Source organism: Python bivittatus, unplaced genomic scaffold (genome assembly GCF_059951505.1).
Source record: "Python bivittatus isolate LINGU-HERP-01145 unplaced genomic scaffold, Pbiv_v1 ctg000670_np1212, whole genome shotgun sequence".
In the NCBI taxonomy this organism is placed as follows: domain Eukaryota; kingdom Metazoa; phylum Chordata; class Lepidosauria; order Squamata; family Pythonidae; genus Python; species Python bivittatus.
Genome location: NW_028277094.1, coordinates 1,256,902 through 1,813,427, shown reverse-complemented (window position 1 = coordinate 1,813,427; position 556,526 = coordinate 1,256,902). Strand labels below are relative to the sequence as shown.

General features: G+C 40.8%; 5 protein-coding genes across 12 annotated transcripts; 3 read left to right on the top strand and 2 right to left on the bottom strand.

The window, feature by feature from the left end:
* Positions 1 to 17,916: 17,916 nt before the first annotated feature.
* Positions 17,917 to 27,902, bottom strand: NSDHL (NAD(P) dependent 3-beta-hydroxysteroid dehydrogenase NSDHL). Of its 2 annotated transcripts, XM_007435059.4 has the most exons (7): positions 27,577 to 27,898; positions 26,387 to 26,548; positions 25,671 to 25,817; positions 23,239 to 23,367; positions 23,015 to 23,157; positions 21,836 to 21,938; positions 17,917 to 20,659 (listed from the first exon to the last, which is right to left on the bottom strand). In XM_007435059.4, the coding sequence occupies exons 1-7, from the start codon at positions 27,595 to 27,597 to the stop codon at positions 20,327 to 20,329; spliced, it is 1,038 nt and encodes a 345-aa protein (XP_007435121.1). In that variant the 5' UTR covers positions 27,598 to 27,898; the 3' UTR covers positions 17,917 to 20,326. The 2 variants fall into 2 exon arrangements, with proteins under 2 accessions (XP_007435121.1, XP_025026872.1); XM_025171104.2 differs by lacking the exon at positions 25,671 to 25,817 and having other exon boundaries at positions 27,577 to 27,902.
* A 282-nt stretch (positions 27,903 to 28,184) lies between these two features.
* On the top strand, positions 28,185 to 31,597 carry CETN2 (centrin 2). Its single transcript, XM_088151571.1, has 5 exons — positions 28,185 to 28,387; positions 29,644 to 29,802; positions 29,885 to 30,013; positions 30,464 to 30,601; positions 30,876 to 31,597. The coding sequence occupies exons 1-5, from the start codon at positions 28,286 to 28,288 to the stop codon at positions 30,963 to 30,965; spliced, it is 618 nt and encodes a 205-aa protein (XP_088007697.1). The 5' UTR covers positions 28,185 to 28,285; the 3' UTR covers positions 30,966 to 31,597.
* Positions 31,598 to 103,237: 71,640 nt separating this feature from the next.
* On the bottom strand, positions 103,238 to 388,063 carry DACH2 (dachshund family transcription factor 2). 6 transcript variants are annotated; one of them, XM_088151649.1, is made up of 14 exons: positions 387,307 to 388,063; positions 235,918 to 236,033; positions 220,809 to 220,880; positions 198,713 to 198,838; positions 182,965 to 183,006; positions 170,362 to 170,517; positions 166,951 to 167,123; positions 154,090 to 154,225; positions 150,257 to 150,337; positions 116,562 to 116,707; positions 115,170 to 115,317; positions 114,446 to 114,589; positions 112,266 to 112,331; positions 103,238 to 104,450 (listed from the first exon to the last, which is right to left on the bottom strand). In XM_088151649.1, exons 1-14 carry the CDS (start codon positions 387,900 to 387,902, stop codon positions 104,413 to 104,415), a joined length of 2,040 nt encoding a protein of 679 aa, XP_088007775.1. In that variant the 5' UTR covers positions 387,903 to 388,063; the 3' UTR covers positions 103,238 to 104,412. The 6 variants fall into 6 exon arrangements, with proteins under 6 accessions (XP_088007775.1, XP_088007777.1, XP_088007776.1 ...); XM_088151651.1 differs by lacking the exon at positions 220,809 to 220,880 and having other exon boundaries at positions 387,307 to 388,062; XM_088151650.1 differs by lacking the exon at positions 182,965 to 183,006 and having other exon boundaries at positions 387,307 to 388,061.
* A 24,887-nt stretch (positions 388,064 to 412,950) lies between these two features.
* On the top strand, positions 412,951 to 474,301 carry CHM (CHM Rab escort protein). 2 transcript variants are annotated; one of them, XM_007426297.3, is made up of 15 exons: positions 412,951 to 413,047; positions 423,653 to 423,719; positions 430,737 to 430,809; positions 431,628 to 431,752; positions 436,721 to 437,114; positions 438,691 to 438,807; positions 440,039 to 440,159; positions 441,000 to 441,225; positions 451,261 to 451,338; positions 458,782 to 458,886; positions 463,057 to 463,120; positions 464,093 to 464,189; positions 467,888 to 467,977; positions 471,914 to 472,083; positions 473,582 to 474,301. In XM_007426297.3, exons 1-15 carry the CDS (start codon positions 412,999 to 413,001, stop codon positions 473,765 to 473,767), a joined length of 1,962 nt encoding a protein of 653 aa, XP_007426359.2. In that variant the 5' UTR covers positions 412,951 to 412,998; the 3' UTR covers positions 473,768 to 474,301. The 2 variants fall into 2 exon arrangements, with proteins under 2 accessions (XP_007426359.2, XP_015743241.2); XM_015887755.3 differs by having other exon boundaries at positions 467,888 to 467,995.
* Positions 474,302 to 524,326: 50,025 nt separating this feature from the next.
* Positions 524,327 to 554,959, top strand: POF1B (POF1B actin binding protein). The gene is made up of 15 exons (XM_088151642.1): positions 524,327 to 524,845; positions 537,692 to 537,772; positions 539,040 to 539,126; positions 541,459 to 541,647; positions 544,086 to 544,216; positions 545,282 to 545,309; positions 546,470 to 546,544; positions 547,314 to 547,406; positions 548,361 to 548,474; positions 549,125 to 549,277; positions 550,458 to 550,568; positions 550,939 to 551,067; positions 551,571 to 551,647; positions 553,650 to 553,764; positions 554,477 to 554,959. The coding sequence occupies exons 1-15, from the start codon at positions 524,393 to 524,395 to the stop codon at positions 554,495 to 554,497; spliced, it is 1,857 nt and encodes a 618-aa protein (XP_088007768.1). The 5' UTR covers positions 524,327 to 524,392; the 3' UTR covers positions 554,498 to 554,959.
* The last annotated feature ends 1,567 nt before the right edge of the window (positions 554,960 to 556,526 follow it).

Below are 556,526 nucleotides of genomic sequence, written 5' to 3'. Positions count from 1 at the left end.
TGAAACTCTGGTTGGATTCACATGGCGTGCTAAGCCACAGCATGATATGCTTAGGTTTGAGCTGTTGTGACTGATGACTCGCAGTTTATGGCTTACAAATCCAGCGAATTGTGGTTTGTTCTACAAAGAAACCACAACTTAACGCAGTGTGAACCCATCACTGTATTCTACTGCTCATGATTCCAGATGCCTTTTCCGTGTTTCCTTTACTTAACCAACAATCTGTCACTGACTATTATTACTTGCCCTCTTAGGTTTTTTTCCCCTCTAAGTATTCCTGCATGCCTCCAAGTTCCTTCACATCTGTCGATATCTCCCATCTTGTGCATAGACACTGTCATATTCCATAAAAATCAACTCTTGGAGGACTCAGAACTCAGGATTTTTGAAGAGTGGCATGTGCATTTTCAGAATAAAATAATAAATATGGACATGCTCTCACTACTGTTGCCAAGGCCATTTAAAAATTGCTTCCCAGCATGGCCTCTTCCATTTCTTTTTCCTGTTGTCCATCCTTCCTAAATGACAACCGACATGTTTCAGCTATATGTTGAACCTGGGGAGTCCTCCTCCTTTTCTTTGTGCATTGATGTTAGCCTCTTGGCACTCTCCCTAAAGAAATGATACTTAATTCTGAACCTGAAGCTGCTCATCCCTTTTGCTGGTGGAGAAACTGGGAAGGGAGTGAAGATTTCATAGCAGATTCTTCACCTCTTCCTCCCACTCCCACCCTAATTCTCCAAGACCCTGGGTGGAATCCTGCAGACACAGCTTCTCAGGAGACTATTTCCAGAGCAATTATAGTTCAGCCCTTTATGCAGATGGACACAGCAATGCTTAGTATGAAAATTTAGGGCAGATCAGCACTTTCTACTTGGCCCATCATCAGGATAGGGTTCTCTTGACTTCCTGAGTGCAGAAATGGATGATGTCCTCTTCCTCCCACTTCTAGCCCACTGTGAATATGTTCACTCCTTGTGTTTTCCAGCTTTTATTCCAACTGTTTTCCAACCTGAAGCACCTTAAGCCCTTCAGGATGGAGGATCTCCAGTTCTAGTAGCAGTCCTGTCTTTGATTGCCCTTTTTTACAATCTTGCAGTTGATTCAATGATGGCCTGTTAAATCAATGAACCCTAGTATCCTAAAAGGTCAAGCTCCATTCAACCCTTACATCTCCCAGTGGGCCCCCTTTTGGTTTCTGCCCCAGCTGGGTGAAGCATGTTCTCTGTAAAGAGAATAGAGAATGGCCTTGAAGGACAGGAGGAAGAACCACTACCAAGACAACAGTCAGATAAGAGGGGCTTGGGTCTGGGCCAAGAAAATTACTTGAGAAAACGTCTCAGACAAGTCCCTAGTTCACACGAAGATAAAGTGAGGGAGGGGAAGCACATTCAGACTTGCAAGATTCTGCTACTATAGCTGTTACAATAAAAGTAGTCCTGGCCTATAAGGCATTGCCTTCTTAGTCTGGTCTACCTTGTTGAGCTGATGCTCTTCTTGCTCTCCCACCTCCTGCGCACAAGCTTCCCTTTCCTTTATTTCTAAAACTTAAATGGCAATGTAGGTACATGGCTACTTAGTTTCTATTACACTGAATTATCCATTCCTTTTTGCTACAAAGCTTCCATGGACCTACAGAGGGACGTAGGAATGAAAGAACAACCTGTTCCCATCTTGCTCTGATTATTTCAGCATTGGAGTGATGATCAGGGAAGTAAAGAAATGATCTGGGTCAAATTCAAACAAGATAATGTGGGAAGGGGGAGGGGGGTGAAGGCATCCATGTATGCAAACATCTGGGAGAGAAGGCATGGGGTAGTGAGCAGGGAACCATCCCTAAGAGGAAAAGGCAGGCACTGGTAGACTGGTCCCCACAGCAGGATGGATGGGAAGGGCAAGGAGCAGAGGAACGATCAGTCAAGTCTCACAGTGGCTGTAATCCAGAGGGAGCATCAACCAGACCCGTTGCCATCCCACTGCAATCCAGACTGGACTTTCTGAAGTTGGCTTAGGAAACAGCTGGAAGCACCACCGAAGACAGACAGCCTTGGCTGTAGTGCTGAGTGATTCTTAGGGGCATTCCAGTCACACCACTCTTCATGGAGAACCCTTTGGAGGGTGTGCCCAGACAGACTCCATTTCTGGCATTTCATACTTCACTGTTATGGGAACACACATATTTCAGAGAACTGGGTGGGGACAGAAACCACACAGAATTGTAAAAGAAACAGTTCAGAATCGAGGTGTGTGTTTGGGAGCCAAAATGGAACTTCTTTTTCCTGCTGGCATGTTTGTCAACACCACTTCCTGGTAACTAGGCTGACACATAAACTGAAGAGGATGCCATTGTGACAAGAAAGCAGGCTTACACAAATGTGTAGTAGAGGGTGAACTACGGGGCCATTTTCAAAACTGGAAAGCTCTCAGTCACTCCTCAATCAGATAGGATAAACATAGGGAGCAAAGGAGAAAAAATTCTTAGGCATAGATAGCAATTCCTTTTGCATGGCATAGTCACGACAAGTGCCCAGGAATACCGGCTCCAACTGAACAGGGACCATGAAAGAGACGTGGGCTTGACTAAACCCTGATCATCCCTGTCCTAAATGATATTCTATATTTAGGGAAACCAAATCCAACTGCTGTGTTCACATAACATGCTATGGCCAAACCAACCAACCATATTGGCTTAATTCAGTGGCCTGGTTTCTCCAGCATGCTAAGATAATCACTAGATTCACACAACCTATTCAATTAGTCCACCTCATTTTAGCCTAATTCACGGCATTATACGAACCAGTCAAGGTGTACACGGTGTTTTACTTTAGTGCTGAGGCAGTAACATTTCTGTTATTCTTCCTGTCCCCAAGAAGCCTAGTTGTACTTGTCTCTTTGGAATTCTGACATACACACTAAGCCAGAGTTTCTTTAGTTATGATTTCTGGAGGGGGGGGGGGGACAATAGAATTGGCTGATTTTACCTGTAACGGCAGTTTTTCCCCTGCTGGTGCCCTCCAGACTGGTTGGATGGCAACTTCAAAAATGTCTACCCAGCCATTCTGGTCAATGAGAATTCTAGTTCTTGTTGGAGCCACCATTTGGAAACACCAGGCTGGGAAATTTCTGCAGACTATGGTGATCAAACCATGACAGCTGGGCTCACAGAACATACTAAGACAAAATGTAATGAACCATATCATGGCTTTGCACAATGAAAGAATTCTGCCTGTGACTCTGAGGGGACACAGTGATGAAGCTTGCCCTCACTAAAAATAAAGTATACTAGCAATGTGAAGTTTTAATAATGACCGTGAATTTGGGGAGGGGGATATAAATATTAAAGATAAAAATTTCAACTTCTTTTAATTGTAGGATGTTGCTATCAATGACTCCAGAAATTGAACAGGGCAGGAGTACAGGTAGTTCTCACTTAATGACCACAATAGGGACCAGAAAATTCATCATTAAGTGGGCCGGCCATTAAGCGAGGCATCACATGACCACACCCAATTTTATTTTACATTTTTTGCAGTGGTCATTAAGCAAATCACCACAATCATTAAGTGAATCACATGGTCATTAAGCGAATCAAGCAGTTCCGCATTGATTTTGCTTGCCAGAAGCCGGCTGGGAAGGTCACAAATGGTGATCACGTGACCCCAGGAAGCTGCAACCATCATAAGTGTGAGCTGGTTGCCAAGTGCCCAGATCATGATCACGTGACTTCAGGCACACTGCAACGGTCGTAAATGCAAGGATTGGTCATAAGTAGCTTTTTAGTGCCATCATAACTTTGAATGGTCGCTAAATGAATGGTCATTAACAAGGACTACCTGTAATATTAACCTGTAGTTTAATATTCATTAGGACGCCTAAACCCTCCACGTTCAAGCTCAGGCTGGCCTTAACCAAGTTGGTATGAAAACATCTAGCTCCAACTCACAGCCCATATCTCTTATACTGGAGTACTTCAAACCCTGCAGAAGATCTAATTAAATCTGGATCGGCCCACTCATTTCTTCTCTTGGCTTCTACTCCTTTTTTTGAGCTGGGAAATGTCAACAAAGTACATTTTTTCCTCTCTCTTAAGCTGCTGAATCAGGAGCAGAAAGTTCTACCCCCTCTGATCAGCACTTGCGGACTTTGTTGACTGCAGGCAATTCACCTGCTAATCTTAAACTCCCACTCAGAGCTGAAAGTAGGTAGATCTAACAACTACTAATATCCACAGACCAGCATAGCAAGAAGATTGTTATTTTTTCCAGGGAGGGGGTTAGATTTTATCTACGCTATGGTAGCATCTGGCTGAATGTTTTATTGATGCTAAGGTAGCATTTGGTGAAATGAAGTCTAAATTGGGAGGTCAAAGAACAGCTGCCTGTATCAAGGCAACCTGTATTAGGGATAAAAAAAACCCTACATGGATGTGTCCTTGTGGTTACCAGGAGTTGAGGTCAAGAGGATCTATGGATAGGTTTGGATGGAGGTGCCCATGAGAGCTTTTTAACCATGTGAGGAATGAAGTATAGTATAGCTTTTCAACTCACACAATTTTTGTTCAGCATTATCAGAACAGAGAGCACTCACTTCTGTAAAAACTAGACTTCAGCTCTCTGTTTTGTTGACACCACTCTTATTAATATTATACGTATAGCTGGGCTTTCCATCCTGAGAACAATCAAGGCACTTCAGAACATGAAAACGCAGAGTAAGCGAAGCAAATAAGAACAAGAATGTCTGAAGTGCAAATGTCAGTATCATCCTTAAAAACTAAAGATCTGGCTGGGGGAAGAATGCATGAGTCCCAAAAGCCCCAAAAGAGGATTTTGTTGGGGGGACACTGATCAGCCAGTGACAGCTGTGTATTTTGTTTTTAAAAATGTGAATGCTTTTAACTTCATGAGCTGTACACTGGAGGACCTGCACTCTACCCTTCACCAAAGGCCAAGGGGAGGTTGTCTACCTTTTCTTCTACAAGCAACTTTCTTGAACCTATAATCCAAAGGCCTTGGATTACAACTCCCCTCATCTCCAGCCAGCCTAGCCATTGTTGATGGGAAGTGAGGCTCCAGATGGTCGAGAGCCACCTAAAAAGGCTGTGCTTGGGTCAACAAGCAGCAAAATACTGCATTTCTTGAACATTATAAGAGATACCACGCAAGACGTGTTCCGACTTCAACTCCCAGAATTTCTAGACGCATGGATAATGTCCCACCCACCTCTGTCTCTGGACATCCTATTATTCAATGCTAATTACAAATATCCATAGGTAAAAAGCATCAGCAGGTCGCAGGTCCACTCCCAGTGTGAAAAGCTATATTGCAAAATGTACAGAAACCTGAGAATATCCAAAAATATCTCAACTGCAGAATGAAACAGCTAATCAGCAACTTTTCATAAAAAATAAACCCTACCCAAAATATTCAAAAACAGCAGTAAACCAACTGGAGAATCAGCCCTAATTTTCTGTCTGGTCTTTGTAAGCAGTGTTTGAAAATCTGGAAATTACAGGGTGTTGAGTGTACTTTCCTCCTGGAGGGATATATCTTTCTTCTTTGAACAAAAGCACTGGCTTCTTCAAGCTAAATTTCAGCAGTAGTGATTTGAGAACAGATGACTCACTTTTATCTCTAGCTGCAAACCTGTGCCCTTGAACTCCAGCATTAAATCTCCTTATCTATTTTGCAGCTGAAATTAAATATAGACCCAGTTGCTTGTTAATATCAAGAGTGAGATGGATTTTTCTTACTTCCGAAGTCAAGGGTGCCATATCAGAGTCACTCTATCATAGGCACCTATTCACACCTGGACATTTTGCTATCCAGTTCCTTCTTTAAAGCTCTCCCCACCTCTCAATCTTTCAAGTAGAACTACAACCCTAAGTAGATCCTCAAGTTCTTGTACAGGAGAATCCGCTGGTTTTCTTGGCTATCCCTGAATGCTTATGCTGCTATTCCCCAACACAGTACTGGAAATACTGGGGATAAACCCAAGACTGAAATACCAGTTGCAGTGTGCTACTTGGAAAAAGTAGGCATCTGAATGAGGACATGTGTAGATTGCATACCCATACATACACACACATACATTCCCACACACATATACATACATGCATACATGCATACATGCATACATACATACAGGGTGTTCCTTTTTTGTGGGTGTAGGAAAATCCTCCAAGCCCAACTGATAAAGATTCCATCTCTATCTCTAATTAAGATTCTCATCTCCAGGTGCAGCATTCCAGTTTTAGGAACCCAGGTAGGTTATTTCCCCACTAATGACTTACAGTATCTTCTCACCCGATCCAGCCAACCATCACTGTGCCAAAATAAAAGTGATGTGGACAATGGCGGTGAGACCACACTATGAAGATACTGTAAATCATTAGTAGAAGATGGCCTTTGAAGGATGCAGTTCTTCCAACTTATGAAAAGGTGGTTGCATTAGTGTATTGACAATCTGATCCCTGTATCAGAAATAATTCCAAGTAGTCTTCAAAGGAAGGAATGGGTGGTACGTCTACATGTGCATCAATGAGGAGCAGGATGGAAACAGTAGTCCAACATCTTTGAGGTGAAGAGACAGAAGTTTCAGTATTAAGCCTATTGTAGCTGATTTACAACTGGTAAACTTCCTGCCCATACTAACACCTTCTGATGTGCCTCACCCCACTACAGCTAAGAGCAATTATTGTTGTTACTTACAATTAATTCTAAATTGTTATTCAACAGATTCTTCTACTGAACAAGGAAGGAGGCCCTGTGGCTGCCTCAACCTGCACAGCAAGTTAAGGAAGTTTCTCTACCGTTGGATCATCAGAATGTCTGTAAATTTATTCATAAACCTACAAAAAGAAGATGGACATTTACTTTTTTACTCATATCAGTGAGGTGATTTTCAGATTACATCACACTTATATTTCCAGTATCCGGTTTACTAGGAAGAAGCTCCTATACTCTTAAGGGCTGATTTACTTTAGGAACTGATTGACAACAAAACACTAAACCCAAGTTAAAAAGACACAGCATTTGTGTTACATAACATACTTTGGGCCAAGAAATAAACTATGCTAGAGACCAATGTGAGGTCTGGTTTCTACAACCACTGAACTACAAATTCCCCATTTTAGCTTGGTCTAGCATGTTGTACTAGCTTGACCAAAATTGACTTGAAACCTAGGATTCATGAGAAATAATTGCACATGATAACAAGGATGGGAAGAGGGGAGGGTGCAATTCCAGGGTAGACAATAATTTGGCTATATCTCTTCAATGCTTCATATTTCATTCCAAAAAGGTCCTTTGAAGATGTGGAGACATGAACAAAATACAGTGCTGGGAAAAGATGCAGCTGCTTTAAAGAGCTGCACACAGGGGAAACGCTCACACCCTCATGCACTCTATAGCACACTTTTGAAATAGATTCCAAAAGATTGCACCACCCAACTAACTCGTAGTTATTACGTTAGGCTCAGTATTTAATATATAATTTTGTCAGATTAGAAGGAAATAGTCAAAAGGTTTAGAAAGATATCCCATCTTTTAAAATGGATATATTTTCCTAGCCTGAATTATAGGAGGGGGGAAAGCCCTAATATTACAAATGCTTAATTCATGGTTGATAATGAGGCATTCTATGTTTTGTGACTTGATATACGATCTGTAAGAGTCATGGGCTTCAGAATTTGGCCCTGTACATATTCCCAGGTTTTCCTTCATCCTCCTGGTTAGCCTTCATAATGAACTAACTCATACTGTCTATATTGTCTATGGCAGCTTTCTTCAGTCAGGGATTACTTATTTATTTACTGGACTTGAATCGAAACAAATACACTGTTCTAGTTGCTTTTGAAAGCTATCAAAGCTGGTGGCCACAACTAAACGATTACAATATTGCAACCTTGTATATATCTAGGAACAGTGTAAGTGAATGACAGAGATATGATGTATGCTAATTTGGCCAATCAAATCAATTAGGCATAAACAGCACGCTTGGGTTGGCCTGAACAGAAGTAGCACTTAAGAGCACAGCAATCCACGCTGGAATTGGTGATCCATCCTGTTTACAGAAATAGAGGGAGGGAAGGAAATACTACAGTGAAGAGAGATGGGGATTACAAGAAGGAGCATTAAGCCCATTAGATGCTCATTGGGAAGAAATCCCTCCACCCTCCCTTACATTTACACAAACAGAAGGTCCATAAGTCAATAGCAAAGCTTATACTTTTCATGCATAAAGATCACGATTCAGTTATACTGAAGGGAATTGGATAGCACAGTCAAGAGAGTGCCTTATTCAAGACTTGCAACTCCGCCATTAATTGTATTTGGCAGTGCTAAACCAAAGGAACCATGGGTCTCAATCATACACATCTTGAGTCCATGTATCATGATGAGCCATAACTTGTTTGACATAGGGAATTGTCTGACTCCAGCCACTCTGGGTGGGAAAATATGGCTTAAGGGTTAGCATGTTGCATGAAGTCAAACCCAATCATGGTTTACTGCAATATAAACACCTAGGGAATGTACAAGGGAGCTGTATGCAAGAGGGTAGGTTGTAGGTTCTCAGAAGGTTCATAGCTCACATGTGGAGCACCTGGCATGGTTTGCGTACAGAAAGTACTAGAGTCAGACCCCTACAATACAGCCTGGGAATGTATGGGCCTCCAGACATTGCTAACCTGCAGCCATTAATCCTCTTGACTCAGACTACTTAGACCTGCAGTTGAGCAACATCTAAGGCCACTTATTCCTTATCACAATAGCAGGATTGTGATAAGGAATAAGTTTTTTATCTCCACCTGGCCCTTAAAGCTTACTCCTTACATATTTCCTTGGACTTCACTGACCAATATACCATAGCATCAAATACATTTTGGCTCATAATTCAAATCCCTGTTCAGTTTGACTGCTCAAATCAGTTTGCAAAATCAATTGGAGGAATCATTTCAAGCTGGATATTAGGGAAAATTGGTATTGGATTAAGTCACCCATCTGAAACTTTGCACCGCTGTCACACCAACTTCCTCGCTGTTTTTCTGGCTCTAGGGATTACTCCACACAGAAGAGAAATAGGACTAATGCATTACACATAACACATTAATTATCATGTCTGAACTGACTCAGATTACACAGCCTGTTAAGCCAAAACTCATGGTTTACAAATGATAATGCAGTTTGTGCAAAACACTAAACTAAGTTTCAATTGCTGCTTCTATAATAAACCACAGCTGGCCTGCTAAGATATAAACGATGATTTATAACCACAACTGCTCGATTCAGATGTTGTGCTAGGTGAAGATCAAAGAATATTATGACATTGTTCAATGACTTCTTTATGACTTGTCAGAACTTGAGTCCCTCTGTCTCAAATACTATGTTCACCAACTTTCCCCGCCTTGGTGTTCCCACCAGCCCTTGCTGCTGAAGGTCACAACAGACAAGTCTTTAACCTCTCTAACCATTGTGCCCAGTAGCTGGGGAGGAGGTAGATAGTTGCTTTGGTCTGATATATACTGAGGGCACATGACTGGGAATAGTTGAACTGCATTTGCCTTAAGATTTTGAGACAATGGCCTTTCCCAGATCAATGTGGACCAGAAATTCTACCTGGAACCTTTTGGGTATAAGGGCCCTGTTACTGAGCAATCACATTTCTCCACTTTCTTTGAAAAGAAATTTTAAGCCTCCTGGGCAACAATACAGAGTAGTTCATCATTCCCTTCTTCCAATGTTTTTTTTTCAACCACCTGGTTTAGTCTACTACAGCCCTGGTATTTCCTGATAGTCTCCCATCCAAATATTAACTCGATCCAACGCTACTTAGTTTTTTGACAACAGTTATGGTTGGCCATCTAGCTGGGCACACAATTTTGACGAAGCCTAAATTGCAGCCTACTGATGGGCTTTGTTAATGAATGGGGAGAAGGAGAATATGGATTCTCTTATGCTAGAGGAATACTGAAGGCACCATAGAGTAGACCAACTTCTTAGCTCCCTAATGCAATATGGTATGATACTGCCAGACCTTCACAGGTTCCCAAGATGACAATCAAGGCAACATCATATTGGATTTGTGGTCAGCTGAAAACGGGTCAGTGAAAAGACTGCTCAGAACCATCACAGAAGGAGACTCTCCTTTCTGTGAACATTCACTCCATCCCAAACAGGACAGGAACTGAGCAAAATAAATTTCATGGGCAAAGAGCCATTGGGTGGGGCAGATGCTGTAAAAGTCCACCACTCCTCCCTGAACACAACTTGTAGGGACGTGGAACTTGTTCTACTGATGTCCCCAACACTAAACTGTCATGCAACTAAGTCATGGCTGAATGGCAGAAACGCAACCCGCTTGACAGACATCACTATTCATTCATCTACTGAAAAATGATGTAAGAGAGATGATATCATGAACCATCTCCACACTGACTGCCAATTACAGAAGCTTGTAGGCCAACACATCTATTGGACACCAAACTGGAGAAGAGTAGAAAATCACAGAACTCCATCATCACGACCCCAGTCAGCTGGGAGGTTCACTGGAAGATCTTGCAACTGTCCCACATACTTACTGGCTCCCTCTTAACCTACCTCACAGGGCTGCTGAAAAAATAAAATTAGGAGACAAGCAGGAAGAAGAGAGAACCACATAGGCCAGGATCATATAATAACTAAGCATTGCTGGAGTTTTGTTTGGCTTAATTTCTGCTTGTGGTGCAGTTATTAAAGGTCCAGGAGTCACATCCAGAAATAATTAGTCAATGCCTTATAAGGAGGAGTTTCTTAAAAGTAGAAAAGATCTGGCACAGATCTCTGTTACACCGGTTACTTTAAAAACTAGCATTCTCTTCATGTGGTTATTGAGAACGGCTTGCACTCCTCAGCTCTCTGACAGATGTTCTCAAAGCATGGGCAGAGTATGAAATTGCCAAGCTGAGAAGGGAGGACGCCCAGCTGAGAAAACAGTGCCAGGTTCTGCCTACCCACAGGGCTACATTTTTTTTAGTACAGAACCCCTTTTTACCAAGAGCTGCCCCAGTGATGGAAACCCAAAAGGGCAAAGCCGAACCTGGGAAAGGGCAATCTGGACGTTAATTCTGGAGAATTGATGAGTTTTTAGCAGAGCCATGAGAGAGACAGATTCCACCCCACCCCACCCCATGGGTGGAGAGAATCGCTGAGTTAGAGAGAAAAGTAAAACATCTGAACCTCTTGAGCAAACAGGGTAGCTTGCACCAACACACGTAAATACAGATCAGAGTTGCTAGCACAAAACGTAGAAGTGTACAAAGACAATGGGGAGTTTCAGTAAAGCCAACCAGCCTTGGTGTTTAAGGGTTCTGAACTCTGTGCAATTTCCTTGCTCTCCTGAAACAGCAAGAAGGAGGCAAAGACGGCTGATCTACTCCAAATCCTTCATTGACCTTGATCAAAACTCTGCCCGCTTTAGGCTCCAATGAGCGTATGAGCCGAGGGGCCTCTGCTTGAAAAGCCATCCCTTTTCCAGAACTTGCGGGCCTACCTCAAAAGACCATTGTAAACACTTTACCGGACACGCTGAGCACCCAGAAAAGAAGGACTGGAGTACTGTACAGCCCTGGTCAGGAATAGAGCATTTTATATCTATTCTTCTAACAAATATACGTCAGATCAGATCACCCACACTTCTCATTCCTTCATCGATATGTGCTGAGAAAATGGAAAAACAGTGAAGAGGGTAGTAAGGGGGGGGGGGAGCTGCAAGGCAAGGTTTCTTGCTCCCCCTCATCCCAAGCCAGGCTCCCCTCTTCTGGAATGAAACCCTGAAAGGTTCAGGACAGAGGGGAGCTTTTAACTCAGAATGAGATGGACGAAGAAGCGGGCTCCCTTCTCCTGTCCCCAAAAGGATTGCAGTGGCCAAACAGAACCAAAGGAAACTTACTTCGGACGGTTGCCCAGTTGCAGCCTGGGGATTTCCTTCTCCAGAGTGATCTTAAAGCATGCCACAGCCTCCGTCCGCACGAGCGATCTGCAGGGAGTGCGCTGCGTGGGCAAAGCAGCCAGGCTCCCAGGTCGGGGCCCAGCCTTGTTATGGGAGGCAGAACTGACGAAGTGGGAGGGTGCTCCTACCCTGCAGGGCATCAAACAGGTTCCTACATCCCAGGCACAGGAGAGGGAGGAAGGGAGGGAGAAAGAGAGCCCCCCCCCCTCCTGCTTCAGCCAGGAATTGCCTCTCCCTTCCACATTCTTTGCATTCTCTGCCCTGTGTCACTGGAGACGTCCTGGGCCAGAGGAGGAAAGGAAAGCAAGTCGTAGTTGAAGTTTTGGCCAGGTTTGGCTGGGGGGGAAGGGCTGGCAGGTGAGCTTCTGAGGGATGCAAGAAGAAACCATCCCCCCCCCCCCCCGCAACCGAGCATCCCACCTGCCCAGAAAAGTCACTTCTCACCTCTGGCCCAGTGCAGCACAATCACCCAGCCATTGCAACGATTACCATGCCCCAAATTCCTCTGTATTTTCAGCCTGCCCAGTCCTCCTTCGGTTGGATGAAAACAGGCTGGTTTTTGAAAAGAAGGAGGGGTGGAAGACTGCCCCTGGACATCGTGGTGACCTTGCACTTACTAGGTTACAAGTGTCCAAGGGCTGTGTGTGAATATCTTCTGAGTGTGTCCCCCTGCAGGCATCCCTTCAGTGTTCTGCCCCCTTTGAATGCCAGGGAAAGAGGAATGCAAGCTTTTCCCCCAGCGGATTCCAGTTCAGCAAGTGCAACAAAAAGATTGCTAACTGAAGTGGGTAGCAGAGGTACCCTTCACCCCCTCCAAAAGTCAAGAAACCCCCAAAACAGCAGCAACAGAAATATGAAAGAAATTTTCAACCTTCCTGAGAACAAAGAAAAACAGTATCTTTTTTTCCCCCCCATAGAAGAAAAGATCTGAAAATCAGAAGGCAGGTTTTTGGCCCACCGTTAATTTTAACCTAAGCTGGCAAATGTATAAGGGCCATTAGGAAACATGGTCACTAAACCGTGTTGTAAGTATACCCAGTGTGAAAGGAGGTCCCATCAAGTTCAGGGGGATTTACAGCGAGATTATTATAAGCACAAAGACAGAAGGACTCTGAGATACCCGCAAGGGAGGAATGGTTGGCGAAGGTGACAGAATTTGCAGAGATGACAAAATTGACCTGTTTAATTAGGGAAAAGATAATAACTACATTTGTTAGTGACTGGAAACCCCTTATGGGCTTTTTGCATAAAAAAGAAGAAAAAAATGAACTTATGATTGATGGTTTTGATGATTCGACAGGATAGATTATAGAAAGAAGAGAGTCATGATGTAATAGAGAGGCTAAAATAGAATTGATTTGACAAGAATATTAAGAGGTAGCGTCTTTCTTAATTTGCAGTCACAAACATGCATTCTGAACGGAAGGTATACATTTTCTCTTTCGTAAAGCCTTTTGTTTTTGCCATTTAAAGGTCTGTGGACAATTAGTAAAAAATGGATTATGTAAAAATGGGGTAGGGTGGATGGGATTCCCCTGTTTGTGACGTTTCGTTTGCTTTGTTGTTTGGATTGCCATCTCATAGTTGTTTTGTGGTTATTTTGGATCTGCTCTGCTTATTGTTTTTATGTTCTGCTATTGCTGCAAGCCAGCCAGAGTTGGTTGGAGTCAGGCGGAATCCAAACTGAATGCATGCATGCATGAATATAAATCTCCAGTTATCTAAACACTTTAAACTTTACCGTAGGAATATCCACCACACTTTTCTTCCTCCCAACAGGGGAATGACACTGAAAGCCTGGCACGATGCCGTGCCCTCCCCTCAGCTGTCTTTGAAGGCCAATACAGGAAGATCCCTTATCCGGAGGGACGAGGTCCCTGTGACGCTGGACCCGTGGAAACCACGGAGCACGTGCTTCTCCAGGGCCTGTATTACAGAGACATCTGCACTAGCCTCATCTCACCATTATTGCATAAATACCCAGGGTGCACAGGACACTTCTACAGGTCCCTGGTGCTTTCAGATACCAACCCTGCTACAACATATCATGTGCCCAGGTTCTGCACAGCAGCACTCAGAATCCATCAGATGATGACCTGTGCCATAAACTAGAGTTAATGAGCATCTAGTGCGTCATGCTAGAGTGCTCTGTAATTTGATATAGTCTGCCATCTACTAACCTTTGTGTCCCCCCACACCCATCTAATGCTTCTACCCCCCCTCCGCTTTTTAGATCCTTTTAGACTCTTGTTTTTTATATATACTTTCTGTTTTATATCTTTCAGCTTTTCAAAACATTTTTTTACAAACCCCAATTTTTCTTTTATGCTTTTTCATTGACTGCACCCCACCCTCCTTATGCTGGTCTATGGCCATAATAAAGGTTTGATTTGACTGACATTGAAAGGCAAGGCAAGCCCCCTATTCCATGAAATCAAATGGGTTTTTATATGTCTCTCCAATGGTTTCCTCATCCCTCTAATTGTGAGTGGGAGAGTCAATATAACCCTCTTCCCAAGGTTAATATTAAACCCAAGACAAATCTGGAAGGTTGGGCAAATTCCATCATTTCATCAAAAGCTTGAGCAACCTTTGTTTTTTAACACTGAATTCGAACAGCAAATCCAGTGCCAAGTTATCTAATTTGGAAATATCCTTAATGCTTCATCACAAAAGGAGACAGAGTGACAGAGTTTTGCTTAGGGCTTTTCTTGGCTGGGGTGGGGGGGAACAAAGCCACTCATTTTGAGATATAGTTCTTCTTGGAAGAAAGTAACATCTTTGCTCCCAAACTATTGCTGGCAAATTTCAGTGCTTTTAACATGACATCAGTCTATTTTGCTATTCTGAATCTTTCGACATCCGTGAAGATTTCACCAAAAGAACCGTGCAACATCTTTCACCAGCTTTAATATACCTCTTATGTCTGCTCAGCAGTTTGACACCTCAGCAGGATTACTGTTAAACTAGGGTTAGTCACTTGGAAGTCTGCAGGCGTTTTTAAATTCTGCAAATAGTTGGGTTCTTTCTAAGGTTGTTCAGGCCAATGGGCAAAGCAAATCAAGGCACATTAAGTTTTATATTTTAATTTAAAACATTGTGCTAAGGGAATATTTGCAAGCCACCGGTTTGCAGGGCTTGTAAAAGTGTCCTTTTGCACAAACCCGGGCAAGAAAGTTGCAAATACATTCTAATAGATGCTGAAACTTAATGAGTAAGGGAATGAGATACGATGAAACAAAAATATTCCATTGGGCTCCACTATGAATTCAAAGAAGCATTAATAGGTTGGCTTGCCTAAAGTCATCCTTTGCCAGTCATTCAAAGGTAACCCTGACCTACCTTGTAAGATTGCTTTAAGGATCATAAGAGTATGCACATGGAATGCATTAAACATGCAAATAATAATATGCATAGACTTCAAACATGCAAATAATAATACGCATGGACTTCAACTCCCAGAATTCCCCAGCCAGCATGGCTGGCTGAGGAATTCTGGGAATTGAAGTCCACACATCTTAAAGTTGCCAAGGTGGAGAAACACTAGTATAAGGAATGCATTGGCCACAGCAATGCTGTGACGCTCCCAATTCTCCATCCAGTTTCTGGGTGGAAAAAAATAGGAGAATGACTATTTCTTCATGATGGCTACAGCTTGACTATTGAAAAAGTTTCCTTAGAGGAAGTGCCCTTACTGTCTTGAATTTTATGGGAAGTACAAGCAGCCAGGGAAGCTGCAGATGGCTACACAATGAAAGGTGGGAGGTTTTCACACATCCCTTGATTGCCTTGCCCCTAATACACTCTTATCAGTGGCAACCAGCACCAGCAGTTCAGGCTGCTGGTTATCCCCTATATAGCCCTTCATGGCTATGCAACCAGGTTATTCTCTGATTGTTCCTGCTCATCCCACTAGATCCAGCAGGGTAGATGTGCTCCTGATCCCATCAATGAAAGAGTGCCACTTGGCCTAACCCCATGCCTTCTCTGTCCCAGCACTTGCCCTTTGGAACACCATACCCCCAAGTTTCACTTGGCCTTCACCCTACTGGCATTTTATAATTCCTTGAAGTTTTGGGTGTTCCTCAGACATGGGGACCAGAGGTTGGGTGACCTCATCAATGAGATTCTCTTAATACAACCTGTGTTTACCCGGATTGCCTCAGATTGTCCTCAGGTGCCATTGTTATTATTACTATTATTTGTTGCTCCTATTGGTTTAATCCTATCTTTGCTATCCTGAACCACAGTTGGGAGATGGGCGACTATATAAATTGATTAAATAAATAAGCAAGCAAGCACCACGCTCCAGAATTTATTTTTTGAATGAATTTTCAAAAGCAAATTCTCTTTTGTCAAATTGAATGAGAAGTCATCCAAAAATGCAGGAAAATTCTCCAGCGTGGCACTAAAGTACAGCTTCTCAAACCTTTGAAATATCCACAGAGCTCCTATGGTAAATTCAGAGTTGAGCTTGACTCCTAGTGAATAAATGGAAACACCCTTTGGTCAATCATGTCCAGAGTTTTCTACTCAACAATATGGAAGTGGTTTTCCATTGTTCTTTTTCTAGGATGTTGCTCAAATTCCAAGTCATGCTTACCATCCTGGAATACCTTCATGGTCTCCCACCCAGTTTTAACCTGGTCTAACTGCTTAGCTTCTGAGCTTGGGCAAATCAACCTGATGCTATTTGCTGAGACGCACTTATAGATAGCAACGTATGGAGAGCAGGGTACCGCCTACTTATATAAAGTTGCCTTCTGAGAGGTGCAATCCTGGTGGATGGAGGGACCAATTCAGCTCTGCATTACTTGTTCCTTCTAAATATATCCTCCTGAACCCTTTTACTGCCTCCTGCCCACCCACATCATTGCATCCCACTTGGGATAGTTGGATATGCTTACCATTGACCCCTAACTAGGTGCGTGATGATGGAAGTTTCATCCTTTGACCTTGTTCCTTGCCTTTTTCAAGGATTGAGTTCGGCAATACTGAGGGACAATTCCCACTGATGCAAGGCTATCATGCATTCTTCAGAACAAAAGCTGAGCCTCATCTGAACCTTTTCTGTCAAAGGGTGTGCCAACAATCGAGCATTGCAAGGGCTCTGAGTCACTGGAGAGGGCGGAAAGGAATTCCATACAACACAAAGCTCGTCAACCCACTTGCCCCATTGTTGTTCTCCCTTGACCAATGATTATTAATTTGTTAATTTATTTAAATTTATTGGCCACCCAATTCCAGTGGATTTGTGTTATCAGTTTAAGTCTGTAATCTCAAGGTTTAGAGAGATCTCAAGGTTGGGAGATATTTCTCCAGGCTTGGGAACTTCCAGCAATTCCTTGAAAATTGAAAGGTTTCTTCCCAAAGTCAGCTGTACCTCCAGTTTGGGCCAGATGTGCTTCCCATGCAAAGGAACAAAACTGCTGCCCTGAAATTGTTTTAGAGCTCTGCCCTATCTACTTTGGATAAATGACTGCTTCTGCATCAGGAATGGTTCTCAAGTATCCTGATACAACAGAGTTCATTGGGGCAGCAAACCACCTAGAAGTGAAATTGGCATAGATTTCATCAATATCATCCCTTCAAAAGAAAATTAACTGTACCAGGAGTGTGAAGGTTCATTAATACTGTTATTATTGTTATATTCTATGAAGCACCAGCAGCCTCAAGCTCTAATGCAACGGTACCTGAATTTTAAATACAGACATTTTTAAATGCGCTATTTAAGCCTTTCACTCCCGTGTTTCTGCCAGGCAATTGCACTCAAGACGGCTACAGCTCCAAGGAAATCAAATCAAATTCCCCAGATCCTTATCAACTCTACCACGGTTTGCCTCTTTCCTCTCAAAAAGCAACACAGGAGCCCTTCAAAGGGAAGGAGCAGACAGGATAAGTTTGGAAAACATGATTCACTGACTAAATAGGTTTAATCATGGTTGGTTTAATAAGTCTTAATTGGCTGGGTCCATACACCCAAACTGTTATTTACAAACTTTGGGATTAAGTTATATAGCGCACTAAGTCAAAACCAGAAATAAAACCACGTTATGGCTTACCTTCATCCTCTAATTGACTGGAACTGAGATGTTTCCTGCGCATTTTTAATTATCCAAGCCTGTTTTCAGTAACTGGGATAGCGCTAGTAAGCAAGACGCTCAACATTATTTTGTTCCTTGTATATCCTGCCTCCCCCACCCCTCAGTAATAACTCTTATGAATTAAGTTGGGCCAACCGGCCCCAAGTCCCTCACTAACCTCCTGTGGCTGAAGACGGACCTGACCTGGGTGTCTCTGGTCCTACTCCAACACCTGAACCCAGTGTTTCTCGACCTTGACAACTTTTAAGACGGGTGGACTTCAACTCCCCGAGTTCCCCAGCCAGCATTCTGGGAGTTGAAGTCCACCCAGCTTAAAGTTGCCAAGGTTGAGAAACACTGCTCCCTTCCTGGGGAAAGGAAGAAGCCATTAGAAGGCTAGAGGAGGTCCTGTGGATGGTAGAAGTCACGTAGGTTTGAGAGGGAAAGGACTCGGGGAAATTAAATGGGCAAGTGACAGAATGTTCCTACTCCCTTAAAAAACAAAACATGGAAGTAAAGAAGCAGCACACAGGTTTGCCCTCTGAAGGTAGCATAAGCTAACACTGTTTCACACTTCCATTGTTATGAAAAAGTACAGGAGCAGTCCAGGATAACCTGCAACTGTACCCCTTCCTGTACCAGGAAAACAATGGTCGAAGAGAGACACGATTACGCTCCTCCTTGATTTTTACTGTTGTAAAAACCATAATAAATCAAGTGTTACTCTGATCCCTGGATACCGTCTACAGGGGAAATAGGGTGTTATCCTCCAGACTTAGCCATTACTAAAGGAATTATTTCCATAAGTCTATAATGGGGATATTGCTCATTCAGAATAATAGCCTCAAGGGCCCTGAACTCTCTCCAGAGGAAAGTTCGTATGTGTTGTCCATGAAACTCAGTCACCAGATGTGCAGACAGCTGTTACTATAATGGCAACACACTGCAACATTTTCTAAAATGACCAAGGTGTTGCTATGTCAAAGGACAACTGTCCTTTGGCTGCGCAGGTTAACAAGGAGCAGAAATAATCTTTAATATTCACATCTCAATCCATATTTGTGTGTTTTGGGATAATATAAAAAAGGAATACACAGACACTTTCAGAAATTAATTTTTTTAAGTTCAGACATAATTAAAAGGTTCCCCCACCCGCATGATCTTATTATAGGGGATAAATTCTTCTCCCCAAATTAGCAAGTAATTGGATTTCATCAGAAAGCGGGTACTGTATGCTTCATAGTGAATATATGGGGTTCAGGATTGAACCGTTGGGTTCGGGGTGTTCTCTGAGCTTCTCTTCCTGCAGATGTTTCATTACAGCATCATCAGTGCAGGGAGGGGGTGGGGTTTGCTGGCTGTTTATATGCAGTAGATTGTCCTACCAGTTTTGATTGGGTTATTTTCTTCTTCCTTGACTGCTTTTTGGGTGGGGTCTTTTAAGTTCTTTGAGGGCTCCTACTTATCTGGGTGTTGGTTAATAGTCACGTGATGAGGAAGGGTGTTGGTTGCTCACAGCCAACCAGCACCAGATAAACAAGAATAAAACATCTGTAGGAGAAGCAAGCTCAAAGACCAAGAACTCAACAAGCTTCAGGAATGACTGACTCCAGACACAGTATCTGTGATGGACTGGAATGGAGGAAGGGGGGTGAAAACGGTGCTCTCGTCTCCAGAGCAACGCTCTGGAGATAAGCGGAGGAAGCTGGCGCATCCCTAAACATTCCAGAAGATAGTAGAGACTTGTGCCTGGGAACTGCTGGTCAGTCTGAGAAGATTTCTGTAATCAGGTGTTGGCAAATAAACCTTGCTGATTGAACCTGCATCGTCTCCAGGAGTTCTTTGGGCTAGGCCTGACAGTATCAGTCTAAATTCTCCAGTTTCTCTTCAGTCCACACACCTGGCTCCTCCCTTTGTAATGACAAAACTCAAAACACAATTGCTGTATTTAAGGGTGAGAGGTGGGAGCAATCTATTTATGCCCAAAATGTGACATGTTGAAAAGGAAGACCCCCCCATCCCCCCTGAAATTCCACAAAGTCAATGTACCTTACATGTCTTTAAAAAAGGTACACCTATACAAAATCTGGCTCATCCTGGGTCAGCAGCTACTCTGGAGACATTGCTTGAAGTAGTTCAGCCTCAGAAGGCTGAGTTGTTCCAAACTGAGGCTTCCTGGTGGCAAGGGGACCGAAGGGAAAGACCAGTCAGGAAGGCAACAGCAGAGGCTCAGGAGATGTTGCTTGAAATTCAGGCCATCATGTGGCCCTGCGGAGATGGGGATAACTCTTGACGGTCCTTGAGATGGCTTCATCCAGGCGAACCACTGGCTTGTACCCCAGGTCCCGCTTGGCTCGCTCACAGCTGTAATAATGGAAAGTCCCAGCGAGGGCAACCCGCATGGGAGTGAAGGTGGGATGAACGGTGACAAGGGGACTCAACAGCAGCAAAACCAGGGAGAAGAGAAGGGATAAATAATAAGCTAGCCAATAAGGGATGCGGTATTTGGGAGGGTCATAGTGCAGGCCAGTGAGGACGCGAGACAAGAATTCCCAAAAGGGAATGGGCTCATCATTCGTGATATGAAAAGCCTGCAAGACAAACAAGGAGAAGTAATGAGGAGTGGAAGTTAGTAAACTAAGCATACGAGAAACAGCCCAGGAATATCAGGGAAGAGATCAGACAATTCATACAAAATAATTAGGTCTTTGATTTACATCCCATCTTTTCTTTAGGAGCTGAAGAAGGTGTCTATAGCAGTCTCTCCTCCAATTTTCCCACCTACCACCCCTCTGAGCTGACCATGGACCTCTTCTAAGCTCCACACTTCAGCACTATGTCACTCTGGGCCCTCTCCCCCTAAGCCAGGGCAGCAAACTTTCTGCAGCCAAGGGCAGAACATCCAGGCAATCGAAAGTCAACTTATCCTCTTGGTTGAGCCTCATTAAAACCTAACTGCGGAAACATGAAGATGCCCTTGGGAGAGACATTTGTTCAAGATGACTTTGATCTTAATAACTACGAAGGCTTGCAGCTGTTGGTCCTTGTTAAGCTAAGAACGTTAAGGGCACCTTCATCCTTTTCGATTACAAACATTCAGCCTAATTACTTTAGCTTTTTCAATTTGGCAAGGACAAAGCTGCATTTGATAAGAACAGATCTTCTCTCGGCAGGGTACGTTTGGCTAGACTACTTCTATCCATAAAAGTCTTCAGCCTTTGTCTCAGATGGAAGCCAGAAATGTCTCAGGAGAAGTGAGCGGGAACACGATGCTACAGCCTTTCATGATGCTTCAGGCGGTCTTAACTATATTGTTTATGGCTAGGTCAACTTTCTTGCAAGACAAGCTCAACTCCTGATAACTCCAGGGCTGTATCCACTTTGTTTTTACACTGCTTTCTTTCAAGACGTATTTCTGGCTTCTCAGCATAGCTTATTTCTCTGAGAGTCTCTGGTGGTTTGCAAGAAAGGGGCCGGAGCGAATGAAATGATCAGCAAGTTGCTGGGTTTAATCCAGAGGTGAGAAAGTGCAATTTGAGAACCACAAACAGCCCAACAGCATCTCTTCTGAAGTCCCCAGAATGGGTGTGGCCAAAGCTCCCCCCCACCTTTTTTTTGCATTTTTAGGGAGTTTTAAAGCCTTGTAGGAGGTTCCTTCCAGGATAGATCAGGCCCCTTCCACTTTTGGAAAAGGGGCCTTTGAGTTAATAAAAGCTGTACGCTCCACATCTAAGCTCTGGGCAACCATGGGGGGGGGGTGGGCTTACCTTTCCACACAGGGGAGAATCCCTTTGAAGCTGCTCTGCAGCCAGGATGTGCCCATGGACCACATTTTCCACAAAGGTAAAATCCACCAAGTTCTTTCCATCACTGTGCAGAAGAGAAAGTATTCCAAGCAATGTTAAAATGCACGGGCCAAATTGTAAAACACAGGGGTCTGCTGGATGTGACATTACTTGGGTAAATGCCATTAACACCGAACATGTTGATGCCTCAAGCAGTATTAAACCATCTACAAATGCTACAGTTAGTGGTGAAGATTCTCTTAGCTCTTGGAGAATTTCCCTTCTTCATTCACACTTGATTTCTGTGCTTTACTTTTTCCTTCGCCCCTTTGCCTTTTCCCAATTTTTTAAGCTGACACCCCAATTTCTATCATTTTATTTTAAAAAAATAAAAGGATACACTTTTTGGAGAGAACAATTTTTGAGAACAGGAGAAAGAACACAATTAGGTTAATAACAGTAACGGCATCATGATGATGAAGTCATACCAAATCACAAAGCTTTACAGTACACCATAAAACAATAAAACCTATTGATAGTAACATTACCCACGAACAGACCTGCAGAAAATTAAGGATAATTAAAACCTTTTTAAAAGCCACAGTGAAATAGAAAGTAAATAAGAATAAATGAGTCATTGGCCATGTATTATTTCAATTGGGAAATACTTCATGGATGCAAAGTTATAGCCAAGACATCCCTACTCCTTGTGCCCAACCTCAAAGTAAAGGCAATTATCTCTGGATGCAGGCGCTCATTCCAGAAGAGAAAAAGGTGCATGGATTACAAATAGATTGGACTTGCAATAGTAGAGAAGATATGTAACTCAGAGTTGAATTGTTGGGTTCTTGATGTCCTCTAAGCTTGCTTCTCTCTCAGCAGATGTTTCATTAGTGAGCCAGGTAGCATCATCAATGCATGGGGTAGTGCAATTTGCTGGGTGTGTATACGTGGTAGCTTGTCCCTACCAGCCTTGATTGTTCCTGTTTATCAGATATAGGTTCCTACTTATCTCAGTGTTAGTTAATAGATGTGTGATGAGGAAGGATGTGTTTAAGGCTGTTCTCTTCCTTATGCTACTTAGCCCAGTAATGAAATGTCTGCAAGAAGAAATGCACGCTCAAAGGATACTAGGAGCCCTGTAGATGGAACTTGGCTTACCCAATCATGAATTTCATCTTGCCACTCTTGGCTGCCTGGATGAGGACTGGAACAAGCTGAGGGTCCCGAGGTCCAAATATGCCATGGGGGCGGATAGCAGTGGTGAAGAAATTCCTCTCTGGCTCACTGGCATTCAGCACCTCCTAAAAATAAGAAAAAGGAAAACGCCTATGTAGATCCATTGGGAGCAAAATGAAGTACCATTAACCACAAATGGTCCAGACCTTCTCCTGCAGGATCTTTGTTTCTGTATAGTAATCAATGGGCTTCTTGGCATAAGGGAGATCTTCAGTTCCACCCTTGATGTCTGTACCTTCAAAGACAACACTGGCACTGCTGGTCAACACCAGTTTCTGCAAAAGGGTAGGAACAAAAATGTCAAGGAAGTTACTGAAACACACTGACTGTCAGGTACAAGGATACAAGCTAGAGCAATACACGATCCCTGCTGGATCCAAGGCTATGAGTGGTGCTTTTCTGTCTATGAAAGCAGTTCAGTTTTCAGAGTATAGACAGATACTCCCAAAAAATCCTCCAGGAGGGCTTTGATGAAGATAGAAGTTGTCTTCTACTACTATACTTCACCCTCTAGTACTTGAAGACAGGTTGCCTCTAAACACAACTGCTCCATATATAAAATACAGCTGGTAGATTTCTCCTCTTCTGATTTTGCCTAAAGACATTTATGGTTGCGGCCATCACCACAATCAGTGAAGGTCTCTGAAAGTTTATTTATTTATTTGGCTTGTATGCCGCCCATCTCCCCCACGGGTGACTCTGGGCGGCTCACAATAAAAACGAAGAAATACAATTCTGTCCAAGATGGCTAAAAACTATAAATAATTTAAAAACATATTAAAATACCATAAAAAACCTCTAATTTTGGCCCTGTAAAAATCTGTAAGATGCTGGGGGGGGGGGCAACCCATCATCCCACCAGCCATCTCCACAGGTGCGAGCCCCCCTCTGGCCCCCAGGCCTTCTGGCAAAGCCAGGATTTAATACCTTTCCTGAAAAGTTCCCACTTTTTGCTGTAGGCCAAGGGTTGGCAAAGGGGCACCCCACCCCCAATCTGTGGAATACCTTCAACCTATCTCTTTACAATGTAAAAAACAGCTAAAATCTTGCACCACCACCACGCCATCACATTTCACAAGATGCCAGCCATTTTTAAAATGATAGAGTTTGGTCACTTGTAACCAGAATCATGGGCTGGCACTTAGCTCTTAAAAAGTTGCTGACTCCAGCCAGCCTCTGCATGATACTCCAATTCCTTCAGCCAGCCCTGCATTTAACCACCATCCAGGTAGCCAAAGGCTTTGGGTAGTTCAAGCAACAAACAGCAGAAGAAAAAATGGTTCTTGGAAAAAGAATGGACAATGTGAAATGATTGCAAAGAGACTGGCAATCTTCCTATAGTTGGAGACACAACAGCCTAGGGCAGTGTTTCTCAACCTCAGCAACTTTAAGAGGGGTGGACTTCAACTTCCAGAATCCCCCCAGCCAGCAAGCTAGCTGGGGGGATTCTGGGAGTTGAAGTCCACCCCTCTTAAAGTTGCTGAGGTTGAGAAACACTGCCCTAGGGTTTTCAAAGATTTCCAGGCTATGGAATCTGTTTGCTCAAAACTAAATAAAAATCGTAGTCTCCCTGATCAAGAGAGGTGGGTTTTCTGCATATCAGACGACAAACTTACTTATTCAATTTGTAGAGTTGCCCATCTCACATACATGACCCCGGACAGCTCGCAACAATTATAAACAACATCAAGAGCAAGAAACAAAGACCAAGGAAAGCAAACATACACCCCATCCTAAAAACATTCTTAAAAACCAGATTAAACACAGAAACATAACCATAATCACTGGCAGAGGACAATCCGTAGATCACACGCAGGGCAACCACTGAATAGGCTCCACGCTACAGCCAGATCCCCAAGCACGGTGGAACAGCAACATCTTCAGAGCCATGGAGGCGAATGTGTCTTCAGAGCCCCCTGAAAGGCCAGTAGGATCGGGGCTAATCTAACCTCAGAGGGGATGAAGTTCCTAACGATGGGCACCCCAAAAGAAAAGACTCTTCCTGGGTCCCATCAGACGACACTCACCCTTTTCACTGCACCTTAGTGACACTAAGGGACAAAAATCTCTACATGGGATTAAAAGAAAACTCCCCATAAAGAGTAAGGGGAAACAAGAGAGCCAGTTTGGTGTGATGGCTCAGGTGCTGGCCTAGGAACGGGGAGACTGTGAGTTCTAGGCCTTCCTTAGGCATGAACGCCAGTCGGGTGATTTTGGGCCGGACGCCCTTTCTCAGCCCAACCCACCTCACAGGGCTATTGTGGCAGGGAAAATAGAAGCAGGGCTATTAGGTATCTTCACCACCTTGAATTATATATAAAAAAGGCAGGATAAAAAACTTAATAACGGCAACTCTCTGCAAGGGACTATGCTTTTCCTTCCCCCTTACTTTCTTTGTAGGGAATTTCTTTTCCCCCATTAGGCCTGTGGGGCCCATTCAAGTCCTCAAGGAACCCCAGGGATCCACAGAACCCACTCTGAAAAGCCCCACTCTAGACAGCTAAAGCTTTCAAGATAGAGCCATCAGGCAATTGCTTGTCGCTTCTCTTTGTGCTTTACATCCTTGTTCCAGCCTTACTTGGACACCAGCTTCTTTACAAGCCTCGATGACTGCCTTGGTCCCCAAATAATTGACCCTGTAGAAAAGTTCTCGATTGTTGCTAGAAGGTGCAGGCGAGGCACAATGAAACACCAGGCTCACGCCTTGCAAAGCTGGAAGAAGATCCTAGGAGGGAGAAGACATATAGTCATAGAACTGCATCAGTCCTCTGAGTGAGGCCATCTCCACTTGATGGCTATGCAATTTCTGCTTGAAGACCTCCAGATAGTCAAGAAGCAAGAACGGTGGTGAATCTGGAATTGAGTCTAACATGGCAGTTGTATCCAAGAAGCGAGCTAAAGGAGAAATGTCTGTTATGCAGAGACTCTTAGATCTTAAGACAGTGTTTCTCAACCTTGACAACTTCAAGATGTGTGGACTTCAACTCCCAGAATTCCCCAGCCAGCATGTGTTGAACATGTCTTGACCCGGGTGCCTCTCCTGTGGTGACCACATGAAACCACAGAGTTCTCAGCAATGGCCATACCAGCTAGGGAATTCTGGGAAAGAAACTCCATGCATTTGGACAGGACCCACCCAGATCAGGGAAGGATGATACAAACCAACCCACGAGCCCAGAGAACCATTTATACTCCCAAACAGCCTTCACCAGCTCCAGTCAGAGAGCTTAAGGCCCACAAACTTCACATTGACCATACCTAAGCCATCTCAGTCTAACTTAGTTTGTCCCTTACCTCTTTCTCACAGAGATTGCCCAGAAAAAACTGCACCTTGCTGTTATCAAAGCCTTTGCGAATGTCAAACACGTTGACCGAGTAGTCTTTTTCCACCAGCCGCTCCACGAGGTGTTGACCAAGGAATCCAGAGCCGCCGATCACGGTGCACTTCTTACCAGCCTGCGGGAAGCAGATGCAAACAGATCCCAGTCAGTGCTTTTCCAAACATGTCGTGATTGGCTCTTGGGAGCAGAGAAAGGCACAAGAAAGAACTCGTGCCAGTAACAGTCACAGCAGAAAAGAAAACCTCAGTGCAGTGGTATATCCTTGTCTCAACCGCCTTTGGAGCTGTTCGTGAATAAAATGCCTCTGTCAAAACAAGCGTGTTACGTTCAGGAGAAATGCAACTTCCTTCTCGCAGAACAAGGTGGGAGTTATTGCAGGGCTAGCTCAGAATACAGGTTTCCCAGTGAAATCCTACAAGTCCCAGCCAAGTAAAGCACAGATTTAGATCAAGGAGGGACTAGTTCAGGGTTCCTCAACCTTAGCAACTTTAAGATGTGTGGGCTTCAGCTCCCAGAATTCCCCAGCCAGCAAGCTCAATTGAGATGCGTGGGCTTCAGCTCCCAGAGTTCCCCAGCCAGCAAGCTCGACTGAGGCGCGTGGGCTTCAGCTCCCAGAGTTCCCCAGCCAGCAAGCTCGACTGAGATGCGTGGACTTCAGCTCCCAGAGTTCCCCAGCTGGCAAGCTGGCTGGGGAATTCTGGGAGCTGAAGTCCACACATCTTAAAGTTGCTACGGTTGAGGAAGTCTGGACTAGTTGATCACTTAGGGTTCTGCAACAGCTTTCCACAGTTAACTAGTGGAACACAAAAACCATCTGCTCGAGAGATCAAGCTACCTGGGCTGCAAAAATAGCCAACTGGCAGATTCACAGCTGCAGGCTATCCAGGCAGGAGACAGAGTCGGCCACTGCCTCGGAAGCAGCCTTTTGAACCAGGCCCCCCTCTCCGGCCCCCTTATTTTAAGCCAAGGGGGTGGGACGCCAGCCGATTCCTCTGGAAGCCGCGGGAGGGACAGGAGGGCGCTTCACCCACCGAGGAAGCCACGGGTGCCTCCGCTGCAACCCCCACCGTTGTACTGCCCGCACAGAAGCAAACGCAGCTCCCCGCTTAGAAAAAGGAATTTTGCAGAAATGCACCAGCTTACCGGCCTCCAGTGCGTGGCCATCCCGTCCAAAGGCTTCTCCGGCAATTCTACAGCCCTTTTCGCGCTGTACTGCGAGGACGGAGAGAGTTAATCCGAATCCTGCGATTTCCACCAGTTGTTTACGGTGAGGCCGGCAAAGCCGAGGTCCGGGGCAAGGGAAGAGGGTCTGGCGCCGCCCGCGGGACTCCCCGCCACGAGACTCCGAAACCGCACCGACCCACACAAAGACAGGAAACCTGCCCCGCCGGCTGCCAGCCGCTACCACTCCTCCAGACAGCCACGCCCCTTCACTTTTATAGCAGCGGGAAGCCAGGCCACGCCCACCCTCGAGCCTCTCCAATCGTATCCTGCGGTAGCGTTCGACTCCTCCCTCTGCTTCGGCCCCGCCCCAGTGGCGAGAATCTGCCGAGAGTGGGGTGGCTCGCCCATTGGCTGTTCCGCCTTGGTCGCCAATCGGCTTCCCCCTCCCGGCGTCGGCTCCGCCTCCTCCGATTTCCCTCCGCCGCAGCCACCGCCCCCCACCGCCTTCCAGCGCGGCTCTCGCGCGTCTCGCCCGCGGGCCAATAGCGAAGGCGGTTGCAAGCGGCGTCGGCGCGTGGCGAGAGGAGCCAATCGGAAGACGCGACCCTGAGCGGCGCGGCTGCTGGGGCGACGGTTGCGCTCGCCGTTTTCCCAACGGGTGGCCTCAGGATCGGCGCCGCTTCCTGGGATGGTCAGTGTGTTCGCGGCCGGGGAAGGCGGGCGGGAGAAGGCGGCGGCGACGAAGCCAGGCCCGGCCCGGCCCGAGGGCGCCGAAACCACACAGGCTGCGGTTAGCGCCTCGAATTTGCATCCGTTCCCTATGCTAATATAATTAGCAAATTAGCCTCCTCGAGCCGGCTTGGATCTTGCGGCGCCTTGGCAGGATCGGGAGGCAGCGCCTTCCTCGCCGTTTGCCCCCCTCAGCGGCCCCAATCCAGCCACGCCGTGCCTGCCGTTGGGGCCCGGGAGGGGAACAACCTATAGGCCCAAGACGCGGAAATGGTTAGGGCTTGGAAAGGAGACCACCAGGCGATGCCCCTGACGCCAGGGCACAGGCTAGACTGGAAAGTCCAAGAAACATTGGTCAGTCATTCAGGGCAAGGAGACGCCCACGAAGTCACCAACTCCGGGGTGGCTTTATTTCACCAGGAAAGGAACTTGTTGCATATAGAAAACTAGCACTTCTGCAGGAAAAGGCAGGGCTGAGTCGCTTCTCCTGATTTATTACTTTTCTGATTGGAGGCAGATTTTTTTCAGCTGTTGATTGATGTGAATATGCTGTCACCAGGGGTGTCTGCAGGGCATGGTAAAAAAAAGTTAAGATGGTGGCCACAGTGGTGCAACTGAGGCTCCCTCTCTTTTTTATGTGCCATCCCACCATCGTGGGCATCATCTTGACTTGTTTGACCACAAACTGAGGACACCCCTGAATGCAGCCCAAATACATCAGTGCTGATATTCCTTGAGAGTTAAAAAATATTCCGTACAATAGGATCGGTGCATCAGCATTCTCTATTTTAAGTTGCAGTCATGTGCTTTTTTCCTGAGAGAAAACACCAATAAATTCGGTGATAATTTAAAAAATTGGGATAATGCATATGATGGTTATAGTGTCATTTCAGTCAGAAGGTAAAGTTCTACTATTTTTTTAAGGATTGTCTTTAGGAAGAATGTATTCTACACGACTATAATCGGCTATTTATTAATTGGGTGAATGAAAACCAGAATATTCACAGACCAATCGCGTAAATTAGAACTTATTTGATTTAGGATGTGTTCAAAAAGTAGTAATTCAAGACTTTCTGGAAATCACACAGTATCTGCAGTATGGTACATAACTTAGCATGCTGAAAATGGGAACTTTTCTCTGTTTTTTTTAAGACAGCAGTAATTTAGCTACCAGGACCTCAGAGGAAGAAGTCTTTGAAACTCTTCTTCAAAGTCAGTCCAAGATCTCTGGAGTATTCAGAAATGAAACACTCTAGAGAGCTAAAACTAGGTTATGTTCTTTTAATATTCTCCTCTGCCTTTCATCCATGCTCTAAGGCCTCCAGCTATAAGAAGGCGTCCCTGGGAGCAGCAACTCAGAGGAAGAAAGCAGCCCCCAAAACTGAACTCACTGAAGAGCAGAAGCAAGAGATCCGGGAGGCCTTTGATCTGTTTGATACTGATGGGACTGGCAACATTGACGTAAAAGAGTTGAAGGCAAGCTGCACAACAAGATTGAAAAGTTGGGGAGTGGGCCTCTGTTCTCCCAGAGATATCAGCCTCTTTTCATTGTTTTCAGGTCGCCATGAGAGCACTTGGGTTTGAGCCCAAGAAAGATGAGATCAAGAAAATGATCCTTGATATTGATAAGGAAGGGACAGGGAAGATTACCTACAGTGACTTCTTAGGAGTGATGACCCAGAAGATGGTATGTTGCTCTACATATTGACACAAAATCTGTCTTTTTGCTACAACTCTTGAAGAGGTTTAAAGATATCAGGATTTCTCATGGCAGCGTTCCATTTGTCAAACAGTGAAACCAGGCTCTTTCTTATCATAACTCCAGGTATCAGACTTCAGCTCAGGGACTGGTAGAGCGATGTCACTTTTGTTCTTTAGTTACTTGTGAGGCACTAGAAATGAATTGAAATTAAAGTCTCTTCTGTCAACTGAACTCTTAACAATCTTTTCTGGTTGGAAGGAAAGTATAGGTTGGATATGTAAGCAGTAAAAGCCATCTCTCATGGAATCCTGTTTGCTCTCTTCAACTAATTCAAGGCAGAACCTGCTTTAAAATATAACAGCTCTCTATAACATTACCCTGATTGTTTTCATTCCACTTTGTTTGACCTGTCTGAAGACTTGTCTCTTATTTTAGGCTGAAAAAGATTCAAAAGAAGAAATTCTGAAAGCTTTTAAGCTGTTTGATGATGATGAAACTGGCAAAATCTCTTTCAAAAACCTTAAACGTGTGGCCAAAGAACTTGGGGAGAATCTTACCGATGAAGAGCTTCAGGTTGGAAATTATTTTCACTTGCTTTTGTAGCAATTCTATAAATGGTGATGTTCAACTCATTTCAAATGAGCTGAACTCTGGTATATGAACAAGTGCAGTGCAAGAGTGGCAAAAGATAAGTGAAATTCAGCCAATGTACAAGCCTGACCACATTGGGGGAAAATAGGAAAGAGTAGAAGCCCTTTGAACCAAGTTTTTGAAATTGTGATCTTTGCTTTCATAGCCCCTCTCTCACCTCACTGGATTTTGCCTCTGATTCTTTGTCCTGCTGCAGGAAATGATTGATGAAGCTGATCGGGACGGAGATGGGGAAGTCAACGAGCAGGAGTTTTTGCGGATCATGAAGAAAACCAGTTTGTACTGAGATGCTTGGCACACACTGTGTCTTGATTTGTTGCCTCCCGTTGGCTGAGTTTGATTTCCACGGGTTCCTCTTTGGAAGAGATGAACAACAGCCCGGATTTTACAAACTTTGTGAGCTCTTTTACGGTTCTCTTTTCTCTTTGTAAATCCCAACGATATCTGCTCACTCCCAGCTCATCTGCCAGTGTTGTATACAGCAGGAAGCATGAGGCCTACTGGCTGAAACCACAGTTTGAAGAAAGCTGTGTATTTCTACATAGGGTGCATGTGAGAATGGAATTCCTAATTTACATACTGAGAAACAACATTTCTCTTTTAAAATATTGTTGTAAGGAAGCTGTAAATGGTTCCACTTCAGCTCCTGCATTTGATCCATCGCTCTCTGTTCTTGTCATCTATGAAAGTGTCCTGCTTCTGGTTACAAGTATTCAGATGTAGTGCCTGCATTATCTAAACGTTGATGTAAAGATACTGTGCACTTACTAGCTTTTACTCCCCACACCTAAAAAAAGCACTGAATGTAAAATGGATGTATCTTTAATACCAGAACTGATTGGAAGGATCTTGTAATAGTTTTTCTAAACATGGCTTGTGTTGTTAGCTGCGAAAAAGTAAAGCTGATATCAAACTTGATGGCAAAATGGTTGTCTGGGTTTCTTTATTATGCTGATGGCTATTGGGACAAGAATAGATGGGATTTCTTATTATCAATACTATACTTGCATTGATAGCAAAATAAAACAGTATTGTAATTCCACAGTAATATTGCAAACAGATTTTATTGGGATATTTTATTGCAGGCAATTACTGCTGTAAAAATGGAGATATGAGTTCCATTTTCTTTAGGTAAACATGAACTACAAAATTTGAGGAAAATGTGGTCTCTAAAGCGTATTTCTTAGTTTCCTGATCGATAACCTCGTATCAAAAGGGCCATGGAGAATATCATGATAAAACTCATAAAGGTGAATCAGTTCAGGGGACAGCAGATATCCTGGTCCTTGTTAGCCATTTATCCAAGAAAATTAGCTATTGAGCTAGATGGTCCATTATTATAATAATAAGAGAGGTTATATCACATTTAGTACGTGGAACTGATTCTTAGAACCAAATCAGACTTGGTCACTTCCTAACAATACTTACAGATTGTAAGTGTCTGTTACACCAGAATCTGGCCATGTCTCCTGCTTTTATAATGTATTGTCTGGAAAAGCTTAGAGCTATCTACTTTACTTCTACTATATACCCATTCAAGTCACAGTTTATATTCTGCACTGTTTTGAAAAGTGTATAGGATATTGTTTTGATCAAGAGACCTCAAAAGGTACATCACTTCAGGAAAACAGGTGACAACTCTTTGAGAATGTCTAAAATTACACAGTCTCTAAACTGATAATGTACACATCTTTCACTGTCAAGCAAGCCCACTCTTTAAATTAGATCCTAGTTTTCCTGCATAAAAATGCTAAAGAGATTTCTTGCCATGTAGAAACAAAAATGGGATGGGGGAAGTCAAGTTTGTAAACAATTATCCACCTAATCAGCTGATATTCAAATCAGGAAACATCAAAGAAAGAAAGCACAATACGTTATGATGGAATTTCATCATCATGTAGAAGTCTTCTTAAGGATTCCCACTAAGTTGCACTGCAATTATTGGGACTTGCTATGTGAAAATTGCTTTATCACAATATTACAGTTCAACCTCATATGTGTCTATGCAAAAGGAAGTCATTTTTATCTCAGTATAATTTTTCCTCCTCACCCTAAGATTGTAATCTTAAATACATCACAAATTATGTTGAAGGACTCCTTTCCCTTCTGTGTTTTTATATCACATTTAGTACGTGCAACTGATTCTTAGAACCAAATCAGACTTGTGGATGTTTCATTTTGTGAAAATTAAGTGTCTTCCACCGAAATAATGTAATGCAACTAAAGGCTTATAGTTCTTGCAATTCAAAAGGAAAGAGATACTGGAAGGCAACCCATTTCCAAGGACAGACATTCCAATTACACATTTCTCCATGTCTTGTCTTTCAAATCAATCACATTTTTAAATTTAATAGGGACAGGCTTCCCTGTAAATCATTGTTCCACATTTTCGATGAAACTTCATGGCTTAATTCTTTTTTATTTTCTGCTTTTTCATCTCAAGCCTTGCCACTAGAGGGCATTGTTGGAAATGCTTTTCATGGAAAGAAGAACCATGTTTAGGTTATGATTTTATATACCTATTAGAAAGTTCTACGGAGCTCCACGGAGCTTACTTTTGAACAGATAAGCACAGGACCACATCATTACTTTCCCTTCCTCTTGTCTATTGCAAAACCACTAGTAATGATGTAGCTCCTAAACCATTGTGCATGTGTGTGTGTGTGTGTGTGCATGCGTTAAGATACCTGAAGATCATGAACAGATAACATTAATCTTGGGTTGGAATCTTATGTCCCACTGTTCCCAATAGCTTCTCTTTTCCTGCTGTTTTTAAAGCTTTGGTGTTAGGTTTAATCATAATGTTCGCTGCCCAACTAAAATGAAGCATTTAAATCTTTCTCCAAAGAAAATCTAAGAACATGCAAAAACTCCCATTGAAACCGGAGGATTTTAAATCAGTGGCTCCACTATACACTTTACAGCAAACTTGAAAATTGGTAACACTGTCTTTCAGCTGTGACATGGACCAAAACTGAAGGCAAACTTTGGAGAATGGGAATTTGTTGAAACTGGCAGCTCCTTACTGCAGTTTTCAATAGCTAAATACTATCTTATTATAAAACAGCCATACTCCGAAAAAGAATTTTTGGCTGAAGAGCTTTGAGTTTTTTAATACAAAGATATGATAATATTTTAAATAAACATTTTTTGCACTAATGGAGAATCTGTGTCCCGGTAGAGTTTGCTCAGCCACAGCCAGTACGGCCAACATAGAGGGATTTAGTTCAGCCATATATGGAGAGCCACAGAATTTCTTCCCCTTGTATATATGACTATAACCTGACAATGGACCTTAGCTTAACCACAGAGTAAAGGGCCTAAACAAGCAGATTTTCACCATGGGGAGAATTTCTGAAGGTTGGGGCTCCCTGAAAAAAATTCTGTGTTCCTTCCAGAAAGGAACCCTAACCATTAACTCAAGGGAAAGGTAATTATATGAATAGCCTTGCTCCAACAACCAGCATCTCTCGCCACTGGCGCATTAGCTGAGACTGAGGGAATTTGGGGTCCAACAACATCTGGGGGGCCACATGTTCCTTCCACCAAAGCTGCAGCTTCAACAGTGGATGCTAAGGAAAAGAACATGAGGTCTGTGTCACAGAATGGCTGTATTCAGGCAAAGCTAGCCCATTTTAATCTACTGATGTCCAAACCCAGTCCTCTGCTTAATTTGTGATTCAGGGTGTCACATACTGTAAATGCAGACAACTGGTTTGAGTAAAGTGGGGTAAGAATAAATGCAACCAATGGGCTTTACATCTTGTGCCTTAATCTGCTGTCCTTATGTGCAACAGGGGTTGCTAAGTTTGATCCATCCTATTCCTGGTTAGAGATGACATATCCGATGTTGGGTTTGTCTTTTAACTGAACTATTCTAACTCGTCTAACAATGGCAGGGTAAACCCGTTTCGGTTAAACCACTTCAAATTAAAAAATCACTTGCATGATAAAGAAGTAGGCAATATCTAGGTCAGTGGTTCTCAATCTCAGCAACTTTAAGATGTGTGGACTTCAACTCAATCTTCAACTCTATCTCAACTCAGTCTCAGCACCTTTAGGATGTGTGGACTTCAACTCCCAGAATTCCCCAGCTGGCATGTTAGCAAGGCTGAGAAACACTGATCTATAGAGAAGGTGTCGGATACAGCAAGGCTGGCTGGGGAATTCTGGGAGTTGAAGTCCACCCATCTTAAACTTGCCACGGTTGAGAAACACTGATTTATAGATCAATGGGACCTGCAAGTCATTCAGGGTTCCAGCCAGATAGTTGTGCCCTTTGGAAAAAGGGTCCATCCTATTCTCCACCCCCACCCCATTTTTTGAGTCCATATTCTTCACTGTCCTGATTGGGTCAAGTATATCCTCTCATTTATTCTGATTTTAGGCCACTATTGTAAGCATATCCGTGAATATGTATATTTACAGTTTTTCAATAAATGTGCCATAGTGCCATTAGATGTGTGTAGACGTGTGTATGTATGTGCTTGATATACAATATATATCAAATTGTAAAATGTTCATAGCTAATCAATCTTATGGTAAGAGGTTATTGTAATTCAGAAGTTAACCTAGTAGACAGGGTATTTTGTAGACAGAGTCATGATAATAAATGCATCCTTTTCTTGACAGATTTTTCTATCATTTGTCAGTAGGCTGAAATCAAAGATAAAGCTGCACTCGTATTCCAACTTTCATGGGAGCCCCATCAAGCTCCGCCGGGTTTACTCCTGAGTAGGCATTAGGCTGACTCAAGAGTCATTCTGCAACTATCTTGTGAATCTTGTTAGCCATTTAACCTTCACATTTCACTTCACATAGCCAGGTTGTATATTGCTGTTTGACTGAACCGTGCATATGTGTGTTCTAATCTTTGAAGTATTTAGGTCTTTTGAATGATTTGGGGAAGACTTCTTGACTGCTTTATCTCCCATTTCATTTTCTTTAATACCCACACAAGCTGAGATCTATACAAAAATGTCATTGTTGCCATGACATATTACCATATTAGGGACATCAATAATTTCCAAAGCCAGGCCCTCTCTGGTGATTGAAATTTCCAGGATGATATCAGTGGCACTTAAAAGATCTGGAGAAGTGACAGATTGTAAAGATTACACTTTAGCAATTTAATTCAGCACCATCAGAACGTCAAATAACTCAGCTCTTGTGGCTTGATATAAGTAATCTAGCGGTCCAGCCTGCCTTAACGGAAATTTACACATATGGGTAACAAACTTTCCAAATCCAGGGAAAACTTGTATACATGCAACAGACTGGTTCCAAAATACAGATAGAATAGTAATAGTAAGTTCAGTTTTGGAGTCATGCTCAGAAATCATCTCATCAAAGCTGTACCATCAGTGGTTGCCACTGGAACAGCAAGTTAACCAGGTTTACTAATCTTCAGATTACAGAAACTATATTCCAACATCATGCTAAGCACAAAATTATTTATCCACAGTTTATGGAACAAGCCACATTTGGTTGGGATCATATAACTTACTCTTTCAAAATCCAACCACTGAGTTGGTTAACTCAGTCACTGTGTGAATGTTTTAATTGACTTAGTTCCCCGATTAGCTATGTTTACACAACACGTTTAACCTGATTGCTAATTAATCCATTGGGGAGTTACATTCAATCATAAACCTACCCAATGGGCTGGATCACTCAACATAATAAGGATGCCAGAAATCCAATTTAAAGCCCTAAGACTAGAGTTCTTCCATTTATACAACCATACCCTGTTCATGTAGCAAAGGTTTATTTCACATACAGATCTTCCTCCTGCTTTGCTATTATCAGATCGCACACCAAGAAAACTACTTTTTGGTTTCCAAATATACTGAGGGTGGATTCATACCACCCATTAAGCTATACTGTTTTGTTTTTGGTTTGGATTTAAAGCTTGGTGTTGTAAACCCAACCTGACTTTCTGAGTCACTCTTAATCCCTCTAAGGCCTCCAAGGTTGTGTGTGAATTCTTATTTCAAAAAAAAAGTGTTCTACACCTGACATTGTAAAATTCCACAGCATAATGACTTCAAGCTTTATTTTCACCCACTATCAGTTAAAACTGAAGTATATTAGAGTTTTTCACTGTCTATAAATACAACTCATAAAAAGTTCTTATTACAGAATGCTTTATTAACATCACCAGACAGTCTTATGGCGTGATCTATGGTTGATCGATTTGCCTGAAAGTCACTTTAATATGGAAGAAGAAGATTGTTCTTCTCCAGAAAGAATGACAGCCAATAATAAATCATCTCTCCCATCATCTTACATAGCAATGAAGTTGGGGGCCAACAGATCATAAGAACCTAAATCAGAATATGATCCTATTTTCTTTTTGAAATTGAAAAATGAAAAATTTCTTTCAAGCATTCTCGCACCTACCAGAAAATACAAACATCATTATGAGGGCTGAGCTGAAACTTCACACACTTTGTCATAAGAGCGTCATGCATTGTTAAAAAAAAGTGGCCCTTTTTAAAAATTATTATTTTGAGCATCTGGCGTTTGTTTGTGAAAACGATGGCATGCTTGTTTTTGCTAGCCTTGCTTGCTTTCACTCAATTACTTCCTATTGTTTTCAGTTGTGAGAATGGTCACCAACTGATTTACAGTATATTGGCCTAGTTTACTTTCACTAAATTGCCTTCCCCACCTTCGGTGACAAGTTAGAACTGATTCCATGGGCTTCGTAGCACTTTGATATTCTCTCATTCATTGTGTGTGTTCTGTGTGAGATCATTCGTATGAGTAATCCATAAAGGAGGAAGTTGCAATACCGGTTGAGTAGAAGGTGAAAAATGTATGACCAAAAATTAATATACAGAACAACATAGTCATCATATAAATATATTTTAAAAACCATGGTCACTAGGTAGCATTTTAAAAGATGCATATGGACATAATACTCTTTGGGAGGTATAGAAAATTTTCTGCAGATTAATAACTTCCACACAAGAATCAAAACATTTGCCATAGTAATAATTATTACCAAATAAATTTAGCCAGAGAGACTTCATTGACCTTTAACCATATTCTTAAAGAACTCCTGAATTCACAGTGTTCCATGGTGGCATTTTTAAAAAAATTTATTATTAAATTTGTATTCCGCCCATCTCCCCCAATGGGTGACTCTGGGTAGCTCACAATTAATAACAAAAACCCATAAACAATTAAAAATACCCCATAAATAATTAAAATGAATCCATTAAAAATCAACTGTAAAAACAAGCCCTATACGTAAATACTAAAAACATTCAAGACACAATAAGCCTTGTGTTGGAAGGTTCCAGCTTCAGTTCTTGTCATCCTCCAGTTAAAACAACAAAAATAAAAGTCTCAATTAGTCAATGGCAGGAAATATCTTCCCAAGATTCTGGTGTATCACTGCCTATCAAGACAGAGAACCCAGAACTGGGTGGACCAATAATTTGATCTAAATCAAAGGGATGATCTGTAGTTTGCTCCTTCCTTCAACTTTATATCCACAATAGCCCTGTGACATTCTATTGACAGAGTTATCCAACTAAGGTTGAATGTGACCCTGGGTTTGCTCAAGTCTCAACCATGACATCCCCTTAAGTATCCGTCTCATCTAAACCTCAGGTCGTGTCTTTCTAACTTTTGATAGCGAGATAGTGCTTAAGAAACAGAGACAAACCTTCCTCCAATTTATCTCACTAAAAAGCTTCGTTAAGGTTTTGATTTTCCCTTATCTTAACGCAATAAAGCCACTTAGCGCTGCCTTATCAAGTGCAACTAATGAACAACACAAACAGATATTGTTTGCTATAATCATTCTATATTCAGCTTCTTGAATGCTGAATTAGCAGTTCCAAGTTTCACTTGATACACTCACTTTAAGCCCCATATAGAATTTTGGTCTTCGACAGCCTCACACGTTCGTACAAGTTAATAACGCATACGCGTTTGGCTGGAAAATTACCTCTTCCTAGAGAACCATCAAACCTGTCTATTGGCATTTTATAGAAATTAAAAGTAACAGAGACTTCCCCAGCGAGATGACAAGTGTGTTCAATAATCTGTTTAAATCAAAATGGTTTAGGCACATTTTTATTTCTGCAGACACGAATAGCCTGTCTTTCTGCAATAAGCTCTTTTTAAGGTGGCTTTATGAAAAAGAAATTAACAAGGGAAAGTAAGCAATCAGGCCCCAGCCCCTTGAAAGGAGACAGAGACCATGAGGTTTAGAAGCTGCTCTAGTTTTATTTTTATTTTATTTTTTTAAAAAGAAAGACTGAAATCCTTAAAATTTAGCTTTTCAATCATTCAACCTTCTTTCCTGCTCAGTGCCATGACCGTTTTTCTCCTACGGACCCTTGTCCCTTTGAAAATTATTGTCACACTAGCACAACAGAGCCACACTGAAAAGGCATTCTTGGCACTGGTTCTAGAGATTTTATTTTATTTATTTACTTATTTATATTTCAAATTTGGTCACCGCCCATCTCACGAGGAAGTGACTCTGGGCGGAATCTGAGATGATGATGGATTAGCACCATCTTGGCTTAAAAATGAAGTATAAAATCAACCTTAACAGAGCTTTTTGGTGACATAAACTGAAGGACGGTTTGTCTCTGTTTCTTAAGCACTATCTCACTACCAAAATACATGGCTGGGTTTTTAGACACGTTTTTCCTTTAAAAGTACAGTATCTACCATATGTCAGTTTGGAACATGCAGTAAAACAGGGCTGTGGTTCAAAAGTCCTCTGTCCCTTAGCAAAGACCGTCTTGAGGTTCAAGCATCCAATCCATGTTCTGAAGGGCATCGAAACAATTTCTCCACTGCTACACGTTCACCACCCACGTGTGGCATCCTTGCTTTCCAGTGTTCTGAGTTGTAATGTCTCCAATGGGCTCAATCTTCTAATGCCCCTCTCGTAATATCATAATATTTCTAAAAATGCCTCTGGGATAAAGGCAGGGCCCTGAAGAATTCTTGGAAATTGAGATGATGGCCGAGACGGATGCTTTGCTTGGAAGCCAGGGGATTTTAAACAACAGCACACCAGCAAAAATGCCACACACAAGCGCACCCCTTGGATATGGAATCTGATGCTCACTTCGGGAAGTAGCTGCAAGCCCAGTAAAGTTTCCAGGTGCCACACTGGAGACACCAGTGCTGCTACGACGACCTTTTGGCATCCTGCCGCACATAAATGACTGTCGTTGAAGTCCGTGGAACTTGAATGTTTCATAAGGTGGCTCAGATTAAGAGTCTGAAATATGTTTCTTCTTCCGTCAATGAAAAAGCTTGGGTTCTGCAGTTTTTCAAGACTGAGGGCTCTCTTCTGTGCCTACATACCTCCCCTAGTTGTCAAACCACTGAACCTAATAGATCTACAGGTCTTTTATTTATATTCTGTATAGCCAGCCCATGGGCTGCACTTTATCACCATGAAGGCAAGATCTATCACCTCTACCTGGGGCTATAGTAGGAGCGTGCTTGGACCAACAAGTTGTTTCTCCAGCATAACTGAACTGTAAATTGTCCTCGGCCAGACAATAAACACAAACAACCTTCCTTGTTAATCTGCCCAAGATCAACAGCTGACCAAGGGAAGGATGTGGGTGGCAAAGGGGTTTAATACATCTCATCCTTCACCAAGTTTGCTCAAGTTCCCAAGCTTACCCAGGGCATTCAGACATGGCCCTTTGGGGGGACATTGTAGGTCTATGTTGTGATACCAGCTTTCTTTTGTGGACGTGGGGTTTATCCTCTGCCAAATACTGAAATGGGTTGTTGAGGGAGTCTCTGCACAGATTCAAAATGTCGCGTTCATCTGTTTGCCAATGATTTCATTTGTTTACTTTTTAAGGAACAAAATATAAGGCAGATGTGGAAGAATTCTGGGGTCCAATTTTTAAAAGTATATGGTTCTTTGTCAGCCCTTTGAGGTAGGTCAGGTCAGGGAACAGACTTCACAAGTTTGATGGAAACTGTACTTTCTTGATATAGGCTATGGGAAGAGAATCTTGAAAGCGTACTGTGTTTTCCCTTCTGTTCCTCTTATACCCCAGGGAATTAGGGTAGAGCTGGGCTGAGCTTTCTTCTAATGTTTCTCTATTAGAAGAGAAACTTCTCTATTCTCTATTTCCTGGGCTTAAAGCATGCTTTTGTTCTTGTAACCATTTCTGCGTAGTTTCTCCAAGGTCATCTCCTTGGCTGTCTACAATCTTAGATCTGCCAGACCCTCTGAAAAACTTGCCATGTGATTTTTTTTTTTTAATGAAGAGGGACAATGCAAAAGATGTGTGGAATTATCATGCTACCTGTACTTTAATTTCAACTCGATTGAGTTCTTGTTTTGGTTGCAACAATTTATGAGAGTGACATCTCCTACTTTTGGAGTACTGGCCTTGGCATACCCTTTGAAGGTTAGGGTTAAAAGGCTGTTCCATACTGCAAGATGGGAGTGTTTACCTTTCTAATGAATCCAAATATTCTAGGCATAGTTTTAGCCTTCCTGTGAAGTTGATTTCCTGGTCTGGTCTACCTAGTGGGGCCGAGAGGCATCTTACCGAAAAGCAAATCCCACTCCAGCAAAAATGCAGACCTCTTCCTAGGCAATATTGAATCATTTCCCTGAGTTCTCCCAGTCTCATTTCATTACTTTTTCATTACCCAGCCTCTGATGAAACCTGAATTGACAAGCACAGGTGTAAGTCAGTTACAAAACTTTGGTTTAAAGTTTGCTTTTTCTTAAGAAACCATTTTTAGTTTTCCTTCCTTCCTTCCTTCCTTCCTTCCTTCCTTCCTTCCTTCCTTCCTTCCTTCCTTCCTTCCTTCCTTCCTTCCTTCCTTCCTTCCTTCCTTCAATAACAAGTGAGAAACATGTATCACAATGTGAGCTCTGTTCCTTTTGTACTTCACTGCAATGTCATGAGTCAAGTACAAAAGGGCAGAGCTGGCATCATGACATCATAATACAAGTTTTGTCATTTTTGCATGATCATGGCTAGGAGCAAACATTTCTAAAAGCCACAAGATCTCGTCTTCCACCTTTCTGGTGTGCAGTAGTCTAGCCACCAGCTTTCCAAACCTAGGGGACAGGGGAAAATATTTTTTGAACCTGTACCTTCACTTTCTTAAGGTTTATCCTCTCCAACTCTCCGTAAGGTTCTATTTCACATGATTTTTTGCATCATATAGAATTAGCTTCAGTTTTGCAGACTTTCATTTTTCTCTTTATTTCTGCTCTGCGAAGAATAGCTTTCTATGTCTTCACCTGTAACCACTGCAAAATACCTTATGAATTATTAAAATAAATGTAAATACTTAAATCAGTGTTTCTCAACTTTGGCAACTTGAAGATGTGTGGACTTCAACTCCCAGAATTCTCCAGCCGGCTGGCTGGGGAATTCTGGGAATTGAAGTCCACACATCTTCAAGTTGCCAAGGTTGAGAAACACTGACTTAAAGTATGAAATACAACAACCATGATTAGGATAAACACTCTTAATTTTGTTGCTTCATTTTTTTCACATGTGCATATACACTTCATCATCTATTGCAGATTGTAGATGTCTCAGTCGATGGCTTGCATAGAGTGACATGTACATGGACTTCAGAAACTTGAACTGTCAAGCAGATTAATTATACTGTATTATTCACTGGCATCTGGTAGTTTAATACGATCAGCTGGGCTCTAGTTCATTTTTAAGGGTTGTTATGGCTTCGGTATAAAGGCATCAAGTTCCACTGTTTTATTTTCCGAAAAAAGATATTGGAACAACTCAACTTCTTTCATCCACATGGGGGTGGTTCCTATCCTGAATTTAGAAATGAATAATTAAAAGAGTCTCATTTTTTGTAGTAAAAGAAATCTAAAAGTCTAAGGCAGATGTCTTCAATGTGGGACCATCCAATACTTTGGGACTACAGCTTCCATAATGCTTTGCCAGCTGGGCCAAAGGAAATTCTAGGCAATGTAGTTCAACTCCGGAGAACATGACATTACAGAAAGCTGGTTCAACAAATCAGTGCTAGGCACAGCTGTTCTCCAAAGCTTTATGTAGGCACCTGTGGCTTAAAGTTATTTTTTCTGGCTTTGTAGAATGGTTGAACCTTCAACACTTTTAAAAGTGCCTTAGATGAACTTAAAAATGAGATGTTAAAAAAGAAATTACACAATGTCATTTCATGAGGGCAACCAAAGTATTCTGGCTAAAGTACACCCTGTATGACAATCTCTGCCTTGCAAAACTTGAAAAAGTTTTGGCCACGCTATACTGCTGTCTCATGTGGGGGGAAGGAGGGCATCAAAATTGGCAAGATGGTGGGTGCATTGTCACAAATGAATCCTTGCCCCTTTTAAATGCGTCCGTACAAAATGGGGAGGGCTTTGACCATGACACCCCATTTGCCAACTTGCAGATTTGTAGGTGCCTGAAGAAATTTTGTTTGGAAAGACGGCGACCAATTTTAAAGGTATTTTCATCACTCCTATATCATGTCCTGGGATTTTAACGGTTGTGTTCTTTTGTTCTGTTTGTATTTCTGTATTTTTAAACCTTAGCTGCTTTTGAATGTTTGACAGATGGAAAGCCAGGATAGGAACAACTAAAAAACTACATTTTCCCACCTTCCCATACGTGAATCCTCAGCATGGTATAATGAGTATAACGTCTTTTTCTTGCTGTAAAGAATGGAAGTGATTATTCTGACTCTTTGGGGACGCATGCATTTTATTTTATCAGTTTTCCAGCAAAAACAGGTGGAGTTTAAATTGCACCACTGTGGTCACCATCTGGACTCTCTTGACCATACCCTGCAGACACGCCTGGCAGATATCCTAGCTATTATCTGAATAATTCCCCCCCCCCACACACACATATTCTTGCAGTCTAATTTGCATGTACGCATGGTCTCTTTTTTATCCGTGCTCCCCCCCTTTGACCTTTCTTTTTCCTATTGGAAAAGGTATCTTCTTTCCATCCTGAGCCTTGCGCATTTTGTTGAGATGCAAATGTTCTCCCCTTAAAAGTCATATTAGACGAGAATGGAGGCGGAACATAAAAACTCAATAAAAGTTTATGGTTTTCTCCAGAAGCTTGAAACGGAGAACTCTAATCAGTCTCACAAAGACAATCCAGAGGAAGGGTCAAACCCCTAAAAGACAGTGCCCTCTTTCACCTTATTTCCCATTGTTACTGAACCAAATCACGTCTCACTGTAGCACTCACTGCTTTTAAATATTTCTCTCCCGGGTTAGTTTTGGAAGTCAGCCTTTGAAACAGAAACCTGGCAGGTGTTCTTTATAAAAACACCTTGCGCATATGTATGGACACTTCCATGACTTTTTTATTGAGCAACTTTTCTACTAGGTTCATAGACACGTTGGCGTTTTCTTTAGGGTTCTACGGACCCAGAACGCCTCCTTACGCAGTTCTGAGTTCTCTCCCTGACATCTGTGGTTTTTAAAAATTTCATCCTAAAGATTTTTTAAAAAAGAAACAAACTTCTGCTATGGAGAAACTTTGTTTCTCCCTAAGTCTTGGCACTGACATCCTGTAGAGGTGTCCACAAGGTATGGTTCAAAAAAGTGAAGATGGTGATCTGCCTGCTTTTTTATGCGCATTGCTTAAAAGGCTCCATTCTGTAAGAAGAAAATCCTAATGTAGCTTAGATCAAAAAGACATGGTGGTCACCAACACTAAGGTGTGTTTAGACAGAGGTACTAAGGATCCTGTCTGAAGTTTTGTTTATGTGCCGTATGAATCTGAGAAAGAAAACAAGAGCAGAACAGTCCATATTTGTACAAAACCATTCAGTGAATCAATTTTAATCAAAGGTGAACAAACAAAGAGAAAATCCAGAGAGGCAGTTATTCCTAGTTATAGAGACGAAGAAGAGGAAGTTATTTTAATGGGAAAGTACATTTACTAGAATTCCATTTTTAAGTAATTGTATTGGATCCAAATCTATCTTAGAGACGACCCAACAGAATCAGTAGAATGTTAGTCATTCGTTAATTCCCATGATTTGAAATAAATCTAAGTATGAATAAGTCATGATCCAATCCATTGTCTGAACCGCACCCTGTGATAATGACAAGTATTTAATTTCCCCCAAACTGTGATGCCCTTCCTCTGAGGAGCGTAAGGATATCTTTCTCTCTCCATCTTGCAACAATTTGGGGTTAGGTGGGGTCCACTTAGGAAACAGTGACTGGATTTATACAACAATTGTGCCCTGTCTGATTTTGGCTTAGTGCATCATATACACCAAATAACTGTCTTTGAAATTTGATTATGATTGAACAAATTGTGATGAAGCATGATGTGACTGGCCTGAGGTCAACTGGAGAACTAGTTTAGGGCTAAACGGGCATTGGAACTGGTGTTTTTTTCAATCTTAGTCTGATCCTCAGCTTCCAACTTCCCCAACTTTGTACTATTAAATTATTTGATTAAATTAAATTATTGCAATATACGTTCCTACACTTCTGGAGGATACCCAGTTTGAGAAGAGCACTCTCAACCCTACATCATGCATACTTCAAGGGACTTGGCTCAGAATTCTGAAAGTTGTACTTCCCCAACACATCTGGAGAACATCAGTTGATAAAGGCTAGTCATTTTCTGGCTGGAAGCATTGTTTCTCCCCAATGTCCCCAAGACCAAAAGGGTTACTTGTGGGCATCTTCAAAGCAGATTGATAACCCTGAATTCATACTTTTTGGTTTTGTTCTGTTTTTTTGGTAAATGCTTCTAAACATTCAGAAAGAGAAGGGGAAAAATCCATCTTGCCCACCAATGTCCAGTAGGGGACAGCAAAGGACATTAAAAGAAACTTCTCCTCTGCTCCCCCCCCCCCCAATTCAAAAAAATCTTTGCTTCTCCAACATACCAGAAATTAGCAACACAGGTTGGATGCAGAAAACAAAGTGGAATGAAGGTTACTTTAATTAAAGAAATTGGCAAAGCTAGCACAAGTCTCCTTTGCTAGCAATCTCCATTTCATAATCCTTTTAAAAATGTAGTCACCTGTCTTTAGCAAAAGAGCCTCCCTTAACCCTACCCCCACCCCATATGCAGTGCTTATCTAGGCTTTAGATGATGATGATGATGATGATGACGATGATGATGATAACGATGATCTGACATCTTCTTGTTCAAGGAGATGCTTCATACATTAATGGAAAGGAAATGGTTAGGTAATATGATCTTCAAGTTCAAGAAACCGGTAAAAATTCCATAAACATATTGAAATATAGTCATAGCCAGTTAGGAGGTGGGAAGGGAAATCTACATTCTGCAGAAGACCCCACGTAGGATATACCTAGAATCCCAAGTCAATGGCTGCAAAGAAATTGTACACACATTTGCACTTAATGGACCAAGAGGCCAGTTCAGCATAAATCAGCTTTTTATCTTCCCAAACAATTTCTTCTATAGATGCCTCTGGGCCCCCTTCTGGCTATCGCTGGTTAAAATACAAGTTGAATTTGCTATCTTAAAAACTGTACTGCCACCTGTTGGCTAGATCTGGTAAAGCAGGAGCCCCAGTGTACCCTAGAACAGGGTTCCTCAACCTTGGCAACTTTAAGAGGGGTGGACTTGAACTCCCAGAATTCCCCAGCCAGCTGGCTGGAGAATTCTGGGAGTTGAAGTCCACCCCTCTTAAAGTTGCCAAGGTTGAGGAACCCTGACCTAGAAGCATTACCAATAGAACAGAATATCAGTAGCTCAGGGTTGAACTGTGGAGTCCTTGGTGCTCTCTGACCTTGGTTGTTTGCTTGCAGACATTTCATTACCCGACTAAGTAACATCAGCAATGCCATCACTGATGCAATGATGATTTAGTACACTGATCAGTGCACTGATGGTGTTACTTAGTTGGGTGTTGAAACTTCTGCAAGCAAATAACCAAGCTCAGAGAGCACCAAGGACTCCCTAGAAATATTAGTCTAGGATAGGACGACACTGGGATATTGGCAGGGTGTGGTTAAAAAAGTCAAGGTGGGGATCGAAGCTCCATCTGTCACATAAAAAAAAAGAAAAAAACCCCCATCAAATGGACCATCATGGGCACCATCTTGATTTTTCTGACTAAACTCTGTAGAACCCTTGGAGGGACACAATATGAGGCTCAGGACTATAGGTAGCTCCCAAATTCTTAGCAGAAGCTGATCGAGACTACTGAGAATTACGATTAAATTGTAATTTCTAAGTGATAAAAGGGGGAAATGGTTATGTACCCCACTGGAGAGCAATCATATTGTTACATTTAACCTTCATTGGACTGAGTGATAAACAATACGAAATCAAGTCAAATTTAGCATTTGTCTTGGCCCTAGCTATTATTTTTGGAGCGTGACCCTTTCCATTTATTCTCCAATTGACCAGCCCTCATCCCAATAAAATTCTGCACCCAGGTTTAGGGCAATGATCAGAGAGAATAAATCGTGCCCCAGCACCGAACAGTATTTCTTTCCATGTGTGCACACTCGTGTTATTTGAGTTGCTTTGAATAGAGGAGGCACAGCCTTTGGTGACGGGGGGTGGGTGGGGGGAGAAACTGCTGATGCCTACAGCTGGCCTTGAGAGTTTGGAAGGATTTATGTTCATCATTCTTAAGTAGTAATCAGTTTTCTTACAACTGTTCCCTCCGATTTCCAAGATTATTTATTGTCAGCAGCCTTCCATTCCCATGATTTGCTTTCCTTAGTAAAACTTTGGCAAGAAATAAATTACTCAATAACCAATACAGCTTGAATATTTTAGCAGAACTGCCCTGGCTGTTTGTTTGCTTTGATGTGTAATTTTTCCTCATTAGCGGCCCACCTAGCATGGCCAGCCAACAATCTGTTTATGGAGAAGGCTACCCACCTATCTTTTGAACACACCATGGACAAGGGTGCTCTTTTTTTAAAGGAAGGTCAGCCGACATCACTCCTTATGAAATGGCCATATTGAAATCATCAAATCCCATTTGGGATGCCAAAAGGCTGATGTTTAAGAGGACTGTTGGCAGCCATGGAGCTATGCTGGGGAAGAGAGAAAGGTTAGTAAGGTTCTAGGAAGCTGGGGCTCAAGATAAAGCCTTCCCCAACCTGGGCATGCTCCAGATGTGTGAATCTCAACTCCTAGGATTCTCAGCGATGCTTCCCCAGATTGAGGGAAAGTGGCATGCAGTAGGACAGGCCAACATACTCCCCAAATCATTTTCTAACTTCTGACTTTGCTCACCCAGACTGGTAACTGGATCCATCTGGACGTGAAGGACAGTGAGAAGCATCTGGTTCAGTTTGAGCTTGGCACAAGGTCTATTTACGTTCTACCGCATTGCTGTATCCCTGCATCACCCAAACTGGACTTCTTGAGATATATTGGCATAATACATTCCCAGAACACGTTGACCTTGATCATTTTCAGAGGCTTCTTCTGAATGCCCCCAATTATGGAAAACACACCAGGTCACGGTTGTTAATTTTCCAGTTCCAGGTTAAAATGCTTTTCCCTGGTATTTAAAAAAGAAAAAGGTATCTGGAGGGTTTTGAAATGTTAGACGCCCTTGATATTAAAATGGTGGCTTTTGCATTCAGTCTTTCTCTTGTACTAGGAAGAGACTTTGAAACAGGTTTTTTGTTAGTTCTGTAATCTGCCCATAAGAATTGTGCTATTAAGCAGATCTGATCTAGTAATTAAATAAACCCACGCTGGCCTAGGGCTGCAAAGTTAAGTCACAGCATATCTGGGGCACAAGAGATTCCATAAGGCCTAGATGCAATTGCCCTCACAGTCTTCTGTAATCCCGACTTCCTTCCATCTTCTGTTTTCCTCCACGGGAAACTTTATAGTTAGCTATTATAGCCATAGTCATAGGAGTTTGCCCTCAGTGAAGCCCAACCATGCTGTGAACAAAATAATTGTACAAATGCCACATTCCCCCCCCCCCAATAATGAACATCTGGTGACAAAATGCTTTTTAGTACCAATTGCAGAAAGAAAACAAAAATAAACGTAATTATAGGGGAGGCTGAAAGAGGTAATAAAGTATCTTGGCTGTTTTCTATTTTACAGGTTCAAAAATAGCTTCCTTCCCAATCAATAGGTCCAGGGGAAATTTTCAAATGGTAACTATTTTTTTTTTCCCCATAGAAAATGGAAAAACATACACAGTCAAAGCTGCTCCTAAGGACTTGACATATTAATTGTGAAGCTTAATGGAACATTTTATGTGTCTGAACAACCGGTTTACATAATTAAAAATCTCCTTTGATCTGTGAGTGAATGATTTAATCATAATGCTTGTTAAGCTAAATGGGTCTTCCATTTGATTATATCAAGATGGCCTGGAAAAATCACAGACCTTTTTAGAGATTATTTGGGCTGTTATTAAGTAAGCAAAGAAGCCTATTGGCTAGCAGACAGCTTCCCTTTTAGTCTTTTAAAGGATTCTGAAAGGACTCAGATTAAAACACTGATTTTTTCCTTATCTGATTTTCTTCCTTTCCCCTTCTGCAGAAAGCTTTGTGGGAGAGTCAGTCATTTCTTAGTCAATTTATGTTTCTTAAACACTTTGCTGTAGAAATGACACATTGATAAAGCTGTGATTGCTCTCCTGTAGAGAGTAAACAGCACTATTTGCCTGTTAAGAAAATATGATTGTTTAGTTTTCAAGTAGAAAAAAAGGACTTGCTTGGTTGACCCCAATTGTTAAATATCCATACGTTAGGAGTGGTGTGTCTATAGGTTCTGATTTTTCCATAATAGACTTACAACTATATATTGATAATGAGTTCCCTAGACTATCAGCAGCTAGAAGCAGGGATATTTTTTAAAGTTGATGACTGCTTTTCTGCCAGAACTTCATAATGGTGGTGAGTAAGGCCACCTGACCGCTTATGTTCTATCCTTGCCTTTTCTCTTTCAAAATACATCCAGTTCTACTTCTGTTTCTCTCTTTCTTCCCATCTAGCAGGCTACAGAATAGGACAGACCACACTTGCTACAGGGGTCTGATTTTAAAGCAATGCAGGAAATTCATTCAGGATTTGGGGGGAGGGTAATCTCATTCATTCTGGATCCTTTCCTCCCCCCCCCCCCCCCAAATCTCCCACCAGATTTGCAGGCAAAGAAATCAAGTGAAGAATTTCTTCAAGGGAAGGAGAAATGCTTCAATAATTTCTCAGAGACATCACTGCCAATCGGGGCAAAGGAGTGTTACTGAAAAAGCCCCCAGAATGGTCTTCTCTGAGCCTGGGAAATAAAGAGAAATAAATCTCTTTAGAAATTATTTAGAAGATTATTTATCTCTTTAGAAATAAAGAGTTTGAAAACATTGCAAGTTCAGAAGATCCAGAGATTCCACACTTCTCTGCTAAATGTAGCTACATCTCATCAAAGGATGGGTACCGAGATAATGAAAAAAAGATCCATGCTCAATTGAGTCCAAAGCAGTGGTAGCATTTGGTGTTTGAGATTTATGCCATCTTTTTCTTGTTAATAATGTGGTTACAGAAGCTTCTGGGGGAATCTTGCCGCTGGGTGTCATGGGCTGTCACAGTTCCCTCTTGTTGCCTTGAAGGGAAGTATGGGAAGCCAAGAGAGGCTGCAGACCACAAACAGGGCTTTGTGAAGACAACCTGGATATTCCCATGGACCTTCTTTGGCTAGCTTGTCACTAAATAAATGTAAAGACATCATAGTCTACTGTGAGAATTGCTTTTTAGTTCTGTTCCCCTCCGAAAGAAATTTCAGGAGCAAACAGCCTCCCTGGCTTCCCATTCTTCAAGCTCAAAGAGAAGACATCAGAAAGGAAATAATCTACTAACTAGGCTTTTTTTCAAGAAACTGGGCCAGCCAGAGAACTACAAAACAATGGAAAGGAGAAAGAACAAACAACATTATTTTCATCTATCTCACAATAATAAGGCAAACTGGGGAAAAAATCCAGTCTAAAGGACCCTCAAAATGAACTAGAAAAATAGAAGCTAGTATCTAAAGGTCTTAGATATTACCTAGGAGCTGCTGGCAGGAGAAACTTTCTGGAAATGTAAAGACAGATTTCAGCACTGTACTAAACTGAGTTAATAAATTATGGAAGATACTCAAAGAAAGGCAAGGGGGGAGAACTGATTCTGGTTAATTTGTAACACCAAACTCTAATTTAACATTACCAGTGCAGGTTTTTGATACATCTCCTTCCACCCCTGATGTAGCCATGAAAAGGAGATAGGAATTTCCCAGTTTGAAGTCCTCCTCACATCCAAACTTGGGGTATAGTAAGAAGTGTACTACTACAACTATATCCATCTTGTATCTTAAGAGTTCACGGAGAAAATCTATCTATATGGTCACTAAGAGTCTACACCAACTTGATGGTACATAATCAATCAGTCTTTAGAGTTTGTTAGGTGTCACAGAAAGTATAGCTTTTAACTTTTAAGAACATAAGATGCTCAGTACCCAGCATATTTCTTAGTGTGTTCTTTTCAGACTTTTCTTCTCTTTAGATACCATCTGAGATAGCCTGGAGAACAATTTTTAACACAGAAAATAAACTTCAGAGGGATTTTAATGTATTAGTTTGCCATTATGATTTTTTTTTCTCACTCCATCCCATCCTTTTTTACTGTAGCTTTGATAAGCATTCTTTCCAGCTCATTTCACCTGCTAATGAGGAAGGAGCAGCGACGCACAGAAAGGCGAAAACAACCACAGACATTGAAAAGAGCCTCTCCTGTCACTTGGGAGTGGTGGCAGTTATATTGTCATTCCATCATTGCCAAAAGCTAGGAAGACTGCTTATGACTGTTTCGATTAATCTTTGCAACTGGCCTTCCAGACCTCTACCGCAGTCAACAACTTTTTGAAACCCACGCTGACTTTTAAAAACTCTTCTGGCCAGGAATGTCAGAAAGCAGCCGACAGCGTTCATTGCTAATGCCCACCCACAGACTAACTTGGCCTGTGAAGATAAAAGGAAGCCATCTTGTCTTTCTTGTGTAACCCAAGTTGTGAAGGAAGATGGACAGGGGAGGGATCAAAAGGGAAAGAAGGGAGGGAAGACTCTGCCTTGGGCTTTGTCTCTACTAAAAGAAACCCAAGAAGTAAAATAATGGCTAATGGTTTTTCCCACACTCTTTCTCTTTAATGCCCTTTTAGAAGTCTTAAAAATATGCCTGCACTATTTTGCCCATTTCCCCATTTAACTCAAATTGATTTGTTATCTTATTCTTAATGGAGCTTGAAATTAACACTACTCTATTTACTCCCTCGTTCATGTATCTAACTTCATAAGGTTTGTATGTATTTCCCATCACAATGTATATAAAGAGCATTACCTTTACCAGGCGTGGGCAATAGCTTGCTATGTCTTGGAAGCAATGGAAATTAGCTGATCAGAGTTTAATAACTCCTCCCCTCCACCCCCAAAACCCATTCATAGTGTGTGGGATTTTCCATCATTTTGGGGGGATTTAAAGGGGTAAGTAAGCAATAATCAAACCTAGATTCAAAAGCAGAGCCCTTAAGAGGACTTAAAAGAACACAGCATTACAAACTGAAGAGCTGGTTTCAAACAACATCTAAGAAATCAGCTAGCCTAAACTTATTTTATAGCTTGAACTCTCACAGCCTCACCTAAGGCTCAGCTGAAGTTCATCCAGTTTTCTTAAGAATTCTACTCACAAGGAGAACTATTAGTTTTGAGTAATACCTCTTAGCTCCAGAAAAGTTCTCTGCCTTAGTGCCTTTGATAGATTCACTTGTCCTTGACTGTGTAGGTTCACCTTTTCTCTCTGCACCAGATGGAGGACCTTCACACATTAAGGCCTTTCTGCAGCATCATGTGATAGCCGGTTTAGGAGAACCCCATTCCCTCAAAAATCTGGAATCTTTATGATCAGCCACAATCTGTCTCTTGCAATTTTATAACACTAAGAGCTCAAAATCTTCCTCAAATGAGAAATCAGAGATGGACGTGAAAGATGACACGGGGGATAATTTTCTACGTTGATTTCAGAATGCTGTAAAAAAGCAAACACCGTTCATCATTCAAAGGCTGCAGCTTATCTCTACAACTGCAGACATACCTATGTTTATTCAGAGGTCGTAATGACTCCAGATCTCGGAATGTGTTAAGATAGATCCCTTCTGGACTAACACATTGGTGGAGTGGAGAGCAAGGAAGATGTTGCTTCATCTCAACATTGTCACTTAAGAAGGAAAGGAAGATGAGGAGGAGAAAGCAGCAATTGGTTGAGCACGTCCACTGTAATATCAAGGTTGGTCCTCTTACTGGGCTCAGTAAAATGCCCTTTTTGGGTGATGGAACAAAAGCATGAAAAATTAAGCCCAAATTCTCTCTGGATGTTCTTCTGATCTGTGGGTTAAGCACAGTCAGAATCGCAAGATTCTGTTACTACTGTATAGCCAATCTTAATTAAAACAATTTTTGCCTTCCTGGGGAGTTGATTTATTCAGCCTGGTTTACATAGTGGGGAGGACAATATGTTATGTCCTTTGCATGGATTGGTTAGTTTTCCATTAGAAAAGCATACAAATACTTATTTCAGTTTGTGTTGGACTTCAGGCAAAACATTTCAAGCATATCCAATTTTTCTTACTTTGTATTGCCTTTTTTCCATCTTCATTTCAATTGTCTCCCCTTCTGAAATTGTAAGTCCTTTCAGACAACTGTCCTCTTGTCATTCTGTGGAACTAGATGGGATCTTGGCTTGGTCCACGTAGACCAGTGCTTCTCAACCTTGGCAACTTTAAAATGTGTGGGCTTCAACTCCCAGAATTCCCCAGCCAGCTTGCTGACTGGGGAATTCTGGGAGTTGAAGTCCAGACATCTTAAAGCTGCCAAGGTTGAGAAACACTGACACAGACCCTTCTTATAGTCTTATTCAAACATCATTTAAGAGCAGAGCATGATGGAAGGAAGTCTCTCATTTCTTAAAAAAACCAGATGAATGAGGATCTATGACCTTAAGTTAAACCACATGCACTTTCTCCAATTTGGAAAACAACAACAGTTAAGCTTTATTTAAATAGAGCTGACATTTCATAACGTTCTGTTGCAGTAGTAACACTTCTTATTATTTGTACTTTTATGTATGCAATCATCATTTTTCCTCCTCCCTGTAAATGGAACAATAAGCCTAAATTAATTTTGCAGCAAGCGGTGAAAGTTTACTCTCTTTCACCACCAGTCATCGTTTCCCCCCTCAGTGCAAACATTACATTTGAAAATCACATTCTTTCGGAATAGGGCTATCTGAAACACAGTGTGGAATTCCAGATCATTGTTACAAGTTTAGAAAAGTACAGAAAAAGTGCCAGGGAAATTCTTTTTACATCATTGACCTGCTGAGTTGTTAAAAAGAATAAGAAAAAATAATTACGATGCAGATCTCAGCCATTTGATGGTTTGTACATATTGGTTGGGCTCATATATCATATTAAGCAGATGTTTGGTTTCGGTTTAGTATGCTGCTTGAACTCAGCTATCATAATTTTCAATTCATGGTTTATAGCTTAGTGGTTTGTAAAGGAGAGGAAGGGAAGGTTGTAAATACCCCCAACATCCTTTCTATGACCTCAGAAGCCCTCTTTAATCACACTACCAAAATGACATGTATTGCTAAAACTCATTGATTTGCTCACCCATCATTTTGTTGCTGGAAATACATGACAACTGTCATAAAAGCCCTAACATTGGCTAAATATGGAAGAGGAACCAGGGAAACCCAACCAGCAAAATAGGAGCTTACAACCAGCATCAGCTTATTGCAACCCACCCAGCTCTTGGGCACCAAACAGTGGTCCAATTTGGAACCACCCTGTCAGGTTCAGCCCAAGAATCATGAGACAGTCCAAAAATCATCCCAGCTTCTTTATTAGCTTGCACCTAATAGACAGAATCTCGCCAGATTAACTCTAATCCCCCAGCGACTGCAGCTATAACCATCATGCCCTTAGGGAGGGGCCAGTCTCTTTCTCTTGACTTTCACACAGTCCATCTGGGGGCTGAGGAGACACTTTCCTTGAAATGTCTCTCCCCACTCCCTGTAACCTTGACGCTCCATTCCAGAATCCTCCCCGCTCATGCCTTCCATCACACGCCCCATCCAGGTCTATATTGAATGGCTGCGGTTTCCAGACTTTCAGCCTGGAGCCCTTTCCAGCCTGGAGTGAGGGACCCAGGGATGTTTTACCACCAAACTATATCCCTTCACTTAGTGAGTAAATCACTTAAGCGACATCAACAAGCAAGGTTGAAAAGTACACAAAGGAGCAGAGTTCTTGGTGCCTAGTAGAAAATAACCAAGCTGTGGTGCAGCTAAGTCATTGTAATTCTGGTCTTCATGATCCAGTAAACTGTTGACCATGTGTATGGCATGCAACTATCTATCTTTTCTCTCTTTTCCCCAACCCTTTCCATTTTGCTTCTGGATTTCTAATACTTTAGACTCAAAAAAACGCCATGCCATGCAAAGCACAGCATCTCATTAAGCAACAACATAAATAACAAGCAACATCACAGTTGAAACCAGCTTTAATCACGGCATCACCATGAAGAATATAGAGATCAGGCTTCATTTGCTTAGTCACAACGTTGGAAATAAGCATTATTTTGCCAGTGAAAAATAGAGACAATGAAAGAGGACCTCTTTTCACGTGTGCGCTTGGTCAATTCTCCTTGGCTACAGAAAAACGTGTTGCTTAATCGATTCCCTTTAGGTCCTCCAACACTAGCTACTTCAGTTCTCATCAGGATGGGCTACCAAAAGAGATCTGATTCATGTCTGTGTTTAGGTTAGAGCTGATTCATTTTTCTTTTCTATCATATGATGGGATTTGCAACAGACATGTTTCTTTATGGAACAGATTCGAGCCAACATTCCACCTTCCTGTTATTAATCTTCTCCAGGAAAGAGAGGAGCTCCTGTGATCACTGAGATGACTTTTTTGTGTGAGAACGGCGCTTGTCTAGCTATATGGGAATCTCTATTCACTCCTGCACTTTGAACAAGAGGAGATAGTTTGCTATTTGTTAAAGCGGTTCCAATTAAGTGCCTTGAGTCTTTCTTCCTGGTTACAGTCCATTACTTCCTCTCTTTTTAAAAAGTTACTTTGAAATCCAAATCGGAACTGGATGGTATCATAACATCTTGAATAACTCAGGAAAAGTTTAGTAAATTGTGGGTCTGGTGTGGCTCATGTGTGAGCGCAGCGAACGTTAAAAACTACAAAACAAAACACCTAAGGTGGTTTGGCTTTTAAAGTCCTGCCCCAGTGAGATGAAGAGACGCCCACATAAATAGCAAGATGATTTAAGATTGGCAGCATAACCACCCACCCACCAAATGTTCACTTTTTTACCTTATCATTTGCCAATTGGGCATATCATGCTATAACTCCCCACATACAGGTTTGTTCCTGGAATAACTAAAAGTGACTCTGTGTTCTGACTAGCCCCCAAAAAGAGCCCCAGCACCAACACTCCTGGGATTGTTGGCTGGCTTGTGTAATTTTGTGTCTCTGGGTTTGGACATGCAGTTTATACCCCTCCCACTGTGCATAGAAAACTCATGAGCAGCTCACATTGAAATAAACATTTGCTTATAGCTGCAGGGCAGATCCACACGGTATCCTTAGGACAGTGTTGTCCAAACTTGGCCACTTTAAGATGTTGTTGTTCAGTCGTTAAGTCGTGTCCGACTCTTCGTGACCCCATGAACCATATTGCGCCAGGCCTTCCTGTCCTTCACTGCCTCCCTGAGTTTGCTCAGTTTCATGCTCATTGCTTCAGGGATGCTATCTAACCATCTCATCCTCTGCCGTCCTCTTCTCCTTTTGCCTTCCATCTTTCCCAGCATCAGGGTCTTTTCCAAAGAGTCCTCTCTTCGCATTAGGTGGCCAAAGTATCTGAGCTTGAGCTTCATTATCAATCCTTCCAATGAGCAATCAGGGTTGAACTTAAGATGAGTAGACTTCAACTTCCAGAATTCCCCAGCCAGCCATGCTGGCTGGGGAATTCTGGGAGTTGAAGTCCACTCATCTTAAAGTGGCCAAGTTTGGACAACACTACCTTAGGAAATCCTATCTAGACTTGGGCAACAATGTACAAAGTATTCAGTCCAGACTGCAGGCTATCTCATCCTCCCACTGAATAACTTCCCTCTCTTTTTTTGCATTCCAGAAAAGCAGTTGTCAATCACTTTCCTTTCTCTGGATGAGCCTTACTGGACAAGTGCCCTCACCCATCACCTATCCTGTTACATAAATGTACATATAAACACTAATCGAGTGATACAAAGTGGGACACAGAAAGAGAGAACCCTAAAACACATATATATGCAACAGTAACTACCAACTTTAAAATAAAAACCCTTCTCTTGCATTCTCTCTGCTTTTCCTAGATAAAGTCCGCGGCAGGGCTTTCGGACTAGCACAGCAGTCATAACCCTTGTTTGACGTGCAAAGCCACCACGGTTTTTGAACCCTGAGAGAAATGCCCATGTGGGAATTAAGGGCACTCCCACATGGGGGAAGTTGTGCCATTTTGTCCCTGCTCCATCAGCAGCATTGGGGAACAGGGCTGATTTATTCCCAGCTCAGCTCCAGTGCAGCCGGTGGTGTGCATGTATTATATTTGTACTATTCATTTCAGCTGTTGTGGCTCCATTTCTGCGTTTGCTTCACCTCTCCTCCCATTTCTGGAGCCTTGGGTCTTGTCAGGGGAATGCTGCCTTTAAGGGTCCTCAGTGAGCAGAACGAAATTAGAAGAGAATCTCTGTAGCTCAGGGTTGAACTGTGGAGTCCTTGGTGGCCATTGAGCTTGGTTGTTTGTTTGGAGACGTTTCATTACCCAGTTAGATAACATCATCAGTGTGAGTGTGGGGTTTGCTAGCTGTCTATGGGGGTGGTTGTGTTTGGTAGGGATGTAGTTTTCTCCTTGGTGGTTCCTTGATTAGAATATTGTTTTCTGCCTCATTGTTTGTCTGGTGTTGATCCCTGCTTATCTGCATATGGGCTGCTGGAGGGGATGTGTTGTCGTCTTTTTGTTTCCACCAACCACCAAGGAGGAAATTACATCCTCACCAAGACTGGCAGGGCAAGCTTCTGTATATAAACAGGCACCAAACCCCACCCTCCCTAGCACTGATGATGTTACCTAGTTGGGTAATGAAACGTCTGCAAGCAAACAACCGAGCTCAGAGACCATCAGGACCTCCACAGAATGAAATTAACACGGGTTTTGTCAATTTCCATCTTTCTTAGCACAGGGGACCAGCTGGGCACTAAAAAGCTAGTCAACTGGATTTTCTTTTTGGGGTATAGAGTGAGGGTGTTCTTCTTGATTCTCCTTTTTGCTGCAGCACCTACAGAGGTTTGAGGGGGACTGTGATTTTTGCTCCTTGTCTTTAGCATTTTGAGTCAGCAGAAGAGACAAGGATCACAGAGCATCTTCAAACTGCTTCTGAGTCTTTGGAGGGTGGAAACAAGGGCTGTGTGACTGGGTGGTCAAACTGCATGATCCTCACTAGCTTCGTGAGTTAATCCTAATCATTTCCTGGAAGGTAATAAGAGAGAGAGAGAGAGAGAGAGAGAAAGAGAGAGAGAAGGGTCAGCAGACCAAAGAGGAAATGCCTGAATCAAACAGGCTTCTAGACAGGAACCCGCACAGCAGCCAACTCAAAATAAGACACCAAATTATAGGGGCAGTCCACCCTTCTTATACACCAGGGTGGTCACACTGGATGATTGCCAATTATTATTCAGATTTCACACACACACACACACACACACGCACACACACTCCTCCCCCCCTTTCCCTTCAAGTTCTTAGTTAAGAAATCACTCTCAGAATGTGTTGTCAGAAAATCACCCTTTATATAATCATACTGTTAAAAACAGAGCAAAAAGAAGAAAAGAAAAAACCCTTTGAGATATGTGTCCAGCACTGCTCAAGATGTGTTGATCTGGGTTGGCTGGTTTGATGCAATCTGTTTACCCAAAGAAATAGCAGGAACGGAGCCGAATCAATGGCTGTTTTGAAATCGAATGCAAAAGGCTTCTGGAGAAGAATGATAGGAAGAGGCATTGTGTGGCATTTTGATTCAAAGGCACACACGGAGAATGAAAGGCCAATCTGCTACATCCACATGGAGTTCTCTCTCTCTAAATTGTGGCTAACGGTGATCGTTTTCTCGATGGGTTCTTCTTTCTTTCGATGGGCCAGGTCACAGCAGGGATGATTTCAGTTCCATAGTAGAGGAAAAAACAGTCTGTCAAGAAGACCAATGACTTAGAAAAGCAGAGGGGTGTTCCTTGAGAAAGATTTCCCAATAGATTGGGGGCGCTGGGGATCAGAGTTCTGGTGGCATTGAACCACAGTTAATACTTGGTTGGGGGGGAAGGGCTGCAGTGGATGGGATAATGGGGCAAACTCAGCTGGGACACACAGAGAGGTGAGTGGGGCCAAGAATCCTATTTTTAGCAAGATTTGGGGTGACAGTTTTTAGGCATTTTTTTTAATGCTTTAATAGGCCATTGCAATTTTGGAATGTTCCCCATCCCACAATAGTAATAAATCATTCCATCAATTTTTGGTGGAAAAGGGTTCATCAGATTACCTAAGGCTACCAGATTTGGGCTGCAAAAAATGACCATTAGGTGACAGAAAACTATCTATTTGCTGGTCTCTAGTGGTGATCCAGATTCTTGCAGCCCAGATCAGGAAACCTAGTACTGCCCCCTCCCCTACAAACAAGTTTGGAGACAACATGTTGTTGTCAGCCCTCAAGTTGCTTTCCCAAAACAGAAGCTAAATCACTTTCTCTTAGAGACACTTTATGAGGATCCTGAACTAACAAATGCTCTGTCCTGCACTGTTTTCTTTTTGATTCACCTTGCAAAGCACCCAACCTGGTCCCACAGTGGGGCCCTTTGATAGTCAATGTAGCAGGCCATGGGAGCTGAGAGATCACGGTGGTCAGCTGAGTGCATCGTAAGTCCATCCAACATGGAATGGATTGTGTACATAGACACTGAACTTGCACTACACTATAATCCATTTGTGGTATTAGAGTCTCTTTTCCCCAGAGACATGACCAAAGTCTGAATTCCTTGAGTAGGTCATCCGGAGATCAGAAGCAGAAACAAATATACATCTCAAATCTCTATCTTGACTGGCTGCCACAGAAGTCATGGGAACCAAAATATTCAGGATAAGTATATTGTATTGAGCAGGAACCAAAATATACTCTTCCACACACATATTGATGCTTTCACGATACATTAATGGAGAACTAGCTGAAAACAATGCTTCTGCTCCACAGAACCTTAGTGTGAAGGGCAATAAAGACTCTTCGGGATATGCGTGCATACAACTGTAGAATCACAACTTAAGATGACAGCTTGTAGGCCATCTAGTTGGGGAGGCAATCTTTTTAGCTTTAGTGGTTGTTTGAGGGGCACCTCAAAATGGCTGCAGAAGAGGGGATTTTACATTCCCTTCAGGGCTTCCATGAAAGGCATGGTCAGCCACAATGCATCTACTTCCAAGAAGGTGAACTGGTGAAGTTACTCCTTGCCTCTCCCTCTAGTGTTCCAGGATGATGTCCAGTATCTACTACACCTTTCTTGTCTTCTTTCTAAGCAAGTGGCAACACGTTCCAACCAAACACTGAATTATAGCCACCTGCTAGTCCTTGGTTTCCAAGAAAGCCTTGGAAATAAAAGATGAAGCTGGACTTAGCTGGCTCTTTGCCTTCTGACATGACAGCTTCCAATGTACTAACTTTAAAATTTCAAATAATCTCAACAAAAAAAGTTGGGGGAAGTTTTAGAACTTCATTATAACACCTTTTGACCTTAGCCTAGCACTCTGAGCCTCAGCTGATGGCAGTGCCATCTCAGAAGCTAAAGAGGGTCAGGTTTCCCTAGTCCATGGATGGGAGGGAGACCACCTGAGCATTCAGGGTTGATGGGTACACTGAACATTTTTTAAAACCTCTTAGAAGAAAGCAACGGCAACCCACTTCTGTAACATCCTTAAGCAAGATGCATGGATGCAATCACCAATAGTCAAGCTCAACATGTGGGCTTTGTCTTTACCTGGCACAGTGAGGGGCCCAAAAGCACTAGTTTTATTGCAAGGGATGATCTTTCTCATCCTGTTTGGCATCTCTCCATCGTATGCAATCTTACTGTTACTTCCTGTTTCTTGATTCCCTTGGGAGAAATTCCTTCCTGCTGCTTTCTGTTGGGATTTACTTGAACTGGAGGACCCAAGGAGGCTGTGGATCATGAGAGAATAGATTCAGTGCACCTCTCCTGTCTATCCTGTGATACAGGTAAGTCAATGCCAAAACCCTCTACCGTCATAATGAGAAAGCACTTTTTCTTTTCTTCGAAAAAGGTTCTGAAAGCAATTGATTTACCATCAAAGGGAATGAGATCAATGGCACCGATGCAGAAACATATCCTAATCCTTGCCGGATTGTCACATCTCACAAACATGATCCAGCCATGGAGGTAGTATCCTACTTCTTTCCATAAGCCATAGGTCCTTATTCTCCCAAAGTTGCAAACCTCATTACAAAGAGGTTATACTTTATTCTGAAGACCACATGAATAACCATGCCACTTTCAGAATGCACTTACTGATATCCATGGGTCAGGGGGATGAGTTTATTGTACTTACTGTTCTCAGGCAATACAATTACAGAAAATGCAACATTCTAAGCACCAGAGTCTGAATGGAGAATGAAAACAGGTGTGAATCAGAATGTCATTTGTGCAAGGAAAACATGATTAAGAAAAAACTCAGAAAAAGACCATTTCTTCTAAATAGATTTATTTCTGGGGGGGGGACCCCTTACTTTGGAAAAGTGACAGGCTTAACTTGCAGCTCAGTCAGTTGTTAATAATTGTTCCTATGGTACGGAAGTACCATGATGGGATTAATTAAAAAAAAATGAAACTCCTTATTCGGTGTCTAAAAGTAAAGAGGCTTTCCCCCTTCCCTTTCTTTCTTTTTTTTAATTAGGTTTTTTTGAACTTAGAATTGGATTTCAAAGTTCTAATATACATATATAATGTGCCCATATTATATCTATTTTGTGGCTTGCATTCTATTGTGAAATGATGAGGTATTAGCATTTTTATGTTTAAAAACATAATTGGGAAAAAAAGCCATCTTTACTGCATAATTGAATAATTTGATATTATATATAATTATTCCTGAATTGCTTCAGGCAGCACTGATAAAAAAGCCATTTTTATTTCTTTTTTGTCCTTGAGTATCCTGGCCAGATTCCATTCTGAAAATTATATTTATATCTGGAGAAACTGCTGATTCAGGAAGAATGGCTTGCTGCATCATGGTAACTTCATTTTCAATGTGCACATTAGAATTTTTTAAATATACTTATCAGGTTAATCTTTCAGAGAAAGGCATCAAACCATCAATTCACCTGAGCTTTAAGACTTGATATTACTTATGAGACACTTTCCATAAATAGTGTTATAATGGTCAAGCTGGCCTTAGATATTCAATAAGCTTGCCCCTTGTAGTGTTAGCTGAATGCTGTGATGTCACAGAAGAACTTTGAGCTCCTGTTCAGAACTGGATGGCTGAAAAGAAAAAGGAGAAGGCTTAGCTTCTATAAAGGGGGCAGGGGAACATCCATTTGCTTGAGGAATCACTTTGCATGCATCAGGAGAACCAGGAAGGCTAGAACACTTGAGAGAGGAAAAGCAAGCATGTAAGTGGAGTAAATTCATACAGAATTGAAGGCAATGCATTGGATTTGAAAATCAGGGGGTTTAGAAGACTGGAGAAGCGGGTGTCATGGTCCCCTTCGATGAATAAGAGGAGCAGAAAGTGGATCTAGAATAGGGTTACCAAATATCTGAACAGGTAAAGGAGGACATGGACAATTGGAAAGGAGGACAAATGGGGAGAAGGAGAACACATTAACTGTTTAACTTTCTTGGCATTCATGACAAAAATTACAGCAAAAAAGTACTTAGGCCTACATGTATACAAAATTACTTTTTCCAGCATCAGAAAGACTGGTTTTTCAATCACAATATTTTTCCAACAAATTTTTATTTTCAAGAACATTTGCTAGCAATAATCTAGAATTGATGACGACATGCTTTCCAACAAAAGGTATGACAAGTCATGTGATCTACAGACTCCAGTGATCATAGATTTGAAGAGTCTGGATTGAAGCCAGTTGCTGGAATCATGAAATAAATTAAATAAGGTAAATCTAGACTGTTGCGTCTGTTGGTGGACAAGGGAAAGAAAGCAGTAGTTTACAAGGTCACGACACACAAATGTTTGAATGACTACTGTTGTGAAAACAGCCCCCCACCCAAAAGAAACAAGACACTCAAAAAGCCAGACAATATTCGATATTAAGGCTACACCTGCCAGATGTAGGTGGACATGAAGACACAAAGCAGGACATGTCCCCTTTTTGCTGGACATCTGGTAACCCTACTGTAGAAGCCATTGCACTTCAGACCCAGATCCTAGGACAGGGATTAATACAAACCCTCCACTGAATCAGGCCAGGACTGAAAATGGTTCTGTGGCAGATGTATCAGGCAGGGTAAGTCCCAAATACAGCTCACTCATCTGAACTTTTGAACCTTGGTCTATATCTTGACTAGGCTGCAGGCCTAATCTCTGGATTTAATACCACTGTCTCGGCTATTTCAAAGCCCAGCTGCTCTTTGACTCTCCTTGTGGATTCCCACTGCTACGAATGTCACAAATTTCTCTGATACAGACTTGTTTCACTAGGCTCTTGCTTGGATTAAGGGTAGCCTATTTCAAAGCAATCCTGGGTGATCTGGATCAAGAGTCAGCTTCTAGGACATTTTGCAAATTTTCTAGTGAAAAGGCAACGCAGCACGGAACTAGTCAATGCATTCAGGAAGAAAGAAGACAATCCAACATTTCTCATACCAAATCCTTGAACTTTCCCATAGCCTTCTGAAATGATATTTCTAAAGACAAATAAATGCATTGCAGGGGTTTATTTTAGAAAAGTTCAGCATAAATCTCTAGGTATTTTTACTCCAGATTTGTGTTTCCCCAAAATATTTCCTTTGCTTTGCTTTCATTTTTTTTTTAACCCTTCTTGTCTTCAGGGATATTTTTTATATTTTATATTAACAAGAATAAATTAGGCATTTAGGTTTTGTTGTTGTGAAACACTAACAGGAAGGAAAAATGTTGGCATCAAATTAAAAAGGAGACAGCAACATTTCTTTGGCTACTAAATTAATTATTTTCCAAGGTTTCATTAACAGCAGATATCTTATCACCAAAGTCAAGTTTTAGATTGGAAGCTGGACAAATTTCTCCTTTTCATGGGTACTGAATAAATTTCTACTTTATTCCCCTTCTTTTATTTCCTCCTTTGTATTTCTGGAAGCTGAAACCCATTGTGTGACATTCATACTAAGTTTCCTTTTTCTTTCTTTCTGATAGAACTGGATCTTGTTTCAAAATACCTCCTGATTTATTGAGCCAAAATATGCTCTTGTTAAATTACTTACTCAAATATTAACACTCATGTGGAACAATGCTTTTTCTTTCACAACTGCACACACATTCTATAAAATTACTAGTTTCTTCCACCATCTGCGAAATTACTAGATGGATTAGAATTTATCCATCAATTTTATTCAAGATGCTCAGGACTTAATGGAGACCAAGATTTTGTTCCTACTAAAGATGTTAAACATATTAAGGTGAAAGATTTATATGATCTGAAGTGAAACTAGAATACCCTACTCTGTCTCTTCTTGACCAGCTCCTGGGAAGACAAAAGGGTCTTCTTGTGGTGGCTTCACACTAGTTGGGTGCTTTTGTGGATCTCCACTGACATGCTTCTCTTGGCATCCAGACAATACCTGTATAAGACCATCTCTGAAGATACATATGCAGTTAAAATCCTCAGTCATGCAGGGATCTCCATCATGCTTAGAAAGCACAATTCTGGCAGGCCCCAGGTAATTTCCTGGTGACTAAGAAATCAGGTATTACATGATGGGAAAGATCTCAACCTGACACTATGGAAAGCGGCTGCCAGCCCAGGTAGTTCACATGAAATCAAATAAATAGAATCTGATCTGCAATAAGGTACCTTCCTATATTATTGGTATAAGCAAGCAGGTATCCCATTGCAAAACTCTCCCTTGAATGCTTGTGTGAGACAAGGACAAATCCAATCTTGGGGACTTGTCCCTCCCCTGTGCCTTTGGTGGATGCTTGCAGGTGGTCTGAGACAGTCTACAGTGAAACCATTTTGGGAAGAGCAAATGATGGGGGCATGGAACCGAAGTTTAGGTCACATCCCTCCCTTGCATTTAGTTGTGGGTTTCAACAGATCATTGATTTTGGACATATATTCTGCTTGCAACAGTGACTGGCCAAATGCCTTTGGAAAAGGTGCAGGTAGAAGAAGAGGGCAGAGCACTTTGCTGGGACTTGTCCCAAGCATCAGATAATCAGAAAAATATGACTCTGGAATAATAAGGGTTCCATTTAGATATGCATGGGTAGGGGTGAGATTAACAAATACATAAAAATAGAGTTCTTTGCATGGTAGAGCCATAGGAGGAAACTGTGGACTGACAGTGTCAGTGGGAATTGAACCCTGCCCCCCATTCTGAAGGTACTCTCCCCACTAATATGCTTCTTTTCCAATGTTGGGTCTGATGGATATATGTGTGTGTGCGCGCGCATGCACGCACATCTTCAAGTCAGTGTTGACTCCTGGTAACTGCCTGGACTGGTTCCTGCAGTGTTCGTGGCAATATTTTGGAAGTGGTTTGCCATTGCCTCCTTCCTAGGGCTGAGAGAGCACGACTGGCCCAAGGTCACCCAGTTGGCTTTGTACCTAAGGCAGGACTAGAACTCATGGTCTCCTGGTTTCTAGCCTGCTGCCTTAATCACTACACCAAAGTGGTTCTCCCTGGGTATGTACCTCCATTATATTCTGCTTTTGGTATCTGCTCATTGCTGGTCATGAATGCATCAAATGAGTGAGAAACAATAAGGATTTATATTCTTGATATACAAACTCTGCATTCACTTCTCACACTTCTTTGCTGTGATAATGTGTTCAAGCCTGCTCTTTATTAGAAAGGATTTGGAAATAGATATTTTCCAAATAAAACATTCTAATACCTGATTTGTTGCATTAGAAATGGAAGGAGGTTTTGTTTAGCATAACCTGACATTTATGCCATGAGTCTGAACCATTTAACTATTGGGCTATATTTGATGTGGCAGCTTAAAGGTCTGGTAACCATGTAAACCAGGTTTCTGGGTTAATATTTATATTATACACACACACACACACACATACAGAGTGAATCCTTTAATTAAAAAAGGAAGGCAATTCTTCACTTTTACTTTGAATCTCACATTGTGTCCAGACGGTCATCTCTGAATGGCATCTTTCATCGCTTGTGGACTCCTGGGAATTATTATGGGTAAGCAGAATGATGATTTTGCTTAACAAATGGCCTTGGTCTAAAGTAAGTAATAGAGATGAAATGAAGCTGTTTCCCTACTGGAACCATTGCTTTATGGAGTAACTTGAAAAGTCAACTGATAGATAGTTTAAGGTTGCTATTCTGGGTTTAAATGGCCAATGGGGAGACCATTAGCATCTTTCTGTGATCAAAACTGACTCTAACCTTTTTGGTGGTGCTAATGAGAAATAGGCTTGCTCCTGAATGAGAAGGAAGGAAAGAAATTCTGTCTCTTCCACTGCAGGAGAAAGTGTATAGTGTATAGTGTGGTTGCAGGTGTGATTTGGGCTGGAACAAGCCATTACTGGAAGTATGAGCAATTGCTACAAATTTACAAGGGATAAGGCAATCTGGGACTGCTCGCAATCATGGCTAAGTGTTTCCTCTTGAATCAGAGGCAGTATGCTGAGCAGGGAAAAGAGGTCTTCAACTCTTGTTCTCTTATAGGTAGGTTGAGAGCCACTGTATACAACATGACCTGGATTAGATTAATGCTGGACCTGATCTGGTTTAACGTTCTTGAGAAAATTCCCCCATTATGAATCAACATTTCACCTGGTTGGGATGGGTTCTTCCTCTGTTCATCTCATTGCTCTTCCTCCCTTTTCTCTGCTGGGTGGTAGTTATGGTACGACTGTTGTCCAAATTGTCCTCTTCTCATTCTTTATGCCTATATCTCGCTCTGTCAGAATTCCAATTGCCTAGAGCTCTGGGGAATACAATTTTTTTTCAAGCTCTCAGTTTCCTTAAAATGTACATCTCTCAGGCTCTCAGTGGTTTCAGATACAGGTCTTCCCCCTCATCTTCTACCTGATCCTTTAACTGGAGATGGCAAGGAATTGAACCAACACATTTGTACTGCACTCTGTATTTGAACTGCACTCTTAGCCATATGTTACTCAGCCGTTTCACTTCAAAAGGTGCTGGGTCAGATGAAAACTCTTCCATATACCTTATTCATCCAAAGAAAGTGCACTGGCTTTACTTGAATTCTGCCTTACATGAAATTTTGATGGCCAATCAAATGCCATTTTAAGCTCCAAGTCTCCCAGGCTATATTCATCTTACTCCCAGAGCTCAAAAGAGTTTGAGGAGATCGTTGGAATCTTCCTCCTCCTTGGTCTGATTATGTTGGCTGCAAGTGACTGAAAGACCAAACTTTCTATCCTTGGCTTCATAATTCTTACTGGAATAGTTTATTAGCCTCTGCAGCTTCACCTTCATGGCAATCCCAGATGGGACTGGTCTTCCCTGCCAAAAGTGAATTTGTCTTTTCACTTCTGCAAACCATTTTCTCAGGTGAGTTCTGACTGAAAGGGATTCACAAAATATAAAGTGTAAATTACAAGATTTCTTCTTTGAAATCAGAAAGGGTGTAATATTCTGTTTTCTTGTACAGCAAGCCATAGGCTTACTTTTTTTTTTTTCTGTAAGAAAACAAACCAACAAAGGTTGAATATTGGGCATGACCCACAGGAGGAAGTGATTCATTCGGATGGAATAGATTGGAAGTATTGGTGCTGGTTAATTACTTTAGCAGAAATTCTCTACTCCTTCTGCTTCCTCTGGAAGGTTCCAGCGTGTAGAACATATTGCTTGAATCCTTTATTTAGCACCCTTCTATTTACAACTGTTTCAAAATGTATTTGGAGCCGTTGCACCTGAAATTATTTAATATCTCTCCTGAGAGGAAACCTGCACAATGTTTCATCCAAATGCTATGACTTTCAATGAATGCCTTTGTCATCTCTGATGAGAATCTAGCAAGTATGTTCTGAATGTTCCACCCGAATGCTATTCTGGGAGAGAAAACAAGTGACAGAAGCCATTGGTGGAGGTGATATTATGAACGATGCTGGGCCAAATGTTTGGGGAGATGGACCTTTGTCCCTTGCCATGAAACCCGCACTTGATAGAGAGGTCTAAATGGGGGGAAAGCTTCATTTTTTCTTCTTTTCAGCGAAGGCATCTTTTTCACCATAAGGAACTCACATATTTTCCTGGGTTGACTTACAAGGTGATTGTATTCAAAATATCTAAAACATTGACCTGCCTCCTATCACACCAAGCTATTAAATAATTTCCTTTGGCTCAGCTTAGTGGGCTACATGAACCCAAACTAATAATGGTTTAGTAAACCATGGTTGGAGAGCCAATTTGTTGTAGTGGTGTAAGGCAGCAAGCTACAAAATCAGGAATCTATGAGTTCTAGTCCTGCCTTACACACGAAGCCAGCTGGGTGACTTTGGGCCAGTCATTCTCCAGAAGACAGTGGCAAAACACTTCCAAAAATGTTGCCAACAAAACTGCAGGAACTTTCCAGGTAGTCACCAGGAATCAAGAATGACTTGAAGGCATAAAAAAATTAAAATGAAAAACCATGGTTAGCCAAAGTATTATTAACATGGCAGGTGAACCTAATCCATATATGCAAAATGAACATGGACAAAGTGTTGATGTTTTTGAGATGTCTTCATTTTCTCTTGCAGGCACCACTCCCCACTGGTCTGGATTGTCCCACAGAATCTCTACCTTACTGCTCCTTGAACCAATCAAGGGACACACGCCATGCTCGCTGGGGAATTCTGGGAGTTGAAGTCCATGCATCTTAAAGTTGCCACGGTTGAGAAACACTGTTCTAGAAGGAAAAGCTTCATTCTGTACCTTTTAGGATGGGAAAAGCAGAGAGATAAAATTGCATAACAAATTTCAGGGGAACAGTGAGAAATCTGGGGGACACTCTGCCCTTGAGAGGGAAAATTAAGTTGCACCCAATATTTTACGAAAATGAGGAAGGAAGTGAATGATGGAGGAATTTACTGAAGGAGATGTGGTTCTGGAAGCCCATCTGGATCCTGGTATTCACTACTGCCTTCTACTCAGGCATTAGATGTGCATATATAAACTTCTAGACCCTTTTTTTGCATCTTAGCCATCTACTCAGTTTCCATACTTAGAATAGCCAGGCAGAACTGCCGCCTGTGAGCTCTGACTAAGCTAATATTTGTGTGATGTTAAGAACAGATAAAGTAGAAGAGAATAGGCGAGGAAAGGAAACTCAGCATGGGGGGGGGGGGGAAATGTGGTTGAAGCCGATATAAACATGTCCACTTCTTCCTTTGATCATGTCCACTTTCCATTTCTATGCCCACCTGTGGCCCTTGAACCAACAGAGCTTGCACACCTGTGCATTGGGCTAGCCACTCATCACTCAACCTCACCAGTTTGCATTTGGCAAAAAGCAGGGAATAATTGGATGATTTGGGCTCAGACCCTACTTCAGTGTTGTGCTCCATCTATGGTTTGGAGAAAAATCATGCGACATGATCACTTCCGAGATTTGTTTCTAGCATCACCTAACCAAGTGCCTACAAAAAGGGCTGCTTGTTATTACATATTGGATGTGCATGTTTGGAGAAATACACACAAAAACACATTTAAAAGTTGTCAAGTTTAGCTGGGGGTCGGGTGCCAGATACATTTAATTTATTACTATTATTTTCTCAGCAATAGCAATGGCTTCCATAGTTGGTACCTCCCTTTTAATATTGTTTTGGGTTTGATTTTCTTGTACTTTTAAGCACTGAATTTATGTTTTATTGGCTAGGTGCCCAAGTTTGGGGTCCCAAAAGTGTTAAGGGCCCCCTTACCTGGTTGCACTATTGATTTTTATGTAGTCGTTATGATAATTCTCGGCTGCCTACATGTATAATTTGTAATGGTTTTAATGGTTTTAATGATTGAAATTGTTTGCTGCCCAGAGTGATTTGGATTGAGGCTGGCAGCTATAAGAATTGCATAAATAAATACATTTTAAACATACACATATCGATATCTAGCTTTATGATTGCTATGTACCTCCTCTTGAGGATGAGAGGTAAAATATGAGTATCTTTTTTTTTAAAAAAAATGAACATCAAACTCTTTGAAATACTGAGGGAAAATGTGATTCCATAAAGAAAGGATATGTTTCTTGTTTTCAGATTCATCTATCAAGGAGATATTTTTAAAAGTTTAAAAATACCATTTTTAACCATTACAGTGTACGCAAAGCCATTTTCTCAACACTTGCAAGACCCGTGTTCCCCTTCAGCAAAACATTTTGGTGTTCTGACTAGCAGATTGTCAACTGCCATGTTTGGCATTTCTGTTTTCAGTGTCTAAAAAGTAGAGATGCTGATCCCTTAAACATTTCTGTTGAACTTTGCAGCCAAAGGAAGGTCAAGGCTGAAGATGCAGAAATGAAAGATATATAAAGTTTGGTGTCTTGCCAGTCATTGTGTCTGTTTTTATTGGACAACAATAATTGGTTTGCAGAAGGAATTCCTTTATAGACTGAGATTTGATTTAATGTCAAAAACAGGCTGGACATTTTTTTTTTCTAGCACAGAACTGGGGGAAGGAACATTTCACTGGGTTTCCAGTTTGGACTTGAAGGCAATTGGTTTGAGTGGGTTTTTTAAAAAGGTACTGCTGTTATAGCATCCATGTTTATCCTTGAAAAATAAAGAGATGTAACTAGACAAAGTGAATTAAAAGTTTCCAGTGAAATCACTGGGACTTGGTTAACCATAGCTAAACAATCCCCATTGATTTTCATAGGGCTGAAACACATGAAGACACGCATGTTTGAAGTTTTGCTTAATCAAATGCTTTTTTTTCGAGTGATCATATGCAATTTTCGCAGACTTCTCTTTAATACCTTTTTAAACTGGTGAGCACCACTGTAAAATGCTATGAAACGCATATTCAAAAGATAGCTGGGTTTCAGCTAGATAAATTGACGTTCGGATGGGAGCTAAACAAACTATGGTGAACATAGGCATGTTATTTGAGAGAGGAGAGGAAGAACATATCAATGTGTTATTGTTTTCAAAGCATACTGTGAGAAAGCAAACAATGTAAACCTTATGCTGGCCCCCATCTGGTTTATTTTTAATACTTCAGAAAAGATTTAAATTGTTTTAGATTCCAGATGATTTAAAAAAGGAAGAAGAATAGTCCACAGAATCCACTTTCCTTTTTTCAGCTTCCCTCCTTCTTTCTCTCTGCCACATATTCCTGGTTCCTACCAGGTCCCAATACAGATGGCTGCCGTATTGCGACAGAAGCAAAAATACTACATTAATGTTTAAAGGGATTAAAATATCCTCCTGGAAACAGTGACATATGCTACCAGTTAATTGTAGCACTGGAAGATTCCCTGCTGTTTTAAAACATGGGCTCGTTTTACATTCTTTTCTTCAGAGTGGTAAGAAATGTCAAATGTATTGGTATAAGTCTGGATTTGAGTCTGGCAAAAAAGTGAAAGTTGTAACAACAATGTGGGTATTTTGTTTTGGTTTTTGGGTGTTTTTTTGGGGTGTTTTTTTTTTTTTTTTGCTACTTAACAAGTTTTGTCTCCAAATATTGTTTTGCAGCCGTGCCAATATTGGCGGTGTGCTGATCAAACAGCACAGATCGCATTTGTATTCATAGCTTGGCGTTTTGGAAGAGACTTTGAGCTGTTTAGTGGCATTTTTTCATGTTCTTGTGATTAGGTGTGACGCTTAAAATGTTTGCACATTGGATCATCCAGGCCAGGTTAGCCTTTTAGCATGGTTTGGAGAAGATGTCTATGACTGATAGCTGCAAGCTTTCCATCTTCAATTAACATTCGCTCTAGATGATTCTTGAATTAACCACTACCCACCTACCTGAAGCCCATCAAGAGTTTCCTGGAATATATTCTAGAGCAATTTCTCATCCTTGGCAATTTCCAGGTGTGTGAACTTCAAATCCCAGAATTCCACAGCCAGCTTGGCCACTGATGAGAATTCTGGGAGCTGAACTCCACATATCTTGAAGTGGCCAAAGTTAGGAAACACTGTTCTGGAGCTTAGCTGCAACCTCCAGCTTTCATCTGTGATCTCCAGCTTTTTTCTTGGTTAGCATCAATTTTTGGTAAGTTAAAATGACATTGGATATAAGGGAGAATAAAATGAGAGAAGGATGATAGGACATAGGAAATCAACTCATGGGGAAAGAAAACCAAGTTTGGTGAGGTTTTTTATAAATGTCTTCACACCCTGGAAATGTCTACTTTTTGTTTATTTGTTTTGGCTACACCTTTTGCTTCTTGTCCACCACTTCACATTGCTGGCATGGACAAACGGTTCCATTATTTGAAATGAACAAGTCTGTAATAACCAAGACTGGAAGATTAAAAATCTATACCTTGTGTTGGTAGACAATGTCCATATCTTCCAATTCAGCAACCACTGTAGAGAAGAATGCCTCATACTCTTCGAGAGAAGCTGCTTCACTTGCATTATCAAACAGTAACCTTAACCCTATAGGACAACGTTATTGTTCTTTATTTGGTACGTAGGAGGAACCGAGGCTGAAAGAGAACAGTCTGCCTACAGCTACCTGCTGAGAAGCAAAATTTGAGCCAGTAAGTTCTCAGATCATTTTCTTAGCTGTTATGCTGTACCAGCTGGCTTGGTAGTGTGAGACTCAAGAAAATTAACATAAGATGCTTATGAGATTCTTGGAGGCTTCTGAGTAGTCTCTGTTGGGGATTTCAAAGATCGCAAATTTGAGCTTTGGTCGAGGGCCAGCTCTACCACGAGCCAGCTTCTGCACCAGGTTCTACCCCCCTCCCCACAACCAAGCTCCTCTGGTCCCATCATCAGTCCTATCTTAACCCTACTTTGGAGAACATAAGACTGTAACCATTTTCATTTCCTCATATTCAGTGTTCAACCTGACATCACTGTGTTGCACATTAGGGATTTTAAATTATGTAGCTATTATGCAGTTATTGTCTAGATCTTTCCTATTGACCCCTACCCCTATTTCCTGCTTTTATACTTCCACCAAAGAAGAAACAATCACTAAAATGTAGCATTTGTTTTTTCCAAGGTACTTCAGACTAGCTGTCCCTAAACTGGCAGTCTCCAATGAGCTGGTCCACAACAAATTTGAAGAGTGACAGGTTGGAGAAGGATGCAATATAAGCTCTAATGAAAACCCAGAGATTTCTTTCCTTTCCCAATTGTGCATTATCCAAAATAAAATGGAATTTTGCCTTCAAACGTCAGCCGGCAATGTCAAAAAGGATTTTACAAAGCCAGAAGGAAGAGCGTTACTAAGCAGATGTCAGTTCAGAATAAAATACCAACTATGTCTGCTTCATTTACATTGATGGATATGAACAAAATTAAAATGTTCAGTATTTATCATTTCAAATGTATGGTATATTCATAACCAATGGTTTTCATAACAGTCAATCAAAACAAGAGCTATGCCACTTCTTTCCATTCAAGTTTCCATTGAATTACATCATTTTCATTCAAGAACTGGAAAAGAAATTGCTTTCAATTATTTCTCCAAAGACTATGACACTTTCAGTGACATTCTCAAGAGTGGAATAAAGTATATATATATATTTTTTTACTTATCTTGATTACAAGGCGGACATGCATGGTTATGTAAGTGTGCTTCATTGTACAATCATATCTCCAATGGTCCATCATGTTGATAGTTTCTCATGTTTCAGTTCAATTCCATGGGAAGATATCATAACAGAAGTCCTCTCAGGGGGCTTTTTCAAATCAAAGACAATCAGGGAGAACATAGAGCTTTGGAAAGGTGTGTAATCAACCCCACCCCAAAAGCATTCTGCAACAATAAAGTGAGTTCAGAAACAACTACCAAGAGATGTTCAACAGAAATTTGCAAACACCATGAGAATAAGACTTTTAAGCAATAGGAGCTCTTTTCTCAAGAAAACAGAACTTTCTGAAAGCAGTATGCTAGATTTTGGAAGTATAAATCAAAACACTCTATTACTAGCCCATTAACCCTGAATTGAACAAGTAAAAGCATAAGATGTAATACTTAACAATCTTCTTTTGACCAACATCTATCACTCATGAACACCTCTAAGTTTAAAGGGATTCTTGCAAAGTGCCACTTCATAGAACCCACTCTGATGCTAACCATATTTCTCCCAGAGGTTGGCTCTGCAAGTTAGAGGAGACAGTGATGACAAGAGATGCAAACAGTGCCATTTGGCTACTATTTTCATTTCCTATGACATTAGAGTGGCAACTCTGAGCCCCATGTACTAGGGCATGAGGACGGTCCCTGAGGGTACCAGCTCCAGGTATTCCCCTAGGGAATGATATATCTGTAATACATTTTCAGTCATTCTTTAATATAATAAATATTTAATGGTGCTCCGAAGTAGGCCCATGGGATTCTGAGATTCAGATATTTGATTCAAAGCTGATTCAGTGAGTCAAACTGAATCAGGCACACCCAGATGAATTCAGTATGGATTGATTCATACAAGGGATAGAAGATAGATAGATAGATAGATAGATAGATAGATAGATAGATAGATAGATAGATAGACATTATATAGCCCAATGTGGTTGATTAAACTACAGTCAACTCAGATATCCAAATTAATTTTTCAGAGCAGATTGAGGATTCAAACTGGTCCTGATTCACATAGGTCTACTTTTCATAAGCATGGCTTGAATGATTACATGCAAGTGTACAGACTTTCCTCCACTTTATGTGTATATTCACTTTAATACTAGTCTTGATATTGGCTCACTTGGGATTAGCATACACTGTTCTGTAGAAGGAATAGGGAATGGCCTTGAAGGACAGGAGGAAGAGCCATTACCAAGACAATAAGCAGATAAGAGGGGCTTGGTCCCAGGCCAAGAAACTAACTTGAGAAATTAACTCTCAGACAAGCTCCTCCCTAGTTCACATGAAGATGAGGGAGTGGGAAGCACATTCAGAATTGCAAGATTCTGCTACTATAGCTGTTACAATAAAAGTAGTCCTGACCTATATAGCATTGGTTTCTTAGTCTGGTGTACCTTGTTGGGCTGACACCCTCAGACTAGAAGAGAAGAAATGTTTCCTTTATGGTTTAGAGATGAAGGACTAAGGTAACCTGGGGGTACAACTTGTGTTCCATATAAATTCACTCAGTTAAGGGGCCCTATGCATGGATCAACCCACAGCCTTTGGGACCTCCTCCCATCTGCCTTTCTTGCAGATTGTGAGAGATTTGGGGAAGCTGAGAAAGGAATGGATGAAAACACGGATATAGACAACCAAGCGATACAGAATGAGCCTCCTGGCAGCTTATTTCTTCAATGAGAACATAGTCCAAGTGGGGAGAAACCTGGAAAATAATGTTTCAGTGTATTCAAAGAAACTCCACTTTAATTAACTCATTATACATGAGGCTGAGAAATCCTCTTATACTTTTCAGGGTATTTTCCCTAGACCAGCATTCAAGATACCTTCCTGGAGTCTGTGTTTCCTTGGTCTTGCCCAGCTGCATGGGGCATGACACTGATCAATGACCTTCTTCAAGAAGAACAATTAAATATCACAGCAGGCCATTCTGCTGAGTAAAGTGACAATGAAGCTGTCCTTTAAGTCTACAACTCCTCATTGCAAGACCAGTAATTTAAATACATCTTTTGATCTCATTCAATGCAGTTTAGTGGGTTCCAGTTGGTTTACTCTTTTTCTCCTCTTTTAAAGAAATTATCATTGTAATGGGTACTGTGGCGTTATTGCTTCTGCTTCTCCCTGAACTCTAAGATATAGGTGGGTAAGAAATATTTTAATATTAAAAATGACTGGAAAACTCATCTATCGTACATAATGTGGTGTTCTGAATGTCACAGTGTGTCCTGATGCCGTTTCTGCTCAAACAAATGTTGCAGGCTTTGAAAAACTTGAATAAACCATGCAAAATTCTCAGAAAAGAGATGGGCATGAGGGTGTCAATGACCATTCTTACTGCAGTGTCTTTAGGTTTCTGGGAGAAAGATGCTGCAGTCAAATCATTATTAATGTGATTTGTACCTTCCATCCGCCCGTCACACTGCTCTGTCCTATAGATGGCAGCATGATTCTTGTCTATAGCAGCTCCCGAAGATGACAGAACTTACTTTGGAGAAAGGCAGTCAAGTGTCTGGTAATATAAACATCATGCCTCTCTTTTAGGGAAGGTCATACACATTTAACTAAGGATCTATCTATCTATCTATCTATCTATCTATCTATCTATCTATCTATCTATCTATCTATCTATCTATCTCTATCTGTGATTTTCCATTGCATGATGCACACCCTCAAGAAGCAGCAATCTTTTGAAGTGCTGAGCACCAGGTATGATCTTCTGCTAAGTCTGTGGGCAGAGGAGATATATCTATATACACAGTATCTCTCTCCGTTCCACATTTCATGAGTTCTCATGACAACACATGGCAATCCTGTTACCTGCTGAAACTGAGAGCGTTAATTCTATTCCCTTTATTTACGATCTAAGATCAGCAAGAATTTTAATTCTGAAAGGCGTTAAGTGCCCAGAGTCCATTACAGGTGGGTGGCTTATAAATTCAAATAAATAAAAAGAACTAAAAATCTAAGGAGATCACTGCCTCACTAAGCCCCCTGTCTATTTGTGACTGAGTCATCGTGAGTTTGGTGTGAATATGCTTGTTTCTGATAAAGGAGTCAAACAGGGCAACAATCTTGCATGGAGAAGTCATCAGACTACTTCTTTGTGTATTATTTTTTCCTGGGATGCTAAAGAGCTAAGTTACTGAGCAACATGACTTCCAACTATCAGTGGCCAACTGCATGTCAAATGTTCAGTATAAAGAAAACTCTTAAGATGCCAAAAACTAGCATGTCCCAAAAAAAGTTAGGGTTAACCTCATCAGCCAGATACGTATACTTTTTGCTCTCTTAGTTCAGGTACAGGTTACTACTGTGAAATGCAAATATATTTATTTTATTTTCCACTTTCCTTCTGGGAAGGTCAAAGCAGTGCCTGTGTGGGTCTGTATTTATTTAATCCTCACAGCTATAATCCTGCAAGGTAAGTTGAGCTGATACTGGCCCAAAGTCTCTCCACAAACTCTGTGATTTTGTGAGGGAGTCAAGCATGCACCTTTTGGGTTATACCTGATCACTTTAGCCATTACAGGATTATGTCTGATTATGTGCCATCAAGTCGGTGTCAACTCTTAGCAACCACATAGATTTTCTCCAGGAAGATCTGGCTCTAACTTGGTCCTTCAGATCTTCCAGTGGTGCACCCATCACCACTGGAGTCAATTCATCTTGCTGCTGCTTGTCCTCTTCTTTTCTTTCCTTCCACCTTTCTCAGAACTAGAGCCTCTCCAGAGAGCTAGGTCTTCACATAATGTGTCTGAAGTAGGATCATCTGAGCCTGGTCATTTGTGCCTCAGGTGAGAACTCTGGGTTGATTTGTCGTATTGTCCATTTGCTTTCTTGGCTATCCATGGTATTCCCAGGAGTCTTCTTCAACATCAATGTTCAAAAGTATGCATATTCTTTCTATCCTATTCTCTCTAGTTCAACTTTTGCCTCCATAGAGTGTCCCAGGGGAAACCATTGTGTGCATTGTAGGTACAGATGTATCATAGCATCTGAATATCTTTTCCAAGGACTTCATTGCTATCCTACCAAGTGTTAACCTGTGGTGTATTTCAAAATCTCACCATGGGTGTTATGAAGACCTGCTATCCAACAATATTCACATTTTGCCATTTTCTTAATCTTTTAGGCTTGGTTGTGGTTTGTATTGTAAAATGAATAGGGTTTTTAGAACAGGGATATATAACTTGAGAAGGGGGGAAGATATTGAGGCCATACAGGACCGGGTTACCTGAGGAACCGTCTCACCCCCATTATATTGACCCATCCCACCTGGTCAGGCAGAGAGCGTATGCTATGGACCCTGTTGGTGAAAGAACATTGACTGGCGGGGCCCAGAAGGAGAGCCTTCACTGGGTGGTCTCCACCCTATGGAATATCCTCCCTCAAGAGGTGAGGCAGGTGCCCACCCTCTTGACCTTCCAAAAAGGGGTTAAGACCTGGCTCTGCCAATTTGTGTGGGGTGAGAAAAGGGGCAACCAACCCTGGGGGTGGTTAGCACCTTGAAGATGCTCCTGTATGTTAATATCCTTTTTACCAGCAGCACCTGGTTTTTATTGTATTTTTATTGTATTTAAATTAATATTTATTTTGCTTTTACTGCAAACCATTCAGAGTTACTTTCTAGAGAGATGGGCAATGACCAAATTTGAAATGTGAATAAAAAATAAATACTTGATTTTTCGATAACCTGCTGAAGGCCATACTCAACCCAGGACAAATAAATGGGCAGGGTAGGATGAAGATGTAATGCAAGTATTACACAGCCCTTCCCAGTCTATTTTATCATTATTTTAGTAAATAGTAAAATAATGTAAGTTATTTAGTAAACTAAAATGGAAAATTGAGTCTGGAATTTTAGAAGGCCTGGTGGATGGACTGATTTCTGGAGTCAATGAATGGAGCATTCAGCCGCATGGCAACTAGACTTGGTGTGGGAACATAAAAGCATGCAACTCATTTGTTGACTTACCACCTCCACTATCAAAACCACAATCTCATTTTTGGAGGCCCAGTTCTCTTCCTCACACACAAACACCACCATTTAAATAACACTATGCAATCGTATAACTTGACTTCCATAGCTTTTTTAGACTGTTTAAAATTTAATGGCTTCATTATCAGCTGTAAATGGAAAAAGAAAATCAAAAAAGATTGGCTCACAGAACTCATTCATTTCTTCTCCCCCAAGGAAACTCTTCATTGCTACTTGAGGCAATGGTGTTAATATACCACTTGTGGTTTTTGAACTCTGCTCTGAGAGCTCACTTAAAAACCAAGACTGTGGAAACCACCCTTGTTGGCCAAGGCAGATGTGTTTTGCTAGGGCCATTGCAAGTCTTTAGCAGAAGGACCTGCTGCGTAATTTAGCTTCTTTGATCAAGAAAGCATCTGTTGGAAGATTACAGAAATCCTTTTCCTTTGAGCTAAACATCTGCTATGTTATAGCTGACAGTTCTTCACAATTGCCTCTGAACCTTGCCTAATGTATGGAGAGAGGAAGAAACAAAGGATAGGCAAAATCTAATGGGACTTGATTAGACTGAAAATCCTTCACATTTCTACTTGCTATTGAGATTTCTCACTTATGTGGCCCATCACTGCCTCTCCAGATTTTCTCTACTTGCTTAGTTTTAGCAGAGGAAGCACAAAAAACAATGAGGTGCCAGGAAGAAGAGGCTGTCTAGAGTTGGTCTTGGCCAGGATGTATAACATGTAGCTCTCCAGACATTGCTAAACTCCAGCTCCCATCAACTCTAACCAGCCGGACCATCCAAAGACCTATCTGTAACCCAATCCCTGGTTTATAGAAAAGGAAATAATTCAAGGCACCTGGTGGGAGATAGGCAAAGTGGGAAGAATACAAGTTATGTAATACCAGTTTCAGTAACACACTCACCAAAATTAGTTTATAGTAGCTTACATGTGAAATTGAGGGTTCATATCTAGGTCATCCAAGTTTTTGATAGTCAGAAGTAATGTTCAACTATTTTGTGGAGAACAGGTCTGCAGTGGGTACAACAAGGACACGAATGGGACAAGGCCATGTCACGTACATACAAAATTTTAGGACTTGACTCTGGCCAAGGCTTGTTAAATGCAAATTCATCCAGAAAACCTCTTTATTTTTAACTGCTTTTTGCTACTGCTGTTGGCATGGAACTTTCAGATGAGTAAAACTAGAAGACTTTGATACTAGCATTCACCAAATGCATTCACCAAGTTGTTGAGGCAGCAACATTTAAGATGGAATTACTTTACAGTACAAGTAAGCATAGGATTACAATGTAAGTTAGTTTCAGATAAAACTTATTGATATCAATTGGACCTAATTAATGGCCAGCTTGTTCTATCATTTTCAACTGGCCCAAAATTCAATTAACTCCCAGTGCAATCCTATTCAAACTCTAATCAAAAAGCCAGTGTGATCTCAGGGTTCAAGTGTTGGATTGAGGTCAGAAAGGACCCAGATTCAAATCTCCATTCAGTCATGGAGGTCATCACAATCCTTGACTGCATCTTTATATATGGATTTATGCCACATCCCAAATTTGGATTTCTCAAAGCACTGAATCCACATTTCAAGTTTAGAAGATATCTAAATTAGAGCAGACTTTTAGTAACATGGACTGAGTTTACTTGATTAAAATTTTTAAAAAGAAAGGTAAAAGCTAGCAAGAACTAATATTTAGAAGCAAAGAGAGAAGAAAGAAGAAAAAGATAAAGTCAAAAGTGCATAAAAATATATAAAGAAGTAGCTTCCAATTTTCTTTACAGCAGTTATAGGTATAGATGTAAATTAACTTCTTACTCTATAGAAAAAATGTAAGTCATGCTGTAACTGTAATCTTCTTTTTCTAATAATCAAAACCATATATCATAATTTCATTTTTTTCCCTGTTTCATGCAAAAAGTCTATAAGGGGTTTCCAGTCAGCATTAAACTTAGATAATGTCTTTTCTCTGATCAAAGCTGTCAACTTGGCCATCTCAGCAAGATCCATCATCTTCACCAACCATTCCTCCATTGTGGGTAATGCCAAATCTTTCCCTCTTTGTGCATACAATAATCTCGCTGCAGTTGTCATGTATAAAAACAAAGTTCCATGACTTTTTTCCAACAGTTTATCCATCAGTCCCAAAAGAAAACCTCTGGTTTCAATTGTATATTAATCTTTAAAATCTTCTGAATTAATATATATATAATCGAGTCCAAAATTTTCTAGCTTTTTTGTATGTCCATCAAGCATGCTAAAATGTCCCTTCTTGTTGTTCACATTTCCAGCATAAATTGGAAGTGCCTTTATACATTCTAGACAATTTCTCTGGTGACATATACCAAGGATATAACAATTCTCTTTGAGATTATAACATAATATAAATTTCAATCCTTTCAACCACTTATTCTCCCACTGTTCCATTTGTATATTGTAACCAAAAATTTTAGCCCATTTTATCATACATTCTTTCACTTGTTCTCCTGTTTCAAATTTCAATAGAAGTTTATACATTTTAGCACTAACACGTTCACCATTTGTACACAGTTCTATTTCAAATTCAGTCTTACAGTTCTCAAAACCAAAAATTCTTTTATCTACTTTCAATTTTTCCAGTAAGCATACATAAGAAAACCATTGAAAACTATATCCCCCTGCCACCAGATCTTCTCTTGATTTCATTTTGCATTCTCATTAACAAAATACTAATATGTCACAATTTGTTTTTACTTATCGTTTCTCTTCTATAAAATGCTTCTTGTGCTGAGAGCCACAAAGATATTTTTGGGCACAACCTGAATTTGTATCTATTCCATATTCTCACTACGGCACATCTAACATAATGATTTTTAAATTCTACTTTAACCTTGACTTTATTGTACCACAAATATCCATGACACCCAAATCTCAAGTCATGTTCTTCTAGCTCCAAAAGCCTTCTGTTTCTCGACAACATGCACTCTTTCATCTAAACTAAACAGCTAGCTGCAAAATACATTTTCAGATCAGGTAACCCCAATTCTCCTCTTCCTTTTCCATCTTGTAACACTTTATATTTAACTTGTGGTTTTTCCCTTGCCACACAAATTCAGATATAGCTTTCTGCCATTGTTTAATTGGTACATCAGTTGTCAGAATGGGCCTTGTTTGAAAAAAAAAATAACATTCTGGGGAAAACATTCATCTTAATCACATAACTTCTCCCCAGCAATGACAATTGTGTTTTCTCCCGTCTTAACATATCTTTAACTTCATTCCATGTCTTAACATAATTATTCTGAAACATACAATTCATATTTGTCATATTAATACCTAAGTATTTTGCCTTCTTCTCAATCTTAAAACCCATTTTATTCATCAATTCTGTTTGATCTTGTATCTTCATATTTTTTGTTAACAACTTTGCTTCTGTTTATTAACCTTAAAAACTGCCAATGCACCAAATTCTTTTAGTTTTCCCATTAATATTTCAATTCCTTTTAAAGGAACTTTCAAAACCAGCACCCAATCACCTGCAAAGGCTCTTCTTGTAAGTCTCTTTAATTTTTACTCCCACAATCCTCTTATCCTGTCTTATGTCTCTATTCAAAATTAATTTTTCTAGATGCAGAGAAAACTTTTGACAATTTGAACTGGACTTTTCTTATTTAAAATGGGGAATAAACCCATCATTAGAGGCAGGGTGTGATGCAAATGGAAGAAAACCAAATTTATAGAATAATACTTCTCATTTAATTCCATAGAAGTTATCTGCTAAGTGAGTATACAAGTACAATCTCTTTCAAGCCACCTTGACTCCTGCTGTCTTCAGGGACACATCCAATCTGGCTTTCCGGATATGGTTTGCACTGACTTCTTCTAGATGTTAGAATGGGTTTCTACCACTACTCTGTGTCCAACCTAGTCTCAGTGAAGCAAGCGCCTAACCCCCTGGGATTTCAACTCCCAGAATTCCCTAGACCACCTAGACATTGCTGAGAATTCCGGGAGTTTTACTCCATTCATTAGGAGAGCAGCCAAATTGGGGAAGCAAATGTAATGAGTATCTGAAGCTCTAGAAAATAATGTGATCTTCTGCAAAGCAGAATGGCTTGAGGCATTAACACAAAGATGGCAAAGGCACGGGCAGGTTAACGCTGCCTCCGTTACACCTAGCAACCTTCTCCCTTATTTTGCCTCCCAAAATAGTAATCACTTAAGCATTTCTCAATGTCTTTTTGTTCAACATCTACTTCTCCCCATCTGCCTATTGATTGGTAGGAAACACCAAGGGGGAATTTCACCTCATTAATCATGTCTCATAACAGGGAATGTGACACACGCAAACACACACAGTGAGAAGAAAAAAAAAAACTATGCTCTACAGCAGTCAGCTAACGTCTGGTAAGACAACTGAATGAGCATGGCTAAAATATATTCATGCTCATTAAACACTATCTGATTTTTAAACAGCATATCAGAAATATCAGCTATTTTCACACAATGCATATAATTAGAAATTGATTTTAAAAAAAATTATCCTGAGATATGACATTGCAAAAATGGATCTCCACAGCCAGCTGGTTGCCCACTCTCTATATAGGACATAAGGCCTTAAACCAGTGTTGTCCAAACTTGGCCACTTTAAGATGAGTGGACTTCAACTCCCAGAATTCCCCAGCCAGCATGGCTGGCTGGGGAATTCTGGGAGTTGAAGTCCACTCATCTTAAAGTGGCCAAGTTTGGACAACACTGCCTTAAACCGTCACCTTGAGAATTGGGTAAAGATCATTGGAAGCTGCCCTTTGAAGAAATGGGAGAATAGAAATAGGAAGAAACTATCCAAAATTTTGTATTTCCACGCATGCTGCATCTGGCTAAATCATGAATTACTTCATCATAGTTTGTTGAATAAATCACAGTATACTGGGTTTCGTGAAACACTCTAAGCCAAAAGCAGATAAGGTATCTGAATCTAGGCTCTGTGTGCATTATTTGTTCCTCATACCCAAATCATCTTTATGGCAAGAGGGCAGTGTTTTCTTTTTCTTTCATTCCATATTCGTTTAGTGCAAAGAAAAGCAATTAAAATGCTGGGAAGAAAGAGAACAGGTGAGGTTCTGTACCTTCTGGACAATGTGGCTGATGAGCACAAAGTGTGCTCAAAAGCTTTGGAAGGCAGCCAGCTTATTAATGGGATTTGACTGTGCAAAACTTGTCAAAATCCCTTTAGAACTTCGAAGGCTACGTTGCAATACTGTTACCTAATTCTCTGGAAAGAGATTGTATATTTTTGGTGCCTGATGCTTTCCTGCAGCCGAACTGGGGAAGATGTATTATATGCTCTGCCGGGCACATCTTCTTCTCACCGTTTAGGGGTGCGGGGAGAGGAGAAAAGGGAAATATTGTCAAGAACATTTTAATGTCTGAATCATTCATTTTTCTTAAATCATTGATTTTTTTTCTACTACTGTATATCAAAATTGCTGGGAGCCAATTGATTTGTTGAGGGAGGGAGGGAAAGGGGAAAAGAAAGAGAGAGGGAGAGAAAGAGAGAAAGCCTTTTACACTGGACAAAGTAGAGTCCAGTCCAAAAACAATAAAGCTTCATGAATTGGTAACCTCTTAAAAATAATTATTATTTAAATCTGGAACCAAGCAGAACTTTTTAAAAAGTGGATAGTTACAGCAAGCTGGAAAGGAAATTGTTAGAGAACAGAGACAAAAGTTGGTCCTATGATGTATGATGAACAGGGAACATCTTAAGCTGAATGTGCCAACCAAACTTAACAGACTTCTCATATGCCAAGTGAAACTTTTTATTTGATTTATTTCTGAGTATCACAGAGTATAGCTTTCCCAGGGTCACATCCAGTCCCAGGAGACTTACCATTTGCCACAAAATTATAAATTTTAGTGAGACAACAGGGGAAAGTTTCTAAATGCATAACTGAAGCATAACTCATTTAATGACTGTTCAGTTACGACAGTGATGAAAAAGTAGCTTTACAACCAATCCTCGCATTTATGACCTTCAGTGGTCTATAAAGCAAAGGAAAGCTGAAGTACGGTCATAAGCACAGTTGCAGTTTCACTTAGTGATGCTTTGCTTAATGACCGAGTTGCTTGTCCCAATTGTGTTTTGGAATGTAGCACCTGGCATGCATCCCTAAGTCCTGATACAGTTGCATAATCATGGTTTTTCAAGCAATATTCTTCTAATGGGTGCCAAGCAATCACCGTTGTCATGTTCCCCAAATAAGGATGGAGGCATGTTCTTGGGCCTTATGGGAAATTATATAGCATGCATTGGTGTCATGAAATGGGCTAAAAATACAATTTTAAAAAAGACACATAGAAGTTGAATAAGTGCATCGGGCAGAGAGAAGGGACATCTTAGTACAGTTCCTCAGTGTTGACTTTTCCCTCATATGAGAAGCTCCTTTAAAAGCTTGCCCACTGTTGAGTCTTTCTCCTGCATTAGGAGATGCTTTGCAGGACATGAAATGTTGACCTTTTTTTCTGGGCAGACCACCTTAATATGCTTCATGGTGGATAAATAGATTCTTTGGAGTCCTACTACAGTCACCATGTGTCAAAGTCCACAGAACCTGCACCTTCTTCTACAAGCCCAGATCCAGTCCAACTAGTTTCACCCAAAAGTATCTGAACAGGGAAGATGTGGGTCCTAGCTTGCACTAACCCTTGGTTCATAGATGAACCTCATCACTGGAGCCAGGTTGGGCTACAAAGCTTTCCCGCCCAAATAAAATAAGGTAAGAACACCTGGATGTTATGCATTCTCCCAAACAAAAGAGTGAATACATTCCAAAAGCAGCTTTTCATAGCTCTTTTCATGTTTCTTGTACATTACAACCCACAATCCTGAAATTAAGGTATCTGTTGTTGCTATGGCATAGCTGCCAAATTTCTTACTTGTATCTTATGCACTCAAGCTATATAAAAAGATCTAGGTGACATCTGATACACAAGTATAAGTGTGAAAATCAGTTTCAGGCCATATTTTGGTTTATTTAAGTTAATAAATTTTCTAGGAGAAACTGGACAGAAGCAAAATATGGCTTATCGCTCTAGTACATAAAGCCTTCTCATCCTATATAGTGATCTAGCTTTTATTTTGGTTTTGTGGTGGACAAAAGTTTGTCAACCCTAATTTTTATGAAGATGGCAATTGAATGGGCCATCTGGTAAGAATTAATTCATGCCTTTCTACATTTTAAACAACCTGGCTATTTTTACTCCTTTCATCCTCTCCAAGGGAGTGAAATGTAATGAAGCGTGAGCTGGAAGAGGGCTACACCTCAGCTGGAAAATGTCAAATCCTATCACGCAGCCTTCCAAAACATAAATCATCACTGGATCTGTTTTTTCTTCCAAAGGTTCAGAAGGATCAGAGAAACAGGTATGGCTACTATGAGGTAGGGCTTCATGCCATAACAACCAAAGGCAGCAGAATAGGAATCAAAGAAATAATTCTGAAGGAATGTAACCAACAATACAAATTGTCTCAAATTGTGCAGATTTTTATTTATAGCGTGCCATGTTTGAACTGGTTTGATGGGGAACTGGGCATTTAAAGCCTAGGACATCATTCCTGAAAAACCTTGGGTGCAGGTGAAATGAGATGTTTCAAGAGTAATGTTGATAGGGGTAGCTCCGGATTTGAGGAAGTTATGGGAAAAATGTCCCCCAGTTGGGACTCTCCATTGTTAGTTGGCTCTAATAGACTTATTCAGCTATGGTGGCAAGTTTCCAAAGATCTCCACACTGCTAACTCTAGTCATTCCTTTAATTTCCTTAAATGCTACAGAGCAATGCCAGCAGGCAAAGGAGACCATTCGAGAACTGAAAAAAAGGCTTAAGATCCAGACAGGCTCCTAGCATTGTTTAGACTTTCACTCCAGCAGGGAGGGGAAAAAAGTGAGGGGCTTAGGCATCATCAGTGGTTCCTCCTTGGGATTTAATGTCCTGGCAATGGCCCAGGTTTACCAGGTGGCAATGCTGGCCTTGACAGCTGGACACACACTGATTCAAATGAACTGTTTTTCATGTTCAATTTTCCTTTTTTAAAAAAAAAATACCATGCCTTTTCACCAAGAGGTTCTTCATGGTTTTTGCACTGACTGAAGTCCTTTGAACTCATAACATTATAGCTGTTTTTGTCTATTTAAGAGACATTTAGGCTGAACTTTAGTGAGGTTGAAGTGGTATACTAAAGGGAGGAATATAAGTCCTCAAGATACTTGCCATCAATAATTAATCTGTGGCTGTGAGCGGGGTCACACATATGCTCCATTAAATCAGAGAGATCTCACTTCCCACACATTGCAGTGGGACTAACTGTCCAAATGGGAGACAACCGAATCAGCCAAAATCACTACAAAACATGATAGCAGAATTCAGATCATTGAATTGCTACAGCCAATGATGGTTAGAAAAGCTAGTGGAAGCAAAACAAAAAAGCAAAACTAAAGAAGTCCTACAGATTAATGTCCTGTAGTGTCTACTCAGAAGCCTCAGAATTAAGATCAGCAGGGTTTAATTCACCAAGGAAAGGAGACATAGAGCTGTAGCAATGAGGCTATGCATGTCTGTTCAAAAAGGTTTCAGCTTGATTACGTAAAACTGGATAGTTCGCTGGAAGTTCTAGTAATGTAGGCTCTTTCTTCATCTCTGGAGATTCCTAAGAAGAGGGTGGACAAGAGTGTGGTTTAACTAGGTTAGATTAGATTATTCTTGTAGTCCCTTCCAACTTCACACTTCTACAGTTCTGTGAAGCTAAAGTTGTCAATGTTTTGGACACCATGTAAAGGCAAGAGTCTTTCAGGAAGAACCTAAAATTTGAAAGAATTGCAAGTTATAAAAAACAGCAGGTCAGGAGAAAACAAGGTGGCTAGATACTATTACTGATGCTACAAGCAGGAGCCTACAGGTACTCAAAGAAACAGTTGGTGGCAGTGAAATGATGTCCAGATGTCATCAGAATAAGAAGAGACATCATGAATACCGTTCTTGTCTGCCTCATTTATACATTTAAGTGCAAGACAAAAGATCCCTTGCTGATTGCTTCATGAAAAGCATTTCATGCTTTAGGAGTCACCACAAAGGTGAACATCTCTCTCATGGCTATCTACTGAATCTCTGACAATGACAAGATCCAACAAAGAGCCTCATTGCATTTTGACTGAAAGTCATCTGTTCAAATCTTTCATTGAATGCTGTGTTGGAACCTATCTTGCATATTTCTCACAGAGTTGCTTCTACTGTACTATGAAAGAGGCTTTGGTTTTTCTTCTTTATTCTCAGGATGCTTGAGAATTTCTTACACATTTCTCTCAGTGGAATTTTTGAGCTTATTATTTTTTAAAAGGTGCTACTGTTGATATTGGTAGCTTCTGTGACACATCTTTCCATCACTCTGAAGACTCCTTAGGTTCAAAACCCAAGGGGATGAATTCTTTCTTGTTATCTTCCTTGGGAACTGAGGGGATGTGTGGGAAGCCAGAAAGTCTGCAGGCTGTTGGAAAGATGACTACCGAATTAAGGATAGCACATTAACACATGACACAGCCTTTGGCTATCTCATTATTAAGTAGACGCAAGAGCACTACATTCCATCTACAAGATTATCCTACTCCTCCAAAAGAAATTTCAAAAGCAAATTCACTTTCATCAAATTGAAGGAGAGCTGGTAGGAAAAAAAAGGCAAATAATGTCTCCACTTAGTTTTGTTACATTCAACTGACTCAGTTCTCTCTGTGGCTATCGACAACTGTCCATTCATTTTCTCAAAACTTTTTAATATAAATTAAATCAAATGTTTATAACATAAAACTGTATTAAATCTGCAGCCACTGTTGCATCTTGAGATATTGGTGGTCATGCATTAATTATGTTTATGGGATTCAATTAGCAGCCAAGATGCTTAGGACGGCAACTTCAGTTTGCTTAAGATAACGGGCAAACCGCCTTATGAACTGAGGAGATTCTCTTCCTCTATAAGCATACAATATTGAATTCAGCAGAGCTGACATCGAATCTAAGTTGATCACACAGTCAAGGAGAATTACTCTGAGCTCTGAGCACACCAGGGGATCGTTGCACATTGAATTTCTCAGTGTAATATGGTATAAATCTTCATGAGAGGCTCAACTTTTATTGGATGCGCAAAAGGTGCTTTTTCCCCCCTTATTAAATGCAAGAGATGGTCCCTAGAGATGCCAACCCTTCTAAAACATCTCTATCAATTTTTCCCTCCCTGCCTAGGAACTCCAGAAGGCTGATGGGTACAGTCTGGTAAATCACTCCCTCTTGTTTTTCAAATGTAAAATAAATTACTGGTCTCTTGGTCTGAACTTCACACAGCTCTCCCTCTCTAGAAATTAATACATTTTCATTTGCTCCATTCCAATGCATTAGCCTCCAAAAATATTCCAAGGGAAAGTTAACTTTTCTGCAGATAGTAAGGATGGTAACATGGCACCTACAGGGTTTTTCTTAGGATTAGGGAAAGATAGCAAGGGTTGCGTGTAGACAACTTTCTGAAAGCATTGGTGTTACAAAAAATCTTTTACAAGAAGGAAATGTGGGATGACCTACAAGTTCAGGGATTGCTCAACACCGTTTTTCAACACTCAAAATCTTTTTTGAGCTTTGTTTGTGAAGTAGTTAAAAGGTTGCACGCTTTGATGACTTTACATAATTTTGTCCTGCTTCGCTATTGTCTGGTATGTGTTCACCACATTTCAAAGGACAGAAGAAAGTGGCTTAGTTCATATCTTCCTTTTTCATATATTTGGTTCATTTCATATTATCAACCAAAACCAATTTTCACCCAAATAGCATGGATTACACTGCATACAAGAGCTTGCTTTCCCACCAGCCAATAAATGTTATCCATCTTTGAACAAAAATATTCAGTCTCTCTCTCTTTCTGATATCTTTGGTTAATTGGATATTATAGCATGGAGATGTTTTTGACAATGTAAAATGAACCCTAAAAGAGCATTTGGGCTTCATCCGTTGTTTCAGAAGAAATAAAATATTGAGCAGAATGGGATTCAGTTTTCACTTTTAACAAAACCAGTGCCCAGAGTAATGAATAGAGAAATAGGGCTTGTTTGACCTTATCCCTCCCATTTCTAGGGAAGAACATCCTTCATCCTTTCTAATTTAGATCATGTTCTTCTAAGCAACTGCCAAATCTCAATGCTGCAGAAGAACCTCACTTTCCCAACACATTCTGGAAGAACAACATGGCAGCTCCTTAGGCACTGAATATGAGTTTCTGCAGTGATGGAAAATGAGGTAAAAGAAAGGAAACCAGCAAGTAAAAAAAGAAGTCAATCAACATTTAGCAACTGAATAAGGAAACATGCATGACTTTAATGGATAAATAAGAAGAACGTAATATCTTGATGGGATTCAGGAGAAAGCCTTGGGCCACGCCGGGATTGTGTTAAAGTCGCGAGCTTCTGTTTCTGCCCTGTTCCCCAAGTGTACGTTTCACCCGGTGAAAAGTGAAGTTTGGGAATACATTTATGGTGTGATTGCTGCTCAAATGTCCCCTCCCCACCTGGGTTTTGTAGGACTGCAGCGTGGAGGCAGGTGACAGGTAAAATCTATAACCACTCTAGCTTCCCCAATAAATTATCCTACATATGCCACTGTGGGTAAACAAAGTGGGATGAAGCTAAAGGTTCCACCTGGTTTGAAGTCACCTATCTTTTATAACCTTGACACTGCTGGAATAACAAAACTGGGAAATGTATAATGAATGCACACAAATCTGTCTGCTTCTAAGAACACAGGGTCTCTCCTATTTCTTGTCCCTCTTTGCTTTTTTTTTTTTTTTCAGCTGTGGCCTGGCTTTTAGATATGGAAAAGCTGGAGCATTCTGTTGCAAATAATATTGTGGCAAACTTTATCTTGACATTCTTCTTCCCATTTTTCTACCTTCTTCTTATTCTCAACTTCCTTTGGAGTTCCACTTAGTGATATTTGGCTTTTCTGGTTGGTGGGTGTTCCTGTTCTTGCAAATGCTTTTTCTTACGTAGCTTTTCATCACCTTTTGAGCCCCCTGCATTTCTCAATTTTAAAAAGCCCAGTGTGAGGAATTACTTCATTACAGCATAGGGAGAGAGAAGAGTAATTAGGAAGCCAGAAGCCCACTCCCCATTGGAGAGAGGGATGTATTATGAAAGACAGGACATTCTTCATTGACTGTTGATTGAAATCCAAGTTCATCTTTTTTGGTATGGCACTAATCAGTGATGTCAACTGGCATCTTGAGCATTATTCCTAAAAGCACACCATTGACATCTGGGTGTCTGCTATCCAGTAACTCTATATCCTTCCAGATGTTGGACTTCATCCTCTGCTGAAAATATTGATACCATAACTTTCTATTAAAATGTTTGCTGTAATGTAGTTAGTGTGCAACCTCTAAATATAGCTATTTAGTGTGCACCACTCTTAAGTCGAGCACACTTAGTACGTCCCTTCAGCTTAAGATTTTTTAAATTCATGCCAGTTAATGCAAAGTAATAATCATGTTGATTAAAACTCACTCAAGGAATTGACTAATATGCATTTTGTTAAACCCAGTATTAAACTAAGGGAAGAAGGTTATTCCATGAGTCCCTAACAAAGAGTTTCTTCATTTTCAAGCCACTGTTGGAAAAGTTCAAACCCAACTGCATTTCTCAGTGCTAAATGTATACAGAAGTAGACCAATAATCCAACTCTTCTAGGACATTATTGGTTATTGTGCAGACAATGTCCCCAAATTCTAGCCACTTATCATTTATAATTTTCTTTCCATCAATACCTGAGAGATAACACGCCAGAAATCAATTCTCTTTCTCCAAGGGCTGGTTCTCTCATTCTTCCCCCCTCCCCCCAAATACTGAAGAGGAAAATGTTCTAGTAGTTTTTCTTCTTATTCAATTTGATTTTAAAATGCACTTTTGATTTTTTTTTTTCAAATGAAAGGGAATAATGTTTTGGATTTATTTATGACCAGATAGCCCTGGAATGGGCATGAATCTCCTGTCTTTCTTTCTACAATAATCCAGGGATAATTAAAACTGGGGAGAGATCAGTAACACAACCCTCCCCTCCAAACACCCTAATATTCAATGCTATCTCCAACCATAAATCTTAAAAACAACATCAAGAGAAATCTGAAAGAGATTCTCAAGCATTTTGAGAAAAGAAGTAGAAAACCATAATCCTTGCTCATGGAGCTTTGTGTGGAAGATTTGGGGACAGGATTTCTAATTCTGATATTAAATATCTAACTATCTAAGGGGACAGTAATTGCACACAGCACATGAGGGGAGAAGTGGTATATGGCTATTGTCTCCAACTGTGCTTGCTATAAAAGTCCCCTGTTGGGTTGATCTTTAATTTAAAAAAAGAAAACAAAAAGAAAACAAAAACAGAGCAGCTTCATGTTTGCTAATCACACTGATAGCATCAATAGTCTGACAGAAATACAATGGAATTTGTCTTAGGGTTATACAACATCCAAAATAGTTATGTACCAATGATCAATTAAATATAAACTTTTTTGCTGAATTTACACCTAATCTTTCCAGCAAATGTTTACCTTTATTTACTAGTCTTTCATATCATCCACGACCAAAATCTCTTGGCAGTTGATTTTTTTAAATGTCGCTTAAACCAAAATGTAGCATGTGTGTACATACACACAGACATAGTTACACTGAATTCATATAAATTACAATACGGCTTTTGGAAGTGTAATTACAAATCGATGGGTCAAATTCATTAGAAAATATCAATATAGAAATGCATGTCTCCACACCAAATGGGAATATCCAGAAGCTGAACTTTCATGCCCTTGCAGCAGCTACTAACGGGAGCCTCTGCTTACTCCAAAGCTCGACATCTGAAGTCTTAAGAATATTATCCGTACATATTAATGGCCTGGGGTCTTGATGGCTCTAAATTTAGTGAAATTATGTTCAACTGAACGAGGGCAGCCTGCAAAGTGCAATAGATTTGTTGGACCCATTGCCCTGCAAACATTTTAGGCGAGAGGATGAGGTGTCTAGATGACAGTCCCAAGATGCTACTCAACCCTCCAGTGAAATTTTCTAATAATTTATAGAACTGCGCTTCTCAGCCTGTGTCCCTTCCTTTCCTTCTCTGAACCCAAGGGCCCTACCCTTTCAAATATAGCAAATAGAGTGAAACAGTAAACCTTTCCCGCTTCTTAAAACATGTCTCCCTGACATATACAGTAAATATGCCCCCAGCTCTTGTGATGTTATTTATAAGCTGTCGTTAGGACTGTAGGATGGCAAAACAAATATAAAAGGAATGAACACCATCACTAGTAAGGGCTGAGAACTCATATCACACCCTGTTCAAGGGGCCCCAGAGATGCCAAGAGGATAAAAACAGTCATGAATGACTAAGCCATCCATTATTTGGTGTCATGATGTGGCACCAGGATCTGCCATATTTGAACAATGGTAAAACCTTTAGTGCGGTCCATGGCTTAATCCTGGTTTAGGTCTTTCCATGTTTAGCTTGCACAATACTGACCAACTGAATTTAACTTCCTGTTTATTTTCCCATAATGGTTAAATTAGTGCCATTCTGGATCGTTGTGGGAAATAAAAATGGGGGGTAGGCCAAGCAGTTCAGCAGTGGCTGGAGTTCTCTGTTACAACTATCTTAGTCTTCCAGGGATCACTAATAGAAAAGCTAGCTTATCTGGGAACACATTGCCCAGGGCACTCTCAGACTTGAAGCTGGCTCAATCTCTGCAAAAGAGAGGCACATCTAGGTTTACCTCTCTACTTTTGGGGGCCAAGAAATGTTCCCCTTTGGCCCTCTTGTTTAGAATGCCAGTATGAGCTTCCCATTTTTCTGAATTCCTACTGAAGGACCAACCATCAAAAACACTGGTATAAAAGGAAATAGAAAATAGTTACTGAAAGGCTGGCCAACATGATTGAGCACCCCAATAGGCCTTAAATTGATGCTTATCCCAAGATTTAATAATGATTTAAAAATGATTTAAATCCCAAGATTTAAAAATGCTCCCCGATTCTCAGCTACATGTCACATGAAACTCAGATTCTCTTTAGTATTGCTTTATTGACTTTGAGGCATTATATGTGTATAATGTATAATGTAACAGACACAGGGGTGTTTTTGTTTTTTTTGTTTTTTTAATGTTTACAAACACAAAACAGCTATTCAGGTTTCTGGTTTCCTTTTTTTCAAAGATTTTCTCCGCTGCTGTTTAGCTCAGCATTCCCCAATGTATTTATTGCTGCGTTCAATTGTAAGCTGCCTCCGTTGTCCAAGCAACTCTACCCCATGTTAAAATAATAAAACAAGTAGGAAAATTCAAGCAGACATCTTTGGAAGGTAAGTAATAGTGGAGTGTTTGGAAAAATGTTCTTGAACAGTGCGAGCGATTTGACAGGACTAATGACCTAACAGAGTCGGGGGCTCTCCTTTGCTAGATGGTGCAGAACTTGGATAGCCATCTGTCAAGGTATTTTAATCTGCATTGCTACACCCAGCATGGTTTAGGCTCCAAGGTCTAAACAGAATATATGATTCCCAACTCAAATATTCATATCACATAACTGCGAAGGAGACAGCAAAAGGCAACTTGGAGAAACTTCTTGCTACTAGCATCCTTTTAAACCTGGTGTCCATGAATCTAGTTTATTTCCTCCATTTTATATCACTTCTTTGGGCCCAGACCTCCTAAGGTGTATACCGTGAATAAAAACATTTTGCACCGAAAAGCCTGGGTGCGAGAGATCTTTAGCCTTGCTAATAAGAAGACTTCTCCTCCAGGTTCATCTGCGCCCGATAATAGGAAGGACAAATGAAGAACAATGCCCATGTTTCCCAAATGGGATGTTACAGAAAGGACATACATAATAAAAACAGCAAATGAGAAGAAGATAGTGTGTTTTAGTACACAACTCATTTTTTTCTGCACCTTCCACTTTTTAAAGGACATGATTGAAATTGTCATCAATATTTCTGCCCATCGTTCAAGAAAATGTAAAGGGGATTTAGACCCCAGGAACGTCATCAACAAAATGGTAGTTCCCCTTCATATATTGTCTGTCTTATAGATTTTTAATTTATGTTTGGGGAAGCTTATTGATAATTAGCTAAGAACTGATGGATGTGAATACTTTCAGGGCACCACTGCCATGATTCAAGTTGGATCTCTGGATCCTCACCAATATATGGAGGGGAGGAGTCATAAAACCTTTTTCTAAATGCCCATGGCTTTAATTACCCCTCTTATCTTCAAATCACTATTCCATTAATGGGCCTCGGACTTAAATTAATAACCTCTATCCCAAATTGTAGAACTGTGCTAAACCAAGCCTTTGACAAGCAATCAATTAATATCTTCCTCTCTGCAGACTGTATGCAGAGACAGAGGGAGAAATGGAATAAGAACAGGAGTAGAAGGGGGAAAAAAGTTAGAAACCTTTGGATCCGGCCTCCAAGCATTTGGAAGAGTAAAACCTTCCTTTAGGTGCCAGGCAGAAAAAGCCTACAGATTTGTGTATCAATTTTCTGATCATCTTGATAGAAAAGATTTTGAAAAATTAAAACTGAAAATTTCAAAGAATGTTCAAGAATATTGGGATTTAAGTTACAAAGGGGGGAAAGGTAGTATGGATGACCTTTGTGCTATACAGCCCCTTCTGCTGGCTGCAGTCTTCCTTGCTCCCTAAAAACATCAAGGTGGAAATCTTTCCCTGATGTGATGGAATAGTTTGGTGAAGGCCGCGCTTGGGGAGATAAGCATTTCCTTAGCCCCCAGAAAGAGCGTGGGAAGGTGAAGAGGATGAGACTGGCAGCACCCTAAGGAATTTGCGGTGTTTGCTTGCTGGCTTGGGGAGTTTAGATTCAGTCTGGTGAGATTCTGTCTTGTAGGTGGAAGCTAATAAATGCTATAGAACTATATCTGTACTGTCTCGTGGAGTTCTTTGGGCTGAACCTGACACCTGAGCCATTTCTAATGGGGACATGAGAGTAGCCAGAGCATCTTCAGAAAATAGTAGCCCCCTCTGCTGCCTCCAGCAATAAAATCACCTGGAAGATAGAACTGAGAGAAATTCAAAAGCAGCGGCCAAGCACCCTGAGAATAAGGTGGAAAAGGGGAAGCATGAGAAGAAAATTTGAAAGGAAGTCTTCAGCCCAGGATGAACAGAGATACTGTCTTGGCTACTGATGTGAACTTGGAGTCTGCAGCACACTGAAGAACGTAAGGAGAACATATCCCCACTTCCATTTTTTAAAAAATGTGTAACGAAAGAAAACTGAACAGGTTCATCTACTGCTTTAAAAAAAAAATAACCTAGTTCCTGTTTTCTTTTGCTAGCACTGTAAGAGAAGAGAGGTCCATCTTTTCTCATAGACATCATACACCACATATACACATACATGATCAGCCTAAATCCATTCACCACAGGATGCAGACCTCCTCATTCAAGGTTATGGACTATAATCAACAATGCTGGTCCAGGGCAGGTTGGAAGATAGGTCTTTTTTTCCCTTCCCAGCCTACACAGTCAGAAAGAGAGAGAGAGAGCTAGAAATGGTAGAACCTCCAACCACAATTAAAAAAAAAAACATCCTAAGCTTGTTCTAACGATTGTTCATTTTAATGCAGTTGAACCAACAGCAGGAAGTTATTTCAGAGAGCCCTCCGCCAAACTGCGTGGCTCTTTTCTTATGTAATTATCCTCAAAGTACATTAGATAATGCGGCTGTTCCCACAGCTGCATACGCATCTATAAATCATTAATGAGGCAGTTAACTGAAGCAAAACTATAAAAGATTTGCATTACCCAGCAGAACCCCATCTTAATTGACTTCCAGTTATTTACAATTAATTTTTCCATTTGAAATAATAACCGATAGCTTCTGTATATGTGTGTGTGGTTTTTAATGGTTTAATGGTTCAGGAATAAGATGCCAATCACATGTTTATTCAGCGAGGTCCTGTAAATAGACAGCAATTGCTTTTATGTTTGTGTATAAACGTGCATATGGACACTGCAGTTTGCACATAACATGCCACAAGCATGTGTTCTGGTTCCTATGGCACCACTGACGTTCACATGGCGAAGGAGTGGACCACCCCTTTTCCTTTGCTACACAGATTATGGGATGTCTGAGCCCCAGCATCTTCCCACACAAACCTAAATAAACAGCTTTAAAACTGTTTATGGTTTCAACTGTGTTCTTCTTTCCTGAATTATTGTTTTAATCGTCGTCAACCTCCTGCGACGTCTACTTTTTTAAGTTGCCCCCAGTTTTGCTATTTGCTTGATCTAATTAAAAGGGGCATCAACATTTTAGAAAGCGGACATCTCCTTTGCGTGTTTTTTTTTTTTTAAATAAGGGAAGGGATTTGCAGCTCCATAAAGAAGCAAGGGCATATAGCTTTCAGAAGCTGCAGGGAAAAGGAGATTTGGACTGCAGATGGTAGTAGCTAGTGACCTTGGCTGTTCCTGAAAAAGCTAGAAGACTCCAACCTGGTTAGTATTTTGATAGGAGACTAAAATGTCTCAGCTGCAGGCTAGACTTAAAAAACCAAAACCAGAAAGCCACAACCATTTCTACTTCATTGTCAAGAAAACAATGGGTAACTACTAGAAGTAAAGTATGGCTTAGGGGAGTCTTTTACGTAGAACGTGTGGCTTGCTGCTTCTTTGTTATCCCTTTTTAACATATAGGACAGCCCTGCATACAATTCAGATAAGAACAAATAGTGGCCCAAGTAGGAAACTGTCTTACTCCTAGTTTTTGATCCTCAAAGCTTGTTTATTGTCACTGATTAGCAGCAAGTCTTCAAGATTTCAGCCTGAAGTCTTTCTCAGGACCATGATGCTGGGGGTTGAACCCAGAGACTTTGTCCTGCAAACCACAAGCTGTCTTACTTATCCTTTTCCCGCTTCAAACTCACATCCTCATTCTAAACCAAGGGCTATTATATTGTTCACTACACCTTAGACTGCCCTGCAGGTAGGTAAAAAAAAGTATAAAGAAAACTCAGTCAGCTGGAAGCACAGCTGGAAAACAAGCCAAGATCCATCACCAAGGAGCAAACCAACTTAGAGTCTAAGCAGCTTCCAGAGGTTCAGGAGATGCATTAGAAAGACCAAGAACATGATGCTTAGGAACTTAATTCAAAGACCATTTCAGCATTAACTAGTAGAAATCATAGGTTTTACAGCCACACCCTGAAGAATCTCACCCAGATTGCAGCTGCAGGCACTTTAGCCATCTAGACAAAATTCCCTAGTAGGACCTTACTCCCAGGTAACCTTTGGTTTCAGGAAAGCCTATTACCAACTCAGCAATTCTCCATTGGGTTTGAAAAATCATCTATCTGTATTCTCTGGGGCTGGGTGATGCTTTAACTTCATTCTCCAAATCAAATATGGAGGTCTTGATCTCAAAAATCCAACTTCCAAGTAGCTCAAAGCTGACAATTTCCCCCAAACCCAATGATCTACGTTAGCTCCACTGTCCCATTAGGCAGGGGTCCCATATCTAGGCTACAAAACTCTGGATGACTACTAGATGATGACAAATAGTTTACACTGTTTTGTATCTATTTGCAGCCATCTGATGGCCAGTGGGATTTATGCGCTTCAGAATTAGTATTCCTGGAACTGTTACTCTTGAAATTAGAAGGGATGGTGCAAAGGATTGCAACAGGCAGATGGGATTGTTTAAAACAGTCACTCCTTCAGTTTGTTCAAAGGAAAAGTGAAATGTACATTTGTGCATAAGCAAATAAAGGAAATAACTACAAGTCAGTATGATTGATCTGCCAAGGAAGTGGAGAAAGGTCAACAGACTCAACTCCAACTTGATTCTTGTTCTTTTGTAATCTGCTGCTCAGTCAGCCTCCTACTTTCCAGATTATATCAGGTGATGTTCCACTGCATCGTGTTACCATTTGTAATAACAGTAACAAGAGACCAGTTATGGGTCATTTGGTTTGCTGGTAATTTGAATACTAGCAAATTGATCTTTCTTCTGTGCCAGTCCCTGAACTTTATAGCTCCTTATGTCTTTCATGTGTACTTAGCCTAACCCTCAACACATTAATGGAGAAGAAATGAACTTTGTTTAAAGTGTTTGGGATCGAGGTAACTAGACAGCTAGAAGTAGTGTTGTTCTTGATGAAATGTTATCATGATTTGTAGTTTTGTTATTAAGTAGTGCAAGCAGAAGCTAATAAGAATGCAGAAGCATACAGCTTAGTTTCTTCTCTAAGAAGGCATCTTCCTCAATATTTTTAGGGCCATTCCAGCACAAATGACCAGGCTCAAATTATCCTACTTCAGACACATGTGAAGACCCAGCTCTCTGGAGAAGCATCAGGCCCAGCCCATGAATAATGGTGAAACAGTCCAGTTGAGTACAGTTCCTTTATTTGCTTACACCTTATAGACAGAATCTTGCCAAAGTAAAATCTATACTACAGCAACTAGTGGACATAGCCTGGGAGAGTCTAGGGAGTGGCTGTCCTGAACCTTTTGTGCTTCCCACACTCCCCTTGAGGACTGCATTGTCTCTTATCTCCTTTCCCTTTCTGGAATGCACCCCCTCCCTCCTGATAGCCTTGATCTCCCACATCGCTCTCCTCCTGGTAGATACATTCCATCACATCAAGGCTCTAATACTGTGAAAGGTGGAAGGAAAGAGAAGAAGACAATGACCAGCAACAAAGTGGATGGACTCAGTACAGTGGCAATGGGTGGACCATTGGAAGAGCTGAAGGACCAGGTTAGGGGCAGAGCATCATGGAAAAAAATCTGTGTGGTTGCTAAGCATTGACAGCGACTTGATGGCATATAATCGTCACTGTCATCATCCATCTAGCAAAAAAGACAAATACAAATTACAGTTGAAGTACACTTTGCTGAATCAGGTTTGTGTTGATATTGTTGCTTTTGTCATATTTTAATGCCTTTAATGCCTTCTCCATTGAACCTGTCATTAAAGTACCAATCAAGTGCAATTCCTTTAGCGGTAATTCCAGGGTCAAACCTGGTTTACGGAAATTAAGAGATCACAAAAGGCATCATTGGATGAGCAAGGAACTCACCCATGCTATGCATAAGTAATCTACTGTGACTGAAAGCTGAAGGAGCAAATGAACATGGATGGTAATATTTGGGGGAGTGCTCATCTAGTATCCTGAGAAGCGTGATCGTGTTAAAGCTATGCCCTAGGAACCCATAATGCTCATTCAGATTGCCAATAGGTGCACATTTAACTTTTCCTGAGCTTCTGGAGACACAAGTTGGGGTTTTAACTCAAATGAACACGGTTCTATGGGTTGAACATCTTTTTTTTTAAATTCAACTTAGGTTGATAGGCCAAAATATTCAGAAAGAAAAATAAAAGAAAAGCCATGTTTTTGTTGTTGTTGTTGTTTAAAGGCTGACTAAAAGAAAAAGAAAAGACAGAAAGCAATTAGGATTTTTTTTTTTATCCAGGGGCAGAGTATTTCTCTTGTTGGATCAGAATTTGGCTCCTAATCTTAAAGGCAGCAGAGCAGATTTGTCCACTGCAAGAGTGTTGTACTCATCAGCCAACAGTAGTTGAATATTAAAAAAAAGGTCCATCCTTGCTTGGAAGGCCACTAAAACAGGTGCAGTGTACCTGTTCCAAAGATCTCTGTAGAAGCAGTGTAATAAAACATGACTTAGGGATTCTACTGTGTTTGATCTAGAAGGACATAATTGTTATAATGAACTTTTCTGAATTTCCCTTCCAGTAGGCACAGCATAAACCCCAACCAGGGTGAGGAACCTTCTAAATTTAGGTATTGTTTTATAGTTCAGGTAACTCACTGGTTTCCCCATAGGGCCAGAGCTGCTGAAGAGATGTTTAGGTAAGGAGGTGGAGCTATTTTGCTATTCTATATCTAATATGTTCATCATTCTGTCTGCCTGCCCAAGATAATCCTAATGAATGGAGTTTGTTTTCCATCATTACTGTCCAGTGTATGATGGAGTTATTCCCTAGTGCATGTTGAACCAGGCCAACTTGATAAAACACACACACATAAATAAAATAAAAAAGCAGAAAGGCTGGGCTCACAATTGTCTTTATTTTCAGCAGCCCAGCTTCCCTTCTCAGATATTTGGGAACCTTCTAGGGACTTGGAATATTTTCCATAAGAATTTAGACAGAATTGTCTCTAAAGGGACAGAGTTACAGTACAGTCCTACTTGGGCACCATACAATAAATGGGGAATTACTTTGGCTGAGTAGAGCTTTATGGCTTCTGGGATGAAGAAAGCACCACTAATTTGATGGAAGGTGGTTATGGAATTGGCCATGGAAAAGTTTACACAATATGGTCTCTGTAAGTGGCGCAACTGCCAGATGCCTGGAGAATGACTCCTAGATATTTGATCATTGTAACCTGGTTGGACATCTTATTTAGACCTACAGCAGCTAGCTAGGATTCTTAAATTAGACATTTCTTCAATGAATTAACTTTCTCCATATCCTTCAAATGTGACATTACTTACCAGTATGCACATCACACCAGCTTGAGATATGAAAGTCTGATGTTTTGGTTAGTCAATATTTATCAGGCACTAGCTAATAACAACTCTACAATAGATTCCTTCTCTGGAGTTTCTTGGTTCCTTAAATCTCATTTGCCAGTGCTTTGACATTTAAAACTATTCTTGCAAGGGCAAATGAGGAAATCAATGAAGTGTTCACCAAGCTAATACAAATGTAGTAGCTTGGTCTTTGAGGAGGAGAAGAATGCTAAGATGACTTATCTTTTAAAACAATCACATTTGCTCTGCAGTATGGGTAGGGTTCTGAAATGAGTTGTTTAATTCTAACAATATTGAGTTTTTTATTAACCCTTCTCTGAGCTTTTGAGAAGTTAAGACTATGATGTACGTTGGACTTCACAATGTTCAGAGAGACAAGAGTCACATTCTATCTTTAACTGGTGTGTTGGGTCCACCATTAAGGAAGGTGATGGGATCAGGGCAGATGAAAGTAGTAGGCAACTCCAGAGCAAAACCTAACTTATTTATTTTACATTTCAAAGTAATTAATTAAAAATTAAATAGTTACTACGATCAATGCAACGGCAGAAGAAAATTATTACAGGGGAAGCAAAAAAATCAATTTGGTGACAACTTTTGCAGTGACGTGGGGGCCAAATCCAAAACTTTGGGGAGTCATGTATGTGATTAAGTCTCGAAGGGTATACCCCACACAAGGTAACAGCAGGGGAAGCAGCAAACTTTGTATTTAATACAGATCAAGTAAATTAAATTGTCTTTACAGAAACTCAAGCCAAAATATAGTGAATTTTTCTCTCAGTGCTTCAAGTTTTCCCATGCAGTCCTGATTTAACAAAAAATGTAAAAAGGGGCATTCTGTAATGTATAAAAAATTGTGTACAGATATGGATACATTAATAAAATGTATTAATGTACAGAATGTACAGGAAATTATGTCTAATTATGTATCTTCAGATACAAAGGACTAACTTTTCATTTGGACTTCACCCCCATGAAATTGAAGTTCTACTTATTTATCCATGTTTGTAGGCTGCCTGCTCCTTGCTATTTTTAGCCAATGTGGTATTGCAATTAAGATACTGGACTGGCATTGGGGAAACCCAGGTTCTTTCTCCCACAAGTCCAAGGGTGACATATGAGGGAACACCTAGCAGAACCTGGGAACATAGAGGAAAACTGACACCAAAAAGATTCCATAGCTCAGGGGAGCTGGGGAAACCTGAAGAGAGACTCAGAATAACTGTGCCATAATTACGATAGGTATAAATTGATCTGGAGAATTGCTGTCAAGATTCTGTTACCCTCCTGGCAGTACAGATCATTGCAGAAATCCCCTGGTTCTTGTTTCCTGAGTTCACCAGCTTTGAAGGACTTGATATGACTTTTCGCCCGTCATTCTCAGCCTAACCTGAAGAAAAACGGGAGGATGAAGCACGATCTATAAGTGCTTTGAGATCCAATATGTGGGATATAAATCTAATACTGTAACTAAATGTGTATGACGTAATTATGCAAACAGGCTGAATTGATGTAAATGATGCAAATTTGGATAGAACAGATTTTCAGATTTCATGGACGCCCTTTCCCTTCCTCCGAATGATCTATTAAATCAAGGTTTTAATGCATAATTTTTCAGAGTATTTTTAAAGGATACTTTTTTCCTATGCATTGAATCCTAAAATAAAATTAAAAAAAAATTCTGTAATTTTTGTGAGTAGTCTTTGCAAAATTTGAACAAGTGCGAACACCAAAAGATTACTATGTTTCAATGGGTATATTAGTCCTCGAAAAGTAGATTCAGTTGATTTGCTTGAAAATGTGAAATGAATGACATCTGGTAACCATAATCCAGCCTTAAAAATATGATTAAAAAATCAAGCCATTTCCAAAGTCAAACAAAAATGTTTTAATACTGTAGTTTTTAGCAAGAACATTTTAACAAAGAATGTGTACTTTTAACTTAATATGATACAACAGAGAAACTATATTTTAAAGTTTCCATTATCTAACATCCTACCATATGTTCATCCTTCCCTCGTCCCTTGTGTGAAAAGACCAAAAACCAAGCAGAACTGATTTATTATTTTTTTAAAAAAGCATCAATTTTATAATCCCCTCATTATGTTGAGTATTGGGGTTTAGTTCACACTTTTTAGTTGGTCATCCAAGGAAGGACAATTTTTACATTATCATCATATTAAAAAATGTACATACTTTTCTCTTCAAAACGTAATATATATTGAGTTTTCAGCTTCAGTAAACAAAGCTTAAATTTATAAACACAATTGAAACAGCTCTGTGGTGAACTGTTTTAGTGATAAAACTGGACATGTAGGATTTACAGCCAGAAAGAACCACTGCAGCTTATTAAATTAATTGTGCCATTGTTAAACAGTTATACAGCCATCCTCAACCTGGTTCATTTCATATATACTCCATTGGCTAAGCTGGATAGGAATTTTGGGATTTGTAGTCCCAACACATCTGGAAGGTGCCAAGTTGGGGAAGGCTGTGGTAATAGTAAATGCTTGGAGGGGCTGCAGCACCATAACAAGCCATGATGACATCAAAATGAGAACACACGTGTCATAGCATCATTGCAAAACCAGTGTGAATATGTAATGACGTGATGACATACGTAATTTGCATTATGACATCATAACAGATGTGTCATCATTTGCCCCCTCTTGCTCCTCCTGCAGAGGCCCACGGAGACTATCTTCCAGGGAATCATAGCTATATGTGCTTAAAAATGCTAAAATTGATTCCTCCCCATTCTGTTTTCTGGGACTTAAAATGTTCTGCTGCAAAAGGTTTGGTATGGCAAAGCTTGTAAGTCTCAATATTTCTCAGTGACCATTCAGCAATTTTTCAACACAGGAGTTGTAGATTCCTTGATAGTGTCCATATTGCAATGTTACCAGTCTGGGTCTTCACACAGCACTGAAGGCATCAAGGGTTAGAAGAGACTTCTTGCAGGAGTTATATAATCTTCAGAGTGACTGTTATATGTCCCCCACCCCCACCCCCCACACAAACATGTCATATTAGGCATCTTCAGTACATAATGGTTGGTTTGATGTATGCTCTGTTTTCTGGAAAAGAAAAGAAAAGAATATTGCAATTCTACTGGCTTTATTTGAAGTTCTTGAAAGCTTGAATCTAAGTCAATTTTTAGGAATACCACATACATGACATGACAGATAGTGTCAAGGGTCATACATTCTGATGTGCCTCTAAAAAAGTCCAACTTAGAGCACAATCTGTTAGATATACAGTCACAATTCCATGTGAGTGAACATGCACATAGTTGTTTATCTGTTGCAATGAACTCAACATGATTTTACATTCATCCCTTATGGCCAGACATACGACGTGTCTCCTGACTGGAGGGGCAACCACTTTTTCCCCATTCCGGCAGAACATTGCACATTAGTTGGCCCATATAATAAAGCCGCTCCTTGTGCCTGGATTCATGTTTCAACTAAATGAAAGAAAACCAGCGACTGCATCCAAATCTACCATCAGGAGGCCCAACACTACCTCAACATGCCTTGAATGCTTCCTGATTGTTTGCAAATTAGAAAATCGCTCAAGTACCAAAGCCATTCTTCTTTAGTAACTTATTTTCCGTGGAACAAAAAGGGAACAAGAATCTGGAATACGAAAAATGTACTACTGAAATGGTAATGAGTGAATGGGGTAAATAAGGATAATATGAAACAAATTTAGTTATAATGATCACCTGCCCAGGCCATCTGCAAGAGTTATTATTATTGTTATTGTTGATGCACAGTTATGAGAGCAAAAATTCCTCTCCTTGGTTTTTGTCTGTTCCCCTCGTACTGACAATCCAAACCAAATCAAGAGACATTTACTTTTTTCGCTAAAAATAAAGAAGATGATCTTTTAAGGTCAAAGGAAAAAATAAAAGCATTACGAAGAGCCGAAAGAATCTGCATCTATTTTTGTATGAGAATAGATTTAAAGCCCTAGCAATTCTATCACTAACTACTAATTTTAGAAACTATAGTAAAATGATCAACCTAAGCGTGTGTCAAGAATTGACTGATCTCTCCTTTTTGATTTGCATGTGCCAATACCAACTCTACACTAGGACACAACCTATATTGACCAGCTAAATGACACATATCCTTGGAGCAATTGCCAAGTTTTGTTCCATTTCAATTTTGAAATGCATTTCAGCTATAATATGAGTGATTTATCATTTAACGGGAGCTGTCAAAGTAAACTCCTAGATAAAACAAAAACATCTGGAACTATAAACAGATGAGTGGAGGAGCTGAATTTTAATCCACATCCAGCATGTTCGCTCCATTACAAACAGGAAACAGCTAATTAGTAATTGAATGTTTCATGTTTTAAAGAAGGCCTGCACTCTTGGAACAGTGATGATCTAATATGGGGCCTGAACATAAACACAAATAGATATCACGGACAAATTAATGCCTGAGGAATGTCCAGGAGCCTGGGAACTAAGGGTGGTGGGGAGGAGCAGAACTGGACTTTGGAGGCACTTAGAAATTAAAAAAAAGTTTAGATGTTCTCTTTCTATCCACTCCAATGTGATTTGCCATTCACTTCCCATGTTTTGGGAAGATCTGTTTCTGCAGTGTTGGCATTCTCCACGGATAGAAAACTTGGCAGTTTAGGATTCCATGAGTAGAACTGAATCCCCAACACAGCACTCCAATCTCCAGTTGTGGAGAAGAGCAACACTGGTGTCTTAGGAAGAGTGCAAAGCCAACCTCCTTCTCTGTCTCTTTCTCATGTGATAGCATTCAGCATTGAACTCGATTTTTTCAACTACTATCATTCAATGTGATGGGGAAAAAACTCCTTTCAATATTTCTTTCAAAGGAGAAGGACATTTTGATGGGCTTCTCAGCCTTACGTTAAATATGAGGTGGCTGAGAAGGATGTGTGAGCATCCTGTTTTTCACTGGATAATCACTTTTCTTAGTAGTTTGCAGCTTTGCAGGGTTTGTTTTGATATCAAGGGGTTATCATGATGGAACTGTTCCCACTCCCTCCTCCTCAATCAGAAATCGGGGGCAACCAGGGAGGCAGCAAAATGATACCACGGTGGTTAAGAGATAGGGTCAAGTAACTTGATGACCTCCAGGTTTTCCATCACCCACCACCAGCAATATGGTGGTGTGATCCCAACCCAGATGGTCTACATCTGTATTTGACCATGAAATGCCCATGTGACAAATCCTATAATGCAATGGTGTTTTCTTTGGGAATCAGGCAGCATACAAGTTTAAATACTAATAACCATCTTATTTGTACTTCTTCCCAAATCTGCCTAACTCTTTTTCCCTAACTGAAAGTACTGTGCTAGCTGGTTATAGGAAAAATAAAAGATGGATCAAAAATTCATCCTACAGGGAACATTCTGTACTTATTGATATTTCCTTTTTTGAGCATTTTTCAACATATTACATAGTCAAGAAGATTAAATAAATCTTTGGGCCATAAATGTACTCTTTTTATTAGGTTTATCCCATAATCAAACCTTCAATTATCTCTGCTTTATTCCGTTAAAAATGGAATTAGACAAAGGTGAGCAAAATGGTGGGTTTACAGTAGTTTGAAGCAAAATTTAATTCTCTAGAGATAATATTGACAATATAAAAAGGTGTAAATGATATTCCCCACTAAAATATGCTTATGAGGCCCCAGTGCATGAGAGACTCTTTTATAACCTGCCATGAAATTCATGAAGGCCTTAATAAACAAGACATTTAGAAAAGGATAACTCTGTTGAATAACATGAAGAAAGATCTCAGTTTTGCCTGTGAGCCAAATCCTATGTTAATGATATTAATTCCCCTTTTGGATTATATTTTTCCCCCCTATGTGTGGTAGTTAATACAGAATAGAGATGTTTCTCCTTTGTTCCATATTCGGTGTCACAGAGGGTCAAAAGAACCAGTAATTTTAGAGGTGGGAATCTTAATCTTCAGGAATGTGTCTCTCGTAGCATCCCAAGGATGCTAATGCACAAGGAAACTCTCCCTTATTCTGGATTTGCAGGAGTGTGTGCTATATCTATATTTATCAATATCATATCCATATACATACACACCCGGTTCTGAATGCTTACATCTTGTACCAAGTACAGTTTTTATGCACTATCCTATAGCTGCCATTTAAGAAAGCTGGTGGGAGTAAATCACACATTTTCAGGCGTTGTTCTGCAAAATATCTCCCTACAGGTAGGGTAGTAAAATGTCAGAGAGAGGACTAGCAAGATGTCCTCAACCTCATCAAAATAACAGTACTGTACTGTACAGGATACAGGGTACAAATTCTAGTGTATCTGGGAAGATGGGAGTATTTCTCTTGATAAATGCATTTCCTTGCATGAAGCAGTCAGGAAAAGTGATTTTAAGAATTTTTTCTTCCTAAAATATACCCTGCACAGGTTGATTTTTTCATCGTGGAGGCAACTTTTAATTGTGACACCTCCTACATATTTCTGGAAGACATTCAGTATTTTGAAATACACACCCTGTTTGTGCTTGTAGGAAGATCTTGGTACAAGCTTTGATAATGTGATTTTGTTTTATACAATAAAAAGCAGACGTTGCAGCTTCACTCACATCATTTTCACTCCTCTAAAGGTTGCAAAGAAGAGGGAGTTCTTTCTGTGGTTTTTCAGGGAGCAAATTGCTAAGTTGCTGATGTCACAGGCAAATGTGAGGGATGTATCTGATGAGGCTTGGTGTTACTGTCTTTCTCATCTCTTTAATGCAACAGAAGAATGAGGGCAAAAGCATCACCTCACTTTGATTTGGCTTTATGATACAGTTCAGCCAATCAAACTCAATTCCTTGGGGTTGTCATAAAGCCAATTAAGAAGGAGTACAAGAAGAATTGCCCTCCTTATGATTTGGCTTTAGGTATCATATAGCGATGTCAAATATGAATGAGGAATGAATTTTCCTGAAAAGGGAACATTTATCTTAAAAGAAAATAATGCAATGGGTACATGAAATTGTGGAAAAGATATCATTTTGCTTGGTTTTTCCTCGGCACAAACCTGATCTAGCCATTCTGGAAGCAATCTGTCCATTTTTTGGATTCGGAAACCTCTCAAACCATTCTAGAAGAATTACTGACTAGATCCCTGATTACTGAATAGATTACTGAACAGATCCCTGAAATGGCCAGATTGGTACGGCCTAGAGGAAAAATGGAACGCCCCACCCGTTTTACACATCCCTATCAGCAGGATGTCAGAACCTCAAACATCTGGCAAAGGAGGACTGAATGAAGTAGATTTCCTCTCAAAACCACCCTTTGAACTGAAAATGTTCCAACTCAGAAGGTTTTACTTCGTAAGCCACCCTGGGTCACTGTGTGTGACTTGGGCAGCCATAGACATTTGTCAAATAAATAAATAAATTTAACTTGGCCTCGTGTTTACACCTGGAAAGAGTTAAACACCTGGGGAGTTTCCTTCATCCTTTCCTTCCCAAAAAGATATTCCGTTCTACTTGCCGGTTACCCTGGACCAGGGCTTTTCAAACTTGGCAACTTTAAGATGTGTGGACTTCAACTCCCAGAATTCCCCAGCCAGCATCAACATCAGAGCCACCTGGAGCACTGCACTGGCCAGAGAATAAGCAACTGCAAGAAACCTGCTTTCCAGCTCCTAACAAGAAATAACACTTGTAATCATAGCTTTGTTCAACTTGGTTGAACTTTATTGGGGCAAAAAACCAAAACAAAACTAGGGCAAGCTTAACTTTGACCAGATCCTGCTCCAAATCTTGTTTCCTTCAAGGTTAAGGATTCTCACATTCCTCATGCCTTTGTATTATAAAAGAGCATCAACTTAAACAAAAAAAAAGATGGAAAATGTGCACAAATGATCTTTTCCTTTCTTTGCACCTATAGCTGTTTCCCCAATATATAATACACAAACGTTAACTAAGGTATCAACACGCGAAAGAAGAAATCTCCCTGCGATCATAAAATGATGTTATTTTCTGTTCAGCAGTTCATGTTACTGCACTTCATGCTAATTAATTAAAGGAGCTGTTGCCTTAATGTGCAAACAGGGAATCTGAGAAACTGAGAGGGCTTTTAGGTCTCTGACGGAAGTTAAGTCAATCTGGGCACAAGCAATCAAATGTAATGAAATCACATGTCAGTGCTAAGCTTGCAAAAACTGTGAAGTTTGACTGGGGAGTAAAAGGATTATAATTAGATTTCCAATAGGATAATAACTAAATGGCAGAAAGCAGTAAAGAGAAAATATTACTTTGTTAGCTAATGGTGCTGCTGTTTGGCCTCAGTTTTTACCAGCGCGGCTCATAGTTGCACTAATTTAATTTGCTTTTATCAGCAAAAAATGGAGCACTCGAACGGTCCTTGAATGTCATTTGCAAAAATCATTGATCTGAAGGTGCACTTAATGACACCCCGTATGTTTATTTTATGGGAAACGGAGATTGGTTGATGAAAACAAACTGAAGCTGCTGTCCCCATGTTTGGCTACAAGTGAATTATGGACATCAAACACCCTGAGCGTTCAAGTAGAAATCTTTCCTTAGCAGAGTGACTGGCGGTTGGGTATCCAAATGATGACTAAGGCTTTAAAGCAAGGAACCACCACGGCTCCCAAGGGCGGTGGAGGGACAAGAGGGCACCCCCTTCTTTTGTTCCACTCTTTTTAAGCTTCTTAGCATTCTGCCTTGGATTCTACTCCTACATTCCCTACTGAAGAAGGAGACGTTAAAAAATGGCAAAATAGGATAACGTGCATCGATCTTCATTCCCCCTGCCTCATTTGTTACTCATGTGAACTGATAAAACAGAACAGCAACAACGGTAACATTTTGATGCAGTTTATGCTGGATGAACGATGTGAATTAAGTCTGATAGAGCAGGTCAAAGTCCTTGTTCATTCAGCAACCTGCTTCCCATTGGGACAAGCAGATGTGTTTCGGAAACTCATAAGCAGGACATAAAGTTCACAAGCAAGACATACTTGCGGGTCTGTCTGTCCCTGATGGTTTCCATCCATCCTACACCATTGGACAGTGTCATGCCATGGATCCCACTGGTGAAGCAGTGCCACCTGGTGGGCCCCAGGAAGTGTGCCTTCTCTGTCCTGGTGCTGTCTCGTGGAACCCCTGAGATACAGACAGCCCCAATCCTCTTGGCCTTCTGGAAGGTTGTGAAGACCTGGATCTCCCCCCAGGGAAGATGTTAATGGGCCTCTGGCATAGGTATGTTTGTGTTTGATGTGTTGACAAGGAGAATGTTAGGGTCCTAGTTTATTTTTAATGGATTTGTACATGATGTTTTTCCTTTTGTTGACTGTCCTGGGTTCCCTGGCTAGATGAGGAGGTATATAAATTTGTGGAAGGAGGGAAGGCAGGCAGGCTTTTCAGCGATAGCCCCATGTTTTGCAAGTCACTGTTTGCCCCATCCCTTCCTGCATTTCAAAAGACTGTCAAACCACGTTATTCCAAAGTGCCTTTTGGTCCATACTGATTATGGATGACCACAATAGCTTTATATCATCATTATCATCATCTTCTTCATCATCATCCTCGCCATCATCATCATTTTTATTATTCAATTGCATTTATTTATATTGTTGCTTTTATTCCCACCTTGTTGTTCAGTCCACAAATACTGTAAAACAACTAAATACAGACCACATTCCCTTTCTCCTGCTGTGGTCCAGCATTTGCTAAGCAAACCATGCCATTTGCATATAGTTATCAGAGTTAGCATCAGTAACAATTTACCATCCACAAGTTTATCTTAAATCATTGCCACGGTAGCTATAAACACAAGTGGTATCTACAACATTCAACAGGAATGGTTGTAAATTGTTATTGTTTTAATGTTATTTTATGCTGGTCAATGACTGAAGTAAAGATCTGACTTGACTCCACACAAAAGTTCAAATTCAGAACAGCCAATTTTGAGCTCCATTTTGAATTCTAAAAAGCTGTTTTGATCAAACTAGAAGTGTTCCAACTCTGTTCTGATCATTCTGGAAATATATGAGCCCCATTTAGAATTGAGTTTGTTTTGAGCTCCAAATACTCCTGACATATGTAGAACAACATGTTTCAAATTCGGAACAATGGTTCTGAGTCCATTTTGCACAGTCTTAATAAATCCATTTTGTGACAGTAAACTCCCAGGAATTCATTACGCATTGTGTAAATAAGTTCCTCCTACTTTCTTTCTTGAATCTCCCACTAATTTTACTGGAGGTCCCCAAGGTCTATACCATGCACAATTGTGTCTCAAATCCTGCCTCCCCATAACTTGTTTTTTTTTTTTGCTTTTCTAAAAGCCCAAAAACTAAACTCTTTCCCTCATTTGGTCTTGCTCCTGCATTAGACTGCTCTTTCTCCACCTTTTATGATATTAAGCTTGTTTATACTGCAGATTTATCAAAAGGTATTATGGTATCTCAAGTTTTATAGATGAGTCTTTTCTTAAGGATCCCCAGCATGCAAACTGTCATCCCGTCATTTTACTAGGATCTGGACTTTGTCTTGCATGGACACTGGTTCCATCATGTGAGACCTCCACATGCACCAGCGATAATCTCAAGGCTTTATGGAGAGAAAAAATGGCTGCAATATTCTCCTATATGCCAACTTTACTATCTGTATCCGTTGTTGTTGCTGTCCTGTGATCCACAAAGCCACAAGGATGCTTTCCAAACCTGTGGACTTTACACCATCTCTGTGGGCAAGGCTCCTTGTGAGGAACACTAATTCAAGGGCAAAAATGGCACGTTTAGCCCAATACTAGAAATATTGCAAGATTTGGAGTTCTGGCACAACGTGGCATGGACATACCTCTAATATAGTATATGGTATATTCTGCAAGACCCATACCTTGCATTGCTGCATTCTCATGTTGGGTTCCATTGTGGTCAACTTCCATCTCCGGAATCCCAGCATCTGCAAAGCACAACATTCATATCACTGTCTCCTCTAATGGTCATATTTGAAACATGATATGCACAGAATGGAGTAATATTGGATAATTTGTTCACCTTATATCCCAATTTTTTTTCTCAGAAGCTCAATGCTTCATAGATGTTTTTACAAGAGGTTGTCTCAGGGCATCACAGAATGATTCACTAATTTATTAATCCCCTTTAAGCATTTTTGGGGCCTCTAAAATGCACTTCCATAGTGATCTTTGCAATATTCATTTAAAACTTTTTATATAGTTGTCCAGCCCTGCTGCTTCCAAAGCATTTTACAAAACCTGACATGACACTTTCAAAAGCTCTAGGGTTGGAAAGAACAAAATAAAATATTTTAAGTGAATAAATAAAGCTAGAAGGAGGAACAGTTGGGTAGAAATTATATGGCCTTGGAGGCTTAAAAAAGTTTATGTTATTTTGTAGTAAAGTTTCCCTCAGTATGTCATATATTTTTCTTTTCTGAGGAATTGAGGGTGGAGGGAATGGGAGCAAAAATAATTATATTGAGAAATTGGAAAAGTGATATTATTCCAGACATTAAGGATTGGCTTTTGGAATTGTGAAATGTATCCATTTTGGAAAAAGCATTTGCAACTAATCCAAGAATGAAGAAACAAGTTCTTTGGTATAGGTATCATTATATTTTACAATAATATAATGGCATTTTAAGTAATTTCTTTTTATCTGTTTCTCTTTGATAAATAATATTGTATTATAAGGTATCTTTTGTACACCAGTGACATCTATATGTTGAATACATCTGTTAGATGTTTAGTACTGCAATTTATTAAGGTGTGTTAAAGTTTTTAAAAGATTTGGGTGGTATTTTTTCTTTTCTTTAGTTTTAATTTTGTGGTTCTTGTTTATTAATTGTTTTTATTATTACATGGTTCTTTTTTATTGGTAATCTTTCATATTCTGCTATTCTGCTTATTTTTTATATGTTGTAATCTTCTAAAAAAGGAATAAAGATTAAATATAATGTTTCCCTTTTTGTTGACCTATCATATAAATATATTTATCTAGAAGCATTGGATTTCCTTTATTCTTTTCCAATTTTTTCCAATTTGGGTTTGGATAACAAAGAATTTAGTGGAAATAAAGACTAACAAATTTATTACGGCATGATAATTTTGCTAGAATTTATTGCCATAGCATTCTTTGGGTGGTTTTTTGGGGGTTTTTTGCCCTTGGGAAATGGTATAGTTTGAAAGTTTTATTATACAGGTAGTCCTTGACTTACAACCTCAGTTGGGACTGGAACTTCCGTTGTTAAGCGATGCAGGTGTTAAGAGAGTTGTGCCCAATTTTACAACTTTAGCCACAGTCGTTAGCCAAATCCGGCTTCCCCCACTGACTTTGCTTGTTGGAAGCCCCTTGGGAAGGTTGCAAATGGCAATCATATGAACCTGAGATGCTGCAACCGTCGTAAATACATGCTGGTTGCCAAGTGCCTGAATTTTGTTCATGTGACCGTGGAGATGCTGTGATGGTCAAAAGTGTGAGGACTGGTCGTAAGTCACTTTTTTCAGCGTCATCGTAACTTAGAACGGACATTAAACAAATGGTTGTAAGTTGAGGACTACCTGGATTTAGCAATTTTTTTAAATGTTGTGACTGAGCGTGAAGAGAATTATATTTGGTTATGTGGAGATGGGACTTGCTCTTCATTTCTTTGTGTCCTTGATCATCTTGGGCTACTGGGCTATTGTATTATATGGAGGTTTTGATTCCTGCGTTGCTGAAACATGTGGGCTGTCTCCATTTTTATAAGGAGAGGGAGGAAATTTTCAAAAGTTCCTAAGGAGATCAAAGAGACATGTTATGGTGCAGCTACCACCATTTCCTGCTGAGCCAGGATAGAAGATAAAAAAGATTTTTACTTTTTTCTCTCCCACTGACTGTAATGGGTTTATAATCTTGCACAGCCCTGTTTCATCCCTCATCATTGGTAGAACATCACTGATGGGTCACTGAAGACATTTCTGACTTGCTGGTGGATTCCCTTCACACCAGCCAGTGGATTCCCCCCAGCTGCCTCTTCCCCTCAGCTGAACAAATGAGGTCCAGAAAAGCCTTTACCATTTAGCATCCTGAGACCATCCCCTGATGTAGCCTGCTTCAGTGCCTGCTCCACTTGTTCTCTCCTCTTTGATTCAAACTCCAGAGCTTCCTGCAATTTCCTCTTCGCTTTCTTCTCCTTTTTCAAGCGCTTTTGAATTGTGGCTGAAAGAGCAAGCGAGCCATTATGAAAAGCAATTCCCCAAGATCTGAAGGCAGAAGGACACCTCCGCTGGCATCAGGCATGCAGGAGGACTCTTGCAAACGTCAATGGCTGTGCTGCTATATAAAGGGGCTTGAGCCATTCTGCTGCCAAGGGTGAGGAACAGGACAATGTCCCCCACCCACCCTTTCCATATATGGAACCACGTAGAATAGTATTTGAATATTATTTCAGCACTTCTAACGGGAGAACTTATTTGGTTGCAGTGGAAGCCAACAGGCCATTCTCAGCTTTAGCACTGGCTGTGTCAGATGCATTTCCCCCCTCCTAACACACCACCTTGGTAACAAAACTATACACACAGTTTTGAAATCTCTATGTTTCAGTTTACTGAAACTGAATTTAAGTAGGTTCTGTTTCCACTTCAATTTTACTGTTTACTGAATCCGCTTCAGTTCCCTAAATTCTCAGCCAGCATGGGAGTTACTGCCCTACGTTCCTCAAGAGAATCGGTACTGGGGTAGGACAAGGAAGATGCTTTAAGACATTTCTGCCTCTCGATGTTTTTCTCTCTCAAGTTACCTCTGCTTTGTAGCTCAGCTGTAAGCTGTCTTTCCAGGTTCTCTCTCAATTCTCTTTCCCTGCACAGCTCCATCTTTAGTTCCTTCTTCTCCTGCTGAATTTGCTTTTCCTGCACTCGCGCATTATCTACAGCGACTTTCAGCAACCCCTGTAAAAACAGGCAAAGGTGAAATCTCCCTCAACCATCACATCTAATTAACGGAAGAGGAGGAGAAGGATGAGGATGATGGTGATAATGATGGAAAAATATGTATCCTAGCAAAGGAAAAGCGGTTCGACGTTATTTTTTGCCCTGTTCATCATTCTGGTCCATCCCCTGCCTTATTTTATGGCTGAGAAAGCAAAGTATCACCTGCTAGGATGACAGGTAATCAGATAAAGCAGACTTTTCCTATCTAGTGCCCCCATCAAACACAGCCCAGCACAGCCATTAGCTTTATATCTTTCCAGAGAATACACACAGTGTATAAGATATGTCTTTTTCTCCTGTGGGGTGTCAAGAGTAGCTGGTTTTGTAATCCATACCAAGTTTGGGTTCTGTCAGCCCTTTGAGGTAGGCCTGGCCAGGAAACAGAGACCACAAGGATTCTGAGAATGCTATTTTATTGTTATAAGGTATAATAACAGAAATCTGAAAGCCTACCTGTGATGGAATGGAATTATGAAGGCCAAGCTCAGGGAGACAAACATTTTCTTAGCTCGCCAGAACCGCGTGGGAGGAACAAGAGGAGTTTGGGAAGATTGATGTCAGGCCTAACCCAAGGAACTCCAAGAGGCACTGCCAATTCAGTCCAGCTCTGTTTATTAGCTACAACCTCTAGCAAGAATCTTCCCAGACTAAAACCACAGTTCCCAAAGTCCTCCAGCCACAACAGTGTGAATTCCTCAGGGAGGTGCCAGTCTCATCCTCTTGTTCCTCCCACGCGGTTCTGGCGAGCTAAGAAAATGTTTGTCTCCCTGAGCTTGGCCTTCATAATTCCATTCCATCACACTACCAGAGCTTCTTCCTGTCCCTTCTTACACACCAAATCAAGCTGAGGTGATCTGGAGCTTCTTTCTCATACTTTCCACTTTTCCAGGACTAAGTTACCGTTTCACCTCTTTTAATGGCTCGTCGATTGCAAGCTCATCTCTATATTTCCTTAAAGGTTGTAAGTCCATCTGTCACAATCCTTGCCAGCCATGAACCCCTACGTTGGAAACTGAGCTTCCAAATATACTGTGTCAGAGCAGAGGTATTTGTGGGAATTCCACCGCTGTTTCTGGGAGTTACAGTCCCGTGCATCTGGAGGATTCCAAGTCAAGGAAGGCTAGTCTAGCCCAGTTCATTCTCTGTCTCCTTCATACATTTACAGAGGGTAGTGTTAGAGAATAATCACTGGAGTTCTTCACCTGTATATTGGTTAATAGAGTTTCCACTGAAGACAGCCCGTCTGCAAATAAGAATGGTGCAGGGAATCCAGGGGGCAAAGTCTGTCCAGCCAGTTGGACCTTTTCTAGGGTTGGTTTGATTATTGGGATGGCGATCTGGACTTCTTCTGTAAGACAAGAGGTAAAAGAGGGGTCATAAGCAATCAGCACCTGACCGCTTGAGGAATGTCGACCGATGATGGAGAGACACTCTGGTGGTTAAGATCAGGGTTCCTCAACCTTGGGAACTTGAAGATGGGTGGACTTCAACTCCCAGAATTCCCCAGCCAGCATGGCTGGCTGGGGAATTCTGGGAGTTGAAGTCCACCCATCTTCAAGTTTCCAAGGTTGAGGAACCCTGGTTAAGGTGGTGTGTGACTGGCATCAGAAAGACACAGGGCCTTGTCCTGTTTCAGCCACCGTCACACTCTCAGACCAACTTACCTGGCAGGGTGTTCATTTGGGGGAAAAGTAGGAGGGGAGAGGGCTGCATACACCACCTTGAGCTCCTGAGTTAAAGCTGGGATGGAAATCGAATGAATGATGAATTCAAGTCAAGACTGGAAAAACTAAGAAACGTTTTGACCAATACTCATCTACTCCAGGATCCTGTCTTCCCAGTAGCTACTCAGATGCTTAAGTGATGACTACCTACACACCAACGTGTCACAACTTCTTCCTGGTTGTGTTTCCCAGGAATGGTTATACAGAAATTCAAAGACTCTATTTATCACAGGTAGTATGTCAAATTTCTCCTGCACTTTTTCCGACCAGTTCTCATTCAGTTAGGCAGAAGAGAATTTGACTGCCAAATTACTTTCCAAGGAGGTGAGAATTTCGGGTGGAATGTGGAATCCTTGCACTTATCCTGTGATGAAATAGCCAACAATCTCTGGGGGAGATTGGCGGCACATAAAATCAATCAATCAATCAATCAATCAATCAATCAATCAATCAATCAATCAATCAATCAATCAATGTAAATGGCCAATCTTCACTATGCAATCATCGGTGATCTGTAGCCCCTCCAGCTTCAGTTCTTTAATTAAATTCCAAGATATGAGGAAGGAACTCCTCCACAGAGGCTTTTTCTAGCTAGAAGTGTAGATTGCAGACAGGTTCAGAGTAATGGAAAAACGTGCCAAAGAAGATAACACTGACCATAACATTCTTTGCCACTCCTACAGTAAACTGAGCTAAAAACAAACAAACGAACCATTAAGAGGAATTAGAAATTCTCAAATGTCCTGGGAATAAACAGAAGACTTTATTACAAGCTAAGAGCATGTTTTAGAAACTATATCGCAGATTTTGGCAGATCACCATTATACACCTATCATGACTGATAGACCATATGCTCCATTAATTTATCTATTTCTCTTTAAGGCTGCCCATTCATTATGCTAACTTCCATAATTTTCCAAAATCCATAAGTGACATGATCTGAATCTGGCCCCTGAGCCCATTTTTAAGGTTGTGTTGCTGAAAATTGGTAGTGTTTGATTTCCCTGAATGTGTTTCCAAACAAATTATAATTAAATCAGATGAATTACGTTGGTTGCCCATTCGCAAAATGGCTGCCACAGTGGGAGAGCCAAATCAGAAAAATCCCATTTATCAAAAAGCAAACTCATACCTCCTTTGTGCCCCCAAACACTCAGGATAGAGCCACAGTTTATCTTTGTCTTTTTGTCAGGGCAAATTTCCAAATGAAACATTGGCTACAACTGCTAGTTATCTTTTATGACTACCTATGGGCCTCATGTGGAATCCAAGAGCATTCTCAACAATTCTGGAGGCTGATCTTCAGCACAGTAGTTTCCTTTTCCATTTTGTCCAGCATGATGGAGATACAGGTAGTCCTTGAGTTATGGCAGTTGGAACCGGAATTTCCATTGCTAAACGATGCAGTCGTAAAGCGCGATATCATAGGACCACATCACTCAGTGATAGCAATCTCTGCAGTTCCCGTTGCTGTTGTTAAGCGAGGATCATGGGTCGTCAAGGGAGCACCTCCTCACAGCTTCCTGCCGGCTTCTGATAGTCAAGTCAATGGGGAAGCTGGGAGGACGTTGCAAGTCCCAGGTAGCTTGCAAGCAGGTTGGCAGGCAAGTAAGTGGCTGCTGCTGGGTGAGGGAGGGTGCCCAAGTGGCAGAGGCGGCATGGCGCGAGCTCAGCGAGGCTTGAGGAGGGGTGTGTGGGTGGGGGAGACTTTCTGGAGCAACTTGTGACCTTCCCTGCCACCTTCCCCATTACTTTGCTTGTGGGAAGCTGGCAGGGAAGGTTGCAAATTGTGATCATGTGACTGCGGGATGCTGCAACTGTCTTAAGTGCAAGCCGGTTGCTAAGTGCCCTGATTGTGATCACGTGACCACAGGAGTGCTGGGACAATCGGAACTTCGAGGACCGGTTGTAACCACCATTCATTAAATGCCATTGTAACTTCGAACAGTTGCTGAACAAGTGGCCGTTAAACAAAGACTACCCATACTCATAGGTACATTATCTCCAATGAAGCCACATATTTTTATTTATTTACTCATTTAATTGATATAACCACCCATCTCACTCCCCAAATTCACTAGAATTCCAGTGTTTCATGCCTTTTGAGTAACACAACTAAGCAGTGTATTCACCATTCCATCAAGAAACAATTTTTAAATTATTAATAATTATGAATTATTTGTGAAAAGTTTTTTTAAAGTGATGTGAGAAATGAAAAAGACACTAGACACCATATAAATGGCCTCCAAGGTACTATTTGACATTGTGGGAAATAAAAATGGTGGCTATAGTAACCCTGCAGCTTTTCCTGGAGTCCTGGACAGCAAGTAAAATTAAATTAAATAAGGACTCAAGATAGATGTTTGCAAAGACCTCTCCTAGATCACTGGGACCTGAGCAATCGCTCCAGCAGATCAGGCTCTAACACCCATTTTGGAAACCTTCCAAGAACATTTAATTCAACACTTGAAACTTCACTCTATACATCCTTCAGTTGGTCTATCCCGACCTGATTCAAGAGGAAAACATGAAACTCAGTGATGTGTTTTTTTGTCTTTAAATGACTAGGCTATAAAATATACACCAAGTGATAATGCATCTTGTGAATGTAGAAGCTCTAAAGCAGTCCAAAACCGTGTTTGCAGCCACAGCTTAGAAAAGAAATGGAGAATCCACAGCTCTCCAGATGTTGTTGAATCCAACTCTCAGCATTCCTCACCACTGGCCATGCTGGGACTTGTAGTTCCACATTACTTTTTAAGATTTGTTAAGAATGCAAGCTAGCCCATGTTCTGAGCATCACTGTTTAGGGTATGCACTGCATTCAGCCTAGGGTACAATGGGTGATTTAGAATTGTGAAGATTCTGCACCTTGTAATATCAATACAGTTAATATTTCAGATAAAAGTTTAACCAATCTGTTTCACCTGACCTCCCAATTATTTTTTTAAAAAATCAACGTTCACATCACACACTCTCCCTTATTAGGCTGTCATCTGTGTGTGTGTGTTGTTATTTGGATATTTCATGCAAATGATCAAAACACTGATACTATCTTAACTGCTTTGCCCTAAAACAGCAAAGCAAGGTAAATTGAAGAAAAGAGAGGAAGGGAAGGGAAGAGTGAGGGAGATTGTAACAAATGGATTTGGGGCGGCGTGCTGCCTTAAAAGAACGTAGAAATCCTGAGCAAGAAGCAAGGAGAAAGTAATACCACTAAAATGGGCCAAACAAAAATTCATATCGACTGGCAGCAGGCACACAGTCTATGGTTGGTCCTGCTGTAGTAGGCTAGATTGGAGTTCCAAAGTAGCATTAGTCTTCTTTAAAGAGATAGACACAACTAAATTAGGTGCCACTGGCTGCAGTGAGGATCAAATGCAAAAAGAAACCATATTTCACCCGAGCTAGTCAACAGCAGGAAAATAAATAGAAATATAACAGCTATCCAGGCAATGATTCATTTTGATAATCTGGCCCAAGAGAGACACAGGGAGACAGCCTCCAGATCTGAGCTCCTGACAAATAGGACACCAAGGGTGGGAATGTGATGACAGCCTAGCAGAGGTCACATCGATTTCCAACAGCCGTTTTCACAGAGATGAGATAACCCTGCACTCCATTTGGCCTACTGTTCATATCCTACCTGTCCCACCAACCATAAATTTCCAAGTCCCCGAAAAAAGGGGCAGTAAAGAAGAAGGATCCTACTTATGACTTCTTATGATTAAGATTTTGTGCTAACCAAACACGCTTTACTGGCCAAGGTCACATTGCATGTGAAAGTCTGTAATAGCCAGGAAAGACCGGGGGGAAGCGTATTACAGTTTAGCATCTGTGGGTGGGAAGGGAGGGGGAAAAAAAAAGAAGTCCTGTCAAACAATTCATCATTTTCCCCTCTGATTGAAATCACACACTGAGAAGATGAACGATCTGAGCATTAGAAATCTATTTCAATCTTGTAATAGGTCTTCACATCTGAATGGTGACTCCCTTTGGGGCCGTTGCCATCTACAGAAGTGCACAGAGAGGAAGACGTGGGCATCGGTTAATCTGTTCAAGGCCCTCCAAATCCTACCTAAGTCCCACAAGTCCCATCCAGTTCAGTGATGCTTACTCCCAGGAAAGGGGATTTAAGATTGCAATGCAAGTATTTCTGTCTTTCTAGCTAGAGAGCAAAGCTGTTGGTGGGTGTATTTAGGTATTAGCATCCAAGATTCTGGCCAGGGCCATGAGAGAGAAAGAGAGAGCGAGAGAGACTTTATTCACACATACATAGAACATGCCAGTGTACACAAGAAATAAAGCTAGACCAGGATTATCTAACTTATGGAATGGGCAATATTATTTCCATCTAGAGGAGCAAAGAGAGAAATTGCATTTCTAGACCTCATTTGTTAATGTTGCCTGATCTTAGATACTCCTAATTTCTAGCTTGGAACTGAGATGAGCAGACATGCAAGTAATTTTTATCAGTATGTGTGCTGAAAATAGGAATATAAAGCATTAAAAGGCGTAGTATATGATCACCACCACATTCCAAAGCAGCTGCAAATATATTTGAAGAACTCAATACAATAGTTTCATCCAAAACCATAGACATTTCCTGCCACACATTATGGTCCTGTTTACTTCACTGCAGAGGTCCCCAACTTTTCTGGGCTGAAATGGGCATATTTAGGATTTTGAGAACATGATGTGGGCACTGTCATAAGATGTCAGTCATGGGGAGATATAACTTTAGAACTTTAGAAAATAGCAGGGCAATTCCACAAAATTATGCCAAAGGAGAATTATACATGTAGAATGTAAAATGACAATTTACACTTGGAATGTGATCCAACCCCTTGTTAACGATGACTAGATAATTTATACAGTCATGACATTTACCTCCGTGTGGATTAAAATCACTGAAAATGATACCTATTTGTAACTGGGCACAATAAACATTGACGCCATAGCACACTGTCAACAGTTTTTTTTTTTTAAGTATACTTTGGTGTGGGCGAAGACCAATCTTCTAAGAGGTGGGAATTGTTGTGCAGAAGTGATTTGGGCTGGTGAGCACCTAACTCAGAGGAGCATGAACAGAGAATCAAATTAATCAAAATTGTGGTCTCATAACTTCTTAACCCTTCTCAGATAAGAAAGCAAGTTTTTCTAATTATCACCATTGTTGTCATTATTTTCATTTGATGAATTCTTCTGTTGGCTTCTCTTTCTCACTTCTTCGGTAATTTAGTCAAGTATGTTTTGGAAAAATAGGAAGCAGCTTGTCTGCTGAGTTACAAGAATGTCAGGAATGTCAACAAGGACAAAGTAATTCTCTAAGTTCAGCTGAATTATTTTCAACCCTATCTGGAGATGATGAAGATAGAACATGGAAGCTTCTGGCTACAAAGCAGGTGCTCTACCACTGAGAAATTCTACTCTTCATCTTCTGGGAGAACAATAAAGAAACTTGAGGGTGACCTTTAATTCTGGAAGAGATTAGTTAAAAACTCAATCTGGCCCAAATATTTGGAATATTTTATTGTACTGTAAAAAAGCAGATGCCCTCAAGCCAGCTTGACTCCTGATTGTTTCATGGACACAGCCATGTCATTTTCTTGACAACAGTATAGAAGTCATTTGCCACTATTTTCTTCAGAGGTATTTTTCAAATTCCCAGTCTAGTCTATAATATTCCCTGATGATCTTGCATCCAAATGGTAACCAGATCCAATCAACCCTGCTTAGTTTCTGAGCTCGAATGACGATGACCAAGTATTTATTGTCTGCTGATTAAACCATTACATTTCAAATAATAACAGCAAAAACCTAGTAACAACACCACCACCACCACAAGTAGAACAGTAGCAGTTCACTTTTAGAGGTTAAGGACTTTTTAATTTTTTTATTTTGTACAAAATGTTCCAAAGTATGCAAATCAAAATTTGGTTCAAATATCAAATCCTTCGATATCACCTGGGTGAATGTGCTTTTGAGTCAACCTCAAACTAGTCTAATCTACTAGACATTCTTAATCTACTGGAAATGCAATTACCAAAGGGCTGGGGGCTGTTGTCACTCCACCAGCTGCAAAGAAAGATCATCAGCGTGTTGTGAATCCTCACCATGTGATTCACCTCTTTCTGGTCAAATTACGTAAGTGAAACTTCAATAAATAATAGATGCAGTAGCATCTGTGAACTTGTAGAAACCAATTTCCAGATTACTCAAGGAAGCAATTCTAGAAAGTCTCTTTCTCAGGAAATCCTTCCTGGGAAGAACGAGCTAGCTTCATGCATTGTCGTAACCCATGGTTCGCTTAAGTGGTTTGTTCAATAAGTCACAATTACTTGGGTTCATATAACATGCTAAGTCTCAGCCTACATTGCACTAAGTTAAAATCAAAGAAGCCACACATTTTAGCTTGGGGTGATGCATGAATTTGGCCACTCTGGACCCTGGAAGCTGCTGCTAATGAGTGGAGTCAACACTGAACAAGAAAAATGACAGATATGGCTCCAAATGGTAGAGATTCCTTCATGCCTTTTATATTCCAACCTTCTTAAAATACTTCTGTGTTTTAGTCAAACCCCAATCATTGTACCTTCTAATGTGGATGCTTGGGTGGACGGAGCTCACTTCTGTAACATGCTATGTCTTTACATCTACCTGGAACTAGTAGTGTGAATGGATTGGAATAAGATAGGTCTGCCAGGTCTGAGCTGCAAAAATCCAGATTACCATTAGATGGGAGTCACAGGTTGGGGGTTTCTCTGCCTCTGTGTTAACATCCAATAGCTATCTGGATTTTTGCAACTCATCTGATACTCATGGAATAAGTTACGATAAGAACCTGTATTTGCAATAATTACTGATACGTGTTTTAATGAAAACATAATATTGAACATTCAACATCAAATCCCAGGTACTTACAATAATAACAAACATGTTGAAACATAAAGAAACTCAGTGGCAGGTCACCTGCTTTGCACCTCAGAGGGCAGGCAATGGAAAAAAGTCTTTCTATTTTAGACCTTGGAAAATTACTGATGGCCAGCATTAGTGGAAAATGGTTGACTGGTCTGATTGCTTGGTTGATTGGCCACAGTATATTTACCCATAGCTTGTTGAATAAACCACCATTAAATAAACCATAAGTCTTGTGTGAACTGAACCTCCAGGGCTGGGTTTATACAACTTGCTAAGCCAAAGCCAAACATTAAGGCTTAGTGGAAAATATGAATCTCAATCACAGCTGATAGTTTCTCATGTACCTATACCAGTCTTTTTGTCGTCATCTGGGCCAACATGGGCAATGATATTGGTTTAGGAATGATGGGGAATGTAGTCCAACAAGGGTAGAGGGCACCAGATTACAGAAAGCTCTTTGCAGTCCAATTCAAACAATCTTTTTCCACGTCCCAAGACCCAAACTTTCCTATCAACTCAATTTTTTGTTCTCAGACCAAATAAGATACTTCTTGTTTTCCACTAAGGTTTTGGTTTGGTTCCTGCTGTTTTTTCACAAAAAGCTTCATAAGGGTAGGTGAAACTTGCCTAGAGGGGAAAAAATATTTTAAAGATCTTGAGTTTCCTTGGCAGATTCAGCCTTTCCATATTAATGCCGAGATGATTTCTTTGTGTTTTTTTTAAAGCTATTTTGCAGCAAATATTTATGACTCCATATGGAACAACAGATGTTCAAGGAAATGCATGGCAGAGAAGACTTCATTTTCAGTAATTATCCTACTACTTGTTGTCACACTGTAGGTGGTTTTTAGTGCATCTCTTTAAAAACCAACCAGCCCTTCTCACATATTGTAAGGATTGCCGAGATCCTAACACCCCTTTCCTCCCCCCTTCTTAACTACCCTTCCTTAGAAAGAAATGCCATCCATTGCATTCAGCTTTAATTACACCAAGGGTTAAAACAATGAGCAAGATTAATCCAGTTTCAGGACTGGAGAGGCCCACATCCAACCCAATTCCCTGATGTTGTTCAATAACCTATCTCAAAATCTATGGACCCAATAGAGGAGTGGGCAACCTTCAGGCCACATCCTGCCTTAGCATCTGTATTTGCAATGCCCAGAGTTCCTCCCCTCACCCCAATCCCAACAGTGAAATTAAGTCACATTTTTTTTAAAGAAATAAGAAGCAGAAAAGAGGCATTAGACATGTTGGGAAGTTCAAGAGTCCCTAATTTCATTTTTTTTTTTTTTTGCAGCACCACAAAGATCACACAACCCAAATAGGTTTAGCACCTCTATTTCACTTCAAATGCAAAGAAAACAAGTGAAAATATAAGGTTGAAAATTCTATCTATAGCCCCCTCAGTGACATCTCTACAACTCATGCACGCTTCTTACAATCCTCCGAGGCCGAAATAAAATGGAAAGAAAAACAGGACGCAGCCAGCTTCCCCAAAAAAACCATTGCGTAGCTATGTCATAATCTCTCAGGCAACCACCGGAGATGGAGACGAAACCCCAGATAGCCAGCCAACAAAAACACATTATTAAATGTTACAAAATGTTAAAAGATTGGGTCGCCAGAGTCGGCAATGCAGCCCAGCTCACATTCTCTCTCACTAAGCCTCTAGTCTGTTCCTAAATTGGCACCGAGGCTACAGTATTATAGCAGTGAAAAAACAGATGCTTATTAGATGGCAGAAGAGAGTTTTCAGCCTAGTTTTTTGCACATCCGTTACAGCAGTTGTAACCCAAACCCTCAGATAGAATAGTTCAGTATTTCTCAACCTTGGCAACTTGAAGATGGGTGGACTTCAACTCCCAGAATTCCCCAGCCAGCATTAAAATGATATGCTCTCTTATTCTAGTTACCCATGAAATCAAGAGACTTTTTTTAAAAAAAATATTGCCTTGGGAATCTGAGAAAAAAGTATGTATTCATTTGGGAATTAAGACTGATGTATCTGGTCACTACTGTTTCTAAATTTCACTTTTCAGAACAAAATTTATGAAGCTGAAGTTCTGGAAGATTGTAACCCAAATGTTTATTTTTTATTCCTGGGAAAATTGCAGTAAACAATCTGACCTTGTTGCCTATTTCCAAGACCTTTTCCGCATTTCAGCCACATCTTTGCTTCAGTATGGATTCCAGAATATAAAATTATCCTAATTCAAGTTTACATCTTAGACCATTATTAATGATTCCATAACATATGCACTGCTTCTATAAGCAGTCCATATTTTATTTACAATGATATGTTTCATCTGGAAAAGAGCAAATCTGTTAGAACTCAAAGAAGCTGGGAAAAAGGACAAGAAGGAAGATTTCAACTAGAGAGGAGAAGAATTTCTGGACCGTATGAGCTGTTTGACCATGAAACGAAATAATTTAAGAAGATGGTAGCGTCACTAGAAGGTTTTAAGAAAGGGCTGGCAATAGCATTTGTGGTTAGAGGCCATGCTTTCTTCTCCCTCCCCCATTTTTTTTAAGCAGTTAAATGCTGTAAGGGCATGGCGGTGATGTGATAATGTCACTGGAGACGGAGGGCTGGGAATTGGAGCTCTTATAAAATAGCTGTGCTGTGCTTATTGGAGGCTTAATGACCCTAGTTCACTTATTATTATCCCCCCCCCAAAGAAAATAGCTCCAGTATTATTTGTTGGCATGACCCTGGGAGGTTGGATTGCAAAAAAGGGTCACTGATGCTCCCTGCTGGTTACTTTTGCTTTAAGCAGTGACTGGATGGTTTGGATTTCTTGGGTTGATCAAAGGCTCTGCCAGAGGACTTTATGATCTGATCGAGTACTCAGTGATTGTATATGTACTTGAGGCATAGAATTTTTAGGTTTCCATAAGTCAACCCAACCCAACCCCACGCGTATCCAAAGCCACCACTATTTGCTGTTCCGCACGCAGAGAAGTACCATTTCAAGCTCCCTCAACATTCTGATAGGCCCCAATAATATTGGGACGTCTTCTCCAATGGAAGGTACAGTGGTACCTCTAGTTACGAATGCCCCTCCTTACAGATTTTTCAAGATACGACCAGCTCCGGCCCCAAAAATTTAGCTCTACTTGCGAACTCCGCCTCTACTTACAAACCAGATCCGCGGCCATTTTCCCTGCTGCTACGTGGTCGCGGCTTCCTGTGGACGAGATCGCGGTAGCAAGGAGACGTTCGATGAGGCTTGTGGTGTGTTTTGTGGCGTTTGGAAGGTTTTTGTGGCATTTGGAAGGTTTTTGAGGTTTAAAAATAAAATGCATATGTTTCAGAACTGTTTAGCCGTATTTACATTGAACCTTATGGAGGAAATTTACTTCGGGGTGCGACCAAGTTTGGAGGGCAGATTAGCCGTATTTACATTGAACCTTATGGGGAAATTTGCCTCGTGGTGCGACCAAATTCAGAGGGCAGAACGGATTAACCGTATTTTTTTTTTTGTCTGCGCTCAGTCATTGCTGACCCTGCAGTGACTGCTTGGACGAGTCCTTGCAGTTTTCAAGGCAACTGTTTTTCGGAAGTGGTTTGCCAGAGCCTCCTTCCTAGGGCAGAGCCCAGCTGGCGAGTGCAGGAGGCGGGGTTTCCATTGCTTCGCACCCTTTTCGGGCGCGCACGGTTTTTCGCGCTTACCGGCAACTGCTCCCAACTCATTTTTTGCAAGGCGCCGCCAGCATTTTTCCTCCCACCTGAGTGAGAGTCCCCATTTATCTACTCACGTAAGTTTTCGAACTGTTGGGTTGACAGGAACTGGAGAGGAAACAGGAGCTCACCCTGTTTAACGCGAAGGCTGGACTCGAACCGCTGAAGCGTTGACCATTTCTGGCCGGCAACTTTCAGCATCATTAAGCCGCTGCGCCACCTTATGGGAAACTTTACCTCGACTTGAGACCAACTCGAGTTGCAACCAGAGTCACGGAACGGATTAAGTTCGTAACTAGAGGTACCACTGTACCTGTTAGAGGCTGATAAGGGGCTACAAACTGCAAGGGAAAAAATCAGCAGCACAAGGAATGTAATGTTTTTTTTTTCTCATATTCTCAAAAAATATTGAGAGTCACCTAAAATACATTTGAACAAAAACTGTCTTAGCATGTGTCTCTGGGCAAGAAAACACTACTAGTGTGGATCGTAGCTTAGTCCTCTTAAAAGCAGAAGAAATCTAACCGCTTGAACAAAATTCCATTCAAACTGTTCCTGTTCCAAGATACATACATTTGTTCTGTGCAAAATAGGGAAGGGAAGAAAGCTACAAGTTCTCTAGATTTGCAAAGTGAAATGCTTGGAATCCAACAACACAGTTCAGAGAAGAGCATTCTGCAGGGGACACATGCATTTTAACATGATGCCATCTAAATCTTTTGGGAACATTGGCAAACGGGGTGTTTGCAGGGTATGGTCAACAAAGCCAAATGCTGGTCAAGACCAAGTTCTTCCTGCTTTTTATGTGTGTATGGTCACAGCTGCCCTCATGACTCTTCCGACCACACCCTATGAATCCCTGGGGGTAAAGATCCAATTCAAACATGTCCCCCTCTCTTGAAAATACCAGTATCACTGTAACAATAACTTCTGAACATATTTACAAAATAGGTAAGTTAAACCTTGGAACCCTGAAGCCCAAAATGAAATCAATCAGTCAATCAAATTAAAGATATATGAAGGGCAGAAAGGAAATGGTGTTTCCCACTTTTTTCTAAAGTTTATTTTATAATGGTCTTATATTACAAGATGACTCTCCCTATTAGAGCCTTTTTTCCTTAGTCTTAATAAACGATATCTCACATCCTCTATTAAAGCTGAGCTGTGAAAAAAATAAGTAAATAGTAATCTCTTCCACAGATGTAAAATACCCTTAATAAACTTGGGGTGTATAACAGTCAAGAACAAATTACTCACGTCTGCCTTAATAAAATAGTACTCTTAAAATGGTATTACTCTTAAGGTACTGACACTCCCCCTGGTACGACAGACATAGCCTTTCCAAGCAGCACAGCTTGTTAAAAACAGCAAGATATCTTTCTGCAGTAGAGAGTTTGTGTGCAAGCAGATACAAGGTTTGTCGAGAAACCATCCAGGGAGCAATAAAGCTGATAGGAAGCATATTTCTCGGTGGTATTTTAGCACTGTGAAAAATTCAATCACAGGGAAAAAATGTTTAGTTGTAAACATTTGAAGAGTCATATAAAAGCAATAGCTTTCTCACAGCACCTGCTTAAATAATTTTAAGAGGTGAAATTGAAGCCTCACCCTCCCCATTCCTCGAAAGGCCACTGAGGACATGATCTATTAATTTCCCTAGTGCCATCATGACTGGACCTTTATAATAATATGGTATACAATACCTACTGGGAGAAATAAAGGGCATTTGACCAATACAATTGATTTCTAGAAATTCTGTCTCCCCTTTCTGTTCTGTATGGAGATCGTCTAATGGTCACCATTCCACAGATCTTTTTGCCTAGCTCCAGATGAAAATTGGGAACCAGCTCGACATTGTAACAATGGCCTAAGAACGGGAAGATTTGATTCAGATCTTCCCGCAGTCTTGAATCTCATTGTTGAACTTCAGCCACCCAATTGCAAGGTTGTGTTGTGATAAAATAGAAGGTTGGATCATGCATGCCCTTAAATAATGTTCCTACCCACCTTCAAGAGGAAACACAACGCATTTACCAAATCCAGAATTCTATTCACCTCTAGCTACTGGAGAATGGCTGTAGTCCAATGGCAGAACGTTGGCTTCATATATAGAAGTTCTAGGTTGACTCCCAGCTTCTCTGGGCAGAGCCAGGGTAAAGTCTTTTATTAAACCGTAAGAAGCAACTGCCAGTCAGTGTGATAATAATGAGCCAGTTGGATAGCTATCGGAGAAAGTTGCTATAAAGCATTATCAGCTGAGTACTAAATAGATTTGCAGTGATGAGACAAAGCCAATATCTCATTGAATATTCAGAGAAGCAAGCTCTCATAATGACCTGAAAAATATGTCCATCTTGGCCATCATTTGAACAGGATTGCAAACCAAGGGCCTCTCCAGCTGCCATTTCCATGGTTCTGAAGACCATAGAAAAAATGGGGTCATTCTGCCTTTCATATTAATTAAGTAGTGCATAACCACTACAACTCAATTGTTCTCAGATAATAAAATACATTCCCATTTTTATGGCAGATTTTGTTTGGATTTATACCCCACACCAATAGGTTTTGGCTGGGAAAAAAAAAGCTACTGGTTCAATTCCTGAAACTTTGTGTGGGGGAAGGGAACAGCCACAATCCCTCTACACTAGTGTTTTTCAACCTTGGCAACTTTAAGATGTGTGGATCAACTCCCAGAACCCCCCAGTCAGCAACACTGCTCTACACAATCCCTCTACACAAGGGGTAGAGGGAAACAGCCACAAGACCAACTAAATTGGACAGTGATTCTGGAAATAAAATAAATATAATGAACTATATAAAACCTTCAATTACTTATTCTGAGTGTTAACAATGTGCTGAAATGCATGGACGAAGTTCCGTTGACAACTGTTAGCAAACCATCATAATGAGCACCATTTGTGATGCGAAAGAACTGCCCACCAGCTAATATTTCTCAGGGTTTTTTCAAAGAACTGCAGCATCAAGAAATAGCATTCTTGGCCAACTACTGGCCCCTTCAAATCTGGAACTGGTTGTGGAGGAGACAGGCTCTGACAACCAACAACCATAAAGTTCTATCAGGATCTCATGTTTCAGTGTCCTTTATATTTAATCTGAATCAAGAACTAGACTTATGGAATGGTGCTTCAGACTGATGTGATCACAGGCAGAATTGGTCTCGTAAGTCATGTTATATCAACTGATTCAGGGGCAATTCTATATCACATATACCTCTGGCAAGATAGCACAGATCCACACAAAAACATCTGCATTATATACCAAGTCAGGCCATGGGCCTCCTGGGTTCATGTTGCTTACTTTGAATGGTTGCCGCTCTCTGGAAGACACTTTCTCATCAGCTGCTACCTGATGAGATCAAAACAATGGCATTTTCTATCTGAAATGGTTGGGCTTTGCCATTAAATCCTTTTCTGATCTAGTGGTTCCCCAGATCTGTTGGGGCTGCAAGTTGCAAAATTCCTAGAAAGCCTGGCCAAAGGAATTCTGGGAGTTGTGCTCCAACAGATCTTGAGGAGATCAAGTTGCTTGGAAGAGTTAATGGCCTTTAAAATCTTGGGTATAAACCTGCTGTTCCAAGATGGATTAAGGTCACTGATGTTAGATAATGTTTTTTAAACACTGATGAAATCATTTGAAAAAATCTATCCTGGGCTTTTCAACTCATAGTTTAGCTCTGTTACAGTGCAAGGCTAGGTGGTATCTTGAAAGAACCTGCTGCTGTCTCTTTGGTATATTTGCAATATTCTCTACATTAAACAGTAAAGTGCTCCCAAAATGTGAGAGTTAAAGAGTAGGAAAGAATAAACAAACAAAAGATACATGAGATAAGATATAAACATCAAACAAATCTCAAATACTGTACAGGGAATATAGGACTTTCATTTCCTTCTGAGCCAGCACTCTCTTAGCTTCTTCTAGTTGATCACTGGCAAGGATGGCTACTTCATACGGCTTACTCTTGGCTCCAGCTTCATGACTTTCTTTCTTTCCTCAACTCTGAAGTCACCAAAGCACCATGGTCCCCTCTCCCAGGTGGTACCATTTTTCCACCCAGACTGGTTGTTTTTTGCACCCAGAGCACGGATGGGGCACTGACCAAGAGCCTATTTGCATGGACCCTCATTGTTTGGGTGGGAGTGTTGCTCCAGTTGCTTCAATCAAAATGATTTGGGGCATTGTAGGAATGATTTGAAGTGGCAATGCTGGCCATGAGAAAATGCCCTATGACTTCGTCTTTCTTCACTCTTTTCTTTCTTCCCTAATTGTTGCATCTCCTCTACCCTAATCTGTTTTTTCCCTGTTCCAAAGTCTTCCATTTCTGTCTTGACCTGCACCTATCGACTATGCTCTGGTGATACCATTAATAGATGGTGGGAGATGTAGGTGACTGGTCTTTCCAGCCAATGTCAGGTTAAGCCCACTCTGGCTAGGTACCATTCAGACATAGCTTTAGTTCTCTTGGATCAAATTACCAAAAAAAAAAAAAAAACAGTTCTCAAAAGCTGGGATTTTTAAGAGACATCAGGAGTGAGAGATAAATCAGCAATCCCCAGGACTGAGATTTCAACAATTAACTACCACTTGGCGTCAAGTCCAAAAAGAATCCATTGAAATGAAGGAAATGTGGGAAGAAACAATGGATTTAAACTGCTATGGGTATAAGAGGGTATTGACAGAGGACTGTTTAATAAGCTTCAATCCTGTTTGCAATATCTAGCTGTGCCACGCCATGCATCACAGAAACTTCAGCCAAATCTGAGTCTAGGAACCAAGTTAAGTTCTGTGAAGTTGTTCTAACAGCCTGATACTCCACTGTCCCCTGGCTCAGCTTCTCTCCCTTGCCTAAAGACCACATATTTTTGAAAGCCAGAAGTGGCGACTCTCCTAGGCCTAATATCCTTATATGACTGATCCAGCCATTTCAGGCATATCTAGGGCATTCTGGAATCTTGCACTTCACAGATCAAGGCAAGAAAGCTATCAGCAAGCTATCGATCAAACTAAATGTTACATGTAGAGGAAAGAGGAGAGCTGCTCTGATGGACTTTTATTTATTCTGAAGTGGACCTATCATCCCTCAAAACCAGTTTTCCCAGGGTGCCTTGCAAAGTAACTTAACGTGACAATCAACATGTTTAAATTAACGCCAGCCCCCTTCTGAAATGTCAACACTTAAGGGTTCCAACAGTCACCTTTCTGAGCCCAAGAAATTCCAAATCACATTTTTCTCTGCAGGTTTCTAAGAGAGACACAGCATGCTGTGGGGCTTGAAACAGAAAATACGGTAGCAGGTGAGTAAAGAGTTAACATTCTTCCCTCCCCCCCCACTTCTTTATTTAAAATTGCCAACCTATCAAAGCTTCTTTTCATTTTATAAAATAAATGGCCATCAGGGCTTCTTCACCATAATTAAAACTTTGCTTTTGTACAAGGTGTCACAATGATTGTCAGAGTTCATTAGTGACAAGCTGGTTGTTCCTTTTCAAAGTTCAGGACAACACTCCACCCCCCTTCCAAATAGCATCATTTGGAATCGGGCAAATTTATTTCTCGAGCCTCACTGTTTGAGCACGCTTTTTTGGCAGACTCAACTTTTTAATTCTCTTCAAAGCCTTAATATTTTAAAGCAATGGCAGCTTTTTCGATTGCTTTCTTTGTGGCAAATGGAGCCTGCCTCGTACAGTGAATCAATTATTTACTATCACCACAATTCGGTCAGTACATTTATCAGGTGCTTTGCTCCGAAAACTCGGAAAAGGCGTGCAGAAACCTTCTCGCTTGTGCCATAACACATAAAAACCAAAGAAAAGAAAACACTCATCACAGTAAAAGCAACATACGGGTCTGGGGGTCAGGAGCTGGGGAGGAGGTCACAAGCAGCTCAGGGAGGATAGAGAAGTACAGCAATTGCCTTGAAGAAGGAATTTAGGGGCAGTTATGTCAACACCAGCTTAACCCTGAAAATGAAGAAGATGAAAGCCCCACGAGGTAGACCAGACCCTAAAATCAACTCCACAGCAAGACTAGAGCTATACTTTATTGGAGGCTATAATAACAGAATCTTGCAAGAATGATTAACCTCTTCCTCCCCTCCCTATTATACCCCAGTGAGTTAGGGAGGGACCAACCTGAGTCTCTTAACACTACCCCTGTTCTCAGGACTTAAAGAACATTCTTCTTCTTTTTGCTCGCAAAGCAGCTTCTGAATATTTGCTTCAAGGCTACCTCCCTGGCTCTCAACAGAAGGAGTGAGAAAGAAACTCAAGATTTCTCTGCCTTGAGTCTCTTGTGCATAAAAGGGGAAGAGAGAATCTTTGTTAAGCTTTCAAGACTCTGTTATTATACCCAATAACAATAAAGTAGAGTTCCAGAGATCCCCATGGAGTCTGTTTCCTGACCTGGCCTACCTCAAGGGACTGATGACTGTGTGAGTGTGTCACAGTTTTTTTAAAAACAGGCAAAAAAAGCACCATCAAAACTTGCCTTGGTCTTTGCTTCCTGCCTTTGTCTGAACAAACCAGCTGTAAGTAAGTTTTAGATAGCTTTGCTTGATCAAGTCCTCAGTGGACAGTTGTCGTATCTTTAAGTTTGAGACCTTCTGTGATACACAAGTGGTATATTTATTTCTTCTCCCACCCTATCCCAGTAAAATTGCTGGTTTTAGGCAGGGGACGGGGATTAAAAAAAAAATCCATTTATTATTGGAGGGGACTGTGGTATCTCAAAGTCTGGGAACCACTGCTCCAATCTTAGATTTCCAGAGGACACATGAAACTTAAGATATAAAGGAAGACTAAGAATTACAGGAAGGCGGGCATCTTTGTGCCTCCGAACACTACCCTGTACTATTTTAAGTTACTCTCTTAAATAAAAGATACGTGTATGCTTCAGCATTATATTTATTTCAATAAAGCTTCTGTGCTCCTGCCCCCAAGGCAACACTGGCATTCTTAGGAAAGTAGAAAGTTGATGCAGCCCAAGATTTTGCTTGGAAATCTGCTCACCTCCCCCTGCAAAAAGAAAAAGAAAAAAAATGCGGCGGGGGGAGAGCATTTGGGAGACTTAGAGGGAGTAAGCTCACCAGTTTATCATTTGGGAAAAGTGGTAGGCTGAACCCGTCATGGGAGTCACTGAATAAAAATAATCCAACCCACACCAACCATTCTGGGAGAAGAGCCATATGTTCTCAAACACCAAATGTAATAATTGGCACAAAGGGGATGCTAATTCTGGGCTATATTCTCCTAAGAAGGATTATCACAATCTAGAGCAGTGTTTCTCAACCTTGGCAACTTTCAGATGGGTGGACTTCAACTCCCAGAAATCCCCAGCCAGCCATGGCTGGCTGGGGAATTCTGGGAGTTGAAGTCCACCCATCTGAAAGTTGCCAAGGTTGAGAAACATTGTTCTAGAGAAACCATCCTGACCCCTTCCTCAACTAGGGAAGGAACTGTTGCAGATTGCTTGGATTAAATAGCAGGTCTGAAGGGCTGCTTCACATGAACCTTTGTCAGAGTAACTCCTTTGAAGCTTTGCACAGCTGGTGGCAGCTCGGAGCCAACCCTGTTGATCTCGAAGACGTTGAGCAGATGGGAGCTGGTTTCGTTCTCAGATGGGGAATCCCAGGGCTATCTGTCTGGAAGCCCCACATATTCCAGAAAATGGCAACGACAAACCCCTTCTGAACTGGGGCCACGAAAACTACATGGACACGTCCATCACTCAAGCTCAATTCAGAGATTTCACTTCCTTTTTACGCAAAACATATTCAGAATAAATAGCCCACTTTAAAACAAACTAATCTGATGGTAAACACTAAAGAGAAGATACAAGACTCATGGATGAAAAAGTGTTGGTGTCCTCTGCCTCCCAGTAGCTATAACGCAGTGTTGTCCAAACCTGGCCACTTTAAGACGAGTGGACTTCAACTCCCAGAATTCAATTCTGGGAGTTGAAGTCCACTCGTCTTAAAGTGGCCAAGTTTGGACAACACTGCTATAAAGTCTTGCATTGGTTGTTAGCGTCACCCAGAGCTTTTCTGCCCACATTTTTTAAAACCCTGCCTCTGTTGCTCAGTTACAGCCACAGACCTCAAATGCCACCCTTGGTGGCACCGTTAACCTGGGCAGGGAATGGCTTTGAATCATTCCATATGTTGAGGTTCCTATCAGCTTCAGAAGGTTGGCTGGAAATAGCCAGATGTGCACCACAATCTGGCTTAATATAAAAACACCTTCTCCAACTTAATTTTACTGAAATGTTAACAATCAGGACAAACTATGGGTGGTTCAGGAATAGGGGAATAATTATTCTAAGAGATGAAAGGGATGGACTTTAAAGGGGAACTGAAATCTATCTGTTTTAAGGAAATGTTGATTGCTAAGGAGACAGTGAAAATGTTAATCTTTCTGAGATTTCTCTGTCTCTCTGTCTCTCTCTCACACACACACACACACACAGAGGTTGTACCAAACATCAGGCCCCATAGACCAGTCACAATATGTTTTATTAAATTTTTTTCCCCCCGGAGAAAATGTTTCTGTACTTAGGAATGTTCAAAGGTCATGCGTTAAACATGCAAGAAAGGGTTTAGAAGAAGATGGCAACCCATTCAAACATTTAATTTAATTTTTCTAATACATTATCTGTGGGGCCTGACTTTTGGTACACCCTCTGTGTGTATGTATGTATGTGTATATATGTATGCATGTGTGTGTATATATATGTCTGTGTGTGCACATGTCTTAGTATTTGTCCTGTTTGTCAGTGCTTGTTTTGCAGAGTGCTCACTGCAGTTCTTACAGCAAAGCTATCCATGCATGCTGCAATAAGTTTTTTCTTTTTAATAAATATATATTTATTTTTTTAGTTTTATTTTTCAGCTGGCTCGTTGCAGAGCCTGACACTGATTAGGGCTGAGAAGGAGTGATTGGTCCAAGGTCACCCAGATGGCCTTCCTGACTAAGTTAGGCCTAGAACTAAGTCTTCCCACTTCCCACAGCACCTTCACCAAGGCATCAAACCGGTTCTGATACACCCACACATGTGTACATACATACAGATATAGAACCATCAACAACTGATCGATCCCTGAAAAGCTTTGCTGGCATAATGGTCCTCTAATGGCTTTCAAATAATCTGTTTTCTACTGCTTTTTTTCCAGGAGAAATAAGAACAAACATGGTTAGGCCACCAGACAGCAAAAGACAGAATTGTACCAAGTGCCTCATCTTGCTCCGAACGATTTAGAAAAAGAAAATAACAAAAGCCACAGAGAATGGCAGTTACAAGTAAATAGACTGCCTTTTCCCAGCAATGAAATAGTTGCATGTCCTCTGAGCATGAAATATTTATATAAAAGCCATGAGAAAGAACAAAGCTGACTCAGGGAACATAGCAGAGGATCAGCCTGCTATGACAACTGTGGATTCCAGCGCATCTCTCTTGAAGGTGTAGAAGAGACAATTGGGTCAGCATTTCCAGGAGAAAAGCCTGAGGCCAGCATAGGAGAGGACAAGCTGAGGGGGTAGGCGACCCTTTTGGGTTCAGTCTATATCTGGAACAGGGTTTCTCTACCTTAGGAACTCTAAGATGTGTAGACTTCAACTCCCAGGCTGGCTGGGGAATTCTGGGAGTTGAAGTCCACACATCTTAGAGTTGTCAAGGTTGAGAAACACTGATCTGGAACGTTGATAGTAGATGGTGGAGGCACCCACAAAACAGAAGGCTAGCCTAGTAACAAAAGGGCTGCTGACCGAAGACATAGCAACACCTATTTATTGTTGGTAAGCCAGCTTCACCTACTCAGATGTTATCCATCAATCCTTGTAGGCACTGATACAAGTGAATATGAAATTGAGATTGGCCCTTAGCTCTAACAGCTTCTCATCATTTTCTTCAACTGGATGAAAAACCAAGTTGGCTTTCTGACTGGCAAGAACTCTCCAAGATTTTGAGACCCTGGTCTCTTTCCCATACACTTTATCACCGACCAGTGGCTCTTTCCTCCAACAGTGGCATTCTAGAACCAATGCCATCTACTGTGCCCTTGGGTGCACCATCTTGGAAGCATCCTCACTATATTCCCAACAATAAAAAGACACAATCTTCATCTGTCACAATTAATCCAATCACTATTAAAATCTTACAGATGTCTCGACTCCACACTGTGAAGTAAGTAGCATATTAAGAAAGCGCGTCCAAAGCATTTACACTGGACAGCTTCGTGATTATTTTGCTTAGATCCTGCAAACCTTTCTCCACCGCTGCAGATACAATTTGTTTATCTTTGGATATGCTAGTTACTCTCTATAAGTACAAATGGTCTACCACTGGATTACGTTACTAGACATCTTAGTCAACGGTCACGTGGTCCCTCCATCCTGTCTGTTGCTATCTCCTTCTGAGTTCTGGAGATTCAGTAGGTTAGGGGGAAAAAAACCCCAGAAATAAAACAATAACAAACCATAAAAACAGTCTCACAATGGGGAAAAACACAATCACCTGAGTAGCAGAATTCATAATTTGGTTTGACTCCTGAAAACTGCCAGAGCAGTGTCTGTTCCAAGCGATAAATCCCAGCGTTGCCAACTTGAGATTGTTTGGTTGCATTGCTAGCACGAACACATCAAAAACAACTTTGTCAAGGGAGACAGCAGCTTTTGGCAGCCAGGAGACTAAAAAATCATAAGTTTTCATTGCGGCTAGCAAGAAACACATTTTTCTTTTTAAAAAAAACCCAGAAAAATGTGAAATTCAGTCTTCCACAAAAGAAGCCGTGTCATGAGAAAACTTGGGACGCCGAAAAGTTCTGTAAATGCTGCATTTTCAATATTGGATTGTCACTCTTCATTCATTCTCTGACAAGGCTGTCAGTCAAATGACAATCTAGTTTTGTTAAGAGGGTAACCAAAGATCAAAGCAATGATATTGCTGAGTTAACATTATCTTCCCAGAGATAACGACCCCAAGACTTTCATACAGTGCACTGATATTAACTTTGCTTGAGTTCATTCTTCTTGGGCAAATAACCCAACCCCACGTTGTTTAGACGTCTTTCTAGGTACTCTCGTCTAACATCAAGGCATCTGTTCCTCTGCTCCTCCCAGATGCTGTCTTTGCACGGTGGCCAACCAGCCAGCCTAGCAGTCAAAGAAACCAATGTCAATTAAAACGGGGAGGGGGGAAGAGACAATGAGACATTTCCCCTTTCTGCTCGCCCTCTCCCCCTCGCTCTGTGCCTCTTTTGTGAAATATATTGAATGTCTTTTACTCAATAACAATAGTTAGGCAATAAAAAGATGAGTGAGCAAAAATGCGGTATATCATCATTTTGTTCGTGACTTTAGCCCAATGGCAAATGAAAGTCATCCAGAATCAATTCCAAGAAGCTAATAAATTCTACCAATGAAAGCAGGGAAAATATAACTTTTGCAACCTCATCACCCACCTGATTTGTAAGCAAAGCCTGCTCTCTGCTCTATGTCACCTACACTTTTACTTCCAAGTGAGTAATATAACATTTCTACACAGCTTATATTCAGAGGCTAAACATATTTATATCTTCTTTCTGGAAATGTATGTCCAACTAATATCGTAGTAAAAATAAAAATGTTTCACCAGCAGGGAACAATCATGCTGATTGCTATCAGTTGTTTCTCTAAGGAAGGATGACAGAGAAGCAGGTCTTCATTCAAGGACACACAAGCAATTTCTAGATCTTTACAAGTGCTGCAAAGATCTTTGGGATTGCTCTTACAAGAGGCAGCTATACGATGTTATTTCTGCAGAATGGGCTCACAAAATTATGCCTTTGCAAATAGGAATGGTCTCGTATACCCAATGGTCTGGTTCAGGCTGCACAATTGCAAAGTTTGATTCAAATGATTTCTTCTGATGCATGCTGTGGGAAGTTTCTCCTTTATTTCTTGATCTGTAGTAAGTAGATTTGTTAAGCTACCCAGCCCTTGGCTGATCTTGAAAAAAAGTAATAGGGTTTATATTGGGATAGGAAATTACCAGAGAATCTCAGGTCTGTAGGCTAGACTGGGAAATCAGAAAAATACTCCTTAAGAAGACAATTGACAAGTACTTCTATACTGTTACCCAGAATATCATATGGAGGAAGAAGACTTCATACATCACTAAAGGCATCAGGAGTCTCATTTGATACAAAGGAGGGCTCAGTTGCTGTAATTATTGCAAGACGGGTCAAAACTGGACACCTTGTTTAAACTGTGGTTTCTGGTTTTGACTTAAAAATAAACAAATGGTTTGCACAAACTGCAATTTACCCACATTTGTGGTCAATGGGATAAATGTGGGTAAAGTCTCACGTTTGTGATGTTGCACAGAGACACATTTTTCTTGCCTCCAACTTCTTCCATATTACATACGCTGTTGGTAGTGGTGTGCGGGGGGGGGGGAATCTGGTTCTCTTTTCTACTAGTGCTTATTTTGTTTGATGAAAGGAAATGCGCCTTCCAATTTCTTTCAAAGGAGAAAAATTAGTGTCGCATTTTAAAACTGATTTAGTTAGCAGGGGGCCAACTTATGTGTCTCTCTGTGCATTAATGTCCTACTTTTCATTATACAATCACCTCACCAGCAATCTACAACGTTCCTGATTTCCCACATTTCAAATAAATTCCAAGGGAAGATATAAAAGAACTCCTCCTATTTTTCCCCAAATGGTGAAATGTGGATAGCCATAGACTCCTCAAAAGACCTGGAAAATGTGCAACAGAAAAAAAAAAACTTGAAGCATTCTCCACCAGTTCCAATAATAACCTTTAAACCACCACAAATTTTCAAATTTCAAAAACAAATTTTCAAGCATTTTGAAAATAAGATAGAAAACCTGAAGCCATTTTTTTTAAAAAAAGGGGGGCGAGAGAGAAACCTTTGAAAATTTGCAACACAGAACCACTGAAGCTTGAATTTAATTTTTACTTTCGTGTACTGTATTTTGTAAGGAACTCAAGGTACTTCACAATGGAGACGCACTGGACAATTACTGTGGACCAGAAAGCCATAGGATAAATGAAGTCATCATCATTATTAACAAAAGTGTGCCAAAGTCATTTATTAGATATAACCCCAAAAGTGACAGGATGATTTCAATTTGTGTTTAATACTCCCCATAGGTAATTGGAATGCTACAATCCGAAGTAAAGAATATCTGGAATAATGGGAAAATTTGTCCTTGGTGTATGAAACTAAGCAGGAGACAGACTATTATAGTTTTGCCAAGAAAAATCAACTTTTATAAGAAATGCTTTCCTCCAGCGACCTAAAGACAACCTTATACATGGGCTTCACCAGATGGACAACATCAAAATCAGATGGACTGTATGCCAACAAAGATGGAGAAGTTCTACTCAGTCAGCAAAACCAAGATCTGACTACAAGCCTGCACAATTACAACTTAAAACAAATAAAAGCATCAGACAAGATATGATTTCAGCAGTAAACTGTATCATTATGTGGTGAAAGTAAAGAGTAGATTTAATAGTTAGATTTGATAAACAGAGTGCCTGAAGACCTCTGGACTGAAATCAGTGGCGTAATCTTCTCAAATGCTGAAAGTGAAAGGCAAAGCAGTTGTCTGGAGACACATTGAAAACAGCTGAAGAACAGGAAACAGACTGCATTTGCCCATCTCATTGCTGAATTCCAGAGAAAAACAAGAAATTATATCTAAATAAGCAACACAAAGAATCTGTGGACAAAAATTGAATGAGAAGGACAAGAGCTTTATTTTAAAAAATTACAGAAATCAAGGGAACCAGTGCAATAAAAGAATGCAAATATCTATGGGGGAAAGAAGCTAGAAAGAAAATATTTTAGGGCAAATCTCGACAACTGTCTGGGAGAAACCCTGGGAGAAATCTTGACAACTATCTGAAGGACACAGATCTCTCACTTTCTCAACATATTGTCAAGCCCATGGTTTTTCTCAGTTTTAACATATGGCTGTGAAAGCTGGATCATCAGAAAGGCCAAACAAAGAAAACACGTTGTATTTGAATTGCGGGGGGTGCTGGAGAAAGTTGTTGAGACTAACCTGAACCAGAAAAACAAACAGTTCAGTATTAGATGAAGTAAAACTAGTGAATCAGTAATAATGAATACAAAGCTTAGATATTTTGGACATATAATGCAAAAACAACAGTGCCTGGAGAAGACCCTCATGCTTAGAAAAATTGGAGCCAAACAAAAAAGAGATGGAGAAAAAACAAAATGGCCGGAAACTGATGCCATGAGCACGAACTTACAAAAACTCCAAGAAGCAGTTAAAAGCAGAGACTCCTGACAAAGTAAAGTCCATCAGGTTTGAAGTCAATTAACAACTGAAATACCACAAAGATGCTCAACTTACTTTATTTAGTACTTTTTATCTTCCGAGTTAATCCTCACAAGAACTGTGTGTGGTAGGTTGAGGGCAAAGGACTGGCTTAGAGTTGCTCCAGTGATCTTCAAAACTATATGGGAATTTCAAGTAAGACCTTCTTTGTCTTTGTCTGGCAACCCATACTTTCGTCTACGTGTTGACATTATTCCTTTGATTTAACACAGCACAACCATTTCTGCAAATCAGTCTAAAATCTGTGAAGGTGAAAACCCTCAACCCCAGAGATCTGATCGCTCCTCCTAATAGTATTGAAAAACATTCTAGTTTATGTTTTGTATTGATTGAAGCAGGGCAAAATCTTGCAATGCCTCCCAATAACTCAACTTACTTTAGGACATCAAAGATGCACCTCAGGTTTTGCATGTGAATTATGGGATTTGCTGACTGGCTGGGTGCAAATTAGCCATCTTGTATCCACAATGCAGCATCAATACTCTCTCTTTTTCTTGATGTGTTTCACAAGAAACTTGAAAGAGAACCTTGAATCTCTTTCTTTGCTTCTATGCCCCTAATGCTTTCATTTGGCATCCTTCTGACACCTAGCTAAACGCTGAATGTTTGCAGTTAGAGGTAATAATTGAAAATGGGGAGCATTATCCTGTCAAATTAACCCCAAAATCACCTTCAGCAACAGTGTAGATAAAGGGTATGCAGGCTGAACTCTCAGTTAAGATAGACAATTTTACCTTCACCCCTACCCTTTTAATAATTTTGTCCCGTGGCCAATTAAATTCTTCTTACTGAATTAATTGCTAGGGAAACAACCAGCCACTTCCCACGTAAAAGTTAGGGATCAAGATCTTTAGCTAGGCTTCTAAGTTTACTGTCAGCTAGGTCTGAAGCACCAGGTCACTTTTGCTTAATGAGGAGGGTTTTGTTTTGTGTTTTTTTGAGAGAGAACAAAAAACTGCTCCCGATTTCACAAATGCTAAAAGCCTCAACATCCAAAAAGAATATTTATTTCTAAGTGCTTTCTACAACTAGAGACGCAGCCAGCAGGATAACAGAGCTTTTAGAAAAGCTATGGAAAAAGTCAACAATAACAACATTTTGCTGATAACTAAAAGGACAATAAAGAGGGGACCTGGATAGAATTGGGGGGGTCATCATTGAGAAGGTAAAAAGGGAAAACTGATTACTCATTATTAAATTCTCAGGGGTAGCAGCTGAGTATCTATTTTGATCATCCAGGTCCTTTTTTTAGCTAGGCAGCTTATTACTGATATTATTCATTCTTATGGATGGCCTTCTGCCCAACATTCTGCTGTTATACGATGGAGGATAAATATTTTAATATTCAAAAATAAACCAGAAACAAATTGACAATTAAAGCTTATAACCTTAAAGGCTAACTGCATTTTTATCAGCTTGCACCACATTTTGGTTGGAATGAAACCTTAAAATATCTGCTCCCCTTTTCCATCTGCTAGTCCCCAGGGTTTAGCCTGTTGCAAAGGTACTCTATGACTTCTCTTCGCCTGCCTTATGAAAAACAAAAGACATATGCTGATAGATTTGTCTGTGATGCCTGATTCGTCTTGGACAATCTGCTGTGGGGTAGCACATGAAACAGCACATGGCGTCCAGCATCAATAGGATTTTTTTTTAAAAAAAAGCGATTACATTCCCAAGCCAAAACACTGATCTCTTCTGATCTTGACTCATGAATTTTCACTCCTCGCTCAAAAAAAATGGAACTGGTTCATCTGAAAGAGGGTTATTAACCCCCCTCCACCTTCCAAAAACGATTTCCAAAGTTTTTGAAAGCAGCGGTAACAGATGCTAGGACAGCTGAAAGTAGAATTAAAAATGGCAATATTGCGCAACGTAATGCTTTAAAACAAACACGGACATGGAGAGAAAGAAATTGGTGCCAGCCAAATATTTTGAATGGAAAGAGGACTTCCAGAAATTAGCATACCGTTTTTTGTCCTTCATATAATAACAACTTATGTCCACATTCAAACAGGCCTTTAACTTAACAATATTTTGTGTTGGCACAAATATATTCTTCTACTCTCAGTCTTAAAATAAACTAACTAGGGAAATAATTCGGTCTCAGCCCTCCACAAGGCTAACACAAATTGTTCTTCCTCGCCAAACCAATCAACCTGGCATCTGTTTCACACAATTACCAAAATTCTTCCCACAAAGGCACTCCAGCATTCCACGTTTTCATCCAAAATCAATGTACTTTGTTATTCCCCTCCTCCCTTTTCACTTTGTGCACTCTGGTTGCAGAGAAAGAGAATTTCCAATCGATTAGGTATATTTGTTTAATTGGGCTAGTACCAGGCAGAAACAAAAATCTTCAGCATTGTTTTTCCACCAATTGTCATTATGAAAGGGAATTTCCAAAAAGAATGGCAGAGAAATACACATGAGTGCAAGATCCCACGATCTGCAACTTTTCTGGCTTCCTAGGCCAACAGAGACCCACCACAAGAAGCAACTCTTCCTATGGGCTTTTTTTCCATCCCCAAATTGTGAACTGGCGATGGTTAGTCAGGGTGGTTTCTGCCCCCTCCAATGACCCCAAAACAATCACAAAATCAAAAAATCCCCCAGAGAATGCTTAAGTAAAATTTCAAGCACCTTCAAAGTAAAGTGGAAAAACAGAAGACACTTTCCCTGAAGGAAACAGAAAAACACCTCCATCCAATTGCAAGCCAGATTTCAGCACAGGATTCATTTAAGCAAAGTCAGCAGAATTTTCTGGGGCCTACATTTAATTCTTGTGTGTTTGTGTGTGTACACCTTCGAGTCAGTTTTGACTTCTGGTGACTGCCTGGACAAACCCAGGCAGTTTTTTTGGCAAGTTTTCAGAAGTGGTTTGCCCTTGCCTCCTTCCTAGGGCTGAGAGAAAGTAACTGGCCCAGGGTCACCCAGCTGGCTTCGTGCCTAAGATGGGACTAGAACTCACGGTCTCCTGGTTTCTAGCCTGGTGCCTTAACCACTACACCAGACTGGCTTTCATACATTTATTATACCATGCACTTCTTATACAGTATTTCAATACAACAGGGTTATAAAGTATTCTGAGAAAGAAGCATATTGGTTGTAATGGGTTACTATCACTTGGTCTACCTGTCTGATGCTGGTAAACACACATTAATGTGCTTTAGGTGGCAGCATCTAGTTCAACGTGGCTGATCTTCAAACAACATAAGCAAGATTGGATTTGCTTGGTAGGTGGATGAGAGACCACTAGGATATCTCTGGGGGAGATGGGTGGCATATATATTTAATAATAATAATAATAATAATAATAATAATAATAAATCCATCCATCCATCCATCCATCCATCCATCCATCCATCCATCCATCCATCCATCCATCCATCCATCCCAGGGCTGCAAGTTAGACTTTGATTGACTGATGATGTGCCATCAAGTTGTTTTTGACTCCTAGTGACCACATAGATAGATTTTCTCCAGCAAGTTATACTAGGAATCAATTTCAAAATTCACCACTCCTGAATTCCCAGCCATGGCCAGCCAAGTACAGTACTGCTGTAACTGCAACTCTAAAACAGCTTGCCCACTTTTATTTTTGCAGCCCTTTTCAGTACCCACAAAAATGTCTCTGTGTCTGTTTTGACAGAATGTGAATCTTTTCAAAGCAGGGAGTGCAGACAAAGCATCTGGACCCTTTCTCATTTTTCCTGGGTTAGACCCTGAGCATTCTTGATGAAGGAAAGCTAGTAGACTTTTGACATGGGGCAAAAGGTTAGCTCGGGTCTGTGTGAAGTGAAAGAGATGGGCACGCAGAAATAGCCAAGAACGGCTTCCGAAAGAGCACAGGTGTAGTAGCACAGGTGTTTTAAGGATTTAAGGTGGGATGTTTTGGACACAGTCCAAAGCAACTTTTCAAAGGACTTGCATGTCCCAAAGGGATTGTAATTCAGGCAAAGTAGCGAATTTTTCAATTTTTCAGTCTTGCCCTGGCAGAACAACCCCAAAGAGGGGAGCACCCTAGAACTCTGTGGGAAGACCTACATTTTGTCTTCTACCTGCATAGGGACAAAATCACATCCTCCACCTTTATAACGTCTTGCGGAAAGATCTACCAATGCTTAGCTACTCTAGGGTACTTACCACAGATGATCGATTGTGGCACTATTCCAGGGCAAGCCCTGTAAATTACTTGGAGGGGTAGGTGTTCATCCCCCACCCCTGAGCCTGCCACTAGAACATACTTTCAATAATTTGCTCAATCTCTGAAAAACTTCGAGTTACAGCAAAGCTGGCAGTTTATGGTTCACAGAGCTATAAATCATTTTTAAAATCATGATGATATTACTGATACCAGATGTGAAAACATATGTTTACCCTGCCTGTGTAAACTGCTGACTTGCCATACTTAATAAATGTCGATACTTTTGTGTTAACTACATACCCCCTCAATAATGAGTTCCTAAATCCTTAATGATGATGATGATATCAACATCATCATTATCATCATCAATATTGACCCTAGTAAAGACAAAGTGCTAGAGTCTGAAAAATTCAGAGTTTGAGGTTCATGTAAAGCAGAGACACTTAACTTATTTTGGAAAAAGGGCCCATTTTGCCAATTGGGAGTCATGCTGAGGGCCACACCTCAAATCAGTAATTGTGGCCAAGAGAAGATTAAAATTTAAACTCTCTTAGCTGGTATCTACCGCCAGAGAAGAGATGAGGGACTTGTTTTGGAAGGTGATGGACACATCCTTGAGAGAGATGGTAATGTCACTGGCCTTGAAAGAGGTGATGGTGAAGCTCAACCCAGCTGTGTTGAACAACTATTACCTTGTCTTCAATCTCCCCTTTTCAGCAAAGGTGTGGGTGCAACAACTACACAGGGGCCTGGAAGAAGTGAATTATCTGGCTCCCTTCTGTTTGGGGGTTGAAACCTGAGCAATGGATGGAGACTGCACTAGGCACTCTTGTGGAGAACATGCAATGAGTCTGGGATGGGAGTAGCGTGTTCCTCCATGCCCAACTGGGCCTCTCAGTGGATTTGATACCATCTATCATGGCATTCTTATGCACTACCTATGGGAGGTGGGAGTCAGAGGCAGTGGTTCTGCTTCTTTCTGAGTAGTGAAGCAGTGAAGTAAAGATGGAATATTTAGGTCCTTGAACATAGGGTGCCTTAAGGCTCAGCTTTCCCTTATTCTCTGAAACATCCCTGTAGTGGAATCCACTGATTTAGGATGAGTATCATCAATATGTGATTACATCCAGTTAGATATCTCTCCTCCAGGCCAAGCAGAAGATGCAAAGGTGGTGCTGACCCAGTGCCTGGAGACTGCGAGGAACCAGAAGGGATGGAAGAGCCTCACAATGAATCCCAGCAAGAGAGAGTTACTGTTTGTGCAGAAGCCTTTTGTTGCCAACGGAATTCCACCTATTGCCCTCCCCTTGAAACAGCTGGTGCACCCCCTGGGAATTCTCCTAAGTACACAGCTCTTGCTAGAGCAGCAGGTGAAGGTCACAGCCAGGAGAACCTTTGGCCAGCTTTGTGTTCTTTCCAGGACCAGGAGGCACTGAGAACAGTGATTCATACCACTGTTGCCTCCTGGTTAGACTACTGCAATTTGCTTTACATGGGACTGACTTTAAAGATGATCTGGAAGCTACCATTGGTACAAAATGTAACTGCCCTCCTGCTGACCAGCGGTAACTTTCAGAAGAATAATACCTATGTTCAGGGAGCTGCTCTGGTTGCCACTAAGTTCCTAACCCAATACAAACGGTGGGCCATCCATCCATCCATCCATCCATCCATCCATCCATCCATCCATTGCTTGAATCTGGTAGGACTCTAAACAGAGCACAGCAAAATGAAGATCACAATTAAAAGGAAATACCAATACAAGAAAATCAGTAATCATCACATTTTTCCATTCTGGAACCAATATTTCTAGGAATGATTCTATTTCCTTCTGGAAAAGCCAGGTCTTAACAAGTCTCTGGAAGGCCATCAGAGTGGGATCCACCCTTTCCTTCTATTCCAGAGAAGGGGAATGCCCAATCTGTATCCTCTCCTTTTTCACCTGATAAATGGGGACCCTTAGCTGACATCCTCTCTCCACCTGGACTGGCAGGCAGAATCCATCACCTATAAAACTCTTAAGGTAGAGCACCATCTATTTCAAGTCAGCATGGATTAGCTGGGAGGTGCTGTTGTGAGTAGGTTGGGAACCCATCGGATGTCCTTCTCAGTTGCAGCACTCTCATGTTGGAACAGCTTTCTTCCCAAAACTAGGATGGCCTCCCCAATTGATGACATTCAGGAAGTCAGTTAAAATGGTGCTTCTCAGGGAGCACAGCCCCATTCCTATGATACCAATGGATTTTTATCTGTTTTATTGTTTAATGGTTTTACAAGCCACCTTGAATCAAAGGAATAGAGGAGGTAAAATGCATGTAATCAATCAATCAATCAATCAGCAATTTAATTTACATTCAAAAGTGCAAGATGCAGGATACAATTAATGCAAACGCATTATTAAAATTAGTTCATTATATTAATGTAAATTCAATTCATTGCAAATGCAAGATACAATTAATGCAAAGTACACTCAAAGAAACAGAGCAACTTACTGAAGCCGCAACACAGATGCGATCACCTCTTATGCATTTCTGAATTGACAGACGATTTGATAGATGGAGTGTGAATCTATTTTTGCCATAATGATTAGCATTATTCTGTAGACTTAATCTGAATCAGCAAAACTGGATGTTACGGAAAGCCTGAGATATGTTCAAGAATGCAATTTTCTGCCAACTACCTGAGTCATAATCAAGTATGCAAGACTTAAGCCATCTTGAGTATGCACAATAACAGTGTTTTTTACCCATTCATATAGACTACAAAGCAATTTACTATCAATGTTTTAAAGCCGGGTTCAGTGGGGCTTACTCACTGAATCTTATTTACTAGGGTTTATAAGACAAAAGCATACGTTTACATCATTGTTATAGTCACAGCACTGATCTATAAAAGTCAAAGAGCTTTGTCAAAACCAGGATTAAATTCTGGTACCAGGATCCAACCAGTAAGTTACTGCCAACAGTCATTTGGGAGTCAGGTGGCCTCTAAGACTTACAAATAAATAAATGCTGAAGATAACTGAGTGAAAGAACTAAGTTTCTGAGCACAGAATGAATAACAAGCAGGACTTTTCCCATGTACTAACCCAATGAAATTCTATCAGATGTGGGATCACAGGGTGGGACTTTGAGACAGAAAGTGAGATTATCCTTTTGCTGCTCAGAGAAATATATTTGGTGTCTAGGATAATAACAACAAATCTGTTCATTATGTTTTCTAAGTGTTGGACCACTAAAGAACTTTCGACAGCAAGGGAAGATGGAATTTACTACCCCCACTCCAGATCCATTTAATTGTAGATCAAGAATTTGGTTTGACTTTATTTAGCCACCCAACAGAGTATGGGGCGGCAATAAGGTAAATAAAGAATAACAGAAATAAAGAACTCACTATTATTCTCAAGGTTTATTTTGAGAATATTTTGCTATTATTTCCCCAAATCCTCCAGGAACTAGAAATTTCTACAAGGTCTCCAAAAGTAGCCCAGCGTCTCAATTTTAGCTTCCTCCAGATCAGTGGCACTATCTCCCTTTTGCGTGTCCCCTCCCTGCAAAAAGCCAGTAAAATGTGAGATGATTTTTGTATCAGTGTCTAGATTTTGAAATTATAATCCTATCTCCCTCAGCCTCTCAGGATTCTCATTTTTAACCTAGACCTTTACCTAGAACCTAGGACCTTCACCCAAAACCTAGGACCTTCACCTAGAACCTCACTCATAAATTCCTTATTAGGTTGATGATTTCTCTGCCACATTTACTTTCAAAAGGTGTTTAACTTGGAGGGCTGGATTAAGTCCTTTAGAAGAAGGAACATCAATGGCAATGTTGAGGGAGGGGTCAAGGATGTCCCCTCCACAGTCATATGGCAAAATACTGGAGCTGAATGCAAATATCACCCAATCCAAACCAATTTTCAAATTACATAATGCTGTAATTACTTCTGAAAGCAGACCTTCTGACTTCAACATATGGATATATAGCAGCAAAACAACTCTAAAAACCTTTTGGCATGACAAAAATAAGAGATGGAGTTACCTTTCTCCTTTGAGAGTTTTTTTGGGTTGGGTCCAGGTTCTTGATCTACCAGTTCTCCTTCCCTAATATTTGACAACATACCTAAAAGAAAATTGGAGGTTGCAGGGGAGGGAGAGAAATAAGCATCAAATGTATTACAATTTTTTTTAAAAAGTCTAATTAAGCACATACTGTACATCAGAAACTTTAAGCTTGAGACAATGGTTCAGGGACTGGAAATATATTTTACCACATTTCCTTCAGAGGAACTGCAATTTATAATACATATGTCACCCTTTTGCGACTAAAGGTTTATGGCTGTAGAGCCCAAAACCCTCTCCAGAATTGACCTCAATGGCATAGAAGTCTTGAAAAGGAATTTACACATCAGGTGCTCTGTTTCCCCTCTCCATAGATGGCATGACTTAACTAACCATGCCACAGCAAGATAAACTAGGACATCCAGTCATTCATTCATTCATTTACAATTTACATGGCTGCCAATTTTGTTATTGCAACTCCGGGTGGCTAACAAGAAATTAATACCAAAATCAAAAAAGCAATTCAATTAATTAAAAAAATTACAACCACACTCAATTTATCATGGGTCAGAGGTCCAAATCGATCATTCCATCTTGCAATCAATAAAAAACAGCAGCCAACAAACAGGGCTCAACTAAACCCTAGCCCAAATGTCTGAGTGAACAACCAGGTTTGTAGCACCATAAGAAAGATCAAAATGATGGGGGCCATCTGGACTTCATTAACAGTCACTGAAAAAACTGCAGTCATACTATACAGCAACAGACAACTCAAGACTTTTTCCTACCATGGCTTTTCTTCAACACATCCTGTATGGTTGAACTACTATAGGACAATATGGGGCTATGCGGGTTGGAAAATTGTGGGTCTCCAGCATTTTTCCATTTGCTTGAAATGCACAACTTGAAGAACAGCAGACATTCATATCAAATAGGACCATCCACATAGTTGGAGCTCCTGCTCATATGGAGGAATCTATACCCCAAAATGGGAACTTCTGATCATATTACATAATTCATAATATATAATCAGAACTTTTGAGCATATGGAGGAATCTATACCCTATGAATGGAGCTCCTGATTATAATGACAGAATCTACACAATAGGGTTGTGTAGTATTTTGGATTTATAGACAAAAAGGTACTTTGGAATACATGAGTACATACATGTAGCACCTGTTTGCAGCTCCTTAAAACAGGCACTTGCTTTTTCCCAAGTTGTATGCTTCCCTCCATAGGTGTAGGGCAATCCCCAGAAAAGCCCCATTTAATTTAAGGGCTGAGGTGCTCCATGTGTGCTCTCATGCACTCCAAAGTACCATTTAGCCTTTCAAGAACTCTACTACACTAGTGAGATCAGCTCTGCCTTCAGACCTTCGACATCTGTGAGAAGATCTCTAATGGTAGGTGAGAAAGACCTTGAGAAATAAGGGGAAGAGATGCTGCCTAGGGAATGGTCAGATAAGAGAGGGCATAGTCCACAGCTGCATAATGGATGGAGAAAGAGGCTCAGAAGGGACATTCCCTAACTTGTCAGGCTGTAAAGGAGATGATGGGAGATTTGTACTGTCAGGCTTGCAAGATTCTATTAAGGTAGCCTTACAATAAAGTAGAATTAGTTCATCTGGTCGTGTTTCCTGTCTGGTCTACCTGGGAAGTCCGACAAGATCAGAGAAGTGGAAGCAAATGAGTCCATAGAAGTCAAAGGGGGAACCAGAGGTTCAGTCCCAGCATTGGCCTTACATAAAATGAGAATGTGCATATAGCTGAAAAGGAGCAGAACTTTGAGAGAATTCTCCAAGGGATAATCAGGTTTGACAGCACAATGCAAAGAAAACCTAGAAGACAAGTTGTGGGTTTCCCCCCGAAAGGTTCAAATGAACTAATTAACAAAACTGATTCATCAAAATTACTTAGGATGAAAAATGCTTTTAATAGAGCAGAGAGTTTAAAAGAACAGGTGATTTTCTGTAATTCTTCTTCTTGCTTAATACAGCTAGCTAGATGGTTAACAATCAGAGCTGATGGATGAGAGCTCAGAAACGATCATCCGTCCTGTTGAGAGAACATTCTGAAAACAACAACACAACACCTGCAAAATCATGCAAATATAGTACCTTCATGAGTTTTGGATAGATTTATGTCTTTGTTGATTAAAATGTTGCATTCTTAACAGTTTATAGGTTATTTAAACCCAATTCTGATTACAGACATAAACAATCAATTACAGACACTGATTTGCTGGCATTTAAATATTTTAAAATATCAGTGCCAAATATGGCCAAATATTCTCCATTTCACCTTTTTCCACCATTTTCATAATTCTGTAATTTGGGGAATAGGGTCAGAAAGCTGCTAATTTCATTAACATTTGCTGGGAAGGGAGAGGGGCTTAGCATAATTTAAGATAACATCCTTTCTTAAACAAGCACAAGTCTTTCTGGATCTTTCAACTCATCCTAATGCAAATTGGAGACATGGGGCTGGGTGGTCTTTTCCCCAATATCTGGGAAGGAGTTACTGAATGAACATGCCAACAGGCAAAATGCTGTAAAGGGAAGAGTATGGATAGATGTTCAATGAAATCATATGTTTGAGAAAGCATAATGCAGGCATGGGTAACTGAGTACACGTATATGGGTGTGTAGGAGAAAGCACAGATTTGAACCATACAAGTAGTCCACATTTAGTGACCACCACTGGGACTGGCAACTCAGTCATTAAGTGAAGTGGTCACTTAAGTGAAATTGCGACTGTGCTTATGATCTTACTTCAGCTTTCCTTTGCTTTACTGACTGGCGAAGGTCGTAAATGTAAGGATTGGTCATTAAGTTACTTTTTCATCACCGTCATAACTGTGAATGGTCGCTAAACAAGGCACTTGCTAAACAAGGACTACCTGCACTCACTTTTCACTTTGCTCACATTGCTTGCTGGCATACCAAGTTCCTCACCTGATTTCTAAGGCAAACAGTGCATGTTCTTTGCCTTTATATGATCATATCGGTATACTGATACTGGCATACATCTGGTACATTTGCACTAATTCCACTCCAGTGCAGTTTCAGCACACAGTAGATTTAACTATGTTTCCTTGGGACAGGTCCCAATAGGTGTTACGCAAGCATCATTAATTTCTTAACCCGAATTATCAATGAAATGTTATAGCCACACACGCTATTTCCTTACTGTTTTCCTTTCTTTCACTTATACGCCGCCCACTCCTTTAGGCTGGAAGTATGTAAAACATTTCATTTTGAAGAATTTCAGGTATGACATTTTATAAAATGTCCTTTTTCAAGGATGGAACTCCAATCTTGAGGGTGAAACAGGCTGTTGTGTGTATTGTAGAATGCCTCTGTCTTAAGCGTAAGGTGCTTGCAAACCATTTGAAACAGCCTGGTTTGGATTCAAAACTTCAATGGGACATTGTGCGAAATTTCGTTCTCCAAAATGAAATATGAACAGCCTTACAAAACAGAATAAAAATGAAGTCTATTAAATGCTAAAACTTAACAGATCTAAAGACCAAAAACTAAGCTAAAACACCAGCATTAACAGGTCCAGGAAAATAAACATATTTCATCCCCTCCTAAGCCATAATGCGGAGATGGATGGTTTCAACTCCACTGGCAATTTATTGCATGACACGGAGCCCAGCATATATATGTTTGTTTCATTTCTCCCCTTCTTCCCCTCCCTGCCTATAATAATTTTCAGATATATGTTCACTGCCCACAATAATTTCTTTCCCCCATTTTCCACAGGGCTGTTCCTAAGTTCAAAACAGTCAACAGTGAAAGAGTACAAACCAATTCTGTCTGGTGTGTTGTCAACTTGGGATGGAGAACTTGAAACACTGCTGCTTTGATGTGAAGAGGCATGACTCCCGGGTCGTTGGCCCTCTTCTACAGATGGAGCAGGTGAAGGGCTGTCTTGAATCCTCTCCTTTAAAGAAAGAAGAAGATGGGTTTAAGCAATTGATTGTATTTATTTAGGGATTCAATTTGAAGGTGATCCAAACGATTCTCTATATGGACTTTCCAAACTAATTTGAAAAATGAAAAAGGCCTTTGCATCAGTTTGGGCGAGTTGGACCCTTCCATGTGTTTTTTTCCCCCAAACCAATTCAGAAGTCTGAATTGAATCAATTCAATTTGGATGTCCAAACAGAATCAGGCTGATTTTCTGAATGGGCTTGGGTTATCACATTGGATTGATACTTTCAATAAGACTGAAATGAATTGTACACCCTGAACACCCAACAGTCATCACTGCCAATCAACCTGAATGATCAGGGCACCTTTAGAGCATGCTATGATAACTTGTGATGCCAGAATAATAATCCACCAGAGTGGCCTTGGCAGAAAATCCAAAGAAGGTATGAGACAAGAGACAAGGAGAGCGAGAGTAGGTGAGGTGGCTCTCTTTTGAAATGACAGCCATTGTTTCTTGACAGTTGGATAACAGGTTATTTTTTTTCCATCTCTATATTGCAGTTCATTAGCAACCAGGCAATAGCTAAGGATGACCAACCCAATCACTCCCTGGGGGTGCAGGAATAAAGAAAATTAGATGAGACAACTGCTCCCTACAAAAGCAAGAAAGGAAATCAGCTTTAATTTTGTTTAACCTTGTGTCAGCCCTTCAAGATAGGCCAGGTCAAGAAACACACACAAGAACTACTGAACTCCACTTTATTATTGGAGGTTATAATAACAAATCTTGAATGCCTGAGTTTCCTTCTACCCCCTCTTATATAGAATCAAGGTGAAGCTATTTTGAGGCTCTTTCTTCTGCACCCACCTTTTCCAGGTCTACATTGTCACTTTCATTCTTTTTTAACAGTTCTACTAATGGTTCTTGCATTCCTTCATCAGCTTGATCTTTGCATTCCTCTACAACTTGCTTCAGATTATGAGTTTGTAACAATGTCCACAAAAGTGCCATCAGGACAGGTCTTAGGGGCAGATGACTAGGTCTCCACTTAGAAGTACAGCCCTTACATCCAAAGTATAAACTAGTCTTTTCTAACCTTGACTACCCTTCATGCATACCTATTTTCCCCAGGCAACATTCCTCATTGCTGAAATTACCAAGAGACGGAAGCCCATCCGGAAGACAAGGCTGGAGAAGGGTGACTTGACGTTATCTTACTGCAACTCTGCCAAAGATTGTCCCAAATCTGCTAAGATTCAACTTTTGGTGCATCAGAGTGGACTTGACTTTGACCCCTTATTTAATCCAGAACAATCTCTGATTTCTGCTTTTAGGCCTTCCTTGGAGTTTTGCACTCCAGAGCAAGGTTTTTCTAGGCCTCCTATTTCAAGCAAAGCTTCTTGAATGTTGTGCAGAGTTTTTTATGACAAAGGGTTTATCAGAGTATGTTGTGTCATCTGTTCTAAATGAATTGTGCAGAAAACACTGCCTCAAATGTGTTTTTAATAGGACGGTTATTGGACATTCAATACCAAGTGAACCTCAAAATCACAGATGCGTATCTATTATGCAGTGGTTAATCCTCAATGGACATGCTTTCTTAACTAATTATCTCTTAGTTAATGAACATACAATAACTAATAAAACTTAAAAGGGAAACCTTTAATTGCTGTACTGTTAGCCTACTAATTAAAAATATTTGTTAAGCTTAAACAGATAGTAATCTATTCTAGGCCTTTCAAGTTTGGTACATCTTGAGGGAATTTTTGATTTAAAGCAATGTGAAACAAACCTCTGTCATTTTTCAGGACATGGGTAGAAATTACTGCAGACATGAGAATTGTGTTGGGAAAAGAAAGAAAGGAACACCAAATAAATGTCAAAAAGGTATTACTGTTAGGAAAATAATCCCTGGATTAGTAGACCTGAAGAGAATAGTGAAGGAGTGCTGGTTCTTTGCATCTATCAGATATATTTGAAAGGCTCAATGTTCTATTTTGTACAATGTATCACTAGCAAAAACCTGGTGATGGTTCAGAACTACTAGTAACAATGAACACAGTTTTCAGTTTTATTATGACTATATCTGTAGGATCACATTTTGGTGAAAGGAGTTTTTTTTTAAAAAAAAAAACTTAAATAAGGACACAAATAAGAGTTATACTTTGTCAGCCTTACAAGGTGGACCAGATCAGAAAACTGACTCCACAGGAAAGCTATGACTAAGTTTTACTGAGCAACAGAATCTTGCAAGTCTGCCTGTGTTTTCCTTTCCTTCCCTCTTATACCCCAGGGTGTCAGTCTGAGTCTTTTTCTAATACTTTCCTGCTTCTCTGGGCTTAATGCATGCTTCTTCTGCACCTGCTGTTGTTCTAACACCTCCTGGATGTCTTCTCCAAGCTCATCTCCATGGCTCCCTAGATATCTCCAGATCTAAACACTGTTAGAAAGAAACTAATGTGAATATGGTGTAGCATGTGTTGGCCCAGAACTACCCCATGGTTCTACCGTAGGTCTGAGGTCCACAGTCAAGTTACTTCAGGTGGCAAACAAGTCTTTATTTACAGGAAGAGAGCTAACTATGCACAGGAACCAGTACACATGAAACAGCAATACGTTTCCCAGTAAGGGATACAGTCAATATATATAACATATATTAGTCTTATTAGGAATAGTTGTCTAACAAGCATCTGCTGACTAACAATCTTCCTTAAAGGCGTAATTCCCTTGTGCCACAGAAAGTAATATTTTCAGGTACAAGATAAAGCTGTACATTTCAGTCATTACTGATGTACTCTGATGAAGCGCTTTGAACTGAATGAAAGTCATGTAGGTAGATACCTGTGGCATGAGCATCTTGGTTCTGTACTGATTGAGTGCAGGTATCATGCTAAGCCTTTATATGATCTGCTTTTCTGGTGGGGTGGGCTGTGAACTCAGCATTGTGGTTTGTAAGCAGTGTTTATGGCTTACCCTGATGTTTAATACCTGCCAACAGTGGTTTACTCAGCAAATCATGTACCCGTGGCTTAGCACCATGTTTGTACTATGTCATTTAGATGCTGCTAGCTACAGTAAGGTAATCCTGGGTACAGAGTAAGGTCCTCTCCAGCATGAAAGGCAGTTGTGGCTATTTTTTGCTATAATGCATGCTAGTGGCCTCTTCTTTGCACATAAACAGATCCATTTTTCAGCGGTGTAATCAGTATGCTTCTATTAAGCTACTTAACAGCAATGAGCTGTGGTTCATTAGGTAGCTACTGTTGTGTCTCCGTCTAGTTAAAATTTCACAGCAAGTTAATCTATTTTATTACAAATGAGAACACAAGCAATCATGTCCCTGGCATTTTCCAAACACAGGGTTAACAGTATTCGCGACAAATCAACGAGGACATTGCAGTTGGAAAATTGCAGAGCTGATAGGCTAACCATCTCTTTACACCTTGATGACTTCATTTTTGGATTTTACTGTCATCTGTGGATTTTACAGCTCCTTGCCACTCTTTGTATATTTCAGTTCTCTTCTGAACATAGCTGTTGTTCAGCTAATTCAAGACATTAAAAAAACCCTTCTGAGTAGTAGATAGTCACACGTGTGTGTGTGTACACAGATATAAACACCAAAAATATTAAAAGAGGGTTTCAACTCAAATGAAACCAGCTTTGAAAAGGTTGCACTGTTACAGGGGTGGGGGTAAAATATTTATATATCTGAACAAAAACCAGAGTATAAATGTTCATTGCTCATGAAGGACTGAAGAATATTGGTCCAGTATAGTCTGGACATCCAGAAGAACTTTTGCAGAGCTTCAACTGTCTGTATATGGATGTAAACATGACCACTAACATAGATGTCTACATCACTGGAAGCAGTTATTGCAGAAATCAACAGCCCCTGGCAAATTGCAATATACCTTATGTGTTGTAAAAACAAGAATACCAGCTGTGATTTGGATAAATCATTTATTTCTAGTTTGGTCCAAACTCCACTGCTTCCAGTTAACTTTGGAGTGCAATTCGTTATTAGATATAACATGGCAACATAATTCAGGACAGGAACACCAGAAGGGCCACCTCCTTCTTCTTCATGCATCTACCCCCTCTTCCTCTGTGGCTAATTTGCTCATTGTCCCATTTTGTTCAGAGGTGTGAATGGCTCTGAATAGGCCTTTTTATTCTTTTATCCTTTTAAAAATGAATTGTGTGAATTGTGAAAAATGTCAGCGTACCTATAGACTGATTTGAAGCTCACTTTCTAGATTTATATCCCACATTTCCTCCAGGAGCTTGAGGTGGCATACATAGTGTTTCCTCCTCCAATTTTTCCTCACAACAACAATCCTAAGAAGACTTTAGGCTGGGAATCACTAGCCCAAAGTAATTTAATGAGTTTCTAAACTGAAGATGGGGTTGAAACTCAGTCTTTCTCATCCTAGTCCAACATCTTAATTGCTATACCACATTGGCTTTGTTGTAGACTTAGTACTGGTTGCTAGAAATGTTTAATTGTCTTTGGTGTTTACCTTTTTGCTTCATTACTGATATATTATCTTTTTTTTTTTCATTTATGGATCCATGATCTGGTTTTCCATGAGGGATAGGCAAGAACATGGTTTCTAGGAAATCTCAAACTGGAAGGAATGCCCACAAAAGAATCCATTCTGCAGGAAAAAAGCCCAACGGGTTAGTACTCCTTTGGTATGAACAGGACAGACTGCCATCGTTTGACTACGAGGATACTAGTCCAGAATTCAAGAGTAGAACAATTGACTCCTTTGCTCTCTCAGAAGAAGTGGCTATTGAACAGGATACACCCCTTAACCTGAAGCAGCTTCTCTTAGTGGGACATGGAGTAGCTACCTAGACGTAGCTGAATCTCTGTAGCTGCTGGAAATCATCAGTTGCTGAAGCCACAATCTCACAGACTTGAATATTCACTGGAGCTGTCCAAGGTGCTACTTTTTGGTCTGCATTAAACTGCTTTCCTTTATCGTACCATAAGGCTGCTGAATGTGTACCTCTTTAGATGTTTTTGGACTATGCATTTTTAAATCCCTGACTGGTATCTATATTGACTGGAAGGCTAGGTGTTGGTTGGATCTCAAAAGGAAGCAATTCTAGATTTCACCAGGGGCCTGCACAACTAAAACTCAAACTTCTACCTCTGCAAATTGAATCCGGTTCTAGAATGCCTTTCTGTTGCAGTATTGTAGAGTTGGGCACAAAAATGGCCTTTTAAAAATCTCCACCTAATTTATGAGCAGACAAATTGGGTGGGTGATTTCTCTGATTATTTTAGAGAAAGGAGAAATTCGTCAACCATTTCTCAAGGACAGGACCATAACTGATGCAAGAAGACTCAGCTACAGTGATCCATACCCTTATCACCACCTGGATTACTGCAACACACTTTACATGGGGCTGTCCTCAAAGAATATTCAGACACTACAACTGGTCCAGAATGCAACAACCCACATATTTACCCATTCCTGACAATGGGATCATACAACATCAATTCTGCAGGACCTGCGTTGCTTACTAAGTTTCTAAGTAGAAATTAGAATTGATGGTATTGACCCATAAAGTCCTTCCTGGCTTGGCTCCTAGATTGCCTTCTTCCAACTACACTGGCCTGATCTATCAGATGTTGTAGAGAACCGCTGCTAATGATCCCCCCCTTCTGGCAGGTGAGGAGAGCCACGATTAGTGGCACTGCCTCTCTGTAGCAGCCCACTGCTTTGGAATGGCTTCCACTGGAAATCAGACTTGTCCCCTCCCCACTGACCTTTAAGGAAGCAATTAAAATTTATTCTGCCACTTTTATTATTTCACCCTCTTTTATTTATTGTCAGCGTTGGTATCCTACATTGTTGTTTAAGTTATCATTTTGTTGTATTCACTGTAAGCCACCAAGAGTCTTATTGAATATGGCAGGGTATAAAATCCAATAAGCAAACAAGCAAATAAATGAACTTGCTGTGCTCCAGGTATTTTGGATTTCAATTCTCAATTGCTTCAGCTACTCACTGGATCCAAAACTTCTGTAATGTACCGTAATATTGGCTGTTCTCATTCATGATCGTTCAGAATTTGCCCACTCCCCATTTGCAGTAATCAACCCAGCCAAAGTCACAGCAGAGTTTTTTTTCTCTGTCTATGCACAGCTTACCTAGTGTTGGCACAATCCGCTTGACCTTCGTCCTTCAGATGTGATATTTCATAGTATTGATCTCCAGCGTTTAGAGGAATTGTGACATGCTGGTTTGCCCTGTTTATTTTTATTTCCACTGCAGCTATAATTACTCACCCAAATGTTAATCTATTAATGAGTTCCTAAAGGACTTAATGGCATTTCTCTGCCAACAAGAGTGTTTTGTAGTTCTTCTGGAATATTGGAAATTTTATTCATATAGTTTGTTTCCATGCTTCTTCTCTGCAATCAGATGGGCAGGGCAATGGGAGAGGGGATTAAGTTACTAATGAAAAAGGAAGCAGAAAACAACTGCAGAAATGCCCCAATTCAGGATTTGGTCTGAGAATCAAAAACAGACCACAAACTTGTGATTTTATGGGGAAAGGGAGTAAGCACAGAAACTATCTTAACACATTTTTTTATTTATCTCATCAACGAGATGGCATCATTACTATTGTTCTTTTGGCCATCTCAGGATGGACTACTCAAAGGGGATTGACATATAATGGTTCTTCCTGGCAAACCTCCTCATGAAGAATTATGTTGGCTCAGTATTCAAATGCTTAGCCCATGTCTTTGCATTTTGTGAGATGTGCTAAGCTAATGTCTGCAGGGATCTTTTTTATATTTTAAATTGACAAACAGGGGGTATAGGCAGAGGGATGAATCATTGGTACATTTTTCCAAGTATTATTTAATCTGATCAGCAGAAGTTTTTCCCATCCCCACCTGCATCTTTTAAATTACAGAGGACACTAAACGCAGGATCTTTTACATATAAAACATGGTGAAATATGCCCCATCCAAAAAGATCTTCGGTCTTTTTGGAAATAGACACATATATCTATGTTCTTGAAAAATTACCCCACTTTCAGCAACATTTAGTCTTTAATACCAGATGTTCACTTACTAATTTCCCTGCATTGTGACCATTTCTCACCAACTTGTTAATTGCCACCTGCTCAGATCAACAACAACAACAAAAGAAGTTAACAAATCATCAGATGATCCTGGAAAACAGTCATTCAAAAACACAATACTTTGGCAAGGAATTTGTAAAGACATTTCCTAATGACTACTCTACAATATTCAGACTCTTACTGTGTTACTAGGGAAAATTTAACATCCCACTCAATCTATGTACATACAGAAAAATGCAGAAGGACTGGAATAAGCTATATAAGGTTCCCCAGATATTGCTGGTGTGCAACTCCCATCATCCCTGACCACTTGCCAGGCTGGAGGGTGATGGGAGCTGTAGTCCAATAATGTCTGCCTAGCCTTGAGTTGCTAGACAATCCTTGTTTTGAAAAGACACTGACTGGCTGAAGAAGAAAACTTGCTTTTTCATCTCTTCCAATTTCCATCTCAAAAAAAGAGGAAGTCAGAAAGTCCCTCAACATCTCTGCAAACTTTCTGTTCTCCATTCATTCTAATTAAAACACATGCACACAAGCACTGAAATACAAAAGGGAGAGATCTATTTACTCAGGGAACTCTAGCCTTTAAAGCTGGGTGTAATATATTTGAAAACAAAGACCACGCAGCCAAAAACAGGGAGAAGTGTTTTGAATCTACAGAGGGATTCAAAAGGCCAGAAAAATCCAAAACCTTTTCCAACTGGCTCATACAACATACTAAGTCATAAGGTAATTTGTCTACTTTGGGCTTTGCATGTTGTGTGAGCCCACCCATTGTGGTTCATAGACCAGACTTCAAGGGTCAGCAAGCTGGGCAAATCGAAGTTTGTCCAATTAACTTGAGTTAACCAAACTATGGCTCGGCTTTACTGTGTAAATCCTGCCTGGAAATCTAGTTGAAAAAACCCCTCCCTTCTGCCCAGAAGAAAAGAGGGCTTGGGTTCCAATCCTAGGACAGAGCATTTGGTTGGAATGTGGAAAAATCTGGGTTCATTCTCTTTAAAGTGTTTTGGTCTATGACCGTATCTAAAATCAATCTCTTCCATCTTCTCATAAGGGCAGAAAATAACCCTGCCTGAAACTCTGTAAAGCAGATGCCAGACAGTGTTTGCGATACTGGGCAAACAGAACAGTGATCAGAGTTAGCAGAAGCAAGCCTCCTATGTTCTTAAAGAGGAAGAACTCCACAACTTGGTTTCAAAGGGAAGGTATGCCTCCTATGAAATGTAGGAGTAGATCTGAGGAGAAAGCATGCCTTCCAGAAATGCTACATGCAATGCCAGATCATCTATTTGGGTAACTCTTCTATAACATGACAAAAAACATCCTGTGTTCATTTCCTTTCAACCAACTGAGCCTTCTCCCTCCTTCCAGCTCAATGCAATCTCCTTTCCATGATAAAAACAGTCCTTGTTTGCTGCTGTGTCTGACTGATTCAATGACGTTCCCAGGGCTAAAAGACATGAATGCTATTTCAAGTCTGCATTAGAGCTGTATTTGTTATTAACTACAAATGCTAATGGCTGAGCCAACATTAAAAGGACCTGGAGCATAGCGAAAGGCTAATAATATGACCAGGTTAATTTTCATAGGAAAATGTGAGGGTTTTCAAACAAACAAACAGAAAAAAAACAAGTTAAAGATATTAAATATAAAAACAGTGCTATTATATGTCCCAGAAACAGCTGCATAAGAAAAGTCACCAGGCACTTGTGAGTATCAAACCCCCCTTCCGAGGGGACACGCCTGGATTCCTAATGTTGCACAATCCCCAAAACAAGGCAATAAATTGAACTGTGATTATTTAAGAACTAGAGGACCATCCTGCTCAAGATGTAGCAAAATGGAAGTGCAAAACAAGACATCTCAGATTCAACCTCATTAAAAATGATTAGATGGTAGGTGGTGGGATACAGCATTGCCTGAAAGGATATCAATGATTCTTGTAGATCAGGAATGGGGAACTTTGGAGTGGGGAGAGGGTTGACTGGTGTGCTAATGCACCACCCTACGTGGGTGGAACAGGACAAAGAAGTAGAAGAGGCCAAGAACAATTAAAATTGATTATTATTTTTATATCAGAATAATGACATATAATTAATAAGATTTCTCCTAAGATGTAGTAGTAGTAGTAATAATAATAATTATTATTATGTATCATATATAGATATATATTAACATATAGATTCTTGCAAACACTTTTGGAAGTGTCCCAAGGACAAACACAGTCCTAGAGCCTGAGATGGGATAGATGATAGATGGCACAGAGTCCTGGGATAGATAATATCGGTCTAAATCAGGAGGAGGGAATCCACAGACCTCCAGCTATTGCCGAACCACAATTCCCAGCATTCCAGCAAATGCGTCCAATGGCAAAAGGATTTAGGGATTTGTAGTTCAGCCAACATCTGAGCTAAATAGACCAATTTTCTTGCCCGGTATGAAGTACCTTCCTAAGAACTTAATCCAGAAAAGGATACGGAAAAATGCCAGAGACTATCAATCATTGGTCCATCGGGTTCACCACTGTCTACAGACTGGCAGAAATTCTCATTTTTCTGTTGTAAAACCAATCAGCCCACCTTTTTGACGTGGGCAGATATGTGCCACTACGCTGAGATTCTTACTGCTTGAGAGGCTCTTTTGATGTTTAAAAAAACAGCAGCAGTAGCAGCAGGTTCATTTTACATTTGATTCAAAAGCCATCCACCAACGGCACCTCGGAAACATTCTCTGGGAACCCAAATATTGTAGCTGGTCATGGAAGAAGCACAGAGAAGAAAACAACAGAGATACTTATTGGGCCAGTGAGTTCCACTGGTAGCACGTTCACAGACAATTGGGAGTAGTTGGGATACTTTTTCCCCACCAAGATGACCCCAAGACTCCCTGTGAGCTCTGTGGCCAAGACAGGTATGAAGATGGGCTTTATTTTATTTATTAATCGAAACAATTTATATGGCCGCTCATCTTTTATCAGATAACTCTGGGCAGCTAACAATCATCAAACCAGTGTAGATAGAAAATATAAAGCAGGACCCCCTGATTTTTTTGTTTTTTTAAAGCATCCCAGTCCTTCTCCAACAAGCTATCACAGGAGAGGACAACTTTATTTGGAGAAGACACTTTAATTTTCTGGCCTCCAAATAACTAGTAACATCTCACTAGAGTGAGCAAGCCAAATTATTCAGAGAGGAGGTTGCCCGTTAATCCTTCAAACCCTTGGAACAAACAGGCTCTATTTTTTGGAACTGAGTGGTTTTTTTAAAGGGGCTAAACTTGGTGTCTTGAGCCTTGCAAAGATAAGGCTTAATCCCTCTCCCTAAATCCCATAAAATGCTAAAAGGGGACTAGTAGTTTAGTTTAGCTATTATTTATTTTAATTTCTATAGCCGCCCATCTCAACCAAGTGACTCTGGGCGGCGAACAATCATGAAAACAATTAAAACAAGCACAATACAGCACAAAATAAATATATATGGCAGCCAAGAAAAATTATCCCATAATTACCAGTATGGCCAAGAAACGGGGCCCTTAACACATTTGGGGCCCCAGGCCTGGACACATAAGCAGGTCTTTAGGGTCTTTACAACCATATCAACTGGGAGAGGGGAAGGTTAAACCTTGGCAAAGATCACTCATTTCATCTGTTTAAAAAAATTCAACTTTCCCCCAAATTGGGCCAATTTTTTCTGCTCAGTCCACTTTAGACTTGAAAAATATACCTACCTGACATTTTGTTTAAAATTCTGATCCTGCGGACGAGTCACAGTGAGCCAAGTTTCAAACGGTGAGGAAGTTTTCTCAGTGGGACTGTAAATCCCTGAAGGCAGGGATTTATAATAGAGTTTTTGACAGTATCCTTAACTATGGAAGTGCTAGTAGGAGCTGCTAATCACATTAGGTTAGATTATAGATGGCAAGGAAGACTTTTGAAACCTGGCTACCTTGGCTTTGCTTAATTTATAGTGTTCTTGTCCAGAGGAAATCAAATTTCATAGTTATGACATTTCTTTCCAGAGTACTAAATGTTAACTTTGCTGAGCAAGCACATTTTAGAGACAGGTGGTGGGGTACTGCAGAGAGGATGTGGAGACAGACAGCTTTGTTCTGGATGGCAAATGTGATGTATGGGGTAGAGGACAAAATCATTTCATTCAAAGATTTCCAGGGAGCCAAGATCTTCTGGTAACACAGAAGCAGCTCAGTTAAAGCTTTACAAAAAGAGCTTTGAAAGGTAAATGGCTGAATGAAGACATTCATGGAAATGTTCTGCCTGAGTGCCATCAGACAAAGCTCTGATGCTCTGGTGTAGCCTATGACAATGCTTGGTTTGCATTCTTTTCTTGCTGGTCCCAGGGATTATCATTTTCACTTTCAAAATTGCCTGGATCAGCCTTCCCCAACATGAGCATCTGGAATTCTCAGCAATGAGGAATGCTGCGGGTTGAAGACCTCATACTTGGAGGCATCCATGCCAGGAAAGAGGAATAAGGGCACGATAGAACCACTAGAAGCATCATGTGAGCCCAACAGGGTCTCATGAAATCCAGAAGGCAGCTGCCCTCTGAAACAACACTCTCCCTGAGGTCCATACCACCCCAACTTGGTTGTCCTTCCAGAGAGCTTTAAACACCACAGGCACTGTTGTGGGACATTATGTGAGCCCCCTACTTAGTTGAGTTGAGTTGTCTGTGACTAATTGTTGTGGTTTCCTCCCTGGCATGGCCATTTCTATTCTTGTTCTTAACTCTTTCAGGGCCTAGAATCATGCATAAGTGAGGGGGTTGTAGAAATCAAAATGATAGACAAATTAAATAAATAATCAGATACTACTTTACCAAACATTCTTTGGCCCTCTCTCTTTGTTTTCCAGCCCTGAACAAAATTGTGGCTCTGATTAACTGGACCGCAACTTTAATGATTTTTTAAACATGTGTATTTATGTTTTTTTTTAAACCATGCATTTTTAAAAAGTATATAAAACAAATGCAGTAATAAATGTATTATTACATTTACAGTTCACTTTCCTCCAGATATCCATTGCATTATATCTTCAGAGAAACCCTGTGAATTTTAAAATTCAAAAATACACTGGGGGTCAAGATCCAGGCTGGGATGATCAGACACAGGATAGGCAGATATCCATTTCTTCCCTTGAGTGACTCTATTCCCTAAATTTCTTTCCCTGAATAGCCAGTTAAAAAAGCAGAAGAAAAAAAAAAATCCTCTATTGGCAATTTCATTCATACCTATCAGTTTTACATGTGTCCATCATTTCCCAGTTCTGCAAAAGGAACATGGTTTTGCCAGTAATATAAATTATAATGTTGTATAAATAAAAAATATGGGAATTCTCAATTTCTGCTTTCCTTTGTTCTATGATCTACAAGGCACATGGTTCATTTTTTATATGATGGAACAACCATGCTTAAATCCCTCCTAACGTGAGAGGGAAAGGAACCTATCATGTCAGAAAGAAAGCTAGTGGACAACCATTTCTCCAGCTGGCTTTCTGGGTGGAGGGAGGAGTGCGCCTATATGAAATTTTACTTCCTGCTGAAATGACATCATCTAACCCAACTGTGTCACATCTGTTTTGAGTATGTTCTGAGTCTTACCTTTATTACTGATGCTCCAGCTCTGGAAAGTGGGCTATGCATCTGTGCAGCTGCAGCCATGTTTGCTATAGTATTGAGATGGTTCATTTGATTCATGGCCATCGCTACAGAAGCAGGAGGTAGGCCAACGGGAAGAAGAGGATGGGGCATCATCATAAATGGTAGATCTATCCCTGAAACACAAAAAAACACAGCCCATAAATAAGTCAAAAGATACGATTTCCTAAGGTTTTCACCCGTAATTTTATTCAAGAGGGTGAAGGTTCAACGGAATGAGTCAACTAGGACCATAATTAGCCTGAAATATTTTCTATACTTTGCAGTTGAGGTTGAGCTTCAAGAATAACAATGGAGTTGTATTCATATACACAAGAAAAATAGGGCAGGTTTTTAAAAAAGAAAAAAAACCCAACTTGGATGGATACTCCAGGATTGAAATGAGATATGTAACTGAAGGGCACATACCAACAAAGACAGTTCTCTAGCCAGCAAGCTACAACAAAAAAGTATTAATCTTATTTTTTATGCTAAAGATTGCCGATCTTTAAAACGTATAATGAAAATATTGTATCTTTCAAAAGAGTTTTGTGATTTATGGAGCATCAGTTGCCTTGAACTTTGTAGACAGATATAACGAATTCAATTCTAAGAACAGAATTCATGAAATAAAAACTGGTATGCCTCAAAGATAGATAAGAAAACAACCCCAGACCTCTTTAAAGTGATCATCTAACGCAGCAACAGGACTGGTAGCACATCTGGAATTCAGAGTGTACACTGGTACTGCCACAGAACTGGTTTACCTATTTACAAGATGGCTACCATGATGGGTGTCATCAGTCATAAAGCATCTATTTTTCAGAGGACAAAATAGGGAGGTTGTTACCTATCACCTTCTCTACCACCCCCACCACCTTGATATTCTCTACTAACCTAAGTTACTTCTGCCTTTTTTTCCTGAGGAGGTAAGCACATTTCCCACACTATAGTTCACATATGCTGTACGCATTTCAAATCTAGATTTTCTAAAAATGGGAAATATGTGGGTCCCAGAGGTATTCCAGATTCCCATTAAAAAAAGAGAATGTAAAAAAAGAGAATGTAAATAAAAAAAATAAAATCAGGTAGAAGAGGAAGATGGCTAAGAAGTTATCCACGAGCACATAAAGTACATCTAAAGTTCTGATGTTTAAATTCTCAACCATGACTTCAATGATAAAAAAATGAGCCTGCATAAGTCCTTCTCAGAGGGAAAGAGAGGTATCTTCTAGGTTTACAAGCCAGGTGATCAAACTACGGTTTGATTTAGTTTCTGTTCAACCTAGCTGTGGTCAGAGCAGCAAAAAGGTCACCTCTAAGAAGGGAATTAAGTTCTTGCTTTCAGTTTCTTCCCTCCTCATCTGTGAAAAAGAAACAACAGGAGACCCCCCCCATCTCATTCAGAACCCTCTACCTAAACCAAGGAGAAATGATCACTTGAACTATGCCTGAGATATGCAGATGCCAAGATATTATGATCCCAATAAATCAATATCAGCAGTTGCGTCTATCTGGAAGACAATATGATGCCAGAACAGATGCTGGGAAAATCCTTATATCTACATCTACATTTATCTATACACAATACACCAAGAGCTATGATTGGTTGGCAAAGAATACGTGTGATCTCTCTTGTTTCACTAACCTCACCCAGCCCACCTCAACTGCTAATGGCAGCCTTTGTCCCCTCATCAACTCTTCCACTGCAGTCTGGTAATCTTTCCTTATACTCCATGGAGTTTCGGCGCTCCCAGACACCATCTGTCTGAATTGGGCTGCCTATCTCTTTACAATCCAATTGACATGCAAACTACATGCAAATGACAAACAGAATGTAACAACCCATCGTTGTTTTAAGAGACACTATATCATAGGTTTTCAAAGGGGGGGGGGAGAAGGAAATGTGTCTGCATTCTGCAGATCAAGCATAATTATTTGTTATTCAATAAACCCTCGAATCACTATGTGGAAGACAACTGAGAAGTCAACATCAACCACAGCAACAACAATAGCGATAAAACGATAGCAGCAGAATATACAATAAAATAGAACATTTTTGTGGACTTTGGAGAGACACCAATCGGTTTCTGCGGCATGAGATTATCCGGGGGGGGTGGCGGGGGGGAGAGGAAAGCCTAATTTTCAGTGATGGTAAACCATTGAACAAGGCTTGGTAGAATTAACCACGGATCCCGTGTAACTGGGGTTCATCACTTCCAATTTTATAAACAACTGGATATTCCATTAGAAGTGATTTTGATCTTCCATTTCTTGTCGGCAAACACAGACACAACAAGGAGGTAACGGGCACTATTCATATCCAGCTGAGGTTGATGGCAAAATATTGCACCGATTTTCACCAAATTTTCACAGCCCAGTGTAGGTGACACTAAAAGATGCAAGAAGGGAACTGGCATATTGCACAACTCCCCCCCCCCCCAAATTCCAACCTTAAATGTAGGGGGAGGATGGAAGATGGAGGATAGGGAGAGACACCACAGCTCCTAGCTCTAGATCTAACACTACAACACAAAAGAAAAAAATGGGATTGAAATGACAGGCCTTAAATGACCTCATTGTCCCACAGAGATTATGACATCACTGGAGGAAATCCCTGTTGAATGCCAACATCTCAGCAGCTCCATTAATGCAACATGCTTCACTGGTTTCTAAATTAACCAATTTGTTGGGTTAGCACAATACATTAACTACCAAATAGTTCTGAAATAACCAAATGGGCTGCATTAACAAAACATGGTAAGCTCCCCCCCTCCAAATGTTCAACATGAATCAATGTTAACCAGGGTAAGGATAGCTACCCGAGAGATGCTTCAGACAATCTTAGTGAATCCTGAGATAAGCGGATGTGACCCACACTTCCCAAACCAGGTGCTAAGCAAACTGTGACCTCGAGTCCCTTCTCAGCAGTGCCTGGAGTCTTCCATGAACAATATAATTGGGGGGGGGGAGGTCATGTTTAGAAAGGAGCTTGGCCACCTCATATTTCCAAATAGACCACCTCCATTAATATTCATCAGGTCTTCTAGAAGCCACCGATTACCAACCCATACTTTCACAGGGAAAGTGTGGAAGGACACATGCCACCCATTCATATTTGCAGCTTTCCTCTCATATTCTGTTTAAGGAGGGGCAACAAATGGTACAGCCTGCCCCAACAGGTGAAAATATATAGTACTCAAGTTATTTGGGCACATAGCAGAATTCCATACGCCCCTCTTCCTTTTCCTGGCAGTGAAAGGAACTCAGAAATGGCCGCTAGAGACACCGTCTCCCTCCGCTTGATGTCAGGGCTGGCCCTGGGATGTTTCCAAACACGACACAGCACTGGGATTTTTGTGCTAGCATACGTACTGTTTGTGAGCAGATGGTTTTGTTGCAGAGGACTAAGTGGATGAGTGGTTGCCAAATTGGGCTGTCCTGACAGTGCTGCGTGGCTAATTCCGTGATGAGATCCTGTCGGGATTGGAGACTGGAGCTTCTCTTTATCCCATGAGGATTCACTTCCACCTAAAAAACAGCATACAGAACATTGATTTCCCCCCCCTTTTAAAGATGGCTGGGCTTTTCCCTAATTATTTCCCCTCTCCCTGAACAGAATCATCAGACCGTTTCCCTTACTTATTTTTTTTTATTAAAATACTGATGACCTACCCCAAAACAGATTTCAGGGGTCCCCAAACTCTTCAGCTCATCAAGCCCTTCATGAAGTTTCAGATTGTTCATTGACCCCCAAACATTTATTATATGAAAATAATTTAATAAATATGACTTTTAGTACTACGAATGATAATAATAACAATAACAATAATGGATAGTCCCATTGACCCTTGGGGGTCGATACTGACCACTTTGGAGAAGCCTGGTGTAGGATATCATTGATAAAACAAGGCAATTAACCAAAATAAAACACAAATGGAAAATCATTAAAAACAACCTACATGAGAATAATGTCCATGTAAACGTACTGTCTCAGATACTCCAAAATGTGGGAGAATAGATACTTAAATGAAGCCAACACTGCTGTCAGCATGGCCTCGGGGAGGATGACAACCCACAATTAGGTACCATAGCCAAAAAGACTCTTTATCACAAATCTACATAATCCACTGATTCCAATTATGGGATGTAGAGGAGAGGTCCCTTGGCAGATCATAATTCTTGGGCAGGTGTACACATTCCCACCCGGATTAGGAAGTAAACAAGCAGAAGGACACCTAAAGGTGAGTCATATTCCATGAATTCTAGCTTTCTTCCTTTTAATAAATCTCAAGAGATGAAAAAAAAAAAAAGGATGAAAAGTGGGAGAAAGCACCTGTCCATGTCCCGGGTCACCATGTGTCCAGCCAAAGGAACAATCTGAGTCTAAACAGGTAGCCACAGTATATACATGAATCCTAGAGATGTTTAATCAGGAGCCCTGGTTTGCAATCCCTTTCAACTGTAATTAATTTGCAAACCTCCTAATTGAGTGAAAAGAGCCTGCTGTGTTGTTTAGAGCATGGGAATTCAACAGAATCTGCAATTCTCTGAGCAGGAAGCAGAAAAGGGTGCCCCCCAACTGGGGGACATTGATTTCTCAACAGAGAACCATGAAAATAAGTGCATGAGTGCTGTTGACATAAAGCATCTTCTATACATTAGACAATTCAGAATTTCTTAGCAAACTTTCAATAAGCCAGGCACAGTATGTAGACTTTTTGGTGGGGGTGGGCTGCAGGTAAAATGCAGATGATAACAGACCTAAGTCATCTTCTTTCATCTAATACAGTTGGTTGGATACATTTTCTATCACAAGGCCTCTCTAGCATTACAAGTTACAATAAGCCATGGCTGAACTGCATTAAGCTACACCTGGCTGGGCTTTCAGAACAGACTAAATGCTGAATCATGGTTTATATATCACCATGAATGGATCTGCAGTGTACCCTAAGCCAAAGAAAAATAAATCTTTTTAAAGTTTGATGCAATGTGTTAACTCCACCAATATCTATATGCACGCGAAATATATAATCTTACTGACATCCTTATGTTGGCCTATGACCATTATAAAGATGGATTTGATTTACATACATCCAGTAAGAAAATTCATTCTCCCCTTTGAACCTGGCCAACTTTCATAAGTCTCTCCTCCTGATGTAAAAATAGATAAAAACTAAACTCCACTTAACCTTATCTGCACTCTAAACCCTATGCCAATTTTTTTACATATAGACCAAAACACTCAAAGGAGATTTCTGCTATATGGAATGTCTTTCCCTCTTTCCACCCCCTCTATTCAATAAAATGATTCCATTATTTTATGAATTGGTAAAAGGGAGGTATGGTTCGGAGAGTCTGTCTGGATTATTGACAATGCCAGGAATTCATTAACTTGATTTCCAATTAGAATCCATAATACTTCATTGACATGTACGGGACGGTGGCAGGGGGAAAAATGTATCTTAATTGAAGATAACAGCACAGAAGCATTCTACATTCTTTACGATGAGCACTTGGCTAATAAATGTGATTCATGTTATCAAACAGTAAAATCTGAAAGATCAATGACTGAGCAAAAAAGAAAATGCTCCATCATTTTTATGCGTACAGCCAAGCTATGAATTATCTTTACTAGTGCAAATGTGTAATTTGCAAAAACGATGAGCTTTGCATGGGCAAAGAAAGATGTGTTTATGCCAAGTTAAATTATATCATATGTTCTAATATAATGTGGCATAATTACAGTGGAGTTCAATTGTACGGCTGTATTTGTGTCAGCTGGTCATCATAAATTTGACACACTTTACAGGGACGACCTCAAATCCATATTGACTGGAATGGGGTACAACTCAGACTTCGTCTCTAGATATATATTCTAGAAATGACAGCATTCCAGAATATAGATCTATAATGAGCCACTACATACCAAGCAGCTTTGAAAAAGTAGAAGATAGCTTGCTGGAATCTGAAAGCTTATCATCTTTAGCAGTTCAATTCCCCCTATGTTTTCCAATTTTTTTGGGGGGGGGCTTTCATTTCAATAAAAATACTCTCCAAATAAGAAAGACATCTTAGGAGATGACTGCTTCACACAGTGCAATATCTAGACGAGTTTCCCAACCATGGCAACTTCAACTCCCAGAATTCTCATCAATGGCCATGGTGGCTGTGGAATTCTGGAATTTGAAGTCCACACACCTAGAAATTGCTGAGGTTGGTAAACACAGGTCTAGATGCATTGCCCCAAGTTTTTTAAAGTTGCATCTTCAAGTGTAAATCCTTGGGGGGGGAAGTACTGTGTGTGTGTGTGTGTGTGTGGCATACTTGTTCTAACTCAATTGTTCTTGTTCCGTCTGTATTTTTCTTACGTTTGTTATACTTTATTTTAAAAAAATGATAGTTCTACACTGAGTGTGAATAGTAGCAATATTTGTAGGTAAAACACAGTCAAGCATAAATGCAAAATCCAGCATAGCACTGAGATTCCTATCAGAAGCAGAACCAGCACTGACTTGTAGAAAAGTTTGGTGACCATGCCTACCAGAAGATTGATATCGCTGGTTTGGATTTTGATTCTGATCATTTTTTAAAACCTTTTCTTACTGTGTGGCACTCAGCAGTGCCCAAGAATGCCCCACAGTGTGTACTTTGTACTCTTTAGTTATAACTTCCCTTCCGCTTTGCTGCTTTAATGGGTCTCAATTTTAATGGATTGCTTTAATATTGTTTACAAAGTGAAAATGCCATAAACCACTTGGTGTGTGTGTGTGTACCGGCTTCAGCAGAAAGATGGCAAGGAGTCTTCAACACATAAAACACTTTCCATCTACCCATTAATTCTGGTTTCCAAAAGGTCCTTTAACAAAATGGTATCATGGTTATTTGACACCAACATTTTGTTTTGTAATTATATCATCTATCTAAAAAATGTTGGCTAGATGCTGTACTCATAGCCAACACACAGTAGGGTGCCTTATCGCTGCCCTTCACTATATAAGTAAATAAATGGGAAAATGTGCTCTGGTCTGTGACCAAACTTTTCAATCTCTTCCACTGAAGTTGGAAGTGTCAGAAGCAAACTGAGAGCTCAAGAGATTCATCCACATTGCATTTTATTAATCTTATTTATCTGTCAGTTCTTAAAACTTTTCTTGGGTGGGCAAAGAGCATAAATATTTCTCCCTGCTCACATATTACAAGGTTTGGCCTTTGGGCAAAAGATCTTTCAGCAGTATTATGGAAAGAGAAAAGCTACATTCAAGCATAATGTCTAAACAAATTATTTACACTCACGTATTTTCCTAGCATCCTTTTATCTTATGCAGCAAATATTTTATAAAAATGGCAGCACTGGAGAAGATGACAGTTGGAATCAAAAGGGGAGGCTGAAACATTAACCCTTTCAGATAGGCAGATGATACCCCTTTGCTAGTTGAAAATAAAAAGACTTAGAAGAGCTTAGAATTAAAGAAAAAATGGAAAGTAAACCAGCTGGGTATTAAATATGAGTGTTAAATAGTAGGGAGACAAACATAATTTTGTGTTAAATGGTGTTTTTTCCCCCCTCTAGCTCAAATATAAAGAGAATATTGGGAAACCAATCCTACCAAGGAAGGCAATAACAAAGACAATTAAATTCCAATTAAACAAGATCAGAAAGTTAAGGCAATGGTCTTTACACTGGTATTGTACAACTGTGGAAAGTGAATATTGAGAATGTGTGAAAGAAAGCAGATAGATGCCTTCAAATTACAATTTTTGGAAATGCGAAGAGTATCATGGTCTGCAAGGATAACTAATCAGTCTTGGATCAAATAAAGGCTGATCATTCCCCACAGGTAATGATCAACTAGCAGACACTCATATATGCTTGGGCATGCAGTTGACATACTAGAAAATGTGATCAGGGTTGGCAAAGTTGGGGGAAGACAACAAATATGATGAATGGATTAAAGAAGTTACTGGAATGTCTTTTAAGAGATACAAATAGGTTACTGAAGGCAGATGAAAAGGTTATGGAAAATGGCCTGATTCCAAATATCCTAATGTGTGATCCTAGCATTGGGATTTTGAGTAGCAACGTTGGAAGGTCCAAACACAGGTAGCATTTTTAGGAACCCTCCTTTATATCTGGCAGCTAAACACACCAAGGTAAGGGACTGCGCAGGATAATTTCCCAATGTGTATAACAAAATTGCCATATTCTTCTCAATCTTAATGTCTACAAAGGGCTGCAAAGGAACCCAAATGTTATAAACAGATTCATGATCAAGACAAACTTGGTGCTGAAACATTTGCCTGTTTGACACAGGCAAGATGAATCAGTTTCTATGGCTGATAGAAGAGAGAGAGAAAAAAACCTGACTTGTTTTTTTAAAATCATAATTAACACCACTACAGGTCTGCATCATTTACTAAACAGCGGATGCAATGTGTAAATTAAGATGATGATCCATACCTGGATACAGTCCAGAGAATGTCTGTATGATAGATGCTAGGGAAGGAAAACAAGGCATTATGTTTTAGAGAACCGAGATAGTACCTACTGTATTTCACAGAATCCTAGAGCTGGAAGGATCCTTTGAGACAATCAATACCACCCCATGTTCTGTGCAGGAATCCAAATCCAAGCCTCTCAGACAAATGGCTGCCTAGCTTCTGCTAGAATACATCCAATTAATACATCCAATACCCTAATCAAGGAACTACCAAGGAGAAAACCACATCCCCACCAACCCAGACAGGGCAAGCTACTGTATATAAACAGGGAGAAAACCTCACCCTCCCTAGCACTGATGATGTTACCTAGTTGGGTAATGAAACGTCTGCAAGAAAACAACCAAGCTCAGGGAGCACCAAGGACTCCAACAGTTCAACCCTGAGCTACAGATATCCTCTTCTACTGGAACCACATATAGGCATCAAACACTTTAGAAAGCACACAAATGGGAGAAATTTACATGTAGGCAACCTCCACCAAGGATATAAGCAGGGAGCAAACCCTACCCTCACTAGCACTGATGATATTACCTAGTTGGGTAATGCAACGCCGGCAAGCAAACAACCAAGCTCAGAGAGCACCAAGGACTCCACATCCAATTAAAGGGAGACCCCTGCCTCTGTGGTCATTTTTTCCACTGTTGAACTGTTCCCCCCTCCCCCCAAAGACCAAGGTAAGGTGGAGAGCTTCCTGGAAGGTTGGAAAGGATGGTGGGAAACCACCTCTTTAGTTCACCTTGTAGAAAATGGGTATGTCATAGTAGGCTATGCCTATCATGGCAGGCTCCATGGCAACCATTTTGTCAGAGAACCCACAACATGCAGAGCCATAGGGCCACTGTGCAAATGGTTGCCAGATAATCTAATGCTACATACAGGGACAGCAACAACAATATACAGGATTGGGATCAGCAACTGAACCTTAGCACAGACACAAATTGGACTTGAGCCCTGGCCTACTACTAGCTACTGATGAAGAACCAGGAGGTTAGAATCTTATGCCACCAGTCAGCTAAGACACACCATTAAGAACATGCAGAACATGGACTGCTGGTCCATTTAATCTGTTCACCCTCACTGGCAGTTGGTCTCCAGATGGAGGCAGGGATTTTTCCAGACTTGCTTGGTCACACTTGAGAAGAAACTTGGCAACTTCTGAATGAAAAGCAATCTCCTCCTGAACTTTCCTGGGGCAGTGTCCCAGTGTGACCTGGAATTTTTCAGAAGTTCCTGAAGTGATACAAGCAGGAGCTGTGTTTGCCCAACACTTACTCAGTTGGTTGAAGGCCCAGTAGCTACATCACCTGGCATGCTAAGTTTGTTTAGTTTTAAACTTGTTTGTGACTTTCCCCCCCATAGCTTACTGTGTTGCAGAATCTAGCCCATTTGCTTAATGTATGGTTTAGCATACTATGAACACCCAGTGAAGGGGAAAATTCCCCACAACCCAGCTGACAAGGGGAGACCCCACAATTGGCTTGAGCCAAGTTAATTAAACTGCACAGGGGATGGACCACGAGGTTCTGCCCACTTAGGGAGGATACAAACAACCTTTATATAGGAGTATAATAAATGCTGACTATTAATGACGTTGATATGTCAATCATAATTTTTTGACGGCATGTGTAAGATTTATGCTTACAGTGAGAATGTATAGTTTAGCAAAGTGTATGTCTGCAAGAGTCAGCTTTTGTAGTTAGGGTTAGAGTTGGGTGAATTCAATAGTTCAATTTAGATGTGTTGTGCATGTACAGCCAGTATACGGAGCATTCTGAATATATCCATGTTCTGCCCAGGAGAACGAACGAGTACTCATAAATCAGGGACAAGGGTTGGGTTTGCCATTCTCAGTTCTATTATATGAAAGGTCTGGTTTGATCACTGTTGGTTCATTCACACGTATGTCATCCGGTGATACTTAAGCGATACATGTGGACCTGTGAACCTGAAGCCAAATCTTTCAACAAAATCACTGTGTTCATAGGTAGGCAAATGATCTTAGTCACTTTCCTTTTTGTCCCTCAATGCCATTCTCTGACATTTTTAAAAATAACTTAATCTACAAATCCTGAATCCTCTATCAAGCAATGACACAGCTTAAACCAGCCAATCCCTGGACATTAACTTCTTAATTAATATGAGGAAAGAATTCCCTTTGTAACAATTTATGACATAGAGTTTCCATTCTGTTTATTGAATCCCCAGCGTTAACACAGATGCAAAGTGGGCTATATGCAGAAGAACATCTAATGTACAATGTTGTCAGGGGCTGTAGTTATTCTTACAATCACAGGGGTCCACAGGGAGGGCGAATGACAATAGATGTGCGATGGCCTCATTGATGTGACTTATGTACCTGTCTTAGAGGTGATGATGCAAGGAGACAACTGCATCATTTGTGCAATGATGTCATGATGCATGAGTTTGGGTTCTGACATCATCATGGCTTCTTATGCTTACAATTTATGCTTACAACTGTATTGGTTATCCTACTAGATTTACTTGCAGAATTATTCCAAGGTTTCTTCTTTAGTGAAAAGCCAGTCAGATGCAAAACAGAAGGAGCAATTAAATGTGGATGGATATCAGAATTCCAGGCTGGAATGCCAAAGAGTTGAGAAACCACGGAAGACCTCGGGCTGTCCAAATTACTCCTCTTATTGTGATCTTATTTACAGGATATTGCACTGGAAAGGTCTTCATTTCAGTGGAGTTTGTCAAGTGGAGAATTCTGGGGGGAAAACATGGTGGCTACCAGATAATTGTAACACTGTTGACAACCTGATGAGTCCTTCCCTACCCACCCTCCAAAGCTGCCATAAACCTGGGACAAATTCTCAATCAGAAATTTGTATGCCCCTGGGCACCAGCTTGCTAAATCCACTACCTTCATTTTATACATTTTAGGTTCTTTTAATTTTTCTTAAGTGTCTGCTACAAAAACACAGCAAAGGGTCCGCCTGCTCCAGGCCCACCAAAAACCCAAGGCTTTGTTTCAGAGTGTGCCCATTTGCCCAGACAAAGATATATAAAGCATCTTGGAGTATTAGAGAGGAGAATATGTAGCAATTTCACCCATTTGCTTTTTGGCAAAAGGGTGCCTCATGATTGGGCATGCTCAACTTGATGCCAACTTGGGAGAGTACTCATGACCTGCTTTCAACATTTGCCTGTGTACAAGGAGGGTTGTCTAGTTTAAACAGTCTTTCATAGATTGATGATATTTCTTTTTCTGATGGCATTCAAATCACCTGCCATGCCTGTGGCCACTTTTGGGTGGTCTCAAGTGAGTTTGAAGAGGTAGTTTTCCAATTTACCCCAATGGGTGTTAGTCAAGCAAAACAGCCTGCAAGGAAGCTCTTGGTCAGGCAAATTAATTACTGATGCCAGAGCTCACAAGATTTAAGCTGGATGTTTGTGGCCTCAATGTTGTCTGAGATCAGCCCTCAAAGGCCCTCTATAGCACAACTTCTGGGACCTCTTTTTTTGTGCAACGAAGCCCTGCGCAGCCTGTGGCCATATTTCCTGCAACAGAATTAAGCCATAAGTACAGAATAAATCCAAATAGGAATTGTCATCCTTTTTGGTCTTCCATCCCTCAATATTCCAGGAAACCCGGGACAGTCCATGATAGTTAGTTCTCGGTCAATCCACTGAATGTCCAAGAGGGTCCACCTCTACAGCAAGTGGAGGGGTAGAATGGAATGAGAATAAAGCAATGGTGTTCCTATACCTTTTACCATCTTCTGATAGTAAAAGAGATCCTGATTTGAGATTGGCTTGTGCAACAACTCTTTTTATTTTTATGATCTCCTCTGGGGCTGCCAACTGCTATTTACGTTGAGAAACAAAAGCACCGTATTTGATTGTAAAACTTTTCATCAGGCAGCTATGGTGGGATGTATCTGGTGGGACAGTAATCTTGACAACCTCATCACAGCACTGGAAAGGTGTCTCTCAGAAACGGATTTCTAGGTAAAGTATTAGGGGTTCATCTTCTAGATTTTAGTTGTAGCATTTTATTTTTTAAAGCTGACTCTTCCTAAGGAAGGAGAGTCTGCAACATGTAGATTTGTTTCATGGTTTGAGATGTTTGGCGGGTATGAAAAGTTTCAAAAACTAATCCAAGTTCAATCGGTTGACATTGTTTTTTCCTTTGGTTTCAGATTCATTCTATCTATTTCTAAAATGCCGAGGTCTCTCTAAATGAAATTCACGCTGTCCACTACATCTATCTATGTTTGACATTTGATTTGTGGCTATACATTTCTGGGGGAGCAAAGAATTGAATTCCCTTGTTGAACGCAATAATACCTTTGATGTCCATGCATGGTGAATTCTCAAAAGCTGGTGTGTGCATGCATATGTGTGTTACATCTTAGAGACACACAATGTTTTGTATCCTTCCTCCCTCCCTTTCCTTCCACAGCAGAGATTTTTAAAAAAAATTCTGCAGAAAGCAAGTGTACATAACTTTGCATTATTTTTATATTTCATAAATCCAGCAAATCTGAGCTTAAATATATTGCTAGTCATGGGAAAACTCCCATTTCTGAACTGTGAATGCAAAAATAGAGGGCTGTATTTCAGAACTGTTATGACTTCAACCATCTAGGAGGTCTAGCTGTAATCCAGAGGGTCTCCTTGTCTCCTTCTTAACAGCCCTCTGTTAGATAGCTTTGAGACCAAGAATAGTTTTAAAATACTGAGACTGATTTGTTTTTAAGTTGCTGTACTGACTTATTTTTACTGCTGGAAGATGCCCAACTGTTTTAACAGCTGCTTTGCTTTTGGAGATGTTGTAATTCTCATTTTATTACATTTGTTTTAACTTATTAGTGGCCTCGAGGTTGTTCAAAGGCAAACAACTCCAGTATATTTGTGAGGAGGCTCCTAAGACCTCATCACATCACCAGATTCACATTCCACAAATTTCCTGGAGTTACATCAGGGAAGGCTAATGGAAAACATTATGGCAGGAACCTTCACATACATGGAGTAGAGAACAGAGGGAGATAATTGGTACCCTCCAGTTGTTTTGGCCTACAACTCTCCCAATGCCATGTCAATGGCCATGTTGGCTTGGGATAATGGAATTAATGTCCATAATATCTGGAGGGTACTAAAGCGGCTATCTCTTATCTGGGCACATTGATTCCTGGCAATTATGAACCCTGCTTTACATGATCCTTCCAGTTCTAAATTCATAATGGATTTGGTCATTGTGAGCTAACTCTGCAGATACATGCATTAAAATTGGGAAACGGAAGGGTCTGGCATGCAGATTTTCAGGAATCCATGTACAGAAATCTAGTATCAACTTGCTTTATCCTTTCTCTCTGTTCATCATGGGTGTGCTTACTATATACCAGTCCTTGGAAAGCACACATTCAGTCTTATCCAGCCTGGCTCAATAAGCAATGGTATGTGGGAAAGACCTTGGGAGGTGGGGCAAAGAGATGCTGCCTAGGGAACGGTCAGATAATAGACAGCATAGCCCACAGATGGAAAGTGGGTGGGGCAAGAGGCTCAGAAGAGACACTCCCTAGCTTCTCAGGTGGTAAAATCAATGGGGGGGGGTGTGGATTGTACTTTCAGACTTTCAAGATTCTGTTAGTTTATTTACAATGCAGTAGAATTAGCTCATCTGGTTGTGTTTCCTGTCTGGCCTACCTGGTAAGGCTGACGGGATCATACCAAAAGCAATCTTAATCCAGAGTTCTGTTCTCCACAGGAAGCCCTGAAGTTGGACATGAGGACAGTAGCATCTCCTTCCTGTCCTCTCCAGCATACCATCACTGATCCATTAATACCCTTGTCCTTCATAAAGTTGTCTTTGAAAGATGTCCAGGTTGATGACTATCCTATGTCTTGTAGCAGTGAACTACATCGTTTAAGGGTCATCATAAAACAAAACTTAATTCATTAAAGGAAACTGCAGGTAAAAGAACAACCACCAAACTTTTCAACAAATATCTAGAAAATAAAAATAAAGACATTGGGGAAGCTTTCAGAAAAAAATATCGTTAGTGGAAATGTGGAAACAGGAAATAGTTCTTTTCACAGACTGAAACTTCAATAGCTAGAATAATAAAATAAATCAGAATATAGGTATAGATGATAGATACAGATCGATATACTGTATAATGGGTTTATGTTCCATGTCTGTCTGGAAAATTTTATATTTTCCTGAATAAAAATACAGGAAGCGAAAAGGTTGCAATTTAAGTGTTTACTACAAAAGAGTGGGACTGAATTTCCAATAAATGATTATAACTGAAAAATAAGAGCAACTTATGGTGGTTTCCTAAAATGCACCTGAACATTTGAAGAGCAAGAGAATGGATCCAGTTTTAAAAGCGAGGGAGGAAAAATGACTCGAAGTCTGCTGGATGAAGAAATTCCCCCAAGAATCTGGCTTGTTATCATCTAAAATGAAAAATGAATGAGCTACCGAAAGGCCTTTCAGCATCTGATGATTCGGTTTTCATATTCACTAACAGGATGCTATATTGCATATTCAGAGTAAGCCACAAAACTGGTTATGCTAACATATTAAAAATGGAGAACTCCAGTGATGGCCTTCTGCTGGTCTACTTCCAAAAAGTTATCAAGTGGCTCAGCCGATGTAATTACAGCTCAGCCCTGCCAAGCCTTTGAAATATGCCCATTAATTCAGCAATTCCCAGTCTGTCCATCAGTCAGTCATACTTAAAAAATATGTCTGTCACAACTTAGGTGTGGTAATCTGTTGATAATTGTATAATAAAAAGATAAGGGGGGAAGCACCCAGATTTTCTCCAACTTTGTGAAAACCAATCCTAACTTTAAGTGAGAAAAATTAGGGCTCGGTTGACTGATAACTGAAATGACCTGTAACGCTGCTCTTCCACCAGAAATGGAGGGGGGGGGGAACCCTAGACTTTTACTACTGATTTACCTTGCTTAGTATCTAGAAACAGCAATCTACAAGCTATGGGATACATGTGGCTATCAACCGCCCCCCCTTTTTTTTTTTGCAGATCTCCAGGACTGCACTGCTAAAATTTGTAGCAAACCACCAATTTATACAGAGATAGCTGCCACCTTTTTGCCAGATATGGACAAAATAGGTATGCTCAGCTTCATACAGGTTGTAACACACCTATTCATATAATAAAAATGCCTCCATTCCCAAAGTGTGGGGAAAAGATGTGACAAGCAGGCTGAACCTCTTTTCTCCATCCTCTTACCACATCCGATCACTACTGCTTTGGATATCTCAACCCGACCTATATCACCAGGTGCTGGTTGGGGGAAGAATGAAGAAGCAGCATTATGAACATCACTTGGAGCTCCTAGAGGACAGATGGGCTATAAACCTAATCAACTCATAAATAAAGCCATTTTTTTCTTGCTAGTATTGATAACATGCTTCTCAAGCATTTGCAAGTCACTTATGAAAGATGAAGCATGATTACACATGAAGCAACTCACCCTTGCTTGGTTCCTCTCCTTCGCGCATCTGGCAAAACAAACCTGAAACATTTCATATTACACCAATTAAGGTAAACTCAGGATCTCAGCTTGTTGCTCTCTTTACAAGTGAAGATAATGTACCAAGACTTACTAGCTTACGAATGTTATCTTGTTTGGGGGGGAAAAAAAGAAAACCCAGGATTCTGGGGCTTGACTGTACACAAAGAAAGCCAATTCTGCTTTATATAGTTATCAATCTAGTGTGAAGAGCAAACCAGGAAACAGGCTAAATGCATTAGCATTCTGCCAATTCACAGTAAGTTAGGACTCACCTCACTAATTTGGTTAGTGTGAGGAATCTTTGATGGTAGCCGAGTGTCCTTATGCCAGCATTTATTACGTACGTGCACTACAGAGAATATTCACCCAATCTCTGCATAGAGAAGAGATGGGTTAGACAACAGATATCGTGCAGCCTTCAACCTAATTTACCAGCCTTCTACAAGCAAGCAACTCAAGCTCAATCTGTTCTTGTCTTGCAAGGGGAAAAGGAGGAAGGAAGAAGGGATATAAGGAAGGAAGGCAAGAGGAGACTAATTCAGAATGAGAAAGGTGGGGAAAGGAGGAGGCCAGGAAGAAACCAAATGGCTGTCCCTGCCCACTTTTGACCAGCCCCACCTACTGCTCCTTTAAGTCCCACCTACCACTGAACACAGCCCAGGAACTTGCTTGCAGATAGATGCAGCTCTTGACAGAGAGAAAGCTTCTCATCCCTCATGTAGAGAACAAAGAGGGCCTAAAGGATATCACGAACTCCAAGGGACTTCCAAAGGCGTCTTTCCAAAAAGCAAAACTGGGGCCAGACAAGGGAAGGCAATCGATGTGTCTGATATGGGTGAGGGACTAGCTTCAAATCAAGAGAGGTGGGCTTCAGCCTGATACTCTTCTCAAAAAGGCTTCCCAGCCTACAGCAACACATCCTTTGAAACAGTTTTCAAACTTCACTAATTTTGGCTGGGTGCTCCATTGATATTAAGCAAGCCGCACTTCGATGATCATTTATAAAAATATTGACAGCTTGCCTCCTCATACCACTGCCCAACAACGTGTTTCCAAACATTTTGCCCATTTCTCGCGAAGCATCGCCATCTGCCAGGGGTGGCATTTCCTAGCTGTTTACTCTGACTACCTCCAAGAAGTCATCTGCCACTGTCTAATGCTGCCTGAATAAAGGGGATTAAGACTCGGATGCAACAGAGACTATTGATAATGTGGCATAATTGGGAAGAAATGAAGATAAATGAGGTTGAGGATGGAGAGGCAATTAGTCGAGGCGCCCGTACAGCTGTGTTCTCGGCCCAGCTCCCTTGGCCTTTCCAATGGTGAGGTATGCGCAAATTAAACATAATGACAAACGCTCACTTCCCCGAGCTCTTCATTTTGGGAAGAAAGTTGATGTTTGTTCTTGACAACCCCCTGTAATAAAATTACTACTTTCTTAAAGAGCAATACATCACAAGGCCCTGTGCGGAGTGTATATTATTTTATTGACTTCTTTCTTAACTTCTTATCACAGTTGGCTTCCAACCAGCCTCCAAACTATGCATCTGAAAGGTGGGAGTCAGAACTCTCTCTCAAACATTCCCATCTCCACTCCACTGTCCTCTGATTTCTTACCACCTTTCCTGGCATGAGCAAATTCTACCATGTCATAACATCCAAGGCTTGTGCAAACCATGATTTGACTCCAGACTAGCATGGGGAACTACACCTTGAGTTGGTCTGGAGACATATAAGATATTTTTTGGATAAAAAGTAAGGAAGAGGGGGATCTGAACTTGAAAGAGAACATGCATTCATAAGAGGGCTGCCACATTATAATTGTCAAAGATCAGGATTATGACCTGGACCTGGGTTCCCAACTAAGTAATTCTCTTCTCCCCTTACTTCAGCTGTAGACATCTCTGGATTCATTGAAATATATTTGAAGCATTATTTATTTAATCAAGCAGACTGATTGGTTGAAACATTTGTGAGCAGAGGTTGAGAACAGCAGTTAGTAAAATTAAATGGTAAGATTATTTGGTTAAACTTCCAGCAAAGTTAGACAGTGAGTAAAGGCATCAGATTCTTTGGCTTAAGACCTTATATGCAGTATTTTTACGGTGACTGTTAAATATATCATGGTGCATATTGACTTTATTGCTCTTATGTAACTTTAATTGTGGTTAGGTTTTACTTCTTAATTTGGATTGTGGTTGGACTGCAGTCCAGGATGTGTGTGCGTGCTTTCTAAACAATTTTTTATTTTTAATATTGTTTGTCTGATCAACAGATTGGCTTTTTTTTTCCTCATGAAGTGGTATGTCCCAAACATTAGATTTGATCTCAGTAGCCACTACTTTGAATACATATTAGTCACATCTAGTATCAGAATTAATTTATCTCTGGATATCAGTTTCTTGAGAATAGTAGCATGACTGTAATATGTTCAGAGGCATTTTGCGTATCTTGGAAACCTAAGGCAGAATAAAACTTTGTGCTCACTCTGCAGGGTTTTTTGTCCTTATATAAATTTGGTGGGTAGTAAAATATGAGCTTTGTTCAATCATTGGTGAGCCACTGCCTTCTTATTCTTGTGCATTTCCCACTGTCCCATCACATTTCAAAAATGTCTACTTCTGTGTAACTACACTAACGAGTATCATGAGGGTTAAGGTGACCTTTATTTCATTTAATTCATCTTAGCTATGAATTCGCAGCATTCTCTGAATCAGGTATTTTTTCCCTTCATTTTGTCCTTTCTAAATCATGTTGGGTGAACAAGACAAACCAGGATTATGGGAAACTTGCTTTAAAATTCACTTAACTCCCTTCTGAAAAACCTATCAAGAATGGTTCTTAGGAAGTTTCCTTGGCATTTTATGCTGGATTTTTGTCAACTACACCGGCTCTCAGCTTATTTCCAAGGCCAGCTCAAAATGTTTTATATTAAATGTCTTAATATTTAAACTTCTTCACAGTCTGGGGCCAGAGAACCTGCAGGATTCATCATCTCTCCCCTAACAGATGTGCTTGTCTGTCATCTTTTAGATCTCCCACCATTCAATTCCAGTGGTTGGTTGACAAGGAGAGGACCTCTTTAATGGCAACACATAAATGAATGCTCTCTTCCTCAGGTAGTTGATTGGTTCTATGTAGAAACTGCTTTTACACAGCTGCATATTCTAATATATTTTACAGTGGATTTATTATTTTGATGGCAAGTTGTCCTAGTCATTCATTCAAGAGCAGAAGTTCAAATCAGAAGGGTAAATATTAATTCTAAATGTTTCCTACAATAAAAAAATACACTAAATAGAAAATAAAAGCAATAATACTAACAATAACAAAGAATACCTAATAATAGTTAGATCAGGAGTATGTGTCAAAGCAAAAAATAAGTCTGCAGGAGTTGCATAACAAATTAAATCCATGGAAAGTGAGGGAAACCATGTACCTTTGAAGGTGACTGGAAAATATGTATTCTCCCATTTGTAATTCCAAAACACAGAGTTCTGTAACTGATGGCTTAAAATAATGAACTTGGATTTTCAAGTGGTTTTTAGAATTCCAGGACATTGTGTTGAGAACAACAGCAACAACAAACCCTCCGAAAAGGTTCTTCCCTCTTGCACCATCCATGTCAAGGTTAATGAGCTAAAACTAGTTAAATTGATATTACCAAATTAATGACTTTTTTATAGTACACTGCATGGATTTTAACAGAAAGCTTAATGTGGAATAGTTAGTCTTAATTGAATTAGAAGGTATCATACACATACAATTAAGCTTACAGAAGCTGGTGGTATTTTAAGGTAATTGTATCCAATTGCATCTAACTGGACCATACTGGAGCACAAGAGATGTTCTATCACTGTCATACAGGTGCCCTGTCTGCTCGGGATGCAGGAAGTCCAACACGTGTGCAACCAAGAAGTATCTTTAGCATAGGTCAGAATAGAGTAAGACAAACTTTTGAGATTGGGGGAGAGAAATGAGATTTTAAGAACAAGTAAAGATGATGCTAGATTAGCACTTTGTATATGCCAGCTTGCCTTTTTTTAAACTAAAATGTATTTTTAAAAATCAACTCAAATGGGGCAGAGATGTGGTATCAACAGTGTCTGTAGGCAGAGATTCAACACTGTTTATCTCCTGCTGTTCTATCCTCACATTCCTTGGAAGCAAGAGAGAGAATTCATTCAGACCTCAGCCAGCGCAAATGTGTGTAGCAATGCCACTTTGGGCACAAGTGTAAGTCAACTCACAAACCTAAGACATTTTATTGCTTTTTATCACTCCTGACCCCTTAAAATGTCTCTCCTCTCCAAGACTGAAGCAGAAAGGTATGCTTCTGACAACTTCTAGCAACTCTTGGGTTTTCATAAACTACAATAAACTACAATATGATGTTTAAATACCAGTCTGAACTAAGAACCAAGCTGGAAGCTTTGTGTCTTATTTGGATGATAAAAGACATGAATCTACTATAATGAGATTGGCACAGCTTCTCTACTGATTAAATGTTGGAGGAAAAAGAATCTTACTGTCAAATAGGAGCAGGTGCACAAGAAGTACAACAATGTCCGTTAAATGAAGGTACACATTTCAAAGTGGAGAGTCCGTTTTCATACCGACATGATAATCACTTATGATTAAAGATACACTTTCTTCCCTGCGCTAAAAAAAACCAATACAAGAAAAGAAGCTCAAATTCCATGCCAACTCCTCTGTGAACTTCTGCAATCTGCACATATCTTTCACAGCAAATGTATTAATGACAGCTAATCAAAATCCTCAAAATACTGGATATGGTGTACTTGTTGGTCAGTTTTGAACTCTGGCCATAAAATAGAAGAAAAATGTGCAAAGACTAGCATTTTGGGGGGCCACATTTGTGTTTCTTTGGAAGTATCATGGCAGCCTGATTAATTAATACTAATGCGGCAAATTGCTACCATGGCAAGTAGGCCAGGTCTTTTGATGGTGCCAAAGTTATGGGACAATCACATGCAGTGTGGTATGAAACTTCTCTGCCAAAATGCAGCAATTATCTTGTTTTCTGTACTCATCTCATCAAGATTCATAGATGCAGGAAGCCTGCTAGCTACAATCTGCCAAGAGAATGAGAGAAATGTCTAAAACCAGTTTCCAAAGCCATTGAAATACCACATCTTCCAGCCAAATATCCATCTATGGTGGCGCCAATCCTGACCAGGCCACCAGAGAAGATATTTTTCTGGCATGTACCGGAGGGGAAGGGGGAAGGAGAAGAGTTAAGAGGAGATCCTGAGGAATAAACCCAGTACTTTCTTGCATGCAAAGCAGGTGATATAATACTAAGCTGTGCTTCATCCCACCAACTCAAAAAAGGCACTGTCTCGTAGTTGCTCTCTCCCTTGTAATGCAGAAATAATAATATTTTCTAACTCAATTTTCTAACTAAAACTTCCAAAGAAAGGGCTGTGATAGGTTTGAATGTTTAAATGAGAAAGTGTTATACAAGTAGGCATTGGTTTGGTGCAAATTGAAAGCCTACTCTAAAAAACTTGAGATGGTGACCCTCGTTTCCCAGTTATTTGCCAGGATCCCTGGATGGTTTCTTACCCAGGGCCTTTCAAGAGCCTAGCACCAGCTGAGTCCATCTACATATACATAAAGAAGCAATCAATGAAACAATTAATGCTCAGATTGTCAGGAAACATCTTGCCTTCCACATAAATCAGGGTTTTTTTTACATGGCTGCACATGGGTTTGATAAAATCAACTCTGATTAAAATTGGCATTTATGGGGCTCCTGCTGTTGTCAGCTGTATAGCTGGAAGAAAATGTCTTTTGCTCAGCATGGGAGTTGCAAAACCAAAGGAAAAAGAATGTTTCTTCTGGTCTTGGTTTTGTGCATGGTTGATCGGGACAATAAACACTTGAAAACACTTGATTCTGAAGAGCATTTTTCAAAGTTCTCACAACCTTAGTGCCTTCCCACCTTACCTGCTAGCCTCACTTTCTCTAGTTCTGAAAAAAAATATTAAATTGACACCACTGCAGTTGTGCATCCACACACATCATTTCTTAACACTGTGTGGGAAATGAGTCATTGCTGGAGTTTCACAAATGGTCTTTGAATCCAAAACATTGCAATGAATGGTGTAATGCTAAGAAAATGGCCAGAAGCTTTCTTTACACTGAGATCTACCTGCCCCAACCTGGGTACCCTGCAGATAAGATGGATTACAATTCCCCTTGTTACAGATAAGGATTCTCCTAATTGTAAATCATGGAAACAATAGTCTAGCACATCTGGAAGTCACAAAAGATGCCTAAAAAACCTGAGCTGCTGCTTTAGAGGATAAACAATGAAGCATTCAAATACATCAAAGCAGCACATACCTTTGGCTGTCAACCCAGGAACCTTGGAGCTTAGCCTACATCTTTATGGCTTCTCCTCCAAAATGAACAATGAAAGCAAGATTATGCTTATTCCTTCTGCTTTGCCCCATAACCTTTCAATGCAACCTAGACAAGGTTGCACTGGAGAACACAGCAAAATTTTAGATTTAAGTGCCTGATCCAGGAACTGTAAGGCTGACATCTTACAATCAGAGGGCACTCTTTCCCCACCTGATGCTAAAACAACAACTCCCATCACTCCCAACCAAGACTGCCATTGGTATGTTGGTTGAGGATGATGGGGAACAGAAATCCAATATTTCTATAGGGCACCATGTGGCGAGAAGGCTGCCCTTCCACACGAGTTCTTTGGCAAGCAAGCAAAAAGAAGGGAAGGGTAGGGAACAAATGAAATTATTTTATTTCAATTAATGGGTCTCATTAGTCTTCTATAAAGGTATGTTTACAAATATGGCATGGAACTTAGAAAGCTGTTCTTTGCGGAAAAGAGGGATTTTAAAAATATATGCAAACAGCAGCCACGGGATGAGTTCTCAGAGGGAGCTACAGTAGAACTCACACTTTCTGAAAATACCCCCTTACCAAATTTCCTACCACAATAACACCAACAATATTCTAGTTTGACGTAGAAGAGAAAACAAACAGCCTGCAATGCAAAGTCATAAATATTTTTATGGCGAATAGGACTGGATCAGACACAACCCTGCTTCTTTATTTAAAATAAAATCAATCTCTATGTTTTCTCTGTTATTCTCAAGCACACTTCCTGTCAATAGTGTGAAAAATGATATAGATTTAGGAGGGGAGCAGTCTCAGTGTAGCTTCTCTCATATTATTATTCCAGTATCATCTGTTACAAAGTAAGACCAATTCCCACATCTAATTACAAACAGGATTTCAGAGTCATTAAACAAAATACATTTCCATTAGTGCTGCTGTAAGAAGATAGGGGGGAAAAATGAAGATTAGTGCATGCTGAATGTCTTTTTTCCCCCCTGAAAGCTTTGAAGAGGTAGACCTCTGCACTCAGATACTATAAATTTGTGAAAGAAAAAGGCTCATGAATGTATGCGCTTTCTCTGTCCAAAACAGGATTAAAACAAACAAAAAATGTCACAAACATTTCACCATTAGTCCTTTTACCATGCATTCGATCATAAGTGTGAATTGGAATTACATATAAAGAAAAGAAAAGGCCTGAATGAATACATAGCTAGGTTTTCATTTATTTAAATATCATCACCTATCATCAAAAGATGTATATTTAGAAATGCCACTAGAACCTGAATATTGGGGGTATTTTTGCCCTAGTGAAATATTGGAGGACTAAAAAAAGTGTTTCTCAACCTTGGCAACTTTAAGACGGGTGGACTTCAATTCCCAAGCATGGACCTAAGGAGCTTTTCTCTAATGGGTTTCCTCATATAAGAGTATTTGAAGAATTCAAGATTTCCAAATGAATTGATCTGACCTGTACTTTATAGATCAACCTGCAGATCTGACGTTAATTATCCAACAGATTTTGCAGTCCCGGGATGCTTTTACGTTAAACACACAGATACAAAATATTTCGGAGGTATATGCACGTTTAATTGCAAATTTTTAGGCGTATTAAAAACATAATCTAAAATACAATTCTGATGACGCAGAAAGAGCAGAGAACGCATGGATCCGCATATGTGACAAAGATGGGACTGGACTGAATACATAACACACCTTCATTTATTTAGTCAATTTATACAGCTGCCCATTTTGCCAGTTGCATCTCTGGACAGCCCACAACAGGCTGAAAACCAACAACAAAATAAAACATAACAAAATAATAGAGTGCTAACTGGTTTCCAAATTTCAGCGACAGGGAAATTCTCAGGATAATCTTTTGTTCAGAAGAAAGAATTTCAAAGGAAGCAAACTAGACTTTCAGTCCAATTGGTGCAGTGTTTCTCAACCTTGGCAACTTTAAGACGGGTGGACTTCAATTCCCAGAATTCCCCAGCCAGCATGGCTGGCTGGGGAATTCTGGGAGTTGAAGTCCACCCATCTTAAAGCGGCCGAGGTTGAGAAACACTGAATTGGTGAATTCTATGAGTTTGGCTGAGAGCTGGCTTAGCCTATGAACCATTTGTGGCCCTCTGCAAGAGCTGGTCTAGTCAGCCTTCTTTTGCAGATTGCAGGCAACTTGGACTCTATAATCCATGAAGTGGGCAGAACTAAACTAAAGTGGGCAGGGCTAGGGCAAACAATTAGACAGAAAGGCGATACTTAACATGCTTATTCCATCTTCATTTGATCACTCCTGTCCAGTTCTGGACAGCCAATGCACCAGAGTCACATAAGGCTCTGTCCACTTGAAATGCTAACTCAGGTTAAGGATGTCATGCAAACACAATAATCTACACAAACTATCCCGGAGAGGAATGAGACTTATTCCAAACAGACAGATCTAAACTAAGTCCCTTTGGTCAAACTTTGTTGAAATGCTGGAAAGGGACAGTGACAGTGATAATGGAGGCGGGGAAAGATGGTGGGCAGAGGTTGGCATTCAGGAGATGTATTTTTGACATGATGCTGAAGGTTAACCTGACACTGACATCACTGGCCCAATTAACAACACACAGAGAAAGAAAGAGATCACCAGATTATCTATGCCGTTTCAGACGTAGAGTGGTCATTGCTGGGAGGGCCTTTGTCAAAAGGGGCATTTCCAAGCCCATCCCCAGCTTTGGCCCCAGAGCTGAGGGGCAGAAGAAGTCAATGCATTTCCCCTCTCTACTGACGCTAGTGTCAGCTGGAACATTGGGGCATCCTGATCCAATGTTGGGGTATTATATTTGCAATCATTTATATCCTGCTCATCTCTTGAATGAGTAGCCTCAAGGTGGCTCACCGTTATTAAAATCAATATAAAGTGACATAACAAAACAAATGACCAAGGAGAAGGAACCTATTGTAAAGCAGGAAGACACAACGAGTAAAGAAAGGATGTACGTAAGAGTCATGATCTCAGTGGAATAAATGCTTCCCTAAATATGAACATCTTATGAAGATTTTCAGGGCGGGTTACAATCAAGCATCCAGACATATAACATTTCACATTTTAGGGCAACTGAGAATGCCTTTGGTCTTGCTCCTAACAATTGTACTTCTGCCATACCTGGGACCAAAGGAGGATTTCTTCATCCAAGGTTAGGCGGGGTTAGTGTGGAATGCAAGGAGGTTGTAAAAGTGCCCCCCAGAAGAAAAGGGAGATCAATTTGCAGAGATGTGAGAAACGCTGTTCTTAAGATGCACACCTAGCCTTTCACATTTGGCCTAACTCCCAGAACATGTATTACTGAACCGCAATTCCCTGTTGATACATATTGAAATAAATCTTCTCTCCCCTATATTAGTGATGCGATTAAAGAAGGAAAACAAAGATGGGGTTTGTTTGTACACATGTGCTTGTATCCTTTGCTGTCAGGAAAAATAAATCAGGAAACCGGCAGAAGCTTTTGGGAGGAATTCATGGAAATATCTATCAGCAAACGCACACCTCTTCTTCTTGGATCTGGTCATTAACTTACTACCAGATAATAGCATGAGTAACCTACTTTTAGAATAAAAGACCAACCTCTTTTGACTGAAAAAAATCTAAAAGAGTCCTCCCCCACAAAGTGGGGGGGGGGATTGCTGACCATGTAATCACTAGGTATTCATGGATGGTGCTGAACATGAAAGGTTACAGTAGTGCTGGCCGCCTATGCCTCTCCAACTCCAAGCCCTGTTCCCCCCGCTTCTGCTAACTCGGCAATCATACTGCTGACAGATTTCGAGGTTTTTCTAAATAATGCATAGGATTTTCTTTTAACGTGTCAGTGCAGAAGTATCAATTCTGCCCTCGTGTCATTTCTGATGCTGATTTTTCTTGACAGCATTCCATTAAACCAATGAGTTTCTCCCCTCCTGATGCTCCTTTAAATATTCCTCTGAGTGATGTATTTGTGGTTTTTTAAACAGATTGTGAAGGATGTTTGCATTTACGAGGGGGAAAAAAAAAACACAGAATTGCATGGCAGGTACAGAGTGGGAGGTGGGGAACATACGCACACACAGACAACAGAGAGAAACAAACCCACAGAAAAGAGGTTTCTCCACGCAATGCCCAGAGATTGTGTTTAATCTCCGTTTGTCTCGGGATTCAAGAGTGACCTTCGGACTCCTAAAGAAATGTTGCTGAAATGTTTAGGACGCATGACTGTGCCTGTGATTCAGAGAAGGGCTGGGATTTCCTTTACAGGTGCTGGGTTTGCAGGATCAAGGAAAGGAGAGGAAAAAAGCAGCCGAGCTCACTGTCCTATGATTTTGCTTAACGGCTTGTAAAAACAGGCCAGGACTCTAGTTTTCTCCTGATCCTTCTAAAACACAGGCACAGGAAGAATTCTTCAAGGGGAACAGATGCTCGGGGATGTGAAACAGCCTCCATGTTTCCCATGGTTTCTCTTCCTTTCCATTTCGTCGGCTGGCTCACAGATTTTCCACTTCAGTGCCCAGTGATAAATAATCCGCTATTTACTATCAATACCAATGTATATAAGTTACATGGGATGTTTCTGATACAGAAATATTCAACAACATTGAATGGCACCTATTTCAACTTCACTGCATGCCGGTTTATGATGTGTATATGTGTGTCACATATCACACACATCAGCATAATCTGGGTTTAGCAAGGACTGAGCTAAATTAGTACTTGGGTGAGAGGCTACCAGAGAATACCAGACTTTGAAAACTCTCTAGGAGAAGGTGATGGTTAACTCTTTCTGGCCCCAAAAATACTTTATGGAAAAGCTGAAGTTGAAGGAGTCTCTGTTGAATGAGAACTAGGCTACTATGGTTCATTAAACAAACAATGGTTTAAACAAAAATCTGAAATGACATGATGTATAAACAAACTGGCACTTCTCTTGTATGGCTGATCTGTAAATCCACAGACACAGAGACAAGTTATGCTACTAACATCTACAGACAGCAAAACTGTGGTTAGTCTGGGGCTTATGACTCTTACAATGCTTCTCCCATATATATTCTGCACTAAGTTTGGAGAATCAAACTTGGGAGGCTGAGGAGACCACAGAGATGAAACAGATGCTTTTTCTCCTCCATTTTTGTTTCCATTCTCAAGATCAGCTATTTTGGTTCTGGACTCCGGAGAGCAAGCAAGTTGGTTGGAAAAGCATAAGCAAGATCTTTGAGGAATCTATCGTTTGACATCTTCCCCTAGAAAGTGGTACTTTTGCTCTGAATCCATTTGTCTTTTTTAAAGCATGTACTATGGTAACAGAAAAGACAGGACCAAATAAATCTCATTTTATATGAGCAAGATTACTACATTCTAGTTCAAAACGGTACAGGCAACCACTGAATGGGAAAGTGATGGGGTAAAATGGGTGGACCCACATCACCCATATGATGAGCTGTTTCAGAGAGCCTTTCCCTGGTTTGCTTTGACTTACTTTGACATAGCTATCTTTTTATTCTCTTTTTATTGTTCTAGCGCTGTTGGGTTTTTATTTTTATATTGTATTTTTTTCTATGTGAGCCGCCAGGAGTCATTTTGACTGCAGTGGCATAGAAATATGTTTAAATAAATAAGTAAAGCATGGTTGGAATTCCCCCTTTTTCCCCTTCAGCTTTTTAAGGGGTCATCATTGCTTTCTAACTGCCTTAAGCTAATTTTTCAGGGTTTACACTAAGGTTGTCACATACTACCCACCTCAAAATAGTAGGAACCCATGCTACCAATTTTTCAGTCCTCGTAGTTTGAAGCAGTTTGGTGGACCTACAAAAAAAGACCCCACTATGAGCCCCAACCCTTAATGTGGGTTAAAATGCCAGCAAAACACACCAAACATAATATTCTGTAAAAATGAATGATGGCATATTTCTTCTGTCTCTCTAGTGAAAATGACGCTGTAGCAAATTCAGAAGGAGAGGAGGAGGAGGTGAAGGCGTTCTTTCTCCTTATTTTTTATAAGTGAACAGGCAACTTCAAACTCTTTGTAATTCTGCACTGAAGTGTGTACATGTGAGTGTGTGCATGCATGTGTAACACTATATCTTCAAAAGAATAACAAAATCAATTGCTGTAAACCCATATTTCTGATTTGACAGCTACAGTTATAACCATTCAAGCGCCTATTTCCCCCAAACTCTCAATAGCCATAACCTTTCGTGATTAATTATAAAGTTCCAGGAGCAATAGTACACAGACTAATTTCCTAAAACAATAAAAAGACAGAATTTCTCATTTGGAACTAAATGAAACACGAACAGGTTGTTATTCATGCTGAAATCAAGATGCAGAGTCATGTTGCAACCATTAGAGAAGCTATTAAACACAACCTCGAATCAAAGAAACTGTAGGTCTGTCTCCTTAAAATAAAATGTTTGCCTCGATAAATGTGGCTTACTGCTTGTGTGTGTGTGTGTGTGTGTGTGCCCACACATTTCCCTGCTGATTTCAGAAGAAGTCACTTTCAAAATCCAATCTTCTTTTATTTTTGTTTTACACCACCATTTTGTTTATTTTTAGCACTTATGTAGACTTATGGGTCAAACATCCTTACATTACATGCCACCTCACAAACCTTTGGTGAAAGTTTGCGCACCAACCCAAGTTTATTATAAGTGTTTCAGAGTTTCAAAGAACTCTCTAGGTTTTGGAAACTGCAGGAAGGCAGGCACAGAAGTCATGCAAGTCAGAGTATGGGGACGGAGGATTGCAGTTCCAATGATGGAACGTTTTCTGGGCTGACCATAAATCCTGTATACCCTACCATGTCTCCATAAAAGGTTCTCCAATACTGAGTCTGAAAATCCAGAGAACAATTGCAAGTCAGAACAGACTAGAGATTCAGGGGTAGGCATCATTAGCCTCTTCACTTTTTGGAAGGTCAAAGAGGTCAATGGGAGATGACACCAGAAGGAGAACATTCTCCAGAACATCCTTTTCCTGAAAGGGTGAGTTGTACATATCCTTATTCCTATGCTCAGAACATTCTATTTATTTATTTATTAGATTCTGGAGCTCCCAGACTCCCAAAAGACTTACAGTATTTGAAAGAATACATAATGATCAGCGATGAGCTCAAACGGTAGAAAGAGTTGCAAGAACTGATTTCCAAAAGGAAAAGAAAAGAAAAAGTAAACTTAAATGTAGTGCATGGACTTTAAGAAGTAAACATACTAGGAACTAGACGTGGTCACTTTTGAGTTGGGATAGACTGATTTAGTGTGCTAGTGTTTTGTTTTGTGTCTTTGAGTCACTGTTGACTCCTGGCGACTGCCTGGACGAGCCCCTGCAGTTTTCTTGGCAAGATTTCGGAAGTGGTTTGCCATTGCCTCCTTCCTAGGGCTGAGAAAGAGGGACTGGCCCAAGGCCACCCAGCTGACTGTGCCTCAGGCAGGACTAAAACTCACGGTCTCCCAGTTTCTAGCCTGATGCCTTAACCACTACACCAAACTGGCTCTATTTTAGTGCATTTATGTGGAATACAATGATTTAGTGTATTAATATTAGTTGTTAGTGTAGCCAGTGCTGCAGACACACTCATGTCTTCGCTGTCTGCCCACACGCAATCACCCACACATCGCAAAATATGTTCTCCATCCCTCCAAGAGATGAGGAAATATTTGCCTGAGCACAAGAAAAGCAGCTTATAGTGTTCTTACACTTGTCCGAAAGATTCTTTCGGCGTATAGATTCCCCCTGCCCAACTCTGCAGCACCAATGCTGAGGTTACAGTCCCCACAGCAAGGTTTCCAAGTATTACAGGGACCTGAAATAATGTCATTTTTCAGCAGCATCTAAACAGGCAAAAACAGCATGTTACTTGGCTGTCATTCATCTGGTCTTCATCACCATGGCGCAGCAAATTCAGGTTTAAATTTGCTAAACTGCCCAACCGTTTACTAAACATTTTTCTTCTTCTAAAGAGACATCTGTTTTTCAACCACCTTTTTTCATGATGCTTTAGAATGTCACAGGGTTGCTGAACTCATTTCATTGTGCCAAAGTGAGAACGGGTGCTGGGGGTTCTTTCCTGTTAGGTTGGAGTATCCTCTGGATGTGGTCAAAACAGCCAAAATGGTGGCCAGTTTTTATATGTGTTGCGATATGGTGACCGCCATCTTGACTGTTTTGATCACACCCTTCGGACATCCCTACTCTTATATGTTATTTTGCTGCTTCTGTGGTTATCTACTGTGTGATCTAACCTACTCCCCAAGGGAGAAGTTCTTTCATTATCATCTGTAATACGTTTTAAAAGAAACAATGGCAATTTATCAGGAACAAAGGTGAAATCAAGTTTCTATCTTGGCCATTTGATTGCAAACCAGCTCCATTTCTAAACTGCCTTTTCAGCTGCTGTAAAGCAGAACTGTAATAGCATAGTAGTACACTAAAGGAGAACAGGGGAGTCCCACGCTCCCTTAAGTCACCTTAAACATCTCCACCTCTAACTTTTCACACCCCAACAATAATCTTTTGGGCTGTTTCTCAGGGGTTTAAAGGCCTTCCCCCATTCCCACTCTTATCTACCCCCCCAATCCAGAAACAAACAAAAATGACCCCAGATTATTGCTCTCAACCTTGTCAGTCATATCACCACGTCACCACCTGGCCTCGGAAGTCTTCCAGAAGGTCAGAAGATGGAGTTGTATCCCCCAGTCCTTAAGAATTTGCCCATACTGGACTCAGGGAGTGGTCATAAGAGTCATCAGGATGATCAGTGCTTTCAAACTTCTGAAATGTACTGCATGCATGCAAATTATGGTTATTCTGAATAAGAGGAATGCAGCTATCTACACACTTTTTCCCCTTCTGGCTGAGCGTTCACATTGCCATTTCCAAAATCAAAAGGCATGATTAACATTTCTAAAAAAAGAAAAAAAGACAAAACAAAACAAAACCTGGGAGCATAACAAAAGCTGTTGCCAAAAAAGAAGAAGGAAAAAAAAAAAAAAAGTGGGGCTGAATCTCCTTTGTATAGAGATTTTTCCTGCCAATTACAGATGGTTTCCGAACCTCTTAGAGTGTCTTTTTAAAGGAAAAAAAAGGTAGCATGATTCATGTTGCACTAAGAAATAATGGAAAGGCATATTGTCATCTTCCACATTGCATTCCTGCAGCTGCCCTATGTACGATACTCTCTCGGTTTCAGATAAAATGACTATTCTAAGGGTCCATATTATCCAAAATAGCAACAAAGTGAAAATAAAAACTCTTTGTGTATCTAATGCAACAGTTCACAGTGGAGACTTGCTTTACCTGCATTAGAATTCAGCTCTTCATTCTCCGATTCTGTCCCATTCTGACTCCCACTTCCGTGGAGGCTATTCATGGCCATAAGCTTTATCTTCTGCAACTTCATTGCTTCAGCCATGGCTGTGAGTCCTGGTTGCAAAGAGAGAGAAAGAGAAAGAGAAAGAGGAAGAGAAAGAGAAAGAGAAAGAGAAAGAGAAAGAGAAAGAGAAAGAGAGAGAATATTAAACACAGATTAACAAAACATACAGATGGTAAATTCCAAACATTACTAACAATTGACCTTCCAGTCTTGACTAGACTTCAACTCCCATGAAACTACACCATTGGACATGCTGGGAACTGAAGTCCATCATTATCTGGAAGGCCACAGCTGTGCTCTGTCATTCCAACTTCTCTATGATTCTTGCAAAGTCTTCCATGCCTCCACTTTCCTATCCCTACTCTCAGCCCCACGATCAATTACAGTGGTGCTTAAAAGTTTGTGAACCCTTCTGAACTTTCAATATTTTGGTGTAAGTATGACCTAAGCAGGATCTGTTCTCCACACAAGTCCTAAAACTGGATAAAGAGAACCCAATTAAACAAATGAATCAAAAACATTATACTTGTTCATTCACTGATTGTAACGGTATGTGGGAATGACCTCGGGAGCAGGAGGCAGAGCTACAGATGGGGCAACTGGTGTGTAAAAGATGTCTCAGCCCACACGAGGAGGGAGGGTGTGGGAAGCTTTTCAGAAGGGACCCTCCCTAGTTTTCTGGAGAGTAAAAGGAAAGGAGGGGAGAAATACTCTCAGTCTTGCAAGATTGATGTCAGCCCTGCAAGGCAGTTGAGACAAGAAGTACAACAATGAGTCCTAGCTCTATCTTTCTTGTTAGGTTACATTAGCAGAATCTTGTTAACATCTGAAGAGCAAGGGATTAAAAACTTCTGCCTACAGAGCAGAAAAACAACCTCTCAACCATAGCAGAACACAGAAGAAAAAAAAAAGTTGGGATGCTATCTCTTTTTGAAAGTAGTATGTAGTTTGACCGTCTGATAATTCAAGGATATATCCTGATATGAGATATGTTCACAAGTATGCCCCCACAAAGGCAAAATGGTTCACCATCAATTGGTCACAGCTGCACAAGACCTGTAGGGGTAGTTTTGCCAGTATGCAAAGATGGCAGCCAAAAACAATGACATCAGAAGGCTACTGTAGAGGAGGCTTTGACATGCTCAGCACACCTTCTGCACACCAGAAGGAGAACATAAGAACCCAACAGTGTTCTTGCACTAAAGCTGTTTCCTTCCCCCATTCTGTGGAAGCTGTTTTCTTCCCCCATTGGATAGACCCAGTCCCCATCACTTTGCATTAGATTGGAAGGATTTCTGTCCAAACTGCAAATGAGTAAATTAACGAAAGAGGAGCTATGAGTAATCAAATCTGGAAGTATGCATTTAATTAAAATTGAACACCAAGACACAGCATTGTCGTACAGATCCTCATATTAAAACAAAACATTAAATTAAATTAACAGACAACAATTTGCAATAAGCAGCATTCAAACCCCCCCCCCAAAAAAGGGGGGGGCTTACAAAAATATAACCACTTTGGCTCTGTTACTGCTTCATGTCTAAATGTATCCACTGCTGTGTGAGCATCAGTTGTTCGCATTGATGGCATCTGAACGTGCTGGGAGTCAAGCATGATGTTTCAAATGGAGGGACGACGAAACGTCTGGCAGCATGAAATGCTAATGTGTGACACCATATTGAAAAGAGGAGTGGGGAAAGGTAGTTCCAAAACACCCCATATTTTGAAAGAATCTGACAGCAAGCTCTGGTGATGGTTTTGCAGGGGATTTTCAGTCAAGCTTGAGGTTCAAGTGCCCCTTGCCCACCCTGTGAAGCCATATACTGTATGGCTGGAGGTACTCTAGTTTCTGCTAAAGAAAGGTGAACTTGGAGGTCACACATTTCCAGACTGCAGTACAAACCAAGAAGTCCCCAATTCACTGTTGTGCCATGAATTCACTCTAGTGGGCCTTCTGCCTAAGGATAAGCAATCTGTCCTGTCTCAGAAAACTGTTTCAAAAGATCTGAAGATCTGAAAAGCAGAATACAAATAATGTCAACTTTCAGCCCCAAGACTTCCTGCAACTATCAAGATTTTGTCTATGTATGCATGTGTGTTTGCATTCCCAGATTCAGCAGGATGTACTAAAACTTTAGTAAGACTATTAAACTATATTAAAAGGATGGGAATTCTTTCTTAATTTAAAAGGAATTAAACTATTACATCTGGGTCAGATACCCTTTGATCTGGTCACAGTGATTCACAGCATGCTAGACCATCACCACCCACCCAGTGCAACTCTTACACTGGGAAGATTGCTGATGAAATGAGCTGTAATTCATGAAAGCTTATGCATTTTAATAAAATGTGTTAGAAAAGCTGCTACCAGACTCCTGGTTCTTGGCTACCATAGACTCTCCTCCTACAATGTCCAGAGAAAGAGAGTTAGTTCAGCTTTTCTCCTATTCTGGAGGAAAATGAGAACCTAGCCATAAACAGCAATCTTCCCCTGCAAGGATGTTCTCGAGTTTATTTTATATTTTATTTATAATATTTCTATACTGTTTCTGGCCAGGAGACTGTAAGTGGATATGTACAATTCCATGAACTTCCCAGGCAACATGGCCAGTGCTAAGAATTCCGGGAGCTGAAAGACACCTACAGGACAGAGGAGGCCAGCTTAACCATCGTTCCTCTTTGAGGAAAAAAGATAAAAAAGAGGGTTGGGTAATTAAAGCCCTGGGCCCATCAGCCTGACGAAACTTTGAAAATCTTTCATAAGCTTGCCCTAGAGAGGAGGACAGGTCATCTCCTTGCAACTGTCTCTTAATCTCTCTGATCGAATACACCCACGCTCAGCCATGCTATGTTTGTCCACAATTTACTGGGGAAATGACAGTTTATTGGAGAAATCACAATTAGATGGATTTGTATGACTCAATAAACCACAGAATACATTTAATAACACACCTTTGCTGGTTCAACCCAATTTGGTAAGGTAGCATCAAACACTTTGGCTTACTGGATTGAATGAATCTAATTTATTTCTTTTCCTCTCTTGTGCAGGAGCACACCCACATCTGCATCAAAGCATGGGTTAAACCTGTAATATTTCAGAACTTCAATCCAGGGTCAGTTGGCCCTTGAGGCCAAGTGTATGAGCACATCAAAATGAGGTGAGAATGAGGCAGTGAGTTTTCCATACCAGTTCAGACTGCAAGCAAGGCCTCTCATTATTTAAGGTTTCCTTTACAACTTTTTGTTTTTTTGGCTGCAGGTCCAGCCTGATGTGCTAGAGTATTTTTATTTCCAGAAAGGTGGGCTTTTAAAAACAATGATGCTTTAAAAATAGAATGCTTTTCACTCATTACCCGCTCAGGTTTCTACCAATTCATTCTGGAAGCCCAAGATGGCAGGTCAGATTTCAGGACCTTGGACAGAACAGAGAGAAAATGGAAAAGGGCACGGATACAATACTATTCCTGCAACGAGAGGAAGAGTATCAAGATGTCAGGGTTATGTCACCTGCGTCAGTCCCTACAACTTTCAAACAGACACACAAACATACAGACAAAAATCTTGAACCTGCAGAGAGCGACCATGGGTTCCTAACGGCATATTTTGGCGACTAACCCCCTGCTGCCATATCAGAAATTAAATTAGGAGAATTATATTAACTATGCAGAGAAGAAGAATACATGAGAAGCCTGAAGACCAATCTCATTTTCCAAAATAATATCTTTTGTTAAAAGAAACAAGAAGATCAAAAACTAAAAAGGAAGAGGATGGGTCAGATTGTATTCACACACACACACACACACACACACACACACCCCTCCTTTCTTCTCAGAGGCCTGTTTATAATGGCTGATTGATTTCATGACATCTTCCATTCCTTTTAGAGGCTCAGCTATGGGAATGATTTGTCAGGATTGTAAACTTAATACTTTTAGTGAGCTCCACTCCAGCGACCTTTATCTTATTCTGCAGAGTTGACCGCCTGACCCTTTGGATGTTTAGGATCACTAGGATGAATGTAAAAATTCAGAGGGGAAGGGAAAACAAGGGGAAAATAGAGGAGGAGAGATTGGAAGGAAACCAACGGAATAGAAAACCTCTCAAGCCGCTTGGTGTTATATAGTATTTTACGCATATTTTGCTGGGTGCTGTCTTTTTCTGTTTGGGCTATATCATACTCATGTTCGTTTGGGAAACTGCATTACACTGAAGCCACAGCTGCAATTTTTTGCATGTCAAGGAAATCCCAATGAATATGAATGAAATCCCAATGAATCCCAGAGTCTGCTGGAGTTGGGCAGCCAATAAATTTAAACCAACAAACAACAAATGATGGAATTGCTCGAGCAGTCTCAAGCAGCCTTTCCCAGTCTCTCATTCAGGTATGTTGGATCAGATATCTAACCAAGGCTAGGTTTGCTGGGAATTATTGAAGGCCAGCACTTACAAAGATCACCAGTTTGGGAACAGCTAGGGTAAAGATTTGGTTTTAGAGCTGGGGAAGGTAGGCTTACTTTCTCTCAATCCCATTTATTTTGCAAGATGTTTGGAAGGACAAAAGAACATGCTTTGAACTTTTAATGGCATGCATCTCCTTCAGGAGTTGTGTTTAGCTTCCACTCTTTCCATCTCTAGGAAAGAGGTCAACGCTTCCATCTTTCTCTAGATATTAGATGTTTATACTGGTAGTTGTTAAGTATATTTTTATTTTGGACTGTGAGCTGCTTTGAGAGGTAGAAAAGCAAGGTATAAAAATGTGATAATGGTGGTAATGATGATGATGATGACAATGTGGTTGACTGCAAATCCAGAATAAAATGTTAATGCTGCTGCTGCTGCTTTTAAAAACATTTCAAATTTCAAATTCAGGTGAAGGTCTGGAGAAGAGTTGGAGGTTTTCCTCTCAAAATCAGCCTTCTTGAAACTGCTCTTTTCCAAGGGCTTTTAACAGAATGGATTCCTCTTTTAGCAAAAGCTAAGCTAAATGCAACCAATATTGTGGCCTGATAAAAAAACCCTGAGGCACTGAACCCCTGGTTTGCTTCCACCCAGTGATGCCGAGAATACATAGATCTAGAGGATCATATGAAGCACAGACACTAGGATTCTGTCTAATGTTGGCCCTCAAGGTCAAAGCACACATTGAAGAATCAGCAACCCTTCTCCTTAAATTGTGAATTAGAATTTCCCACCTCCCTGCCCCCCCAAACCCATGTCTTACTCTTGTCTAATGTTTCTCCATGGATAAACCATCTCCTGCCTGTGTCTACAAAGAGACAGAGAAAGATTGCTCCAAAGGAACAAAGAGATCTGGCTTCTGTTATATTCTCAGTTCAGTGAAGCATAAGGCAGATTGTATGTCATCTTCCTACTTCTAGGAAATGCTCAAAATAGCTAAGAATCAACTTCAGACAGAACAAATTAAAACCGAAGCAAAGAAAACTGGAATAACCAAAGCTTTCCTGCCGCTAACCATCCCCTGATATGGAAGCATTTTCACAGGGGCAGAATTAGATCATTCCATATTTCAGATTAATGGTTTTACTGGGCATGGGGCTTCTTTAGATCAGAGGTGAACAACTTTGAGCCCAAACTGCAAGTAGCTTTGGAAAGCTGAGATTAAATTGTAATGACCATGTAAAAAGGGGAGCAACTATTAATCCATGAATGGAAAGCCAGCACTGGCCACTCTTCCTGCTCTTTTCTTCCTCCCTTTTCAAAACAGATATATCCCTTAATAGAACTAAAGGGCTATATCTAGTGATAGTCTGCATCCTTCCTCTTTACCCTGAGGCCAAGACAAAATTTGTAGCAGTAGTTCGCCAATGCCTTCTTCTTAGGTCTGAGAGTGACTGCCTCAAGGTCATCCAGCTGGCTTTGTGCCTAAGACAGGATTAAAACTCATGGTCTTCTGGTTTCTAGCCTTAACCACTATACCAAACTGGCTCTCAGGTAAGTTTACTGTTAGAGAAAATTGGAGGCCTTGGATTGCATTGCAGGTGTGTGCTGAGCTTTGAAATGTGCTGCCTTGTGGACAAGGCAGCCTAGCGGCCAATTCAAATGGGTGTGTATCTCTGTGTGTACGCACTATGTACATTACACAGATAATCGAGGAGCTTCCTTGAGCTTATGTCTGTTAGGCAAGCTCTAAAATTAGCGCTAAAACTGTTCTTCCACTGTTTCTATTGTTTTAATGTTAGAAAATATAAAATCTTCCCCTTGGCCAATTTTCTGGAAGGTTGGGAGGTAAACAGCAATCAGCAAAATTATCATATCCTTTGTAGCCCTGAGAGCTTTTTATAGAAAAGGAGACAAAGAGATTTGTTTTGAATTCTTATGGTTTCCTATGGCTAGAATACTAGAAAGGTTTCACATGCTGATCTCCAGCAAATCCTCAAGGCTTTTTGAGTTTCATCCCATCAACTAACACTAACTTGAAATGATTCAAAAGAAATGTAGTTCCCATTCATTACATACCCCAGTTGATAGTTCCACTCTAGTCTGCAGATGTGAAACCCCGTGCAATCCAGGATTGATAGGAATCTTAGCCCCAGCTATTTGGTGGCCTCCAAACTGAGGGAATCTTCTTTAGAAACCCTGAAACCTGACCACAGATCTCATAATTTAGTAGCCAACCATCCTTTTTCCTAATTAAAAAACAGCAAACTTTGAGCAATGAAGGAGGAACTGTATCACAATTGAGCAGTTACCTGTTATCAAATTACAAAGCAGATCCCCCTCCCTACAATCAAAGGACCAAACAGGGAGGGGACTGACCAGCTAACAGGTTTCCAATGACCCGAGGGGAAAATTTCTTGTTCCACTTAACAGCCTCTGAAGAACGCTTCCTTTTTAATCTCATCTTAATCACAAAAAATCATTGTCCTGTTTAACTAGAGTTCTGTCACATATGTTGGAGAATCCTATTTACTTAGATGCTGCTAGAACGTCTAACAGTAGCATGATTGTCTTTGGAAAGAAATTTCTTGAGATTGACTTTTCCCCCCTTTCTTTTTCTTTCTTTTTTTTTTCTGAAAGGGAGGGGGGAAAGGCAAGAAAAAGGAGAAGGAAAGAGATCAAAAAGCTAACTTTAATAGATGTTTGACTAAGGTCAGGCTCCTAGTAAATGGAACGCTGGAGATGAAAGCAACTAAATATATTTGGCTTTTGATCTCAGCGAAATCCATTTGGCATTGTTTAGCTTTTTATAATGCTTCAATTTTGTGAGTGATATCATGGCCAAGATGAACTGCCTTCTATTTTGATCGTTTGGGGTGTTTTGTTTTTGTTTCAAATTAATTGCTTTTGTAAAACTTTAACATCTAGTTTAGGAAACAAAATGAGCAAAGAAAGTAAGCTTTCTAAGAATACAATCAGGAGATCTGAAAATGATTGCAGCCAGCCATCTTTATAGGATACCAACCGCATCTTGGGTTGCGTCTACAGTTGGGGGGGTTCATTATCACAGAAATAATATGAAGAGCATCATTTTCCTATGGGACAATTTTGGATTAATATCCCTACATCTACCGTTTGGGAGAAAAGACACTCTACTGGAGCAGTAGAAGAAGAGTAACAGATTTGTTCACCACAGTTCAATCACTTTGGGGAAAAACAGAGAGATGTTTTTGCATTCCTAAACATATATGATGATCTTTTACACAGAAAGTAAACTGGCATGCTGCATAAAGGGAATTAAAGGTGAAAACAAAATTCATTTGATACTTCCCACAATCATTTTAAAACACGGCACTTCGATGCAATGTACAACCGTTTGGAAGGATGAGAGAAAAATATATTTTATCGATATTATTTTCTCAGTTTCTTGCAGAAAGAATTCCATTTTAAATGCTCACATTGTTGTTACCAAACTGATTTATCACCAAAAAAAACATGTCATTGCTAAGGTAATTAAAAAAAAAAAAGCTACATTACTATACTAAATATAGTATAGTATATTTAGCCAATGTGGCTTGAATCTATCTATCTATCTATCTATCTATCTATCTATCTATCTATCTATCTATCTATCTATCTATCTCTATTCCTATATTTAAATGAACATCTTAAAACAATTTTTAAACAGCATAATAGGCAAAGAAGACAAAGACAAAGATAGATAGATAGATAGATAGATAGATAGATAGATAGATAGATAGATAGATAGATAGATAGACAGACAGACAGACAGACAGACAGACAGACAGACAGACAGAAAGAAAGAAAGAAGTTGGGGAGCTTGGCTCAACACTATTGCATACTACATTTCTTGAATTCATGAATCAAAGCTTCTCACTACAAAATGAGTCCCTGCCCCAAAGCATCTGGCTACTTTTAACTGCTTTGTACACATAAAAGAGATCGCTCCATACTGCCTGTCTCCTCTCCACTGTTGAGGTGATACTATCAAAGGACAAGTCTACACATTCTATACACACATTCTACACACACACACACACACCCTGTGAAGGAGGCTTGATTCCCTGACACAGGTAAGTTCCTGAAACCTGCCGGGGTTGGCAAAATCTGAAAGTTGTAGATAGCAGTCCACCTTGCCTCTGAAGATGCCAGCGACAGTTGCTAGTGAAACATCAGGAAATCTGTTATCTAAACCATGGTCACTAAACCCTGAAGCTCATCACTATCCAACAGATACCGACTGTGAAAGCCTACCCCAGTATATTGCAGATAAAGAGTTACTGCATTTGGTATACCTGGCACTTTATATTGCCTGTATAAAGCTTTCATGCAAATCATCTTTGGCTTCCCCAGGGACATTCAGATTTCCAAGAGCTTCAGTGCGCCAGCCTGGATTCCTCCAAGCGTGCTCACCTACCATCCGCCTGGCTGCTGACCATCTACTTCTGTGGGAGGGGTCAGGGAGCCATAACCAAGCCACAGAGCTAAGACTGGGGAAACAGCTCTCCAGGCTGTGAAAACACTCTCCTCCCTGAAATCCTACATTATTTTGCCTCCTCTACAGCCAGCCCTGATGCCGCCGTGAAAGCAGGCAAGGAAGGTGCGAGCTTAGCATTTTTGCCTCCTAATGTACAGGAACACGATATGGAAATATGCAAAACAATGTTTTATGAATTAGGTTATTAGTATGAAAATCGAAGGGCATTCCCCATCTGCTGGAACAGGCCATGTGACTGATTTATGCCGTGGAGGCTGAATTATTGATACAAATGCTTATATATTATATTTTATATGGGGTATCATGGGATAGGACCATCTGGCACGGAGACATCAACATGCGCACCTTTGACTGAATAAACATAGCAAGCAGATACCACGGCGAATCACATGGAGGTGGGTTTTGTTATCGAGTAACTGTTGTTGCTTGCTGAAGTTTTCTAAGCACGGGCACGCAGACACACCCGTTCAGACACAAAAGCTGAAGATAGGCTAGTAAGTGCTAGAGATTTTCAGGAAAGGATGTGTTCCTGGCTGCTGTTCTTAGAGGATCAAAGGGTTCATTCTTGAAGTGGAAGAACACGGGTGGACAGTTGCTAGTGAAACATCAGGAAATCTGTTATCTAGAGCATGGTCACTAAACCCTCCAAAGTTGGAAGTTGCAAGCCATGTTCTACAGGACTTCTATTAACCTGGAGAAAGCTCACCCACAAAGCTGAACACACAGGCCACTCCAGATGGGGGCTTTAACGCAGAATTTTGCATAACTGCTTCTGATGGAGGTCCTACACAGGAATGCAGAGTTTCTTCACGGCTGAGGAAACTGTTTATGTGTTGGAGGCTACACTCCCCAAAGGGTGGAAAAACTACATTCAGTAGGATCTTTTTTCAATCACACATTTAATACATTCCCCCTTTTCTCACATTTACTATTAGATAACAACCATGTTGAGGACAACACTTCCAAAAGCTTTTGTGTTGTTAACTTTTGCTTATGTGATCCTGTCCTAATAAGACAATAGGAATGAAAAAAGATTATAAAAATATCTGCTTCCAATTCAGAGTAGACAATAGACAAAGGGCCTGAGTTACTATAAAAGAGCAACCTGTATTATCTATATACTACTAAAACTCTCATTGTGTTTATCTGTTTGTACCAAACAGTACCAAACATTTAGTCCAAACAGTGCATTAAACTGCAACAATTTTTGAATCAAGGTACCTAAAATCCGCTAACTTAAAAATGCATAAAAAATCCGGGACCCATTACTCCCGTGGAATTGAAATTTCCACAATGTTCAGACCAGTTTTCTTTGCAAAGTTGTGGATGTTGCAGTGTCCCCACACTCATGTGATCATGATTTCTGATGCTCCCTACCCACTTCCCACAAGCAAAGTTAATGGGGAAGCCGGCAGGAAGTCAGAAATTGCTCCTGCTCCCACTGCTTTTTTGCCCACCCACAGTCATTCTATTTATCTGTTTAGGTAAGTAAATATTGACTTATTATTAAAGTTTGTTTGTCACTACAATTATTTTCCTATTTATGATATATACTCTTCTTAGATGATCATGTGTGATGGACTGGAATGGAGGAAGGGGGGTGAAAACGGTGCTCTCGTCTCCAGAGCAACGCTCTGGAGATAAGCGGAGGAAGCTGGCGCATCCCTAAACGTTGCAGAAGATAGTAGAGACTTGCGCCTGGGAACTGCTGGTCAGTCTGAGAAGATTTCTGTAAACAGGTGCTGGCAAATAAACCTTGCTGATTGAACCTGCATGGTCTCCAGGAGTTCTTTGGGCTAGGCCTGACATCATGGGACCATTCAGCATTGAGGTAAAAAAATATGGTCAGCCTAAAATTTAATGTTCATTCTGGTCACATAAGACTGCACTACCTTTCTCTCAAAGGATGATGACCCAACAGGTCACAGGGTTGTCTAGTTAATACTATGGTTCTTCATACAACCAAGACCAAGTATTGGAGGTTTTCTGAGATCCTTGCCCAGTTAGAACTTCAGTAACACCTAGATGACCTTGAATGGTCTTGAAAAAGCTAAGCAGGGATAGACCTGAATGAAACTACCAGTGAAACTCAAGACCATAGGCCAGACTGTGAACACACACACACACACACACACCTTATCTTGGAAGAAGTTGATCAGAAATCACTTCTGTGCTGCTGTCAAGAGAATATGGCTGTGCCCATGTTGTCAGCAGGAGCTAAATCAAGGGTAACTTTACTTTTAGCCATTCTGCTGGGCTGAAAGTAAACAATCATTAGTGGTGATCATAGTTCATGGGGAGTTATATCCTTGGTTGCCACTGTTTTTGTCCCAGCATGGCCCTACAAAGCCATCATCAAGCCTCTGGTGCAATTATATCTCAGAAACAACTCCCCCCCCCCACTATCAACATTTTGTTCCATCCCTTCTATTGGTGTTTCTCCAGGAAGTGACCCAGGATATTTTTAAAAAATGCATTTTAATCTTTTTTTTTTTAAAGCCACTACCTTTTTCTCTTTATGTATCTTGTTTTGCTTTTTTAAAAGTACCCCCTGCTCATATTTTATGCATGTATTTTCAGAAACTGGCTTGGGATAAGGCAAAATAGGCATCTTCCTCTAAATGAATCTCTTTTTGACATTCAGGGCTGCTGGGCTAAGCACAGTAGTCTAAGTATAGAAATCAAAAGACCTGAATCAGTATAATGCAATTATCTTTTTTATTGGCTAGATAAGAGCTTGAATTCTATTTAGAAGACAAAAAATAAAATCACACATAGCTATGATCTTGCAAGTTGCTTGGGAATAAACTGGGCAACTTAAAAAAAAAGATGTATGTATCTATCTGTCTAATAAGTTCAAGACAATGTTACAGACTCTGCCATTTTATTCTCACAACAGCTCTATGAGCCAAGCTAGGGTTACACATCACGGCTAGTCCAGTTACCCAGGAACTGTGTTCATATAACACTCCTTTTCTACTCAGTCAAAACCTAGCAACTGTATTGGCCCAACCTGCTAAGTTGGTTAGTTTTAACCTTGCCTAATTGTGGGGTGGGGTGGGGCTTAGTACATTGTGTGAACCCTTAAAATGAATTAACTCATTACCTTGTGTGTTGTGCGAATGCAGTGAGTGAGTTTCGTGTCTTACTAGAGCCCTGAATATGGTTCCTGCAGATTTAATCTGACACACTTCATTGGTTCTTGAGAATATTTACCATGGAAGGCGTACTCTCTAAATTCCCTCTGAATATAGGTCAGAATAGCTAGAAACCAGGCCTCCCACATGTGGAAAAACATTCTGATGTATCCCTTCTCCGAACACTGGATCATGAAAATACAGCTTATTCTTTCTTCTCCTTTTTCCTCTGAATTCACTATATTTGCAAGTCTGCAGCAAAGCATATTATCAAGTGCTCATTTTAATGTACGCTAAAAAAAAATTCAAGTAAATTAATATTGATTAAAGTATTCTTTTCTTTCAGAATGCAACATTTTAAATTGTCAACTTTAACTGTGGAGGTGGCCTTTCTACATATTCACATTTTCATAGCTGCCCCAGGACATTTTGAAGTCGAGAAACAGGGTAAAAAATCAAAGGAAGTACGACGATGTGCCTAAGGACATCCAACAGTTTCCCTCTAAATAAGGATGTCCAAGCTGTTTAAGGGACAGGGGGAAAAAAAGTGTCCATTTGGTAAGAGGGAGTAAATAAAATCTTAGAGAAAGTCTGAAAGGAGAACACATTTATTATTTTAGTTCATCGTCTGAAAGCATGGATTATTCTTATACTCAACATGCATAAAAAGAACCCTGGAGAGAATAAAATGCAATCATTTGCAGTATAAACACACTTTCCAGCTTTCCTTTCCACATCTGCCCTGCACCTGGGTGAGCAAATTTTAAAGAATACGCCATCTTGATGCTACAGAGCCCCTAAATAAATAAATAAACAAACAAACAAACAAATAAATAAATAAAACACCCACCAGCCAGACGGCGACGTCAACTTCACCATTGATTAGTGATACGAGGAGATGTGAGATTATTTGCAAAGGTGATATAAGCAATTCTGAGACCTCAGAAGGGAAGAGAGAGACTTGAAATGGAATTAATGCAAATACTCCTTGGACTTGTAGACTGTATTTAGTCTACTGAACAATCTCTGCAAATATTGATTGCCAAGTTAAGCTGGACGATAAGGAGGAAATGTAGCTTGACTTTCTTTTTTCATTACCTTGAGACAGTTTGCTAATCAAACTCGGATAATGACTGTTAATAGATAATTTTGAAACATGTTGTGCATACATATGACTGATGCATAGTCTGCATTTGAACAAAACAGATATGGGGCCATTTTAAAATTTAATTGTATTCTTTTACAAATGCCCACCTCTTATTTAATACCCATTAGCCCAGATTGGGTACATTACCGCTAAATGGTGCATTATAGATTATATTCACAAAAGGAATGGGTCAGACCAAGGCAAAAAATTAAATTTGATTTACATTTAATTAAAATTAAATACAGTTCATAGGATTTGCCTCCAGTCATGTATTTAATTATTTCTCCCTGCTACCAAGTTAAACGCTACAAAAAGTTAACAACTTTGGGAGAACTTTAGGGCCAAACGATATTTCAATCAAAGCTTTCGGGAGTGAAATGTGGCCCTTGGATCTCAGCCCAAGATCTAGATGTGAAGAAAAGAAATTATTTTATGGATCCCTCTCCATAAAAAAAGTACAATGAATGTGGTCTGTAAAAACCATTTCTCTAGGAATGATGCTAAGGTCATCTTTGCATCTCATTCCACCTACCTTTGTTAGATCCGGTATATGACATCACCGCAGAAAAGACATATTGTCCAAGAGATAAAATTATGGAAACATTCTGAAAAAGCAGAAATCTACTTCTCAAGATGTATATGCATCTTTGCATTGCTCTTGTGGCCATTTCAGTGCAACGGATATCAACATGGGCACTTAGACAAAGCTTCACTTCTCCCCCATCCAATGAAATAAATAGGAGTAAAAAGGTTTAGAGTTTGATTCAATTGCACCGCCCCCCAATTCTCCAAATTCAATGAAGTAATTTCATCATACGGGACTTCTATTGAAAACAGACAAGACGCACCTCTTTGGTAATTTCACTTCAACTTTTATTTTCCATAATGTTAAAAGCGATTCAACATCAAACTGGAGCCCTGATGACTTGCCAAACTATGTTTCAATCAAGGCCATTGTTTAATTTATAAGACATCTTCTCAACCAGTGCATTTGAAAGCAATTAGCAGTTTCTTTTAATCTACGCAATTTTTTTAAGGTTAGAAAGCCAATTATTTAATTGCAAATTTATATGAGAGGGAACAAAAATTGTTCCCAGGTTCCAGGGTGTTTTTTAAATTTATTTATTCTTTGATGATTATTATTACTTTACAGACCTAATGTCAGAAACTTTCAAAGGTGTTCATGGGGGAGACAGGATTATTTGCAATGGAAAACCTCAACTGTTACTAATCAGGACATTTTGTAGTTGGAGGAGGAGGAGAAGAATATATGGACAGCTTGATTCCTCATGCTTTATCTGCTCACATTGTATTCTGTGTCACTGAAAACACTGTAAAACTGAACTCTTCTTGGGTTAGGATTTTTTTTAATTGAACTATGATAAACAGACAGTATCAAGTAACTAAATAACATATGTTTAATTCTTGGTCTAGAAAGTTGACTATCAAATGTCTACTCGTTGGTTTGAAGGTGAAATATGTAGAATCTGGACTATAAAAAGCTTTCCTCCTGTTTTTTTAAGCAGGAGAGGGAATATTTAAATATGACAGTCCATTTTCATTCCCGTAGAATGAATATTCATTTTTTATTTAAAGACATTCTAAAATCAGTATCTGTGATTTGGAAACAAAACAGTGACTGGTATAAGCTTCTTCATCCTTTCAGATCTGTAATGTATGTCAGTTTCTGGAATGATTGAAGGCTGGCTGGAATTTTTGGAGGTGATAGTTCCAAAACACTGGATACCCCAGACTCAGGAAAACAGGTACAAATTTAAAGGAGGAGCTGGAAACATTTATGGGTTTGGGGCACATCTCCTTACATTGCCAAAATCTCATAAGGTCTCACAAAAAGACTGTCAAAATGTCATGAGATTTCAGTATCCTTTGTGAGTTCTCAGATCAACTGGATTTCAGCAACAGAGATTATGGAATCTGTTGGAGTTCTGTTAGGTATCCCAGAGACCACGGGGAAGTCCTATTTGAAATATTAAACAAAAGCAGGGAATAATTTGTCCTTTTAAAACTGTTCAGCCTTATTCTTTTGAGATATTTTATATTGCATTTTTAAAATTGTTTGAACACTGTACACAGAACAAAGTTCTTAGGTGGTTTAGAAATAATAATAATAACTATTACTACTTGTAGTACTAGTAGTACTAGTAGCTGAAGTAATTATTTGCAAATCAGCCAAGACTTAGCTTGGCTGTTTTCTTGCAAACATTTTGTTAACCAGCTAGGTAACATCTTCAGTGAAGAAAACAGCCAAGCTCAGAGAACCCCAAGGACTCTACAGGTCAACCCTGAGCTACACATATTTGCTTCTATTGGAGCCAAGACCTAATTCAAATGAACATTTTGATGAGTTGAATTTATTGGATTGTCTAATTGGATAGTCCGATTTGATAAACAGTTGGTTCAATAAAACTGTGCACCCATGTAAACTTCACTGCACCTTTTAATGGATTTGAAGCTGTTTGGTTTATTTATTGGTTACCCTTGTTTATTTGTTATTTCTCACAATAGGGGTGATACGCAAACAATGAACCAAAGATAATAAAAGTAATAAAAATAATCCATTAAAGATAAAATAAAAATATACATTGAAAGAAGATTGCCTGCACGCTAATTGGTTATAACTGAACAGTTTCTGCAAATGAAGGGTTTTCACAGTCCTTAATACAAGGGTATGTATCTTCTGGGCCTCTAGGGGTGACTATTCCATAATATGGGGGCTGCTACAGAGAATTTCTGTGGCCCTAACCAAGTCCTATAAACCTCACTAAGGGGAGACATTTTTTAGCAGGTTGTCCCAAAATATCTGAATTGGACAGGCAGAGCTAATTGTGGCAAGGCAGTGCCCAATTAGATTGGACACATCAAATCAATTCGACAATTCAATTCAAAGGTTCATTTCAAAAGGGTAATTTAAGTTACCTTACAATTAAATAGTGCCACATGTCACTTTTTCCCCTGCAGAGACAGAAAGTAATATAATTTGCATTAGAGTAGATCCATTTACATTTTGATCTGGATCTTTATTGATGGCCACTGTCACCCTACCTCTGTTTATCTGAAATAATATAATTTCCTGCTTGGTCAAAGGCCACAGAGAGAGGAAAGGGAAGGGATTAAGAGAAATACCATGGATATAATAATGGTACTGAAATGGCAAGAGAACTGAACAAAATCTCATCTTAGCTACTACATTTATTGAATGACTATAAAGGTTAGGATTAAAAATACAACTTCCATGGACTACAAAGTTCTGCTTTCAACAAGACCCATCTCAACTTTATCACAAATACACAGGGACAGGGGCAACAAGATCTATGACAATGAGGGATCATCACCACCAGTCAAGATTGTGATTATCCACTGGCTTGACATGTTGTAAAGCCAAAATGAACTGCATCAGCTTCACTTAATGGGCCATCTTTGAACAAGTATTTCCAACAGAAGAGAAGATCTATAGCTCAGGATTGAACTGTGGAACCCTTGGTGCTCCCTGAGCTTGGCTGTTTGCTTGCAAATGTTTCATTACCTGACTAGGTAACACCATCAATGCTAGTGACTGTGGGATTTGCTCTCTGTTTATGTACAGTAGCTTGTCCTGCCAGTGTCAGTGGGGGTGGAGCGTCCTTGGAGACAAAGAATCAAGCAGAAACAATACCCTAATCAAGGAACTACCAAGGAGCCACGCTGGAAAGAAGGGGATGGAAGAAGGACAGCCCCAAGAGTTATACACTTCAATAGAAGAGAATATATATAGCTCAGAGTTGAACTGTGGAGTCCTTGGTGCTCTCTGAGCTTGGTTAAGCTTGGTTAATTAAATCTTGGTTGATTCGCAAATGGCTACTTCAACTACTACTACTACTACTAATTGTTATTATTATTATTTCTAAACCACCTAAGAATGATGCTCAGAGAGCACCGAGGACTCCACGGTTATATATCTGCTTACAGGTTTCTGACACAGCGTTTCAGAAAGAATTCAGATAATGCTCCAGCAATTTTTTGTTCTGGGTATTACTTTCCCATGTCTGAAGATAAACCCAAAAAGTTCTGCTTGTGAAACCTGACGAAAGGTCATACAACTAAGATTTCAAGAAATCTTAGAACTGTAGCATAGACTGGGAAATGAACAAACAGTCTCAGAAGAAGGAAATGCTAAACCATTTCTGTACTGCTGCCAGTCAAACTACAAGAATCTGTCTATGCCATAACTCGGAGTAAAACTCAGTTTGGAATCCTTCCCATTCTTCTCAACTTCCAAGTGTGATCTATCCAGGTCGGTGGCTATCCCTGAAATATCTCTCAAACTGCTGGAACACAAAAAACATGTTTTGCAAATGAATTTAACACCTAAACAAGTCCATGAGAGCCCTGGAAAAATGCACTTCTTGAAGGCTCCTGGTCTTTGGACAAGAAGTGGTCATTAAATACAACTACTATGATCATTCTCCATGTATTCAATAACGTTCCTCCTCCAGGATAGCAAGAATTAAAATCTGGCAGCAAGTCTTGGAGGTGTTATTAGAAACATCACCACCACCTTTCAGCCTCCTCTCTATTAAATGGAAATCAGCCCTGGTGGATTGTCCATTCAGAAAGCGTCGAAGAATATTTTCAAGAGTAGATATGTAGTAAAGTACATTTCCTTTACTTTATGTAAAGCACATAAAGTACTTTACAATAGTAGTAAATAATAATGCTAATACTACTACTAATAATAATAATAATGCCTCTTTCACTGTCAGCATGACCATAATGTAAGCCTAATTACCACCAGCATTAGAAGCAGCTTGTGGTTTTATATTACATTGAGGTAAATTACACTAGAATTAGTGTGGATTACTTTTATCAAATAGGGAATAAGCTGTTAATTAACTCCCTGCTGAAGCAATCTCTTTCAGAGCTTGCAACTGTTATTAGCTCTAGATTAAACTGTTGAATTAATTTCCCACTTACTTACTATTTCAAGAGGTTTTTTTTTTTTTAAATTTACCTGGCAGCAGCTTTAATGAGAAATTGTATTAGTGAACATAAATTGTTTTCCCCCCTTTCTTTTGGTGGGGAGAGTAAACAGTTTGTAATAATGTTTATGCAGTCATTTTGTTTGAACAAATAAATGTATACACACACTCACAGTTTTTAATTAGCACGCGGCTATCAATATATTAAATCTTGAGATTATATTATGAATTTCAGAGAAAACAAACAGGTAATCCCCATATTTAAAATGGCTTGCAAATAGAAATAAATACTACACTGATAAAGCTATTAGGACAAAGATAGAGAGATCATGTCCTTCATTCACATCTCAAACTAAACCTAGGAATCTGCAAATCAAATGTATATGATTTTTTTTTTAAATTATTTATTTGAACAGTGCCAAGACCTGCCTGCCAGTTTTAGAAAAGTGTTCTTCTCCTGCAAAAGAGGCTTCTGTTTTTCTCCCCTATTTTCAGAAGATAGTGGTGGTTCTGAGTGTGTCTTCGAAAAAGCTCTCGAGGAGGAATTCCTTGCAATGGTGAGAGTGTAATTTATTTGTCGGAGTGATTGAAGGTATTTCCCATTATCTCCTTTTCTCTGAGATTTATATCAACCCAAGAAAGAAATTGTAGTCTCATTTTTTCCAACAATGGGAACATTATTTAGGAAAGAAGTCTGACCATCAGCATTCCAGCAGGTCAAAACTTCTGGGTGACTCGCAAAGTTGCCAGATTTGTTGTAACCGCTAACAAGTTATATGTTCTCTATTTGTGCAAGGCGACAATGAGAAGTAGGGTGAATGAAATAGACTCTGAGAGTTTTATCATGTTGGTAGTTTTTCTCGTGGAATGCATTTTAATTTCGCCTGTGTGTACATCATGGTGTTTTATTTTTCTGTTTTGTGATGTTTGCTTTTAATCCCGGGTCCTTTGGACATAGATTGATTGTCCTCACACTCCTGATATCTTCCCCTGCGATTGCATAAAAGTGTGAAAAAGCAGGGAGGCTGCAAAATTTCTAGTGAGATGATTGTACAATGAAAGACATAAAGCTGCATCCGATTGCTTGACCCTCTTCTAAAAAGTGGGAGAACGTTTACGATGAAGCCTATTAAAATACAACATTCCACTGGTGTTTCAATTACTTCTAGCTTCTGTTTACCAAGATTTAACTACTCATGCAAAGCTAAAAAATAATAATAGCAGAAAAATAGCAGAATCAAAATATGAGAGAAAGCAGCATCCTCTGGTAACCAACATCGCTTTACAGCCTTTTAAACTGAAAAAATCATTTTCAAAAAGAATAGGCTTAACATACATCTCAAAAATCCCAAATTCCCAAATAAATGCTCTCCTCCCCCCCTCAAATTACTATTTTATTATGATTTCAATTAGCAGTTTCTACTCTTTCTCAAAGATACAAATGGCTTTTGCTTTTTCTCGGGTAGAAATTATTATAGAAATACCAACAGGAAATACAAAAAAAAAAAAAACCCTAAGCAAATATCAAGTTGGAAAAGCATCATGTTTCAACATGTACTCACTTGAACGGAGAATACAGAACAAGTTCCACTTTTTGTAAAGTGTGCAACTGAGAGATATTTTTGGACCATCTTGACCATCTTCATTCTACCATCCACTAATTGCTAATACAGATAAGCCAGATGTGAGAACTACACAAATATCCATCTTTTTCCATATGAGATTAGGCCCTGTTTCCTGCAAATTTATTAGGGGGGAGAGATTATGTTCTTACTTAAAGCATTCAGCTGGGACTTATGGAAGGTATTAGGTTACAGGTGCACAGATAACTCTGTCCAGATGATGAGGTTACATCTGGAACCTAAACAATAATTTTGTTCTTGGCTGCTTTGTAGTGTAAATCACATAGGTCAGAAGGAAAGGCTTAACTCACAAGTAATAGCACCATTTGGGCTTGTCAAAGCCCAGCTAAAAGGTCCAGGATTTCAAAATCTGCTTTCAAATGAATGTGGCAGCATGCTTGATTGGACGCCCAGAGTCATTGAGTGTTGGGCGGCATACAAGTTTAATAAATTATTATGAATAATTATTGATTTCGCTAACGCTAGGAGCAGTTGGAAGCAAGGGTGGGGACAATTGGGAATTGGACCTTGAAATGAAGAGGACCTCCTTGGCTCAACAAGAATGGTTTGCTCACAACCATCTCCATCAGGTGCAATCCCCTCTGATTTGAAATTCTGCCACTAGATCGGCACCAGTGATATCGGGACAAGCAGGACACAATGGGAAACTAAAATATGTATGTGATTGTGGAATGGTCATACGAGAAGACATTGCAGGACTTGTGCGGTGCTCTTGCGTACTTTTGCCTGTTGATAAAAGAACAGGAGAAGTGAGCAGAGCCTCAGAGCGGCCTGTTTAATAGTCCCATGTCAGAGGTCTCACTTTAGGGACAAGGGCTCTGAACTCTCACCTAAAACAGTGCAAGAAAGGCCACATCTTTTATGGAAACCACAGTGGAACAACACCACATTACATGCAAAAGGTCTCAAATCAATCCCTGGCATTTTCCAGGAAAATGATCTGAAATGCTGGAGGGTTGATACCCACTGGCAAGGACAGCACGGAGCCAGATAAACCACTGATCTTACTCAATATATGGCAGCATCTGACATCTTTATATAAGGAGTGGGAAATCTGCATCTTCTTGGCCAGAAACAGCCCACAGCCAAATCTGCCCATTGCAAGCATATCCAGTTCTTTGAAGAGAAGGAGTGAGAGAGAGAAAAGGGGAGGAGAAAAAGAGAGAAAAATGGTGCCAGAGAAAGGGGAGAGAGATACTAGAAGGAGAAAGGATAGCTGATTCCAACCATTTTGGATCCAGGTTCCACCCATCATTTGCTTCAGTCCTGCCTACCTCTGTAATTCAGCTCACAGATTACTCTCGTAGGAATGTATTCCTTGGATGGAAAAAAAAGGTTGTGTAGAATGGCCACCCTTATTTTTCCTCTTTGCCATGCTCTCTCTGGGCCATTTAATCATGCAGATCTTTCATTCTATGTATCTGTCAATCTCCCCAAGTTAGACCTTAATGCTGATAGGACATGATGGAAACAGACCATTCTGATAGCTCAAGTAACTTCATGAGTATCTATTACAAGGCTTCCTATACCTACCTCACCCTTGAAGAGCATAATTCGAGATTAAGAAATCATGAAAGTTGGATTTTTCAGCAGGGGTGCAAATCTGGGACGTACAGTCTTGGATCTATCTCTCAGAACTTTCAAAAATTCCAGCACATTATTTTTAATGTGATAGAAGAAGGAAATTATATACTACATGGCTGGAAGAACAATTTTAAAAAACCTTCAATTTTAATACAATGTTAATTCAATTGTCCTGGATCCACTTCTTCTGAGATTATGGCTTTAGCTCATTGTGCAAGGATGAACTGGGGACCTGGGAAGGAATTGGGTACCCTTGCTTTTCAGTTTCAACAATAATAAACTGTGCATGTGTCCCATAATATTGTTTAATATTCTCCCATATAAAGAACTGTCCCATTTTGGTTGACCTAATAAAAGCTGTGCTCCCAAAGGGCCTTTAGAATTGTTCCAATGTGGTTTCCTGTGGCCGATAGTAGAAATAAATTCCTCCTTTTAGTCAACTCCAACTGAAAGTAACAAATCAATTTCTTGGAAAATCACACTCAGGGGTGACAAGATAGATGAGTTTGTGGATAAAAGAGTAGCCAATACCAAAACCACATGCTAAACATAATAAACTTTTGTTGCAGAGAAAAGAAATGCATAAGTCACAAAAGATACAAAGAGGAGTAAACACCTTGTATTTGAAGAGTCTTGAGCTCTGCAAACTTTATGTGGGTTTCATCATGGAAAAACAAAGTTCTTATGTCTGTAAAGAAAAACATGGTTAAAAGCATTTATATAGTATGGAATGGGAATACTCTACTTTTATTTATTTATTTATTTATCTACACAGGGAGATGGAACAGGAAAAGGTGGGCATTTCAGATATGGAAACCATTCTTTCTCAATGTGGCCATACTGGAATGTGTCCTGGTTATACTGGCTGGAACCCTGGTTACAGATGGATATTAAGATGGATATTAAGCAGAACTTTCTGTCAGTAAGGATGAAGCTAACCTTTGTCTTAAAGCCAAATTTCTGACACGTGATATAGAAATGTTACATGATATAGCTTTCCCAAAATTATACTATTTCAGAGTTCAGGTGAAAGAAGATCCATTGTCATATGTTCTCCAACATCATTAGGACTTAAACCAGGAAAAGTACTGGGCAGTCTGCTTTGAATAATTAATTTGGCTTTCTTCATTACCATAAAGATTTATAGAATTGTCACGCAAATGATCTCTCACCATTTCCCCCCCTTATTCTCTTTATGTCAGTAGAAAAACTGGAAGGGCCACTTCTATGAACTCTTCAAAGGAAGAAGAGACCCTCCAATCATAAACTTGGAAGAGGTCTACTGAGTCTATCTCCCTGCTTATTGCAGGAATCCAAATTCTCCAAATTTTATGGGCACGGGCTTCATAATTAGCAGTGATAATAAATAATTCTTTACTTCTTTTATCTTAAGAAATGGGTTCTTCTCGTTTTAAGTTTCTTTTTTACATACAGCCATTAACAGTGGTAGCCACATTATATGCATGAACAGGCTATCATTGTTCATCATCATAGTGGAATTGACAGAATATATTTTAAGACACTGTGAGCAATTGCAGCTGCTTTGAACAACACCAAAAGAATCATCATCATAATTGTCATCATCATCATCATCTTCTTGAAAAGAAACCAGCAAAGCAATCCTCCTCCAGAGTGAAGCATCTCAGAAACATTCTCAGAAAAATTTTAAGGAATAATGGTTGAACTGGACTCTGCACTAAATTACTAAATAATGGTCTAATATCTTCATTCATCTTCTGCCACCCACATGGCTGCCCAATATCCCTTTTTCTACCTGTTTAGATGCAATTCCCACCATTCAAATTCGTATTTACCAACTATGGATAAAAAACAAGTTATCTAAAATACTGTATTGCAAATACTGCAAACAAAACTGTTTAGTCAGGATAGCACACAGATCTCCAAAACAAAACGCTGTAGTAATACATTTCTAACCACCTTAACAATAGATTATACAATATGAAATCATTAAAATGACAATGGACCCTTAAAACAATTGGCCATATGCTTGTTGGTAGGTTTGTCACCAGTGCTACGTTCACATTGATTGACCTCTGTTTGTCAATGGAAAGATATTTAATTCAGTTTAAGCAGAACTGGAAAAAAGCAAACACAAACGTATACTCTTATCTCTTAATCAATAAAAAATGAAATAACAAGCCACGGGTAGTGGTGATGAAACAGTCTTGAATTTGAAATGTTTTGAACTTGGAAGATCCTTATTTCAAGCTCAAATCATGATGTTTTTAGTTTGAAATAGCTGTTCCAATTTCACCAGAATTACTCCAGTGTTGTTCCAGCTATTCTGAAAGCATATGAAGCTCTGATGTGAGCTGAAAATACCTGTTTTGAATTCAGAAAAGGGCAGTATGAAGCTTAGAACATTTGAAGAATAGTTAAGAGGAGTGTTAAAATACTTATAGGGAAGCTGAATTTGAGGATGGAAACAATTGAGGGAGGGAGGGAGGGAAACTAACTTCTTTATCCCTCCCTTCCACTCCCAGGTCTGGAATTTTCTTCTTAATGCAGTAACAGTTGTGAAAGCAAACCTGCTATGGTGATATCTGCTTTACATCCAGACTGGATTATTTTATGGTTATTTTATGCAGGGAGATCTTTAAAAATGGTATTTAAAGCCTTAAACACACTTTAGTTCCAGATTAGCCACCCCCTCCCTTATTGATTGGTCTCTGATGGAGAGGGACATCTCAGCATCCCAACTGTGAAAGAGACAATTAGGACAACCGTAGGGCCTTCTCTATGGCCACCCCAGAACTCTGCAACTCCAAGTTTGCAACTTCGTCTGCTAATATTCTTCACCAGACAAAGACTTTGTTTTTAGAAAAACACTGAATTTTGGATGCTAACTGCAGCATCTTCCAATTTTATCATTTTTATTAAGGATTTTTTTTGTGTGTGTGCATGTGTAATTGTTTCTTCTAAGTGATTTTAGCCTTGTACTCCCTCCCACCTTTTAAACTCTTTAAATTGTGCATTGATCTCAGATGTTCTATAAACAGCCCTGAGCAATGCACTGGGCTCGGAAAAGCAGGATAGAATTTTTCATATGAATAAATAAATAAATGTTCATTGATCCACCCTGAACAGCAAACAATTTTTGACGAAACAAGAACTCTCTCAGCAGTTATTTGTCACAGCTGGGTCAGAAGTCTTCTTCATATCCCTGGCCAAACCAACAGCTATTCTACTGGTTTACAACGTATAGAAAGAAGAACTAGCATGGCTTCTTCTATCATCCTAATTAATAATACCTAATTATGATTCACTACCCTTTGGCACGTCTGTTTCCATACTAGTCACCATCAGCAATTGCTCCAACTGACTCTATCATGGAGAGAGAGATTTTTCTCCAGCCTGGCTGGAACCAACTTGCATTTGGCCTTCTTCTTCCCAAAGCACCTCATTTGTTACCATTCCATTTGGTCACTTGGAAGGAGGAACTTCCTCTAAGGTTTAGCCTCCATGATTGCTGATCCACATCCACAGGACCACAATACTTTTTTTTTTTTTAAAAGAATTTTTTTGAAAAATTGGCCTAACTGCACAATATTTCAGGATCTTCATGGGAGATATAAGAGACCATTGAAAGCTCGCAAGATTTGGAAATCACTTGAAATTTAGAGCATTTTATATATTTTTTTCTTTAATGTACTATTATTTTTTATTTATTCACTTATTTAATTGCTAATACCCAGCACCTGAAAGGTTGCCAAGCTTTGATTTCCTTCTGTTCACAAACTCCCCCCAACACCCACTTTCTCTCCCCTCCTGCTATTATATGCTGTTCTTCTAAACTGCCTTGAGTACAATAGCAGAAAAGAACAATAAATAAAATGAAAGAAATAAAACATTACAACAGTATACTCTATCTGAGATATTACCCCTTTTCCACTGGATCTCATATTTTCTCTTTATTCTGTTCTTTCAAAACAAAACCATCCCGCCTCCTCTTTAAGAGTATGTTCTCGCTTATGTAGGTCATCCCCACATTTGGGTGATGAATAAATTGGCAGTGACAGGTCCTTTGATATTTTAGCATGGCTTCCCACAGATGGAACACATCCAAAGGCCAGGGTGCTGACCAATTCACATTTGCTAAATAGATCAACTGAAATAAACATAATAAATGCAATAGATTTAAAAAAAAAAAAAAGTCTAATGAAAGGACACCATTTCACGCTAGTTGAAGACTTGACTTATAGGAAGTGGCAGTTCTCATGGCCCTCAGACGGCAGTTGGCTTTGCCACTTGACCATTGGACAGATTCACTTCAGTGACCAGAAGAGGAAATTTTCTGCCTGATTTCAGGGTAATTTAGTCACCTGCTCCATGATAACCACAGCCAAGTCAACAGCACTTGGCTGAACACCAAAGGTGTGTGTCGATGCACGGAGGAGTCGTTTTTGCATATGGGAGATGAACTATTGAGATGTTAATGACAGTGGAATACAGCCCAATTTTTTGCAGCTTTCCTGGTACACATTCTCTCTGTTTGGAAGACAATGGTTCCATTTGCTCCCTTAAAGCTGGTTTAGGCAGCCATGAGCTAGAGGACTGGAGCTGAAAAGGGCTTAACAGTCTACGAGCCTCTTCTCTTTCCCTTGACAAAGACAGCATTCCAACCATTCTTTCTCCAGAACTCAAAGAATGGCCGACTCCCACAGAGAGCAGATGTTCCATTAAATGTAGCTAGCAAAGTACATAGGCCCAAATGACATGTACAAACCAGCCAGTTGGAGGAGATGTGTGTGTGTGTGTGTTAACAGGTCTTCTTTACCCTACCTATCTTACCCTATCCAACCTAACTATATGCAGTCCCACAAGGAAAGACTGGAATTTGAGTGTGCTTAATCTAGAACTGATGACAGAGAGGCTGGCCATGACCATTACTGAGCATTATCTTAGCCACAGTGAGCCTGCTAAAGCAGCCATTTTGTGAAAGCCCTTATAACACGCTTTCAAATCTCCAAGTGCGTCTACTGGCTCAAAAAACTTGCCTCCTTCTGACACAGTTTGTTTTCCCAGCTATGGATCACCAGATGTGCCTGGACCCAAATTCTCATTATCTGCACCTAACAAGACAATGCGAATGACTATAGCAGAATGTCCCATTTAAAACAGAAGTTATCCAGGGGACTGACCTCGGAAAGATTGTGTGTTTGTCTGCTGTGCTTCTTTCTTGATGTCTTTACTTCCCTCTTTCCACTTTAAAATCTAACTTCAACTTAACTGCTATTGAGTTTTCATGTTTTAAAATATGTACAAATATTTCAATAAAAATAGCCCAAGTAAAGCTTCAGGTTTGTTGGAATCATGCTAAATGCACTGTATTGAATTTTCTGTTTCCAGTCAAGTATTTCAATTCAATTGGTTCTGGGTGATTGGAAAAGTTCTTCAGGTATTTATAGTTCAAAGCTAACATACTCATTTGACAAAATGAAATGCTGCATGAGATTTTCAGAATTTGTGGAAGTTTTCCCGTTCAACTTTTCTTCAGAACATTCAATTTATTGGTGTCCCCCTAAGACTCAGTAGAATGACAAAATAACCCATTTCACCCACTTCTGGGTAGCAGATCTGCTGGTGCACCATGTGCTAACCGTCAGCTGTTAAATATTTGAAATAAAACACATATGGATCTCTCACCTAAGGATTGACTAGGAATGGAGACACCCCAGATCATCTAGCTGTTTCTCCAGGAGTTTGGGCCAGGAGATTAGTCTAGCTTTGTTGTTGTTATCGCTGCTGCTGCTGTGTTTCTATAACTGGAAGATGTCATTTACCTGGGGCACCATGGGTTATTGTTTTAATTGTTGGGTTTTAATCTTGGTATGCTGCTCAGACTCACTGTCGTGAGATGAACGTCCATATAAATTATTTAAATAAATGCCTACTCTCAACCATGGAAGTTCGTTGAGTGACTTTCAACCAGCTTCTCTCAGTGCAACCTATCTCCCGAGGAGGATGTTGTAGAAATAAATCTGGAAATGTGAGTACTTTCTGCACAGCCCTGCCCACCTACAGAAAAGGTATCAGTCTAATCAATAATTTGCTCAAAACATATAGTTGACAACTGGTAATGTTTGGATGCAATTTCCATAATAGATTTCCCAAAAGGAAATACAGAAATATCTGCATTAAGCCATATCTCTTCTCCAGACGCTCCATTTGATCCTCCCTCCCACTTGTTTTCTGTTTCCCCCCAATATCAGTATGCTGTGTCCAGTCAGGTTCATTCTGTGTTTCCCCCCCACTAAAGATTTATCAAAGTTTTACTTTGTACATCTGCAAATGTTGCAGTTCTTCAAAGCACGCGGCTACACTTCGGATGGCGCTGTATTGGCTAAGATTGAGTTATAGATGTTTATTTTTGTGGTAACTTTCTCCTATAGTGATTTCAGATTACGGGTGAAGGTGGCCAGAGATGGGAGGGGGTTCAATATATATACTTTTCTCTGTTCACCTTCATTACCTGAAAACCTCATCTAATCAAATCCCAAATTAATCAACCACTTTCTCTGTTTCTACTGCTCACTCTCGGCTGAAAAACAAGGTAAACCAAGAGCTGCAATCACCCCATCCCATTACAAACATGCCTCTATGTGAGCCTTATGGAAAAATAGGAAAGCTCTACATGTAAGCAACAGAAAATTATTTATTTATTTATTTGTATTTCAAATTTGTCACCGCCCATCTCACTACAGAATGACTCTGGGCAGTTTATTAGAGGCAACCATGGTTTTCCTTCACTCTATATGCCTCTCCCTGTGCTGAAGGTCCCTATCTGAACCAGAAAGTTTTCGTACTCAATGCTTTATTCCAGGAAACACAGCCATTTAAAGAGGCTCTTTAAATTAGTTAAATCACACACTGTTCTCAACCAAAGTTCATTTTACACACGGTAAGTTGGATAAACCACAACAACTGGGTGGACACTACACACCAAGCTGAGTTGACACACTATGGTGACTGTGTGTACTTATCAAGCTAAGCCCCAAGAAAGCCTCATTTAGTTTATGAATCTAGGCAAATAAACCTGAATGCTGGTAGCAGCATGTACAATGATATCAACAAGGACGATGTAGATGAAGAATCTGCTTTCTCATTCATAGAACGACCTCATTTTTCTCACACCTGCATAGGACTATGGTTTCAACTCATTTTCTGTACATCTGTGCCTGCCTAATTTCAGCCATGTTCTCCAAAAATCAAAGTCCACGATCTACAATTCCTCATCTGATAATAAAAGAGAAAGGTGACCTTACCCAGTGTAATAAGTCACTGCAGAAATCTTCTTTCAACACATTTAAAGAATCTCACAAAGGTTAACTCCTCTTTGTTTTAGTGGAAGCTGCTCTCCATTTCTAAAATGGTATTGCCACCATTGTAACTCAACTTAGGAGAATAAGAGAACTTTGTATGCATTGGTAGCTGGTTACAGCTTTGGAGATTTATGTCCTGCCTTTCCTCTAGGACAGTGTCCAAACTTGGCCACTTTAAGATGAGTGGACTTCAACTCCCAGAATTCCCCAGCCAGCCATGCTGGCTGGGAATTCTGGGAGTTGAAGTCCACTCATCTTAAAGTGGCCAAGTTTGGACAACACTGCTCTAGGAGTTTGTAGTGCGACATGGACTGCTTTCCTCTCCTTTTTCTCACAACATGGGGCTGGACATGGCTGAAAAAGAGTGACCGGTCCAAATGAATTCTTCAACTGAATTAGAACTCACATTGCCTAGTCTTAGTCCAGCACTGTCACCACGACACCGCATTGATTTCTGTTTCTAACAATGGAGGCACGTTTTAGAACCCCTCAGTAATTCTTTTCCTAATCCTATTCTTATTAAGACGGTTCTTATTAGGACAGAATTAGTTTGTATATATATTTCGTGCCTTCAAATCAATGTCCAGCGACTGCCTGGACAAGTCCCTGCAGTTTTCTTGGCGAGATTTCAGGAGTGATTTGCCATTGCTCCTTCCTAGGGCTGAGAGAGAGTGACTGGCCCAAGGTCACCCAGCTGACTTCATGCCTCAGGCAGGACTAGAACTCCCAGTCTCCCAGTTTCTAGCCTGGTGCCTTCACCACTACATCAAACTGGCTCTCTGAGTAGTAGTAATAGTAATAAGTATATTGTTTATATTCTAATCAAAGTCCTTTGTAGGGTATATAGGATGCTCTACAGGCATCTTTTCAAACAGCTGCACTGAACGATCTCTAGCTATTTCAATCTCAATCAAGAATGTCAGGCAGGTTTCTCTCTCAGACCCTTCTATGACCCAAACGTCCAAAACACACTATTTGCTGCCACTGGTTTCCTTGGTTATACCTGCGTTTGCCATTTTTACCTCTCTCCGCAGCTGAATATTTTCCTTCTCTTCCTCTACTAATCAGAACTGGCATGGAAAGATGGTCGAGAGGCATTAGTCTGCCCTTCACCATCGCTGTAGAAAAGCAACTCATGCCTATATGAAATGGGCATTTCTTGTGTCACAACCCTATTTTTGTCATTTTGATGAATGGCCTGCATCTGGCTGACACCGCTGATGTGGCCATATTCTTACTAGCAATGTTTCCACCACTGGAAGAGCCTGACCCAGAATGTTTGGGGGCTATATTGGCAATACTCCACTATCCACAGTCCCCTTGGTCTACCACAACGAAAAGGCAACCGCCATGATTGAAACATGTGTAAATCACAGCAACAGCAACGATCTGGTTACTCTGGTTTGCCTCCGTGGCTGATTGCTTGTTTCGATAGGCTTTTGGGGGCAGAGAGAGGCAAGTGGGATAAAAATGTAAGATCAGAGAAATGGAGATTAGGGGAGCCTATAAATAAACTAGGAATCCTGGCATTCCGGGCAGGTTAGAACAAAGGTGAGCAATTTTTAGGGGACCAAGAATTGCACTTGACTTTTGTGCTATGCCTGGCAATAGGTAAGGCAAGGGCAATAATTCTGGACAGAAACTAATTTCATTTAATATAATCTCAAGTCAATAAAAATTAAACATAGTGAATACTTTCCATGTATTTAATATTTTCCCATATTAAAAAAAAAAAAAATTCGGTGGCACCTTTTGGAACAGCTTCAGGAGTTGCACCTAGGGGTCTCTGGGCTACCTCGTACCCAGCAGCACATTTTTGCACCAGTATCTAAAATCTTATCCCTAGGAATTACGATCCAGAGTGATTTCTGACTTCCCAAAAGTTCTGCGTGATGCAAACCACCTCTCTCATCTGCCCCACTATATTTTGGTTACTTAAGTCTGTCCTGAGGAAATAAATGCCTTTTATATAAACTACAAGACCTCTCACAATTCATAAATACATGGAATAATTACTTTCTGGGGAAGTAGGTCTAATCTAATTTACTGCATTTTTATAGAGTGGTAGACCAACTTCTTATTTGCAGCCTGTCGAAAAGGCAGCAAATTATGGCAAGCATAACATTAAATGCTGCACCATAAAGCAAATATTTATCTAATTTGGGATTCTGTACATCTTAAAGAGCATGATGGCTTGCTTTTCTTGTATCAAAAGCAAGTAAGTGCCTGCGTGATTCCTCTTAGTTGTACAGACTAAAGGGGGCATCACTATCAATCAAGCAATTCTAAAAGGTGCCTTTATCACTTAAGGTTTTGTATTATAATACCCAGCCTACATTCCAGTGGAGGAACCAAGATAATACCTTAAGAAGAGTCCAATGTCGGATGTAACATCATGCAATGAAGTCGGGTTATAACTGCTTTAAAATCACAATGATGCATTCAGAACAGAGCAATTGACCTTGGCTGATTCAGAAAGCTAAGAAGGATTGGTTCTTGATAATAATTTAATAGGAGACCATGTGGGAAAGGCCAAGAACTGTAGGTCAAGCCACTTCCATACTGTATTAAGAAAACTGCATGTATGGGTCCATGTAAGTTACCACATGACTCAAGGGTGACTTTTCTACTTAATCCACAACGCTGTTGTCTCTTTTCCAGTACAAACCACTACCACCAATGACCACAGTTCACACTAACCAACATTCTTTTTTCTCAGCCGTCTCACTATCTCATCCTGTATTACAGCTAATCTGAATCCCCAGTTACTTTTGATTAGAGCTCCTACCACCGTGGAACTTCTCTTTGACATTTTGATTCCAGATATCTGGAGATTTCAATGTAGGGAGAGGCTTTCCACAAAGTTTCAAAATAAGTATCAGCATGTAAGATGTTTTGGTTGATGCAAACTATCCTCCTTCACCGCAATAATGTTTAAGTGCTGTAGTTAATTGAAAAGAAAAGTAGGAGTCTTCTTAATTTATCTATGATATGGGAAAATCATCCTACACTCTTTGAGAATATGGTAAAACAGGTGGACAAGGATCCCCCCCCCCTTATTTAATCTTCCTTCCAGAGGGGGTAGTCATCTTAAATTCCCAAATCCTCCATTTACATAGATACAGTAAGATATTATTTATTTTGGGGGGATGGTTTGTATTTAGTGCATTTTTATGTTCATCTGCAGAAGCTTTCCTGTGTTATCACAGACCTTTTGGTATTTCAAAGACTACATTCACATAGCATACTATGTTATGGTTTGCTTAACCAATGTTTAATGAATAAACCACAAATGACTGAGACCACAAAGCCAATAAACCACAAGCTAAGTGTGTTTTATGAACTCAGCTAATGATAGCTCAGCTTCAGAGTTGTAGAAAACTAGAAAAATCTTCAACTGTGGAAACTTTACTGGTTAACTGCTGCCAATAAGCAATGATCGACATTCTTTTCACCCTAAATCAATATCCTTGCCAGGAAACTTGGTTATAGCAGGCAAGATAATGGCATGGCTCTTAGGTGAAGGCAACAGTGGGTATCTTAAACCAAAGTAAGTTAGAAGCATATGGCAAAGAAAGTAGCAGGAAACAGGACCATGGAGAGCTCCTAGTGAGACCTGATGGCTCGAATGTTTCTCCATAAGGGTAGCGCTCAAGACAACTGTAGAAAATCTACACAAATCAGCCAGAATATATATTGTGGTAAGCTAGTTCCCTTACTAGATTTTATAGACTCAGATTTGAGTGTCTGGAAAGATGGTGAACCCCAGCAGGCTTTTAAAACCGAAAACAAGGCCAGATCCTTGCCAAGAAGAGTAATGAATTAGAGACACAAGACCTCCCTTTGAAAAGTTCTTATTAGATTCTTCCATTGCTTAACGCAAAGACCAAGGCCTTGGGGGTGGGGAGTGTCATGGTAGCCAATAAAAACCCACTAGTCTCTTAACAGTAAAGTTAATAACCCTATTCCATAGTTGCTCCCCAGCATCTGATACTCAAGTTGCATATAACCTTTTTAATATTTGTATAATACTCTCAAGTCTGTACATATTTCTCATGTATTATCTGGTTGTAATCCTAATAAATGTCCCACAAAAGAAGTCACTATTACAATCATCCTTCTGCAGATGAGCCAAAGCTGACACTAAAATTTGTTATTTGCATATTCCAGCACAAACTGATTTGGTGCTTCTGTCCTGGATTAAGGTACAGATCAAATATTATTCCTCAGATTTTTCCTAATTTTTTAATCATCTTAAAGGAGGGCAGTTAAAATCTGCATTTTTATATTTATTAATCAATTAAATGTCATCAAGTTGGTGTTGATTCTTGGTGACCACATTTTTATTTAGAGAGAGTTTGGGAGAGAACATCTATCTTCTTCATGCAGATTCTTTAAAACTGCAGATTCCTGGAGAAATAAGATGGAATGGGCTTTAAAAAAACACGTGAAAATATCACAGGCAGGAAAGCAGACTGATTTATCCTACCTGAGAATACTTCTCTTACTAATCTTTTTCATCATTGAGAGTTGGTGAGAGAGATTCACTGTTCCACACTATAGCATGTACCTCATTTGTAGCTCTATCACATCCTAAGATTGTGCTGCAAAATTCAGTGAAAAAAAAATAACCCATTTTGGTAGCATTGCTCCAGTCTGTTTTCAGGTTTGGGGTGCTTTTCTCAGTGGGAATGAGACTGGCACACCTCCAGGAGTTCTCCTATTCCTGTCCCCATCCTTTAAACTTCCAAAAATAGACCAAACATATTCAATCCATCTTTCTGGTGTCATCAGTGTCACTAGATGGCCTCCTGAATCTCTTTAGAAGGTCAAGACTGTAGTGTGCCCCCCCCACCCCTCAAATATTGATTTACTTCAGCCCCCCAACCCTGAAGCAAATCAATATCTGCAAAAAAACAAAATGAAGCAAAACACGCTAACGGGTATCTGCATTTCAAAATGCAAAGCCTGCCTTACATTATTATGAAAAGGTAAAGAACCCAAAAGATATTAAATCATTTAGAACAGCTCAAAGCCGTGGTGCCAAGATTCTGAGTCATCAGGTTTATTGCAAGACAACAGAAGAGAAGATACAGAATCATGGAAACTGGATGTGTGTCTGTTGGCCCTCATTGATCAGTGAAAACATTAAGGCAGGTCCTCACTGTTGCTTTTGATCCTCTTTCTACCTGAGCCTTGGTTTAATGGGGAAGATCATACACTTGATACCACAAAGCATCTACCTATTCTTGTTCTACCCTATTCCAAAAACACCCATTTCCTTTCCCAGGCTCAGAGAATTCCATCAGAGCAATGAATATCCTGATACCAGAGATTAAGGACTTGGGAGAAAGGAGATGTTTTCAAATAAAACATCCAACCAAAATGTACCTTAAAGAGTGTAAGTTGCATCCTTAACTTGCAGGGCCATCACCTGAAATTTGCCCTCTCCAATTTAGCTTTAATGGACCAATGTCATAATGGCAGTTTGCAGACACAGATATTATACTCGTGATGTTTTCATTAACGGAGAATAATTTTAATAAATGCACTGGAAAAAAAAACATGTTTTTCTACAAGCCCTGCAAGGTGCTACTTGGAAGTTTATTTGCTGTAAAGTACAAGATCCTTCTCATTTCGGCTTAGTCCGAGGGCATGGCAGATGGAATGGAGGGTACTGAGGGATGTGCCATTTATCACAGTGACAGTGCACGGGTAACAATGATCCTTTGCCACAGGGGAAAAGCCAGGGTGGCAAAGCCAAGAGGAAGGAATAAAAAATCTGGACTTGTGGAATTGAGCAACATTGATGCTGCTTGTAACTTAATGATATTAATTTATTAGCTTTATACAGGTAGTCCCCAGGTTAAGAACGTCTGGTTTAAGGACGACCCATAGTTAAGAACAGAGCCTATTTTAGCAAAATTCAAGTTAAATACACAATGATTCAAGTTAAATACACAATAGTTTGAGTTTATTACACAATACTACTTCTACAGTGTTATACAATAATACTGTTCCGGCTTATGTACAAATTCGACTTACGGACAGACCTTAGGAACAGAACTTGTTCTTAAATTGGGGACTACCTGTACATTACAGCAGTTCACCACAAAATCGTCTTTGAAAACAATCTGTAACTGTTTCCATTCTTTAGACAGGAGGGAAGCAAAGCAAGAGCTTCTGAAGAGCTATGATTGGCCTCCACATTTAATAGGAGTGATTCTGAATCTCCGCATATGTGTGTGAGAGCGGCGGAGAGAGAAGCAGAACAAGAGACGGATGACTGATACCTTGTAACTGCCATGCGAAGGTTCTTTTCAAAATCAACGCTGCTTCATGCATTTACAAGGGTGTTTCGAGATTCATTGTTGACACGCATACATTGGCCATGCTTTTTGCGTCTGTTGTGGGAAACATCAATGTTAACAGTGATGTTTCCCACAGTGAAGTGTGGAGGCTTTTGAAGATGAAGACAGCACGGAAATGAAAGATGCATTGTGCTTCTTACTATTTCATCTGTATGCCAAGGAAAAGCTGCTTTGGTAGAACTGCGGAACGCCAGGCTATTGTTAATGGCCCAGGCTACAGTTTTGCAAAATGAATCCTCTGAGGTGTCCCCACTATGGTTTATTTTGGTATTCAAGGGTTTCAGCAGAGTGACAAAATGCGTATCATCTGCATCTTGGAATACTGTACATGTGAACATGTCAGTATGCAATTGGAGTTGCTGTGAAGCCTGATTCATAATCAGTCATCCTAAGTCACCACTGTTTCCTTTGGGCTTGCTCACCTGCCTTTGACAGCAGACATCCAGGCATGGAATAGTCCAAAACAGCCCGTGTGTGTGTGTGTGTGTGTTATTTTCTTTTGATGGACATCATAGCAATTTTGGTTAGTTAAGATTCACTGATATTGCTCATATTCACCAAGCGCCCTTCTTCTCAAGTAAGGAGGAGGAAAAGAGTTAACACAGGCCAAAGCAGGGTTCCATCCATGGAGAAAAAAGAGAGTTTGGTGTTGTGGTTAAGGTGCTGGACTTGGGTCCTCCCTTAGGGACGGAAGCTGCCTAGATGACCTTGGGCCACTCGCTCTACCTCAGCCCAACCCATTTCACAGGGTTGTTGTTGTAGGGGAAACAGAAGGAGGGAGTCTTATGTCTTCTGTCTTAAGTCCAAACCTTAGCCAACATACTACAGAGGTAAACAAGATGATGGGACTCGGAAGCAGTTTTATTTACATGTCCAACTGATTTGCACACTGCACTGGTTTTGCCTCTCTCAAAGCAATGCTATTTGGGTCCAATATACAACTGCTTTTGTGATCTCTGGGACAGTCTGCATGTCGGAGGTACTGACTGAATCCATTTTGGAAGATAAACTGAGGTTCTTAGGGTAACATTTCAAGGCATGTGCCCAATATTGGGAACTGCCACAACCGCCACACGCCAAGGTGACAACAGGAGAGTTTGTGTTGCAACAGATCCAAGTTGCAGGCAACTTGTGACTCAGTTGGCAGATGTATTGACAGTCCTGGTCCTACCATTAGACAAACTACCTCAGGCAGCAGATGCTGAAAGATGGTAGCAAGGTATTAGAGGAGAGAACAGAGCATCCGATGGCCGAGCTTGTACTTCCAAAGGGAGCATTCATGCACAGCAGAGGACGCTGCCCCACTGCTAAGAAAGCTTAAATTGCCAGTTTAGTCAGCTTTTATATATGAAATGGGAAGCACCAGTAACTTTGTCTTTGCTGCTAACAGCAATGTTCAGTGGATTGGCCCTGCTGAATAATCCTTACCCTACACCACACCAAACTCTCCATTCTGTAATCAAAGAAGAGGTCTATCAAGATGGACAACCCCCTGCAATCTACACTGCCCAGGTTTTCACAACACTCTTACCACTTTGCACTCCTGGTGCAAAATGCCATTCAAGTTTCTCACAACTATGAAGTGCTCTTTACCTCCTCTTCATTGGTTCCTATGATAGCTTCCGAGTAGGAAGAAAACAAGAGGACAGAGGAAAAAAAAATTTCCTTGGACACCACACTTCTGAGAGAGTACCCTTATAGTCTTCCAGGCTCTGAGATCAACCTTTCCCCATATCATATGACCAAGTATCTAATGGCACTTTCCCTTTAAGGAAATTACGATTAATGAAGAACTAAATTGCAAATCCATTAGGTTTTAGTCAGCTCAGCAACGCCACGTGGGGTGAGGGGCTGGGGAGAGGTTTCATGAATGCTCAAGAAATCCAATAATGTAACCTCTGGTAAAGCTTGAAAAAGCCCTGAAGGACAAGGCAGTTAGATCAATATTAGTTTATTTCAACTGCTGCACAGTATGAAGCGAGGGAGCGAATCATCCAAAGGATTTTATTACCTGTTGGGGAGATAAGCCCTGGTGATAAGAGGCCCGGGACTCCGTGGGGAAGCAGGCGCGTGTTCTCTTGTATCGCAACCCCCAGAGAGCGCTTGGGGGGTCTCCCCGGTCGTGAACTGTTGAAACAAAAGTGAAAATAAACTTTAAGTGCTCTTTTGTCAAAAGGATTTGCATCAGCAATGTACTTTGCATCGATTTTCTAAGGCCCTGACCAGCTTGGTCCTTTGGCTGGTTTCTGGTTTCTGCTTCCAGAATTTTAACTCTTTCTGTCCTCAGAAGTGACCTGTCATCACTTGTTACAAATTACCTGCAGCATTCTTAAGGTTTTGTTAAGGGGTGGAAAGAAAAATGTAAGTGACACCCCCTGTGAGCAAATAGAAAGACCAATTATTTCCCTACTCCTGGTGGTTAGAGGACTTCATGATGGTGTAACTGATTTTGAGTCTTCTAACAACCCTGTGAGGGAGGCTGAGATCATTCCCAAACACCCAGTGACCTCATTCATACATCATGCTAAGGCTGAAAAGGGCTCTTTGCTTTTGTCTTAGCATGATGTCTGAAGCTTTCTGCTACAGCTTAATCAGTTTCCATTTAAAATAAGGACTTGCAACCTGGTGGCCACAAGCTCTTTACCTGATTTTTTTTTTTTAAATTACTTTTTTTTTAAAAAATAAAGGGTTTGCCTGATTTACACTTAGGCCTTCTCTGGGTCTGAGTGAGGCCCACTCACATCCTTAGACTACAAAAACCATGGGTAGGTTCGGCTCTATGCTTTTTGCTTAGAAATGTCTCATTTGCTCTTCCCCCCTCAACAATAAGATGATGTTAATTCCTAGTTGTATTCTACCCCTCTGATAAATGCATGCGTTGTGACTGGCCACATCTTCCATGGAGCCATGCTCTCAAAATTCCAAGTGTGTTGACTTCTCTCCCACCCAAAAGATCTTTCTTGGCATTCCGTGTGATGCAGTCAATGAGATTTGTGAGCCAATGTGGATGTTGATAGTTTAAATCCTGGTCTCCTTACTCTGAGTCCAAACCATTTTGGGGAAACGTGACCATGATGGTCCTCCCATACTGTTATTGAGGGGGAAAATACCCCCTTTTTAGTAACTTCTCCTTCAACCAGCCAGCCCCCAGAAGATGTTCTGAGAGATCCATCCCATTGAATCAGAAAGGGCTTTATCTTCCTGACTATCCTGAGCACATGGATACATCAGTAAACAATGCCTTCATGAAACTTGGGTTAAAGAAGGTAAATGTTAACTCCTAATGTGCCTTTTAATGTGCTAGAATTATAACACAGTCAATTCACTGTGTAAGTTATGCTTTACCTTTGATAAAAGGAGCTGAACAACTGTTACAATGGTTCCCAGATCAGGATCACGCAGCTAAATGAGTACTTCTGGGGGTTGCCCTTCACTTCCCACCCCCAGAGCAGCAGCCGTCCTACTGACACCACAGATCTTTTAAAGGACATTGTACACTGGACCCCATTCCTAAAGTGATTACAGGTAATCCTTGCTTAATGACCGTTTGTTTAGCAACCATTCAAAGTTATGAGGGTGCTAAAAAAAGGGACTTAGGACTGGTGCCCAAAGTTACAGCTGTCGCAGCGCCTCCACAGTCACGTGATCGTGATCCAGGTGTTTGGCAATCAGCTCACACTTACAACAGTTGCAGTTTCTCAGGGTCACGTGATTCCCATTTGCAACCAACCCAGATGGCTTCTGGCAAGCAAAATCAATGGGGAACCACATGATTCACTTAATGACTGCCGCAAAAAGGTCATAAAATTGGGTCCGATCATGTGATGATTCACTTAATGACTGCATCACTTAGTGACCTGAATTCCAGTCCCAGTTGTGGTCATTAAGCAAGGACTACCTATTCAGCCATCTTTCTTTTTGATTTTTCAACCCCAGTAGCCCACTCTACAGACTGACTAGCGTTTCCCGTCAGTCTAAAGGACTTGACGAACCATGTCATTGCATCAAACTGTCACATTATTCAGTCTCAGGACTAATTATGAGCCTCAATCTGGAATATAAAAGAAAGGAAAATATACATGGCATCTGCCCACTCCTCAGAACATTAGGCAATGTATCACTCGTAGTAATAACATATGTTGGGTTGATATTCTCCACTAGACAAGTCAAATACAATATTACTAATGGTTAACAAAGCCACTGTGGTTGACTAAGTATACAATTGTTCTGTTTTCCCAACTTAGGCAATTCCCAGATGCATGGACCTCAATTTCCCAGCCAGCATGGCCATTGCTGAGAACTCTGGGATTTGAACGCCACACATCTGGAAGTTGTCCAAATTCACAAAACACTATCATCCTTGGATAAACCCTCAGCTTAGCACACTGTGTGAATCCACTTCTCAGCTATGTTGGGTCAATGTAGCGTTCCCTGGCCTAATATCCTCCAGATGTGGAGGGAGTCTATCTTCCAAAATTCTCAGTCGGTTGGCTGGAAAATGGGAAAACTTTAACCTCCCTCCCATCTAGAAAGCACCAATCTGAGGAAAGCAAGATTAACACGTTTGTACAGAATCATTGAGCCAGAACTGGTTGAGGTGATCAAAGGACAATCAAATGAAAAAGAAATATGATGCAGAAAGAAAAACAGACTACTGCTTCTTTGGTGTAATTTATTAACAAAGCAGTTTGCAGGAACGATGGTTAGATTCTTTTTCAACTCAGAAAACTCATAGGTGCCTTATGCGCTCAATCATTCAGTGTGTCCCCTTACAACTACCAAAGAGAAGGAAGTGAATTTACTAAAGAGAGAAATAAACATTTACGTCATGTCTGCATATTCTACCTATATGCACAAAAATAATGCAAATCTAGTTTTAATTATTATTATTAGCAGCATTATTATATTTCACGCAGAGCGTCTGTGAGCCAAATTTATATATGGTAAAGGAACTCATGACTCATTTATGCTTAAAAATGACAATACATACATATATTTAAACATGTTTAAACACACGTGATGCCTTTCCTATTGACTCAGCAAAATCTGACCATTTCTTTTTCCTTTCTCCTTCATAGAAATCCATTTCACCCGAAGGAGTAACAGGATTTTGACAAATGTGGTTTTGTACAAGCAACAAAAAATGGAAGGCTCACACCAAGAATCCTTCTCTCTCCCCTGCTTCCCCCCATCCTGGAAAATAAATTCCTCGCTAGCAAAGAAACAGAAGTTAAACTTCACTCTATCAAGTTGACAATTAAAAGCTCTAGAGCAGTGTTTCTCAGACTTGGCCACTTGAAGATGTGTGGACTTCAACTCCCAGAATTCCCCAGCATGGCTGCCTGGGGAATGCTGGGAGTTGAAGTCCACTCACTTTCAAGCAGCCAAGTTTGAGAAACACTGCTCTAGATCAAAAGGAGATAAACACCATGTTTATAACACAGGGATTTTGGTATCATGACACAAAGGTGCCATTACTGTATTCATGATTTGACAAAAATGTGTGTAGTGGTTGATTTTATTGTGCAACCATCTCATTCTCAGACACACATCATGAAATCAGTCTTGGGCTTATTGTTTAGACCTAGCCTGTAAAACCTTTTCTGTTTCATTTACAATAGATGAAATTTTCATCTTTGCGTAGTGCTTTCCCCCCTCCCCAAAAAACAACCCCTCTTTCCTCTGGAGAGTCCTATGCAATACAATACAGCACAATGTGATATAAAATATGCTGCACAGATCAATACCTTTCACCCCATCTTGGTTTCCAGCCAGAAGAGACCTGCTCCTGTGCAAGAGAAACCAAGGCCCCCAATCAATTATTTTTCACATCTACACAAATCCACATTCAAACATGCACACAAATGAGTGGGACCCTCACATGATAGAACTTACAAAGGGTTAGTTGCTGTAACGCATAAGTTCTCACACTATGACTCTGGACATTTCTGGTGGCTTGCAAAAAACTTGGGTGACAGGGTGTCATGATTCTTTAAAAGCTTTGTCGGTGGTCGTCCCAACACTTTGGAACATTGTGCCCCCCAAAATGCACCTGGTTATTTTGTCATTCACCTTCTATAAGGTTCAGACAAGCTTCTGTGGTGACATCTGGCTGCTGGTTTCGGTTGGGATTTTATCTTCCTATGTAGAGTTTGATACCGGAGATGTTTTTGTATTTTAGTTTCATGAGATGTTCTTTCGCATTTTAGTGTGCTTTAAGTTTGCAAAGTGCCAAACCACTCATACTGTTAGAACTTTTTTTCTAGCATTCAATTACAATTTGCCTCCCTGCAACTTAAATCAAATTATGCCATGTTCAGTAGTCTGAGATGAGAAGGAACAGGCCCTGAGGTGCTTCTGTGGGACACTCTTTCAACAAATTTTCCCTCCCTCCCTCCCTCCCTCCCTCCCTCCCTCCCTCCCTCCCTTTCCTTCCTTCCTCCCTTCCCTCCATCCATCCATCCATCCATCCATCCATCCATCCATCCATCCATCCATCCATCCATCCATTATGGCCACCAAACTCATCTAAGCAACTCTGGGCAGCTCACAGCAGGCAAAAAACAACAATCCAATAAAAACAAGTTTAAAAACCAATATACAAACATATAAAACCATCAATAACTATTTTAAAACATGAATAACCATGATCTGTGGCAGAATCCATCCTTACCTCAGGTCAACACAGCCATTGTAGAAGCTCCCCACCGTTGCCGGATCCCCAGGCCCAGCACCAGAGCTGTGTCTTCAGGGCCTTTCTAAAGGCCAGGAGAGTCCAGGCCAATCTGAGGTCTGGGGGAAGAGTGCTATCATACACACACACACACACACACACACACACACTATTGCCTTGTTTAAAGGCTCAACTCCTTCAATCTCCTTTAATAGGATGTTGTTTCTAGTCCTCTGATCAGCCTCACTGCCCTTCTCTGGACCTGTTCCAATTTCTCTGAATCCTTCTTACAGTCTCATGTTACAGCACTCAAATGGGGCCCAACCAAAAGAGAATAAACTGGAATCATTGCTTCTCATGATTTGAAAATTACACTTCTGTTGATGCAGCCTAAAATTGCCTTTATCTTTTTTGCAGAAATACTACACTGCTGGCTCATAGTCAGTTTACAGTCAACTACTAATCCAAGATCTTTTACAAGTATTATTACTTGTATTCTCCATCATACATATATGCATTTCATTTTTGTTTCCTCAATGAAGACGGTTTTCTAAGCGAAGAAGGCAATGGCAAACCACTTTTATATTCTTGTCAGGATAGCTTCATAGTTGTGTCCATGTCGTCGTCAGGAGCTGAACTTGACTCAAGGGCATTTTTACCGTTTTATGCTCACTATACCAGCTAATTATCAGAATAACTGCTGCAGTAACAACTGCTCTGTCTATACGTGGTTGCAATGACCCACAATTGTTGAAGTAAGCCTGCTTTCAGTTGGACAGACAGCAGGCCAAAACACACAATTCTGTGGAGGATTAATTTTATTATCCATTTTCACAGACCAAAGTTTCAGTTCAATGCCTCATGAGCTAATGAGGTTTTGGCTCACGGAGGCACAAAGTGAGGTTGCTTTGACTGGAAAAATATTTTCAGGACTGTCAGGTTGAACAGAATATGGAACACTGCATTCTCTGAAAAACACTCCAAGAAAACTGGATCAGCAAAAGTTACTGGAAATACACTGGTCTTTCTGAGGAAACATTATATCCTTTCTCTTTTTTTACGTCAACAGCTTTGCCACAATATTTGCTCTTCCTGTTATACAACAGAGCTTGCTGACAAATTTATTTTAAGATGTGTCTATTGTGGTCAGTTTCAGTCAATTTCTAACACTTAGAAGTGAAACTCTATACTCTTCATACATTTTCCACTGCAGTTTTATTTATGATTAAAAATCAACAAGCCATCAGAAGCCACAACTGAATTGAGACTGCAAATCCTGATTTGTCTGAACTAGAGGCAGCAGCTACTTCTACCTCTGTGGGAGATAGAGAAAATTCAACTTGGTCAAGCAACTCTAAATCATAGCCTATGGACTTGATGGAGCCATCAGCAACCACAAGATCTGAAACACTGGCTAGGCCGTCTTTATACAGGTAGTCCTCGGGTTATGACGGCAATTGAGACCAGAATTTCTGTTGCTAAGCTATGCAGTAGTAAAGTGTGATGTCATGTGACCATGGCACTTAGCAACTGCAATTCTGGCAGTCCTGGTGGCCATCATTAAGTGAGGACTGCGTGGGTCATTAAGCAAGGACTTCACATGACTGCAATTTCCAACTTCCTGCCAGCTTCCCATTGACTTTGCTTGTGGGAAACTGGCAGGGAACATTGGAAATCGCAATCACATGACAATGGTTTGCTGCAACGTCATAATTGTGAGCTGGGTGTGAGCTCAATCACAATCACGTGACTGCAAGGACACTGCAATAGCCAGAACTACAAGGACCCATCACAGGTACCATTCATTTAGCGCTGACGTAACTTTGAACGGTTGTGGATTGAATGGTCTTAACCCAAGACTGCCTGTATCAGGAAGCTCAAACTATGCTTTTAAGTTCAATACTACAGCTGCACCAACTGTGATTTAGCATGGAAAAACTGAGCAATATATGCAGATCTACCACATGCAAGGGAAAAATGAACCGCACTGGACTTCCGACAATAGCAACAATTAGAAGCAAGTTGTATTTGGACCCCCCCTCCCCCCAAAAAAGCTTTTCTGGTGAACACCATAGCTGTACTCCCAAATTTACTAGAATCAGATGTAAATTTACATACTAATCAAGACAAATAAACATGTGGTGATTTAACTAGGAAACAGTCTGATGACAATTTAATCAGTACAGGTTAAAAGGTCCATCTCTTCCGCATCCTGTTGCAGTGAAAATATTGATTGTGTTACTGATTTCAGTAATGCCTTATTTTGCAGGGCAGAAATAACCATGTAATTGCTCTTTAATTGAATGGTGATTGCTTGCTAGCAAATTATTAAGGTTTTTTTTTTTTGGCTTAATTACTCGATTATTTATGCTCGGCAATATTATTTTTTTATTGGGGGTAGGGAGATAATAAGCTCACCCCAACTCTGAAAGCAAAGCAAACACTAGATCACTCTCCAGCTACACAAAAGGCCTGTGCTGTGTTGGAGTAGGTGTTGCTTTGTTCACAATCTGTATCTTCCTGTGATGCCACTAGATTAGCTGGTCTAATTTCTATAACTCTGTCAGGCCAGTTTTTGGTATCCGGATTGAACTGCTCACACCACAGTTTCTCAGTCTGGGCACCATCAAAACTATGGCTTAACAGATCAGGAAGGGCTAAACTATAATGCCCAAGTCAAGGCATGAGAGTGTGTGCATGTATGGGGGGGAGGCAAATGTGTTATGAAACCATGATGCAAACTGTATACTTCCATTATTTATATTGACCACCAGGATTCAGGCACTACGTGACTGGTTCTGTCCTATTTGGGACTCATGTAAGATATGCTGTGTAAAAATAGAGAAATCACATGAAACCTAGGATGCAGGAGCATGACGTAATGTAACATCCATCTCTCTCTGCTGTGAGAGCTTAAGGGAAGATGGACTGTATATGCCATTCTCATGGTACCTATGAAGTTCAGTTAAATCCAGGTAGTAACAATGGGAAGCTAGACAGGGTTCTGTCAGCCCCACTTTGTAGACCAACTCCACATGAAGATTAAAACTATTTTATTAATATTGGCTATATATCTTGTGAGTCTGATCGTGCTTTACTCCCCCCCCCCATACTCATGTGAATTATGGAGGTGTCTGACAAAGGAAGAGTTAGATAAGAGACAGCAAAGTCCACAGCTGGCTAGTGTGGGGTAAGAGGCTCAGAAGAGACTCTCCCTAAGTTCTCGGGGTGTAAAGGAGACGTGGAGAATTGTACTTTCAGACTTGCAAGATTTTGTTAATGTAGCCTTACAAATAAAGTAGAATTAGCTAATCTGGTCATGCTTCCTGTCTGGTATATCTGATAAGGCTGACATCAATCTTGCAAGTCTGAAAGTACAGTTCTCCCCTGTCCCCTTTACACCCTGAAAAATTAGGAAGTTCTCTTGTGAGCTTCTTGCCCCACCCACTATCCAGCTGCAGACTATGCTGTCTCTTATCTGATTGTTCCCTTGGCAGCATCTCTGGGCCCAGTCTCCCAGGGTCATTCCCACATATCATTACAAAAAGCTTGCTTTCAATCTTAAGGTTTGACAAACAAATAGTATTCCTCTTGGAAGCACCAAATAAAAGACAAATTAGAATAACAGATTTTCAAGTGAGGTGCTGATGACCCCAGGAGAAGATCAGGCAATGTAGTTCTCAAAGGATTCTCGATATACAATTCCAAACAGAATATAGTAAGATGTCACTCAGAGCTCAATTGGGTCACAGTAAATTTTATTTGAAACCAGCATTATATTTGGACCAACAACAAATTTCAGAGGGCCTTCACACTATTGTCGTTTAATATCTCACCATCAGCAGTGTTGGAGGGTAAATATCACAAAATCCCCTATGCTGAAAAGCTTGTCCTTGTAAAGATGGGAGCATTAAATCACCATATCATGTTTTGCTTTGCTGTAAGTTTTACTGAGACATTCATAACAAGCTACTAACACCTCTTTCTAGCTCATTTCCAGGTCAACAGAAGAATCCTAGGTAGAGCTTTAGGGGGCGGATAAAGATCCCAAAATAACTCTTGCTATAGCAGAGTTTGTATCTGTAGTCTACAGAACTTGTGCACTGTTGACAACCAAGTCGACTAAGCACGATTACAGTCCTTTTAATTGTGTATGCTGTATCATTTTCTGTATCATGTATTGCATTTTCTTTTATGCAGATGGCATCATGTGTCATGAGATGTATTACATAATGACATCATTTGCACTTTCATTTCACGATGCCTGCTGGAGAATTACTGTATATTTGGCGAGTCCCAGGAGGCAGCCCTTCCCTGCGGTGGCGTCCACCTTGTGGAATCTCCTCTCCCCGGAAGTGAGATTTTATGATGGCTCCCTTATTAATTTTATCCCCTCCTGTTTTGTGTATTTTCACTGTTTTTTATATGTAGTTGTTTTTATGTATTTATTTTTTTAATTGTTGTACACTGCCCAGTCACTTGTGTGAGAAGGGCAGCTATATAAATATGATAGATAGATAGATAGATAGATAGATAGATAGATAGATAGATAGATAGATAGATAGACAGACAGACAGACAGACAGACAGACAGACAGACAGACAGACAGATGCAGCGTCCTCATCATGGCTCATTATAGATGCCTATGCATGAGACTACACAGAACTTATTCCTAGCCCAATAAACCATGGTCTGTTAGATCAGCAATAATATATAATCAGGCCAAAGAGTTACAAAATGACATCCTGTGTTTCATTCAGTTTCCACCAGTTTTCCTTAACAGATGAGGAGGGGGACAGAATGCAACTTGGAGACATCAACCACTGCTTTGGAAATCATGTTGAAACTTGCTCTTCACTTGATCTTCTGCCACACAGACAAGATTGCTGGCCAAGTGAAACCAGCACAATGTGACAAGATCCCAGTCCAGATAAGAGGAGCAGCGCCGCTTCTCGCCAGGGAGAGCTTGGTTGTGATTTTATGAAACAGGTAATACTGCCTTATGCCAAATCAAACTGCTGGCCTAGGCTTGATTCCTCGGAAGGACACTAACTCCCCAAGAATTAGTGCTTTCTCAGGACTTCTAAAAGGAAATACCAAAAATTAGGTATAACTTGAAATATACTGAACCCTGAAAACCTGTTTCTTCTCCTGGGCACTGTGCCAGAGCATCAGATGAGCCAGTCCAGAATGAAAAGTTTCTTTGAACAGAATATACAAAGTTTGGCTTATTTTGTTATCCACTTATTTTCTTGTTCTGTTTTTTGATTCTGGATATTTGTTGTGTTTTGCTTTTAGTTCCTTTGTTGGTTTTTTGCTTTTAGCCAATTGTAAGCCACCCAGAGTTACTTTTTTTCCCTGAGCTGGATGGCCATAGAAATCAATTCAAATCTAATCAAATCAATCACTTCTTTTCTCTGGAATAGGGCCTGAAATCCATTCCAGTTCTGAAACTTTCAAGACTTGGGTTCCACAGATCAACTCCACAAAGTAAAAAGTGAATAAGATCAGTAAAGCTATGTGCCATGGTGCTGTATAAAAGCAATTGCATCCCTCAGACTCACGGACACAACAGTGACAAAATTATGTCTCAGAACAAAATGCAGAAATGTCACAATTAGACATAAAATAGCATATTCAACCCCAAAGATCTCCAGGTCTACAGCTCATGAAGATGAAAAGATTGTATAGAAATATCCCCTGGTCATATCAACTCAAAACTGAGGTAACATTGATGGAACAACCACACCGGCTTTCATGTCAAAAAGAAGAACCATTAAAAAGACAAGTTGGATCTGTAGATCTTTTCATAACTTATCATGTTGATCAATTAAAAATCCTTATGGGCCGCAAAGGAATAGGTAGGCATGCCTATCAGCTGTTTGGTGGCTAGGAGCACAGCGGCAGCACTGGAGCTGATGGTGCTGGTGAAGCTTGGAGGTGCTCAGCAGCACATCCTTTGGGGGGGGGGTGTGAATTTATTACTTTTTAAAAGAACGCCGGTGGGCTGCACAAGGCTGCTCAGTGGGCTCCATGTGGCCAGTGGGCCACAGCCTGTGCAGGCCTCCAAGAAAGAGTAGTTACAGCCTTCCTGTGAAGTCAGTTTCTTGATCTGGTGTACCTCGTAGACAGAATGCTATCCCACAGTTGCTTGACTACCTTTGAGAGATCTGGCCCAGCATGATCACACCATCTTAATGTTCTAGCTTTCATTAGAAGCCTAGGAATAGTCATCTTTATTCTCCTGAGTGCTGAGAACAAACCAAGTAGAAATATATTTCATCAGCCCCTCATATGAGTTCCTGAACTTAAAATGGAATATCAGACAGTTAAGTCCACAGTTCTCCGTACGAATTTTGCAAACTTGGTAGCTATCTGGTGGCTTGGGATGTCAATGAGATATGACACATTCAAAAATATGGGGTGATTAATGAGGGAGTTGAAGCATTTGCCATTAAGATCTTTTTTAAGATAAACTGTGGTGAATCTTTTTTGATGCCTGCTACTTGTAGCTGATTTGGCAATCTTCACTGATTTGGGCAAATTGTCACTCTAGCCCCATTCCCTAGGTAATTTTATTAATATATTACTTACTGATTGTAAGTAATTAATCAGTCTAACAATGACAAAATAAGGAAAACAGTGAATGTTAACTTTGCAAACATTTAACAGCATTAACATCCAATCAACAACCAAGTTAAGCCAACACTCTTGGAATTAAATAATGGAATACACTGCTTTTGTAGTAGCCTTACATCCATTTTTTAAATCTTAACTGGGTGATTGCTCAGCCTGTTAAAATTTATTTTAATCCTCCAACAGCATTTTACTGTGTATTAAAGTAATTTCTAATGCATCTATATTGTTCACTCTACACGTTCATCAGTGGAGTTACATTTCAAGAATTCTCTAAACTGCTACCCTGCAACAATTGTCACAGGATTATAAACACAATTTTTTGGATCAGGCGTCATGATAAGATATAATTTTGGGGAGGCTGGCTTTAACATGCTTTGAATTCAGCCATTGTGGCTTGTAAAGCAATATTTACAGCTTAGTGTAATGTTTAAGCCAGCCAACAGAGGCTTAGGAAAAAAAATTAGAAATGATTAAATCAAACAGTTTAGCGGGATGTCTGAACCCAACCACAATCTACATTAGGAGCTGCCTGAACCAGAACAAAAGACCCACCAATCTTTGTGCCTTTGGATATACCAATGATAGCACCACTTGGGAAAGAGACTATACAAGTTTACTCACTCCAGTTGTCTAGGCTTCACATAACCTGGAAGAATTACAAAGATTTCCAGATCAGAATATACCTATCTGGACTTTAGCAATCCAGCCTATTGTAATATATTCAATAAGCTCTGGTTAAACATACCATGGTTTTCTATTATGCATACCTTCCAGGCAATGAAGAGCCCTATTTTATTGGACTGAATGGGGGGCAGGAAATCTGAGGAGTTTGGAACTGCAAGTGAATTTTTCAATGGGCTGCAGGAAGACTTCTGGTGATGCTGTGGTATCCTCAATAGGGGGATTTTTTTTAGCTTTGTTTTTTATTTGAGAGTTTTAAGACAAGATTGAGAGCAACAGGCCTCTTATCCCCTCCTTTACTCCCTTCAAGGGCACCATGAAAATTCAACCTTTATCCACTAAATTTTACTGGTGTGATCTGGCGCTGCTCCAAGTGATGAGGAGACCACAGACTACAGACTGCTTATCCTGGACTAAGACTCTACTGATATTTTAAGAAAATTCAGAGAATCTTTGGCTGCTATTATTAATATTCACTGGCTAACAGAACCGGGCACTGCCACTCTGTGAATTTCTTTCATCTCTTTTTACACTCACCTAATCCCGTGGCCATTAATCACATCTTAGAGGAATATTCTGAGTTCCTGTTGTACAAATCAGTACTATGCCGCTGGTCCCATTTCTTTCATCTGAATAACAGAGGGAATTGCTCTCCCTCTCACATACTTTTGCAATACCAGAAATCCTCATGGGTTTTTGAACAGTGGAAGCCCAATCTAAGAGCTACAGTCAAGAGAACTAGGGTCTAGGTTCTGGATCCCAAGATGAAAGCCAAGTGGGAGTTCATGTATTGTGCAGTTTACAACTGGGTTAGAGTTCGATCAAAGCCAAACAAATTACACTGTGGCAGGGGTCTCAAGCCATGAGTTGGGACCCTCCAGGGGGTCACAGTCAAAGTCACTGCAGACTTGGCTCCTCACTTCCTGCGCAAATGAGGTACTGCAGTACCGCAAAGTTCAAGAACCCCTAGGATGTATAAATTAAAATGTAATTATTACAAGTAAGTGGTATATTTATTTCTTGTCCAACCCTAATCCCAACGAAATCATTTGTTTAACTTATAGGGTGTTGTGTGTCACACACATTTATTTACAGTATCACTTTAGGTAGTTGTAGTACCACAACATTTGAGAATATCTGCCTTGGTCTTAGTGCACGTTGCCTAAAAGTTTCCAAACTCTGCAAATTGGACGAAGAAGAGATTCTGGCTGGAATTTGAAAGTACTATAGGATTTTTCTTCTACAAAAGGAATGATCCCACTGTACTTTTTTAACACAGGGAAAATTTAAATGCCTTTTTGGAAAGCCTTCAGTTGCCTTGTGGCATCAGAACAATGTCCCCTCCCCTCCCCAAAAAACTTGAGCTTTTGTCCACATATTTCCTAAGTGCCAGATGTAGTTAAACTCTGAGTGACCTTTTGGGTGTTCAGGAAGAGAAAGAAACTCTGACCTTCCTGCAACTTGATTCTGTCTCCTCTTCATGTTGGCAAACTGATCACTTGTCTAACTATTGAACTACATTGTATTCCTACCCAGATCAAAGGCAACAACAGGCTAATTCAGTGGCAGGAGGAGGGAAAAAGAGGCAGCCATGCAAAATGGGCAATTAACATTAATCATACGTGAAGTTGTTTAAGCAGTTAACTAGAACCTGATCACTATGGCAACTCTCATACAAATTGGGTTTTGCACTAATGCACCGACTTTCTCCTTACAACACTGTATGGGAACTCCAAGACATTCTGTCTTCCTCAATGAAAGGATAGGTGGCTGGGATGGAAGGAAGACCCCTAATGTAATTATTGAATGCTGAGCTGTATGCAAGTCAGACTTCACTTGATGGGTTTTTTAGAATCAATTCATGCTTTGAGATGCCCAGTAATCTTTGGTTGGCAAAGGAAAAATTGTTTACATCATGGAGACACGGACAACCCTTCCATCGCATGCCTCTAGCAGAATTTGGCCAAATTTGAGGGAAGCCTGCAGCAGAGATAAGAAAGGAGAGATAAATATAACGGCATCCAACTGGCCAGTCATATTCTACAATAGAGATGGAAAACCTGTACCTCCTATAAAATGCTGAACCACAATACCCATCATTCCTCATCACTGGCTGTGTGAGTTAGGTCTTCTGGAAGCGGTAGTCCAGCAATTTCTTGGGGCTGCTCCAAAAGAAACTGCTCAAACCAAGAAGCTGATTTGGATATAAGAATATTACAAGGCCTGGCACATCCCAGTTAAGTTTACATGTGTTCCAGCTAGCTGTGCAGTGGAAAGCAAGTTTATGATCCAGAGAGCCTCACCCATAACTCTTGGAAAGGGTCTAGCACACAAAGCACTAAAATGATACTGGGAGCATTATCTCTGAACCTCTATGTCTAGTGAAAATCATGGTAAATGCTTAATGCAATGTGTAAATGACAAGGCTGCATTACACCCAACCCACCTCCTCTGAAGCCCACTAACAACTAATATGCTGGAACAGAGCTACACTCTTGCGTACTGCAGGAAAACGCTCTCATATTTTCTGTTTTCTAGCAATTCAGCTTGATGGAATACGGATTTCCTTTCAAAGTTCTTTCAAAACAGAAGGAAAGAAGGGCGGATTTCTTTGGTGATTAAGTAGCCGAAAGGTGTGCATGAGTTTCCTGTCCTTCACTGTATAATCCTCTTTCCACCAATCTGTAGCCTTCCCGGCTTCCCACACTTCCATCCAATCCCAAGGGAAGACTTCATCATGGGGAAATTGTGCTGTAGGAGCTTTTTAAGACTAGGAAGTGTGGGTGGCTGCAAAGCTTCAGAGGGAGGGTGAGATGTGAAACACCAAAAAACAGCCACTGCCTTCTCTTCCTTAAGTCGGCTCAAAAACACAAGAGAAATTTGAAAGAAATTCTCAAGGTTCTCGAAAACAAGGCAAGGAAAATAGATGTCTCTTTCATAGTCGAAGAACATTTCTGAAAGATTAAAGTCCAGAATTCAGCCTCACATTGGTGCAAACGTTTCATCAAACATAGAAGTTTTTCTTTGGGGAGGAAGAGAAACTACAGCATGCATTTATTAATGGGGTCTCATTTGTCCTCAACTCACCTTTCTTTCTACTACTGTCTGAGTGACATAAGCAGTCTGTTTTTTGTCCTCTTTAGCAGCTACTTAAAATCCACTGGGACAAGGGTGGGCAACATCTTTGTAGCCAAACCCTTCCATTTTCTCTTCCCCCACACTCAGAAAGCTAACGGCTATAGCAACTGTGAAGTGACAAAATGATTTCACAGGAAGAAGCTTAGAATTTTCAGCTCTTTTCCTGTGGGAGGAGATCTGCAGCCTTATTTATTTTCCTTCTTTTTTTTCCCCCTTTTCTTTGCAAAAATAACAAACGTGCCATAAGCTTATATAGTGAATAACAAGAACATGGTGTAAATTACAGAAAAGAAATAACAGGCGGCTGGATTCTAACCTGGAATTTATCACTGGAAAAGTTGATAACAATGGCTATTTTTCAATAAACTTGCTATCTGTTGATCTCTACCAAAATACGTTCATTTTGTAATGTTGTTGTTCTTGCTGTTTTGCAAACTGGAAAGTAAAGTCAATGGAATACCATGCTAATATTATTAGATGATTTGCAACTAAATTTCCTTCTCTGTCGATGTGCCTGCCCTGTGGAGCATCATTCCCCTGGAGATCTGGATGGTCCTAGGCCTTTCATAAGGTGTTAAAGACCTCTAATTTCCCACAGACATTTGGCCCAGGAATATTAAGTAAGTCCCACTGATTGTAATTTTGATACTCAGTTATTCGAAGCAGAATGATTTTTTGACCTCAGGTATGTGTTATAGGATGGTCTTTTTTGAACCCTGTTTTATAAATTATGTTATTGCTTTCTGGTTTTAGCCTTTTGCACATCATCTGGAGTTACCTTGCTGAGACAGGCACCTATATACAGTGGTACCTCGGGATACAAACGCCTCTACTAACGAACTTTTCGGGTTACGACCAGCTCCGGCCGCAAAAATTTACCTCGATGTGTGAACTCCACCTCAGGGTATGTGAAGAGAACCCCAAGGACATGCCCAGTTTTATAAATATAAGAGCCTCTCTAATGTTCTTGCAATCTCTTCCACTTTAGCCACCAACAGTGGTGCCATGGTAGTTCTGCTGTGGGGAAAAGTGGAGAAAATAAAGGCCAGCCATGATGTTCATGGACATTACTGCAGACACCTCCCCCTCTGGGATCCTCCCGAGGGACCCTATGGTGATAACTCCCCTTTAACCTCCTTTTGGACATGACAAGCTCACTGGGTTAGTACATTGTAATGGAGACTTGAGACATTTCAACTCCTGTTCTGTCCTAAGAACACTCAAGTAAGAAGTGTTCAGCGAACAATCTAAGAAGAACCTGAACCAATTGATTTACGCAATGCAGAGGACTGGCAATCTTACAAAGATCATGATATGGCAGAGATGATTGGAATATATTATCTCTCTTATGTTGTTGGGGAAAAAAGCCTACTTGCAAGAAAGATTTTAATTTTTTTGCAAAGAGACAGTTGATAGAATAAGCAATTTAAAGGTTGACTACTCAACTGACAGAAGCTATAGCTGTGAAACTATTTTATACCTCATTTACTTGACCTATTTGCCTATTTAAATAAAGTGTCTTTTTCTTGTTCTTTATTTGCACTGTCCATTTATTTATACTTATTTATTACAGGGGAGCATAATCAAACGGTTCTGGAATGAACCTCTGAGTTCAATTATCAACCTTCCCCAAATGGACAACCTCCTGATGTGTTGGGACTTTTAACACCCAGAAGTCTCAGTCTTTGACCAGGCTGAAAGTTGAAATCCCAAGACTGGGTTGGGTAAGTTGAAACAAACGCTGAAAAGAAGTCTCTGTATTCATGAGAGAGAAAGGAGGTTGCAAAGAAGAACATGGAACTAGGGGAACACAGAGAGTTTTAGAATCTACAGAGAAGGGAATAATTCATGTAACTTGCATCATAACTTCCAAGTGTCAAAATTCATCCTTGCCTAGAAGTAAAAATGTGATTATTTCCTGAGAAAAGGGGCAGGATTGATTAGAAGCACCTGAGCTTTGAGACAACAGAATTTCAAATTATTGAGAAGGAATCATATTTTGAATAGTCTCTCTTAGAGACAGAGAGAGAGGCATCTGCAGAATGACAAAAACAGCACTGCACCGTAAAGTCCATCAAAAAGAGACAGAGTCCGCATCTCAATGACACAACACTGTTTCATCATTTCCCACCCCTTTGCTCCCCCAGCAGACACCTCTGGCTATGAAGATATACAGATATATCAACATCCCTGCAAATAGAAAATAAACTTAGCAAGCAGTGGGTTGTGTCAAACTCTTACTTCCCTGACATGCTAGCTTTATACAGGGAGTCAAAATTTAATTTAGCAGAACATTGAAAAAAAAATAACAACACATCTGCAAACAGAAGTTCGGTCTAGTCTACCTCTTTTGGATTCTTCCAGTTAATTCTACCACAGGTTTGGACAAAGTCTGCTTGAAACAATACGAATTAAAAATGGGCACATATAATTCTTAGTAAGTTTCCCTTTGGGGCTTACTCACTAGCAGGTGTCTTCTGGGTTGATTCCTTGCAGCTCAATTCTACACATGTTTTCTCAGAAGTGAACTTCAACCAGATGACTATTTCCTGTAACTGGGTCTTGTCCCTTTTGATATATTAAACCTCAGATCAAGTTTCACTGAGGATTCTAACTGCCTATAAAATGTGATCATCTGGTTGAAAAATACACGTACAGAAAAGGAAGCATTTATTAGTGTCACATGATTGTACAGCATCGTAATTCTATTTTCTGCCCTGGTAAATCCAACTTCAAACCACCAAAAACACACACATGGAAAATAAAACCCTAGTTCAATATTCAAACATATACTCCTCCATCTTAATATATCACAATAAAACGCCTCTTAAGAGACACAAGCACACATTTTATCAAGCAATAAGCTTTAATACACACACACAAGGTAATTATTTATGAGGTATTTTTTTAAAAAAATGTTTGAAAATGCTATTACATGCCTTGGAAGCATATGACCATCTCAATTGTTTCCAACTGGAGTTAGACAAAATTGGGTGTGTTAATACATAGCTGAATACTTGCTGTATATTAACTCTTAATTAAAGTGAGACAGAAAGACTTATATATGTATAAACAGGCATTTCAGCAGTCCCGGGAGGAAAAATAATGTAACTGCTGTGTAGACCAGGCTTCTCCGAAGTGGTGAACCCTATTGAGACTTTGGTACTACAACTCCCAAAATTCATAGCCGGCATGGGCTTGGGATTCTGGGAGTTGGATCTTAACAGAGCAGAAGAACAGCAGGTAGGGAAAGTTACCTTTATAGCATCATCACACAAGGAAGGGTTAAATGTCGCCACAGATACCAGTGATGCCTCCACAGTGTTATAACTGTCAGGAATTATAGGGCAGTTCAAACTGATATCAAATCATTTCACTTCAGCTATTATGACTACCCAGAAAAATAATACTAGGTATTATAGTCTGAAGGTTTTATGATACATTTCTGCCTCAACTGAAAGTAATTTTTCCAATCAAGATTCTCACAGAGTCTTCTCAACAAGATTTATTGAGAGGAATACATTTACAAGAATTTCAGTTCAGAAATACCAAACTATGCCCACTTTTGAACCAATTTATCCCCCGGTGCATTACGGTGGAGACTTTTAGAATAATACTTCTACCTCTGTTTGGAGTAATACCATTAACAAATAGTTATTTTAGGTTTTTCCCCCCCAAAGGAAAACTTAGTGTTGCTCCTGAATTTAAAATAAAAAGAAGGGTTTCACCAACCTGAGTCTCTTTGGTGCCAAATCATACAGTCTAAAGACTAGACATGCTCAACCTAGTCCAGAACCTCTCAAGAATTGGCACTGAATTGTAATTTTTGATACAAGGGGAAGGGGCCTTTTCACATCAGGAGTAATTACAGATATTATATTTAATGAATTTAGGTTCGATTAAATTGAGATTAATTATATGTAGCTCTTGATCCTGCCCCACCTACTTTTCTGAAATGCAGCCCCCATTCAAGGGTCAGGTTTCAAATCAATTATTTATTTATACAAATCAAAGATTAATCACCTAAAACAACACAATGGAAAATAAAGGAAGAGAACTGTGTCGCCACCTACCCAGGAAAGTGCACAATAAAAAAAAAAATTAAATTAAAACATAAAAATAACATTAGTTCAATGAAGTTGCTGCATTTTCACAGCAACGAGACAGTATTTGGCTATGCCCTTTGTTATCTCTCGACTAGTATCTGAGAAAAGAAGGTTAGTATAAAACTTGTCTGTTCTCCCTGGAAACTGCTGGAAGATAGGTGCTAAATAAAATTTAGCACCTATCTTCCAGCTAGAGAAGCACATGCTAGATAGTTTGCACCTCCAGAATCACATGGGCAAGGTCAGGTATGAAGTTAAGAAAGTTAAACACACTGCTGTGGATTTCCCCTTGAACGTTCCTTTCCAGTAAAATGTTTGTCTCCAGGAGATCACGTTTTCTTCCTGATCTAGCCCATCTTTTTACTTCTGTTGTGGATCTGTTGTGTGATCATCAGGGGGAAAAAATATTCTACTGCCTTTCCTTGTATTTTCTAAAAGGATTTGGGGACAAGCATAAAATGATAGCGTGATTAAAAGTACAAATACATAGCCAGCAGTAATAAGCGATCAAAGAAAGTGCTTTCACTCCTGCATGTATATTAGATTGATTTGGACATCTTCTGAGTCCTTTAAAAATAAGATTGAAAATATTTCAGGAAATCAGCTTGCTCAGACAAACAAGTATCCCCTGCTTTTCTTTCCTTTAGCCTTGTAAATATGTTCATAAATATTATTAGTCTGAAATTATTTTTTGTTCTAGCTTGCTGGGGGAAAGGCAAAGGAGGCAGGCCAGTTCCAGCCTTCCTTCAGAAGCTACCATAGCACATGAGTACTGAAAACTGTTTTCTATTTTTGTTGAAGAAGTGAAATATCTTCAGCTCCTTCTCAATCTACCCACTCATTCATTTGAATGTAAATTCCTTGTTGTCATTAACCATCAAATTACTAGTCTGATGTATGTTACTCACCTGGGCAACCTACGACAGTCTCCTTGGGTTTTAATCCAAGTCAGAGAAGAACTCGGTGCTGATAAGGCTCAGCCATCTAAAGCTCTTCCCAAACTGATTAGGGACAACAGAGGTACCACAAAGTTCTCAGTGTTCTTCAGACTGAAAAGCTTGGACAATGGAAGAGAAGAAACAGATTCGCTTTCCTCACTACTGACATAAGTAAGACACCCCACAGATGAGACAGGCTTTGGCTTTCCTCTATTTTCATCTGGAAAATAAAGTTTTCTGTTTAAGTATAAGGGTACTGTGTATTTTAGCAGATGCTAGCTTAACCTATATTGGCTGAAACAAGAATTTTATTTAAATAATGGTATAAACCATGTTACAAGCATCTTATACCCAACCAGGTATTTGGGGAAACCAAATTTATATTCTTCAGTAGGTTTTCCAATGTGGAAACTTTCTGTAGACTCCATTCAAATATGACTTCTCCCCAAATTAAAATAAATTTACATGCACAAATTGCAGAAAGAAAGAAAGAGAGAGAGAGAGAGAGAGGGAGGGAGGGAGGGAGGGAGGGAGAAGGAAGAAGCAAATAATCTAAAATATCAATTCATTGTTAAATCATCAACAGAGCAGGTGGGATTATACATGGATATGACCTGAAAATTTATTTAACAATAAATTTGTATTTCCCTAACAAAATAATTTATAATTAGTCTCCCTTAAAATCTGGGATACCAGGGGAGGAGTTCTATATACATAAGAAATATTTCAAAATCATCTGACTGATGCATAAAAGCAAGCTACTAAATTATGTTGTTTAACTTTTTATCTAATCCTTAGATAAAACTGGCTTCATGTGCGAGATGAATTGAGCACTGAGTTACATCCAGATGATCACAGAAAAGCAATCTTCATTGAAGAAAGTAGGAAATCACAATAAAACTTCAGCAACAGATGCACATTCACAGGAATCATACCCGCTTATATTTTTTTCTTCCTGCCTTACCTAATGGATTATTTGCCCTCTTTTTTTAATGGGCTGCCTTGTTTCCATTTGTCCTTTGTTTCTGCAGCAGTTAGAAGTGCTCTTATTTTGTTCAAGGCAGCATAAACAGAAATCTCCCTTCATTTTATCTCCGCAATAACCCTTTAAGGTACAGTTGTGATATACTGATGAGTCTAAAGTCACTCAGTGAATTTTTTATGGCTGATGATGGACTGGACTCTCCCTACTCACAAGTCCTGCATTTTAACCTGTGCGTCAACGGGGTTTAAATCAAGGGGCGCAGACTCACCTAATTATTCATTCCACAAGGATTCTGCTAAGAGATTTATGTCTCTTTCTTGAGGCCTTCCGAGGACGTCAGAAAGGGGAAGGAAGAGAGGGCGTGTCAGAAGAGAATGGGTGTCCCAAATTAGTTTGGGTTGTGCACCACTCACTTCTTGGTCTAGCTCCAGTCACCTTGCAGCTCGTAAGAGGTTACCCTTATGGAAATGTGTCCGTTAACAGAAAGGTTGCTGGCAGGCAGGCAGGTGGCGGGGGGGGGGGGGAAGAAGGAAGGAAGGAAGGAAGGAAGGAAGGAAGGAAGGAAGGAAGGAAGGAAGGAAGGAAGGAAGGAAGGAAGGAAGGAAGGAAGAGAGAGAGAGAGAGAGAGAGAGAGAGAGAGAGAGAGAGAGAAAGAAAGAAAGAAAGAAAGAAAGAAAGAAAGAAAGAAAGAAAGAAAGAAAGAAAGAAAGAAAGAAAGAAAGAAAGATAGATAGATAGATAGATAGATAACAGGCAGGCAGGCCCTCTCATACACAGCTAAATGTTAGTATTTATGTGTGCATTTTGCTTGGTGTCTTTTAACACCTCTCCCTTTTCTTTCAGACTGTAAGCCCATTAAAACCTTTTTTTAGAAAAAAGAATCCGTGTAGTTCTTAGCCAATTTTAGACGCTTCACCAAAATAAAAACAAAAATGGCAGTCGTAAGTAAACGGGATTAGTGAAAAGCTTCTCTTTCTTTTCTTCAATCCAAAAAGCATAAAATACACATTTCCATTAGAGTCAGCTGGTTAAGCTTTACAAGCACAAATATTTACCATGGTTTGGAGAACAAGAAAATAATGAAAACCATCCTTGAATCCCATTTTAAAACGTAGGAACAAGGCTGGGAGCCTGATTTATAAGGTGTGCATCAGTTCTCCTTCTGTGCGTATTTTTTATGTTTCTATTAGGCTTGTATCTGCCTTCTATTATTGCCCTTCTTAGAGCAAAAAAATAATAATAATTTCTGTGTCAGTCGCTCACATTGGATGCATTCATTTTCTTTAGACTTTTCTCGTGCTTATTGATTTCCTGCCCCTGGAAGGAGTTGTGTTTCTCTGCTCAGTGGGCCAGCCATTAAAATAAAGGTTGTTAAAACTAACAGTGCAGGGAGGTGGTGGTGGGTGTTCCAGTATTACTATTACCCACTTTCATCCAAAACAAACACAAGTGACACGGTTCGGTTATTAAGTGTAAAAATTATAAGGCAGCATCCTGTGGCATTCCGCTGTTACACGCACCTCTCCTTGCAAGTGTTTTTATTCAGTTACAAAACACCTATTTCCAAACTGGGAATTCCAACTTCTTCTAAAATCAGCAGCTGCTGATTTGGAGGCACGTCTGCCAGAAGCTATTTTCCAAAGCAAAAAGGAGAAAGAGACGTCTTTTCAAAAATGCGACGAGACTGAAGAAGCCCATAAACCGTCGTGATATTACACTTCATTTCCAAGTCTGCAAAAAGTGAGAAAAGTGCTTTTCTTCTGGAGAATCCAGGAAAATTAATGGACCTACTTGCAATGTGGAAAACTCTAGTGTGAAAAGGCCTGAATAGCGACCTTGGCGTTGTCAGCTAATGCCAGCACTGTTATTATACATGGGGCTTGGCCAGTCCATGGTAATGTCCTTCTGGTAATGCACAGCTGATGCTCTGACAGTTGCCAGTTTCTTAGTTGGGCTTATTAGCCATGGACCTCAGATATGGGGGTGGCTACTAATTTAGATGGTTTAAAGGGGGATTAGATATATCTATAGGGATGACTGTCCACAGTTATTAAGATTCTGCGCTCCTGAATCACAGCATGCCATGAACACCAATTGCTGGGGAATGGCAATGGAAGAGCACTCTTGCCTGCCTGTTTGTGCATCCACCCAGTTGGCTCCTAAGTGATACAGGATGTTGGATTGGAAGAACTCTTGACTTGATCCAACGAAGAGCTTACACTCTTTTTGCTTATGAGATTATAGATAGATATATTCAGGCACATATGTGTCATAAGCCAGAGATGGGCGATGACCCATCTCCTCTCCTTGTTGGCCAGCTGATTGGGCAATGACCCATCTCCTCTCCTTGTTGGCCAGCTGGGTGACAGAAAATGGAGAGGTGATTTCCTGCTGTCACTTACAGCTGGAAATTAAGCAATGAGGTCCCCAACAGTTGGCTGATCATCTGGAGTGCTACCATCTGCAACTGCAGTGAATGCAATCCCTGGGATGAAGAGCAGAGAGAGGGAGAAGAGGGATGATATGCCTGTGGGGTGAGCTGTTTCTGGAATATGGAGCATAGAGTTCGGATTGTCAGAGCAGGGAGTCAGCATGTCTGTGCTGAGTCCTTGAGTGTGAAGGGAGGCACATGGACCTTTGCAGAAGTCAAGTCTGACTAGTGATTTTATTCCAGTAGAAGCTTATCCAAGTGACAAGACGATTAGCAGAACAACACTCCAACAATTATAATCTGGCCAATACTGAGCTCAGTGTTGAGACAGTCAACAACATCATGGGACTGTCTGCCTCTCACTTTTTATTCTTTGTGAATATCAATTTGTTCAGGATCAAAAGGAACAGGGCATGCCCCATACATGACTCAACTAATTCTCAAGGCACTGAAGACCTCACAGCAGCACTATCTACTGGTTAAAAGAGCACTAAGATTCATGAAGGAAATCCATAATGAAAGAAAATGGTCCATGATCGATAAGAAGAACACTTACCTTATACAAGTTTATTTTATACAAGTTAAAAAAAACTTGCAGAGTCACAATATTTAATGAAAACTTGTGAAGTGTGAAGGTTCTCCTCTAGTTGTTCCTACCCTTGAAGGCCAGCTGAGAAGCAATATAAAAGTTTCCCCAATGATGCACCTTACTGGTGAAACACTCTCCCTAAACAGGTGTATAAGCAGTCTCTGGGCCTCCAAGACTGCCACCCATAGTGAGAGACCTTGGGCTCCAAGGCTCATCCCCACTCAGTCCTTTAGATGCTGTCCTGTTCCAGTTTAGGGTTGTCACTTCCCCTTGCGAGACTTCCCTTTTTAGGCAGGGGAGGCAAGCAGGAAATTAGGATCAGAAATGGCTGGATAGCTGGAGGGAGTGAGGAAACAAAGGGCCTTACACCAGAAGGATACGGAAGACTCCTACTCTTTTGGCTGTGGCTAAATTCAAAAGCCAGAAATGGAGAACCTCAGACTTGAGTGGGACAAAGTAACAAAATGTTAGGGTAACAAAATGCCCTAAACGCCTAAACGCCTCCATCTATAAAATGGAGCAACTCTATAAAGGTTAAGTATGTTCAATGGTCCCCTTGCAACTCCTCTTGTTAATTCCTTCTTTTCTTCTGCATTGCTCTTCCACTACAGATCCCATTGGGGCTCTACATGACAAGGTTTGTTCAAATGATGAATCAGGGAGGAATCCAAGGCCCCCTGCATCTATGGGCCCTAACACTGCTTCTTCTCCTGTCTAGATTACTTGTACGTTACTGTCCCTAAGGATGTTTGCATGTGCAAAATGTTATTTATCTATTTCTTTATCATTTATTGGCCAACTGACCAAGCCAGCTCATGACACTTCAGGAAAATGAGGCTCATGACACTTTAGGAAAATGAGACATTTTTTAAAAAAAATTGCTATAGAACCCAATGCTGAAATCAAGTACTTCCAGGCAAACTATTCTGGCACCCAAGGTAGAAAACTCCAAAACGTCTTTCCACTTCACTTTGAGCAGTAAAGATGTGAGGTGGCCACTTTACCTAAAAGCAGAACTTTCTAGGAGGAAACCAAATGTGTTTTGCAATCAATCTAGGTGTGGACTTCAAACCTCATACTTCTCAGCAATTCCCAAAATTGACTGATGAATTCTGAGAATTAGAAGTCCAGACATCTCATGTGTGTTTTGGTTGGGGAAGGCTGATACATTGTATGTCTGCATTTTAAAAACAATGAGTTTAAGCATTGACAAGATATATCCTACTTTTTTCTGCAAATCTATTCCCTCCAGTGTTAAAGATATACTTGTTGTGACATCACAAAGTTCAGCAAGACAAACGCAGCTTAAAAACTCACACAAGAGGTGAGAAGAGTTTTGCCTCTGGAATTATTTCTATTAATTTACAGGGAGATAAAGCCACGTAGAAGGCTCCAAAATAAAGATTTTTTTTTTTTTTAAACTCATTTTGTCAACTTCGGGATGCAGATGTACATTATTCTAATTCATTCTTCTCTGTGATTACTGGCTTTTATTTAAATTTAAACTATTCATCTTGCCTTCAGATAGGCAATGTATTACAAGCCGCTTTTCAATTAATCTTTGCTCTTGAAAACTGCAAACTCTTTGACAGCTTCCTCAGGAATCTCATGGTTATATGAGCATTTCACAAAAATTACGCCTCGTAACGGCACACATTATAATTTACACATTAAACACAGCAGGTTTTCACTTTAGGGGCCCTTGCCAAGAATAACCATTTTTCCCTCCTCGAAAATTTCTCCCCTTTGGTAAAAAGATAATTATAAATGTGGAACAAAGAGCGGAAAATGGGGGGGGGGGGAGAAAAAGTATTAGGCACTAATTAGGGACTTGTTTTGAAGACCTAAATATTAATGCAGAAGAAAATGATTACGTTTATTTATTATGTATGTCCTCTTCCTATTTTATACCCAAAGAAGTCATACCAAAGGGGTCCTCTTCCTATTTTATACCCAAAGAACAATCTGTGAGATAGGTAGGATTAAGCAACAGTGGCTGGCACCAATTTATCCAGTGATCTCTATGGCTAGGTAGGAACTTAGACCTAGGTCTCCCCCTTTCCAATCTAGCACCTTTAACTGGCCAGGTTCACTCCCAGCAGGGAAATAATAATGTCTGGGTTCACACGTGGTACTAAGCCATGTCTAGTCACCAGTGGCTGTTTTCATACAGGTTAATCGTAAAACATGATTTAGGCACCACAGTGGCTGGTTCATGCAAGATGACAGATCCAAACCAAGCATAGCATTTGGCTTAATGTAATGTGTGAACCTAGCCATGGCCTCAACATTTCTATTAGCACACAACATCTGGCTTATAGGTCTCTACCAGCAAAGCATAATGCAAGATCCAAGTAGAAAATAGCTATTTAACTTCTCAGCCCCAGACAATGCTCCACCAGAAATAAACAATCCACTCTGTTCTTAATGTCTGTTACCACTTAAGACAGCTCGATACAATCTACAAGCTTCTTCCTCAGCAAATACAGGTGCTTCCCTTTGGCTAACTGAGCAGGACTCTTGTGGAACTGTTGATAAACTGAAACTATCAAGCCATTCTTTTTCAGGACTAATCAGAGCATTGTTGTCCTGCAGTTACTCCTTCCAGGCGGGGAAAGGGAGAGGGAGAAGAGAAATCAGTACATTTCCACAAAGCCCTGTAAAAGTGCCTATAAATAGCCACTCCAGTCAAGCTGTACAAGTCCTGATCCAAGCTGTTCACAATCCTGATCAAAAGGGCTGCCAATTTTTTATTTTCATCCACATCAGATATGCAGAACTTTGCCCACCTGGAGGACCACACTTGGTGTCCCAATCTTGGCTGAAGGCATAAGAAGTCTTGATGTCATGGCGCTCATGACTGAGGCTACATTCCATAAAGTGGGTCAGACCAGGACAAAGAAGTTGGCAAAATCAACACATACATACATATACCCACAAAGTTATTTTCCAAAACAAAACATCCGCACCCCCACCCTGAGAAAAGAGTCCAACATTCTAACTCTGTTTTCCCATCATTTCCCTGCTGTGTTCCTTGAGGCTCCTGGCAACCCCCAATTATTAATTAAAACAAATTAAAACAAAATTATGACGTCTAGCCACCAAAAGGTTGCTCATCCCTGGATTAAACAAAGAAATCAACTTCACGCATAGTGATAAACCTTAATGTGATCTGATGAACACAGCCCTGCTGGTTTCTAAATCATGGTTTGAGGCTTAGTGGGATATGAGGCTCTACATGTGGCTTATTCAATAAACCATGTTTAAATAAAGTATAGCCAGTATTATGAGCGATCCCAGCAATAGTGACATTTAGAACAATGTCTAATGTCAGCCTCCTACACATTTTGACCTTTGATGTATCAGAATTAACTGTGTGAACTGTTAATTAACTGTTCACTGTTCAACTGTTAACTGTGCAAATAAAAATCTTCCATTTCATAGGAGACAAAGGGTTAGGAGGACCCCCCTACATTGTTTGATTTGTGATTACTGTAACATCAAGCATTGATTTGTCAGTGCAAATGAGGCATTTGCCAGCTCTTGTTGGATCACCTGTTCCTCTTTACTTCTCCAACCTACCTCCTCTTTCGCTGCTGATGACGGGAAGGTGCTAAGTTCTGAGGGCTTTTTCACTCTGCTAAAGCATTTTCCAGCCCCTGATCAACTTTTCCAGCACTCTGCCAAACCTTCAGCTTCATGTAACCGCTACACTGAGTTTCCCAATATAATAACACATTTCAAAACAGCTTCCCTTCCTATATAGTCCTAACCAACAGTGAAATGTATAGGATTGGGAAACATTACTCAAATGGGGAGGTAGCAAACATTGCTAGAGTCAGAGCCATCTGTAGGATCCAATGCCTTGGTCAAAATGGACAAAAACAAGATTGTCCTATCACACTGCAAGCTTTACTCCTATCATATGTGTATCCAACACCATGACACATGTACAAAAGGTGCAATGGTACAACCCTGCTTGTCATTTGTCCCCCTTTTAGAAGACACCATGGAGATGCCAAGAAAACAATTACAGTGTTCTTTTAAGTTAGCCTCATATGAGCAGGGAAGTCTTCAAACAGCTGCAGCAAACCCCAGTGACTATATTTTCCTTTTACAACACCCAGGGTTGTCTTATGAGTTTATTGATTGTGAGGATTGTTAGGACTTTTCCAACATTATGACAATAATGCAGCAGGAAGTTCAGAAAAGAGTTAAGATTCTTAAAACAACATTAGCAAACACTGAAGAACCACATCAACCAATGTATTGCATTTCACAGAGCACTAACCCACATATATTCCATCAACAGCAAAGAGGTGACAAATTCTTCTATTCCCATAAAATTCTGCAAATCACAGAAGTTCTAATATAATTTGCTGTTATCATGTATTAGTGTATAACAGGACAGCAAGTACGTACATACACACTTTCAAGCTCAGCCTGGTGACTTGTGAAAAACATTTGGATATCTCTGCACTTTCAAGGAACTTCAGACTTTTTTCTTTTTAAAATGGACACTGATGAAGTAACAACACTGATGAGAAGCTTAGAAACAGAGTGGAACTGAATATTTGCTGTTCCTCCTTGTCTTATGAGAATGAGGTTTAACCATGATGTGTATTAACAATGGTTTGCTAAGTCATCATGGTTCGGTTCACACAACATCTAAGACACAATGTGGTTGGTTTGGTTTGAGGTTAACACAATGTATAATCCAACCAAACTGTGGAACAGTCTTCCCTGGCTACAGAATACCCATCTAGCTATATCAGGACTACAGTGCCCATACAAGTTGGGAATACTCAAAGCTGTAGTCCTTAGAACCTTGAGGACACCCAACTGTAGAAGACTAGAGTAGAATGTGATGAAATAGCTGGCTTTTGAGTGGGCGAACTGTAAAGTATCAGCTAAATCATGTTCTTTGTACCCTGATCTTCAGAAAGAAAAATTTCTATCAACACAGAAGGGCAGTGAATGATGGGCACTATCATTTCTGAAAAAGCAGATCATAGTGTCTGGAAGTTGCTCAGCACCATAAAAACCTCCAGCAAAAATCACATCTTTGCTTCGACCTCCTCCTGCTGAGCCAGGAGGAAATCAGAGCCCAAGGAAAAAAAAAAACCTGTGTGTGTTCATCTGATCTGTGAATTATGCATGCATTATGGTTATTTCAGGCCTCATTTGCAAGTATATAAAACAGTTAACATATAACCTGCAATTCTATTAAAAGGATTGATGTAGGCAATGGGGAGGGGGCATGGCCATATATTTTTAGATTTCTTTCCCATTAATACACATTCCTGTTTCCTGGCTTTTGAAGCTGTAGTTCTTCCTTAAGTAAACACTAATGACAGAAGACATTCTCTCATTATCTGAACCAGCTATTTTAGAGCTTCATCTTAAATAGCCAGCTTACTTCATGTTCTCCCTTCTAAACAGTTGGCGTAAGTTTATGTTCTTTATAAACAGGACAAGTTTAATGCCTCCTTCCATGAAACCTATTTTCGGCCTATTCCTACATGAAACCCTGCTTTCCTTAACAAAGCTTAAAGTTGTTGATCAACATTTTTTAATGATTACCCATTTTCTCTCAATTAAATAGATTTAGCAAATGAAAGGTGTCACCTTTTGAAATAATATTTCCAGCATGGTATTAGGATAATATAATTAGAAAAAAAAGTTTTCTGCATTGTTTATGTTTTATTTATTGCACAAACACACATTTATGTAAATAATCATTTTAGGAAGATTATGGGAGCCTTTTCCATCCTGGAAGCTCTCCAGATGCATTAATTTGGTCGGCAGGGAACTTGCTGAGAATTTTGGGAGTTGGTCCCTATAACTGAAGGGGTCACAAGGTGGGGAAGACTGGTCTATGTAGTTATTCCTATTGACCAGAGAGTCGTACATCTAATAGTCTTAAGGGGAAAAAATCACTGAAGAAAAGAGAGAAGGAATTCAATTTTTATCTTGTCTTTCTACTAAAAGAGCAGGTATGATCATCATTAACCCTGTGACATCCAGAATACTACTGTTTATGCTGGGTGACAATGATCAAGCTGAAATTAAACCTAGGCAAGATGGAGGTGCTACTGGTTGGTAACAGTCAAGGCTCTGGGTTGGGGGTACAGCCTACTCTGTATGGGGCAGCCCTCCTACTGAAAAATTCATTGTCTGGGAGTGTGTCAGCCCTTCAAAGTAGGCCAAATCAAGAAACAGACAGTACAGAGATTCCAGGAAGGCTACCTTATTGTTGTAGGGTATATTAACAGAATCTCAAAAGCCTGTCCAAATTTCTCCTTGCCCCAACTTACACTAAACAAAATTAAGGCAAGGTTAGTTTGAGTTTCTCATACTTCCTTCTCTGGACTGTATAATCCAGTGTTTCCCAACTATAGCAACTTTAAGATGTATGGACTTCAACTCCCAGAACTCCCCAGCCAGCAAGCTGGGGGAATTCTGGGAGTTGAAGTCCACACATGGTAAAGTTGCCAAGACTGAGGAACACTGGTATAATCTCTTGTCCAAGTCCTTTCTTAACAGCTTGCTCCTTCCTTTCCCCCATAATGGCTCCTTCAGGTCTTCCTCAAGGTCAGCCCTAAAATCCTTTACAGAGCACCCCCTGAACCCCAGCCATCTCTTGATTTCCAGGTGGCAAGAAGAGTATTTCATTCACCACCTGCAACCACGCCTTATCTGGTCAAACCTGGCAAGAGGTATCATGCAAGGTTACACATTAGCACATGAAAGGTATGCATCTGTGCCACATTGTTTAAGGATGCTACTGAGCATGGCATGTAGATTATCATTTCGGTATCAGGAAGTTACTGTGCATGGAGGACTGAAATACTAATTTCAACCAGACCAATAAAACACTGGAACAGCATTTGAGTTCCCTTGGAGAGCTAGGATTTAATTATTATGGACCAAGTAGTAGTCTTTGAACATTCAAGGGACCCTCAGGTGGGTTGAAGAGAACTGAGCTTGATCTTGGATTATCTAAGTCAGCCATCAGACCAAATCAAGAGTTAGGTGGGCTATATCTACCAGAGTCATGAACAAGTATAAAAAGACCATGTGTGGCATATTTAAAATTCAGAGGGACTAGCTCCAACAACTTCAGTTTCTTCCCTTTCTGCTTCTCCAGCCATCTGGCTATTCCTTACAAAGTTGGATAAAGATATCTGTGTCCAGAAGTATAAGATCAATTTCTGTCCTGTTATTTTTTTTAACCTTGTTCTCTATAGCACTTGCTTTGCTTGCTACTTTAAAATAAAATACTGAAACCCATTTGGGAATTTTGAGTTTTGTCTTTCTGCAGATCATCCTCAACACGTGTGCTGAAAAAAAGAGTGACTGCAGGATTAAGAAAGTTGCACCTATTTTCTGAACTCATAATATGTCACTTGTTACACATTAGTAAGCCTGGAAGAAAAATCCTGGCTTTGCTTAGGAGTACCCTACACATGTATTAAGTCCAAGGGGAAGAACTTCACTTCTGGAAGAAGATATAATTTTAGCAGGGTCTCTCAGCACTTTGCAGAAAATTCTCTTCTGGCCATGTCACAACACTCCTTCATGCTGATGATGTGGTTACACTGTCACAGATTCCAGTGGTCTGAAAAGAGCTTTACGCTCAGGAAGATTTAGAAATAAATTACACTAAGGCTTACTTATACTCAGCTTTGCAAAGGGCCTTAAAATCTGTACCTGGAAGGTGAATCAGTATGAACTAGATCAGGTCAAATACCTGGGTAGAGTCGTTCATCCCTCCATCAATTGGAAGGCGCGCTCAGACTATGTATTGCAGAACTTTCCGAAGTCAACAGTGGCCATCTAAGCCTTGTATTGATCCAGAGGAGCTCTATATGTACCGGTGGCTATAAATTATTTATAGTCAAAGCTTGAATGCCGCTGCTTTATAGAGTTCAGATAGGGCCCCAGAATAATGCTGCAGCTTTTCAGTCCTTGCAATCAAAATTCTTGAGGAACACATTCCAAGTGTCACAGTGTATCCCAAATGTAGTTCTGTGTCAAAAAGCAGAAATTGCAGTGGGAATAAGCATTCTAAATTTTTGATTAAAATAATCCTTTTTTTCATGCTGGTTTGGTTTATTTTATTACTAAATAGAGGGGTTCTCTTCTCCAAAAGCTGAACCAACATGGATACTCACTAGAAAGTCTATGCGTTCTGGACAGCGAGGAAGCCAAGTCAGATCTCAGGCACTGAGCCGATACAGTGGGGAAAGAAGTAACCAGTCTGTTAATACCAGTCCAGCTATATATTTAAGTCAAACTGGAAACTCAAAATACAGGAGAGCTATGTCGTTAGCATGCTTTAATGTGTTACTAACAGCTGCACTGGGTGGGCGATATAAGAAAATCCCACATGAGTACTGGCTGAGTGTGTGAGACAGGCCCTGTAGAAATCATAGCTCATTTTTCCCTGCACTGTATTTTTATAAGGACATGTGTGCATGACAGATATCCCTATATATATGCCCATTAAGAGTTAAGTTTCCAAAGCATTTAGATTTGCTCTGCCTTTAGTATCTGGTGTCAGATAAGGGTGATGTAATCTCGTTAAAGGTCTCTCAATATTGCTATATGGCTGTAGAATTCATATTGAGACGACAGCTTAGTATTGGTATTTGTACTGTGGCTCTCAGTTTTAGCAATTTTACCAATTTGGGGTGGGTAAACTTTTTTGTTTTTGACTACAATAATAATAAAGAAACTCAAACTCAAAATGTTATGAGTTGGCATTCTCCATCCTGGGCTAGTGGGTGAAATTTCTCCAAATTGGTAGTCAGCTGAGGAGTTACCAATCCCAGGAGTTGTAGATGAAGGTTATACGCATTTGCAGACTTGTTCCTGTTGGCTAGGCCTTCCCTGAAAGCATACACTAAAGAGGCTTTCATTACATTGATGAAAAATTTCTCTCCAGCAGGTAAAGACTTGACTGCAATGTGAGGTATCTTTGATAAGTATCTTTAAATTTCCATTGGTGTAGGACACAACAGTTAACCTTCTCAGTAAAGGAGCAGTTCTTAAAGTATGGCCTGGGGACCCCTAGGAGTCACCGAGACCCTTGCAGGGAGTCCCCCAAAGTCAAATAAATAAATATATTAAATTTCTCAGTTTTAATTTCTAATACAGTACATATTGATAGCTATAACCCACATAAACTAAAGCTCTTTGGGGTCCTCAATTACTTTTAAGAATGTAAGAGGGTCCTGAGACCAAAATGTTTGAGAACCATTGCACTAGAGCATAATATCATGCCTAGGGAGAAAGATTTGCAAAAATACCGGTTATGTTCTGGACAGAGTTTAAAATAGTGGTTTTAACCTGTAAAGTTCAAAATGATTTCAAGCCTGTATATGAGGACCAATAAACTCAATATGAAGCTGCCCGCACATGAGATGAGCAGGTTCAACACTCCCAAAGCTTTCCTCGTTTTCTGGGGTCTGTTTGGTTAAATGCAAATGGCTTTATTCTGGATCACCATGTAGTTATGGAATTCTACTTCCTCAACAACTGTGCAGAATCCCCTTTCTTTTTCAGCTTATAGAGAAGTCAAGGTTTCCCTCTTCAGCTAGGCCTTTTCTATCTGAGCTAGTTAATATCAGTTAATTGTTTTCATGAGATTTTGTTTATATCCACACAGAAAGCCAGGATATCAACTGTATTAACAGTAATAAATACGACGTACAATCTTGAACAAACGCTTTAAAAGCACTGCTTGTTCAGATATCACAGGAAACCAGTTGAGTAAACTGTCTTCCCTATTGAGTTCATTACTCACAGGTTCACTGGGAATCCCTAGTTTATTGAACCAAGTGGCCTTTCTTACTGCATCACTGTTCGTGGATAACTAGGTGGTAGAATATGCAACAATTCTGGATTGTATATATTTTTTCTGTTGCCGCAGGGAGTCAGCAAATTGTGGCTCCTGTTTAATACTTGTGTACATGCTGTATAAAAGCTCAAGGCTCCCCTGAGCTGAGCTCAGCATCCATGCTTTCATGGGCAGGCCCATGGAGTTTCCTTGGTAGCTATACAGAAATGGATTACCACCACGTTCTTCCAGATTTTACTGCCCATTTAACAGCTCTGGGATTAGCAGGTCTGACCCTGCCTAGTTCATTCTATATCAGTCAATGTCAACTAAATGAAGTTTCCTGCGAGTTGAACATGGCCTCTAAGTGGACCATGTAGTTTCCCTGGCAGCATTATTTATTTATTTACTTATCTATTTTAAAAGACTTACATAGCCACACGTGTTGTAACAACCACCCTGGGCAGTGCACAAAAGAGTAAAAACAACAGAAACCCCAAACTCTCCAACGTGGAATGGGTTTCACCATTGCCTTCCTCTAGGGAGGATGCCTTAGGATTATTATAATTTTTAGATCTTTAGACAGCTTAACTTTTCTTCTGAAAGAAAAGCATCTATATAAATTCAGCAACGAGAGCAGATTCAGCATGTGCAAAATGCACATCGATACTGGCATTTTATTTCCTTTCCACAGGCTACCCTCTTACAAGCTCCCTCAAACTCAACAGGACATTCTTTAGGGCAAGTGCACCAAGTGATAATGAGCACATTAACACCACTCCTTTAAAAACGTTGAACGGCTTTGTGTATGTGTGTGCGTGCACAGGGGCACGTGCAAACTATGAATGTGAATGGTGGGACTTATTACTCTGCCCCGTCCCTTTTTACACCACAGTTGCCGCCTCCCCACACCCAAAACCCAACTCTGAATAAGTCAGGGTGCCTTTGAAGATATTTAATTAAAATCTAATCCAACATTCTTAAAAGCTCACATAAATTAAGCTGTCATTCAGGAGATTTATGCATTCACATTTGCATATTACATTCAATTCATCAATTACTCATGTTTGAAAGCAATGCCTTTCTTGAGGAACGGAGCTGCCAGCCATGCCAACGGGTGCACTGAGACACACTAACTGTACCCACTGATACCTTAGAGAAAGCCACTTCCATATGTCGGCTTCTTCCTTCCCAGACCCTGAAGCATGGTTGCTACAATCCCACTTTTAACTTGATGCATTATTTTCAACTTCCATTTGTCAGTTCAAGATGAACCATTTCAGCTTTGCTCAGGGCAAGCAGACTACAGTCTTGAGTTTCAATGGTCTAGGTTTAAAGTATATTGTACACCCAGCACCATATTTCATAGGTCAGAACAAAACAAACCCCACCTAGGTTATTTATTGTCAGTTAATAGTCAAGGCATCATTACTGTTATTATTTAGCCACTATTTACAAATGTATCTTCAATTTTCTAAGAGTCGAAACTGCAAAAGGAAAAATGGCCTGTGTAACACCAAAAACGCAGTAAAGGGTAACAACAACGTAAACAGATGACGACCCAACCTTAGGAAATCAAAGCATTCTATTTGGTGAATATTTTTATTTTAACAAACTTGAAATTACGTACGCCTGCTTCTCCTCTATTTCAATTTGCAGAATGACAATACCGTGAGCCAGCGTGACTTCTCTCAGATAGTGCCTGTTTTTTGCACACTAAACAGGAGAAAGGATCAAAGACTTTCAGAAATTTCCCTCCCAACAACAGCTAGAAACTTGCTCTAGACAATCAATGTGACCAAGTCCATTCCCAAGCTTTCTAACTAGAAGCTTGTCTGCTTAAAAAGCCAAGTGATATTCGAAGCAAAGAGTGATTTAGTTCAAAATATCATGTCCTTGCTGTTTTGACTGGCAAATCTTTCCCTCCCCTCAATCTCCCAATTATTAAACATACTTAACAATTTGAATGCATAATGATACCATTTCGTGATAGGTGGGGCATTTGCCACTGCTTATTCTGTGATGACTTGTCACAACAAGGAATGGCGCAGTCACTCACACCTCACACTGCAATGCCTTCTCCTATGCATTCAAAGTAGCTTTCATCCTACACATGGCATTTAATTATTATCTCTACAGTATCACAATCCTAAATGACCTGCAAATGTGCTGTTGATCAGAGGATGAGCTTTGTCCAGGTAAAAGGACATAAAGATCATGTTAAAACTAATAATAGTAATAAAAAGTCCCAGTAGGAATGGGGGAGGGGGGGGTGTCGAGTCAAAACATCCCATTCTGAAAAAATCAGTTACTGAAGTCAAGGAATGGAAGTGGAGAAAAATGAAGAGCAAATACTAGTATAAGTAATGTGCTTTGGGACAATGTGAAATGTACTTGATTTTGCCAGAATCATCAAGATCTTAGGAAAAGTCAACAGTGTGAGAAAAGCCACATTTTCATCTTACCTACCCTTGTGTTTTAGACTGGGTGAAACAGTTGGGTATGCTCTCTACACTGCAAATTTTACAGAGATGTATGCAATAAATTTAGTACACCCCTCTTAGTACATCTCAGTGCCTAGAAGATGAAAAAACCCAAAGCTAGGTTGATAGATGGGCTTGTGGGAGAGCAAGCCTGCCTTTGATGAGATGAGAATTTCTACCTCTTATGCCACCTCATTCCACTGGTGCCTGACTGAGTCTGGAAACCAGTCCTTGAAAGAATATGGGTAGAATGCTTAGTCAACTCAAAGCAGTGAGCAAATTGTGTCTGGAAGGAGCAGGAATGAAGTAATTAATCCCAAAAGATATCTGGGAAGAAGAGTGTCATGAGCAAAACGTGAAGCTCCCAATCAAGCTGGTTATATTTAGCAATTCACCTTGTTAGTGGCTTAAGGCACAATCACCTCACCAGGCTTTGGGGATCTTTTCACCAGATTTTCCTCTTGTTTCTTCTGCATACACCAGAATTTTACCATCAGTTTTAATGCGTGTGTTTTATAGGTCTGAATTAGGTTCTAAACTGTGCTGCAATGCTTCTTGAATTTTTTTGCTCAATTCTGGGCACTATACTTTAAGGAGGATAGCAGTCTTTAAGCACCTGCAGAAATGTTCAATAAGACAGCAAGTTCTCCAGAACAAGAAATGTTAAAAACGGATAATGACAAAAAGTATTATTAACATAATGTAATACAATAAGATGTTCAGAAAGAGATGTTGATCTTTATTGTATGTTATTCTAAATGTTGAAAAAACTTTTTATACAAATATTTGTTTAAAGAATAAAAGAAAATGTAATAAAAGAAAATAAAAAAAAACAGCAAGTTCTCTTCTCTGTAATTCCAGAACACAGAACTCAGAATAATGGACTTAAATTACAGGAAGAAAGATTCTGATTTAATATTGGGAAGACTTCTTAACAGAAAGACACAGTGATTTAGTTGAACCAATGATCTAGGGAAGAAGCTCTCCTTTGCTAGACATGCTCATGTGGAATCTGGACAAATTCCAGCATTGACTAATAAGCTGAACTTCCCTAAATGCCCCTTTGCAACTCTGTCATTCAATCAGATGAATAGTTTCATCCATCACCTACAGTATATATCAACTGTATCTATCTATCCAGGGAGAAATTCCTCTGTTGCCTTTACACAATGGAGATCTATTTGGTCTTAGAAGTACTGTATCCTTATTTGTATTAGGCACTATTCCATTCAGTTCTAAACTGTTGATTTAGATCAAATTAATTCTACTTGTACTGGTTGTATGCTTTGTGACATCATGATTCTATTCCTAGCAGTCTCATTATGGAGGGGAGAAAAGAATAATCTAATGCATAGTCTTGAAACCCATGAATTGGGGGAATAAAAATGAATGATTTCAGGGCTGCAGTGGTCATGAATGCGTGAGCTCCTGGGCTCTCACTTGGGGTCCTTATCAAAAGCCAATTAGACACTTTCAGGAGAATAAGACCATCAAAGGTTATCTGGCCATTCTTTCTATCAGTCTCTTCATCTTATGCCCACCAGATGCATCAGGATTACAAATCCCACACAATTTCCAACCTGCATGGCCACTGGGGAAATCTGAATCCATTAATGGGAATGTTATTCTCCCAGGGTGAATTCTTAGATAGATGAAACAGCATCACCCATGAGTAAGAGCAAAATCAGAAAAAGCCACTATGTTTACAAGAAGCACAGAGGAAAAAAGAAGAAAAAGAAATAGGGGAGGACAACCCAGTGAGGACTATTGAGGAGAGAAAAAGAATAAAGGGTCCAGGAAGAGGTCAAGGCAACTGGCTGGCTGGTATGGTCTGCAGAAATATGTAATACTGTAAGATTTTGTTCTGCATCTCATTTATAAGTACAAGGATGTTCAGAAGGAGAATGCCACTGATCGTTAGCTAGTTAAGAAATAGTGGCGCCATATGCTTATTCCAGGCTCCCCACTGGAATCTCACTGGGTATTAAGCGAAGCAGGATGTTCCTGCACCACATGGACCTTTAAGATGATCGAGGGGAAGGAGAGGAAGGATTCATATTTATAGCATTATATTATTATTATTATTCCTGTTCATCTAAGTTTTCACCCAAGTCAAGATACCAGCCTCATGCATTTGCTTGTTGACACTGATGTCACTGCTCAGTGTGGAACAAACCTGATCTCAGGTTTCTTTCTTACAGAGCCTAACATCTTCATATAACCATCAGCATGTTGTCATTTCCATTCCACAATCTCTCTGGGAGAGGGGGGAAATCAATAACAGTTCAACTTTTAGGAGGGAACCAAAGTCAACGTCAATCACCCCCCCCAATAAAACCCTCAAATTCTTTGCAGTTGAGATAAAGCAAGAACCTTTTCCCTTTATGGGCTTACCTGAAACAAAGCTACCCATCCGAGCTCCATTTCCTTGATGGGAAGCAGCCTGTGGCAAAGCTACAGTTGTGCGTGCACCAATTTACTCAAGAATTCAAAACAAACTACATTTTAAGGTTTAATTTTCAATTAAATAAATTCAAACATAACGGCTGACTTCCACTGAGAATCTGAATTGGCTGGCAGCCAAGTCAATCCATTCGCTGTTTTCCTTTCTGCCAAGAATGTGAGATGGAGGAGGCGTGCAAGAGGGCTATGGATAATTTTCTCAACTATACATTTCCATGGTATTTACTTTATATTTGACTTTGTCATTTGGGAACTTTGGGGATAGGATTTAGAAAAACTCCCTCCGCTATGTATTTATCTCAGCTACTGAGGCATCTTTATTTACTAGAGAAAGATTCACAAAACGATGATGACTACATTGTTCTTGTTTTTAAGCACAGAGGCTATCATCTTAAATGCAACAGCATGACTTACCTGTGAGTAAACATGCACTGAATTGCACTGTTATCTATGTATTCTTCTCCACCTGAATGCTATCTGAGGTGGGACTACAACCCATTCAGTTCCAACCCAGCATAATGGCTGGGGTTCTGTGAACTGTATCCCAATACATCTACTAGGACATTTGGTAGGTAAAGACTGATCTATGCAATGAACATAGTTCAAGGGAGTAAAAAAGTGAAGCAAAAGATGTAAAGCTGTATTTCCAACTATAGGGAAAAGTTATGGGTTTTGAAGACAAATCAGTCACTATCAGTTAACCAGCTATCTTTTTCTACTGCCAAAAGATCTAAAATAGCTAGATTTCACCCATTTTAAGAGCAGATGAGTGGCTTCTATCAAGTTCTAACCTAGTACTCAGATGAGTTGGGGGTGGAAGTCACCCAATGCTCAATGCATATTAAGAGGGATGCAGAAGAAGAGAAGACAAAGGAGAAAGTGGATGGACAGGATCAAGAAAATTACAAAACTTCTCTTGGAAAAACTAGAGTTTGTTGCTGGAGACAGGTCACAATGGCAAGCATTTGTCCATGCAGTCATCAGAAATCAAGTTTGACTCAGTGGCACCTAGTAAGTTCACTGACTTAGCCAAGCCTCCCTCCCTTTCTCCATAGTTCCAATGGTATGATGCAGGAAGCAAGCCTTGAGCTCCTCCACCCTCTCACCCCTACAAGTAGCCTGCATGGCACACCCAACCCAAAGCAAACTGAGCCAACATACACGAGTATCAGTTCTCACTGTGAATTATGTGCCCAGAAGCAGAGGTGGTGGTTTCTCTATACAGGTAGTCCTCACCATATGACCACAAGAGGGACTGGAAAATTCATCATTAAGCAGTGCAGTCATTAAGCAAGGCATCACATGACCGCACCTGATTTTATTACTCTTTTAGCCACGGTTGTTAAGCAAATGCGGCTTCCTCCATTGACTTTGCTTGTCAGAAGCCGGCTGAGAATGTCACAAATGGCTATCGTGTAACTGCGGGATGCTGCAACCATCATAAATGCATGCCAGTTGCCGAGCGCTCAAATTTTGATCACATGGCTGCGAGGACACTGCGACAGTTGTAAGTGCAAGGACTGGTCACAAGTCACTTTTTTCAGTGCCATCATAGCTTCAAACGGCCACTAAATAAATGGTCGTAGCTCAAGGACTACCTGTAGAGATCCTAGTGGACAAAACACAGAGGACATAGTATTAAGGTGGGGTTTTAAATTCCAAGAGGATAAATCTGCTTGATTTCTGGTGCTCGTCCACATAAAACCAAGTGAAAAGCTAGAGGAATGTAATCAAATACACGTTGGCAACTGTATTACATTGTCGCTACCCAAATGATCAGTTTTATTCCAGTTGGGAAAAGTATCCCTTCATTCCTTTGGCTTTCAAAGGAAATGGATTTGGGGACAGAAGGATTAAGACAGCAAACATTCCATAAAGCTGCAAAAGTGAGACTGGTGATGAGCGCCTTTGGTAGCCCAACCTCCAAGAAACACAATACGCTTGTTTTTACAAATTGGTAATTATATCTCAGGCGGGGGGGGGGAGAGAATAAGATAAACATAGGGGGAGGTATTGCCAGCTTGTTTTTCCACTTTTCCTGCTTCGCCATCCTCACTCACTCCTCAATAGTCACATTTTGCTGACATTTACAAACATTTCATGTTGATCTTACATGGGTCACATCAATCACCCATACAGTTTCAATGACACTCTGTTAAATAAACTGTCATGAAAGATTTATAGAGAATTTGATAAAAGGAAAGAAGATGTAGTTTAGTTTTTAAAGGTGCATTACTCCCTTTTCTGGGGTGGTGTAACATCAACTGAAAAATATGATTGAGTTCTTCTCTGGGAAAAGTTGGTGAATAAATACACATGTACAATACACGCATATTTACCAATATATTTTGTTTCTTTCTGGTCTTTTCATAGGACACTTTATGACAGGAAAGATATTACATGAAGTTCAGAAATGCTGAAGTAGTGCAGTACTTAAAATTTCTCCTGCATTTCTGTCTACCGGTTCTCATCATTCTCTTCTCATCAAGAGAAATTGTTTTTGAAAGTTCTTTCAAAGGCAAAGAAAATTGTGATAAAATGCTCATGGGTAGAATACAGCACACCTGCATGTATTTAGTTACAAGATTGCCAAGGTGTGTGAATGCAATCTTTTACAAACAACTTTCCAGAAATCTGCAACCTCCCTGCTTTCTGCACCTCAGTGAAATCCTAAAAGGAGACTGACCAAGATGAATCTTCCATATATATTTTTTTTTAATTAGGTACAGGTAGTCCTCATTTAAGAATGAGTTCTATCCCCAAGGTCTGTCCTTAAGTCAAATATGTATGTAAGCCGGAACAGTATTATTGCATAATACTGTATAAGTAGTACTGTGTAATGAACTCAAACCACTGTGTATTTAACTCAAATCATTGTGTATTTAACTCAAATTTTGCTCCATTCTTAACTATGGGTCGTCCTTAAACTGGGTGTTCTTAACCGCAGGACTACCTGTAGTATTAATAAAATAAGTATAAAAATGATTGGGTAGTATGAATATCCAGGAAAGTTTCAGTGATGGAAAGATGTATTACATTAAAAAAAAAAAAAATGTAACACCAGCACCAGCACCTTCCATCACTTCTAGCAATAAAATAAGTTTAAAGACACTACCAAGAGAAATAAATAATTAAAAAAAACATTCTCGATTAACCTGAGAATAAGGGAGGAAAAACTGGAGGTTCTTATGCAAGGTGGATTTCAGTGCTGAATACTACAGGCTACAGGCCACCCAACCTACAAAAAAATGACCAAGGGGATGACCAATGCTTTTTTTGCAGCATGTACTTTCAATTAAAACTAACAGCCAATTGACCCCAGCAAAGAAGCAACAATTAGAATAGGTTTATTGTCATTTCACTATACACTACACACCAAGTGCATAATAAAATGAAATTCCATCGTAATTGACTCACAATTTCGATCATACACTAAATACAATTTAATTGGCTGTTCACTTAAGGTTTCTACTTGACATCCATGCTTCCACAGAGCATTCATTTTGAATTTGGCAATCTGTTTTTCTCAATGAACAAACATGTTTTTGACCAGTTTTTCTCAGCTCCTCCCTCCTCCTCTTCTTAATTAACCACAGCCTATGACAGCAACAATGGAACCTTGTACTGCTATTTTATTGATTACCTGATATGTCTTAATGGTTGGAGTATTTTAAAAAGAAGAACCAAGCCAACTGCTGAAAGTCAGAACATTAAAACAATATGAAATAAAAATACATTTCTGAGTTTAAGACAACATTCTGGAACTTGGGTGTTTGGGGATGTTTTGACCCAAATTCCCTAACTTGAGACAAAACATGGGGGTACTTTGTGCAACCTTTCCAAAAAGTGTAGAGCAAATATTCCGTCGCAGTCTGTGGACAGGAAAGAAAAATCAAGTAAGAGGACTTCAAAGCTGGAGAACCTTCAAAAGAAAAAGCCAGAAAAGAATTTGAGACCTGACCTCAGCTTATGGATCTGAACTAAGTAATCCCATCCAATCTTGGAAATATGAATGGTCTGAGTGTGGAGAGTTGGACTAAGAAGTCAAGTTGAATTAATTATGTGAGTCAATGATGAAATCATATGCTTGCCCATGCTAATATAGTATTATACATGTCGCCTTTGTTGTATCTCTTATGTAACTTAAGAGTCTTTAAGAATGGGATTTAGTACTTTGCCAATCTATGCCTGTTAGTGATTAATTGGTTCTAAAGACCACACCTCAAAAGAAAGCAGAAAATTCAAGGATGAAGGCACGCTACTGTGTTTCCTTATCACCCCGCAATAAAGCACATATAGCCTGTTATTCCAACAGAGCCTTGGTAAAGCATTTATATCAAAGCTGCTATGCTGCCTTTCAAGGAATGACTCCGTAATGGTTTTGGCCCTTCAAGGACACCTGGGTCTCCCTTTCTGTCACCTTGTGTCCTTATCAGCTACAAAGTCATTCTTTCCCAACCGAGGTCTTTTACTAATTTATACCCATGCTCAAACTCTCTTGATCAGCATTCTGTGTAAGATCAACGCAACACTGTAGTCTTTGCTATGGGATTTTCTGGGTGCAAGAAGCCAGAGACACACTGAAATCTGCTAGTTTAAAGATAATCCATGATCATTTGGAATCCTCTCCGGTGGTTGGTTTTCCTAGGTGAGTTTTCCACCACACTGAGACAACCTAAGCCTGCAACCACGGATATTTGCAGCATTTGGAATTGCGTACCGGAGTGTATCCTCGGTTGGTGCCTTGGGCTGATCAGTTGGTGTACCCTTGTGGTCTAGATATTTGAGTAGTCTTCCAACCTGACACTTCCTATTTGCTCTGTCTTCATCAGAATTTGTTAGAGGCTGCTGAGGGACTCCGGTACAGGACCTATGGATAGTAATAATGCTATTTTGTCAAAGAGGATTACAGTCACTTGACACAAAAAAGCAGGAAGCCAAAACCACAGGTTTCTTAATAATTTCCATAATCTTTTGAATCTGTTATGGAGCAAAATGTCATGGGAAGATGTAAACATTTGTGTGTGTGTGTGTGTGTGTGTGTGTGTAAAACAAGCTGTGTGTGCATGAAGAGTGTTTGTGTATCAAACAATCACTTTTCTATCAGTCAAAGCCAGTTTCAAGAATCTTTTGCTCAAGGTTTTGAAATGCTTCAGACGACCTGAGAAGCTGTGTAGATTGTTCAGATGTGGTATGTCCTGTCACTCAAAAGATCAAACAAAGTAGAATAAAGTACTTTCTTATAGTCTCTACAGTTAATCAAAATGAAAAAAATCACTAGGTAAACTAAGATCGCATTCTTTGTTTCATATGAGAGCTCTTCAGATTTTCCCTCGCTTTTAAAAATCTGACCAGATGACACATTTGGTAGTTTTTCAAGATTCATTGCAACATTTAGTATGCATCTTCTGAAGCTAGTCTTTTCCTTGCTTCTACATAACAAAATACTTAGTTATGCCCAGTACACACTCCACAAGTTCCAACACACTACACATATAGTTTACAAGCAAGAATAAATTGCCAGAACAAAATGCATGTTTGTACATACGATGTGTTTGCTCCTCACTCTGGCATGGGCTAATTTAAGTGAGGTGCTAACCTAAAGTACTGGTTATCAAAAACTGGTTTAAACCTGGCTTACTAACCTGGCTTACTAAATTGCAGTTAAACATAATTTAGATACTATGTTTAGCAAAAAAATAAAAAGGAATATAAATACTATTAATAAAAATAATTAAGGCTGGAATGTAGAAATGCCATGATTTCACAGTCACAATTTTAAGTGCTGAGAACAAGTGTTAAATGGCAAAGAATTTAACATCTTCACCACTTCTGCATTTGTTTTGTACAGAAGTAAACTCAGAGCAGCAATTTGGAACAGACTTACTAGGGCTATGCCACAGTAAACACATGGCGATTTACTTCTGCATTAATATGAATAGTAGGATTGACCTATGTGTCAGCAAAACAGACTTTACAGTAGAAACAGTCAGCTAAGGACTTTTGGTAGCCATGACTTGGAGCTTCTGTGTCAGAAACTGTTCTTTCCTTCCCATTACCAATAGATGTCAATCTGCAAAATGTATATATGCTTTGGTGCAGAATTTCATATCCTCTCCTCCTGTAGCCTTTAAATATAAGCATCTCAATCTACAGAAGGTGAGTCACACATGATCATTATGTCTAAACCAGGAGCCCAGAAAAGCACAGTCAGAAGCACATTTCTTTGTTCTCAGTTGGATGTCCAGCTATACATGACTAACAATGCATATTAAAGTATGTATCAGAATAAGTATTCTGTTTAAGACAACCACTTGGACATAGGCTGAACATACATCCAAGCTACTTCCCATTTCTAATACTTACAGACTTTTTTTCAGAACATAGCTGACTGTACAAGAAAGTGACCTACTCAGTGATCCAGGGACAGACGGTCAACAAAAACCCAGCAAAATGGGGGAAAGCCATCTTGGCTGGAATCCCAGCCTTCTATATAGCTGACAACTCCTGGCAGGGGTGTGTTTTAATATTCTTTCTTACAGTTCACAAAAATATGAAAAAAAAAAAATCTGGCATGAATGATAGATGGCTGAGCCACAAGGGGTAGCAAAGCATCCACAGGGAAGGGGCGAAACACAGAAGGGTACGGAGACAGGCTATAGAGAAGATACATTTCTGCAAGGCTGCTTCAGCTCCTGTCTCAATGGCCTGAGAACAGGAAAGTTAATCCTTCTCATTTAGGGTTGCATGACACAGCCTGACTCAGTCAGGGAAAGTACACTTAGGACAGTATTAGGACAGTCCCAATGCAGAAATGACTGAGTTCTGATGTCCACAGGATGATTCTTTAAATGTCCCAATTAAATGGACTATGTGAACGCAGCTATTCAGTAGCCAGGGAGAATGGCTTCCCAAGCTAGGGTTGGAACAAGCACCATCTCAAATGCCTGGATTTATGGAGCGATTCTTTATATCAGTGTTGCTCAACCTTGGCCACTTTAAGATGTATGGATTAAGATGAATTTAAGGGTTCTGGGAGTTGAAGTCTGCACATCCTAAGGTGGCCAAGGTTGAGAAACACTGATTTATACGGACAGTTCCTTTCTGAACATTTAGCATTCAGGAAAGGATAGGTAGCCGGGACTGGAAGTTTTCCTTTCACTACTTCATGAGAAAGCTTGAAAAACCTTTATTTTAATTCTCTTGTAAACCACTTGGGGAGGAGAGAGAGAGAGAGAGAGATCCTCTCCAGCTAAGCACAGCTGCTATTTTCCAATTAAAATATCACAAGACCAAAATATTAATTTACTCAACAACAACATTTGGTTCCAATATTTCCAACGATGTTCTAACAAAGTATTCATACATTTTGTATGGCTTTTATAAATATATATAACAGAAGCTGTCACAATTTCTTTGGCATCAGTAATTGAATGTGACAAAACAGTTCATTGTCTGCTCTTGATATACAAACAACTCTGTTCCGTATTCAGAACCGTGCTGAAGAGATGTAACCATCTCGTGTTTTGAAAGGGAGAAAAGAGGATGAAACAAACCCAAGATTTGTTGACATTTCTCCAGAGGTTTCATCAGCTCAAGCTCTAGACAATGGATAAGATTATCTTTTAATATCAAAAGAGGCAATTTTAAAATATATAGCAAAAACAAGCTGACATATCTGTCTATGCTTACAGATAAGAATGTCAAAACATAAGCTATCCAGCTACAGTATCAAAGTGTTGATATATCATAGCACCTTCTCTCCACCAATCACACACTGCCTGTCAACGTTGTTTATTTTCAGCCAGGGGTTAAAGAATGGCCATGTTCTAAGAATGCTTTAGGGAAGTTGCTTTGTCTTACGGATTATTCACCTGTTTACTCCAGAGCAACATTTCAGATGCTTTATTTTCCTTTTCCTGCACTGCATTTGCCAACGTCAAGTGGGCTGTTAGTTTGTTCACTAACTTACTGAATACATTTATAAGCTTTGTCCTTTAGGATTCAACACCACCTTGTCTTCAGATGGACATTTCATGCTACATTTAAGGAATGACTCAAACCATTCTTTAAAACATCTTGATGGTCCATGAATCCTGGAACTTTCAAATCTTAAAAAGGAAGAGTATGTTGGAAGGAATCCATCAACATTTTGCAACTGATACGGCTGAATCAGATTATTTTGAGGATTCTGTTCCTAATACTGCACTTTGGAAGTTCTGGATGTTCCACTGAAAAAAGGACAGAGAACAGTGAAATGTTCAAAGATGTATATGTATGAGAAAAAACAAATTAGCAGGCATTACACCCAGAATAGCTATTTAAGACCAAGAAGTCAAACCAACACAAATCAAACATCAACTGATTTTTGGTTTTTAACATCTCATTGGGCATGTTAGGGTTTGGTGTGCTTCCTTAAAGAGGTATAGTAAATTCTCATTATTCATGGTAGCTATGTTCTATCAAATCGCCGTGAACACTGAATTAGTGAATACTGAAACACTGCTCCTAGGGAAATACAGGGTTAGGTTCCTATGAGTTTCTGGTCACAACATTTTCATCAACCAATCAATACATAACCTTGTTTTATGTGTGTTTCTATTTAAAGACACCTTATTTAATGTATATATTTCTTACAAATAAATAAAATTCTGAAAAAAATTAAACAAATATCAAGCATTTAAAATGGGTGTATGTGTGTGTATATATAAAATTTTACTTTTGATAGCCGTTTTAACCAGCAAGACCACTGAGAGAAGGCAGACATGTGCAAAGCAGCGACTCAACATTTTTGCCACTCTGCACATTTCCACAAATAACTACAAAAGCGTCATATTGATTTTGGGCTTACAAACGAATTTTAACCAGTAAGTGAATTTGCAAATACATAACCGAATAATGAGAACTGACTGTATTAAGAAAGGGGATGTAGCTCCCCCATTCACAGAAGTTCTACAACACAGCTGACCAATTATTAATTTAATTCCATTGATTCCAGGGGCATATCACTACATCTAGCACAACACTTCCAATTTGCCTCATTGGCCCAGTCCGCTGCAAAACTGTACCTCCTTTCTATCTGGCCCATGTGCTAAAATGCTATCCGCATTTGCCCCACAATCTCGTCCCCTCATTTGCTTTTTTATAACTTACATGGCTCCTCCATGATAACTTCCTTTAAGTCCCAGTGCTATTTTTCTATCTACTGGCTACGAACTCTGCCCCTCTTACTCCAGTCACTTCTAGATCCTCTTCACTTTACAAATAAAAACAAAAAGTTAATCTCCCAGCACTTCTACTTCTCCATCAAAAATAGAAAACCCACTTAGTGTCCCACTCATTTTCTTTTAGGCCTGCTCTCATTTCTGTAGATCAGCTAAACCTCAGCTGAATCTGCTGTATTTTCTAGAAATAGAACATATCAACGATTTTCACCTTCTGGTTCCAGTGAAGTTCATGCTAAATCCAAGAAGGTGGAATCCATATGCTATCTAGGCTGCTTTTTATGACCTAAAGGCAGCCAGGTTCAAATCTCTGCTCAACCATGAAATCTAATTGTTACTCAGATGAATTGCAGGTAGTTATCAAAGACGACAAAAGAATATTTCTGTAATTGGCAGCTCTGTAGCTTTGCAACTATTCTTTCAAAAACATGGGAAAGAATTTTATTCTTTAACTCCCTGAATGGATGGATGGATTCTATCAGATAGATTCAACTTGTGTCAATACTTCATTCATATTAACTTATGAGGTTTGACCTGCACATATAGCTCTTGCATCAATTAGCTTCTGAATCTGCTTGAAGGAAGAGTCAGGTCTCTATATACCAAGGTTTGTCCTTGTATGTGGGTCATCCTTGCAAAACCTGGCTTTCTATTGTATATGGGGGGAGCTGTAGAACTCTTGAAAGTTGCTGTATTTTATCTTCTGCTAAATGATATCTGATCATGTGGGTCAGGGGAACTGTAGTCTAAAGCCTCCAGATATTGACACTTTCCTAATTCAGTTTCATACATCTCCTTGCAACAGACCAGGAAACGGTGGTAAATTATGATTCAGAATACCTTTTTCCTCTTTCTTGCCCATTTTATATCTTAAAATTTAAAGTACCATCAAAGCAATGATTTGTGACCTAACAACTAATAGTTGAGGACCTGCTAGTGATCCATGAGATACTACAGGTGGCCTCTGGTAGAGATGTGTTAAAATAAAAATAATTTTCAATGGCCAAATTTTCAGGAGATCACCAAGCTTTATAAAGCACTGGCACTATCACCCCAAAATCTCTTTAGATGTTAATGTTCTCACCCCAAATCTCACAGGAATTCAAAATTTCACCCAGAAATCTCAAGAAAGCTCTTACTGGTGGCCTCCTATGACACATTGCCAAATGATGGCTTATGTGGTGGTTCTGAAAAGCTTTGGGTGATGACGCAGTGGTCCACATAAAAGGAAAAATGTTGGGAATTGTTGTCTTCTCTTTCTATGAGAAAATTCGGTGGATATATACTGCGGAAGAGACTAATCAAAGTTATAGGCATTTCTATCAAAGATACTATTTTGATGACACTATTAAGAGTAACCCATCCAAGCAGAAGTTTTAATAATGCTGGATTGTAATTCTAAGAATCAAAACATAGAAAGACTTCTTGCATTCAACAGCATACATATACAGTAATACCTCGGTTCACGGACGCTTCTGTTCACGAACAATTCGGTTCACGAACAGCAGCCTTCGCAAAAGTTTGCTTCCGTTCGCGAACTCTGTATCGGGTGACGAACACGACCCACGGCCATCTTCCCTGCTCTGACACGTGGTCGTGGCTTCCTTTAGGTGAGATTGCCTGTACTTTGTGTCATATTTTTGTGGTTAAAAGAAAAAATACATATGGTTCAGAACGGATTAACCTTATTTACATTGAACCTTATGGGAAAATTTGATTCAGTTGGCGACCAATTCGGTTCATGACCAGAATCGTGGAACAAATTAAGTTCGTGAACCGAGGTACCACTGTACAGGGTGCAAATGTTCAGGTCTTCTTTTTAAAACCCACTTAAGCAGAATCTTGTAAATTTTGTCTTTTTTTCTTTTAGTCACCATGAGCCAGTTTCTGTTACTTAAAATCACTTTTAACATGGAAAATACAAACATCAGGATCTTGTCTTATTTTCAAAGCCATTCTGTGAGCACTTTTTGGACACTGCAACCATTCATAAAAAAAAAAATCCAATTAATAATGGAAGAATGGCTGCTAACCCAAGTAAATGTTTATGTTAATAATGATATTAAAAGACTAGCTTTTGCTGACCAGAAAGGATTAGCCTGGGCAATTAATTTTTAAGGGCTTATTCTTGAACAGAAATGTTCTGTGAAAGGCATTTGTCAAAGGGAAGCAGAAAACTTGCTTTTGAACCCTGGATCTACTGGGGAGGTGGTCGTGGGGAAGTATTAATACTATTTTTTTCTGCCTTCCCTCTTCCCTTCTTCACAAGAGAACCATTACAGGCCTAATTTGAAACTTCTAAAAGCGTTCGCTGAATTTACCAGGAAATTCCGAATTTTCGTCTTTTCGCGTTTCTTTCTTTCTTTTTTTTTAAGTGCTGTGCCATCCAGGGTTGTCCAAGTGCTGAATGGAAGATGGCGTTGTTGCTGACGCTCAAAACTTTTTTTTTTTTTTTGCTTTTTTCCCCCTCCATGCAAGTGTTGTGAACTTCTTTTGTATAGCACCCAAACAGGAGGGGGCCAAGACGCTGGTTGCTATGGTGGCATCTCATAAATCATCAATTATTGTCTGTTATTATGGCGGAGACAGTCTCATAAAGAGATTTGCATTTTCGGCTAATTTTGAGGAGGGTTTTTCTCCCCCCACCCTCCCTCCTCCAGACATCATTTGCTTTGTAAAAGTAGCGTCATGACAACCGTAGGACACTTAAGCTTGTTATCGGGGCGTTCAGACATTCACTAGCACCTTGTCAGTTTGGCATTTAACCATTCCGGGCCACTTTGCGGTATTGAGTAGATTATCTTTAGAGTTCATAAATATATTTTGAAAACAGAGAAAGCTCACAATGGACAAAAGCCAGCCAAAGAAATGGAGGCCTTTCCGGTTGCTATGACAACCTAAACTGATCAATTTCCTGTCACTGTTCTCAAAGACCCCCTCTCCTGTGGCCGTAAACACTAATTACCAATGCAGTCCATTTTCTCACATGTTCGGCTTACAGATTAAAGCAGTTCATGCCTAATTTATCATTTAACATGTCCTCCCACATTTGTAGTGCGGAGCAGAATGAATAATAACTTCGCTTGTTTACAGCGTTTTCAACTTAATTTCACTAATTAGGTTTGCAGTCACAGGAATTTCAGATGTAACTGGACTCCATAAAGGGCTGCGAAGGGGAGAAATAGTTTTTGATAGAGGTTTCTAGGCGGTGGTCAACTCAACCCACTCTTCAAATCCTTGGAATCAAAACTCATAGACTTTTTCTCTTCTACCACCCCCAAAGAGGTCTTCTGAAGTTTTTCCCCCCCATGTACGGTATTGGCTCAGCATTTCAAGTCCATGAATTTTGCAAAATTGCAAAAGTATATCCAGCACTTCACTTCTAAAATAGCTTTTTCCCCTTCTGAGAAGTTGAAATCCTCAGCCTGTAGCTGAACCTTTTCTCTTTCAGAGGATCCACAGCATTACGAGTTAAAAGCACATTATTCTAAAATGGATGTGGGTGTGTGTACACCCTCCTATAGAAGCAACTGAAAAATAATTTTACGACTCCGGATTTCTCGCTAGGTTATTTTAAAAGATGTTTACATTGAAGGTTTCATAATATTTTAGACTAGTCAATGGTTTTCACTTGTCACTACTGTACAACTTTCTTGTTTGCCTGTACTGATTGACATCTTTAGATAAACCCATTCAAGAGCATGCAATTGGATTATGGTCTTTCCTCTCTTTGAAGGAAGAAAATGTCAAAATGGGCCAAAAAAGACCTAAGCGAATGACAAAGATATAGACAGATGGATAGAAAGGCAGAGAAACAGAGATCCAAAGGGACGACAGGATGGGAATAGAAGGTTAAATATCCCACTGAGCAACTTTAAAGCAGCAAATTCTTATTTAAACAAAAATATCAAGCAGAGGTCCAGCTTCCTCTTCGTTAAAGGGAGGAGTGAAAGAGGAGGAAGAAAACCCAGTAGCAGCCCTCCTGTAATGTGATGGTGCTAGGACTGCACTGTGACATAATTAGAAAAAGCAAAATATTAGCCAGAACTTGAGTTTCCATCCTCGGGGGAGATCAGCTGTTCTGCCTTCCTTTCTGAAGGCCGCTGCTGCATGGCCTTGCGGGAACGGAGAGAAAGACCACGATGCAGCACGGGTGCACCGCCTCACCCCGAAGGCGGCTTCTTCTCGACAACTTCTGCCCGCGGCAGCGCCTCCCCGCCATCGGTTGTACAAAAGGCCTCCCTTCCCAGCACGCCTGTTAATCAACAAAAATTATACATCCAAGTTAAAACCCCTTTAGTGGATCTCAGGGGAGCCAACAAGAGGCAACGGCAAAGCCTTCCCAACTGCTTGGCGGCCCAGCAGCTGCAGCCTCAACGCTCCAGGGGCTGGGAATTCAGTCCGACAGCCTGCGCTCGCAGGTGCTCCGTGCTTTTTTCGAGCACCAGCTCAGTGACTTTATGGCAGGGCTGCCGCATTACCGCCGAGTCAAGGTTACAGCTCTGGTGCCCTTATTTCAAAGGAAAATTTGGTCAGCGTGAAGCAATGAAAACTAATCTGAGCACAGCGAGCTGCCGAGTAGAGGGGAAACACACACCCGGGCGTGTGTGTGCGTGTGTGTGTGTGTGCACGCACTCATCAACAGCAGAAAAGAAAACGCAAGGTTGGTTTTGCTTTCTCTAAATGAAGGTACAAGGACGTCGAAAGGTGGTGCTTTGTTTCTTCTCTCTCTCTCTCACTCAAGACACACACACACACACACACACACACACACACACAGATATCCTGGAGCAGTTTAAATGTTCATCATGCCAAAAGGACATGGGAGAAACCTGCCCCAGAGTTTCTGGGGTTGCCCCAGTCCATATCTTCTCATTGGTGTTTGGTTTATCTTCTCACTGATGTTTTGCCTCAATATTTCTGCTAAATTACCCAGGATCCCCAGAAACCATACAAAAAGGAACAAAAGCAACACTGCCAAAGATTTAGGAGAACATCCCCATCGGTTCTGTTCATACATGGTTTATACACACTAGCAGTTCCAATTTGGGAGGGGGAGTTATCTATCTACCTCCTTAGCTTCCTTCCTGAGCTGCGCAGCAGATTGGATGCTGTTCCAAAAAGATGTTTTGGAGCATGCAGGGACATGACACAGCTCCTGAGTACAGCCTTTAAAACATCTGTCTTTCCCAGAGATGGTGCAGCCATCCTCTGCAGCTGCCATCTGATTCTGAGAAAAGACACAGCTGCTTTAAAGAGTCACAGAGAGGTGCTGTGTTCGCATCCCTGCCTGCTCCAAACCCTGTTCTTAGAATTGAATCTTAAGCATCTCAAGACTACGATGTGTGAAAAGGCAATAGAATATCCAGAATTGTATGCTGTTTTCCCATTACAGAGCAAATATTATGAAACATTATAGCGCCATTCTTACTCTACTTCTGAATGACTTTGGAAGAAGATGTCCTTTTAAGAAGTTTAAACTCCAGATTTCATTTCACCTCCAACTGCTCACCCAAACCAATCTCAGATATTAAAAAAGCATGGCATGATTTCCATATTATTGGTAAGCATTGATCATGGCGGATAAGCTGTATCATACGCTCAAATCATGTGGTCCAATGTTCCTTTTCACAATAGGGTCTACTAGTTCTAGTGAAAGGATTTTACACATGACCCAGGAAATTCACATGTCATTTGCTGACTTCACCATCTATCAGTAAGCTGCCAGAAGGAAAATTGCAAAACACTGCTCTTGTAAGGAGGGTGGGGGGTGAGAGGGACTCTTGCAGTCAGTCCTGACTCCTGGTGACTGCCTAGACTAGTCCATGCAGTTTTCTTGGCAATATTTTGAGAAGTGGTTTGCCATTGCCTACTTCCTAGGGCTGAGAGGGTGTGACGGGTCCAAAGTCCCCCAGAGAGCTTCATGTCTAAGGCAGGATTAGAACTCATGGTCTCCCAGATTCTAGCCTGGTGCCTTAAGCACTACATCAAACTGTCTCTCAAGATCTATATAGTGGTGCCAAATTTCTAGCACCAGCAAAGCCAACTTAAGCAGAAATAAAGAAGAGTATTAAAATGCACGAAGGTCTTCGATGAAACTTTTTGAAGCAACTTTTTGAAGCTGATTTCCCACTAGAAATAACATATTTATAGTTGGAATTCCAGCCAAATCTCTCTCTTAACCAATTTACTGTTGGTTTTCAGTTGAATAATAATATTATTATTATTATTATTAACAACAACAACAACTTGAAATCACAATAAAAATGCAAACCCATTTTTCACCGACCACTTATTTCTTAATTTAGCTAAAAAATGAGAAGCAGAACTTAAGGAAATAAATGAGCTCTTCATTTTCAACCTTACCAATTAGCCTGGGCCTTCTACAACCAGGCATTTTTTTTTTTCTTTCTCACACTCATGAAGTACACAACTACATTGAGGAATGTGGGCCAAAGCTGTTTAAAATGGTACTACTACTTGTAGTTAGTACCTAGCCAATTCTACATGGCTGAAATTCTTTTTGGTGGAAAGTTGTCAATCACCATGTAAGGATGTTATGTGTTAAGACTACATTCCAAATGCTATTTTGAACCTTCTTGGATCAATTAAACTAAACACTCTACAAGAAAAATACATAAACCATAAGCAACATAGGTAAACTTGTTCCTACTCTAAGAAAGGACGCTGTTCATATCTGCTACCACACGGTTAATGTACATAGATGTCTTTGGACAATATACTAAACCACAGAAGAGGGTTAACAACAATAGGCACAGCACTATTGGATACCTGTCATCTTACCCTTGACAGGGCTGGTTTACAAGTCCTACTCTCCAATGATCCCAAACAGTAGCTGTTCTGAGGTTGTGTGGTATGCAAAGCCCAAGGTGAACTTTTGTTTCTGATGAACAAATTGAGGGTGATGGAGGATAAAATAGCCGTGTACACAACCTTGTTTAACCTTTCCCCCAGTTTAGTGTGTTGTGCGAACACTTCCTCTGGGTGAAATCAACTGCTCGGAAATCATCTCTTGAAGAGCAAATAGCTCACTGTAAATAATGTCTGCATGGTTCATGCCAGATATGCACATGTTAAGGTAACTTGTTGGCAGCAGCTTTGGAATCAAATTCTTTCAGTACGCATGGAAAACTTACTCATCTGGGTCTAGTGCTGTAATGGCTACCTTATCCTTTGCAGAGAGATTTTGATGGAAGATGAGGTGCCTTCAGGGGCTTCCAGAGATGATGTTGCCACGTGCCTTCCTTGCAGATCAGAACTGATTCTTATTCTTCTCACATTCTACAATGTTTCATATTATCACTTCTTAATTGTTCCACTTGCTAATTTTAGCTGGAACAGGAATCTGAAATACTTTTTTGAAAATAACCATCGCAAATAACTAAGTTTTACTTTGCCTAGCCCTGGAAAAGCGGACTGTTCTCACTTTGAAAAGGGGGGCGGGCGGGAGGGACAGAAGCTACTATGTCTTTTCTTCAGGTTAATAAACCAAACCTGGAGAACATTACATTATTATGCTACACATGGCTAAGGAATTTTAGTATTCACGGGATTATGGTAATTAAGTCTTCTTTCTCTTTGGATGATGTGACACTTGCTTGACTATAATGTCACTCCACTTAAAGGCTGTGTAAACAACATTATCTTAGTCACTCTGCATTAGGTTTCCAACTGTGACAAAATTACAAGGTCAGAGTGGACAAGAGTATAGGTAATCCCAGGAAAACATCTTGTAAATGACTAGCTCACAATGTTCAAGCTGAGTTCTTAAGAGGGGTAAATGGCTTAGGTGCAATAACAATATCCAGGTATTGTGCCTTTCAAAAGATCAAAATTCTGTGGTGAAATATTCTTAGGGACCAGGATAGAACAAAAGAATCAGAGAAGATTCAAAGTCAGGACACAGAAAATCTTTCAGGGAAACAGACTCACCTGTCAAGGCGTTCACCAAGAGAATGACCTACTACTTCTGTTCCAATAACATAAAGATACCAATTAATTTTCATATTATGAAAAGAGGGTTGCACTAAATAATTCATTCTTTCCTGGCTCATGCAGGGCTGCAAAAGATATCTGAGAGAGGGTATTACAATGGAAGACAGGCAAGAGCACTGAAGAGATGGTCACCGCCAGGAACCTGCATCAGGAAGACAAATCTATCATGGTTAATGATGCTGGGGGGAACCAGTAACTGCACTGAACAGAACTGGGAAATCTGTCCAAAAAAGAAGAGGCTGCAGAATATGGAAGTCACCTGAGTCTACAACTGTGTGTGTGTGTGTTTAATTACTGTACAACATGGACGCAGTGCAACTCTGAACCCCTATATATAACAGTCTTATTTGCAATTCCAGGGCCTCAATAAGACATCACTGAAATTTAACAGCAAAGGGATGAGTTACCAGATGATGAATCTCCAATAATTTTATTTTAAGTTACAAAAGACTGAAGCTCTTATTCCGCCCTGACCAGTTTCTGTCACATCCTCCACCCTTCAGTTTTCTGAAGTGGGAATTTCAACACAAAAATCTATGAAACTCAGAAGTTAGATGCTACCTATCCTCAACACATCTAGGCCTATACATTCAGGTCCTAATTGGAAAAAAGACATGGCCCCGCTCCATGCTCTCTGCGTATCCAGATGTACCCACTGAACAGTTTTGATGGAGGGAGTGGGGTAATAATCTTTTTTGCAAGTCAGGTTGAGCCCCTTCCATCTGCCAGACAATGTGTATGTGTAATCTTTGTGTATCAGATCCTGTGCCTACAATGGATTACATTATCAACAACAACAACACTCTGGCAATATAATCTTTTAAATTAGGAATAAACTACAAGTCCCATATAAATAACAGTTGTGCTTCCAGAAAACTAGCTTGCAAGTGAGGAAGCAAATTCCAGCTATCTCTGCTAGCTCCTGTCCCAGTGGATGCATCTAACAAATCCAGATGACTCTGACTGAAATTTATGATATTGTACAGACCAGGAGGAATTCTAGCCAGAATCTAAAGCCAAGCGCTAACATGACTTTATTCACTGATGCAACAAATCAACCTAGATAGAGCTGCTAATATCTGCTAGCTCTACCTGCCAGAAGAGGAACCAACTGGGGAATTCGACTGGTCTTTCACAAACAAACCAGAACTGAAGTTAATTCTCCCATATGAACACACAGCCAACATTGCTACAAAATCTGGAGGATGCTTTTTCTGTAGAACTGTATCTTTGGGAAGCAGGAAATGTGGACCAGCAAAGCAGTAGGAGGGGAAGGTGCTTAATCATTGCCTGTCAATCACTGCACCTACCCACTAATTCTCCATTTGACATCGCACACTTACTTGCAACTTCTCAAGAGTAAAAAAAACTTCTTCCAAAAGAGGTGTTTTATATGTGAACTTCACCTAATTATGAGCCACTGGAGGAGGGGGGAAGGAAATGCAGCCACCAACCTAATCCAGCCATTTCATGGTAGAACATTCTGTGGCATCTCAGATATGAATTCTAATAAGGCTATTAGAATTAGATATACGCTTCAGCGTATATCATTTCATCCCATATAGACAATGAGAAGAAATCTGATCTACACCTAGAGAAAATTCACTAGCATACTGGCAAACATTTCCATCGCAGTGTTAATCTCATATACACAAGGGTTTAGCAAAAGGCAGAAGGTGAAGTGAAAAGCAAATGAAAATGAAAACGGATGAAATAACTGGAGACTGGGGGGAGGGAGAACAAATACAAATATCACATTTTTGAGGGACGCTAAATTCTTCTCTTAAAAAGGAAATACAACATAATTGATCAGAAATATGATGATGTGAGTAATTCCATTTACAACAAACCTGATCAAGCCTGGTTCATACTAAGCCACAGGCACCTGCCAGATTTGTAGGAGAAATCCTTCTCTTCTTTCCAAGCCAAAGAAATAACACAGGGTAGTCTTGTGAATGATCTCATATGAGACCTTGCAAGATTAAAACTTTCATTTTGTGGTCATCCAAGCCGTTACATGATATGTGTTCAATAAGTCGAGACTTAAAAACCCAGACTTACCTTTCTGTCTGAAGACAGCCATGATGTTCGTAACGTAAGAATACAGGACACTGTCTTACACCCAAATCAGACTCTTGGCCCATCTACTCATCAATATCCTTCTCATTACTAGTTTTAAAAAGTGAATTCTCAAGCAAACCATGTGCTGAATCACTGAGATACAACTCCTCCCCTAAATCAAATATAATTAGCATTTAAATGTATCAACCGTGGAGCTTTGGAACTGGACATATCACTAACTAGAAATCTGCAGCTGGCCATTAGCATTCAGACATATAAGAGTAATCCCACATCCTCTTTGTTGTCCACTGTATTGCATCAGAGCAGCCTAACCAATTGCTGTCTTGTTGAAGGCCAAAAAAAAAAAAAAAAATTGCTTGTTATACTATCTAATATCTGAAGCAATTCTTCAAGTGGAAACTCTTCATTTTCTCCCATTCCTCTTTTATTGGCATGGGGGAAATTACATAATCAGAATAGTAACATTAGAAGGGTCATTCAAGATGATCTTCTTCCAACTTGCTGTCCAATTCAAGATCAACAGCACAGAATGCAATTATGACATCACTTTTATTAATCTACCACTTTTATTGTATTTGTTAAATGTTTCAAAACAACAAAGCTTTCTTTTTCTTCTCCCCCCCCTTTTTTTTTTTTTAACTTCAGCATTTCTCTTTCCCTTCTAGCTTCTTATTAGTATGAACTCTCATTCTGGTACATCCGACCCAGAAAGGACAACCAACTTGCTGAAAGACTTATTTTGATGGAAAAGAAATCCCAATTATTTAAAATAAATTTGCCGGTTCAGAAAAAGGGCATAAACATTAGTGGAATTGCAGAAGTCGTGCCCCTCTTAGGCTATTAGACCGCACAGTTGATTCTTTCTGCATTTCTTCCCAGACTAGCCTAGGACTGCTAAAGTATGTTTTCTTTAAGAAGCTGGGATTTTTCATGAGATATTGGAATTTAATTGTTTCCTTTCTAGACAAACATACTATCAGATTGATGCTGATGGAAAGGACAATTGGATGTCAGAAAGACAACGGTATGGTGGATTATATACCAAGGTCCAGGGCAAGACAGGTAAACAAGTGGGCACCTCCAATTGCCAGGAGAAAAAAAAAATCCTTATAAAATACTCTCAGATGACAAATTTTTGTTCTATCCATCCCCGGCTTCCACCAGCAGCTAAACGCAAGTTCTGTTATTCTAATGTCTCGGGTTATTTTTCCTAATAAGAAGTGTTCCTGAGAAACATTGTCAGGCTTTCATCCACACACATCTGGAATGCAACCCAAAAGGCACCATCATTAAGAAGACAACATTACATGCGTCATGGAAACATTCAAGGGTTTTGCTCAGCAAAAGGGGATTTTTAAAAAACAAAACCAGAAAGCAGCAGCAGTGGCTTTCAGAAAGGCTTTGAGAGCGTCACCAGAATTTAGGTTGCCAAGCTATTTGGAATCACCACGGGAATCAACCGCTGGATTCGCTTAACGACCACATGATTCGCTTAACAACCGCAGTGATTCACTTAACAACCATTGTAAAAAAGGTCGCAAATCACTATCACATGACCGTGGGGGTCGTAAAGCACTTTTCCCAAGGCCATTGTAACTCTGAATCATTGTTAAACAAACGGTTGTTAAGCAAGGACTACCTGTACCCTGGAGGGTATTTCAAAATTCAGTTGATCTCCAAGGTGAAGAATTTCTTAGCAAAACCCCAAACCTGCTGGGACACTCATCAGCCAAGCTAGAAGAGATTGCCAGAATCCCTGGATCCACTAAATGTAACCCTACAGGTTTTCTGTCCCTTCCGATGCCAATATATAGGCCCTATGTAGAACAGTACTAAAGAGTTTCCAAATCAAAGAAAAAAAATCTCTCCATCATAGGTTATGCTCCCATGCTCTCCATATGCCCCCTGCAGCCTGTTTATGCTTCCCGTTATTGGAAGAGTCAATTCCCAGGCTAATCAAGATTGTACAAAACATTACAATACAATCAGTTTCAAAATGTCCCATTATCAGTGAGGAGACACACCTCATTAGATTATAAAGAGGTTGTTAGAAAAAGAATGAGAAAGTCTCCACCCAAATATATTGTACAGTGCATGCAGTCACCCATGATGCAAACAGGCCTTTGAATATTCCAAGCCTTCATGTATTCCAATGACATTGGAAAGGTTGGGAAGTCACTAAAATCATCTGTAAAGTTATGCACCACTGAGCACATAAATGCAATTGTTGGTTCCTGGACTGATAAAGATTAAGGAACATTATGTAAATAGCCAGCTATGTGTTTCTCTGTTATCGTGACAAGACCCGACAAGACCCACCACCTCAACAGATGAGAGAAAGGCTATTAGGAAAAAAAATCAAGAAGTCTTCACCCTAATTTACTAGGAGATAAATTAGTTCTAAAAGGGAAATGATGCATCTACTGAAATTCTTGCAATTCCACCCCTTTCATCTCAATAAATCTTGCTAAAGAGAACTCTGTAAGGATTTATATGGAAAAGAATCACTTTCAATTTTAGGCAGCTGCCAAAGAGCCTGACATATATTTTTATAGCAGGAGAAAGTTGCAGGGGTGTACATTTGAAGCACTTCCCCCCCAAGACTAGGATGTATGGCTTCGAAAGGGATTCCCCCAACCCCAATAAGTAAGTTCTCCAAGCTGAACTTCATTGAGTGACTTCATAACTGTCCACTGTTCTTGGCAATATCATCGAAATGGCATGTTGCTGCTTTCTTCCAGGATGTTTAACATTTCATTTTTCCAGTGTACTCCCTGGTGGTCTCCAATCGAAATACTAACTGGGTCTGACCCCACTGAGCTTCCAAGACAAGACAAGATCAACTGGTTAAACTAACCCAAGCTTTGGAGGGCTTGCCTTGTTCAAAAGATGAGATGAGACAGATGAGAAGAGAAGAGAAGAGAAGAGAAGAGAAGAGAAGAGAAGAGAAGAGAAGAGAAGAGAAGAGAAGAGAAGAGAAGAGAAGCTAAAGATAATGTACAACATGCATTGTATTAAGAAAAAAATGTACCAAAATCATTAAGCAAAGCTGCAAATAAAAGCATAGTTGTTTAGAGAAATCTGGACACAAACACATACACTTTTTAGTGCTCTTTAAAATCTCTCCCTCTCCCTCTCCCTCTCCCTCTCTCTCTCTGAGCAATATAGGAATAGGACTAAGTAACTTACAAATGGAAAAACAATGGAAAGCCCAACCTGACAGGTTGGCAGATGAAAAACTGAAATTATATTTTACCTATCTCCCCTTGCGGATGACTCTTATTCAGTCATCTTGGGTGTCTGATGCTCTGTAACAATATCACGCACATAATGAACTTTGCAAATACAACTAACTGAAATGGCCATTTTGCTTGTTGCCATATTTGCAGCTCTACACAACACAATGTTTCATTTACAAACTTGGCTTTCTGCAGCAATTGCAGGGTGGTCACCCAGAACAGAACTTCCTGTTTCTTTGGAAGATATTTCTTTGTGAACTTCAGCTCACACGATGGCAACGAACAGCAAGGACAGATCAAATAAATTACAATTAACTTCAGTGGACTAATCTTCCCTTGATTTCCTGCAACAGGCAGGAAATGTACAATAAAGATTTGTTTATCACAGCTACTCCATCTTTGGGGGGCGTGGGTGGGAATGATTTAATCCTCTCACTGTTACCTTTAGGAAAAAAAGGGGGGGAACCCTCTTTCCTATTATCTTTAAAACTGAAAGCTTTGATCACACAAATATTTAAAAACCACATTTCCCTGCTGTCATTGGAGCAAAACTATTTAAGTTTTCTTATGCTGAAGCAAAGGAGAGGAGAAAAAGTCATCATCACAAATCTTGGAGGGAGGGAGGGAGGGAGGGAGACAAAATCTCAAGTGTAATTGCTTCCATAGCTACAAAATGCCCCAAGCAAGTCCTGTTATCTCTGTTCTTCAACCTTTGTTTTCCAAAAAGGGAAAATCATTTGGGGGTGGAGGCAGAATGGAACTCCAGAATGAATATTGCATCTGAGGCTAAAGACAATCTTGCTCTAATTCTGATCTCAAGGCAGTTGGATCCAGCTCCTCAGAATGTCCTGTCTTACTTAAAAAATTAACTGAATAGTTGCAGGGTACTTTCTCAACACTGCAGTTAGTGGACACGGTGGGGAAGGAGCACGCTTCATTGGTAAAGCATGTGCCTTGCGTGCAGAAGGCTTCTCTGTAAAGCTGGACTGTCACTGCCCATCAGTACAGACAGTAGTAAATGAAATTAACTAATGGCAGGACTTGTATGTCAAGTAGTTGCCATCCACTGACTTTGCGGGGTTTTCTCTTTTGTTAGCTCCTGGCCATCTGCCAGAAATTTTATTATTTATCATGTTTATATGCTGGTTTTCCATCTGGATAGGAAGTGCAAAGTAAATTGGGGGGGGGGGGGGGAAGCAAAGCAGAACAAAACTACTGATGCAGAAAGATGGAAAAGGGCCAACAATTTTCCAGCCAACAACCAAACCAGTGCCCCATTGACATTCTCAACTTGCCTTCTGAAACAAGATGCTCTGCTGGTTTGAAAACTCTGATCTTCTCTTGATGTTCTAAAACTAGAAGGGGAAGGAGCCCTCAGTGACCTCTTCAAACAGCAGCATTGATTTTGTCTACTGTGTCTCCATTGCAAATGTCATGGACAGGGTAAGGCATAGATCAACAGGTTTGGTCATGGCAGCAAATGGATCACTACGGTGGTCCAAGACTGTTCAAAGGTGTAACTAGCCCTTTGAAGTGTGTCTGAAAATTAATAGGGAGCTGATGAAAAATGTTAAGCACCAATAAAAGAAGTCTGAATCTTCAGGCCAAGGGGAGTTGTACTGAACGCAGTTTTAAGGGGAAAACGGGGTCATGACATTCAACTATAAGGGTTGATGCTGAAGTCTGAATCATGTTCTTTCAGGGTTCCAGCCACCCAGTTGACTATAACATCTTTCAGGATATTGTTTTCTATGGTCCACCTCCTGTTTTTTTTTTTCTTTTCTTTTCTTTTCCTTTTAGCAATCAGTGGTGATTTAACAGCCAGTGAAAACTCTCAAGTTTTTTTTTTTTTAATCCCCAGTTCCTAGCCTTAGGGCTTTTTTAATCCTCTAAATAGATTTCCTACAGATTTATGGTTTCTCCCAAGATCTGGTGAACTTCCCCTTTGTGTATGGATACTGCCAATCTGGATACCAAAAGACCAATTATTGAAGTTTGCTACAGATAGGCAAAAATTATCAACTTGCATTGCAAAGGACAGTACTGTTGCAATCTCTGTGTCACAAAGGGTGTTGCATTCTCCTTTTCGTTAGTGAGAGCCAAGAGCAATGAAAACCCTACCCACCCTTGCTCCATGGACAGGTAGCTTACCCATCATGTATGTTATTATTTTTCATTGCCTTGCCAAGAAACTTTCACATCTCTTCTCTCCTTTCACATCAGTCTACAGTAACTGTTTTAATTATTCACATCTCCTTTGCTTTTCCCATCATGGTGGACATCAAGTGAAACCTCAAAGATTCTCAAAGGTCCACTTCAGTTAGATCCCTTGTCTTCCCAAAGGGAAAACTGATTATTTTGAAGATTGTCTTTGGCACTAGAAAAGAGAAGTATCATGGTCTCTGTCTCTACAAGTGAATTCACATTTCTCCCAGTTCAGTTCCTTTTTCAATCTTTGCTCCATAAGGTGCATGAAAATGTTAAGATTTTCATGTATTTTGAAGCCTTTGAACTAAATCCAGGGTGGTGTCACAGATCAACAATTTATTCAGGAAGAATTAGGAATATGGCAAACTATTTCTCAAATGGGAATTCAATCGAAACACTTCCAAAAATATGTGTGATGTGTGCGTATCCATACTGTAGTCTTGTGTCATTCCCCTTCCTGGTTAAAAGCAAAGGTGGTTTCCATCAAAAGCACACATAAATAGAAAGGATTCATATCTGCACCTGTGCCATGTAATCCTAACCTCAAATTAGTCCCCAACAAATCTGTTGTTCAGGGAAATAAATAAGCACATCTTTTCTCAACTTCACAACTGCAGAACTGGTGGATCTGCAATATTCAGATTTCCTGCCCCGAATCTCGGACTTGCAGTTTCACACACTGACAGGCATTCAGTTCAGAAGACAGACCTACTGCAAGTCAGTTATGTCTTCCTACCTTTTTTTTTTTAATCCGTTCGATTGTGTCTGATTCTCGGAGGCAAGTCCCTGCAGTTTCCTTGGCAAGGTTTTTCAGAAGTGGTTTGCCATTGTCTCCTTCCTGGCGCTGAGGGAAAGTGACTGGCCCAAGGTTACCCAGCTGGCTTTGTGCCTAATGGATGCGATGGATGGCATGAGCGGGGAAGATTCTGGAATGGAGCTTCAAGGTTGTCAGGAGGGGGGAGAGACATTCCAGAGCAAGAGCCTCCTCAGCCCATAACAAAGAGGATGAGGCTGGCTCCTCCCTAGAACCTTGCAGTGTATATTCTATAGTAGCTGTAGATAAGTTTAGTCTGGCAAGATTCTGTCTATTAGGTACAAGCTAATAAAGTATCTGAACTGTACTGGATGACTTGGTTGTAGTTCTTGGGCTGAACCTGACATCGGGGGACTAGAACTCATAGGTTTCCGTTTTCTAGCCTGATGCCTTAACCACTACACCCAGCCGGCTCTCCTTCCTATTATAACCTTAACCAAAAGAGCATCTATATCATGGACTGGCAGTGTGACACTGCCAGTCCCTGCCAGAATCCAAAAGGCACACCTTATTCTGCCAAAGAACAGTACCCATGAACACTGATAACATTTCAAACAAGAATGTCAAAATCTTATGGGTGAACCCTGAAACTGTATACGTTTCAGCAAGCTCATCAGACTTCAGATTTAACAGTAGGCACATGGGCAAACCCATGATGGTGCACAAGCCAAAAAAATAAAAAAAATTATTTCTCCTAGCATGCAGAAATAAAAAGAATGGAGGGGGAAACCGTGTCCTGCGACATCTTGCAAAGGTCAACTTGTATAAGGGCTCCTCATAACCAAGAACCAGCACAGAATTGGAGAGAATGGGGATCCCAGATTGCCAATAACTGATCTCTGCCTCTATGTGGCAAGGCCTTTTATGGATCTTCTCCAGAAAGCAGCTTTCAAGTTACTTCTGCCCAGTTGACTATTGACTCTTTTCATTTTGTATTACAACTGCTTTCTGAATTGCTCCTTGATCTCCACTCGAGTGCAGTCCTAATACAGATCTGGGGGTTGCCCTTGTTACCAAATAAAAGTCCTCCAGTACGTTCCTATTTTAATCTGTGGCAATATGAAGGTTGCACCATGGCTGTCTCAGGTTTATGGTTCTGTCGCAACCATGGGTCTCTGACCTGAAATAGCTGCTCTGCAGGCAATATTGAGCTTCTCTGCTTCTAAATGTTGTCACTGTGTTCCACCCAATTCTGTAAGCCATATGGAATTAAATAACTTGACTTTAAAATAACAAAAGCACTTCCATCTCCCTCCTCCAATGACGGCATACATTTTAAAAGAATTTCAGATACTTCGTCCCCACTGAAGACCTAAATAGGAAGCAGCCTCCGTATTTCAGTTCAGAGAGATCTAACAGGCCATCAGTAACCTTCTCAATTTGGCCTGAGTTAACCTGTCCACATAGCAGCTCGCATGAAAAAAGGGGATGGTTATGCAAAATGTCCTATACCCTGGGATGGGTGAACGGGAAATCACATTGGCAGGTAATTTTACAGATCCCATTTTTCAAGATCTGAGAGACAGCCAGATGGATACAAGGACTGACAAGCTGGTCTTTCATTTCTTAAAAAAAGAAAACAAAACGAAAAATGTTACTGAGTGTTATATACTTGCTTTTTCCTTTCCCTCATTTCCATTCAAACAAATGCTCAGAGCATGTAATGGAACGAATTCCAAGTGTGAAAACTCAACACTTTTGCTATGTGCAAAAAAAAAAAAAAAAAAAATGCAAGGATCCAAAACGTTTAAGTGATGGCTTGTCTTCTTAGGGCAGCAGCTTTTCACCACGATGTAAGAATCACAACAGAACAACGAAAGCCAAGAAAGGATCCACAGGTGTTTCTCACCAATTAAGAAATCCTTTGCAAGTTCAGACTAAAATGTTCAACAAATCTAGCTCTCCAGAGATTCACATAAATCAACCACCACATTACAATGACTTGGTCTGAATATCATGCCAGATATTCAGGAAACTTCACAATGAGTTGTCTTCAGGTCTGCACTGAAAAACCATGGATTGAAAGGAGCAAACAAATCAGAATCTAAAGCTATGACTTAAAAAGTGCTGAGATACCAAAATGTCTGAAACTGTAGTTTAGTGCCACTTCTGAATTGGCAAACCCAAGTCATGGCCAGCCATCTGCCTTTTGATGCTGCTATACCACAGATGTCAAAGAGAACTGAACGTAGTGAATAGACTATGCTAAAAATCCCATAGAGTGAGTATGTATGTATGTATGTATGTATGTATGCATTGAATCTGTATGCCACCCATCTCCCCCAACAGGTGACTCTGGGAGGCTCACAATTAAAACCAAAAACCCAAGCCATTAATTTAAAAAACAATACCATATAAATAATTAAAATTAATTAATCAATTAAAATCCGACTATAAAACAACCCTATACATAAATACTAAAAAACATTCAAGATGACGGGCGGGGGGGCAAAGTCAATCACCCCACAAGCCACTTTCACTGGTGGAAGCTCCCATCCGGCCCCCAGGCTTTCTGGCATAGCCAGGTTTTCACACCTTTCCTGAAGGCCGTGAGAGTGGGGGCACACCAGACCTCAGGAGGTCGGTTGTTCTGCAGAGCGGGGGACACCACAGAAAAGGCCCTCTTCTTAGATCCCACCAGTCGAAATGCCATTCTGTTTGATGGGGGAAAGATTTCTTTCAAAAGTTCCTCCCATAAAGGAGATTTTAAAACTCCTTGCCATGGATGGAATGGAGTGTTTTACACATAAGGCAACATGCACAAATGTCTTACTTTTCATGTTCTAATCCAGTGTTTCTCAACCTTGGCAACTTGAAGATGTGTGGACTTCAACTCCCAGAATTCCCTTGCTGGCTGGGGAATTCTGGGAGTTGAAGTCCACACATCTTCAAGTTGCCAAGGTTGAGAAACACTGTTCTAATCATTTCTCTAATGATCAGCAGCCTTCCTGGTTTCCCAGGTTTTCATGAAATCTCAGGGGAAGACAGCTGGAAGGAACTTCTCCCGTTGGTCTTTCTAAGACTGGGAGAAGCGGAAAGGCAGGGAGGCTTCAGAGAATTGGAAAATGTGCCCCAGAAGATTAACATCACCAGCAGGAGCTCCCTCTGCCATCTCCAACCCTAACCCTAAGCTCAAAAACAGCACCAAGAGAAATTCAAAATAAATTCTCAGCCACCATGAGAACAAGGTAGAAAGACTAAACTCTTTCTCAAAGGAAGTTGGAGGACAGATTTTAGTTATTTACTAGCCATGAGTCCAATGAAAGAAAGGGAAGGGGAAAAACAGAGAAGCAACTTTAAACATCATCTGCCTGTGAAGCCTTCTTCAGACCTCTAGGTTGAATAAAAGGTCCTTACTACACTTATTACAGAGAGCCAGTCTGTGCAGTGGTTAAAGGCACCAGGCTAGAAACCAGGAGACTGTGAGTTCTGGTCCCGCCTTAGGCACAAAGCCAGCTGGGTGACCTTGGACCAGTCACTCTGTCTCAGCTCTAGAAAGCAGGTAATGGCAAACCACTTCCAAAATCTTGCCAAGAAAACCACAGGGACTTTGCTCAAGACCAGCTTGGTGGGTTCTGTTATATCAAAACCCTCTGTTACTACTACCAACCCCAAGAGTCATATATATAGCAAAGCAAGCTTATTCTTATCTCCTGAAAGAGTTACTGAGACCTCAAGGAGAACAGCTGCCTCAAATGGAGTTGTGTTTGTATAAAACAAAAGATACAAAGATACAAAGATCTTCTAGACAAACAAATATAAAGATCTCAAAGGAAAAACACGGATATCTTTCATCCCTTTAAGAAAACACACAATCATTTCCTTTTCCAGACTCATTTAGTCATATCAAAGAAAAAAGCTGACACCATCTCACAAATGTTTAAGGATCACCATTTCATGTATAAATATCTGCACAGCCTCTTGAACATAAATTGTGTGGCAGTAAATAGGAGGTTGGGCAAATGGTTCTGTTCCAAGACAACACAACATTATTATGGCAGAAAGAGTCCTCCGAAGGATTAAAAGGACACTGGGGAAAAAAAAAGATCACCCCTTTTCACCTCTCAAAAGAGCAATCTTGCAGGTTAGGCTTGAGATATATCTGAAGAAAACAAAAAAGGAGGCTAGGACACCCTTCAGAACAAAATAAGGAAAAACTATTATTCCATAGAAGAGCAAATCCAGATTTCTTTCTTATTTCTTTACTATGTATGTATGTATGTATGTATGTATGTATGTATGTATAATTTTGCATCCAAAATACAAGTTAAATTAAATTAATTAATACACAGAACCCAGGAAAAATTCTAAAGGGGTTGGGGGCAAGAGTACAGAAATGAAAAGACATAGCAAAGGGTGGGACTCTATCTAGAAAGAATTCCAACTGTAAGTATCTTCGGTGGCATCAAATCTAGCAGTTCACACACGCGATGGATGCGTGCTGCCAACAGAGGGGTTCCAGTTATGGATTAATTTATTAAAATAGTTCAGAGGTGAAAGGATTAGCTGTCTTTTTCCATTCACAAAGCATTGCTGGCCTACTGTCTCTAGTCAGGAACAAAACAGATGGTGAATCACAGGGTTCTGAACATCACAGAAGAAATAGCTGTCACTGTCAAGACATCATAAAAGCAAGTGTTTTTCGCCCTCCAAGTTGCATATGATATCTTCATTCCCTTTGCAGAAAAAAAGATACTGATAAAAAAAAATAAAGACACGTCTCTTACAATCCAGTCTGGGCTGTGATTTCCATGCTTCATCCAAAAGAATAAAACTGTCCCAGCTTGGGCTGGATTAACTCAGAAATTTACCTGTGTTGGCAAGAAAAGCAAAGCAGAATGGACAAATGCTCTGAATCCTAACTAGGTTTGGAAAAATAATACCTACAACCTATAAGTACAAACCCGTTTCTATAAAAGGATGTGTGGGAAGTAAAGAGATTGTGGGGGCAAATATGGAGGGTCACCACTGTTCATCAGCTGATCTCCCCCGACTCCTTCCATACTTCTTCTGACACGCTGGGTAAACCCACCCTACTTTGGATTACTGCTACCATTATCCTTGGCAAATGGCCATGCTAAGAGAGGTTTTACAGCAGCTGTAGTCCCAAACATAGATCAAAACGTAGCTAGAGAAGAGCTGGAATTATTTGTTCCATCTTGGTTCAGCTTGAAACATGCCATAAATGCCACTTCAATGTCAGTAGATGTCTCTGGTTTTTTTACTGGAAGCATTCACCCCCAAAATGCCCAGCAATGGGAAATACACAAAAAAGGCATGTTGGAAGCTTGAAAGCATTCCCAGGAAAAGAAACATGTCGTTCCAAGGTTCCCAAATTATTGTGACTTTATCTTAAAAAGGGGAACTATTTTGCTTGGCCACTGAACAAACATATGCAATGCACCAGAGTGTTGATTTCTCTGCTGAAAATATGGCAGCAGTTGTGTTTGTTAGAGAAAAGGATGGCAAGTCTTTAATTATTAAACCAACTGCATTTAGCAGATGGCCAAAGAAAAGTACTTTTTTAAAAAAAAAAAAAAGTTGCCCAGAGGGTTATATAAACGAACAAGCTAAAACAGCTGGCAGCTGGTGCGTGAAATCAATAATGAGAAAATGAACCCTACTGTACCTTTGTTTTCATTGTCTGGACAGAGACAGTGAGCATGCAAGAAAGAAAAAAAAGGAGGGGGGAATCACAGATCAACTGAATGACTTCCATGGAGCCAACTGGAGAAAAGGAAGGAAGGAAGGAAGGAAGGAAGGAAGGAAGGAAGGAAGGAAGGAAGGAAGGAAGGAAGGAAGGAAGGAAGGAAGGAAGGAAGGAAGGAAGGAAGGAAGATGGGAAGCTGGAGAAAGGAAAGTGGAGGGGCGTGGGGGAATGAAGAAAGAATAGGTGAGAGGGAGGAAACAGGTCTGGCACAGGACCGTCTTTCCAGGGGGAGAAAAATTAAATCCCAATATTCACAGTTAATCCCTGGCTTGGATAATATTGCAAAGGGGAAAAAAGCTACATAATTTCAGAGAGCATTTGGCACGGTTACTGTTTTGTACACACAAACCACCAGCGACATACGGATGCCCCCAAGGAATGTGTAGGACCAAATTTTAATCTTGCGAATACTCTGCTCTAAGTGCTGGCTCATTAATCTTCCTAGTTCCTCTTTCCCTAGTTAACGGATCCTAGTTACAACTTATCGATAATTGTGAACTATTTCTCTGATATCCACATGCACCAAGTGACCCATCATCTGTTAAGCTGCTCCTTTCTCAGAAATAAACATTCAAAGTCTTGCCTCTAAAGAACCACTAACTAAAAATGACAGATTTCATGATTTTTTCTTGGCAACAACATTCTACCACTGCCTTCTTTTTCAATTTCTTCTGACTACCCAATCCACTTTCTGGTGGTCTTTCATCTAAGTCTTAGCCAACCCTGCTTAACTTCTAAGTCCAAACACAGTCAGCCACTAGGGTCATCTACAAGCTGAAGCTGGATATTTCCTTCCCTAAAGTTGGCCACTAAGTAGTCAAAAAAAAAAAAAAATGAATTCATCACACCTCATGATGGCTCACAGCACAGATTGCCAGTAAAAAAAAAAAAAGAAGCTAAATTAATATCAATTGGATTTATTAGATGCTATTGGACACCACAAGCTAATAACACGCTCCTACTGGCAAACATGGTTATCTACTGGAATAAGATATAGGAAAGATCAGGTTGGCAACATTTTCTGAAAAAGACTCAAGATCCTGCAAAAAGTAGGTGGTGTGAGATATGCTGGAGATAAACTTCATACTTTATAGATCCATGCTCCCATCATCCAGTGTCATTACAGCCAATGCCACGGGACTGCAGAGTTAAGCTTACCTCATCTCAAAGCCAATGGGTTCACTGCCCCTGATTCATCTTAACTGGTTGCAATCCTCTTTATCTTTTAGCATGAGTTAGCCTATCCTATGCAAGAGGAACCTTTTCTTCTGCAATGGGGTCTTGAGCAATGGGATAAATCAATTGAGGTACAGCTAATGGCGGGTAGAGTGAAACTGTGGACAGTTGTTGTTCCACAACAGATTTGCATAACATATTGCATAGGGTCCCCAGCCTCGATGCACATAAATGTGAACTGCCCCACTTTAAAACTAAGTCTGATTTCACACTGTTCCAAAAATTAAACAAGTTACATCAATCAGAGAGTTGGAGTGAATTTACACGTCATATAACATTGTTGGTTGTTTGGGGGCCTGGAATATTACGTGAGCCCAGCTTTTCTAGCGGCTAAGCTACAACTTGTAAAGCAAAACCATGGTTGGTGCAATGATGAAACCCAGCCTACAACTGGTCCAAGGTCATCCATCAACCTTTGCAGTTGAGTGGAGATGTGAATCATGGTCTCCCCATCACTGGCGCCCCCCCCTTTTTCAATTCTTCAATCAATGGTATGATGAGATGCCTAAACAATTCAAATTTCCATTCCCCCCCCCCCAAGCAAAGTGACTGCAGCATTTCCCTGCTGCTTTATGCAGACGATCTGTAGGTCTTTCCAGAACACCAAGAGGCCTTAGAAGAGCTCTGAGAGCACTGGCCCAATACTGCAACCATGATCATCTGACAATAAACTATCAGAAAACCAAGATTATGGCCTTTGCCAAAGGGCCAAAGCTCCGCTCATGGAGCATTAATGGTCCAGGATAAAACAGGCAACCTGCTTCAAGTATTTAGGAGTAGCTATGCATGCCACTGGTTCAAGGAAAGCTCACTGTGAATATGCCACTGCCACTGGACAAAGATCTGTCAATGCCATCCATATTTTTTTTTTCCACTCCAAGGGAGGGTATCATCTCCCAGATGTGCTTAAATTTTTTCAAGCTAAGACAGTAGCCCAGCTCCTCTATGGGACTTTGGTTGGCCCTCCAGCTTCCTGTTTTACCACCTTGGAGAGGGTACAATCCAAATTCATCCAAGCAGCTCTCCAGATCCCTCGCTGTGTCTCAAATGCACATCTGGAACTGGAGACAAGTATGATAAAAGTTGAGGCAAGAGCGTGTCTTGCTTCCATAAACCTTTGGTTAAAGCTTAACTTGTATCCTCAAGGCCTAGCGCCATTACTTCGCCAGGACAACTTTCAATCTACCTGGATTAAGGCTGTTGAATCTAAACTTCTAAATCAGGGCTTTTCTCCCTCCTTGGTTCTTAAGATGGAATATGATCAGGCGAAACAAACCCTGAAGCAAAGGATAAAGGATAGGAGTGTCAGGCAGATGGAAGGACAGCCTTCCTGTCATCAGCACACAACAGATATATTGTCCCGGCTGCCAGCTACCTCGCACATCTAGAAACACCCAGCCATCGGAAAGCTTTCTCTTTCACCCAAAGTCATGCTCTCCCCTCTGCAGTATCGGATGGCAAATATAAAAAAGTACTGTTGGCTGAAAGGCTCTGTCCCTGTGGTTCTGGAGAGGTGGAAACCCCAGAACATGTTCTTCTTTGGTGCTCCTTTTACAGAGACACTTGAACCAGATTTATCCTCCCTCTGATTAGGAGATATCCTGGTTGCTCAGACTTGGCCTATGCCCAGATGCTGCTCGTAGATGAACTGACTTTTATTACAGCGCATGGGGCTAGGTTTTGCGCAGCATCATGTAAGGTCCACTGGACCCTCATAGGCCACGTTCCTGCTACACAGATGTAATATCTAATGTATTAACTGTAATGTATCTAGATATACAATACCTATGTAATCTTAGATGTTATCTTTCTTTTTAATTTTACATATCACATTTTACATACATTTTAGATACTATCTCATTTTTGTCATTTTAGATGTTATCATATTTTATATAATTTTAGAGACTACTTTATAACCTAGACATAGATTGCTCTTTTTGGACTTCACTCATGGATTCTAGTCAGGATGTTTTATAAACATATTTTAATTTTGTCTTAAATGTTATTTACCGTCTCTTAAGATAGATTTGCAAGTACTCCCAGAGCACTCACAGACCATTGCTTGTACTGGTCTAAGACTGTAATAAACTGACTGACTGTCCCCACCACTGGCAGTTTTTTCCAAGCTGGTTCCAGCCAGATGTACTAGGGTACAGTAGTTCTAATTTCTAGCTAGCCAACATGTAGCATAGAGGGCACCACTGCACTCTGAAAACAAATCCCACAGACAGAAATCATTCCAGTAGTTATTATGAGCCTATGCGCCACGTATGCTTAGCTGTTTCCAATCTACACTTTGACTCCTGTACAATATACAAGACCATCCTCCCCCAAAGTAACATGGGTGGCTACAGCAAAAACTAAATCTGATTTCATTTCATTTACACCAAATTAAAACAGAACAGAGTTAATGGGATTCTTTTCCAACAACATATTTAATAATTTTCCCTTTCAGGCTTCATAAACATTCCAGCTTAGTAACACGTTCTGGAGAGCTTTGAGGCCATGCTAAAAAGATATGCAGGGGCTCCATCAGTCCTTGAAGCTTCCAGTTGTACACCTTGGTTTTATCCTACGGGCAACCCACGAGTCATCTTCAGGGGGAAAAAAAAGTTATATTAAAATGACCTGTCAAAACTCAGGCGCATTGATTTTTTGCAGGTGCACAAATTAGCTCTTTGCTTAGGTGCCTAAGAATTAAGCCATGATATGTAGTGCACGTTATGACAAGAGATGGCACTTCCATCACAGAGGGGCTAATGTCAGCATCCTTGATGTGATAAAAGTAACGTGTTAATTCCTCAATCATCTCAGCTTTTCTAGCCCTTCCCGGGGTTGTTCCCTATTGAATCCAACCGCTTGCTGATGCAGGCAGAGAAACCGGGGGAGGGGGGAATAAGAGGGAGAGGGAGACAGATATAATGATATTTTTATTGGAGACAAACACTGAGGATATGGTCAAGAACATTCCTCCTATATTTTTAGCATGCAAATAGCACACTTTGTTCCACCCCAAACCTTCCTTGACAAATTTATCTAATGATTTTATCTGTTTCCCACCCACCCACCCCCCAAAATGGTTCTCTGGCCTACTGTCAGCTGTTCTCCATTCTGGAGACAGCCATTTCTCTAAGGAAGCAACAAAATTTTTCTCTCCCCTAAACCTCAAGGTTAACTGTTTTCCCAATTACGATCAATGAGGCATGCTGGAAAGTTCTCTGCTGAAGACAAAGACGCCGAGTTTGTACAAAGGTGTGGAAGTCAACGTTTCCTGTGGACACCAAGACAAAGACAATGCCATTCCAATTGGATCCATTTATTTGTGCTGGAATGGGAAGACAATACTTCCTGTAGCCCATGAAAGGTTGGCTTCTGGCCCACTCAGTTTGGACAGGGGGAAGTAATTCAGAACAACCTACTTTCGGAGTATGTGAGCAAAACCTCTCTTTCCAAGGGCTCAAATAAATAAGATGCACAGAGACATCGGCCCTGACAGATATTAAAAAGGAGAAATGCTTTCTTTGATGTTTTAAGTCTTGAAATGCACATCATTGTAGCTTGGCTCCGATTAAAAAAAAGGGGGAAGAAGGCTTTGTAAACAAGGTTTCTTTCCAGAAACTCAATTTGCCTTCTGTTATCACATAAATTCTGTATAAATAAAGTACAACCATCCGTTTTCTCTCTCTTCCTTTTCCATGTCCCAGTCGCCTCTGCTCAGCTAAGACTTAATTCTCAATCACCGAATATATAAAAATGTTAAGGCTGTTGGCACTGAGCATTAATTTTGCCTGTTCATTTACTTAGGGATCCCAAAATAAGCTTCAGAAAGGTTGCTTATAAGACAACTGTAAACTGAAAAGGGGCCTGGAATAATAAAGATAAGGCTGCCCCATTTAGAAAGGGAAATTTTTACATTCCTGGGTAAACAAGTTGAGCTCATAAATTGTACCGAGCTGTTTAGCTCTGTCAATGTGACCCATGTCTCGATGAACCTTTGTGTTCTCCAAGAAAACTTAATTAAAATGTTTACTGTAGCATTGTTTCACTGACGGTGCAAGGAAGAAATTAACTCTTTCCACCCGGGACTGCGATGTATTCAAACATGGGAGTGAGCAAGAGAAAAAGGAAAAGGTCCCTGAAGATTGTAGGATTTTATATATACAACTGTGCTAGGAGATGCAGTTCTGCCTGGCGAATTCATAAAACTCTGCAGCCATTGCTGGTGTCTGCTTCTGAAAAAGCCTTTTGTTATCCCATCCAAGACGGCATGAAAAACTGTTAAAGAACTTTTTCTACAGCCCATACAGCTAGGTGGAACAGACTATGGAGATTGTAGGTTCTCCATCTCTGAAGGCTTTTAAGAGGAAGCTGGCCAGACATCTCCCATGGATAGTTTTCCAGCACGCTGCAGAGGGTTGGAGTAGATGAACTTCCTGATCTTTTCCACCTCCACAATTCTATGATTCTACAGAACTTATTTCTAGCAAAGCATTTATGGGACTGTCATTTGAGGTTTAGCGATGAACGGATGGGAGGACCAGAAAGGTGAGGGGACTAAACAGCACCAAATTTTATTACCCAATGTTAGCACTCTGTAATGTAATGTAATATGATATAATATGCACTTATCCATATGTATCATATTATAAATCATGTAATATAATACAATAAAATATGCATATAGCATCTATATATAATTATACTTTATATATAAAAATTATATGTATATAACACACACACATCTATATAATTATATATATATAAATTATATGTATATAACACACACACATCTATATAATTATATATATATAAATTATATGTATATAACACACACACCTATATAATCATATATATATATAAATTATATGTATATAGCACACTCACCAGCACTGATGATGTTACCTAGTTGGGTAATGAAATGTCTGCAATCAAGCTCAGAGAGCACCAACACACACACACACACTAACCAAGAAAATAAACCTGAAAATTCTGGTTGCACTCCTTTTAAATCATCCACCTGCTCACTACAGCCCCCCTTAAAAATGTAACACGCCAACCCCAGCCACTGAAAATTTTCCTACTTAACGGCTTTAGAGGCAGTATCGTTTTGAACCACTTACATCAGAAGTAAATAACTACTGCTGGGCCCCAAAGGCTGCATTTAACCTTTAAGTGGCTAGTACTGGGGGTCACCCTCTAAAAACTAGTGGACCCAATGCCTCAGACGCTCACCAGGATGATCCCAATCTTGTTCTGCCTTCCTATTTTAGCTCCTCTCTCCCAACTACTATAGGCTACTCAAGACACTGCAGCTAGACACTGCTGTGTTGGTGTTTGGCCACGTTCTCCTCTGAGCTCACAACATGGCTCAGCCCATCCATCTCACCAGCAGACACTGAACAAAGGAGAGCAAACTTTTTTAAAAAATGCCAATAGTTAGGCCTAGCACCTAATGTCACCCGATCTCTACCTCTTTTCTTTTTTAATGATTATTATACCTACCTTAATCCATAAGCATGTTGGCTGTGGATGATGGGGAGTTGTAGCTAGGATAAAGAAAGCTGCCCTGTGTTTAAGAGATGGGCACTGTTTTTCACTTCACCCAAAAAGCATGGATCAAAATGTTTCCCCTAACTGATTTTCCATCATTTTTGCTGTAGCTTTAAAAGTACAAAAAATAATGCTAGCTTAATTTCAATCAAAAGCAAGCCTGGTGTTTCCTTTCAGTCACAAGGCTCCATTTGAATGCCTGGGAAATTTTGAGCATTAGCGCGCTTCTCTGTTGTTCATAAAGGTCTACTTTGAATCCAGCTCTTCTCTTGAAGACTGCATGGACACACCCGTGCAGTTTTCACAGCATGACCACAGAAGCAGTTTGCCGTTACGTTCTTCAAGGAGGTTTTCAACCTCCCAGTCCACCTTATAGCCTTAGTATTCTCTGGGGGTCTCCCATCCAATTACTAACCAAGGCAGACCCTGCTTATCTTTTCAGTCCAGGCAAGATCCATCACAACTAACCAGTGATTTTATAAACAAATGTTGCTAATATGTTTTTCAGAAAAGGAAGGTGGTCTTGGAAGGATAGTGGCAGAGATGCAGTTTACAGGCTGTTTTGTTTATTTGTTTTTACATGACCAATCTCATACCCCAACCCAATTTATTTCTCCCTGGCTCTGTGCAACTTCTGTTGCAAAATGAGCACAGTCTATATTCCCCATATGACCAATGTAGATACTCACAATTTTTGATATGGCAAAGGAGGAAGTGCTAAATGCATCAGGGCAGATTTTCTGCTGAAGTTCTTAATAACTGGGTGGGTTTAATTCAGACCCTTGGCTGCACTCATCCTGTCCCACTTGCAATTAAATTCATTCATCTAACATTTGTCATGCTGTTAATACACTTAAATATTAACGTTAAATCAACAGACAGTAACACAGAGAGGTCTTAATTATTAAAGGAGGTATTTCTTAACAGAAAAATCTCTGATATCCCCAAATATTGTAACAGATATCATGAGGGGTAGGTGAGGAGCAGGGACCAGAATGCCTCCCAAAGGTCTGTTCCTTCCACACCCACCCTTAATCTCTTTTAAAAAGTGCTGAAAAATTCCAATCCTTGTCCCTTTCACATCACTGGATAGCATCTTGGGGCCACCCAGAAGATCAGGAGATGCGATCTCCTCCTCCGAAGTTGCCCACCTCTGTGTGAAAAGAACTGAATCCTGCATCCCTGAGATATCACTTTCTTCCTTAAATCACAGTCTTTAAAAGCCATTTCCCACCAGCAACAGGAGAACAATTGAGCATTAGTTCCAAAGAAGCTATTTATTTTCCAACTCATTAGATTTTCCCCCCCCAAATTCTTGAGGGAACTTCTGAAGTGTGGAACTCACGATACTCCTTCAAATAAAACCACAGGAGTTTCTTCTCCAACATACCCTGAGCCCTGCCCCACTAAAAAATTATCTGTTGGTTGTAGATATAATGACCACATTGAAGAAACTGTGCAGGAAGGTCTGAGTGATATCAGAATACCAGAGTCAAGTAGAACAGGGATCTGTAATTCCCAAAGGCTGACATCCAGACTAAGTGGATGTCCCAAGGTCCCCAGTCCTCAGAACACAACTGCTTCATTGTTCCAGATGCTGGAGAATACTGATAAAAAAGCATCTTGTCCCACTAGGATCCCCGGCTGATAAGGTGGGAGAGAGAACTGCAATGTTGTACTAAGACAAACTCCCTGCAGGGACCAAATGTCAGTGGAGTTTGAGTATGACTCATACTAAGTTGGGGGCTGAGGATTCTTAAATATACATGATATGCCATAGTTCACATAATTTAACCCATCTTTTGGGATATGAATGCAGGCTTCAATAGTTATGTTCATCTTCGACCAAACATGGATTTTTAAAACATTCCTTTTTTTTAAATGGAACTAATATATCAGAGAAGATCAATATTTTGTGAACTGATACATTCTTGTATTCACATCTCACATTATGAAGGCTTATTGGGTTTAAGGTTCCTGCATGGTGTGAATCCAGCCACTGCAGTTGGAAAGCATAGAAACATTGGGGCTTTGTGCAATGGGTGAACCAAACAGCCAACGGGAGCATCCCTGGGGAGCAATGGGGCAATAACACATGCATCGTGACATCATCACACAAATGACATGACTTATGTACCTGCTTCATGACATGACACAGGTGCATCATCGCATCCTCCACGTGGTGACAGGATCACATACACATCATTCGGACATTGTCGTGGCTGTAACGGAAGGCTATGAGAGCCATCTACATTTCATTCAAGACTTGATCCAACATGCTGAGGCTCAGCATAATGTGTGCTTAAATGAGAACGGGGGTAAAATATAGAGCAAATGTTTCCATTAACAGATAAATGCACTTAGAGTGCAGTCCTCATTTACTCAGAAGCAAGTCCAACTGTTATATTCAACAAATATGGCTCCCAGAAGTCATGCATTAGGTTGGAGATTTAAGCTTATTAAATAGGTCTCTTATTCTTATAGTGCTCAGTCCCTCCAGGGCTGATATTAAACTTTTAATGCCTCCTCAGCATGGTATTGTCAATGGATCCCTATCCAGGTGTATGCACCTGACCCTTGCCATCTGCCTCCAAGGGGCACAGCTGCCAGCTACCACTTCCTCACTTATTAAATCTGTATTTCTGTGCACCTTTTGAGTTTCCATCTGTCCTCCTGCCTGCCACCCCCAATTGCGAGGACTGCAACATGAGAATCAAATGCCCTAAAGTGCTATGTAAATGTTGATGTTACTGATGATTAATGATCATCACGGGGCATTTGTACATACATATTAATTGTTATGTATTCTTTATCACTGGGACACTGGACATATTCAATCCAACCTGCTTGAGTGTTTTTTCTCCCTTGCACACTTCCCCAGTGCAACTATACACAATCTTCGCCAAATGCTCACGTGCACCAAGGTCAATTTTTTTTACTGTTCTTTGATTAATGCTGAGAGCTGGAGCATGTTTAGACAGGGTCATGACCCCCAGGCATCCATTTAATCAAATTTCTCTGCTGCTTATCCCAGTGGAGCCATCGCAACGAGAAGCGCTCTCAACAAAGAAAAGGGAGAATGGGGGTGGAAAAAAAAGGGGGGGTGGAGGAAGGGGAGAAGCATACTTCACATCTCACATTGTTTACCTACTGTTAAGTAATTATTTCACTCTTCCGACCCCCACCGGCCGTCAACAGAGAAGTCACCGCCTTGGTGATCCTAAAGAACTTATTCAGCAGGATCTAATCCATTTGTCTCTTCCCTGCAAGGGGGAAATCTCACTGCTTAGCTTCAAGACGTCTCTCAAATACTGAAGTATGCAAGACCCAGCCCAATAATCTCACTAATTATTATGGTATTTCTCCTAACGGTGAGATGCTGACAAAAAGGAAAACCTTCCACACATCGACCTCTCTCCCAGCTTTCCCACTGGAAGAGAGCCGTCCAGAGGAGATCGCCAGATCAGTTGACTTCCTCCCCATTTTCCACTTTTGCAAGGGTTCACCCACAAGCTGGGCTCCTCCCATTTCTACTTTAACTAAACCCCAAACACACTTTTCAATACCCTTTCCAAAACAGCCCAGAGAGAATCATTTTGTCCCAACATCCCTCCAATATTTGAGCTGAGCTGAGCTGAGCTGAGCTGGAACATTCAAGAAATACAAGGGCAGGAAGAGAATAAAGCTCCAATCTGCCTGTTAAATGGGAGAAGTGTAGCCAGGTTTTGCAAATACCTCTAATCCCCCCAATCTGACAGCAATCACGGATCCATTTTTGTCATGGTACCATAACAATCGAACGAGTCAGTTTCAAGAAGAACTCACAGTGGCCTCAAGCAAGCCATTTCATTCTTCTCCTTTCTCACCAACAAGATCATGCAGGCTTACCTTAAGAGTCACCCCAAAGCTGTCACAAAATCTTACATGAAATCCTTTGCTTTCTTTAAAGCTATATTATATTTTATTGTATTTTTCATTCCATACATAGGAACTGAAAAAATGTTGTATTTCTGTACATATGTCTCTCATAATTTTGACTAACTATTTCTGGTCTGAAAATCAGGAGTCTGGTAGCACCTTTTCTGATTAACAAATTTTATTAAAAGGCATATGCTTTCGTGAACTGCAGCTCCCTTCATCAGATGCATGGAGCTTCTCGACTCTTATTGGTTGTTCAAAACAGACCTTGGTAATTAGTGTGAGATGTTGTGAGCAAAGCTTCGTGTCTTAGTGATGCAATGCCAGCATCAGCATGCATGTGCAACAGAGAAAGAGACTTGTCTTGTAATGGAATATCAATTGTGGCATCCTTGGGATTCTCTGAGCTTGATGGTTTTCTTGCAAACATTTCATTCCCTGGCTGGATGACATCTTCAGTGCTAGAATGGAGTGTAGGTAAACAATACCTTAATCAAGGAACTACCAGGAATACAAAAAAGAAAAAAAAAAAAAACCCACCCCCACCAACATTGGCAGGGCAAGCTACTGTATATAAACAGAAAGCAAACCCCACTCCCTTCTAGCACTGAAGATGTTACTTAGCCAGGTAATGAAACGTTTGCAAGAAAACAACCAAGCTCAGAGAACCCCAAGGATTCCACAGTTGAACCCTGAGCTACATAGATTCTCTTCTATTGGAATATCAATTGTTTAAAAGATTTACAGGCAAAATCTGAGATATGGACCTGTCCAGACTTTTCACAAGCTTCCCACCAACAGTAGTGAGGTGGCTTCAGAGGACAACTTTTTAGTTGTGGGAGCCTGTTTAGGAAATGTCCTCCCCAAAGAGGCACTTGGTGCCCGCTTCAGTCTTCATAATGGAAGGCAACAAGATTCTTGTTCTCCTTGACATTTCTATAATCTGTTTAAGTACCCATTCTACTCTGAAAAAAATGGATTCTATAATTTATCTTTCCAGTGCTATTGATTAAGGACTTTTTTATTGTTTCTATTATTCCATTCTTATTACGTTGTTACTGTTGATAGTGTTGTTAATGACCTCAGTATGTTGCAGTCCACTGGGGAACATCACTTATTTTGCAAGGTACAAGCATAATAAATAAATAAATGTCCAAGAGGGGACCTGCTGGATGTCTTAGGCACCCTATCTGTACATCAACAAAGATGCACACTAGAAGGAGATAAAATTCATTCTCCCTTCTAAGATTAATTTCAAGAGCAGTGTTTCTAAACCTCGACTACTTTAAGATGTGTGGACTTCAACTCCCAGAACTCCCCAGGCAGCATATCCACCCATCTTAAGTTCACCCGTCTTAAAGTTGCCAAGTTTGAAAAACACTGGTCTAGAAAACATAACTAAAATTGGAAAACCATCAGTGACTCCCATTAACTATGTGAACCAAATACAAGAAGCTCAGAAGACAAAAAAGAACATTGCTGACATCCTTGAGTCAAGGTTCATAAGACCAGGTCTATCCCCAGAACAGTCAGGCCTAGTTTGGCCTTTTCCATCACACCCAAAACTCCAATTCTCCTGATGTCCTTTGGCTGACTCTTCATTGTCCTTTTTGACGCATATGCTCCATATTTGTCCAGGAGTTTCTCAATAACAGACTGATCTTTTATGCTGCTCTTCTCCGGGGCAAAGAGCAGAAATGAGACTGGCAGGTAATGAGGAATTACAGTTTGTCTTTATCTAATAGCTCCATCCATCAGAGTAATAGAGATGAAGCAAATAGTAACCTTATTCACCCAACCCCTTCTAATTGCTAGCCTGAAAAACAGATAGAAGGGGGGGAGGGGGAACCCTGTATCTAATTGCGGAGCAGAAATTAAAGATGGACAATTTAAAAAACCAGGCAAACAATATAAAGTTCCCATCTTCTAACTCAGACAGACTCCAGAATGGAAGACAATTAGAAACGCAAGAGAAGACTGCAAAGCCAGGAGAATCCCAAGTTCTTCCCCAAAAAACTTCAAAATACCCCTCTCAACTCAGCCCTAATCTTCCTCCTTGCCTCACCCTAAGTTGAGCTGTTAAAGTAGCATCTTCCCTCTTCTCCTAACACCATCCAAGGTTAGCCTCAAGATGTGTGCTTGGGTTGGCAACATTTCTCAGGCAGAGGAGGTCTCCCCAGTGTCTGCTCCTTCAACTTTTTAAACTGGGAACATAAGGAGCTGAACTGGTAACCTTCTGTATGGACTGTATGTTGACCTATCATTTAGCTAGAGTCTCCTCAAATGGAGCAAAATAACCAGTAATATCCAACCAGCTGTTTTATCCAGTCTGTCCTTCTCTGAAGCAGAATGACCACCATGGATGGCAGTTCTGCACCCAATGAAACACCAAACACACAGAGGGTGCACAAAGAGGGAAGCAGAATCCTGTGGTTATCACATATTATTTCTCCAAGAAAACCAGGTAAAACACTTCCAGCTTTTTTTCTGAGAGAGAGCAGAGGAAAAATGGGTTCTTACCATGCTATAAAGAAAGAGCGCATTGCAAGTGAATCGGATCTATTACTAGTTAAAACAACAAAAAGACTTTTGAGTTCTTCCGCCCATCCTCCCTATCTTCAAAGAGAGGGTCAGAAAAAGGATTTTCCATCAGCCAATTGTCATGAATCATATATTTCAGTTCTCCAAGGGCCAGAGAAACAGAAAATAAAACATACCAAGGGGAAAATTTGGGTAACACTCAGACCCCATTTGCAAACTGTTTCCAAATAAATTAAAGGGTTTTCCGCAATTCATTAATCCCTTGGAAGCTGCCATTTCTACATTTGTGCTCAGAATCAGAAAATCCTCAACTCATGGTTGTGAGAGTCACACCTCTCCTCCTCCTCCTCTTCCCCACGCACACAGATGGTGACCTTTCCTAAGCACACCCTTGAGATCCAGCATAATGTAAGCCATGAAAGACGAGAGAATCGTGCAGATGCCACCAGAAAGAAAAGTTGGTCCAGCATTCACAGCTGAAAAGATGAGAAAATTAAAAGAGAAAAAGTTTTGTGGCTTTTCCCAAAATCCAACTCTCTTGCACAACCTGAAAGGTTACAACAATATATACAAGAATGAAGTCCTGCTGAATCCTTGGTTTAGGATTCCAACCTGTGCCTTGATTTCCACCCTGCATGGCAACTAGGGTCACACAACACTTTCAGGTACAGTTGTATCATCACATTTCACTGAATAAGTTACAAGTTGTTGGGTTTACACAGTGCATCAAGGTGTAGATCATTGTTTGCAATTTCCAATGGTTGAGGTCACACAGTACACCAAGAGAAACGTCCAACTACATTACAAGAGTGTGTTTCATGATCCAGGCTTAAATGAAGGGCGCACTAACCATAACTGTAAATGCAGACCATAATTTAAGCTTCCAAAGATACAGGCAAACCATGGTTTAGAACTAATGGTCTTCTTTTTGCATCAGCCCAAGTCCTCCATATTTGAAACACAGAAAATACCAAAGAAACACTAATTACTATAACTACACTGAAATCATCACTGGCTACATCCTTGCTTGCAAATTGCCTTCTATGTTTTTTTCCCCTATTTTTTATTTCTCTCAGGCCAAACTTATCTATCTCCATGGCCTTGCCGTCATCCAACTAGAACAGAGATGAACCAAAGTCTGACTCTATATAAATCTGCTGGGCCTTTGCCACTGACTTCAAGGTTAGGCAAAAGGAGATCCTCTTGTTGACAAACATTTCATTTATATTTTCTGAATAAGCAAAAGCTAAAGATAATTTTTAAAAAACACTCTGCCAATTCCTCATGTAATGGGTTATCTTCTGTAAGCAGTTGGCAGGTACCACTGAGGTACTTATATCTTTGTAAACCTAATTCCTGAATTAAAAGAGAAGGCTCATATTTTACAAAGTTTGGCAGCTAAATTTTCTCCTATATGGAAGCAGAGAGAACGCTTGCTGCAAAGACAACTGTCTTGATCTATCCAGGACTTCTTCATGACTTCCAGTGCAGAGCCAAGAATGGACCATCATGGCTTCAAGAACTTCCTGACTCAGTCTGACAGAAGAAGACATCTAATCCAAGATCCCTTTCTTTGCTGAACTGAATGCCGTGGAAGGTTCCCACAAGCCAACCAAGCTTTATCTCTTCAGCTTGTTCCAGGGAGACAATGCCTGGGCTAAAAACTTAAAGCAGACTGTATACTTTTGATTTCTTTGTAACCTACAGTTTGGGCTTCAGGGTAGTGTGTGAAGTCAACCATGGGTAAATCAACTATGATTAAAACTTCATATTTCCATTTGTAAAAAAGAAAACTTGAGTACACCTTTCAGGATTTGTAATCTGAGGCAGGCTTGCAGAAGGACAGACCCTTCCACATCCCAAGGATAAAGCAGGCAATGGAAAGGAACTCATAACAGTTGTTCCTTGACTCCAGCGAAAACCAGTTAACAAAGCAAAGGAGAATAGGTGGAATGGTACATCTGGAATTTCTGGGGCAAAATTACCAACCTGCACACAAGCATAAGGCTGGGAAAAAAGAAAGCATGGAGAATTTTAAAAGCAGTTAGCAAAGATAAAAACTCCTTTACCAAAGCTTGGCTGTTGGTGGCTTCACAGATACATAGTCCACGTGTCTTTGTAGCCACATGAAAGTGGCTTGCCGCTGCGTTCTTCCAAGACGTTTCTTCAACTTCCCAGTCTAGCCTCCCGCCCTAAGACCTCCTGGTGCCCTCCCACCACCTACTAAACCACGTTCATGAAACTGGCCAAAATCTGCTAAGTGCTGCTACTACCTGAGTTGGATTCAGTACTTATTGAGTTATCCTTTCCTTAATGGTAGAAATTGTTTCTCCAACTTTTGAGGCCTATTCTGTACATCCCAAAGATTGAGAAAAAGGAAAATCTTTGTGCTGCCTGAAGCGAATGAATGCAAGATGCCGCTAAAATAAAAATTCAAACCATGTCACCAAAAGGTAGTTGACAACATGTATATTATGCAATTATGACTGTCATTTTATTACTGTTATTAATTTATTAGTATAATTGCAATTTTTTTTCAATGTCATAATGCGATAATAAAAGACTTGTCATTACTGAGTTAACCTTGCTGCATCTTTGACCCCAAGGGAGGGTGCTCTAAGCTTTCAGTCCAAAATGAGCTGTCAGTTACCACAACAACATTTTGATGACTACATTATCTTGTAATTAAGTGTCTCAACAAATTTCTCTTTTTGACTGACAGCTAGTTAAGACTATCTTTGACCATACAGCACTCTCTTTATATTTCAAGGGTATTTTTCTCCCAGAGCTCTGAAAAGAAAAAGAGGATTAAAAAAAAAAATTTTTTTTTAAAAAACTTTGGTCTAAATATATTTCATATCTATAAAAATCATCTCTGTTCTGAGTAAGATGATGTAAACTCTGACCAATGTCATTTTTCATTTGTTCTGCTATTGTGTGACAATGACAACTTTGATGGAGATGAGGGCTCTTTTTGTGAAAATCTCTCAAAGAATGACATACTTTGATTCCAAAACACTTGCAGAAGAACTCAGTAAAGGGATAGATGACTGAATGGTGGGAAAGAAATGGAAGAACGTCTTCAAGTGGCATATTGTTACAACTACAGAAGTTCCATCAATCAAGGTGGTATCCACCAGCCTGGACAGCTTTTAAAAGGAACAGGAGAACATCAGTAGAAGAGCGCTAGTGTACTTGTCCTCTGCTGATGGGCTTCCAACAAACAACAATTTGACCATCACTGTTGCTGATGGTCACCAGTTAGGATGATATAATGATATCTGATATTGTTGCTGATATCTGATATTGTTGCTGATGATCACTGATTAGGAATGATATCAAAGGCAGCATATTTTTCAGTATAATTACAGAAGAATATCAGCAGAAGAGCACTAGTGTACTTGTCCTTTGCTGATGGGCTTCTGACAAACAACAATTTGACCATCATTGTTGCTGATCTAATCCTGCAGGCCTCATCTGACATTCTTAAGGGCCATACTCTTCACTACAAGGATAAGCTGAGTACATAGTTGAACAGGTTGAAGAGAACAGAGTAGGAACTGGTCTCAGGACAGCAGATCCACTGTGCTATTGCTGATGATGATTACTTCCAAATCAAGTCACTCTCTTTTGAGTAGTTCTCACTCCTGATACGCTCCTGATATACTTCAATGTTCAGAAATTAGTCTTTATGTGTTATCACTGAATTAACTACTCCACAGAGCTCCATCAACAGCCAGCAGAGTATACATACAGTCCCTAAATCAGGAACAGGAATAAAAAGGAGTGATATATGCATTAAGAGTTTGGCTGGAACACTGTGAAAATTATTTCTCACATGGCTAAAAGAGTGAGTAAAACAAACAGAAACTGCTGGTCTGGTTTTTATGATTGTTCACCTCAAGCGTCATGGGTCATTCTTTGTAGCTGTCGTTTTAATACTTGTACACCGCATAGAGACACTGTTGTAAGATGGGTGGCCATATAAATTATTTAAATAAAACCATGGAGTAGAGTGGGATACAAACCCAAGTTCTAGAAGCAGCTTTGCCTGAGCCCTGTGGTTGCCATGGCTGGCATATTGGCCAGAACAGAGGCCACAACCCAGCTATTTGGAGAGAGTAATGGAATTAGGTTGGATTGATGCCCAGCCACTTGTGCAGGGTCCGGCCCAGCTGGAGAACACAGCGGTGGACATAAGGTTGAGACTTTGGCTGCCCAGGTGCTGTGGCTGCCATAGCTGGGGATATCAGCTAGAGTGGGCATTTTTTCCCATCACCAGCAAGAGTCTTGCTTTTGAGTATCTTACTTTTCAATCTTACATTAATCTGTGCCTGGGATAGAGTTTATTATGGGTCTCAGTGTCAGAGCCCAAGGGGAAGACTCTAAGACATGGGTAAAGTGGGGCCAACTGGTTATGGCGCACGCCTCCACCTCCTCAGATACAGGGCTGTCAGGCCCCTCCTCTGCCAACACAGAAGCCTCCTGAATCAGCACAAGGGCCAAGAGGTGGGGGAGGGTTTTGGGAAAGTTTGTGGAAAAGGTGGTTGGGCTGCAACCAGAGAGGGCCATGGAGGAAACGGGTTATCTGGACCATTTCAGTCTGGTTTCAGGCTCAGGTTCAGCAGAGATAGCACAGATCACACTTATGATCTTTGGCAGGACCAGGAAAGGGGTCATGTAACCCTAATGGTCCTGCTTGATCTCCCAATGGCTTTTGATACCATCCATCATGGTGTCCTTCTGAGCCATCCTTGATGGTTCAGAGTGGGGAGCACTGCATTACAGTTGTTCTTCTCCTTCCTGAAGGAACAATTTCAGTTGGGGGGAGGGAAGAGTGTGAGAAAGAAACTCAAAATAATTCTACCTTGGGTTTTTTGGTATATGATGGTTCAGACTGACAGGCTTTCAAGCTTCTATTATCCTAACCCTACAACAATAAAGAGCATTTCTGGAATTCCTGTTCTTTCGGTTTCTCCACTCCTATTCAACATCAACATGAAACTGCTGAGCAAGATGATCTGGTGGCACAGGGTCAGGTTTCATCATATTCTGATGATACCCAACTGTACAACTTGACCTCTGGCCAAATAAATGATGCTGCAGAAGAGCCTGGAGCCTGTCCAGATCTGGATGGGGAGGAAAAGGTTGAAACACAATCCCAGCAAGATGGAATGGCTGTGGGTTTGAAAGCCTGCCAATTCCAGTGAGATTCCATTGTGAACTCTGAATGGGATTGCACTGTCTGGCAGAGTTGGTTTGCAATTTGGGGATTCTCACAGGTTCACCGCTCCTGCTCGAGGAGCTAGTGGCAGCTGTGGTTAAGAGGGCCTTCGCTCAGCTCCATCTAGGGTGCCAACTGTGGCCTTTCACGGAATGGCAAGCATTACTCACTGTCATTCATGCCTCAGTCACCTCTCGATTGGACTACTGTAATTTGTTCTACATGATCTGCCCTTGAAGAGCATTCAGCTGGTCCAGAAGGCAGCAGCTCAAGTAGCAATAGGTGCTCCTCAAGGGATCTATGTAATTCTTTTCTCCAAGAGCTGCACTGGTTGCCAGTTAGCTTCTGGGTGCAATTCAAGGTGCTAGTTATCACCTTTAAAGTCCCCCATGGTTTGACGCCTATGGGACTGCCTTCTTTCTTCTTCTGCCTATCTGTCCACTGGATAAGATCTAGCAGGGTAGACTCACTACATGTGAAAGAATGTAGATTTGGCCTTGGGGAGACAGCAATGAACCATGAAAGGAGGAGAAACAGAAAGTTGGTCTTGGAAAAGTGTGAGAAAGAAACTTAAAATAATTCCACCTTGGGTTTTTTGGTATACGATGGTTCAGACTGACAGGCTTTCAAGCTTCTATTATCCTAACCCTACAACAATAAAGAGCATTTCTGGAATTCCTGTTCTTTCGGTTTCTTGAACTTCTGAAATTATGTTTCATCAATTAAAGACGGTCATCCTTTGGGGCCACATAAGCCTATCTTTTCAGTCACCACTCCCCTCCTCTGAAAAAGCACTCTACCCAATGTGTAATTACGTAATTGGCCCCTTTTCTTCTGAACTATAGAAAACTGGTGAAAACATGGTTATTCCCTCAACTAAGGGAGTCTGGATTATTATAGCAGCCTCTTGGTTGGGAGAATAGATCTCTATTATTGTTAATGTTTTTAATGATGACTCCCAATAACATATGAGCATTCCTAGTCACTGTTTTACTTAACTGTATGTTTTTAACCCCAATTATGTATTGTGGAGTTGTATGCTGCTCAGAGTCAGACTGCAGTGCATATAAGCCCTGCAAATGAATAAGATAAATAATATAATTAATCAGAATCCATGGATTCTTACTGCTCAATTAAGCCTTTTTCAGTCTAGTAGAAGTAGCTGACCTACAACACTGGATCAGTTTCACTGGGTTGAACTGGACTCTTTCCATCAGAAAGGGAGTCTCTACACTGAGAAAAGGAACCATGCAATTTAATCCATGAACTGCTGATTAGCACTTCTTACTGGATCATGCATCATGCTTCATCATAATTTTAACCATAATTTATTGAGCATGCTAAAATTGGCTAGGACCACACATTGCATTAAGCCATCAGTCATGTTATACCGATCATAACATGCTAAGCCAAACTCAAGCAAGCCATGTGTTTGGCTTAGTATGATGTGAGAAGCCATCTAGGTTTCACATCTGTTATATGTACATCCTCCAAAAACTCTTGACCCATTCCCATCTGAGATGCTAGTTGGGTTCACAGATGTGGAGAGAGGATGCTAAATAATACGCTTATAACAGCAGAATAGATATCAACTCAAATCACTATTGGCTGGATAATCTGGGAATTGTAGCCCCGATACCTCTGGAGGGCATCAGGTCAAGGGAGGCCTGCAAAAGAAGCACTGTGCATGAAGCACTCCTCCTTGAATTGCTAAAACAGCTGTTTTGCCAGCAGTCCAAACAGACCTGTGGTCCTACAATGCCTCACGTATGCAGACCACCAGGGAAAGCCACTGAGACAGCCATGAGAACCTCCAGGACACAGGTCCTTCAACGCTTTGAGGAGACGTGCACCAAGAGATGAATCAAGATATTTTGCAAAGCATCTCTCCCAAAGCCATTGTGTATGGTGACTAACCCCATCCAGTAAATAGGGCAAAGCATCATTTAAGCATTACAGAAGAAGAACTTTCCTGTTGAAATTATAATCCTGCTCTAGAAACAGCCGTTTCTAGAAGAAAAAGGAGTAACTCAGAAAAGTGTAATGTTTTTGTTTTGTTTCGTTTAATCTCAAGTTCAGGTAGAGCAGCTTTTCAAAGCTGGCAACTTTAAGAAGTCCACACGTCTTAAAGTTGCCAAGTTTGAAAAACACTGAGATAGACCGATGAGCCACTTGGGCTCCTGGAAGGGGATATAACCTGGATGTAATCATCCAGGCCATAAGAAGCCTGGGTCCATCTTTGCATTTGACAAATCATTACACCATGAAGCTTGAACTTGCAATCTCTGTGCAGCTGGAATTAAAAATGCATCAGAGAACCGAGGTGCGCTAAACTGTAGTTTGTTAAAGCTGCTCAATATGGGTCACTGTGTAATATTTATGAAGGTCAGAGATTATTAAACTTTTTTTAAAATGTATATATAAATATGCCTTTCCTATTGCAGATGCTAATCCAAAGGATAGGAAGGAGAGATGAAGTTAAAGGCACAACGTTTTGGTGCAAACACTTCAATTAAATCTAACCTTATAGAAGTCTGAATAGGTTTCCTCTCTCTGTTTTTCTCTCTCAGACAGAGGATTATGGTTTTTTTCAATTTCCTAGTATCTGATAATCAGATTAAGAGCTCCTGAACATGGAAGTTTTATTACTGGATGTACACTCATGCAGCTTAGACTTCTGACAATACTCCCCACTCATTAGGGCTAGCATAATGGAGAGGTTTCCTAATTTTATTAGAAAATCAACAAACACAATCCGGCAAGATTTGAAGGCATGAAATCATTCCATCTGGCAACTGCAAAGGGAGAAAAGGTAAAGCAGAGTCCCTATATCATGAATGCTGAGAACGAATCAACGTTGGGCTCATCCTTGGCTTCTACAACTTACACTGAAGCAGGTCATTATAACAAGACCGTAAGGCAGCAATTCTCAACCTTGACAACTTTAAGATGTGTGGACTTCAACTCCCAGAATTCCCCAGCCAGCAGCCCAATTCCGGAATCAGCAATCAGGGATCTTTAGACACCAATAGGTCTTCAGCATCTTTAAAAAATACCCCTCCAAATTAAAGTATTTAAATAGTAATAATAAATGCCCCCATGGAGGGGGGGGGCTGCTAAATCTCATGCAATTTCATTATTTTTTCAAGACCTCAGGTGTGAAAGCTTCTGTAATCTTCTGAAACAAAGCTACTATGGTGGCTGATCCATGCACCCAGCCACCACTGCATAATTTTGCACAATGGTGTAAGTGCCAAAGAAACGTATACGTATCTATGTATGTGCATTCACACACACTTTTTTCGCATTGGGTAAAATCATGCAGTGGTAGTAATCCCCTGGAAAAAGTTGGTGACCATGATCTAGTGATTTATGTTTGAAATTTACTCTGGAAGTGATTTATTGCTGGGCCAGAAGAATGGGGTAAGCATGCATCAAATAAAACCAATGGATAATGAAATCCTGCAGGTAGAAATGGGGAAAGGCTGCAGCTATTCTATTTTCTGTATTCAGCTTCTCCCCCCGATTTTCATGGACATGCTTACCTTCCAATGTTCAGTGTTGCAGCCAGTGCATTTCCTCCCCTTGTAAGAGCAATTCATCAGCAATTTAACCTATAGACATTTGAAGGTTGAGGAGCACCTCAGAGGGTCGTTGACCTTCAGCTACTGCAAGATCCGTAGCTTCAGCTACAGTCAATATATATTTATCTTTCTGTTGGGACTATTACAACTGTTCAAGTAATGCTGACCTTGAAACTTCCTGTGCTAGATGCAGAATAATGATCCCTGAAGGAAAGTGTAAGAAATACCGCAATTGGATGTCTAAATTCAAAATGCACATAAGTATCAAGAACAAGCAACCCCAAATACGTGAACGCAGGCCAAGATAAGACTGTTTCCTCCTGACAGAGTTTTCCTGCTATGGCTAGCATGAGGCATGTACTGTAAAGTGTGAAAGTGTGTATGGAGTCCATTTAACTCCAATCAAGATTTGAGCTGTGCGGCAGAGGACACAATTTTCAGGGCTGGAGCTGGTCACTAAGCAGCAAAGGCATTTGCACTCCTTTTGCACCAGCAAGAATGATATCTGAAGCAGAGATGCACAATTTGGGCCCCCAGAGCTACAGCAGACTTCAGAGAACCTTGGATGGTTGCCACCAAATTGAAGTTGATACACACAAACACATACACATCACAGAAGGGATGCATGGGAAGAAATCACATTACCAATGCATGAGCCATAACATTTTAAATGCATTTAAATTTTTTGACTTGGCCCCATCGTCTTTGTTGTCCTGCTCCACCCATTTCATTTTATCTTATTGCCTTTGAGTCAGTTTTTGATTCCTGGCAAGTGTCTGGACAAGTCCCTGCAGTTTTCTTGGCAAGGTTTTTTGGAAGTGGTTTGCCACTGCCTCCTTCCTAGGGCTGAGAGCGCGCGACTGGCCCAAGGTCACCCAGCTGGCTTCGTACCTAAGGTGGGACTAGAACTCATGGCCTCCCGGTTTCTAGCGTGATACCAAAACTACTACACCAAACTGGCTCTACCTCCACCCATTACTTATTCTGAAATAACACACGTGGCTGGCCTCACTAAGAAGATTAGATTCACAGTCTAAAGTTACCTAGTTGTACCACCAACAGGTGCCTCAAGCCCCTTTACTCTAGGGTACAACAAAGGAAATAAAATTCATATGGCCTTTAATGAGTTTTAACATCAAGGATTAGGGGTTAAAGCATAGAACCTTGAGAGCTGAGATAGGAACCTTCCAGCCCTCCTTTATTAGCGGCTTCATTAAGTTGGGTCTTTTTGAAACCTTTGAATTTCTTTTTTTCAGGCTCTCTGCAGGATGGACTAAGAATCTGTTTCTTTGATAAGTCTGTAGTAATCTCTCCTATCTACTCATTGTTTGTGTCTACAGAGGTCCTCCTTCTTTCTCAGTAATAGCACATCCGCTCACATTGGGACTGGTGGAATCACGGCAAGATTCTCAGGAACTACTATGGAAAAAACTGAGAATCTTGCATTGTCTTCTGTGGGGAATCAAGGGTTAGGCTTTTTTTTCTTTTTTTTGAGCTGAAACATATTCTGAGAAACAACAATTGCACAATCCTTAAATTGAAAGAGAATTTAAACCACTGAGTCCACCTTCCCTCTATTCAGTTCAGGAACTGGAATCAAAGTGTCGCAGACAGAAAGCTTTTTAGCTTCCCCTCGAACACTTCCACTGAAGGAGAGCCCACCTTCTCTGGAATGGTGGAGAACATCCTTTTGTGTGACATCCTTTCAGGTATTTGAAGAGTGCTCTTATATGTCTCCAGAATTGCTTTCTTTTCAAAGCTAAACATACTTAGTTCCTTCTTTTTCATAGGCTTTAGTTTCTCCGAGGTCTGGTGTCCTTCAAGCTTTCTCTTTGAGCTTGGACTTTGGAGTCCCCTTCCAAGGTGACTGATGGCTCAGTTTCAGCACCCAACAGTACTCCTTACCCACAAACATTAAGATCAAGGGAAGGCATGAATATTTAGCCTGAAGGAAAATGAAACTCATATCTGATAGGCTTCTTGCAGGACCTTTCAGTTCAGAGTCTGTAAAAACATGCCTGCCCACTGGTCCTATCTTATCTGCCACTCTATCCTTAAAGAGGACCATACTCCTTTGATAAAAATGCTGATAAGGGTTGTATGACACTTCCATAGAGCTAATGAAGCTCCCTCTACACCATGCTCCACCCCACCCCAACTCAGCCAGTCTAAATGTTTAAGATTCAAATCAAGAAGCCTTATTAAAGAGAAATAATCCTCTTCATTCCTTATTCTTCTGTAAACTAATCAGAAACTAATGACTTGTGCTAATTAAAAAGCTATAATTAGGAGAGTCCTCATAAAGCATGGCAAGAAGTTGGGGCTGAGAATCTTTATATGAGAAAATGGGTGTTTCTTACACCAGCACCCACGACCTGTGGGGGGAAAAGCCCCATAAAGTTACGTGCTGAAGCCACCTTGGGTTATTCTTAGCAGGAGTGATTTTGTCTGGGAAATGGTAAATAAAAACCCTTATAAATAAATAACACTTTTACAAAATTTCTACAACACTTTTACAAGACAAAGGAGCCAGTTCTGTGATTTTGTAGACCAGGAAACTGTCCAATGAGGCAATGTTCTGATGGTCCTCCTTCAGCTGATATGAGTTCATCACTATGTCAACTGTAGTACTCTACATTACTATGAGTAACAGCAAAGACAAGGGATTGTTAATATTGTGTCCCCCATTAGGGAACATTGTCTTCTCAAGGTATATCTCTATCTATCTTAAATAAAGCCTTTCCAACTCTGATTCAGACCCTGCATCTTCAACAGAAGGCAGGACGTGTGGAGAGAAGGGTGCCTATTCTTCTACACCACCAAGACCAGTGGATTGAACATTCAGCTCATGAAACAGAATTAGCTCTTGAAGAATTTGGAATCCAGTAAGAACACTGTTTTCTCAGCCAGCCTGTAAAACCCAGTTCAGATCCTAACTCTAATTCATCAGCCAACACTTCAAATCTTCCTTCAACCATGCTATGTTCTAATCTTTATTTATTTCTCTGCTTGCATGCTAGCAAGTCTTTCTCTGTAACCTATATGTAGGTTTGGGAGAGAGCATGTCTGCTGTTATAGTTTTCCATGGAGAATCTTCCCCATTTCTAAAAATGAACACATTCATAAAAGTCACAAGTTAACCCGGTGCATTGTAATCTCAAACATCTGGAGGACACCAGGGTGCTAAAGGATGAGCTTAGAGAACAGGCATATTTGCTTTGGAATTCTTTATACCTTTCAAAGGTTTAGCCATGTCAGCTGCTGGAGTTGATTGACATAACATCTGGACAAGTCAGTTGTTGCAAGAAAAATGAAATCTAACAGAAATGCAGATTCATCTGCACTCAAAATCCCTTCCACAATTACAAAATGTTAAGGCAGGCATCATCCAAAATCTTGGGTACAATCCCAGATACCTCCAAAAGTTGATGCCCAATTCTAATTTTACATGAGAAAGGAGCAGAAAATTCTAAAATATATGCGGATCAATATAAATATAGATTTATGTCAATCAACATAAAATGTGTGATCAATATGATATATGAATATGGAGTTGAAGGTTGGTTGCTTAATGTGGTAAGAGCTGTACGTAATGGAAGTAAAGCATGCATGAGAGTAAATGGGATGCATAGTAAATGGTTCACCAAAAAATAGAGAATAAGATAAGGATGTGTGATGTCTCCATATTGTTTATAACAAATGATTGTGGAAATATTATCTGACTAGGCAAGTACCTCTAAGTTCATATACAGAATGCCACATCTGCTAACCCTTATAACAATTCCTAATTCATCACTCATCAAGGCTCTCCTTTGTCCCGTAAAATACTTTTGGAAAGACACGGCTTAAATATTAGCAATAATCGAAGTGTGTCATTAATGATTATAGACTTTGATTTTAATACAAAATGTTCTTGAAACAAGTCCTGCAACTGGAACAAAGTTCCAGGAAGCAGCAGAATCTGGATCATGAACTTGCAATGGAGAAGACACTGTGACATTCAACAGGCCATGGTTAAAACAAACCTTAATACAATGTGTGGGGGTTTTTTCAAACCATCACTGAAATTCAAAGAAGGTTGTTCTTGGTGCCCTCTAACCCTGGTTGTTTGCTTGCAGACATTTCATTACCGAACTAGATAACATCATCTGTGTGCTAAGACTTTGATACTGGGAATTTATGCCCCAAATGAAGACAAAGTATTGTTTTATAGACATCTTATGGAGAGATTAATAGGTTTTTCTTATGAAAATTGGTGGTTGATAGGGGACTGGAATGGAGGGGTCTCCCCACAACTGGACAGAACTTCTGAAAAAATATATTAGAACCATTCAAGGCAAATTACGAGACTTTTTTTTTTGATCTGATTAGAGCAGGTTGATATATGGACAGAACAGCAGCAATTCAAGAGAATATACTTACTTTTCTGAAAGACATAGGTTTTTTTCAGGAATAGCCCTGATTTGAATTTCAAAGAATCTGAAGGTCACTAAGGTTTCTAAAGTAGAAATATTACCAAAGACTTTTTTGGATCATAATCCTGTGAGTTTGATTTATAAAAGAAAGTCTAATTCTTTTAGATGGAGACTGAACGAAATGTTGCTACAGAAAGAAGCAACAGTGGAGGACTGTAAAAAGAAACTAATTTTTTTTTAAAAAAAATAATAATTTAGGTAAAGGCACTGGTTTAAGAATGGTTTGGGATGCAAATAAAGCTTTTATTAGTGGTTATTTTATACAACATAATAGTATACTTAAAAAGAAGAGTCAAGAGAAAACATAAGCTATTTTGGATGAAATAAAGAGAAAAGAAGAACTAAAGAAATCTCCAAAGAAGATAAGTGTTTCTCAACAAACGGAGTTTCTACAATAGCAATTATCTATGTTAACAGTAAGAGAAATGGAAATAAAAATGAATTATACAAACAAACAAACAAGAGTTTGCAAATAAACCAGGGAAGTGGCTAGCATACAAAATACAAAAAGAAAAAGTTAAAGAAAAAGAAAAGAAAAAAGATTCAAGAGGGAGATTTTTTTATCCCGCCTTTATTATTTTTATAAATAATTCAAGGCAGCGAATATACCTAATACTCCTTTCTCCTCCTATTTTTCTCACAAGAACCCTGCGAGGTGGGTTGGGCTGAGAGGGAGGGACTTCCAGCCAGCTTTCATGCCTAAAATGGGACTAGAACTCACCGTCTCCTGGCTTCCAGCCTAGTGCCTTCACCACTAGACCAAACTGGCTCTCTACTCTGTATTATACTATATTTATGGATAATATGGCAATACAAAAAGCATTTCATCAATATTATTCCAATTTATATAAAGGAAGTGACATCTTGTTAGAGAAAACAGGTGAATAAAGAAACAAAATTTTACCGAGGATTAGAGAGGAACAGAGACAGATTATGAATGGACCTATAACAATAAGGGAACATTCCAAAGCTATAAAAAAGATGAAATTAGGAAAGGTGCCTGGACCAGATGGATTATCAGGTTTTTATTATAAAGGCTTTCAGGATGAACTTTTGCAACCTCTACAAAACACAATGAACTCTATTTTACAGGGAGGAGAGATGCCAAAGAACTGGAAAGAGGCCAAGATAATATAAAGAGAGACAAGATTTGACTTTAACAAGATTTGACTTCCTTGGAATATATTATTTATTTATGAGCACAGTTTTTATTGTATCTTAATCAGTTTTTATTCTTATTTTTACTGTAAACCGCCCAGAGTCATTCTGTGAGAGGAGTGGTGACTAAATTTGAAATATACATATACATATACATATACATACACACACACACACACACACACACACACACATATATATATATATATATATATATATATATATATATATATATATAAAACAAACAAGAACTTATAGGCCAATCCCATTACAGAAGAACGGCTACAAGATGTTTACAACTGTCTTGGCTGACAGACTGAAAACAATTTTGCAACGATTTATTCATGAGGATCAATGTGGGTTTTTACCTAAAAGACAGCTAAAGGACAATGTTAGAACTATGTTGGAGATTTTGGAATATTTGGAGCAACGTAATGAAAAACAAGCTGCATTGATCTTCTTAGTTGCAGAAAAGGCCTTTGACAATTTGGACTGGGCTTTCTTGTTTAAGGTTCTGGAGGATATGAATTTTGGAGATAAGTTCATAAAATGGATAAGATTAATCTACACCACAGAGAGATTTAACAAAACCCTGTGAGATACCAAAAGGACCAAAACACAAATACCCACTGTCTCCTCTCTTGTTTATTTTGGTTCTTGAAATATTGAAGAGAGAGATACAACAAGATGAGAAGATTGTGGGAGTAAAGATTAAAAAAGAAACTTGTGAGTTAAGGGTTTTAAAATTGAGAAGAAGGTAAAATACTTGGGTATCATTATGACAAATATGAATTGTATGTTATTTCAAGATAATTATGGTAAGATATGGAATGAAGTTAAAAAAGATATGTTAAGATGGGAGAAATTACAGCTGTCATTGTTCGGGAGAATTTCTGTGATAAAAACGAATGTTTTACCTAGAACAATGTTTTTGTTTCAGACAATACCCATTTTGGCAACTGATGCAACATTTAAACTGTGGCAGAAGGGTATATCTAAATTTGTGTGGTGGGGAAAAAAGCATAAGTAAAATATAAGGTGTTACAAGATGCAAAGAAAAGAGGAGGATTGGGTTTACCTGATTTGAAATTGTATTTTGCAGCTTGCTTGCTGTATGGTATGGATGAAAGAGTGGGTGTTGCTGAGAAACAGAAGGCTTTTGGAACTAGAAGAACGTGACCTGAGATTTGGGTGGCATGGATATTTGTGGTGTGACAAAGTCAAGGTCAATGAGGACTTTAAAAATCATTATGTTAGATGTGAGAATATGGAATAGATACAAACCCAGGTTGTGCCCAAAAACATCTCTGTGGCTCTCAGCACAAGAAGCATTTTATAGAAGAGAAATGATAAGTAAATACAAATGGTTAACTTATCGTGAGTTACTAGAATTTTATCAAAGAGAATGTAAGATAAAATCGAGAACTGGTGGCAGAGGGATATAGTTGTCAATGGGTCTCTTATTTACAATTATTAGAAAGATTTAAAGTAGACAAAAGAATTTATGGTTTTGAACATTCTAAGACTAGTTTGAAACAGAATTGTGCACAAATGATGAACATGTAATTGCTAAAATGTATAAATTTTTATTGAAATATGAAACAGAAGTGAAAGAATGTATGATAAAGCGGGCTAAAAATTTCGGTTATAATATACAGATGGAAGAATGGGAAAATATGTGGCTGAAAGAATTGAAATTTACATTATGTTATAATCTCAAAGAGAATTTTTATATAATGCTGTATCGTTGGTATATGTCACCAGAGAAATTGTCCAGAATATATAAAGGCAATTCAAATTTATCTTGGAAATGTGAACAGCAAGAAGTGACGTTTTATCATGTTTGGTCGATGTGTAAAAAAGCCAGAAAATTCTGGATTCAAATACATAACTGGTTCAGAGGATTTTAAAGATTAATATACAATTGAAACCAGAGGTTCTTCTTTTGGGACTGATGGACAAACAGTTGTAAAAAAGTCATGGAACTTTGGTTTTATTCATGACAACTGCAGCGAGATTACTGTATGCAGAAAGGTAAAAAGATTCGGCATTACCAACAGTGGAGGAATGGTTGGTGAAGATGATGGATCTTGCTGAGATGGATAAATTGAATTCTTGGATCAGAGAAAAGACATTATCTAAGTGTAATACTGACCGGAAACCCCTTACAGACTTTTTGCGTGCAATGGAAAAAAAATGAAACTATGATTTATGGTTTTGACGGTTAGACAGAATACACTATAGAAAAAAGAAAGGTATCTTGTAACGATACAGTAAGAGGTAAACTTATAATTGTACTTGTAACTGCTGTAAAAAAAAAATCAGAAACCCCTTCTTCGTATCTTTTTTCTTTCTTTTTCATCTTTCTTTTACTGTTTTATCCTTTCCTGCACTTTTAGCTTTCTCTTTGATTTCTTTCTTTCTTTTCTTTTTTGACTTTACATTAGTTTGTATTGGTTTTTATTTTCTTTTTAAACCTCTATAATAAAAAGTATATATAAAACAACAACAAAAATTCAGTCTTATTATTACTAATCACCTCAATAGGAGGGAAGAGGGTATGGCATATTCCAGTAAATATAGGAGAGTAGAACACTTGTTTTCACAGCACTGGCACTTCAAAAATTAAATCATTAAGCCCATTTTCTAAATGGCCCCAATTAGAATATTTTTCCTTTGCAAAATCAAGAGCCCTGAAGTACACATTCACAGCTGCTTCCTTTGACACAGCTCCTCATTTATTCTCATAATATCTTACAGCAGTCGTGCTTTCCCTTTACTTGTTTTCAGTCCTTTTCTCTTCCACTCACTCGGCCTCCCCATCCATGAACCATTTTCTGATCCCATATACTTACCGACGCACGTATCTGTCTTCTGTCGTTTGTTGATGATAACCAACATATAACAATTACCGGAGAAGAGCAAGAAGATGTTTTATTGTACAAATCTCTACAGATCTACTCAGAAGCAAGTCTCAAGTTAAATGGGGCTTCCTTTCAAGGCACTGTGGTTCAGGATTACAGCCTTAATTTCATATTTGATGCTTCAATATATCAGTGCTTTGGATAATATAAATCACTCCCATTTATTCAGACCTACCAACAACGGTCTTAATCATTTACTACTAATAAAACCTATTTTGTTGGGGTATTGGATATAATTCTCAATTATTATTTCCTTTTCTTTCTCTCCCTCACCACCCTGTCTTCTTTCAGTTTAACAACTGCAAGATAATTTAAAAAAAAAATCTCCAATGCAGAAAACCAGATGCAAATAATTTCTGAAAAACAAATGTCAGGAGCAATTTACAATTACTTTCCTTAAGTACCTTTATTCTTGGGCAAAAATAATGGACAGGCTCAAAAACTCTTTTGCCAGGATTCTGTCATTTAAATATGGCTTGGCACTGTTTCTCACTGTGTCCATTCCTCAGCAGCTTCCAATTTCAGGGGGTTGGCAAACCAGATTCAACTTCACAATCAGCTCTTTTTTTTTTAAATCAATACTAGAAATTGATTTTTGAAGAAGAATAAGTGGTGAAGAAATAAGGTTTGAAAATTCAATCTTACGAGTTATGAATTCCATCTCTTTCCCTCTTGAAAGTCCAATGGTAGCTAGCATGTGTTCAAAGTATGGAAGAGCAAAAGTGCCAGCAACAGGAAGCTGGCAGCAATCTGCAACTTGTCAAAGGGCATTAAACAATAGCAGACAATTCCTATCAACACAAAGTGGTCAAATCATCCCAACTGCTCACCAAATTAACCAGAGTCACTTAAAGCAGAAGATGCATTCTGATCTAACAGTAAAAGTTTGGCTGAATTGCACCTTAGCAAAGCTCTCACTACTTACTGTTTTAGCAATGGCTACTTCTGAAAAACTTGCTAAGAAAACTACAGAGACTTGTCCAGGCAATCTCCAAGAATCAGACACAATTGAATAGATTAAAAAAAAAAATCTCATAATCACCCAAGCCTTAGTTCTTGAGGTGTGGGTCATTCCAATGGGTGTGACCCACAGAGAACACTAATTCATCAGCTTCATCCAGAGCCATCATTTTGCATCTACCTCTACTACATCAGCTTCATTTTTTACTCTCCAAACATTCAGGATTCCACCCAGTAGCCCAAACCGCTGGTGATTAGCCACGCCACCCACAATTTTCTGAACAGACATGGCCCACTCCCCCAAGGCACCTATTTTGTGAGAGTGCCCACAAGAGGCACTCCAAATTCCAAAAACATTGCCTCCTGGGGTTACGCAACAGAGTCAAGTGATCAAACCTAGAGGAGATTTTTGCCGAAGCAAGGATAAAAACTTCCCTGGAATGATATCAGCTTCCGCTACATCTGAGCTGCGCATGGCAGAAAAGGTGTGCTTCTCTGAATGCGCCCCTCCTCATAATCACAACCATGATTTTCCGTTTAGAGAAGGGCAACAAGATTGTTAAGACCAGCTGGGACACGGCTACTTATCGGCGGAATTTTCTATAGGCAAAGATTTTTCTCCTATCAAGAGAGAGGGTCAACTTCCCAAAGACAACGACTTTCCAAACCAAGCCAACCAGAAGGTAGAACAACTCTGCAAACGAAAAGGGTGGAGCTCAGAAAGTTAGGAACAAATCCCCAAATGCATTGCTCAACTATGCAGAAATAACTTCTGTAGCCCGTTCTCATGTATACTTACTCAGAAACAAGTGCGACTAACCCCAGTATGAACTATTTTGCAGTAAGGTTGCCTGGAACTACAGTCCCCACTCTAAAAGCCAGCCTCTCCCCCACTAGAGATGCTGGATTACAACTCCCATTCTATACCTGTGCCATCTGGGGATATGTCAGCCTTATGAGATAGTCCAGATCAGAAAACTGACTCTACAGGAAAGCTAGAAGTAAGCTTTATTGAGATCAGCTATAGCAACAGAAACTTGCAAGTCTGTCTATGTTTTCCCATGCCTCCCTCTTACATCCCAGAACAGTGTTTCTCAACCTTGGCAACTTTAAAATGTGTGGACTTCAATGCCCAGAATTTCCCAGCCAGCCATGCTGGCTGGGGAATTCTGGGTGTTGAAGTCCACACATCTTAAAGTTGCTAAGGTTGAGATACACTGTCCCAGAGAATCAGGGGGAGCCAGTCTGAGCGTCTTCCCAATACTTTACCACCTGCCTGGGCTTAATGCATGCTTCAGCACCTGTCTTGTTCTAACAACTTCTGGATGTCTTCTCCAAGGTCATCTGCATGACCCCCTACAAGATGGTAGGAAACGCTGTTGGAGGGCACCAGATGAGGGAATTAAAGGGTTCCAACAGGACCGAGCATCAGCTGTCAAGATGTCACCATGTAAGAAGTGTCAGCAGTTCCAACAAAAGCTATTACAAATTCCAGAAATCTAGTAAATATTGCAGAAGAAGCATATTCACCCCCCCTCGCCCCGCCCAGCTTTCCTGGGAGTACAACTTGAATTTTCTATGTGTGTGTTTGGACAGAACATTGCCCATGTTCAAAGCAACTTTGAAGAAAACCTGTGCATGGTGTTCCATGTGTCACCCTTACTCCTATTGTAACCCCCTCCCATACAAGCATTAAAATTAATGCATCTGCACATTTCCAGGCTTTCCATAGGTGGCTTCTTCTCCTTGGCTTCCGCCGCTCAATACAACTTGCGTTACTGCAATGGCCCACCCCGGCGTAGCGATTCTGTCCGTCATGCTTCAAACAACTACAGCACAGAGATTAAATACAATCTATATCCACATAAATCATTGAATAAATGAATCATGAAATTAATATGTAAATTGTGTGTTTAACCTCTATTTATATAGCGCTGTCTGTCACCGTGTAGTAAATCTAAAACTAATTGCAAATTCACAACTCTGCGAAAAGAATATCATGGTAAAAGCCTGACATATTTATTAACTAAATGTTGAACTACATTGAGTAAGTAATTAACAGTCGTGCCAGAACAGGGAGAGGAAAATTATATTTAAGCACAGATGTCACCTGTAGGAAGTGGCTAAAACTATTTCGGATGAGATTCTGATATTAATCACAGAAATACCACTATTTAATTCCTGACAGACAAATCTGTTACTATTTATTCATGATTCCATTAAACCCTCCATTATTTAAAATCAGAGTGTCAGGTCCATCATAGGTCCCTTCATTAGTTCTTTGAAAAAAAGGAACAGAGCAGAGAAGAAAGGAAGCAACAGGGACCGCCGACATATATGGGGCCGTGGAAAATCAGCCCTCAATCAGGAATACTCCTTAAATGACCAGCTTGCTTCTTAAACGACAACCTGGCCTCTTGGTTCACGGCATGAAAAAATAAATTTTGCATGGAATGTTCTAGCCCATTCTGCTTTGATCAGCAGTTATAATTCCTTCTCTTCCTACCGTTTGGGGCTCTTGGTTTCACAGAGCCCTGAACAGCCCTCTCCATGCGCAAGAGGGACAAATGGACATATTTGGAAGCCACCCGCAAGAGATGCAAAACTGCCCTGCATCTTCTCAAAAGAATTTAAAAAAGAATAACTGCATTAAAATAAGTAATAAAGAGTAAAATATAAGAAAATTAAAGAACAGAAGAGAATAGAAAAAGAGAGAAGACCAGAAAAGAAATACAAAACAAGAAAAAATAGGAAGAGGGAAAAAAGTGATAACCGCCAACTTTCTTTGGTACAGGCATTGACATATAATACATTCACCACTTCCTCTAATGTTCAAAATAATACAAAATAATTCTGAATCAACAGGAGATATAAGAAAAACTAATACAAAGTATTTCTAGAGTTATTAAATTGTCGCTCTTTGAGCGAGATGGGCAGTGACTAAATTTGAAATATAAATAAATAAAAGTAAAATATATCCGTCATCAAACCCCAGAATTAAAAGTTTCATTTCTTTCAGTCGAAATCAATGTTTAAAAAGCATCCAGGGGGCCGGCATTCTGCCATTGCCTCTAAGACAGATGGTTTATCCTGTCTTCCGGTAAAAAGTTAAAGTTGTGGAAACTGGGTGGGTGACTTCATTGCCGTGGCATTTTCTTGGCGAGCGGAACGTAAGCCGTTGCTGGCGGAAAAGACAGAAGCAAAAATAGGGAGGGACGAAAAAATGGGGTGGCTTTGATCCTACACGCAGCAGCATCTTCTAACCGGTTCAGCTCGGATACTTAAAGAACTTCACTGCGCCAATATCTGGTGATATCTACTGATATCCTGGATGAAATGTCTCTCCCCTCCACCCTGCTGGCTACAGATCTAGGAAGGCAACTTTGCCACCCTAAGAAATCAGAAAGGCAATGAAACTTAGATACGAGTCCCCCCTATCCACATTTGAAACATTAAATCATCACGCCGCTTGGCATTATATACAAACCAGGCTGTGAGGCTCCTCCAAAAAACTCTGGTTTACAAATACCCTCTCCAACATGCAAATGCAGCCACAATGATTCCTGTTATTTGTGCAGAGCCACTGAACAATTGGCCCTACTCCAAGGACGTGTTTGCACGCTTAAAACTTCCCGGTTGATGGATAAATAGCGATTTTAACGCAACCGAATCCTTTTTATTATCTTAAAGGGAAGGAACAAAGAAGGGACTGACTTATAAGCTCAGCTCTGGACTGCAGAATTCCACTAATTTCTTTCTGAAACTTTCATTTCAGCTCGGTTAATATTACAACAGAGGGTATCCAGGCTATGGCCTGACCCACTGTGGTTTCCTATAGTAGGGTTGGCCATACAAGTATCACCACCAAAAGACCCCCAAACAAAACAGAGTAGATAGTAAAAGGAGGCATCTGACTTAGAATGAACTGCATTCACCTAGAAAAGGGGAACGTAATATGAAGCCTACAGGTACCAATATAGCCACGGATGCAGTCCTTGGTGCACACTCTACCTGATTTTCAAATCTCTTGGTAATATACATAAATAAATTGGAATGTAGTGTGCAGCAGAATAAAACACCAGCCCCTCGACATGTATTTATTTGCAACAATAAATATCTCCCTGGATGGGTAAAGACTCTTGAGGTGCTAATTTTCTGTCTAAGGTACCGACATTGATCATGTTCAACGTGACAGTCATTTTCTGAGTGTGGCTACCTGATCTCAAAACTTCATGTTTTCTTGGCCAAAAACACGGCCTACCCTGGACTTAGAAAGAATGCCCCATTCCCTTCTGCCAGGACTGGCACCCTCCTGTTCACCCATCTGAGCAACCAGAGCATTTTTCCAGAACTCCTAGCATCAGGTAAGCAAGGATCATCCAGCATTAATCAGTTTGATTTGCAGAGGTGAGATTTCCCTGGATTCATGGTCCAAGTGATCAATTCCCACTCCATTTCTGAAGCACAGAAGGATATCCTTCACTCAAAGGATTTTGCTTTTAAGGGGGGGAGAGCCATCAAAAAATGCTCTCTTCATGCTATACACGCTGAATAAAATGTCTTGACCAGTAGTTAAAACAGAGGGGGAAAGATTCATGGTTCTCTTCCTCACACTGCCACTCATTTTCTATGTGACCTTGGGCTGGCAAATTTCTCGCTTTGTCTTCATCGGCAACTGCACAAGGTGTCAGGCCTTTGACAAATCCCTGCCAGGAATCGGCAGTTGGACACTTTTTTTATTGCACCCAAGATCTTTTGCTAAATTGTGACCGAATCTTCATCTTTAAGACTGAAACAAGAGTGCCTGGGATGCATTTATGTATTTATATAACCCTGATATTTCAAGTCAAGGGAAGCTTTAGCCTTTAGGCATTCCAGGTGCATAAACTTTTAATGCACTGAAAACTAAGCGCCAACCTGGTGATGTGGGTGGAGAAAACATACCTCTTGGTTGCCAAACGAAAGGCATTTTGCAAAGCTCAAAAGCATCAGTGCTTCACATCCCAAAATGCCTTACTCTGCATTGGATTACCTGATTCACCAAGAGTTGACAACCTGCGGCTACTACCACCAGAAAAAACAATCAGCAACTTATTATAAGCTTCCAACAATATTTTTTGGGGGTAGCAGATTTACACCATGGCTCTCTGTGCTAAAAATGGTTGTCGAACCTGGATGCAGTGCAAGTCCAACTGAGCTAGGAAGGATCAGAAATACAGGTGGTCCCCAGTTTAAGAACAAGTTCTGTTCCCAAGGTTTGTCCTTAAGTCAAATTTGTATGTAAGTCGGAACAGTATTATTGTATAATACTGTAGAAGTGGTATTGTGTGATAAGCTCGAACCGTTGTGTATTTAACTCGAACCATTGTGTATTTAACTTGAATTTTGCTACAATGGGCTCTGTCCTCAACTATGGGTCATCTGTAACCTGGGCATTCTTAACCGGGGACTACTTGTACTCCCCAAGGAAAAAATACTGAAAAATTTAGTGGAAAACCTCCTTTCCCTCCAATTTTGTCATACCTTCTCTATAATATCTCCTGCCTTGTGGAACAGCTTCTCTCCTGGAGATATGGATGGCCCCTACACTGTTGGCCATCCCGAAAGCTGTAAAGACCTAGCTTTTCTCTCAGGCCCTGGAGCCAGGATATTAATGGAGTTCTTGCATGCTGGCATGGAGATTTTTATAGGGGTCTTGACTTGGTTTTTCCTTAATTTTGGATAACTATACTATATTTTTGTTTCCATTCGCCATCCATTTATTTTTTTAATGAATAAATCAATTTACCGTTCCTCCCCCACTCCCTAGGTTTTCATACATGACCCACAGGGACTTGGTCACGAGACAGCCCTCCAAAAGACAGAACTTAAGCCAGATCAAGGACATGATGAGAATTCACTGAAATCAAACTTTGCTCTTAAACCAAGGAAGGAGCCTCAACTCAAAGTTAAGCACTTTTATCTCAAAGTAAAATCCTCTTTTGAGTAATGCATGCTGACTTCATCAGCCTATCCAGGCAGTCTTCCAGGCAATGTAGAAATGGTGTGTGATGGCCTTCTTTTAGGAAATTATTTGTCTTCCCAGAATTCTCAATAGCCCCAGATTTCTTGGTAGCCTCACATCCAAGTATTATCCAGATCCAATTCTGGTCTGCTTTATGACATCAGCCAAGGACAGCTAGTTGAGGATGTAAGCATAGGCTGAACCCTTTCCCTTTGTAATCAGACAGACTTCAATATGCTTAAATTTAGCTGAATCCTGACCTTACTGGATTTCCTTGCTGGGAATTTGCTGAAAAATTCTGTATGTGTGCCCAAAGCACACTAGATCAAAACGAGAGAAAAAAATAATGCACCCTAAGAGATGCATCTTCTGCAGGAACATCGAAAAACTGATTGTGGTTCATGATGCAAGAATTAAAGTATCACAGTGATCCACAGGTATCAACATTCCATCAATATTAAACATCAACATTCCACCAAATTAAAAAAATAAAGCTTGTCTTAAGTGCACAGAGCAAAGATGGCATACATAATTCCAGGCAGCGTTTTATTTATCTCATGTATTGCAGGACTCCAATGTATCCACCACTTTTCTGACAAGAAAGCAGATGGGACACACAATGACCTAAATTAAAAGATAAAACATTGTCTTCTAAAGATAAATGATTATAGATTCAACTCAAAGGCCCGGCTTGCCTAAGAAGTAAAAAGTCACTTTTGCACACTCAAAGCCGATGTTCTTTTTTTTAGAGCTCAGAAAGGTTTGGGAAGATTATAAGTCAACTAGCTCTTAAAACTTGCTTTTTTCCCCCCCACAAAGAGGCAGAAACATAATGGGGAAGAGTTTTGCTTTCTTTGTGTTCAAATCCCCAATGGGTCTTGATCATCTTTCCACCAGAGATTTATGATAAAAAGCTAACTTTTTATCTCTCTCTCCCCTTTGGTATTTGGGGGGAGAGAGGCATTTTCATCTCAGTTCCCTGTCTCAGTCCGACATTTCATTCTCAGAAGAAGACACCCTGCTCATCTCTGAACGATCTGAGATTTATAACATGCTAGGAACCCATCAGGATGATAGGCAATTTTTCCGCCAGACATCCTCCATTAGGGGGGCTGATGATGGTCTGACCGGCTGCCACTTTCGGCCTGATGTGTCAGCCCCATCATCATGGATGCTAACAGCAGCACACCCCCTCCCCTTCAGCCCCCTTTAGTTTTCATTTTTAATCTGGACAAGCTCCTCTCTTCTTCCCAACGAAAATGCTGAGTCCTATTTTTACCACCTCTTGTGCCTTCCCAAGAGATGTTTTAATGGAAGAACAAGTGTAGAAAGTGAGAACCTGAACGGTTTATTTTCATTTTCTCTTTCAATAATTGTTGTCAACTCGCTTCCTATTTATATTTTCTAGAATGACAGGGAAAGAGAAACCCAATACAGAGTAAGCAAGTGAAGCCATTGAAGTATTAGATTAAGGTACAAGAGGCCCCAGTTCTAATTTCCTCTGAACTATGAACTTCATTAAGGGGACACTGAGTTAGTCACAATTTGTTCACCTCCCTCTCAAGACTGAGATGAGAGTGGGGTGGTCAGCCTTTTGAGGGAGACCAGGTCAGAAACAGACATGAGAAATATTGGAACTCTATTTTATCAACTCTTAAAGTCCACCCATCTTAAACTTGCCAAGGTTGAGAAACACTGATATAGACTATAACAATAGAATCTTGAAAGCCTGACAGAGTTTCTCTTTCCTTCCCTCTTATGCCCAACAGTCAATAAGGACCAGTCTTGAGTTTCTTCTACACCCCTTCTTGTCCTTCCAGGTTAAGCTAATGCTTTTATAACTGCTGCTGAATATTTTCTTCAAGGCTATCTCTATTCCTCTAAAGGGAGGGGGGATGATGGACAGACAGAAGCAGGGGTTTTACTCTGAGCTCTTTATAGCAAAAAATTATGTAACTGAGCTAATCACAAAATAAATAAATAAAATCTATTGGGGGCTGCTTGGGTGGCTAACAGGTAAATGCCCATGTGGACACAGCATACGGGTATAATTAAAGTCTGAAATTGCCTGTTTCTGGAAAATCAAGCCAGGACCTGCTTCTCTGGTTTTTAATTGATTAAGACCTTCTGAGTTAAGCAAGGGATGTTTTCTTCTGGCAGTGTTAAATCTTACATTTTTACACTTGGAGTTTGTACTTTGCATTGAATGCAGCCAAGTTAAAACTTAGCCTTGCTGTATATTAGCATTCAAAGGGTGGGCACGGGTGGGAAGAGTTTCCAGACAGGTCTGGAAAATTTAAGCTGCTCTTGTGGTTTCTTCTTCAGTAGGATGAATGCAAGTTACAGTGGCCAAAGTCCCATCGAAGTCCCCCTTTCTTTGAGGTGCAAGTGGGAGGCGGGATTGTTCTGCCCATCAACCAAATTTAAAAAGATTTGTAAGATCTTCCTAAGAACTTAGAAGCAAATGAACAGCAGGAAAGCTTTTACCCTGCTAACCTTGTGATCAATCCTGCCATCCCAAATGTTAATGTTTCATTTGCCTTGAAAAGCAAATGTAATCATCCAGGAGGATCAATACTGTGCACCTTTTATACAGTACAACATTGATGCAAATCCACTGCGCTAACACATAGTAGAATTGAAGAAAGAGCGACATTAAATCCAAGCAGCATGTTCCACCCGTTCTTCCCTTGGTGCACCTTCACAACCTTTTAAACTTTAGAATAGAAGGAGGAGGGAAGGAAGACTGGCAATGAAGTACAATATTAATGCACAGCAAAATTAGCTCTGCGTTCTCTCTTGAATTTTTCACAAGTAAAAATAAAGAAAAACAGCAAGCTAATCAGAGAGAAAGGCATCACTAATAGAATATGGCCATTGCAACAATGGTGGGGTTAAATAAAGAATCCATCTACAAAAATGGAATCAAACATACAGGAACTGTCCTAAAGTAAACAGTACAGAAACAAACTATGTTCTAATATAGAGGGTGGCCAACTTCAGAGGGACAGGAGTCAAACTATAACAATGAAACAAAAACAAAACAGTGGCCCAAATCTCAGATCATCAAAGGCCTCCCAGAAAATCATACAAATAATGGTGATAAATCCAAAATACATGATTTTTTTTTAAAGTTCTTAGAAGTCTACTTTATTGCCTCAATGAGATCAAATTTCCATGCATGAACCACCCTTTTAATTTTGGTAAACTCTAGGCTCACCTAACCATGTTGCCGAAGAAAGAAAAGAAAGGACAATTAAAGCAGCAACTGGATTAACCACGTAGCTGATTAGACAACAGCATTCCTAGATAGTTTCCCAGTTGGAGACTGCATAGAGCAACCTGACGTGTTTAATGTCTTTCTGATCAATAATGGTTTCTGAGGACATCTTCTTTTAGATACAATGAACAAATAAACCAGGGGCGGAGGGAGAGAAACAACGATTGATTTCACACATGGTGCAAATCCATGATTTGTTTAAGTACATTTTAATGAACAAGTCAGAAGGAATGGTTTGCAAATTGTTAACAGCTGTATTCACACAACAGACTAGGCCAAAGCTAAAGCAAACCATCTTAGGGGTCAGAGTGATGTTCAGGAACCAGACTACTATCCAGCTGGCATTTGGGTTGGGAGAAAGAGACTAGCCCAAAGTCCTTCAGGGAGCTTCTGTAGCTGAGAGGGGACCAGAACTTGGATCTCCCCACTCCTAATCCAGTACCTTCACCACTACACCATGCTGTCTCTTTTTCTATCTTTGGTCTCTAGAAGGCCTGTCAGCAACCCCTGAGAGTTACTTGGAAGGGCATAACAAGAGACCAAGCAGAAGACAAGGATGAAACATCATTGTGGCCCATCAACCGTCCTACCCAGCAACGGCTATTGAGTTGCCAAGGCAAGAGAGTAATTCAGCAAGGGGCCTCAACTTGGTTCAGCATTTCTGAAGTCAAGAGTTGGATTACACACAAGAATCATGATCACTTGACCGCGGGGCATTGCAATGGCCAGAACTTCAAGGATGGTTGTAAGTACCACTCGTTCAGCACCACTGCAATTCTGAACGGTCACTGAACAAGTGGTCGGTAAACAAGGACTACCTGTACAAAAAACTAAATATATGTAATAAATGACTTCCTACACAAATTAGAAAAAGACTTTCAGGACCAGCTTGCAAAATTAATCAATTTCTTCCAACTTTTTGGGGGGGGAGCTTAGACAATTCCTGAGAAAAGCAGAGGAGAATCTTCTGCCAACTGATTGCATTTGGACTGGCATTTATTATTCAATATGGATATAAGCCTTCATCTGCACCTTGCCTTCAAAACCAATTCCTCCCCTCCCCCCATCCACGCATCTCCACCAACTCTTGCCAAGAGAAAGAGGAAACACCCAAAACAACTAAACACAGAGCACATTCATCAGCTACACAAAACCTTGACCAGCAAACAAAGCAGTCAATGCTGCACCCCACATTGCAGCACCCACTTGCTCTCTCTGTAAGGGTTAAGAAGCAAGAGCAACATCACTGTAACTGAGGAGGTCTCCAGAAGGAAATACTCCCGAAAGGAAGGAGGAGGAGGAGGAGGAGGAGGAGGAGGGGGAGCAGATGTCATTCAAATGTCAATGAAAGAGAAAAAAAATGTGTCGCATTTTTGTTCAAAACTACAATGCCTCGCACACTGGCCCAGAGCAAAGCCAGAAGGAAAACAGCCCAGCCATTTCACGAAAGATTATGACCCTTCTTTCCAGCAATTTTTAGAAACATTGCCTTCCATGAAAAATGCATAGACGTATTGAGATTCCAGACGGAGGCTTTAATCTCCAGTCACTTTTCTAAGAGGGGCAGATCACAGAAGTCTAATTTGCCCTTATCAGCCTGCTCATCTCCTCTGTTGACAAAAGAAATCCGTCTGTTAGTTTTTCTTAGACAAATGCGACCCCAACCTGATTTGGCACTTTATTTTTGCAGCTGCATAAAAAATCCTGGGCGGGCCAGGTGCTTTTTAAGCTGCCTTATCCCCTGGCCGGGGGGGGGGGGGGGGGCGAATAGACTTATTTCCTGTTTATTAGAAACAGAAGAGAGGAGAAAAAAAGTCACTTTTCCAAAGATTCTAAGCGACAGGCTTGAAAGAGAAATAATGCACAAAAAGAAATATCCCAGTCTGCAAAGATTTGAATAAAGTCCGGTGTTCCCAGCCAGGGAAGCTATTTGCCATTGACGGACATGGTGCAGATGAGACCTACAAAGTGACTGACAGCTGCCTTTTCTGACCCATCTTGGCCTTCCAGATGTGGCAAGCCATAACTCCCAACTACCCTCATTTCTGGGGCTGCTAGGACTTTTAATTCAGCAACATCTGGGAAGCCATGGATCCCCTGGACCTGGGATCAGTGGAAAAACGAGCAGGACTTTCTAAAAGAAAAAAATGCCCTGTGTTTGCAATTGTTGAGTAAATGCTATATTAGACTGTGACCTTGTAAACACTATATAGCACGCTTAGTTATGGTTGTTTCAGAACTTGAAACAACCACTGGAATTGGGCGCCACCGTTTTGGATTTATAACCATTCTGCTACCCTCACATGCTCTCTCAATACCTGGACTGGAAAATCTGCAGCAGAAATACAGTGCAGACATAAAGTGGCTATTGGGCTTTCAAAGAAAAGCAATAAACCATTCAGTTTGCTCCCTTTCATGTTCTTTATTTCATTTCCTTCCCTTTTAACTACCTGAAACAATTTCACCAGCCATTAGACCGGAATGAAACCTTTCAAAGCTTGAATGTTTGGTTTAGACAGGGGTCTTCTCTCCTATCCTCTTCCCTTCCCTTCTTCACAAATTCTCTTAAGAGCCAGAAAGTTATTTCAGAAATCTCAAGGTTCTTTCTAAAAGAAGTCAATCCAACTGTTAATCATTAAGAGGGCAAGTCCGGTAAAGTTATCATCTGAAAACTTCCTTACTGGTGAGATGATTAGATGATGAGACTTCTGTGCTTCTGCATCCCTAATGGCATTCCTTTCTTTACCTGATCACCTGTTCCAGGTTTTGGTGTGACTGTCTTCAAAACTGGACTCACCTTGACATTGTTATCTGTGCTGTCTCTCTGTCTGCCCTTTTCACCCAATTACCTAACGTGAAAAGGGAAAATATGGGGAATGCAATGAAGCAGTGGTGGCAGACTCTCCAGGACTTTTCTGTAGTCAGTGGTGAATTTTAGCAGACACCACCAATGATCCACCAAGCTTTTTTCTAGGTGCTCAGGTTCTGGAGCTACGTCTCAGTATGAATCAAATCACAGCTAGCTATGACATCTAAATGAGCAAATGATGGTTTCTGCAATCCTGCCAAAACAGGATTGTAAACTATATCTTGAGCTAACTGCAGTCGAAGACTAGAACTTGAGAAATAAAGCAGAGATACCTGTTTATTTGACTGGACACTCTAATGATGTTTAGATTTGAAGTGATATATGGCATGGCTTCTGGTTTAGCATAATTCATGAGGAACCTGTTTGGAGTACCTAAACTTGGAGCTGATTCTGGAGATTCAGTTGAAAAGAAACACCAAACATTATCTTTGACAGTCAGTCATGTCCTGAAATTTCTTCAGTAGGACCTACAATACAGCATTTCCAGCATTTGGAATGAGTGGTTACTTGTTTCAGCGCACCTACTATGTTCCAGAATCTCTAGGGCTAAAGGATATCCCACCCTTTTTGTCTAACCATCCCATTAAAAATGCATGCCTGATATAATCAACCAATTATTTCTTCTCTTACTAGCTTTAAGCTCTCCTGACACCATCTAGTGTCTTGGTCAAATGACTGATATATTTATTTCATCCATTTTCCTATATCCCTTTCACCATAACATAAAATTTAAGATATGAAAAAAATGCACTGGGTGGGTTTGCACCCAGCCATAATGTGGCTTGCTTTGAACAGGGTGTGTTGTTTCGTTAGTAAACCATAGTTAAGCAAATCATGATTTAATGTAACAAAAAGAGAAAAAGAAGAGGAGAAGACTGGGGATTGCCTAATTTTAAATTGTATTTTGCAGCCTGCTGTCTAGTTTGGATGAAAGAATGGCTGTTGCTTGGAAATAAGAGAATGCTGGAACTAGAAGAGCACAACCTGAGGTTTGGGTGGCGTGGTTTTTTATGGTACAATAAAGTCAAAGTTAATGTAGATTTTAAAAATCATTATGTTAGATGTGCCATATTGAAAATATGGAATACATACAGATCCAGGCTTTGTCCAAAAATACTTCTATTAGTATCAGCACTATAAAAAGAAGTATTTTATAGAAAAGAGACAGCAGGCAAACAGAAATGGTTAACATGTCAAGATTTGTTAGTACAGGAAAATGGAGAATTTAAGATGAAATCAAGAGAATAATTGACTGCAGAGAGATTTAATTTTCAATGGTTTTCGTATGTACAATTAAGAGAAAGATTTAATATAAGATTTAAAAAACACCAGGAATAGAACATTATAAAATGGAATCTGAAAATGAATTATGTACAAATAATGAACATGTGATTACCAAAATGCATAAACTTTTGCTGAAGAACAAGTTAAACAGTGTATGATAAAATGGGCTAAGAACTTTGGTTACAACATTCAAATGGATTAATGGGAGAGAATGTGGATAAAAGGTTTGAAATTCACATTGTTTTGCAATTTAAGAGAGAATTTTTATCAAATAAAGCACCGTTGGTATATGTCACTAGAGAAATTGTCTAAGATGTATAAAGATCCTTTTAATTATTGTTGGAAATGTGAAAAGCACGAAAGGACATTTTATCATGCATGGTGGACATGTGAAAAAGCAAAAAGTACTAGATGCAAATACATATGATGATGCAATGAATTTCAACAATTAATATTCAGATGAGACCAGAACTTTTTTTATTAGGACTTATGAATACCCAATTAGAAAGGACTCATGGATGACTGGTTTTATATACAGTAACTGCAGCCAGACTACTATATGAACAAAGATGGAAAAACACAGAAGTACCCACAATGGAGGAGTGGACTGTGAAGATGGCAGAAGGTGCAGAAATGGCAAAATTGACTTGTTTCATTAGGGACAAAACAATAAATACTTTTATAAAAGACTGGAAACCTTGTATGGACTTTTTGCTGAAAAAGGACAAAAAAGAACTGGCGATTCCTGGATTTGCTCACTAAAAGGGGTCTAATACAGAAAGAAGGGAACTATATAATGTAATTCTAAAGGGGGAGAAATGCTACACAATTGTTTGTAACTAAAGAAGATCAGAAGCTGCTTCTTTAACTTTCTTTTTCCTCTTCTCTTTTTCTTTCTTTATCTGTATGAGAGCTTTTTCTTTCATCTTTTTCTACTTCCCTTTTATATATATATTTCTTGTTTATGTTTTAATTACGTAAAAACTTTCAAGAAAGAGAAAAAGAAGAGGATAACCAACAGCAAGGTGGATGGACTCAATCACAGTGGTTATGGGTATATTGTTTAGGTTGGGGACAGACTGTCCGGGAGAGTATGTGGTTGCTAAGAGTCAACACTGACTTGATGGCATAAAATCAATCATCAGTCACTGCCAATTAATAGGTGACAATCAACTCTCTTAATCTCTGCTGCTCTTTGGGGGGTGTAGTTTTCCTTACTATCCATTCTTTCTCAAATACCTCCCTGAGATCATCTTCTATCAGTATTCTTCTTCCTGATATTTCCAGTCCTCCCCCCCCCTTCCTCCTCCTCCTGCCATAAACTCATCTGCCATCTCATTCAAGAATGCCACCTTAGGAATAGTTCTGCTTGTTTCTGAGGGTTCTTCTCCATTCTTCTTCAGAATTCAGCAGTTCAACCAATTGTGGGAATCATCTGCTGTTCAGTCTCTCTGGGAATAAAGCCCGCCCATGCCTTCTCTGTCCCTTCCATCACAAAAGCCTTTAGTGCTAGAGTGGTGATCATGCCAGCTATAGATCCCCATACATTTCTTAGCAACTGCACATGGGAGAGTATCATACCTAGATGGTCTCTGACACAGGGTCATCACACCAACCTAGGTCTTGACAACATGCAATTCCACTGGAAGACTATAGTTCAAATTAACTTGTTCCCTGCTTCTTTCCTACACTTACAGTATATGTGCGCTGTTGTCCCTATATTTAATGCTCTGAACTTGGGATTGCCTAAAATAAAAATGGAAACTCCACAAACACTTGCAACTTACTCCCACCACAAGTACTTCTATATTCTCTCCCACATCAAGGTCAGTCCTACCCAGTGGAAAAAACCCACTCCAAGCAAAATCCTCATTTCAACAGCATAACTGCAACAGCAGAAGGACTAGTAAGAGGAAACAAGGTTGTAATGAATCACCATCAGGGATGTCATGAAATAATAGAAGCCATTGTACTAAGAAATATTTGGCTGGTCACTAAGAGTTGCTCATTCTTTGAGAAGGATGGATTTTTCTTTCTCTTATAAAAGATGAAGAACTTATTTGCATCCAAGAGAAATCTATTGCCTAGGATAGATTTCCTAAGGATTGTGGAATATGAGTGTCTGAAGAAGACACAGCAGCTCCTTACAACCCACATGCTATAAGTATTTATAAGGGACAGCAATTATGGAACCAAACAGGGAATGCCGATCTTTCTCCCACTCCTAAACATCTGCAGTTGCAATTCGGTCTATAACGGAATTAGAAACTACATTTTCTCATCAAGCTATTGTTACTAGAAAACAAAAGGTGATGGAAAGTTTGACATTATCAACATCATAGCAGGCCGTTCTAAATTGTTTAAACATTTACCAGCATTATAATTTGACATTATCCATGTTTCAAAACAAACAGAAAAGACTGCTAGACTATTATAACAGCAGAGCACTTTTTTTTCACCTGCTTTCCACATAGGCACTCCTTCTGTACACTGGATTTTCCAACAGTACTCAGACCAGCACCACAGTTCAATCCCACTTGGCCCCAATTCAAAGTTCTCCACTGAGTGTCCGCTGAGTTGTGTAATAAGATTGAATTCCTGTGACCTGAATCTGCCCTTCTCGGCGCCTTTTTCCTTCCTGGTAGAGATGGCCTTTCTTTCTTTCCATGGAGCAAGTATCAAACAAATAAAACATTCTGCTGTTTGCAAGGTAAGTTACACAGCAGGAGACCTGAACCTAGCAAAGGTCAAGTCCAACACTCCATTTCTTGCACTGAACCATCATATTCTTTGGGAGGCCCACAAGCTGGGAGTCAGTGCAACAGTACTTTCTCCACTACCGATCCCTGCAATGGAGTTTCAGAGACAGATCTGTCTTGCGTGTGCTGGCTTCATCTTCGTCTCAGCCATTGGCTAAAACAGGAGCTAGGCATTAAAAATTAAATTAGGAAAGTACAATTTCCCACCAGGTAGAATGACTCCAAACTTGGCAATTGCAGTGTTCAATTCCAACTGGGAACCATTAAGGACGGTCCCTCTACACCAGTGTTGTCCAAACTTGGCCACTTTAAGATGAGTGGACTTCAACTCCCAGAATTCTCCCAGCCAACTTCTGGGAGTTGAAGTCCACTCATCTTAAAGTGGCCAAGTTTGGACAACACTGCTCTACACAGAAGCCTCCAAAAAATTAGTTGTTGCTATCTGCTCTCAATTAAACTACCCTAAAAACACCAAGGAAGCTTTCTCAACAGCAATCTTATTGCTTCCTCTGTTCCTTTGCTAGTGATCTTCCTTAGAAGATCTCAGGCTCTGGAAACGGCATTTAAAGTTGAAAGAGAGAGCCCTATTTTTCTTTTCAGGGATTTTTAAAAAAAATTTCCCACTAGGCTGTTCAAAATCAAACACTGCTAGGAAAAATACATAAGCAATAATGACTTTGCTCAGGGGCTTAAAACTCCCAAGGGTCCAGCCGGAATTGGGCAAAGCTCATAAAAGTTACACGCACTCGAATGCTGTGGTGCAAATGGGGGGTTGCTAACACACTCCTCTGCAGTTGAATAGATTCTCATTAGGGGCAGGATTCAAGCTTCTGCGCAAACCTGTCCCCCTTTTCCTGCAGAACACCGACTATTATTCAAATGTACTTAAGCAAAAATGATGAATTACCCCATCACCACAAATATCCTCAGGTAGACATAATATAAAGAACTTGAAGCTGAATCAAGGTGTCATTTCTGAGTGCCTAACAAAACTTTCTGGTCCAGCATACACAAATCCATTGCGCTCACCAGCTTCTCCACTTTTCAGATTGGTTACTTTCACAGAATGTTCTGTCAAGGTTCTGACAAGCATCACCCTCAGAAGGCATATTATCTAATAGCCTTTTAAATTACATTTGCTTAAAGGCAAGGGTTCAGCAACAAATATACTCTAAAACCATCCAAGAGATGCTTAATTATAACATGGTCCCTAAAGCCAAACATCGTGTATTTTGATAATAAAGTCGGCACTCTTTACCGGAGGACAGCGTCTCTGCTTTGCATAGGAGAAAACCCAGAAGATCAGAGACGTAATTACATCACCCCACTAAACGAACTTTCTCTGACTTCGCAATTAATTCTGTTCACGCATTTCTTCATCCTACAAAATAAATAAATAAATAAAAGGAAGTTGGGGTGGAGTCCCAGCTTTCAAAGCTCATGGAGTGTATCATCTGCCAGCTTAAGATCCTAGCTTACTGGGTTTCCTCTATTAGATATTTTACATTACTTTTTCTTCCATTTCTCCTTTCTCCTTCTTTCCAAGACCACAGACATTGGGGATTCCTGTTTCATCTCTGCAAAACACCAAGGACGTCAACAGCTTTTAGAAACCGTGACCCGAGTAGATGGTCCAAGAAAGTTAGATTGACAGTTTCAAACTGAAATCATTTAAGCTTCCTCCAGGAAGAGTCCACAATACAGGAATCCCCAACATTTTAGGCCCAGTAAACATATTAGGAATCTTGACAATATGTTCCAGACACTCCTGTGCTTCAGCAGGTGGCAGTCCCTGGATTATCTTGTTCAGGGGCAGATGTTAAACAGGGTCATACCTGGTTAACTCTTGGATGGGAGATTTCCAGGAAGTAGACTGGGAAATTGAAAAACTTCCCAGAAGATGATAGTAGCAAACCAGTTCTGCCCTGTTGCCAAGGAACCTGCATAAATGTGTCACCAGGAGTCGAACCCCATGCTGAGATTTTGATTTCAGGCATACTCACAAAATAACTGCCTTACTGATTGACATCATGAAACACTTACTTACCAGTGATGTTGCTCTTTACCACCTCTTCTAGCCTCCCTTACTTCTGAACAGGTCAGCACCCTCCCAATCAAATATTTTGTTGCTGCTATCCAAGAATGCTTCTGGGGTCTTGGTGGAAAACAGATTCTGCTTGAGACTTTCTAGCATGCCAGATTCCCATAACAGAATTAAACAAAACTTTAAAACATCAGATGGGAAAGAAGGTTTGTTGGGACTCAGAGAGGTGTCCGGAGGTACACTGGCACCCACAGACGCAACACTGGAGATGTTGGTGATCCCACCTGCCACACCGTAAGTGGCACCAGAACATGCTGGATGGGGTAGCACTGCCCCAGACAGACCCCGTGTGTAATTTGGGGGTCCTCCTGGACTCACGGCTCCTGCTCAAAGAGCAGGTGGCAGCCGCGGCCAGGAGGGCTTTTGCACAGCTTTAGGTTGTGCAGCAGTTATGCCCTTTCCTGGATCAGGATGTCCTTCGAACGGTCACTCATGCCCTTGTTATCTCCCAGATAGACTACTGCAATGCGCTCTACATGGGGCTACCCTTGAAGAGTATCCGGAAGCTTCAGCTGGTCCAGAATGCAGCCACGCAAGTGATTTTTGGGGTCCGAAGAAGGACCCATATAACACCTTTGCTCCGTGAGCTGCATTGGGTACCGGTTTGCTTCCGGGTCCAATTCAAGGTGTTGGTTATCACCTTTAAAGCCCTACATGGCATGGGGCCAGGCTACCTGAGGGACCGCCTCGCCCCCACGATGTCAACCCGTCCCACCCGTTCTCACAGAGAGGGCATGCTCCGGACCCCCTCGGCAAAACTCTGATTAACAGGGTCCAGAAGGCAGGCCTTCTCTGCTATAGCCCCCGCCCTTTGGAACATCTGGCCCCCAGAGGTGAGACAGGCCCCCTCACTCCCGGCCTTTCGGAGGGATTTGAAGACTTGGCTCTGCCATCTGGCCTGGGGTGGGGAGGGAGGTTGGGGTTGGCTAGCCCCTTAGTGGCCTGGTGTGGCCTCCATCGGCCTCTTGGATTTTTTATCTTTTTTCTGTCTGTGTAAGTGTGGTTCTTTTTATAACTTTTAATTATGTATTTATGGTTTTAATTTGATGTAAGCCGTCCAGAGTCCCCCATTGTGGAGAGATGGGCGGGGACAAGTTTACTAAATAAATAAATAAATAAATAAATAAATAAATAACATACATTTTGCCACTGGTCCTCAGCAGTCAACATCCTCTAACCTTCTCTTGAAGGCAGTAAGGAATGATTCAACAGTGGACATCAGTCCCTTCCAAGTGTTACTTACTGGATGAGAAAATGGAAGGACAGGATACTCCTCTGGGGCTTCACTAGTTCTGCCCATCTCTTGACTACCATAAAGAGTTTCCAAAGATGGAATTAGGATCAGACAGGGTTCTAGAAGCCAACCCGCATAGAATTCCTGCCTGAGATATCCATGCTAATGTGTGGAGAAAAGCCCCCATTTACTCTAGAGGAACAACACTTGATACTTTGCAACATTTGCTACTGAAAAGTGTTCCAGACTATAAAGCAGTTTAGATTTAGGTGGCTCTTCCTTCAATTTCTCACTAGCTTCCATTTAATTCACTGGGGTACCCATTTATCCTCCTTTGCCTTAGTCACCTCACTAGTACTTATTCCACACATACTGTCTACATTTTCAAGTACTGACAAGCTAAGTATCAGAATCTAGGCTGAACTCTTCATAATATTGAAACTGCTTAGGGCAATGTTTCTCAACCTTGGCAGTTTTCAGATGGGTGGACTTCAACTCCCAGAATTCTGGGAGTTGAAGTCCACCCATCTGAAAGTTGCCAAGGTTGAGAAACCCTGGCTTAGGGTGACAGAGTTGTCCCTGTTGAGCAGCACAGGGAACCACAAAATCCATCAATACCTTCCAACTCCCTCTGCCAAAGCATCCTTACACAATTTTCTCTATTTTTTTTCCCATGGTTGTGGGGAAGAACCATGTTAAATCTATGCACTCAAGCAGACATGGAATCCAGGAGCACCTCTGCACTTTGGATTCACTATCAGGGAAGAGGCAGCTATGAGGAATAGTTCATGTCCAATGAATGCGTATGTCCTAAAACAGTGAGTTAATCTCAAAGGTGTTCCCAGACTCTGTGTCTACATTTTCCTCACGGGGTATTCTAAGCAGAAAAATAGCAGCCCTCATTTCAAATTATCAACAGTAGGGGCTGCAATTTATTCACCAGAATGCCACCTAAAAAGAGCATAGCATTCCCCAATTTTACTTGCAGTGGGATGTGAAAAGGGAGAGACCCTTCTTTCTTAGAAGGCTAACAGGTTCATAGTGAAAAAATCCATTTTCTGGAACTGCTTTGCATGGAGGAGTGCTAGAAAAATGAAATATGCATGAAGGCAGATGCATGACCAATAAAATCCCCAAATATGTTTGTCACATACTGGCTGGAAAGTATGGGAACTGCAATCCCAGCACATCTGGAGTCTTCCACATCTGGAGAAGGCCGATGTAAGATGGTTTGATACCTAAAGCTCTGTGAAAACTGAGCGTGGCGATGAAATCAATGACATACTTCTGCCTTTTCCAAACAAGGACAAGCAGTGGAGCATACAATCCAGAGATTCAAGTCTTTCATCCAATTCACTCCACTTGAGAGAATCCAGGAAGTGAAGCCCATCTTTTTGTGGCAAGAAACTCTTCCAGGTGAGTTCCCATTAAATGACTTTGAAGAGCTTTCTCCGCGGTCCGTTTTAACTACACAACCAAATGACATCTATATTATCTGCAGCTACCTTTGGAGTGGTATCGTGAGAAATTACTATGATTAATCCAAATCTATGGAGAGTCAATAACACAACAGCAGGATTTGCTGTCAAAAGGCAGAAGGTTAGACATGGTATTTTTAAGCTCTTTAGTGGATTACACGTGCCTTTTTTATCCAAAGAGAGAGACAAGTGTAGAATATCTGATTCAAAGACACTGAAGTAGTAATAACCATAAAAGCAATAATAACACACTTTTTTAAAAAGAGAACGACAAAAAGATGGGAAGGCAAAATATGAAGATTGAAGTCATCTGGCCAAGACAACCCACCTCTGGCTGGTGCATGAATAAATGGGAACTGCACAACAGGCTTAATTTAAACTATTTGCAAGCCACAATCCAGCCACAGAGTACTCCCAGGCAGGATACCACTCAAAGCATGAAAAACAACCATAAATACAACGAACATCTATCATCACCAACAAACATTAATTAGCAAAAGGACAGTCCAGCAGATACTACTCAACTATCTGGCCAGAAAATCAAACCACAATTACCAAAAAAATATATATATAGCGTGTGGAGGGGGGTATGGCCTTTTCTCCTCTCAGGCAGCATTCCAAAGACTGGCTTGACCCATTGTTCTAAGCCATGATTTGCTTCACCATGTTTTCCTGAGCAAGCCACAATCCTGCCTAAACCATAAACCATAGTTTAAAACCCCCTTTGGTGCAACATGGTCAATCAAACCCCAATGACCTCTACCATGCTCTACCTTCTGGTGGTGGTTTTTTAACAGCAACTCTGATTCTTCTACTTCTTCCTTGGAAATCTGCTATGGCCATTCTCACTGTCTTTCAACCCAGCCATGGATCCCACCCAACCCCGCCTAATCTCATGGCAGCAGACAACTATAACCACACAAGAGCACTGCAATACTTTGGGCTCTATTTTCAGTCCAATCTCCAGGCTGATGCCTTGAGGGACATCCAGGAGATGTTGTTTCCCACTTAGCTGCCCTCCAGTTATTTATTTATTTATTTATTTATTTATTTAATTTATTAGATTTATCTCCGCCCATCTGCCCCTAATGGGGGACTCTGGGCGGCTCACAAGATCCGTTAAAACAGTAAATATACAGCGGTACCTCGGGTCATGAACTTAATTCGTTCTGCGACTCCGGTCGCGACCCGAATTGGTCACAACCCAAATCAAATTTTCCCATAAGGTTCAATGTAAATACGGTTAATCCGTTCTGACCCCTCCAAATTTGGTCGCCAACAGATTCTGGTCGCGTCCCGAATCAAATTTTCCCATAAGGTTCAATGTAATTACGGTTAATCCATTCTGAACCATATGTATTTTTTTTTTAAACCACAAAAATATGACACAAAGTACAGTACGAAGAGAGAGAACGCTACCCTTGCTCGACGTGACTTCTGGCGTGGAGGACAGGAAGGCGGGTGGGGAGGTGGTTATTGTTTGGAGGGAGAGTTCCCCTCCCTACAGGAAGCCGCGACCACGTGTCATGGCAGGGAAAATGGCCGCGGATCCTGTTCGTCACCCGATGCGGAGTTCGCGAACGGAAGCAAAATTTTGCGAACGGTGCTGTTCATCACCTGAATTGGTCGTGAACAGAAGCGTTTGTGACCTGAGGTACCACTGTATATAAAATTACATAAAACATGAAAACTATGCAAAGCATTACCGAAAGAGAAGATTACAACTCCCATAATTCCTCAGCCCTTGGCTTTGCTAGTCCGGCAAGTGCATCTCACCACATCTGGAGACCAAGGAGGAGGGAAGACATCTCCAGGCACAGCTGCCTTTGAAAAGATGGAACAAAGAAATACTGTGCATCTAGATCAATCTTTCTCAACCTTGGCAACCTGAAGACGTGTGCATTTCAACTCCATGGCTGGCTGGGGAATTCTAGGAGTTGAAGCCCACACGTCCTCAAGTTGTGACGGTTGAGAAACACTGATCTAGGTGGATACAACTTTTAGAAGTGGGTAGCAGCCAATACGGATCCTTTTCTGTACATATAAGCTATGCCACAAGTTCTTTGAAAGAAAGCAGAGGAGGAGGCCCTTTTTTTTAATATTTGCATTACTATTATTCATTTAAAAAAAATAAAGAAAAGAAGAAGAACCACCCCAAGGTCACCTGTCAATAATTGAACAAACCCTTTGTAAATCACCGAACTTCACAAATAAATTCCTCATCAGTAATTAAAACCAGGCCTTGCCAGCCTCGTGCTATCAGCTCATCAAATTCATTGCTCATCTAGAATAACAGATCCACATCTGCAGTCATTACAGGATGCCAGATAAATCAATCCTTCCCATGTTGCTCTGAACCATCTCAGCTGCCTTTTAACCAGCCCAATATTTATTTCCCTTTGACACTTCTGACATTCTATTTACTGTAGGCAAATGGAACTCGTACGGCACCTTGTAATGGCTTTACCAAATCCCATTGTGGGGCACATCTTTGAAGACGGATGGTCGCAATAAACAAGGGTCTTTATGGCACAAACATCAGCGCAACCAGTCCCTTACCCCTCACCACTTGGACTTCTGTAGCAAGGAAAAAGGAAGTTTATTTACATGTGATTTCAAGCAGAGAAACCCTCTTCAGGAAAAGGTGTCAAAATACTTGGTTTTTAGATGCTCAGTTGGTGAAACTGGGCTGTCACCCAGCAGAAAGCAAACGGAACAAGAACAAAACCCCAAAACATAAAATGTTGGCAGTGATTTGGATGCAAAGATATCCACGTCACATGAGATGCTACGGTTTTTGTTCCTTTCAGGGAGCAACGCCTAATCTCCCCCCAACACAGTAAAACTTTAATTGCATGGACCCCCATGAATAGATTTTGGATGCAATTAAAAAAAAATCCATCCTGTCTCCCCCCAAGTCTGTTACATCTAAAGTAATCCAGATTGCAGCACTTAGATTTACATTTAATTATATTACATCTATGTCGCCTGTGTCAATTTATATCGTCTATGTAACATCATCATTACACAAAAGATGTGTTTTGTACAAATGCTGCCATTACATAAAGCATGTAAATACAGGTGAATAGATCTTCAGATTTAAGTAATGAATGTCCCCTCTCCCCAATTAATCTGTTATGAAACTGCAAAAAAGTTCCACTGTACTATTCAAGCATGGCATGTTTTCTCCCAACCATGTGAAAGAGAATACAGGTAGTTCTTGCTTAACAACTATTCGTTCAGTGAACGTTCAAAGTCACGACGGTGGTTTTTTAAAAAGCTACTTAGAACCCGGTCCTCACACTTATGACAGTTGCAGCATTGCGGGGTCACATGATCGCCATTTGCGACCTTCCCAGCCAGCTTCCAGCAAGCAAAATCAATGGGGAACTGCATGACTGCTTAATGACCATGATTCACTTAATGCCCACAGTGATTCGCTTAATGGCCACTGCAAAAAAGTCACAAAATCAGGTGCGTTCACATGATCCCTCACTTAATGACCACCTCACTTAACAATGAATTTTCCTATCCCTATTGTGGTCTTTAAGCAAGGACTACCTATAGAATACCGAAATTCAAGCCCACCCCTCTCCCTACGATTCTATTTATTAAAAGAGCAAAAGCATAAGAAATTACCCAGAAAGTGAATTTTTAGACTAAACAACAGTTCTTCAATAGAAGTTAGCCACTTCTGTTAGCCACTGGTTTCTCTGGAGACCAACCTGCTAAGATCTGTATTTTATAATGGTTTTTTTTTGCATCTTATCATACAATTAAACTTGGGGGGAAAAACCCTCGCTAATAATACCAGTCGTACAAGCATAAAGTTCCAAATTCTTGTGTGTATGCACCTGCGTGTGCGTGTTTGTTTTGCTCATCAATCTGGTAACAATGCCAGCCTGACATGCAGAAAATTCCAAATTCTTTTCTCTTTTCTGGATATCAGCTTACTAATAAGGTGAGTCTTGCAATGCAGAGATGTGTTTGTTTGTTTGTTTATGAGATTTGTCTGAAATCAACCGGACTCTAAGTGGCTTACAAAACTTACACATGAAACACTATAGAAATCAATATAATTAAAATAGTACAGTAAATCCAATCTAATTCTAAGTTACGCACTAAAACTAATAATCTAAAATGTAATGAATACTGTGCCATGGTTTATAATTAATCCTTGAAGGCTTTCCAGGAGAAACATATTTTTACCTGCTTCCAGAAGACCATGAGAATGGTCAACATGCTATCTGAAAGCAGGGGAGCTACTTCGGAGAATACCTGTAGTCAGGCTCCCTCCTGCCATAACCCCACCTCTTGGTAGGTGAGGACCTTAACAGGTGCTCCCCAGTTCTCCAGGTAGGACAGGCAGAAACTACTGGGGAAAAGTGGTCCCTAAGATACCCAGATCCTGAGCCACATAAGGCTTTATAGGTAGCAACCAGCACCTTGAACTGCACTCAGAAATCTAATGATCACCAAAGTGGTTCCCACAGCAGGGATCTGACATGGCAATACCATGACGGACCACTGAGCGTATGTGCCACTGCATTCTGGACCAGCTGAAGCATCCAGGAGATCCTCAAGGGCAGTCCCATATAAAGTAAATATTGCTTTACAGTATACAGTTTTTATATTACCCCAATCAAATGACTCTGTGTGGTTAACATTATAATATAACAAGATATTGTAAACTTCAATGCCTCCAGACCAATATAACACAGTGAAAAATGGTGGTCCAGTCATCATCAGCTAAGATCAAGTCCTTGCTTAGAAAGAAAAACCTTCAGGGCCTTCTAGAATGCCAAGAAAAGAGACAGAATTATTTCTGGAGCAGCATGTTCCACAAGGTAAGGACAACCTTGAAGTCCTGCCTTCTGCCTCCTTTGTAAGTTTGAAATTCAACCACCCATCTTTCCCTTTGGAAAAGATATGAAGGACCATTTCTTGAAATGATGGAGACCCTTTGTCAACCACTGCTGGCAGTGCCAGTATGAACCCCTCCCCATAAAAGCCAGAGTTCCCTCTTCTGAAGTTCTCCGGATCATAATGAATGTGATTTACAGCCATTTATCCCAATGCAAGTTTACTCACTTATTTCACCAGAAAGAGTTGGGAACCAAAACATGTACATGTACAGCAGGCAACCTTTCAGTTTGTTAGACTTTCGATTAGCTGCTGACTTCAGGCACAAGGTGATTTAATTAGCTATTTCAATTAAGTGTTTAAAGGATGTGCGCAGGAATAGGAAATACCAAGCGTTTTCTGCAAGAGGCAGAAAACATGCACACCAATGCAATTTTGTTTGTGTGGGTAGGGAAAAGAGACAAATCTTACCAAACTAAAGAATCAGTCCTGAAAGCTGCACCTAATATTCTTCATGGAGGGAGAACTTGTAATGTTATCAAATACTTCGTTGGGAATTCTTATTTTGGAGGCATACCTCACAACTAGATTCTAAGATCCCTATTTTGTCCAAGAAGGCTGGTTCAACAACACAATTTAGGAGGACCTCTCATTTAACTCACTGACCTCTAAAATACTGTAAGTGAGGGGCAACCCCTCAAATAAGGGAATACTAGTTTCTGGAAGAATCACCCTTAATTAAAAGCAAAGGTTGTCTTGAATTGAGCTTGACCACTAATGACTCCATGGACATGTTCATATAGCCTTCTTGGGAACAACTCTAAGTTGTTTGCTGTTTCCTTTGTCCAGGAAGTTTTTTCAACTTCCCAGATTAGCTGATTAGCACTGCATTTTCCTGCAGGTCTTCTAGTGAAGAGCGAACCAGGTCCAATGCTGCTTAGCTTTTCCAAGATCAGCCAAGGTTCATTAGGTGCTACCATCTACTGTACAACGCTTAATTGCTATGTTGATCCACAAAGTCACCAAGAGTTCTATTTGAAGGAAGCATTAACTTCCATTGCAAGGTGAGCTACCAGAAAGCTCCAACAAGGATGGAGTATTGCTTCCAACATCTACATGGGGGCTTCCTAAAGATTAACCACAGTAGGTCAGATGCTGGAACAGATACCACCTCTGGTTGAATCCAGTAGGGATGACCTTATATTCTTATGAAACGAACTACAGAATGATGTCATTGAAAACATCTGTCACTTCTAACCATTAGAATTCGCCTCCAGATACTGCTGAGCTACAAATCCCAACAGGGCCAGCTACAGCTAGCACTGAGAAATGCAGAGAGCTGTTTTTCAGCAATATCTAGAAGACCACTCATTGTCTGTCCCAGCAATAATAGGTTCTTGGCAGGTAGTACATTGCTCTGAAAAGGAGGTAAAGCTCTAACCCAACTTAATCTAGTACTTTTGATCCCGTGTATGAGAATTAAGACTTAAAAACGTTGATTTCCTTGAACAGAGCAACAGGCTACCTAGAACATGAGCACAGGTGTATAGGTCGAAGTTATTCCTTATCAAAGCACTGTTGGTAAACAGTCGCAGTCAATGAAAGTAAATAATTTTCAAACCACTGAAGAATTTCCCTGCTTTCTTTTTAATATATTTTTAATGTGGTTTCCATTTTAATTAGCTAAATAACATTTCAAAATACACAATTTATCTCAGCCTGCAACTTAGAGACCTTTGTATGGTTCCCTGCTGGAATTCTGCAAATAAATCACAGCTAATAAATAGGAACAATTGGTGTGTCAGTAAGCCCTTCTCAGGGAAGGAAATGTCATTATTTGCAAGTTAAAATTTATTTCATCCTTTTATCTTCGGAACGTTTTTAACAAGCACGAGCTAACTGATGTGGGCCTTGGAGTTTCACAGATCTGTAGCTAAAAGTTTGAGCTGCAAGAAAATGTTGTAGTGTATGATAGTCGTGATAGCCTGTCACTTGAAATACCACAAGGTGCAGATATAATCTTCCCATAGCCCATCTTCTGCTCCTAATTGATACTTGGGGAGTATTTCCTCTAATCTGGAGAAACACATGCCAAGAATTCAGATGCTAAGAATGCAGCAGGTTTGTGATCTGAGCACCGCACATGAACATATTGCAGGTTTACCCCCCAAAATCAGAGTTTCTAGCATTATTGTTCTTTAAATGTAGTTTATGCCTTGCAAGCATACGTATATGTCCTACGACTTCTGCATTCAACCAAATGAGATTTTGAAGGACCATAATCAGGTAAAATTCCATGAGCTCTAGAATGACAAATTATTTCATTATTACATAATCTTGGAATCAATGCATTGTGGTTGCTCAAACATTAGAGAGGATTCAAAATTAAAAACTGATTTTACAAAATGCATGAGAGCTTGATTAGTTAACATAAGATATGCATAGCTAGATAAAAAAAAATTAAGACGTGAACATTTTAGCATCTGGATCTGTATTCGGTTTCCATAAACTCTGCATTAGTTTCCAAATATACAGTTGTCAGAACTATATGTTCTCATAGCAGAGAAACCGCCACTTCACTAAATTCATTTGGCTTTACTACATGGTTTGTGATCAATGTGTGGTTACCTCCAAGACCTGAAAAGGTGCATCATAACCTTTTTTATCAAACATTTGAATCATTTAGGGGACAAGCTTTGGTGGGTGACCTGCAAAATGTTGCATTCGGGAAAACAAATCTTTCCGCAGAACAACCCAAGTAAATTTGGTTCAAATTTTTTAAATCAAAACATATATCCCTAATTTATACCTTTGCTTGTTGAGTCTGGCCATGTTGATTAAAGAAAACTCAAGGATTTGGTTTAACTTAGTTACAAATAAGAAATGATCTTTGAATTCTAGATTTCTCCTCCCAAATGCTTTCACAATAACTTTCTTGAATCTAAACTTCTTTTAGTTTGATCAATGCTGAAAACAATTTCCTTCTCCTTAAGGCTGTGCAAACTCTTCACCATAGCTTGAAAAAGAACTGAAGTGCCCATCAAAACATTAAGGGGCAGAGGGTGGTCATCTTGAGGATCTCCCACCTCTTCTGAACATACACAGCCTAAAGACACTTCTGTTCCAACTGCAATGACTTGCTAATTTATCAGACAACTATCTTACATGGAGTTTCCCCTTGAAGGAGAAACGTTTTGTTAGCCAATACCTAATGAACACCGTTGTAAAATATACTATAAAATAGCCCATGCTTCAGCTAATTTCCTCGCTCTGACTTATGGGACTAAAAAGATCTATCACAAAAGAAAACAAGAATTTCAAGTATACTTCCAGAAACTTCCACACTGACTTGTTTAATAAGGCTGATCGTTTTAGACTGATTCACCAGGAGCCACAATGAACAATTAAAAATAAGTAACTCATAAGAGCATGGGAAGAAAATGATGCTGCATGTCAATGATAGCAAAATAGGTTGCCTACATCTGCACTGAAGCCCGTAGACAAGTGAACTTGTCCCAACTTTTTAAAGTGCCTGAAATTAAGTTTGAAAACAGTCTATTGTTGACAGAAAGTAAAGTATTCCTCAACTGCTCCACTTTCATTATAGAGTTTTTATAACAACACATTGTAGGCCCCTTTTTTCTCATATTAAATATACCATTAAAATAATCTCTTTTTCAAAAATTGGTATCATCACGTCATCAAGAGAACTTTTCCATAGATTTCTGCTATGAAGTTATTTCCAAACTGACTCAGATTAGATTTACATAAAACCACAGTCTCATCAAACTACTGAATTTTGATTAGCCACTTTTAAGTCCTACAGATAGATCAAGAATCCCTGTAGGGGTTTTTTTGTCTATTACATTTGTTCATCCAGTTAGCTTTTGACAACAAATTACCTCCATTCAAAAAAACAGGGAGAAAGAGTAGGAGAACTTCATTTTAATAATTAGCAGGCAGTAATTCCAATCTATGAATCTATCTATCTATGGAATTTCTTTAAAAAATAACAGACTCAGAAATAAGGTAATAATCAATAATGCTACTGCCTCTTAAAGAAGTAAATACTACACTTAATTTTACCCGAAGTAGTACAATTCCCAGGACCATCATGAGAAAATTCTCCACTGAGGATAGTTTTATCAAAGGAGATAGGTTTTCTTGTCCTCAACAAACGCTACCCCAATTATCTATATTTCTTTAGAGGACTCATAAGGAAGAAGATTCTCACTGGAATAATTACAATTGCATATTTTAGAGCATGCTAAATAGAAGTCATCCTTCTCTGTTCTTGAATTAAATTTTTGGCAGGAGAACTTGGGCAACAGGATACTGAGAGTCTAATTTTATCACGTAATGGATTACGTTTTCCCATTGGACCAATATTTCTGGTCTGCTCTTGAAGTGTCTCTAAGTAGGTAAAGCCATGAACTCAATTTGGAGAGAAAAAGAAACTCTAGCATCTTCAAGGCTGTTGACCAGAAGTCGGGGGGGGGGGGGGGATGCCATTGTTTTGGTTTTAAAAAGGACTGCATTGGCTTAGCTTTCCCTGAACCATCACGTCAGAAAGTAGTTTTAACAAATCTCTCCACTTTCTCCTTCCACTTAGTACTATTCTGAGGAAAGCTAAATGTCTAATCACTTCCAGGCAGTCAGGTTGGATCTATTTATTGATTCGTTGGTCAACTCCATAAAGATCCTGGACAACATGAAAAACAGTAAGAATAAAACAAGGGAGAATAGGGGAGAATATCTGTAGCTCGGGGTTCAACTGTTGGGGTCTTGGTGTTCTCTGAGCTTAGTTGGTTTCCAGCAGTTGTTTCATTACCAGGCTAGGTAACATCATCAGTGCAGGGGTGGTGGTGGAGTTTACTTCATGGAGGAAGAAACCACACCCCAACCAAGACTGGCAAGACAAGCTATTATATATACACAGCCAGCAAGCTCCACTCTCCCACACACTGATGATGTTACCTAGCTTGGTAATGAAACATTTGCAGGAAGAGACACCAGCTCAGAGAACACCAAGAACTCAACAAAACAAGGAAAAGAACGAGGTACATCCATAACAGAAACATATCAAATCCTACCATGAGCTTGTCACCCACCCTAATCCGAATTATGAAGTTGATTATGAAACACGATTGCCATTCCTGATGGGCAAGACAAGTTAACAATTCTCTGTTGGCAAATTATAGAATTCATCTATCTAATGGTTTTAGAAATCAGTTTATAAAACTATTCCCAGTTGCTAACACATTTACATTGGAGCAGCCAAGGTAAAATCATATAAAAACCATAGAGAGCTGGGCTTTTTAAAAAGCATATTCAGCTTATTGCAATCCGTAACTTTCCTTTCTAAATGAAATTTCTAGAGTCGAAGAAATCAAAGAAAACAAAACAGAAAGTGGGAGTTCAATGGGGAAAGGAGAACATAGAAGGATTACTAAAGAATGACAACATTGTCTGGAACATCAGTAACACGCTGGAATGCAGGCAGGGCACCATAAAAGCCTTCTGTGGAAAATTAATAAAATATCTTCTATCAGCAACAGCATTTCTGTAAGGGAGACAAACACTCGTCTGTTCAAACTTCTGCACGTTTCCGTTCAACAAACACCTATGAGCGTTCCTTGCTCTGAAAACTCGTTCAACTATATTGATCTTCCGATGTTCTGATCACCCAGCAAAAACTGCTCTAATTCAACCATATACCTTTCTATGGTGTCAACACAGCTTCATAACTGTAACATGGCCAACTAACAAAAGCACAAGAAAACCTTCAGGTGACCGTAGCAGCCCTGACAAAAAGTCCTTGCCCGTTATTAATTCTGACTAAGTATTTCCTGACCACTTTCCAATGACCAAGAGGAAGAAGTCATATCAACTTCCTTCATATTTCTCTGCTATTAAGCAAAGCTAATAGCAGAGACTGAACAAGAAAGCAAGACAGTATTGCTGATTCTGAGAAGCAGAAGGGGCCTCCCCATAGCTGCTTACTATTCATTTAGACCAGCTGTTCCACAGTCAGCCGGTTCACAGGCCACTCTATGGTTTGGGGAACATTCAAAAGCCAGTGGGGTCATTAAGATTATGATGCAAGTCATTTTCTGCAGAGTTACGGTGCAATTTCACTCTACGCGATCAAGTAGCAAATAATCAAAGTCGGATGAACTGTACAGTGGGACACCTTTATAGGGTAAGAACTCATGTTTCTTCTTTCCTAAGCAATTATCAGAAAATTACTGCTCTGGGGGCTAACCTATGCATCGTTTCATTAACATTCGCCCCCACTGTCACAGCGTGAAGGGAAAGATTTCAGTATAGAGAAACACAAGCAAAGATTATCAAGTTAGGTGAACGTGTGTGTGTAATGTTCTAAGCAGCAGGAATTCAGTGCACTTGGAACCTCTCCAGGTCTCATCCAGATAGAAGGAAAAAATCATGCAACTTGCAGCTGACTGGGCTATTAGGAGAACCAGGGGTATCATTAGGGAAGACCATCAGGGCAGAAGTCTAGGGCCTCAGCAGACTGGGCAAGAAAACACCAGTCTTTAGCAGGCCTTACCATGTTTCTAAGGAACAGAAGCGAAAAGCATTACTATTTAACTACACGCAAAGCCCGCATGCTAAAATTAGCTAATTGCACCACTGAAGAAGAAAGACACATCAATATAAGAGCTACGATAGCACTAGGAACAGGACAGCATGAGAAAGCATATTTCTGGGGCAGCTTTATCCCACATCTTAGATTCTCCTTAGGAGATAACTATTTTATTTTACAGCAACGCTCTTGTCCTCTACAGTAAGGGATGTGCTGGAACCTGCAAAAGAGGAGGCTGGTTTGTGAAACTGTACAGGTTCAGAACCTTTATACATTCTTTCTTTATCAGGAAAATGGGTAACCACCTCCCTACTGAACTCAAGAGGGAATCAGCAAGAGGATCAAGGAATCCCGTCCCCCTGAAATTAAAGATAAAAGGGGTGCTAAAATAAATGAGTCTAGTTGCCAAGATTTCTGCAAGTGAAATTCCTTTTTCCCTTTCAATATATGTGATTAATAAGACTCTGGGAGAATCTAGTGTTTTTGGTGGTCAGTAGTTGCTACAGGCTTGACATTTACTCATTTTCTTACTTTAGGTAAGTCCGGTGGAGTCAGTCCCACTCTCCTTACCTCAGGTCCTGGGGATACGTCACACAAAACCTCCATCATTCCTAACCAGCACAGCCATTGATCCAATCAACCAAGATTGATTGGGGCTACAGTCCAACCCCAGATTGAAGAAGGCTGCTAAAATAGAATTAACTTTGAATTAGAAGATCTATGGTTGCTGTGTGGTATTACCATTTCTGGTTTATGATTCAGAATTATCCAACTCGTCCACACTTGCTGTAGTTAAAGGTAGGGTGGAAATGGTGTGTCCACAAGAACCAATGTGCCTCCAATGTCTCATCTAAACAATGTCTTTACTAACATTAAAAATAGCAAATTAGCGAGCTGCAAAGCGAAGTACTAACTTCTAGCACCATATACTGTATATTTGCAGAAATATTTCTGGTTCCATCAAGTTCCACAGGACAATCCGGGGTTTAGGGCATCGTCCAGTAAATGGATGTTTTGTGACAAGCCAACCCCACCATAGCAGCCCTTTCTGTGAGCTTGCCCATCATCTCTCCACCTAACCTACCTTATATGGTTGCTGAAGGAAAAAGCAAGGAGAGTGCCATGCTCTGTCTTCTCGGAGGAATGGTAGGGAATAAATAATAAAGTTAAGCCTAAGAACAACTCACTAGTCTAGAAAATGCAGCCAATTGCTACTCTGGAAGCAGTCTTTCCATGAGTTGCAAACCACTATTGGGTTTTTCCTTCGTCCTCTCTTCTTTGTGCTAAACATCTCCAGCTTTTTCAGCCCTACCTCAAAGGATTTGGTTCCCAAACCCTTCACCAACCTTATCATCCTTCTCTGATGCTTTCTCCATCAATAAGCACCTGTCTTACAAGTGTCCCACCCTGTCTTCCTGTAAAAACTAGAGTCAGAAAGGGCGGGGGGACTGCAACCCCCAACCAACTTTGGTTACCCATCCCTCCCACTTCCCTTCTGGTTTCCTGCTTCCTTCTCCCTATTCAAATCATCCTTTGACACAACATTCCTAATTAGATGATTAGTGTGTGGAAGGGCAAGAGACAAATCATTTGCATAATTTAATCATAAAGAGAAATGAAAGACACTGACTTCAGTGTTCCTTTGGACAATACTCTTTCCCAGCCGAGAGACGGGGTGTTGGGGGAAGGGAAGTAGTTTAGCGAAGAGACAAGAGAAAGGAGAAGGCGAGATACTAATGTGATTAAACAGTATTTCTGAAAAGCAGGCAACTGCATGCCCCATATTAACAGAGCTAGAGGCAAAAGAAAGATTAATTTCAGAAGACAATCAATTTTATTCTACACGACTGTAATAAATAACAGCTCATCTGCAGACAAGCCATTAGGCTGTGAGTGGGGGACATGTGTCACTAAGTTTAAGTGGCACAGGAGGGCAAAAATTCTACCCAAAGAGAATAAGGAATTATCGCTGTCCTTCTAAGCCAGAAATTTGGGGAGACTGGGGCAGGAATCAACCATGTGGTGTTAAAAATGTATTTTATTAAAAATAAAAAATAGGAAGCTGGATATCGCAACATGAAGTGCCAACTTCTAGCACTTTCTTCCCCCCGAGGCATTCTGACAAAATAAAAATAGGGGAAGGGGAGAGGACTGAAACACACACTTTTGCCTGGAATGGACCCACCCTCCTAGAAAAGCATTCTTATCTGAACTTGCTCTGTTGATTGAAATCATGATAGAAATTAAAAAAAAAAAAAAAAGGATTTAGGTAGCCTGGATGCAATGACTATGGGTTGATTTTTGTAGATGTTCTTCCATCTGCATATTTAAGAGACAAACTGAAAAGTTATAATGGAGAACGATGCCCTATCCCACTGACAAAGCACAAGAGATGGTCCAGGGGATAAGCTAGACAATAAATCAGTGTTATCCAAACTTGGCCACTTTAAGATGAGAGGACTTCAACTCCTAGAATTCCCCAGCCAGCCATGCTGGCTGGGGAATTCTGAGAGTTCAAGTCCACTCATCTTAAAGTGGCCAAGTTTGGACAACACTGCAATGAATGGAACCCAATAGTGGGACCCAGGAAGCAGACTTTCTCCAACATCCCCAAGAACAGCATTGCTTCCACCTTGCCCATCTTTAAGTATTCCTTTAAAAACTGGCTTTTCCCTCAGACCCGGGATCACGATGGATGGACTAGCCCTGTGAATGGTTAGGGAGGTGGACAGATGGTTTTGTTCCTTGAACAGTCATTGTTTTATGGACATTTTCACTGTACAGTATTGTTTTTAATTTTGTGAAGCCATCCAGACTGATTGGGGGGTGGGGGACAGAAACTTAACAAACAAATCAATCCTCTTTACTCCACAGAACAGCCAATTCCATTCCGCAAATATGGACCTTGATGCAGCCAAAATAGCACCATCTAGTTGGACAAACTCTTGGTGGAACTCCAGAATTTGCAGATCTGGATCCTGATCTATCTTTACAAGAAGGGGGGAGGAATGGGAAAGAAGGTCTCTACACTCATCCCAAGATAAACTGACCGCAATGAGAACCACAGAATGCCGGCTGTTCTACCCAACTGGAAATTTAGGATAGGGGAGAAACAGGATGGACTCTCTTGGAAAATAGCACAGCTGGCCTGCACACCGCAACTACAGTCCTGTGTTGTATAATGGCTGAGGTACTGAGTTAGGACTTAGGAGACACACATTCACATCCGGCCTCAGTTGCGGAAGCTCACATGGATCAGCCCCACCAGGTGGACCACACCAGGAAATTAACTCCACAGGAAGCCTAAAACGACTTTTATTGAGACGGGCTATAAGAACCGAATCTTGCAAACTCGATTGTGCACCAGGTGGGTTAAGCAAGAACTTTTATCACTTTGCATTGTATAAATCCAACTTGTATTTCATCCCCGAACAGGAACAGATATCTTTTTTCAGGAATAAGCAGAGTCTGAGATCACACCAATCTTAGGAGAACCAAAAGCAAGTAATCTTCTAAAGAACAGCCACTAAATTGCCACGGATTAGAGAGGGGAACCCTCAGCCCGTAACAGTTGTAACTGTTAATCCAATACACCTTTTACACAAACCAATATATAGAGCAATGGGGAAAAAAAAGGGGGGGAGTAGCACAGATGTTCATTTCTAATGCAATCTCCATTCAATTTCCTAAGTGCAGTCCCTTCTGTGCAAACTAGCTTAGCATTATGTTTAGCTTGCAAATTCTTTTAATAAATAATGAATGCAATAAAACCAGTAGATCAATAGCAGGCTTGAGAAATCATAAAGGGGATTGGAGGGGGAGGGGGGAGGGAGAGAGACAGAAAAACCTTTTGTGTTCAAGCTGTTGCCGATTAAAACGAGAGAGAGAAAAAAAAAACTTTAATCCACACGCCGATCAATATTACTCTTTTCCTTTTTAACCCAGCACATAAATAGCACATCGTCTCTAAATGCAGTTTAATGCTCTTACCGAGAGCCTCCTCCCAAGCAACCGATGCAACCGCTGCACGCAAGCAGCGATTGAAATCTTTCAGAAAACTTTCTGAGATGGTTTACAAGCAGTGTGAAATTCCTGATGGAGGGGGGAAGAGGGGGGGGAGCAAGATCCAATAGATAAATAAATAAATAAAATTAATCACCCTTAATCAATACATAAAGGAGGAAGAAAGACTGGCACGATCTGGGCTTCTCAAGAGGAGTTTCTAAAGGTGAAAAGCTTTTGAGATGCTGGTCCTGTGCGCGATGCACCGCGAGAAGCAGAACAGAACAGCATGAGGGACGCATAAATGTAATCGCCTTACATTCACGGCAGGCAACCAACAGAGAAGTCCGCGCGGAAAAAGGACATTGAGAGGAAGTTACTGTAGCTGTATCATTAATTACAGGGACATAAAAGGCATGTACTGGAACTTTTCAGAGCAGGCACGGTACTTTCAAGCAGCATCAATTCCTATTTGGGATTCTCCCACTGTAGAACTATTACAGGAGGGGATACCAAAATCCAGTGGCCTTTCAGAAGCAGGCAATCCATGGTGGTCACCGAGATCGAAAATGCCTTACCCTCGGGAAACTTCTAATATTTCAAGCAGAATGCGTTCCAATTGCAGAGAACCCTTACAGGCTAGGCGAGCCATTGTTTTTAGCAATTCATGTCTCATCCAAACATTTAAATATATTATATCTATCTATCTATCTATCTATCTATCTATCTATCTATCTATCTATCTATCTATGCATTCATACCCCATAAGAACCAAATGCAAGTTGGAGTAACTTTCACAAAGCGTGGTCTTTCCACCTGAAGCTTTCATTGCGTGTGTTCTTCTTTGGAACAGAGGGGACAGGTGTGGGTGAAAGACATCTTAAAGTTATGAAGCGGAGAGAGGGGCATTTGCAAATGCAGATATGATAGAAACGAGGAAGGGCCAACCGCCTTTCCCAGCTGGTGCACTCAGAAACGCATACCTGCCTATGAAAGCTTCCAACGTTGCGGAATCTCTTGAGCAACTCATCCTGAAATCTCAGAGGGTCGTGTGATCTGGGATATTTTTAAAACATTATTGTCATTTAATGGGGGGTTGCAAGTCCTGTTTTGGGGTGAAACAGATACCCAGCATCCATGATCCACTTTACTGCTGATCTTTGGCTTCATCCCAATAAAGCAAGGCTTTATACTTCAGTCCATACGAGCTACTTCACTTTTTACTACCATTACCAGTTGGGATCCGATGCAAAAACACATACATCTAACTCTAAAGATGGTCAATACCAGGAATTTGTTCTTAGTACCAAAGCCTAATGGAGCTCACAGTCTTTCAGTACCAGAATTTATTCCTAGTTATCCCCAAATTTTCTTCATCCTAGCAGGATTATTTCAGAAGGTGGTGAGGAGAGATTTTGTAGCTTCTACCGCTCAACACGAGGACTTCAAATTCTTTCGACCTACTGCAGATAGCGATAAGATCTGCCAGTGAATTCAAATCTACCTTCTTCCCGTGCCTGCTGGAAACCGTTGTGGTCCAGAAATGCCATGAACTTCAGAGGCATGCACCAAAAAGGAAGCATTTGCTCATAACGCGTTGAAGAGCCTCACGGCTGCCCTGCTAAAATCTGGAAAGAGTGAAGGAACAGGCTGAAACTATTCCTGGATTTTTATTGATGGATTGGTTTTATTTATTACCTTTATTATGATCACCAGCTGCCCAAGTCTCCCAGATATGCACATATACAGGGAAGTTTGTTTTTGATACTCAGTGGGTTTAAGCAACAGTGGACAGTGAGAAGGAGAAGATGGGGAAGAAGAAGCACATTGGCTGCTTTATTCATATATAAATATAATATCCAACACCATAAGCTGGTACAGAGTCGATCTGAAGTCTTAAAATGCAGTGCAGAACTTATTCCCAAGTATATATGGGTTTGTGTGCAATTAGGATGTCTAGATAAAAGCTGACCGGGCTTTAAATTTTGTGTCTAAATTTACAGTGCATAGAAACGTTTATCCCCCCCCCCAAGGTAATACTAGGTTTGCACACTTATTCCCCAGTACAAGAAATTACCTCCCAGGTCTTGAAATAAGAACTTAACACTCTAAAGTGAGAGACAGAGTTCAAAGATTTGACACAGGGCAAAATCTATTTGCTGTCCTTTTATACAGCAGGATTCGCCTTTCCCTCTCCTCTCCGCGTTCACAATATTCAATTCCAGTACTCCTTGAAAAGCTATTTAAAGCGAAAATGAAGACGACGACCCTTCTGTGGAATAAAACAAAAAAATGCTTCTTCAAAAGTAACCACGTTCAGTAACTTTTTCAAGGACACAATTAACACACTGAGCAAACAGAGATAGCAATTAAAATGTAAAAGAGCCTGAATCAGGAAAGCAATTGAATGTTTTTAAGGCACGCACACGCACATCAGCAGCTGTTAGCCAGGACAACTGAGTGAAGCCTCCATGTTAAATCATACATACGTAGACACTCATCATGCTATTCCTTTTCAGGGTAAACAAGGTTATGTGAAGGGTACAAAAGAGTACAAAATCGTAAGACAAAGAAATTAAAGGCATGAAATAAGAAAAACCAATATAGCTAATCTGTATTTTACCTGGACACGCATTCAGAATAATTGCAAATGTGCTTTTGAACTACAGAACCTCACATATTCAAAAGAATCTAGTCGACACATTTCAGTAAACCATGATGACGTCAAAATGCAAAATGCAGGGATGTCGTTATCTATTGCCTCTTGACATCTCATGCAAGCATGTCAGCTGCAATGTTTTGTACGATGATGTCTTCGTGCAGATCTCATCATTTGCCCTTCCTTCCCATTGCAAACGCCCAGGTCAACAGAGAAGAAATAAGACACAGCCGTCTTAGGAAACTTCCAAGGATTCCAGAATCATTAAGAATCCAAAGGGGGGGGACACCAACAGTCCAATGAGGAACAAACATGCTCAGTTGTCAGCCCCAGGAGGTACACCAGACCAGGAAATCAACTCCACAGGAAGGCTAAAACTACTTTGATCGAGATGAGCTATAATAACAGAATCTTGCAAGTCTGATTGTGCTGGACCCCCCCCCCCGCCTTCCTATACTCCAGTGAATCAGGGAGGTGTCTCCCTGAGCCGCTTCGAAATAATACCTCATTTCTCGGGACTCAAAAAATGCTTCAGCCCCTTTTGCCTACCTAATAGCCTTTGCATATTTCTGTGAATGGATGTCTTGCCCCAAGTTATGGGCATGTGAGGAAGCAGGAAAAGGAGGCCCTCAACCAGATGCTTTTCATAAGCTTCAGGAGCACTTAATTGACTACTGCGAAGACCAGTTGGGAATTATTCTCACACTGACAGAGCGAATTGCCATCAAAACCGTGAATCGTTGCAGACCACCTCTTCTTCACAGAAGAGACAGGCGTCCAGTTCTTTTCCTAGAAAAAACTGGAGAAAATGGAGAAGAGTTTGCTGCCTTAATTGTCTAGCGTGCTGTCTGGGGAATTCTGGGAGTCGAAGTCCACACATCTTAAAGTTGTCAAGATTGAGAAACACTGGTCTATCTATACAGATGTCCCATTGAAAGTAGAGGACTTGCTGAACTTCTGGGGTTGTCCTGTTTACCTTCTTTCTAATTAATAATATTAACAAGAGCTCTGGGGTTCTTGTTTCCTGGATCAACTATTTCTAATTCAGACTGCAAAGAGGGAAGTCTCCCAGAGGATGTGGGAAAGAAAAGCCTTTCCACTAGAAGTGCATTCAGAGGCCACTTCCATTCATAAATAATCCAGTCTGATTGGGCACGTACTTGTTTCTTTCCACCTAGTATAGTGTTGTCCAAACTTGGCCACTTTAAGATGAGTGGACTTCAACTCCCAGAATTCCCCAGCCAGCCATGGAACTCCAATTCTGGGAGTTGAAGACCACTCATCTTAAAGTGGTCAAGTTTGGACAACACTGACCTAGTATAATATCTAACATGAAGAAGCTACCGACCTTTTCAGGCAGTGTCTGCTCCCTGCTATTCTGTGCCCCAAAACGAAAAACAAAATCCTGACGAATTCAATTCAAACCAAATCAAGCCAAAGATTTTTAAATTAGTTTCCTTAAAACATTTAAAATCCTGTGATATTAGGTGAAAAATGTTTAGGCTGTGAAATCTGGGGGACTCTCATTTTTTTTTAAATGTAAGTTAGTGGGTGCCATCTAGTGGCATTGTGGCTGTCAGGGAGTGGACCCCCATCTTACATCACCTTCTATTACATTTATATGAAGACCACTGGATCTTATATGAAGGCCAGTAGATCTATATTTTCAGAAACTGGGAGGGGGGGTCAACAATTATTTGCTAGTTTACTAAAAGTTCAGGAGATTCCTTGGTACAAGTGAACACTGATAATAATACATTGTCTGCATAACTTTATCTTCCATATGCTGCCGACAACTATAACCCCGCATAGACTTGATTTAAACCCCAAGCATAATCTTTCCTTCTTCCACAACTTCTTTTCCTAGAGTTTTAATCAATCTTGCTTAATTGATAATAAATTCATTGTGGGAATGGAGGCATGTCTTATTTGGGAAGACATACATTTAACTGGACTCAGCGTTTCTACTTTGCTTTGTCTCTTGAATCTATCAAACACATATTTGATAAAATAAAAACACACCGGGCGAACTCATAAGAAATTCCAAGATTCCATAATTCCAAGAAATCTAAGAGGTTGACCTCTGAGGATCCTAATGAAATGAGTGTTTTGACATGGAGTCTCTCTATGTGTTTATGTACGTTTCGTTTACTTTTTTTTTCCTTGTGAGATTACTAAGAAAACCAAAGATTAGTATAAACATGAAAAACCTTTTCCCCCACTTTTCAGGCAAACTGGAGTTTGTGCAATTCATTCAGGGATGCATACTGGAACAGAACAAGGACAGTGTCTTGGAAGAAGGAATGTTGGAGAAGAAAGAGAATAGAATGTCTTAGAAGAAAGTATAACCACCATTCATTCACACATCAACTAGTCTACAGTATGGTATAATGGTATGCTGTATGCTACTACAGCTGTGGAAGCTCACTGGAATTCAGGCCGGTAACCCCAACTCACTTCATAAAAAGCTTATTTTGTGGAGGAAAACTGGAGTAAACAGTAGCAATTAAAAAACTAACAAGAGCCACAACTCTATGAACACTTATTTGGCAGTAAAACCTATTGAACTCAGTTACTTACTTCCAAGTAAATGCAGAGGAACTTGTTCAGCTAGGTGTATCAGTGAACAAGGGTATAACCAGCCAAATCTAATATACTGCTGTACCCTTCTTGAATATTCATTATTTCCCATTTAAGCCCATGGAATCTCAAAGTATTTAATTCCATTTGGCTCACATCCCAACCCTCCCTATTGACAGAAATGGTTCCCATAATAAGTATCTTCTTCGGGACTATGCGGAGAAAAAATATCCAGGGAGGCCATTAAAATATTGCTATAACAACAGTAATAAATGGAATGTTATATGGTAAGGTGAAACTGTAATAAACAATGTGTTTTGGTTAAATTTGAACATACCTCAAATTTAAAACAACATGCTTTATTTAAAAGAAAAAAGGCTACGTTACTATCATCCTACGTGCCACTTGAGTAGAAAAAGTTATCTGGAAGTGTCATTTGACAACTTGTGGTTCGTGTTCTTATGAGTTCGCCCGGTGCGTTTTTATTTTAACAAATATGTGTTTGATAGATTCAAGAGACAAAGCGAAGTAGAAACGCTGAGTCCAGTTAAATGTATGTCTTCCCAAATAAGACACGCCTCCATTCCCACAATGAATTTTGAAATGACATATCACCCATGACACTTATTTTATTGAATTTGGATGTTGGTTTATTTTTGGTGGAGCAGGGAAATGACACATTAACACTGAAGAAATGGTTAGTTAAAAGGCCTTGAGCTATAGTTTTATATACTGATATAGATATATTGATATATTCCATTGGGGAGGGATAATTAATCCTGCAGAATAAAATTCCAGGTTGAACAGGCTAAGAAGGAAGTTAAAGTCCACTAAATCTGAAGAGTCTTATGATAACTTTCTGATTCCCTCACTCTTCTTAAAAAATATAATTTGGGTTTTGGAGAAATAATTTCTTTTCTCCCTGCTTAGAAAACCTGGAGAGAGAGAAGGGAAAAAGAGAGAGGGTATGGCTACTTTAAAAACTTCAATCTCTGTGACACTGCCAAGCCGTGTATGAGAACATTAATGCGTCTGTCACGATAACAAGCTAAGAATAACATCTAGACATCAAACCAAGCAAAGAATCCATCTGAGGTAATTCATTCAGATCCGTCTCATTGATTTATTAAACGCGGAGCAACATCTGCAGCCTCGCAGAGGCGCTTGGCAAAATTAATGCAAGATCAATTCAAATGAAAAAAGAAAAAAGAAAGAAAGAATGAAAGAAGAGAGATAAATCGACACATAATTTACATGCAGTTCCACAAACAGGCTCATTGTTTTATTTTGTCTCGCCGGAGCCAATGAGTTTGGAAGTGCGCGCACTCTGATCAGGCAGCGTTGAAGGCTTCTTCCACACGCTGAAGCCGCGTTAAAGGAGAGCTGGCGTCAGAGGAGAGGAAAACACTTCCAAACACCTTTTGAATATACAGCAAGAATATCATCAAGGTCTGACGATTTGGCTTCAACTCAAGGAGCAAAGAATAGGTTGGAGTGCGTTCAGGACGGCAGGTGGGAGGAGGCCATGGCAGCATTGTGGACAAAGTGTCTGTGTACCATGTTAAAATGGGTCACAGAAATGCACGAACGCTACCCTGAGTTTTGGAAAAAACTAGAATTCCTGGGTAATCAGGAACAGAGAGATAAAAATCAGAGCTCCTTCACAATAGGTTCTGCTATAACGGAACTCATAAGAGAATTAACTATTCTTACACGCCCACACCCAAATTCTCAAAAGTTTTATAAAGTACTTCACGTCCCACAAAGATATCGTTAAGCCGTATCACCCAACTGCATTCATTTGCAAAAAGTTATGGGGCACCTCCAGAACTTTTGGAGATCACATTTTTGCACTCACCGTAATATGGTTTGTTCGCTTAAACGTATCCTGGGAAACTAGCCACTCCGGTGGCACATGATGGTTCACAATCTGGTATATTGTTTGAAACCAATCAATTGTATTGTCTTTAATAAACCCCAAGTAAACAGATATGGTTTACTCAATATATGAATTAAGTCAATGTCTTTTAATCAATAGAATTTACTAGAGTTTGTCTTTGTTTAGTTGGCTTACCTCTTACACTGTCATGGAAAGACGTTTTGTACATTTTATGAACCCTCTCATACTTTTCACTCACAATTAAAGGAAAGCAGGTTTATATACTATTTAACTGTTACTCTACCCATTCTGCAGACAAAAGGCGAAAAGTCAGAAAAAAGTGCTTACAAAATGTGCAGCAGGATCAAGTCTAAAGTTAAACCCAAGATTTTACAGCTCACACTTCTTGCCACCAAACTACACACCAGTAAGCAGATCACTTTGACATTCACACCCGCCTACAAGCTGGCAAGTAATAAATATTTCTCTTTTTAAAATATCAAGCACATCTGTCAACTCTTTGACTAACCGCTTTGGACAAGTCTGAATCCATGCTAACAATTGACATCCAAAAACAGTATTGTTCATGTAAAGATTATTATGGGCATTCAAATCTCTGATGTGACAAAGACTAACTTTTGGATTGTCTGAATATACTACAGCAACTGCAAGGTTTATGGGATTCCTTTTAAACAGATGCTACAGCCAGAAAGAATTAGGCGCAAATGTAAGGCCCAAACACAGTGTTGGTTGGGGGTTTTGTTTTAAAGCATGCGTGCTTTTTACTGGAGAACAGATCAAGTTTTAAATTTTTTTTTTTAAAAAGCATTAAAACTCTATTAGCTCATTTATTAATTTCCTTTTTTCTGAAGTCCTTTTAAACTTTGAGATTCCTCATTTCCATGAGTACGTATGCTTTAAATGGCAGAGTTTAATATTTCAGAGACAGAGTTTTACAAATGTTTTGATTCAAACACCCAGATTTAAAGTCAGACTTTCTTAGTTGCTTTGTATGCAGAGGTCAAATCAGTGGGTTTATTTCCAGGTAAATAGATATAGAACTGCAGCCTTAAAATACTTTTCAGTTGTATGCCTAATATTATCCTTAGGATCTTCAGTGAATTAATGTTACTTGCCCAAACTTCTACAGCAATCTATAAAATACATGTATAAAGTTATTATTGGAATTCCCAAGAGAGTCATCAATGCACACACATATATAATAATGAAGAAGGAGATTTACTGAAATAGCAGCTCTTCCCAAAACTAAAATGCATGGAGTTTACAAAGGGACTGCCATGGAAAACAGTTTGGATTTCAGCAACAGAAACACATTCCTTGTTTCCCAAAACTCCAGACTAGTGTTCAGATAAAAATTCAGGAAGCAAAGTGATGCTCTCAACTCAGCAGAAAATACTATTGTTTAAAAATGTTGTCATACTGCAAAGGCAGCAACTTAAAAAGCATGGCATTTTTAAACATTCTGTATTTCCAAGAGAGGAAGAGGAGTTGGTGGTAGAGGAGGAGGAGGAGAAGGAAGAAGAATGTAGATTATAATGGTCAAATGACATTCAGGGGACAATGCAAAGTCGCATTCCAGCTGCACAAAGTCTCTTGACAATTTCACATTCCAGGTGCAGAAGTGGAACTATTGTTGGGTTACCATGTCCAAATGCACTGTTGAATTCAAAGTCATACACATAAGATGAATTAAGAAATGTTGACATAAGAAAGAGAGAATTGCACAGCAGAGGACCCTGACATTTTGCATTCTCCTTTCACAAGTCTGCAATCCAGTTTCTATACAGAGTCCTGTTTCATGTCGCAATGTATAGAAACAGTTCAGCTGTCAGTCATGCGAAAACCCAAAGATAAATATCACACAGCTTTTTTTATTGTAATCAAAGGACAGCTGTTTGTCATTTCCCAAAGAGAAGGTTGTTTCATGTCCTTCATCACTAAAGCATGAAGTCAAAGTAACAGGATCTTGCTTCAAGAAAGAAGAGCCAGAATTCAGTTGTAAGAACTGATGGATCACAAGGGCTATGATCATTAACAGCATAATTAGAAGAAAGTCCCCCTATGTTAACGGGATTAATTTCCAAGGGGATACACACAGGATCACAAAATAAGGAACAGCCAAACCATGTCTTTTCTTATTTACTTTTTTAAGGCTTTCTGTTTTTAATTAGACATCTAGTTCTGTTAAAAATGTGTTCTCTTTCATGATTTCTATCGATCTGGGCATTGGCATGCAGTTGCTCCCCAATTAAAATTTCATATCATCTCCTGGCTGGATTTTATAAAGCTTCTGCAAGCCATAGGTCTCTCTGCACACAATGCCATAACATTTCACTAAATACACTGCATCCTGTTAGTAGTACCTTCTGCACAGAACACCAGTCAAGACATTAATTAAGAGTTCTGCAAGTTTCACTGGCTCTAATGAAATAATACACAATTCATTCTTTTGCCTGGCGATTTTAACAGACTCCCAACCGGATCTAATGAACTCCTTTCAAGAGATGCCCCACAGCTTGGGCACAAAGGCTTGCTTTTTTATTTGATTTCATTGCCCTTGAATTAATATAACTCTGGCCTCTCTAGTTACAAGTGGCTTTGGGAAGCACCTATCTCTATTTCAGTTTGGTTTAAAATAGGAGATGGAAGGCTAAGAGCTTATTACACACTTTCTCCAACCCGCCCACATCATTTTAACTTGACACGGTTTAAAGACAGCAACTTCACGGAGCGCGCAAGAGCTAAAGACACGATACCCCTATCTGAAATGAAGGAAACGCCTTTGCCATCTGTTCCCATCTTATTTGAATATCAAGCGACACTTACGTGCTAGTGACCTTAAGGTAGAAAGCCGTTCTAATGCAAGAAACCCCGAAGCACAGGAAGAGTGAGTGAGTGAGTGAGTGACACTGAAGTCAAAACGGTACACAAGACCCCAACAAGTGAGTGTGCGCCAGGCTAAAACTTTACCTGTAGCCAACTCAACACGTGGTGATCAAAGGGCTGTGGTCTTATGCAGAAAGAAAGATTTGGGCTTTTCTAGGCTTCTCAAGGATTGGGGCACATTCACAGCAAGTGATAATGCAGATAGTCCCACTCTGTGCAAAACATCAGGCCTTTATACAGGCAGCAAGTTCTCAAGAGGAACATGCACGCCCCAAGAAAGTTCGACTGGAGAGAAAAAGTTGTGTGAGATTTGCCAGGCAGTGCCCTTTCAGCTCAACCCAACTGCTCGGTGTGTTCCTTTTAAACTAAAAAAAAAAACAAGAAAAGGTAACCGAGTAGAATTTTAAAAAATAAACAAACAAACAAACAAGGACGGAATAGAAACAGAAAAGCCAGCAAATCTCATATTTTAGGATCTCAATGAACATGGTAACAAGAAAATCAGCTATGTGGGAGTTTAATTTCTTAAACATTGAGAGAGTTTGGATATTTCAATCAGAACTGGGCTTTTTCCTCCCCCAACCTGATTCCTGCAAAAAAAACTCTCTGCTTTGAACGTTCGTGCATGTTTACAACGCGCGGAAAACTTTTCGGCGTGCTGTTTTATAGGTTATTTACAAGATGAGATAACAAAAACAGCATATCATTTGGAGAAGCTGTGAGCCACTTCTGATTGTAACTATTTTAAGAGCTCAGAAGCAGAAGGCAGGGCGGCTAATGCTTTTGAGAACGTTCCTTTAATTTATTTTACTAAGGAACAGTTTGTAAATGCTGCTTCAGTTCTGAGCTCACACAACTCCTAATGCTCTCCTATCAATGTTTGCAAGTAATTTGCAATGTGACATCCTCTTTCTGCATTGCAAATTATAATTCCAACTAAAAGCAATTCAAGGAAAGGTGGCGTTTTAAAGTTTCATAACAAATTGGGAGGGGGAGTCTCCCATGCAATGAAACATGAAGACCACGCATGCTTTTGGTGTCTTATGGAAGAAATACAGCCTTTTGTGCATATTAACCATCACAAAAATGATTGTCAAAACCTAGAGTTAATCCTACGTCTTTCTAAGCATTTAAAAACACACTTCCCTGCTTGTATTCTGTCCTCTGAGCAGACAGATTCACTAAACTCTCACATGAACACTGCAGAGGTTGTTACTATCAGGAAATTAAAACAAAAAAACTTCTTTCCCACATTACATTATCACCTTTCTTAAGAAAAGTTGAGGCACACTTTTTTGCCTGCTTTGCATAATCTCATTCAACCACAACTTCCCTCTGGGGAACCAGCATCCAATAGAAGTTCACCCCACTTCTGGGGTTTACGGTCAAGGACTGGGGAGAGCAGATGGCGGTCTGCATAAACCTTGTCTGGTTCTTTCGCTTAGGGGTGGTGGCTGTGTCCTCAAATTGCATTCCAGTTTGTCTTGCTGGCTAGTTTAGAGCCACATGTGATCCCGGCAAAGCATCTGGGATCCTTTGGGTCTATGACCCCTAAGATGCTCAGCAGCCGTTTATCCCAACCCCCAGAACCCTAAACTCGAGGATACCAGTCAGCTTTTAAGCAGTTTCTATCCCAACCAAGTTTTCTATTAGGGCAAATATAACAGCAAAGGGGTTTCAATAGCAGTGAAAAGAAACAGGGACGGTCCTCAACCTTTCACTTCTTCAAGACTATCCTTGTCAACCCATTGGATTCGTTTCTGGGTAGAAATTTTTAGGATGTTGCTGTTAAATGCAATCTGCTGATTATCCACGTGAGTCCCTTTCTTCTTTCCAGATCATTTCTCTACTCAATAGTCAACACCCCCCCCCCCTTCCAGAGGGTGCAACTTTTAAGGAAGATTAATTTAAACGTCATAAGTCTGAACTGGATATGGGAACTGAAGTGGAACTCAACAAGCTTGGTGTCCTAATGAAGCCTGTATTCTGTTCAGGATTCTTCTTCCTGTTCCAAAGGAGATCCTCATTTTTCCCAAGCCAAGATTAATTGCCCAGAGGCATCTAAACAAACTGGAATTTATTTTAAAGCATAACGGGGCAACCTGGCCTTAAGTCTCAAAGTCTGTCCCACTTGCTTACAGGCAAGAACACAAAAGACTGTGTCCTGGGACACCCCTGGAACCAAATGCACCCTATTTTTAAAGCAAGCCCTCCTGGGCTTAGCTCCATTGTCTGCCTGGGATCTCAGTAAGTGGCAGAGATCACTGTGGCCAAATCCCGTGGTTTGCAACAAGCTTTGTTCCTCAGAATAAGTAAAGTTGCTTTTACAACCCAGTTTAGGGTACTATCTCAAAGATGCTTCCCCTTTTATGGCAGGACGGGGCTGATTTCCCAGAACCTTGCTCAAAAGTTGGACCACACCATCCCCATCTCTCCTCACCCCACTTGACTCGGTCCCCTTGCCTCCCCAAGGCCCCTAATTTTCAGCACCCAAGGTTTGGGCCATGGGTTCAGATTTCATAGTCCCAGACAAAGCCATTTGGAGAGACCTGGACTTCCCAGAAAAGTATCTTCTTTTTCCCCGAATGAACACCCCAACCCGGGCAGGCGGGCGGGCCGGCAGAAAACATGCTTGTTCCCCACTCCCTAAGCAAACCCTGTTTGCAACTTGCCCACCGTGCCAGGCACCCAACTCCCTCCCCAGAAACCCTCCTTCACAGACCCACTTCGGATTCTGAAAAGATCCCCGATGCCAGAGGCAGACCCAGACCCTTGCCCGCCCTCTTTCGCCCCCTCCTTCGCTTCTTTAACTTACTTTCTAAACCCAAGAGCCGCTCGCGGGACCCGTTCCTAGTCACTAGCCGGGGTCGCGGGGAGGGGGTCGCAAGCCTTTAGAAGCCCGACCAACCCACCCGGCTAAGTTCCCATCTCTCGCATTCGCACGTTAAGCCTCCGACGCCTCTTCCGCACACCCCGCAGCCGATGGGGAGGGGGGCCCTCCGCTCCCGGCGCCCGAGGGGGCTGCTTCCCCGCGCTCGCCCCCCCCCTCCGCGCTCACCTGGCGTTGGTGCAGTCGCTGTACAAAGTTTCGAAGTCCTTCCGCGTGATGAGCTTGCAGCGGTTGACGCCCGGCTGGATGGCGCCCAGCCCGCGCAGGATGCGCACCTGCTCCACGGTGCACACCACGGGCGCGATGTCCAGCCGCTTGAGCTTGGTGTAGACCGTGTGCAGCCCGCCGACCAGGTGCTTGAGGAAGAGGTCGAAGACCTGCGGCAGGCAGATCAGCTCCTGCCCCTCCACCACGAAGGAGGCCACCTTCACCCCGTGCAGGTCGACCATCTTGCACTCGTTGCCCCCGCCGGGGCCCGACGCCGCGCCGCCGCCGCCGCCCCCGACGCCGCCGCCGCTCGCGGGCGCCGCGCTGGCGATGAAGCCGTGGATGAGGCTGCTGGCCAGCCGCGGGGACTCGGACGGGCTGGAGGAGTAGAGCGGGTCCGCCCGGAACAAGCCGCCCGAGCCCCCCGCGCCGCCGCCGCCTGCCCCGCCGCCGCCGCCGCCGCCGCTTCCCCCGGTGCCGCCGCCGCCTCCTCCGCCGCCGCCGCCGCCGCCGCCGTTGGAAGTTGCCGGAATGCTCGGGGGAGAGGACACGGCCATGCTCGCTACTCCGCCCCGGGCGCCTGGATCGGCGTCGGCGGCAGCATGCAACCCGGCCGGCTCCACTTTTCCTCCAAACTGTTTGCGCTCCGCGAGGAAAGGAGGCGAAGCAGCCGGCGAGCGCAGGAAGGCGGGGGCGCCCGCGCCGCCCCGCCCCCGCCCCCGCCCGCGCCCAGGCGCCGCCCCCTTCCCCGGGGAGCGCCGAGCGCCGCGCCCCCGCCCCCGCCCAGGCGCCGCCTCCCGCGCCCGACGGCGCGCGGCTCAGCTCGGCCGGGGCCGGGGGGAGGGTCCGCCCGCGCGCGCGCGCGCGCCCACCCGGGGCGCCGGTGCCTGCCCGGAGAAGGGGCGGGGACCCCCGGAGCCGCCGCCCGCTCGTCCCCCTCGCCGGGCAGCAGGCGAAGCGCCTCCGTGCTGCGGGCGCCCGGTTGGAAGCCCCGGCCGGCCGGCCAACTTGGGCAGCGGGGAAGTTGGCGGGCTGGGGGCGCGCCCCGCTCGGTTGGCGCGGGGGGCGCCGCCGCGCGTCGGGACGGGGCCGCTGATGCCCGGCGACCTTGCGCTGGAGCGGCCCCGCCGCCTCCCCGGGGCGCCGGGTCTGCGCGCGTCTGGCCGGGCGGGGGGAGCCCTTTGTGTGGGGAAGGGCCGCGCCGGGCCTGCCCGCTGCGGGGAGCTTCCAGGGCTGCCGGCGGGGACGCGTCGGGAGTTGGGCGCCGGTGGCGAGAGGCTGGGCGCGGGAGACCGCGAGCCTCGCACTCCCTTGGGAACGGCTTGGTTTTCCGGTCACGCTCGGCGCTGGCATCTCGCTCGGTCACCGTTTATTGCGGAAACTCTGATGTCCCGGCCTCACACCGCACGCGAGCCGCGAAACCCGATTTCCTAACCGCCGGGGCTGCGTCCACACAACAAAGCTAAGACTCAGCCCACCCTGCTACGGTTGGCCATGTGCGAACCCGGCCAGGAACTGTTTCGGGCCACTCAGCGACATCAGACAGCAAGCAGGGTTGTCGTTCCAAAAAACTGAACCGCTAGCCTTGAAAGAGATTATTTAATGCCTCCATAAAGCGCTGCTAGAGATGCATTCACACATTAAACATGATTGCCCAGCCAAATTAGGGATATCGGGCCTCGGTTGCAAAACTCTGGATAACTGCCGGATGGCAGCAGAAGTATGCAGAAAATTCACCGTTTTGCCATCTAGATCTGAGAGCCTTACATTGCTGAACTAACTACAGTTGGCCATAAAACATGGTTTAGAAACCAGACAGGGCTCAAAAACGTTAAACGCCCGTCAGGCAAGCCGTATCATGGCATAGGGTTCTCCAACTTTGCAGTGTTATGACTCCTTAAAATCCGTGCCGGCCCCCTATAAAAGTAGCAATTTCATTGCTGGTTGCGTTGGGCAAGAAATAAAGCCATTTAAATAATTAAATTTCAATCTCTATATCAGGGGGCTTCTCAAATGTTGAGCCAGTGCAACTGCTCCCTGGACTTGCACAGCCCAAATGAACAAGACGGCAGAGAGAATTGCAATCGTACGGTTTCATTGCACCGACTTAATCCGTTTTTTAAGTGTTCTAAGTGATTTGCAACAGGGAAGCCCCATGATGGTGGCCGAACGTGTTGTAGGAACAGACTGATGCAGGATTATAACAGCAGCCTTGCAGGTCCCGCTTACAGACCCATTGAATCCGGTTTCCTATGGATGTTTGCGTGAGACCTTCAAAGGGGGCATGAAGGTATTTATGAAATCCTTCATCTGTTAAACTGTTTTATGTAATGCCAAGTCTAGATTATATTTGTAACTTGGTTTCGGGCTTTTGGGCTGTAAATAAATAAATAAATAAAAATAAAGGTGTCAGCCACCCTTGGTGATTGCAAATGAGAATCCAAGATAGTCCGCCTCTAAACACGGGGCTACATTTAATGAAAGGGTTGGAAAAGACGTTCACCATTTTAAAGGTGTGCACTTTGTGTAACCCGGCTCCAACGCCTTCCTTTTCTCTGCAGAATTACAAAAGGATCCCGGCAGGTAATGGAGTCGGGTCCTCTATGAACAGGTGAGCTGGGCCATCACCTGGAATTAATTTACAAACCTTGAGCATTTCCTGAGCGGAAATGCCATTCACCATGCCACGGATAGTTGCTTCTCAGGGGTACTGTTTTTACTACAGCCTTTATGATTTTATATTGCTTCATGCCACTCTTGACATGTGGGAGGAGAAGGGGAATTGATGTGCAGGGCTTCAATTGGCCTTGCAAAAACTCGTCCTTATTTAGAAAACTATTTAGCTTATGAAAGGCATTAAAGTCAGGGCGGGGGGGATCCCAAAGCAAGGAATTGGATAGTCTCGTTAATCTGGGGGGGAAATTCCTTGAAAGGGAAGGAAGAAAAACAATAATGCAAAATCTATCAATTAGATTTATATTTCCTGTCTGAAGATCTTTGTGTGGTGGTTGTTTAGAGTTAAAGATGCAAACCTTAAAAGTGGACAGGCTGTAAAAATTGGGGCTAATTCTCTCAATTACAACTTTGGGTGGTCCAGGCCCTGATTTTTCTCTTTGGAATCTGGGAACCGAATCCTCATGGTTGTTGAAAGGATAAATGGAAGGGATGTATGTTGATTTATTTGTTTTGTGGAAAAAGTTGACTGTCTTTGCATGGATACGCTAAAATAGCCAGTTAGGTTTTAACTTGGCATATTGGATGAATCTAAGCCTATGTGATCCCTCCGCGTACCATGCAAAACAAGAAAACTGAACGGATGGAGAAATTCAGGAGTAAGCGTGCTCTGTAAACCCAGCCGGAATATTCCTTTTCTGAGAGAAGTGGCTCAGAGTGGTGAATCTAAGTACGGCAACACTTACTGCCTCAAGGAGAAATCCACATTGAAAAAAAGGTCACAATTTAAAGCAGCAGCCAGTTTAAAAAAAAAAAAAGCTGAACTTAAGAAGTTCCATTGAGCATCAGTTAATTAAAGTTGTTTCTAAAAGTTATTATTTCCTCTTAACTCCCCCACCAGGACTCGCTCCAAATCATTCCATAACACTAAAGAGTTCAGAACAAACTGGGTTCAAATGTCACACTAAGCACAGGATGGTCAAGGTGACCCCTGCAGGGGTCACCTAGGACAGCCCGGGCGAATCCAGAAGACTTCACCTTTTAAAAATGATTATTTATTTATTTTCAGCCCAACACCTTTTTTTTTTTAAACATAAAGGGTACGGCTGTTGATCAGATATCAAATGTAAAGCAGCAATAACTTGGTACAGGAAAATTGGAAATAATTAATAGTGGAAAAGAAGCTACAGGTGGCTTCTATGAGCCATAACTATCGTTAAGAGATTTGGCAAACTTTCTGGAAATCATTACTTTTGAACAGTAACCAGAATCTCGCACAGTTCCTAAAACTTGCTCAAATTCTTCCAATGTTTTGTCCACACATCCAATGTTTTGTGTCCCGAATTCTGAAATCTCTTGGAAGTGGGGAAACATATGTGATTTGGAGCATTTTGGTGCACGTGGTCATTCACAGAGGCTGGCTTGTCGGAAGAAGGGAGCATCATTTGCTTAATCGTGATCTGTCTGACTAAACTATACCTGACTGAGTTAAAATAAGCAATGATTTACCCAACAGGCTAAGGCCAAATTCAACTCATCCCATTACTGGACCTTATTTGGCCAAGCAAACTTCGTTGGCCTGAAAAGGTGATGCTGAATTTCTGTCATTTAAAACAGAAATTCCAAAAAAGATAGAGCCCCCCTCCAAGCCTTTGTGTGCTTGTATTATCATATTCTCAGTACACATAAGAGAAACTTCCCATTTTAAAATAAATTATTTGGAGAAACAAACCTTGATTTAGCACAAATCCAGCAAAAATATTGTGGGAAGGTGGCTCAGAGTCCCCGCTCTGTGTGATAAAAATAAGATGTGGATCGGGAGGGGGGAGACCTGGCTGCAGCCTCTGTGCTTTGGAACTGTTAAAACACTATTCTACCATGCTTTTAACCAGAATTATCTGTTTCCAGAGGCCACCTGGGGATTTCTTTTAACTACACACCTTTCTTTTTGTTTTTCTTCTGTATTTTCACTCTGTTGTATGCTGCCCAGTGGTTGGAGATTGGAATGGGATACAAGAACTCTGGAATAAATGAAGGAATCAGCAGAGATATTTTCAGGGAGCATCACTGATCACTGGTTGAAACACAGTCGCACGATGTGAATCCTGTATCAGTTGCACAACCTCCCCAATCTGTTTCCATATCCCGTTCATCAAATTGGGGGTTGATCTTACCAGCATTAAATGACTTGGGCCCACAGAATTCAAAGATGGTGCAACTCTCACCATTCCTCCTCATTGGGCATTCTGGTTAGGGTCAGTATGGATTAAACTTCAGCAAAATCTGGAGGAGCATCATTCCCCCATCCCATAGGTATCTTTCCAGTGTGTCTGAAACTTTAAGATGTGTGGACTTCAACTCCCAGAATTCCCAAACCCTCCAGAAAAGATACTTAGCTTGTATTTGCACCACTTACTCAGTTTTGCCATTGCAATGTGCAGTGTGAACCTAGACACTCATATCTGCGTTTCCTTTCCCTTTAAAGAACTGAATTATTATTATTATAAACTGCGACTAAGTCAGGTACAGGTTAAAGCAGTGTTGCTCAGCAACTTTAAGATGTGTGGACTTCAACTCCCAGAATTCCCCAGCCAGCCATGCTGGCTGGGGAATTCTGGGCATTCAAGTCCACACATCTTAAAGTTGGTGAACAACACTGTTTTAACCTATGCTTGACTTAGTCGCAGTTCATAATAATAATTTAGTTCTTTAAAGGGAAGAGAAACATAGATATGAATGTCTAGGTTCACACTGCACATTGCAATGCCAAAACTGAGTAAGTGGTGCAAATACTACTAAAAATCATCTTTTTTTTAATTTCAGCAAAGAGGCCATTTTTCCTGTTATCTCATGAAGCTTCTTTGGAAATAACAGTATTCTGAATTCCGAAATTATACATATATACACATCCATCATGCAATTCCCTTTTGGTTTTAAGCAACATATTCTAAGCCTAAAATATTTATCAGTTTGAGTTTTGGAAAACTAACTTTTTAACCTCACTGCTTGGCCTTGCCAACCAAGAGGAATATCAGGACACTTCTCATTGCCTTTCAAAGTTGATGGACAGACACAAGGCAAAGAAATAGAAGAAAAGAAGTAAGGGGGATTCTGCTGTATCGCAGGATGAGAAGCGCCAGACCAAACAGGCACAGGGAAAGCTTAATTTGTGAAATAGCAAACGGGTGAGTTTGGAAATGGGTACTGCCATCTATTTTTTAGGGATAATCCTTGGTAAATTATTTCTCCCATTTTAGGGCAGTGTGGTTAGCTACGTTGCGGGTCCCTATATCATACATCTGGGCAAATTCAATAAAACATACTATGCAAACAGTGGATTCACAAAATCAGTCACCATTAGCTGAGTTCACATAATATGTTAAGCCATAAATTATAGTTTATAGTTACAGACTACAACAGTTGGGTTCATACAACACTCTAGACCCAACCCAGACCAATCACATGACAGTTCAGTGCGCTGTCTGAACTGGGTCTGCGCACAGAGAGGACTAGAGCTATAGTTTCTCCCGAGTTTCCAATCTTCAATATTTGAGGGAGTGGGGAATGGATGTCTCCCTGCTTCCATGGAGATCTCCACAAGTGGGCGATTTGCCCGAACAGCTGGCAAGCAGAGCACCCTCCAGACCTAACCCTTTGAGTCTCAGCTTTCAGGATGCTCGAAATCTAGCAATGCCAGGTAAATCTAATTAAATCAGTGACAGTTCTCAAAATACCAAGTAATCAGCCTAGAATGCAAATAGGCGGGGTTTCAGTTTTCTTTGGAAAAAGAGTGAATTCTTGCGATGAGGAGCCAGAAGCAAAAAAGGAACTGTTTTCAACAGAACGCGTTCTCACCCTTACTCTAAGAAGTCAACCATCTTCTAACTGCTTCACAAATTTTGAACTTTAAGCTGGGCAATCCATTGAGACTTGTCAAACCATGGCTGTGCAATGAGAGCCCAGCTAGTGGCTGGGTGCGTTGGTTTATTTATAACGAAGATTTATAAGGGTACGCATCTCACCATTGACACTGAGCAGCATACAGATTAAAAACATAATGCCTACAAACTAAGCCAAAAGCGAGTATAACAGTAAACATAATTAGGAGAACAGAGATTCCCTAACTGAAGCAAACGCTGCACACCAGATGGGCACACCTTGACCTATCGCAGAGCTTGGAGGGGGGAAAAACCAGATTTTCAGAGATTGTTCAAAGTTTGCAGGGTCAGGGCAGTCTGCCTGCCTGGGAAGATGCTATTTCAGAAGCAGGTGCTGCAACGGAGAAGGCACGCTTCCTAGGCCCCATCAGATGGCATTGTTTAATAGATGGGATGCAAAGTCAACTTTGTTAGTCTTACAGGGTGGGCCGAAATGATTGGAGAAAGGTGGTCTCTGAGCTAGTCAGGTTCCATGCCAGGGAGAGCTTTATAGGTGATAACCAGCCCCTTGAATTGCACCTGGAGGCTCAGTGATAAATAGTGTTGCTCACGTAGTAGAGATATTACATGAATGTGCTGAGGTGCACCCATAATTATGCTGCTGCATTTTGGACCAGCTGTAGCTTCCAAGTGGACTTCAAAGGCTGTCCCATGTAAAGCGCATTGCAATAATCCACATGCATGGTGACTGAGACATGAGCAACTATGAGAAGGGATTCCGGATCCAGGAAAGTTGGTGCACCAGATGAATCTCTGGGAAGGCTTTCTGGCCACAGCCTCTACCTACTCTTGAGCAGGAGCTATGAGTTTAGAAGGACCCCCAAATTGTACACCCAGTTCTGAATGGGGAACTGTCATTCCATTTAAAACCAAAGAAGGAGACTCTCCATCACCAGAAGGACCATGTACCCAAAGCCACACAGTCTTGCCAGAGTTGGGTTCAAGCCTGCTTTTCCCCATCCTGACCTGAACAGTCTTCGGGGACTGACACAAGACTTCAACTTTAACACATGGTCAACTAGGGATCAAATAGCTGAGTATCAGTGTATATCACGATTCCTGATATGTCAATGGATGGCCTTACCCAGTGGCTTCATGTCGATCTGAAACAGGAGGGGCAAGACTGCTGAATCCTGAGGCACTCTGCAACCCAAGAGCTTTTGGCTGGACTTCTTTCCACCTGTCAACACTGACTGGAAATCACCACAGAGAAAGGAGGAGAACTACCATGACACCATGTCTTCTCTCCCACCATTTCTCCCCACCCATAGCTGGTACAGAAAGATACCATGATCGATGGTAGGGAAAGCTACTGAGATATCAATATACATCATGTCAAAGCAGAGAATGTGTTCACACAACATGTTGAGATGCTCTGCCTGGTGAATGGACCACATCACTGCCATCTCCCCAAATGTGGCACTTGACCCAAATTCTGCGCCTTACTTAAAGCTTTTTGTCTGAATCCAAAACAGCTGCCGCTTCCAGGTAGCGTGAGTTGGAATTGGAAAATATGGTTAGATGTTTAAATTCTGGTTTGGGCTACCTGGAAGGGGTCACAGCTCCAGATTCAAACTTAGATAAACCCTAGACTTCGGTTTAAAATGTCACATTAATCCCACTGAAGACTTGTGTCATCAAAAGACACTCACTGGATTTGACAGTTCATACATAGGGCGAATCACATAATAGCATTGCTAATATATATAAAAGCTCTCTACAGAAACATCATATGAAAACACGCAAGCCTAATTAAATGGATTTCAGAGGCTTGACTTTCAACAGAGCAATGATACCCTTTCATGTAATTAAATGCATTGTATTAATATGTGCATAAGGCAAAATCAATAAATAATGAATTACTCCTGATTGTAATTGAATGTTTTCTTAATTTTATTGTCAGCCATGATAAATAATCAGTACTTTTATACTGCATTAAATTAATTAGAGTGTCATTTCTGCTACATACATCAGCAGTGAAGTAACAAAGTGACATCTGTTTCTAATGTCTCAAAGATGTGGTGTTCCTTATTAAGTATTAGATATGGCTTCTTTGTATGTGTGATTGACAGCTCTGCTGAACAGGCACAAGTTGGAGGTGGGGAAAAGCCACAGAAAATAAGATTTGCATGCAAAACAGGTAAGAAACGCTGATTGACACTTCACCTTCTGAAGGCCAACATCGTCTGCAATCTTGCAAAAGATTCTGATCAGCTGAGGAGATATCATCCCAGGTTTTATTCCAGTATCAACTGGAAAGGTACAGGGGAAAGATTCACACATCACACTAAGCCAGTGTGACACCCCAGAAACCATAACGTCGTCTGGTTTGGCTGAGTCTGATGTATGTACTCGGCTAATTGTGTTTTGCTTGAAAAATGACAGTTAAATGAGCCACAACATTGTGAAATGAACAAGGCTGCTGCACGCAACCGGTGGAGGCTTGATCTGGGGCTGCAATCCAGTGATGGTTCAAACTGCAGCCCCAATGATGGTTCAAACACAGGAGATTTCATAGAACCAAAAAGGCTGATCATGGCTGTATTTCTCCATCCCATATGTGACAGCATCAGGCATGCACTAAGTCATAACAAAAGAAGCCGCATGATGGCTTAGTGCAGTGTTGTCCAAACTTGGCCACTTTAAGATGAGTGGACTTCAACTCCCAGAATTCCCCAGCCAGCCATCCTGAGAAGTCCACTCATCTTAAAGTGGCCAAGTTTGGACAACACTGGCTTAGTGTGATCAGTGACTTCAACCATGGGAAGGTTTCGTTTTTGAGTGGTTGATTTTTTTTTTTAGTCAACTTAAAATTTGACGGTATGGGCCCTTGTAAACCATCCCCATTTCTGGTGACAAATATCTCTCCTTGGGAAAACCCAAAAGCCAAGTCGACAAGACACCCTTGGCCAGCCACTAGCCCACCATCTTTTAGCCGAATGTGCAAACAGTGGTTGCAGTTGTTAACAACGAGCGGTGCTGTGTGAGCCCATAAAATTGCATAAGCTTGATTAACCATAGCGAAGGGGAACATGACTACATGTGTTGTATGGACAGAGCTCTGTGTGTTGTGCTCCGGCCACTTCCCATCCTGTTGTTCCTTTCTCTTTTCCCCAAGACCTAAAACAGGGACAAGCCACAAAGTCCTGATCTGAAAGTCCTGCCATCTAGTGATGCGAAAAAGCAATGCCTCCTTTCCCCTTCAGAGGCTAGACAAAACTCACCGTCCAGGATTGTATGCATTTTCCCGATGACTGACATTTGTGCGAGGAGGAACTGTTTGGTCAGCATTCTGCCCCTGCTGCATAACACGAGGAAGACAAACCTTGTGTAGCACGTGCTGTCTGTATTCATTTGCTCTATGTGTTCATTGACGCTGCGGTCGTTGTGGCAGACTAAGGAGAACCCCTGGAATTACAAAACAAAAACACCCACACTCAAGAGCATGAATAGGAAGTTTGATTCACTACATTGCACTAAACCATGATTTCTTGCATACAGTTCATAAGACACCAAATCAAATCAAATCACACACACTGGGAATTGTTTTTTTGTTTGAACTCAGCCACTTGTCTAATTATGCTTCTGATAAAAGAACCAGCCTGTTGGCTAAATGTGCACATCATATTAATCCATGATTTGTTTAAGCTTATTGAATAAACCACAGTTGTCTGTATTCTCAAGCCAAACTCAACATGCCCAGGTTAGTCAGGCGCTACTCATAAATAAGTTATTTATCCAGTGACTTGGCACCAGGTGACCCAAGAAACTCTAAACCACCACAGTTAGATTGGAGCAGTCATCTTTATAGCTATCATTCCCTTCCTCATTTTGTAGTTTTAATTTAAAAAAAAAAATCCCATCATGGTTGGTGTCAGGTTCTTTGGCAGGTGCCTCAAGTGAAAGTAATTCACCCAGATATGATTCTCACAGAATCTTCTTTAACAAGATTTATTGATGGGCCAAGTTCCTGCTACACAGATGTATTTTATGTAATTTTAGATATTACCCATTTGTTTTGTAATTTTACATATCGCACTTTATGTACAATATGATTTGCTATGATGATGTGATACCATCACATTTTGGTAATTTTAGAGGTTATCACATTTTAGATAATTTTAGATACTACCTTATAACCTGGACATAGATGACTCCTTTCGGACTTCACTCACAGATTCTAGTCAGGCTGTTTTATAGAAGTATTTTAATTTTGTCTTAAATTTTATTTACTGTCTGTCAACATAGATTTATAAGTACCCACAGAGCACTCATGGACACGTTGCTTGTCCTGGTCTAAGACTGTAATAAAATGACTGACTGAGATGAAAAGGATAGTGGTACAAGAATTTCAGCAGCTGAATGATTTCAATTTAGAACCAATTTATGCCCCAATGCATGATGGGGAAGATTTTTTTCATTTCTTTCTAGCAGCTTTTCTATGAATGGACCAGGAGGTGGTTCTTTACCCCGGTTAACGAAGGACCTTGGAGCTGACTGTTTATAAAACCATATCCTGATTTTTTTTAGGTTATAAACGGACCATAACCTCTGGAGTGACCGTGGCAGGTTGGTGAAATGGCTTAGCCTCCCCCACTCATTCTGTGTCCCCATTTCAGAGGCACTGTCTGTACCCCAGAAGAATTTAACGGGGGGGGGGAATTGTAGCTGTTTCAGAGCTTACTTTAGGACTAGTCAAGTCTTCCATTTCTGTGCCCACAGACAATCCTGAGTCTTCAACCCTGAAGACAGGATTCCCTTCAAAGAACCCTGTGGTCTTGATCAGGGCTAAATTAATCTAACTTATACCAATGCTGGGTACAAAGAGTGGTTAAGCAACTTCATCCTGAGCACATTTTAATCCAAAGACCATGTTGGAAGGACCTGTTAGGTTTCTAAATATTCAAGCTTGGCATGCATTGTGAGCATGGCTGAGACTTAGTGACTTTTGCCTTTATGTGCAATCTAAGAATTGACTTATGACACGTATGCATTGGCTCCATCTGATTGGAATCTAGGCAATTTGCCGTGTATATAATTAACACGCAATAATAACAGGTAAGCGTTAATTACTGATTAGCCATTAGGCCATATCAGAATACAGAATATAAAACTTAAAACATTAACAAGACCATATATTAAAAATAGGATAAGAGAGAGAAAGAGAAAGAAAGATGCAAATCATATTTCTGTATCACCCCTACAGTTGACCCCAATCAGATCCATATACGCAGATCTCAGCTGTCCTGTTTTGGCCAAATAAAGGGCTGTATTATATATAATGTTTGAATTCTGAAATTCAACAACACATGACATATGTTGTTTTAATATAAGGATCCCAGTAGGTCATTCATCTAGTGTGTGGTCCAAGATACTGACCCCTTTCTTTTTTATACAGTTGACATTCAAATAATATATGAGTTATATCTTCTATCTCTGGAGCTCCGCAAATACAACTGCGTTCATTATAAAGGACTTGGTTAAATCTTCCATATTTAACCACTGTGTTCAACAGGCCATAATAATAGAATCATGGGTTGGAAGGAACCAAAAAGATCATCCAGTCCAGCCCTCTGCAGTGGGCAAGAAAAATAATCCAACCACGCTAAGACAATATGTATTAGAAAATATAAAACAGTCATTTTAACTTAGATGCAAAAGCATTGATTTTAAGGTCCTTGAATATCTTTTCAAGCAATTACACATCTCCTTTCCTCTATAATATCCGTACTATTTCACCTTCTGTTTTTCACACGGTATCCATTTCTATGGCAGGATGACTCCTAAAAAAACCTCACTATTCAACAGGATTCAGTTTATAATTCTGTATCCGCTTGCCTGAGAGTAAAGCCCACTGAAATCAATATGATTTGCTTTGGAAAAGAAGCATTTATTCTCATGGAAGCATCCATAGGCTTGCAGCCTAAACAAATGTGATTCTCTCAGCAACTACTTATTGTCCATTATCTGGATTGAGAACTGTGTATGCCTACAATATTGGGTCTAAACCATGCTCAGAAATCAAGTCACAAAATGTATTTTTTAAAAAATGTGTTCCTTCCCTTCTTTCTTTCAAAAGCTTGTTTAAAGACGACAGCTGCATTTTGAAAAGTTTAGAGAATTAAGGATGCAAGTAAAAGCCTTGAGCACGATGGCACAAGAGAAAGACTAAAATGACATTTTGATTTTTTTTTTTTTTGTTTAAGGCTTACAAAAAAATAATTATGATGATTACCTTGACGACATTGACAATTATAATCACCTCCAAATAATACACTCCCTTTGCTTTTGCACAAATTAAGATTTTGCATTTTGAAGAGGACTGTGTTCGTGTTCAGCATTTGCCCTCTGTTCTTTTCTCTTTCCTGAAAAGGTGCTCTCATTGTGGTGCTGTAAAAGTTTCGTCAATCCCGTCAGTGTACAAGCACCCACAAGCACATTTATCCAGAAGAACAGCCTTGCCAAATTTAAAGGAGCCTGTTGCTAAATGAATAGGCATATTTTTGTTACTTCCTTTATGGTATTATGTTATTTTATTCATTGTATTGTATTTGTATTCTGTTTTTATACTGTATTGTGAGTTGGGTGGTGGCAAAATTGAAATACATTAATCTTATGTCCCAGCATCCCCCAACATGCCCCCCTCCAAAGGAGCTGGACTTCAGCTCCCAGAATTCCCACTCAGCACGGTGCTCGCCCAAATCAGGCTTGCAGGATGCGTTCCAGTTCAGTGGACACTGCCTTGTGAAAGTGGCCCAATCTGGGTCCTTTCCGTAGAAAACCCTGCTGATTTCACAGGAGTTTATTGGCAGGTCAATTATAAGAGACTTTTAAGAATGAGCGTTGATGACTGAAGCTCCAAAAACAGTTTGAGAGCCACCTACACGTAGCACTTGGAAGCCAGAGGAGGGTTGAGTGGGAAGGGCACAGTCCAGACTGCCACTGGTCCTTGCTGAGGAAGAAATTCTGGAAAATCCATTCCCCAAACATCTGGTCGGGGAAGACTGGTGTGGGATGTCACTAAGGATAAAGTTTCAGAGCCTTCAGAGATCTCTTCCTCCTCCCTCCATTTCCTCCTGCTCTTCCTCCTCCTCCCTTTCTTTGCACAGTCAGCCACAGGGGTGTCCACAGGGAAGGGGGTCAAAAATATCAAGATGGTAGGCGCAACCATGCCATCAAAGACCCACCCCTTTTGAATAGGCATCAGCAGACTCTCAGAAGAGGTCAGAAGATACGAGGCAGGTGTGAATTGATCTCTTGCTTATCCAAGAAGGCTGAGGTATAATTGGGTTTCTTTGATTTGAATGAGTCCAGGCTTCATGGTGTGTAAATTAGAATTCATGGGTGTGAACCCAGCCAACTTTAGTTTTGTTTAGTTTCATTTTGCTGGTGCAAAATGCAGCGGTGTGGACAGTTATGTGTGCTCCTAGAACACCACACGTTATACCTCTGCTCCACAAGATGCACTGATTGCCAGTTTGTTTCCAGTCTGGGTCCAATTCAAGATGCTGGTTTTGACCTTTAAAGCCCTTCATGGCATGGGGTTGGGTTATTTGAGGGACCGCCTCTTCCTGATTACATCTGCCTGTCCCATCAGGTCAAGCAGAAGAACTATGTTGTGAGTCCTGTCTGGTACAGAGTTATGTCTGGTGGGACCTAGGAGATGGGCCTTTTCTGCCATGGCGCCCACCCTGTGAAACATCATTCCCCCTGAGGTGAGACTGGCCCCATCCTTGGTAGACCTTCTGGAAGTCCCTCAAAACATGGTGATATCAACCAGCTTGGGGATCTCATGGAAATGGAGAATTGTTGAGATGGCTACATTGTCTGTAATATCAAAGATGTTCTCTTCTAGTCTTTTTTAATAATATTGATGTTCTTATTATAGAATGTTTTTAATTTTTGTTTTTTGTGGTTTGTTTCTTATTGTACTCTGCCCAGAGTCATGGCTGTGAGATGGGCAGCTATATAAATGTAAAGAATAAATAAATTAACAAACAAGCAAATTATGGTTAAACAAGCTGGGGGAATGCAGCCAACATTTTGCAGAGAAGCAGATCAGATATGGTATTCGTGTGCTGTCCATATGATAGATCAGCATTTTCAGCTGGGTACGTCTGTACAAAACCATTAGTTGTGGTTCAAGAAAGACTTCATTGCAGGATCTCATTCGTGCTGGTGTTTTTATAGCTTTATACTTATGGTTTTCCTTATGCAGTTAAAAAAATATATAAGAGAGACCTCACTTCCCTTGCCTCTACGGATCTCCTTTAATTCTTTTTAGTTGTATGATAATATTTATAGGGTATTTTCTGATGGAGCTTTTAAACCACTTCCCAATTAAAAACAAAAAAGATTTGCAAATTCTTTGCCTCCGCCTTTCACTAGAAGATGATTTTCTAAGTGAAAAACAATTAATGTTTTACTGCCTTCCTGACATTTTATGAACGGCCTTCTGTTGACACAGTTTGTGATGCCCCATTTCCCAGAATAGTCCCTATTCTCCCCAGAGCATCTGTACTTTCACAGTTTAAAATATACCCTTGGAAACATTTCTTACATGATGCAGATTCTTGGGTAAAATATAGGAGCACAAGCTCAAGTTTTTAGACTGGATATTAGAGGTCGATGGAAACTTTTGCGGGGTCTGCGAGGTTCACCTTATTCTTTTTTCTTTTTCTCCTCTTCGAGCTTGGGTTTTTTTAGTTGTTTGCGGTTATTTATTATATTGTTTGGTGTATTGTGAGTCAGGCAGCATCAAATCAAATCAAATCAATAAATAAGTTTTTGGCCTGCACGTTGTAAGAGAGGCACTTGAATCCTGCAAGGTATCTGTTTCTTTTGCATCCTATGAATCGATTTAGGTCCGACCCTCAACATCACCCATAAATACTGTGCTGGAAAAAGACTTGCGTTTTAAAAAAATTATCATGCAGATTAATGGGGGGGGGGAAATAAACACCTTGCCTTCAAAAACTTGGCTGAAAGAAGGCAATCAAATAAAATAGCAAAATTTTACAGGCTGGGTGCAGAACAATAGTGTTACCTTTAGTTATGAATTGATCAAAAGGAGGCAGATGTACATTCATTTGGTTCATTTTCAGGGGTCTCTAGAGGGAATGGTAAAAAAAGTCAAGATGGGGGTGATGTTTTCTATGTGTAAAGCAATGATCAAAATATATGTAATAGATTAGGTAAAAAAAAGAAAGAAAGAACCTTATCGCAAAATAAGTGAAAATACTACACTTTAGTCACAAACATTTTGCCAAAATTCTCTTCTCTTTTGAAAGAATTTCTAAAGCCAATTCTCTTGTGTCGACGAAAAAGAAAAACCCGCAAAAATCAGGAGAATTTTCCAATCCCTGTCAGTAGACCCAATTTGGACCATTCTAAATATTTCAATCTGTTGGTGCATTTGCAATAACATAGCAGAGTGATACTTATTAATAGAGCAGTAACACTTGCACTTATAAATCAAGATTTGTGAATTATCCCTGTTCACGAATCTTGATTTACAGCACAACTTTTCCCATATCCCCTAAAGAACATCGCACTTCTCAGGCAATTCCATTTGCGATCCGTGGCTTCCTTCCTTGCCATTTCTGAAGGAAATGTCATTAAAAAACACACAGTCTTGGTGCTGAAAAGATGGTGCGGAATAGTAATGTGTGGATAAGGTGACTGGGAGGACACACTGCAGCCCAGCTTTGCTGTCAGTTTATTAAGAAGGGGGAAAGGACACCGTTAACAGCTGCCCACCATTTCCTGGGTTCCCTCAAATCAGACAACAGCTAGTTCCCACTCTATGGTAAACCATAATCTGGTTTGTTTACTTCTGGCTTACTCTGTTGTATGAATCTAGACATGATTCACCCACCACTTCTAGTGATGGGTGAATCATGGTTCAGGGAGTTATGTGTTTGTGCTTTGCTCATGGTGGTCTACTCAGTAAACCTTGGTTAAGCAAACTATGGTTTAGCATGTCTTAAAACACACTGATGGTAAGTTGTGTTGAACCAGCCAGTGGTGTAAGACTTTCATGAAAGCCAATCTTCTTTAGTGGACTGTAGGAATCAAGCTAGATGGGTAATGCTACACACTTATTTAGCCTAGCAGAGATATTCACCTTTCTTAGAGGTTTAGTGTGCTGTGTGAACCCAGCCATTTTGGCTTAGTCCACAAACTGTGGTTCAAGCAAACCATAGCTTACTGTAATGCATGATCCCTCCCACTGTTTCAATAGGGTAAATTCACACATCATGTTAAGCCATAACTACAGTTTGCAAATCAAGATAGACACAATGGTGTGTTAATAAGCTAAACCTTTGGGTGGTTAACATGAAGTTTCGTTGAGTTTAGCCTGACCTCTGTGACTTTTTGGATCTGCCCATGTTGTTCTCATGGTGGTTGGTTACTGGCTTTTTCTAGGATAGTTTGGACTTCTTTGTTTAGTCTCCAGCCACAGTCTTTCCTGTGATCTCCCATCCAAATACTAACCAGATTGGTTCCAGCTTAGTTTTTTCACAATCAGCCAAGTTTGGCTAGGACTGCCATCTTCCATGACTAAACGTAATGAGAGTAAGTTATGAAGATAAACAAATACTCCAAATGTTCTCTGGTAGATGTTGGTTTGGAAAAGAAAAGCAGAAAAGGCTGGGGTCACACAGAAGCATCCTAGGGGGCTGTTCCAGGCTGGGGTATGAAAAGCTGCAGAAATCCAGTGGGCTCAGAGCAGTTTTGCGGTACTGGATGGAGAAACGGGCCATATATCACACCTTTATGGAGGCTCAGTCAAGAATGTTGTATCTTAAGCCAAGAGACAAACTTGTTAAGGGCTTTGCAAGCCTCTTAGTTCTGACCTGGGCTTTTAAGAAGCATTGTTAATGTGGTTGATTACCCATGCCCATTACGTAAGTCACAGCCAGTTTGGTGTAGTGGTGAAGACAGTAGGCCAGAAACCAGGAGACTGTAAGTTCTAGTCCCACCTTAGGCACAAAGCCAGCTGGGTGACTTTGGGCCAGTTCCTCTCTCTCAGCCCCAGGAAGGAGGCAATGACAAACCACTTCTGAATATGTTGCTAAGAAAACTGCAGAGACTTGTCTAGACAGTCGCCAGGCATCAACACTGACCTGAAGGCACCATAGTTAAATAACATAAGCACCAAGAATCCCTCTTGCTACTAAAGAATTGTTCATCTTGACCTTCTGGAGAAGTTAAGACTGAATGGGTGGCCAAATATATCTGTGCATCTGATGGTGGGATTTGCACTGTGAGCTTAGACTTTCTATTTCAACGTCCCAAAGGAGGGGCATTTTAGAGGAAATGATATTGGCCATTGCCAGATTAGCTGTTGGGCTCTTTGGAACCATTGGCCTGTGATCATCAGTTTATCTGCTTCGTCTATACCAGTGTTGTCCAAACTTGGCCACTTTAAGATGAGTGGACTTCAACTCCCAGAATTCCCCAGCCAGCATGGGAGTTAAGATGAGTGGACTTCAACTCCCATGCTGGCTGGGGAATTCTGGGAGTTGAAGTCCACTCATCTTAAAGTGGCCAAGTTTGGACAACACTGGTCTACACCCCCTTTCAGCTTTTCAGACAATGGCAGGAAGGGACTGTCCCCTGGGCAGATGGACGTGCTCTTCAGCAAAGCTCTGTCTGAACCTGCTGATGGTGAAACTTGGGGGGTGCCATTGCCTAGTGACCTGACTGACCCCCTACAAAGAAATAATAACTGGACTTTTTTCAAGAGAAAGAAAGGACAAAAGTGCAGCAAGTTGTTACTTCTCAAACTGTGTTGCCATCACATTCTTACCTGCATCAGCTGCTGGGTGGTTAATGATCATTTGGAAAGGTCCTCAAGATCTGCCTCTAACAGCGTCAATATCCCTTTACCGAACAGCAGGTAGAGAACAGAGTTTAGTGCATAAATAAAATAGATGTTTGTGTGCGACTAAGGGAGAGACTGGATTCACACAGGGTGTTAGGCCATAAGGTGGGTTGTTTTGAGCTGAGTCTAGGGTGCAAACCCCACCAAGAATGGTTTATTCAATAAACTTTGGCTTAGCATGAATTGTTGTGCCAGCTTGCTTGAATTTTTGTGAGACATAGAGAAATGTATACACTCAGACAACCTATTTCATCTTGAGTTACTTGAGGGACCATCTCCCCCCGGTTGTTTCTACCTGTCCGATCTGGTCAGGCAGGATGGGCATGTTCCGGGTCCTGTTGGTTACAGAATGCCAGGTGCTGGGGCCCAGAAGGCGTGCCTTTTCTGCTGTAGCGCCAACCCTCTGCAGTGCCATCTCTCCAGAGATCAGATTGGCCCCACTCCTGCTGGCCTTCCCTAAGGCCCTGAAGATGTGGCTCTGTGCCCAAGCCTGGAGCCCCGAGTGCACGCAGGGATCTCTTCCTTGTTTGTGTTAGCGATGATGGGGTATGATATTTTCTCAGTTGCTATGTATTTTAGTTTTTCTATGGTTGCAATTGTTTTTATTTTGTTTTGATATTGTTCGCCACCCAGAGTCCCTTGTTGAGATGGACGACGATACAAATGCAGTCAATAAATAAATAAATAAATAAATAGTGAACCATCGGCCTCCTGGATTTCCCCCCCCCCTTCATCTTTTGTAACTGTGTAGATAGGTTTTTCATTGTATATTTATTTATTGTTTTTAATGAGTTGTGAGCCTCCCATTGCGGGGGAGATGGGCGGGGACAAATGTAATAAATAAAATAAACAAATAAATAAAATGTCAGGAGATATGCGATTAATAAAATATCAGGCGATATGTGATTAACCAAACACAGCAATCAGGCCAAGAATTAGATTCTTGTGATGCAGAGAAAGGAGCCATTGACTTTCCAGATGGTGCTGAACTACAATTCCCAGCAGCCTTAGTGGCCATTTCCAAAGATGGGGGATGCTGGGAAGTGTAGCTCAGTGACAATCTAGGGCAGTGTTTCTCAACCTTGGCAACTTTAAGATGTGCGGACTTCAATTCCCAGAATTCCCCAGCCAGCCATGCTGGCTGGGGAATTCTGGGAGTTGAAGTCCACACATCTTAAAGTTGCTGAGCAACACTGTTTTAACCTATGCTTTACTTAGTCGTAGTTCATAGCTGGCTGGGGAATTCTGGGAATTAAAGTCCGCACGTCTTAAAGTTGCCAAGGTTGAGAAACACTGATCTAGGGAGTCACAGGTTCCTTACCCCAGTTTGAGCAGGTCCAGAATGATCCCAAATTACTATTGCTTAACTATAGTACTACAAGGGTTATTCACAGGGGTGTCGGGGGGAGGGTCAAAAACATCAAGATGGCAGCTGCATCTATACAGTCAAAGCCCTGCTCTTTTTTTATACATCTTGCACGTGCAACGCATGTCAAAAATGGACGGAGCATTCCTTGGTGCTCACAGCTGCTGCGTTGACTTGTCCTATCCCCAGCCCCCTCTGACACCTTTGAACATCAGTTGTGACTTGTACAAAAGCATTCAAAACGGCTGGTGTTGATGAACACGCATGTTGGGGGTGCACCAGTATTGACCGGCTGGTGTGTCTTATGGCCTCCAGCTGGTAGGAAGAATGCAGACATGGTTCCTCCGTCTCTTCCCCGAGTCTCATAAATCATCCGCTAAACTCACACCCTGAAGTGGGTCCCCGCGTTCGCCAGTTTCCAACATCTCTTAAAAGCCACGAGAGAAAGCTTATTTCTCATGGAGCACCGAGTGCCGCACCTGTGGGCTTTGCCCATCGGACTTCCAGACCTAATGCCAAACCATCGTTTTCAGCCACGTGATAAAATCCATCCATCATCTTTTAATCAAAATGTTGTAATCTGTAAACTGAACCGCTCGTTAATGGGTGGAAAAGGTAAAGTGCTGATGGAAAACTTTATTATTATTTTTTTAAAATTGGCTGTCAGGCCTGCAGAAAAGAAGAGAATGGAAACGATGGCTTATTAAGTATCCTTTGGACTGTATTTTTCCTGTCCTGAAACAAGAGCTGGTCTGTTATCCGTACACTGTTCTATGTAATGTATTTGTTTCTTTTGATATCTGGATTTAAAGCTTGTAATTTGATTGAGGCCGCAATGTTAAGCTTCACTAAACCCAATTCTTGCTTCTGAATAAATATACAGTCAAATCTATGTTTGTGGCAATCTTGGTGTAACAATGCATTTGACGGATTCTTCTTTTCCGAGAGGACAATAACAAAACCGGTTGTGGAATTACGGTGCAACTTAGTTTCTCTCTTAATGAGTTGCAGACAAAAATATTTATTAGAGACATGAAGCTTCATAATGCTGAGTGTTACCATTTTTGTAGCAATGGTGCTAAACAGACATTTATCAGTGGATCAACTTAAACACTCAACAAAAACATGCTTTGGGTTTTCCTCTTTCTCTCCATGAGAAAAATACTGTATTTTACTTCAAGCAATTGCAATACAGTAATGGAAAATCACTTTTAAAGAAAGAAGCATCTGAAGGTTAGGGGGGAAGAGTTCTTTTTTTAAAAATAGAATGCTAAATCCAATTTTGCGTGTTTTGTTGTTTTATGTTTTTCATCACTCCGCACATACTAATTAATTGCACTCATTTGTTCAAATGCTACCCCTAGATATCAAATGCATCCAAAATGTTTCCTGATGAAAGATAAAGGTACAAAAGAAAGCAACGTACAGTAATTGACTGAATGCAAAGGACGACTTTTTTTTTCATGTAATCTTGCTCCTTCCTGAATAGGTTTACGCTATTGTAATTGACAAAGAGGCTTGTTCAGTGAAATATAAGGAAATTTTTCAGTCACGCTATTGAATATGCCATCTAATTACGTTGCTGGGCCCTTCTGTTTGTTTCTAATGTAGAGGATCTATTGGTAAAATGAATGTCATTTTGTGGTCTGTTATGCAGAAAATGTTTAATCCAGTGTTTGATTTACTCTGTTAAATCTTTTTTATTGAATGTGCTTATTCGTCCATGCAGAATTGAGTCTGCTCCTTTTCTGTTACTATGACACTGCAATTAAATAGCTAAAGAGGAGAGGGGGGGAAGACTGTAAGACATTTTTCTAATGGGCCATGCCATGCCTATAAAACTTATTCATACCTGTGTGTTTCCCCTTCCCCTCTCCTCCTTTATGAGACTTTATCCAGTGATGGGGGTACTCCATGCAGGTATTCTGGCAATGCAGAAAAATCAACAAATACTTTGGAGAAGAAACTTAGACATCCATTTGGCCAACTCAGCCGCTTCTGAAAACAGTTTCCAGATCAATGATGGATGACTGCGAGGATGAAATAGGATTGCCTTGACTGTCGTTTTATGAATGAATTGAACAGGAGCTAGGAAAAGCTGCCTACCGGTTGTATGTTCTCTCTGGAGAAAAATTCAAAGAATCATACAGTTGGAAGGGGAAATTTAGAGGTCTTCTCCTCCAACCTTCTGACCCCTTGGGTGCTTTGGAAAGAGGGACCCGCAGACAGTGAAGTCATCGTTCTCGTTGGTTGCATTTGGGTTGTTCCACAAAAACTTATAACCATGTATATTTTTAGGAAATTGTAAGGCTGCAGTTGCTCAGGATAATAAGTGGGAATCTCTATGAAATGGGACAATGGAATCTCCTGTTTTCACAGGCAGGTCAAGGGCCAGCCAGGGAGCCAATGGTCTTCTGAGGATATTCCCTTCCAAGGGCCTCTGATACAGGCTGCAAAGATGTCATGGGGGTGTCACAACATTGTTGTGGAAGAGATGCCAATTACGAAATTGGCATCATTGGCACCATACGATGATGATGCCTGCAATGTCACTTGTACCCTGCCCTGACAGCCCCAAGGGGGCTGGGGTTCATCCTGCATTTGCTTTTCTTTTTCCTCTGGGATTTTCCATCCTGTTGCTGTTGAATGTTCAGTGCTGACGGGGCCTGTTTTAGAAGAGAATTTTCCCCCTAGATTTTATTTTAAAAAAAAAAAAAATACTTGATGGATTTCTGGATTTCTCAAGATGCGCAGAAGCGTGGTGAGGCATGTGCTGCTTGATGACCTTCTTTGAGGGTTTCTGCAGGGAGGGGCCACAAGTCAAGAGGCAAGCCACAACCATGTCACTGAAGCCCCCTTTTTTCACATGTGGCCGTGCAGAAACCTCTGCCTTCTTTTCACTAAAAGCCATCGGGGCTGACTGCTAATACTGAATTTATTCTGGGGAAAAAGGGGATTGTGCTTTAAAACCCAAGGCATCTACTGGAAGGAGCAAGAGATGCAAATGTTGAGATATGTGTTGGGACCCCAACCCAAATGCCCCCAACCCACAAGATGCATGCCTTGTGTACTTCCATCTCACTTGGGACACAAATATGAAAGGCTGTGGTTTGAGTCGTGGCATATGGACAGGGTGAAATTCTTCAGGAGTCTATTTCAGGTGGCCCCCAAAGTACCCAATGTGATATTAAGATGGTAGACAGGCCTAACTGAAGTAGCCACAGGGACATGTTCTTGTATGATTTGCCAATGGTTAAAGTTATGGTTTTTTTCAGAAGGTCTAGAATCTTGGCTAATTGCAGACAATTATACATCAACACAGAAAAGGAAACCCCTACAAAGATTACAACCTCTTTGGTTTTCAGAAGAGCCATTCTAATCATGGGCTACAGAGCGCTTCCTGCTCTTAAGCAAATTGCTAGAGCAGGGTTTCTCAACCTCAGCAACTTTAAGTCGTGTGGACTTCAACTCCCAGAATTCCCCAGCCAGCATATACATCATGAAATCTTCTTGCAAATGCATCATTTGGGTGATGACATCATAAAACACATTATATCATTATGCCTATCATTTATATCACGTTCTCCTTACACTGTAATCTGATACTCACAAGTGCGGAAGTTAAATCTGAGATAACTACTTAATCACTTTTTCTTCTTTCCAAGAAAAAGCTCAGTTTTTCCACCTGGTCCATGTCTAGTCACCATCTCATAACCAAGTTCATTATTAACTCGGCATACTGGAAAAGTATCTGGTTTGTATAAGTAGTTTTTCAGCTCTTTCCCCTTTTTCCTCTCTTGTGGATAAGCAGGGACCTTATAACAAGGCACTAATGGAATAATAGTCAGGTTTTTTTCCCTTTGTGGTATCAGATGTTAAGGCTACGATATATCTTCATACTCATTTGGGAAGCCAAGTCTGCAACTTCTATTCCTGGAAAGGCCAATCTTCAGTCCTGAAACCTTCCTGTCTGGAAGAGCCACTGGCTAAAAGGTGAGAATGAATTATTTTATGTCTGGAATTTCTTCTGAATGTCAGATCACCCCTTGGAGAACGTTAAGTACCAAGGAAGGAAAATAGCGCATTGAGAAGAAGAGGATGTCTAGATTTACATATCACATTAAGCTTTGGTTTGCTTTAACCATGATTTCAGACAGAAGCCTAAATGGCTAGCTTTGCACCATCACAGTAAACCATGGGCTCCGTAGCCATAGTTTACGGAATGAATTGGTCTGCTTCACATTCTTCTTCTTCTTCTTCTTCTTCTTCTTCTTCTTCTTCTTCTTCTTCTTCTTCTTCTTCTTCTTCTTCTTCTCCTTCTCCTTCTTCTCCTTCTCCTTCTCCTTCTCCTTCTTCTCCTCCTCCTCCGCAAAGTTTTTTTCTGCTCCTGAATTCATTTTGCATCTTGCTGAATCTCATCCACCCAGCATCATAGTTAATGGTCAGTTCAGGACAAACAATATTGCGAATCACAGAAATGAGTTATTATCATTCATTGCTCCAGTTGTAGCTGCCTGAGAGGGCCTTAAAAAAGAGGTTATGGAAAATAATCCGGAAGGAGGGTTTATCCATTGGCTGGTGTGGGTCTCCCGGGCTGTGTGGCCGTGTTCTGGAAGTTTTGTTTCCTAACGTTTCGCCAGCATCTGGGACCGGCATCTTCAGAGGGCAGGAGCAGCTCTCTCTGTGCCCAGGATGATGTGACCCTGTTGTGGGTATTTATAGAGATCAGTGAGGGTGCCTGAAGGGGTGGGGGTGGGGGTGGGGGTGGGGGGTTGGGTTAACGAGTGGCTGTCTGTTTTGGTGTCATCACATGTGTGTATCTTCCTGGGGGTTAGGCAGGGTTTTTTGTGTTGAGTTGTTAAGGAGGGGCTGCTGAGGGTGATTAGCAAGTTCATTGTGTGAACTGTTCACGCGTCCTGGTGGTTGAGCTGAGTTCGTTGACCTTTTGCAGGCTGTATTTTTCAGGATTGGTAGCCAGGTTTTGTTGATTTTTAGACTTTCTTCTTTTTTATTGAAACTGTGCCAGTGTTTGTGAATCTTGGTGGCTTCCCGGTATAGCCTGGTTTAGTGGCTGTTGGTGTTGTCCAGTATCTCTGTGTTTTCAAATAGGATTTTGGGTCCAGTGTGCTTGAGAGCATGTTCAGCTACTGCAGATTTTTCTGGTTGCTGTAGTCTGCAGTCTTTCGTGTTCTTTTATCCTGGTCTGGATGCTGCGTTTTGTGGTCCCGATGTATACTTGTCCGCAGCTGCATGGTATGCGGTATACTCCTGCGGCGGTTTATCCATTGCTCGTCCTCTACATCCTATGATTATTGATATCCTTGAAGCAGCTCTGGTCGGGTTCCTTGGCTGAACATGAGGATAAAAAGCGCTTTGCGTAAAGTGAGTGCTGGCTGAGCGGAACATCCATGCTCGGAAGCAGTCTACCTGTTACGCAGCTGCTGGGGAAGCAGCCGCAGGGAAGAAATGCTGAGCAAGTTTGCAAACCTTGCAACTTTGGTCTGACATTGACATTGATTATCAGGAGGAGGAGGAGGAGGAGGAGGAGGAGGAGCTTTAAAGACGCGCTCAAACTGAATGCGCGTGAACGCTCTGCGCGCCCGCAAAGCGGAGGACGAGCTCGCCCGCCCCGAGCCTCCGCTCCGGCGGCAATTTCGAAAACGAACTACTCTCCCCACAATGCCCCGCGAAGCACCTTCCGGCCAGCTCGCCGACTCGACTCACTTCCGCCAGCGGTCGGCAGACGCAGGGGCGTCACATGACCGCGGGCGAATTCCCCTCCCAAGATGGCGGACCGCCTGCCCTCGGAGTTTGATGTGGTGGTCATAGGAACGGGTGAGGGACTCCGCGTGTACGTGACGCGCGAGTGGGCCGCGGGGGTGGGGAGCGTGGCGGAGCCGCGCGGGGGGCTGCCCAGGCTGGGGCGGGGCGAGGCTGTCCCGAACCTTGGAAGCAGCCCTGGAAATAAACCCGCGCCCTCCCCTGGATCTGGTGCCCTCCGGGGTTGGGCTACAATATCCATCGTCCCCAGCCACCCCAGGCGCGAACGGGGGACGGTGCCGGGCTGAGGGTGGCCGCTGCGCCGTTGAGAGGGTGGGGGCAGGCGGTGGTGGCTCTTCCCGTCAGGTTAGGAGGGGGGCCGCGGGCGCTGGGCAGGGCCGGGCGCTGGCACGTGCCCGGTCGCCCCCCGCCCGAGTGCGCGTTCACGAGCCCCTGCCGCTTAGGATAGGCTTCAGGAGGCCGGCCCCGCGGATGCTGGCCCACTGAGCCCCGCACTCGCCTTCCAGCCAGCCCGGACTCCTGGCCGCTGCCCGGAGCAGTCAGCCCCTGCGGGTTGCTTGGCGGCGTTTCGGAAGCGGCTTGCCCTGGCCGCCTCCCTCCTGGGCCTGGAAAGATGGGCCCGTCCAGAGGCCCCCAGCTGGCTTTGGGTCTAAGGCGGGACTAGAGTTCACGGGGTGCCCTCAACCGCAGCACCAAGCTGGCCCTCTCATGGAAGCGGCTCGCGCTCTTCCGTTGCCGGTGCTGGGCTGGGCTGAGAGAGGGAGGGCGACCGGCCCAGAGCCCCCCGCCTGGCTTCATGTCTAAGCGGGACTAGAACTCGCGGCCTCCCGGTTACCAGACTGTTGCCTTGCCCACTAGACCAATCTGGCTCGCCAGTGGAAAACCACTTCCATTGCCACAGCCACCATCCATTTCCGTTGCTCTCCTGGGGCTGAGAAAGGGGGACTGGCTTCATGTCTATAGCAGGACTGGAACTCACAGTCTCTTCGTCGCTGTCCTGGTGCTTTCTTTAACCACTACACCAAACTGGCTCTCCTTGCCTTCAAGTCAGTCTTGACTCCTGGTGACTGCCTGGACTAGTCCCTGCGGTTTTCTTGGCAACATTTTTGGAAGTGTTTTGCCACTGTCTTCTAGGGAGGGAGAATGACTGGCCCAAAGTCACCCAGCTGGCTTCGTCTCCTGGTTTCTAGCCTGGTGCCTTAACCACTACCCCAAACTGGCTCTCTTAGGCAGTATCAATCTTGGGGTGGGTCGGTGGGTTTGTGTTTGCTCATGGGACTAACAGAGTTAGCCTTCTGGATATTTACTGGGTAGACTCCTAGTGAAGAAATCCCTAAACGCATTGGATGGATAAACAAAGCCTCATACAATTCACGGTCCTCAGTTTACTTGTCAATTGCTGGTAATACTCTTTATTTCTTTCTGTAACTGTGTTTAGCTTGTTTGGTCTAATTGCTTTGCATGTTGGGTCCGAAAGGATTGCAGATACAATCACCTTGGAATTTTTTCTGTTTTTTTTAATATAGCTAGTATATTAAGCCAAATGCCTTAAGGATTTCAAGGCGGGTTACAATGGATCCATAAAATACACACAGTTAAAGTGAAAGAAAACTCTGCATAAAATTAAAACAATAAATTATTCCCATTTCCAGTGATGTATTTGTCCATGCATTTTTTTATTAGCATCTATACTCTGTAGAGTACTTTATAGTTGGTTGCAGACATCAACAGAAGCCAGATGTATCATCCAGATGAGTACTGCCATTTTCAGTAGCTGGCATGGCCATAGAAAGGCACTGGGTTAAGAAGGCCTGACATAGGCTGTCTGACACATTAAGCTATGGTTTGTTTAACCAAATGTTATTGAATAAGCCACTGCTGCCTGGGGTCATATGGTATGCTTAGCTAAAACCAACTGAAAAACATTTTGGCTTTACATGCTGTGCGAATGCAGATAATTATGGTTCATTCAAACTTGAGTAAATCTTGAGTTAAACTGTGATGTCTTGCTCACTGTCCCCTTTGCCAGGGACTATAGTATATCCTAGGAATGTATTCCTCCCTTATCTTCCTTTTGTTTCTTTTCTCTAGCTATCTGGTTATTTCTGAAGTGCTTCTGCTCATGTACATATCTATTTTTAACTTCATGATTATTAAAAATGGACTATTAATTAAAGAAATAATTGCTTAGCACAATGAATGAACCCAATCTCAGTATGTCATGGTACCTCTAGGATGGCATAATGTTCATGAATGACAGATCCTATAAGCTTGCCATTTTCATTAGCCTCAGTTGGCTAGGTTCATGTGTCACCCTGAACCATAAACCATGATGACTAGTCTTTGCAGTAAGTTAAGGTGCAACAAGAAATGTGTACTATGGTTTAGCCCAATATGGGAACCTAGCCTATGTGATTGTGTTTTTGAATATATTCAGTATGTGTCAAGCGATGACCAAAGAATGCCAAATATATTTAGATTACTGTTCCATGGCACATTTATTGTGCCAATTTATGATGATGGTCTTTTTTTTTATGATGGCCAGTTTATGATTGGGTTTTTGAGGCTATAATGGAAGTCTGGTTCACACATTGTTCTAAGCTGTAGGCTTTAACTCACAATTGGCTAAAATTGCACGAAAGCACTAAGCCATTACAAACCAGAATGGCTTTGATTTATAAATCAAATCAAATATTTATATTTCCACATTGCTATGAAACACAGTCTGGTTTGTTTTGCCCTAGGTGTTTTGTGAACCCAGCCATTATATATTGGACTCTCCTTTTCCTCTTTTTTAGTAATGTTTTTTAAGTTTTGATGTTTTATGTATTTATATGTATTTATGGTTTTAATGTTTTGTGTGAGTCTCCCAGAGTCCCCCATTGGGGGGAGATGGGCGGGGGAGAAATTCAATAAATAAATAAATCAGTATTCTGTGGCATACCATGTTATGTGAACACAGCCAGTTATGGCTTAATTATAGTGAAGAAAACTATGGTTTAATGGAATATATGAAAGTCACCAACTAGGTGTTTGTAACGTTTTACCTATAGAATGCTTGCAGGCTAGATTTCAGTTGATGCGTTAGGTTAGCGTGCAGTAGTTTAGACATGGTTACCTGAGGATTACTTATAGATCTTAACTGAAAGGGGCCATTGAGTCCAACTCCTTACTCATTGCAGGAATCCAGATTAAAGCATTCCATTACATTAAATTCGTAGTGGAAGGTTCAGACATCTTTTGCAATACAGCCACTGTCTTGCTCTAAGTTACAGCTGCCAGATCTGGACATCTGGGCATCTAGCAATCAAGATTTGATAGGCCTATTCTAGATTAGACTGCTAAAATGGCAGGTCTGGGGGTTAGGAAGATTGTGTAGTAGCAGATCCAGAAATTGATTTTTATTGTAAAGCCTTGTGGATTCAGTTCACGCAGTTCTGATACTTCAGACAAGGAATTAGTTTCAATATGTGCTCATAGGATCCTATGATGCAGATCCTGTTCCTTATTTCAGTATATGGATGTTTGTCATAAGCCAACTAATCAGCATCTGGTTATTCAGATCTCAGTTAAAAAAAAAACCAAAACCAAACTTCTGAACCTTAAAGCTTGCTCTAAGAGTTATAATATTAGCCCAAGATCAGGGATACCTTGGATCAGACTACGAAGCTTATTAGGTGATCTTGAGCGAGGAAAACTATAGACTGGCCTGCATTCTTTAGTATGGAGCAGAGGAAGCTAAAAGCATCCTTGAATTCAGTTCAATTCCTGGTGACTTTATGGACACAATCATCCAATTATCTTGGCAAAAATACAGAACTGCCAGAACAGTCTCCAATCCAAGTACTAATCAATACTGACTGAGATATTTAATGGAGGAGGATAAAAGCTGAATGAAAGAGAAGGCTCAGCTTCCTTCTGAATTTCTCTGTTATTGGGAGAAGAGCAGTACTAGTGAGGAAATAGCCTCATCTGGAAGTCTGATCCTGTTGTCTTCTGTGAGAAGTAGAATAGATAGAGGAACAGCAGAATGTAACTGAAATGAATTGAGAAACTTCATACAGGAGAACAAAGAAGGTGAGGTCTCAGAACAGTCTTGATGAAGATGGACTTGGAAGAGAGTTTGTTTCAATAGGAAATGTGTTCATCATAGCCATCAACAAAGTTGTTGTTACCCCAGTTTGAATCAGAATGCCAGTACAGATTTTGTGTTCCCAGTCGGTTGTTTGGTCCCAGTTGTACCAAAAAAAAAATTTTTTTTTTAAAGATAGATTACTGCCAGATACCCCACTCTTCACTGTAGTTAGATTTGGGAAACATTTTTAAATACAATTCCTTCAGTCCATATTTTAACCAGAATTTGAGAGGAATCATCAGAAACTGAGAATTCAGATTGCATCTTCTGACAACATTAAATTATTTTGGCAAGCTATGATATGAATTCTGTGGGGTTTTTTAGCCCAATGCACAAGGCCAACCAGTTGTGGCTTGATAAGCAAATTATGATTAAAACACAGTGCAGCTTAATGTGGCATAAATCTCAGAGTCAGTGCTGTTTTGAAATACCATGGGCTGGGAATGGTGCCAAATTTGATTCTGTATTTTCATCTTTGGATCACAGTTTACTTCTCTGTCCTTAATCTTAACTAGGATATTGTTGTGCTAGTTAGATCCTGCTTAACTTATAACCTACACTTTGTCCTCACCTGAAAGGTGTTTGTGGTTTCTGACTGTATGTCATAGTAAGTCTATTCTCTCTGTTTTCCCCTTAAAAAAGTAGTTTTATATAAAAAACCAAAACCCAGTCACTGTAAATTTTCTGGTTCCATGCAATTTTTCCCTTCTTTCTCTTACTGATCTTCGCTAGTTATAAATAACACATGAAATGACTTTCAAGGTAGAAAGCAGGAATCCATTTTGAAATATTCTATAAAATAAAGAGTGATTTATAGCTCCCTATGATTTTGGCTGAAAGCGTTTGGGCTTCGCCCAGTCATCAGAGTCCTGTCAGAGAAATCTGTTATTTATTGGTCGATATGCCAGGAATGGTGGTGATAGTACTTTATGTTTATCTTATGTAAGTATAATGTTAAGAAAAATCAATTCCAAAGACTAATACAATTTTAAAAATCTATCATGGCAAAGTAACCAAATATTAGAGATGCTGGAGTATTAGGAAGGCCGATTTTTAACCCCCTGCCTAGTTTGATTGCTTTGAATGTTTTGAGGTGTACCTTTTGCCATTTCTTCTGTAATGTATTTCATATTCCAATGTTTAATACTAAATCAGGCCTTTGGTCTATCAAGCTCCAAAATTCTCAATATCACTGGTAAGGTTTCAGAAGTTTTCTAGCCAGTGATTGACCCTGCAACCTTCTGCACAAAAACCGTGTGTGCTCTGCGGCTGTTACAGCTCTCCCTTTAAGTAAAGAAGCATTGTTCTGATAGCATTGCCCCAGGATGTAACATTCATGCCCTTTCTCTGTGTTACATTCACCACAGGGAGCCCACTGCAGTTTCTTCCTATTCTGTAAAATAACATTTGGGATTCTCTGGGGCAGCAGCACTGACGTGGAATGGATCCAGAATGGAGTCTGGGGCGTTTCATGTTATCTTTTTGAGCAAAGGAAGATTCATAGCACACGATGGTCCTATCTTGACCCTGTGCATACAAGGTAGAAAAGAGAGGATTTAGTGGAGCTGGAACTCCAGCACCTTGGAGAGCTCCAAGCATTCAACTTCCTTCAACTATGCAGGCCTGGTTGGGGGGTAAAGCTCTCATCTCCAAGTGCCCAGCAGACTTCTTCGGGGACTTTCTGCAGAGATCTTTACATTTGCAGTAAACTTAACACACAACAGCCAGAGGCACTTATAAACCACTTTCAGGCTTTCATGATGAGTTGGTTATACTCATATGGAGTATACTATATTCTCATTGGAGTGAGAATATAGCCAACCACCCATCCCCTCTTTCAGTTTACTTCTATGGGTTCCCGCATCATACTGAACAATAATTTGCTTTAAATATGGGCAACTGAATAACCACAATGTCTGAGGCTTCACAAACACTAAGCAGTGAATTTAAGTTGTATGGAAGTTTTTTGGCATGGAATTTTGCTTTAATGCAAGGATAGACAATATTTTTGAAGAAGCAAGCACATTTGGAGCTTTGAGAGTATTTCGTTGGCACTTCCGCAAGAAGATGTACCCAATTACAAAGTAGACACTTCATCATCATCATCATCATCTGGTGAGTTTCTCCTTGTTCCCTTTGTAGTCTGTAAGATGCTTTCTAGCTCCATCCCAATTTCTCCTGGTCTTTTTTTGGGGGGTGGGGTAGGTGGACACTCATACTAGATGTGGCCACACACACACCCCCATTTGATTTTCAAAGAATGGGAAAAGATCTACAAACATTTTGCAGATCTCAGTAATGTTAGAGGTTGGTGTTTCACTTTATAGCATGCTGCATCACATTAAATATGTTCAGTTAAAAAAAAAAAGTCACATGGGGCTGGAAGGCTGACAAGCACCAAAGGAGAGATCCATGGGTACTGTGGCACCCCTGGACACCCACTTGTCTGGTTCAGACTTAATGATTGTACCTGAGAAGGAATTTCTTACCTTGCCAACCTGTATGAAGGTGATGCTGTTTCTGCAAGTACTATTTGCTTTTTAGCACTTACATTATCTATGCCAAAATGCTTTACCTTTAAAGTTAGAGCCATCAAATGTTGACAGCTGCCATTTTGGTTAACATAGTCCATTGGTGTGGCATGTAAAATAAATCTGAGAGCTGAATTATTTGTTAATTCGAAGATACTGTGTTATTTTGCCTGTTTCTATTCCTTTTACTCTGTCTTGAAATCAACAGTGTCTAATTTTGTGACCAGATGCTTTGAATTTGTCTTGGTAACATTTTAAACAAAAGCTGCTGTTTGGAAACATATGCCCAGAAATGAATTGTTGCTTGTGACAGGGGTAGTTGGAGAGATAGCCTTATCCCCAAATTTGAAAAAGCTACTTTTACTAGCTTTTTCTTTTCTGTTGCTTCCAGCATTCTTTTCAAGGATGGATAATAGTTGCCATTTTATTCGTGAGGCCTTCAAAGCAAAAGCTCAAAAGCCTTTGTGCAAGATCATTCCTTGGGATTTGGAGATGAAAAATACTGACCATAGGATGGTGGTTATTTGATCCCAGATGATGATTTTGAAATCTTGGGATGCATTGCTTTAAGATTTATGAACTCTCAAAAGTCTGACGTAGCCAGACAAGCATACACCACAGGCATGGTCTGTTGTAGTACCCCATTCTTGGATGCTAGCAATGTATCAACAAAATAGCTGGAAGTTTTGAGTAAGTAATGTTTCTTGAATGGAAATCAATATACTAATTAGCACATAGACACTTCATGTAAGTTTGAAACGTTGTTGTAAGAAAAGATGTTGGCTCATGATTTGAAATTCCCTTTCCATAATTATAAACTATATAAATTGTCATCTCTTCCTAGAAGAGTGTTCTTACTCTCTCGTGTCCTCTAGTAAAATTCATTTGTTATGTGATGATCTCTCATAGTGATACAGTCATTGCTGGAGACCAGTGCTGAAACTTCATTACCTTTTTCTCCCTCTGTTTTGCCAGTTGAGATTAAATCTTTCACAATCTGTCAAGAAGTAAGCCTTAAAAATGACAAAAAAGTTGCTGAAAGTCTGAATTTCTACCTTAAGGGCACCCGAAGACATGAAATAGATTATAATGCTTTCTGATTTCACACCAGTTCCTGATGTTACGCAGTCATTTTGATATGCTTGCAGAAACTTATCTCCTTTATGTCTTCATGTGATAGCCAGCATTAGTAACACCTTCTCTGTGACATGGAACTAAAGTCAGCCTCCCCAGGTGCACACAAAATTTGCTACAAATCACTTTGAGTGCAGCACAGAAGTTACTCAGGGTCCGTTGGATAGAAAACTAATCCTGTCTTTTAATATGTGGGTCTTATATAAACGTCATCCTTTTCCTTAACTTATAAGGCTTCTATGAATTAATTATAAAACTGACCAATTTTTACTGCATTCATAGGTTTCGTTCTTCTAGTGAAGTAAATGCAGTCTGCAGTTTAAAACAATGGCTTATTTTTACTCAATATAGTATGAATGTGGTGTCAGGTTTTTCTATTTCTAGTTTTATTGTTGCTGGTTCTGTACTGTTTTATATTGTTTTATACTGTTTTATTGGTTGTAAGCCACCCAGAGTGGTTTTTAAGATGGGCGGCCATATAAATGTTTTAAATAAATAAATAAATAAATAAATGTATGTATGTATGTATGTATGTATGTATGTTTCCGATATCGTGGCATCTGAAAGAAGAGTTCTAGGATGGAAGGAGCCAAAATAGCAGTTGATCCAAACCAAGTTGAATGAAGGGGACTTGGTGGCTGCATTGGCACATCAACCCCCCCCATGGTTTGTTTATGTGTGGTTTGTTGATATAGCCACAATTGGCTGAGTTTGCACAAGATGCTAAACTATAAATCAGAATTTACAAACCACAATGGTTGCGTACTGGACTCCCTTCCTTGGATGAACTGGAAATAATTACTCCAAGAAATGACAGTCCAAATTCTGCTTAATCCTTTTTACGAAAAGGGAGATTAAGGTTACAACACAAGAATTATTGCAAATGCCCTGCTTTCAAATGAGATACCTCTATAAAGGCAATTGGGGCTTTTGCTCATTTCTTCCTGCTTTTTCTGAGTGGAGGGCTGGAAGCTTGGCTCTTTTGTTTTTTTGTTTTCTTTTTAATATAAACTTTATTAAATTTCAGTAAAGAATAACATATAAGAAAATTAAGAGAAAGAAAAGAACAGAAAGAGAGAAGAGATCAGAGAAGAAATACAACAAGAAAAAAGTAGGAAAAGAAAAAAAGAGAGATAACATCCGACTGACTTTGGTACAGGCATAGATGTAGGATACATTCACCTCCTGCTCTAACGTTTAAAAGAAGCTTGGCTCTTTGGTGAAGGCCAGACAAAGTGCGACTTTTCACTGCTTTGATTAAGGTTATTCCAGTCAATGGGAGAAGAAAGTCTCGCACAGTGTTCATATGATATACCAATACAAGTTAATCTAAAGCCAAGCAAAACACAGCTTGCCACCTCATACCTCTTTCTCTGGTCAAATGCTGCGTTTTTAAACAGAGATGGGCAGAAGTTAAGGGACCTTTAAGTCATTTACAATGGACTGAAAATAGTTTCTGTCTCCTGGTGGTTTGAGTCATTTTTCTCTAGCCAGCTGTCCTCCAGATATATTGAAGGCTATGTTAACACCAGCAAGTTCTTCCTTAGTCAAGATGTGCTTTTGAATAGATTTTTATGGAAATCAGTTTTAGGTTTGTGTTAGAATTCCCAATCCACATTTAACTGGGGTGTAGTTTTGTAAACAATAAATTACTCAATTTTAGAGCTTACACAGTGAATTGGATAACTGGTTCCTCTCTGTTATTCGGTATTTTGGCTCTATCACTCTCTCTCTTCTCCGTACCTTTCTCCAAGCAACTGTCATGCAGTTAGTTGTACCAAGGTTGGTATTCCTTGAAATTCTAGTTACCAACTACATTCTACTACTTGATGTGTATCTGCCTCTGATCAATGCCTTTTTTTTTTTTTTTACTGTGAAGCACTTTCCTTTTATTACCTCCAGCAATATTCCCAGTATTGCTTTTTATTGCTTCAAGTAATATTCTAGATATTAAACTCTTATGTATGAATCATTTTGAGATGTATCTTACTCCATGTGATAGGATTAAGGACAGTTTACTGCAGTTTAGTTGTTCAGCAGAATCCCAGTTTGTTAAAACAAATGTGGCAAGGTTTTAGGCTTGTGGATCTACTTTATTTTATCTATTTGCTATTGGTTGGTTGGTTGGTTGGTTTTGGCAGTGTATATGCTGCCTTTCAAAACTTACAACACTAACACATCCTAAACCCATCATCTAGAGCCAAGCTCTTAATAGTGATACTAGATATATGAGGAAGGGCCAAAATCAGTTACCAAATTGTGATGTGCTTATCTATTACACCTACATTCTGAGATATAGAAATGAATGTCTAGGTATGAGAAACTAAAACCAGGTATTCTAGCAGCCTGATGAGAGAGATTCTGGGGAGGCTGAAAAAGTGTCGAGTTGAGCAAGATTAAAAAAAAAAACCCGCACAGATTTTGGTTAAGTATTTTAATGCTAGTGTGGAGTAAATACAGAATCTTGGAAACTGGAAGAGGAATTTCCCACTCTTATTTAGAGGGAGTTCGTTAGGCTGATTTGAAGCATTTCTTCCCAGGTTTCTCTGCACCCAGGCTAACTTGCCATTTACTATGTGATAAACTGCCAACTGACTCACCCTCTGTCTCTTGATTATTTGTGTTTGCTTTCTATTCCATTCCTTTCCCAGCCTCCCCAAAATCTCTCATAAAAAGTAATGGAAGGGAGAATAGACATAACCAATCTGGAGATAGAACTACCTCTTGTTAGTGTTAGAGAAGTATAAAATAATAATGGCTCTTTTTTTTTTAAAAGGTCTTTCTTCAAAATGCATGACATTGTAATATTCATGTTATTTTATCATAACTTGTTTAATTAAAATCTTGTGTCTTTTATAGGTTTACCTGAATCTATCATTGCGGCTGCGTGTGCCAGAAGTGGTCAACGGGTTCTGCATGTGGATTCGTAAGTCATTTAATCAGTATACATTGTAGCTCTAGGTCCTATCAACCAGTGACATCAGACAGAAGGCTGGCTTAATGGAGGAGATCCTGACTTGACTCTTCCAAAAAAAAAAAAAGCAAAAATCTGAAGCCAAGAACAAACCATAGCTTCTGACTTCCACTTATCAGGTAGGGACAAGCTAGAATTACCACTTGGCATGGCAGGTTAAACAATCCATCGAAAGAGCTTCTGTAGTTTGTTCCATCTTTTCTGCTGGCATGAAAAGCAGGCAGGAATAATTGAAGGATGTGTGCCAGCGACATTCTTATTCAAAGTAAATCATAATTTAGGCGTACTTTCACAAATGCAATGGTTTCCAGGGATCTTTGAACCAACTTAAAATTTGTTTCGTAGCTTAGGCAAATATAGTTTATGCTAGATGTACTAACAGACCATCATTGCATATTCAGTGTCTGTTTATGACCCCATCATCATTGAGAGTCAGTGTGGTTCAGTGGTGAAGGAGTTGGACTAGGGCCAGGGAAATCTCAGTTCTAGTCCCGTCTCAGCCATGGAAGCTTCCTGGATGGCCAGTAACTCTCTCTCATCCCAATCCATCTCATAGGATTTTTGCTGTGGGGCAAAAAAGGAGGGAGTGGTATGTACAGTGCCATGAATTCCTGAATGAAAAGGGGGATATAAATCTATCAAATAAATGTAAATTATTTTATCACATGAAATAGCAAATGGGATAGTGCATAGCTGTACTCAGGACTCATGCTAAAGAAGTGCCACCTATAATATTGGGAACAGGCCATACTGGCCTGGTTTAGACCTAATATTATGCCTTAAATCATAGTATATAAACCATAATGCCTAGGTTCATGCAATGTAGTGAGCTCAAAGTAAGCAAATGCCACGATGATTTAATGCAGTGTGTGAACCCAGCCAATATGTGTTTTTAAATTATGATGCTGGCCTCACCCACTGACCTTCAGCCTGAGTCCATAGGCTTTTCATATAAAGCCCCTGTGAGTTCTTCTGATTCTTCAGCAAAGATGTAGCTTTCTTGCTTCATTCACATCTTCTGAGGGTCGAGGATGCCTGGAGAATGTGACAATCCGAAGACAGTTCCAAATCTCTCCTTATTTAACCAGGTTGAATTTTGATGGGGAGAATAACATTTGGATGCCTGTGCTCTTCGATATTTGCAAAGCAAATAATTTGCTGATTTGAAAGCTCTGTATGTTTGTGTTTCTAAACTTGAGGGGGAGAAAAGTGTAATTCCTAACACTTTTTCCCCAGACTTGGGAAGAAAAAGTGTTAAGAATTAAATTGTGCTAAGCAATGTCTTAACAGTTTACATTTCTGTATTATAGGTTTATGTACAATATTTATATAAAAGTTCCTCACTCCCTTATTCCCCTGTTACAACCGTTATACATATTTGCATTTCCCAAAGCTGAACGGGAAAAAGTTTCTCACTTTCATTTAACTCAGTAGGCTGCAGCGGTTCCTTCTGCAAGCATTTCCAAACTTGGAATTAATCTCTGGCTCTTTCCAGAAATACAACGCCAAGAGAGGAGATTACAACTCAAATTTAGTTAAAGAAATGGCAGAAACTGCTACTGGATTTACCTCTCAAAGTTTAAATCCATGAATTTTGCATGGATTTCTTAGGTGAGCAACATCTGAGATGGGGAATCTGAATATTGGCCAACCTGATAAATTGGTACTGTGTAAACTTTAAATCTTTTATTTTCTGATGGGTGTTAGATGGAAAACATATGCAGGTGGGAGAGAGAAAGTGAGAGTCAAATGAAACTTTTGAAGTACTTTCTGTGTGCCAACGCTGCCTGGATTCATTACCCTAAGAGAATCTTATCACTTTTAATCTCCCACCACTGTTTCATGTTTATCATAATATACCACTTATGTGATGATGGTGGATGGCCTGAAGTGGACCATTATAAACCATTGAGTAGCACCTCTGTTGATTTATAAACACTGTCCAAGCATCTCCCATCCAGACCGCTAATCATATTCAAAATAGTCACTTCCATTGCAGCCTGGTCATAAATTCCTATAGTCGTGTTTTAAAACCAAAGTTAGCTTCTGCCAAATTGTAATTGAAGGGGGCTTTCTTTCTACAAGCTAGCTATCTGTCTCAATAAAATGTTAAAAAAAAAATCATTGGTTCTTTTTCAGAGAGCTACATTTACTGTAGATATTAATGAGCTGTTGACATGTGAAATTTCAAGGATGGATGCTAAGTGATTTAGAAAAGTAATTTGCAATTCAGAATACGCTGCTTGGCATTGACTTTAAACTTGAAGTTGCAAAAGTTTGAATGGAATATAGTTGAAAGTGGTTTGGGTATGCATGAAGATTTTCCTCCCCAGTGACCTCTTTTCCTCCTTTGCAAATCTTATTTTGGGGGACATTGCTCTTGTTTATCTGTAGGTTTGGTTGCTTTGATGGCAGGAAAAAAGAAAACAGGAGAACAATTTATTTCCTTAAGTTCCCCAAATTCTATCTAGCTCTAAAATTTGGTTTATAATTCAACAGTTTTGTCAGTAAGTAATCACTTTTCAATCAGTTTTAAATTAATTGATTAAAGTTCAGGCATTTCTGAAACCTTGGTAGAGCTATTTACACAGGTGGTCCTCAACTTACGACCACAATTGGGACTGGAATTTCTGTCGCTAAGCAATGTGGTTGTAAAGCGAGATGTCACGTGACTGCATTGCTTAACGACAGTAATCCTGGCAGACCCAGTTGCTGTTGTTAACCAAGAATCATGGGTCATTAAGCCACCCCAATCCAAGCCATTCCAGGCTTGGTCCCTCTCAGTCCTGAGCCTCAGTAAGATAAGGGACTGCTTTCAACTCCCCACACCCGGCTGGGACTGGCCTGGGGCAGCTGCGGCTTCCTGGGGTGTGGCAAGCAGTCCCAGAGCCATGTGGTTCAGCAGCCCCAGAATCACACGGCTCTGGGACTACTTGCCACACTCCAGGAAGCCATAGCCGCCCCAGGCCAGTCCCAGCTGCAGTTGCCCTTGCCACTCTGCACTCCAAGACCCCTGCTGCCCTGCACTCCACTGCCCCAGCTGACCTTCACCTCCACCTTGCTCCTACTGCTGATGAGGCATGCATGCCTGCCTGATGGCTGGGCTAGGGCTGGGCTTCGTGCTGCGAAAATAAAAAGTAAAAAACAGCCCCTGAGCTGCAACACAGAGGAGCTTTTTGGCACACTGTGGCTCTGGGACTGCTTTTTGCTTTTTTTTTTTTTGCAGTGTGAAGCGAGCCCCAGCCCAGCCCAGCCCAGGAGTGTGGTGCAAAGCAGCTTTTTGGCATGCTGCAGCTCTGGGGCTGTTTTTTGCTGCTGCTGCTGCTGCTGCTGCTGCTGCTGCTGCTGCTGCTGCTGCTGCTGCTGCTGCTGCTGCTGCTGCTGCTGCTCCTGCTCCTCCTCCTCCTCCTCCTCCTCCTCCTCCTCCTCCATTTTTTTTTCCTTCACAGCTGAAGCCCAGCCCGGCCTGGCCCAGGAGCCAGGCCGGGCATGCCTCCTCAGCAGAGGAGCAAAAAGATGGCAAAGGTCAGCTGGAGCACAGGGTGGCAGAGGGCCAAAAGGGCATAGATGGGGGTAAGGTAGGCAGGTGGGGATGTTGAAGCACCCCTGCAATCGTAAGTGCAGGCAGGCTGCCAAGCACTCAAATTTTGATCACGTGACTGCAGGGGTGCTGCAGCGGTCATAACTGCAGGCACAGGTTGTAAGTTCATTTTTTTCATCATGTCTGCAACTTTGAATGGTTGCTGAACAAATGGTCATAAATCAAGGACCACCTGCATTGTAATAATGAAAGTATAATTGACAGGGCTTAAGCAAAACTTTTAACTAGTCATTGTGGGAAGGAGAAACTTTTGTTTTGTTTTAATCTATCACGTTCCTATTTATAGAAGTAATACACTACAACTAACAATTGGAATTAGTGGCTGATTTCTCATCCCTATCACCGCCCTACCACAAAGCCCTGATTGCACTGGGGCATGCTCTGGAGGAATATGCTATCAGGAATCAGAAGCTCTAGCTAGAAGGGAACATGCCCCCTCACTTGATATATCTCCATACATATGTTCTGCCTGCATATGAAAATATTTGGAGTCCCTACACTGCACTTGACAATGATAACCTTGGTGTAGACTGCTGCTGTAGATTCTTATAACTGGACTTATGAGATACAGGCAGTCCCTTGGTTAAAAACGGGTTCCGTTCCTAAGCCTGTCTTTAACTTGATTTTTGTATGTAAGTTGGAACTCGTACTTACGAACGGGCTGCCTGTTACTAAAAATGGTGGATAGTGTTCTCTTTTCTCCAGCTGATGAACCGCTGAAGCCGCACATAGTTTTCATGAACCGCTGAAAACGGGCTGTATATTGAAAACATGTGGTTTCAGTGGTTCATGAAAACATCACACGGCTTCAGGGGTTAGTTGGCTTGAGTCCGCCATTTTTAGTAACAGGCAGCCCGTTCATAAGTATGAGTTGTCCATAGGTCAGACGTTCTTAACCCAGGGACTGCCTGTATTCTGCTAACTCTTGTCACTGCAGCTTGTGGGCCAGCAGTTAGACTAGTGGGGAAAGTCATTCACTGATACTTGTAATAAGAAGAGCGAAGGGTCCTGAATCCAAGTAGTTACATTGGATGAATGAATTGCATTGTTCCTCCTTCATTGGAAGCAGCAAACATTGACCAGCACATTTGAATGTCACCAGTTTCAGGCAGCCTGTCCTTAGTGGATCTAGTGACAGTGTGGTAACTAAGCATTAGTAATTGTGATTTTCAAATTAAAACCTGATACGGTTGGCAAATTTTCCATTTCTGAAAGCGAAAAAAGAAGGGGAAAAAATCATTTGAGGTGTGCAAAGCAAGTGCCTGATCTTCACACCTTTGGGATGAGGTGGGGGGGGGGGGCAAAACTAACGCAGTAACAACAGCTTCATCAGTGTGATTAGTTGGAACTTCTAGGAATTGATACAGATTACTTTGTACATTCTTGCTTTTAACATGGATGTAGGAGAAGGTTTGCTAGTAAGGGAGAACTCATTCTGATGACAGCAGGACCTCCTGTTCTTCCCCCCTCCTTCTCCCTCCAGAAAGAGATCAAATAGAGAAAGACACATGGAAGCAGGTCTCTGGAGAAATCACCAGACATCAGCAGCTTCCTCCCAGACATTGCCTTTGATTCATTTTCCCCCCCAGGGCGATTACTGTATTGAAAGAGGCAGCTTTCCTAACTGACATTCACAAAAAGCTAGGCTTTCCCTCTGCAAATTCTGCTCTTACATTTCTATCAATGCCACTTTCTAAAATCCTGACATTTATGAAGGTCTCCTTTTGCTCGAAGACCAGAGGCTTAGTTGAGATCTATTGCTGAACTGTGATTAGTATGACCAATCTGAGCCTTGATGAGCTTTGGAATATACCAAGATGATACCAGAAGCTATCAACCCAATATATATGATCTATGGAATCAAGAATTGGAATATCCAGCTTTGGAAAATGGATGGCTCCAAGTTTTAAGAATTCTTAAATACAGTTCTTATTGTTTAGGGAATTTATCAGAACATTTTGTTTTGTATTTATTGGATTCCCCAAAAGAAAGCTTTTAAAAAGGTGGATATCTTTGTGTGTGTGTGTGGGTTGGCATTGTAAAAAATGTGAAGGCTCTTTGACTCATGATTGGGTTGTGTTCTTTTTTATGGTTTCGAGTCATGACAGATGTCAATATAACTTTGAGGGAAAACGCAGTAAAGACATAAATGTGAGGTTCAATTACAGTCCAATAATTGATACTTGGATATTTTAAGAAGAATTCTAGCAATATTTATTTATTTATTATTCACATTTCTATAGCTGCCCATCTCATATATATAACTCTGGGTGGATTACAAACAATTAAAACAAATATTAAAAAAAAAGCAAGAAAGAATAATGCAACAATTTAAAAACCAGAAAAAAATATAAAAGCATATAAAAACCACCATAAAAAATTCATAACATTTTGAGCACGGGGTTTGCCAGAGATAATTATCTTCATAGGTGGAAAGAAAACAACACTCAAAATATCGAAGGATAGATTTAAGAGATGTATTCTTTGTCAGTTTTTGATTGTAGGAATGAGAAGATAGAACAGTAAGTTCTATATGGTCTGGATTTAGTAATTAACGTATTAGGCCTGAACTAGTTACAGTAATGCTATACAGTCCTTTTTCATTTTTTTAAGGTGCAGTTCTTTTTTTCTCTCTCTCATATTTATCTTTTTTAATATGGATTTTAATTGTGAAATTTAACAAAGAAGCATTAGAAACAACTACAGATTCCTGTGTTCAGATTTGAAGACCTATAATCTGTACACGCAGAATCTATCACAGTGGAGTGTCACAAGGACCTGCAGTTTGGGGAAAGCAAAACATTTTGATCTTTTTTTTTTAATGCATCAAGTTTATTCATTTACTCGATACGATTTTAATCTTTCTATCTTCGGAACAAAAATATGAGTTCCCACATTGCATATAAGTTTGGTTTAGGCATAGTAGGAGTGATGTGAGCCCAGTCAGTGTGTGAACTTAGACAGTTTTGATTTAATCAAGATGCTTTGGTTTAATTTATCATAATATGGGAACCAGCCACTTGGAGAATGGTCTCCTACCATGCTGACTAAGCAATCTGGATAACGAACACGACTTTTTGGGTGCTGTAAAGAGCCTTACGCTCCTAATCAAAACTTTATTGGTAAATACAGTGCCTGCCGACAAGAAATTATGTTCTATTTTTAAATGGTATCTGCAAAAGAGAAGAAGGATTTTGCTCGTTGGAACTGGTTTGTATACTTGTTACTCTCTTCAGCTCACATAGGCACGTGAAAGTCTCTTTGCTGCAACAACTTTCTCCATAACTGTAGATAATAGCAGAATCCTTACAAAAAATTGCTGAGCTTTTAATTTTCTTCTTCTTTTCTTCTCCCCACTGCTACCACAGGAGAAATTACTATGGAGGAAATTGGGCAAGTTTTAGTTTCTCGGGGTTATTGTCCTGGATAAAAGAAAACCAGGTAAGGAGTGGCATTATTGTTTTACCTCAAATATATATTATTCTTGTTGAAGCATTAGTTTTAATTTTAATATAAATCTTCCAGGCCTATTTTCCCTTTTAGGATCACAGAAGCAACAAGCCTTGAGAATTCTAACATAGGTAGATAAGGAGACGTGTTCTGTTCCCACCTCCTAATTTAAAATTATTTTAATGTTTCTGCTTAAATTTGTACAAAAGAGGGCCCTGTTGATCAATTCCCCCCGTGAAAGCAACTTGTAAAGATAGACTTGTCAATCCATGGGTCATAGGCAAGACGAAGCTCTTTCTGCACATCTCCAGAGCTCTTCCAAGATCACACTGCAAACCAGTGAATAACAGTTGGGCTATTTTCTTTAGTAATTTTTTTAGCGAAATAATATGAAGAAATGTGAAGCCTACTGTTATTAGGTTTTTGTTTTTTTAATTCCAAAAGGGGAGAAATGACTGGAAATTCCAGCAATACCATTGTGTCGCACACATCCTTTAACTTTTTTTAAAAAATGGTTCTTTAAAAAAAAATGCAGTCCTCATCTATTATAATGATTGTCTTCCCATGTTGTAGGAATCATTATGAGCCAGTCAGAACTATTTGTGGGTGTATGTGCTGTCTGTATTCTGTATGCTGTACTTTTCAGATGTCAAAAATGAACAACTTGCCTTAAATAAGCATCTTGCAACTTGATAAGCATCTAACAGCTTGATCTTATATGCAATGGAACCAGAATGTAACTGTGCTATTTATTTTTTTCCTATCTTTTCTAATGCAAACTTCATTTTCTTTGTGGTTATTCTTACAAGGAAAAGGCTGATCCATGTGAGGAAAACACAGCTTGGCAAGAACTAATTCTCGAAAATGAGGAAGGGATTCCTCTTAACGAGGGGGATCAAACCATCCAGAATGTAGAACATTTCTGCTATGTTAGGTAAGTACGGTGTTATGCATCTAATTTAATAGATGTGTTTGCATATTCCATTAAGTCATGTTTTTAAACTATGGATTATTCAATAAGCCACAGTGTAGTGTGTGGAATGCAGTGTGACTTCAACCAAGGTGGCTGTATTTGAAAGGGGATATTTTGAATTTAGCAAGTGCTGAAGGAAAAGTAAAATCCTCAACCTTCTAGAGAAGATGCTTGGAGCTTCTTGCCACTTCAAGCCATTGTGAAAGTCTAGGTGACTTCAGGAATCCAATCCATCCTTCTGTATACCAAACTTAAAAACTTGTGATGAACAAAGATTTGGCTACTTACCAAAACCATCCTAGCCATACCATATCAGCGTGGCAGTTTCACTCTCATTATAAGAAGTCACAAGTCTTCTAGTGTAGTTTGTAGAAATGCACAGATACCATTTTCTGCAATGGGAAATAGTTATGGTTTCATAAATTATGAAAGCTTGACTTTATTTATTTATTTATTTATTTATTTATTTTTTCAGCTGCCCATCTCCCCCCCAATGGGGGAATTCTGGGCGATTCACAACCAACATTAAAAACATAAATATATATAAATACATAAAACATTAATTAAAAACATTACTAAAAAGGAGAAGGAGAGTCCAAGAGGATGAAAAATCTGAGGCTGAAGACAGAAGGCCTTTTCCTTGACTTGAGTGCAATTGTGCTTTGAGAAACAAATTGTCTTTGATCATGGAGGTAATACAGAGAGATTGGTAGCCATATTCTCAATGATCATTTTATCTCTGTTTAAAACCCATTCAAGTCTGTAGCCATTACCAAAGCTTGTGGTAGCCAATCCCCTTGCTTATCTCATTGATTTATAGTTTATTAAATTTATACCCTGCCTTTTATTTTTTGTATAAACAATTTATGCCTAGTGTACTAAATACTTCCTTTTGTCTATCTCGTATTGCCCACTAATCAGTTCAGATAACTGGAATTACAGTATTATGAGTGAAGAGGAAAAATGCCTATTGCTTTCTTCTCAATATATAACATTAATTAACTTCTATCATTTCCTGTCTCCTTTTTTCTGTATTATACAGCCCCAAATATTTGCAACTGTTCCGTATAGGGGAGTGAGTTGCTCCAAATCCTTGACTATTTGGTTGTTGTTTACATCTTTTCTTCTTCTAGACCATGTTTCCCAACCTTGGCAACTTTGATATGTCTGGACTTCAACTCCCAGAATTCCCCAGCCAGCATGGCTGTTTAGGGAATTCTGGGAGTTGAAGTCCAGACATATCAAAGTTGCCAAGGTTGAAAAACTCTGGTCTAGACTATCCTTCAAGCTGTAGCTTGGTTATTGCATCTGCACCAGCTCTTCACTTTGAATTTTTTTTTTTAATTGAGCACATTTAAAAAGAAAAGCTGTTTAAAAAACAAAACAATTCCAAAACCCTTGAATTGAGTTTATGCTTGAGAAACAGTTGGTCGACACAATTCTGATGGTTTGTGTGCTTCAGTTCCTTTTTTTCCCATTGCTTCTTAACTCCCCTGAACTCCTATGAAAGAATAAAACAGCTGGGTAGCGATGGTAATAGAATGTACAAAGCTGAACTGAGTGACCACCAAATAAAGTGAATCCATCAAAGGAAGAGAATACCATCTCTGCAACAAGTGGGATAGAGAAAAGAGGGGGGAAAAGGGAAGCGTCTGAAAAATAAATAGTGAACACCTGTGCTGCATAAATTAACCAGCTGGTTAGCAATTTTTCTTTTGACCTATCGGAAGGGTGACTGTTGCGAAGCATTAATAAGACACATTGGCTTTGAGAGATCCCTTTGTTGGTACCATTAATTAATGAATGACACTAGATAATGTTCAGAATTTACACCACAATTGGCGCTGCAGATGTATCCTTTTTTGTGAGATAGCAGTACCAAAAAAGGAGTGGGGGGAGATCCCCCGATCTGTACAAAGATTTAAATGTGAACATTTTTTTTCCTTCCTTCAGTTTTTATTGCCACAGCTATTCTGTTTGAAAATTATGTCTTTAGGTGAAAAATATTTGGGATGGTGATTATAAATTTGCTAGGAACCTTTCAGATTCGTACTGTAGATTCAGGAGGGTTAGTTGTTTTTTAATTAATTGTTGTTGCAGGATTATTAGGTAGAAGTATATGCTTATGAGGCTTGCAATGAACAATGTTCAGTTCTTTGTGGACAAAGTTGATTGGATTTACCCCAGTTGGACTCCAGTGTTTGGGCAGGCCTTAGGGAGATGGCCTTGGCAACTGGTTGTCATGTTAATATGGATTCTTTTCAGCTTGTGGACCTCAAGGATGTAGACAGGGAATATGGAGAGATGAGAGCCAGGGTTTGGTTATTCAACCTTTGGCCTTCCTAGTTACTTAAATCAGCTAGGATGGGACTGGCCCTACATTAAAAGATGATCAACACCTTCTTGAGATCAAGATGTGCACCCTTCATGCTTAAAGGATATAGGTATAAAACCTTTATTGGAAAAAGTCCTCCTTAGATCTATAAGATCTTTTTATCATTGGCCACCCTCAATTATTCCATTCTTGGATTGAGAAAGCAGTGAGCTCTTAGCTTTGAATGCATCTAGATGAAACTGACTTTCTGGACCTATTTCAATTAGTGCTTCATCTGCCATAAGGTACTACCTTGGTTGTCTCAGCAGATGACCTGTGCTGGAAACTAGATGAGGGAAATGCAACCTTCCTCTTTCTCTTTAATCTCTTGGTGGCTTTCAGTATCATTGACCAGATACTTCTGGGTTCTCTGGCAGGTTGAACTTTTGCTGTTTTGCTGTGGTTCTGGTCCAGGCAAGACATGTCCAGAGGTGGTGTTAGAAGACTATTGTTCAACACTTAGTTATTGACCTATGGTGTTCTGTGGTGTTCTGTCTATATTGTTTAACATCACAGTGGTAGGTTGAGGCCATTCAAACCTTTGGAGTGAGATGCCATCAATATGTAATTGTACCCAACTCTGCTGTTTCCAATTTTCTAACTTCACAAAAGCAATCAATATCTTTGAACATTGCCTAGCCTTCATAATGGTTATAAAGGTTAGGCACTGATCATAATGAGGAAGGCCAAAATTCAATTCAGATAAGACGGAAGGGTTTTTGGTTGGACAAAAGCTGAACTCAGTGGAAGTGAAAGTTGTTCTAGACAGCCGCTCAGAAAGAGCAGCTACATGATCTAGGAGGGCTCCTTGACCTCCATCTGTCACTGGATTTGCAGGTTGAAAAATGATACGCCTGTGTTATTTATCAGCTGTGTTAAAATAATAAAGCTGATGTTAGAAGATCCCATAATCATTGCTAATGCCATTTCCAAAATAATACCTGAAGTCAAGGCTGTGGTATGATGCTCAAGATCTCTTTTTTAAATACTTGGAGCTCCCCTGGATTTCAGTGCCATAGTTGCTGAAAATGCGTGGTGATGCTTCTTGCTTTTTAACAGAGAAACAGGTGAAAGCTATTGTATCAGCCATATAAACTTTAACCAGTTAAAACAACAACTCAACTACCACCGCCCCCCAAACCAAACCAAACCAAACCCAGGGGGTGGGGGTAGAGAAGAATAACAATCCTGGCCCAATTCAGGTATAAAATTCCTCTATTTACTTGGTAACGTCATTCATGTACTATGGCTTTTGCCACTCTCCAGTTTCAAAAGTGTTCATTTTAGCCCGGGTCACCAAAATGTTGTCCAGCTTCAGGTGAAAAATATGGCCCCACTCTGGTCCTCCTAGTTAAGTATTAAATGTTATTTCAGCGTGGCTAATGTAGGGCTTTCTCTTGTGACTGTAATTTGATTATGATTGGACAAAAAATTAAATAGCTTTTATCTCCTGATGACTGAAAATATTCTGCCATTTGTTGATAGCTCACGTTTTATTTCTGCTTCATATCAGATCACCTTCCAAATTACAGTTCATTAGTCATTGGCTAAGTTTAAAACATTTATTTGGTGGATTAAAGGCTAAGTGGTTAAGGGATTAAAAAATAGAATGCAAAATTGTTGCTGACCTCTTTCTTCCCTCCCTCCCTCCCGAATAATGACACTACCTTGATTTATCTCTCTTGGTATAAACTTAAAACTCTAGTTCAAAGTATCTGTTACAGAAGTAGCTTTTATTGAAGTTGAAGATTAAAAAAAAAGGTGAACTCAAATGCAGAGTATGGACTTAGAAGAATGTTAAGGATTTTGCCACTGAGAAAAAAAGGGGGTTTCTAAAGTGTTGCTATCTGTACTAACCTCATTCGTTTGACTTGCTTACCTTTATTGTGATAGGTAGTTAAGGAGTAATGGGATAGAAGCAAGATATCTTCGTTACATTTTGTTTAAAGGCCACAGACGGAGAATGTTACAGATAATTTGTGGCTTTATTTCCTATTTGTTGTAAACAAAGCAAATAAACTTTTAATGATATTCCAAAATGTTCCATTTAGTTAATCCTTCAGTCTCCTTTGAGTTTCCAGTGCCAAGAGCCAACAAACGGTAGTGATTAAAGTATTGGACCAGACGTGGGAGGTTCCAGGTTGAAGTCCACTCTCAGCTACAGTGGCTCATTGGTAATGTTGGGCTAGTCCCCAACCTTCATCACAGGTGGTTGTGGAGATAAAATGAGATCCTTATGAAAAGTGCTTTGAGCTCCTGGAGAGAAAACAGGATACACATATACACCTTCTTGCCAGTGCAGTTTTTGTCCCCTCTTAGACACTTTCTTGAGCTTTTTATGAATTACAGTAGTTTAATCCGTGGTTGAGGATATGGCTTCTGGAATAGCATCCAGATTTCATTTTCATGTTGTTATAGCCCCTACGATGGTTGACCAAAGCAGGAAGACATAGCTCTTGTTGTATTTGCTAAGTTGGTGAAGCACCTGCTTGCACTGGACAGTTACAAATTAGTTTTTGGGAAACTGATTTTCTTTCTCTCTTTGAAAAAACCAGCCAGGATTCAACAGAAGATGTTGAAGAAGCGGGTGCACTACCAAGACCATCTGCCTCAACAACCTCTGCCTTTAGTACAGTTTCAGAGGAAACCTCTGCTATCACAGAGGTTGAGAGTGGATGCTTGCCTTTAGATGGTGAGACCAAAAGTGAAGAAACCTGCCCCCAAAGTGTTACAGGAAGCGATCCAGAACGTACCAATGACAAGGAGGGTACAGAAGTGACCTCTCTGGAAGAGAAATACTGCAACAGCATCATGCCTGATCCATCAGTATCAGAAACAGGAAACAATAAATCTGAATTAATCACTGAAGCTGCAGCTGAACCAAGGGAAATTACATATCCCCAAATTGTAAAAGAAGGGAGACGGTTTAATATTGATTTAATTTCTAAGGTAGGGGACTTACTATATTTTTCTATTCTAAAAAGAATCACTTCTGCTTTATTAAAAATATTTATTGCGAAGTTTCAAAAGCTAAGAATGTAATCGTAATCCAACCCTGTGCTTTTTAAGGAGCATAGGTCACTTTAGAAAAGAACATTTGGCATCTTTAAAGAAGGGTTCGTTTACACACGCACACAAATGTTCTCATAGAAAGAGAGAAGGAAAAGCTAAAAATGTATTTTGATTGTGTGCTTCCAGGAAACAAAAACTAGTTTCCCAAACAGTAGCTGATCTATCCCACACATCCCATATTGCAGAGCCTAATGAGGTTTCAAACTTCATGGGACTTTCCAAAAGTAATGTGGGGTAGTATAGAATAGTCTCCTACCCAAAGAAAGTGATAGCTATTCCGTACTGAGCATACCAAACTGTGCTCATAAATAGTGCAATCCCATGCACCCTAACCCTAGGTGAATCTCACAATAGAGTTTATTTCCTAGGGTTTCCAGTGTGGTCTTATAGTCCTCTAATGCTTAACTGGATGGGTATGGAACCAACCTAGCCTTGGTTAAGACCCACCTCCCATCCAACTAAATTGCTTACTCAGAGCTCTCCGTGGTCCTGTTGTTTTGGCCTGTTGCCATTCATGGTCTTCTGCCCAAGTTCCAGGCAGGGCACAGCTTTGATTTGGAAAGTGAATTCCCATGTACCTCTCTGGCCTTGCAAAGTTATCTCCTTGTGGCTACAACTACTTTGAGAATGATGGCATGTTGTAACTAACTTTCTCCAGTGGAGCATTGCCTTTTTAAAGTTAGGTCATCCATCTTGTGCTAGGGGTTTTACATTCATGTCCTTCCAAGAATGTATAATAAATTTGTAGCTTATACAAAGTGAGCAAAGGTATTAGAAGATTAAGTTTTATGGTTTCAACTTGTAACCGTTGCAAGCTTGCTGAGATATTGAAGAAATAAGGACAGCCGTTAAGTTTGGAGTCCAAACACAAAAATCGGGGGAGATGATGTAGAAAGGATATGTGGAATATTAGAAAGAAGATTAAAACCTCTGAAAGTCTTGTCAAATATATTCTTCCAGAGTAGGTATCTAGTTATTTTTTATGATTTGAAGGGTGTGTGTGTGTGTGTGTGTGCGCACGCGCATGTTGAATAGCTCCAGTAAGAATCTTTTTAATTTACTTCCAGATACTTTTTGATTTAGTTCCAGGTAATTTCTTTTAATTCTAAGAAAGTGTCTTTTCAGTTCTTCTCCCAGTGGAATAGTATTCCTTTGAAGAAGAATATTATTTCTGTGGTGTCCTTTCAGCCTTCTAGGTTATTTCCTCCAGCTGCATAGAGCTGATGTTTGCTGCTACTTTACAAAAACTTACTATTTATTTTGAAGACTATTTGTGTTCTCTTTTCTTTTCCATCCAATTCCTCAGCCAGAAGAGACACTTTTAATTTGCTAAATACTTTGCATTCTTGATAGTGAGTTCCTTGTAAGCAATAATATCAAGGAATAAAAAATATATTTAAATAGCAACCATATTTTCTTGAAAAATGTGTATATTATTTTTTTTTTCTTGCAGCTACTCTATTCCCGAGGGTTGCTGATTGACCTCCTAATTAAGTCAAATGTCAGTCGATATGCCGAGTTCAAAAATGTTACCCACATTCTTGTATTTCGAGATGGAAAAGTGGAACAGGTATACTAATAAGTAAAACTACAAAATTGAACTCATGGCTCATTTGAAATAAATGTGGTCCTGATGTGGTCCTGATGTTTCTGTCCCCTTACTTGTATCTCTTCAGTATCTTCCTTTGTTCTTGTAAAAGCAATAGCAATAGAAAAACATCCAACATTACATATATTATCATACTGTTTATACCAGCCTTCCCTAGCTTGGTGCCGTCAAGAGTTATTTGGAGTAACTGGTACAACTTAGAAAGGATTATTCTTTTTGCAGTCAGCCACAGTTGGTATGCACTGATGGGGAAATAGGGAAATAATGAAAAGATAAGCCCCAATAATTCTGGTTTTCTGAGACAAAGGATGACGTTCATGAGGGGCATAAACATCCAGCATTGCTGTAAGGTTGATTAAAACTCAAGACCATTGTGCAACCTGAGATCAAGCCTTTGTAGTGAGTACAGCATATAACTAGCTTATTATGTGGGAAGGGAAAAGGCTATGAGGCAGCAGACGTGAATATTTTAATGATACCTTAGGGCAGAGAAATTAGGAAGTTCTGCACTGATTTTAACTCTCAAGTTCACCAAGCCAGGAATGGTAGATGTGAAAGGTGAAAGGGATTATTAGACATGAAAAGTACCAAAACCAGGCAATTATTCAAAAAATATGTGACCTCGTTGGCTCCTAAGGTGCTGAAATCACTTTATATGCAATAAGCCAGTACCTTGTCATGGTTAAACCTGAATATAATAAATGGTTGAAAGCATGACTGTTGACTGGTTCAGTGTAACCTTCCCTTCTTTTGGCTACATCTTTGGACCATGGAAGTGTACCTCCTCAAACTCTTTTCTAGTACAATTTCCAGGCATCTGCCCTTATCATAGTTAAAGAGTGGCAATGGGTTGTATCCAAAGACGTCCTTCAAGGCGACCCTATTCCAACAATTGACATCAGTCCAATAAAGGTTAACCCAAACCAAGATTTCCTCTTAAACAGACGTTTGAGGAGCAAATCCTGTCTGAGAGAAGGCAGAACCAATATTTGTTTACCAAGGGGAAACTCAAGAAAGAGGGTTCAGTCCCTCAGCCTGCCCCTAAATTGAGATAGCAAGAATGTGATATCTGTAAGAGAAGATTATGAGTTTATAAAATCCCTTTTTTCCCCCTTCAACTTTTTCAAGTTCTGTGAGGCACTTCTATCTCTTTGCTTGAGCTGAGTGGAGATGAACCAAAACTCTGTTTCAGGTTCCATGTTCCAGAGCAGATATTTTCAATAACAAACAGCTGACTATGGTGGAAAAAAGAATGCTGATGAGATTTCTGACCTTTTGCCTGGATTTTGAACAGCGCCATGACGAATATCAAGGTTTGTGTCTTTTGTTAAATGGTGAAATCCTCTGTGTCCTTATTTTTCAGTTAATTGAACTTCTCTATAAACCTCTTGATTTTGACATCCTTTTTATCATGGGAGTATGTACTGTAAGGAAGTGCTAGGTGGCTGGACTTTCCAAGTACTTTACATTGTTGGGTTGCTGTTGTGAAGCTGCCCTGGCCATTCATGATGATGGTGGAGACCTATCGACAACTCTGAACTCAGTCTGGGCATTGGCATTCATGCTGCCCATGTTTGCCAACCCTAGTTCTTAGAGTGGAGATGTTGGTACCTTGGGATAAGATAACACAGACATAGGATGGGTGGAAGTTTCTGTGTTTAATTAGCTCACCCTAAACCAAAATGAGGCTTACATGTTTATAGGTTACAAGATTGAGCTGAAGTGCTGTGATTTGTAAGCTAAGGTTTTAGGACATTGCATGTACTATATGATACATAAATCTAGTCAGTTGTTTATTCTAGGGATGGGCAATCTTTTGGGGGCCATTTCCAGGGCTTACACAACAGTTGTCTTCACTTTCTCATCTGAACATGGCAGGAAATTGTGCCATTAGATTTTAGCAATCAGGTTCAGGAGGGGCTCTGAAGGCCACATGTATGTGGTTCTGGATGCTCAAGTTGCCCATACTTGTTTACTCAGTAAGCCATAATTGAGCAGCCTGTGTTTTCTTGACGTATATAAAGACAGCCATGCTGAAGTTACTCTCTTCTCTTCTCTTCTCTTCTCTTCTCTTCTCTTCTCTTCTCTTCTCTTCTCTTCTCTTCTCTTCTCTTCTCTTCTCTTCTTTTTTCTTTTCTTTTCTTCTGAGACAGCTCAGAAGGATTGCAAGTTTTCTGACTATTTAAAAACCCAGAAGTTAACTCCCAACCTGCAGCATTTTATTCTGCATTCCATTGCAATGGTCTCAGAGGCCGATTGCTGCACCATAGATGGGCTGAAGGCAACCCAAAAGTTTCTGCAGTGCCTCGGACGCTACGGCAACACTCCATTTTTATTTCCTTTATATGGTCAAGGGGAGATCCCTCAGTGTTTTTGTCGGTAAGTGTATTTCCTTTTTTCTTTTTAGGCACTCTAGTTCCTGAAGTGGAAAATATGCATCTCCTGTTTAAGAAAATATGGCTTGTAGGCCTCTTGTTGTTTTGGAGTTTGGAGGAACATAGGTAGAGAAGGTGACTCTTAGTTAGCCAACCTGGATGGTTTACAGCATCATTCTCTGTTAGTAATTCAAGATTTAAAATGTAAAACTCTAATTCAGAGTTGTCTCTTGGAGTAGTGGTGAACTAGGGCATGGGAAAGGTTTTGAATCCAAAATGCTTTGAGGTCAAAATGGTACCTGCTCCAATCTTTCTGGAAGTGTTCTATCTGAACATGAAATGCCATGGAGGTGCTTCCAGTAAAATCAGAACAACTCAATTTGAACTCAGAACAGCTGTTTCAAATTTGAAATGTATGGCGTGCCACAGTGGTAAAACAGTTTCTCATCTAAAGAGTTAGCAGCTGCCATTCAGAGATGCCTTTGTTCCATCCTTTGACCCCAGCCATTCTCACTACTAAAAGTTTCTAGTATATTTAGAAAGCTGTCTGTGCTTGTTTGCTTGTTTATGACAGTTATAAGGCCATCCCCCTCTCTCTTTCTCTTTCTCTCTCTCTCTCTCTCTGGTGCATATCAATGAAAACAAAAACAAATCAAATGGAAAAATAATATAAAACTGAATTACCAAACCACAGTCATACATAAGCCCATAGCTGAGGTTGGAAATAACAAATACTCACTCCAAGAGTACAAGAGGGGTTCATTTACCCTCCTAACCCAGTCAATGGGAACAAAGCCAGGTAGGTCTTCATAGTGCTATGAAAGGCCAAAAGAGTTGGGGTCACCCAACTTTATGGAGGTGGGGAGAGGAGCTCTTTCCAAAGGGTGGGCACAGCAACAGAGAAGGCACATCTCCTAGCTGTATTACATGATACAGCTTGAGAGAAGGGACCTGAGAAGGCACATCTCCTAGCTCATTAGATGGCACAGCTTGAGAGAAGGGACCTGAAGCATGTCCACCCTGTGCAATCTAATGGGCTGGGCAGAAATAGTTAAGAGATGGGCAGTCCCACAAATAATGTGACCTTTCGCATGTAGGTCCTTATAGGTGATCACCAGCACTTTGAATTACACCTGGAGGCCTATCAGGAGCCAGTGCAATTCACAGAGTAGTGACGTTACATGGGCACATTCCTCTGTACTCATAACTACCTAAGTAAACCATGGCTTAGCATCTTATCCTCACAGTGCGCTTCAGTGGAGCACCCAAAAAAAATGCTTGAGAGAACAGCATTGGTACCACGGGCCATTGGTAGCAGTCGAAAGAGACCCAGTCTGGCAAATGCTCATTAAAATTTAAATATGGTTGAAGCAAATAACTGTTATGCAAAAAATGAGTATATTTGTTTACAGTGCTCTCTTAGTGCATATCCATCCACTCAGAAGTCAATGATTCTTTCTTCAAAGATTCTCTCCCCCCGCCCCCCATCTTAGAATTCTTTTATTTTCTGAATACATGGCTTTCTTCATCCTTGTATCCTGGTATGTGTTTCCAGTTCTGCACGGCATGTAAGATTTCTAGGAATCGTGTTCAACCAGTCTACCAAGTGGTAACATCTCTGCCTATACATCATACCCTACAATTTTTATCGCCAGGTTATCAGAATAAGGTGTCACTTGTCCTGTGATTTCTAACCACCTCTTCATATTCTGTTTTAATGTAACCCTCTTAAAGCGTTCCTTGCAGTCAGTTATCCTGTGTGTTCTCATCAAGGCTACTGTTATAAATGGCATGCATGCATATTTATGTGAATGATTCAAAGACATTTGTAAGTCATATCCTTGCATTCTGAATGAGCTCTGCATCAACTCTGCAATGCTCTCTAGAACTGTGTTGGTCCCTGGAGTGTATGTAAAATCTGCATTTCTTCTGAAACAGTTGTGAGCCAACTGACTTCTTTTTTTATTGCTCTGTAACTCCTATTGACAAGGGTGCCCATTTTTAGATGCAGAACTGATCAAAATGGAGTTTATGCAATAGCAGTGGTTGTTTCTTCATATTCGCTGTTTAATCCTGGTTGCGGATCTAACCAATACATAGTTTCTTCCTGATGAATGGGTTTTTTTTCATGTCTGAGTGAATTGGAACCAAAGATTCCTTTCCTTTGATGGAAGGAGCCTCCCTTTAATGGAGAGTGGGAACTTCTGACAACTTTATGGTGGGGTTCGAAACACATTTGGCAATAAAAATGAAAGCATTCCATTGATCCAAAAAAGGGGCAATCAGCTGTTTTTCTTCCTGGAGGCTGTTTTTCTTCTCTCCTCTTCTCTTTGTCCCCAAAGCCACACAAAAAGGTATTTACACATTTCTAGAGTACAAAAGAAGGGCTTGATGTTTAGAGAAAAGTCTCTGAATTGCTATCTGTCATGGGAATATTGTAAAGAATAATAATACAATGCTGGTTAACAAGGTTTAGTCTGAGCACAGTAAGATCAGATAGTTGCAATTAGTGATTTGTCAGTACTGTACTGCTTTCTCTAAAAATAAAACCCAATAAAGCTGTACGCTGGAGTGGTGCCCACCTCTCTGCTTCCTAAAGGAGAAGCTGCAGTGTGTATGGTGAATTAGAGTTAAGGGGTGGGAAATTTGCTACATCTCCAGTTTGATGCTGATAATCCTAGGTAGCATTCAGCTTTTGCCAAGACTAAGGCCATGGAGCTCTACTGATATCTGCTTCTTTCTTTTCTTTGTCCTCAGTGTAGGATGGCAACTTTCTTTGTACATACTCAGCCCATAGGAAAGCTGGTGAAAAGTACAGTATCTTAGCTAACTTGGTTTCTTAGTAAAAGACCCTTTAATTCAGCCTTCTCCAACTGCAGTAGACTTCTTCCCATTACCCCAGACAATCCTGGCACTGCCATATCATGTTGGAGGGTCCAAAGTTCATTAAGACTGATTTATCATTAGTGTGCATGTTTTAATGTGTTACGTCTTCTGTCTACAAACATAAGATCCCTCTATCTCATATATTTGAGAATTTACAGATATGCAGAGGTGTCAATTGGCAATTTAATAATAAATGACACACAGTTTCAAGCATTATGAAAATCTTTATAACCGATTTTAAAGAGCTGATTTGCATTCTGTACATATCTCACATGGAAGGTAGGGGGAAGAGGAGAATGGTAGCTTCACATTGAGTTGCAGAAAGAAGAATCTTAGTTGGTGGGGTGGGTGGCCAGGACATCAGCACAAAATTGAACAAATGGAATCCAGAGCAGCTTCTGACATCATCATTATCTTCAAGAAAACTTCTGGGCCCTATTTGAGTCCCATGGATTTTTTTAGGAAACAAAAATTACATGTGGCTGCAACCCAAGTCTTGGCTTCTGGCTTCTTGCCCAGTTACCCAGAAAAGCAGATGAAGGTAACCTGAAGGAGTAGGCAGGTTTATGCCTATACTTCTGTAGAAAAGTGGGGAACAACCTTACCATTTTGTCTTCTGATAAATTAGTTTTCTCACTAGCCATGCCCACTGGGGAAGCCATTTTGTGAGAGTGCCTATGATGCGCTCCAGAAATTTTAGGGATGCCCACTGATCCCAAAAGGAGGACCTTACCTCATATCTATCAAACCTAACATCTTTCTAGGTATTGCAGGTATTGATGGTTTAGGTTATTCCTTCATAGTAAGGCCTGGGAAGTATTGGAGAATGGGCTTCTTCATTTTCCATCTTGAGTCTGGTGCAATTTTGTGTGGTTTCCAAATCATCTGGAGGTGTGTGTAGAATATTTCCTGGCTATATCTGATTAGCCTCCAGGAAAGTAGATTTTCAGGATTGGCTTGCAAAATGAAGAATGAGCATAAACTAGCATTTGCTCACACTTAATTCCTTAGTTTGGAATAAAAAAGTTCAGACAGTCTAACTCCGTTCCAAAGGATCAACCCGTTAAAGATGAAGCATCACTCATGTTCGACCCCATGTTTTCTATGCCGAAAGTGCAAGGATTCATTCCCTGGCATCTGTACATAGTGTGCATACTCATGGAAAGATCTATTTTGAGTCTCAAGAACTCCTACTAGTTGGGCTATGTGGGCTGGATTACTTGGACAAATAGCCTAACTTGATATGAACCGGCTTTCTACATATGTTGCTTGTTTGTTTTTTTAACTTTGTACCCTTTTCGTTTTTTTCTTTCCTGGCAGTAGATCTTTAACCACAGCATTGAAATTGTTTGGTTTTGACCACTTTCTCCAGTTAGTTTTGCACTGTTATCAGGATGTGTGCTAAAATATGAAAAGCATGGCTGTGCTTGTGTTCAGTGGATGTGCGCATTTTCCCTTCCTTTCTTCCAAGGAGCGAACCTTAGTTTGGGACAAATATCAGTGAAGTGAGACAATCCATCACGTCTGAGACCTGCTCTCCAGTGATGGATGGATAGATTGGTAAAGTAACTCAATAATCTTCATTTTTTTTTCTCGGTTATTCACAGATCAGTGAGCGCTGTCGTTAATAAAGCTATGGAATGTTGTCCATGCCCATATTATTTCTCAAGTTTTGACAGGACAGGCCTTTTAATTTGAAAATAACCTTTGTGTTGAAACATGCCTCCTAAGCACACAAAGGGCTTTGTGAGCATGGCACTTCACAATCTGTTGTGAGGAAACTGTTTCTTGGAAAATAACCATTTAGAATACTTCAGTTTTTTTCTTTTTCTTTTTCCTTTTTGTTAAATAGTCACTTGCTGGATCCTTGTTTAAAATATATTAGATGATTAAGTCCACCTCCTGGTTCAGGGATCTCTGACATTTCTTTTGAATATTCTTTAACACTCGGTCAGTTCAGTTACTCAAATCCCCTTGAGAAGCAATTCTAGTTCCTCCCAGAACAGTAGATAGTTAAGAAAGCAAGCATGGCATAGTGTTTGAGAGCGTTCACACAACACATTAAGCCAAATGGACCATGTTATGTTGTAAACCATGTTTTATAACTTAGTGCAGTTTATGAAGCCATCCATCTAATGCTCCTTCAGGAACTGTAGTTAAGCAAAACATAGTATAGCACCATGTGTAAATCAGGTCGTCATTGGACTAGAATAAGCAGGAACCAGTTCTATATCCCGTCCAACTTGAAGGTTATTATCTTTTAGCCTGATTTTATTTATTAGATGTATTTGTCATCTTTCCACAAAGTTGCTCAGTGACGCACCTGGATTCCCCACCTCTATTTTATCTTCACAACAACCCTGTATGGTTGAGTCAGGCTTTTTTTTTTTCTTTATTAAACAGACCAAAAGAAAAAAGAAATCAAAAAAGAAATCAAAACAACAGCAACAAATTATTCAGTGAGTCTTGTCCAGAATCACCCATTGAGCTTCAGGGTAGAGAAGTTAGTTGAACCCTGACCATCATCTAATACACAAACAACTAATTCTATCTAGGTTTTTGGCCGATTATGTTGATTAAATCATGGTTTATGACAGCACAGTGGGTGAACTCAGCATGATTGTGTTTATATTGAATGAAAGTGTGGTCACAGTTTATGCTAAATCAGCCACCAACTGTGGTCTCCCATTCAGAATTATTAGACTGTCTGCAAACTCCTCTGTAGTACTAATTATTGTTAAAAGTGGCATATTATTTTGCTGTTAAAAAAACCACACAGGCATTTAGAATGTAAGGTACCACACATCTGGAGAGGGTCTGATGGGGAAGGGTCACCTTAAATCTGTGGTTCTTAAATTGTTTACCCCAATTACTCCTTTACCCAGTCTTGAATAATGTCATTACCCCCTGCCCCCCAAAATACAGGTTCTGTTGTTTTACACTAGCATCTTAGCAGTGGCAGTCCCATACTGGATCCTCAACTGACACGTACTTACAAATTGCTCCATTACCCCCAGCACATGCCCAAATAACCACCTTAAAGGGTTGTTTAAGCGAATGTGAGGATTTTGCACACCTACAATGTCTCCTTCAAATACTATACAGGATTTTGACTACTGTATCGATTTTGAACAAGACGGTGGGACTGTGAAAGTAGGCCATAAAGACATTTTATGACTGCAACAGGGTTCCTATCGGATATGAACGGCAAAGACTATTTGTGGGGCCATTTGAGAACCAAACGCAAAGGTATCTGATGAAGAAGTATTTTTATTATTTTTATTTCCTGCTTCCAAACGTTCTGATCCAAGAGGATCTCCAGGCTGTGATGTAAACCTCCCACCCGGCACCAGACACACCAAGCCCGAAGCCTCTTGTAACATTCATGTTTTAATTAAAGAAAACAACCCGTTAGAGGCAGTTGTTTTCTGTGAAGTGTAATGAAGATTTATTTTAGGGAGTGACCTTCACTGGATTAGCTCTAGCGGTAATCAGTAGAATTAATAGAATAATCAAATTATATACAAACTCATAAATCACTGTGAATGTGCTGTCAAAAGTTCAGCTATTAATGGGTCCTATTGTTGTGCTGTTGTATTAGAAATTGCAGTGGCTGATTTCTTTGCCTTGATAGAAACTGAAATGGCGTCGGAAGGCTAGGAAGGATGAGGCGGGGGAGTGGGGAGGCGACTAGCAGGGCCAAAATTTTCACAACTGTTAATTTAGCTGTAATGTGGTTTGATGTCAACAGGGCAAAGTTGAAGTGGAGTGCGCAGCAGGCGTGATCTTTCAGCAGAGCCGGAATTATTGGCAGAGACAGTAGCCAGTTAATTAGAGGAATATCGGTTTAAATGTCTATTTAGGGTTAATAGTAATCGGAGTTACTTTGTACTTAAGCCCCAGCCGAACCGTCTTCAGTAGTCTATGGTAAATAAAGGAAGGGGAAAAATCCATTGATACGATAATGGGTTTGATTTTCGTAACAGATTTCAACTTTTCTGATTTTTTGAAAGAGTAAATGAATGCCAAATTGCAGTTCCTATCACTGTTTTGTACATTTCCTGACTGGCCCTCAAGATGATATATACTTTTAAGATATCAGCATTTAATCAAAGAGGCCTGATACAATAAGCAAAGTGAATGGGGTTGAAGAGGGTACATAAGCTTAGTTCACACATTGTACACTAAGCCAAAATGTGGATGTGTTCTATCAGGATGTGTGTGAACCTAACATGGTGCTTCGTAAATCAGGATTTCTGGCTTAACGTGTAAATTCAGCCAATTGTGGTTTCTTTAACAAACTATAGGCAGTGAAATATGTGAACCTAATCACTGTGTTACTTAATGAGGTTATAATCACCAGACAGAGTGCTCATTGATCCTCTCTCATCCTAGCCCAATTCATGGATACGTAATGAGGATAATGGGGAAGGTCCTTCATGTGTTGCTGGCTGCGCCTTCTTGGAGGAAGATCAGGACAAAGATGCAATTGCTAAAGCCCAGAGTTATTTTGTGTCTGCAAAATGGAAAACTGTCGTGTGTGGTGTATGGTTTTGGTGTATGCATAATGTTCATCACTGATGGCATTCATTCATCCATTCCATTCTACACCGAGAACTAGGAATGGGATGAACTTTCAGAGTAGAGACTGTCAACTTTATAGTTTTGCCCAGCTGTTCTTTTCTCCAGCAGTCATACTGGATTTGGGACTATGGGAGCTGAGGTCCAGCACATTTAGGCTTCTTGGAGTTGAGGAAAGCTGGTTTGCAAAAATGAGTAATTGATGAACCCTGGATCTTGGTCTTCTGTTCTGGCTAAGTAGGCAAGAAAACAGCATTTCAGTTTCAGTGGAAGGCCAATCAGGGACAGAAGTCATACGATTTTCAGTCTCTCTTGTTACTTTATCCTTGAAGTGTGAAAATAATCCTGTCGGTTCAGTTTTTCCACTTGTTGATTCAGCTGGATATGGCAGAAAGAAAAGAAAAAGTAGATCGTTTTAACTGGGGGGGAAATCACTGAGTGCTCTTGCCGTCATTGTGAGTTGCTGTGGCTGTATACTTGGGCGTTGTTTTTTTTTATTTTCAGCAGACGTTTCTCTAATAAACACATGTGTTTAGTTTGCTGTATTGAATTGCCAAAGACCCTGCTTCTCGTTCTGTGAACAAACCAAACTAATTATTTTGCTTTTGGAAATATTTGTTTATTTTTGTATTTTAGAGAAAAAAAGGTCAGACCTTTTTATTTTGGTGCTGCTGGGTTCCTCTAGTGTTTCCCTCTCTTTGTTTTTAGCTGCTCAGTCACTCTGGTTTTGCATTTGGTGACCTTTCTTTTAATTGAGAGAGGGACCTTTATTGAAATCACACTCACACAAAGGCATTGTTCCAGCATCTGCCATATCATTTGTCACTTGATCTTGATTATTGTTCTCCAGCCAGAGATCTAGGGTGACAATCTATAGTCCAAGAGGCTATTTTAAGAGCAAGCTGGTGAATCAGTGGATTTTGGCAGTAGGAGGTGAAGCAACAATTATGGTAGGAGGTGAACCCACCAGATTTTATTAACTGAGAGCACCATGGTGCTTTTTCATGTAGTGCCATTAGCAACAGTTACTGAGCCATAGACATTTGTAACAGCTAATCAGCTGTGTCCACTGATGTCTGTAACAAACCAAAATGAGGTCAAAACATAGACCTCTATATTACGACATCATTGTGTAAATGATACCATAATCGTCATGACTTTTGACACAAGTACGTAAGTTAAAGCATTTGCACCATGTAACCATGACATAACTTTAATCACTTATCCCATTTGCCCCCATGGAAGCTCATGGGCTGATCTCACACTAAGCAGTAATCTGGTGGCTTTGGGTTTGGCTCCATGTGTGGTTTATATAGCTGTATTGTGTGAAATCAGACTTTATCCAGTAAGCCATATCTAAACGAGTCATGATCATGATGTGTGAATCAAGTCAGAGGCTTCAGAACAGATGAAAAATATGTAAGATCAGGCTGTCAATGGGCTACTGATATTTATGACTCTTCACTACCTTCTGAATCATAGGCAACAATATTGGTTTCCAAGAAGCAACTAGAAGGCAGTGATTGTCCTCCACACCAGGCTTATGCATCTGAATGCATCTTGTTGCACACAGGTAGCTCATACCAGTCAAGTATGATAGACTGGGTGAGCATAAGGCCTGATCCAGCAGGGTTCTTCCTACATTTTTATTAAAAGCTTTCTAAAAATACTTGGTAGCCCATGTAATCTAGGTTCTAGTTATCATGTACATGCTAGTCTTCGTTGTGTTGCTGTTACCTCCACCTGAAAGAGCCATCTCAAGTGGGCTCTGATCATTGATCTAGTTAATGCTGACTGTGGTTAACAGCTGTGCTGGCAAACTCTTAAACCGATTAAGGCAAGAAGATAGCATTTGCCTCAGGGAGGAGGACTGAAATAATTCAAGGTTGACTCTCAATTATATTCATCATGGTCTTCAGGAAAGAAACTTAATTTCAGCACTTCCCTGAGCCAAGTTTTGAATGAAATATTATTTCTGATTATACAGAATTTTTTAATAATTATTTAGGCTTTATTTTTAGCTGCTTTTTCCCCTCCAAGAATTCAGATGGCATGTGATCTGAGTTTTTGGGCATCCTCTACATGTTTTCCTTGCATAAATCCCACCAGGTTGGTTGGTTGGTTGGTTGGTTTTTTGCATCACACTGTATTCCAGGAATCCTGGCTTAATAAATCATGATGTGAACAAACAAGGTAGTACAGAACTTGTTTGCCTGCAGTGCATTCCTCTTTCCTTGAGAGCAGCCAACCAAACCATAAGGTGGTTGTTATATACAAGTTCACAATTATTGTTAAATGGACCCAAATAAGTCAGGATGATAAACCAGCTGTAAACCAATCTTTGCTAAAATACTGCCCTGATTTCTCTTTACATTATATGCAAGTATTGTATGCCTAGGAGATTATTCCTAAAACATCTGTATAGAATTGCTATCTTATTGGATGTTTCAATGTTTCCTATTTCATGGATTGTTTTAAATGAATCATAGTGAACATTCTTGCTTGAGAAAAAATAGAGCTGAAATACCCTAAATCAGATGCCTTGTTTTCTTGATTTCTGATGTTCATCTAGGATGTGTGCAGTATTTGGTGGGATCTATTGCCTCCGACACTCCATAAAGTGTCTTGTGGTGGACAAAGAACTTAGAAGGTAAGTCTTGGGAGAGGTAACCTTCTCTCTCTTTTATATAAACAAAGCTACAAGATGAAAAATGCCAGAGTCTTATTTTTTTAAAAAAATGATTCTTCAAAGATCTTCCTTGGTATTAATAACACATCAACCTTGATTAAAAATAATTTGTGTATAGGTCCTCCAGAACTAGGAAAGTGGGTTTAGAATAAAGAAACTAAATTAATTTCCCTGTGATATTACTGCAGCCTCCTGATCATCCAACCTTGGAAGACAGATCATTTCAGTTGCCGGGGGTCTGGTGATGAGTGATGTTAGTTTTCCTTGTGGCCTTACCTACTCTAATTGATTTTCATCAGATGACAACAAAGCCCTCTGTTATTGCATTTTTAAAAATGAAGCTCACCTAAAGATTCATCAGATTAATCTTTGCTGATAATGCATGTCACTCTAAGAGAAAAGGCTTTAATGAGTTTTTAGGTAGATTGTTGTCATAAACTATGCTGCCCTCTTAGCCTAGGATGAATTATTTTTCCAGCAGTGTTGGGCTTTTGTGCAACTTCTTCAAGTTGGTACAAAATCAGCTGGTGTTCCGTGGCTGCAAAATTTGTACTGATGGGGTTGTGCAAGCCCAAAGGTGACCCAGCTTGTTCAAACTGCTAACCCATAGTATGGTTACGTTTAGCATGACATCTGTACTTATTTTTATAAATTAAGTTTTATGATATTATAGAGTGCCTTAACCAAAATTTGGGTTACTTAAGTATCCTATGATAAACAAACAAGGCAGAGAATGAATCTCTGGCTAATTTCCCTAATTTACCCTAGTTCTCCAGGTATAGAACTACGAGAATGGAGTAGTTTATGATGGGGCTTCTTTAGTGTCACTATTACTCCCATCTGTGTTTTCATTACCCCCCCATGCAGAGTAGAACAGGGACCCAAAGGATGGGGGATGTAGCCTTCTTCCACCCTGTGTGTAGCAACTCCAACTCCTATTGGAACATTGCTCTTATCTTGTTACCAAAATCAAAAACATAAAACCACAACCCAGAAGTTCTTATCAGACAATCATTAAAAATATGGGTGGGACATTAGCAGATACAGGAAAATGTATTTGGATGTGGTTTCCCATGCCGTGCACCACAGCACCCATGAGTTATTGCTGTATAGGTATGTCATGGGCAGCCCTCTGGATTTTGTTGAACTCCCAACAGTCCCATCCAGCACATTGGAGGGTTGCTAATAGTCATTCAGCAACATCTGGAGGACCACATGTTACAGATCCTTGACTTAGTGTGGGAGTGTGCAACATCCATGTGCCTTTCAAGTGAGAAGAGTTACATAGACATGTTTCTCTCTTTCTGAGCGCAAATACAGTGATGAGAACCCTAGAGCAATTCCACCTGAATGTATTTAGCAGAAACTAAAACCTAAGAAGCCACATGGGGTGGTTGGTTCCTAACAGGTGTCCTCCATAAAAATTAGAATCATAGAATTGGAAGGGACATTAGAACTCAGCTAGTCCAAACTTTTGCTCGGTGCAGACTCCAGTTCCAGAAAGATAGCTGTGTTGATTTGCTGCAGGAATGTTTTAAGAAGTCTTGTCTTAAATGCTCATACATTTATTAGGCCATATACTCGAAAAAAGTTGTTGTATACCACTGTTGGATGTGTGGCTAGTTTGGTTTATGGCACTGGAATCATAACTAATCCCATCCAGGAACTCAGAAATTCCTCAGGGCTAGAGAAGACAACTGTCCACTCTATAAAACGTGCTTGATGGGTTAAATGATCATTCCTAGGTAAATGAGTACAGGCTTGATAATTCTTTGAATGCCAATAATGCTATCTGTAGCCTGGTTTCACACACACTCTTGGAACTGGGGAACGGTTAGAACTTGGTTAAAGAAGTGCAGATTGTTGGGGGTGAAAGCTCATAGGCCGAACTTCTCAGTAGCAGCACTTATTTTATGGAACAGCCTCCCTTTAGAAATGGAGTTGGCCTCTATGTCCTGGCTTTCCAGAAGCTCCTGAAAACTGAGTTATAATGGACAACCTATGGTAGTGTTTCTCAACCGTGGCCACTTGAAGATGTGCGGACTTCAACTCCCAGAATTCCCCAGCCAGCATGGCTGGCTGGGGAATTCTGGAAGTTGAAGTCCGCACATCTTCAAGTGGCCAAGATTGAGAAACGCTAGCCTATGGCAAGTGAAATGATACCCAGGTATCCTGCTTTTATGAAGGTTTTGGTTTTATGGTTTTAGAATTGCATATATTTATTTAAATGCTCAGATTGCTTAAAATTACAAGAGTCTTGCAATCACAGTAGATGTAAATAGGGTAAACAAATCAATATTACGCAGTGGAGGCTTAGTGTGTTGAAAGAACACAGCCCTAAAGCCATGCCATCTTGAGTCTTGGTAGTAATAAAGATACTACAAACAACACAGCCTTTTCCAGGCAAATGAGATAGCTGAGAAAAGTTCCTTTTGTAGATCATGCAGTTAATATAATTAGATTTATCATCTGTCACATCTCAGAGTGTGTAGCAACTTTTACTTATAAAGCATTATCTGTAAGTATGTATGGGTGTATGCTCTATAAATACTTTAATAATTTGGATATCAATAAATACATTTTGCAGGGAGTGTTTAAGCTGGTCCCTTAGGATAAATCCAGAAGCCGTATCAATCCAGTGTTTTTATATTCAGCCCAATTAAAATGTCTTCAGGATAGATGATCAATAACCCTCCTTGTTGTATGATAACTGAACCTCCAGTGTTTAAATGCTTGGGTTGCTTATAAACCTTGGAAAGCTTTCCTGTTACTTTCTCATATTTTAGCTGATCCAAATGACAGTGCTTTTATGCTACAGTTCATCCAGAAAAAAACATCCAAACCTGCTTTTCGTCAATATCCAAAACATCGTGGTCCAAAAGCATAAACTAGCTCCCTGGCATTTTTCTCTCCATAGTCGGTGTCCCACTCAATATATTGTGGGCACTGTCAGAAGACTATCTTCTTTGCCAACCTTCTCCTTTGTCGGATTGGGTGAGATGGCAAGTGCTCTTCAGTTCATAAAGTGATAGCAAACTGTTTGTTGCTGTTGTAGTTTTACTGCTGGGGAAGGTGCCTGTGAGGTTCTCTGCCTTAGTTGCCAAAGATCCTTTCCAGTCTAGCTGGCACTATAAACCTGCCAGCAGTATATCTTTGGTGAGCTCTTTTTGCCAGTTGTGGAGGGAATGGTGAGGCCTCCAAGAAAAGGTGGCCCTTAAAGAGTCAAAGAAATTAAGAGAGTGGCTGGGATCACATAAAATACTAAACGAAATACTGTAAACTGTGGTTTACAGGCCACAGTGACTGACTTCACAGATAGCACTAAGTGGTAAGTAAATAAATCACATGATGGCTTAGCACAATGCATGAACCCAGCATTTGATAAGAAGGCAGGCAGATAAATAAATCTGTTTACCGTTCCTGAATCCTCCCGTCAACTTAATTGTATTGTCCCAGATTCTGCTGATGTAATGGAGTGTATATATTTTTATAAGCCTATATTATATCCTTCCTTAGCTACTCTTTTTCTTAAGCTGAGTTGCCCCAAACCACCAGAAAAATAAGGGAGAACCACATTAGCCCCATGCCAACCAATGTACAAAAAGCTCTAACATAGACCCAACTGTCCTTAACCTACTTTGTGGATTGTACTTTTCCCCCGGACCCAGAAGTTGAGATCTGAACCAAAATGTTGACAATGGCAAACCACTTCCATACTGTTGCCATGAAAACTGCACAGATGTGTCCATGAAATTGCCAAGAGTCAAACTTGACTCGAGGGAGGCTTTATCTTTGTAAGGTTTTTCCCCCCCTCTAATAATAATCAGAAAAGTTTGGGATGTTCCCATCTGGGGAAAAAAAATGTTAGGGTTGTATGGATAATCAATAAAAAAAGGCATGTCAGAGTCCAAATTGCTGTGATAAAAATAAATGTAATGCTGGAATTAAAATTGCCATTTTTTTTCCTGTAACTTTGTTGAGCAATTACATTTGGAATGCTTTGTGCAGTTCACTCAGCATCTGTGGAAAAAAGGGGATATTGTAGAGTTTTTAAAAAGGGTGGATGGAATGATCAAGAAGCTAGGGTAACTCTCTTTCAAGGAAATGTGACAAAGTTTGGGGCAATTCAGCTAGCTAAGGGAGGATATAATATAGGCTTATAAAATTATATACACTCCATTACATCAGCAGAATCTGGGATAATGCAGTTAAGTTGAGGGGAGGATTCAGGAAAGATAAGCCAAAGAACTTCCTTACACAGAATATAGTCAACATGTTAAATTTGCTACCATCAGAGGTGGACTGAGTTCCTATATTATGCAAATTCAGTTTTTCGCTTAGCCACAACAATCTGTAAGCCATGAAGTACAAACCACAGCAACTGAATTCACCAGACATGTACTAAGCCAAAATCAAATAAGCCACATTTTTGCCACCAGAAACACGAGCAGGAAGATGCCACTGTTCTCATGTCCTCGTTGTACACTTCCCAGAGACAGAATTTGGAACCAGACGGACCTTTGACTTGATCCATCAGGGCCCTCTGTATGTTCTTATGGCAATCCCCTCTTGAAAGTTGGAACTCATATGACTGATGATTCCATTCCTTCATTGGAAGGTTCATTGTTCTCAAACATTGCTTCTGTTTGTTGCCTGGGTGCTGTAGGACTGGTAATAGGAATGCTTGATATTAATGTTCTTGTCACAAAATATAAGGTACGTGCAGATCTGGAGCTTCTTTGCTATTAAATCACTGGAGCTGAAATCCATTGAAGTGGTGGAATTACTTGCTTAAGAAATCATCATAGCTCCTTTATTTGAAACACATTATATGGCTTTAATGCAAAAAGGCAAGAAAAAAAGTCTCTCTCTCTCTCTCTCTCTCTCTCTCTCTCTCTCTCTCAAAACAAACAGCAGGAGCAAATCTGTAAAGGCCAAATGCTTCCCCTCAAATGTATTGGGGGATAGCATATTAGGGCTCAAAACATGACTAGGGCTTTGCTTTCCCAAAGGCCCCAGTGCAATCCCAAGCTGTCCAAGGAGATCTAGGAAGTTGCTTCTGGCTCACAGAGCTCCATGAACAAATAGTCCACTTTGTATCATGCAGCTTTCAGTTTTTGGCAGGTCTCATGGTCCTAAGGAATGCTTGAACCAAGGTCATGCAATTGGATTAATAAGCTTGGCCACCCCCAAACTTACATTTGTCCTTCCAAGATTTAAGTCTCAATCACTGCAGATAAGGCTTGTGTCCCCAGAAGTGTGGATGTTGATTATATATCTTAAAAGAATGCTGAAGAGAAGGAGTGGGGGAATAACTACTTTAGATCTGTAGTGAATCCTAATTAAACCAAGAAATGTATTTCTGCTAATGGAACTGAAGGCCAATCAAATTTGTTGCCTGTTTGGAAGTGATTTTCCCCCCCGTTTTTTGCCTTTAGAAGGCTGAATATTGCATTTCCCTCCCACTTAGCTTCCTTTCCCCTTTTAATTCAACTTCTCAGTTCCTTTATGGTACATAGAAGTTGTTTATGGGGTTTCATTTCAATAAGATTTAAAGTGTTTTAATTTGTATGTGTGTATTTTGAGGTCTGCGTTAAAAATAACCCTCCGCGTTTTACGTTGAGCAAAGTTCTGAGTGTGCTTCCAAGGAAACTGCCGGCCTCCAAACGAAAGGATGTGACAAATGTAAATTTATATTTCCACAATAATAATTAAAAAATATAGCAAACACTGTAATTTACATATCTTTCCTGAATTATTGCTTGCTGGTTTTGTCAGTGCTGGTAAGTCCATTTCAAGGATGTCGCCCCTAGTCCATTAGTTTGGATAATGAGCCCTATAAAGTACATTTATAACTGGTGGCACTTGGCAAGGAGATGGATTCTAATTTTCATCCTTTTATCTAGACACATTGAAGAAGGTCAATGGAGGGTTCTGTATGATTCATTGTCTTAACAGATATCAGATGACAGAGAGACCTGATAATGTCATTGTATAAAGTGGCTTCCTTATTTGAGCATGGCACTCGAAAGAATTCTTCTGCTGATCTTCCTTTTTTAAAACTAAAAGTAAAGATCGGTTTTAAGAGGGAAGTTGCGCTCTTTTTCTCTGCTCTTGAACAAATCTCTGACATTTGCCACTGTTGAATGACGAAGCAAGAAGAAAAGAAAGAATTATATTTTTCTTTCTGTGGGGTCCTGTAATATGACATACAATCTACCTTCCCCCCTCTCCCCATGCAGGAATGTACAAAAATAGTTTTATAAACAGTAGAAAAGAATTTATTTTGATGTAAATGGTGACTCCAGCATTCTGGCTTGCATTTTTGGCAATATGTAATAACTTTATAGCAAAACAAATGGGGCATGTAAATTGTCACAAGCAGAATAAATTCCTGTGTGTTTCGCTAATTCAGTTCATGTTATTAATTTATCATTTCCTCTGTCGAATATTCAGTTGTGATTGCTCTTATTTACATAACCAACAGAGCACCATCTTACAAAAGGGAGATATTGGTAGGAAAGATTGCCGACATTCTTTAAAAAAAAAATGGGGGGGGAAATCTCTAAGTGGGGGTCTCTCTGGTCTTGGAATGCTGCTCTGTTGGGTGAGAAGAAGAGAGGACAGTGCAGTGGCTCCGAATGGAAATGCTGTGATGTTCAATTGAGTATCTCATTTGTTTTTCTGTGGCTGAATTTAGCTAAAATATGGTTCGCATGGTTTTGACTAAAGATTCTAGCTATGGTTGATGGACTATGGTTCAGATCTTAGGATGTTACACAAGTCTAGCCAATTGTGATTCATTTAATTAACTATAATTAAAGAGACCAGAGCTTAGTGTCTTGTATGGACCAAGTCTAGTAAAGACATTTAAAACTCAAAAGTATTCTTAAAAATGAGGGAGGGAGGGAAGGAGGGAGGGATAGATATCTAGATATAGGATGATAGCTTGATTCAGATTATATAGATTATATATAGTCTGGGGAAACATTTCCCCTGGTACAGAAAGTATAACAGCCTAAAGAGGATAGTGTTATGGGAAAAGTTCTAGAGATAGTTGAATATTAAAAGCCTCCTCCATCATTATAAAATGTTGCTAGCTTTCTTTTTCCTTGTAGAATTAATTAAAACAAAAACAAAAACAAGGAGAATTTTGTGTAAACAACATTGAAAATAATCCATGTTAACAGAATTTCATGTAATAAAACCAAGAGCAGACTAAAACAATGTAGACATAAAAGCAGGCAGACAAAACTCTTAACTCATGCTAAAAACTTAAATGAAAGAAAACATGTTGGTGGAGGTAATCTTTAGTCTGTAAATATTTTATATTCATAAATCTATCTAACAATGGCACAAATCCTTTTGCTTTTCTAAACTTTTTCCCCCTTATTTTTCCAACAGGTGTAAAGCAATCATCGATCATTTTGGCCAAAGAATAAATGCAAGTTATTTTGTTGTGGAAGATAGCTACCTTTCAGAAAAAATATGCAAAAATGTATCTTACAGGTAAATATTAAGACAAGAATAATTAAAAGTGCATGTTTACTCAAAAGTAAAACTCAGTGCATTCAGCCAGACCTAATTTCAGGTACACTTCTAACTTCATGTATCCTCATGTTCTTTTTTGGGAACCTCAAAGATGGTGGGTATCCATCTTAATCTCAACTATCATTTTTACCAGGCTGCCTGGATTACTGTGAAGTTAGTGCAGGCTGGCCAGAAAAAAATTCTGTGTAGACCTATTTTCTTTTGCACCCCCATCTTGTTACTCATGCGCTGCTTTTTAGCATATCAGCCCTTTTAGAAATCAGCCAATGTTATGCCCTGGGATGCCCTAGGTTCAAAATTAGCTTTTGCTTTGCAAATGAGAAAAAGTCTGCTATAATATTAACTAATATCTCCCCTTCCTTGCATATGGATGGCCCACCTGTTCCTTCAGTGTCAAGCTTGCATGCAGAAATGGACACTGTCCTGCTCAGAGACTTTAAAGGGTTGGAGCCCAGATAGATATGACAAGGGGACAGGGGTAGGATGGTTTGAATTCTCATATTGCATTTCCCTAGTTGAAATCTCATGTGTTTGCTAAGGGTGCTGTAAGTCTGTTGGGGAGAAAGAGATATGCAAATATTCATTCGGCTTACGTTCCGTACCTTTCTATGAGATCATCTGCACCTGTGGCATTGTGTTTACAACAGTCTCCCTAACTTGATACCTTTCATATGTGTAGCATTGGAAGACTACAAAAGATAGAGCTGCTTTTAGGTATTGCCTATTGATGCTACATTTGCACTCCTGTGTGCTCTGAAGCACCTTTTGGAAGGTCAAATCCAGTGTGCTGCATAGACCTACCATGCAGATGGGTGGATAGGCAGGTGGCTGGATATGTACGTGTGTGTGGTTTCAGTCAAGGGAAACAGCAAGGAGCAGTAATCCTTCTTTCCTTCATCGTGGGAAGTAGTTGTTCTACTTTATTCTATTCCAGTCAGACCATACTTGGAATACATTTCTGGACCCCACAATTCAAAAATGACAGTGACAGATTGAAGCAAGTTCAAAGAGGAGCTACCAAGATAGTCAAAGGTCTGGAAGCCAAGCCATCTGAGAAACAGTTAAAGGATCTTGGTACATTTAGTGTATAGAAAAGATGGTTAAAAGGAAATGCTATAGCCACCTGCAACTATCTGAAGGGTTGTCATATAGAACAAGGAGAGGACTTTTTCTCTATTGCCCCAAGGGGTAGGACCAGAAAATCTGATGACAGTCCCCTCTTTGTGTAACATAGTATTGTGATAATCTTGAGGCCTGATGACCTGACTTTACATTGCATGAAATTGGTATTCTCTGTGAGCAAAGATACAAAAAACTGATGTGCAATCCAGGAAAGTAATTCAGACATTTATTAAGGTGCACACAATTGAACCATCTTGCATTTCCCACCCATTCTCCCACCCCCTGTCTGACTGTGCTTCATTTAGGCTATTAACCTTTGCAGAGGCAATTATTAGCTAGTTAATGGCTGTTCAAGCTTATTACAAAGCTGTCATCCTACTCTTGAGGATCATACCAATAGCCTGTTAGGTCCAGTTTCCTTTCCATCTCAGAAGGATGGAAGCTTCAGGAACAAGGTTACCAGAACAGGGATTTGTCCCCTTTTCCTCTGCTCTTAGGTCACCATCTTTGTTTATAGAAAGTTATCAGTTCAGCTGGAAAGAAGCAATTGGAGATAATCACTCTTCTTTAGTCTTCAAAATGATATGTGAAGCTATTTAAAGAAGAGTGATTATCTCCAATTGCTTCTTTCCACATCAGGAGAATCATAAAGATATTTTTGCTGGATCAGCCTAAAAGGCTGATCAGGTCCAGCTTCTTATTTCCTGCAAGAATCAGCTAGATGCTCCTCGTTGGTTCCATAAGCAGGATAAGAAAACTGTAGCTCCTTCCCACCACTGTTCTTCAGCTAGTAGTACTAAAGAGTCAGGCTGGGAAAGGAGGCAACAGTGAACACTGCCAGAAATTTTAAATATTCTCTGAGTGTTAGCTACCATTTGATCTCTGTTCTTTATCTTTTTCTATAGTATTGATGAATATATAAAGTAGGAAGAGAGCACTTCTCATCCTTCCAAATGCTGGTTTCCTATCTACCATCCTTTCCTTGCAGTTTTTCATTGGGTTCTGTGCTGTCTTACATCACCAACACATCAGCAAATTGCTATCCATGTCAACTCTAGAGCAATCAGAAATGGACTATAAATAGCTTCTGAGTGAGGAACAGAGATTGAAAAACACAAATCAAGTTCCCAGATTCACCCAGTTAGCAAAACCATACCTGATCTGAAAAATCTGTATAGTCTTTCCTTGTCAAGGAGAGACAATTGGCCAAGTTAGTGTGAGGGAGTAAAGTTGGAGTTGCTGTCTGTGCTTGGGAGGCAGGCAGAAACGCTTCTCACCCCATTTCGCTCATACATTCATTCATTCACTCACAACTTTACCCACAAGCATCCAAGCTGGCATGCCATGACAATTGAGCCACACCCTGGCGTTTTCAAGGACATGCCTACGTCCAGAGTCCAAAGGCAACCTCACCCCACCCAGACTCTTAGCTTAGAAAAGCAAATGTAAGACAGGGTGGGGAGGTCTGTGTGTGTAGGAGGAAAGGTGATAAGCCATCAGGATACAGACGGGGAAGCGGAGGCGGTGTCTGAAGATTGGCACCTATTACAAGCAGGCAAGAGGACTATCAGTCAACTGTCAGGACCACAAGTTATGGTGAGCAGCATATCCTGGTGGGAGTCCTGCCTGGAGCTTTGCTGGGAGCTCGGCAGCAACTAGAAAAGAAACAACCATATTGAGGAAGTACCTCATCCCAACTAGTTCAATAACTTTTGGGAAAAGGCAAAGGTTGTATGCTACTTTGTAGACTTTGAGACTTTTGTCTGAATGGAGCATTAGAAGACTTGAGTATAAAGGACTGAGTATTAAAGATGTATTTATGTGGCAACAGCAACTTGCAAGTTCTAGAAGGGTGGAGTTGACCTAGAGCAATACCCTGTTGTTGGGGAAGGTGCGTGCTGCAATAAAGCGTTGTGTACAGATTTGTTACACTGTGGCATGTCCAGTCTTGGAAAGCAAAGAACCCTCACAGGTAGATGAATAATAATTTCATCCCTCATGAACTTTTCACTGGCAAAGTAATGTTTATAACTCTGTTTATCAGAAACTACACTTTTCATTTTAGAAAATGTGTCTCCCCATAGCAGAACTTGTGAAGTTCATCTTTCTCCCCACCTTACTCACACATTGAGTTCAGGTGCCAGTGACATAAAGATGAGCCTTTGTGTAAGCTAAAAACTTTGATCCCCAGAATAAACCAATTGCAAATCATCCTTGAACACAGGTTCTTTTAAAATAATGTTCTACAGTGCTCTGAAAACAAATTTCTAGCTGGAAGGCAGTCCAAGAACAACCATAATAAAGTAGCATACTGTTTTCATGTTGGTGGTGGTTGAAATCCAAACAGCTCTTTCTGGCAAACTCAGGTAATAAAATAGCTCTGGAGCCCAAGGAGGTAACCCTGGTGCCCTCTCTGGTCATTGACAAGGGTAGTCCAACCATCTGGAAGGCGCTAGCTTGCTCATCACAACCCTGGGGCTTCTTATACAACATTTCCTGCTGCACAGCATTCTTGATTGTCCCTTTAGTTCCCAAAGTGGTTTGCACAAAGCAGGAGAAGGTGGTTGGGAGCTTTAAGGGAGCTTTAATCATAGGCACGTATGACAACTTGTTGCTTGGCGTTTGGATTCTAGCGTTTGAATGACTGTGCATATTAACTGTTGGTAAATGTTTGCATATTAGCACTCTGTGAAATAATTTGCCATTTCAAATGGCTTCATGATGGCTAAGCATCACATTCCATATGGAGTCCTCAATATCTTCGTTATATTTTGATGGCTGTTAAGCAAGAGCTGTAACCTTTATATATGCCTGATTTGAGTCATTATTAATTTCTTAACGAAGCAGGCCATATGTGAAAATGTCATTAAACACGTTCAGATTACTGAGTGTAGAACATTACTTTCATTGGGGCAATTTGTGCTGTTTTTGATGAAAACAAAGCGTAGATCCATATGGCTCTTTTTTATTATGCTTGATGATAGAGTTTTGCTTATTCGCCGGCAGGCAGATCTCCAGAGCCGTTCTCATAACTGATCGATCCATACAGAATGAGAGCTCTGATCAGCAGGTGAGCCCACCAGCAAAAACTCATTTCCCCCTTCCTCATACACATCTACTGTTCTGGATTAATTTTGTCTCGATATTTACACTGGTTTGTAAAAATAGACTTGGCTTTTCCACCTTTGGATTCCTTGCTAGTTAATAGGGAAGGCCTTACGTTCTAGAACTCAGATTTTGGAAATATTAGTAAATGCTTGATCCATGAAATGTTTGTTAAAAGGAGGGATAGATTCTCATTCAGGTAGCCATACATTTGGTCCGACTGAAATCAGAAAAGTTAGTCATAGATCTCAGTGGATGAAAAAAAAATTGCACATAGAACTTAGAAGACCAGGTGGTGGGATTTGAAGGTGATGCAAGTTGAAGAAAGAATTTCTTCCTGGCTTTCTTACAAATCCATAGCGGGTGATATTTTTCACCATGCCAATTGTAAAAATGTCACATGGAAATCTCAGTAATGGAAGAGGGTGTTGCTGAAATTAAGTTCTCCTAATCCCTGCCATTCCCTTGAATCAAATGATCTGAAGAGCGTCATGCATGGCAGTATGGCAGTACTGTATTACACAGAGGTTAAAAAAAAGAGAGAAGTATTATTTTATATTTATCTTTTATCTTTATCTTTTATTTATTATATTTTATATATTTAAATATATATTTGCATTTAAATTTATGTTTATATAATAAATATATAATATATTTATTTACTATATTTATTTTTATAAATATTTTATATTTATATTTTATGATGATATTACATAGAGGTTAAAAAGAGAGAGGTAAGGTACCCGCTCCCCCATCCCAAACTGGTTTGGAAGTTCAGTTTCGCACAGATACTGGTTTAAAATTTGGAAATATATGCTGGGAAAAGGCTAATAGTTTTGAAGGATTTTTTTTTTTTTGCAAAAGTTACTAGCAGAATTCTTTTTTTAAAAAAGGAGGGAGAGGTGTTCCCTGGTGAAGTGTTTTGTTTCCATTCCAGATTTCCATTTTGACTGTCCCACCCATGGAGAAAGGCCAGCCAGCTGTTTGCCTTGTTGAACTGTGTTCTTCAGCTATGACATGCATGAAAAATACATGTGAGTACACTGAGTTTTCCCAAGGGCACTTCTGAACTGGAGATCAGATACAATTACATTGAAGCATGAATTGGTTTATTGATAGAATTGGGACTAGAGGTGGAAGAGAAGAAGCTTAAAGAAGAGGTGGGATTACAAGCCATCTTTATAGATGCATGCAAATCACTCTTTTATTCGGTAGCTTACAGTGCAATCACAGATACTCATGAGTTATGCAATAGGCTATAGCAGTCAATGTGATTGATAAGGTTAACCTTGCTGATTAGGCTAATTCATATGTGTATTGAAATTTATTATAAGGGATGGATAGGATGAAGTCATACCTCTCCTATAAAATGGATCCTTTGGATTAAATAAAAGAGCTTGGTGTCTAAAATAGCTATTTCAGCTTAGTTCCTTTGGGCTCCCAGTGCTAACTGTTAATCCTTCACTCCTTTCTTGTTTCTATTGATCAGATTGTGCTTAGTTCAACCACCTTAAATGGCTTTTCACTAGAAAAAGAGAGGAAAATTCTGACCTGATGGGAGCTGAAGATTATAGTTTTTTCATACTATGCAGAAATGGGCATTTTTACCGTAATTTTCACTGTTGTGGTAAAGAGATGTTACTGTTATACTATGCGGTTGAGAACGTGTGGGCAACCTGAAACCCCAAGTTAATATTTTTGAGTCCCTGTTTATTTCAGACAATGCCTGCTAAATAGCAGAGGCTCTGTTTCCCATCTCTTAGAGATGGAAGATACATCTGGATGGAATAATGTGTGTAAACCCTAAAGTGGAAAATTTCAACCTCACCCATGTGTGCCCGTATTTGGCTTGGATACTTTTCATCCTTGTTTTATCTGCTGTGTTCCTTGGCCCATACAAAATATTGAGTATGGTCCCAGGCATCAGAGTGTGGTCTTTTCCTGTATTAGTGGGTCACGTAGTTCTCCTAAGGCTTTCTTGGAAATGCTGAGTCCAGCTCCTAACTGGCACAAAAACAGAAGCAGCAGATGCTGTTAATATTGATGTTTGCAAAGGAACAACTTAAAGGAAATGGTACCTTATCAGTAAGATTTTGATGATTTCTACACTAAGTTTTTCAGAGTCAATAGGATGTATTGTACTCTTAAAAACTCAATATGGAAGTCAGAAACACCTTGATGTATTGAAAAGATTGATTACACAATATAGAAGACTTTTATCAAATACCCCAAATGTGTAATTACAAAGACTTTTATGAAAACAAATTTGTGGCATTTACAGTAAGGCATCTTCTGGCAACAAGGTTTTAATTTTTTAAAAATTGCATTAAAATGTGTTTTTTGAAAAATCAGAAAACTTCTCAGCCTAATGGGATCCTGTCTCCATTTACTATTTTTGCCACCTGAATTTAAATTCTATTCCAACAGCAGACCTATCTAAAGGAAAAAGGAAAAAAAGGCAGTAATACAACAAATGCTGAAATATTATGAAGTCCCAGGTTGACAAAGAACTTTATAGGAAGAAATGAAAAGGCTGCTTACTACCTGAATTATGCTGGATTCAGAAGCATACAGACTACAGTGCCTAATCCATTGCGCATTCATCTATGGTTCGTTGGATAAGCCACAGTTGACTAAGTACACGCACAGTGTACAAACCCATCCAGAATATTATACTTATATGGCAATGTAAACTAATTTGTTGCACTAACTCCAGTTGTCATCAAAATGCAGTTGTGGCACAAGGACTGAATAATTAGTTGGACTCAGAGATCCAAACCATGATTTGCTTGGCTCTGACTTAGCGTTAGTATGAACTTGATATCTCTCCCTCCTCCCAGTGTGGAACGGGGGGTGCAGTAATACAGTATTTCCTAAGTTCACTAAAAATAAATCTAAAATCATTGCCGTGAGGAGTTAAATCCTATGATCTTTATTTTCCAACAAAACAACTTTGCATCGCTTGATTTATTTTCTGTCATCTTTCCTGTGTCTCCTGGTCACAGAACAAAGGCAAAGATCCATAAGGATCAGCTATACCACACTTCCAGCTGTCGGCCTTTCCATTGCTATAAGGGCTAGAACCTGTTTTGCAAAGAAATGGAAATACTTTTCAGATATTCCCCTGCTTTCATATTTGTGGGGATAGTAGGTTATTTATATGCTGTGGATAAGGCACTTCTTTCCTTTGCAGAAACTGTTGCACACTCTTTCCAGTGAGATCCCGCAGGGGTGGCCATTCCCCCAAAATGCTGCCGGTCCGTGGATTAGAAGCTTAGCGGGACCCCCCCCCCCACTTTGCAACCAACATTGTAAATTGGGAAGTTCTGCTCTAGCAGAAGAAACAGCTTGCCTCATTACTTACCTGCACTTTACGTCTGTGCCTACTTCTTCCCCCTATTATTAAAATCACTTTAATAAGCTTTGGAGAAAAGGCTATAATTACGTATTTACACTTCAGGTCAATTGGACTGTTAATGCTCATTCATTAAAATGACAGATCGTTATCTTAATTTTTTTTAAAACTCTGTTAGAAGGCACCACAGGAAACCTCCGCCTGCAAGCATTTAACACTCAGCTTTCTTTCTTTTTTTTTTTCCCTACTGACTTATAACTATACTGCCGAATGAAGGATACAGGCAAAGTCCTTGGCAGAAATTCCCAGATGCTTGACTCAGCATGGCTTGACTGGATTTTTAGCTCAACCTGGGCTGAAGATTCTCAGGTGCAGGACAGAAAATAATCTTTATCGCATTTGGGGAAGAAACCATTGAAACAGTTGAGAATGTTACAGCATGGATGTACCTGTTCAGTGTTCCAACCAGATGCCCTTTTCCCCAATAGTCCACTCAGTTTTCATTTCTTTCAGTTTTCTTGTCCCACCTAACCCCATCTGTCCAACAGCCCATCAGTATCCCGAATTGCTAAACTATCCTAAATAGGATGGAGGTGGGGAGAGATTGTCCTCAGGTTTTCCTATGTTCCCCCAATCATGTTGCTTCCTCTCTATTTTCCTTCCTTGACTACATTTTAGCATAAAAATTCAGGACCTGTTGTTAACATGTGCTAGTTCTACAATCAATAGAGTAGTTTTCTCTTCTAGATTCCAGCCAGATGGAAGGACTTAGATAGCTTTCAAGAAAGGTCCTTCATCCTTAGCTTTTCTTCCTCCTCATCCTTGCCTTCTTCCCCCTGTCTCCAAACCTTTAAGAAAAAATATTCACAATTTTGAATGCCTGGTTGTGAGTTATCATACAGGTTGCTGTTGCTTTGGGGAGCACAGGTTAAGATCTTGGTGTGAACCATTCAAGACACAAAGAACACTGACTCTACCTCTATCACAAGGACCCTGCCCTGACATTGCGACCTGTAGGAGATCACATGGTTTTCAGAGGCCACCTGCTTGTCCTCTTCATCTGCATTGCTTCCAAGTATGCTGTGCTTCAGCCTGAATCATTCTGAGTAGTTGGCATACAAATAATTGCAACCAATCAATTCATGTATAAGTAAACTCTTTTCTCTGCCTCAATCAAGATCTGTCTCTTCCACCAGGCTTTTAATCCTCAATGGTTGCAGTTTTAACATTGTTGTTAATCTTCGATTTTGTGTTTTTGTTCTTTTGTATCGTTGCTAGTCACCTTGAGTTTTCATTACCAATAGAAAGACAGGATATAAATTGAGTGAATGAATCAGCAAATTGAATAACCACTTTGCTCTTCCATTCTTTCAACAGATTTGGTTCATTTGACCTGTCCTTCCATTCAAACGGCTAAAGAAGATTTGACACATGTAGTGGAGCAGTTATTCAGTGTTGCAGAAACAGGTGAAGTGGGAGCGAGGGGTAAGAGTTTAAGATTTAAAGAAATGAAGATTTACAATTTTTATTTCAATTCAAGGTGCTTCTTTCATCTGGCTAGATGTTTTTTTCTTTCTGGTGCTGAATGTGTGTGCCTGTATTTTTTTACAAGTATGAAGGGTATGTGGAGGTTTCAGTTCTTTCCCCCAGAAAACTTTACCAACCTCTAAGGGCTGAAAAACAGCTCCGGAATAGACTTGCTGCTCCAGTGATATCAGTGGTGGGCTTCCAGCTGTTTGGGAGCAAAGTTGTAGCCCTGTTTCTACAACTGATGTAGACTTCAAAAGACCTCCACCGTCAATTCAGTTTTATGCATGAGGTTTTCTTCTTTTCTATTCTCAATAGCAAAGAGAGCTGAAATAAAAACTCGTTGTCCCTTCGCTTGAAGCAGAACTTCCAGAACCTTTCTAATGTGTACTGCGATCAAGAACTAGCAGAGCCCAAATAGAAAAAAGTGACTAGGCTGCCTCTGAACGTTGTCTTATCCTCTCTCTCATCCCCGCTTCCCCTCCCCTTTCTTTCTTAGCATTAATCTTAATGTTTAAAGTGATCTGGTTTTGAAGTGATGTATTGTTTGGAAGCTGCCTGGAGTTCTTTCAGAGGAAGCCTGTGATCAGGAGAGTCCTCAGGTGCACTGAGGCACTGAGAAGCTAGTTTTCACTGACACATAGGCCTTTTTATCATCAAGATGAGGTAGTAGTCGTATTTTAATTAAAATGTCAGAACAAATACTGTTGGAGTTATTGAAAATGAATCACCAGATAAAGTGAGCACTGGGCCATGGCAGGTCAGAGAAGCAAAGTCACCTAAAGGAAGAGGACTTTATTCATTTTCCTGCCTAAATTATGAAGAAGTAACTTTTTTTTTTTTTTTTAATATGAGAAGTAGGAACTTTTAATAATATTTGAGAAAAAGCTCCATTCACTCCTGGTGGACCGTCCCTCCCAAACAATATGAAAAGAAATGAACTATTCTTTTTTGGGGAACAGTCATTTGACAGATTATAATATGTGTAGGCAACATTTTGCCCACAGGCACAAATGAGTCTGTGGATAATCTCCCTTGTAGCCTGCTAGGTGCTCTGTCCCACCTGCTGTTTTTTTTAAAATAAACTTTTAGTAATAATAATAATAAAAAAAGATGGGAATCTGGGATGGCGCAAAAAAAAAAAAGCAGCAGCTTCTAGTAGGCATGCTTTTCGGCCATGCAAAGTTCCTCCTGAGATGATAGAAAACAGCAGTGGGTTTGGATCGCTAGTCTTCTGACAAATGGGAGTTCTGAAACTGGCTGTGTCCACTGCTAGGGTAGGTCCCTCAGGGTAGCCATTTTGTGAGTGTACCCCCAGGAGGCTCTCTAAATTCCAAATGTGCCTCTGTCCCCTAAAGGTTTCCTCCCCCTATTGGATAGAAACGTATATACATACATTCATATTCATAGGTAATAATATGAACGTGTATATATGATATAATATTATGATACAATATTCATACGTAATAGAAAATGAATATATTCATATGAAGACATACATTCCTACAGAGTTGAATCCCAGTTAGTCAAAGTAGAGCCAACTGGGAGTAATGAGATTTAGGTTAGTAGCTTAATACCAACTTAATTCCATTGGTTGCAGTACACTGTTTTAGCCAGATTTGTGTTTGGTCTTGGACTGTAAATAAAATTTGATTGATTGATTAGCCAGATTTGGGGCAGGGGAGGGTGCACAGACAGGGAGGTGCCTTTAAAGGAAAATGCCATTGAAACCTCTGTTCCAAAACTCAAACTCTTTAAGAAATAGAGCCTATTACTCCAGGATTTAATTTCTTAGAATCACGGAGTGGGAGAGAACCTTAGGAGACTGTCTGGTTCAATATCCAGCACCATTCAGAAAACCCAGAGCTGGGGCATTCCAGAAAAATGTATATCCAAGCTTGGTTTGAAGAACTTCATTGAGAAAAGCCTATGATAACCCTCCTAACAACTGATATCAGGGTCAGACTTACTTTTAGCATCAATACATTTTGGATTTGGTTATTCTTATGGTGGTTTTTTGGGGAAGACTCGGCCATAATCTAAATTTATGTATTTTCTCCTGCCCTGTCCCAAGTGGTTTTAGCCAAGAGCCTTCCCTCCCTCCAAATGGTATATATATATAGCCATCCAAGTAAAATAAAACCTTTTTTTAATAGTAATTTTATTAAAAATTGCACTTACAACAGGAAAAAAACTAATACAAACTAACAAAAATAAAAGAATAAAAAGAAAAAAATAGTGCAGGAAAAAAAAATAGAAAAAAATGAATATAGTAAATAAAAGGAAAAGAAATATATAAAGAAATGACTTCTCCCTTCATTAGAACAAGTATAAACAATTTTAGTAACTTATCACCTTCTCTTAAAATATAACAAATGTTCTCTTCTTCCCATATCCCATCTCTTATTTATATACAAATCCTTAAAACCTCATCATTTCAACAAAAGTCCATCAAGGGTTACCAGAGATAACAACATATCTATTTTAACCTTGAACAAATAAACCAACTTTACATTCCTTCCTTTTACTTCTAACAATCCTGATCTTTAGTCCCTTCAAATAATGTCCTGGAATTTGATTTCTTTTCATTTTTTTCTTTGTCCCTTCTCACAAAATTCTTCAAAGCTTTAATAAGCCTCTTTTGTAAATCCAATATAGGAAAATTATCCAGGTCACTCTCTTGGTTTGTTATTTGTATATCCCTTTTAATTAGTAAGACATCAGCCGGTTTCTTTTGCATGTCCAGTGTAGCATCTTTTTCCATGTCATTCTTGTAGCCTGTCATTTTTAAATCCACTTTCAGTTCAGTCTGAATCTTGTCAGGTAAAACTTGTTCCTCTTCTGTAAGAACTTTTTAACACAGTTATCTATAGAGACAGATACTCTTAAAATTAACTTCTGGGTCCATTGTTCGAAAATAGTCTTCAATATGTCCAATATTAAAATATTTTGTTCCATTCTATATTAGTCAAATTTAAGTGTTCTTTTCCTTTAATTGTAATATTTAGTTCCTTCTAGTTCCCTCTAGTGTCCAACCTTCAAAGTATCATCCTATCATGTTATTTTAAAGGAATTCAAAACAAAAGCATTTTCCCATGGGAAGGGTTCTTATAATTAATTCCAAATTCTTATTTCAAATCCATCTGGACCCTTAGTCCATTTGTAACTTTCCAGAATCAAAGTTCTAATCACCCTTTTGCTGTTTATTCTCCCCTCAAAAGTTTTTTTAAATACTTAAACTTGTACTTAAAACTTCTTTAGCTAAGGATTGAAGGAAACTCACCCAGTGTTTTCAGACTTGCTGATCCAAAGGTCCCTAAGAGCTGAAAAGCAGTTAACAAGTGATTTCCAAAAGTGATTAGAAAAGGAAGTATGTGAACCCAGTGTCCTTTGAAGACATCAACTGTGGTTTGAGCAAGATGGTTATTCCCTCGCCTCCCAGAGCTCTAAACCTGCCAGAGACCGCTGTCTTGTGGTCTCCTCGTGAGGAGCAGCTGGTTTGATCACTTGTGGCCAGTCTCTCCTTGTCTGGAAAGGAATTATGAAAGCCAGTCTACTCATCGGCTCTTCATTCCGCCATGGTTGTCACCTCTGTTTTTAGTGGAGCCATCTTTAGTTCGCCATTTCTTCCTCAGAAGTCCCAAGTAAAATAAAACCTAAGCATTGCTGAAATCTCACAAGACCATCAATGTTTCCTCTGACAACTTGCAAATAAATCTTTCTTAACAAGCCTGTAAACTTTGAGTGCTCCCACCAAGCTGGCCCTGTACCTTTAAAGAAAATTCCCAATGTTTTGCCTTTCACATTTTGCTGAATTCTTCCAAGTTTCAGTTCACCTGAAAGCTGGATACTAAGATGGTTGCCTTGTTGTTTCAGAAGGTGAAGACGAAGGGGAAGGGCAAAAACCTAAGGTTCTCTGGTCCGTATATTTCAACATGAGGGATTCCTCCAGCGTTGTCAGATCTTCGTATGACAGTTTACCCTCCAACGTGTATGTTTGCTCTGGCCCAGACAGTGCATTAGGAAATGATTGTGCTGTCAAACAGGTAATTTTTTACCTTTTGGGGTAAGATGGGAATATAGACAATGAAGGCAAGCAAGTTCTCCCAGGCCAAAAAAAGAACGTTGGGGCTTATTAAAACCTTGAATAAAGCCAGACCTACATTCTCACTTGCATTAAAATTATAATTGTTTTTAAGCTTCTTCCTTGATCTCAGTTAAAAAGAACAAATGTCCTTTGAACTGTTATTAAAGAACAGAGTCATCAGTCCTCTTCTGCAGGGTAAATATAGATTTGAACCTCTAAATTTGTATGCTTATGTTACTATCCATCCCCCCACAATGTGTGGAACATCCATAGCTTTTTACATGTTGAAAAATTTGATCTACTGAGGGAGAAAAAGAATGTGCACCTTTTATAAACAATGATTAGGTTTACAGTTCCACAGATTTCAGACCAAATCATAGTGAATTCAAAATAGCCTAACCCATATTACCCAGTGTTCCAACTTCTAAATTATTTCTCCAGCAACAAAAAGATTGTAATATTCCTTGAAGTTTCTAATAAATGAATAGAATACCTGAGTTAATATGATGTATAATATGTGACCACTGAAAGAATCTCCATTCTAATCTAATGGCACCCAACCAGTTTCTTTCTTTCTTGTTTTTTTGGCAAACCTTTTATTAATATAATGAAAGCTGTGTGTTTTCCCATAACTCTTTGATATTTTTTATTCTCTTAATAGGCAGATGATTGCTTTGTGAAACAAAATTAAGGGTTAGCTTTTGAAAAAAAATCAGATGGACATCAGGGTGGTATTAGATCTGTTTTAAAAAGTAAATTGGTATCAGCTATTTGAAAAAAAAACCCTGAATACTAAGCTCATTTAAAATGTCTTGTATGTATATACCCTTCTTGCCTACGTCATTTAAAAATTAATGGTTGCTAGACTGTTCTTGGTCTCAGAATTTGAAAACTTTTCTTGTTTGGTCATACCGAACCACTGAGTAATGAAGTTGCAAGCTTATTTATCTGTTGCTAGCCAGATTCTAGGATGAAAACTATCCATGTTATGTTGTGGGGAAAAGTAAAAACTCCCCCTTGGCTCTCCTTCTTTTGATATCAATTGAATTCAAAGGATTCTGGCCTATGGCATTGTGTTCATACTTCTTTACCTTGTTCCCTGTCTTTTTAACACAGAGGTGAGCTACTTATAGCCCAAGGGCAAATGTGACCCTTGTTCTAACTTCAAAGTCTTCTGCAGACAATGTATTCAGGTAAAAAGTATCCTGACAGCTTGGCTGCCTGAGAGAGAACATGAAGTATTAGAAAGAGGTGATGATATGAGGGAGGGAGGGAGGGAGGGAGGAAATAGGCCAAAGTATCTAGCATATCTAGCTGCTAAAGTATGTTGGCCACCATCTGTTCTCAAACCTACGTTTGCTAAGGTAACAATATTACACAGGAAGGGACCCACATAAAATGAAAGATTGCCAGGAAGCCCCCAAGACTTCTAAACTAATATATCGGTTTTCCAACAGGCTGAAGCCATCTTTCAAGAAATGTTCCCCAATGAAGAATTCTGCCCCCCACCTCCAAATCCAGAAGATATAATCTATGATGGAGATGGAACTCAGCCAGAAGATCCTGGATTCAGTAATCCATCAGAAGACAAGACAGAGAATGTGTCTGAGAAGAGCCTTAAAGAAGAACCTCCTGAGGAATGAGACAGCGACAAGGCCAGAATTGAAGCCACATGGCTCCCAATTCTGAGCAGAGTTTGAACAGTTGTCATGCATCATGTGTAACTCCAGGAATTTGGGTGGGACCTTTGCCGAGTTGCTTAATAGACTGAATTGAACTGGGAATATGAAGGGCCTTCCAGTCATGGGTTGAAAAGTACTACATGCTTGACTCATTTCTCCCGGAAATCCATGTTAATATTTTGTAAATGAGACTTTCCAATCTTCCATGGATTTCCAGTTTGCCAAAGTCAATAGTAGCGCCGTATGTCATTTGGTTTGTTTTCAAAAGAAGGACAAACCATTCCCGCGCATCTCCTCCCATCACCTCTTGTTGGGAACGTCTGTGTTCTGTTGTCAGGGATATAGCACAAATTCTTCTTACTGAAAGGAACACATTTCAATATTACATGATGCGGTTTGGCTTGCTGTACAGAATATCTCTGAAGTGGCTTCAAAACTCACTGTGATAAACTCAGTAAAATTGCATAATAAAGTAGATATTGTAGCTTTCTTGGACATGGTGGTTTGAGTGCATTTTTAAACATTCCAACACCTGCTTGCTAAATTTGTCGCTGTAGATAGATATATGAATCTAATCAACAGTTTTTAAAAAATCTTGATTGGGGTTTGCGGTTCACAAAACAGCATTATTTTGATTCTTTGCACAATGTCAATTTATATGGAGGAAGGTGCATTAAAGTCAGCAGAAGTTTGCTTTTCAGTCCTGCTCCCCTTTTTGAGGTATATCCATGCAAGTAGCATGCCTCAGTAGTACAGGAAAAATGAGGACTCTGAGATGTATAACTAGGTAGCTTCCACTTGATCTTCCTTAACCTGGTCAACCAAAGAAGATTGAACTGGTTCAATGACTGAACTAGAAGAGAAACAGTGGAAAAATAAGTGCGTGCATTCTCTACACACTCTCCTCATTTCCTAGATTAATTTCATGTGCTTCCTGTCCTGCGCATCGAATCAGGGAGAATCAGTCCAGAATTAAGCAATAACTCCTAAGAAGTAACCCAGGAACACATTTCAGAACTGGTATATTGTGAATAAATGCAGTTGGCAGAATATCAGCCCTGTTGTATAAAATCTACCTAACAGCTGAGTATCTTTGTAGCTCGCTACACCACAGTTTAAAATGCAAACCATTTGATAAAAACCATAATCAAGCAATCATTTTGAACGGGGACACTAAATCATGAGTCTGCAGTAAAATCCTTTGGTGGACAGTCAATGTTTAATAGCAAAAGCCCATTTCTTTTTCAAACATAACAAAATGTGTTCAGCATCGCACCAGAAACATAAGGGTATCACTGATAAGCAGTGTGGCCATAAGAAAATCATGGCCAAGCTGACTCTCTCTTCTAGTTGCAGAGTTCATGGTGCCTGCAATAACCAGGGAAACCCTGAGCTGTTCCTTTATATGAATCAGAAAACAAGAATAGAATCAAATTACCTATGAACGTTTAAAAATCTATCAAACAATTCAAATGAAAGGGCCTGTTCTCAAGAGAGTTCAGCAAGAAGGGTGTTCTACAGACCTTTTTCATTTAGAAATGAGCTTTACAACATGACAATTAACAATTCGCTTACAAGAATATTTCAAATGCAGTCATTCTGAAACTGCAAGGCATCGCGCTTGCAGATGAATGCTTTATTTTGCTAATGCTTGTTTTAAGGCTTCTTTCAAATGCCTAGGAAACAATTGTCAGGTAGAAATTAAACAGGTAATGCATGTAAAGTAGACTCAGTCAGCTTCAACGTGAGTGTGATTTATGTGTGCCTGGATATAATATTTCTCCATGTCTGGTAAGATCAGAACTTCTACCTGCCTAGCATCTTGCCAGACTTTAAGGAGGGAATTGGATAGCCATCAAAAGCCTTCATAGGGGTCCTGTTGAAGGCTGGAAGGAATTTGGTAATGATGGAGCAATCGTTGCAATTAACTTCTTGGAAAGACATTAGCCTTCATCCCCCCCCCCCAAAGAAACCTAACAGTTACAGAACTCTGCAATGGGGGGTTCTGAACAGGCTCTTCTCCCTATCAGTCCACATGAACGTGGGGTGAACAGCTGGTGCAGAGGATGTTGGACAGAGGAAATCTCTGGGAACATCTGACTTCAGGTTTGATATGACGTTATGTCTGCCAGTAATGTATTAGCACTCTTGTAGCTGGGATTCAAATATTTTTTAAATAAATGTACATAGTAAATAGGTTTCCACATACCATCTGTGATAAGTATAGGTGTCTTGCAGAGATACTGCATCAGATCCCTTGATTGATCTTGACACATGCTATGGAGAAAAGGGGACATAAGGAGAAGCAGGGAAGCAACATACATGAGTTACACTTGCTTAGGATTGGTTACCCAAATAGGAACTCAAGAAGAAGGCCAAGAAGAACTCTTGAAGGTTTCTCCAATTTTCTAGCTAGAACCCAGAACCCTTCCCTTCCCTATATGTCTTCCCTTATAGCTGCTGGTGAGGGAGCATCTCTTAATCTCTCTCTCTCCTTCCCATCCCCAAATTTGTTCTATCTCTGCTCTAATCTGGAAGGAAAAAAAATTAGGGTCTAGCTGGAAATGGGATGCACAACAAGAACAGTTGGCCACCTAAGGATTATGCAGTTTCCAAAAGGTTAAATCCCCTACTGTTTGACAAGATTTTGAAAGCAAACCCCCAAAGTTTCAATCTGACACTCCAGAAAGCATCCACAAACTCTTTTCATGTCTTCTCCACTTGTCAGATGAACTTTTCAAATATGCTTTCACTGTGCTAATTGAGCACCCAACGGTATGCTGTACAACTACTTCCAAATGAGAACTGGATAGTTTTGGATTGCTCCAAAAATAACGTACTAAAACCATTGTGGATTTCCCCCCCAACCTTCCGAATTTCATATATATATATAAATATGCTAAAAAGTACAGCTTGGCTTGGCAAGAGAAAGGAGGACAAGCAAAGCATGTTGGAAAGGTTCTGCTCAAAAGATGATACTTTTTTTTTAAAGGAGTCATTTATCTGTAGGATAATTAATCATGTTAAAGAAAGATAAGGTTAATTGAATTTTTTAACGAGCGCCTGTGTTATCCTTCAAGCCTGTTGAAGTTCATTCAATATTCACACCTTTTTATTCCCCTGCTGCTGAAGCGATCCAGTAGAAATGAATCCTTTCCAGCAATACTTCTAAAATAAAAACTGTATTTATGAGCAAACGTCTTGTAGAGGGCCTCCACACACCTTGGCTTAAGGGAGGCAGTGTCACCAGCTGTGGTATTACCATCTTTGGGGCTGAAGCAAGAGAAGGCAAGAGAGATACAACCTCCATATGATGCTTGCTCTATGCGTCCTTAAAGGGTGATTGTCCTGAGCAATCCTTCACCTAATTTCCCAAGTCCGTAAGTAAACAATTCATATTTAGTACCATGATTTGTATTTGCCTTAGAAGCTCCCTGAGAAGGGCATGGGAGAGAAGGGGGTAGGAAGAAAAGAGAAAGGATCCAACAGTGAGGAGAAATACAAAGGGGTGACAGCAGAAAAAGATTGTACAAAGGGAAGTAAAAAGGACAGAAAGAGAGGAGGTAGTAGAGAAAGGGAATGATGGAAAGAGGTCTTCTTCTCACCTTCCATCCACTTATGGCCTTCAGTTATAGAAGCCTACTCAGAAATGTAGATGTCTGCTTGCTCAGAGTGTGTAAAGCAGTGTTCCTCAACCTTGGGAACTTTTAGAAGTTGAAGTGTTAAGAAGTTGAAGTGTGGACTTTAACTCCCAGAATTCCCCAGCCAGCATGGCTGAGGAATTCTGGGAGTTGAAGTCCACACCTCTTAAAGTTCCCAAGGTTGAGGAACACTGGGGTAAAGGATTGGAACCTCAGTGGATGAATCTTAAGACAGTAGTCAAGTAACTTCATCCATCTGCATAAATCATGGCCATGAATAAATGCATTTCAGAAGAGTATTTGTGTCTGAAAGGAACTGAACTACCTTTTTGAAGAAGCTCCTGGCATCCGTGGGCTCGTCCGTATGAAATTCTTGTCCTTTATTTTGTGGCAAGCCTCCAGGAGTCAGGATGATTCAGCGGCCTGCCAATTTCATAAGTAATCATCTACTGATCTTCTAAATTTTACACTGCATTTCACAGGAAATCAGACGAGGAAGCAGCCTCTCCATTTGCACGCATGCACACCATTCTTACATACCTGTGTGCATGCATCAGCATGTATGCAGATTGCTTCACCAGGAACCCTGAGTTAGCTTCTTATTTCCAAAGCCCATCAAAAAGTTGTTAAAAGCAAATTTTTGCAGCCTCTTTATGTCTTTTCATCCGTTTGCCTGAAAATTGAATTGTGGCAGTATGAATGTCGCAGGCATATTAACAAAACAATTCATGTACAAAGATGACTTAGGAACATGTGGCTGCTCTGTGCCAGGAAGATCATTTTTTAAAAGCATAAGCAGGAAGGATTTTTTTCCTCCTTTCTCTCGTTCTTTCCCAGAGATGGGTATTTCTCTCCATGTAATGTTGCATACAAGCTGAAGATTGCCTCTCCTATCGAATTGTATAATGAAAAATCAGTCAGTTTAATGGTTGACAAACTTGGACACTCAAATAAAAGTGTTCCTGGTACTTTCATCAGCGACCTGGAGGCAAAAACGAGACGCGGTGACTTTAATTTATGCAACAGGGAAGGTCTGCCAAAACATTGTACAAATGACTGTATAATGAGGAAATAATCACTACAAAAGAAGGCGTGAATAATAATAATAGTAATAATAATAATAATAATAATAATAATAAAGAATACAACTCAAAGCTAGGCTTCCTTAGTTTTTAAGGGATTGTATTAATTTCCCAGCACTTCCATATGAAAAACCGTTTTCCTACTTGCAGCTTTCTTTACAACTCTGCTCTGATTCTGAAGGCAATTTCCCAGACGCATCAAGTATATGGTTAGAGTCAGTGGCAGACTCTTGTCTTTTCATTTCTACTGTATTACCCAACAAGGAAGGGCAACCTGTGACCCAAAGCCTATATACAGCCCCCCGTGCCACGCAGCCCCTCTCAGGGGGTCCAAAAAGTCAAGATGGTGCCACAACCCCATGATGGAAGCCCTGCTTCTTTTTCTACATGTGTTAAAAATGGGAAGGGCTTCCCTTATGCAGAGGTGACCATCATCTTGAGTGTTTTGATACACACCCCGTCCCACACATACATACTGTGGACTCCCCAGCCCCTCTGCGTACACCACCCAACCATGGAGTGGTAAAATGTAATTGCTGAAGTTAAGGGTAGATAGGCTGGAAGAGGCTTTGGTTACAAGGTTAAGAGGTGAAATTCTACGGGTGAGAGTTTATTTATTTATTTAATTTATATGCCGCCCATCTCCCCAGAGAGCGACTTTGGGTGGCTTACAATTAAAATTCGAAACAATAAAAACAATAAAAATAAATATCCATATTAAATAACTAATATCAATTCTATATAAAAACCCTATGTGCAATTCAAGATGTTGGGGGGAGCAGTATCAATCATCCCACTGGCCAATTCCAACAATGCGGGCCCCCATCAGGCCCCCAGGCCATCTGGCAGAGCCAAGATTTCACATTCTTCCAGAAGGCCAGGAGAATGGGGTCGGACCATACCTCGGCTGGCAAGCTGTGCCACAGGGTGGAGGCCACGGCAGAAAAGGCCCTCTTCCTAGACTCCGCCAGCTGGAATTTCTTGACTGGCGGGGTCTGCAACGTGCCCCTTCTGCCGGACCGAGTAGGGCAGGCGGATATAACGGGGGCGAGACAGCTCCTCAGATAACCTGGTCAGAGTTCATTTTATTTAATGAAAAGGTGGCCCTGACTTGATGTGTGAGTGTACTGCCAGTTGACAGTCTTCTTCCCATTACTTTTTAGCCTTCTGACTTCCATTAAATCCTAAGGAAAGACACCAGGAGAGATACTATCAGCCCCACAAGGTAGACCAGATCAGGAAGCTGACTCCGCAGGAAGACTAGAACTAAGCTTTATTGGGATCGACTACAGCAACAGCAACTTGTCTGTGTTTCCCTTCCCTCCCTCTTATATCCCAAGGAGTCAGGGGAGCCAGTCTTAGTGCCTTCTTAAGACTTTCCCACTTCCCTGGCCTTAATGCGTGCTTCAGCTCCTGTTGTTGTCCTAATGGCTTCCAGATGTCTTCTCCAAAATCATCTACCGGTCTCCCTGTTCTCAGATTAGGAAACATGGTCGGCCAGGAAGCCTGCAGTGTCTCTGTGTGTGTATGAGGGAGAGAGAGAGAAAAAGAGGTGTAACAGAGAAAACACCAACTCTCAATATTCCCACAGTAAAGTAAGCTCCCAAACGTTACTCCAGGTGCCCACAAGCTGCGCTGGCTACTCATAGGTTTCCAAGTGCAATTTCAGGTGTACATGGCACAGGGCCAGGTTATCTGTGGGACTATCTGTCCCCAGCTGTATCTGCCGGTCCCAACAGATCCAACAGAATGGGCACATCCTGAAATAATACCACAAGGCCTTCTCTGCAGCAGCACCGCCTTACTTCTAGCGTCCCTCATGAAATCCAGACAGGTCCAAGCCCATTGGCCTTTCAGAAAGGCTTGAGGTCCTGGCATTTCCCTCCAGTGCTGGGATCAGGCTGTTACCAGAGCCTGGCATGTATGATTTGACTGGATTATAGTTTCTAGGGACTTTGGGTTTGTTCTGATGTTGCTTTATCATTTCTTGTTTTTATGCTTGCATCGGGTGCCATCCAGAGGCACAGGACTGAGATGGGTGGCTATATAAATTCTAGAAAGGAAGAAAGAAAGAAAGAAAAAATCGGAATTAAGCTGAGAATGAACCAAAGAAGGAAAAATCTCTTTGAAAAAAAGTTGGGGAAATCGAAGAACTAATGTTGATACAGTATTCTTTTAAACAGCTCTCTTTTCAAGATCAGGCTGACTTTCCACGCAGTTGAGTAGATGTCTATTTAAAGCTGAACCCTATGGAACTTCTTTCAACCCAGGCCAAGATTTTTGCTGAAGACTGCAGCCTTCAAAGTCATAATTTAGAAACCAAAATAAAGGATGGATCTTGACAGTCGCATTCCTCCTCTCCGCCAAAGCTTGCTTTCTCAGCATCAAAACTCCAAACCATTTGCAGACCTCCCCTTGTGTCAGCAGCAAAAATGGAAGGATTCTCTGTCACCTGTCCTGCAGTCAGCAGAATGGGGAAAGAATAGAAAGGGAGAAAGCCACCCCGGAGGTACAGAAACGTCCTTTCAGCATTAACGTAAATACCAAAATGATTTACCAGTTCATGGCCTTCTTCACTTTCATTTTGGCTTCCAGGGCCTCCATTCATCAAGCTTTTTACTCATGTAGATCTCACGTCTCTACCACTGCTTTGCAATGCTCCTCAATCAAATGATAACATCACCACCAGCTTTTACTCCCAGGGATGGGAGCTCTGCATGGAATGTGGCTAAAGCTGGGTTGATCTGAATTTTGTAGCTACTTCGATCTCAGAGAAACCAAGATTTCGTGTCCTGCAAGATGTTGGCTATGAGTTGCGCATTTTAGAGGACAATCTTCTCTTTCAAGAAGGGGCACTTTTTCCCTCAATGGAAGGCTACCTTTGCACAGAGAAATCCCATTGACGGGAGTTGCTTAATGCACAATGCATGGAGATAACTGTATCCCATGCTAAAAACATCAGGACATGTTTGTTTTTATTGTAATGGAAGAAATGAAACTGTTGCAAATCCTGTTTTACAATGAATGGTGAGCATTCCCTTGTTGAAAAGGTGATGACGTCTAGAGGCTAAAACCTTTCCCCGGCTGAGAGCTTTGATGATGCACTTCCAAAAAGCAGGTTGAGTTCAGGGCAAAAAAAAAAAAAAAAGGAAATTGATTGAGTTAATTGAAATACATTACAAACATTAAATGTAGGTCACGTGATTAGTTCTCATATATTTGAAGCTTTCTCATCTGGTCTCATTAAAAATTAGAATTCAGTGATAGCGTTTGGAAAGGCTTGATGAACTTCATCTGGACATAAAAGGCTGTATACCCCCATCTAAAAACAAGCTTCACTGATTTTTCATAGCTTCTTAACTGCTCTTCCCTTCATTGCTACCTCCCAATAAAATTTCTAACTCCATGTACAAGAGATGAAGCTGCCAGCCAATGATGTTCACAAAACACTTCTCCGTAACACGGGACAACTGATGATGGCAAGCAGATGAGTAAAAATCTAGGTATTAAGAGTTCCTGGGCACATCTTTCTGGCACAACCAAATAGAATCAGAAGTCAGTCAGATACTATTTGCATAAAACCTTGAGAGTGACCCATGGTTGTCCTCTGTGGCTCTACTTACGGTTTTGCTAAGAAAAACTACCCTGCCAGAGCTATGAACATTCCTGAAAATGAAGACGAGTTCTCGCAACATAGAAATGAGGAAGTTCAATTGCTGCCAACACCATTTTTCTCTGCCCTGTGGGAGTGGGGCTGCTGTGATAGATGCAACTTCCAAAATCAAGGCTTTGCAGACTGATGGAAGAGACACGTTTATGTGCTATACCAAGCTCAGTGTGTGAAATGGATCAAGGTGAGCAGTTGCATTATCGCCTGCTCTCCCTCTTGTTATGCAACCCAACAGAAACGGCATCAGAGCAAGCATGCATGCAGATTTCCTCTCTTAAAGAAGGGGGGGGGGAACCAAACCTCGCTGCTGAGATTTTTGTCTCCTGAGCAAATGCTCTGAATCACATTGACAAAAATCTGAAAATTCAGCAACTCGTTCTCACCAGTACCAACATTAAGCACACCATATTTATTAAGAAAAAGTTCCTTGGCTAAATACTCATACACACCCAGACCTACTCACAGGAGTATACGCATGTGTGTTTTTGCCCCCCAAAAAAGAAGGAAAAAAGATATGATTACTCTGGCCCAGTTTTAGGTGTTTGCATTACTGAACCGACTTTCTCCACAGTTTGGGCTCCTGCTTCCTTCTCAGATCTGTAATGACCTCACCAACCTCTCCATTACACAATTATGACATACAGTTAATTTGGATGAATGTATGAGCATGAACCATGAGAACTATCCCCGCACCCCAAGGAGCTAATGTGATAATATTCCATTTATTGCAAGCACGGCCATGTTTAGGGGATATTTTTAAGTTCTTAAGCTACCGATGTGTAACTGTTAAAAACTGATCCCAGCTCCCCTTTTTTTTTTTAGTTATGTCATTAAGATACCATCAGGTGACTAATGCAAATATACCTAATGTCCCTAAGAAGCTGTGATGATGTCATTTGCCTTATGACATCATCACCCAGATGATACCACGGATGTAATTTGCATTCATCACAATGCAACTGATGCAAATTACATAACTTTGCAAGGACATGACTCGCATGATGTCGCTTCACTCCCCTGCACACCCCTGCAAAGATTTGCTTATATTTATATGCAGCTGTATTCAAGTATTAAATACATTTATGTTTCACTTCACATTGCAAGGCTATTACACCTGCATTCTCACATGAAATAAGTATTATGGAATCCAATAGTACTCTAGTAAACTGGATATGAATGCTGCTTTAAAATTAAAATGAAGAAAAGACTTGAGCATTTTCTTTGCAAACTGCAGATGCAAATGGATTGCTGGATGGTTAAGGAGGATTGTAAGGTCTTTTGTGTGAACCCATACAGGAAGTCCTCGTAACGCTTTGATGAATAAGCCACAATTGGCTGAGCTCATACCAAATGTTTATTTCTAAAACTACAATTTATAAAACGTAAGGGCTGGATTCACACAACAAGCCAACTCAGAAACAACCAACTCACACTGTGGCTTAGTGCAATGTGTACGCCCTGGCATTAAAACAATGGGGATCCTGGAGGAGGAGGCCATGTAGCCCAACCCCTTGTCCAATACAAGACCACAGGATACCGCAACACCTTCGACTTCTAATTGAAGACCACCAGTGGACGGAAGCCTGTTGTCTTCAAAGACCATCTATTCCACTCTCCAACAGTTCTTCTATTAGAGAGTCTTTCTCCTAAGGTTCACCTAAAATCAGCTTCTCAGCCATTTCCATTTGTGCTTCTAGACAAGCAACCAAGAACTGGAATAAAGGGCACATTTTTAGAAGAATGCCTAGAACCCGAACCCAACCCAGACTGTTCCTAGGTTCAGATCTCCCAAATTCTGTTAGGATTTAGGGTTCCCAGATCCAAATATTGTTTCCGGACTCTCAGCCTCTTCCTCTGAAAATGGTTGGCTCAAATGAGTATTGCGTCTGGACAAGGGGGAACTCATTAATGCAAGGGAGATGTTGGCTCCATGGTGATAAGAAGCATCCTTCAAAAAGCAGCGAGGAAATGAATGGCTCTATAGCCAGGGCGAGGAGTGGATGATAAGGCGTGGAGACAGCACGCCAAAAGATGAAGATGAAAAGAACTGTTGAATAGCTGCCTCATTCACTGAACATCATCCATCCTTAGTACTGACAGGCAGGGGTAAGACAGCTGGGGGAGGGAGATTCCCATCATGCAGTTCAGCAGGGCTTCATGGAACACAGCTTCTCCCACCCTGGCAGCCCCCACACACGTTGGCACAGCAGCCCTGTCCAGCAAGGGAGAGAAGCACACCAGAAGCGATTATGGCTCTTTATCTAAGAAGCGATTTCCACATGTCCTTGAATTGGCATAAAACCAGATGGGAACATTTGCCCTTCTGCCTCTAGGGCAGTGTTTCTCAACCTTGGCCACTTTAAGATGGGTGGACTTCAACTCCCAGAATTCCCCAGCCAGCCATGTTCCAACGTTGAGAAACACTGCCCTGGCCTCTCTGTTCCCAGTCAGTCTCAGTTCCGTCACTTCCCTCCAAAAAAAAGGGGTGACAAAGCCGAAAAAAAATTACCCATCTTGAGGTTGCCCTTGGACAGTGTCAGAATAAGGTAAGGGGGATATTAAGCTGGGTGGGAAGATGGTTGCATTAGTTTTACTCTGTTTATAGGTAATTTATTCCAATGTACACTGCCCAGAGTCCATGAGAAATAGGGGATGGGGAGTAGATTTTATTCCATAAATAAATGAAATTCTTCCTTTAACTCCAGTGTGGCCAAGGGTGACTTAAGTCAATCGCACTTATGGGCTGGGAGTGAGATGAAGGCAACATCATGGGGATATGGCAGAAAAAAAAAAAAAAGATGTTGCCAGGGTATGTTTGTACCATGGCTAGATGCAAGAGGAGAAATGCCTTAAATTAGCGTCTTCCTAAACTCCTGCATCTTTTTCATCACTTCTGTTAATACCAGTTGTGTTAAACCTGAAGTTCAGCTTTACAGTAAATATACCTGCAGATTTGTGTAAATCACTAGACCACAAACTCACCAACCACAATTTAGCTTAGCAAGTTGTGGAAGTCCAGCCTGGGAAGTTAGTTTATGGTTTAATGTCTTGTAGGTCCCTGGAAAATGGGATCATTGGAGGAAACCATGTTTAAGTCAATTATGGGTAAGCATGTCATGCAAATAGAGCTAGTATTGAGAGTCAGGAATGACAACTTCTCAGTCACTTGGGTTGTATTCATAGGCATCTGAAGGGGCAACAAGGGGGACAATCATGACACAAAGCCAATTACTTACAGAATAGACACAAGTGTGAAAGGTGGGGGATTGCATCATTATGTCACAACACGTGCTCCATCACTTTTTCATTTTCATGACTTGTAACAGACATCCATGCTTGCATTTCATGTATATTCCACTGCTTTTTCTGGTCTGCTGGAGAACTTGATAGCTTCATATTGTTGTACAAGACCTACACAACTTGTAGCTCACCAACCATGTTTGGCAGTCTCTCTAAGAGTTCAACAACCCTCTCAGCTTTTACTGCCTGTATTCTTGCATTTTGTAAATTCGTAATGTGATTTTGGCTTCATGTGTTTGTGGATTTTACCAACTGTGGCTTATTCCCCAAACCACAGTTAAGCAAACCATGGCTTAGCCACAGTTAAGCAAACCATGTTAACCTAGCCACAGTCTCCTTCAGACATAGGCTCTGTGTCAAATACTTCAGCATCTGTCAAGATCACGGTGCCATAAGAGGATATTTCTTTCTTCACTTCAGCATCTAAGTATCATGCCTTCATGGTTAATTCTTCTTCTGAGAAAGAATGGGAATCAAGAAGAGCAGACCTTGGTTGTAAAAATCCATTTGATCACTAGATGGCAGAAAAGAGGCACAGAAACTTCTCTTCTGCAGCCCATCTGGTAGCCCTAGCTGGATCATCTTAGTCAGAAGATCCTGACACATCCAAGGGTAAGCACAAATACTTCTGTCTTTCAGAAGATGCTATACTGCACTGCTCTTCAGAAAATACTGTGAAAGAATACTGTACTTAGGGTGTGATGATCCCCTCCCAATGCAAAGGAAGAATCCATGTCAACCTTCAGTCCCAGGAAATGCAGACAGTGAAAGGCAAAAGCTATGGCAGTTCTTCTACCCATTGCAAGAACATCTCCCCAAACATGGGAATCATCCATTTGCATGAATTTCAACTCTAAGATTTCTTCAATCACCATTACTGTAAATTCTGGGAGCTGGTCCTGAATCTCAGAGTTCAGGTGAATACTGAAGTCTCCTTGGAAGCAGAACACTTAAAAATGTTGTGCATCAACCACAGCTGACTCTTGGTTAGGACTCGGAAAGCTCAGCCCATAAAATCATTTAGCTCAGGCCGACTGGTTGCCAGAACAGTGTTTGAGACTAGTTCCCAATATTTTGTTCTGCTGTTTCTTTCCTGGAGCTGCCTAAAATAGACTACTTGTGATTTACTTTAGGGCTTCCACTGTAGTATGTGTGTGTTTTGTACCTCCACATAGCAAGAGACTAAGATGTCCGTTTTTGGCAGTTGGGGTCAGAAATGGCTCCAGGAGCCATACATAAATTCAAAAAGGTTTGGGAGGTCATATCAAAATTGGTCCTACTGTATTAGATCAGAAAAGAGATTCTGAAATTCTTATTTTTTTTCAAGCAAGCAAATTGGAGATAATCCTTAAAAAGACTTTGTTCATTTCTGGTTCACCTGACAGAAGATAACTTCCTAAATCCGGTGAGAGAAACATCCAATTATCTTGGTTTAGAACAGAGGACCTAATTTTTCCAAACATTTCTCAAATAAAGCCTCTTCTGAAAAAAAGAGAAAGGAAACAAATTCAAAGTATTCTTAGTAGCAATCCCTTAAACTGCACCTTCTCTCAGATAAGTCTCCACCCTCTTCAGATTTATTTCTTCTCTTTCCCATCATAAGCCCTGAATTTGGGTTTCTATTTGAAATCAAGCCACCATTGCTTTAGAGTGACCCCTGCTGGGGAATCAGAAAACAGTCTGTGCCAAAACTTCAGTTCAAAACTTCAGTCAGTTCTTCAGACAGAATCTAGTGCCTGAATCAGCTTGAAAATCTGATGGGCTTTAGCAAGTCTGCTCATGGTTTTTAATCGAACAGAATCTTCCTGCATTTTTATTTTGAATGGCAAATTTATGTAAATTACTATTACTGCTACCAGCACTATAAATACAGTAGTCAAGGAACAGTTGTTGGAAATGAGTGATTTATCTGTTTTGGAAAAGGCAATATTTTCTATTAGCCAACGGATGCAGCAATATGTGTTAACTCTGGCAGAGATTGCAAGATATCTTACAATACTATTTTATACTGTTCGTCTTATAGTAGTGAATTTATTAGTAAACCAGTGACTATTGATAAATGTAAAATATAAAATAGATTTTTTCTTTTTTTTCTTTCTTTGTATTTTTAGTTTATATTTTAATTTTTTTAGATTTACTTTTTCTTTAAGGTTAAAGGTTGTCTTGTGAATTGGGTATGTATAAACTAACTAAACTAAACTAAACTAAACAAAAACTTTAAGCCCGGACCTGTTGACTGAGAGACGACACCATTTTGGAGTTGCATTCCAAAAAGTGGATGAGGCCAGGGTTTAAAAAATTAAATAAAAATCATGTCAGCTAAACAAAGGGATTAAATAAATCCAATGGATATTTAAAAAGGCACAGCTGTCCGTGTTTCACAAGTGCCAATAGAGACCATCCTGCCTACTTTCATAACTTCATCACATTTTGTAATGCATAAATCTAGGATGCGTTGCCGGGTTGCATCTACTGGTGCTGTAAAATCCTGCTCTGTAGCAGTGCATGGTGGAACCTGCATATAACAAGTTCCTTTATTTCTTTAGAAACATATATTGCTTTATAATATTTTTTTAAAAGTAAGGATATTCCATATTTCATTTAATTTCATGCTGGTTGTAACAGAATAGGTCTAGCATAGACTTGCACCATTTACTCCCTGTAGATGTAGTTGTCGCTGGCAAGAGGCTGGTAGATGGAAGGCTTGGACAGATGGTTGAAAGGCACCCAGATCTTTGTAAGTTAAAAGAACTGAGTGTTTTAACAAATCCTTCCAGGGGACTCCAATTTGGTAGATACTCTTTGGACTAGTCACTCTCTCTCAGCCCAACCATCTGTGATGGAATGGACTTATGAAGGCCAGGCTCAGGGAGATAAGCGTGTTCTTAGCCCCCAGCAGGAGCGTGGGAAGTTCAAGAAGATGAGGCTGGCCCCTCCCTAAGGAATTCACGATGTTGTGGCTGGCTGGCTGGCTTGGGAACTAGGGTTCAGTCTGGGGAGATTGATGTCTGGAGGTTGTAGCTAATAAACGCAACAGAACTGTATCTGCATTGTCTCTTGGAGTTCTTTGGGCTGAACCTGACATCAATCTCCCCAGACTGAACCCTGGTTCCCAAGCCAGCCAGCCACAACACCGTGAATTCCTCAGGGAGGGGCCAGCCTCATCCTCTTGAACTTCCCACGCTCCTGCTGGGGGCTAAGAACACGCTTATCTCCCTGAGCCTGGCCTTCATAAGTCCATTCCATCACACATACCAGAGGATTTTTGTGGTGGTGAGGAACATAGGAAGCAGCAGGTATGTTCGCAGCCTTGAATTGGCCAATTTTTTAAAAAAAAGTGGGATAAAAATCTAATAATAATAATTTTGGCATGGTGGAAGGGCTCAGAAGCTTCTGAGAGCAGTGCCAGCAGGAGCTCCTGGTTGGGTCACCCTTGCTGATAAGATGGGAAATGGAGGAATGAAGATAAAGGTCCAGAACAGGATGATATCAAAGAGAGACAGGACTGTCTTTGGAAGAGCAACGGGATCTTCATGGGGATGGGTCAAGAAGGTGGATGTTTCTCCATGTGGTCACCAGGAGTCAAACTACTGTAACACAGAAAGAGGACCAGTTGCAGGTGGAACTTATGGGAAGGGTTTCACTGGAGGAAATATGGAGTGCTGATACCACTAGTAAATAAATGACTGGAAAACAAAGAAAAGGATCTCTGTTTAAAGAAATAGTTTTGATAATATAGAAAGGATGCTTTGGAAACAAAGAAACAGTCCGGCAGAGGGAGCTGTTTCCCTAATTTTCAGACATCGTTCCTCTTTGCTTACACATTGCTGTTTCTGACTTTAAAAATTAGGTTATATTAAACAGGAGTGGGTGGGTGTCCTTCCCATCTTTAACGCACTGTTTGAAATACGGTAGGCGTTAGAGTCAAAACATAACTTTCCATTATGAATATTACTTTTTAGCACTTGCCAGGGCTTTTGACTCTATGAATGTATCCTCTTGTGCTTGTCAGTTTATATTCTTCATTTAGAATATTAAGCAGATGCTAATTTGAAAGGTGCTCAGCTCAGGAGGGCACCAGGTTGGGGAACCCAACTTAAGCAAACCTTGACAGCAGCTGTTGTTTTTGTGACTGAGGAAAGCTGAGTTTCAGTTTTGAGAGTTAAAATTGAGGATTTTTGTTCAACTTTTAAGAGATGCACAGTCATAACTTTTCCCCAATTTGAGGTGCATTTTTCCTTATTTTAGTTATTTTGTTTCCTTGTGCCTTCATTATAGATATAAGGCGCACACACACACTTTTATATGCAGCTTTTCAGGAGAGAACTGCTCTTTAAAAGGGGGCGGGGGTGCCTTTCAGTCAGTGTTGATTCCTGGTGACTGTCTGGACTAGTCCCTGCAGTTTTCCTGGAAAGATTTTGGAAGTGGTTTGCCCTTGCCTCCTTCCCAGGGCTGAGAGGGAGGGACTGGCCCGAGGTCACTCGGTTGGCTTCGTGCCCAAAGCAGGACTAGAACTCACGGTCTCCTGGTTTCTAGCCTGGTGCTTTAACCACTACACCAAACTGGCTCTCGCTTTATAAAAGTTTTATAAAAGAGCTGAAGTTAAAATCCAAGCTACAAATGAAGCTGATAAATTACAAAAATTAAGGTGATTTATTTAATTAAAAACGGGGGTAACAAAATTTGGGGACCCCCTAGCTCAGCTACCATTCCTATTACAGTATTGGGGTATTTTCTCATGTTTGGGTTCACCTTTTCTTTTGATCCCACAGTTGTTTGACCCCCACAGATGTTTATCTTTCTGTCCTCCCAGCTAGCCCTCATTTTCATTAAATACACCCTGTAGCCTTTTCCTTCATGCTGAGTGGCCAAAAAATCCTAGCTCTTGGCATATGCACAGCATCTTGCTTAACCATCAGACCACCAGCTAGACAAGATGAGATCTGAGAAAGCTAATTAATGTAGAATACTGTTGGGAAGAAGCAAAAAATCAGCACCTAGGATTAACACCTAACCAACATGCCTTTCGGGGTGGGGTTCATCAATAAGAAACCCTCTGTCTTTCTAGCTCCCAGAACACTCCTTCTCCGTTCTTGTTAAAGTTCAGCAACATGTTTTTCTGAAAACTCGAGTCCAAAACCAAAAACTGATATATTTGCCATAAATACAGATGCCCTCCCCTCCCTTGCATGGCCTCCAAATGTGGAAAATATATATATATAACATGACTACCTATTCAAGTTTTTGTTCCATTCTACTCCTCAACTCTCCTCCACAATTATGAAATGTAGCCCCCATCAACCAAAACAAATTGGCCATTTCTGCTGTAATGCAAGGATGGGCAAATTTTAGCCTCAAGGACCAGATCAGCACTCTGTGTCTTGAGCAAGTAGGAAAAATGGTGATGTTCTTCCAAGCCTCATTTTTGATGCCTCTTGCTCCTCCTAACTATGCTGTAGATTCTCCAATTGCTTGGCAGCTGAAGAGGCACCATAAATTCCAGAGTCTCAGACTCTGGTGCCAAGACTCAGATTTTGGAGTTATCTTTTCAATGGGGCAGTTCCCCCTTTAATTCCCATGTCATGGTAAAACATTTTCTCAACACTGTACCTAAGGAGGAAGAGAAATAACTGATGCTTCTTGACCATCCTTTAATCATGCTGTGGTATGATATAATAAGAGGATTGCTTACAACAGCAACATAATTTGGTGTATATAAGTAGCTATTTTCAGACTGGGCCATATTCAATACTATTGATCCCATCATGTCTAGGTCGATCTTGTGTCAATCCTGGTTGAACTCTATGAACACTGAAATATTAAATTGTCTGACTTGTAAGAATAATTAGGAACATGAGCATACATATATATTCAACCTTTGCTAAAGCAAGCTTTGAACTAATTTTCATTCTGCTTTGTTGGACTGGGAACACGATTGGTGAATGTGTGACATGCGCTGTCTCTAACCTGGGTTTTAGAATTTGGTCAGCTCTGTATTCAGGGTAGAAAGACCTGCATGCTTTTTCCTTAAAGAGATTTCTAACTTTGGGGAATGAGAAGGTCAGAAAAGACAAGTTGTTCTATGTTTGAGAAGAATTGAACTCAAGGGGAGAATTCATGCTTTGCCTTCAGATGGTTTGAGTCTTGCCCTCATCAGGTAATGCTGAGAAGAAGCCCTACCTGAAACCCTACCCTAGATGGACTAAGATTTTGATGCACTATAGGGCTGCTCCCCATATTGTCCTTGGTGTAGACCTGGATTGGCAGCTGTCTGATCTGAGACAAAATCATCTGTTGAAGTGTGCTTCTGATTAAAAGAGTGCCAAACCTGTTTTGCGAATCCATCTTCTATCGTGAAGAATCTGGAGATGGCACACCTTGAGATATCTTGCATCTTTCTGCAGATAGAAGGCAAGACTTAATCATGTTTGGAGAACATTTTTTTGTTTTGGTTGGGTTTAAAATAATTGCAGATATGAAATGATGAAACAGGCAGCTGTGCTGAGTAGTGTATCACTGTCTCCTGCTTAGACAAGGAATGATATTGTCCCCCATCGACCCCAAACTTTGGGCAGGGATGAGAATCCTATAAATCTGAAAGTTCTGTCACTTAAGGTTGCCTCCCAAGCCCTCTGTCTTGAAGGCACCACCCTTGTCAACATATCAGAACTTTTGATCAATGAAGGAGGAATTAAAACCACCTTTCCAACCATGACAGCCTACAGTCACCCTTGCTTTTCCTTGGAGACTTATAGAACCTGTTCAGCATATAGCATGTGGCAACTGGGAGCCTGATTTGGGCGCTTGTGTGGTTTCCTCTTATTCCTTCCCTCCCACTTCTGGGGGTGTACCTCTGCCATTTTGATCTACCTCTGTCCCTCCCATAGGCATGGCATTTGTCTCTTCCATGTGACCATCCTTTTTTCCCTCCCCTCCCTTAATGATGCTAGAAAGCCACGGTGGGGCCAACTCAGCATTAGATTCATTTGGTGGCAAGACTTTCGTCCTTCGACCAAACATGGGACTCCTCTTGCCAGGACTGTCTGCAAGGCTGGGGTCAAAAAAATCAAGATGGCGGCCACAACAGTGTAACCAAAGCTTTGCTCCTTTTTTTACATGTGTTATACATGTGACTCATAAAAACAAGCAGTTTTGATTGGGGGTGCTATCCTAACCTTTTTGACCATGCTCTGTGGACACTCCTGCCTCTTGCTATTAATTCATTAATTAATATTACTGTTAAACAAATTTATATGGCCACCCATCTTAACCGAAGTTTCTCTGGGTGGCAAACAAAAAGATAAAAGTTAATAAATATACAAAAAATTCTTTAAAAATCCAGTTGAGGCCCTCTTAAGAATCCTCTGACTGAATATAACAACACACAAATGTCACCTCCACGAACATCTCAGCCCCAGTGCCTGGTGGGGGGAAGCCAGATCTTCAGGGACTTCCAGAAGGCTGGCAGGGATGGGGCCATCTAAATATAAGGGAGTAGGTTGTCCCTATCTTCCCATTATAATTCCGTATGGCAGGCAACACAATGGATTATAATCTGTTTTCCTCATTCCATCCCAGTATTAATTCTTTAGATGAATGAGGAATATAGCCCTCTTCAACAAGTTAAAGAGTCAGCAAATGTCCTGCTTTCCGAACAAGATTCTTCTAGAAAGCCCACAATGTTATGATGGAATGGGAAGGCAAGAAAGGTAGACCTAAGTTCCTTCTTCTTTATTCAGAGCAGGAGTGGTGCCCCCATCTGCCAGAATGTTATGGATCAGCCTCCTTGTTCTGCCAACTCTGATGAAAATAAGACTTTCCAGTTTTACTACTGTTTGTGACAATAGCAGAGAGGAACCTAGAAGAATGGACCAGAGGCTGTGCAATTCTTTCATTTTCTTTGACGAAGCTTCTAAATCATACCAGCACTTTGGAGAAGACCTCTTTGCAAGTTTGTTTGTTTTTCCAAATGTCCTCCAGCTGAAGAAGGCCATTTGGTGAAAGCTCAGTTATGTTTTGCAAAGTGAATGTTTGGTCTCAGCCGTATTACGTTTAAATTGGTAGCCCACCCCACAGGGTACAGATGAAGGAAGATGTCATGCTTGGTTGCAACCAAGAACTGAGATACCTGGGGAGCAAAGAAAGTAAGCAAGGGCAAGGAAACAATTATAGAGAAGGGGGAAATTCATGCACGTGCCCTAGTGGAAACTTTGTTAGGATATTCAACTTCAGAGAGGTGGAGAGGAAAGAAAATTTCATACGTTTCTTTGAAAAGTTTTAGCTAGGGGTCCCCAGTTCTCTGGATTTACGTATGTACTAAATTTCAGCATGTGGCTATGGTTTTCTGGAAACCAAGCTGTCAGCATTAGGCAGCAGGCCCCATTAGTTTCAACAGGCTTCAAGTGTGTGCTGTGTATTTTTCCACAGCACTTACTGTAATGAAGTTCTTCCTTATCAAATGGATTAAGAAATAGTCCTGCCAGAGAAAGAAAACAGTTTTACATTCCAAACTGGATTAAATAAAGATCCTTTAGGAAATGCCACTGTCATTTCTGACGATCCCTTTTTATCCATAAATATTTTGTCATATATTCCACATTGTGATGCAGCTGAATGACTTAAGAAGAATACGATCCCATGACAGTTTCTTTCATGTCTATAACAAAATAACTTCAGAGCCAGGTTCGCACATTAAGCTCTTAAGCAGGTTAATAAAACTGAATTTCCATATTCACGGTCAGTGTAGCCAGCCTAGGACAGGAGAGAATAGACTTGGGTCCCAACGGGGCCTCTGAGGTCACTGTGTGACTTTGGGCTGAAAGATGATCAATCCAATCTACCTCATTAGGTTGCAGCATGAAGGTAAAATGATGGAAGAAGCTTTATAAGCTCCTTAGAAAAAGGCAAAATTTAAACATAATGTCATAATGGCAAAATATACTCTGAAAATGCATAGTAATATTACTGCTCCCCCTCTCCCCCATGAAAGGAGATGTATCATTAGCTGGAAAGGCTGTGCGTTGAAGACCAGTGGAAGTTTGCTGCTCCTTGTCGAAATCATCATGATAAAGCAAATTTTCCAAAGAACAGAAAAGTACATGGATATTTGATAGAACACCTCTCTCTATGTAGCTATGCCTAAGTATTAAGATCTTCTCAGAGGAAAGGGTGGTTCTTCTGTCTCTCACCATTAGGAATCGTATTTTATAGATTAAGGAACACCCTTGCTGGCACCATCCCAAATTTCATCCAGACACCAGTGAAGACCTGGTTTTCTAACCACATTTTTGGATCTTGGTAACATCATGCTGTCGTTCCTCTACGTTGTGCTGTTTTATTTTCCTGTTTTTATTTATTTTACCACTCCCTGAGATCAACTGACAAAGGATGAGCTATAAAAACATTAATAAGATGAAATTATTTAAAACAATTAAGCTGTTTTGTGCAAAACACATACATACACACAACAAGAATGCATGTTGGCTCATTCCAGAAGGAACTGTCCCCAGGAATGAGACTCTTCCTGCTCAAAGACTGAGAAATGCCTCCTCAGACCATCTTTTAAAAAGGAAAAATTGTGTATATATTATTCTCAGCACAACACTTTAAAGATCAAAGAGTATAATAAGCTGAAACTTGCCTAAGAATGTACCTCAACTTCATCCTTTGATTGTGTTGTTAGAGGAAGCCAACTGAGTGCTCTGAGTCATACGTTTACACAGGGAGGATGGCACCTGACCAACTGTGATTCCCAGCTGTTCTTGTTCCAGAAATTTGGAAGTCTTGGATTCAGTATCAACATTATCCAGCCTCACCCTGGGCCTTAGAACCTGCTGAGCCTAGATGTCTCTTTGCCCATCCCACTTGGCCCTGGTTCTTGTTGAATCCTGATGGAGTTGCTTCTCTTCCCACAACTGCATTCCCTAGGGGGATGGTGTCAGGAATGTGATTTTGGCGTAATGTTCTGGTTTCCTTGGATCAGGTTGCATTTGGTGTTCCAGATGGGGGATGGCCATCTTGTATATCTCCCTGCATGTTCTGATATAGATTTGCAACTCAACAAACTGCCCCTTTGTTCCCAGGAGAGGGAACAGCTTAGTCCCAGGCCTTTACAGCTGAAGAGATCAAATGCTTAGGAAACCCTTCTGCCTGAGCAATTAGAGATCTTCTGCAAGCCCAGAAAATCAAAACAAAGATGAATCAGGGATAATAAAGCAAGTCAGATCTTATCAATATGTTCTACTGCAACCCAAGATCTATCCACCAGGATCAGCTGCCAAGAGAGAGAGCCTTCTCCTTTTGGGACCTGTCAGGAAGCTACGGTCTGTTGAAAGACCCCTCTTGAGTGAGTCACATTTGTACGACCCAAGCGAGGACATGTTTGGCCACAACTGATCATAGCAATTTCAGTATTAGGTGAAAGGTATATTTTTCCCCAGTGCAATTGCACTTATTGTCCAGTTTGTATTAAAGTCTCATTAAAAGCAAGTTGGGCTCAATTTCTGTTGCCTTCATGGATACATCCTGGTCCCTTTCTTGAGTCCAATATGAAAATGGGGTGTTGTTGCCTTTTTTCCAAAGATAGGTAGGTAGCAAGAGTATATAATCTATTGTACTTACTTTGGAGAAGGAAAGAGAAAGAGACTAACACTGGAATATTAACTGGAGCTCTCCCATCCAAGTACTAACGAGACCCTATTTCTATTTTATCTAAACCTTTCCATATCACTTCCATTAAAAAAAAAAAACATTAAAGCAGTTTGCAATTAAAGTACCAGCTAAACTTTCGAATCTGGACAAAGTCTACCAGTGAGACATTATTATTATTATTATTTCTTCCTAGCATTTTCCCATGGGGTGCAGGGTCTGCTTTATTTCAGATCAGCTGACGTCGGGGGCTGAGAGAGAGTGAGTGTCCCAAGTCACCCAGCTGGCTGTCATGCCTAAGGCAGGATTAGAACTCGCAGCCCCCTGGTTTCTAGCCTGGTACCTTAATCACTAGACCAAACTAGCTCTCGTTACCAGTGAGACCTTAATATCCTATGCTATCTTTTTTCCTTGTTCTACAGTTCTAAAAATATTAAGGATTTTGAACAGGGGATTTACAGTCTACAGTATTTGTAAATCACATTTAGTACATTGTACATTTCGTAAGGGCTTTCCCTTTTTTATAATCCACCTGCAAATTAGTTTTAGTTCATGGTAAGTTAGTTTTTAATTGTCCCCACTTTAGGATTTTGTGAAAAAGCCCTAATTATAATTACTTGTCTATTGCTCATCATTCCAGAGAACGTGGGCTGAAAAAAAGCATAAATACATTTTGTAGAAATTTCCAAGAATTCTGAATTATAGCATGCTGGTAGTCGTAGCATGGCTGGTGATGAGTCACGATCAATCTAAACCTTGCCCAGTTACTCATCTTTGTTTTATTTATGTCCCAACCAACTCTGCATGGCTTGTATGATGGATACTCATACAAATGAGAACCTATTTAAGTTTCAAAATGGCAGCTATATTGGAAATGCTAGCTGGAAATTCTGGGAACTGTGGTCCAAGTCTTCTAGAATGCCCTTGTTGGGCATTGTTGTTTGTAGCTATTCTTATTATGGGTGAATGTTTCTTTCTCTTGACAATGGAAAAGAGAGAATTGTAAAAGAATACTGTCTGGGTTCAACTTCTCATGCTAAGATCTCATGTGGTTTCTTCATTTTTAGCTTTGTGCCTTGGGCAAACCCAAGCATTTTGGTTTTCTGCTTAGGAGGTTGTGTGAACCCAGACAACTGTGGCTTGTTCAACAAGCAGGGATTAAACAAAACATGGTTAAGCATGATATATAAACACAACTCTTTTAGTGATCTGTTCTTCTGTTACTCTAGTGACCCAGCACAGATAGGAAAATAGAAACTGGTTGTCTGGAGATGTTCTGCTGATCCCTCGGGGCGTATCTTGTGCTTTGAAGGAGAGAACCATCAAGCAGGAAGGATGGATTACCCCAAGCTAATACATGAGCATGACCAAGATAAAACCTTCGAGGGATGTCAAAAACAGTTATTTGGGGTAGCACCGGCAGAGGAGAGAAAACATGCCCACAGCTGAACTCCTCTCTGAAGGACACAGAAGTTGTCTCTTTGGAAAACTTAGGATGATGTTCTAAGGCACCTTTGCTACTATGTTTGTAAATAAACCCAATATTACAAGGACTTTGGGATTCTCTCATCCACCAGCAAGCAACTGGGTAATCTTATTCAGTAAAGAGAGGATGCTTTTACTGATATAGTAATCTCACTTATTAAGCAATGTGGATCCACTTTATGTGACATTTTGGGGCTGAAGAAGCTGGGAAAGGATTGGTTACTGGCGTCATGTGCAAGTTCTCCCTCATTGATCTTTCCTTGTTTTTTCTAATCTTGTATTTCATCGTGATTCCCAAAGAGTTGGGGGTAAAACTAGGATGGAGTGACTAAAACCAGTTCTAATTTATGGATATGTGTGGTTTTGATAGGGCAAGATGTTCTTCAGAAGCCAAGGACCAGTTGCAACTTGTGCCTAATTATATATATATCTTGCAAACACGTTGCTCTTGAGTTTCTATAGGCATCGTTCCAAGAACAACCCAGATTTGTCAACTACATAGCATTGGTAAACTGTGAGAAACAGTGTGTAGTATCAGGTAGAAATAATTCCCTTGCTTTTTTAGGAGCACATCATCCACTGCTTGTTATGCGTGGGAGAAAACAGAAACCCTGAGTCCATCAGTTATGGTGGCTGCCGATTGGTTGGCCAGTCCTATGTGATACTCAATCCACCTGAGAAGCTCATCCTAAGGACTCCCCATATCGTGTCAATCTGTCCATTCCCGTATACATGTGTAGGTATTTACAGCATTCACACAACATACTTAACTGAAACAACAACATATTGTAGCATACTGCATGAAGACACTAAATCTATCAGAAATGTAAGAGGTGAGGGGCAGTTTTAAGTCACAACTTTACCAAAGCAGTAATCAATTGGGCAGCCCTCTGCCAATCAACTACACTATGTGAACTCCAACTTTTAGTGGATTGTGAGGCAGGGTCTTCAAGAAAACTAAATGGAAAAATAGACAGCACTCCATTATGATCTCAAGTGGTGAGGTCCATTCTTCCTTGTTGGTGCTGCTGGAAACTGTCCGCCCTCAAGGGTGTTACTGAGCTGAACATGGACCAACGGACATTAGGCTTGGGCGACAAGCCGGTCAGCAAATTCCTGTCACAACCAATGGATCAATAGCCATATACAAAGTTGAACAATACTAGGATGTCCCCCGGAGGTTCCTGCACTGCCTACACTTTAACATTGATGGCAAACGCCCAAACAGAAGACCTAAGCAAAGGGGGCAAGACACAATTGACATGGACATGAAGATCAGCCAGTTGAACCTGGTGGCTGTATTCAATCCTGTGAAATGGTGTTTATTGATCTGGAGAGTGGACCCTGCCCCCATGGGTGAACACTAAGAAGATGACTCCATTATGATCTCAAGACCTGTCAGCTGTAGAATGTAAACCATGACTGGCTGCAGTGCTCAAATCGTGCCTACTGCTGGTTACATGACCAGTGGGAAAGGACCACTGACATAAGGAGTTCTCCTAGCATAGGGGTTCATTGGGGTACTCCATAGGACTGGCCCCTTCATGGATCACTGCCTTGTCGTGGCGAAGGGGCTTGCGTAACTCAGTGAAGCCATGAGCTATACCGTGCAGGGCCACCCAAGATGGACAGGTCATGACAGAGAGTTCTGACAAAATGTGGTCCACTGGAGAAGGAAATGGCAACCCACTCCAGTATCCTTGCCAAGAAAACCCCATGGACAATGTTAAAAGGCTAAAAGATATGACGCCGGAAGATGAGCCCCTCAGGTCGGAAGGTGTCCAATATGCTACTGGGGAAGAGCGGAGGACATTTCCAAGTAGCTCCAGAAAGAGTGAAGCGGCTGGGCCAAAGCCGAAAGGACGTTCAGCTGTGGATGTATCTGGAAGCGAAAAGAAGGTCCGATGCTGTAAAGAACAATATTGTATAGGTACCTGGAATGTAAGATCTATGAACCAAGGCAAGCTGGATGTGGTCAAACATGAGATGACAAGATTGAACGTCGACATCTTGGGAATCAGCGAACTGAAATGGACGGGAATGGGTGAATTTAATTTGGGTGACCATTATATCTACTACTGTGGGCAAGAAACCCTTAGAAGAAATGGAGTTGCACTCATAGTGAATAAGAGAGTGGGAAAGGCAGTAATGGGGTACAACCTCAAAAACGACAGAATGATCTCAGTGCGTATCCAAGGCAAACCATTCAATATCACAGTCATCCAAGTCTATGCCCCAACCACTGATGCTGAAGAAGCTGAAGTTGACCGCTTCTATGAAGACCTACAACACCTTCTAGAACTAGCACCAAAAAGATGTCCTTTTCATCATAGGGGATTGGAATGCTAAAGTAGGAAGTCAAGGAGTAATCGGAATAACAGGCAAGTTTGGCCTTGGAGTACAAAATGAAGCAGGGCAAAGGCTAATAGAGTTCTGTCAAGAGAACAAGCTAGTCATAGCAAACACTCTTTTCCAACAACACAAGAGACGACTCTACACATGGACATCACCAGATGGTCAATACCGAAACCAGATTGATTATATACTTTGCAGCCAAAGATGGAGAAGCTCTATACAGACAGCAAAAACAAGACCAGGAGCTGACTGTGGCTCAGATCATGAGCTTCTTACTGCAAAATTTAGGCTTAAATTGAAGAATGTAGGGAAAACCACTAGACCACTCAGGTATGACTTAGATCATATTCCTTGTGAGTACACAGTGAAGGTGATGAATAGATTTAGAGGATTAGATTTGGTAGACAGAGTGCCTGAAGAACTATGGACGGAGGTCCGTAACATTGTACAGGAGGCAGCAACTAAAACCATCCCAAAGAAAAGAAATGCAAGAAAGCAAAATGGCTGTCTGATGAGGCTTTACAAATAGCTGTGGAAAGAAGGAATGCGAAAAGCAAGGGTGAAAGGGAAAGATATAAGCAACTGAATGCAGATTTCCAGAGAATAGCCAGGAGAGATAAGAAGGCCTTCTTAAATGAACAATGCAAAGAAATCGAGGAAAACAATAGAATGGGGAAGACTAGAGATCTCTACAAGAAAATTGGAGATATGAAAGGAACGTTTAGTGCAAAGATGGGCATGATAAAGGACAAAAAAGGCAGGGACCTAACAGAAGCAGAAGAGATTAAGAAGAGGTGGCAAGAATACACAGAAGAACTATACAAGAAAGATCTTAATGTCCCTGATGTCCACGCTGGTGTGATCACTGACCTTGAGCCAGACATCCTAGAGAGTGAAGTCAAGTGGGCCTTAGGAAGCATTGCTAACAACAAAGCTAGTGGAGATGACAGTATTCCAGCTGAGTTATTTAAAATACTAAAAGATGATGGTGTTAAAGTGCTGCACTCAATATGCCAGCAAGTTTGGAAAACGCAACAGTGGCCACAGGATTGGAAAAGGTCAGTTTACATTCCAATTCCAAAGAAGGGCAACGCCAAAGAATGCTCAAACTATCGCACAATTGCACTCATTTCACATGCTAGCAAGGTTATGCTCAAAATCCTACAAGCTAGGCTTCAGCAATACATGAACCGAGAACTACCGGATGTACAAGCTGGGTTTCGAAGAGGCAGAGGAACTAGAGATCAAATCGCCAACATTCGCTGGATCATGGAGAAAGCACGAGAGTTCCAGAAAAATATCTACTTCTGCTTCATTGACTATGCAAAAGCCTTTGATTGTGTGGATCACAACAAACTGTGGCAAATTCTTAAAGAGATGGGAGTACCAGACCACCTTACCTGTCTCCTGAGAAATCTGTATGCGGGCCAAGAAGCAACAGTTAGAACCGGTCATGGAACAACCGATTGGTTCAAAATAGGGAAAGGTGTACGACAAGGCTGTATACTGTCACCCTGCTTATTTAACCTATATGCAGAGTACATCATGAGAAATGCCAGGCTGGAAGAATCACAAGCCGGAATTAAGATTGCAGGGAGAATCATCAACAACCTCAGATATGCGGACGATACCACCCTAATGGCAGAAAGTGAAGAAGAACTAAAGAGCCTCTTGATGAGGGTGAAAGAGGAGAGTGCAAAAGCTGGCTTGAAACTCAACATTAAAAAAACTAAGATCATGGCATCTGGACCCATCAATTCCTGGCAAATAGAAGGGGTAGAAATGGAAGCAGTAACAGACTTCATTTATTTGGGCTCCAAGATCACCGCAGACGGAGACAGCAGCCATGAAATTAAAAGACGCTTGCTCCTTGGGAGGAAAGCTATGGCAAGCCTAGATAGCATATTAAAAAGCAGAGACGTCACCTTGCCGACAAAGATCCGCATAGTCAAAGCTATGGTTTTTCCAGTAGTAATGTATGGCTGTGAGAGCTGGACCATAAAAAAGGCCGAGCGCCGAAGAATTGATGCCTTTGAACTGTGGTGCTGGAGAAGACTCTTGAGAGTCCCCTGGACTGCTAGGAGGTCAAACCAGTCAATCTTAAAGGAAATCAACCCTGATTGCTCATTGGAAGGATCGATAATGAAGCTCAAGCTCAGATATTTTGGTCACCTAATGCGAAGAGAGATCTCTTTGGAGAAGACCCTGATGCTGGGAAAGATTGAAGGCAAAAGGAGAAGAGGACGGCAGAGGATGAGATGGTTAGATAGCATCACTGAAGCAATGAGCATGAAACTGAGCAAACTCAGGGAGGCAGTGAAGGACAGGAAGGCCTGGCGCAATATGGTTCATGGGGTCACGAAGAGTCGGACACGACTTAACGACTAAACAACAACATAGGACTGGAGGAAGTGGGTGGCTCTTGACCCAGTTAGGATGATTGTGTGTTGCCAGAACCACTGGTAATGAGCTATGGCTAAGTAATGGATGGCTGGGTTGAATGTGTTGTCTGAATGGTGCCACCTGGTTTTATCTGGCTTCAGAGGAAGACATCTCAGTTGACTAAAGGTTACAATGCTATGCATTAAGAAAAGGTGCTAATTGTTGTTGTTCAGTCGTTAAGTCGTGTCCGACTCTTCGTGACCCCATGAACCATATTGCGCCAGGCCTTCCTGTCCTTCACTGCCTCCCTGAGTTTGCTCAGTTTCATGCTCATTGCTTCAGTGATGCTATCTAACCATCTCATCCTCTGCCGTCCTCTTCTCCTTTTGCCTTCAATCTTTCCCAGCATCAGTGTCTTTTCCAAAGACTCCTCTCTTCGCATTAGGTGACCAAAGTATCTGAGCTTGAGCTTCATTATCAGTCCTTCCAATGAGCAATCAGGGTTGATTTCCTTTAAGATTGACTGGTTTGACCTCCTAGCAGTCCAGGGGACTCTCAAGAGTCTTCTCCAGCACCACAGTTCAAAGGCATCAATTCTTCGGCGCTCAGCCTTTTTTATGGTCCAGCTCTCACAGCCATACATTACTACTGGAAAAACCATAGCTTTGACTATGCGGATCTTTGTCGGCAAGGTGACGTCTCTGCTTTTTAATATGCTATCTAGGCTTGCCATAGCTTTCCTCCCAAGGAGCAAGCGTCTTTTAATTTCATGGCTGCAGTCTCCATCTGCAGTGATCTTGGAGCCCAAATAAATGAAGTCTGTTACTGCTTCCATTTCTACCCCTTCTATTTGCCAGGAATTGATGGGTCCAGATGCCATGATCTTAGTTTTTTTTATGTTGAGTTTCAAGCCAGCTTTCGCACTCTCCTCTTTCACCCTCATCAAGAGGCTCTTTAGTTCTTCTTCACTTTCTGCCATTAGGGTGGTATTGTCCGCATATCTGAGGTTGTTGATGATTCTCCCTGCAATCTTAATTCCGGCTTGTGACTCTTCCAGCCTGGCATTTCTCATGATGTACTCTGCATATAGGTTAAATAAGCAGGGTGACAGTATACAGCCTTGTCGTACTCCTTTCCCTATTTTGAACCAATTGGTTGTTCCGTGACTGGTTCTAACTGCTGCTTCTTGGCCCGCATACAGATTTCTCAGGAGACAGGTAAGATGGTCTGGTACCCCCATCTCTTTAAGAATTTGCCACAGTTTGTTGTGATCCACACAATCAAAGGCTTTTGCATAGTCAATGAAGCAGAAGTAGATGTTTTTCTGGAACTCTCGTGCTTTCTCCATGATCCAGCGAATGTTGGCGATTTGATCTCTAGTTCCTCTGCCTCTTCGAAACCCAGCTTGTACATCCAGTAGTTCTTGGTTCACATACTGCTGAAGCCTAGCTTGTAGGATTTTGAGCATAACCTTGCTAGCATGTGAAATGAGTGCAATTGTGCGATAGTTTGAGCATTCTTTGGCATTGCCCTTCTTTGGAACTGGAACGTAAACTGACCTTTTCCAATCCCGTGGCCACTGTTGCGTTTTCCAAACTTGCTGGCATATTGAGTGCAGCACTTTAACACCATCATCTTTTAGTATTTTAAATAACTCAGCTGGAATACTGTCATCTCCACTAGCTTTGTTGTTAGCAATGCTTCCTAAGGCCCACTTGACTTCACTCTCTAGGATGTCTGGCTCAAGGTCAGTGATCACACCAGCGTGGACATCAGGGACATTAAGATCTTTCTTGTATAGTTCTTCTGTGTATTCTTGCCACCTCTTCTTAATCTCTTCTGCTTCTGTTAGGTCCCTGCCTTTTTTGTCCTTTATCATGCCCATCTTTGCACTAAATGTTCCTTTGATATCTCCAATTTTCTTGAAGAGATCTCTAGTCTTCCCCATTCTATTGTTTTCCTCAATTTCTTTGCATTGTTCATTTAAGAAGGCCTTCTTATCTCTCCTTGCTATTCTCTGGAAATCTGCATTCAGTTGCTTATATCTTTCCCTTTCACCCTTGCTTTTCGCATTCCTTCTTTCCACAGCTATTTGTAAAGCCTCATCAGACAGCCATTTTGCTTTCTTGCATTTCTTTTTCCTTGGGATGGTTTTAGTTGCTGCCTCCTGTACAATGTTACAGACCTCCGTCCATAGTTCTTCAGGCACTCTGTCTACCAAATCTAATCCTCTAAATCTATTCATCACCTTCACTGTGTACTCACAAGGAATATGATCTAAGTCATACCTGAGTGGTCTAGTGGTTTTCCCTACATTCTTCAATTTAAGCCTAAATTTTGCAATAAGAAGCTCGTGATCTGAGCCCCAGTCAGCTCCTGGTCTTGTTTTTGCTGTCTGTATAGAGCTTCTCCATCTTTGGCTGCAAAGTATGTAATCAATCTGGTTTCAGTATTGACCATCTGGTGATGTCCATGTGTAGAGTCGTCTCTTGTGTTGTTGGAAAAGAGTGTTTGCTATGACTAGCTTGTTCTCTTGACAGAACTCTATTAACCTTTGCCCTGCTTCATTTTGTGCTCCAAGGCCAAACTTGCCTGTTATTCCGATTACTCCTTGACTTCCTACTTTAGCATTCCAATCCCCTATGATGAAAAGAACATCTTTTTTTGGTGCTAGTTCTAGAAGGTGTTGTAGGTCTTCATAGAAGCAGTCAACTTCAGCTTCTCAGCATCAGTGGTTGGGGCATAGACTTGGATTACTGTGATGTTGAATGGTTTGCCTTGGATATGCACTGAGATCATTCTGTCGTTTTTGAGGTTGTACCCCATTACTGCCTTTCCCACTCTCTTATTGACTGTGAGTGCAACTCCATTTCTTCGAAGGGTTTCTTGCCCATAGTAGTAGATATAATGGTCACCCGAATTAAATTCACCCATTCCCGTCCATTTCAGTTCGCTGATTCCCAACATGTCGATGTTCAATCTTGTCATCTCATGTTTGACCACATCCAGCTTGCCTTGGTTCATAGATCTTACATTCCAGGTACCTATACAATATTGTTCTTTATAGCATCGGACCTTCTTTTCGCTTCCAGATACATCCACAGCTGAACGTCCTTTCGGCTTTGGCCCAGCCGCTTCACTCTTTCTGGAGCTACTTGGAAATGCCCTCCGCTCTTCCCCAGTAGCATATTGGACACCTTCCGACCTGAGGGGCTCATCTTCCGGCATCATATCTTTTAGCCTTTTAACATTGTCCATGGGGTTTTCTTGGCAAGGATACCGGAGTGGGTTGCCATTTCCTTCTCCAGTGGACCACATTTTGTCAGAACTCTCTGTCATGACCTGTCCGTCTTGGGTGGCCCTGCACGGTATAGCTCATGGCTTCACTGAGTTACGCAAGCCCCTTCGCCATGACAAGGCAGTGATCCATGAAGGGGAAAGGTGCTAATACCAGTACCAAAATTTTCAGTGAATCTTGGATTATGTCTTATTCAACAACAACAAAAAATAGCTCTGTTGGGCTCCATTACACTTATATTGAAAAGCCTTGAGTAAATTCTCATTCTGCTGGAGATGAATGGTTCATGTAAGCATATGTTTGTTTGATATCCTATAACTGAGGAACTGATCACATGTATTTACTCCACTATGAGACAAAATTCAGTATTCTCAAACGTTCATGTTCTTTTTTGAACTATATTCATATCACATGGAAATTGAGATCTGGACAAACAAAGTGGATTCTCTGTGCCTAACTTATAGCTAAAAGACTTACTCTTGAGCATTGGAAGGGTAACATATGACAGCAACTACATACTCAGTGGTCTACAGAGTTGATATTATTAGTGATATGCATTACAGGTAGTCCTCAGGTTAAGAATGCCCAGTTTACAGACAACCCATAGTTAAGAATGGAGCCTATTGTAGCAAAATTTGAGTTAAATATACAATGGTTCGAGTTCATTACACAATACTACTTATACAGTATTATACAATAATATTGTTCCGGCTTACATGCAAATTTGACTTAAGGACAGACCTTGGGAACGGAACTTGCTCTTAAACTGGGGACTACCTGTATTTACCAATGGAGATTACCTAGGGACAATTATAATGAAACATTGCTGCCATTTTTATATATGTATAAGCATTCATGAATATGTGCTCTGTATGTTTTTGTGCCTGTTTTTAATTTTATTTTTCTTTATAACACAAGGAATTATTTATTTTTTCTTCATTTTTGGTTTTTTACTGTTTTCAAAATTGAAAGGGAAGGAAGGAAGGAAGGAAGGAAGGAAGGAAGGAAGGAAGGAAGGAAGGAAGGAAGGAAGGAAGGAAGGAAGGAATTCTGTCCATATTTACAAGAGAGTATGTTCCACCAAGTAGAATGGGATTTACTTTGAGTTAGCACATATGAGTTGTTGGGTGTGTACATTAATATATTTATTCACGTTCCACTGAGCAAAATAGGTACAGTAAGAACATTAATTTCTATTCAAAAACTTATAAAACACCAGAGCCAAAACAGTAGCATCAAACAACCCAGGGAAGCAAATTTGTTCTGCACATTCTCCTAAATTGTAATGTTTATTTAGTTATGTATTTATATGGAGGTGGTTGCTTCAAACACCAGTGGCAATTTGTTTCATAACCTGGTCCTTATCACAGAGAAAGCCCAATTACTGGCTGATATCAAATGTCGCAAGACATGGAAAATTGCCTCATTGATGAGCAAACAGTGAAGGAAAAAATGTAGGATGTAGGAAGAACTGTAAATAGCCTGAGTCAAGGTCATGTATTATGTTATGGTGTGAAGGATTGCATTTCTAAATTAGCATCCATGCATATAAATTAATGCATTAATTTGTACGAACAAGCATCATATTTTGCCTCTTTCTTACAGTGGTACATTTCCAGTTCTTTTGCAATGCCTAAGTGGCCACTCAACACTAGAGGAGAATGAGAAATTAACAGACATGCTTATAACTTCAGCTAGAAGAATTTGTTAAGTAGGATTTTAATCTAAGAACAAGGTGACCTCTTCATGCTTGACTTTGGACAACTGCCCCAAACAGTATTAAATTCTCCTCTCTCTTTGTGGCAAGAGGATGAATTGTCCCACATCATAAAATCATTGCCCTGTGATGCCATTGGATATTTTCCCCACTCCTGAGAGTGGAAGCAATAGCAGGAAATGAAAAATGTGATGGATAAATCAAAGGGTGATTCAAGGGAGAGGAAGATAATTTACTTTGCATGTAAAGTCTAGGTCTGCCTTAAACTTTGTTCATTAGTCAGGAATGTTGTGTTACCAATGTTGCATTACCAAAAGCTTTTTAAAAATCATTATTGATCAGCTGATGATATACCATCACGTTTGTGTCAACTTTTAGCCAGGATGATCTGTCCCCAACCTTGCTCTTGAGAACTTCCAGCAGTGCCCCCATCACTGCTGCAATCCGGTCCAACCACCTTGCTGCTTATCATTCTCTTTCCTTCCATCAGCATTATGGATTTCTCAATGAAGCTGGGTCTTCACCTCATGCGTCCAGAGTATTATTAATTTGAACCTGGTCATATGTGCCTCGCGTGAGAAATCTGAATGGATAGGTTCAACGATCCATTCGTTTGTTTTCTTGGCTATCTATAGTATTCTCAGGAGTCTTCTCCAACACCAAAGTTCAAAAGTGTCGATTATCTATCCTACTTCTTCAAAGTCCATTATCCATGATTAACTCAAACCAATTTTCTGGATTTGCACGGCACTCTGAACTATAAACCTTTGCTTCCATAAGGGTTCACAGGGAAAACCACTGTCTATATGATTCTGATCTTTGCAGACAAGGACACATCGTAGCATCTGAATATCTTCTTCAAGGCCTTCATTGTTACCCTGCTAAGTGCTAGTCTATACGTTTTTATTTTTGCTGAAAATCAGAAGCAGAAAAAAGCCATTTAATTTGATGCTAAATGATTTCAAGTGCAAAATTAAATTTAAATTTCCCAGTTATATTATCCTGTGCCATATTTTATTTGCAGTAAGTGGTCATTTTCCCCCCCCTTTTGCACATTTTATGGTATGTTGCTTTTATATCAGATGGCTATTACTTTTGGTTCATTTACTTCCTCAACATCATGTAATTTTTAAAATTCAATTATTACAGTGCAAACAAAAGGAGAAAACAGTGATAACTACCCTTTTGATTGAAATGCTAACTTTTTTTTAAGCGTAGGAAATAATAGTTACTATTGTCTCAAATGCTGTCTCTTCACTGAAGAACGCTAAAGCAAGATGATTCTGGGGGACCATAACCAAAAATTGATCTCATTGAGAGAACTAAGTCCCCAGAAGATAATTTGTGAAATGCAATTTGTAATGGCTCTGTGTGTGTGTGTGTGTGTGTGTGTGTGCGTGCATACACAAAAAAGATGCTGAGACTGGCAACATTTTATACTTGGAAAAAAACCCCTAATGCTAAGAAAATAAGCAGAATCATATAACACTGTGATTGCAAGTCTTGCAAAACCACATTATTTTGAGTAATTTTGGAGGACATCATTTTCATGAAAGAGAAGTACGGGAGACAGGAGTACTACTGTTATCATAGTTCCATAACTTTCAAACAGAATGGAATAATCTGCAGGAGAACAATGGAGACAGTTAAGAACATGAAAAAATGAAAGGAAATTGTGAGAAAGGTTGGATAGGAATTATCATAGCACTCTTCTAGTACCTTAAAGATTGATTGACTGATTGATTGATTATGTGCCATCAAATGCTGATTCTTACCAACCACAAAGATAGACCTTCTCCAGAACGATATGTCCCCAGCATGGTCTTTTAGGTCCTCCAACAGTACCCCCATCACCACTGTAATTGAGTCCAGCCCCCTTGCTGCTGGTTGTCCTCTTCTTCTCTTTCCTTCCACTTAGCAGTAGAGCCTTCTCCAGGGAGCTAGGTCTTTCCATGATGTGTCTGAAGTAGGGTAATTTGAGCCTCATCATGTGTGCCTTGAATGAGAACTCTGGGTTGATTTGTTCAGTGATCCATTGGCTTGTTTTCTTGGTTGTCCACAGTATTCTCAGGAAACTTCTCCAACACCAAAGTTCAAAAGCATAGTACCTGAATGGTTGCAGTTTAAAAGAACCCAAAGCCTTACATAACCTGGTACTTACATATCTGCAAGACTCTGTTCTCCAGCTGAATGGACCGACCAATTAGGTTATCATGGGAGATCCTGTGAGTAGTACCCCATTTCCATGAAGTGGGGGCATTGAGGCCTGGAAGTGATGGTTTTCAGTAGAACAGCCTGCTGTTTGGAATGGCTTCCCAGCTGAGATTGGACTTCCTTTCAGAAGAAATGGTGAGCCGCTCCATAGAGTGTTTGTGGATGACTGATGCCATCTTGCTTTGAATGTACGACGGAGTTATGACTTTTGTGCTATTACATGATTTTTACTTTTCTCTTAATTCTGTTTACCATGATGCTTTGTTCTTAATTTACCATGGACATTTTATGTGACTGGTATTTTATTGTGGGTGTTTTGTATGTATAGAACTTTGTCAACCATCAGCCGTCTTGATGGGTTTTGTCACTATGCAAGCTGAATGAATGAATGCAACTGCAAAGATTAAGTTGCATAAGTGAAGGCAACGTGCAGTGCTATTGACCCCCCCGCACCCTGTTTGCAGCCTTCAAATCATCCCAAAATTGTGCCCCCAAATTTCAGCTGCCAAATGATTCCTTTTGACTGGTGCAATTTTTCACTTGATATAGGAACTCAGAAGTAGTTTTAAGGGTGTGCAGGGGAGGAATTCCTTTCCCGTCTTTGACTTACTCCAATCCACAAAAAAAGCAAAGGAAAAAAGGGGAGGGCGTGGGGGGAGAAGCTTCTTATGCATTCCCAATGAGATGCCCTTGGATAAGAGGCAAATATCAGCAAGCTTCGGGGAAGCTTCGGGGTGAACAAACCCATTAAAACCAGCTTAGTGCAGGCTTCATATTCAGAGATGGGAGGTGGGATAAGCCAGACATCTGGGTTAGCAGAACAGAATGGCAGCAATTGAAAATTGTAGCGCTCTATGCTCCAAAAAAGATGCAGGTGTCAGATGTCCCCATTTTTCTCTGTGAAAACCAGAACGTTGTTTTTTGACCACCAAGGAGTTGGTTGGTCAACTTCAGCGATGCTTATTGCTGCTCTTTGCACATGTTTATGAGGACACTGACCACCAGGATAATGTATGATGTTAGCAACCATTGCACATACTTTCGCAAACAGTGAGTTGCACAAATGATTCAGGACCAGCCTGTTTAACATGAGCAACAGAGTGGTTACTTCAAAGGGCTCTGCCATTAGAGGGAGTTGAAAGATAAGAAGAATGGATTCTGATCCTGTGAAAAAGTGCTACTAGGATCCTCTCTTTAATTGAGTTCACACACAGAATATTACGGCGTGGTTTGCTCATAAGCCACAATTTGGTTGTATTCACATAGCATGTTAAGCCGTAATCCCTACCTTACAGCCCACATTGGTTGGGCTCACACGATAAGCAAAACCTGGACAAATAAGGCTATGTTTTAGTGTAATACGTTCATCAAGGTTTGATTGATTGATTGATTGATTGATTATATGCCATTAAGTTGTCATTGACTCTTAGCAACCACATAGATTTTCTCCATGATGGTCTGTCTCTAACCTGGTCCTTCAGCTACTCCAACAGCGGAGTCATCACCATTATCTTCCACTTATCCCAGCATTAGAGCCTTCCCCAGGGAGCTGGGTCTTTGCATAATGTATACGAAGTAGGATAATTTGAGCCTGGTTATTTGGGCCTTGAGTGAGAACTCTGAGTTGATTTGTCCAATGATCCCTTGTTTGTTCTCTTGGCTGTCCACAGTATTCTCAGGAGTCTCTTCCAACACCAAGGCTTAGAGTATAGAATAAACAGGTTCTGCTTTTTAAAAAGGATACATTCCAAATTGTCTTTGGGTTAACACATCACCCTGAGTGCTAGTTTCGAAAGTCATGACAACTTGGTTCGCACAATGATAAGCCCCAAACCACATGCAATGCTGAGCCCAACCCAACAAACCATATTATGGCTCAGTGTGATTTATGAATACAGGCACTGTGCATTTCCAGTCCTCCCACTCTCACCAGTGGCTGCTTAGCATCTGTGACTGGGGAGCACACCAGATTGCACACACCCCTCTGCCTAGCAAACAGGTAGAGGCACCTGTGCAAAACCAACAAAGGCCAGCCCATCGTTTGAAAACTTCCTGGATGAGATGATGAAATGCTTTTGATGGGCATTTCAGTGTAAAGCAGTAGCAGTAGCCTCGTAGGCCAATTACTAGCCATTATTATGGCAGTAGAGCAAATTAGGTTTGCATTTCGATGCTGCCTAAGCACCCTTTCATCTGGGGATTTAAGGTAATTTATTTTACAAGGTAGAAATCAACAAGCATTCCTTATGTAATAGGTGTGGACCTTTTTAAATGCTCTCTCTATGGTGATGGTGCTAGTGTTCTTTGATCCAGGGTGGGTGGATTTTCTGCGGAACCAGTTTGACTCCCAATTATACAATTATTTCTTTTGGAGTCCTGCAGCTGAAGCACAGCTCTTGGGCTCTTCTTGGGAATAAAACAAGGTAGCTGTCTAAAATTGTGAGGTATGCAACTTCTAGAATTAATTCTCTGGACCATTTGTCAGCTTGGGGTATGAAACAGTGATGGTTAATAGTACGGTGTGCAACCCTAGCCTCCTCTTTTTGGCCCTAGCATATACTAAATTCCCTTATGCTGGTTATCATGCTAAGCTATGCCTTGTTTAACCATAATTTACTGGCTAAATTACAATTAGCTGTGATCTGATGATATACTAAGCTATAAACCTGGTTTTACAACCACCATGGCAGAATGAGTTCAACACACATTAAGCTGAAATCACACAAATCAATCTGGGCTTGGTGGAATGTGTGAACCAGGAAGAGAGTTGCAGCTTGAAGTTCAGGTTGGAGGCAGATTGCTGAATCCCTTTTCTTGTGCCAATTTTTCCCCTTCTGGAAAATACAAGGATTTATCCCCACCCTCAGGTGGGACAATGACTTCAGGTGAGAGCTTTGACAAACCGCTTTCTTCAAGATTGACTTCTTAACAGCTGCAACTGAGTAAATAATCAACTGAATAAAAGAATCTTGAAATTATATGCATTTGGTAAATCCACCCATTTTCTTTCTTCTCCCCTTTTTAAAAACTCTGTTTTAGCTTTTGGCATGGCTGAGTTGTCGATCCCAATCCAGCAGTGGTGAGGTCAAACAACAACTATGAAGAATTAATCTCTTTAGTTTGTCACACCGCTCATTTTGTCCTCATCTTTTCTCTCTTGCTGCATTGCATTTTTTAAAACACCTTTCTCTTGCATTTGTGGGTGGGGAGAAGATATTTGTCAAGCTTGATTTTGAAAGGAATTTTATTCTTCACATGCCAGACAGTTCTTCTGATAGATTTGAAATGTACAATGATACGTGTCAACCATCACATCCAGGCATCTGCTTGCTGTCATGAAAGAACACCTCTGATAGACCAAATCACATAGCTAATTCAACATCTATTTAATTCAACATCTTTTGGGAAGTCCAGCAAGAATACAATATTGTTGTGTTACTCTCTGGCCAAGCCCACTGCAGGCATTTTGTTGGCTGAGATGAAGGGCACATCTCAAAGCAGAAATCTTAGTGCACAGCTGTATACAAATTCCAAGCCATGGGCTACTTCTGGCCTGTCATAGCTTCACCGGGGCTCAGTTTTTGTCGAATGTCTATCCCTGGACTCTTAAAGAATTCTTGGTGATGACTTCACATTTACACAGACATAAAGGCTTAATAATCCCCACATCACAGGAAGTCAGAATATGGCTCATTTGTTTATGGCTTAGCATGCTATGGGAAAATAGCAAATGGCGTCATATTCATGTCATGGTTAAGACATTTATGGCTGAATGCAATGTGTGAACCCAGCCACAGTTAAACTAATTCACAATTGGCCCAGTTTGCACAGCTTGTTAAACCAAAACCTGTAGCTGGTAATTTAATAAATACACATATACGCAAACCAGATTTTGGTTTGGTTTGACTCACATGTTAAATATCAGTTACATTCCTTTCTGTTACATTCTGCTTCCAGAGGCGTTCATTAAAAACTTCCATTTATTTTTATTACTGAAAGAAACATAAGACCATCTATATTTTAATCAGGAACAGTCACAACATAATGTTTCAATTAACAGCTGTGCCTCCTTTTGGTTCCTGTATCTCTTGCTACACAATCCTGCTACACAATTTCACAAAACAATGGGCTCCCCAAAAGAAAGTGTGTCTTTCATTTCAGTTAAAGTTTTCTCTTAGTGATGGAAACTGATCTCTGCCAATTCATCCAAAAAAGTTTTATGTTATTGTAATCATTGGATATGTGTAGACTTAACATGTTGCTTTGTTGATTACAAATATATCTCTATCTCTCTATCTCTCTATCAACAGAGGAATTGGGTGAAGCAACAATAGAACGTTCAACACTTTGGGTATATGAAATAGACTTTATGTAGGTCTGAGAAGATATATTTTTAATTAGATTAGAACTGCTCATGTTCTCAAGATGAAGGAGAGACTATAGCACAATGGTTAAAGACTGTGCTTCGCATGAAGAAGGTTCCAGATCTTTACCTGCCTGGAATCTGGGGAAGCTCTTCGTATCAACAACTGGGCCAAATGGAACAATACCCAACACTTCTAAGTCAGAGTATGACTTTAACATTCAAGCATGTACATCTGGGCAGTGATCCTTTAATTGATCACTAGATTGATATACACCCTTAAACAGGAAGTTCAACCCTTGCTCAGCACAAGAATCCAAATGAGAACATCCATAACAGATAGATTTCCAGTGTTAGCTTGAGCACAACAAAGAGGAGTTCACAACTCCCTTCAATGTTTTGTTCCATTGTTGAAATCTTACTATTACAAAGTGTTGCTCAACATTTCTGTAACTTAACCTTCCTGTAATTTAAGATTACGATGATCAATGATGAGTAACTGCAAAATGCTATGCCTCTAAATAGATGAACTCTCCATCTGAATGTATTTCTTTTCTTCTTCTTCTTATTTTCTACCACTTTTGCTTTCTTCCTATATTTCTAGCTTTTCCGCTTTCTACTTTGCTTCTTGATTATTAGTTTGTGTTAGTTTTTTATTTTTTTGCTTTTTAAAATATAATAAAGTTTTTTTAAAAAAATAGATGAACTCTGATTTTTGGCTCTTAAAACCCTCCATTTTCTTCTGGCCAGTTTTAATTATACTCTGCCACTCACTACCTCACTTTTCATCTAGGAAACATGGGCCAGGTTTCCAGCCCAAAATGGCACCCAAAACTTTGGCTAAAGACTGTGGGTTTTTTAATAAGGACTTTGATTTGGTTTTTCTTTTAATTGATTTGGATAATTCTTTACATCCGTAATAGGTTTTTAATCTCTGTTCTTTGCCAGAGTTTCAGTGGTGAGATGGGCAACCATACAAATTGTTTCAAAATAAATATATGTAGGGCTGGAATTTCCAACCAAGCAGCCAGAACAAAGACATTCCTGGGGCCAGGACAAACAAACAGAAGTTGAGTTGACCTCATTCAAATAGCATTTCGATAATTAATTAAACACAACAGGACTACACCCTATTTAATAGTTTTTCTCTTCTGTTTCATCTAAAATTATGAATCAGTGGCAACTTTTAACAGGGCTCTAGAGATCTTCCTGCAATCTTTGGGCTTCAGGATATTTAACTTAAATTGATTCACAACTTCAGAACAACAAATAAATCATTGTGATCTTAAATTAAGCAAATTAATTGAACACTCTAACATGAATGCCTATGGATTAAAGAGTTTACCTGTTTGGTCACAAGTTACATATCAGTGGCAATTTGGAACAGGGCTCTGGAGACTGCTGGGGTGTTTTCGGGGGTGTCCACTTATGCAACCCACCCCAAATCCAGACAGAGCTTTGATCACACCGTCACGGCTGCTGTCTTGACTTGTGGACACCCCGGAAGGCTGACTATCCTTAGGGCTTCAGGTTGTTCACCCAGTTTTAGGAACATGCCTACATTCTCTGGAGGTTCCAACTTTTCAGGTAATGTGAGTGGGTGTCTGGAGTGGTAGGAAGCAGATGAAGAGGGCTTCCAATCTTTTCTTTTTCATCCAACAACTATAAGACTGCCAGGTAGGACATTTCTGTACATAATGCCTCAGAGACATTTTAAAACCCTGGAGTATTTTTTTTCATAATAACTTTATTAAGTTTTGAGAAAAAACAATAAAAATGAACAAGAACGAATATTAAGAAAAAGAAGGAAAAAAAGAAAAGTTGAAAAGAGAGAAAATAGTAAAGATTAAAAGTGCAAAAAGGAAAAAGGACGAAGAAAAAGGAAGAAAGAATTAACTTCTGACCCTTCTCGCAACAGATATAAATAACAATATACATCCAACTCTTACCCTAAGTTAAAAAACTTTCATTATTTCCACTAATCCATATTATTTCTAAGCATCAAATCCATAAAAACCATGGAGTATTTCAATACACTTTGTCACTCAGGTTCTTCCAGGGAATGGGGCAAGCACGGAGTCCTCTCCCTAGCCCTAGCAACATCTTTCTTGAAGATAGACAGAGAGGCAAGGAACAAACGTCATCGTTCCACATTGACAGAGCCCTAACAGAGCCGAACAGTAGGTGGCATTAAAGGGATCTCAAAGGGCAGATTTGAGAATAACAGCCACAGAATGCCACCTTTCTTTCCCCAAGCTAGGAAGAATTGCTGGGTGCGCTGCTTGGTTTGTAAGCTTTTTTTCTTGAACAGGACTAAAACAGTAAACGAGCAAGCAAGACACCTGACCAATGTTGTTAGGACTATTTAAAGTCTTTCGATTATGGGACAACTCAAATGCAATTCTGGTGTGTCTAAATACAGCTTGTGAGAGCTGGTGCTCTGCACACCAAACGTGGGTTTGCCTTCTTTCTTTTCTTCCTTCCCTTCCCCCTTCTGCCTCCCCCTCCCTCCCTCCTTTCCTTCCTCTCTCCCTTTTCCTTCCTTCCTTCCTCTCTCCCTCCCTTTCCCTCCCTCCCTCCCTCCCTCCCTTTTCCTTCCTTCCTTCCTTCCTTCCTTCCTTCCTTCCTTCCTTCCTTCCTTCCTTCCTTCCTTCCTCCCTTCCTCCCTTCCTCCCTTCCTCCCACTCTTCCTTCCTTCTCCATCTCCCTCCCTCCCTCCCTCTCCAGTTTTAACAAACTGACTCACAGTTCTTCACAGCAAAAGCATAAGCTATCCACACAAAGGAACAATAAAATATACCCTTTAACTGAACTCAAAACAAATTAAACATCCAGGGTAAGTCCAAAAATAAAGTATTTAAGGTGTGAAACAACAAGGAGCAGCTGCTGGCATCTCCACCCTAAGGAAAGGCTCTGCAGAAGACCCGGCGCGTTTAGCTCTTTCCTGAATGTTGTCCAGGAGGGGACCAACCAGGGATCCAAGGAGGCTGTTCCAGAGAGTTGGCATGCAGTGGAAGAACAGTGTTCCCTGGCAATAGTCCCTGAGACTTTTTGGAAATGGGGGTCAGCAGAATTTTCTGCTGAGATGATCTTGTAGGTTGGGACAATTCTGGCTGCATAATACAGTCCTGGAGACATGTAGGTTAAAGCCAGCAGTCCTGGAGGGCCCAAAATAGAGCACGTAAAGTAGATTATTTATTATGGTCATTGACCAGTCCATAAAACACACGGTGTACATAAATCGAATACTGGTTAATTAATTAGGTAAGCATCTAAATCAAACTGATGCGTGTCTTACATATCACATGATAGAATAGAATCACTTGAGTCTGAAAGTAAGAGTTGTAAATAAAACTGATCAGAACCACCAGGGAATTTGTTTAAATGTAGAGTTAACAACTTGTGGCATTTGTCAGCATAAAATGAACAGAATAAAAGATGTCTAATGGTTTTGTTGGCTCCTTCTCCATATGGCTGTCGTTGAAATTTAAATGGCATGCCCACCAAAGTACAGTGATATGTTGTTGATGGTGGGTGCCAGTCAGAAGCTGGGCCATTGCTCTCTGGACCAATTGTGGTTCCAAGTAGTCTTATGAACACCCAGTCATTTGGAAACTTGGTTTGTGGTGTAGGGTGTTATGCAGACCCAGCCAATTGTGGTTGATTCTGCAAGGTGTGGTTAAGTGAACCATAGCTTAGTGTGATGCATGAATCTACCAGCCAGAATGTCTATGGCCATATACAGCAGGGTGGTTTTTCCATTCACAAAGGGAATCGTATACAGGTTGGGACAACATCTGGATGTAAATGTATTTTTTCCCATTATATACAGAAAAGGGAATCACTCTATACTTCATGATGATGTCAACAAGAAATCATTTCCACCCACTTGAACTTTTTTTGGTATAAAAACACCTGGAAATACAGTCTTGGTTCACATATTACATTTTGAGGTGAGGGTTTCACATTAGATGGTGAGACCTGACTTGGGTCCCCTCGATGCCAGTCTAACATTTTGACCACTACACCAACCTACTAACCCTTAATTCTAACCCAAAGAAATCCATTACTCAGATGACTTTTCTCACCTTCTTGAAGACTGATCACAGTTTTCATTCTTCCACCTCACGGCAGTGTTTAAAGGTGGTGATTAAGCTCCTGAAAAATAGTAACTATACCTGTAGCATCATTTATAATGTCAGTTTGTGATGTCTGCATTGTTATTATAGCCCCATATATTACCCCTAGCTGGAAATAAAGAATTTGCAAAATCCCAAGATTCATAGAAGGGCTGGGGAGCTGGGAAGTTGATAAACTGTTGGGGAATTTAGTCAGCAGCATCCGGTAGGAGTGTGTCACGTAGGAAAAGAATTAATAGTTAGATTCTACCATTGAATCCAAGGCTGTTGGCTTCAACCACAGCAACTGGAGTGCACCAAACATGCAGCCATTTTTGATGGGGGGAAGGACTTCAAACAATTTGAGGGACAAGAATGCCCAAGCAATTTTGGGGCAGTGAAAGAGCCCCCCTTGGATCAGAATGGCACACCCCACTTTACACTGCAAACAGTAGGGGAAAAGGAAGTGGGTGAAGCTGGGTCAAAAACAAAATAATGTAGTTATGTTTAACTGAAGTGACAAACAGCCTTAAGCTGATTCCTCACTGAAGTCATCATTGTCACTCCTCTGGCGACAACCCTAACAGCAGGTCTGGTGGCATCTGCCTCAGCTTGTATGAGTCCTGTCTTTAAATGGATGAGGGGAGGCCTCCAAACACAGACTGAAGAACCCTGGACCATAAGAGAGAGGGAGGAAGAGCAAAAGTCCTTCTCACACTTGAACACAATTTTTTTTAAGATCAAGCCAAATGCTACAAGAGATTGCAAGCTTCCAGGGTCCCCTAAATTCTTTATCAGGCTAATCATGCAGTGTTTCTCAACCTTGGTCACTTGAAGATGGGTGGACTTCAACTGCCAGAATTCCCCAGCCAGCCAGGCTGGCTGGGGAATTCTGGCAGTTGAAGTCCACCCATCTTCAAGTGACCAAGGTTGAGATACACTGGGCTAATGCATAACAAAACAAAGAAACAGATTAGTGAATCTTTCAGAATTGAAAAATTAGGAAAGATAACCAGAGCTCTGAAGTCTGTATTTTAGCCTGAAGATGAGACAAGTGGTGCAACAGGATAATGGAATACTATAAAAGTGTAATTATTTCATCTTTGGGCCAAAGGCCCATTTAATCCAATATCTTATCAGATGTTGGCCAAACTCTAGCACCGGACCAGCACTAAAACAGGTTTAATGAAGTTTCAATAAACTTTTAAAAAATCCTACACCAAAACATGGGGAAAACAGTGGAAAATCCCAGCTCCCTGATGTGGGACCCCCTTCTACCCTGTGCCACATTCTGACTCTGGTTCCCCCCCCCCCACAAAAATTAACGGAGATCCCAATCCCGGGATTATCAACCGCACCGAAACAGCGGAGAGACAATTTATTTAAAACAGGGATAAGCGATTGGTAGAAGAGAGTAGCGAGAATGATCGTTGCCGATATGCTAAGGGGAGCAAACTAGCTCTCCTTAAATAGGAGCAAAAAGCCGGCTTGAAGCGTTGAGATGGAGAAGCGGGCTGGGAGCTTCCCTGCCCGGGTCCCGCAACCATCCTTGAGCGGTTGGACTTTATCTGCAGATCCTCGCCAAACCAGGGTTGGGCCCACGAAGTTCCCTCGGGCGCTGCAAGCGCTGCCCCTGCGCGGGTTGCAGGATCGCGCGCGGGGCTCAGCTCGCCCACGTCCATCGCCGCCAGACGCGGCGCTTCGCTTCTGCCTGGGAGTTGCGCGCGAGCGAGACCCGTCCAGCCCGGGCTTTCCCAAACGGCGAGGGGCCCCTCCCGCGGGGAAGCGCAGACGAGTCCAGGGAAGCTGGGAAGAACCTTTGAGTTGCATCTTTACGACGAAGCCACCTTTCCCCAAGTTTCATTGTCTTCTTCTCATTGTCTAGTTGTGTTTATTGTGGTGTTTGGGTGTTTAACACAGGGGCGGACATTAAGATTACCCTAACGCAGAGTTTCTCAACCTTGGCCACTTGAAGATGGGTGGACTTCAACTCCCAGAATTCCCCAGCCAGCATGGCTGGCTGGGGAATTCTGGGAGTTGAAGTCCACCCATCTTCAAGTGGCCAAGGTTGAGAAACACCGGCTGGGGAATTCTGGGAGTTGAAGCCCACCCATCTTCAGTGGCCAAGGTTGAGAAACACCGGCTGGGGAATTCTGGGAGTTGAAGCCCACCCATCTTCAAGTGGCCAAGGTTGAGAAACACCAGCTGGGGAATTCTGGGAGTTGAAGTCCACCCATCTTCAAGTGGCCAAGGTTGAGAAACACCAGCTGGGGAATTCTGGGATCTGAAGCCCACCCATCTTCAAGTGGCCAAGGTTGAGAAACACCGGCTGGGGAATTCTGGGAGTTGAAGCCCACCCATCTTCAGTGGCCAAGGTTGAGAAACACCGGCTGGGGAATTCTGGGAGTTGAAGCCCACCCATCTTCAAGTGGCCAAGGTTGAGAAACACCGGCTGGGGAATTCTGGGAGTTGAAGTCCACCCATCTTCAAGTGGCCAAGGTTGAGAAACACCAGCTGGGGAATTCTGGGATCTGAAGCCCACCCATCTTCAAGTGGCCAAGGTTGAGAAACACCGGCTGGGGAATTCTGGGAGTTGAAGTCCACCCATCTTCAAGTGGCCAAGGTTGAGAAACACCGGCTGGGGAATTCTGGGATCTGAAGCCCACCCATCTTCAGTGGCCAAGGTTGAGAAACACCGGCTGGGGAATTCTGGGAGTTGAAGCCCACCCATCTTCAAGTGGCCAAGGTTGAGAAACACCAGCTGGGGAATTCTGGGAGTTGAAGCCCACCCATCTTCAAGTGGCCAAGGTTGAGAAACACCGGCTGGGGAATTCTGGGAGTTGAAGTCCACCCATCTTCAAGTGGCCAAGGTTGAGAAACACCAGCTGGGGAATTCTGGGATCTGAAGCCCACCCATCTTCAGTGGCCAAGGTTGAGAAACACCGGCTGGGGAATTCTGGGAGTTGAAGCCCACCCATCTTCAAGTGGCCAAGGTTGAGAAACACCGGCTGGGGAATTCTGGGAGTTGAAGTCCACCCATCTTCAAGTGGCCAAGGTTGAGAAACACCAGCTGGGGAATTCTGGGATCTGAAGCCCACCCATCTTCAGTGGCCAAGGTTGAGAAACACCGGCTGGGGAATTCTGGGAGTTGAAGCCCACCCATCTTCAGTGGCCAAGGTTGAGAAACACCGGCTGGGGAATTCTGGGAGTTGAAGCCCACCCATCTTCAAGTGGCCAAGGTTGAGAAACACCGGCTGGGGAATTCTGGGAGTTGAAGTCCACCCATCTTCAAGTGGCCAAGGTTGAGAAACACCAGCTGGGGAATTCTGGGATCTGAAGCCCACCCATCTTCAGTGGCCAAGGTTGAGAAACACCGGCTGGGGAATTCTGGGAGTTGAAGCCCACCCATCTTCAGTGGCCAAGGTTGAGAAACACCGGCTGGGGAATTCTGGGATCTGAAGCCCACCCATCTTCAAGTGGCCAAGGTTGAGAAACACCGGCTGGGGAATTCTGGGAGTTGAAGTCCACCCATCTTCAAGTGGCCAAGGTTGAGAAACACCGGCTGGGGAATTCTGGGATCTGAAGCCCACCCATCTTCAGTGGCCAAGGTTGAGAAACACCGGCTGGGGAATTCTGGGAGTTGAAGCCCACCCATCTTCAAGTGGCCAAGGTTGAGAAACACCGGCTGGGGAATTCTGGGAGTTGAAGTCCACCCATCTTCAAGTGGCCAAGGTTGAGAAACACCAGCTGGGGAATTCTGGGATCTGAAGCCCACCCATCTTCAGTGGCCAAGGTTGAGAAACACCGGCTGGGGAATTCTGGGAGTTGAAGCCCACCCATCTTCAGTGGCCAAGGTTGAGAAACACCGGCTGGGGAATTCTGGGAGTTGAAGCCCACCCATCTTCAAGTGGCCAAGGTTGAGAAACACCGGCTGGGGAATTCTGGGAGTTGAAGTCCACCCATCTTCAAGTGGCCAAGGTTGAGAAACACCGGCTGGGGAATTCTGGGAGTTGAAGCCCACCCATCTTCAGTGGCCAAGGTTGAGAAACACCGGCTGGGGAATTCTGGGAGTTGAAGCCCACCCATCTTCAAGTGGCCAAGGTTGAGAAACACCGGCTGGGGAATTCTGGGAGTTGAAGTCCACCCATCTTCAAGTGGCCAAGGTTGAGAAACACCAGCTGGGGAATTCTGGGATCTGAAGCCCACCCATCTTCAGTGGCCAAGGTTGAGAAACACCGGCTGGGGAATTCTGGGAGTTGAAGCCCACCCATCTTCAGTGGCCAAGGTTGAGAAACACCGGCTGGGAATTCTGGGAGTTGAAGCCCACCCATCTTCAAGTGGCCAAGGTTGAGAAACACCGGCTGGGAATTCTGGGAGTTGAAGTCCACCCATCTTCAAGTGGCCAAGGTTGAGAAACACCGGCTGGGGAATTCTGGATCTGAAGCCCACCCATCTTCAGTGGCCAAGGTTGAGAAACACCGGCTGGGGAATTCTGGGAGTTGAAGCCCACCCATCTTCAGTGGCCAAGGTTGAGAAACACCGGCTGGGGAATTCTGGGATCTGAAGCCCACCCATCTTCAAGTGGCCAAGGTTGAGAAACACCGGCTGGGGAATTCTGGGAGTTGAAGTCCACCCATCTTCAAGTGGCCAAGGTTGAGAAACACCGGCTGGGTAATTCTGGGATCTGAAGCCCACCCATCTTCAGTGGCCAAGGTTGAGAAACACCGGCTGGGGAATTCTGGGAGTTGAAGCCCACCCATCTTCAAGTGGCCAAGGTTGAGAAACACCAGCTGGGGAATTCTGGGAGTTGAAGCCCACCCATCTTCAAGTGGCCAAGGTTGAGAAACACCGGCTGGGGAATTCTGGGAGTTGAAGTCCACCCATCTTCAAGTGGCCAAGGTTGAGAAACACCAGCTGGGGAATTCTGGGATCTGAAGCCCACCCATCTTCAGTGGCCAAGGTTGAGAAACACCGGCTGGGGAATTCTGGGAGTTGAAGCCCACCCATCTTCAAGTGGCCAAGGTTGAGAAACACCGGCTGGGGAATTCTGGGAGTTGAAGTCCACCCATCTTCAAGTGGCCAAGGTTGAGAAACACCAGCTGGGGAATTCTGGGATCTGAAGCCCACCCATCTTCAGTGGCCAAGGTTGAGAAACACCGGCTGGGGAATTCTGGGAGTTGAAGCCCACCCATCTTCAGTGGCCAAGGTTGAGAAACACCGGCTGGGGAATTCTGGGAGTTGAAGCCCACCCATCTTCAAGTGGCCAAGGTTGAGAAACACCGGCTGGGGAATTCTGGGAGTTGAAGTCCACCCATCTTCAAGTGGCCAAGGTTGAGAAACACCAGCTGGGGAATTCTGGGATCTGAAGCCCACCCATCTTCAGTGGCCAAGGTTGAGAAACACCGGCTGGGGAATTCTGGGAGTTGAAGCCCACCCATCTTCAGTGGCCAAGGTTGAGAAACACCGGCTGGGGAATTCTGGGATCTGAAGCCCACCCATCTTCAAGTGGCCAAGGTTGAGAAACACCGGCTGGGGAATTCTGGGAGTTGAAGTCCACCCATCTTCAAGTGGCCAAGGTTGAGAAACACCGGCTGGGGAATTCTGGGATCTGAAGCCCACCCATCTTCAGTGGCCAAGGTTGAGAAACACCGGCTGGGGAATTCTGGGAGTTGAAGCCCACCCATCTTCAAGTGGCCAAGGTTGAGAAACACCGGCTGGGGAATTCTGGGAGTTGAAGTCCACCCATCTTCAAGTGGCCAAGGTTGAGAAACACCGGCTGGGGAATTCTGGGAGTTGAAGCCCACCCATCTTCAAGTGGCCAAGGTTGAGAAACACCGGCTGGGGAATTCTGGGAGTTGAAGTCCACCCATCTTCAAGTGGCCAAGGTTGAGAAACACCGGCTGGGGAATTCTGGGATCTGAAGCCCACCCATCTTCAGTGGCCAAGGTTGAGAAACACCGGCTGGGGAATTCTGGGAGTTGAAGCCCACCCATCTTCAGTGGCCAAGGTCGAGAAACCCTCCCCCAAAAGGGGGAGGAACCCCGCCCTAGAGGCCGCCCGGAGCTCTGCAGCTGCCGGGCGCTGCCGGGTCACGGAACCGCCTGCCCCGAGCCCCGCCCGGCCTCTCCTCCGGCAGCGGGGAGCGCCCGCCCGCGGCTTCTCGATTCGCCGGCGCGGCGGGCGGGCGGCTGGCAGGTGAGGCGCTGGGCCGCGGGCGTGGCTCGGCGGCGGGGGCGGCCCCGCTGCCTAACCTCCCGCCCGCCGCGGCCGCCCGGCCAGTGCCAGCCCGCGCGCCTCCGCAGCGCAGCGCCAGCATGTTCGGCGTCCAGCAGCAGGTCCAGCCGACGCCGCTGCCGCCCCTCTGGGGCGCCCGCCCGCAGCAGGCCGCCCCCTCGCCGCCCCGCAGCTACTGCCCGGCGCCGCCGCCGCCGCCGCCGCCCTGCTTCGAGCCCTGCGGGCCGGCCGCGCCGTCGCTGCCCCGGCCCTGCCCGGCGCCGCTGCCCGCCACGCTGCCCCGCGCGCGCCAGAACCGGCCCGCGCCGCTGCCCCTGCAGGGCCAGGCCTGCCCGGAGCCTTTCCCGCCGCAGGACGGCTGCAACGGCGGCGGCAGCGTCGTCTACGAGCGCGTCCGCACCTACAGCAGCCCCGGCGGGAAGCGCGTGCCGCTGCTGGACCCGCCCAACGGCTGCTCGCCCCGCGCCCTCTCCCCCTTCGAGGGCAGCCCGGGCTTCCAGCACGTGATCTGGAGCAGCGACCCGCCGCTGCAGGTAAAGGGCTCTCTCTCTCGCGCGCGCGCGCTCCCCCCTTCCCCCGGGCCTCCTCGCTTCCTCTCTGCTCTCACCTGGAGAGCGCACCTTTCACACGTGACGCGGGGACCACGCACTCGCCGCCGTGGCGAGGGTAGAGCGGCCCCGAGGAGGAAGCGGCTGCGGGATGGCGCTCCGTCAAGTGCGCGGGGATGGGGGGCGCTGGCTCGAGCTTCACCCGGTCCTCAGAAGGCCTCCCGCGGAGTTCACGGGTGAAGCTTGGGGCGCCTTTCTCCAAAGCAGCGGGGCTCAGCCTTCTGGCCGCCCCTCCCCGCCCCGCCCCGCCCGAACCGTGGGGCTGGCTCCGATTTAAACATATTCCCAAGCACGATCGTCCTCCGTCCGTCTCACCTTTGGCAAACTCAGCTGGGCGATAAGAAAGTTCCGATAATTTGGGGCCGGAGAGCGTGAGAACGAGAATTCACCCAAGCAACTTTTTTGCAAGCTCTCTCACAGCCCTGCTTGGCTAAATATCTCGTTAGTCGCTTTAAAGGCGTTCTCTCTTCTGGTCAAAAGTCCAGTATTCCTTTGGCTGAAGCAGAAAGCAGTTGTGAGTGAGATAGATAGACCTCAAAGTGAATTGCCTTGCTTTGTGTATTTGTTTAATTAATTAATTTATTTTTTGCTGCCTTCCTAGTCTAATTCCAGTTGACTCTGAATGACATACCTCCTAAAGACCGTAAATTGGATTAAAAGCATTGTAATAAAGCAAAAAATCATTAACGTTTCACACACAGTGCTGAACGTGTGTATAGAAATCCTGCAATAAGTTGCATTTGTTCCTACTAAGATTAATTTCTAGATGAAATAGAGAGAGATAACGTCATTAAGGCCAGAAGCCTGCAAAACAAACAAATATAAAGAAAAATACCCATTTCTGGATGTGGTTCCAGATTTCTAGAACAAGGGTGGTATCTTTATAATGGAATTGTGTTGTTTTTGAAGAGGAGGTATAGCGTTGTGAGAGCAAGACGTGTGTGTGAGTGAGAGATTGTAATTGTTTAACATTTCTTAACCACCTTCTCGTAGAATTCCCTCTTCCTGCATCAGTTTGCAATATAACATGCACAAATCTCAACTAATATAATGAAATTAGGATTTGAGTTTATGCAAGTTTAAAGACCAGCTAGTAGAAACAAAGTAAATCCGGAATTTGAATAATGGTTGGAAATAGCAGTGTTTAAAAAAATCTTGTTTCTGTATTGGCTTAAACGCATGCTTGGTTTCAAAAGTGTCTTTTTGGAGATGTGCATGTAAATAGCTCAGAAAACCATGTTTGGACTTTCAGAGAAAGGTTAGGTATTGTGGCTTCTGGGCTGGTGGTTTGGTGGTGTTTTGCTTTTTGATGATATGGGAAATTACACCTTTTGGAATATTCAGTTATTAGATTTATATCCTGTATTTCATTCAAGAGGCCAGGGCGGTATACAGAGCACTCCCTTCTCTTTTTCCCCAGAACAACCCTGTGGGGTAGGCTGGGGGGAAAGAAGAAATACATGATAGATGGGAAAGTCTTGCGATAATGGTGCAGTTGAATGAAGTCCCACGGACAGAGATGTTTGCAAGGATGGGGTCAAAGAAGTCGGTCTGACAGCCACAGCCGTGCGATTGAAGCAGATAAAAAAAGTTTGCATGGTTGTGGCCATGTTGCCTTTTTTGACCTCCCTGCCATCCAAGGAGGGTGGATATGGGATTGCAAGCATAATGATTCTTCTGAGTCTTTCTGGCTGTGGTTCTGTGACTATCCAATTATACAGAATTGCAGTCTGAACAAAGGCAGGAATTCAACTGCTGAGCGGAATAAAATGAAAGCAAAACGGTGTTTTCCTAAGAAGGGAGGAGAAACGGCGGCAAAGATAAGAGGATAGTAAGGAAGGGAGGAATGGCAGAAGCACTCAGTGATTATAAGTTCTGAAGAAATCTCAGATAGTAAAAGAAGAATTTCTACTTTCTTTTGGTTATAAAAGGGGTGGACTGTTGTTATGGCTGGTCGCCCAGTCAGCCAGATGTTTAGACTGGATTTGGCATTTTTATCCACTATTGAGCCATCATCATCATCATTATGTAATTCTGGGATCATTTGGGGCAATTGTTTTCTTTTTCAGCCTCAACATGACCGGGGATGTGTCTCCAAGTCAGCTGAGCCACAATCCCCCCCCCCCATTTTTGTTCTCTTTTGTAAGAGAGGTGAAGATTTAATTTATCTCCATCTTCATTTTAAAGGATGGGAAATGATTCTTTAAGCAATAACCGACAAAGCACGCAGGTCCTTAGCATTTTGCTACTGAGAGCCAGTGTGGGACTTGGCCAGGACCAAGACTAATGGAAGACATCTTGACCTCCTGGCAGAATGGTGGATAACAAAGAAGTTTGGGTTGGTGCTGTGAAGAAAAAAAAAAAAAGGATGTAGGAACCAAGGGTTCCCATTCTGGATCCGTCTAATTGCAATTCACTCTTTGCTCCTCTTCCCCCTTTTTCTGTTTCCTTGCAAACGTAGCCTCATTGGGGGTTCCTAGCTGCTGGATTGTCAAAACAGTACCACTCCCTGGGTAGAGATGATTAACCATGGAGAGGAACGTATGTTCAGATGATCTCTGATGATCTCTGTCCCTGGATCATCTTGTGTGTGAATCAGCAGTAGACAAGTGAGTTTCAGAGCCCCCGAAGCATCTAAATAAATCAATATTCTACTTGACGTGATGGATGCAAAGAAGGAAAGTCTGTTCAGAGTAGCTTGCTGGGGTTCAGAAGAGAATCCGCCCCACCTGAGCCATGCGTGAATAAAAAACCTGTTTCAGAAGAGCGGCTTAGGGACCAGTTAACACCGGGCATTGCTTCCTTTCATAGCCAAGTCTTAACCAAGGGGACTCTGGAACTGTGCCAGGACACTAGGAACTTAGTTCCTTTTGCTGAAAAATAAAATAAACTTGCTCTCTCCTTCCCCACGTTATTGACAGCTGAAGGTAGTAATTCTGTGGGTTGGTCGTTCCAGTGTTTATCCCTTTCTGGTGTAGTTTAGGGATCATGCTGGATCTTTTTTATTATTTAAAATGCCACTCACAATTCCAGGTGGCAAAGGGGGTTCGCCTTCTCTTGCTTGCTCAGCTGGACTGTGAAGCAGCAGATCAATTCTGAGAATGAGGAATGGGTTTGGGACCTACAGTTACTTGTCAGTTGTGCTGGACAAGTCAGCTTCTTTGGAGCTTATTTCTGGCGGGGATATCTCTATGTAGCAATCCATCCATCCACCTATACTAAAGTGCAGTGTTTCTCAACGTTGGCCTCTTTAAGATGGGTGGACTTCAACTCCCAGAATTCCCCAGCCAGCAAAGTGGCCAACGTTGAGAAACACTGCTATAGTGCTCTGTTATACTCTGTAACCATAACATGAGATGCTGCCTGAAAGACTTGATTTTATATATTTCAAGTGTATTCTTTTGGCATTCTTCATCACTGGGAGACGGTATTTATGAACCTGAAATACTTCTGTCTCCCTCCCCTTCCCAACCCCTTTGTGGATCACTCCCCCCATTGTGAGCTTCACAGAAAATCAAAACGCTGGCTCAGTTTTTGTCGTGGCCCTTAAATTGCTAGAGCTGCATAGTGTCTATCGTGTTAAAAATAAAAGTTTGATTGTGGAAGGCTGGACTGGTTAGCATCTACTGGCGGGTGGGTGGGGGAGCTGTGAGCAACAATCGTACTTATTCAATAGGCTGAATATTCCCGAAGCTTTTTGTAGCAGTTATTTGAGCGCCGTGAAATATCTGACAGTATGCAACATTTTGCTTATGTGCTCGTTTATTTCCATTTATACGGGCTCCCATCTCAAATGCATGACTTGGGTGCTGTTTTTAAAATCTTGTTCGCTGCCCGTTTTCCTCTTTTGCAATGTTTTCTCAGGCTGGGTTGATGGGCCGCCTTAAGCCGCGATGTGGTTTGTTCTTGGCCTAGCGGGTGACGGGTCATGTGTTCTTCGCCAGTTGTGCTATAATATCATTTTGGGCTGATCAGGAGTTTTGTGGTTGGTTCAGTGATAGATTGTGCAGAAGGGAGAGGAGGATACTCCCTCGTCAGTGTCCTGAGAGTTACAGCTGGAATTTGTCATCTACACACCCATTACTTTAGCTCTTGTTATCACACCTTCCTTCTGTTTTATAACTTTTCTGCATAAGGGGAAAAAGAATATGATCCCGGTTCCTTAATAAACTGAGCGAGAATTTTGCAGCCCTTCTCTGTGCCAGCAAGTGAAGAAACCGTGTAACAGGTCCCAATTAAACATATTAGTCTGTACAGAGGCGTCTGCAGGATCAAAGGCTTTTGCCAAAATGATAAAAGCAGCGTTGCAGGCTTCACCACTTTTGGGCTTGTTGGATTTATCACCCCCCCGCCCCAATGTGTACAGAGAAAACTCAGCTTTTAACGTGTTATGAAATCTAGATCACAGATTTAGTATATCACCAAAGCCTTAAATATTAATTCTTGCTAAGCGGCCTTTCCTTTCCCCCCTTTCCTTCTCAGTTCTTTCTCTTTTCTCAGTTTATCATTGTTGTTTTTTTTCTTTTTTTCCTTGGATTACCATTGTGGTATTGTTTTCTGTTTCTATTACTTTTAACTTATCAAATAATACCTGTAAAAATAAAGCAAGTAAACAAACTGGTCTAGGTTTGAGATTAGCTGTCTGCTCCTTTCTCACCCCAGATAGGAAACTAGGCTTTATGGCGTGGGATTAAGCTGATTTCAGACTGTGACTTTATCTCTTGACTTCTCCAAAAGTAATTGCTAACCATTTCAGAAAAAGTCTGGCTGTTAGAAACTTCCTGACTTGGTTCCTCCTTTGAAAGGAGCCAAAGAGCAAAACTGCTCTCTTCTATGTCAATTTAGGAATTTCAAATCCAACCAAAACATCTTGGGGTACCTTAAAGATGAACGTGTTCCTACAATGTAAACATTTGTATAGTCAGATCCCTTTCCTTGGATATCAGTAAATGTTAATTGGTTTTCTACATGCCTGAAATTCCAAACTGCCCATCTCTTTATCAGTTGCTTGTGGTTATTGATTGATCCACATTCTTGCCCCAAAGTGCCCTCCGCTCAAAGAATATAGGAATGGGGCTTAAGAAGGTCACACCGTAATCCTATACGTGTCAGCTCAAACAAGTTCTACCACTCTTAAAAACTGTGTGCAGAATTTCAGCCATAGAAACTAGAATTGGATGAAATGAGGGAGGGCCAGGTTTAAATCTTGGCTTAATGTTAGATTTCACTGAATGGTTTGGGGCCAGCTGCTTTCTTGGACCTCGACTTTCCAGGCAGGGCCATTGTGGAGATGAAATTGGAGGAATGGTAGAACGTACTTGGAAGAAATAAATAAAAGAGCGTTATATGTAGAATTGTTGTGAACTGTGGCGGAGTAGAGAATGAGGTGTTGGTCAGTTCTGTTATTTCATCAAAAGAGAAAATGAGAATGCAGTGTTCTACTTTATTGCTGTTGTGGCTTCTTAGCAAGCATGCTACTAAATTTAATATCCATGGTTCTGAGTCACTGAAATTAATAGCATTTATTTTTGATAATTACATAATTGCATGTTAATCTGGTGGTAGTTAGATTTAATGATAGACAATGAGCTTTAACAAAATGACAACCTTTATATTGAATCTCCAAATTAATGTCTTTTTTTTCCTTTAAGTTTTGTTCATAGGTCTTTCTTTCGGCTGTTTGGTACAGACTTTTGCTATAAAAAATGGAATTCTTTCCTCTGAATTAGCACTTCTTTGCTAGGCAGACTACCAAAGAATGCTTAGCTTGAGTATCTCACATTAATTCAGGATTGATTAATTAAGGGTTTAAATCCAAGTATTTTGCTACAGTAGCCCCAAGGCGACTGACCACTATTGCATTATAAAGAGCTGAATTGGAGAAAAATGCCCAGAGCAGTGAAAGAGCAACATTGTTTTAATAATGAAATTAAGGGCTATACATTGTATTTGTAGAGGTAAATAAATACAGCTGAAAAGGAAAACAGTAGAACCAGAATGTTTTGGCAGCAGGTAGTGAATTTTTAAAAAACTATCTAGTGAATTTAGACTTTGGAAGCTGGGTTTTAAATGCAATATGGTATAACGCTGATGCAGGCCCCCTCTGTAAATATATGTAAATATATTTTGTCTTCTCAACTTTGTCTTGTTTCTACTTTGAAGCGTAAGATTTCTTCCATTCCTCAATGGAGAATATAAAGCAGTGTTTCTCAACCTTGGCAACTTTAAGATGTGCGGACTTCAACTCCCAGAATTCCCCAGCCAGCCTTGCTGGCTGCGTAATTCTGGGAGTTGAAGTCCACACATCTTAAAGTTGTCAAGGTTGAGAAACACTGGCATGGAGGGCATTCCCCCCTCCCATCCCCTGAACAATCCTACGGTGTCATTCCTATGGTGAAAAATTGATTGTTTGGTGCTTCAGATGAAGCCCTCTTGGAGAATTTGCTCCAATTTCTTAAGGTCCTCCCAACACTCAACACTGTTCTCTGCAAAGGGGCCGTTGACCCGTTGGATCATCTGGTTCTTGGGCAGCTGCAAAGGATAGCTTGCTGGCTTGCTGTTTGTTGGAACTGGGTGGGGGTGGGAAGGGACCATCCTGAGCTGTGCACCGAGAGAGTAGTAGGACCGGAGGCTATTCAGCCAGGTCATGCCTGGACAGCATTAAAACGTAAACCTTCGTGATGCTGTGGAGCTGGAAATACCAGAAAAGTCTGTTTGAGAGCAAGGAAGCCAAGTGACCTATTTTCAGTGTCCCTCGTTTTGTGATATCGCTATTTGAGTTTTTATGGATTTGGAGGTATCTTATAGCAAAGTCCTCTTTGGACAGAATCCCGTTGGGAAAGCAAGGAGAAAGCTCCATGTTTGGATATTTCTTGGATTTAAAATTTTACAGGTAGAAAGTAGCCTATCAAGAAAAAAAGAGATAAATGAGGATTAGGGTGGGGTATTATTATTATTATTATTATTATTATTATTATTATTATTATTATTATTTCTTTTGAAGGGCAGAGATTTTAGTAATTGTTTAAAAAGAAATATTGTGAAGAATAAACGAATACCCTGTCTCCTTGCTGAAGTAACATCATTGTGCGAAGGTTAAGTATTTTGGTTTGCAGAGATCAACATGTTTTGAGGCTGGTTGAAGGGGCATTTCCTCCTTGATATTTGCAGTTTGTGGTTGATCCACTGCTCAAAATAAGTTGGCATTAAAAGGTGAAACAATTGTGTTCCTATGCTGTATTAGTTTCTGTAATTCGGAGAAACAAGGTGAAGTTAGACATTTTGATTTTCTTCTTTTTCTACTTTTGGATTATTTACATGGAGAATTTTTACAGTGGGAATGGAGAAGAGTGTTTTCTGCTCAGAGTTACCTGAATGGGGCTGAAGTTCAGGAAGTAGGTGGAGCTGAAGCCCACGGGAGGGACACCTTTCTTTTATAGCACTCTGTCTAGCAGGTGGGAGCACCTGGCTGGCTCAGAAGCACTAATCAGGGTTGGACAGGGTTAATATTTCAATGGAAAACCACCAGGGAATACTGAAGTTGTTGCTAGATCGAGGTAAAGGATATTCCCAATGCTAAGCTCCTTCTGAATTGTTGCCAAAAAATCACCAGGAGTCAAGTTTGACTCAAAGGAGCATGTATTTTTCTGCTAAGCAGGCTTCTGGTAGGGCGATGAATCATGGATGAAGTTTGAACTGATTTCTTTGGAATCAGGGAGAGTCACAGTGTGTCCATCACCTCTCAAGATCTCTTGCATTCTAGGAAGTTCAATCCTGAAACATCTTGAATGTTAGCAGCTTGGGAAGTTCATTCCAAATGTACAATTGGTTTGCACAGATTTTACGCATTTCATTCATGCACTTGAACATCTTACATTGCTCTCTAGCAAAGCTTCTTTGGTGCTTGGCAATAAATGTAAAGTCCACATTGAAACCAAAGGTATTCAAAGCAATGGAAAGGTAAATGTGTGCTTTAAAAAGAAAAGCTTTTTTTAAAGAGAGAGAGAGAGAGAGAGAGGTTGGCTCTCTCAACTCAGCACTTTTGAACTGCTTCTTTGTTTTAATAATTCATACCCAAAGGAATAATATTTTTTGCGTATGTTTTCATGCAGGCTTTCCCATAACAGAATTTTTCAGTTAACTCTGTATAGGATTATACTACATTCCCTCCCAATCATTTATTTCCTAGGGTTGGAATCTCATCTGGGTAGTAGGACTTAGCTGACCTTGGCTGTGTGCTTGGATAGGAGTCCAGAAGGAAATTCTGGGGCTACAATCTAGACTAGGAAGTAAAATCATCATCGTCAACCTCCCAGAAGCTAGCAATTGCAGACCAGCCATAGAGATGATAGCACTAGCTGACCTTGGCTGATGTTGAAGAAGCTAAATTGTGTTGAACTTGGTTAGTACTTGGATAGGAGACCATGAGGAAGTCTTAGTGCTGAACATTCGCCTGGAAAATAGGAAAAAAGGTACCCAGAGAAGACAATAGCAAGCCTCTTCCATAGTATTTCCAACAAAACTGCATGGGTATGTCCATGTAGTCATCAAGAGCTGAGCTTCACTCAAGGAAGACTCGGCTTTACATTTGGAATAGCCAAGGTGTGTGTGATGTGCGTTGGCATGGTTCTTAGCCAGCTGCTCTTTGTGGTCCTCTTGATGTGCCTCTGGGGGGAGAAGTCATACTTATTGTGTGGTTTTGCTCTTTCTCTGTCTAAAATGGGAGATTGGAATCTTGTATTTTCCAACAGAAAGATGAGTTGCATTCCCTACTCTACCATCAGTTCCCGATCATACACATGTGCTATTTTTCTACAAGAAAATGGACCACTGGAACCCATTTTAGATGTGCATCGAGTTGGTGTGCTGCACTGTTGCATCTGATTTCATTAACTTTACAGGCTGTATTGATATGTTGTGACACGTGCCAATTGAATGAAACCTGGATCTCTGCCCTACCTGGGATATAAGACTTGGCCAGTTTGGCAGAATCTGTGGCATCTTACTTGCATCAACCAGTAACCATCCTAGTTAAAAGTTATACCTGTGGGTTTTTCTTTAAGTATTTTATTCTCTGTGGGATTAGGAAAACCACCCTTAATAAGTCTTGAAAGATCAGTCTTTGATTCCACTTCATAGTTTCTTTCATTGTCAGCAATAATATGAATTTGTAGGCCAGGAACAGACCAATTCATTTACTTTTTAGCTTACTGTGCTTAAACTGGGAAATACATATATGAGTTATGTATGTTCCAGGCCCCTGAGGCTGCAGGGTGTGGTTTAGACATGTTTATGAGGATCTGCTGCTGGAGAAGATTTGCCTTGAGAAGATAAATGAACCTTCTTCTTTTCTGATCCTATCAGATCCTAAGATGGCTGTTGGAAATGTGGCCAGCTTAGAGCAGAAAAGTAAAGACTGAGATCTTGCTTTTTTCTTGATTTATGGATGAACTGCCAATTAGGGGTGCCACCAGATTTGGAGTAAAATATTTGTACTAAAAAGTCTTCTGTACCTTCACTTCTTTTAGTGTAATGCCATTACTTCCTTTCCATTATCATCAACCAACTGATGTTCCTTGTCAGTTGCAACCATCTGCATGGGGGTCAGGCGAGGGACCAGAATGGTGGGCTACCGTCTGCAATTGCTTTCCATTCATTTGTTTACCCTCTCCACCACCAGTGCAAAGCAGTGGAGGTGGTAGTAAGATGCAGTGGTTAGGTGCAGCAGATCTGTGGCCAAGAGATACTCAGTGATGTTCTCTGTGCTTCTAGGGCTTTGCTCTTGATAGGGGCCCAACCACGCTGAAGATAGGAGGAATTAGAAGGAGCAGGAATGAGTCTTGGAGAGACTGGATGTGTCTCTCTTTGCTGTGATCCACCCCTCCAGACTGCCTTGCTCCCACATTGAAGATAGCAAAAACCTGCTGTTCTTGAACAGCATGCCAGGCTTTTAACTCTCCCGCCCCACTTTCCCCAGGCAGCGGTCTGAAAGAACTGACAAAATGGTCACTTTAGTACCTGACTAGGTAAGACCGAGCAGCGTGTCCACAAAGTCTTGGTGATTATTTTAAGGTTAATGGGTTCTCTCCTGCAGCAGACATGTTTGCAATAGCTTGGCACTAACTTGGCTTTTTTTCCCAGTGTTCTAGTTATGCCCCAAGAAAGTGAAGGAATTAGTTAATATCTCTTGCCATTTTTTTCTGACTGTGATTAGAATTTATTTGATCCCATTGCAGTATCTTAAATCAGGTATTGAATTAAATCAGTTTTCTATGGAATGCTACCTTTTTTAACTTAAATGACATCTCATTTTAGATGCCAGACAGTAGAAGGAGTAACAGGGTAAGGTAACAAGAGAAGCAAAGGTCAAAGAAGTTTGAGTTCAAGCTAATCCAGAGCAACTAGGATTCTGGCTGGAAGAATCAAACAATTTTATCCATTTGTTGATCCATCTTAATTGTTGGTCTGTGTTATTAATTTTGCCAGCAGGTTTGGAGGGATTGAGATACAGATCCAGTATATTCTGCTAAGATAAATTCTGCCATCTTTTAATTAAAGGAAAAACTCAACATGTAAATGAATAGGCAGCCTCATAATTTTTAGCTGGGCATGATTATTGTCTACTTCAGCTTGGGATTGTCAGCAATTGTTATGGACTTGATAGGGCAGGGGTAAACAATTTGATGTCCCCCAGAAGGTTAGAGCTGTAGAACCTTGCCATTGACCATGCTTGATGGAGCTGATGAGTGTTGAGTCTAAAATACCTGAGGACATCAGATTATCTAATCTGCATGCTAGGGAGTCAATACAGAGTGAGGTGTGCTTCCAAATAAGTAATTCAGAAGACTGATTTATTCATGGAAGCCTAGATAATCTACTGTTCTGTGGCCCATCAGTGTTCTCCAGATCTTCAGACAGATCTCTTCCAGCATCTGAAACCTGATTCTTTGAAGTAAAAATAGCAAGGGTTGAAAGACTGACTTTTATCATTGAGCTACCTTGTCTCCTGTAGATGTCTCCTCTGGCATCTTCTTCCTGTTTTTCCCCATTTAGATTAATACTTGCTTTTATTATCACAATTCAACACGTTGTGGGAAGAAAGGGGAAGACATCTGCATTGCTATGTGTCAATTCAGCAGCAACAGTTATAACGCTGAGATTTTCTAATTTATAATAATTGGCAATGAGAGACAGTGCCTATTCTACACTGAACATTTGCCCTGATTCATCTATTCTTGCAAGTAGCTTGAGAAATTCCTCCAGGCATTTTGCATAGAAAAAAAGATAAGTATTAATTCTTACGTGAGATCCATTGACCTACTTTGAATTTCTTTTTACCTAATAGAGGGCTGGGTCTTCCACCCATAATATATATGTAATAAGTCAACAAAAATTGCCTTGTTTAAAAAAATGCTGTGAAGGGCAAAATGAATAGTGGCAATCAAACATTATTTAGGGCACAATTTATCCAAAAGTGTTATTAAAGGCAATGTTTGCTATGGTTTATCACAACTGAAGCTTGCTGTGGGGCATTCCAAGGGGACGTTTAGGCGTGAGGTTTTTGTTTTATTGTTTTATTATTTTTACTGTGTTATGATTGTTTTATAGTTATTAGTTTTATTGTTACGGTGAGCTGCCCAGAGTTGCTTAAGATGGGCGGCCATGTAAATCTTTTAAATAAATAAACAAACTCTTGATCTTCTGTTGAGAGCACCTTCCTTTTTGATGATTCCTTCTCATCTCCAGGAATAATCCCCAAAGTATTAACATTTGTGTATTCTTTACATCTCTGCAAATCAAGCAAATACTTAACACTGATCCCCTGGTTTTACTAAGTACATGGAGAGAACCAGTTTTTCCATGGAATAGTTAATGGCAGAATTGTTTCCAGTGAAGGAATCCCAACATGGAACTGATTTTCATGCAAGCTTATAGGGAAACGAAATTCTTCCTAAAAGCTGTAGGCTTGAGACTGGTTGTTTGTCAGAACTTCCCATGTGGTCCAGTTGTGTTGTCAATCTCATCAGCTAGCTAACTGCCAAATGTTTTTAGCAATGAAATCAACTCCACCTAAAATCACATGATCTGCAACTTTGTCTTAACAGGTCTCATAATTTGCTTTGGGAATGCAGTTCCCATTTTCTGGTTATGTCAACAGATTTTCATCACTTTCCCTAGGTAGGCAATGAAAGGCTGCGAGAAAGGTTACACAGGGAGGTATGGTAATGTTTGAAAGAATCTATTTAATGCATTAATTTGCTAAAGGGTAAACCTTTGTTACAAATTACACAATGTCAGACTTGTTAGATTATTTATGTAGCCTGTTACTTACTTATGCATTCCACAACTTGATCCTCTCCAGTTGTGTAGGACTTCAGCTCCCATAATCCCCCAGCCAGTATGAACCTTAGGGGATTGTGGGAATTGAAATCCAATAAATCTGGAAAGCATCAGATTGAACATGGTAGTCTCCTCTGGATACTTAGTTGGCGAGGACACATTCAGAATTCCAATGTAGGCAGAATATCTGCATCTACAAAGACTGGACCACAATCCCCAACAGCCCCAGCCAGCAGTGATCAATAGAGAAGGATTTGGGAGATGTAGCCGAGCAATATCTAGATAGCCAAGGAGTCTAACCATTCTGCTGAAAGTGCTTTGGAACTTCATGGTGGTCGTCATTCCTCGGCTCTGTTTTTATTTTCCTCTCTAACAAAACAATACAGGATTATGCTTTCTTACAATGCTAATGATGCATTCGTTTTCTTACAGGAAGTGACATCTCCAGCCTTGAAATTGTCTCCTTATTCCCAGGGCAGCGTGCGGAGGATTATATTGGAGAATCCCGAGAAGGTAGAAAACTTTTACTGCTTACTACTGTTAAAATGGCATTGGGCGTAAGAAGTTGGAAGTAGATTTAGGTATTTACGTGTGGGTGTTCAAGTATAAATGGGTCTATATTCTCATATACTTGCATGTATGCATTTTTTTTTCCCTGGCCTTGTGGCTGTAATAAAGTTGTGGAGTTCCTGTTGTTCTCTGAGCTTGATAGTTTTCTGGCAGATGTTTCATGATAGTCCACTGATGATGTTACTTAGTTGGGTAATGAAACGTCTGCAACCAAACAACCAAGTTTGGAGAGTACCAAGGACTCCACAGTTTAACCCTGAGCTACAGATATTCTTTTCTATTATAATAAAGTTATTTGGGTTACTTGCATGTAGAAAGTTACAACCGCGCATGCGTGCACGTACACACACAGTTGGAAGGAGAGTGGAATTATCTCAAGCTCAGATTGATTCAAAGACTTGATCCTACATTTGCTGTCCTCGAGTCACAGCAGCTGAAAGGTTTGTGGATTGTCTAGAAAATCCTGAATCAGGATGTTTCTTCAGAACAATGTTAGCAGAACATCTTTGGAAGATTCCCCCCAGCCACTGCGCTTAAAATAATGGGCTCCGTAAGGAACGATCAGGTCAAATTCTAGTTGGTCCTCATGCATTGTGAATACATTGTGCGCTCACTTGTTTCTTCAACCTGCCAGCACTGAGAGCTAAACAATGCTTCCCTGAATCTGAGATCCTAGGTTATTGCCCTTTTATATGCTGGGATTTATCTAGCAAGGATACCAAGACAGTATCAAAAGGGCATAGCACATGGGTCACATCAGTCTCCTAGTCTTCCGTGTGGCCTCTGGAGTCCTCTCTCCAAAGGAGCCAGGAGAGTAAACTAGAGATGAACAATTTATTTGAAAGGTTGGGAAGAGGCAAATGTGAAGATAGATGGTCCGGGAGGGGAGTAATCCTAATCTTTACTTAACTGAATTCTTGACCTGACTTGGCTGGTTTTTTGGAATTTGGCTCTTGGCTCGAAAAAAGTGGTGCCCTTGTTCTTAATCTGTTTCTGATTGTTTATCCACCAGAGCTCCTGGGAGGGTTGGGGTGTGAGTGGATCAAGCAGGAACAGATCTCCCATGCCTGCAATTTTCCTCAATCATCTGGGACTTAGCAGGGCTCTTTCTTGCCATTCTGGGCTTCAGCCAACCTCACTTTGTCAGATTGGATGCTTTGTAGCCCCCGACGGCCTGTGTATAAATATGAGACTGTTTTGTTCATTACAGGAGCCACTCTCTCCCCTTCGGAGAGGAGGAAATAACGTGATCTATGAAAAGACGATAAGGAAATACGAGCTGCTAAATCCAGATGAGGTAAGAGATCCCCCTGCCCCCCACCCCTTCTTTTCTTCCTTTTCATTTTAAAGAGAAACCAGCGTCCTGACATTTTAGCTTGACTGGTGTGGAAGAGTTCAAGAAGGAATGAGGGCAGAGCCATCTCTAGATTGCGTAAGCCCTTCGGGGGGTTTGTTTCTCTCTTTCCTCCCGTGGAGGCTTGCACCTTTGGACCCAAACACCTGTTGTTATTTGATCTCCCAGACAAATGAAAGCTGCGTGGCCCATTGTACAAACCCTTGCAGCATAGCTATTAATTCAATAGCCGCAGAGCCCTTTTGAAACAAATGAATACAGAGTGTTATTTTACACTGCCCGCTTTCTCAGGGACTGTAAAGTTCCAAGGCGCCCCCTTTTCAGAGTCTCAGAGGAACTGGGGAGGCATTTTAAGATGGGTTTACAAGCCTGTGTGTTGAGGAACGGGAGGGGGACAGGTGATCAAGGAAGCCCAAAGCATCGGCTGTGTGAAAACTAGAGGACAGGCATCCTCCTGGGGACGCTCCCTGCAAAATCTCAGTTTAGACAAGAAGACTGGCCAAGCGGCTTTGAGGGAGCTGATCAAAGGGGAAAGCTGGAGCAATGCTGGAAGCACAGCTAGAGACCTAAATCAGCTGTTTTGGGAGCTGAAAATCTGATGCAAAGCCGGGTGGGAATCTTTAGGGCACTTTGGGAAGTAGCACAGAGTTGGAAAGGAACATCTTGCTTGGGCCACCAAAATGAACAGTATCAGCGATGTTCAATTGGAGGATCTTGATGTCCAGCCACGGATTCTTTGACTACAGGATTGTTCCTGTCACTACAGAACTGGAGAAAATGTTGCATCTGGGTTGACTACAAGCTTTCTGGAGGTTTTGAAAAAAGAGGCTAGACAGCTACCTGAAAGATGGTTTACTTCCCTGCATATTGCAGAGGATTGATCAGGGTTGTAACCCTTCCAACTCTATCATTGCTATTATTCTTTGCCATCAAAAGGTTAACTTCATGGATGGAACTTCATGCAAAAGCCCAAAAGGGCAGATAAACTCAATGAACATTTTTTTGTAATGGACAAATCTAAATATTCCAAATGGAAAATGTGATTGGAATTGTGTAAGTATGGATGCAGCACCTCTCAGAAATACCCGAGAGCAACTGGGTGTTTTCCTGGGTTCATGCAGTTGTGCTTCACAGCTGCAGTGTGATCCTGGCTAAAGATGGGCGTGGTTTTAGGGTTCTCTCAGAGAGAGTGTGTCTGCCTCCCTGTGCTCCAAATCTAATTTTCCCTTCTGAATCTGGATCACCGCACAGCCTACTAAAAATGACCCCTTGTGGACATTCTGCGGTCGTCGAGACGGATCTCAGAGGTTTGCAGACAGATGGCCTGTATTATGACAACCTGCATAGGACAAGTTCTTTTTTTCCAACCTGCTGTAAAAAGAAACAGGAAGGGAGCAGAGTTTCTGGAAACAAAGGCAAAAGGAGATCTGGTTAGAGAGCCCACTTTGGAGAGTAGGCTTCCTATGAAAAAACATCTTGTCCATAAAGTTGTGTCTGCAATAGGACTGAGTTCGCACATTGAGCCCACTGCTTTGTCAATCAAGACGTAGCTGGTTCGGTTTGCATATTGCATTCAGCTATCAGCTGTGTGTGTCTAGGTTTGTTCACAAACCACAGTAGGCAAACAAACGGCAGTATGTAAACAAAACACAGAAAGTCGGTAAGGTCGAAGTCAATTTCAGGACTGGTTAAAGTTGGAATTTATCTGAATTCATGACTCATCACACACAGTAGGGCTTGCCTTGGAGTAAGTGTTCCTTGGCAGGGAATTCTGGGATAAAGGCTTCTTTCTAAAGCGGTGCTTCTCAACCTTGGCAGCTTGAAGATGGGTGGACTTCAACTCCCAGAATTCTGGGAGTTGAAGTCCACCCATCTTCAAGCTGCCAAGGTTGAGAAACACTGCTCTGAAGGATTTTCAGTGCCAAACTTCAGCTCCCAAAGCTCATTCGATAGGTCTAGACTTCAAACAGTTTAGACTTTTATTTGTATAACTTGACTTGAAAATTCTTATTTAAACCCCAGGGGTATCCACTGGGGGTCAAAAAAATCAAGATGGCCATGCCTTTCTGCAGCCCCATCCCCTTTTACCTGCCTTATCATGACACACATGAAAGGGGAGGGGTTTCTGGCATGGCCACGACCACCCTCTTCACCTCTTTTTGACACCCATCCCCCAGCATCTGCATTTTAGTGTTGCTTCCTAATGCTAAATCGATATTAACAGAAAGGGTTTGAACCTGAGATGTGAACTTTCAAGGAATTCTCTTTCTCTCAGGAGAAGCAGTACCAATATGCCCTCCAGCATACCCAGTCTGACCAGTGCCAAGTCAGCCAGCCAGTGGAACGAGTCCAGGTGGTCCAGCAATGCCAATCCATGGGCAATGCCTGTGACTCCACTCCTGTCTGTGTCAACGATGTTGGAAGGGGTGGCATTAATAAAGTCATCATACAGACCTGTGAACCGGTAAGTGTTAATCTGTTAATAGATGTTCCTCAACCTTGGCCACTTGAAGATGTGTGGACTTCAACTCCCAGAATTCCCCAGCCAGCCATGCTGGCTGGGGAATTCTGGGAGTTGAAGTCCACACATCTTCAAGTGGCCAAGGTTGAGAAACACTGGTTTAAGTGGATATTTTCTGCTCCAAAAGGTTCTTTTAACTCAGCTGCCCAACTCAGAACTCATGCGTGGAATGGTCCTCTCGGCTGCTTTGCAGATGAAATGGCTATTAGTTTACAGCATAATTTTCTGAACCATTTTGCCAAAGTTGCAACATGGCCAACACCCAGCCTGGCGGGGAACGAGGCTTGAGCTAGCTCTCAGTTATCTGGAGTTCTGCGCTGACGTTATCTGGAGTTAAATCAGAAAGTGTGTCTGTGTTTGCCTCTAGCAGAAGGCAGGCGATGTTGCAGAAGCCTCAGCAAGAAACTTCATTCCCTGTTAGCCACAAGTTATGAAACAAAATAAATTGAGGTGGAGTGCTTGGGAAAAAGGAGAAGGTTGAATTCTAATTATGCAGGCGGCAGCCACAGATTTTTTGTGGTGCTCGAGAGGCTGAAGACGCATGGTGGGAAAACCCAGAAAAGCTGTGGGTTTTGTTCTTCTTGAAGAGAGCGAAGAACAGATGGGGAAAAAAGTAAAAAGAGGAGCTAGTATAAATGGCTTTGTGCTCTTTAACTGTAGCAAAGAAGTTTTTAACTGACCAAATCTTTTTTTCAGAAGTGCCTGAGTTTTCAGAGCATTTGCCTTTTCTTTTTAATCTTGTTTGTTTGTTTTTTGTTTTCCCTAAATTTAAACTCAAATCTTAGAGCTGATGAGAATTAGGAGGATAAAAAAGTACTCACCATTTTGAAAAGGAGTCTGCCAAACTATTGTGAATATTAATCCCGTATTGATTCTGGGGACAGAAGGGATTACAGGTAATCTTTGCTTAACGACCACAATTGGGAACAGAATTTAGGTCACTAAGTGATGCGGTCATTAAGTGAATCATCATGTGACCGGACCTAATTTTACAACCTTTTTTGCAGCGGTTGTTATGTGAATCATGTGGTTCCCCATTGATTTTACTTGCCAGAAGTTGGCTGAAAAGGTCACAGATGGCAATCATGTGACTCCAGGACACTGCAACCGTTGTAAGTGTGAGCTGGTTGCCAAGCACCTGGATCGTGATCATGTGACTGTGGGGGCACTGTGATGGTCGTAACTTCGGGCACCAGTCATAAGTCACTTTTTTTAGTGCCATTGTAACTTCAAACGGTTGCTAAATGAACAGTTGTTAAGCGGGGACTACCTGTATATCAACATTCTTTTATCTAGGGACCTCTGGACATCTAGTCAAAATCACCAAGCTTGCAGGGTGGAAGGCTGGGGATTCTGGGAATTAAAATCCAGTTCATTGGAAAGCTCCACTTTATGAAAGCTTGAAATATGCCACTTTGGGTTGTTTACTGGGCATTAGATGCTGTAAATTGTAAACAAACATTCTTGAAAATAGAAAATGTACAGTATTTCAAGTTTGGAAAAGGTGATTCTACCCTAACTTGATGTCTTTTGAGATTGAAACCGGTATTCCAAGCCTAAATCAGGGTGGCTTTGAGTCTGGAACACATATCCAACCATAACTTGACACAGCCTTTGAATTTGGATCTGCCAGTTTCAGACTAGAAATGTTACCAATTCAGAATGCTTTGAATACCTTTTGCTGGAAGCTGACATGAGAGTCCTTGAGAAAAATTAAAATGGGGGAGGGCATTCGGAAAAATGATGTTTAGTACTTGAAAACTTATGGACTGGTGTATACTTCCTTCATCTTAGGTCAATTTTGACCCTTTTGTATTATCTAATGAATAAGCTGTGATGGGTTAAACCATTGCAGGAAAATCTCAAAGCTGTGCCAGCTTTTCAGTGGGTAACATTTGCATTGCTCTGGTTTGAATTTCCACTTAAGCAGCTTTGCTGCTGGGTTTGCGAAGTCATGGTTTGTTTGAGCATGCTTTATTGAAAAGTTCGGCTGGCTCTACATCTTAAGCCATTAATCATGGTTCATAAACCCCACTGACTGGCTTCACCCAACACGTTGACCCAGAAGCAAGCAAACCAAGTTCCAGCTTAGTGCAGAGGGTCTCTGGTGGCCAGAAGAAATCCAACAATGCTGCTGCAGAAGATTAGGCAGTTTATTGATGCATAATGTAGAATATAAGGGTGCTGGAGAAATAATGATTCAAGCTACAAATATTTCATGGTCACATCAAGGAGATTCAGTGCAACAAGTAGGTCTGTGTAGTGTGCAGTCAGGAACCAGAGCAGTGCTCCAGATCAGCCACTTGTGTGCTAGAGTTGAATGCTGTTTATGGTCAAGGAACGTGGCCCTACTAATGATGTTCTTTATGTCCTCCTGTTAGGTGAGGTGCACCCAGGAGACCAATGACCAGCTAGACTGCCGATACTTTGGCGAGCTCCTAGCAGAGCTGCACCGCAAGAGCAACGACCTGTACAGCTGTTTGCTTCAGCACGTCGAGAAGCTGGGCGGAAGGTAGAGGCCAGCCCCATCCTAGCAGGAGCATGCTTGGAATTCGGAGAATGTCTGGCAGCCCCGCTTGGAAGGGAAGGAGGGCTGCTTGCCCGAACAGCAGCTGCAGCCGTGCTTGGTTTGCAGCAGTCGTCATAGTGCTGCTTCTGCATGAGAAATGGGGTTGATTGAGTGGGCTTCGGAAACCTTAAATTCCTCTGTCTTAAAGTATCCTTGCTCTTTTCAACAGCTTTATAATCCCAGTCCCCGTATTAGGAGGGTGTTATGGCAACATTCCTGGTTTTTATTTATAGATAGTCCTCAGTTAACGCCAGGATTTTTGTCGCTAAGTGATGCAATCATAAAGTGTGACGTGACTGCATCGCTTAGTGATGGCAGTTCCAGCAGTCCCTGGTTACCGTCGTTAAGTGAGCACCTCACATGACAGTGACTTCCAACTTCCTACCGGCTTCCCCATTGCTTGTGGGAAGCTAGCAGGGAAGGTCGCAAATTGCAATCATGATTGTGGGACTCTGCAATGGTCGGAAATCCAGGCCAGTTGCCAAGTACCCCGATTGCGATCCCATGACCTCAGGGGCACTTCAGTGGCCAGAACGTCAAGGGCCAGTTGTAAGTACCACTCGTTCAGCACCGTCACAAGTTTGAAGAGTCTCTGAACAAATGGTCATTAAACAAGGACCACCTGTATATAATTGTTATGTACTGGTTTCCCAGGTCATGCTAAACCATAACTTAGTCACAGTTTGCTGAATAAATCACAGTTGCCTGGGTTTGTGCAACTTACTTCACCATGAAAGAGGGACCATCACTGTTGCAATGATGGGTGCCACCAGTTGGACTGCAGGTTTATCTGGGATATGCTTATTTGTGGATGTGTGTGTTTTATCTTAATTATTTACATTTAATATTCTGGAAGCACACCATTATCTTTTGAGAGGCAACTTAGAATATACCTTTGTCCACCAAGTCAGAATGAAAGAATTACCATGACATTCGTAGTAATAATTATAATGTACTCAGTGGATAAGTAAATGACTGTGCTAATGTTTTCTTGTATTTCTCTTACAGAAGATACGAGCTGGAATCTCTGAATGATGTAAGTGCCAAAAGGTTTCCAGAATTGCTAGCAATATCCTGGCTTGGTGGATTAATACATAAACTATGGTCAGCTGTCTTTAACTCTGGTATAAATCCCAAAAGTGACAATACAAGGCTGGTCTTAACTTGCCCAAGTGAAAATTATGCTGGTCTTAACACAAATGGTAGGGCCTGATTATTTCTTTTCTTTATAGTGGCTCTTAGAGTTGTTCGTGGAAGGTTCTCATACCCAAATGTACTCAAAGATAATTACATACAGCTTGCTAAAAGCACAGCAACCACCACGTTTCTTGCGTGTTCAGTCTCTTCAATACGCACAAGTCATACCGTGGAAGATATGGATCCCAAACAAGTGTTCTGATTTTAACAAGCCTGCTTCTGAGTATTTTGAACACTCCGCTGGTTTGGTCTCAAGCTATATCACAATAAATACATAAATGAACACGCAGAATGGGTCCTTCTTGAGATCAGAAACTTTCCATTTTGCACATCCCTGGGGGCTAATGCTTTGGGACTCGTCCATGTTTAGAAACTTCCCACGGAGAGGGGAATAATTTCTTCCCAGCCCCACTATCAAAGTAGTAGGAAAAGTTGCTGGCAATGACTTGTGCATATGGAAGAGATTGAACATGCAAGAAATGTGGTGGTTGCTATGCTTTTAGCAAGCTGTGTGTAATCAACTTGCTAGAAACGTGTAGGAAGGGAGACATGTGCAAATCCTTTGAAAGGGGCCCTTCGTAAGATAGAGGAGCAGGTACAAACTACCTCTCTACAAATCCTTAAAAGAGCTGCCACTTTTTCTTGGTTTGGACAGGTGTGGCTTCAAAAAGGGCTGTTGGCTGGCGCTGCATGGATGCCCGTGGACAGTCACTTCATTTTGCTGGGAAAAAGACACGGCCGCTATGCCTACACCAACATTTGGAGACAGATCAGAGCAGCCCTTTGAAGCAGCTGTGTCCGTCTAGAAGAAGATGCAGCTGCTTTTATCATTTATGGAGAGGAGTTTTGGACCCACTCCTGCCTGTTGCAAAGGTCCTTCTGCAGATGATATTCCCAGCCCAATAGGATATAGACGAGTGAGGCTGAACCAAGTATTTGATTAACCCATAACAGCACTTCTGATAATATGCATTCTATTTCTTGTTCTGTTTTCAATAGACAGAGGATATTGAGAGCTTGATTCCTAAAGGGCTTTCAGAGTCAACAAAACAGCAGATCCGTTATCTTCTGGAGGTAAGGAGTTGTAGAGAAATTTGCGTAAATCAGTGGAAATTGTGTTTGATTTCAGGTTGTGAAACCGTTTTGTCCAGATCCCTACACACTTACACACAATGTTGATGTATTTTTTCATATGTACTTACTGCCCTTCCTAGGATAAATTCTGTGTTGATGGATAGCAACTATAGGGTTAGAAAATATGCAGTAAAAACTAATATTGATGAAAGGAGGCATTAAAAGCAACAAAAAGTCCAAGATAATCTAATAATGTCTCAAACTGTTGGAACACATAATATGTCTCAGTATGGTATGCAAAAGATTGGAATAGAGATGTCACATTTTTGAATCCAAACTTGCTTTAAATATCTACTGCAGTATTTCTCAACCTTGGCAGTTTGAAGATGTATGGACTTCAACTCCCAGAATTCCCCAGCCAGCATTGCCTCCTATTGCTTTTACTGTAAACTGCCTGGAGTCACTTCCTAGTGAGATGAGTGGTGACCCCATTTGAAATATAAATAAATGTAAATAAAATTCCTTGTGGTAGAATGGAGCACTATTAAGGAGAACCGTAGATAGAATATGGTGGGAGACAGTGAATGCTATTTCTCCCAGATTTCCACCTGGCCATTTCTCACCGACGGCATTGGAGTGATTGAGGAATTGAATTGTCCTGTAACTCCACAGCTCAGTTGCATGCTTGAACCTGTGTCTGATTTTGCATTAAAATCTTGCTGCTCCAGAACCATCCTAAAATCTCTGTTTTGCTTTCCACCTTTCCTAGATGAGAAGAACAGCTGATAAGTCGATGCGGCTTGTCCTTGCTACGTTCAGCAACCTTCGAGAGGAACTTGTCCACTTGCAGGATGACTTAGGGGTGCGTAGTTCTGTTGGTTGGCCTGTGTCCAGGTGTATTGGTCAGCTTTCCCTGAACTGGTGCCTTCCAGATGTGCTGGGACATGCTGGATGGAAATGACATTTCAGACACATCTGGAGGAGGTCAGAATGAGGAAAGCTGCACCTATCTGGCACTCATGATCTAGGGCCAGGGTTCCTAAAACCACTTCAGATTTTCAGGATCCTCCTCTTGTCACTGACTGTTTTTGAAACTCCCCTTGATTTTGATCGACAGGCATATAAATTCTGGGTAGAAATATCTGATCCTTTCTTGGATGGTGGAAACAAAGGCTATGACAGTCACTATTTCTCAAAGATTGTAAGTCAGCTTCCAGTTGCTTTTCTCATGGGACAACTGGAAGCATCTTTTGAGACCAAACCATGGATAATAGGTGACTTGTTAGTAGCGATGTGCAACAGATTTCAAATTCAGAGTCTATGAGTTTGAACACTTCCCAAATGGTTGGTCAGGACAAGTGTCAGTACTTGTCCAGTAAGGTTGGGAGAGAACCCATTATGAACTTGGAACATTTTTAATTAGAGGTATTTTGTATCGTTTGCAGTTGCATTAGAATCACTGATTTGTACCTTTATTCACTTTGTCCATGCTTATTTTTCAACAGAGTATTGGCTTTTAATCCATGAAATTCTGCCCCCTTTCAGTTAAGATCAGGAGATACAGGTTTAGCTTTGAGTGTCAGTGTGTTGCAAAATAATCGAGGCATATTTTAGGGCTGACTTTATGGTTCAACGTGCCTTTGGAGATCCAAGCCTCACTTTGTTCTGGATCAGAAACGTGCTTTCTCCTTGTACGCCATAAGAAAATCAACCACCCACCCAACCACCCAATCAAGCTGTCTGTCTGTCTGTCTGTCTGTCTGTCTATACATAGAATATAGGGTATTTTTAATAGCCTGTCTTTGGGTTTTTACAGAAGCTGGAAACAGACAAGATGCTGCTTGAGAAAGATCTGACTTTCAAAGAAGCTCAAGTGAAAGAATATGAGATGCTTTTGGCATCTGTGCGAGAGAATAATCGTCAGCAGCAGGTGAGCAGGCACACTTCGTGGTGCCAAAGGGTGACCCTTGATTTAAACTGTTGTCTTGTCCAAATGATCAGTTTTTATATTGACCTATCAGTTGATCTAATACCAAAATGTTCTTCCAAAAATGTCGGGAAGGTTGGGAAAGAACATCAAATCCTGGGGAAAAAAGAAAAGGTGTGAGGAAATGGGGGGGAGGACAGAAAAATACAACCAACAGATTAGCTTAGACTGGATAAATGTTTCCTATTTTTGTTATAGGAAGAGGAAAACAAATCTTGTGTGTAGAAAACTGCTGTGTTGTGCAGATGTAGCCATCATGTCTTGCTTTATGGCTTAAGTGTATATCTAGGTAATTGTGATCCATTGGTTTGTTTTCTGGGCTATCCATGGTATTCTCAGGAATCTTCTCCAACACCAGAGTTCAAAAGTGTCCATATTCTTTCTGTCCTGCTTCTTCAAAGTCCATGTACAGTAGGATGGTTGATAGTACTGTTCAAAGGTGACAAGTGCGTAGGAATAGCAGCCCAAAATGGTGGTGGTGGGGGCATTGTGAAAATACAGAACGGGCATCAAGCTAAGCCATACGGAATCAGGTTCTCCCAGCTGGCAAAGTCATCTAAGACTGCTTCCTTTTGGTTTTGCTGGGTTTGCAGCAAGCCCTCCGCGAATACACTCTGAAGTGCCGTTCCCTGGAAGAACAGCTCCTCTCCATCCGTCACAACGACAGCGAGCGGGAATTCCGGCTGAAAGACCTGGAATACAGCAAACGAGCCTTGGAGCAGGAAATCCAGAACTTGAGACTCCAGGTAAACCGGCCCCTTGTCTTTCCTTTGGTTAGTTCTCCGTTGATGCTTGGAATTCCAGGGGCTGCCCTTGAAAATGGAGAGGAGGGTCACAGCAGAAAAGGGGCAAGTGAGTGGGACACTATCCTCTGCCCAAAACGGGCTCCTTGATGGCAGTTTTCTTTTCCCTCTGAGTGTCCCTTGGATCCAGAAGTAGCATGGTTATGGGGAATTATGGGGAATTAAATATGGTGGCCACTCCTCTGCAAGAAGTTGCACATCGGAGGTTGTGCTCTGAAAAATCAAGTGAGGGAGGGAACATATATGAACATTAAGTAAATTTAATTTGAATCATGATTCAATTAATTGGATACCCATTAATATATATATATATATATATATATATATATATATATATATATATATATATATTAGCAAAGATTTTGGACAATGGTTGTCAGTCAACATAAACCGCACTGAATTATTTGGATCAGTGTAAGATAATGCAGATAGCTCAGTGGATAAGATGCTGGACTAGGAGCAGGGAGTCTGAGATTGGAGCGCCATCTTTGCCATGCAATTCATTGGGGACTTAGGACCAGTTTTTCTTAGCCTGCCCTATATCACAGGTCTTTTCTGGGAATAAAATGAGGGGAGACAACTTATGAACATTGTCTGGTGCTCCCTGAGATAGGTGTAGAGAGTAAGGAAGATGATTTTGATGGAAATATGCAAGAACTGTTACCTAGTGGGGTGAAACCTTCTTTAAGCTCTGGGAAACAAGGTAATATTTGGAAGAGGCTCAAGCAGACATCTCACTCATTCACAGCCCAATCAGTTGTGCAAGATTCTGTTATCATAGCCATTCTCAGTTAAGGTTGTCCTAGTCTTCCTTTGGATGGAGTAGATTTCCTGGTCTGGTCTACCTGTTGGGGCTGACAGTAGATGACTGAGTGGGTGGGGGGATGGATGGATGGATGGATGGATGGATGGATGGATGGATGGATGGATGGATGAATGAATGAATGAATGAATGAATGAATGAATGAATGAATGAATGAATGAATGAATGAATGAAAGAAAGAAAGAAAGAAAGAAAGAAAATTGGTCCTTAGAATAAATAACTCCCATTATGGTGAGGTTGCTTTAAAGAATTGTTAGTGGTTTTTTTAATTGCAGAAACTAAAATATTTCCTCTGCTCAGACTTCCACCAATCCTCTGGGCCAGACCACCACAGATGAGCTCTCCAGCCGCTACGTAGAGATGATCAACCAACTCAGAGAGGATAAGGACCGAGAGATCCGCAATCTGCGGGTAAGTTGGCTTCCTTATCGAAGATGCCTTATTGGTTGGCTCTCTTTAAGCCATTCCTGCTTTGCAGAGCTGGGGCCTCAACAGCAGGGGGGGGGGGGGTGCCTGGCTGGCCTTGTCTGGGCCTGGAACCTAGGCTGGGTTGAGCTTGTTGAACAGTTGGATGGGAGACCCCCGGGACATCCCAGAGGTGTAGGCTAGCCTGGGAGGTTACAAAACATTCCAGAAGGTAGTGCAAACGGCTTCTACCCTGTTATTACCTGGAAAACGACATAGTTACATCCATCAGGGATTAAACTTTACTCAAAGACATTTAGCTATGACAGAGCTGCCTCTTGAGCACATGTTAATATATGCTTTGTTGTTGCTATAGTCCCAGTTGTCAGAATTCCAGAGGGATTTCACAAGAAAGCAAGGGAGCGACGTTGACCTCCAGATGAAACTGCAAGAGTTTATGCTCAAACTGGAAGAGAAGGAGGCTTGCATCAAGCGGCAGGAGGAGGTAAGAAGTGCTGCACTGAGGGTTGGAACAGGTTCCTGGCTTGCATATGCTTTATCCCTAATCAAGGAACCACCAAGGAAGAAACCTCACCCCAACCAAGGCTGGCAAGGCAAGCTACTGTATATAAACAGCAGCAACACTTCACTCCCTTCTGCACTGATGGTGTTACCTAGCTTGGTAATGAAATATCTGCAGGAAAATAAGCTCAGGAATCACCAAGAACCCAACTGTATCCCTTTCTCAACCCTACAGAGTTCTCCCAACTGTCTGTCTAGGTCCTGGGTTCCAGGGAGGCTTGCTGTCCATGAGCGGAGGTCAGAATTTCATCCTAGTCACTCTAATTTACGTCTCCTTTCCTAGGGGTCTTATTTCCAGCAAACCTAATCAACATTAGGAATACTCTGGATGGCTAAAGAAACTGCAGGATTTGGAATGTTGAATAGTCTACATGTGATTATGTCTTTTTGCCTAAAATGTGGGGTTTTTTTTGGTTAATCTTTCAGGAAATCTTCAGGCTGAGGCAAGAAAAACTAACCATCACACCATCCCAAGGAATCACGAAGACCATCATCACAAAAAAGTAAATCGATTGCGGGCAACTGGTTGTTACTGTTTGTGTTTTCCCCTGTGGCAAGTTATAAGAACAGGCTTCTGCCCATAAGAAGCTCACAGTCCAAATATTGGCACAAGGGGAAGAACAGCATGGCTGGCCTTACAAAGATGCACCCTGAGCCTAAGTTAAAGAAACCCACTTGCTCTGTTCTTATAAGGTGCCATGCCCCAACCATGAAAACCTACAGAATGGTTGTGCAAGTTGCTAAGATATTGACTGTGTTCTTACTGTCTTAGAAAGTACTCAACCAATGTTATTCTAGATTACCATGTTATATGAACCAGCTTTTAAGCTGTGTTTACGTTGCATTTGCTTGGGTTAAGCTAAGTTACTGTTGGGCTTGCCGGAAGCTTTAGAGAAAAGGAAGTTGGAGAAAGTAAACAGACTTTGAACCCTTTTTCCTTGGAAACAGTTCCAAAGAAATTCATCAGTGATTTTGGCCTTTAAGTACATATGGCTGGAAGAAAACAAGAGCCCATTGCAAATTTCCTGGTGCTTTCAATGTAATCTGCTTGCTTCATTTATGCACCCATAAAAAGTTATTCAAAGTAACACTGTGACCTGTGTTCACATGACTTCCTTAGTGGTGGTTAGTGAATTAAACCTTTTTTTAAAAAATTGCACAATATATTAAATCCTAAACTAACCAAAGGAGTTGGATTTGGACAACGTCTAAAGTCACCCCAAAAGAAAGAAAGATTTAAACCTACCATCTTAGGCAAATGCAACTGTTCAGTTTTAAAATATCCTGGTTTATTATTATCTAAGTTGAAGGAGGAACTGACTGGTGGTTACTCTGAGTCTTGCCGAGTGCTGTAACTGAATCTAATCCTGTATTATGCAACCTCTGAATTAATGGGAATGAGACAGAATTGGATCCATTCACATGTTCTGGTGCATTAAATTGTAATGCAGTGTTTCTCAACCTCAGCAACTTTTAAGAGGTGTGGACTTCAACTCCCAGAATTCCCCAGCCAGCATGGCTGGCTGGGGAATTCTGGGAGTTGAAGTCCACACCTCTTAAAGTTGCTGAGGTTGAGAAACACTGCTGTAATGCAATACTTTTTCTATTTATTTAATGGGTTTTCAACCCCAAAATATTCATTTTCTTGGTACCAATCTTTCTGCCCTGACTGGCATGCAAGAAGCCAACAGAATAAAAAGCAAATACAGAATGACGTTTAGCTATAACAAAACAGCAAAACTGAAAACTTATGAAGAACTAAACTTATTGAGAATAAAGTGTAAGGAATAACCTTTTTTGGAATGCAGTTAAAAACCATGGCAACCCCCTCTGGTATATCTTAGCCAAGATTGCAGACTATATTGCATAGAAGAGATTGAAATAGAAAATGTTTCACCACTTTTATCATAATTAACATTAACTTGGGTCTCCCAGCCGGCTGGTGAAAATGAAAATTAAAAAAGAAAAGACTGCAATAAATCAAAAGAAGAAAATGAACAGATCCAGGGCAGGAATTTTTTTGCCACATGTATCCTCCTGTTCTTTCTAAATGCAGATAATAAAATTATATTTAGTCAGATATAACTCTGAAAAACTGGAGCTGTTTTTTTTTTTTAATAGGGTGGCCTAGAATTTCTTACCATCTTTTTGGGGAGGGGGGCTTCGAGTCAGTTTTTGACTCCTGGTTGACTACCTGGACTAGTCCCTGCAGTTTTCTTGGCAAGGTTTTTCAGAAGTGGTTTGCCCTTGCCTCCTTCCTAGGGCTGAGAGAGAGTGACTGGCCCAGGGTCACCCAGCTGGCTTCCTGCCTACGGTGGGCCTAGAACTCACAGTCTCCCGGTTTCTAGCCTGGTGCCTTCACCACTACCCCAAACTGGCTCTCAATCTAGTGGTGGCAATTATTGCAACAGGAAGATTACCGTCCTGTCCTGCTTTGAAGAATAGAATTATGCCATATAAGGTCTAGTTCCACCTCATTGCTGACAACGGCTTTCCACCTGCCAGATACAGGAATCAGTACCCCATCCTCGGCCTCTTGTCAGATGACTACAAAACTACATCACCTCTTGGGGAATCACAGACGATTGTGATTGAAAAAACTGGAGAAACCTGGAAGCAGGTAACTCGCTGGTGGAATGTCTTCCCACGTTCAATCAGACCTGCGGGGGCTTCAGGATCTGAGCCTTAGGATTTTAATAGATGGGAGGTCGTGGGGCAGTCATCAAAGCTACATAGAAGGAGTCATTTCAAAATAAGTGTAGTAGTGTAATGGAACTTTGCTCCTTGGATACAACTCAATCCTATGAGTGCCCTGTTGGCAAAAAAAGCAGGATATAAGTCAAAATCAGCATGATACAGGATATATTACTCCTGAAGCAGTGGTTTTCTACCTGCGTTTCATTGGCTGGGTTGTGACAGCATGGAAACGGAGCATCACACTATTTGGAATTTGTAGCAAGGTGAGGTGTTGGCTACGGCTACAACTTCATCAAAGAGCTCAGAATGCTAAAGCGCGTTGACTATTTCAAGGGGTCAGAGGCAGGCGGAAGAATTCTCCATCTTCACATCCTAGAGTGTATTTCCCCAGTGAGAAAATCCACTTGTGTAGAAAATGCTACGAAAGCATTCGAAGTCATGTTGCCTAGGGCAATGGCGAAATACCATCAGGGAACCTTAGCGTTTTTAGTAAGTGCTATTTGGTGTTAAGGGCCAACTCCTTACATTAGCCGGACAAAACCAAAGAGTTCAGAATAAATAGTAATTTATCTCTCGACACATATCTTAAGTGAAGATGTGGAGATGAATTACGTGTCTTATTTCTTTTGCAACAGGAATCGTTTACTTCTGATTAAAGAACTGCTGGCTTCTTTCAGGAACAAGCAAGTCTGCCGGATAAGTTATGGCTGATCAGAAGAGCTTGCATGAAAATGAATATTGTTACGTTATTGTTCTGCTCTCCCAGCCCCCCGCCCCCCCCCCCATTTAATGCTTAAAGTCTGAAATAATTCTGGATCAGTCAGGGTTGGAAGGAATTGTTAAATCACACCCTACCAAATGCAGCATTTGAACAAGTTACTCACACCAGTGGTTTTCTACCTTCAAACCTAACTGGTCATTTGAAGAACTCCATGTGGGTATCTCTGTATGTATTGGGAAAGGACATGGGCTGGGGCATGCAGAAATTATGTGTGTACTAGCCAAGCCTGTGTCTTCTCCCTTTTGATTCCAAAGATCTGAGGATCTTAGAATGTATCCAGATGCTTCAATTTGCAAAGATCAATAATTACCGAATAAACGTTTTTCCTTTCTGGAAATGTTCAGTCCATTACCAATGCTAAGATGCTAAGAATCCTAAGATTACTTCCAACACAGCCTATTAATGAAGGCAGCAAAGAATTATTTGACAGATAGATATATAAGTGTGTTTTCTCACTAGCAGTTTCTGTCCTTCTGGAAACCAGACACAGTAATTTTAAAGTATCTAATGGGTAGCGTTTGGGTGTTGGGTTAGTTTTTGTTCTTGCTGTAGTCACTCCATTGTATGGTGGATCAAATCTTGGACAGACAAGTTTGGATTGAATATAGTATCTTTGTTTCTAAGCTTTGGTTTGTTGTATGAAGCTAAAATCTAATATATGGGGAATGGGGGGTGGAGGGAGAATTGATAAGAGTTGCATGTTGTCTAGAGAAAATAGGTAAAGCTTATGGGGCGTTTCAGTGTGAAGTTGAAAATGGGGCTTGAGATTTGAAAATTGTGCTTGTATGAGGATTGAGATGGTTATGGCCATGGATTCACATTGTCACAAGCAAGGAGTTTAAGTCGCGCTGCGTTGCCTTCCAGCTAGGGCTGGGGAAGACACACCTCCCACTTAGGAAGACAGTAATGAGGGATGGAGAGTGGATGACACGTTTGTAGGAGTTACGGGTTAGATTCTGCTGTGTGTAGATGTAACTTGCTTATTCTTGGTGGCTTGGAGTCAACTCACTTTCTGTGGACAGCACCCTTATAAATGAAAATAGGGTGTGGGGGAGGGTCATAGAAAGATGTGTAAGACTGTCTCAAAATTGGCCTTAGGATTTGAGGCCGAACAGCTTGCAATGATCTGTCTACCCGAAAGAGCATCCTGTTTTGTGACGCCGCGTTATTGGTGGCGCAGCCAATACTGACATAACTGTTCAGCTTTGCTTCAAGATTGAGGGGCGTAGGGCTACCAGACGTGGACTGCAGAACTTCTGTACAATACTACATGGCAGGAGAAAGATATGGAGGATTCTTTCCCTCTATTTTTGCAGCAGAGATCTACGAAGCCTAGTTAAACCCTAACATGGAAATAAAGAAGCTCCTACTTGTGACTCTTAAAAAATGTGTTAGATCTTGCTACAGACAGGACTTTTAGACGGGGGAGCAGATAAAGAGCAATGAGGCTGTGTTCTTTATGCTGTAGTCCAGTGTTTCTCAACCTCGGCAGCTTGAAGACGTGTGGACTTCAACTCCCAGAATTCCCCAGCTAGCAAGCTGGCTGGGGAATTCTGGAAGTTGAAGTCCACACGTCTTCAAGTTGCCGAGGTTGAGAAACACTGCTGTAGTCTCTTCAGACAAAGCATTTCTCAGGAGTAAGCCTATCCTAAACTATTATTGAATGTCATTACCAATGATGGCTTTTAGATGTATGAGTCAGCTTTTGAGGTTACTTTTAGTCCTATTTTGCACTTGAGAGGTTTATTTCATATGCCATCCCTTGATCTGGGGAACATCTGCCTTTGGTGAAGTAATGTTCTTTAAAAACATACACACCCTCCAAATAAAAAATCATTATTAATATAAACACACAGAAAATCTAAAACTTCGGTCAATTACTTAAGAGGAATCCCCATTGAGAT

Coding starts and splice junctions, on each gene's coding strand:
- DACH2 (XM_088151649.1), bottom strand. CDS start 387,902: ATGGCCGTGTCCTCTCCCCCGAGCATTCCGGCAACTTCCAACGGCGGC. Junction 116,708..150,256: donor AAAACTCTCAAAGGAGAAAG/GTAACTCCATCT, acceptor CTTGTCTTACAG/AAGAAGTCCAGATCGCCATC. Junction 104,451..112,265: donor TGAGAATGCAGCAATGCAAG/GTATGGGTCTTG, acceptor TTTCTTTTCCAG/AAAACAGAGCATACATCAAA.
- CHM (XM_015887755.3), top strand. CDS start 412,999: ATGGCGGACCGCCTGCCCTCGGAGTTTGATGTGGTGGTCATAGGAACG. Junction 431,753..436,720: donor GAACATTTCTGCTATGTTAG/GTAAGTACGGTG, acceptor TGAAAAAACCAG/CCAGGATTCAACAGAAGATG. Junction 438,808..440,038: donor GAGATGGAAAAGTGGAACAG/GTATACTAATAA, acceptor ACTCTGTTTCAG/GTTCCATGTTCCAGAGCAGA.
- POF1B (XM_088151642.1), top strand. CDS start 524,393: ATGTTCGGCGTCCAGCAGCAGGTCCAGCCGACGCCGCTGCCGCCCCTC. Junction 524,846..537,691: donor GCAGCGACCCGCCGCTGCAG/GTAAAGGGCTCT, acceptor GTTTTCTTACAG/GAAGTGACATCTCCAGCCTT. Junction 544,217..545,281: donor GTCGAGAAGCTGGGCGGAAG/GTAGAGGCCAGC, acceptor TTTCTCTTACAG/AAGATACGAGCTGGAATCTC.
- CETN2 (XM_088151571.1), top strand. CDS start 28,286: ATGGTCAGTGTGTTCGCGGCCGGGGAAGGCGGGCGGGAGAAGGCGGCG. Junction 30,014..30,463: donor GAGTGATGACCCAGAAGATG/GTATGTTGCTCT, acceptor CTCTTATTTTAG/GCTGAAAAAGATTCAAAAGA. Junction 30,602..30,875: donor TTACCGATGAAGAGCTTCAG/GTTGGAAATTAT, acceptor GTCCTGCTGCAG/GAAATGATTGATGAAGCTGA.
- NSDHL (XM_007435059.4), bottom strand. CDS start 27,597: ATGGCCACGCACTGGAGGCCG. Junction 26,549..27,576: donor TGGCCACGCACTGGAGGCCG/GTAAGCTGGTGC, acceptor TGCTTCCCGCAG/GCTGGTAAGAAGTGCACCGT. Junction 21,939..23,014: donor AAGATGAAATTCATGATTGG/GTAAGCCAAGTT, acceptor TCTTCTGCACAG/TGATGGAAAGAACTTGGTGG.